Source organism: Stegodyphus dumicola, chromosome X2 (genome assembly GCF_044657685.1).
Source record: "Stegodyphus dumicola isolate Sdum_Otavi_A_Nest chromosome X2, ASM4465768v1".
Taxonomy (NCBI): domain Eukaryota; kingdom Metazoa; phylum Arthropoda; class Arachnida; order Araneae; family Eresidae; genus Stegodyphus; species Stegodyphus dumicola.
Genome location: NC_140781.1, coordinates 104,537,581 through 105,114,296, shown reverse-complemented (window position 1 = coordinate 105,114,296; position 576,716 = coordinate 104,537,581). Strand labels below are relative to the sequence as shown.

Below are 576,716 nucleotides of genomic sequence, written 5' to 3'. Positions count from 1 at the left end.
AGCGACATGGTTACAGTTGCATCAGTCATTCTTATAAGCAAAAGACATCAGCTTTTTCAAAAAATAATTCTGTCATGTATTTGCCAAGAGAACGAAAACAAGTCCTAAAGAAACTTTCAGAGTGCTTTTCAAAACCAAGTTGAAAGTTAGTCTGCAGAATTTTACTTCGATAATAATAAAACATCTCTGATTTTATTTCAAAATGAATATTTTTTTATCGATTTTAAAGAGATCTTCGCAAACTGGTTCATAAAACTTCACAATATGCCAAAATTGTTCAGATTAGGGACAAAATATAATAAAGTATGCTTAAAACAACTAAGAAAAAGCACATTTTGAGCATCCTTAACAGAAGACAATTTGGCTCCACTAACTTTCTTTACGAGTATACATTAAATTTTTATTTACATTTCTTTTTTATTCAACACTTAACTTTCAATGGTTTTAAGAGAAACAGCACTTGATAGAGAGACTCTAAATTTGGAAAACACTGAAACAAAATTGGTTTATACCCAGGCAGTGCAATTACACTGGCCTGTTGGGAAGAGAAGACCCCGTTGGACATGGAAAATATTAGGCCACACAGAGAGGAAAATGTTTAGCCTCCTCCTCGTAATGCGAAAGGAGGCCACTTGGGAAAAAATTACACCACAGCAGTACTTTTGAAACCACTACGAAGCAACAGAACTCTAACAAATCTCAGACTTCTGATAATTATAGTGTGATTAACAGTTCAACCTCACTTCGAATATTACAATACAATATAGAGAAAGCACCAATTCAGACACTTCAATATGACATACAAAACCTACGAAATTAATGCACAAATGCTACCCTAAACATTAAAACATAATGTGACACGTTCATGTAAAATAAATAACTAGTAAAGCTCCAATATAAAGCAACATGTGAAAAGGGATGGACAAATTATAACATTCAAGTATTTCTAGTGGAAATAAAGTTGATATAAAACAAGAATTACCAGGCACAGATGTCTTTTTGCTCTGCATTATTCATCCGTTCTTTTTCTTTCACGATATCATGTTCTGCATTCCAAGAGTGCACAAAAATGATCACAAATTACACTAGAAGGGGCCAAAAGGGGAAAAAAGGAATCATTAGATTTTAACTACTTTGATATTAAAGAATAATTATACACAAAGAGAAATATCTAATATTGTTTCTTAACATATAAAACTTCAAGAGTCGCCTTCTTTGTTTTAAACTCCAGCAATCTGCTACATTGTTACTAAAAGCATGACTGCAATCGATAGAAAAGCTAATTTTCCTAATACGACAGAAGTACAGTAAGCGAAAGGGGTAAAGAAAAAAAATTAGACAGTTATTACGGATACACACAATAAAAGGGATAATGATCTTCGAGATGAGTAAATTATTTCAGCGCTGGTAGAAAGATGGCACCAAAAGACAAACAGCAGGTAATTTTAAATCACAAATAAACAAAATAAACTTTACTGCTAGCTTTGAAGCAGGTGTTATATATTTGACTATCTTAATTCACACATATAATTAGTGACATAACAGATCAAAATAGAGTAATCAAACTCGCAATACATTAATATTAAAAGAGCTACACATATATTCTTTTAAAGATTTTTTTAAAAAAAGGGCAGAAAAACACGTCTCCAAAACCAGACTTGGAAGAACATCTTGGAAACAAAAGTCGTATACCATAAAAGAAATATTTCATTCAGAATTTTAACGTAAGAACCGTTTCTAATTTTAAGTTCTCTACTTAGGTACTCTCATCCATGAGAGAGGACAGCTTAGTCCGATATACCAGAAATTATCTTGAAATATTATCAGGTGACTTTAATGTAATTATAGAAATATTTCACTCAGGGAAAGAACATATTGTCTAGCTGCCCGGGTTCGAGCCCAGCTTTAATATAGCAAGCTAAAACACATCAAATGCCATTGAATGATACAGCATTTTGAAATGTTACAAAAAATTTAAATGCAATTTCGTGGAAGAGCTATTGCAATTACCTACATACTAAACTTTTGACCAAAAATTCAAGAAAACTAAGATACTCCTTTTTCTTTCGAAGGAATCAAAGTTATATGCTAATGTAGGGATGCTCAACCTATTGTACTATGAAACCTACACATAGGAATGAAATTTTGTCAGCTATGTGAAATGTCCAATACCGAGAAATTCCGTAAATTGTAGAATAGAACCTGCGTCTGAAAACAGACGAAAGGTAAAACATTATTCAAATACTTTACCTTTAGCCTTGAAGCAGGTGTTCTATATTAAACTGTGTTAATTCACATACAGAATTAGTAATATAATAGCTCAACATATTTTAAGAACTAAACACGCATTAAATAAACATTAAAAAATCTATATACATTTATTAGTGTTACGAGGGTTTATTCTGAAATATTATAAGGTCACTTTCAAAGAAATGATAGAACTTTTCACTCAGGGAAGGGACATTCTGTCTGGCTGCCCGGGTTCCATCCCAGCTTCTGTTACAAAAGTTTCATAGAATAATTTTAAAAATCCAGAAACGAAACTTATGAAGAAATTATTGAACATACCTGGTTCTATGATTTAGCCATTCTTACAGACATAGTAACTAAATCTTAAATTTGAGGGAGGGGGCGTGAGAAAGGGTTATTATAAATTCATTTTAAATCAAAATTAATTTTGTGAAAATATTACACAAATATGAGGAATATACATTTTTACCATAATGTAATGTACGTTTTGCCCCTTTGAAAATCTGGAGAACTAAGGGGTGAAATATAAGAAAACTGAAAAAATCATTTGGAAAATCTCATCGAGCTTAAATTAGTTTCTAAATTAGATGTTTTGAGTGTATTTAAAATTAGGCTAACTACTTCATTCACTTCAAACCCATTACATAATACTAGTATTTAAGAAAAATGGTAAAAGATTGCAAATATGTCAAATAACAATTCTATTGATCTAGAAATGGAAATAACTGATTTTCATCCTAATTAAGATCAAGAATATCACAAAAAGCCATTTGAATAGTCCTAGAACAGAAACATCATGAACAGTTAAACTTTTAAAAAGATAAATTCCTGCTTCCAATCTACTTAAAAATGTGAAAGAGGATTTTCAACAATGAACTTGTTAAAATCAATGTTTAGATACAGGATAACAAATCAACATCCCAACGACTACAAGGATTTAGCCATAACATCGCATGTATCAGAGGGAAAAAAAAAAAAAAAAAACTCACAGAAGATATGCAGTGTTAAATTTCACATTAAAATACGATTTCCCTGTATTTAACTTTCATCTTGCTGAATTTTTTGTAAATAATACAAAGAGTATACCTTTTCTTTAACATATTATACCACACATTTTTATACTTTGTGTAATGTACTTATAACTGAAATATTAAAAGTGCACTAGATACGTGTGCTCACTAAAATTTTATAAACTGAAAATTGGCTCCCTTTAAGTTAAAGTTGCACATAACTGCACTAAGGGAAGGAATGCAATTTTATTTCTTTGTCTGTATTTGGTTTCATTTTCATATAAAAAGAGTTAAAAATAGGGTTATCTAATTTTGTTATCTAGGTAACAAAATTTAAACACACATTTTCAGTAAAAATTACAGAATAAAAGATTTTGTTTCCCTGAAGATGCAACACCTCACTATTCCAGGTATGGTACAGACTGCATACTGTCAGAAAGAAATTCCTTTCTTAAACAGGGAATCCATATACTTTAATCTGTTTTTACACAAGTACTGTTTATGACTAATGGTCCAGGAGTAAAATACTTTATAGTTAATCCATCTAAATTTTTATTATTTCCGGTCATCTGTATAGACTGTTTATTTATCACGACTAAACTACCAATCTGCAATCTAGATACCTCATTTGTTTCTTCAAGTCACGTTTCGTATCCTATCATTTCTAATACAACAGGTACTTGCTGAGCGCAGACTTGTAAAGCGTGATTTCGCGTATAGCAGTACTTTACAGGATTCCATTTAATTTGTCCACTGCTAGAATTTCATTCATACGTGGTTCAACATTCATCCATCAACACGAAGAAAGAATTTATCTGCTACTTTAAACAATTTCCATAGACTGAAAATGAAGTTCAAAAAAATCTTACAAATCTCAAATGCAAAGCATTCCGAAGAATTTTCACATATGGAAAATAAAGAAGTCAAACAATGAATCAGAAAATTACAAAAGAAGAATTGGGTGCTTATAAAACCCCTTGATAATAAAAGCGCTCATTACGAGAAACAGCTTTTAACTGAAGATTAGATGAAGGAATCGTTAAATAACAGAGAAGCAATGTCTGATCTTCTAGTGGAGATGGACACAAAGAAAAACACGGACACTTTAAAAGAGCTACTGGGAAATATGTGCTCTTTACAGCGACATGGTTACAGTTGCATCAGTCATTCTTATAAGCAAAAGACATCAGCTTTTTCAAAAAATAATTCTGTCATGTATTTGCCAAGAGAACGAAAACAAGTCCTAAAGAAACTTTCAGAGTGCTTTTCAAAACCAAGTTGAAAGTTAGTCTGCAGAATTTTACTTCGATAATAATAAAACATCTATGATTTTATTTCAAAATGAATATTTTTTTATCGATTTTAAAGAGATCTTCGCAAACTGGTTCATAAAACTTCACAATATGCCAAAATTGTTCAGATTAGGGACAAAATATAATAAAGTATGCTTAAAACAACTAAGAAAAAGCACATTTTGAGCATCCTTAACAGAAGACAATTTGGCTCCACTAAACTTTCTTTACGAGTATACATTAAATTTTTATTTACATTTCTTTTTTATTCAACACTTAACTTTCAATGGTTTTAAGAGAAACAGCACTTGATAGAGAGACTCTAAATTTGGAAAACACTGAAACAAAATTGGTTTATACCCAGGCAGTGCAATTACACTGGCCTGTTGGGAAGAGAAGACCCTGTTGGACATGGAAAATATTAGGCCACACAGAGAGGAAAATGTTTAGCCTCCTCCTCGTAATGCGAAAGGAGGCCACTTGGGAAAAAATTACACCACAGCAGTACTTTTGAAACCACTACGAAGCAACAGAACTCTAACAAATCTCAGACTTCTGATAATTATAGTGTGATTAACAGTTCAACCTCACTTCGAATATTACAATACAATATAGAGAAAGCACCAATTCAGACACTTCAATATGAAATACAAAACCTACGAAATTAATGCACAAATGCTACCCTAAACATTAAAACATAATGTGACACGTTCATGTAAAATAAATAACTAGTAAAGCTCCAATATAAAGCAACATGTGAAAAGGGATGGACAAATTATAACATTCAAGTATTTCTAGTGGAAATAAAGTTGATATAAAACAAGAATTACCAGGCACAGATGTCTTTTTGCTCTGCATTATTCATCCGTTCTTTTTCTTTCACGATATCATGTTCTGCATTCCAAGAGTGCACAAAAATGATCACAAATTACACTAGAAGGGGCCAAAAGGGGAAAAAAGGAATCATTAGATTTTAACTACTTTGATATTAAAGAATAATTATACACAAAGAGAAATATCTAATATTGTTTCTTAATATATAAAACTTCAAGAGTCGCCTTCTTTGTTTTAAACTCCAGCAATCTGCTACATTGTTACTAAAAGCATGACTGCAATCGATAGAAAAGCTGATTTTCCTAATACGACAGAAGTACAGTAAGCGAAAGGGGTTTTTAATATATGGGTACAACATGAATAATGAAAGAAAAAAAATTAGACAGTTATTACGGATACACACAATAAAAGGGATAATGATCTTCGAGATGAGTAAATTATTTCAGCGCTGGTAGAAAGATGGCACCAAAAGACAAACAGCAGGTAATTTTAAATCACAAATAAACAAAATAAACTTTACTGCTAGCTTTGAAGCAGGTGTTATATATTTGACTATCTTAATTCACACATATAATTAGTGACATAACAGATCAAAATAGAGTAATCAAACTCGCAATACATTAATATTAAAAGAGCTACACATATATTCTTTTAAAGATTTTTTTAAAAAAAGGGCAGAAAAACACGTCTCCAAAACCAGACTTGGAAGAACATCTTGGAAACAAAAGTCGTATACCATAAAAGAAATATTTCATTCAGAATTTTAACGTAAGAACCGTTTCTAATTTTAAGTTCTCTACTTAGGTACTCTCATCCATGAGAGAGGACAGCTTAGTCCGATATACCAGAAATTATCTTGAAATATTATCAGGTGACTTTAATGTAATTATAGAAATATTTCACTCAGGGAAAGAACATATTGTCTAGCTGCCCGGGTTCGAGCCCAGCTTTAATATAGCAAGCTAAAACACATCAAATGCCATTGAATGATACAGCATTTTGAAATGTTACAAAAAATTTAAATGCAATTTCGTGGAAGAGCTATTGCAATTACCTACATACTAAACTTTTGACCAAAAATTCAAGAAAACTAAGATACTCCTTTTTCTTTCGAAGGAATCAAAGTTATATGCTAATGTAGGGATGCTCAACCTATTGTACTATGAAACCTACACATAGGAATGAAATTTTGTCAGCTATGTGAAATGTCCAATACCGAGAAATTCCGTAAATTGTAGAATAGAACCTGCGTCTGAAAACAGACGAAAGGTAAAACATTATTCAAATACTTTACCTTTAGCCTTGAAGCAGGTGTTCTATATTAAACTGTGTTAATTCACATACAGAATTAGTAATATAATAGCTCAACATATTTTAAGAACTAAACACGCATTAAATAAACATTAAAAAATCTATATACATTTATTAGTGTTACGAGGGTTTATTCTGAAATATTATAAGGTCACTTTCAAAGAAATGATAGAACTTTTCACTCAGGGAAGGGACATTCTGTCTGGCTGCCCGGGTTCCATCCCAGCTTCTGTTACAAAAGTTTCATAGAATAATTTTAAAAATCCAGAAACGAAACTTATGAAGAAATTATTGAACATACCTGGTTCTATGATTTAGCCATTCTTACAGACATAGTAACTAAATCTTAAATTTGAGGGAGGGGGCGTGAGAAAGGGTTATTATAAATTCATTTTAAATCAAAATTAATTTTGTGAAAATATTACACAAATATGAGGAATACACATTTTTACCATAATGTAATGTACGTTTTGCCCCTTTGAAAATCTGGAGAACTAAGGGGTGAAATATAAGAAAACTGAAAAAATCATTTGGAAAATCTCATCGAGCTTAAATTAGTTTCTAAATTAGATGTTTTGAGTGTATTTAAAATTAGGCTAACTACTTCATTCACTTCAAACCCATTACATAATACTAGTATTTAAGAAAAATGGTAAAAGATTGCAAATATGTCAAATAACAATTCTATTGATCTAGAAATGGAAATAACTGATTTTCATCCTAATTAAGATCAAGAATATCACAAAAAGCCATTTGAATAGTCCTAGAACAGAAACATCATGAACAGTTAAACTTTTAAAAAGATAAATTCCTGCTTCCAATCTACTTAAAAATGTGAAAGAGGATTTTCAACAATGAACTTGTTAAAATCAGTGTTTAGATACAGGATAACAAATCAACATCCCAACGACTACAAGGATTTAGCCATAACATCGCATGTATCAGAGGGAAAAAAAAAAAAAAAAAAACTCACAGAAGATATGCAGTGTTAAATTTCACATTAAAATACGATTTCCCTGTATTTAACTTTCATCTTGCTGAATTTTTTGTAAATAATACAAAGAGTATACCTTTTCTTTAACATATTATACCACACATTTTTATACTTTGTGTAATGTACTTATAACTGAAATATTAAAAGTGCACTAGATACGTGTGCTCACTAAAATTTTATAAACTGAAAATTGGCTCCCTTTAAGTTAAAGTTGCACATAACTGCACTAAGGGAAGGAATGCAATTTTATTTCTTTGTCTGTATTTGGTTTCATTTTCATATAAAAAGAGTTAAAAATAGGGTTATCTAATTTTGTTATCTAGGTAACAAAATTTAAACACACATTTTCAGTAAAAATTACAGAATAAAAGATTTTGTTTCCCTGAAGATGCAACACCTCACTATTCCAGGTATGGTACAGACTGCATACTGTCAGAAAGAAATTCCTTTCTTAAACAGGGAATCCATATACTTTAATCTGTTTTTACACAAGTACTGTTTATGACTAATGGTCCAGGAGTAAAATACTTTATAGTTAATCCATCTAAATTTTTATTATTTCCGGTCATCTGTATAGACTGTTTATTTATCACGACTAAACTACCAATCTGCAATCTAGATACCTCATTTGATTCTTCAAGTCACGTTTCGTATCCTATCATTTCTAATACAACAGGTACTTGCTGAGCGCAGACTTGTAAAGCGTGATTTCGCGTATAGCAGTACTTTACAGGATTCCATTTAATTTGTCCACTGCTAGAATTTCATTCATACGTGGTTCAACATTCATCCATCAACACGAAGAAAGAATTTATCTGCTACTTTAAACAATTTCCATAGACTGAAAATGAAGTTCAAAAAAATCTTACAAATCTCAAATGCAAAGCATTCCGAAGAATTTTCACATATGGAAAATAAAGAAGTCAAACAATGAATCAGAAAATTACAAAAGAAGAATTGGGTGCTTATAAAACCCCTTGATAATAAAAGCGCTCATTACGAGAAACAGCTTTTAACTGAAGATTAGATGAAGGAATCGTTAAATAACAGAGAAGCAATGTCTGATCTTCTAGTGGAGATGGACACAATTAAAGAAAAACACGGACACTTTAAAAGAGCTACTGGGAAATATGTGCTCTTTACAGCGACATGGTTACAGTTGCATCAGTCATTCTTATAAGCAAAAGACATCAGCTTTTTCAAAAAATAATTCTGTCATGTATTTGCCAAGAGAACGAAAACAAGTCCTAAAGAAACTTTCAGAGTGCTTTTCAAAACCAAGTTGAAAGTTAGTCTGCAGAATTTTACTTCGATAATAATAAAACATCTCTGATTTTATTTCAAAATGAATATTTTTTTATCGATTTTAAAGAGATCTTCGCAAACTGGTTCATAAAACTTCACAATATGCCAAAATTGTTCAGATTAGGGACAAAATATAATAAAGTATGCTTAAAACAACTAAGAAAAAGCACATTTTGAGCATCCTTAACAGAAGACAATTTGGCTCCACTAACTTTCTTTACGAGTATACATTAAATTTTTATTTACATTTCTTTTTTATTCAACACTTAACTTTCAATGGTTTTAAGAGAAACAGCACTTGATAGAGAGACTCTAAATTTGGAAAACACTGAAACAAAATTGGTTTATACCCAGGCAGTGCAATTACACTGGCCTGTTGGGAAGAGAAGACCCCGTTGGACATGGAAAATATTAGGCCACACAGAGAGGAAAATGTTTAGCCTCCTCCTCGTAATGCGAAAGGAGGCCACTTGGGAAAAAATTACACCACAGCAGTACTTTTGAAACCACTACGAAGCAACAGAACTCTAACAAATCTCAGACTTCTGATAATTATAGTGTGATTAACAGTTCAACCTCACTTCGAATATTACAATACAATATAGAGAAAGCACCAATTCAGACACTTCAATATGAAATACAAAACCTACGAAATTAATGCACAAATGCTACCCTAAACATTAAAACATAATGTGACACGTTCATGTAAAATAAATAACTAGTAAAGCTCCAATATAAAGCAACATGTGAAAAGGGATGGACAAATTATAACATTCAAGTATTTCTAGTGGAAATAAAGTTGATATAAAACAAGAATTACCAGGCACAGATGTCTTTTTGCTCTGCATTATTCATCCGTTCTTTTTCTTTCACGATATCATGTTCTGCATTCCAAGAGTGCACAAAAATGATCACAAATTACACTAGAAGGGGCCAAAAGGGGAAAAAAGGAATCATTAGATTTTAACTACTTTGATATTAAAGAATAATTATACACAAAGAGAAATATCTAATATTGTTTCTTAACATATAAAACTTCAAGAGTCGCCTTCTTTGTTTTAAACTCCAGCAATCTGCTACATTGTTACTAAAAGCATGACTGCAATCGATAGAAAAGCTAATTTTCCTAATACGACAGAAGTACAGTAAGCGAAAGGGGTAAAGAAAAAAAATTAGACAGTTATTACGGATACACACAATAAAAGGGATAATGATCTTCGAGATGAGTAAATTATTTCAGCGCTGGCAGAAAGATGGCACCAAAAGACAAACAGCAGGTAATTTTAAATCACAAATAAACAAAATAAACTTTACTGCTAGCTTTGAAGCAGGTGTTATATATTTGACTATCTTAATTCACACATATAATTAGTGACATAACAGATCAAAATAGAGTAATCAAACTCGCAATACATTAATATTAAAAGAGCTACACATATATTCTTTTAAAGATTTTTTTAAAAAAAGGGCAGAAAAACACGTCTCCAAAACCAGACTTGGAAGAACATCTTGGAAACAAAAGTCGTATACCATAAAAGAAATATTTCATTCAGAATTTTAACGTAAGAACCGTTTCTAATTTTAAGTTCTCTACTTAGGTACTCTCATCCATGAGAGAGGACAGCTTAGTCCGATATACCAGAAATTATCTTGAAATATTATCAGGTGACTTTAATGTAATTATAGAAATATTTCACTCAGGGAAAGAACATATTGTCTAGCTGCCCGGGTTCGAGCCCAGCTTTAATATAGCAAGCTAAAACACATCAAATGCCATTGAATGATACAGCATTTTGAAATGTTACAAAAAATTTAAATGCAATTTCGTGGAAGAGCTATTGCAATTACCTACATACTAAACTTTTGACCAAAAATTCAAGAAAACTAAGATACTCCTTTTTCTTTCGAAGGAATCAAAGTTATATGCTAATGTAGGGATGCTCAACCTATTGTACTATGAAACCTACACATAGGAATGAAATTTTGTCAGCTATGTGAAATGTCCAATACCGAGAAATTCCGTAAATTGTAGAATAGAACCTGCGTCTGAAAACAGACGAAAGGTAAAACATTATTCAAATACTTTACCTTTAGCCTTGAAGCAGGTGTTCTATATTAAACTGTGTTAATTCACATACAGAATTAGTAATATAATAGCTCAACATATTTTAAGAACTAAACACGCATTAAATAAACATTAAAAAATCTATATACATTTATTAGTGTTACGAGGGTTTATTCTGAAATATTATAAGGTCACTTTCAAAGAAATGATAGAACTTTTCACTCAGGGAAGGGACATTCTGTCTGGCTGCCCGGGTTCCATCCCAGCTTCTGTTACAAAAGTTTCATAGAATGATTTTAAAAATCCAGAAACGAAACTTATGAAGAAATTATTGAACATACCTGGTTCTATGATTTAGCCATTCTTACAGACATAGTAACTAAATCTTAAATTTGAGGGAGGGGGCGTGAGAAAGGGTTATTATAAATTCATTTTAAATCAAAATTAATTTTGTGAAAATATTACACAAATATGAGGAATATACATTTTTACCATAATGTAATGTACGTTTTGCCCCTTTGAAAATCTGGAGAACTAAGGGGTGAAATATAAGAAAACTGAAAAAATCATTTGGAAAATCTCATCGAGCTTAAATTAGTTTCTAAATTAGATGTTTTGAGTGTATTTAAAATTAGGCTAACTACTTCATTCACTTCAAACCCATTACATAATACTAGTATTTAAGAAAAATGGTAAAAGATTGCAAATATGTCAAATAACAATTCTATTGATCTAGAAATGGAAATAACTGATTTTCATCCTAATTAAGATCAAGAATATCACAAAAAGCCATTTGAATAGTCCTAGAACAGAAACATCATGAACAGTTAAACTTTTAAAAAGATAAATTCCTGCTTCCAATCTACTTAAAAATGTGAAAGAGGATTTTCAACAATGAACTTGTTAAAATCAATGTTTAGATACAGGATAACAAATCAACATCCCAACGACTACAAGGATTTAGCCATAACATCGCATGTATCAGAGGGAAAAAAAAAAAAAACTCACAGAAGATATGCAGTGTTAAATTTCACATTAAAATACGATTTCCCTGTATTTAACTTTCATCTTGCTGAATTTTTTGTAAATAATACAAAGAGTATACCTTTTCTTTAACATATTATACCACACATTTTTATACTTTGTGTAATGTACTTATAACTGAAATATTAAAAGTGCACTAGATACGTGTGCTCACTAAAACTTTATAAACTGAAAATTGGCTCCCTTTAAGTTAAAGTTGCACATAACTGCACTAAGGGAAGGAATGCAATTTTATTTCTTTGTCTGTATTTGGTTTCATTTTCATATAAAAAGAGTTAAAAATAGGGTTATCTAATTTTGTTATCTAGGTAACAAAATTTAAACACACATTTTCAGTAAAAATTACAGAATAAAAGATTTTGTTTCCCTGAAGATGCAACACCTCACTATTCCAGGTATGGTACAGACTGCATACTGTCAGAAAGAAATTCCTTTCTTAAACAGGGAATCCATATACTTTAATCTGTTTTTACACAAGTACTGTTTATGACTAATGGTCCAGGAGTAAAATACTTTATAGTTAATCCATCTAAATTTTTATTATTTCCGGTCATCTGTATAGACTGTTTATTTATCACGACTAAACTACCAATCTGCAATCTAGATACCTCATTTGATTCTTCAAGTCACGTTTCGTATCCTATCATTTCTAATACAACAGGTACTTGCTGAGCGCAGACTTGTAAAGCGTGATTTCGCGTATAGCAGTACTTTACAGGATTCCATTTAATTTGTCCACTGCTAGAATTTCATTCATACGTGGTTCAACATTCATCCATCAACACGAAGAAAGAATTTATCTGCTACTTTAAACAATTTCCATAGACTGAAAATGAAGTTCAAAAAAATCTTACAAATCTCAAATGCAAAGCATTCCGAAGAATTTTCACATATGGAAGATAAAGAAGTCAAACAATGAATCAGAAAATTACAAAAGAAGAATTGGGTGCTTATAAAACCCCTTGATAATAAAAGCGCTCATTACGAGAAACAGCTTTTAACTGAAGATTAGATGAAGGAATCGTTAAATAACAGAGAAGCAATGTCTGATCTTCTAGTGGAGATGGACACAATTAAAGAAAAACACGGACACTTTAAAAGAGCTACTGGGAAATATGTGCTCTTTACAGCGACATGGTTACAGTTGCATCAGTCATTCTTATAAGCAAAAGACATCAGCTTTTTCAAAAAATAATTCTGTCATGTATTTGCCAAGAGAACGAAAACAAGTCCTAAAGAAACTTTCAGAGTGCTTTTCAAAACCAAGTTGAAAGTTAGTCTGCAGAATTTTACTTCGATAATAATAAAACATCTCTGATTTTATTTCAAAATGAATATTTTTTTATCGATTTTAAAGAGATCTTCGCAAACTGGTTCATAAAACTTCACAATATGCCAAAATTGTTCAGATTAGGGACAAAATATAATAAAGTATGCTTAAAACAACTAAGAAAAAGCACATTTTGAGCATCCTTAACAGAAGACAATTTGGCTCCACTAACTTTCTTTACGAGTATACATTAAATTTTTATTTACATTTCTTTTTTATTCAACACTTAACTTTCAATGGTTTTAAGAGAAACAGCACTTGATAGAGAGACTCTAAATTTGGAAAACACTGAAACAAAATTGGTTTATACCCAGGCAGTGCAATTACACTGGCCTGTTGGGAAGAGAAGACCCCGTTGGACATGGAAAATATTAGGCCACACAGAGAGGAAAATGTTTAGCCTCCTCCTCGTAATGCGAAAGGAGGCCACTTGGGAAAAAATTACACCACAGCAGTACTTTTGAAACCACTACGAAGCAACAGAACTCTAACAAATCTCAGACTTCTGATAATTATAGTGTGATTAACAGTTCAACCTCACTTCGAATATTACAATACAATATAGAGAAAGCACCAATTCAGACACTTCAATATGAAATACAAAACCTACGAAATTAATGCACAAATGCTACCCTAAACATTAAAACATAATGTGACACGTTCATGTAAAATAAATAACTAGTAAAGCTCCAATATAAAGCAACATGTGAAAAGGGATGGACAAATTATAACATTCAAGTATTTCTAGTGGAAATAAAGTTGATATAAAACAAGAATTACCAGGCACAGATGTCTTTTTGCTCTGCATTATTCATCCGTTCTTTTTCTTTCACGATATCATGTTCTGCATTCCAAGAGTGCACAAAAATGATCACAAATTACACTAGAAGGGGCCAAAAGGGGAAAAAAGGAATCATTAGATTTTAACTACTTTGATATTAAAGAATAATTATACACAAAGAGAAATATCTAATATTGTTTCTTAATATATAAAACTTCAAGAGTCGCCTTCTTTGTTTTAAACTCCAGCAATGTGCTACATTGTTACTAAAAGCATGACTGCAATCGATAGAAAAGCTGATTTTCCTAATACGACAGAAGTACAGTAAGCGAAAGGGGTTTTTAATATATGGGTACAACATGAATAATGAAAGAAAAAAAATTAGACAGTTATTACGGATACACACAATAAAAGGGATAATGATCTTCGAGATGAGTAAATTATTTCAGCGCTGGTAGAAAGATGGCACCAAAAGACAAACAGCAGGTAATTTTAAATCACAAATAAACAAAATAAACTTTACTGCTAGCTTTGAAGCAGGTGTTATATATTTGACTATCTTAATTCACACATATAATTAGTGACATAACAGATCAAAATAGAGTAATCAAACTCGCAATACATTAATATTAAAAGAGCTACACATATATTCTTTTAAAGATTTTTTTTAAAAAAGGGCAGAAAAACACGTCTCCAAAACCAGGCTTGGAAGAACATCTTGGAAACAAAAGTCGTATACCATAAAAGAAATATTTCATTCAGAATTTTAACGTAAGAACCGTTTCTAATTTTAAGTTCTCTACTTAGGTACTCTCATCCATGAGAGAGGACAGCTTAGTCCGATATACCAGAAATTATCTTGAAATATTATCAGGTGACTTTAATGTAATTATAGAAATATTTCACTCAGGGAAAGAACATATTGTCTAGCTGCCCGGGTTCGAGCCCAGCTTTAATATAGCAAGCTAAAACACATCAAATGCCATTGAATGATACAGCATTTTGAAATGTTACAAAAAATTTAAATGCAATTTCGTGGAAGAGCTATTGCAATTACCTACATACTAAACTTTTGACCAAAAATTCAAGAAAACTAAGATACTCCTTTTTCTTTCGAAGGAATCAAAGTTATATGCTAATGTAGGGATGCTCAACCTATTGTACTATGAAACCTACACATAGGAATGAAATTTTGTCAGCTATGTGAAATGTCCAATACCGAGAAATTCCGTAAATTGTAGAATAGAACCTGCGTCTGAAAACAGACGAAAGGTAAAACATTATTCAAATACTTTACCTTTAGCCTTGAAGCAGGTGTTCTATATTAAACTGTGTTAATTCACATACAGAATTAGTAATATAATAGCTCAACATATTTTAAGAACTAAACACGCATTAAATAAACATTAAAAAATCTATATACATTTATTAGTGTTACGAGGGTTTATTCTGAAATATTATAAGGTCACTTTCAAAGAAATGATAGAACTTTTCACTCAGGGAAGGGACATTCTGTCTGGCTGCCCGGGTTCCATCCCAGCTTCTGTTACAAAAGTTTCATAGAATAATTTTAAAAATCCAGAAACGAAACTTATGAAGAAATTATTGAACATACCTGGTTCTATGATTTAGCCATTCTTACAGACATAGTAACTAAATCTTAAATTTGAGGGAGGGGGCGTGAGAAAGGGTTATTATAAATTCATTTTAAATCAAAATTAATTTTGTGAAAATATTACACAAATATGAGGAATATACATTTTTACCATAATGTAATGTACGTTTTGCCCCTTTGAAAATCTGGAGAACTAAGGGGTGAAATATAAGAAAACTGAAAAAATCATTTGGAAAATCTCATCGAGCTTAAATTAGTTTCTAAATTAGATGTTTTGAGTGTATTTAAAATTAGGCTAACTACTTCATTCACTTCAAACCCATTACATAATACTAGTATTTAAGAAAAATGGTAAAAAAATTGCAAATATGTCAAATAACAATTCTATTGATCTAGAAATGGAAATAACTGATTTTCATCCTAATTAAGATCAAGAATATCACAAAAAGCCATTTGAATAGTCCTAGAACAGAAACATCATGAACAGTTAAACTTTTAAAAAGATAAATTCCTGCTTCCAATCTACTTAAAAATGTGAAAGAGGATTTTCAACAATGAACTTGTTAAAATCAATGTTTAGATACAGGATAACAAATCAACATCCCAACGACTACAAGGATTTAGCCATAACATCGCATGTATCAGAGGGAAAAAAAAAAAAAAAAAACTCACAGAAGATATGCAATGTTAAATTTCACATTAAAATACGATTTCCCTGTATTTAACTTTCATCTTGCTGAATTTTTTGTAAATAATACAAAGAGTATACCTTTTCTTTAACATATTATACCACACATTTTTATACTTTGTGTAATGTACTTATAACTGAAATATTAAAAGTGCACTAGATACGTGTGCTCACTAAAATTTTATAAACTGAAAATTGGCTCCCTTTAAGTTAAAGTTGCACATAACTGCACTAAGGGAAGGAATGCAATTTTATTTCTTTGTCTGTATTTGGTTTCATTTTCATATAAAAAGAGTTAAAAATAGGGTTATCTAATTTTGTTATCTAGGTAACAAAATTTAAACACACATTTTCAGTAAAAATTACAGAATAAAAGATTTTGTTTCCCTGAAGATGCAACACCTCACTATTCCAGGTATGGTACAGACTGCATACTGTCAGAAAGAAATTCCTTTCTTAAACAGGGAATCCATATACTTTAATCTGTTTTTACACAAGTACTGTTTATGACTAATGGTCCAGGAGTAAAATACTTTATAGTTAATCCATCTAAATTTTTATTATTTCCGGTCATCTGTATAGACTGTTTATTTATCACGACTAAACTACCAATCTGCATTCTAGATACCTCATATGATTCTTCAAGTCACGTTTCGTAGCCTATCATTTCTAATACAACAGGTACTTGCTGAGCGCAGACTTGTAAAGCGTGATTTCGCGTATAGCAGTACCTTACAGGATTCCATTTAATTTGTCCACTGCTAGAATTTCATTCATACGTGGTTCAACATTCATCCATCAACACCAGAAAGAATTTATCTGCTACATTAAACAATTTCCATAGACTGAAAATGAAGTTCAAAAAAATCTTACAAATCTCAAATGCAAAGCATTCCGAAGAATTTTCACATATGGAAGATAAAGAAGTCAAACAATGAATCAGAAAATTACAAAAGAAGAATTGGGTGCTTATAAAACCCCTTGATAATAAAAGCGCTCATTACGAGAAACAGCTTTTAACTGAAGATTAGATGAAGGAATCGTTAAATAACAGAGAAGCAATGTCTGATCTTCTAGTGGAGATGGACACAATTAAAGAAAAACACGGACACTTTAAAAGAGCTACTGGGAAATATGTGCTCTTTACAGCGACATGGTTACAGTTGCATCAGTCATTCTTATAAGCAAAAGACATCAGCTTTTTCAAAAAATAATTCTGTCATGTATTTGCCAAGAGAACGAAAACAAGTCCTAAAGAAACTTTCAGAGTGCTTTTCAAAACCAAGTTGAAAGTTAGTCTGCAGAATTTTACTTCGATAATAATAAAACATCTCTGATTTTATTTCAAAATGAATATTTTTTTATCGATTTTAAAGAGATCTTCGCAAACTGGTTCATAAAACTTCACAATATGCCAAAATTGTTCAGATTAGGGACAAAATATAATAAAGTATGCTTAAAACAACTAAGAAAAAGCACATTTTGAGCATCCTTAACAGAAGACAATTTGGCTCCACTAACTTTCTTTATGAGTATACATTAAATTTTTATTTACATTTCTTTTTTATTCAACACTTAACTTTCAATGGTTTTAAGAGAAACAGCACTTGATAGAGAGACTCTAAATTTGGAAAACACTGAAACAAAATTGGTTTATACCCAGGCAGTGCAATTACACTGGCCTGTTGGGAAGAGAAGACCCCGTTGGACATGGAAAATATTAGGCCACACAGAGAGGAAAATGTTTAGCCTCCTCCTCGTAATGCGAAAGGAGGCCACTTGGGAAAAAATTACACCACAGCAGTACTTTTGAAACCACTACGAAGCAACAGAACTCTAACAAATCTCAGACTTCTGATAATTATAGTGTGATTAACAGTTCAACCTCACTTCGAATATTACAATACAATATAGAGAAAGCACCAATTCAGACACTTCAATATGAAATACAAAACCTACGAAATTAATGCACAAATGCTACCCTAAACATTAAAACATAATGTGACACGTTCATGTAAAATAAATAACTAGTAAAGCTCCAATATAAAGCAACATGTGAAAAGGGATGGACAAATTATAACATTCAAGTATTTCTAGTGGAAATAAAGTTGATATAAAACAAGAATTACCAGGCACAGATGTCTTTTTGCTCTGCATTATTCATCCGTTCTTTTTCTTTCACGATATCATGTTCTGCATTCCAAGAGTGCACAAAAATGATCACAAATTACACTAGAAGGGGCCAAAAGGGGAAAAAAGGAATCATTAGATTTTAACTACTTTGATATTAAAGAATAATTATACACAAAGAGAAATATCTAATATTGTTTCTTAATATATAAAACTTCAAGAGTCGCCTTCTTTGTTTTAAACTCCAGCAATGTGCTACATTGTTACTAAAAGCATGACTGCAATCGATAGAAAAGCTGATTTTCCTAATACGACAGAAGTACAGTAAGCGAAAGGGGTTTTTAATATATGGGTACAACATGAATAATGAAAGAAAAAAAATTAGACAGTTATTACGGATACACACAATAAAAGGGATAATGATCTTCGAGATGAGTAAATTATTTCAGCGCTGGTAGAAAGATGGCACCAAAAGACAAACAGCAGGTAATTTTAAATCACAAATAAACAAAATAAACTTTACTGCTAGCTTTGAAGCAGGTGTTATATATTTGACTATCTTAATTCACACATATAATTAGTGACATAACAGATCAAAATAGAGTAATCAAACTCGCAATACATTAATATTAAAAGAGCTACACATATATTCTTTTAAAGATTTTTTTTAAAAAAGGGCAGAAAAACACGTCTCCAAAACCAGGCTTGGAAGAACATCTTGGAAACAAAAGTCGTATACCATAAAAGAAATATTTCATTCAGAATTTTAACGTAAGAACCGTTTCTAATTTTAAGTTCTCTACTTAGGTACTCTCATCCATGAGAGAGGACAGCTTAGTCCGATATACCAGAAATTATCTTGAAATATTATCAGGTGACTTTAATGTAATTATAGAAATATTTCACTCAGGGAAAGAACATATTGTCTAGCTGCCCGGGTTCGAGCCCAGCTTTAATATAGCAAGCTAAAACACATCAAATGCCATTGAATGATACAGCATTTTGAAATGTTACAAAAAATTTAAATGCAATTTCGTGGAAGAGCTATTGCAATTACCTACATACTAAACTTTTGACCAAAAATTCAAGAAAACTAAGATACTCCTTTTTCTTTCGAAGGAATCAAAGTTATATGCTAATGTAGGGATGCTCAACCTATTGTACTATGAAACCTACACATAGGAATGAAATTTTGTCAGCTATGTGAAATGTCCAATACCGAGAAATTCCGTAAATTGTAGAATAGAACCTGCGTCTGAAAACAGACGAAAGGTAAAACATTATTCAAATACTTTACCTTTAGCCTTGAAGCAGGTGTTCTATATTAAACTGTGTTAATTCACATACAGAATTAGTAATATAATAGCTCAACATATTTTAAGAACTAAACACGCATTAAATAAACATTAAAAAATCTATATACATTTATTAGTGTTACGAGGGTTTATTCTGAAATATTATAAGGTCACTTTCAAAGAAATGATAGAACTTTTCACTCAGGGAAGGGACATTCTGTCTGGCTGCCCGGGTTCCATCCCAGCTTCTGTTACAAAAGTTTCATAGAATAATTTTAAAAATCCAGAAACGAAACTTATGAAGAAATTATTGAACATACCTGGTTCTATGATTTAGCCATTCTTACAGACATAGTAACTAAATCTTAAATTTGAGGGAGGGGGCGTGAGAAAGGGTTATTATAAATTCATTTTAAATCAAAATTAATTTTGTGAAAATATTACACAAATATGAGGAATATACATTTTTACCATAATGTAATGTACGTTTTGCCCCTTTGAAAATCTGGAGAACTAAGGGGTGAAATATAAGAAAACTGAAAAAATCATTTGGAAAATCTCATCGAGCTTAAATTAGTTTCTAAATTAGATGTTTTGAGTGTATTTAAAATTAGGCTAACTACTTCATTCACTTCAAACCCATTACATAATACTAGTATTTAAGAAAAATGGTAAAAAAAATTGCAAATATGTCAAATAACAATTCTATTGATCTAGAAATGGAAATAACTGATTTTCATCCTAATTAAGATCAAGAATATCACAAAAAGCCATTTGAATAGTCCTAGAACAGAAACATCATGAACAGTTAAACTTTTAAAAAGATAAATTCCTGCTTCCAATCTACTTAAAAATGTGAAAGAGGATTTTCAACAATGAACTTGTTAAAATCAATGTTTAGATACAGGATAACAAATCAACATCCCAACGACTACAAGGATTTAGCCATAACATCGCATGTATCAGAGGGAAAAAAAAAAAAAAAAAACTCACAGAAGATATGCAATGTTAAATTTCACATTAAAATACGATTTCCCTGTATTTAACTTTCATCTTGCTGAATTTTTTGTAAATAATACAAAGAGTATACCTTTTCTTTAACATATTATACCACACATTTTTATACTTTGTGTAATGTACTTATAACTGAAATATTAAAAGTGCACTAGATACGTGTGCTCACTAAAATTTTATAAACTGAAAATTGGCTCCCTTTAAGTTAAAGTTGCACATAACTGCACTAAGGGAAGGAATGCAATTTTATTTCTTTGTCTGTATTTGGTTTCATTTTCATATAAAAAGAGTTAAAAATAGGGTTATCTAATTTTGTTATCTAGGTAACAAAATTTAAACACACATTTTCAGTAAAAATTACAGAATAAAAGATTTTGTTTCCCTGAAGATGCAACACCTCACTATTCCAGGTATGGTACAGACTGCATACTGTCAGAAAGAAATTCCTTTCTTAAACAGGGAATCCATATACTTTAATCTGTTTTTACACAAGTACTGTTTATGACTAATGGTCCAGGAGTAAAATACTTTATAGTTAATCCATCTAAATTTTTATTATTTCCGGTCATCTGTATAGACTGTTTATTTATCACGACTAAACTACCAATCTGCAATCTAGATACCTCATTTGATTCTTCAAGTCACGTTTCGTATCCTATCATTTCTAATACAACAGGTACTTGCTGAGCGCAGACTTGTAAAGCGTGATTTCGCGTATAGCAGTACTTTACAGGATTCCATTTAATTTGTCCACTGCTAGAATTTCATTCATACGTGGTTCAACATTCATCCATCAACACGAAGAAAGAATTTATCTGCTACTTTAAACAATTTCCATAGACTGAAAATGAAGTTCAAAAAAATCTTACAAATCTCAAATGCAAAGCATTCCGAAGAATTTTCACATATGGAAGATAAAGAAGTCAAACAATGAATCAGAAAATTACAAAAGAAGAATTGGGTGCTTATAAAACCCCTTGATAATAAAAGCGCTCATTACGAGAAACAGCTTTTAACTGAAGATTAGATGAAGGAATCGTTAAATAACAGAGAAGCAATGTCTGATCTTCTAGTGGAGATGGACACAATTAAAGAAAAACACGGACACTTTAAAAGAGCTACTGGGAAATATGTGCTCTTTACAGCGACATGGTTACAGTTGCATCAGTCATTCTTATAAGCAAAAGACATCAGCTTTTTCAAAAAATAATTCTGTCATGTATTTGCCAAGAGAACGAAAACAAGTCCTAAAGAAACTTTCAGAGTGCTTTTCAAAACCAAGTTGAAAGTTAGTCTGCAGAATTTTACTTCGATAATAATAAAACATCTCTGATTTTATTTCAAAATGAATATTTTTTTATCGATTTTAAAGAGATCTTCGCAAACTGGTTCATAAAACTTCACAATATGCCAAAATTGTTCAGATTAGGGACAAAATATAATAAAGTATGCTTAAAACAACTAAGAAAAAGCACATTTTGAGCATCCTTAACAGAAGACAATTTGGCTCCACTAACTTTCTTTACGAGTATACATTAAATTTTTATTTACATTTCTTTTTTATTCAACACTTAACTTTCAATGGTTTTAAGAGAAACAGCACTTGATAGAGAGACTCTAAATTTGGAAAACACTGAAACAAAATTGGTTTATACCCAGGCAGTGCAATTACACTGGCCTGTTGGGAAGAGAAGACCCCGTTGGACATGGAAAATATTAGGCCACACAGAGAGGAAAATGTTTAGCCTCCTCCTCGTAATGCGAAAGGAGGCCACTTGGGAAAAAATTACACCACAGCAGTACTTTTGAAACCACTACGAAGCAACAGAACTCTAACAAATCTCAGACTTCTGATAATTATAGTGTGATTAACAGTTCAACCTCACTTCGAATATTACAATACAATATAGAGAAAGCACCAATTCAGACACTTCAATATGAAATACAAAACCTACGAAATTAATGCACAAATGCTACCCTAAACATTAAAACATAATGTGACACGTTCATGTAAAATAAATAACTAGTAAAGCTCCAATATAAAGCAACATGTGAAAAGGGATGGACAAATTATAACATTCAAGTATTTCTAGTGGAAATAAAGTTGATATAAAACAAGAATTACCAGGCACAGATGTCTTTTTGCTCTGCATTATTCATCCGTTCTTTTTCTTTCACGATATCATGTTCTGCATTCCAAGAGTGCACAAAAATGATCACAAATTACACTAGAAGGGGCCAAAAGGGGAAAAAAGGAATCATTAGATTTTAACTACTTTGATATTAAAGAATAATTATACACAAAGAGAAATATCTAATATTGTTTCTTAATATATAAAACTTCAAGAGTCGCCTTCTTTGTTTTAAACTCCAGCAATGTGCTACATTGTTACTAAAAGCATGACTGCAATCGATAGAAAAGCTGATTTTCCTAATACGACAGAAGTACAGTAAGCGAAAGGGGTTTTTAATATATGGGTACAACATGAATAATGAAAGAAAAAAAATTAGACAGTTATTACGGATACACACAATAAAAGGGATAATGATCTTCGAGATGAGTAAATTATTTCAGCGCTGGTAGAAAGATGGCACCAAAAGACAAACAGCAGGTAATTTTAAATCACAAATAAACAAAATAAACTTTACTGCTAGCTTTGAAGCAGGTGTTATATATTTGACTATCTTAATTCACACATATAATTAGTGACATAACAGATCAAAATAGAGTAATCAAACTCGCAATACATTAATATTAAAAGAGCTACACATATATTCTTTTAAAGATTTTTTTTAAAAAAGGGCAGAAAAACACGTCTCCAAAACCAGACTTGGAAGAACATCTTGGAAACAAAAGTCGTATACCATAAAAGAAATATTTCATTCAGAATTTTAACGTAAGAACCGTTTCTAATTTTAAGTTCTCTACTTAGGTACTCTCATCCATGAGAGAGGACAGCTTAGTCCGATATACCAGAAATTATCTTGAAATATTATCAGGTGACTTTAATGTAATTATAGAAATATTTCACTCAGGGAAAGAACATATTGTCTAGCTGCCCGGGTTCGAGCCCAGCTTTAATATAGCAAGCTAAAACACATCAAATGCCATTGAATGATACAGCATTTTGAAATGTTACAAAAAATTTAAATGCAATTTCGTGGAAGAGCTATTGCAATTACCTACATACTAAACTTTTGACCAAAAATTCAAGAAAACTAAGATACTCCTTTTTCTTTCGAAGGAATCAAAGTTATATGCTAATGTAGGGATGCTCAACCTATTGTACTATGAAACCTACACATAGGAATGAAATTTTGTCAGCTATGTGAAATGTCCAATACCGAGAAATTCCGTAAATTGTAGAATAGAACCTGCGTCTGAAAACAGACGAAAGGTAAAACATTATTCAAATACTTTACCTTTAGCCTTGAAGCAGGTGTTCTATATTAAACTGTGTTAATTCACATACAGAATTAGTAATATAATAGCTCAACATATTTTAAGAACTAAACACGCATTAAATAAACATTAAAAAATCTATATACATTTATTAGTGTTACGAGGGTTTATTCTGAAATATTATAAGGTCACTTTCAAAGAAATGATAGAACTTTTCACTCAGGGAAGGGACATTCTGTCTGGCTGCCCGGGTTCCATCCCAGCTTCTGTTACAAAAGTTTCATAGAATAATTTTAAAAATCCAGAAACGAAACTTATGAAGAAATTATTGAACATACCTGGTTCTATGATTTAGCCATTCTTACAGACATAGTAACTAAATCTTAAATTTGAGGGAGGGGGCGTGAGAAAGGGTTATTATAAATTCATTTTAAATCAAAATTAATTTTGTGAAAATATTACACAAATATGAGGAATATACATTTTTACCATAATGTAATGTACGTTTTGCCCCTTTGAAAATCTGGAGAACTAAGGGGTGAAATATAAGAAAACTGAAAAAATCATTTGGAAAATCTCATCGAGCTTAAATTAGTTTCTAAATTAGATGTTTTGAGTGTATTTAAAATTAGGCTAACTACTTCATTCACTTCAAACCCATTACATAATACTAGTATTTAAGAAAAATGGTAAAAAAATTGCAAATATGTCAAATAACAATTCTATTGATCTAGAAATGGAAATAACTGATTTTCATCCTAATTAAGATCAAGAATATCACAAAAAGCCATTTGAATAGTCCTAGAACAGAAACATCATGAACAGTTAAACTTTTAAAAAGATAAATTTCTGCTTCCAATCTACTTAAAAATGTGAAAGAGGATTTTCAACAATGAACTTGTTAAAATCAATGTTTAGATACAGGATAACAAATCAACATCCCAACGACTACAAGGATTTAGCCATAACATCGCATGTATCAGAGGGAAAAAAAAAAAAAAAAAAACTCACAGAAGATATGCAATGTTAAATTTCACATTAAAATACGATTTCCCTGTATTTAACTTTCATCTTGCTGAATTTTTTGTAAATAATACAAAGAGTATACCTTTTCTTTAACATATTATACCACACATTTTTATACTTTGTGTAATGTACTTATAACTGAAATATTAAAAGTGCACTAGATACGTGTGCTCACTAAAATTTTATAAACTGAAAATTGGCTCCCTTTAAGTTAAAGTTGCACATAACTGCACTAAGGGAAGGAATGCAATTTTATTTCTTTGTCTGTATTTGGTTTCATTTTCATATAAAAAGAGTTAAAAATAGGGTTATCTAATTTTGTTATCTAGGTAACAAAATTTAAACACACATTTTCAGTAAAAATTACAGAATAAAAGATTTTGTTTCCCTGAAGATGCAACACCTCACTATTCCAGGTATGGTACAGACTGCATACTGTCAGAAAGAAATTCCTTTCTTAAACAGGGAATCCATATACTTTAATCTGTTTTTACACAAGTACTGTTTATGACTAATGGTCCAGGAGTAAAATACTTTATAGTTAATCCATCTAAATTTTTATTATTTCCGGTCATCTGTATAGACTGTTTATTTATCACGACTAAACTACCAATCTGCAATCTAGATACCTCATTTGATTCTTCAAGTCACGTTTCGTATCCTATCATTTCTAATACAACAGGTACTTGCTGAGCGCAGACTTGTAAAGCGTGATTTCGCGTATAGCAGTACTTTACAGGATTCCATTTAATTTGTCCACTGCTAGAATTTCATTCATACGTGGTTCAACATTCATCCATCAACACGAAGAAAGAATTTATCTGCTACTTTAAACAATTTCCATAGACTGAAAATAAAGTTCAAAAAAATCTTACAAATCTCAAATGCAAAGCATTCCGAAGAATTTTCACATATGGAAGATAAAGAAGTCAAACAATGAATCAGAAAATTACAAAAGAAGAATTGGGTGCTTATAAAACCCCTTGATAATAAAAGCGCTCATTACGAGAAACAGCTTTTAACTGAAGATTAGATGAAGGAATCGTTAAATAACAGAGAAGCAATGTCTGATCTTCTAGTGGAGATGGACACAATTAAAGAAAAACACGGACACTTTAAAAGAGCTACTGGGAAATATGTGCTCTTTACAGCGACATGGTTACAGTTGCATCAGTCATTCTTATAAGCAAAAGACATCAGCTTTTTCAAAAAATAATTCTGTCATGTATTTGCCAAGAGAACGAAAACAAGTCCTAAAGAAACTTTCAGAGTGCTTTTCAAAACCAAGTTGAAAGTTAGTCTGCAGAATTTTACTTCGATAATAATAAAACATCTCTGATTTTATTTCAAAATGAATATTTTTTTATCGATTTTAAAGAGATCTTCGCAAACTGGTTCATAAAACTTCACAATATGCCAAAATTGTTCAGATTAGGGACAAAATATAATAAAGTATGCTTAAAACAACTAAGAAAAAGCACATTTTGAGCATCCTTAACAGAAGACAATTTGGCTCCACTAACTTTCTTTACGAGTATACATTAAATTTTTATTTACATTTCTTTTTTATTCAACACTTAACTTTCAATGGTTTTAAGAGAAACAGCACTTGATAGAGAGACTCTAAATTTGGAAAACACTGAAACAAAATTGGTTTATACCCAGGCAGTGCAATTACACTGGCCTGTTGGGAAGAGAAGACCCCGTTGGACATGGAAAATATTAGGCCACACAGAGAGGAAAATGTTTAGCCTCCTCCTCGTAATGCGAAAGGAGGCCACTTGGGAAAAAATTACACAACAGCAGTACTTTTGAAACCACTACGAAGCAACAGAACTCTAACAAATCTCAGACTTCTGATAATTATAGTGTGATTAACAGTTCAACCTCACTTCGAATATTACAATACAATATAGAGAAAGCACCAATTCAGACACTTCAATATGAAATACAAAACCTACGAAATTAATGCACAAATGCTACCCTAAACATTAAAACATAATGTGACACGTTCATGTAAAATAAATAACTAGTAAAGCTCCAATATAAAGCAACATGTGAAAAGGGATGGACAAATTATAACATTCAAGTATTTCTAGTGGAAATAAAGTTGATATAAAACAAGAATTACCAGGCACAGATGTCTTTTTGCTCTGCATTATTCATCCGTTCTTTTTCTTTCACGATATCATGTTCTGCATTCCAAGAGTGCACAAAAATGATCACAAATTACACTAGAAGGGGCCAAAAGGGGAAAAAAGGAATCATTAGATTTTAACTACTTTGATATTAAAGAATAATTATACACAAAGAGAAATATCTAATATTGTTTCTTAATATATAAAACTTCAAGAGTCGCCTTCTTTGTTTTAAACTCCAGCAATGTGCTACATTGTTACTAAAAGCATGACTGCAATCGATAGAAAAGCTGATTTTCCTAATACGACAGAAGTACAGTAAGCGAAAGGGGTTTTTAATATATGGGTACAACATGAATAATGAAAGAAAAAAAATTAGACAGTTATTACGGATACACACAATAAAAGGGATAATGATCTTCGAGATGAGTAAATTATTTCAGCGCTGGTAGAAAGATGGCACCAAAAGACAAACAGCAGGTAATTTTAAATCACAAATAAACAAAATAAACTTTACTGCTAGCTTTGAAGCAGGTGTTATATATTTGACTATCTTAATTCACACATATAATTAGTGACATAACAGATCAAAATAGAGTAATCAAACTCGCAATACATTAATATTAAAAGAGCTACACATATATTCTTTTAAAGATTTTTTTAAAAAAAGGGCAGAAAAACACGTCTCCAAAACCAGACTTGGAAGAACATCTTGGAAACAAAAGTCGTATACCATAAAAGAAATATTTCATTCAGAATTTTAACGTAAGAACCGTTTCTAATTTTAAGTTCTCTACTTAGGTACTCTCATCCATGAGAGAGGACAGCTTAGTCCGATATACCAGAAATTATCTTGAAATATTATCAGGTGACTTTAATGTAATTATAGAAATATTTCACTCAGGGAAAGAACATATTGTCTAGCTGCCCGGGTTCGAGCCCAGCTTTAATATAGCAAGCTAAAACACATCAAATGCCATTGAATGATACAGCATTTTGAAATGTTACAAAAAATTTAAATGCAATTTCGTGGAAGAGCTATTGCAATTACCTACATACTAAACTTTTGACCAAAAATTCAAGAAAACTAAGATACTCCTTTTTCTTTCGAAGGAATCAAAGTTATATGCTAATGTAGGGATGCTCAACCTATTGTACTATGAAACCTACACATAGGAATGAAATTTTGTCAGCTATGTGAAATGTCCAATACCGAGAAATTCCGTAAATTGTAGAATAGAACCTGCGTCTGAAAACAGACGAAAGGTAAAACATTATTCAAATACTTTACCTTTAGCCTTGAAGCAGGTGTTCTATATTAAACTGTGTTAATTCACATACAGAATTAGTAATATAATAGCTCAACATATTTTAAGAACTAAACACGCATTAAATAAACATTAAAAAATCTATATACATTTATTAGTGTTACGAGGGTTTATTCTGAAATATTATAAGGTCACTTTCAAAGAAATGATAGAACTTTTCACTCAGGGAAGGGACATTCTGTCTGGCTGCCCGGGTTCCATCCCAGCTTCTGTTACAAAAGTTTCATAGAATAATTTTAAAAATCCAGAAACGAAACTTATGAAGAAATTATTGAACATACCTGGTTCTATGATTTAGCCATTCTTACAGACATAGTAACTAAATCTTAAATTTGAGGGAGGGGGCGTGAGAAAGGGTTATTATAAATTCATTTTAAATCAAAATTAATTTTGTGAAAATATTACACAAATATGAGGAATATACATTTTTACCATAATGTAATGTACGTTTTGCCCCTTTGAAAATCTGGAGAACTAAGGGGTGAAATATAAGAAAACTGAAAAAATCATTTGGAAAATCTCATCGAGCTTAAATTAGTTTCTAAATTAGATGTTTTGAGTGTATTTAAAATTAGGCTAACTACTTCATTCACTTCAAACCCATTACATAATACTAGTATTTAAGAAAAATGGTAAAAAAATTGCAAATATGTCAAATAACAATTCTATTGATCTAGAAATGGAAATAACTGATTTTCATCCTAATTAAGATCAAGAATATCACAAAAAGCCATTTGAATAGTCCTAGAACAGAAACATCATGAACAGTTAAACTTTTAAAAAGATAAATTCCTGCTTCCAATCTACTTAAAAATGTGAAAGAGGATTTTCAACAATGAACTTGTTAAAATCAATGTTTAGATACAGGATAACAAATCAACATCCCAACGACTACAAGGATTTAGCCATAACATCGCATGTATCAGAGGGAAAAAAAAAAAAAAAAAAACTCACAGAAGATATGCAATGTTAAATTTCACATTAAAATACGATTTCCCTGTATTTAACTTTCATCTTGCTGAATTTTTTGTAAATAATACAAAGAGTATACCTTTTCTTTAACATATTATACCACACATTTTTATACTTTGTGTAATGTACTTATAACTGAAATATTAAAAGTGCACTAGATACGTGTGCTCACTAAAATTTTATAAACTGAAAATTGGCTCCCTTTAAGTTAAAGTTGCACATAACTGCACTAAGGGAAGGAATGCAATTTTATTTCTTTGTCTGTATTTGGTTTCATTTTCATATAAAAAGAGTTAAAAATAGGGTTATCTAATTTTGTTATCTAGGTAACAAAATTTAAACACACATTTTCAGTAAAAATTACAGAATAAAAGATTTTGTTTCCCTGAAGATGCAACACCTCACTATTCCAGGTATGGTACAGACTGCATACTGTCAGAAAGAAATTCCTTTCTTAAACAGGGAATCCATATACTTTAATCTGTTTTTACACAAGTACTGTTTATGACTAATGGTCCAGGAGTAAAATACTTTATAGTTAATCCATCTAAATTTTTATTATTTCCGGTCATCTGTATAGACTGTTTATTTATCACGACTAAACTACCAATCTGCAATCTAGATACCTCATTTGATTCTTCAAGTCACGTTTCGTATCCTATCATTTCTAATACAACAGGTACTTGCTGAGCGCAGACTTGTAAAGCGTGATTTCGCGTATAGCAGTACTTTACAGGATTCCATTTAATTTGTCCACTGCTAGAATTTCATTCATACGTGGTTCAACATTCATCCATCAACACGAAGAAAGAATTTATCTGCTACTTTAAACAATTTCCATAGACTGAAAATGAAGTTCAAAAAAATCTTACAAATCTCAAATGCAAAGCATTCCGAAGAATTTTCACATATGGAAGATAAAGAAGTCAAACAATGAATCAGAAAATTACAAAAGAAGAATTGGGTGCTTATAAAACCCCTTGATAATAAAAGCGCTCATTACGAGAAACAGCTTTTAACTGAAGATTAGATGAAGGAATCGTTAAATAACAGAGAAGCAATGTCTGATCTTCTAGTGGAGATGGACACAATTAAAGAAGAACACGGACACTTTAAAAGAGCTACTGGGAAATATGTGCTCTTTACAGCGACATGGTTACAGTTGCATCAGTCATTCTTATAAGCAAAAGACATCAGCTTTTTCAAAAAATAATTCTGTCATGTATTTGCCAAGAGAACGAAAACAAGTCCTAAAGAAACTTTCAGAGTGCTTTTCAAAACCAAGTTGAAAGTTAGTCTGCAGAATTTTACTTCGATAATAATAAAACATCTCTGATTTTATTTCAAAATGAATATTTTTTTATCGATTTTAAAGAGATCTTCGCAAACTGGTTCATAAAACTTCACAATATGCCAAAATTGTTCAGATTAGGGACAAAATATAATAAAGTATGCTTAAAACAACTAAGAAAAAGCACATTTTGAGCATCCTTAACAGAAGACAATTTGGCTCCACTAACTTTCTTTACGAGTATACATTAAATTTTTATTTACATTTCTTTTTTATTCAACACTTAACTTTCAATGGTTTTAAGAGAAACAGCACTTGATAGAGAGACTCTAAATTTGGAAAACACTGAAACAAAATTGGTTTATACCCAGGCAGTGCAATTACACTGGCCTGTTGGGAAGAGAAGACCCCGTTGGACATGGAAAATATTAGGCCACACAGAGAGGAAAATGTTTAGCCTCCTCCTCGTAATGCGAAAGGAGGCCACTTGGGAAAAAATTACACCACAGCAGTACTTTTGAAACCACTACGAAGCAACAGAACTCTAACAAATCTCAGACTTCTGATAATTATAGTGTGATTAACAGTTCAACCTCACTTCGAATATTACAATACAATATAGAGAAAGCACCAATTCAGACACTTCAATATGAAATACAAAACCTACGAAATTAATGCACAAATGCTACCCTAAACATTAAAACATAATGTGACACGTTCATGTAAAATAAATAACTAGTAAAGCTCCAATATAAAGCAACATGTGAAAAGGGATGGACAAATTATAACATTCAAGTATTTCTAGTGGAAATAAAGTTGATATAAAACAAGAATTACCAGGCACAGATGTCTTTTTGCTCTGCATTATTCATCCGTTCTTTTTCTTTCACGATATCATGTTCTGCATTCCAAGAGTGCACAAAAATGATCACAAATTACACTAGAAGGGGCCAAAAGGGGAAAAAAGGAATCATTAGATTTTAACTACTTTGATATTAAAGAATAATTATACACAAAGAGAAATATCTAATATTGTTTCTTAATATATAAAACTTCAAGAGTCGCCTTCTTTGTTTTAAACTCCAGCAATGTGCTACATTGTTACTAAAAGCATGACTGCAATCGATAGAAAAGCTGATTTTCCTAATACGACAGAAGTACAGTAAGCGAAAGGGGTTTTTAATATATGGGTACAACATGAATAATGAAAGAAAAAAAATTAGACAGTTATTACGGATACACACAATAAAAGGGATAATGATCTTCGAGATGAGTAAATTATTTCAGCGCTGGTAGAAAGATGGCACCAAAAGACAAACAGCAGGTAATTTTAAATCACAAATAAACAAAATAAACTTTACTGCTAGCTTTGAAGCAGGTGTTATATATTTGACTATCTTAATTCACACATATAATTAGTGACATAACAGATCAAAATAGAGTAATCAAACTCGCAATACATTAATATTAAAAGAGCTACACATATATTCTTTTAAAGATTTTTTTAAAAAAAGGGCAGAAAAACACGTCTCCAAAACCAGACTTGGAAGAACATCTTGGAAACAAAAGTCGTATACCATAAAAGAAATATTTCATTCAGAATTTTAACGTAAGAACCGTTTCTAATTTTAAGTTCTCTACTTAGGTACTCTCATCCATGAGAGAGGACAGCTTAGTCCGATATACCAGAAATTATCTTGAAATATTATCAGGTGACTTTAATGTAATTATAGAAATATTTCACTCAGGGAAAGAACATATTGTCTAGCTGCCCGGGTTCGAGCCCAGCTTTAATATAGCAAGCTAAAACACATCAAATGCCATTGAATGATACAGCATTTTGAAATGTTACAAAAAATTTAAATGCAATTTCGTGGAAGAGCTATTGCAATTACCTACATACTAAACTTTTGACCAAAAATTCAAGAAAACTAAGATACTCCTTTTTCTTTCGAAGGAATCAAAGTTATATGCTAATGTAGGGATGCTCAACCTATTGTACTATGAAACCTACACATAGGAATGAAATTTTGTCAGCTATGTGAAATGTCCAATACCGAGAAATTCCGTAAATTGTAGAATAGAACCTGCGTCTGAAAACAGACGAAAGGTAAAACATTATTCAAATACTTTACCTTTAGCCTTGAAGCAGGTGTTCTATATTAAACTGTGTTAATTCACATACAGAATTAGTAATATAATAGCTCAACATATTTTAAGAACTAAACACGCATTAAATAAACATTAAAAAATCTATATACATTTATTAGTGTTACGAGGGTTTATTCTGAAATATTATAAGGTCACTTTCAAAGAAATGATAGAACTTTTCACTCAGGGAAGGGACATTCTGTCTGGCTGCCCGGGTTCCATCCCAGCTTCTGTTACAAAAGTTTCATAGAATAATTTTAAAAATCCAGAAACGAAACTTATGAAGAAATTATTGAACATACCTGGTTCTATGATTTAGCCATTCTTACAGACATAGTAACTAAATCTTAAATTTGAGGGAGGGGGCGTGAGAAAGGGTTATTATAAATTCATTTTAAATCAAAATTAATTTTGTGAAAATATTACACAAATATGAGGAATATACATTTTTACCATAATGTAATGTACGTTTTGCCCCTTTGAAAATCTGGAGAACTAAGGGGTGAAATATAAGAAAACTGAAAAAATCATTTGGAAAATCTCATCGAGCTTAAATTAGTTTCTAAATTAGATGTTTTGAGTGTATTTAAAATTAGGCTAACTACTTCATTCACTTCAAACCCATTACATAATACTAGTATTTAAGAAAAATGGTAAAAAAATTGCAAATATGTCAAATAACAATTCTATTGATCTAGAAATGGAAATAACTGATTTTCATCCTAATTAAGATCAAGAATATCACAAAAAGCCATTTGAATAGTCCTAGAACAGAAACATCATGAACAGTTAAACTTTTAAAAAGATAAATTCCTGCTTCCAATCTACTTAAAAATGTGAAAGAGGATTTTCAACAATGAACTTGTTAAAATCAATGTTTAGATACAGGATAACAAATCAACATCCCAACGACTACAAGGATTTAGCCATAACATCGCATGTATCAGAGGGAAAAAAAAAAAAAAAAAACTCACAGAAGATATGCAATGTTAAATTTCACATTAAAATACGATTTCCCTGTATTTAACTTTCATCTTGCTGAATTTTTTGTAAATAATACAAAGAGTATACCTTTTCTTTAACATATTATACCACACATTTTTATACTTTGTGTAATGTACTTATAACTGAAATATTAAAAGTGCACTAGATACGTGTGCTCACTAAAATTTTATAAACTGAAAATTGGCTCCCTTTAAGTTAAAGTTGCACATAACTGCACTAAGGGAAGGAATGCAATTTTATTTCTTTGTCTGTATTTGGTTTCATTTTCATATAAAAAGAGTTAAAAATAGGGTTATCTAATTTTGTTATCTAGGTAACAAAATTTAAACACACATTTTCAGTAAAAATTACAGAATAAAAGATTTTGTTTCCCTGAAGATGCAACACCTCACTATTCCAGGTATGGTACAGACTGCATACTGTCAGAAAGAAATTCCTTTCTTAAACAGGGAATCCATATACTTTAATCTGTTTTTACACAAGTACTGTTTATGACTAATGGTCCAGGAGTAAAATACTTTATAGTTAATCCATCTAAATTTTTATTATTTCCGGTCATCTGTATAGACTGTTTATTTATCACGACTAAACTACCAATCTGCAATCTAGATACCTCATTTGATTCTTCAAGTCACGTTTCGTATCCTATCATTTCTAATACAACAGGTACTTGCTGAGCGCAGACTTGTAAAGCGTGATTTCGCGTATAGCAGTACTTTACAGGATTCCATTTAATTTGTCCACTGCTAGAATTTCATTCATACGTGGTTCAACATTCATCCATCAACACGAAGAAAGAATTTATCTGCTACTTTAAACAATTTCCATAGACTGAAAATGAAGTTCAAAAAAATCTTACAAATCTCAAATGCAAAGCATTCCGAAGAATTTTCACATATGGAAGATAAAGAAGTCAAACAATGAATCAGAAAATTACAAAAGAAGAATTGGGTGCTTATAAAACCCCTTGATAATAAAAGCGCTCATTACGAGAAACAGCTTTTAACTGAAGATTAGATGAAGGAATCGTTAAATAACAGAGAAGCAATGTCTGATCTTCTAGTGGAGATGGACACAATTAAAGAAAAACACGGACACTTTAAAAGAGCTACTGGGAAATATGTGCTCTTTACAGCGACATGGTTACAGTTGCATCAGTCATTCTTATAAGCAAAAGACATCAGCTTTTTCAAAAAATAATTCTGTCATGTATTTGCCAAGAGAACGAAAACAAGTCCTAAAGAAACTTTCAGAGTGCTTTTCAAAACCAAGTTGAAAGTTAGTCTGCAGAATTTTACTTCGATAATAATAAAACATCTCTGATTTTATTTCAAAATGAATATTTTTTTATCGATTTTAAAGAGATCTTCGCAAACTGGTTCATAAAACTTCACAATATGCCAAAATTGTTCAGATTAGGGACAAAATATAATAAAGTATGCTTAAAACAACTAAGAAAAAGCACATTTTGAGCATCCTTAACAGAAGACAATTTGGCTCCACTAACTTTCTTTACGAGTATACATTAAATTTTTATTTACATTTCTTTTTTATTCAACACTTAACTTTCAATGGTTTTAAGAGAAACAGCACTTGATAGAGAGACTCTAAATTTGGAAAACACTGAAACAAAATTGGTTTATACCCAGGCAGTGCAATTACACTGGCCTGTTGGGAAGAGAAGACCCCGTTGGACATGGAAAATATTAGGCCACACAGAGAGGAAAATGTTTAGCCTCCTCCTCGTAATGCGAAAGGAGGCCACTTGGGAAAAAATTACACAACAGCAGTACTTTTGAAACCACTACGAAGCAACAGAACTCTAACAAATCTCAGACTTCTGATAATTATAGTGTGATTAACAGTTCAACCTCACTTCGAATATTACAATACAATATAGAGAAAGCACCAATTCAGACACTTCAATATGAAATACAAAACCTACGAAATTAATGCACAAATGCTACCCTAAACATTAAAACATAATGTGACACGTTCATGTAAAATAAATAACTAGTAAAGCTCCAATATAAAGCAACATGTGAAAAGGGATGGACAAATTATAACATTCAAGTATTTCTAGTGGAAATAAAGTTGATATAAAACAAGAATTACCAGGCACAGATGTCTTTTTGCTCTGCATTATTCATCCGTTCTTTTTCTTTCACGATATCATGTTCTGCATTCCAAGAGTGCACAAAAATGACCACAAATTACACTAGAAGGGGCCAAAAGGGGAAAAAAGGAATCATTAGATTTTAACTACTTTGATATTAAAGAATAATTATACACAAAGAGAAATATCTAATATTGTTTCTTAATATATAAAACTTCAAGAGTCGCCTTCTTTGTTTTAAACTCCAGCAATGTGCTACATTGTTACTAAAAGCATGACTGCAATCGATAGAAAAGCTGATTTTCCTAATACGACAGAAGTACAGTAAGCGAAAGGGGTTTTTAATATATGGGTACAACATGAATAATGAAAGAAAAAAAATTAGACAGTTATTACGGATACACACAATAAAAGGGATAATGATCTTCGAGATGAGTAAATTATTTCAGCGCTGGTAGAAAGATGGCACCAAAAGACAAACAGCAGGTAATTTTAAATCACAAATAAACAAAATAAACTTTACTGCTAGCTTTGAAGCAGGTGTTATATATTTGACTATCTTAATTCACACATATAATTAGTGACATAACAGATCAAAATAGAGTAATCAAACTCGCAATACATTAATATTAAAAGAGCTACACATATATTCTTTTAAAGATTTTTTTTAAAAAAGGGCAGAAAAACACGTCTCCAAAACCAGACTTGGAAGAACATCTTGGAAACAAAAGTCGTATACCATAAAAGAAATATTTCATTCAGAATTTTAACGTAAGAACCGTTTCTAATTTTAAGTTCTCTACTTAGGTACTCTCATCCATGAGAGAGGACAGCTTAGTCCGATATACCAGAAATTATCTTGAAATATTATCAGGTGACTTTAATGTAATTATAGAAATATTTCACTCAGGGAAAGAACATATTGTCTAGCTGCCCGGGTTCGAGCCCAGCTTTAATATAGCAAGCTAAAACACATCAAATGCCATTGAATGATACAGCATTTTGAAATGTTACAAAAAATTTAAATGCAATTTCGTGGAAGAGCTATTGCAATTACCTACATACTAAACTTTTGACCAAAAATTCAAGAAAACTAAGATACTCCTTTTTCTTTCGAAGGAATCAAAGTTATATGCTAATGTAGGGATGCTCAACCTATTGTACTATGAAACCTACACATAGGAATGAAATTTTGTCAGCTATGTGAAATGTCCAATACCGAGAAATTCCGTAAATTGTAGAATAGAACCTGCGTCTGAAAACAGACGAAAGGTAAAACATTATTCAAATACTTTACCTTTAGCCTTGAAGCAGGTGTTCTATATTAAACTGTGTTAATTCACATACAGAATTAGTAATATAATAGCTCAACATATTTTAAGAACTAAACACGCATTAAATAAACATTAAAAAATCTATATACATTTATTAGTGTTACGAGGGTTTATTCTGAAATATTATAAGGTCACTTTCAAAGAAATGATAGAACTTTTCACTCAGGGAAGGGACATTCTGTCTGGCTGCCCGGGTTCCATCCCAGCTTCTGTTACAAAAGTTTCATAGAATAATTTTAAAAATCCAGAAACGAAACTTATGAAGAAATTATTGAACATACCTGGCTCTATGATTTAGCCATTCTTACAGACATAGTAACTAAATCTTAAATTTGAGGGAGGGGGCGTGAGAAAGGGTTATTATAAATTCATTTTAAATCAAAATTAATTTTGTGAAAATATTACACAAATATGAGGAATATACATTTTTACCATAATGTAATGTACGTTTTGCCCCTTTGAAAATCTGGAGAACTAAGGGGTGAAATATAAGAAAACTGAAAAAATCATTTGGAAAATCTCATCGAGCTTAAATTAGTTTCTAAATTAGATGTTTTGAGTGTATTTAAAATTAGGCTAACTACTTCATTCACTTCAAACCCATTACATAATACTAGTATTTAAGAAAAATGGTAAAAAAATTGCAAATATGTCAAATAACAATTCTATTGATCTAGAAATGGAAATAACTGATTTTCATCCTAATTAAGATCAAGAATATCACAAAAAGCCATTTGAATAGTCCTAGAACAGAAACATCATGAACAGTTAAACTTTTAAAAAGATAAATTCCTGCTTCCAATCTACTTAAAAATGTGAAAGAGGATTTTCAACAATGAACTTGTTAAAATCAATGTTTAGATACAGGATAACAAATCAACATCCCAACGACTACAAGGATTTAGCCATAACATCGCATGTATCAGAGGGAAAAAAAAAAAAAAAAAACTCACAGAAGATATGCAATGTTAAATTTCACATTAAAATACGATTTCCCTGTATTTAACTTTCATCTTGCTGAATTTTTTGTAAATAATACAAAGAGTATACCTTTTCTTTAACATATTATACCACACATTTTTATACTTTGTGTAATGTACTTATAACTGAAATATTAAAAGTGCACTAGATACGTGTGCTCACTAAAATTTTATAAACTGAAAATTGGCTCCCTTTAAGTTAAAGTTGCACATAACTGCACTAAGGGAAGGAATGCAATTTTATTTCTTTGTCTGTATTTGGTTTCATTTTCATATAAAAAGAGTTAAAAATAGGGTTATCTAATTTTGTTATCTAGGTAACAAAATTTAAACACACATTTTCAGTAAAAATTACAGAATAAAAGATTTTGTTTCCCTGAAGATGCAACACCTCACTATTCCAGGTATGGTACAGACTGCATACTGTCAGAAAGAAATTCCTTTCTTAAACAGGGAATCCATATACTTTAATCTGTTTTTACACAAGTACTGTTTATGACTAATGGTCCAGGAGTAAAATACTTTATAGTTAATCCATCTAAATTTTTATTATTTCCGGTCATCTGTATAGACTGTTTATTTATCACGACTAAACTACCAATCTGCAATCTAGATACCTCATTTGATTCTTCAAGTCACGTTTCGTATCCTATCATTTCTAATACAACAGGTACTTGCTGAGCGCAGACTTGTAAAGCGTGATTTCGCGTATAGCAGTACTTTACAGGATTCCATTTAATTTGTCCACTGCTAGAATTTCATTCATACGTGGTTCAACATTCATCCATCAACACGAAGAAAGAATTTATCTGCTACTTTAAACAATTTCCATAGACTGAAAATGAAGTTCAAAAAAATCTTACAAATCTCAAATGCAAAGCATTCCGAAGAATTTTCACATATGGAAGATAAAGAAGTCAAACAATGAATCAGAAAATTACAAAAGAAGAATTGGGTGCTTATAAAACCCCTTGATAATAAAAGCGCTCATTACGAGAAACAGCTTTTAACTGAAGATTAGATGAAGGAATCGTTAAATAACAGAGAAGCAATGTCTGATCTTCTAGTGGAGATGGACACAATTAAAGAAAAACACGGACACTTTAAAAGAGCTACTGGGAAATATGTGCTCTTTACAGCGACATGGTTACAGTTGCATCAGTCATTCTTATAAGCAAAAGACATCAGCTTTTTCAAAAAATAATTCTGTCATGTATTTGCCAAGAGAACGAAAACAAGTCCTAAAGAAACTTTCAGAGTGCTTTTCAAAACCAAGTTGAAAGTTAGTCTGCAGAATTTTACTTCGATAATAATAAAACATCTCTGATTTTATTTCAAAATGAATATTTTTTTATCGATTTTAAAGAGATCTTCGCAAACTGGTTCATAAAACTTCACAATATGCCAAAATTGTTCAGATTAGGGACAAAATATAATAAAGTATGCTTAAAACAACTAAGAAAAAGCACATTTTGAGCATCCTTAACAGAAGACAATTTGGCTCCACTAACTTTCTTTACGAGTATACATTAAATTTTTATTTACATTTCTTTTTTATTCAACACTTAACTTTCAATGGTTTTAAGAGAAACAGCACTTGATAGAGAGACTCTAAATTTGGAAAACACTGAAACAAAATTGGTTTATACCCAGGCAGTGCAATTACACTGGCCTGTTGGGAAGAGAAGACCCCGTTGGACATGGAAAATATTAGGCCACACAGAGAGGAAAATGTTTAGCCTCCTCCTCGTAATGCGAAAGGAGGCCACTTGGGAAAAAATTACACCACAGCAGTACTTTTGAAACCACTACGAAGCAACAGAACTCTAACAAATCTCAGACTTCTGATAATTATAGTGTGATTAACAGTTCAACCTCACTTCGAATATTACAATACAATATAGAGAAAGCACCAATTCAGACACTTCAATATGAAATACAAAACCTACGAAATTAATGCACAAATGCTACCCTAAACATTAAAACATAATGTGACACGTTCATGTAAAATAAATAACTAGTAAAGCTCCAATATAAAGCAACATGTGAAAAGGGATGGACAAATTATAACATTCAAGTATTTCTAGTGGAAATAAAGTTGATATAAAACAAGAATTACCAGGCACAGATGTCTTTTTGCTCTGCATTATTCATCCGTTCTTTTTCTTTCACGATATCATGTTCTGCATTCCAAGAGTGCACAAAAATGATCACAAATTACACTAGAAGGGGCCAAAAGGGGAAAAAAGGAATCATTAGATTTTAACTACTTTGATATTAAAGAATAATTATACACAAAGAGAAATATCTAATATTGTTTCTTAATATATAAAACTTCAAGAGTCGCCTTCTTTGTTTTAAACTCCAGCAATGTGCTACATTGTTACTAAAAGCATGACTGCAATCGATAGAAAAGCTGATTTTCCTAATACGACAGAAGTACAGTAAGCGAAAGGGGTTTTTAATATATGGGTACAACATGAATAATGAAAGAAAAAAAATTAGACAGTTATTACGGATACACACAATAAAAGGGATAATGATCTTCGAGATGAGTAAATTATTTCAGCGCTGGTAGAAAGATGGCACCAAAAGACAAACAGCAGGTAATTTTAAATCACAAATAAACAAAATAAACTTTACTGCTAGCTTTGAAGCAGGTGTTATATATTTGACTATCTTAATTCACACATATAATTAGTGACATAACAGATCAAAATAGAGTAATCAAACTCGCAATACATTAATATTAAAAGAGCTACACATATATTCTTTTAAAGATTTTTTTTAAAAAAGGGCAGAAAAACACGTCTCCAAAACCAGACTTGGAAGAACATCTTGGAAACAAAAGTCGTATACCATAAAAGAAATATTTCATTCAGAATTTTAACGTAAGAACCGTTTCTAATTTTAAGTTCTCTACTTAGGTACTCTCATCCATGAGAGAGGACAGCTTAGTCCGATATACCAGAAATTATCTTGAAATATTATCAGGTGACTTTAATGTAATTATAGAAATATTTCACTCAGGGAAAGAACATATTGTCTAGCTGCCCGGGTTCGAGCCCAGCTTTAATATAGCAAGCTAAAACACATCAAATGCCATTGAATGATACAGCATTTTGAAATGTTACAAAAAATTTAAATGCAATTTCGTGGAAGAGCTATTGCAATTACCTACATACTAAACTTTTGACCAAAAATTCAAGAAAACTAAGATACTCCTTTTTCTTTCGAAGGAATCAAAGTTATATGCTAATGTAGGGATGCTCAACCTATTGTACTATGAAACCTACACATAGGAATGAAATTTTGTCAGCTATGTGAAATGTCCAATACCGAGAAATTCCGTAAATTGTAGAATAGAACCTGCGTCTGAAAACAGACGAAAGGTAAAACATTATTCAAATACTTTACCTTTAGCCTTGAAGCAGGTGTTCTATATTAAACTGTGTTAATTCACATACAGAATTAGTAATATAATAGCTCAACATATTTTAAGAACTAAACACGCATTAAATAAACATTAAAAAATCTATATACATTTATTAGTGTTACGAGGGTTTATTCTGAAATATTATAAGGTCACTTTCAAAGAAATGATAGAACTTTTCACTCAGGGAAGGGACATTCTGTCTGGCTGCCCGGGTTCCATCCCAGCTTCTGTTACAAAAGTTTCATAGAATAATTTTAAAAATCCAGAAACGAAACTTATGAAGAAATTATTGAACATACCTGGTTCTATGATTTAGCCATTCTTACAGACATAGTAACTAAATCTTAAATTTGAGGGAGGGGGCGTGAGAAAGGGTTATTATAAATTCATTTTAAATCAAAATTAATTTTGTGAAAATATTACACAAATATGAGGAATATACATTTTTACCATAATGTAATGTACGTTTTGCCCCTTTGAAAATCTGGAGAACTAAGGGGTGAAATATAAGAAAAGTGAAAAAATCATTTGGAAAATCTCATCGAGCTTAAATTAGTTTCTAAATTAGATGTTTTGAGTGTATTTAAAATTAGGCTAACTACTTCATTCACTTCAAACCCATTACATAATACTAGTATTTAAGAAAAATGGTAAAAAAATTGCAAATATGTCAAATAACAATTCTATTGATCTAGAAATGGAAATAACTGATTTTCATCCTAATTAAGATCAAGAATATCACAAAAAGCCATTTGAATAGTCCTAGAACAGAAACATCATGAACAGTTAAACTTTTAAAAAGATAAATTCCTGCTTCCAATCTACTTAAAAATGTGAAAGAGGATTTTCAACAATGAACTTGTTAAAATCAATGTTTAGATACAGGATAACAAATCAACATCCCAACGACTACAAGGATTTAGCCATAACATCGCATGTATCAGAGGGAAAAAAAAAAAAAAAACTCACAGAAGATATGCAATGTTAAATTTCACATTAAAATACGATTTCCCTGTATTTAACTTTCATCTTGCTGAATTTTTTGTAAATAATACAAAGAGTATACCTTTTCTTTAACATATTATACCACACATTTTTATACTTTGTGTAATGTACTTATAACTGAAATATTAAAAGTGCACTAGATACGTGTGCTCACTAAAATTTTATAAACTGAAAATTGGCTCCCTTTAAGTTAAAGTTGCACATAACTGCACTAAGGGAAGGAATGCAATTTTATTTCTTTGTCTGTATTTGGTTTCATTTTCATATAAAAAGAGTTAAAAATAGGGTTATCTAATTTTGTTATCTAGGTAACAAAATTTAAACACACATTTTCAGTAAAAATTACAGAATAAAAGATTTTGTTTCCCTGAAGATGCAACACCTCACTATTCCAGGTATGGTACAGACTGCATACTGTCAGAAAGAAATTCCTTTCTTAAACAGGGAATCCATATACTTTAATCTGTTTTTACACAAGTACTGTTTATGACTAATGGTCCAGGAGTAAAATACTTTATAGTTAATCCATCTAAATTTTTATTATTTCCGGTCATCTGTATAGACTGTTTATTTATCACGACTAAACTACCAATCTGCAATCTAGATACCTCATTTGATTCTTCAAGTCACGTTTCGTATCCTATCATTTCTAATACAACAGGTACTTGCTGAGCGCAGACTTGTAAAGCGTGATTTCGCGTATAGCAGTACTTTACAGGATTCCATTTAATTTGTCCACTGCTAGAATTTCATTCATACGTGGTTCAACATTCATCCATCAACACGAAGAAAGAATTTATCTGCTACTTTAAACAATTTCCATAGACTGAAAATGAAGTTCAAAAAAATCTTACAAATCTCAAATGCAAAGCATTCCGAAGAATTTTCACATATGGAAGATAAAGAAGTCAAACAATGAATCAGAAAATTAGAAAAGAAGAATTGGGTGCTTATAAAACCCCTTGATAATAAAAGCGCTCATTACGAGAAACAGCTTTTAACTGAAGATTAGATGAAGGAATCGTTAAATAACAGAGAAGCAATGTCTGATCTTCTAGTGGAGATGGACACAATTAAAGAAAAACATGGACACTTTAAAAGAGCTACTGGGAAATATGTGCTCTTTACAGCGACATGGTTACAGTTGCATCAGTCATTCTTATAAGCAAAAGACATCAGCTTTTTCAAAAAATAATTCTGTCATGTATTTGCCAAGAGAACGAAAACAAGTCCTAAAGAAACTTTCAGAGTGCTTTTCAAAACCAAGTTGAAAGTTAGTCTGCAGAATTTTACTTCGATAATAATAAAACATCTCTGATTTTATTTCAAAATGAATATTTTTTTATCGATTTTAAAGAGATCTTCGCAAACTGGTTCATAAAACTTCACAATATGCCAAAATTGTTCAGATTAGGGACAAAATATAATAAAGTATGCTTAAAACAACTAAGAAAAAGCACATTTTGAGCATCCTTAACAGAAGACAATTTGGCTCCACTAACTTTCTTTACGAGTATACATTAAATTTTTATTTACATTTCTTTTTTATTCAACACTTAACTTTCAATGGTTTTAAGAGAAACAGCACTTGATAGAGAGACTCTAAATTTGGAAAACACTGAAACAAAATTGGTTTATACCCAGGCAGTGCAATTACACTGGCCTGTTGGGAAGAGAAGACCCCGTTGGACATGGAAAATATTAGGCCACACAGAGAGGAAAATGTTTAGCCTCCTCCTCGTAATGCGAAAGGAGGCCACTTGGGAAAAAATTACACCACAGCAGTACTTTTGAAACCACTACGAAGCAACAGAACTCTAACAAATCTCAGACTTCTGATAATTATAGTGTGATTAACAGTTCAACCTCACTTCGAATATTACAATACAATATAGAGAAAGCACCAATTCAGACACTTCAATATGAAATACAAAACCTACGAAATTAATGCACAAATGCTACCCTAAACATTAAAACATAATGTGACACGTTCATGTAAAATAAATAACTAGTAAAGCTCCAATATAAAGCAACATGTGAAAAGGGATGGACAAATTATAACATTCAAGTATTTCTAGTGGAAATAAAGTTGATATAAAACAAGAATTACCAGGCACAGATGTCTTTTTGCTCTGCATTATTCATCCGTTCTTTTTCTTTCACGATATCATGTTCTGCATTCCAAGAGTGCACAAAAATGATCACAAATTACACTAGAAGGGGCCAAAAGGGGAAAAAAGGAATCATTAGATTTTAACTACTTTGATATTAAAGAATAATTATACACAAAGAGAAATATCTAATATTGTTTCTTAATATATAAAACTTCAAGAGTCGCCTTCTTTGTTTTAAACTCCAGCAATGTGCTACATTGTTACTAAAAGCATGACTGCAATCGATAGAAAAGCTGATTTTCCTAATACGACAGAAGTACAGTAAGCGAAAGGGGTTTTTAATATATGGGTACAACATGAATAATGAAAGAAAAAAAATTAGACAGTTATTACGGATACACACAATAAAAGGGATAATGATCTTCGAGATGAGTAAATTATTTCAGCGCTGGTAGAAAGATGGCACCAAAAGACAAACAGCAGGTAATTTTAAATCACAAATAAACAAAATAAACTTTACTGCTAGCTTTGAAGCAGGTGTTATATATTTGACTATCTTAATTCACACATATAATTAGTGACATAACAGATCAAAATAGAGTAATCAAACTCGCAATACATTAATATTAAAAGAGCTACACATATATTCTTTTAAAGATTTTTTTTAAAAAAGGGCAGAAAAACACGTCTCCAAAACCAGACTTGGAAGAACATCTTGGAAACAAAAGTCGTATACCATAAAAGAAATATTTCATTCAGAATTTTAACGTAAGAACCGTTTCTAATTTTAAGTTCTCTACTTAGGTACTCTCATCCATGAGAGAGGACAGCTTAGTCCGATATACCAGAAATTATCTTGAAATATTATCAGGTGACTTTAATGTAATTATAGAAATATTTCACTCAGGGAAAGAACATATTGTCTAGCTGCCCGGGTTCGAGCCCAGCTTTAATATAGCAAGCTAAAACACATCAAATGCCATTGAATGATACAGCATTTTGAAATGTTACAAAAAATTTAAATGCAATTTCGTGGAAGAGCTATTGCAATTACCTACATACTAAACTTTTGACCAAAAATTCAAGAAAACTAAGATACTCCTTTTTCTTTCGAAGGAATCAAAGTTATATGCTAATGTAGGGATGCTCAACCTATTGTACTATGAAACCTACACATAGGAATGAAATTTTGTCAGCTATGTGAAATGTCCAATACCGAGAAATTCCGTAAATTGTAGAATAGAACCTGCGTCTGAAAACAGACGAAAGGTAAAACATTATTCAAATACTTTACCTTTAGCCTTGAAGCAGGTGTTCTATATTAAACTGTGTTAATTCACATACAGAATTAGTAATATAATAGCTCAACATATTTTAAGAACTAAACACGCATTAAATAAACATTAAAAAATCTATATACATTTATTAGTGTTACGAGGGTTTATTCTGAAATATTATAAGGTCACTTTCAAAGAAATGATAGAACTTTTCACTCAGGGAAGGGACATTCTGTCTGGCTGCCCGGGTTCCATCCCAGCTTCTGTTACAAAAGTTTCATAGAATAATTTTAAAAATCCAGAAACGAAACTTATGAAGAAATTATTGAACATACCTGGTTCTATGATTTAGCCATTCTTACAGACATAGTAACTAAATCTTAAATTTGAGGGAGGGGGCGTGAGAAAGGGTTATTATAAATTCATTTTAAATCAAAATTAATTTTGTGAAAATATTACACAAATATGAGGAATATACATTTTTACCATAATGTAATGTACGTTTTGCCCCTTTGAAAATCTGGAGAACTAAGGGGTGAAATATAAGAAAACTGAAAAAATCATTTGGAAAATCTCATCGAGCTTAAATTAGTTTCTAAATTAGATGTTTTGAGTGTATTTAAAATTAGGCTAACTACTTCATTCACTTCAAACCCATTACATAATACTAGTATTTAAGAAAAATGGTAAAAAAATTGCAAATATGTCAAATAACAATTCTATTGATCTAGAAATGGAAATAACTGATTTTCATCCTAATTAAGATCAAGAATATCACAAAAAGCCATTTGAATAGTCCTAGAACAGAAACATCATGAACAGTTAAACTTTTAAAAAGATAAATTCCTGCTTCCAATCTACTTAAAAATGTGAAAGAGGATTTTCAACAATGAACTTGTTAAAATCAATGTTTAGATACAGGATAACAAATCAACATCCCAACGACTACAAGGATTTAGCCATAACATCGCATGTATCAGAGGGAAAAAAAAAAAAAAAAAACTCACAGAAGATATGCAGTGTTAAATTTCACATTAAAATACGATTTCCCTGTATTTAACTTTCATCTTGCTGAATTTTTTGTAAATAATACAAAGAGTATACCTTTTCTTTAACATATTATACCACACATTTTTATACTTTGTGTAATGTACTTATAACTGAAATATTAAAAGTGCACTAGATACGTGTGCTCACTAAAATTTTATAAACTGAAAATTGGCTCCCTTTAAGTTAAAGTTGCACATAACTGCACTAAGGGAAGGAATGCAATTTTATTTCTTTGTCTGTATTTGGTTTCATTTTCATATAAAAAGAGTTAAAAATAGGGTTATCTAATTTTGTTATCTAGGTAACAAAATTTAAACACACATTTTCAGTAAAAATTACAGAATAAAAGATTTTGTTTCCCTGAAGATGCAACACCTCACTATTCCAGGTATGGTACAGACTGCATACTGTCAGAAAGAAATTCCTTTCTTAAACAGGGAATCCATATACTTTAATCTGTTTTTACACAAGTACTGTTTATGACTAATGGTCCAGGAGTAAAATACTTTATAGTTAATCCATCTAAATTTTTATTATTTCCGGTCATCTGTATAGACTGTTTATTTATCACGACTAAACTACCAATCTGCAATCTAGATACCTCATTTGATTCTTCAAGTCACGTTTCGTATCCTATCATTTCTAATACAACAGGTACTTGCTGAGCGCAGACTTGTAAAGCGTGATTTCGCGTATAGCAGTACTTTACAGGATTCCATTTAATTTGTCCACTGCTAGAATTTCATTCATACGTGGTTCAACATTCATCCATCAACACGAAGAAAGAATTTATCTGCTACTTTAAACAATTTCCATAGACTGAAAATGAAGTTCAAAAAAATCTTACAAATCTCAAATGCAAAGCATTCCGAAGAATTTTCACATATGGAAGATAAAGAAGTCAAACAATGAATCAGAAAATTACAAAAGAAGAATTGGGTGCTTATAAAACCCCTTGATAATAAAAGCGCTCATTACGAGAAACAGCTTTTAACTGAAGATTAGATGAAGGAATCGTTAAATAACAGAGAAGCAATGTCTGATCTTCTAGTGGAGATGGACACAATTAAAGAAAAACACGGACACTTTAAAAGAGCTACTGGGAAATATGTGCTCTTTACAGCGACATGGTTACAGTTGCATCAGTCATTCTTATAAGCAAAAGACATCAGCTTTTTCAAAAAATAATTCTGTCATGTATTTGCCAAGAGAACGAAAACAAGTCCTAAAGAAACTTTCAGAGTGCTTTTCAAAACCAAGTTGAAAGTTAGTCTGCAGAATTTTACTTCGATAATAATAAAACATCTCTGATTTTATTTCAAAATGAATATTTTTTTATCGATTTTAAAGAGATCTTCGCAAACTGGTTCATAAAACTTCACAATATGCCAAAATTGTTCAGATTAGGGACAAAATATAATAAAGTATGCTTAAAACAACTAAGAAAAAGCACATTTTGAGCATCCTTAACAGAAGACAATTTGGCTCCACTAACTTTCTTTACGAGTATACATTAAATTTTTATTTACATTTCTTTTTTATTCAACACTTAACTTTCAATGGTTTTAAGAGAAACAGCACTTGATAGAGAGACTCTAAATTTGGAAAACACTGAAACAAAATTGGTTTATACCCAGGCAGTGCAATTACACTGGCCTGTTGGGAAGAGAAGACCCCGTTGGACATGGAAAATATTAGGCCACACAGAGAGGAAAATGTTTAGCCTCCTCCTCGTAATGCGAAAGGAGGCCACTTGGGAAAAAATTACACCACAGCAGTACTTTTGAAACCACTACGAAGCAACAGAACTCTAACAAATCTCAGACTTCTGATAATTATAGTGTGATTAACAGTTCAACCTCACTTCGAATATTACAATACAATATAGAGAAAGCACCAATTCAGACACTTCAATATGAAATACAAAACCTACGAAATTAATGCACAAATGCTACCCTAAACATTAAAACATAATGTGACACGTTCATGTAAAATAAATAACTAGTAAAGCTCCAATATAAAGCAACATGTGAAAAGGGATGGACAAATTATAACATTCAAGTATTTCTAGTGGAAATAAAGTTGATATAAAACAAGAATTACCAGGCACAGATGTCTTTTTGCTCTGCATTATTCATCCGTTCTTTTTCTTTCACGATATCATGTTCTGCATTCCAAGAGTGCACAAAAATGATCACAAATTACACTAGAAGGGGCCAAAAGGGGAAAAAAGGAATCATTAGATTTTAACTACTTTGATATTAAAGAATAATTATACACAAAGAGAAATATCTAATATTGTTTCTTAATATATAAAACTTCAAGAGTCGCCTTCTTTGTTTTAAACTCCAGCAATGTGCTACATTGTTACTAAAAGCATGACTGCAATCGATAGAAAAGCTGATTTTCCTAATACGACAGAAGTACAGTAAGCGAAAGGGGTTTTTAATATATGGGTACAACATGAATAATGAAAGAAAAAAAATTAGACAGTTATTACGGATACACACAATAAAAGGGATAATGATCTTCGAGATGAGTAAATTATTTCAGCGCTGGTAGAAAGATGGCACCAAAAGACAAACAGCAGGTAATTTTAAATCACAAATAAACAAAATAAACTTTACTGCTAGCTTTGAAGCAGGTGTTATATATTTGACTATCTTAATTCACACATATAATTAGTGACATAACAGATCAAAATAGAGTAATCAAACTCGCAATACATTAATATTAAAAGAGCTACACATATATTCTTTTAAAGATTTTTTTTAAAAAAGGGCAGAAAAACACGTCTCCAAAACCAGACTTGGAAGAACATCTTGGAAACAAAAGTCGTATACCATAAAAGAAATATTTCATTCAGAATTTTAACGTAAGAACCGTTTCTAATTTTAAGTTCTCTACTTAGGTACTCTCATCCATGAGAGAGGACAGCTTAGTCCGATATACCAGAAATTATCTTGAAATATTATCAGGTGACTTTAATGTAATTATAGAAATATTTCACTCAGGGAAAGAACATATTGTCTAGCTGCCCGGGTTCAAGCCCAGCTTTAATATAGCAAGCTAAAACACATCAAATGCCATTGAATGATACAGCATTTTGAAATGTTACAAAAAATTTAAATGCAATTTCGTGGAAGAGCTATTGCAATTACCTACATACTAAACTTTTGACCAAAAATTCAAGAAAACTAAGATACTCCTTTTTCTTTCGAAGGAATCAAAGTTATATGCTAATGTAGGGATGCTCAACCTATTGTACTATGAAACCTACACATAGGAATGAAATTTTGTCAGCTATGTGAAATGTCCAATACCGAGAAATTCCGTAAATTGTAGAATAGAACCTGCGTCTGAAAACAGACGAAAGGTAAAACATTATTCAAATACTTTACCTTTAGCCTTGAAGCAGGTGTTCTATATTAAACTGTGTTAATTCACATACAGAATTAGTAATATAATAGCTCAACATATTTTAAGAACTAAACACGCATTAAATAAACATTAAAAAATCTATATACATTTATTAGTGTTACGAGGGTTTATTCTGAAATATTATAAGGTCACTTTCAAAGAAATGATAGAACTTTTCACTCAGGGAAGGGACATTCTGTCTGGCTGCCCGGGTTCCATCCCAGCTTCTGTTACAAAAGTTTCATAGAATAATTTTAAAAATCCAGAAACGAAACTTATGAAGAAATTATTGAACATACCTGGTTCTATGATTTAGCCATTCTTACAGACATAGTAACTAAATCTTAAATTTGAGGGAGGGGGCGTGAGAAAGGGTTATTATAAATTCATTTTAAATCAAAATTAATTTTGTGAAAATATTACACAAATATGAGGAATATACATTTTTACCATAATGTAATGTACGTTTTGCCCCTTTGAAAATCTGGAGAACTAAGGGGTGAAATATAAGAAAACTGAAAAAATCATTTGGAAAATCTCATCGAGCTTAAATTAGTTTCTAAATTAGATGTTTTGAGTGTATTTAAAATTAGGCTAACTACTTCATTCACTTCAAACCCATTACATAATACTAGTATTTAAGAAAAATGGTAAAAAAATTGCAAATATGTCAAATAACAATTCTATTGATCTAGAAATGGAAATAACTGATTTTCATCCTAATTAAGATCAAGAATATCACAAAAAGCCATTTGAATAGTCCTAGAACAGAAACATCATGAACAGTTAAACTTTTAAAAAGATAAATTCCTGCTTCCAATCTACTTAAAAATGTGAAAGAGGATTTTCAACAATGAACTTGTTAAAATCAATGTTTAGATACAGGATAACAAATCAACATCCCAACGACTACAAGGATTTAGCCATAACATCGCATGTATCAGAGGGAAAAAAAAAAAAAAAAAACTCACAGAAGATATGCAATGTTAAATTTCACATTAAAATACGATTTCCCTGTATTTAACTTTCATCTTGCTGAATTTTTTGTAAATAATACAAAGAGTATACCTTTTCTTTAACATATTATACCACACATTTTTATACTTTGTGTAATGTACTTATAACTGAAATATTAAAAGTGCACTAGATACGTGTGCTCACTAAAATTTTATAAACTGAAAATTGGCTCCCTTTAAGTTAAAGTTGCACATAACTGCACTAAGGGAAGGAATGCAATTTTATTTCTTTGTCTGTATTTGGTTTCATTTTCATATAAAAAGAGTTAAAAATAGGGTTATCTAATTTTGTTATCTAGGTAACAAAATTTAAACACACATTTTCAGTAAAAATTACAGAATAAAAGATTTTGTTTCCCTGAAGATGCAACACCTCACTATTCCAGGTATGGTACAGACTGCATACTGTCAGAAAGAAATTCCTTTCTTAAACAGGGAATCCATATACTTTAATCTGTTTTTACACAAGTACTGTTTATGACTAATGGTCCAGGAGTAAAATACTTTATAGTTAATCCATCTAAATTTTTATTATTTCCGGTCATCTGTATAGACTGTTTATTTATCACGACTAAACTACCAATCTGCAATCTAGATACCTCATTTGATTCAAGTCACGTTTCGTATCCTATCATTTCTAATACAACAGGTACTTGCTGAGCGCAGACTTGTAAAGCGTGATTTCGCGTATAGCAGTACTTTACAGGATTCCATTTAATTTGTCCACTGCTAGAATTTCATTCATACGTGGTTCAACATTCATCCATCAACACGAAGAAAGAATTTATCTGCTACTTTAAACAATTTCCATAGACTGAAAATGAAGTTCAAAAAAATCTTACAAATCTCAAATGCAAAGCATTCCGAAGAATTTTCACATATGGAAGATAAAGAAGTCAAACAATGAATCAGAAAATTACAAAAGAAGAATTGGGTGCTTATAAAACCCCTTGATAATAAAAGCGCTCATTACGAGAAACAGCTTTTAACTGAAGATTAGATGAAGGAATCGTTAAATAACAGAGAAGCAATGTCTGATCTTCTAGTGGAGATGGACACAATTAAAGAAAAACACGGACACTTTAAAAGAGCTACTGGGAAATATGTGCTCTTTACAGCGACATGGTTACAGTTGCATCAGTCATTCTTATAAGCAAAAGACATCAGCTTTTTCAAAAAATAATTCTGTCATGTATTTGCCAAGAGAACGAAAACAAGTCCTAAAGAAACTTTCAGAGTGCTTTTCAAAACCAAGTTGAAAGTTAGTCTGCAGAATTTTACTTCGATAATAATAAAACATCTCTGATTTTATTTCAAAATGAATATTTTTTTATCGATTTTAAAGAGATCTTCGCAAACTGGTTCATAAAACTTCACAATATGCCAAAATTGTTCAGATTAGGGACAAAATATAATAAAGTATGCTTAAAACAACTAAGAAAAAGCACATTTTGAGCATCCTTAACAGAAGACAATTTGGCTCCACTAACTTTCTTTACGAGTATACATTAAATTTTTATTTACATTTCTTTTTTATTCAACACTTAACTTTCAATGGTTTTAAGAGAAACAGCACTTGATAGAGAGACTCTAAATTTGGAAAACACTGAAACAAAATTGGTTTATACCCAGGCAGTGCAATTACACTGGCCTGTTGGGAAGAGAAGACCCCGTTGGACATGGAAAATATTAGGCCACACAGAGAGGAAAATGTTTAGCCTCCTCCTCGTAATGCGAAAGGAGGCCACTTGGGAAAAAATTACACCACAGCAGTACTTTTGAAACCACTACGAAGCAACAGAACTCTAACAAATCTCAGACTTCTGATAATTATAGTGTGATTAACAGTTCAACCTCACTTCGAATATTACAATACAATATAGAGAAAGCACCAATTCAGACACTTCAATATGAAATACAAAACCTACGAAATTAATGCACAAATGCTACCCTAAACATTAAAACATAATGTGACACGTTCATGTAAAATAAATAACTAGTAAAGCTCCAATATAAAGCAACATGTGAAAAGGGATGGACAAATTATAACATTCAAGTATTTCTAGTGGAAATAAAGTTGATATAAAACAAGAATTACCAGGCACAGATGTCTTTTTGCTCTGCATTATTCATCCGTTCTTTTTCTTTCACGATATCATGTTCTGCATTCCAAGAGTGCACAAAAATGATCACAAATTACACTAGAAGGGGCCAAAAGGGGAAAAAAGGAATCATTAGATTTTAACTACTTTGATATTAAAGAATAATTATACACAAAGAGAAATATCTAATATTGTTTCTTAATATATAAAACTTCAAGAGTCGCCTTCTTTGTTTTAAACTCCAGCAATGTGCTACATTGTTACTAAAAGCATGACTGCAATCGATAGAAAAGCTGATTTTCCTAATACGACAGAAGTACAGTAAGCGAAAGGGGTTTTTAATATATGGGTACAACATGAATAATGAAAGAAAAAAAATTAGACAGTTATTACGGATACACACAATAAAAGGGATAATGATCTTCGAGATGAGTAAATTATTTCAGCGCTGGTAGAAAGATGGCACCAAAAGACAAACAGCAGGTAATTTTAAATCACAAATAAACAAAATAAACTTTACTGCTAGCTTTGAAGCAGGTGTTATATATTTGACTATCTTAATTCACACATATAATTAGTGACATAACAGATCAAAATAGAGTAATCAAACTCGCAATACATTAATATTAAAAGAGCTACACATATATTCTTTTAAAGATTTTTTTTAAAAAAGGGCAGAAAAACACGTCTCCAAAACCAGACTTGGAAGAACATCTTGGAAACAAAAGTCGTATACCATAAAAGAAATATTTCATTCAGAATTTTAACGTAAGAACCGTTTCTAATTTTAAGTTCTCTACTTAGGTACTCTCATCCATGAGAGAGGACAGCTTAGTCCGATATACCAGAAATTATCTTGAAATATTATCAGGTGACTTTAATGTAATTATAGAAATATTTCACTCAGGGAAAGAACATATTGTCTAGCTGCCCGGGTTCGAGCCCAGCTTTAATATAGCAAGCTAAAACACATCAAATGCCATTGAATGATACAGCATTTTGAAATGTTACAAAAAATTTAAATGCAATTTCGTGGAAGAGCTATTGCAATTACCTACATACTAAACTTTTGACCAAAAATTCAAGAAAACTAAGATACTCCTTTTTCTTTCGAAGGAATCAAAGTTATATGCTAATGTAGGGATGCTCAACCTATTGTACTATGAAACCTACACATAGGAATGAAATTTTGTCAGCTATGTGAAATGTCCAATACCGAGAAATTCCGTAAATTGTAGAATAGAACCTGCGTCTGAAAACAGACGAAAGGTAAAACATTATTCAAATACTTTACCTTTAGCCTTGAAGCAGGTGTTCTATATTAAACTGTGTTAATTCACATACAGAATTAGTAATATAATAGCTCAACATATTTTAAGAACTAAACACGCATTAAATAAACATTAAAAAATCTATATACATTTATTAGTGTTACGAGGGTTTATTCTGAAATATTATAAGGTCACTTTCAAAGAAATGATAGAACTTTTCACTCAGGGAAGGGACATTCTGTCTGGCTGCCCGGGTTCCATCCCAGCTTCTGTTACAAAAGTTTCATAGAATAATTTTAAAAATCCAGAAACGAAACTTATGAAGAAATTATTGAACATACCTGGCTCTATGATTTAGCCATTCTTACAGACATAGTAACTAAATCTTAAATTTGAGGGAGGGGGCGTGAGAAAGGGTTATTATAAATTCATTTTAAATCAAAATTAATTTTGTGAAAATATTACACAAATATGAGGAATATACATTTTTACCATAATGTAATGTACGTTTTGCCCCTTTGAAAATCTGGAGAACTAAGGGGTGAAATATAAGAAAACTGAAAAAATCATTTGGAAAATCTCATCGAGCTTAAATTAGTTTCTAAATTAGATGTTTTGAGTGTATTTAAAATTAGGCTAACTACTTCATTCACTTCAAACCCATTACATAATACTAGTATTTAAGAAAAATGGTAAAAAAATTGCAAATATGTCAAATAACAATTCTATTGATCTAGAAATGGAAATAACTGATTTTCATCCTAATTAAGATCAAGAATATCACAAAAAGCCATTTGAATAGTCCTAGAACAGAAACATCATGAACAGTTAAACTTTTAAAAAGATAAATTCCTGCTTCCAATCTACTTAAAAATGTGAAAGAGGATTTTCAACAATGAACTTGTTAAAATCAATGTTTAGATACAGGATAACAAATCAACATCCCAACGACTACAAGGATTTAGCCATAACATTGCATGTATCAGAGGGAAAAAAAAAAAAAAAAAACTCACAGAAGATATGCAATGTTAAATTTCACATTAAAATACGATTTCCCTGTATTTAACTTTCATCTTGCTGAATTTTTTGTAAATAATACAAAGAGTATACCTTTTCTTTAACATATTATACCACACATTTTTATACTTTGTGTAATGTACTTATAACTGAAATATTAAAAGTGCACTAGATACGTGTGCTCACTAAAATTTTATAAACTGAAAATTGGCTCCCTTTAAGTTAAAGTTGCACATAACTGCACTAAGGGAAGGAATGCAATTTTATTTCTTTGTCTGTATTTGGTTTCATTTTCATATAAAAAGAGTTAAAAATAGGGTTATCTAATTTTGTTATCTAGGTAACAAAATTTAAACACACATTTTCAGTAAAAATTACAGAATAAAAGATTTTGTTTCCCTGAAGATGCAACACCTCACTATTCCAGGTATGGTACAGACTGCATACTGTCAGAAAGAAATTCCTTTCTTAAACAGGGAATCCATATACTTTAATCTGTTTTTACACAAGTACTGTTTATGACTAATGGTCCAGGAGTAAAATACTTTATAGTTAATCCATCTAAATTTTTATTATTTCCGGTCATCTGTATAGACTGTTTATTTATCACGACTAAACTACCAATCTGCAATCTAGATACCTCATTTGATTCTTCAAGTCACGTTTCGTATCCTATCATTTCTAATACAACAGGTACTTGCTGAGCGCAGACTTGTAAAGCGTGATTTCGCGTATAGCAGTACTTTACAGGATTCCATTTAATTTGTCCACTGCTAGAATTTCATTCATACGTGGTTCAACATTCATCCATCAACACGAAGAAAGAATTTATCTGCTACTTTAAACAATTTCCATAGACTGAAAATGAAGTTCAAAAAAATCTTACAAATCTCAAATGCAAAGCATTCCGAAGAATTTTCACATATGGAAGATAAAGAAGTCAAACAATGAATCAGAAAATTACAAAAGAAGAATTGGGTGCTTATAAAACCCCTTGATAATAAAAGCGCTCATTACGAGAAACAGCTTTTAACTGAAGATTAGATGAAGGAATCGTTAAATAACAGAGAAGCAATGTCTGATCTTCTAGTGGAGATGGACACAATTAAAGAAAAACACGGACACTTTAAAAGAGCTACTGGGAAATATGTGCTCTTTACAGCGACATGGTTACAGTTGCATCAGTCATTCTTATAAGCAAAAGACATCAGCTTTTTCAAAAAATAATTCTGTCATGTATTTGCCAAGAGAACGAAAACAAGTCCTAAAGAAACTTTCAGAGTGCTTTTCAAAACCAAGTTGAAAGTTAGTCTGCAGAATTTTACTTCGATAATAATAAAACATCTCTGATTTTATTTCAAAATGAATATTTTTTTATCGATTTTAAAGAGATCTTCGCAAACTGGTTCATAAAACTTCACAATATGCCAAAATTGTTCAGATTAGGGACAAAATATAATAAAGTATGCTTAAAACAACTAAGAAAAAGCACATTTTGAGCATCCTTAACAGAAGACAATTTGGCTCCACTAACTTTCTTTACGAGTATACATTAAATTTTTATTTACATTTCTTTTTTATTCAACACTTAACTTTCAATGGTTTTAAGAGAAACAGCACTTGATAGAGAGACTCTAAATTTGGAAAACACTGAAACAAAATTGGTTTATACCCAGGCAGTGCAATTACACTGGCCTGTTGGGAAGAGAAGACCCCGTTGGACATGGAAAATATTAGGCCACACAGAGAGGAAAATGTTTAGCCTCCTCCTCGTAATGCGAAAGGAGGCCACTTGGGAAAAAATTACACCACAGCAGTACTTTTGAAACCACTACGAAGCAACAGAACTCTAACAAATCTCAGACTTCTGATAATTATAGTGTGATTAACAGTTCAACCTCACTTCGAATATTACAATACAATATAGAGAAAGCACCAATTCAGACACTTCAATATGAAATACAAAACCTACGAAATTAATGCACAAATGCTACCCTAAACATTAAAACATAATGTGACACGTTCATGTAAAATAAATAACTAGTAAAGCTCCAATATAAAGCAACATGTGAAAAGGGATGGACAAATTATAACATTCAAGTATTTCTAGTGGAAATAAAGTTGATATAAAACAAGAATTACCAGGCACAGATGTCTTTTTGCTCTGCATTATTCATCCGTTCTTTTTCTTTCACGATATCATGTTCTGCATTCCAAGAGTGCACAAAAATGATCACAAATTACACTAGAAGGGGCCAAAAGGGGAAAAAAGGAATCATTAGATTTTAACTACTTTGATATTAAAGAATAATTATACACAAAGAGAAATATCTAATATTGTTTCTTAATATATAAAACTTCAAGAGTCGCCTTCTTTGTTTTAAACTCCAGCAATGTGCTACATTGTTACTAAAAGCATGACTGCAATCGATAGAAAAGCTGATTTTCCTAATACGACAGAAGTACAGTAAGCGAAAGGGGTTTTTAATATATGGGTACAACATGAATAATGAAAGAAAAAAAATTAGACAGTTATTACGGATACACACAATAAAAGGGATAATGATCTTCGAGATGAGTAAATTATTTCAGCGCTGGTAGAAAGATGGCACCAAAAGACAAACAGCAGGTAATTTTAAATCACAAATAAACAAAATAAACTTTACTGCTAGCTTTGAAGCAGGTGTTATATATTTGACTATCTTAATTCACACATATAATTAGTGACATAACAGATCAAAATAGAGTAATCAAACTCGCAATACATTAATATTAAAAGAGCTACACATATATTCTTTTAAAGATTTTTTTTAAAAAAGGGCAGAAAAACACGTCTCCAAAACCAGACTTGGAAGAACATCTTGGAAACAAAAGTCGTATACCATAAAAGAAATATTTCATTCAGAATTTTAACGTAAGAACCGTTTCTAATTTTAAGTTCTCTACTTAGGTACTCTCATCCATGAGAGAGGACAGCTTAGTCCGATATACCAGAAATTATCTTGAAATATTATCAGGTGACTTTAATGTAATTATAGAAATATTTCACTCAGGGAAAGAACATATTGTCTAGCTGCCCGGGTTCGAGCCCAGCTTTAATATAGCAAGCTAAAACACATCAAATGCCATTGAATGATACAGCATTTTGAAATGTTACAAAAAATTTAAATGCAATTTCGTGGAAGAGCTATTGCAATTACCTACATACTAAACTTTTGACCAAAAATTCAAGAAAACTAAGATACTCCTTTTTCTTTCGAAGGAATCAAAGTTATATGCTAATGTAGGGATGCTCAACCTATTGTACTATGAAACCTACACATAGGAATGAAATTTTGTCAGCTATGTGAAATGTCCAATACCGAGAAATTCCGTAAATTGTAGAATAGAACCTGCGTCTGAAAACAGACGAAAGGTAAAACATTATTCAAATACTTTACCTTTAGCCTTGAAGCAGGTGTTCTATATTAAACTGTGTTAATTCACATACAGAATTAGTAATATAATAGCTCAACATATTTTAAGAACTAAACACGCATTAAATAAACATTAAAAAATCTATATACATTTATTAGTGTTACGAGGGTTTATTCTGAAATATTATAAGGTCACTTTCAAAGAAATGATAGAACTTTTCACTCAGGGAAGGGACATTCTGTCTGGCTGCCCGGGTTCCATCCCAGCTTCTGTTACAAAAGTTTCATAGAATAATTTTAAAAATCCAGAAACGAAACTTATGAAGAAATTATTGAACATACCTGGCTCTATGATTTAGCCATTCTTACAGACATAGTAACTAAATCTTAAATTTGAGGGAGGGGGCGTGAGAAAGGGTTATTATAAATTCATTTTAAATCAAAATTAATTTTGTGAAAATATTACACAAATATGAGGAATATACATTTTTACCATAATGTAATGTACGTTTTGCCCCTTTGAAAATCTGGAGAACTAAGGGGTGAAATATAAGAAAACTGAAAAAATCATTTGGAAAATCTCATCGAGCTTAAATTAGTTTCTAAATTAGATGTTTTGAGTGTATTTAAAATTAGGCTAACTACTTCATTCACTTCAAACCCATTACATAATACTAGTATTTAAGAAAAATGGTAAAAAAATTGCAAATATGTCAAATAACAATTCTATTGATCTAGAAATGGAAATAACTGATTTTCATCCTAATTAAGATCAAGAATATCACAAAAAGCCATTTGAATAGTCCTAGAACAGAAACATCATGAACAGTTAAACTTTTAAAAAGATAAATTCCTGCTTCCAATCTACTTAAAAATGTGAAAGAGGATTTTCAACAATGAACTTGTTAAAATCAATGTTTAGATACAGGATAACAAATCAACATCCCAACGACTACAAGGATTTAGCCATAACATTGCATGTATCAGAGGGAAAAAAAAAAAAAAAAAAACTCACAGAAGATATGCAATGTTAAATTTCACATTAAAATACGATTTCCCTGTATTTAACTTTCATCTTGCTGAATTTTTTGTAAATAATACAAAGAGTATACCTTTTCTTTAACATATTATACCACACATTTTTATACTTTGTGTAATGTACTTATAACTGAAATATTAAAAGTGCACTAGATACGTGTGCTCACTAAAATTTTATAAACTGAAAATTGGCTCCCTTTAAGTTAAAGTTGCACATAACTGCACTAAGGGAAGGAATGCAATTTTATTTCTTTGTCTGTATTTGGTTTCATTTTCATATAAAAAGAGTTAAAAATAGGGTTATCTAATTTTGTTATCTAGGTAACAAAATTTAAACACACATTTTCAGTAAAAATTACAGAATAAAAGATTTTGTTTCCCTGAAGATGCAACACCTCACTATTCCAGGTATGGTACAGACTGCATACTGTCAGAAAGAAATTCCTTTCTTAAACAGGGAATCCATATACTTTAATCTGTTTTTACACAAGTACTGTTTATGACTAATGGTCCAGGAGTAAAATACTTTATAGTTAATCCATCTAAATTTTTATTATTTCCGGTCATCTGTATAGACTGTTTATTTATCACGACTAAACTACCAATCTGCAATCTAGATACCTCATTTGATTCTTCAAGTCACGTTTCGTATCCTATCATTTCTAATACAACAGGTACTTGCTGAGCGCAGACTTGTAAAGCGTGATTTCGCGTATAGCAGTACTTTACAGGATTCCATTTAATTTGTCCACTGCTAGAATTTCATTCATACGTGGTTCAACATTCATCCATCAACACGAAGAAAGAATTTATCTGCTACTTTAAACAATTTCCATAGACTGAAAATGAAGTTCAAAAAAATCTTACAAATCTCAAATGCAAAGCATTCCGAAGAATTTTCACATATGGAAGATAAAGAAGTCAAACAATGAATCAGAAAATTACAAAAGAAGAATTGGGTGCTTATAAAACCCCTTGATAATAAAAGCGCTCATTACGAGAAACAGCTTTTAACTGAAGATTAGATGAAGGAATCGTTAAATAACAGAGAAGCAATGTCTGATCTTCTAGTGGAGATGGACACAATTAAAGAAAAACACGGACACTTTAAAAGAGCTACTGGGAAATATGTGCTCTTTACAGCGACATGGTTACAGTTGCATCAGTCATTCTTATAAGCAAAAGACATCAGCTTTTTCAAAAAATAATTCTGTCATGTATTTGCCAAGAGAACGAAAACAAGTCCTAAAGAAACTTTCAGAGTGCTTTTCAAAACCAAGTTGAAAGTTAGTCTGCAGAATTTTACTTCGATAATAATAAAACATCTCTGATTTTATTTCAAAATGAATATTTTTTTATCGATTTTAAAGAGATCTTCGCAAACTGGTTCATAAAACTTCACAATATGCCAAAATTGTTCAGATTAGGGACAAAATATAATAAAGTATGCTTAAAACAACTAAGAAAAAGCACATTTTGAGCATCCTTAACAGAAGACAATTTGGCTCCACTAACTTTCTTTACGAGTATACATTAAATTTTTATTTACATTTCTTTTTTATTCAACACTTAACTTTCAATGGTTTTAAGAGAAACAGCACTTGATAGAGAGACTCTAAATTTGGAAAACACTGAAACAAAATTGGTTTATACCCAGGCAGTGCAATTACACTGGCCTGTTGGGAAGAGAAGACCCCGTTGGACATGGAAAATATTAGGCCACACAGAGAGGAAAATGTTTAGCCTCCTCCTCGTAATGCGAAAGGAGGCCACTTGGGAAAAAATTACACCACAGCAGTACTTTTGAAACCACTACGAAGCAACAGAACTCTAACAAATCTCAGACTTCTGATAATTATAGTGTGATTAACAGTTCAACCTCACTTCGAATATTACAATACAATATAGAGAAAGCACCAATTCAGACACTTCAATATGAAATACAAAACCTACGAAATTAATGCACAAATGCTACCCTAAACATTAAAACATAATGTGACACGTTCATGTAAAATAAATAACTAGTAAAGCTCCAATATAAAGCAACATGTGAAAAGGGATGGACAAATTATAACATTCAAGTATTTCTAGTGGAAATAAAGTTGATATAAAACAAGAATTACCAGGCACAGATGTCTTTTTGCTCTGCATTATTCATCCGTTCTTTTTCTTTCACGATATCATGTTCTGCATTCCAAGAGTGCACAAAAATGATCACAAATTACACTAGAAGGGGCCAAAAGGGGAAAAAAGGAATCATTAGATTTTAACTACTTTGATATTAAAGAATAATTATACACAAAGAGAAATATCTAATATTGTTTCTTAATATATAAAACTTCAAGAGTCGCCTTCTTTGTTTTAAACTCCAGCAATGTGCTACATTGTTACTAAAAGCATGACTGCAATCGATAGAAAAGCTGATTTTCCTAATACGACAGAAGTACAGTAAGCGAAAGGGGTTTTTAATATATGGGTACAACATGAATAATGAAAGAAAAAAAATTAGACAGTTATTACGGATACACACAATAAAAGGGATAATGATCTTCGAGATGAGTAAATTATTTCAGCGCTGGTAGAAAGATGGCACCAAAAGACAAACAGCAGGTAATTTTAAATCACAAATAAACAAAATAAACTTTACTGCTAGCTTTGAAGCAGGTGTTATATATTTGACTATCTTAATTCACACATATAATTAGTGACATAACAGATCAAAATAGAGTAATCAAACTCGCAATACATTAATATTAAAAGAGCTACACATATATTCTTTTAAAGATTTTTTTTAAAAAAGGGCAGAAAAACACGTCTCCAAAACCAGACTTGGAAGAACATCTTGGAAACAAAAGTCGTATACCATAAAAGAAATATTTCATTCAGAATTTTAACGTAAGAACCGTTTCTAATTTTAAGTTCTCTACTTAGGTACTCTCATCCATGAGAGAGGACAGCTTAGTCCGATATACCAGAAATTATCTTGAAATATTATCAGGTGACTTTAATGTAATTATAGAAATATTTGACTCAGGGAAAGAACATATTGTCTAGCTGCCCGGGTTCGAGCCCAGCTTTAATATAGCAAGCTAAAACACATCAAATGCCATTGAATGATACAGCATTTTGAAATGTTACAAAAAATTTAAATGCAATTTCGTGGAAGAGCTATTGCAATTACCTACATACTAAACTTTTGACCAAAAATTCAAGAAAACTAAGATACTCCTTTTTCTTTCGAAGGAATCAAAGTTATATGCTAATGTAGGGATGCTCAACCTATTGTACTATGAAACCTACACATAGGAATGAAATTTTGTCAGCTATGTGAAATGTCCAATACCGAGAAATTCCGTAAATTGTAGAATAGAACCTGCGTCTGAAAACAGACGAAAGGTAAAACATTATTCAAATACTTTACCTTTAGCCTTGAAGCAGGTGTTCTATATTAAACTGTGTTAATTCACATACAGAATTAGTAATATAATAGCTCAACATATTTTAAGAACTAAACACGCATTAAATAAACATTAAAAAATCTATATACATTTATTAGTGTTACGAGGGTTTATTCTGAAATATTATAAGGTCACTTTCAAAGAAATGATAGAACTTTTCACTCAGGGAAGGGACATTCTGTCTGGCTGCCCGGGTTCCATCCCAGCTTCTGTTACAAAAGTTTCATAGAATAATTTTAAAAATCCAGAAACGAAACTTATGAAGAAATTATTGAACATACCTGGTTCTATGATTTAGCCATTCTTACAGACATAGTAACTAAATCTTAAATTTGAGGGAGGGGGCGTGAGAAAGGGTTATTATAAATTCATTTTAAATCAAAATTAATTTTGTGAAAATATTACACAAATATGAGGAATATACATTTTTACCATAATGTAATGTACGTTTTGCCCCTTTGAAAATCTGGAGAACTAAGGGGTGAAATATAAGAAAACTGAAAAAATCATTTGGAAAATCTCATCGAGCTTAAATTAGTTTCTAAATTAGATGTTTTGAGTGTATTTAAAATTAGGCTAACTACTTCATTCACTTCAAACCCATTACATAATACTAGTATTTAAGAAAAATGGTAAAAAAATTGCAAATATGTCAAATAACAATTCTATTGATCTAGAAATGGAAATAACTGATTTTCATCCTAATTAAGATCAAGAATATCACAAAAAGCCATTTGAATAGTCCTAGAACAGAAACATCATGAACAGTTAAACTTTTAAAAAGATAAATTCCTGCTTCCAATCTACTTAAAAATGTGAAAGAGGATTTTCAACAATGAACTTGTTAAAATCAATGTTTAGATACAGGATAACAAATCAACATCCCAACGACTACAAGGATTTAGCCATAACATCGCATGTATCAGAGGGAAAAAAAAAAAAAAAAAACTCACAGAAGATATGCAATGTTAAATTTCACATTAAAATACGATTTCCCTGTATTTAACTTTCATCTTGCTGAATTTTTTGTAAATAATACAAAGAGTATACCTTTTCTTTAACATATTATACCACACATTTTTATACTTTGTGTAATGTACTTATAACTGAAATATTAAAAGTGCACTAGATACGTGTGCTCACTAAAATTTTATAAACTGAAAATTGGCTCCCTTTAAGTTAAAGTTGCACATAACTGCACTAAGGGAAGGAATGCAATTTTATTTCTTTGTCTGTATTTGGTTTCATTTTCATATAAAAAGAGTTAAAAATAGGGTTATCTAATTTTGTTATCTAGGTAACAAAATTTAAACACACATTTTCAGTAAAAATTACAGAATAAAAGATTTTGTTTCCCTGAAGATGCAACACCTCACTATTCCAGGTATGGTACAGACTGCATACTGTCAGAAAGAAATTCCTTTCTTAAACAGGGAATCCATATACTTTAATCTGTTTTTACACAAGTACTGTTTATGACTAATGGTCCAGGAGTAAAATACTTTATAGTTAATCCATCTAAATTTTTATTATTTCCGGTCATCTGTATAGACTGTTTATTTATCACGACTAAACTACCAATCTGCAATCTAGATACCTCATTTGATTCTTCAAGTCACGTTTCGTATCCTATCATTTCTAATACAACAGGTACTTGCTGAGCGCAGACTTGTAAAGCGTGATTTCGCGTATAGCAGTACTTTACAGGATTCCATTTAATTTGTCCACTGCTAGAATTTCATTCATACGTGGTTCAACATTCATCCATCAACACGAAGAAAGAATTTATCTGCTACTTTAAACAATTTCCATAGACTGAAAATGAAGTTCAAAAAAATCTTACAAATCTCAAATGCAAAGCATTCCGAAGAATTTTCACATATGGAAGATAAAGAAGTCAAACAATGAATCAGAAAATTACAAAAGAAGAATTGGGTGCTTATAAAACCCCTTGATAATAAAAGCGCTCATTACGAGAAACAGCTTTTAACTGAAGATTAGATGAAGGAATCGTTAAATAACAGAGAAGCAATGTCTGATCTTCTAGTGGAGATGGACACAATTAAAGAAAAACACGGACACTTTAAAAGAGCTACTGGGAAATATGTGCTCTTTACAGCGACATGGTTACAGTTGCATCAGTCATTCTTATAAGCAAAAGACATCAGCTTTTTCAAAAAATAATTCTGTCATGTATTTGCCAAGAGAACGAAAACAAGTCCTAAAGAAACTTTCAGAGTGCTTTTCAAAACCAAGTTGAAAGTTAGTCTGCAGAATTTTACTTCGATAATAATAAAACATCTCTGATTTTATTTCAAAATGAATATTTTTTTATCGATTTTAAAGAGATCTTCGCAAACTGGTTCATAAAACTTCACAATATGCCAAAATTGTTCAGATTAGGGACAAAATATAATAAAGTATGCTTAAAACAACTAAGAAAAAGCACATTTTGAGCATCCTTAACAGAAGACAATTTGGCTCCACTAACTTTCTTTACGAGTATACATTAAATTTTTATTTACATTTCTTTTTTATTCAACACTTAACTTTCAATGGTTTTAAGAGAAACAGCACTTGATAGAGAGACTCTAAATTTGGAAAACACTGAAACAAAATTGGTTTATACCCAGGCAGTGCAATTACACTGGCCTGTTGGGAAGAGAAGACCCCGTTGGACATGGAAAATATTAGGCCACACAGAGAGGAAAATGTTTAGCCTCCTCCTCGTAATGCGAAAGGAGGCCACTTGGGAAAAAATTACACCACAGCAGTACTTTTGAAACCACTACGAAGCAACAGAACTCTAACAAATCTCAGACTTCTGATAATTATAGTGTGATTAACAGTTCAACCTCACTTCGAATATTACAATACAATATAGAGAAAGCACCAATTCAGACACTTCAATATGAAATACAAAACCTACGAAATTAATGCACAAATGCTACCCTAAACATTAAAACATAATGTGACACGTTCATGTAAAATAAATAACTAGTAAAGCTCCAATATAAAGCAACATGTGAAAAGGGATGGACAAATTATAACATTCAAGTATTTCTAGTGGAAATAAAGTTGATATAAAACAAGAATTACCAGGCACAGATGTCTTTTTGCTCTGCATTATTCATCCGTTCTTTTTCTTTCACGATATCATGTTCTGCATTCCAAGAGTGCACAAAAATGATCACAAATTACACTAGAAGGGGCCAAAAGGGGAAAAAAGGAATCATTAGATTTTAACTACTTTGATATTAAAGAATAATTATACACAAAGAGAAATATCTAATATTGTTTCTTAATATATAAAACTTCAAGAGTCGCCTTCTTTGTTTTAAACTCCAGCAATGTGCTACATTGTTACTAAAAGCATGACTGCAATCGATAGAAAAGCTGATTTTCCTAATACGACAGAAGTACAGTAAGCGAAAGGGGTTTTTAATATATGGGTACAACATGAATAATGAAAGAAAAAAAATTAGACAGTTATTACGGATACACACAATAAAAGGGATAATGATCTTCGAGATGAGTAAATTATTTCAGCGCTGGTAGAAAGATGGCACCAAAAGACAAACAGCAGGTAATTTTAAATCACAAATAAACAAAATAAACTTTACTGCTAGCTTTGAAGCAGGTGTTATATATTTGACTATCTTAATTCACACATATAATTAGTGACATAACAGATCAAAATAGAGTAATCAAACTCGCAATACATTAATATTAAAAGAGCTACACATATATTCTTTTAAAGATTTTTTTTAAAAAAGGGCAGAAAAACACGTCTCCAAAACCAGACTTGGAAGAACATCTTGGAAACAAAAGTCGTATACCATAAAAGAAATATTTCATTCAGAATTTTAACGTAAGAACCGTTTCTAATTTTAAGTTCTCTACTTAGGTACTCTCATCCATGAGAGAGGACAGCTTAGTCCGATATACCAGAAATTATCTTGAAATATTATCAGGTGACTTTAATGTAATTATAGAAATATTTCACTCAGGGAAAGAACATATTGTCTAGCTGCCCGGGTTCGAGCCCAGCTTTAATACAGCAAGCTAAAACACATCAAATGCCATTGAATGATACAGCATTTTGAAATGTTACAAAAAATTTAAATGCAATTTCGTGGAAGAGCTATTGCAATTACCTACATACTAAACTTTTGACCAAAAATTCAAGAAAACTAAGATACTCCTTTTTCTTTCGAAGGAATCAAAGTTATATGCTAATGTAGGGATGCTCAACCTATTGTACTATGAAACCTACACATAGGAATGAAATTTTGTCAGCTATGTGAAATGTCCAATACCGAGAAATTCCGTAAATTGTAGAATAGAACCTGCGTCTGAAAACAGACGAAAGGTAAAACATTATTCAAATACTTTACCTTTAGCCTTGAAGCAGGTGTTCTATATTAAACTGTGTTAATTCACATACAGAATTAGTAATATAATAGCTCAACATATTTTAAGAACTAAACACGCATTAAATAAACATTAAAAAATCTATATACATTTATTAGTGTTACGAGGGTTTATTCTGAAATATTATAAGGTCACTTTCAAAGAAATGATAGAACTTTTCACTCAGGGAAGGGACATTCTGTCTGGCTGCCCGGGTTCCATCCCAGCTTCTGTTACAAAAGTTTCATAGAATAATTTTAAAAATCCAGAAACGAAACTTATGAAGAAATTATTGAACATACCTGGTTCTATGATTTAGCCATTCTTACAGACATAGTAACTAAATCTTAAATTTGAGGGAGGGGGCGTGAGAAAGGGTTATTATAAATTCATTTTAAATCAAAATTAATTTTGTGAAAATATTACACAAATATGAGGAATATACATTTTTACCATAATGTAATGTACGTTTTGCCCCTTTGAAAATCTGGAGAACTAAGGGGTGAAATATAAGAAAACTGAAAAAATCATTTGGAAAATCTCATCGAGCTTAAATTAGTTTCTAAATTAGATGTTTTGAGTGTATTTAAAATTAGGCTAACTACTTCATTCACTTCAAACCCATTACATAATACTAGTATTTAAGAAAAATGGTAAAAGATTGCAAATATGTCAAATAACAATTCTATTGATCTAGAAATGGAAATAACTGATTTTCATCCTAATTAAGATCAAGAATATCACAAAAAGCCATTTGAATAGTCCTAGAACAGAAACATCATGAACAGTTAAACTTTTAAAAAGATAAATTCCTGCTTCCAATCTACTTAAAAATGTGAAAGAGGATTTTCAACAATGAACTTGTTAAAATCAATGTTTAGATACAGGATAACAAATCAACATCCCAACGACTACAAGGATTTAGCCATAACATCGCATGTATCAGAGGGAAAAAAAAAAAAAAAAAAACTCACAGAAGATATGCAATGTTAAATTTCACATTAAAATACGATTTCGCTGTATTTAACTTTCATCTTGCTGAATTTTTTGTAAATAATACAAAGAGTATACCTTTTCTTTAACATATTATACCACACATTTTTATACTTTGTGTAATGTACTTATAACTGAAATATTAAAAGTGCACTAGATACGTGTGCTCACTAAAATTTTATAAACTGAAAATTGGCTCCCTTTAAGTTAAAGTTGCACATAACTGCACTAAGGGAAGGAATGCAATTTTATTTCTTTGTCTGTATTTGGTTTCATTTTCATATAAAAAGAGTTAAAAATAGGGTTATCTAATTTTGTTATCTAGGTAACAAAATTTAAACACACATTTTCAGTAAAAATTACAGAATAAAAGATTTTGTTTCCCTGAAGATGCAACACCTCACTATTCCAGGTATGGTACAGACTGCATACTGTCAGAAAGAAATTCCTTTCTTAAACAGGGAATCCATATACTTTAATCTGTTTTTACACAAGTACTGTTTATGACTAATGGTCCAGGAGTAAAATACTTTATAGTTAATCCATCTAAATTTTTATTATTTCCGGTCATCTGTATAGACTGTTTATTTATCACGACTAAACTACCAATCTGCAATCTAGATACCTCATTTGATTCTTCAAGTCACGTTTCGTATCCTATCATTTCTAATACAACAGGTACTTGCTGAGCGCAGACTTGTAAAGCGTGATTTCGCGTATAGCAGTACTTTACAGGATTCCATTTAATTTGTCCACTGCTAGAATTTCATTCATACGTGGTTCAACATTCATCCATCAACACGAAGAAAGAATTTATCTGCTACTTTAAACAATTTCCATAGACTGAAAATGAAGTTCAAAAAAATCTTACAAATCTCAAATGCAAAGCATTCCGAAGAATTTTCACATATGGAAGATAAAGAAGTCAAACAATGAATCAGAAAATTACAAAAGAAGAATTGGGTGCTTATAAAACCCCTTGATAATAAAAGCGCTCATTACGAGAAACAGCTTTTAACTGAAGATTAGATGAAGGAATCGTTAAATAACAGAGAAGCAATGTCTGATCTTCTAGTGGAGATGGACACAATTAAAGAAAAACACGGACACTTTAAAAGAGCTACTGGGAAATATGTGCTCTTTACAGCGACATGGTTACAGTTGCATCAGTCATTCTTATAAGCAAAAGACATCAGCTTTTTCAAAAAATAATTCTGTCATGTATTTGCCAAGAGAACGAAAACAAGTCCTAAAGAAACTTTCAGAGTGCTTTTCAAAACCAAGTTGAAAGTTAGTCTGCAGAATTTTACTTCGATAATAATAAAACATCTCTGATTTTATTTCAAAATGAATATTTTTTTATCGATTTTAAAGAGATCTTCGCAAACTGGTTCATAAAACTTCACAATATGCCAAAATTGTTCAGATTAGGGACAAAATATAATAAAGTATGCTTAAAACAACTAAGAAAAAGCACATTTTGAGCATCCTTAACAGAAGACAATTTGGCTCCACTAACTTTCTTTACGAGTATACATTAAATTTTTATTTACATTTCTTTTTTATTCAACACTTAACTTTCAATGGTTTTAAGAGAAACAGCACTTGATAGAGAGACTCTAAATTTGGAAAACACTGAAACAAAATTGGTTTATACCCAGGCAGTGCAATTACACTGGCCTGTTGGGAAGAGAAGACCCCGTTGGACATGGAAAATATTAGGCCACACAGAGAGGAAAATGTTTAGCCTCCTCCTCGTAATGCGAAAGGAGGCCACTTGGGAAAAAATTACACCACAGCAGTACTTTTGAAACCACTACGAAGCAACAGAACTCTAACAAATCTCAGACTTCTGATAATTATAGTGTGATTAACAGTTCAACCTCACTTCGAATATTACAATACAATATAGAGAAAGCACCAATTCAGACACTTCAATATGAAATACAAAACCTACGAAATTAATGCACAAATGCTACCCTAAACATTAAAACATAATGTGACACGTTCATGTAAAATAAATAACTAGTAAAGCTCCAATATAAAGCAACATGTGAAAAGGGATGGACAAATTATAACATTCAAGTATTTCTAGTGGAAATAAAGTTGATATAAAACAAGAATTACCAGGCACAGATGTCTTTTTGCTCTGCATTATTCATCCGTTCTTTTTCTTTCACGATATCATGTTCTGCATTCCAAGAGTGCACAAAAATGATCACAAATTACACTAGAAGGGGCCAAAAGGGGAAAAAAGGAATCATTAGATTTTAACTACTTTGATATTAAAGAATAATTATACACAAAGAGAAATATCTAATATTGTTTCTTAATATATAAAACTTCAAGAGTCGCCTTCTTTGTTTTAAACTCCAGCAATGTGCTACATTGTTACTAAAAGCATGACTGCAATCGATAGAAAAGCTGATTTTCCTAATACGACAGAAGTACAGTAAGCGAAAGGGGTTTTTAATATATGGGTACAACATGAATAATGAAAGAAAAAAAATTAGACAGTTATTACGGATACACACAATAAAAGGGATAATGATCTTCGAGATGAGTAAATTATTTCAGCGCTGGTAGAAAGATGGCACCAAAAGACAAACAGCAGGTAATTTTAAATCACAAATAAACAAAATAAACTTTACTGCTAGCTTTGAAGCAGGTGTTATATATTTGACTATCTTAATTCACACATATAATTAGTGACATAACAGATCAAAATAGAGTAATCAAACTCGCAATACATTAATATTAAAAGAGCTACACATATATTCTTTTAAAGATTTTTTTTAAAAAAGGGCAGAAAAACACGTCTCCAAAACCAGACTTGGAAGAACATCTTGGAAACAAAAGTCGTATACCATAAAAGAAATATTTCATTCAGAATTTTAACGTAAGAACCGTTTCTAATTTTAAGTTCTCTACTTAGGTACTCTCATCCATGAGAGAGGACAGCTTAGTCCGATATACCAGAAATTATCTTGAAATATTATCAGGTGACTTTAATGTAATTATAGAAATATTTCACTCAGGGAAAGAACATATTGTCTAGCTGCCCGGGTTCGAGCCCAGCTTTAATACAGCAAGCTAAAACACATCAAATGCCATTGAATGATACAGCATTTTGAAATGTTACAAAAAATTTAAATGCAATTTCGTGGAAGAGCTATTGCAATTACCTACATACTAAACTTTTGACCAAAAATTCAAGAAAACTAAGATACTCCTTTTTCTTTCGAAGGAATCAAAGTTATATGCTAATGTAGGGATGCTCAACCTATTGTACTATGAAACCTACACATAGGAATGAAATTTTGTCAGCTATGTGAAATGTCCAATACCGAGAAATTCCGTAAATTGTAGAATAGAACCTGCGTCTGAAAACAGACGAAAGGTAAAACATTATTCAAATACTTTACCTTTAGCCTTGAAGCAGGTGTTCTATATTAAACTGTGTTAATTCACATACAGAATTAGTAATATAATAGCTCAACATATTTTAAGAACTAAACACGCATTAAATAAACATTAAAAAATCTATATACATTTATTAGTGTTACGAGGGTTTATTCTGAAATATTATAAGGTCACTTTCAAAGAAATGATAGAACTTTTCACTCAGGGAAGGGACATTCTGTCTGGCTGCCCGGGTTCCATCCCAGCTTCTGTTACAAAAGTTTCATAGAATAATTTTAAAAATCCAGAAACGAAACTTATGAAGAAATTATTGAACATACCTGGTTCTATGATTTAGCCATTCTTACAGACATAGTAACTAAATCTTAAATTTGAGGGAGGGGGCGTGAGAAAGGGTTATTATAAATTCATTTTAAATCAAAATTAATTTTGTGAAAATATTACACAAATATGAGGAATATACATTTTTACCATAATGTAATGTACGTTTTGCCCCTTTGAAAATCTGGAGAACTAAGGGGTGAAATATAAGAAAACTGAAAAAATCATTTGGAAAATCTCATCGAGCTTAAATTAGTTTCTAAATTAGATGTTTTGAGTGTATTTAAAATTAGGCTAACTACTTCATTCACTTCAAACCCATTACATAATACTAGTATTTAAGAAAAATGGTAAAAGATTGCAAATATGTCAAATAACAATTCTATTGATCTAGAAATGGAAATAACTGATTTTCATCCTAATTAAGATCAAGAATATCACAAAAAGCCATTTGAATAGTCCTAGAACAGAAACATCATGAACAGTTAAACTTTTAAAAAGATAAATTCCTGCTTCCAATCTACTTAAAAATGTGAAAGAGGATTTTCAACAATGAACTTGTTAAAATCAATGTTTAGATACAGGATAACAAATCAACATCCCAACGACTACAAGGATTTAGCCATAACATCGCATGTATCAGAGGGAAAAAAAAAAAAAAAAAACTCACAGAAGATATGCAGTGTTAAATTTCACATTAAAATACGATTTCCCTGTATTTAACTTTCATCTTGCTGAATTTTTTGTAAATAATACAAAGAGTATACCTTTTCTTTAACATATTATACCACACATTTTTATACTTTGTGTAATGTACTTATAACTGAAATATTAAAAGTGCACTAGATACGTGTGCTCACTAAAATTTTATAAACTGAAAATTGGCTCCCTTTAAGTTAAAGTTGCACATAACTGCACTAAGGGAAGGAATGCAATTTTATTTCTTTGTCTGTATTTGGTTTCATTTTCATATAAAAAGAGTTAAAAATAGGGTTATCTAATTTTGTTATCTAGGTAACAAAATTTAAACACACATTTTCAGTAAAAATTACAGAATAAAAGATTTTGTTTCCCTGAAGATGCAACACCTCACTATTCCAGGTATGGTACAGACTGCATACTGTCAGAAAGAAATTCCTTTCTTAAACAGGGAATCCATATACTTTAATCTGTTTTTACACAAGTACTGTTTATGACTAATGGTCCAGGAGTAAAATACTTTATAGTTAATCCATCTAAATTTTTATTATTTCCGGTCATCTGTATAGACTGTTTATTTATCACGACTAAACTACCAATCTGCAATCTAGATACCTCATTTGATTCTTCAAGTCACGTTTCGTATCCTATCATTTCTAATACAACAGGTACTTGCTGAGCGCAGACTTGTAAAGCGTGATTTCGCGTATAGCAGTACTTTACAGGATTCCATTTAATTTGTCCACTGCTAGAATTTCATTCATACGTGGTTCAACATTCATCCATCAACACGAAGAAAGAATTTATCTGCTACTTTAAACAATTTCCATAGACTGAAAATGAAGTTCAAAAAAATCTTACAAATCTCAAATGCAAAGCATTCCGAAGAATTTTCACATATGGAAGATAAAGAAGTCAAACAATGAATCAGAAAATTACAAAAGAAGAATTGGGTGCTTATAAAACCCCTTGATAATAAAAGCGCTCATTACGAGAAACAGCTTTTAACTGAAGATTAGATGAAGGAATCGTTAAATAACAGAGAAGCAATGTCTGATCTTCTAGTGGAGATGGACACAATTAAAGAAAAACACGGACACTTTAAAAGAGCTACTGGGAAATATGTGCTCTTTACAGCGACATGGTTACAGTTGCATCAGTCATTCTTATAAGCAAAAGACATCAGCTTTTTCAAAAAATAATTCTGTCATGTATTTGCCAAGAGAACGAAAACAAGTCCTAAAGAAACTTTCAGAGTGCTTTTCAAAACCAAGTTGAAAGTTAGTCTGCAGAATTTTACTTCGATAATAATAAAACATCTTTGATTTTATTTCAAAATGAATATTTTTTTATCGATTTTAAAGAGATCTTCGCAAACTGGTTCATAAAACTTCACAATATGCCAAAATTTTTCAGATTAGGGACAAAATATAATAAAGTATGCTTAAAACAACTAAGAAAAAGCACATTTTGAGCATCCTTAACAGAAGACAATTTGGCTCCACTAACTTTCTTTACGAGTATACATTAAATTTTTATTTACATTTCTTTTTTATTCAACACTTAACTTTCAATGGTTTTAAGAGAAACAGCACTTGATAGAGAGACTCTAAATTTGGAAAACACTGAAACAAAATTGGTTTATACCCAGGCAGTGCAATTACACTGGCCTGTTGGGAAGAGAAGACCCCGTTGGACATGGAAAATATTAGGCCACACAGAGAGGAAAATGTTTAGCCTCCTCCTCGTAATGCGAAAGGAGGCCACTTGGGAAAAAATTACACCACAGCAGTACTTTTGAAACCACTACGAAGCAACAGAACTCTAACAAATCTCAGACTTCTGATAATTATAGTGTGATTAACAGTTCAACCTCACTTCGAATATTACAATACAATATAGAGAAAGCACCAATTCAGACACTTCAATATGAAATACAAAACCTACGAAATTAATGCACAAATGCTACCCTAAACATTAAAACATAATGTGACACGTTCATGTAAAATAAATAACTAGTAAAGCTCCAATATAAAGCAACATGTGAAAAGGGATGGACAAATTATAACATTCAAGTATTTCTAGTGGAAATAAAGTTGATATAAAACAAGAATTACCAGGCACAGATGTCTTTTTGCTCTGCATTATTCATCCGTTCTTTTTCTTTCACGATATCATGTTCTGCATTCCAAGAGTGCACAAAAATGATCACAAATTACACTAGAAGGGGCCAAAAGGGGAAAAAAGGAATCATTAGATTTTAACTACTTTGATATTAAAGAATAATTATACACAAAGAGAAATATCTAATATTGTTTCTTAATACATAAAACTTCAAGAGTCGCCTTCTTTGTTTTAAACTCCAGCAATCTGCTACATTGTTACTAAAAGCATGACTGCAATCGATAGAAAAGCTGATTTTCCTAATACGACAGAAGTACAGTATGCGAAAGGGGTTTTTAATATATGGGTACAACATGAATAATGAAAGAAAAAAAATTAGACAGTTATTACGGATACACACAATAAAAGGGATAATGATCTTCGAGATGAGTAAATTATTTCAGCGCTGGTAGAAAGATGGCACCAAAAGACAAACAGCAGGTAATTTTAAATCACAAATAAACAAAATAAACTTTACTGCTAGCTTTGAAGCAGGTGTTATATATTTGACTATCTTAATTCACACATATAATTAGTGACATAACAGATCAAAATAGAGTAATCAAACTCGCAATACATTAATATTAAAAGAGCTACACATATATTCTTTTAAAGATTTTTTTAAAAAAAGGGCAGAAAAACACGTCTCCAAAACCAGACTTGGAAGAACATCTTGGAAACAAAAGTCGTATACCATAAAAGAAATATTTCATTCAGAATTTTAACGTAAGAACCGTTTCTAATTTTAAGTTCTCTACTTAGGTACTCTCATCCATGAGAGAGGACAGCTTAGTCCGATATACCAGAAATTATCTTGAAATATTATCAGGTGACTTTAATGTAATTATAGAAATATTTCACTCAGGGAAAGAACATATTGTCTAGCTGCCCGGGTTCGAGCCCAGCTTTAATATAGCAAGCTAAAACACATCAAATGCCATTGAATGATACAGCATTTTGAAATGTTACAAAAAATTTAAATGCAATTTCGTGGAAGAGCTATTGCAATTACCTACATACTAAACTTTTGACCAAAAATTCAAGAAAACTAAGATACTCCTTTTTCTTTCGAAGGAATCAAAGTTATATGCTAATGTAGGGATGCTCAACCTATTGTACTATGAAACCTACACATAGGAATGAAATTTTGTCAGCTATGTGAAATGTCCAATACCGAGAAATTCCGTAAATTGTAGAATAGAACCTGCGTCTGAAAACAGACGAAAGGTAAAACATTATTCAAATACTTTACCTTTAGCCTTGAAGCAGGTGTTCTATATTAAACTGTGTTAATTCACATACAGAATTAGTAATATAATAGCTCAACATATTTTAAGAACTAAACACACATTAAATAAACATTAAAAAATCTATATACATTTATTAGTGTTACGAGGGTTTATTCTGAAATATTATAAGGTCACTTTCAAAGAAATGATAGAACTTTTCACTCAGGGAAGGGACATTCTGTCTGGCTGCCCGGGTTCCATCCCAGCTTCTGTTACAAAAGTTTCATAGAATAATTTTAAAAATCCAGAAACGAAACTTATGAAGAAATTATTGAACATACCTGGTTCTATGATTTAGCCATTCTTACAGACATAGTAACTAAATCTTAAATTTGAGGGAGGGGGCGTGAGAAAGGGTTATTATAAATTCATTTTAAATCAAAATTAATTTTGTGAAAATATTACACAAATATGAGGAATATACATTTTTACCATAATGTAATGTACGTTTTGCCCCTTTGAAAATCTGGAGAACTAAGGGGTGAAATATAAGAAAACTGAAAAAATCATTTGGAAAATCTCATCGAGCTTAAATTAGTTTCTAAATTAGATGTTTTGAGTGTATTTAAAATTAGGCTAACTACTTCATTCACTTCAAACCCATTACATAATACTAGTATTTAAGAAAAATGGTAAAAGATTGCAAATATGTCAAATAACAATTCTATTGATCTAGAAATGGAAATAACTGATTTTCATCCTAATTAAGATCAAGAATATCACAAAAAGCCATTTGAATAGTCCTAGAACAGAAACATCATGAACAGTTAAACTTTTAAAAAGATAAATTCCTGCTTCCAATCTACTTAAAAATGTGAAAGAGGATTTTCAACAATGAACTTGTTAAAATCAATGTTTAGATACAGGATAACAAATCAACATCCCAACGACTACAAGGATTTAGCCATAACATCGCATGTATCAGAGGGAAAAAAAAAAAAAAAAAAAACTCACAGAAGATATGCAGTGTTAAATTTCACATTAAAATACGATTTCCCTGTATTTAACTTTCATCTTGCTGAATTTTTTGTAAATAATACAAAGAGTATACCTTTTCTTTAACATATTATACCACACATTTTTATACTTTGTGTAATGTACTTATAACTGAAATATTAAAAGTGCACTAGATACGTGTGCTCACTAAAATTTTATAAACTGAAAATTGGCTCCCTTTAAGTTAAAGTTGCACATAACTGCACTAAGGGAAGGAATGCAATTTTATTTCTTTGTCTGTATTTGGTTTCATTTTCATATAAAAAGAGTTAAAAATAGGGTTATCTAATTTTGTTATCTAGGTAACAAAATTTAAACACACATTTTCAGTAAAAATTACAGAATAAAAGATTTTGTTTCCCTGAAGATGCAACACCTCACTATTCCAGGTATGGTACAGACTGCATACTGTCAGAAAGAAATTCCTTTCTTAAACAGGGAATCCATATACTTTAATCTGTTTTTACACAAGTACTGTTTATGACTAATGGTCCAGGAGTAAAATACTTTATAGTTAATCCATCTAAATTTTTATTATTTCCGGTCATCTGTATAGACTGTTTATTTATCACGACTAAACTACCAATCTGCAATCTAGATACCTCATTTGATTCTTCAAGTCACGTTTCGTATCCTATCATTTCTAATACAACAGGTACTTGCTGAGCGCAGACTTGTAAAGCGTGATTTCGCGTATAGCAGTACTTTACAGGATTCCATTTAATTTGTCCACTGCTAGAATTTCATTCATACGTGGTTCAACATTCATCCATCAACACGAAGAAAGAATTTATCTGCTACTTTAAACAATTTCCATAGACTGAAAATGAAGTTCAAAAAAATCTTACAAATCTCAAATGCAAAGCATTCCGAAGAATTTTCACATATGGAAGATAAAGAAGTCAAACAATGAATCAGAAAATTACAAAAGAAGAATTGGGTGCTTATAAAACCCCTTGATAATAAAAGCGCTCATTACGAGAAACAGCTTTTAACTGAAGATTAGATGAAGGAATCGTTAAATAACAGAGAAGCAATGTCTGATCTTCTAGTGGAGATGGACACAATTAAAGAAAAACACGGACACTTTAAAAGAGCTACTGGGAAATATGTGCTCTTTACAGCGACATGGTTACAGTTGCATCAGTCATTCTTATAAGCAAAAGACATCAGCTTTTTCAAAAAATAATTCTGTCATGTATTTGCCAAGAGAACGAAAACAAGTCCTAAAGAAACTTTCAGAGTGCTTTTCAAAACCAAGTTGAAAGTTAGTCTGCAGAATTTTACTTCGATAATAATAAAACATCTCTGATTTTATTTCAAAATGAATATTTTTTTATCGATTTTAAAGAGATCTTCGCAAACTGGTTCATAAAACTTCACAATATGCCAAAATTGTTCAGATTAGGGACAAAATATAATAAAGTATGCTTAAAACAACTAAGAAAAAGCACATTTTGAGCATCCTTAACAGAAGACAATTTGGCTCCACTAACTTTCTTTACGAGTATACATTAAATTTTTATTTACATTTCTTTTTTATTCAACACTTAACTTTCAATGGTTTTAAGAGAAACAGCACTTGATAGAGAGACTCTAAATTTGGAAAACACTGAAACAAAATTGGTTTATACCCAGGCAGTGCAATTACACTGGCCTGTTGGGAAGAGAAGACCCCGTTGGACATGGAAAATATTAGGCCACACAGAGAGGAAAATGTTTAGCCTCCTCCTCGTAATGCGAAAGGAGGCCACTTGGGAAAAAATTACACCACAGCAGTACTTTTGAAACCACTACGAAGCAACAGAACTCTAACAAATCTCAGACTTCTGATAATTATAGTGTGATTAACAGTTCAACCTCACTTCGAATATTACAATACAATATAGAGAAAGCACCAATTCAGACACTTCAATATGAAATACAAAACCTACGAAATTAATGCACAAATGCTACCCTAAACATTAAAACATAATGTGACACGTTCATGTAAAATAAATAACTAGTAAAGCTCCAATATAAAGCAACATGTGAAAAGGGATGGACAAATTATAACATTCAAGTATTTCTAGTGGAAATAAAGTTGATATAAAACAAGAATTACCAGGCACAGATGTCTTTTTGCTCTGCATTATTCATCCGTTCTTTTTCTTTCACGATATCATGTTCTGCATTCCAAGAGTGCACAAAAATGATCACAAATTACACTAGAAGGGGCCAAAAGGGGAAAAAAGGAATCATTAGATTTTAACTACTTTGATATTAAAGAATAATTATACACAAAGAGAAATATCTAATATTGTTTCTTAATACATAAAACTTCAAGAGTCGCCTTCTTTGTTTTAAACTCCAGCAATCTGCTACATTGTTACTAAAAGCATGACTGCAATCGATAGAAAAGCTGATTTTCCTAATACGACAGAAGTACAGTATGCGAAAGGGGTTTTTAATATATGGGTACAACATGAATAATGAAAGAAAAAAAATTAGACAGTTATTACGGATACACACAATAAAAGGGATAATGATCTTCGAGATGAGTAAATTATTTCAGCGCTGGTAGAAAGATGGCACCAAAAGACAAACAGCAGGTAATTTTAAATCACAAATAAACAAAATAAACTTTACTGCTAGCTTTGAAGCAGGTGTTATATATTTGACTATCTTAATTCACACATATAATTAGTGACATAACAGATCAAAATAGAGTAATCAAACTCGCAATACATTAATATTAAAAGAGCTACACATATATTCTTTTAAAGATTTTTTTAAAAAAAGGGCAGAAAAACACGTCTCCAAAACCAGACTTGGAAGAACATCTTGGAAACAAAAGTCGTATACCATAAAAGAAATATTTCATTCAGAATTTTAACGTAAGAACCGTTTCTAATTTTAAGTTCTCTACTTAGGTACTCTCATCCATGAGAGAGGACAGCTTAGTCCGATATACCAGAAATTATCTTGAAATATTATCAGGTGACTTTAATGTAATTATAGAAATATTTCACTCAGGGAAAGAACATATTGTCTAGCTGCCCGGGTTCGAGCCCAGCTTTAATATAGCAAGCTAAAACACATCAAATGCCATTGAATGATACAGCATTTTGAAATGTTACAAAAAATTTAAATGCAATTTCGTGGAAGAGCTATTGCAATTACCTACATACTAAACTTTTGACCAAAAATTCAAGAAAACTAAGATACTCCTTTTTCTTTCGAAGGAATCAAAGTTATATGCTAATGTAGGGATGCTCAACCTATTGTACTATGAAACCTACACATAGGAATGAAATTTTGTCAGCTATGTGAAATGTCCAATACCGAGAAATTCCGTAAATTGTAGAATAGAACCTGCGTCTGAAAACAGACGAAAGGTAAAACATTATTCAAATACTTTACCTTTAGCCTTGAAGCAGGTGTTCTATATTAAACTGTGTTAATTCACATACAGAATTAGTAATATAATAGCTCAACACATTTTAAGAACTAAACACACATTAAATAAACATTAAAAAATCTATATACATTTATTAGTGTTACGAGGGTTTATTCTGAAATATTATAAGGTCACTTTCAAAGAAATGATAGAACTTTTCACTCAGGGAAGGGACATTCTGTCTGGCTGCCCGGGTTCCATCCCAGCTTCTGTTACAAAAGTTTCATAGAATAATTTTAAAAATCCAGAAACGAAACTTATGAAGAAATTATTGAACATACCTGGTTCTATGATTTAGCCATTCTTACAGACATAGTAACTAAATCTTAAATTTGAGGGAGGGGGCGTGAGAAAGGGTTATTATAAATTCATTTTAAATCAAAATTAATTTTGTGAAAATATTACACAAATATGAGGAATATACATTTTTACCATAATGTAATGTACGTTTTGCCCCTTTGAAAATCTGGAGAACTAAGGGGTGAAATATAAGAAAACTGAAAAAATCATTTGGAAAATCTCATCGAGCTTAAATTAGCTTCTAAATTAGATGTTTTGAGTGTATTTAAAATTAGGCTAACTACTTCATTCACTTCAAACCCATTACATAATACTAGTATTTAAGAAAAATGGTAAAAGATTGCAAATATGTCAAATAACAATTCTATTGATCTAGAAATGGAAATAACTGATTTTCATCCTAATTAAGATCAAGAATATCACAAAAAGCCATTTGAATAGTCCTAGAACAGAAACATCATGAACAGTTAAACTTTTAAAAAGATAAATTCCTGCTTCCAATCTACTTAAAAATGTGAAAGAGGATTTTCAACAATGAACTTGTTAAAATCAATGTTTAGATACAGGATAACAAATCAACATCCCAACGACTACAAGGATTTAGCCATAACATCGCATGTATCAGAGGGAAAAAAAAAAAAAAAAAACTCACAGAAGATATGCAGTGTTAAATTTCACATTAAAATACGATTTCCCTGTATTTAACTTTCATCTTGCTGAATTTTTTGTAAATAATACAAAGAGTATACCTTTTCTTTAACATATTATACCACACATTTTTATACTTTGTGTAATGTACTTATAACTGAAATATTAAAAGTGCACTAGATACGTGTGCTCACTAAAATTTTATAAACTGAAAATTGGCTCCCTTTAAGTTAAAGTTGCACATAACTGCACTAAGGGAAGGAATGCAATTTTATTTCTTTGTCTGTATTTGGTTTCATTTTCATATAAAAAGAGTTAAAAATAGGGTTATCTAATTTTGTTATCTAGGTAACAAAATTTAAACACACATTTTCAGTAAAAATTACAGAATAAAAGATTTTGTTTCCCTGAAGATGCAACACCTCACTATTCCAGGTATGGTACAGACTGCATACTGTCAGAAAGAAATTCCTTTCTTAAACAGGGAATCCATATACTTTAATCTGTTTTTACACAAGTACTGTTTATGACTAATGGTCCAGGAGTAAAATACTTTACAGTTAATCCATCTAAATTTTTATTATTTCCGGTCATCTGTATAGACTGTTTATTTATCACGACTAAACTACCAATCTGCAATCTAGATACCTCATTTGATTCTTCAAGTCACGTTTCGTATCCTATCATTTCTAATACAACAGGTACTTGCTGAGCGCAGACTTGTAAAGCGTGATTTCGCGTATAGCAGTACTTTACAGGATTCCATTTAATTTGTCCACTGCTAGAATTTCATTCATACGTGGTTCAACATTCATCCATCAACACGAAGAAAGAATTTATCTGCTACTTTAAACAATTTCCATAGACTGAAAATGAAGTTCAAAAAAATCTTACAAATCTCAAATGCAAAGCATTCCGAAGAATTTTCACATATGGAAGATAAAGAAGTCAAACAATGAATCAGAAAATTACAAAAGAAGAATTGGGTGCTTATAAAACCCCTTGATAATAAAAGCGCTCATTACGAGAAACAGCTTTTAACTGAAGATTAGATGAAGGAATCGTTAAATAACAGAGAAGCAATGTCTGATCTTCTAGTGGAGATGGACACAATTAAAGAAAAACACGGACACTTTAAAAGAGCTACTGGGAAATATGTGCTCTTTACAGCGACATGGTTACAGTTGCATCAGTCATTCTTATAAGCAAAAGACATCAGCTTTTTCAAAAAATAATTCTGTCATGTATTTGCCAAGAGAACGAAAACAAGTCCTAAAGAAACTTTCAGAGTGCTTTTCAAAACCAAGTTGAAAGTTAGTCTGCAGAATTTTACTTCGATAATAATAAAACATCTCTGATTTTATTTCAAAATGAATATTTTTTTATCGATTTTAAAGAGATCTTCGCAAACTGGTTCATAAAACTTCACAATATGCCAAAATTGTTCAGATTAGGGACAAAATATAATAAAGTATGCTTAAAACAACTAAGAAAAAGCACATTTTGAGCATCCTTAACAGAAGACAATTTGGCTCCACTAACTTTCTTTACGAGTATACATTAAATTTTTATTTACATTTCTTTTTTATTCAACACTTAACTTTCAATGGTTTTAAGAGAAACAGCACTTGATAGAGAGACTCTAAATTTGGAAAACACTGAAACAAAATTGGTTTATACCCAGGCAGTGCAATTACACTGGCCTGTTGGGAAGAGAAGACCCCGTTGGACATGGAAAATATTAGGCCACACAGAGAGGAAAATGTTTAGCCTCCTCCTCGTAATGCGAAAGGAGGCCACTTGGGAAAAAATTACACCACAGCAGTACTTTTGAAACCACTACGAAGCAACAGAACTCTAACAAATCTCAGACTTCTGATAATTATAGTGTGATTAACAGTTCAACCTCACTTCGAATATTACAATACAATATAGAGAAAGCACCAATTCAGACACTTCAATATGAAATACAAAACCTACGAAATTAATGCACAAATGCTACCCTAAACATTAAAACATAATGTGACACGTTCATGTAAAATAAATAACTAGTAAAGCTCCAATATAAAGCAACATGTGAAAAGGGATGGACAAATTATAACATTCAAGTATTTCTAGTGGAAATAAAGTTGATATAAAACAAGAATTACCAGGCACAGATGTCTTTTTGCTCTGCATTATTCATCCGTTCTTTTTCTTTCACGATATCATGTTCTGCATTCCAAGAGTGCACAAAAATGATCACAAATTACACTAGAAGGGGCCAAAAGGGGAAAAAAGGAATCATTAGATTTTAACTACTTTGATATTAAAGAATAATTATACACAAAGAGAAATATCTAATATTGTTTCTTAATACATAAAACTTCAAGAGTCGCCTTCTTTGTTTTAAACTCCAGCAATCTGCTACATTGTTACTAAAAGCATGACTGCAATCGATAGAAAAGCTGATTTTCCTAATACGACAGAAGTACAGTATGCGAAAGGGGTTTTTAATATATGGGTACAACATGAATAATGAAAGAAAAAAAATTAGACAGTTATTACGGATACACACAATAAAAGGGATAATGATCTTCGAGATGAGTAAATTATTTCAGCGCTGGTAGAAAGATGGCACCAAAAGACAAACAGCAGGTAATTTTAAATCACAAATAAACAAAATAAACTTTACTGCTAGCTTTGAAGCAGGTGTTATATATTTGACTATCTTAATTCACACATATAATTAGTGACATAACAGATCAAAATAGAGTAATCAAACTCGCAATACATTAATATTAAAAGAGCTACACATATATTCTTTTAAAGATTTTTTTAAAAAAAGGGCAGAAAAACACGTCTCCAAAACCAGACTTGGAAGAACATCTTGGAAACAAAAGTCGTATACCATAAAAGAAATATTTCATTCAGAATTTTAACGTAAGAACCGTTTCTAATTTTAAGTTCTCTACTTAGGTACTCTCATCCATGAGAGAGGACAGCTTAGTCCGATATACCAGAAATTATCTTGAAATATTATCAGGTGACTTTAATGTAATTATAGAAATATTTCACTCAGGGAAAGAACATATTGTCTAGCTGCCCGGGTTCGAGCCCAGCTTTAATATAGCAAGCTAAAACACATCAAATGCCATTGAATGATACAGCATTTTGAAATGTTACAAAAAATTTAAATGCAATTTCGTGGAAGAGCTATTGCAATTACCTACATACTAAACTTTTGACCAAAAATTCAAGAAAACTAAGATACTCCTTTTTCTTTCGAAGGAATCAAAGTTATATGCTAATGTAGGGATGCTCAACCTATTGTACTATGAAACCTACACATAGGAATGAAATTTTGTCAGCTATGTGAAATGTCCAATACCGAGAAATTCCGTAAATTGTAGAATAGAACCTGCGTCTGAAAACAGACGAAAGGTAAAACATTATTCAAATACTTTACCTTTAGCCTTGAAGCAGGTGTTCTATATTAAACTGTGTTAATTCACATACAGAATTAGTAATATAATAGCTCAACATATTTTAAGAACTAAACACACATTAAATAAACATTAAAAAATCTATATACATTTATTAGTGTTACGAGGGTTTATTCTGAAATATTATAAGGTCACTTTCAAAGAAATGATAGAACTTTTCACTCAGGGAAGGGACATTCTGTCTGGCTGCCCGGGTTCCATCCCAGCTTCTGTTACAAAAGTTTCATAGAATAATTTTAAAAATCCAGAAACGAAACTTATGAAGAAATTATTGAACATACCTGGTTCTATGATTTAGCCATTCTTACAGACATAGTAACTAAATCTTAAATTTGAGGGAGGGGGCGTGAGAAAGGGTTATTATAAATTCATTTTAAATCAAAATTAATTTTGTGAAAATATTACACAAATATGAGGAATATACATTTTTACCATAATGTAATGTACGTTTTGCCCCTTTGAAAATCTGGAGAACTAAGGGGTGAAATATAAGAAAACTGAAAAAATCATTTGGAAAATCTCATCGAGCTTAAATTAGTTTCTAAATTAGATGTTTTGAGTGTATTTAAAATTAGGCTAACTACTTCATTCACTTCAAACCCATTACATAATACTAGTATTTAAGAAAAATGGTAAAAGATTGCAAATATGTCAAATAACAATTCTATTGATCTAGAAATGGAAATAACTGATTTTCATCCTAATTAAGATCAAGAATATCACAAAAAGCCATTTGAATAGTCCTAGAACAGAAACATCATGAACAGTTAAACTTTTAAAAAGATAAATTCCTGCTTCCAATCTACTTAAAAATGTGAAAGAGGATTTTCAACAATGAACTTGTTAAAATCAATGTTTAGATACAGGATAACAAATCAACATCCCAACGACTACAAGGATTTAGCCATAACATCGCATGTATCAGAGGGAAAAAAAAAAAAAAAAAAACTCACAGAAGATATGCAGTGTTAAATTTCACATTAAAATACGATTTCCCTGTATTTAACTTTCATCTTGCTGAATTTTTTGTAAATAATACAAAGAGTATACCTTTTCTTTAACATATTATACCACACATTTTTATACTTTGTGTAATGTACTTATAACTGAAATATTAAAAGTGCACTAGATACGTGTGCTCACTAAAATTTTATAAACTGAAAATTGGCTCCCTTTAAGTTAAAGTTGCACATAACTGCACTAAGGGAAGGAATGCAATTTTATTTCTTTGTCTGTATTTGGTTTCATTTTCATATAAAAAGAGTTAAAAATAGGGTTATCTAATTTTGTTATCTAGGTAACAAAATTTAAACACACATTTTCAGTAAAAATTACAGAATAAAAGATTTTGTTTCCCTGAAGATGCAACACCTCACTATTCCAGGTATGGTACAGACTGCATACTGTCAGAAAGAAATTCCTTTCTTAAACAGGGAATCCATATACTTTAATCTGTTTTTACACAAGTACTGTTTATGACTAATGGTCCAGGAGTAAAATACTTTATAGTTAATCCATCTAAATTTTTATTATTTCCGGTCATCTGTATAGACTGTTTATTTATCACGACTAAACTACCAATCTGCAATCTAGATACCTCATTTGATTCTTCAAGTCACGTTTCGTATCCTATCATTTCTAATACAACAGGTACTTGCTGAGCGCAGACTTGTAAAGCGTGATTTCGCGTATAGCAGTACTTTACAGGATTCCATTTAATTTGTCCACTGCTAGAATTTCATTCATACGTGGTTCAACATTCATCCATCAACACGAAGAAAGAATTTATCTGCTACTTTAAACAATTTCCATAGACTGAAAATGAAGTTCAAAAAAATCTTACAAATCTCAAATGCAAAGCATTCCGAAGAATTTTCACATATGGAAGATAAAGAAGTCAAACAATGAATCAGAAAATTACAAAAGAAGAATTGGGTGCTTATAAAACCCCTTGATAATAAAAGCGCTCATTACGAGAAACAGCTTTTAACTGAAGATTAGATGAAGGAATCGTTAAATAACAGAGAAGCAATGTCTGATCTTCTAGTGGAGATGGACACAATTAAAGAAAAACACGGACACTTTAAAAGAGCTACTGGGAAATATGTGCTCTTTACAGCGACATGGTTACAGTTGCATCAGTCATTCTTATAAGCAAAAGACATCAGCTTTTTCAAAAAATAATTCTGTCATGTATTTGCCAAGAGAACGAAAACAAGTCCTAAAGAAACTTTCAGAGTGCTTTTCAAAACCAAGTTGAAAGTTAGTCTGCAGAATTTTACTTCGATAATAATAAAACATCTCTGATTTTATTTCAAAATGAATATTTTTTTATCGATTTTAAAGAGATCTTCGCAAACTGGTTCATAAAACTTCACAATATGCCAAAATTGTTCAGATTAGGGACAAAATATAATAAAGTATGCTTAAAACAACTAAGAAAAAGCACATTTTGAGCATCCTTAACAGAAGACAATTTGGCTCCACTAACTTTCTTTACGAGTATACATTAAATTTTTATTTACATTTCTTTTTTATTCAACACTTAACTTTCAATGGTTTTAAGAGAAACAGCACTTGATAGAGAGACTCTAAATTTGGAAAACACTGAAACAAAATTGGTTTATACCCAGGCAGTGCAATTACACTGGCCTGTTGGGAAGAGAAGACCCCGTTGGACATGGAAAATATTAGGCCACACAGAGAGGAAAATGTTTAGCCTCCTCCTCGTAATGCGAAAGGAGGCCACTTGGGAAAAAATTACACCACAGCAGTACTTTTGAAACCACTACGAAGCAACAGAACTCTAACAAATCTCAGACTTCTGATAATTATAGTGTGATTAACAGTTCAACCTCACTTCGAATATTACAATACAATATAGAGAAAGCACCAATTCAGACACTTCAATATGAAATACAAAACCTACGAAATTAATGCACAAATGCTACCCTAAACATTAAAACATAATGTGACACGTTCATGTAAAATAAATAACTAGTAAAGCTCCAATATAAAGCAACATGTGAAAAGGGATGGACAAATTATAACATTCAAGTATTTCTAGTGGAAATAAAGTTGATATAAAACAAGAATTACCAGGCACAGATGTCTTTTTGCTCTGCATTATTCATCCGTTCTTTTTCTTTCACGATATCATGTTCTGCATTCCAAGAGTGCACAAAAATGATCACAAATTACACTAGAAGGGGCCAAAAGGGGAAAAAAGGAATCATTAGATTTTAACTACTTTGATATTAAAGAATAATTATACACAAAGAGAAATATCTAATATTGTTTCTTAATATATAAAACTTCAAGAGTCGCCTTCTTTGTTTTAAACTCCAGCAATCTGCTACATTGTTACTAAAAGCATGACTGCAATCGATAGAAAAGCTGATTTTCCTAATACGACAGAAGTACAGTAAGCGAAAGGGGTTTTTAATATATGGGTACAACATGAATAATGAAAGAAAAAAAATTAGACAGTTATTACGGATACACACAATAAAAGGGATTATGATCTTCGAGATGAGTAAATTATTTCAGCGCTGGTAGAAAGATGGCACCAAAAGACAAACAGCAGGTAATTTTAAATCACAAATAAACAAAATAAACTTTACTGCTAGCTTTGAAGCAGGTGTTATATATTTGACTATCTTAATTCACACATATAATTAGTGACATAACAGATCAAAATAGAGTAATCAAACTCGCAATACATTAATATTAAAAGAGCTACACATATATTCTTTTAAAGATTTTTTTAAAAAAAGGGCAGAAAAACACGTCTCCAAAACCAGACTTGGAAGAACATCTTGGAAACAAAAGTCGTATACCATAAAAGAAATATTTCATTCAGAATTTTAACGTAAGAACCGTTTCTAATTTTAAGTTCTCTACTTAGGTACTCTCATCCATGAGAGAGGACAGCTTAGTCCGATATACCAGAAATTATCTTGAAATATTATCAGGTGACTTTAATGTAATTATAGAAATATTTCACTCAGGGAAAGAACATATTGTCTAGCTGCCCGGGTTCGAGCCCAGCTTTAATATAGCAAGCTAAAACACATCAAATGCCATTGAATGATACAGCATTTTGAAATGTTACAAAAAATTTAAATGCAATTTCGTGGAAGAGCTATTGCAATTACCTACATACTAAACTTTTGACCAAAAATTCAAGAAAACTAAGATACTCCTTTTTCTTTCGAAGGAATCAAAGTTATATGCTAATGTAGGGATGCTCAACCTATTGTACTATGAAACCTACACATAGGAATGAAATTTTGTCAGCTATGTGAAATGTCCAATACCGAGAAATTCCGTAAATTGTAGAATAGAACCTGCGTCTGAAAACAGACGAAAGGTAAAACATTATTCAAATACTTTACCTTTAGCCTTGAAGCAGGTGTTCTATATTAAACTGTGTTAATTCACATACAGAATTAGTAATATAATAGCTCAACATATTTTAAGAACTAAACACACATTAAATAAACATTAAAAAATCTATATACATTTATTAGTGTTACGAGGGTTTATTCTGAAATATTATAAGGTCACTTTCAAAGAAATGATAGAACTTTTCACTCAGGGAAGGGACATTCTGTCTGGCTGCCCGGGTTCCATCCCAGCTTCTGTTACAAAAGTTTCATAGAATAATTTTAAAAATCCAGAAACGAAACTTATGAAGAAATTATTGAACATACCTGGTTCTATGATTTAGCCATTCTTACAGACATAGTAACTAAATCTTAAATTTGAGGGAGGGGGCGTGAGAAAGGGTTATTATAAATTCATTTTAAATCAAAATTAATTTTGTGAAAATATTACACAAATATGAGGAATATACATTTTTACCATAATGTAATGTACGTTTTGCCCCTTTGAAAATCTGGAGAACTAAGGGGTGAAATATAAGAAAACTGAAAAAATCATTTGGAAAATCTCATCGAGCTTAAATTAGTTTCTAAATTAGATGTTTTGAGTGTATTTAAAATTAGGCTAACTACTTCATTCACTTCAAACCCATTACATAATACTAGTATTTAAGAAAAATGGTAAAAGATTGCAAATATGTCAAATAACAATTCTATTGATCTAGAAATGGAAATAACTGATTTTCATCCTAATTAAGATCAAGAATATCACAAAAAGCCATTTGAATAGTCCTAGAACAGAAACATCATGAACAGTTAAACTTTTAAAAAGATAAATTCCTGCTTCCAATCTACTTAAAAATGTGAAAGAGGATTTTCAACAATGAACTTGTTAAAATCAATGTTTAGATACAGGATAACAAATCAACATCCCAACGACTACAAGGATTTAGCCATAACATCGCATGTATCAGAGGGAAAAAAAAAAAAAAAAAACTCACAGAAGATATGCAGTGTTAAATTTCACATTAAAATACGATTTCCCTGTATTTAACTTTCATCTTGCTGAATTTTTTGTAAATAATACAAAGAGTATACCTTTTCTTTAACATATTATACCACACATTTTTATACTTTGTGTAATGTACTTATAACTGAAATATTAAAAGTGCACTAGATACGTGTGCTCACTAAAATTTTATAAACTGAAAATTGGCTCCCTTTAAGTTAAAGTTGCACATAACTGCACTAAGGGAAGGAATGCAATTTTATTTCTTTGTCTGTATTTGGTTTCATTTTCATATAAAAAGAGTTAAAAATAGGGTTATCTAATTTTGTTATCTAGGTAACAAAATTTAAACACACATTTTCAGTAAAAATTACAGAATAAAAGATTTTGTTTCCCTGAAGATGCAACACCTCACTATTCCAGGTATGGTACAGACTGCATACTGTCAGAAAGAAATTCCTTTCTTAAACAGGGAATCCATATACTTTAATCTGTTTTTACACAAGTACTGTTTATGACTAATGGTCCAGGAGTAAAATACTTTATAGTTAATCCATCTAAATTTTTATTATTTCCGGTCATCTGTATAGACTGTTTATTTATCACGACTAAACTACCAATCTGCAATCTAGATACCTCATTTGATTCTTCAAGTCACGTTTCGTATCCTATCATTTCTAATACAACAGGTACTTGCTGAGCGCAGACTTGTAAAGCGTGATTTCGCGTATAGCAGTACTTTACAGGATTCCATTTAATTTGTCCACTGCTAGAATTTCATTCATACGTGGTTCAACATTCATCCATCAACACGAAGAAAGAATTTATCTGCTACTTTAAACAATTTCCATAGACTGAAAATGAAGTTCAAAAAAATCTTACAAATCTCAAATGCAAAGCATTCCGAAGAATTTTCACATATGGAAGATAAAGAAGTCAAACAATGAATCAGAAAATTACAAAAGAAGAATTGGGTGCTTATAAAACCCCTTGATAATAAAAGCGCTCATTACGAGAAACAGCTTTTAACTGAAGATTAGATGAAGGAATCGTTAAATAACAGAGAAGCAATGTCTGATCTTCTAGTGGAGATGGACACAATTAAAGAAAAACACGGACACTTTAAAAGAGCTACTGGGAAATATGTGCTCTTTACAGCGACATGGTTACAGTTGCATCAGTCATTCTTATAAGCAAAAGACATCAGCTTTTTCAAAAAATAATTCTGTCATGTATTTGCCAAGAGAACGAAAACAAGTCCTAAAGAAACTTTCAGAGTGCTTTTCAAAACCAAGTTGAAAGTTAGTCTGCAGAATTTTACTTCGATAATAATAAAACATCTCTGATTTTATTTCAAAATGAATATTTTTTTATCGATTTTAAAGAGATCTTCGCAAACTGGTTCATAAAACTTCACAATATGCCAAAATTGTTCAGATTAGGGACAAAATATAATAAAGTATGCTTAAAACAACTAAGAAAAAGCACATTTTGAGCATCCTTAACAGAAGACAATTTGGCTCCACTAACTTTCTTTATGAGTATACATTAAATTTTTATTTACATTTCTTTTTTATTCAACACTTAACTTTCAATGGTTTTAAGAGAAACAGCACTTGATAGAGAGACTCTAAATTTGGAAAACACTGAAACAAAATTGGTTTATACCCAGGCAGTGCAATTACACTGGCCTGTTGGGAAGAGAAGACCCCGTTGGACATGGAAAATATTAGGCCACACAGAGAGGAAAATGTTTAGCCTCCTCCTCGTAATGCGAAAGGAGGCCACTTGGGAAAAAATTACACCACAGCAGTACTTTTGAAACCACTACGAAGCAACAGAACTCTAACAAATCTCAGACTTCTGATAATTATAGTGTGATTAACAGTTCAACCTCACTTCGAATATTACAATACAATATAGAGAAAGCACCAATTCAGACACTTCAATATGAAATACAAAACCTACGAAATTAATGCACAAATGCTACCCTAAACATTAAAACATAATGTGACACGTTCATGTAAAATAAATAACTAGTAAAGCTCCAATATAAAGCAACATGTGAAAAGGGATGGACAAATTATAACATTCAAGTATTTCTAGTGGAAATAAAGTTGATATAAAACAAGAATTACCAGGCACAGATGTCTTTTTGCTCTGCATTATTCATCCGTTCTTTTTCTTTCACGATATCATGTTCTGCATTCCAAGAGTGCACAAAAATGATCACAAATTACACTAGAAGGGGCCAAAAGGGGAAAAAAGGAATCATTAGATTTTAACTACTTTGATATTAAAGAATAATTATACACAAAGAGAAATATCTAATATTGTTTCTTAATATATAAAACTTCAAGAGTCGCCTTCTTTGTTTTAAACTCCAGCAATCTGCTACATTGTTACTAAAAGCATGACTGCAATCGATAGAAAAGCTGATTTTCCTAATACGACAGAAGTACAGTAAGCGAAAGGGGTTTTTAATATATGGGTACAACATGAATAATGAAAGAAAAAAAATTAGACAGTTATTACGGATACACACAATAAAAGGGATTATGATCTTCGAGATGAGTAAATTATTTCAGCGCTGGTAGAAAGATGGCACCAAAAGACAAACAGCAGGTAATTTTAAATCACAAATAAACAAAATAAACTTTACTGCTAGCTTTGAAGCAGGTGTTATATATTTGACTATCTTAATTCACACATATAATTAGTGACATAACAGATCAAAATAGAGTAATCAAACTCGCAATACATTAATATTAAAAGAGCTACACATATATTCTTTTAAAGATTTTTTTAAAAAAAGGGCAGAAAAACACGTCTCCAAAACCAGACTTGGAAGAACATCTTGGAAACAAAAGTCGTATACCATAAAAGAAATATTTCATTCAGAATTTTAACGTAAGAACCGTTTCTAATTTTAAGTTCTCTACTTAGGTACTCTCATCCATGAGAGAGGACAGCTTAGTCCGATATACCAGAAATTATCTTGAAATATTATCAGGTGACTTTAATGTAATTATAGAAATATTTCACTCAGGGAAAGAACATATTGTCTAGCTGCCCGGGTTCGAGCCCAGCTTTAATATAGCAAGCTAAAACACATCAAATGCCATTGAATGATACAGCATTTTGAAATGTTACAAAAAATTTAAATGCAATTTCGTGGAAGAGCTATTGCAATTACCTACATACTAAACTTTTGACCAAAAATTCAAGAAAACTAAGATACTCCTTTTTCTTTCGAAGGAATCAAAGTTATATGCTAATGTAGGGATGCTCAACCTATTGTACTATGAAACCTACACATAGGAATGAAATTTTGTCAGCTATGTGAAATGTCCAATACCGAGAAATTCCGTAAATTGTAGAATAGAACCTGCGTCTGAAAACAGACGAAAGGTAAAACATTATTCAAATACTTTACCTTTAGCCTTGAAGCAGGTGTTCTATATTAAACTGTGTTAATTCACATACAGAATTAGTAATATAATAGCTCAACATATTTTAAGAACTAAACACGCATTAAATAAACATTAAAAAATCTATATACATTTATTAGTGTTACGAGGGTTTATTCTGAAATATTATAAGGTCACTTTCAAAGAAATGATAGAACTTTTCACTCAGGGAAGGGACATTCTGTCTGGCTGCCCGGGTTCCATCCCAGCTTCTGTTACAAAAGTTTCATAGAATAATTTTAAAAATCCAGAAACGAAACTTATGAAGAAATTATTGAACATACCTGGTTCTATGATTTAGCCATTCTTACAGACATAGTAACTAAATCTTAAATTTGAGGGAGGGGGCGTGAGAAAGGGTTATTATAAATTCATTTTAAATCAAAATTAATTTTGTGAAAATATTACACAAATATGAGGAATATACATTTTTACCATAATGTAATGTACGTTTTGCCCCTTTGAAAATCTGGAGAACTAAGGGGTGAAATATAAGAAAACTGAAAAAATCATTTGGAAAATCTCATCGAGCTTAAATTAGTTTCTAAATTAGATGTTTTGAGTGTATTTAAAATTAGGCTAACTACTTCATTCACTTCAAACCCATTACATAATACTAGTATTTAAGAAAAATGGTAAAAGATTGCAAATATGTCAAATAACAATTCTATTGATCTAGAAATGGAAATAACTGATTTTCATCCTAATTAAGATCAAGAATATCACAAAAAGCCATTTGAATAGTCCTAGAACAGAAACATCATGAACAGTTAAACTTTTAAAAAGATAAATTCCTGCTTCCAATCTACTTAAAAATGTGAAAGAGGATTTTCAACAATGAACTTGTTAAAATCAATGTTTAGATACAGGATAACAAATCAACATCCCAACGACTACAAGGATTTAGCCATAACATCGCATGTATCAGAGGGAAAAAAAAAAAAAAAACTCACAGAAGATATGCAGTGTTAAATTTCACATTAAAATACGATTTCCCTGTATTTAACTTTCATCTTGCTGAATTTTTTGTAAATAATACAAAGAGTATACCTTTTCTTTAACATATTATACCACACATTTTTATACTTTGTGTAATGTACTTATAACTGAAATATTAAAAGTGCACTAGATACGTGTGCTCACTAAAATTTTATAAACTGAAAATTGGCTCCCTTTAAGTTAAAGTTGCACATAACTGCACTAAGGGAAGGAATGCAATTTTATTTCTTTGTCTGTATTTGGTTTCATTTTCATATAAAAAGAGTTAAAAATAGGGTTATCTAATTTTGTTATCTAGGTAACAAAATTTAAACACACATTTTCAGTAAAAATTACAGAATAAAAGATTTTGTTTCCCTGAAGATGCAACACCTCACTATTCCAGGTATGGTACAGACTGCATACTGTCAGAAAGAAATTCCTTTCTTAAACAGGGAATCCATATACTTTAATCTGTTTTTACACAAGTACTGTTTATGACTAATGGTCCAGGAGTAAAATACTTTATAGTTAATCCATCTAAATTTTTATTATTTCCGGTCATCTGTATAGACTGTTTATTTATCACGACTAAACTACCAATCTGCAATCTAGATACCTCATTTGATTCTTCAAGTCACGTTTCGTATCCTATCATTTCTAATACAACAGGTACTTGCTGAGCGCAGACTTGTAAAGCGTGATTTCGCGTATAGCAGTACTTTACAGGATTCCATTTAATTTGTCCACTGCTAGAATTTCATTCATACGTGGTTCAACATTCATCCATCAACACGAAGAAAGAATTTATCTGCTACTTTAAACAATTTCCATAGACTGAAAATGAAGTTCAAAAAAATCTTACAAATCTCAAATGCAAAGCATTCCGAAGAATTTTCACATATGGAAAATAAAGAAGTCAAACAATGAATCAGAAAATTACAAAAGAAGAATTGGGTGCTTATAAAACCCCTTGATAATAAAAGCGCTCATTACGAGAAACAGCTTTTAACTGAAGATTAGATGAAGGAATCGTTAAATAACAGAGAAGCAATGTCTGATCTTCTAGTGGAGATGGACACAAAGAAAAACACGGACACTTTAAAAGAGCTACTGGGAAATATGTGCTCTTTACAGCGACATGGTTACAGTTGCATCAGTCATTCTTATAAGCAAAAGACATCAGCTTTTTCAAAAAATAATTCTGTCATGTATTTGCCAAGAGAACGAAAACAAGTCCTAAAGAAACTTTCAGAGTGCTTTTCAAAACCAAGTTGAAAGTTAGTCTGCAGAATTTTACTTCGATAATAATAAAACATCTCTGATTTTATTTCAAAATGAATATTTTTTTATCGATTTTAAAGAGATCTTCGCAAACTGGTTCATAAAACTTCACAATATGCCAAAATTGTTCAGATTAGGGACAAAATATAATAAAGTATGCTTAAAACAACTAAGAAAAAGCACATTTTGAGCATCCTTAACAGAAGACAATTTGGCTCCACTAACTTTCTTTACGAGTATACATTAAATTTTTATTTACATTTCTTTTTTATTCAACACTTAACTTTCAATGGTTTTAAGAGAAACAGCACTTGATAGAGAGACTCTAAATTTGGAAAACACTGAAACAAAATTGGTTTATACCCAGGCAGTGCAATTACACTGGCCTGTTGGGAAGAGAAGACCCCGTTGGACATGGAAAATATTAGGCCACACAGAGAGGAAAATGTTTAGCCTCCTCCTCGTAATGCGAAAGGAGGCCACTTGGGAAAAAATTACACCACAGCAGTACTTTTGAAACCACTACGAAGCAACAGAACTCTAACAAATCTCAGACTTCTGATAATTATAGTGTGATTAACAGTTCAACCTCACTTCGAATATTACAATACAATATAGAGAAAGCACCAATTCAGACACTTCAATATGAAATACAAAACCTACGAAATTAATGCACAAATGCTACCCTAAACATTAAAACATAATGTGACACGTTCATGTAAAATAAATAACTAGTAAAGCTCCAATATAAAGCAACATGTGAAAAGGGATGGACAAATTATAACATTCAAGTATTTCTAGTGGAAATAAAGTTGATATAAAACAAGAATTACCAGGCACAGATGTCTTTTTGCTCTGCATTATTCATCCGTTCTTTTTCTTTCACGATATCATGTTCTGCATTCCAAGAGTGCACAAAAATGATCACAAATTACACTAGAAGGGGCCAAAAGGGGAAAAAAGGAATCATTAGATTTTAACTACTTTGATATTAAAGAATAATTATACACAAAGAGAAATATCTAATATTGTTTCTTAATATATAAAACTTCAAGAGTCGCCTTCTTTGTTTTAAACTCCAGCAATCTGCTACATTGTTACTAAAAGCATGACTGCAATCGATAGAAAAGCTGATTTTCCTAATACGACAGAAGTACAGTAAGCGAAAGGGGTTTTTAATATATGGGTACAACATGAATAATGAAAGAAAAAAAATTAGACAGTTATTACGGATACACACAATAAAAGGGATAATGATCTTCGAGATGAGTAAATTATTTCAGCGCTGGTAGAAAGATGACACCAAAAGACAAACAGCAGGTAATTTTAAATCACAAATAAACAAAATAAACTTTACTGCTAGCTTTGAAGCAGGTGTTATATATTTGACTATCTTAATTCACACATATAATTAGTGACATAACAGATCAAAATAGAGTAATCAAACTCGCAATACATTAATATTAAAAGAGCTACACATATATTCTTTTAAAGATTTTTTTTAAAAAAAGGGCAGAAAAACACGTCTCCAAAACCAGACTTGGAAGAACATCTTGGAAACAAAAGTCGTATACCATAAAAGAAATATTTCATTCAGAATTTTAACGTAAGAACCGTTTCTAATTTTAAGTTCTCTACTTAGGTACTCTCATCCATGAGAGAGGACAGCTTAGTCCGATATACCAGAAATTATCTTGAAATATTATCAGGTGACTTTAATGTAATTATAGAAATATTTCACTCAGGGAAAGAACATATTGTCTAGCTGCCCGGGTTCGAGCCCAGCTTTAATATAGCAAGCTAAAACACATCAAATGCCATTGAATGATACAGCATTTTGAAATGTTACAAAAAATTTAAATGCAATTTCGTGGAAGAGCTATTGCAATTACCTACATACTAAACTTTTGACCAAAAATTCAAGAAAACTAAGATACTCCTTTTTCTTTCGAAGGAATCAAAGTTATATGCTAATGTAGGGATGCTCAACCTATTGTACTATGAAACCTACACATAGGAATGAAATTTTGTCAGCTATGTGAAATGTCCAATACCGAGAAATTCCGTAAATTGTAGAATAGAACCTGCGTCTGAAAACAGACGAAAGGTAAAACATTATTCAAATACTTTACCTTTAGCCTTGAAGCAGGTGTTCTATATTAAACTGTGTTAATTCACATACAGAATTAGTAATATAATAGCTCAACATATTTTAAGAACTAAACACGCATTAAATAAACATTAAAAAATCTATATACATTTATTAGTGTTACGAGGGTTTATTCTGAAATATTATAAGGTCACTTTCAAAGAAATGATAGAACTTTTCACTCAGGGAAGGGACATTCTGTCTGGCTGCCCGGGTTCCATCCCAGCTTCTGTTACAAAAGTTTCATAGAATAATTTTAAAAATCCAGAAACGAAACTTATGAAGAAATTATTGAACATACCTGGTTCTATGATTTAGCCATTCTTACAGACATAGTAACTAAATCTTAAATTTGAGGGAGGGGGCGTGAGAAAGGGTTATTATAAATTCATTTTAAATCAAAATTAATTTTGTGAAAATATTACACAAATATGAGGAATATACATTTTTACCATAATGTAATGTACGTTTTGCCCCTTTGAAAATCTGGAGAACTAAGGGGTGAAATATAAGAAAACTGAAAAAATCATTTGGAAAATCTCATCGAGCTTAAATTAGTTTCTAAATTAGATGTTTTGAGTGTATTTAAAATTAGGCTAACTACTTCATTCACTTCAAACCCATTACATAATACTAGTATTTAAGAAAAATGGTAAAAGATTGCAAATATGTCAAATAACAATTCTATTGATCTAGAAATGGAAATAACTGATTTTCATCCTAATTAAGATCAAGAATATCACAAAAAGCCATTTGAATAGTCCTAGAACAGAAACATCATGAACAGTTAAACTTTTAAAAAGATAAATTCCTGCTTCCAATCTACTTAAAAATGTGAAAGAGGATTTTCAACAATGAACTTGTTAAAATCAGTGTTTAGATACAGGATAACAAATCAACATCCCAACGACTACAAGGATTTAGCCATAACATCGCATGTATCAGAGGGAAAAAAAAAAAAAAACTCACAGAAGATATGCAGTGTTAAATTTCACATTAAAATACGATTTCCCTGTATTTAACTTTCATCTTGCTGAATTTTTTGTAAATAATACAAAGAGTATACCTTTTCTTTAACATATTATACCACACATTTTTATACTTTGTGTAATGTACTTATAACTGAAATATTAAAAGTGCACTAGATACGTGTGCTCACTAAAATTTTATAAACTGAAAATTGGCTCCCTTTAAGTTAAAGTTGCACATAACTGCACTAAGGGAAGGAATGCAATTTTATTTCTTTGTCTGTATTTGGTTTCATTTTCATATAAAAAGAGTTAAAAATAGGGTTATCTAATTTTGTTATCTAGGTAACAAAATTTAAACACACATTTTCAGTAAAAATTACAGAATAAAAGATTTTGTTTCCCTGAAGATGCAACACCTCACTATTCCAGGTATGGTACAGACTGCATACTGTCAGAAAGAAATTCCTTTCTTAAACAGGGAATCCATATACTTTAATCTGTTTTTACACAAGTACTGTTTATGACTAATGGTCCAGGAGTAAAATACTTTATAGTTAATCCATCTAAATTTTTATTATTTCCGGTCATCTGTATAGACTGTTTATTTATCACGACTAAACTACCAATCTGCAATCTAGATACCTCATTTGATTCTTCAAGTCACGTTTCGTATCCTATCATTTCTAATACAACAGGTACTTGCTGAGTGCAGACTTGTAAAGCGTGATTTCGCGTATAGCAGTACTTTACAGGATTCCATTTAATTTGTCCACTGCTAGAATTTCATTCATACGTGGTTCAACATTCATCCATCAACACAAAGAAAGAATTTATCTGCTACTTTAAACAATTTCCATAGACTGAAAATGAAGTTCAAAAAAATCTTACAAATCTCAAATGCAAAGCATTCCGAAGAATTTTCACATATGGAAAATAAAGAAGTCAAACAATGAATCAGAAAATTACAAAAGAAGAATTGGGTGCTTATAAAACCCCTTGATAATAAAAGCGCTCATTACGAGAAACAGCTTTTAACTGAAGATTAGATGAAGGAATCGTTAAATAACAGAGAAGCAATGTCTGATCTTCTAGTGGAGATGGACACAATTAAAGAAAAACACGGACACTTTAAAAGAGCTACTGGGAAATATGTGCTCTTTACAGCGACATGGTTACAGTTGCATCAGTCATTCTTATAAGCAAAAGACATCAGCTTTTTCAAAAAATAATTCTGTCATGTATTTGCCAAGAGAACGAAAACAAGTCCTAAAGAAACTTTCAGAGTGCTTTTCAAAACCAAGTTGAAAGTTAGTCTGCAGAATTTTACTTCGATAATAATAAAACATCTCTGATTTTATTTCAAAATGAATATTTTTTTATCGATTTTAAAGAGATCTTCGCAAACTGGTTCATAAAACTTCACAATATGCCAAAATTGTTCAGATTAGGGACAAAATATAATAAAGTATGCTTAAAACAACTAAGAAAAAGCACATTTTGAGCATCCTTAACAGAAGACAATTTGGCTCCACTAACTTTCTTTACGAGTATACATTAAATTTTTATTTACATTTCTTTTTTATTCAACACTTAACTTTCAATGGTTTTAAGAGAAACAGCACTTGATAGAGAGACTCTAAATTTGGAAAACACTGAAACAAAATTGGTTTATACCCAGGCAGTGCAATTACACTGGCCTGTTGGGAAGAGAAGACCCCGTTGGACATGGAAAATATTAGGCCACACAGAGAGGAAAATGTTTAGCCTCCTCCTCATAATGCGAAAGGAGGCCACTTGGGAAAAAATTACACCACAGCAGTACTTTTGAAACCACTACGAAGCAACAGAACTCTAACAAATCTCAGACTTCTGATAATTATAGTGTGATTAACAGTTCAACCTCACTTCGAATATTACAATACAATATAGAGAAAGCACCAATTCAGACACTTCAATATGAAATACAAAACCTACGAAATTAATGCACAAATGCTACCCTAAACATTAAAACATAATGTGACACGTTCATGTAAAATAAATAACTAGTAAAGCTCCAATATAAAGCAACATGTGAAAAGGGATGGACAAATTATAACATTCAAGTATTTCTAGTGGAAATAAAGTTGATATAAAACAAGAATTACCAGGCACAGATGTCTTTTTGCTCTGCATTATTCATCCGTTCTTTTTCTTTCACGATATCATGTTCTGCATTCCAAGAGTGCACAAAAATGATCACAAATTACACTAGAAGGGGCCAAAAGGGGAAAAAAGGAATCATTAGATTTTAACTACTTTGATATTAAAGAATAATTATACACAAAGAGAAATATCTAATATTGTTTCTTAATATATAAAACTTCAAGAGTCGCCTTCTTTGTTTTAAACTCCAGCAATCTGCTACATTGTTACTAAAAGCATGACTGCAATCGATAGAAAAGCTGATTTTCCTAATACGACAGAAGTACAGTAAGCGAAAGGGGTTTTTAATATATGGGTACAACATGAATAATGAAAGAAAAAAAATTAGACAGTTATTACGGATACACACATTAAAAGGGATAATGATCTTCGAGATGAGTAAATTATTTCAGCGCTGGTAGAAAGATGGCACCAAAAGACAAACAGCAGGTAATTTTAAATCACAAATAAACAAAATAAACTTTACTGCTAGCTTTGAAGCAGGTGTTATATATTTGACTATCTTAATTCACACATATAATTAGTGACATAACAGATCAAAATAGAGTAATCAAACTCGCAATACATTAATATTAAAAGAGCTACACATATATTCTTTTAAAGATTTTTTAAAAAAAAGGGCAGAAAAACACGTCTCCAAAACCAGACTTGGAAGAACATCTTGGAAACAAAAGTCGTATACCATAAAAGAAATATTTCATTCAGAATTTTAACGTAAGAACCGTTTCTAATTTTAAGTTCTCTACTTAGGTACTCTCATCCATGAGAGAGGACAGCTTAGTCCGATATACCAGAAATTATCTTGAAATATTATCAGGTGACTTTAATGTAATTATAGAAATATTTCACTCAGGGAAAGAACATATTGTCTAGCTGCCCGGGTTCGAGCCCAGCTTTAATATAGCAAGCTAAAACACATCAAATGCCATTGAATGATACAGCATTTTGAAATGTTACAAAAAATTTAAATGCAATTTCGTGGAAGAGCTATTGCAATTACCTACATACTAAACTTTTGACCAAAAATTCAAGAAAACTAAGATACTCCTTTTTCTTTCGAAGGAATCAAAGTTATATGCTAATGTAGGGATGCTCAACCTATTGTACTATGAAACCTACACATAGGAATGAAATTTTGTCAGCTATGTGAAATGTCCAATACCGAGAAATTCCGTAAATTGTAGAATAGAACCTGCGTCTGAAAACAGACGAAAGGTAAAACATTATTCAAATACTTTACCTTTAGCCTTGAAGCAGGTGTTCTATATTAAACTGTGTTAATTCACATACAGAATTAGTAATATAATAGCTCAACATATTTTAAGAACTAAACACGCATTAAATAAACATTAAAAAATCTATATACATTTATTAGTGTTACGAGGGTTTATTCTGAAATATTATAAGGTCACTTTCAAAGAAATGATAGAACTTTTCACTCAGGGAAGGGACATTCTGTCTGGCTGCCCGGGTTCCATCCCAGCTTCTGTTACAAAAGTTTCATAGAATAATTTTAAAAATCCAGAAACGAAACTTATGAAGAAATTATTGAACATACCTGGTTCTATGATTTAGCCATTCTTACAGACATAGTAACTAAATCTTAAATTTGAGGGAGGGGGCGTGAGAAAGGGTTATTATAAATTCATTTTAAATCAAAATTAATTTTGTGAAAATATTACACAAATATGAGGAATATACATTTTTACCATAATGTAATGTACGTTTTGCCCCTTTGAAAATCTGGAGAACTAAGGGGTGAAATATAAGAAAACTGAAAAAATCATTTGGAAAATCTCATCGAGCTTAAATTAGTTTCTAAATTAGATGTTTTGAGTGTATTTAAAATTAGGCTAACTACTTCATTCACTTCAAACCCATTACATAATACTAGTATTTAAGAAAAATGGTAAAAGATTGCAAATATGTCAAATAACAATTCTATTGATCTAGAAATGGAAATAACTGATTTTCATCCTAATTAAGATCAAGAATATCACAAAAAGCCATTTGAATAGTCCTAGAACAGAAACATCATGAACAGTTAAACTTTTAAAAAGATAAATTCCTGCTTCCAATCTACTTAAAAATGTGAAAGAGGATTTTCAACAATGAACTTGTTAAAATCAATGTTTAGATACAGGATAACAAATCAACATCCCAACGACTACAAGGATTTAGCCATAACATCGCATGTATCAGAGGGAAAAAAAAAAAAAAAAACTCACAGAAGATATGCAGTGTTAAATTTCACATTAAAATACGATTTCCCTGTATTTAACTTTCATCTTGCTGAATTTTTTGTAAATAATACAAAGAGTATACCTTTTCTTTAACATATTATACCACACATTTTTATACTTTGTGTAATGTACTTATAACTGAAATATTAAAAGTGCACTAGATACGTGTGCTCACTAAAATTTTATAAACTGAAAATTGGCTCCCTTTAAGTTAAAGTTGCACATAACTGCACTAAGGGAAGGAATGCAATTTTATTTCTTTGTCTGTATTTGGTTTCATTTTCATATAAAAAGAGTTAAAAATAGGGTTATCTAATTTTGTTATCTAGGTAACAAAATTTAAACACACATTTTCAGTAAAAATTACAGAATAAAAGATTTTGTTTCCCTGAAGATGCAACACCTCACTATTCCAGGTATGGTACAGACTGCATACTGTCAGAAAGAAATTCCTTTCTTAAACAGGGAATCCATATACTTTAATCTGTTTTTACACAAGTACTGTTTATGACTAATGGTCCAGGAGTAAAATACTTTATAGTTAATCCATCTAAATTTTTATTATTTCCGGTCATCTGTATAGACTGTTTATTTATCACGACTTAACTACCAATCTGCAATCTAGATACCTCATTTGATTCTTCAAGTCACGTTTCGTATCCTATCATTTCTAATACAACAGGTACTTGCTGAGCGCAGACTTGTAAAGCGTGATTTCGCGTATAGCAGTACTTTACAGGATTCCATTTAATTTGTCCACTGCTAGAATTTCATTCATACGTGGTTCAACATTCATCCATCAACACGAAGAAAGAATTTATCTGCTACTTTAAACAATTTCCATAGACTGAAAATGAAGTTCAAAAAAATCTTACAAATCTCAAATGCAAAGCATTCCGAAGAATTTTCACATATGGAAAATAAAGAAGTCAAACAATGAATCAGAAAATTACAAAAGAAGAATTGGGTGCTTATAAAACCCCTTGATAATAAAAGCGCTCATTACGAGAAACAGCTTTTAACTGAAGATTAGATGAAGGAATCGTTAAATAACAGAGAAGCAATGTCTGATCTTCTAGTGGAGATGGACACAAAGAAAAACACGGACACTTTAAAAGAGCTACTGGGAAATATGTGCTCTTTACAGCGACATGGTTACAGTTGCATCAGTCATTCTTATAAGCAAAAGACATCAGCTTTTTCAAAAAATAATTCTGTCATGTATTTGCCAAGAGAACGAAAACAAGTCCTAAAGAAACTTTCAGAGTGCTTTTCAAAACCAAGTTGAAAGTTAGTCTGCAGAATTTTACTTCGATAATAATAAAACATCTCTGATTTTATTTCAAAATGAATATTTTTTTATCGATTTTAAAGAGAACTTCGCAAACTGGTTCATAAAACTTCACAATATGCCAAAATTGTTCAGATTAGGGACAAAATATAATAAAGTATGCTTAAAACAACTAAGAAAAAGCACATTTTGAGCATCCTTAACAGAAGACAATTTGGCTCCACTAACTTTCTTTACGAGTATACATTAAATTTTTATTTACATTTCTTTTTTATTCAACACTTAACTTTCAATGGTTTTAAGAGAAACAGCACTTGATAGAGAGACTCTAAATTTGGAAAACACTGAAACAAAATTGGTTTATACCCAGGCAGTGCAATTACACTGGCCTGTTGGGAAGAGAAGACCCCGTTGGACATGGAAAATATTAGGCCACACAGAGAGGAAAATGTTTAGCCTCCTCCTCGTAATGCGAAAGGAGGCCACTTGGGAAAAAATTACACCACAGCAGTACTTTTGAAACCACTACGAAGCAACAGAACTCTAACAAATCTCAGACTTCTGATAATTATAGTGTGATTAACAGTTCAACCTCACTTCGAATATTACAATACAATATAGAGAAAGCACCAATTCAGACACTTCAATATGAAATACAAAACCTACGAAATTAATGCACAAATGCTACCCTAAACATTAAAACATAATGTGACACGTTCATGTAAAATAAATAACTAGTAAAGCTCCAATATAAAGCAACATGTGAAAAGGGATGGACAAATTATAACATTCAAGTATTTCTAGTGGAAATAAAGTTGATATAAAACAAGAATTACCAGGCACAGATGTCTTTTTGCTCTGCATTATTCATCCGTTCTTTTTCTTTCACGATATCATGTTCTGCATTCCAAGAGTGCACAAAAATGATCACAAATTACACTAGAAGGGGCCAAAAGGGGAAAAAAGGAATCATTAGATTTTAACTACTTTGATATTAAAGAATAATTATACACAAAGAGAAATATCTAATATTGTTTCTTAATATATAAAACTTCAAGAGTCGCCTTCTTTGTTTTAAACTCCAGCAATCTGCTACATTGTTACTAAAAGCATGACTGCAATCGATAGAAAAGCTGATTTTCCTAATACGACAGAAGTACAGTAAGCGAAAGGGGTTTTTAATATATGGGTACAACATGAATAATGAAAGAAAAAAAATTAGACAGTTATTACGGATACACACAATAAAAGGGATAATGATCTTCGAGATGAGTAAATTATTTCAGCGCTGGTAGAAAGATGGCACCAAAAGACAAACAGCAGGTAATTTTAAATCACAAATAAACAAAATAAACTTTACTGCTAGCTTTGAAGCAGGTGTTATATATTTGACTATCTTAATTCACACATATAATTAGTGACATAACAGATCAAAATAGAGTAATCAAACTCGCGATACATTAATATTAAAAGAGCTACACATATATTCTTTTAAAGATTTTTTTAAAAAAAGGGCAGAAAAACACGTCTCCAAAACCAGACTTGGAAGAACATCTTGGAAACAAAAGTCGTATACCATAAAAGAAATATTTCATTCAGAATTTTAACGTAAGAACCGTTTCTAATTTTAAGTTCTCTACTTAGGTACTCTCATCCATGAGAGAGGACAGCTTAGTCCGATATACCAGAAATTATCTTGAAATATTATCAGGTGACTTTAATGTAATTATAGAAATATTTCACTCAGGGAAAGAACATATTGTCTAGCTGCCCGGGTTCGAGCCCAGCTTTAATATAGCAAGCTAAAACACATCAAATGCCATTGAATGATACAGCATTTTGAAATGTTACAAAAAATTTAAATGCAATTTCGTGGAAGAGCTATTGCAATTACCTACATACTAAACTTTTGACCAAAAATTCAAGAAAACTAAGATACTCCTTTTTCTTTCGAAGGAATCAAAGTTATATGCTAATGTAGGGATGCTCAACCTATTGTACTATGAAACCTACACATAGGAATGAAATTTTGTCAGCTATGTGAAATGTCCAATACCGAGAAATTCCGTAAATTGTAGAATAGAACCTGCGTCTGAAAACAGACGAAAGGTAAAACATTATTCAAATACTTTACCTTTAGCCTTGAAGCAGGTGTTCTATATTAAACTGTGTTAATTCACATACAGAATTAGTAATATAATAGCTCAACATATTTTAAGAACTAAACACGCATTAAATAAACATTAAAAAATCTATATACATTTATTAGTGTTACGAGGGTTTATTCTGAAATATTATAAGGTCACTTTCAAAGAAATGATAGAACTTTTCACTCAGGGAAGGGACATTCTGTCTGGCTGCCCGGGTTCCATCCCAGCTTCTGTTACAAAAGTTTCATAGAATAATTTTAAAAATCCAGAAACGAAACTTATGAAGAAATTATTAAACATACCTGGTTCTATGATTTAGCCATTCTTACAGACATAGTAACTAAATCTTAAATTTGAGGGAGGGGGCGTGAGAAAGGTTTATTATAAATTCATTTTAAATCAAAATTAATTTTGTGAAAATATTACACAAATATGAGGAATACACATTTTTACCATAATGTAATGTACGTTTTGCCCCTTTGAAAATCTGGAGAACTAAGGGGTGAAATATAAGAAAACTGAAAAAATCATTTGGAAAATCTCATCGAGCTTAAATTAGTTTCTAAATTAGATGTTTTGAGTGTATTTAAAATTAGGCTAACTACTTCATTCACTTCAAACCCATTACATAATACTAGTATTTAAGAAAAATGGTAAAAGATTGCAAATATGTCAAATAACAATTCTATTGATCTAGAAATGAAAATAACTGATTTTCATCCTAATTAAGATCAAGAATATCACAAAAAGCCATTTGAATAGTCCTAGAACAGAAACATCATGAACAGTTAAACTTTTAAAAAGATAAATTCCTGCTTCCAATCTACTTAAAAATGTGAAAGAGGATTTTCAACAATGAACTTGTTAAAATCAATGTTTAGATACAGGATAACAAATCAACATCCCAACGACTACAAGGATTTAGCCATAACATCGCATGTATCAGAGGGAAAAAAAAAAAAAAAACTCACAGAAGATATGCAGTGTTAAATTTCACATTAAAATACGATTTCCCTGTATTTAACTTTCATCTTGCTGAATTTTTTGTAAATAATACAAAGAGTATACCTTTTCTTTAACATATTATACCACACATTTTTATACTTTGTGTAATGTACTTATAACTGAAATATTAAAAGTGCACTAGATACGTGTGCTCACTAAAACTTTATAAACTGAAAATTGGCTCCCTTTAAGTTAAAGTTGCACATAACTGCACTAAGGGAAGGAATGCAATTTTATTTCTTTGTCTGTATTTGGTTTCATTTTCATATAAAAAGAGTTAAAAATAGGGTTATCTAATTTTGTTATCTAGGTAACAAAATTTAAACACACATTTTCAGTAAAAATTACAGAATAAAAGATTTTGTTTCCCTGAAGATGCAACACCTCACTATTCCAGGTATGGTACAGACTGCATACTGTCAGAAAGAAATTCCTTTCTTAAACAGGGAATCCATATACTTTAATCTGTTTTTACACAAGTACTGTTTATGACTAATGGTCCAGGAGTAAAATACTTTACAGTTAATCCATCTAAATTTTTATTATTTCCGGTCATCTGTATAGACTGTTTATTTATCACGACTAAACTACCAATCTGCAATCTAGATACCTCATTTGATTCTTCAAGTCACGTTTCGTATCCTATCATTTCTAATACAACAGGTACTTGCTGAGCGCAGACTTGTAAAGCGTGATTTCGCGTATAGCAGTACTTTACAGGATTCCATTTAATTTGTCCACTGCTAGAATTTCATTCATACGTGGTTCAACATTCATCCATCAACACGAAGAAAGAATTTATCTGCTACTTTAAACAATTTCCATAGACTGAAAATGAAGTTCAAAAAAATCTTACAAATCTCAAATGCAAAGCATTCCGAAGAATTTTCACATATGGAAAATAAAGAAGTCAAACAATGAATCAGAAAATTACAAAAGAAGAATTGGGTGCTTATAAAACCCCTTGATAATAAAAACGCTCATTACGAGAAACAGCTTTTAACTGAAGATTAGATGAAGGAATCGTTAAATAACAGAGAAGCAATGTCTGATCTTCTAGTGGAGATGGACACAATTAAAGAAAAACACGGACACTTTAAAAGAGCTACTGGGAAATATGTGCTCTTTACAGCGACATGGTTACAGTTGCATCAGTCATTCTTATAAGCAAAAGACATCAGCTTTTTCAAAAAATAATTCTGTCATGTATTTGCCAAGAGAACGAAAACAAGTCCTAAAGAAACTTTCAGAGTGCTTTTCAAAACCAAGTTGAAAGTTAGTCTGCAGAATTTTACTTCGATAATAATAAAACATCTCTGATTTTATTTCAAAATGAATATTTTTTTATCGATTTTAAAGAGATCTTCGCAAACTGGTTCATAAAACTTCACAATATGCCAAAATTGTTCAGATTAGGGACAAAATATAATAAAGTATGCTTAAAACAACTAAGAAAAAGCACATTTTGAGCATCCTTAACAGAAGACAATTTGGCTCCACTAACTTTCTTTACGAGTATACATTAAATTTTTATTTACATTTCTTTTTTATTCAACACTTAACTTTCAATGGTTTTAAGAGAAACAGCACTTGATAGAGAGACTCTAAATTTGGAAAACACTGAAACAAAATTGGTTTATACCCAGGCAGTGCAATTACACTGGCCTGTTGGGAAGAGAAGACCCCGTTGGACATGGAAAATATTAGGCCACACAGAGAGGAAAATGTTTAGCCTCCTCCTCGTAATGCGAAAGGAGGCCACTTGGGAAAAAATTACACCACAGCAGTACTTTTGAAACCACTACGAAGCAACAGAACTCTAACAAATCTCAGACTTCTGATAATTATAGTGTGATTAACAGTTCAACCTCACTTCGAATATTACAATACAATATAGAGAAAGCACCAATTCAGACACTTCAATATGAAATACAAAACCTACGAAATTAATGCACAAATGCTACCCTAAACATTAAAACATAATGTGACACGTTCATGTAAAATAAATAACTAGTAAAGCTCCAATATAAAGCAACATGTGAAAAGGGATGGACAAATTATAACATTCAAGTATTTCTAGTGGAAATAAAGTTGATATAAAACAAGAATTACCAGGCACAGATGTCTTTTTGCTCTGCATTATTCATCTGTTCTTTTTCTTTCACGATATCATGTTCTGCATTCCAAGAGTGCACAAAAATGATCACAAATTACACTAGAAGGGGCCAAAAGGGGAAAAAAGGAATCATTAGATTTTAACTACTTTGATATTAAAGAATAATTATACACAAAGAGAAATATCTAATATTGTTTCTTAATATATAAAACTTCAAGAGTCGCCTTCTTTGTTTTAAACTCCAGCAATCTGCTACATTGTTACTAAAAGCATGACTGCAATCGATAGAAAAGCTGATTTTCCTAATACGACAGAAGTACAGTAAGCGAAAGGGGTTTTTAATATATGGGTACAACATGAATAATGAAAGAAAAAAAATTAGACAGTTATTACGGATACACACAATAAAAGGGATAATGATCTTCGAGATGAGTAAATTATTTCAGCGCTGGTAGAAAGATGGCACCAAAAGACAAACAGCAGGTAATTTTAAATCACAAATAAACAAAATAAACTTTACTGCTAGCTTTGAAGCAGGTGTTATATATTTGACTATCTTAATTCACACATATAATTAGTGACATAACAGATCAAAATAGAGTAATCAAACTCGCAATACATTAATATTAAAAGAGCTACACATATATTCTTTTAAAGATTTTTTTAAAAAAAGGGCAGAAAAACACCTCTCCAAAACCAGACTTGGAAGAACATCTTGGAAACAAAAGTCGTATACCATAAAAGAAATATTTCATTCAGAATTTTAACGTAAGAACCGTTTCTAATTTTAAGTTCTCTACTTAGGTACTCTCATCCATGAGAGAGGACAGCTTAGTCCGATATACCAGAAATTATCTTGAAATATTATCAGGTGACTTTAATGTAATTATAGAAATATTTCACTCAGGGAAAGAACATATTGTCTAGCTGCCCGGGTTCGAGCCCAGCTTTAATATAGCAAGCTAAAACACATCAAATGCCATTGAATGATACAGCATTTTGAAATGTTACAAAAAATTTAAATGCAATTTCGTGGAAGAGCTATTGCAATTACCTACATACTAAACTTTTGACCAAAAATTCAAGAAAACTAAGATACTCCTTTTTCTTTCGAAGGAATCAAAGTTATATGCTAATGTAGGGATGCTCAACCTATTGTACTATGAAACCTACACATAGGAATGAAATTTTGTCAGCTATGTGAAATGTCCAATACCGAGAAATTCCGTAAATTGTAGAATAGAACCTGCGTCTGAAAACAGACGAAAGGTAAAACATTATTCAAATACTTTACCTTTAGCCTTGAAGCAGGTGTTCTATATTAAACTGTGTTAATTCACATACAGAATTAGTAATATAATAGCTCAACATATTTTAAGAACTAAACACGCATTAAATAAACATTAAAAAATCTATATACATTTATTAGTGTTACGAGGGTTTATTCTGAAATATTATAAGGTCACTTTCAAAGAAATGATAGAACTTTTCACTCAGGGAAGGGACATTCTGTCTGGCTGCCCGGGTTCCATCCCAGCTTCTGTTACAAAAGTTTCATAGAATAATTTTAAAAATCCAGAAACGAAACTTATGAAGAAATTATTGAACATACCTGGTTCTATGATTTAGCCATTCTTACAGACATAGTAACTAAATCTTAAATTTGAGGGAGGGGGCGTGAGAAAGGGTTATTATAAATTCATTTTAAATCAAAATTAATTTTGTGAAAATATTACACAAATATGAGGAATATACATTTTTACCATAATGTAATGTACGTTTTGCCCCTTTGAAAATCTGGAGAACTAAGGGGTGAAATATAAGAAAACTGAAAAAATCATTTGGAAAATCTCATCGAGCTTAAATTAGTTTCTAAATTAGATGTTTTGAGTGTATTTAAAATTAGGCTAACTACTTCATTCACTTCAAACCCATTACATAATACTAGTATTTAAGAAAAATGGTAAAAGATTGCAAATATGTCAAATAACAATTCTATTGATCTAGAAATGGAAATAACTGATTTTCATCCTAATTAAGATCAAGAATATCACAAAAAGCCATTTGAATAGTCCTAGAACAGAAACATCATGAACAGTTAAACTTTTAAAAAGATAAATTCCTGCTTCCAATCTACTTAAAAATGTGAAAGAGGATTTTCAACAATGAACTTGTTAAAATCAATGTTTAGATACAGGATAACAAATCAACATCCCAACGACTACAAGGATTTAGCCATAACATCGCATGTATCAGAGGGAAAAAAAAAAAAAAAAAACTCACAGAAGATATGCAGTGTTAAATTTCACATTAAAATACGATTTCCCTGTATTTAACTTTCATCTTGCTGAATTTTTTGTAAATAATACAAAGAGTATACCTTTTCTTTAACATATTATACCACACATTTTTATACTTTGTGTAATGTACTTATAACTGAAATATTAAAAGTGCACTAGATACGTGTGCTCACTAAAATTTTATAAACTGAAAATTGGCTCCCTTTAAGTTAAAGTTGCACATAACTGCACTAAGGGAAGGAATGCAATTTTATTTCTTTGTCTGTATTTGGTTTCATTTTCATATAAAAAGAGTTAAAAATAGGGTTATCTAATTTTGTTATCTAGGTAACAAAATTTAAACACACATTTTCAGTAAAAATTACAGAATAAAAGATTTTGTTTCCCTGAAGATGCAACACCTCACTATTCCAGGTATGGTACAGACTGCATACTGTCAGAAAGAAATTCCTTTCTTAAACAGGGAATCCATATACTTTAATCTGTTTTTACACAAGTACTGTTTATGACTAATGGTCCAGGAGTAAAATACTTTATAGTTAATCCATCTAAATTTTTATTATTTCCGGTCATCTGTATAGACTGTTTATTTATCACGACTAAACTACCAATCTGCAATCTAGATACCTCATTTGATTCTTCAAGTCACGTTTCGTATCCTATCATTTCTAATACAACAGGTACTTGCTGAGCGCAGACTTGTAAAGCGTGATTTCGCGTATAGCAGTACTTTACAGGATTCCATTTAATTTGTCCACTGCTAGAATTTCATTCATACGTGGTTCAACATTCATCCATCAACACGAAGAAAGAATTTATCTGCTACTTTAAACAATTTCCATAGACTGAAAATGAAGTTCAAAAAAATCTTACAAATCTCAAATGCAAAGCATTCCGAAGAATTTTCACATATGGAAAATAAAGAAGTCAAACAATGAATCAGAAAATTACAAAAGAAGAATTGGGTGCTTATAAAACCCCTTGATAATAAAAACGCTCATTACGAGAAACAGCTTTTAACTGAAGATTAGATGAAGGAATCGTTAAATAACAGAGAAGCAATGTCTGATCTTCTAGTGGAGATGGACACAATTAAAGAAAAACACGGACACTTTAAAAGAGCTACTGGGAAATATGTGCTCTTTACAGCGACATGGTTACAGTTGCATCAGTCATTCTTATAAGCAAAAGACATCAGCTTTTTCAAAAAATAATTCTGTCATGTATTTGCCAAGAGAACGAAAACAAGTCCTAAAGAAACTTTCAGAGTGCTTTTCAAAACCAAGTTGAAAGTTAGTCTGCAGAATTTTACTTCGATAATAATAAAACATCTCTGATTTTATTTCAAAATGAATATTTTTTTATCGATTTTAAAGAGATCTTCGCAAACTGGTTCATAAAACTTCACAATATGCCAAAATTGTTCAGATTAGGGACAAAATATAATAAAGTATGCTTAAAACAACTAAGAAAAAGCACATTTTGAGCATCCTTAACAGAAGACAATTTGGCTCCACTAACTTTCTTTACGAGTATACATTAAATTTTTATTTACATTTCTTTTTTATTCAACACTTAACTTTCAATGGTTTTAAGAGAAACAGCACTTGATAGAGAGACTCTAAATTTGGAAAACACTGAAACAAAATTGGTTTATACCCAGGCAGTGCAATTACACTGGCCTGTTGGGAAGAGAAGACCCCGTTGGACATGGAAAATATTAGGCCACACAGAGAGGAAAATGTTTAGCCTCCTCCTCGTAATGCGAAAGGAGGCCACTTGGGAAAAAATTACACCACAGCAGTACTTTTGAAACCACTACGAAGCAACAGAACTCTAACAAATCTCAGACTTCTGATAATTATAGTGTGATTAACAGTTCAACCTCACTTCGAATATTACAATACAATATAGAGAAAGCACCAATTCAGACACTTCAATATGAAATACAAAACCTACGAAATTAATGCACAAATGCTACCCTAAACATTAAAACATAATGTGACACGTTCATGTAAAATAAATAACTAGTAAAGCTCCAATATAAAGCAACATGTGAAAAGGGATGGACAAATTATAACATTCAAGTATTTCTAGTGGAAATAAAGTTGATATAAAACAAGAATTACCAGGCACAGATGTCTTTTTGCTCTGCATTATTCATCTGTTCTTTTTCTTTCACGATATCATGTTCTGCATTCCAAGAATGCACAAAAATGATCACAAATTACACTAGAAGGGGCCAAAAGGGGAAAAAAGGAATCATTAGATTTTAACTACTTTGATATTAAAGAATAATTATACACAAAGAGAAATATCTAATATTGTTTCTTAATATATAAAACTTCAAGAGTCGCCTTCTTTGTTTTAAACTCCAGCAATCTGCTACATTGTTACTAAAAGCATGACTGCAATCGATAGAAAAGCTGATTTTCCTAATACGACAGAAGTACAGTAAGCGAAAGGGGTTTTTAATATATGGGTACAACATGAATAATGAAAGAAAAAAAATTAGACAGTTATTACGGATACACACAATAAAAGGGATAATGATCTTCGAGATGAGTAAATTATTTCAGCGCTGGTAGAAAGATGGCACCAAAAGACAAACAGCAGGTAATTTTAAATCACAAATAAACAAAATAAACTTTACTGCTAGCTTTGAAGCAGGTGTTATATATTTGACTATCTTAATTCACACATATAATTAGTGACATAACAGATCAAAATAGAGTAATCAAACTCGCAATACATTAATATTAAAAGAGCTACACATATATTCTTTTAAAGATTTTTTTAAAAAAAGGGCAGAAAAACACCTCTCCAAAACCAGACTTGGAAGAACATCTTGGAAACAAAAGTCGTATACCATAAAAGAAATATTTCATTCAGAATTTTAACGTAAGAACCGTTTCTAATTTTAAGTTCTCTACTTAGGTACTCTCATCCATGAGAGAGGACAGCTTAGTCCGATATACCAGAAATTATCTTGAAATATTATCAGGTGACTTTAATGTAATTATAGAAATATTTCACTCAGGGAAAGAACATATTGTCTAGCTGCCCGGGTTCGAGCCCAGCTTTAATATAGCAAGCTAAAACACATCAAATGCCATTGAATGATACAGCATTTTGAAATGTTACAAAAAATTTAAATGCAATTTCGTGGAAGAGCTATTGCAATTACCTACATACTAAACTTTTGACCAAAAATTCAAGAAAACTAAGATACTCCTTTTTCTTTCGAAGGAATCAAAGTTATATGCTAATGTAGGGATGCTCAACCTATTGTACTATGAAACCTACACATAGGAATGAAATTTTGTCAGCTATGTGAAATGTCCAATACCGAGAAATTCCGTAAATTGTAGAATAGAACCTGCGTCTGAAAACAGACGAAAGGTAAAACATTATTCAAATACTTTACCTTTAGCCTTGAAGCAGGTGTTCTATATTAAACTGTGTTAATTCACATACAGAATTAGTAATATAATAGCTCAACATATTTTAAGAACTAAACACGCATTAAATAAACATTAAAAAATCTATATACATTTATTAGTGTTACGAGGGTTTATTCTGAAATATTATAAGGTCACTTTCAAAGAAATGATAGAACTTTTCACTCAGGGAAGGGACATTCTGTCTGGCTGCCCGGGTTCCATCCCAGCTTCTGTTACAAAAGTTTCATAGAATAATTTTAAAAATCCAGAAACGAAACTTATGAAGAAATTATTGAACATACCTGGTTCTATGATTTAGCCATTCTTACAGACATAGTAACTAAATCTTAAATTTGAGGGAGGGGGCGTGAGAAAGGGTTATTATAAATTCATTTTAAATCAAAATTAATTTTGTGAAAATATTACACAAATATGAGGAATATACATTTTTACCATAATGTAATGTACGTTTTGCCCCTTTGAAAATCTGGAGAACTAAGGGGTGAAATATAAGAAAACTGAAAAAATCATTTGGAAAATCTCATCGAGCTTAAATTAGTTTCTAAATTAGATGTTTTGAGTGTATTTAAAATTAGGCTAACTACTTCATTCACTTCAAACCCATTACATAATACTAGTATTTAAGAAAAATGGTAAAAGATTGCAAATATGTCAAATAACAATTCTATTGATCTAGAAATGGAAATAACTGATTTTCATCCTAATTAAGATCAAGAATATCACAAAAAGCCATTTGAATAGTCCTAGAACAGAAACATCATGAACAGTTAAACTTTTAAAAAGATAAATTCCTGCTTCCAATCTACTTAAAAATGTGAAAGAGGATTTTCAACAATGAACTTGTTAAAATCAATGTTTAGATACAGGATAACAAATCAACATCCCAACGACTACAAGGATTTAGCCATAACATCGCATGTATCAGAGGGAAAAAAAAAAAAAAAAACTCACAGAAGATATGCAGTGTTAAATTTCACATTAAAATACGATTTCCCTGTATTTAACTTTCATCTTGCTGAATTTTTTGTAAATAATACAAAGAGTATACCTTTTCTTTAACATATTATACCACACATTTTTATACTTTGTGTAATGTACTTATAACTGAAATATTAAAAGTGCACTAGATACGTGTGCTCACTAAAATTTTATAAACTGAAAATTGGCTCCCTTTAAGTTAAAGTTGCACATAACTGCACTAAGGGAAGGAATGCAATTTTATTTCTTTGTCTGTATTTGGTTTCATTTTCATATAAAAAGAGTTAAAAATAGGGTTATCTAATTTTGTTATCTAGGTAACAAAATTTAAACACACATTTTCAGTAAAAATTACAGAATAAAAGATTTTGTTTCCCTGAAGATGCAACACCTCACTATTCCAGGTATGGTACAGACTGCATACTGTCAGAAAGAAATTCCTTTCTTAAACAGGGAATCCATATACTTTAATCTGTTTTTACACAAGTACTGTTTATGACTAATGGTCCAGGAGTAAAATACTTTATAGTTAATCCATCTAAATTTTTATTATTTCCGGTCATCTGTATAGACTGTTTATTTATCACGACTAAACTACCAATCTGCAATCTAGATACCTCATTTGATTCTTCAAGTCACGTTTCGTATCCTATCATTTCTAATACAACAGGTACTTGCTGAGCGCAGACTTGTAAAGCGTGATTTCGCGTATAGCAGTACTTTACAGGATTCCATTTAATTTGTCCACTGCTAGAATTTCATTCATACGTGGTTCAACATTCATCCATCAACACGAAGAAAGAATTTATCTGCTACTTTAAACAATTTCCATAGACTGAAAATGAAGTTCAAAAAAATCTTACAAATCTCAAATGCAAAGCATTCCGAAGAATTTTCACATATGGAAAATAAAGAAGTCAAACAATGAATCAGAAAATTACAAAAGAAGAATTGGGTGCTTATAAAACCCCTTGATAATAAAAACGCTCATTACGAGAAACAGCTTTTAACTGAAGATTAGATGAAGGAATCGTTAAATAACAGAGAAGCAATGTCTGATCTTCTAGTGGAGATGGACACAATTAAAGAAAAACACGGACACTTTAAAAGAGCTACTGGGAAATATGTGCTCTTTACAGCGACATGGTTACAGTTGCATCAGTCATTCTTATAAGCAAAAGACATCAGCTTTTTCAAAAAATAATTCTGTCATGTATTTGCCAAGAGAACGAAAACAAGTCCTAAAGAAACTTTCAGAGTGCTTTTCAAAACCAAGTTGAAAGTTAGTCTGCAGAATTTTACTTCGATAATAATAAAACAACTCTGATTTTATTTCAAAATGAATATTTTTTTATCGATTTTAAAGAGATCTTCGCAAACTGGTTCATAAAACTTCACAATATGCCAAAATTGTTCAGATTAGGGACAAAATATAATAAAGTATGCTTAAAACAACTAAGAAAAAGCACATTTTGAGCATCCTTAACAGAAGACAATTTGGCTCCACTAACTTTCTTTACGAGTATACATTAAATTTTTATTTACATTTCTTTTTTATTCAACACTTAACTTTCAATGGTTTTAAGAGAAACAGCACTTGATAGAGAGACTCTAAATTTGGAAAACACTGAAACAAAATTGGTTTATACCCAGGCAGTGCAATTACACTGGCCTGTTGGGAAGAGAAGACCCCGTTGGACATGGAAAATATTAGGCCACACAGAGAGGAAAATGTTTAGCCTCCTCCTCGTAATGCGAAAGGAGGCCACTTGGGAAAAAATTACACCACAGCAGTACTTTTGAAACCACTACGAAGCAACAGAACTCTAACAAATCTCAGACTTCTGATAATTATAGTGTGATTAACAGTTCAACCTCACTTCGAATATTACAATACAATATAGAGAAAGCACCAATTCAGACACTTCAATATGAAATACAAAACCTACGAAATTAATGCACAAATGCTACCCTAAACATTAAAACATAATGTGACACGTTCATGTAAAATAAATAACTAGTAAAGCTCCAATATAAAGCAACATGTGAAAAGGGATGGACAAATTATAACATTCAAGTATTTCTAGTGGAAATAAAGTTGATATAAAACAAGAATTACCAGGCACAGATGTCTTTTTGCTCTGCATTATTCATCCGTTCTTTTTCTTTCACGATATCATGTTCTGCATTCCAAGAGTGCACAAAAATGATCACAAATTACACTAGAAGGGGCCAAAAGGGGAAAAAAGGAATCATTAGATTTTAACTACTTTGATATTAAAGAATAATTATACACAAAGAGAAATATCTAATATTGTTTCTTAATATATAAAACTTCAAGAGTCGCCTTCTTTGTTTTAAACTCCAGCAATCTGCTACATTGTTACTAAAAGCATGACTGCAATCGATAGAAAAGCTGATTTTCCTAATACGACAGAAGTACAGTAAGCGAAAGGGGTTTTTAATATATGGGTACAACATGAATAATGAAAGAAAAAAAATTAGACAGTTATTACGGATACACACAATAAAAGGGATAATGATCTTCGAGATGAGTAAATTATTTCAGCGCTGGTAGAAAGATGGCACCAAAAGACAAACAGCAGGTAATTTTAAATCACAAATAAACAAAATAAACTTTACTGCTAGCTTTGAAGCAGGTGTTATATATTTGACTATCTTAATTCACACATATAATTAGTGACATAACAGATCAAAATAGAGTAATCAAACTCGCAATACATTAATATTAAAAGAGCTACACATATATTCTTTTAAAGATTTTTTTAAAAAAAGGGCAGAAAAACACGTCTCCAAAACCAGACTTGGAAGAACATCTTGGAAACAAAAGTCGTATACCATAAAAGAAATATTTCATTCAGAATTTTAACGTAAGAACCGTTTCTAATTTTAAGTTCTCTACTTAGGTACTCTCATCCATGAGAGAGGACAGCTTAGTCCGATATACCAGAAATTATCTTGAAATATTATCAGGTGACTTTAATGTAATTATAGAAATATTTCACTCAGGGAAAGAACATATTGTCTAGCTGCCAGGGTTCGAGCCCAGCTTTAATATAGCAAGCTAAAACACATCAAATGCCATTGAATGATACAGCATTTTGAAATGTTACAAAAAATTTAAATGCAATTTCGTGGAAGAGCTATTGCAATTACCTACATACTAAACTTTTGACCAAAAATTCAAGAAAACTAAGATACTCCTTTTTCTTTTGAAGGAATCAAAGTTATATGCTAATGTAGGGATGCTCAACCTATTGTACTATGAAACCTACACATAGGAATGAAATTTTGTCAGCTATGTGAAATGTCCAATACCGAGAAATTCCGTAAATTGTAGAATAGAACCTGCGTCTGAAAACAGACGAAAGGTAAAACATTATTCAAATACTTTACCTTGAAGCAGGTGTTCTATATTAAACTGTGTTAATTCACATACAGAATTAGTAATATAATAGCTCAACATATTTTAAGAACTAAACACGCATTAAATAAACATTAAAAAATCTATATACATTTATTAGTGTTACGAGGGTTTATTCTGAAATATTATAAGGTCACTTTCAAAGAAATGATAGAACTTTTCACTCAGGGAAGGGACATTCTGTCTGGCTGCCCGGGTTCCATCCCAGCTTCTGTTACAAAAGTTTCATAGAATAATTTTAAAAATCCAGAAACGAAACTTATGAAGAAATTATTGAACATACCTGGTTCTATGATTTAGCCATTCTTACAGACATAGTAACTAAATCTTAAATTTGAGGGAGGGGGCGTGAGAAAGGGTTATTATAAATTCATTTTAAATCAAAATTAATTTTGTGAAAATATTACACAATTATGAGGAATATACATTTTTACCATAATGTAATGTACGTTTTGCCCCTTTGAAAATCTGGAGAACTAAGGGGTGAAATATAAGAAAACTGAAAAAATCATTTGGAAAATCTCATCGAGCTTAAATTAGTTTCTAAATTAGATGTTTTGAGTGTATTTAAAATTAGGCTAACTACTTCATTCACTTCAAACCCATTACATAATACTAGTATTTAAGAAAAATGGTAAAAGATTGCAAATATGTCAAATAACAATTCTATTGATCTAGAAATGGAAATAACTGATTTTCATCCTAATTAAGATCAAGAATATCACAAAAAGCCATTTGAATAGTCCTAGAACAGAAACATCATGAACAGTTAAACTTTTAAAAAGATAAATTCCTGCTTCCAATCTACTTAAAAATGTGAAAGAGGATTTTCAACAATGAACTTGTTAAAATCAATGTTTAGATACAGGATAACAAATCAACATCCCAACGACTACAAGGATTTAGCCATAACATCGCATGTATCAGAGGGAAAAAAAAAAAAAAAAACTCACAGAAGATATGCAGTGTTAAATTTCACATTAAAATACGATTTCCCTGTATTTAACTTTCATCTTGCTGAATTTTTTGTAAATAATACAAAGAGTATACCTTTTCTTTAACATATTATACCACACATTTTTATACTTTGTGTAATGTACTTATAACTGAAATATTAAAAGTGCACTAGATACGTGTGCTCACTAAAATTTTATAAACTGAAAATTGGCTCCCTTTAAGTTAAAGTTGCACATAACTGCACTAAGGGAAGGAATGCAATTTTATTTCTTTGTCTGTATTTGGTTTCATTTTCATATAAAAAGAGTTAAAAATAGGGTTATCTAATTTTGTTATCTAGGTAACAAAATTTAAACACACATTTTCAGTAAAAATTACAGAATAAAAGATTTTGTTTCCCTGAAGATGCAACACCTCACTATTCCAGGTATGGTACAGACTGCATACTGTCAGAAAGAAATTCCTTTCTTAAACAGGGAATCCATATACTTTAATCTGTTTTTACACAAGTACTGTTTATGACTAATGGTCCAGGAGTAAAATACTTTATAGTTAATCCATCTAAATTTTTATTATTTCCGGTCATCTGTATAGACTGTTTATTTATCACGACTAAACTACCAATCTGCAATCTAGATACCTCATTTGATTCTTCAAGTCACGTTTCGTATCCTATCATTTCTAATACAACAGGTACTTGCTGAGCGCAGACTTGTAAAGCGTGATTTCGCGTATAGCAGTACTTTACAGGATTCCATTTAATTTGTCCACTGCTAGAATTTCATTCATACGTGGTTCAACATTCATCCATCAACACGAAGAAAGAATTTATCTGCTACTTTAAACAATTTCCATAGACTGAAAATGAAGTTCAAAAAAATCTTACAAATCTCAAATGCAAAGCATTCCGAAGAATTTTCACATATGGAAAATAAAGAAGTCAAACAATGAATCAGAAAATTACAAAAGAAGAATTGGGTGCTTATAAAACCCCTTGATAATAAAAACGCTCATTACGAGAAACAGCTTTTAACTGAAGATTAGATGAAGGAATCGTTAAATAACAGAGAAGCAATGTCTGATCTTCTAGTGGAGATGGACACAATTAAAGAAAAACACGGACACTTTAAAAGAGCTACTGGGAAATATGTGCTCTTTACAGCGACATGGTTACAGTTGCATCAGTCATTCTTATAAGCAAAAGACATCAGCTTTTTCAAAAAATAATTCTGTCATGTATTTGCCAAGAGAACGAAAACAAGTCCTAAAGAAACTTTCAGAGTGCTTTTCAAAACCAAGTTGAAAGTTAGTCTGCAGAATTTTACTTCGATAATAATAAAACATCTCTGATTTTATTTCAAAATGAATATTTTTTTATCGATTTTAAAGAGATCTTCGCAAACTGGTTCATAAAACTTCACAATATGCCAAAATTGTTCAGATTAGGGACAAAATATAATAAAGTATGCTTAAAACAACTAAGAAAAAGCACATTTTGAGCATCCTTAACAGAAGACAATTTGGCTCCACTAACTTTCTTTACGAGTATACATTAAATTTTTATTTACATTTCTTTTTTATTCAACACTTAACTTTCAATGGTTTTAAGAGAAACAGCACTTGATAGAGAGACTCTAAATTTGGAAAACACTGAAACAAAATTGGTTTATACCCAGGCAGTGCAATTACACTGGCCTGTTGGGAAGAGAAGACCCCGTTGGACATGGAAAATATTAGGCCACACAGAGAGGAAAATGTTTAGCCTCCTCCTCGTAATGCGAAAGGAGGCCACTTGGGAAAAAATTACACTACAGCAGTACTTTTGAAACCACTACGAAGCAACAGAACTCTAACAAATCTCAGACTTCTGATAATTATAGTGTGATTAACAGTTCAACCTCACTTCGAATATTACAATACAATATAGAGAAAGCACCAATTCAGACACTTCAATATGAAATACAAAACCTACGAAATTAATGCACAAATGCTACCCTAAACATTAAAACATAATGTGACACGTTCATGTAAAATAAATAACTAGTAAAGCTCCAATATAAAGCAACATGTGAAAAGGGATGGACAAATTATAACATTCAAGTATTTCTAGTGGAAATAAAGTTGATATAAAACAAGAATTACCAGGCACAGATGTCTTTTTGCTCTGCATTATTCATCCGTTCTTTTTCTTTCACGATATCATGTTCTGCATTCCAAGAGTGCACAAAAATGATCACAAATTACACTAGAAGGGGCCAAAAGGGGAAAAAAGGAATCATTAGATTTTAACTACTTTGATATTAAAGAATAATTATACACAAAGAGAAATATCTAATATTGTTTCTTAATATATAAAACTTCAAGAGTCGCCTTCTTTGTTTTAAACTCCAGCAATCTGCTACATTGTTACTAAAAGCATGACTGCAATCGATAGAAAAGCTGATTTTCCTAATACGACAGAAGTACAGTAAGCGAAAGGGGTTTTTAATATATGGGTACAACATGAATAATGAAAGAAAAAAAATTAGACAGTTATTACGGATACACACAATAAAAGGGATAATGATCTTCGAGATGAGTAAATTATTTCAGCGCTGGTAGAAAGATGGCACCAAAAGACAAACAGCAGGTAATTTTAAATCACAAATAAACAAAATAAACTTTACTGCTAGCTTTGAAGCAGGTGTTATATATTTGACTATCTTAATTCACACATATAATTAGTGACATAACAGATCAAAATAGAGTAATCAAACTCGCAATACATTAATATTAAAAGAGCTACACATATATTCTTTTAAAGATTTTTTTAAAAAAAGGGCAGAAAAACACGTCTCCAAAACCAGACTTGGAAGAACATCTTGGAAACAAAAGTCGTATACCATAAAAGAAATATTTCATTCAGAATTTTAACGTAAGAACCGTTTCTAATTTTAAGTTCTCTACTTAGGTACTCTCATCCATGAGAGAGGACAGCTTAGTCCGATATACCAGAAATTATCTTGAAATATTATCAGGTGACTTTAATGTAATTATAGAAATATTTCACTCAGGGAAAGAACATATTGTCTAGCTGCCCGGGTTCGAGCCCAGCTTTAATATAGCAAGCTAAAACACATCAAATGCCATTGAATGATACAGCATTTTGAAATGTTACAAAAAATTTAAATGCAATTTCGTGGAAGAGCTATTGCAATTACCTACATACTAAACTTTTGACCAAAAATTCAAGAAAACTAAGATACTCCTTTTTCTTTCGAAGGAATCAAAGTTATATGCTAATGTAGGGATGCTCAACCTATTGTACTATGAAACCTACACATAGGAATGAAATTTTGTCAGCTATGTGAAATGTCCAATACCGAGAAATTCCGTAAATTGTAGAATAGAACCTGCGTCTGAAAACAGACGAAAGGTAAAACATTATTCAAATACTTTACCTTTAGCCTTGAAGCAGGTGTTCTATATTAAACTGTGTTAATTCACATACAGAATTAGTAATATAATAGCTCAACATATTTTAAGAACTAAACACGCATTAAATAAACATTAAAAAATCTATATACATTTATTAGTGTTACGAGGGTTTATTCTGAAATATTATAAGGTCACTTTCAAAGAAATGATAGAACTTTTCACTCAGGGAAGGGACATTCTGTCTGGCTGCCCGGGTTCCATCCCAGCTTCTGTTACAAAAGTTTCATAGAATGATTTTAAAAATCCAGAAACGAAACTTATGAAGAAATTATTGAACATACCTGGTTCTATGATTTAGCCATTCTTACAGACATAGTAACTAAATCTTAAATTTGAGGGAGGGGGCGTGAGAAAGGGTTATTATAAATTCATTTTAAATCAAAATTAATTTTGTGAAAATATTACACAAATATGAGGAATATACATTTTTACCATAATGTAATGTACGTTTTGCCCCTTTGAAAATCTGGAGAACTAAGGGGTGAAATATAAGAAAACTGAAAAAATCATTTGGAAAATCTCATCGAGCTTAAATTAGTTTCTAAATTAGATGTTTTGAGTGTATTTAAAATTAGGCTAACTACTTCATTCACTTCAAACCCATTACATAATACTAGTATTTAAGAAAAATGGTAAAAGATTGCAAATATGTCAAATAACAATTCTATTGATCTAGAAATGGAAATAACTGATTTTCATCCTAATTAAGATCAAGAATATCACAAAAAGCCATTTGAATAGTCCTAGAACAGAAACATCATGAACAGTTAAACTTTTAAAAAGATAAATTCCTGCTTCCAATCTACTTAAAAATGTGAAAGAGGATTTTCAACAATGAACTTGTTAAAATCAATGTTTAGATACAGGATAACAAATCAACATCCCAACGACTACAAGGATTTAGCCATAACATCGCATGTATCAGAGGGAAAAAAAAAAAAAAAAAACTCACAGAAGATATGCAGTGTTAAATTTCACATTAAAATACGATTTCCCTGTATTTAACTTTCATCTTGCTGAATTTTTTGTAAATAATACAAAGAGTATACCTTTTCTTTAACATATTATACCACACATTTTTATACTTTGTGTAATGTACTTATAACTGAAATATTAAAAGTGCACTAGATACGTGTGCTCACTAAAATTTTATAAACTGAAAATTGGCTCCCTTTAAGTTAAAGTTGCACATAACTGCACTAAGGGAAGGAATGCAATTTTATTTCTTTGTCTGTATTTGGTTTCATTTTCATATAAAAAGAGTTAAAAATAGGGTTATCTAATTTTGTTATCTAGGTAACAAAATTTAAACACACATTTTCAGTAAAAATTACAGAATAAAAGATTTTGTTTCCCTGAAGATGCAACACCTCACTATTCCAGGTATGGTACAGACTGCATACTGTCAGAAAGAAATTCCTTTCTTAAACAGGGAATCCATATACTTTAATCTGTTTTTACACAAGTACTGTTTATGACTAATGGTCCAGGAGTAAAATACTTTATAGTTAATCCATCTAAATTTTTATTATTTCCGGTCATCTGTATAGACTGTTTATTTATCACGACTAAACTACCAATCTGCAATCTAGATACCTCATTTGATTCTTCAAGTCACGTTTCGTATCCTATCATTTCTAATACAACAGGTACTTGCTGAGCGCAGACTTGTAAAGCGTGATTTCGCGTATAGCAGTACTTTACAGGATTCCATTTAATTTGTCCACTGCTAGAATTTCATTCATACGTGGTTCAACATTCATCCATCAACACGAAGAAAGAATTTATCTGCTACTTTAAAGAATTTCCATAGACTGAAAATGAAGTTCAAAAAAATCTTACAAATCTCAAATGCAAAGCATTCCGAAGAATTTTCACATATGGAAAATAAAGAAGTCAAACAATGAATCAGAAAATTACAAAAGAAGAATTGGGTGCTTATAAAACCCCTTGATAATAAAAACGCTCATTACGAGAAACAGCTTTTAACTGAAGATTAGATGAAGGAATCGTTAAATAACAGAGAAGCAATGTCTGATCTTCTAGTGGAGATGGACACAATTAAAGAAAAACACGGACACTTTAAAAGAGCTACTGGGAAATATGTGCTCTTTACAGCGACATGGTTACAGTTGCATCAGTCATTCTTATAAGCAAAAGACATCAGCTTTTTCAAAAAATAATTCTGTCATGTATTTGCCAAGAGAACGAAAACAAGTCCTAAAGAAACTTTCAGAGTGCTTTTCAAAACCAAGTTGAAAGTTAGTCTGCAGAATTTTACTTCGATAATAATAAAACATCTCTGATTTTATTTCAAAATGAATATTTTTTTATCGATTTTAAAGAGATCTTCGCAAACTGGTTCATAAAACTTCACAATATGCCAAAATTGTTCAGATTAGGGACAAAATATAATAAAGTATGCTTAAAACAACTAAGAAAAAGCACATTTTGAGCATCCTTAACAGAAGACAATTTGGCTCCACTAACTTTCTTTACGAGTATACATTAAATTTTTATTTACATTTCTTTTTTATTCAACACTTAACTTTCAATGGTTTTAAGAGAAACAGCACTTGATAGAGAGACTCTAAATTTGGAAAACACTGAAACAAAATTGGTTTATACCCAGGCAGTGCAATTACACTGGCCTGTTGGGAAGAGAAGACCCCGTTGGACATGGAAAATATTAGGCCACACAGAGAGGAAAATGTTTAGCCTCCTCCTCGTAATGCGAAAGGAGGCCACTTGGGAAAAAATTACACCACAGCAGTACTTTTGAAACCACTACGAAGCAACAGAACTCTAACAAATCTCAGACTTCTGATAATTATAGTGTGATTAACAGTTCAACCTCACTTCGAATATTACAATACAATATAGAGAAAGCACCAATTCAGACACTTCAATATGAAATACAAAACCTACGAAATTAATGCACAAATGCTACCCTAAACATTAAAACATAATGTGACACGTTCATGTAAAATAAATAACTAGTAAAGCTCCAATATAAAGCAACATGTGAAAAGGGATGGACAAATTATAACATTCAAGTATTTCTAGTGGAAATAAAGTTGATATAAAACAAGAATTACCAGGCACAGATGTCTTTTTGCTCTGCATTATTCATCCGTTCTTTTTCTTTCACGATATCATGTTCTGCATTCCAAGAGTGCACAAAAATGATCACAAATTACACTAGAAGGGGCCAAAAGGGGAAAAAAGGAATCATTAGATTTTAACTACTTTGATATTAAAGAATAATTATACACAAAGAGAAATATCTAATATTGTTTCTTAATATATAAAACTTCAAGAGTCGCCTTCTTTGTTTTAAACTCCAGCAATCTGCTACATTGTTACTAAAAGCATGACTGCAATCGATAGAAAAGCTAATTTTCCTAATACGACAGAAGTACAGTAAGCGAAAGGGGTAAAGAAAAAAAATTAGACAGTTATTACGGATACACACAATAAAAGGGATAATGATCTTCGAGATGAGTAAATTATTTCAGCGCTGGTAGAAAGATGGCACCAAAAGACAAACAGCAGGTAATTTTAAATCACAAATAAACAAAATAAACTTTACTGCTAGCTTTGAAGCAGGTGTTATATATTTGACTATCTTAATTCACACATATAATTAGTGACATAACAGATCAAAATAGAGTAATCAAACTCGCAATACATTAATATTAAAAGAGCTACACATATATTCTTTTAAAGATTTTTTTAAAAAAAGGGCAGAAAAACACGTCTCCAAAACCAGACTTGGAAGAACATCTTGGAAACAAAAGTCGTATACCATAAAAGAAATATTTCATTCAGAATTTTAACGTAAGAACCGTTTCTAATTTTAAGTTCTCTACTTAGGTACTCTCATCCATGAGAGAGGACAGCTTAGTCCGATATACCAGAAATTATCTTGAAATATTATCAGGTGACTTTAATGTAATTATAGAAATATTTCACTCAGGGAAAGAACATATTGTCTAGCTGCCCGGGTTCGAGCCCAGCTTTAATATAGCAAGCTAAAACACATCAAATGCCATTGAATGATACAGCATTTTGAAATGTTACAAAAAATTTAAATGCAATTTCGTGGAAGAGCTATTGCAATTACCTACATACTAAACTTTTGACCAAAAATTCAAGAAAACTAAGATACTCCTTTTTCTTTCGAAGGAATCAAAGTTATATGCTAATGTAGGGATGCTCAACCTATTGTACTATGAAACCTACACATAGGAATGAAATTTTGTCAGCTATGTGAAATGTCCAATACCGAGAAATTCCGTAAATTGTAGAATAGAACCTGCGTCTGAAAACAGACGAAAGGTAAAACATTATTCAAATACTTTACCTTTAGCCTTGAAGCAGGTGTTCTATATTAAACTGTGTTAATTCACATACAGAATTAGTAATATAATAGCTCAACATATTTTAAGAACTAAACACGCATTAAATAAACATTAAAAAATCTATATACATTTATTAGTGTTACGAGGGTTTATTCTGAAATATTATAAGGTCACTTTCAAAGAAATGATAGAACTTTTCACTCAGGGAAGGGACATTCTGTCTGGCTGCCCGGGTTCCATCCCAGCTTCTGTTACAAAAGTTTCATAGAATGATTTTAAAAATCCAGAAACGAAACTTATGAAGAAATTATTGAACATACCTGGTTCTATGATTTAGCCATTCTTACAGACATAGTAACTAAATCTTAAATTTGAGGGAGGGGGCGTGAGAAAGGGTTATTATAAATTCATTTTAAATCAAAATTAATTTTGTGAAAATATTACACAAATATGAGGAATATACATTTTTACCATAATGTAATGTACGTTTTGCCCCTTTGAAAATCTGGAGAACTAAGGGGTGAAATATAAGAAAACTGAAAAAATCATTTGGAAAATCTCATCGAGCTTAAATTAGTTTCTAAATTAGATGTTTTGAGTGTATTTAAAATTAGGCTAACTACTTCATTCACTTCAAACCCATTACATAATACTAGTATTTAAGAAAAATGGTAAAAGATTGCAAATATGTCAAATAACAATTCTATTGATCTAGAAATGGAAATAACTGATTTTCATCCTAATTAAGATCAAGAATATCACAAAAAGCCATTTGAATAGTCCTAGAACAGAAACATCATGAACAGTTAAACTTTTAAAAAGATAAATTCCTGCTTCCAATCTACTTAAAAATGTGAAAGAGGATTTTCAACAATGAACTTGTTAAAATCAATGTTTAGATACAGGATAACAAATCAACATCCCAACGACTACAAGGATTTAGCCATAACATCGCATGTATCAGAGGGAAAAAAAAAAAAAAAACTCACAGAAGATATGCAGTGTTAAATTTCACATTAAAATACGATTTCCCTGTATTTAACTTTCATTTTGCTGAATTTTTTGTAAATAATACAAAGAGTATACCTTTTCTTTAACATATTATACCACACATTTTTATACTTTGTGTAATGTACTTATAACTGAAATATTAAAAGTGCACTAGATACGTGTGCTCACTAAAATTTTATAAACTGAAAATTGGCTCCCTTTAAGTTAAAGTTGCACATAACTGCACTAAGGGAAGGAATGCAATTTTATTTCTTTGTCTGTATTTGGTTTCATTTTCATATAAAAAGAGTTAAAAATAGGGTTATCTAATTTTGTTATCTAGGTAACAAAATTTAAACACACATTTTCAGTAAAAATTACAGAATAAAAGATTTTGTTTCCCTGAAGATGCAACACCTCACTATTCCAGGTATGGTACAGACTGCATACTGTCAGAAAGAAATTCCTTTCTTAAACAGGGAATCCATATACTTTAATCTGTTTTTACACAAGTACTGTTTATGACTAATGGTCCAGGAGTAAAATACTTTATAGTTAATCCATCTAAATTTTTATTATTTCCGGTCATCTGTATAGACTGTTTATTTATCACGACTAAACTACCAATCTGCAATCTAGATACCTCATTTGATTCTTCAAGTCACGTTTCGTATCCTATCATTTCTAATACAACAGGTACTTGCTGAGCGCAGACTTGTAAAGCGTGATTTCGCGTATAGCAGTACTTTACAGGATTCCATTTAATTTGTCCACTGCTAGAATTTCATTCATACGTGGTTCAACATTCATCCATCAACACGAAGAAAGAATTTATCTGCTACTTTAAACAATTTCCATAGACTGAAAATGAAGTTCAAAAAAATCTTACAAATCTCAAATGCAAAGCATTCCGAAGAATTTTCACATATGGAAAATAAAGAAGTCAAACAATGAATCAGAAAATTACAAAAGAAGAATTGGGTGCTTATAAAACCCCTTGATAATAAAAACGCTCATTACGAGAAACAGCTTTTAACTGAAGATTAGATGAAGGAATCGTTAAATAACAGAGAAGCAATGTCTGATCTTCTAGTGGAGATGGACACAATTAAAGAAAAACACGGACACTTTAAAAGAGCTACTGGGAAATATGTGCTCTTTACAGCGACATGGTTACAGTTGCATCAGTCATTCTTATAAGCAAAAGACATCAGCTTTTTCAAAAAATAATTCTGTCATGTATTTGCCAAGAGAACGAAAACAAGTCCTAAAGAAACTTTCAGAGTGCTTTTCAAAACCAAGTTGAAAGTTAGTCTGCAGAATTTTACTTCGATAATAATAAAACATCTCTGATTTTATTTCAAAATGAATATTTTTTTATCGATTTTAAAGAGATCTTCGCAAACTGGTTCATAAAACTTCACAATATGCCAAAATTGTTCAGATTAGGGACAAAATATAATAAAGTATGCTTAAAACAACTAAGAAAAAGCACATTTTGAGCATCCTTAACAGAAGACAATTTGGCTCCACTAACTTTCTTTACGAGTATACATTAAATTTTTATTTACATTTCTTTTTTATTCAACACTTAACTTTCAATGGTTTTAAGAGAAACAGCACTTGATAGAGAGACTCTAAATTTGGAAAACACTGAAACAAAATTGGTTTATACCCAGGCAGTGCAATTACACTGGCCTGTTGGGAAGAGAAGACCCCGTTGGACATGGAAAATATTAGGCCACACAGAGAGGAAAATGTTTAGCCTCCTCCTCGTAATGCGAAAGGAGGCCACTTGGGAAAAAATTACACCACAGCAGTACTTTTGAAACCACTACGAAGCAACAGAACTCTAACAAATCTCAGACTTCTGATAATTATAGTGTGATTAACAGTTCAACCTCACTTCGAATATTACAATACAATATAGAGAAAGCACCAATTCAGACACTTCAATATGAAATACAAAACCTACGAAATTAATGCACAAATGCTACCCTAAACATTAAAACATAATGTGACACGTTCATGTAAAATAAATAACTAGTAAAGCTCCAATATAAAGCAACATGTGAAAAGGGATGGACAAATTATAACATTCAAGTATTTCTAGTGGAAATAAAGTTGATATAAAACAAGAATTACCAGGCACAGATGTCTTTTTGCTCTGCATTATTCATCCGTTCTTTTTCTTTCACGATATCATGTTCTGCATTCCAAGAGTGCACAAAAATGATCACAAATTACACTAGAAGGGGCCAAAAGGGGAAAAAAGGAATCATTAGATTTTAACTACTTTGATATTAAAGAGTAATTATACACAAAGAGAAATATCTAATATTGTTTCTTAATATATAAAACTTCAAGAGTCGTCTTCTTTGTTTTAAACTCCAGCAATCTGCTACATTGTTACTAAAAGCATGACTGCAATCGATAGAAAAGCTGATTTTCCTAATACGACAGAAGTACAGTAAGCGAAAGGGGTTTTTAATATATGGGTACAACATGAATAATGAAAGAAAAAAAATTAGACAGTTATTACGGATACACACAATAAAAGGGATAATGATCTTCGAGATGAGTAAATTATTTCAGCGCTGGTAGAAAGATGGCACCAAAAGACAAACAGCAGGTAATTTTAAATCACAAATAAACAAAATAAACTTTACTGCTAGCTTTGAAGCAGGTGTTATATATTTGACTATCTTAATTCACACATATAATTAGTGACATAACAGATCAAAATAGAGTAATCAAACTCGCAATACATTAATATTAAAAGAGCTACACATATATTCTTTTAAAGATTTTTTTAAAAAAAGGGCAGAAAAACACGTCTCCAAAACCAGACTTGGAAGAACATCTTGGAAACAAAAGTCGTATACCATAAAAGAAATATTTCATTCAGAATTTTAACGTAAGAACCGTTTCTAATTTTAAGTTCTCTACTTAGGTACTCTCATCCATGAGAGAGGACAGCTTAGTCCGATATACCAGAAATTATCTTGAAATATTATCAGGTGACTTTAATGTAATTATAGAAATATTTCACTCAGGGAAAGAACATATTGTCTAGCTGCCCGGGTTCGAGCCCAGCTTTAATATAGCAAGCTAAAACACATCAAATGCCATTGAATGATACAGCATTTTGAAATGTTACAAAAAATTTAAATGCAATTTCGTGGAAGAGCTATTGCAATTACCTACATACTAAACTTTTGACCAAAAATTCAAGAAAACTAAGATACTCCTTTTTCTTTCGAAGGAATCAAAGTTATATGCTAATGTAGGGATGCTCAACCTATTGTACTATGAAACCTACACATAGGAATGAAATTTTGTCAGCTATGTGAAATGTCCAATACCGAGAAATTCCGTAAATTGTAGAATAGAACCTGCGTCTGAAAACAGACGAAAGGTAAAACATTATTCAAATACTTTACCTTTAGCCTTGAAGCAGGTGTTCTATATTAAACTGTGTTAATTCACATACAGAATTAGTAATATAATAGCTCAACATATTTTAAGAACTAAACACGCATTAAATAAACATTAAAAAATCTATATACATTTATTAGTGTTACGAGGGTTTATTCTGAAATATTATAAGGTCACTTTCAAAGAAATGATAGAACTTTTCACTCAGGGAAGGGACATTCTGTCTGGCTGCCCGGGTTCCATCCCAGCTTCTGTTACAAAAGTTTCATAGAATAATTTTAAAAATCCAGAAACGAAACTTATGAAGAAATTATTGAACATACCTGGTTCTATGATTTAGCCATTCTTACAGACATAGTAACTAAATCTTAAATTTGAGGGAGGGGGCGTGAGAAAGGGTTATTATAAATTCATTTTAAATCAAAATTAATTTTGTGAAAATATTACACAAATATGAGGAATATACATTTTTACCATAATGTAATGTACGTTTTGCCCCTTTGAAAATCTGGAGAACTAAGGGGTGAAATATAAGAAAACTGAAAAAATCATTTGGAAAATCTCATCGAGCTTAAATTAGTTTCTAAATTAGATGTTTTGAGTGTATTTAAAATTAGGCTAACTACTTCATTCACTTCAAACCCATTACATAATACTAGTATTTAAGAAAAATGGTAAAAGATTGCAAATATGTCAAATAACAATTCTATTGATCTAGAAATGGAAATAACTGATTTTCATCCTAATTAAGATCAAGAATATCACAAAAAGCCATTTGAATAGTCCTAGAACAGAAACATCATGAACAGTTAAACTTTTAAAAAGATAAATTCCTGCTTCCAATCTACTTAAAAATGTGAAAGAGGATTTTCAACAATGAACTTGTTAAAATCAGTGTTTAGATACAGGATAACAAATCAACATCCCAACGACTACAAGGATTTAGCCATAACATCGCATGTATCAGAGGGAAAAAAAAAAAAAAAAAACTCACAGAAGATATGCAGTGTTAAATTTCACATTAAAATACGATTTCCCTGTATTTAACTTTCATCTTGCTGAATTTTTTGTAAATAATACAAAGAGTATACCTTTTCTTTAACATATTATACCACACATTTTTATACTTTGTGTAATGTACTTATAACTGAAATATTAAAAGTGCACTAGATACGTGTGCTCACTAAAATTTTATAAACTGAAAATTGGCTCCCTTTAAGTTAAAGTTGCACATAACTGCACTAAGGGAAGGAATGCAATTTTATTTCTTTGTCTGTATTTGGTTTCATTTTCATATAAAAAGAGTTAAAAATAGGGTTATCTAATTTTGTTATCTAGGTAACAAAATTTAAACACACATTTTCAGTAAAAATTACAGAATAAAAGATTTTGTTTCCCTGAAGATGCAACACCTCACTATTCCAGGTATGGTACAGACTGCATACTGTCAGAAAGAAATTCCTTTCTTAAACAGGGAATCCATATACTTTAATCTGTTTTTACACAAGTACTGTTTATGACTAATGGTCCAGGAGTAAAATACTTTATAGTTAATCCATCTAAATTTTTATTATTTCCGGTCATCTGTATAGACTGTTTATTTATCACGACTAAACTACCAATCTGCAATCTAGATACCTCATTTGATTCTTCAAGTCACGTTTCGTATCCTATCATTTCTAATACAACAGGTACTTGCTGAGCGCAGACTTGTAAAGCGTGATTTCGCGTATAGCAGTACTTTACAGGATTCCATTTAATTTGTCCACTGCTAGAATTTCATTCATACGTGGTTCAACATTCATCCATCAACACGAAGAAAGAATTTATCTGCTACTTTAAACAATTTCCATAGACTGAAAATGAAGTTCAAAAAAATCTTACAAATCTCAAATGCAAAGCATTCCGAAGAATTTTCACATATGGAAAATAAAGAAGTCAAACAATGAATCAGAAAATTACAAAAGAAGAATTGGGTGCTTATAAAACCCCTTGATAATAAAAGCGCTCATTACGAGAAACAGCTTTTAACTGAAGATTAGATGAAGGAATCGTTAAATAACAGAGAAGCAATGTCTGATCTTCTAGTGGAGATGGACACAATTAAAGAAAAACACGGACACTTTAAAAGAGCTACTGGGAAATATGTGCTCTTTACAGCGACATGGTTACAGTTGCATCAGTCATTCTTATAAGCAAAAGACATCAGCTTTTTCAAAAAATAATTCTGTCATGTATTTGCCAAGAGAACGAAAACAAGTCCTAAAGAAACTTTCAGAGTGCTTTTCAAAACCAAGTTGAAAGTTAGTCTGCAGAATTTTACTTCGATAATAATAAAACATCTCTGATTTTATTTCAAAATGAATATTTTTTTATCGATTTTAAAGAGATCTTCGCAAACTGGTTCATAAAACTTCACAATATGCCAAAATTGTTCAGATTAGGGACAAAATATAATAAAGTATGCTTAAAACAACTAAGAAAAAGCACATTTTGAGCATCCTTAACAGAAGACAATTTGGCTCCACTAACTTTCTTTACGAGTATACATTAAATTTTTATTTACATTTCTTTTTTATTCAACACTTAACTTTCAATGGTTTTAAGAGAAACAGCACTTGATAGAGAGACTCTAAATTTGGAAAACACTGAAACAAAATTGGTTTATACCCAGGCAGTGCAATTACACTGGCCTGTTGGGAAGAGAAGACCCCGTTGGACATGGAAAATATTAGGCCACACAGAGAGGAAAATGTTTAGCCTCCTCCTCGTAATGCGAAAGGAGGCCACTTGGGAAAAAATTACACCACAGCAGTACTTTTGAAACCACTACGAAGCAACAGAACTCTAACAAATCTCAGACTTCTGATAATTATAGTGTGATTAACAGTTCAACCTCACTTCGAATATTACAATACAATATAGAGAAAGCACCAATTCAGACACTTCAATATGAAATACAAAACCTACGAAATTAATGCACAAATGCTACCCTAAACATTAAAACATAATGTGACACGTTCATGTAAAATAAATAACTAGTAAAGCTCCAATATAAAGCAACATGTGAAAAGGGATGGACAAATTATAACATTCAAGTATTTCTAGTGGAAATAAAGTTGATATAAAACAAGAATTACCAGGCACAGATGTCTTTTTGCTCTGCATTATTCATCCGTTCTTTTTCTTTCACGATATCATGTTCTGCATTCCAAGAGTGCACAAAAATGATCACAAATTACACTAGAAGGGGCCAAAAGGGGAAAAAAGGAATCATTAGATTTTAACTACTTTGATATTAAAGAATAATTATACACAAAGAGAAATATCTAATATTGTTTCTTAATATATAAAACTTCAAGAGTCGCCTTCTTTGTTTTAAACTCCAGCAATCTGCTACATTGTTACTAAAAGCATGACTGCAATCGATAGAAAAGCTGATTTTCCTAATACGACAGAAGTACAGTAAGCGAAAGGGGTTTTTAATATATGGGTACAACATGAATAATGAAAGAAAAAAAAATTAGACAGTTATTACGGATACACACAATAAAAGGGATAATGATCTTCGAGATGAGTAAATTATTTCAGCGCTGGTAGAAAGATGGCACCAAAAGACAAACAGCAGGTAATTTTAAATCACAAATAAACAAAATAAACTTTACTGCTAGCTTTGAAGCAGGTGTTATATATTTGACTATCTTAATTCACACATATAATTAGTGACATAACAGATCAAAATAGAGTAATCAAACTCGCAATACATTAATATTAAAAGAGCTACACATATATTCTTTTAAAGATTTTTTTAAAAAAAGGGCAGAAAAACACCTCTCCAAAACCAGACTTGGAAGAACATCTTGGAAACAAAAGTCGTATACCATAAAAGAAATATTTCATTCAGAATTTTAACGTAAGAACCGTTTCTAATTTTAAGTTCTCTACTTAGGTACTCTCATCCATGAGAGAGGACAGCTTAGTCCGATATACCAGAAATTATCTTGAAATATTATCAGGTGACTTTAATGTAATTATAGAAATATTTCACTCAGGGAAAGAACATATTGTCTAGCTGCCCGGGTTCGAGCCCAGCTTTAATATAGCAAGCTAAAACACATCAAATGCCATTGAATGATACAGCATTTTGAAATGTTACAAAAAATTTAAATGCAATTTCGTGGAAGAGCTATTGCAATTACCTACATACTAAACTTTTGACCAAAAATTCAAGAAAACTAAGATACTCCTTTTTCTTTCGAAGGAATCAAAGTTATATGCTAATGTAGGGATGCTCAACCTATTGTACTATGAAACCTACACATAGGAATGAAATTTTGTCAGCTATGTGAAATGTCCAATACCGAGAAATTCCGTAAATTGTAGAATAGAACCTGCGTCTGAAAACAGACGAAAGGTAAAACATTATTCAAATACTTTACCTTTAGCCTTGAAGCAGGTGTTCTATATTAAACTGTGTTAATTCACATACAGAATTAGTAATATAATAGCTCAACATATTTTAAGAACTAAACACGCATTAAATAAACATTAAAAAATCTATATACATTTATTAGTGTTACGAGGGTTTATTCTGAAATATTATAAGGTCACTTTCAAAGAAATGATAGAACTTTTCACTCAGGGAAGGGACATTCTGTCTGGCTGCCCGGGTTCCATCCCAGCTTCTGTTACAAAAGTTTCATAGAATAATTTTAAAAATCCAGAAACGAAACTTATGAAGAAATTATTGAACATACCTGGTTCTATGATTTAGCCATTCTTACAGACATAGTAACTAAATCTTAAATTTGAGGGAGGGGGCGTGAGAAAGGGTTATTATAAATTCATTTTAAATCAAAATTAATTTTGTGAAAATATTACACAAATATGAGGAATATACATTTTTACCATAATGTAATGTACGTTTTGCCCCTTTGAAAATCTGGAGAACTAAGGGGTGAAATATAAGAAAACTGAAAAAATCATTTGGAAAATCTCATCGAGCTTAAATTAGTTTCTAAATTAGATGTTTTGAGTGTATTTAAAATTAGGCTAACTACTTCATTCACTTCAAACCCATTACATAATACTAGTATTTAAGAAAAATGGTAAAAGATTGCAAATATGTCAAATAACAATTCTATTGATCTAGAAATGGAAATAACTGATTTTCATCCTAATTAAGATCAAGAATATCACAAAAAGCCATTTGAATAGTCCTAGAACAGAAACATCATGAACAGTTAAACTTTTAAAAAGATAAATTCCTGCTTCCAATCTACTTAAAAATGTGAAAGAGGATTTTCAACAATGAACTTGTTAAAATCAATGTTTAGATACAGGATAACAAATCAACATCCCAACGACTACAAGGATTTAGCCATAACATCGCATGTATCAGAGGGAAAAAAAAAAAAAAAAAACTCACAGAAGATATGCAGTGTTAAATTTCACATTAAAATACGATTTCCCTGTATTTAACTTTCATCTTGCTGAATTTTTTGTAAATAATACAAAGAGTATACCTTTTCTTTAACATATTATACCACACATTTTTATACTTTGTGTAATGTACTTATAACTGAAATATTAAAAGTGCACTAGATACGTGTGCTCACTAAAATTTTATAAACTGAAAATTGGCTCCCTTTAAGTTAAAGTTGCACATAACTGCACTAAGGGAAGGAATGCAATTTTATTTCTTTGTCTGTATTTGGTTTCATTTTCATATAAAAAGAGTTAAAAATAGGGTTATCTAATTTTGTTATCTAGGTAACAAAATTTAAACACACATTTTCAGTAAAAATTACAGAATAAAAGATTTTGTTTCCCTGAAGATGCAACACCTCACTATTCCAGGTATGGTACAGACTGCATACTGTCAGAAAGAAATTCCTTTCTTAAACAGGGAATCCATATACTTTAATCTGTTTTTACACAAGTACTGTTTATGACTAATGGTCCAGGAGTAAAATACTTTATAGTTAATCCATCTAAATTTTTATTATTTCCGGTCATCTGTATAGACTGTTTATTTATCACGACTAAACTACCAATCTGCAATCTAGATACCTCATTTGATTCTTCAAGTCACGTTTCGTATCCTATCATTTCTAATACAACAGGTACTTGCTGAGCGCAGACTTGTAAAGCGTGATTTCGCGTATAGCAGTACTTTACAGGATTCCATTTAATTTGTCCACTGCTAGAATTTCATTCATACGTGGTTCAACATTCATCCATCAACACGAAGAAAGAATTTATCTGCTACTTTAAACAATTTCCATAGACTGAAAATGAAGTTCAAAAAAATCTTACAAATCTCAAATGCAAAGCATTCCGAAGAATTTTCACATATGGAAAATAAAGAAGTCAAACAATGAATCAGAAAATTACAAAAGAAGAATTGGGTGCTTATAAAACCCCTTGATAATAAAAGCGCTCATTACGAGAAACAGCTTTTAACTGAAGATTAGATGAAGGAATCGTTAAATAACAGAGAAGCAATGTCTGATCTTCTAGTGGAGATGGACACAATTAAAGAAAAACACGGACACTTTAAAAGAGCTACTGGGAAATATGTGCTCTTTACAGCGACATGGTTACAGTTGCATCAGTCATTCTTATAAGCAAAAGACATCAGCTTTTTCAAAAAATAATTCTGTCATGTATTTGCCAAGAGAACGAAAACAAGTCCTAAAGAAACTTTCAGAGTGCTTTTCAAAACCAAGTTGAAAGTTAGTCTGCAGAATTTTACTTCGATAATAATAAAACATCTCTGATTTTATTTCAAAATGAATATTTTTTTATCGATTTTAAAGAGATCTTCGCAAACTGGTTCATAAAACTTCACAATATGCCAAAATTGTTCAGATTAGGGACAAAATATAATAAAGTATGCTTAAAACAACTAAGAAAAAGCACATTTTGAGCATCCTTAACAGAAGACAATTTGGCTCCACTAACTTTCTTTACGAGTATACATTAAATTTTTATTTACATTTCTTTTTTATTCAACACTTAACTTTCAATGGTTTTAAGAGAAACAGCACTTGATAGAGAGACTCTAAATTTGGAAAACACTGAAACAAAATTGGTTTATACCCAGGCAGTGCAATTACACTGGCCTGTTGGGAAGAGAAGACCCCGTTGGACATGGAAAATATTAGGCCACACAGAGAGGAAAATGTTTAGCCTCCTCCTCGTAATGCGAAAGGAGGCCACTTGGGAAAAAATTACACCACAGCAGTACTTTTGAAACCACTACGAAGCAACAGAACTCTAACAAATCTCAGACTTCTGATAATTATAGTGTGATTAACAGTTCAACCTCACTTCGAATATTACAATACAATATAGAGAAAGCACCAATTCAGACACTTCAATATGAAATACAAAACCTACGAAATTAATGCACAAATGCTACCCTAAACATTAAAACATAATGTGACACGTTCATGTAAAATAAATAACTAGTAAAGCTCCAATATAAAGCAACATGTGAAAAGGGATGGACAAATTATAACATTCAAGTATTTCTAGTGGAAATAAAGTTGATATAAAACAAGAATTACCAGGCACAGATGTCTTTTTGCTCTGCATTATTCATCCGTTCTTTTTCTTTCACGATATCATGTTCTGCATTCCAAGAGTGCACAAAAATGATCACAAATTACACTAGAAGGGGCCAAAAGGGGAAAAAAGGAATCATTAGATTTTAACTACTTTGATATTAAAGAATAATTATACACAAAGAGAAATATCTAATATTGTTTCTTAATATATAAAACTTCAAGAGTCGCCTTCTTTGTTTTAAACTCCAGCAATCTGCTACATTGTTACTAAAAGCATGACTGCAATCGATAGAAAAGCTGATTTTCCTAATACGACAGAAGTACAGTAAGCGAAAGGGGTTTTTAATATATGGGTACAACATGAATAATGAAAGAAAAAAAATTAGACAGTTATTACGGATACACACAATAAAAGGGATAATGATCTTCGAGATGAGTAAATTATTTCAGCGCTGGTAGAAAGATGGCACCAAAAGACAAACAGCAGGTAATTTTAAATCACAAATAAACAAAATAAACTTTACTGCTAGCTTTGAAGCAGGTGTTATATATTTGACTATCTTAATTCACACATATAATTAGTGACATAACAGATCAAAATAGAGTAATCAAACTCGCAATACATTAATATTAAAAGAGCTACACATATATTCTTTTAAAGATTTTTTTAAAAAAAGGGCAGAAAAACACCTCTCCAAAACCAGACTTGGAAGAACATCTTGGAAACAAAAGTCGTATACCATAAAAGAAATATTTCATTCAGAATTTTAACGTAAGAACCGTTTCTAATTTTAAGTTTTCTACTTAGGTACTCTCATCCATGAGAGAGGACAGCTTAGTCCGATATACCAGAAATTATCTTGAAATATTATCAGGTGACTTTAATGTAATTATAGAAATATTTCACTCAGGGAAAGAACATATTGTCTAGCTGCCCGGGTTCGAGCCCAGCTTTAATATAGCAAGCTAAAACACATCAAATGCCATTGAATGATACAGCATTTTGAAATGTTACAAAAAATTTAAATGCAATTTCGTGGAAGAGCTATTGCAATTACCTACATACTAAACTTTTGACCAAAAATTCAAGAAAACTAAGATACTCCTTTTTCTTTCGAAGGAATCAAAGTTATATGCTAATGTAGGGATGCTCAACCTATTGTACTATGAAACCTACACATAGGAATGAAATTTTGTCAGCTATGTGAAATGTCCAATACCGAGAAATTCCGTAAATTGTAGAATAGAACCTGCGTCTGAAAACAGACGAAAGGTAAAACATTATTCAAATACTTTACCTTTAGCCTTGAAGCAGGTGTTCTATATTAAACTGTGTTAATTCACATACAGAATTAGTAATATAATAGCTCAACATATTTTAAGAACTAAACACGCATTAAATAAACATTAAAAAATCTATATACATTTATTAGTGTTACGAGGGTTTATTCTGAAATATTATAAGGTCACTTTCAAAGAAATGATAGAACTTTTCACTCAGGGAAGGGACATTCTGTCTGGCTGCCCGGGTTCCATCCCAGCTTCTGTTACAAAAGTTTCATAGAATAATTTTAAAAATCCAGAAACGAAACTTATGAAGAAATTATTGAACATACCTGGTTCTATGATTTAGCCATTCTTACAGACATAGTAACTAAATCTTAAATTTGAGGGAGGGGGCGTGAGAAAGGGTTATTATAAATTCATTTTAAATCAAAATTAATTTTGTGAAAATATTACACAAATATGAGGAATATACATTTTTACCATAATGTAATGTACGTTTTGCCCCTTTGAAAATCTGGAGAACTAAGGGTTGAAATATAAGAAAACTGAAAAAATCATTTGGAAAATCTCATCGAGCTTAAATTAGTTTCTAAATTAGATGTTTTGAGTGTATTTAAAATTAGGCTAACTACTTCATTCACTTCAAACCCATTACATAATACTAGTATTTAAGAAAAATGGTAAAAGATTGCAAATATGTCAAATAACAATTCTATTGATCAAGAAATGGAAATAACTGATTTTCATCCTAATTAAGATCAAGAATATCACAAAAAGCCAATTGAATAGTCCTAGAACAGAAACATCACGAACAGTTAAACTTTTAAAAAGATAAATTCCTGCTTCCAATCTACTTAAAAATGTGAAAGAGGATTTTCAACAATGAACTTGTTAAAATCAATGTTTAGATACAGGATAACAAATCAACCTCCCAACGACTACAAGGATTTAGCCATAACATCGCATGTATCAGAGGGAAAAAAAAAAAAAAAAACTCACAGAAGATATGCAGTGTTAAATTTCACATTAAAATACCATTTCCCTGTATTTAACTTTCATCTTGCTGAATTTTTTGTAAATAATACAAAGAGTATACCTTTTCTTTAACATATTATACCACACATTTTTATACTTTGTGTAATGTACTTATAACTGAAATATTAAAAGTGCACTAGATACGTGTGCTCACTAAAATTTTATAAACTGAAAATTGGCTCCCTTTAAGTTAAAGTTGCACATAACTGCACTAAGGGAAGGAATGCAATTTTATTTCTTTGTCTGTATTTGGTTTCATTTTCATATAAAAAGAGTTAAAAATAGGGTTATCTAATTTTGTTATCTAGGTAACAAAATTTAAACACACATTTTCAGTAAAAATTACAGAATAAAAGATTTTGTTTCCCTGAAGATGCAACACCTCACTATTCCAGGTATGGTACAGACTGCATACTGTCAGAAAGAAATTCCTTTCTTAAACAGGGAATCCATATACTTTAATCTGTTTTTACACAAGTACTGTTTATGACTAATGGTCCAGGAGTAAAATACTTTATAGTTAATCCATCTAAATTTTTATTATTTCCGGTCATCTGTATAGACTGTTTATTTATCACGACTAAACTACCAATCTGCAATCTAGATACCTCATTTGATTTTTCAAGTCACGTTTCGTATCCTATCATTTCTAATACAACAGGTACTTGCTGAGCGCAGACTTGTAAAGCGTGATTTCGCGTATAGCAGTACTTTACAGGATTCCATTTAATTTGTCCACTGCTAGAATTTCATTCATACGTGGTTCAACATTCATCCATCAACACGAAGAAAGAATTTATCTGCTACTTTAAACAATTTCCATAGACTGAAAATGAAGTTCAAAAAAATCTTACAAATCTCAAATGCAAAGCATTCCGAAGAATTTTCACATATGGAAAATAAAGAAGTCAAACAATGAATCAGAAAATTACAAAAGAAGAATTGGGTGCTTATAAAACCCCTTGATAATAAAAGCGCTCATTACGAGAAACAGCTTTTAACTGAAGATTAGATGAAGGAATCGTTAAATAACAGAGAAGCAATGTCTGATCTTCTAGTGGAGATGGACACAATTAAAGAAAAACACGGACACTTTAAAAGAGCTACTGGGAAATATGTGCTCTTTACAGCGACATGGTTACAGTTGCATCAGTCATTCTTATAAGCAAAAGACATCAGCTTTTTCAAAAAATAATTCTGTCATGTATTTGCCAAGAGAACGAAAACAAGTCCTAAAGAAACTTTCAGAGTGCTTTTCAAAACCAAGTTGAAAGTTAGTCTGCAGAATTTTACTTCGATAATAATAAAACATCTCTGATTTTATTTCAAAATGAATATTTTTTTATCGATTTTAAAGAGATCTTCGCAAACTGGTTCATAAAACTTCACAATATGCCAAAATTGTTCAGATTAGGGACAAAATATAATAAAGTATGCTTAAAACAACTAAGAAAAAGCACATTTTGAGCATCCTTAACAGAAGACAATTTGGCTCCACTAACTTTCTTTACGAGTATACATTAAATTTTTATTTACATTTCTTTTTTATTCAACACTTAACTTTCAATGGTTTTAAGAGAAACAGCACTTGATAGAGAGACTCTAAATTTGGAAAACACTGAAACAAAATTGGTTTATACCCAGGCAGTGCAATTACACTGGCCTGTTGGGAAGAGAAGACCTCGTTGGACATGGAAAATATTAGGCCACACAGAGAGGAAAATGTTTAGCCTCCTCCTCGTAATGCGAAAGGAGGCCACTTGGGAAAAAATTACACCACAGCAGTACTTTTGAAACCACTACGAAGCAACAGAACTCTAACAAATCTCAGACTTCTGATAATTATAGTGTGATTAACAGTTCAACCTCACTTCGAATATTACAATACAATATAGAGAAAGCACCAATTCAGACACTTCAATATGAAATACAAAACCTACGAAATTAATGCACAAATGCTACCCTAAACATTAAAACATAATGTGACACGTTCATGTAAAATAAATAACTAGTAAAGCTCCAATATAAAGCAACATGTGAAAAGGGATGGACAAATTATAACATTCAAGTATTTCTAGTGGAAATAAAGTTGATATAAAACAAGAATTACCAGGCACAGATGTCTTTTTGCTCTGCATTATTCATCCGTTCTTTTTCTTTCACGATATCATGTTCTGCATTCCAAGAGTGCACAAAAATGATCACAAATTACACTAGAAGGGGCCAAAAGGGGAAAAAAGGAATCATTAGATTTTAACTACTTTGATATTAAACAATAATTATACACAAAGAGAAATATCTAATATTGTTTCTTAATATATAAAACTTCAAGAGTCGCCTTCTTTGTTTTAAACTCCAGCAATCTGCTACATTGTTACTAAAAGCATGACTGCAATCGATAGAAAAGCTGATTTTCCTAATACGACAGAAGTACAGTAAGCGAAAGGGGTTTTTAATATATGGGTACAACATGAATAATGAAAGAAAAAAAATTAGACAGTTATTACGGATACACACAATAAAAGGGATAATGATCTTCGAGATGAGTAAATTATTTCAGTGCTGGTAGAAAGATGGCACCAAAAGACAAACAGCAGGTAATTTTAAATCACAAATAAACAAAATAAACTTTACTGCTAGCTTTGAAGCAGGTGTTATATATTTGACTATCTTAATTCACACATATAATTAGTGACATAACAGATCAAAATAGAGTAATCAAACTCGCAATACATTAATATTAAAAGAGCTACACATATATTCTTTTAAAGATTTTTTTAAAAAAAGGGCAGAAAAACACGTCTCCAAAACCAGACTTGGAAGAACATCTTGGAAACAAAAGTCGTATACCATAAAAGAAATATTTCATTCAGAATTTTAACGTAAGAACCGTTTCTAATTTTAAGTTCTCTACTTAGGTACTCTCATCCATGAGAGAGGACAGCTTAGTCCGATATACCAGAAATTATCTTGAAATATTATCAGGTGACTTTAATGTAATTATAGAAATATTTCACTCAGGGAAAGAACATATTGTCTAGCTGCCCGGGTTCGAGCCCAGCTTTAATATAGCAAGCTAAAACACATCAAATGCCATTGAATGATACAGCATTTTGAAATGTTACAAAAAATTTAAATGCAATTTCGTGGAAGAGCTATTGCAATTACCTACATACTAAACTTTTGACCAAAAATTCAAGAAAACTAAGATACTCCTTTTTCTTTCGAAGGAATCAAAGTTATATGCTAATGTAGGGATGCTCAACCTATTGTACTATGAAACCTACACATAGGAATGAAATTTTGTCAGCTATGTGAAATGTCCAATACCGAGAAATTCCGTAAATTGTAGAATAGAACCTGCGTCTGAAAACAGACGAAAGGTAAAACATTATTCAAATACTTTACCTTTAGCCTTGAAGCAGGTGTTCTATATTAAACTGTGTTAATTCACATACAGAATTAGTAATATAATAGCTCAACATATTTTAAGAACTAAACACGCATTAAATAAACATTAAAAAATCTATATACATTTATTAGTGTTACGAGGGTTTATTCTGAAATATTATAAGGTCACTTTCAAAGAAATGATAGAACTTTTCACTCAGGGAAGGGACATTCTGTCTGGCTGCCCGGGTTCCATCCCAGCTTCTGTTACAAAAGTTTCATAGAATAATTTTAAAAATCCAGAAACGAAACTTATGAAGAAATTATTGAACATACCTGGTTCTATGATTTAGCCATTCTTACAGACATAGTAACTAAATCTTAAATTTGAGGGAGGGGGCGTGAGAAAGGGTTATTATAAATTCATTTTAAATCAAAATTAATTTTGTGAAAATATTACACAAATATGAGGAATATACATTTTTACCATAATGTAATGTACGTTTTGCCCCTTTGAAAATCTGGAGAACTAAGGGTTGAAATATAAGAAAACTGAAAAAATCATTTGGAAAATCTCATCGAGCTTAAATTAGTTTCTAAATTAGATGTTTTGAGTGTATTTAAAATTAGGCTAACTACTTCATTCACTTCAAACCCATTACATAATACTAGTATTTAAGAAAAATGGTAAAAGATTGCAAATATGTCAAATAACAATTCTATTGATCTAGAAATGGAAATAACTGATTTTCATCCTAATTAAGATCAAGAATATCACAAAAAGCCATTTGAATAGTCCTAGAACAGAAACATCATGAACAGTTAAACTTTTAAAAAGATAAATTCCTGCTTCCAATCTACTTAAAAATGTGAAAGAGGATTTTCAACAATGAACTTGTTAAAATCAATGTTTAGATACAGGATAACAAATCAACATCCCAACGACTACAAGGATTTAGCCATAACATCGCATGTATCAGAGGGAAAAAAAAAAAAAAAAACTCACAGAAGATATGCAGTGTTAAATTTCACATTAAAATACGATTTCCCTGTATTTAACTTTCATCTTGCTGAATTTTTTGTAAATAATACAAAGAGTATACCTTTTCTTTAACATATTATACCACACATTTTTATACTTTGTGTAATGTACTTATAACTGAAATATTAAAAGTGCACTAGATACGTGTGCTCACTAAAATTTTATAAACTGAAAATTGGCTCCCTTTAAGTTAAAGTTGCACATAACTGCACTAAGGGAAGGAATGCAATTTTATTTCTTTGTCTGTATTTGGTTTCATTTTCATATAAAAAGAGTTAAAAATAGGGTTATCTAATTTTGTTATCTAGGTAACAAAATTTAAACACACATTTTCAGTAAAAATTACAGAATAAAAGATTTTGTTTCCCTGAAGATGCAACACCTCACTATTCCAGGTATGGTACAGACTGCATACTGTCAGAAAGAAATTCCTTTCTTAAACAGGGAATCCATATACTTTAATCCGTTTTTACACAAGTACTGTTTATGACTAATGGTCCAGGAGTAAAATACTTTATAGTTAATCCATCTAAATTTTTATTATTTCCGGTCATCTGTATAGACTGTTTATTTATCACGACTAAACTACCAATCTGCAATCTAGATACCTCATTTGATTCTTCAAGTCACGTTTCGTATCCTATCATTTCTAATACAACAGGTACTTGCTGAGCGCAGACTTGTAAAGCGTGATTTCGCGTATAGCAGTACTTTACAGGATTCCATTTAATTTGTCCACTGCTAGAATTTCATTCATACGTGGTTCAACATTCATCCATCAACACGAAGAAAGAATTTATCTGCTACTTTAAACAATTTCCATAGACTGAAAATGAAGTTCAAAAAAATCTTACAAATCTCAAATGCAAAGCATTCCGAAGAATTTTCACATATGGAAAATAAAGAAGTCAAACAATGAATCAGAAAATTACAAAAGAAGAATTGGGTGCTTATAAAACCCCTTGATAATAAAAGCGCTCATTACGAGAAACAGCTTTTAACTGAAGATTAGATGAAGGAATCGTTAAATAACAGAGAAGCAATGTCTGATCTTCTAGTGGAGATGGACACAATTAAAGAAAAACACGGACACTTTAAAAGAGCTACTGGGAAATATGTGCTCTTTACAGCGACATGGTTACAGTTGCATCAGTCATTCTTATAAGCAAAAGACATCAGCTTTTTCAAAAAATAATTCTGTCATGTATTTGCCAAGAGAACGAAAACAAGTCCTAAAGAAACTTTCAGAGTGCTTTTCAAAACCAAGTTGAAAGTTAGTCTGCAGAATTTTACTTCGATAATAATAAAACATCTCTGATTTTATTTCAAAATGAATATTTTTTTATCGATTTTAAAGAGATCTTCGCAAACTGGTTCATAAAACTTCACAATATGCCAAAATTGTTCAGATTAGGGACAAAATATAATAAAGTATGCTTAAAACAACTAAGAAAAAGCACATTTTGAGCATCCTTAACAGAAGACAATTTGGCTCCACTAACTTTCTTTACGAGTATACATTAAATTTTTATTTACATTTCTTTTTTATTCAACACTTAACTTTCAATGGTTTTAAGAGAAACAGCACTTGATAGAGAGACTCTAAATTTGGAAAACACTGAAACAAAATTGGTTTATACCCAGGCAGTGCAATTACACTGGCCTGTTGGGAAGAGAAGACCCCGTTGGACATGGAAAATATTAGGCCACACAGAGAGGAAAATGTTTAGCCTCCTCCTCGTAATGCGAAAGGAGGCCACTTGGGAAAAAATTACACCACAGCAGTACTTTTGAAACCACTACGAAGCAACAGAACTCTAACAAATCTCAGACTTCTGATAATTATAGTGTGATTAACAGTTCAACCTCACTTCGAATATTACAATACAATATAGAGAAAGCACCAATTCAGACACTTCAATATGAAATACAAAACCTACGAAATTAATGCACAAATGCTACCCTAAACATTAAAACATAATGTGACACGTTCATGTAAAATAAATAACTAGTAAAGCTCCAATATAAAGCAACATGTGAAAAGGGATGGACAAATTATAACATTCAAGTATTTCTAGTGGAAATAAAGTTGATATAAAACAAGAATTACCAGGCACAGATGTCTTTTTGCTCTGCATTATTCATCCGTTCTTTTTCTTTCACGATATCATGTTCTGCATTCCAAGAGTGCACAAAAATGATCACAAATTACACTAGAAGGGGCCAAAAGGGGAAAAAAGGAATCATTAGATTTTAACTACTTTGATATTAAACAATAATTATACACAAAGAGAAATATCTAATATTGTTTCTTAATATATAAAACTTCAAGAGTCGCCTTCTTTGTTTTAAACTCCAGCAATCTGCTACATTGTTACTAAAAGCATGACTGCAATCGATAGAAAAGCTGATTTTCCTAATACGACAGAAGTACAGTAAGCGAAAGGGGTTTTTAATATATGGGTACAACATGAATAATGAAAGAAAAAAAATTAGACAGTTATTACGGATACACACAATAAAAGGGATAATGATCTTCGAGATGAGTAAATTATTTCAGCGCTGGTAGAAAGATGGCACCAAAAGACAAACAGCAGGTAATTTTAAATCACAAATAAACAAAATAAACTTTACTGCTAGCTTTGAAGCAGGTGTTATATATTTGACTATCTTAATTCACACATATAATTAGTGACATAACAGATCAAAATAGAGTAATCAAACTCGCAATACATTAATATTAAAAGAGCTACACATATATTCTTTTAAAGATTTTTTTAAAAAAAGGGCAGAAAAACACGTCTCCAAAACCAGACTTGGAAGAACATCTTGGAAACAAAAGTCGTATACCATAAAAGAAATATTTCATTCAGAATTTTAACGTAAGAACCGTTTCTAATTTCAAGTTCTCTACTTAGGTACTCTCATCCATGAGAGAGGACAGCTTAGTCCGATATACCAGAAATTATCTTGAAATATTATCAGGTGACTTTAATGTAATTATAGAAATATTTCACTCAGGGAAAGAACATATTGTCTAGCTGCCCGGGTTCGAGCCCAGCTTTAATATAGCAAGCTAAAACACATCAAATGCCATTGAATGATACAGCATTTTGAAATGTTACAAAAAATTTAAATGCAATTTCGTGGAAGAGCTATTGCAATTACCTACATACTAAACTTTTGACCAAAAATTCAAGAAAACTAAGATACTCCTTTTTCTTTCGAAGGAATCAAAGTTATATGCTAATGTAGGGATGCTCAACCTATTGTACTATGAAACCTACACATAGGAATGAAATTTTGTCAGCTATGTGAAATGTCCAATACCGAGAAATTCCGTAAATTGTAGAATAGAACCTGCGTCTGAAAACAGACGAAAGGTAAAACATTATTCAAATACTTTACCTTTAGCCTTGAAGCAGGTGTTCTATATTAAACTGTGTTAATTCACATACAGAATTAGTAATATAATAGCTCAACATATTTTAAGAACTAAACACGCATTAAATAAACATTAAAAAATCTATATACATTTATTAGTGTTACGAGGGTTTATTCTGAAATATTATAAGGTCACTTTCAAAGAAATGATAGAACTTTTCACTCAGGGAAGGGACATTCTGTCTGGCTGCCCGAGTTCCATCCCAGCTTCTGTTACAAAAGTTTCATAGAATAATTTTAAAAATCCAGAAACGAAACTTATGAAGAAATTATTGAACATACCTGGTTCTATGATTTAGCCATTCTTACAGACATAGTAACTAAATCTTAAATTTGAGGGAGGGGGCGTGAGAACTAAACTAGAGTCTTTGAATTAAAGGGTTATTATAAATTCATTTTAAATCAAAATTAATTTTGTGAAAATATTACACAAATATGAGGAATATACATTTTTACCATAATGTAATGTACGTTTTGCCCCTTTGAAAATCTGGAGAACTAAGGGGTGAAATATAAGAAAACTGAAAAAATCATTTGGAAAATCTCATCGAGCTTAAATTAGTTTCTAAATTAGATGTTTTGAGTGTATTTAAAATTAGGCTAACTACTTCATTCACTTCAAACCCATTACATAATACTAGTATTTAAGAAAAATGGTAAAAGATTGCAAATATGTCAAATAACAATTCTATTGATCTAGAAATGGAAATAACTGATTTTCATCCTAATTAAGATCAAGAATATCACAAAAAGCCATTTGAATAGTCCTAGAACAGAAACATCATGAACAGTTAAACTTTTAAAAAGATAAATTCCTGCTTCCAATCTACTTAAAAATGTGAAAGAGGATTTTCAACAATGAACTTGTTAAAATCAATGTTTAGATACAGGATAACAAATCAACATCCCAACGACTACAAGGATTTAGCCATAACATCGCATGTATCAGAGGGAAAAAAAAAAAAAAAACTCACAGAAGATATGCAGTGTTAAATTTCACATTAAAATACGATTTCCCTGTATTTAACTTTCATCTTGCTGAATTTTTTGTAAATAATACAAAGAATATACCTTTTCTTTAACATATTTTACCACACATTTTTATACTTTGTGTAATGTACTTATAACTGAAATATTAAAAGTGCACTAGATACGTGTGCTCACTAAAATTTTATAAACTGAAAATTGGCTCCCTTTAAGTTAAAGTTGCACATAACTGCACTAAGGGAAGGAATGCAATTTTATTTCTTTGTCTGTATTTGGTTTCATTTTCATATAAAAAGAGTTAAAAATAGGGTTATCTAATTTTGTTATCTAGGTAACAAAATTTAAACACACATTTTCAGTAAAAATTACAGAATAAAAGATTTTGTTTCCCTGAAGATGCAACACCTCACTATTCCAGGTATGGTACAGACTGCATACTGTCAGAAAGAAATTCCTTTCTTAAACAGGGAATCCATATACTTTAATCTGTTTTTACACAAGTACTGTTTATGACTAATGGTCCAGGAGTAAAATACTTTATAGTTAATCCATCTAAATTTTTATTATTTCCGGTCATCTGTATAGACTGTTTATTTATCACGAGTAAACTACCAATCTGCAATCTAGATACCTCATTTGATTCTTCAAGTCACGTTTCGTATCCTATCATTTCTAATACAACAGGTACTTGCTGAGCGCAGACTTGTAAAGCGTGATTTCGCGTATAGCAGTACTTTACAGGATTCCATTTAATTTGTCCACTGCTAGAATTTCATTCATACGTGGTTCAACATTCATCCATCAACACGAAGAAAGAATTTATCTGCTACTTTAAACAATTTCCATAGACTGAAAATGAAGTTCAAAAAAATCTTACAAATCTCAAATGCAAAGCATTCCGAAGAATTTTCACATATGGAAAATAAAGAAGTCAAACAATGAATCAGAAAATTACAAAAGAAGAATTGGGTGCTTATAAAACCCCTTGATAATAAAAGCGCTCATTACGAGAAACAGCTTTTAACTGAAGATTAGATGAAGGAATCGTTAAATAACAGAGAAGCAATGTCTGATCTTCTAGTGGAGATGGACACAATTAAAGAAAAACACGGACACTTTAAAAGAGCTACTGGGAAATATGTGCTCTTTACAGCGACATGGTTACAGTTGCATCAGTCATTCTTATAAGCAAAAGACATCAGCTTTTTCAAAAAATAATTCTGTCATGTATTTGCCAAGAGAACGAAAACAAGTCCTAAAGAAACTTTCAGAGTGCTTTTCAAAACCAAGTTGAAAGTTAGTCTGCAGAATTTTACTTCGATAATAATAAAACATCTCTGATTTTATTTCAAAATGAATATTTTTTTATCGATTTTAAAGAGATCTTCGCAAACTGGTTCATAAAACTTCACAATATGCCAAAATTGTTCAGATTAGGGACAAAATATAATAAAGTATGCTTAAAACAACTAAGAAAAAGCACATTTTGAGCATCCTTAACAGAAGACAATTTGGCTCCACTAACTTTCTTTACGAGTATACATTAAATTTTTATTTACATTTCTTTTTTATTCAACACTTAACTTTCAATGGTTTTAAGAGAAACAGCACTTGATAGAGAGACTCTAAATTTGGAAAACACTGAAACAAAATTGGTTTATACCCAGGCAGTGCAATTACACTGGCCTGTTGGGAAGAGAAGACCCCGTTGGACATGGAAAATATTAGGCCACACAGAGAGGAAAATGTTTAGCCTCCTCCTCGTAATGCGAAAGGAGGCCACTTGGGAAAAAATTACACCACAGCAGTACTTTTGAAACCACTACGAAGCAACAGAACTCTAACAAATCTCAGACTTCTGATAATTATAGTGTGATTAACAGTTCAACCTCACTTCGAATATTACAATACAATATAGAGAAAGCACCAATTCAGACACTTCAATATGAAATACAAAACCTACGAAATTAATGCACAAATGCTACCCTAAACATTAAAACATAATGTGACACGTTCATGTAAAATAAATAACTAGTAAAGCTCCAATATAAAGCAACATGTGAAAAGGGATGGACAAATTATAACATTCAAGTATTTCTAGTGGAAATAAAGTTGATATAAAACAAGAATTACCAGGCACAGATGTCTTTTTGCTCTGCATTATTCATCCGTTCTTTTTCTTTCACGATATCATGTTCTGCATTCCAAGAGTGCACAAAAATGATCACAAATTACACTAGAAGGGGCCAAAAGGGGAAAAAAGGAATCATTAGATTTTAACTACTTTGATATTAAACAATAATTATACACAAAGAGAAATATCTAATATTGTTTCTTAATATATAAAACTTCAAGAGTCGCCTTCTTTGTTTTAAACTCCAGCAATCTGCTACATTGTTACTAAAAGCATGACTGCAATCGATAGAAAAGCTGATTTTCCTAATACGACAGAAGTACAGTAAGCGAAAGGGGTTTTTAATATATGGGTACAACATGAATAATGAAAGAAAAAAAATTAGACAGTTATTACGGATACACACAATAAAAGGGATAATGATCTTCGAGATGAGTAAATTATTTCAGCGCTGGTAGAAAGATGGCACCAAAAGACAAACAGCAGGTAATTTTAAATCACAAATAAACAAAATAAACTTTACTGCTAGCTTTGAAGCAGGTGTTATATATTTGACTATCTTAATTCACACATATAATTAGTGACATAACAGATCAAAATAGAGTAATCAAACTCGCAATACATTAATATTAAAAGAGCTACACATATATTCTTTTAAAGATTTTTTTAAAAAAAGGGCAGAAAAACACGTCTCCAAAACCAGACTTGGAAGAACATCTTGGAAACAAAAGTCGTATACCATAAAAGAAATATTTCATTCAGAATTTTAACGTAAGAACCGTTTCTAATTTTAAGTTCTCTACTTAGGTACTCTCATCCATGAGAGAGGACAGCTTAGTCCGATATACCAGAAATTATCTTGAAATATTATCAGGTGACTTTAATGTAATTATAGAAATATTTCACTCAGGGAAAGAACATATTGTCTAGCTGCCCGGGTTCGAGCCCAGCTTTAATATAGCAAGCTAAAACACATCAAATGCCATTGAATGATACAGCATTTTGAAATGTTACAAAAAATTTAAATGCAATTTCGTGGAAGAGCTATTGCAATTACCTACATACTAAACTTTTGACCAAAAATTCAAGAAAACTAAGATACTCCTTTTTCTTTCGAAGGAATCAAAGTTATATGCTAATGTAGGGATGCTCAACCTATTGTACTATGAAACCTACACATAGGAATGAAATTTTGTCAGCTATGTGAAATGTCCAATACCGAGAAATTCCGTAAATTGTAGAATAGAACCTGCGTCTGAAAACAGACGAAAGGTAAAACATTATTCAAATACTTTACCTTTAGCCTTGAAGCAGGTGTTCTATATTAAACTGTGTTAATTCACATACAGAATTAGTAATATAATAGCTCAACATATTTTAAGAACTAAACACGCATTAAATAAACATTAAAAAATCTATATACATTTATTAGTGTTACGAGGGTTTATTCTGAAATATTATAAGGTCACTTTCAAAGAAATGATAGAACTTTTCACTCAGGGAAGGGACATTCTGTCTGGCTGCCCGGGTTCCATCCCAGCTTCTGTTACAAAAGTTTCATAGAATAATTTTAAAAATCCAGAAACGAAACTTATGAAGAAATTATTGAACATACCTGGTTCTATGATTTAGCCATTCTTACAGACATAGTAACTAAATCTTAAATTTGAGGGAGGGGGCGTGAGAACTAAACTAGAGTCTTTGAATTAAAGGGTTATTATAAATTCATTTTAAATCAAAATTAATTTTGTGAAAATATTACACAAATATGAGGAATATACATTTTTACCATAATGTAATGTACGTTTTGCCCCTTTGAAAATCTGGAGAACTAAGGGGTGAAATATAAGAAAACTGAAAAAATCATTTGGAAAATCTCATCGAGCTTAAATTAGTTTCTAAATTAGATGTTTTGAGTGTATTTAAAATTAGGCTAACTACTTCATTCACTTCAAACCCATTACATAATACTAGTATTTAAGAAAAATGGTAAAAGATTGCAAATATGTCAAATAACAATTCTATTGATCTAGAAATGGAAATAACTGATTTTCATCCTAATTAAGATCAAGAATATCACAAAAAGCCATTTGAATAGTCCTAGAACAGAAACATCATGAACAGTTAAACTTTTAAAAAGATAAATTCCTGCTTCCAATCTACTTAAAAATGTGAAAGAGGATTTTCAACAATGAACTTGTTAAAATCAATGTTTAGATACAGGATAACAAATCAACATCCCAACGACTACAAGGATTTAGCCATAACATCGCATGTATCAGAGGGAAAAAAAAAAAAAAAAACTCACAGAAGATATGCAGTGTTAAATTTCACATTAAAATACGATTTCCCTGTATTTAACTTTCATCTTGCTGAATTTTTTGTAAATAATACAAAGAGTATACCTTTTCTTTAACATATTATACCACACATTTTTATACTTTGTGTAATGTACTTATAACTGAAATATTAAAAGTGCACTAGATACGTGTGCTCACTAAAATTTTATAAACTGAAAATTGGCTCCCTTTAAGTTAAAGTTGCACATAACTGCACTAAGGGAAAGAATGCAATTTTATTTCTTTGTCTGTATTTGGTTTCATTTTCATATAAAAAGAGTTAAAAATAGGGTTATCTAATTTTGTTATCTAGGTAACAAAATTTAAACACACATTTTCAGTAAAAATTACAGAATAAAAGATTTTGTTTCCCTGAAGATGCAACACCTCACTATTCCAGGTATGGTACAGACTGCATACTGTCAGAAAGAAATTCCTTTCTTAAACAGGGAATCCATATACTTTAATCCGTTTTTACACAAGTACTGTTTATGACTAATGGTCCAGGAGTAAAATACTTTATAGTTAATCCATCTAAATTTTTATTATTTCCGGTCATCTGTATAGACTGTTTATTTATCACGACTAAACTACCAATCTGCAATCTAGATACCTCATTTGATTCTTCAAGTCACGTTTCGTATCCTATCATTTCTAATACAACAGGTACTTGCTGAGCGCAGACTTGTAAAGCGTGATTTCGCGTATAGCAGTACTTTACAGGATTCCATTTAATTTGTCCACTGCTAGAATTTCATTCATACGTGGTTCAACATTCATCCATCAACACGAAGAAAGAATTTATCTGCTACTTTAAACAATTTCCATAGACTGAAAATGAAGTTCAAAAAAATCTTACAAATCTCAAATGCAAAGCATTCCGAAGAATTTTCACATATGGAAAATAAAGAAGTCAAACAATGAATCAGAAAATTACAAAAGAAGAATTGGGTGCTTATAAAACCCCTTGATAATAAAAGCGCTCATTACGAGAAACAGCTTTTAACTGAAGATTAGATGAAGGAATCGTTAAATAACAGAGAAGCAATGTCTGATCTTCTAGTGGAGATGGACACAATTAAAGAAAAACACGGACACTTTAAAAGAGCTACTGGGAAATATGTGCTCTTTACAGCGACATGGTTACAGTTGCATCAGTCATTCTTATAAGCAAAAGACATCAGCTTTTTCAAAAAATAATTCTGTCATGTATTTGCCAAGAGAACGAAAACAAGTCCTAAAGAAACTTTCAGAGTGCTTTTCAAAACCAAGTTGAAAGTTAGTCTGCAGAATTTTACTTCGATAATAATAAAACATCTCTGATTTTATTTCAAAATGAATATTTTTTTATCGATTTTAAAGAGATCTTCGCAAACTGGTTCATAAAACTTCACAATATGCCAAAATTGTTCAGATTAGGGACAAAATATAATAAAGTATGCTTAAAACAACTAAGAAAAAGCACATTTTGAGCATCCTTAACAGAAGACAATTTGGCTCCACTAACTTTCTTTACGAGTATACATTAAATTTTTATTTACATTTCTTTTTTATTCAACACTTAACTTTCAATGGTTTTAAGAGAAACAGCACTTGATAGAGAGACTCTAAATTTGGAAAACACTGAAACAAAATTGGTTTATACCCAGGCAGTGCAATTACACTGGCCTGTTGGGAAGAGAAGACCCCGTTGGACATGGAAAATATTAGGCCACACAGAGAGGAAAATGTTTAGCCTCCTCCTCGTAATGCGAAAGGAGGCCACTTGGGAAAAAATTACACCACAGCAGTACTTTTGAAACCACTACGAAGCAACAGAACTCTAACAAATCTCAGACTTCTGATAATTATAGTGTGATTAACAGTTCAACCTCACTTCGAATATTACAATACAATATAGAGAAAGCACCAATTCAGACACTTCAATATGAAATACAAAACCTACGAAATTAATGCACAAATGCTACCCTAAACATAAAACATAATGTGACACGTTCATGTAAAATAAATAACTAGTAAAGCTCCAATATAAAGCAACATGTGAAAAGGGATGGACAAATTATAACATTCAAGTATTTCTAGTGGAAATAAAGTTGATATAAAACAAGAATTACCAGGCACAGATGTCTTTTTGCTCTGCATTATTCATCCGTTCTTTTTCTTTCACGATATCATGTTCTGCATTCCAAGAGTGCACAAAAATGATCACAAATTACACTAGAAGGGGCCAAAAGGGGAAAAAAGGAATCATTAGATTTTAACTACTTTGATATTAAACAATAATTATACACAAAGAGAAATATCTAATATTGTTTCTTAATATATAAAACTTCAAGAGTCGCCTTCTTTGTTTTAAACTCCAGCAATCTGCTACATTGTTACTAAAAGCATGACTGCAATCGATAGAAAAGCTGATTTTCCTAATACGACAGAAGTACAGTAAGCGAAAGGGGTTTTTAATATATGGGTACAACATGAATAATGAAAGAAAAAAAATTAGACAGTTATTACGGATACACACAATAAAAGGGATAATGATCTTCGAGATGAGTAAATTATTTCAGCGCTGGTAGAAAGATGGCACCAAAAGACAAACAGCAGGTAATTTTAAATCACAAATAAACAAAATAAACTTTACTGCTAGCTTTGAAGCAGGTGTTATATATTTGACTATCTTAATTCACACATATAATTAGTGACATAACAGATCAAAATAGAGTAATCAAACTCGCAATACATTAATATTAAAAGAGCTACACATATATTCTTTTAAAGATTTTTTTAAAAAAAGGGCAGAAAAACACGTCTCCAAAACCAGACTTGGAAGAACATCTTGGAAACAAAAGTCGTATACCATAAAAGAAATATTTCATTCAGAATTTTAACGTAAGAACCGTTTCTAATTTCAAGTTCTCTACTTAGGTACTCTCATCCATGAGAGAGGACAGCTTAGTCCGATATACCAGAAATTATCTTGAAATATTATCAGGTGACTTTAATGTAATTATAGAAATATTTCACTCAGGGAAAGAACATATTGTCTAGCTGCCCGGGTTCGAGCCCAGCTTTAATATAGCAAGCTAAAACACATCAAATGCCATTGAATGATACAGCATTTTGAAATGTTACAAAAAATTTAAATGCAATTTCGTGGAAGAGCTATTGCAATTACCTACATACTAAACTTTTGACCAAAAATTCAAGAAAACTAAGATACTCCTTTTTCTTTCGAAGGAATCAAAGTTATATGCTAATGTAGGGATGCTCAACCTATTGTACTATGAAACCTACACATAGGAATGAAATTTTGTCAGCTATGTGAAATGTCCAATACCGAGAAATTCCGTAAATTGTAGAATAGAACCTGCGTCTGAAAACAGACGAAAGGTAAAACATTATTCAAATACTTTACCTTTAGCCTTGAAGCAGGTGTTCTATATTAAACTGTGTTAATTCACATACAGAATTAGTAATATAATAGCTCAACATATTTTAAGAACTAAACACGCATTAAATAAACATTAAAAAATCTATATACATTTATTAGTGTTACGAGGGTTTATTCTGAAATATTATAAGGTAACTTTCAAAGAAATGATAGAACTTTTCACTCAGGGAAGGGACATTCTGTCTGGCTGCCCGGGTTCCATCCCAGCTTCTGTTACAAAAGTTTCATAGAATAATTTTAAAAATCCAGAAACGAAACTTATGAAGAAATTATTGAACATACCTGGTTCTATGATTTAGCCATTCTTACAGACATAGTAACTAAATCTTAAATTTGAGGGAGGGGGCGTGAGAACTAAACTAGAGTCTTTGAATTAAAGGGTTATTATAAATTCATTTTAAATCAAAATTAATTTTGTGAAAATATTACACAAATATGAGGAATATACATTTTTACCATAATGTAATGTACGTTTTGCCCCTTTGAAAATCTGGAGAACTAAGGGGTGAAATATAAGAAAACTGAAAAAATCATTTGGAAAATCTCATCGAGCTTAAATTAGTTTCTAAATTAGATGTTTTGAGTGTATTTAAAATTAGGCTAACTACTTCATTCACTTTAAACCCATTACATAATACTAGTATTTAAGAAAAATGGTAAAAGATTGCAAATATGTCAAATAACAATTCTATTGATCTAGAAATGGAAATAACTGATTTTCATCCTAATTAAGATCAAGAATATCACAAAAAGCCATTTGAATAGTCCTAGAACAGAAACATCATGAACAGTTAAACTTTTAAAAAGATAAATTCCTGCTTCCAATCTACTTAAAAATGTGAAAGAGGATTTTCAACAATGAACTTGTTAAAATCAATGTTTAGATACAGGATAACAAATCAACATCCCAACGACTACAAGGATTTAGCCATAACATCGCATGTATCAGAGGGAAAAAAAAAAAAAAAACTCACAGAAGATATGCAGTGTTAAATTTCACATTAAAATACGATTTCCCTGTATTTAACTTTCATCTTGCTGAATTTTTTGTAAATAATACAAAGAATATACCTTTTCTTTAACATATTTTACCACACATTTTTATACTTTGTGTAATGTACTTATAACTGAAATATTAAAAGTGCACTAGATACGTGTGCTCACTAAAATTTTATAAACTGAAAATTGGCTCCCTTTAAGTTAAAGTTGCACATAACTGCACTAAGGGAAGGAATGCAATTTTATTTCTTTGTCTGTATTTGGTTTCATTTTCATATAAAAAGAGTTAAAAATAGGGTTATCTAATTTTGTTATCTAGGTAACAAAATTTAAACACACATTTTCAGTAAAAATTACAGAATAAAAGATTTTGTTTCCCTGAAGATGCAACACCTCACTATTCCAGGTATGGTACAGACTGCATACTGTCAGAAAGAAATTCCTTTCTTAAACAGGGAATCCATATACTTTAATCTGTTTTTACACAAGTACTGTTTATGACTAATGGTCCAGGAGTAAAATACTTTATAGTTAATCCATCTAAATTTTTATTATTTCCGGTCATCTGTATAGACTGTTTATTTATCACGAGTAAACTACCAATCTGCAATCTAGATACCTCATTTGATTCTTCAAGTCACGTTTCGTATCCTATCATTTCTAATACAACAGGTACTTGCTGAGCGCAGACTTGTAAAGCGTGATTTCGCGTATAGCAGTACTTTACAGGATTCCATTTAATTTGTCCACTGCTAGAATTTCATTCATACGTGGTTCAACATTCATCCATCAACACGAAGAAAGAATTTATCTGCTACTTTAAACAATTTCCATAGACTGAAAATGAAGTTCAAAAAAATCTTACAAATCTCAAATGCAAAGCATTCCGAAGAATTTTCACATATGGAAAATAAAGAAGTCAAACAATGAATCAGAAAATTACAAAAGAAGAATTGGGTGCTTATAAAACCCCTTGATAATAAAAGCGCTCATTACGAGAAACAGCTTTTAACTGAAGATTAGATGAAGGAATTGTTAAATAACAGAGAAGCAATGTCTGATCTTCTAGTGGAGATGGACACAATTAAAGAAAAACACGGACACTTTAAAAGAGCTACTGGGAAATATGTGCTCTTTACAGCGACATGGTTACAGTTGCATCAGTCATTCTTATAAGCAAAAGACATCAGCTTTTTCAAAAAATAATTCTGTCATGTATTTGCCAAGAGAACGAAAACAAGTCCTAAAGAAACTTTCAGAGTGCTTTTCAAAACCAAGTTGAAAGTTAGTCTGCAGAATTTTACTTCGATAATAATAAAACATCTCTGATTTTATTTCAAAATGAATATTTTTTTATCGATTTTAAAGAGATCTTCGCAAACTGGTTCATAAAACTTCACAATATGCCAAAATTGTTCAGATTAGGGACAAAATATAATAAAGTATGCTTAAAACAACTAAGAAAAAGCACATTTTGAGCATCCTTAACAGAAGACAATTTGGCTCCACTAACTTTCTTTACGAGTATACATTAAATTTTTATTTACATTTCTTTTTTATTCAACACTTAACTTTCAATGGTTTTAAGAGAAACAGCACTTGATAGAGAGACTCTAAATTTGGAAAACACTGAAACAAAATTGGTTTATACCCAGGCAGTGCAATTACACTGGCCTGTTGGGAAGAGAAGACCCCGTTGGACATGGAAAATATTAGGCCACACAGAGAGGAAAATGTTTAGCCTCCTCCTCGTAATGCGAAAGGAGGCCACTTGGGAAAAAATTACACCACAGCAGTACTTTTGAAACCACTACGAAGCAACAGAACTCTAACAAATCTCAGACTTCTGATAATTATAGTGTGATTAACAGTTCAACCTCACTTCGAATATTACAATACAATATAGAGAAAGCACCAATTCAGACACTTCAATATGAAATACAAAACCTACGAAATTAATGCACAAATGCTACCCTAAACATTAAAACATAATGTGACACGTTCATGTAAAATAAATAACTAGTAAAGCTCCAATATAAAGCAACATGTGAAAAGGGATGGACAAATTATAACATTCAAGTATTTCTAGTGGAAATAAAGTTGATATAAAACAAGAATTACCAGGCACAGATGTCTTTTTGCTCTGCATTATTCATCCGTTCTTTTTCTTTCACGATATCATGTTCTGCATTCCAAGAGTGCACAAAAATGATCACAAATTACACTAGAAGGGGCCAAAAGGGGAAAAAAGGAATCATTAGATTTTAACTACTTTGATATTAAAGAATAATTATACACAAAGAGAAATATCTAATATTGTTTCTTAATATATAAAACTTCAAGAGTCGCCTTCTTTGTTTTAAACTCCAGCAATCTGCTACATTGTTACTAAAAGCATGACTGCAATCGATAGAAAAGCTGATTTTCCTAATACGACAGAAGTACAGTAAGCGAAAGGGGTTTTTAATATATGGGTACAACATGAATAATGAAAGAAAAAAAATTAGACAGTTATTACGGATACACACAATAAAAGGGATAATGATCTTCGAGATGAGTAAATTATTTCAGTGCTGGTAGAAAGATGGCACCAAAAGACAAACAGCAGGTAATTTTAAATCACAAATAAACAAAATAAACTTTACTGCTAGCTTTGAAGCAGGTGTTATATATTTGACTATCTTAATTCACACATATAATTAGTGACATAACAGATCAAAATAGAGTAATCAAACTCGCAATACATTAATATTAAAAGAGCTACACATATATTCTTTTAAAGATTTTTTTAAAAAAAGGGCAGAAAAACACGTCTCCAAAACCAGACTTGGAAGAACATCTTGGAAACAAAAGTCGTATACCATAAAAGAAATATTTCATTCAGAATTTTAACGTAAGAACCATTTCTAATTTTAAGTTCTCTACTTAGGTACTCTCATCCATGAGAGAGGACAGCTTAGTCCGATATACCAGAAATTATCTTGAAATATTATCAGGTGACTTTAATGTAATTATAGAAATATTTCACTCAGGGAAAGAACATATTGTCTAGCTGCCCGGGTTCGAGCCCAGCTTTAATATAGCAAGCTAAAACACATCAAATGCCATTGAATGATACAGCATTTTGAAATGTTACAAAAAATTTAAATGCAATTTCGTGGAAGAGCTATTGCAATTACCTACATACTAAACTTTTGACCAAAAATTCAAGAAAACTAAGATACTCCTTTTTCTTTCGAAGGAATCAAAGTTATATGCTAATGTAGGGATGCTCAACCTATTGTACTATGAAACCTACACATAGGAATGAAATTTTGTCAGCTATGTGAAATGTCCAATACCGAGAAATTCCGTAAATTGTAGAATAGAACCTGCGTCTGAAAACAGACGAAAGGTAAAACATTATTCAAATAATTTACCTTTAGCCTTGAAGCAGGTGTTCTATATTAAACTGTGTTAATTCACATACAGAATTAGTAATATAATAGCTCAACATATTTTAAGAACTAAACACGCATTAAATAAACATTAAAAAATCTATATACATTTATTAGTGTTACGAGGGTTTATTCTGAAATATTATAAGGTCACTTTCAAAGAAATGATAGAACTTTTCACTCAGGGAAGGGACATTCTGTCTGGCTGCCCGGGTTCCATCCCAGCTTCTGTTACAAAAGTTTCATAGAATAATTTTAAAAATCCAGAAACGAAACTTATGAAGAAATTATTGAACATACCTGGTTCTATGATTTAGCCATTCTTACAGACATAGTAACTAAATCTTAAATTTGAGGGAGGGGGCGTGAGAACTAAACTAGAGTCTTTGAATTAAAGGGTTATTATAAATTCATTTTAAATCAAAATTAATTTTGTGAAAATATTACACAAATATGAGGAATATACATTTTTACCATAATGTAATGTACGTTTTGCCCCTTTGAAAATCTGGAGAACTAAGGGGTGAAATATAAGAAAACTGAAAAAATCATTTGGAAAATCTCATCGAGCTTAAATTAGTTTCTAAATTAGATGTTTTGAGTGTATTTAAAATTAGGCTAACTACTTCATTCACTTCAAACCCATTACATAATACTAGTATTTAAGAAAAATGGTAAAAGATTGCAAATATGTCAAATAACAATTCTATTGATCTAGAAATGGAAATAACTGATTTTCATCCTAATTAAGATCAAGAATATCACAAAAAGCCATTTGAATAGTCCTAGAACAGAAACATCATGAACAGTTAAACTTTTAAAAAGATAAATTCCTGCTTCCAATCTACTTAAAAATGTGAAAGAGGATTTTCAACAATGAACTTGTTAAAATCAATGTTTAGATACAGGATAACAAATCAACATCCCAACGACTACAAGGATTTAGCCATAACATCGCATGTATCAGAGGGAAAAAAAAAAAAAAAAACTCACAGAAGATATGCAGTGTTAAATTTCACATTAAAATACGATTTCCCTGTATTTAACTTTCATCTTGCTGAATTTTTTGTAAATAATACAAAGAGTATACCTTTTCTTTAACATATTATACCACACATTTTTATACTTTGTGTAATGTACTTATAACTGAAATATTAAAAGTGCACTAGATACGTGTGCTCACTAAAATTTTATAAACTGAAAATTGGCTCCCTTTAAGTTAAAGTTGCACATAACTGCACTAAGGGAAGGAATGCAATTTTATTTCTTTGTCTGTATTTGGTTTCATTTTCATATAAAAAGAGTTAAAAATAGGGTTATCTAATTTTGTTATCTAGGTAACAAAATTTAAACACACATTTTCAGTAAAAATTACAGAATAAAAGATTTTGTTTCCCTGAAGATGCAACACCTCACTATTCCAGGTATGGTACAGACTGCATACTGTCAGAAAGAAATTCCTTTCTTAAACAGGGAATCCATATACTTTAATCCGTTTTTACACAAGTACTGTTTATGACTAATGGTCCAGGAGTAAAATACTTTATAGTTAATCCATCTAAATTTTTATTATTTCCGGTCATCTGTATAGACTGTTTATTTATCACGACTAAACTACCAATCTGCAATCTAGATACCTCATTTGATTCTTCAAGTCACGTTTCGTATCCTATCATTTCTAATACAACAGGTACTTGCTGAGCGCAGACTTGTAAAGCGTGATTTCGCGTATAGCAGTACTTTACAGGATTCCATTTAATTTGTCCACTGCTAGAATTTCATTCATACGTGGTTCAACATTCATCCATCAACACGAAGAAAGAATTTATCTGCTACTTTAAACAATTTCCATAGACTGAAAATGAAGTTCAAAAAAATCTTACAAATCTCAAATGCAAAGCATTCCGAAGAATTTTCACATATGGAAAATAAAGAAGTCAAACAATGAATCAGAAAATTACAAAAGAAGAATTGGGTGCTTATAAAACCCCTTGATAATAAAAGCGCTCATTACGAGAAACAGCTTTTAACTGAAGATTAGATGAAGGAATCGTTAAATAACAGAGAAGCAATGTCTGATCTTCTAGTGGAGATGGACACAATTAAAGAAAAACACGGACACTTTAAAAGAGCTACTGGGAAATATATGCTCTTTACAGCGACATGGTTACAGTTGCATCAGTCATTCTTATAAGCAAAAGACATCAGCTTTTTCAAAAAATAATTCTGTCATGTATTTGCCAAGAGAACGAAAACAAGTCCTAAAGAAACTTTCAGAGTGCTTTTCAAAACCAAGTTGAAAGTTAGTCTGCAGAATTTTACTTCGATAATAATAAAACATCTCTGATTTTATTTCAAAATGAATATTTTTTTATCGATTTTAAAGAGATCTTCGCAAACTGGTTCATAAAACTTCACAATATGCCAAAATTGTTCAGATTAGGGACAAAATATAATAAAGTATGCTTAAAACAACTAAGAAAAAGCACATTTTGAGCATCCTTAACAGAAGACAATTTGGCTCCACTAACTTTCTTTACGAGTATACATTAAATTTTTATTTACATTTCTTTTTTATTCAACACTTAACTTTCAATGGTTTTAAGAGAAACAGCACTTGATAGAGAGACTCTAAATTTGGAAAACACTGAAACAAAATTGGTTTATACCCAGGCAGTGCAATTACACTGGCCTGTTGGGAAGAGAAGACCCCGTTGGACATGGAAAATATTAGGCCACACAGAGAGGAAAATGTTTAGCCTCCTCCTCGTAATGCGAAAGGAGGCCACTTGGGAAAAAATTACACCACAGCAGTACTTTTGAAACCACTACGAAGCAACAGAACTCTAACAAATCTCAGACTTCTGATAATTATAGTGTGATTAACAGTTCAACCTCACTTCGAATATTACAATACAATATAGAGAAAGCACCAATTCAGACACTTCAATATGAAATACAAAACCTACGAAATTAATGCACAAATGCTACCCTAAACATTAAAACATAATGTGACACGTTCATGTAAAATAAATAACTAGTAAAGCTCCAATATAAAGCAACATGTGAAAAGGGATGGACAAATTATAACATTCAAGTATTTCTAGTGGAAATAAAGTTGATATAAAACAAGAATTACCAGGCACAGATGTCTTTTTGCTCTGCATTATTCATCCGTTCTTTTTCTTTCACGATATCATGTTCTGCATTCCAAGAGTGCACAAAAATGATCACAAATTACACTAGAAGGGGCCAAAAGGGGAAAAAAGGAATCATTAGATTTTAACTACTTTGATATTAAAGAATAATTATACACAAAGAGAAATATCTAATATTGTTTCTTAATATATAAAACTTCAAGAGTCGCCTTCTTTGTTTTAAACTCCAGCAATCTGCTACATTGTTACTAAAAGCATGACTGCAATCGATAGAAAAGCTGATTTTCCTAATACGACAGAAGTACAGTAAGCGAAAGGGGTTTTTAATATATGGGTACAACATGAATAATGAAAGAAAAAAAATTAGACAGTTATTACGGATACACACAATAAAAGGGATAATGATCTTCGAGATGAGTAAATTATTTCAGTGCTGGTAGAAAGATGGCACCAAAAGACAAACAGCAGGTAATTTTAAATCACAAATAAACAAAATAAACTTTACTGCTAGCTTTGAAGCAGGTGTTATATATTTGACTATCTTAATTCACACATATAATTAGTGACATAACAGATCAAAATAGAGTAATCAAACTCGCAATACATTAATATTAAAAGAGCTACACATATATTCTTTTAAAGATTTTTTTAAAAAAAGGGCAGAAAAACACGTCTCCAAAACCAGACTTGGAAGAACATCTTGGAAACAAAAGTCGTATACCATAAAAGAAATATTTCATTCAGAATTTTAACGTAAGAACCGTTTCTAATTTTAAGTTCTCTACTTAGGTACTCTCATCCATGAGAGAGGACAGCTTAGTCCGATATACCAGAAATTATCTTGAAATATTATCAGGTGACTTTAATGTAATTATAGAAATATTTCACTCAGGGAAAGAACATATTGTCTAGCTGCCCGGGTTCGAGCCCAGCTTTAATATAGCAAGCTAAAACACATCAAATGCCATTGAATGATACAGCATTTTGAAATGTTACAAAAAATTTAAATGCAATTTCGTGGAAGAGCTATTGCAATTACCTACATACTAAACTTTTGACCAAAAATTCAAGAAAACTAAGATACTCCTTTTTCTTTCGAAGGAATCAAAGTTATATGCTAATGTAGGGATGCTCAACCTATTGTACTATGAAACCTACACATAGGAATGAAATTTTGTCAGCTATGTGAAATGTCCAATACCGAGAAATTCCGTAAATTGTAGAATAGAACCTGCGTCTGAAAACAGACGAAAGGTAAAACATTATTCAAATAATTTACCTTTAGCCTTGAAGCAGGTGTTCTATATTAAACTGTGTTAATTCACATACAGAATTAGTAATATAATAGCTCAACATATTTTAAGAACTAAACACGCATTAAATAAACATTAAAAAATCTATATACATTTATTAGTGTTACGAGGGTTTATTCTGAAATATTATAAGGTCACTTTCAAAGAAATGATAGAACTTTTTACTCAGGGAAGGGACATTCTGTCTGGCTGCCCGGGTTCCATCCCAGCTTCTGTTACAAAAGTTTCATAGAATAATTTTAAAAATCCAGAAACGAAACTTATGAAGAAATTATTGAACATACCTGGTTCTATGATTTAGCCATTCTTACAGACATAGTAACTAAATCTTAAATTTGAGGGAGGGGGCGTGAGAACTAAACTAGAGTCTTTGAATTAAAGGGTTATTATAAATTCATTTTAAATCAAAATTAATTTTGTGAAAATATTACACAAATATGAGGAATATACATTTTTACCATAATGTAATGTACGTTTTGCCCCTTTGAAAATCTGGAGAACTAAGGGGTGAAATATAAGAAAACTGAAAAAATCATTTGGAAAATCTCATCGAGCTTAAATTAGTTTCTAAATTAGATGTTTTGAGTGTATTTAAAATTAGGCTAACTACTTCATTCACTTCAAACCCATTACATAATACTAGTATTTAAGAAAAATGGTAAAAGATTGCAAATATGTCAAATAACAATTCTATTGATTTAGAAATGGAAATAACTGATTTTCATCCTAATTAAGATCAAGAATATCACAAAAAGCCATTTGAATAGTCCTAGAACAGAAACATCATGAACAGTTAAACTTTTAAAAAGATAAATTCCTGCTTCCAATCTACTTAAAAATGTGAAAGAGGATTTTCAACAATGAACTTGTTAAAATCAATGTTTAGATACAGGATAACAAATCAACATCCCAACGACTACAAGGATTTAGCCATAACATCGCATGTATCAGAGGGAAAAAAAAAAAAAAAAACTCACAGAAGATATGCAGTGTTAAATTTCACATTAAAATACGATTTCCCTGTATTTAACTTTCATCTTGCTGAATTTTTTGTAAATAATACAAAGAATATACCTTTTCTTTAACATATTTTACCACACATTTTTATACTTTGTGTAATGTACTTATAACTGAAATATTAAAAGTGCACTAGATACGTGTGCTCACTAAAATTTTATAAACTGAAAATTGGCTCCCTTTAAGTTAAAGTTGCACATAACTGCACTAAGGGAAGGAATGCAATTTTATTTCTTTGTCTGTATTTGGTTTCATTTTCATATAAAAAGAGTTAAAAATAGGGTTATCTAATTTTGTTATCTAGGTAACAAAATTTAAACACACATTTTCAGTAAAAATTACAGAATAAAAGATTTTGTTTCCCTGAAGATGCAACACCTCACTATTCCAGGTATGGTACAGACTGCATACTGTCAGAAAGAAATTCCTTTCTTAAACAGGGAATCCATATACTTTAATCTGTTTTTACACAAGTACTGTTTATGACTAATGGTCCAGGAGTAAAATACTTTATAGTTAATCCATCTAAATTTTTATTATTTCCGGTCATCTGTATAGACTGTTTATTTATCACGACTAAACTACCAATCTGCAATCTAGATACCTCATTTGATTCTTCAAGTCACGTTTCGTATCCTATCATTTCTAATACAACAGGTACTTGCTGAGCGCAGACTTGTAAAGCGTGATTTCGCGTATAGCAGTACTTTACAGGATTCCATTTAATTTGTCCACTGCTAGAATTTCATTCATACGTGGTTCAACATTCATCCATCAACACGAAGAAAGAATTTATCTGCTACTTTAAACAATTTCCATAGACTGAAAATGAAGTTCAAAAAAATCTTACAAATCTCAAATGCAAAGCATTCCGAAGAATTTTCACATATGGAAAATAAAGAAGTCAAACAATGAATCAGAAAATTACAAAAGAAGAATTGGGTGCTTATAAAACCCCTTGATAATAAAAGCGCTCATTACGAGAAACAGCTTTTAACTGAAGATTAGATGAAGGAATCGTTAAATAACAGAGAAGCAATGTCTGATCTTCTAGTGGAGATGGACACAATTAAAGAAAAACACGGACACTTTAAAAGAGCTACTGGGAAATATGTGCTCTTTACAGCGACATGGTTACAGTTGCATCAGTCATTCTTATAAGCAAAAGACATCAGCTTTTTCAAAAAATAATTCTGTCATGTATTTGCCAAGAGAACGAAAACAAGTCCTAAAGAAACTTTCAGAGTGCTTTTCAAAACCAAGTTGAAAGTTAGTCTGCAGAATTTTACTTCGATAATAATAAAACATCTCTGATTTTATTTCAAAATGAATATTTTTTTATCGATTTTAAAGAGATCTTCGCAAACTGGTTCATAAAACTTCACAATATGCCAAAATTGTTCAGATTAGGGACAAAATATAATAAAGTATGCTTAAAACAACTAAGAAAAAGCACATTTTGAGCATCCTTAACAAAAGACAATTTGGCTCCACTAACTTTCTTTACGAGTATACATTAAATTTTTATTTACATTTCTTTTTTATTCAACACTTAACTTTCAATGGTTTTAAGAGAAACAGCACTTGATAGAGAGACTCTAAATTTGGAAAACACTGAAACAAAATTGGTTTATACCCAGGCAGTGCAATTACACTGGCCTGTTGGGAAGAGAAGACCCCGTTGGACATGGAAAATATTAGGCCACACAGAGAGGAAAATGTTTAGCCTCCTCCTCGTAATGCGAAAGGAGGCCACTTGGGAAAAAATTACACCACAGCAGTACTTTTGAAACCACTACGAAGCAACAGAACTCTAACAAATCTCAGACTTCTGATAATTATAGTGTGATTAACAGTTCAACCTCACTTCGAATATTACAATACAATATAGAGAAAGCACCAATTCAGACACTTCAATATGAAATACAAAACCTACGAAATTAATGCACAAATGCTACCCTAAACATTAAAACATAATGTGACACGTTCATGTAAAATAAATAACTAGTAAAGCTCCAATATAAAGCAACATGTGAAAAGGGATGGACAAATTATAACATTCAAGTATTTCTAGTGGAAATAAAGTTGATATAAAACAAGAATTACCAGGCACAGATGTCTTTTTGCTCTGCATTATTCATCCGTTCTTTTTCTTTCACGATATCATGTTCTGCATTCCAAGAGTGCACAAAAATGATCACAAATTACACTAGAAGGGGCCAAAAGGGGAAAAAAGGAATCATTAGATTTTAACTACTTTGATATTAAAGAATAATTATACACAAAGAGAAATATCTAATATTGTTTCTTAATATATAAAACTTCAAGAGTCGCCTTCTTTGTTTTAAACTCCAGCAATCTGCTACATTGTTACTAAAAGCATGACTGCAATCGATAGAAAAGCTGATTTTCCTAATACGACAGAAGTACAGTAAGCGAAAGGGGTTTTTAATATATGGGTACAACATGAATAATGAAAGAAAAAAAATTAGACAGTTATTACGGATACACACAATAAAAGGGATAATGATCTTCGAGATGAGTAAATTATTTCAGCGCTGGTAGAAAGATGGCACCAAAAGACAAACAGCAGGTAATTTTAAATCACAAATAAACAAAATAAACTTTACTGCTAGCTTTGAAGCAGGTGTTATATATTTGACTATCTTAATTCACACATATAATTAGTGACATAACAGATCAAAATAGAGTAATCAAACTCGCAATACATTAATATTAAAAGAGCTACACATATATTCTTTTAAAGATTTTTTTAAAAAAAGGGCAGAAAAACACGTCTCCAAAACCAGACTTGGAAGAACATCTTGGAAACAAAAGTCGTATACCATAAAAGAAATATTTCATTCAGAATTTTAACGTAAGAACCGTTTCTAATTTCAAGTTCTCTACTTAGGTACTCTCATCCATGAGAGAGGACAGCTTAGTCCGATATACCAGAAATTATCTTGAAATATTATCAGGTGACTTTAATGTAATTATAGAAATATTTCACTCAGGGAAAGAACATATTGTCTAGCTGCCCGGGTTCGAGCCCAGCTTTAATATAGCAAGCTAAAACACATCAAATGCCATTGAATGATACAGCATTTTGAAATGTTACAAAAAATTTAAATGCAATTTCGTGGAAGAGCTATTGCAATTACCTACATACTAAACTTTTGACCAAAAATTCAAGAAAACTAAGATACTCCTTTTTCTTTCGAAGGAATCAAAGTTATATGCTAATGTAGGGATGCTCAACCTATTGTACTATGAAACCTACACATAGGAATGAAATTTTGTCAGCTATGTGAAATGTCCAATACCGAGAAATTCCGTAAATTGTAGAATAGAACCTGCGTCTGAAAACAGACGAAAGGTAAAACATTATTCAAATACTTTACCTTTAGCCTTGAAGCAGGTGTTCTATATTAAACTGTGTTAATTCACATACAGAATTAGTAATATAATAGCTCAACATATTTTAAGAACTAAACACGCATTAAATAAACATTAAAAAATCTATATACATTTATTAGTGTTACGAGGGTTTATTCTGAAATATTATAAGGTCACTTTCAAAGAAATGATAGAACTTTTCACTCAGGGAAGGGACATTCTGTCTGGCTGCCCGGGTTCCATCCCAGCTTCTGTTACAAAAGTTTCATAGAATAATTTTAAAAATCCAGAAACGAAACTTATGAAGAAATTATTGAACATACCTGGTTCTATGATTTAGCCATTCTTACAGACATAGTAACTAAATCTTAAATTTGAGGGAGGGGGCGTGAGAACTAAACTAGAGTCTTTGAATTAAAGGGTTATTATAAATTCATTTTAAATCAAAATTAATTTTGTGAAAATATTACACAAATATGAGGAATATACATTTTTACCATAATGTAATGTACGTTTTGCCCCTTTGAAAATCTGGAGAACTAAGGGGTGAAATATAAGAAAACTGAAAAAATCATTTGGAAAATCTCATCGAGCTTAAATTAGTTTCTAAATTAGATGTTTTGAGTGTATTTAAAATTAGGCTAACTACTTCATTCACTTCAAACCCATTACATAATACTAGTATTTAAGAAAAATGGTAAAAGATTGCAAATATGTCAAATAACAATTCTATTGATCTAGAAATGGAAATAACTGATTTTCATCCTAATTAAGATCAAGAATATCACAAAAAGCCATTTGAATAGTCCTAGAACAGAAACATCATGAACAGTTAAACTTTTAAAAAGATAAATTCCTGCTTCCAATCTACTTAAAAATGTGAAAGAGGATTTTCAACAATGAACTTGTTAAAATCAATGTTTAGATACAGGATAACAAATCAACATCCCAACGACTACAAGGATTTAGCCATAACATCGCATGTATCAGAGGGAAAAAAAAAAAAAAAACTCACAGAAGATATGCAGTGTTAAATTTCACATTAAAATACGATTTCCCTGTATTTAACTTTCATCTTGCTGAATTTTTTGTAAATAATACAAAGAGTACACCTTTTTCTTTAACATATTATACCACACATTTTTATACTTTGTGTAATGTACTTATAACTGAAATATTAAAAGTGCACTAGATACGTGTGCTCACTAAAATTTTATAAACTGAAAATTGGCTCCCTTTAAGTTAAAGTTGCACATAACTGCACTAAGGGAAGGAATGCAATTTTATTTCTTTGTCTGTATTTGGTTTCATTTTCATATAAAAAGAGTTAAAAATAGGGTTATCTAATTTTGTTATCTAGGTAACAAAATTTAAACACACATTTTCAGTAAAAATTACAGAATAAAAGATTTTGTTTCCCTGAAGATGCAACACCTCACTATTCCAGGTATGGTACAGACTGCATACTGTCAGAAAGAAATTCCTTTCTTAAACAGGGAATCCATATACTTTAATCTGTTTTTACACAAGTACTGTTTATGACTAATGGTCCAGGAGTAAAATACTTTATAGTTAATCCATCTAAATTTTTATTATTTCCGGTCATCTGTATAGACTGTTTATTTATCACGACTAAACTACCAATCTGCAATCTAGATACCTCATTTGATTCTTCAAGTCACGTTTCGTATCCTATCATTTCTAATACAACAGGTACTTGCTGAGCGCAGACTTGTAAAGCGTGATTTCGCGTATAGCAGTACTTTACAGGATTCCATTTAATTTGTCCACTGCTAGAATTTCATTCATACGTGGTTCAACATTCATCCATCAACACGAAGAAAGAATTTATCTGCTACTTTAAACAATTTCCATAGACTGAAAATGAAGTTCAAAAAAAATCTTACAAATCTCAAATGCAAAGCATTCCGAAGAATTTTCACATATGGAAAATAAAGAAGTCAAACAATGAATCAGAAAATTACAAAAGAAGATTTGGGTGCTTATAAAACCCCTTGATAATAAAAGCGCTCATTACGAGAAACAGCTTTTAACTGAAGATTAGATGAAGGAATCGTTAAATAACAGAGAAGCAATGTCTGATCTTCTAGTGGAGATGGACACAATTAAAGAAAAACACGGACACTTTAAAAGAGCTACTGGGAAATATGTGCTCTTTACAGCGACATGGTTACAGTTGCATCAGTCATTCTTATAAGCAAAAGACATCAGCTTTTTCAAAAAATAATTCTGTCATGTATTTGCCAAGAGAACGAAAACAAGTCCTAAAGAAACTTTCAGAGTGCTTTTCAAAACCAAGTTGAAAGTTAGTCTGCAGAATTTTACTTCGATAATAATAAAACATCTCTGATTTTATTTCAAAATGAATATTTTTTTATCGATTTTAAAGAGATCTTCGCAAACTGGTTCATAAAACTTCACAATATGCCAAAATTGTTCAGATTAGGGACAAAATATAATAAAGTATGCTTAAAACAACTAAGAAAAAGCACATTTTGAGCATCCTTAACAGAAGACAATTTGGCTCCACTAACTTTCTTTACGAGTATACATTAAATTTTTATTTACATTTCTTTTTTATTCAACACTTAACTTTCAATGGTTTTAAGAGAAACAGCACTTGATAGAGAGACTCTAAATTTGGAAAACACTGAAACAAAATTGGTTTATACCCAGGCAGTGCAATTACACTGGCCTGTTGGGAAGAGAAGACCCCGTTGGACATGGAAAATATTAGGCCACACAGAGAGGAAAATGTTTAGCCTCCTCCTCGTAATGCGAAAGGAGGCCACTTGGGAAAAAATTACACCACAGCAGTACTTTTGAAACCACTACGAAGCAACAGAACTCTAACAAATCTCAGACTTCTGATAATTATAGTGTGATTAACAGTTCAACCTCACTTCGAATATTACAATACAATATAGAGAAAGCACCAATTCAGACACTTCAATATGAAATACAAAACCTATGAAATTAATGCACAAATGCTACCCTAAACATTAAAACATAATGTGACACGTTCATGTAAAATAAATAACTAGTAAAGCTCCAATATAAAGCAACATGTGAAAAGGGATGGACAAATTATAACATTCAAGTATTTCTAGTGGAAATAAAGTTGATATAAAACAAGAATTACCAGGCACAGATGTCTTTTTGCTCTGCATTATTCATCCGTTCTTTTTCTTTCACGATATCATGTTCTGCATTCCAAGAGTGCACAAAAATGATCACAAATTACACTAGAAGGGGCCAAAAGGGTAAAAAAGGAATCATTAGATTTTAACTACTTTGATATTAAAGAATAATTATACACAAAGAGAAATATCTAATATTGTTTCTTAATATATAAAACTTCAAGAGTCGCCTTCTTTGTTTTAAACTCCAGCAATCTGCTACATTGTTACTAAAAGCATGACTGCAATCGATAGAAAAGCTGATTTTCCTAATACGACAGAAGTACAGTAAGCGAAAGGGGTTTTTAATATATGGGTACAACATGAATAATGAAAGAAAAAAAATTAGACAGTTATTACGGATACACACAATAAAAGGGATAATGATCTTCGAGATGAGTAAATTATTTCAGCGCTGGTAGAAAGATGGCACCAAAAGACAAACAGCAGGTAATTTTAAATCACAAATAAACAAAATAAACTTTACTGCTAGCTTTGAAGCAGGTGTTATATATTTGACTATCTTAATTCACACATATAATTAGTGACATAACAGATCAAAATAGAGTAATCAAACTCGCAATACATAATATTAAAAGAGCTACACATATATTCTTTTAAAGATTTTTTTAAAAAAAGGGCAGAAAAACACGTCTCCAAAACCAGACTTGGAAGAACATCTTGGAAACAAAAGTCGTATACCATAAAAGAAATATTTCATTCAGAATTTTAACGTAAGAACCGTTTCTAATTTCAAGTTCTCTACTTAGGTACTCTCATCCATGAGAGAGGACAGCTTAGTCCGATATACCAGAAATTATCTTGAAATATTATCAGGTGACTTTAATGTAATTATAGAAATATTTCACTCAGGGAAAGAACATATTGTCTAGCTGCCCGGGTTCGAGCCCAGCTTTAATATAGCAAGCTAAAACACATCAAATGCCATTGAATGATACAGCATTTTGAAATGTTACAAAAAATTTAAATGCAATTTCGTGGAAGAGCTATTGCAATTACCTACATACTAAACTTTTGACCAAAAATTCAAGAAAACTAAGATACTCCTTTTTCTTTCGAAGGAATCAAAGTTATATGCTAATGTAGGGATGCTCAACCTATTGTACTATGAAACCTACACATAGGAATGAAATTTTGTCAGCTATGTGAAATGTCCAATACCGAGAAATTCCGTAAATTGTAGAATAGAACCTGCGTCTGAAAACAGACGAAAGGTAAAACATTATTCAAATACTTTACCTTTAGCCTTGAAGCAGGTGTTCTATATTAAACTGTGTTAATTCACATACAGAATTAGTAATATAATAGCTCAACATATTTTAAGAACTAAACACGCATTAAATAAACATTAAAAAATCTATATACATTTATTAGTGTTACGAGGGTTTATTCTGAAATATTATAAGGTCACTTTCAAAGAAATGATAGAACTTTTCACTCAGGGAAGGGACATTCTGTCTGGCTGCCCGGGTTCCATCCCAGCTTCTGTTACAAAAGTTTCATAGAATAATTTTAAAAATCCAGAAACGAAACTTATGAAGAAATTATTGAACATACCTGGTTCTATGATTTAGCCATTCTTACAGACATAGTAACTAAATCTTAAATTTGAGGGAGGGGGCGTGAGAACTAAACTAGAGTCTTTGAATTAAAGGGTTATTATAAATTCATTTTAAATCAAAATTAATTTTGTGAAAATATTACACAAATATGAGGAATATACATTTTTACCATAATGTAATGTACGTTTTGCCCCTTTGAAAATCTGGAGAACTAAGGGGTGAAATATAAGAAAACTGAAAAAATCATTTGGAAAATCTCATCGAGCTTAAATTAGTTTCTAAATTAGATGTTTTGAGTGTATTTAAAATTAGGCTAACTACTTCATTCACTTCAAACCCATTACATAATACTAGTATTTAAGAAAAATGGTAAAAGATTGCAAATATGTCAAATAACAATTCTATTGATCTAGAAATGGAAATAACTGATTTTCATCCTAATTAAGATCAAGAATATCACAAAAAGCCATTTGAATAGTCCTAGAACAGAAACATCATGAACAGTTAAACTTTTAAAAAGATAAATTCCTGCTTCCAATCTACTTAAAAATGTGAAAGAGGATTTTCAACAATGAACTTGTTAAAATCAATGTTTAGATACAGGATAACAAATCAACATCCCAACGACTACAAGGATTTAGCCATAACATCGCATGTATCAGAGGGAAAAAAAAAAAAAAAACTCACAGAAGATATGCAGTGTTAAATTTCACATTAAAATACGATTTCCCTGTATTTAACTTTCATCTTGCTGAATTTTTTGTAAATAATACAAAGAGTACACCTTTTTCTTTAACATATTATACCACACATTTTTATACTTTGTGTAATGTACTTATAACTGAAATATTAAAAGTGCACTAGATACGTGTGCTCACTAAAATTTTATAAACTGAAAATTGGCTCCCTTTAAGTTAAAGTTGCACATAACTGCACTAAGGGAAGGAATGCAATTTTATTTCTTTGTCTGTATTTGGTTTCATTTTCATATAAAAAGAGTTAAAAATAGGGTTATCTAATTTTGTTATCTAGGTAACAAAATTTAAACACACATTTTCAGTAAAAATTACAGAATAAAAGATTTTGTTTCCCTGAAGATGCAACACCTCACTATTCCAGGTATGGTACAGACTGCATACTGTCAGAAAGAAATTCCTTTCTTAAACAGGGAATCCATATACTTTAATCTGTTTTTACACAAGTACTGTTTATGACTAATGGTCCAGGAGTAAAATACTTTATAGTTAATCCATCTAAATTTTTATTATTTCCGGTCATCTGTATAGACTGTTTATTTATCACGACTAAACTACCAATCTGCAATCTAGATACCTCATTTGATTCTTCAAGTCACGTTTCGTATCCTATCATTTCTAATACAACAGGTACTTGCTGAGCGCAGACTTGTAAAGCGTGATTTCGCGTATAGCAGTACTTTACAGGATTCCATTTAATTTGTCCACTGCTAGAATTTCATTCATACGTGGTTCAACATTCATCCATCAACACGAAGAAAGAATTTATCTGCTACTTTAAACAATTTCCATAGACTGAAAATGAAGTTCAAAAAAAATCTTACAAATCTCAAATGCAAAGCATTCCGAAGAATTTTCACATATGGAAAATAAAGAAGTCAAACAATGAATCAGAAAATTACAAAAGAAGATTTGGGTGCTTATAAAACCCCTTGATAATAAAAGCGCTCATTACGAGAAACAGCTTTTAACTGAAGATTAGATGAAGGAATCGTTAAATAACAGAGAAGCAATGTCTGATCTTCTAGTGGAGATGGACACAATTAAAGAAAAACACGGACACTTTAAAAGAGCTACTGGGAAATATGTGCTCTTTACAGCGACATGGTTACAGTTGCATCAGTCATTCTTATAAGCAAAAGACATCAGCTTTTTCAAAAAATAATTCTGTCATGTATTTGCCAAGAGAACGAAAACAAGTCCTAAAGAAACTTTCAGAGTGCTTTTCAAAACCAAGTTGAAAGTTAGTCTGCAGAATTTTACTTCGATAATAATAAAACATCTCTGATTTTATTTCAAAATGAATATTTTTTTATCGATTTTAAAGAGATCTTCGCAAACTGGTTCATAAAACTTCACAATATGCCAAAATTGTTCAGATTAGGGACAAAATATAATAAAGTATGCTTAAAACAACTAAGAAAAAGCACATTTTGAGCATCCTTAACAGAAGACAATTTGGCTCCACTAACTTTCTTTACGAGTATACATTAAATTTTTATTTACATTTCTTTTTTATTCAACACTTAACTTTCAATGGTTTTAAGAGAAACAGCACTTGATAGAGAGACTCTAAATTTGGAAAACACTGAAACAAAATTGGTTTATACCCAGGCAGTGCAATGACACTGGCCTGTTGGGAAGAGAAGACCCCGTTGGACATGGAAAATATTAGGCCACACAGAGAGGAAAATGTTTAGCCTCCTCCTCGTAATGCGAAAGGAGGCCACTTGGGAAAAAATTACACCACAGCAGTACTTTTGAAACCACTACGAAGCAACAGAACTCTAACAAATCTCAGACTTCTGATAATTATAGTGTGATTAACAGTTCAACCTCACTTCGAATATTACAATACAATATAGAGAAAGCACCAATTCAGACACTTCAATATGAAATACAAAACCTATGAAATTAATGCACAAATGCTACCCTAAACATTAAAACATAATGTGACACGTTCATGTAAAATAAATAACTAGTAAAGCTCCAATATAAAGCAACATGTGAAAAGGGATGGACAAATTATAACATTCAAGTATTTCTAGTGGAAATAAAGTTGATATAAAACAAGAATTACCAGGCACAGATGTCTTTTTGCTCTGCATTATTCATCCGTTCTTTTTCTTTCACGATATCATGTTCTGCATTCCAAGAGTGCACAAAAATGATCACAAATTACACTAGAAGGGGCCAAAAGGGTAAAAAAGGAATCATTAGATTTTAACTACTTTGATATTAAAGAATAATTATACACAAAGAGAAATATCTAATATTGTTTCTTAATATATAAAACTTCAAGAGTCGCCTTCTTTGTTTTAAACTCCAGCAATCTGCTACATTGTTACTAAAAGCATGACTGCAATCGATAGAAAAGCTGATTTTCCTAATACGACAGAAGTACAGTAAGCGAAAGGGGTTTTTAATATATGGGTACAACATGAATAATGAAAGAAAAAAAATTAGACAGTTATTACGGATACACACAATAAAAGGGATAATGATCTTCGAGATGAGTAAATTATTTCAGCGCTGGTAGAAAGATGGCACCAAAAGACAAACAGCAGGTAATTTTAAATCACAAATAAACAAAATAAACTTTACTGCTAGCTTTGAAGCAGGTGTTATATATTTGACTATCTTAATTCACACATATAATTAGTGACATAACAGATCAAAATAGAGTAATCAAACTCGCAATACATAATATTAAAAGAGCTACACATATATTCTTTTAAAGATTTTTTTAAAAAAAGGGCAGAAAAACACGTCTCCAAAACCAGACTTGGAAGAACATCTTGGAAACAAAAGTCGTATACCATAAAAGAAATATTTCATTCAGAATTTTAACGTAAGAACCGTTTCTAATTTCAAGTTCTCTACTTAGGTACTCTCATCCATGAGAGAGGACAGCTTAGTCCGATATACCAGAAATTATCTTGAAATATTATCAGGTGACTTTAATGTAATTATAGAAATATTTCACTCAGGGAAAGAACATATTGTCTAGCTGCCTGGGTTCGAGCCCAGCTTTAATATAGCAAGCTAAAACACATCAAATGCCATTGAATGATACAGCATTTTGAAATGTTACAAAAAATTTAAATGCAATTTCGTGGAAGAGCTATTGCAATTACCTACATACTAAACTTTTGACCAAAAATTCAAGAAAACTAAGATACTCCTTTTTCTTTCGAAGGAATCAAAGTTATATGCTAATGTAGGGATGCTCAACCTATTGTACTATGAAACCTACACATAGGAATGAAATTTTGTCAGCTATGTGAAATGTCCAATACCGAGAAATTCCGTAAATTGTAGAATAGAACCTGCGTCTGAAAACAGACGAAAGGTAAAACATTATTCAAATACTTTACCTTTAGCCTTGAAGCAGGTGTTCTATATTAAACTGTGTTAATTCACATACAGAATTAGTAATATAATAGCTCAACATATTTTAAGAACTAAACACGCATTAAATAAACATTAAAAAATCTATATACATTTATTAGTGTTACGAGGGTTTATTCTGAAATATTATAAGGTCACTTTCAAAGAAATGATAGAACTTTTCACTCAGGGAAGGGACATTCTGTCTGGCTGCCCGGGTTCCATCCCAGCTTCTGTTACAAAAGTTTCATAGAATAATTTTAAAAATCCAGAAACGAAACTTATGAAGAAATTATTGAACATACCTGGTTCTATGATTTAGCCATTCTTACAGACATAGTAACTAAATCTTAAATTTGAGGGAGGGGGCGTGAGAACTAAACTAGAGTCTTTGAATTAAAGGGTTATTATAAATTCATTTTAAATCAAAATTAATTTTGTGAAAATATTACACAAATATGAGGAATATACATTTTTACCATAATGTAATGTACGTTTTGCCCCTTTGAAAATCTGGAGAACTAAGGGGTGAAATATAAGAAAACTGAAAAAATCATTTGGAAAATCTCATCGAGCTTAAATTAGTTTCTAAATTAGATGTTTTGAGTGTATTTAAAATTAGGCTAACTACTTCATTCACTTCAAACCCATTACATAATACTAGTATTTAAGAAAAATGGTAAAAGATTGCAAATATGTCAAATAACAATTCTATTGATCTAGAAATGGAAATAACTGATTTTCATCCTAATTAAGATCAAGAATATCACAAAAAGCCATTTGAATAGTCCTAGAACAGAAACATCATGAACAGTTAAACTTTTAAAAAGATAAATTCCTGCTTCCAATCTACTTAAAAATGTGAAAGAGGATTTTCAACAATGAACTTGTTAAAATCAATGTTTAGATACAGGATAACAAATCAACATCCCAACGACTACAAGGATTTAGCCATAACATCACATGTATCAGAGGGAAAAAAAAAAAAAAAACTCACAGAAGATATGCAGTGTTAAATTTCACATTAAAATACGATTTCCCTGTATTTAACTTTCATCTTGCTGAATTTTTTGTAAATAATACAAAGAGTATACCTTTTCTTTAACATATTATACCACACATTTTTATACTTTGTGTAATGTACTTATAACTGAAATATTAAAAGTGCACTAGATACGTGTGCTCACTAAAATTTTATAAACTGAAAATTGGCTCCCTTTAAGTTAAAGTTGCACATAACTGCACTAAGGGAAGGAATGCAATTTTATTTCTTTGTCTGTATTTGGTTTCATTTTCATATAAAAAGAGTTAAAAATAGGGTTATCTAATTTTGTTATCTAGGTAACAAAATTTAAACACACATTTTCAGTAAAAATTACAGAATAAAAGATTTTGTTTCCCTGAAGATGCAACACCTCACTATTCCAGGTATGGTACAGACTGCATACTGTCAGAAAGAAATTCCTTTCTTAAACAGGGAATCCATATACTTTAATCTGTTTTTACACAAGTACTGTTTATGACTAATGGTCCAGGAGTAAAATACTTTATAGTTAATCCATCTAAATTTTTATTATTTCCGGTCATCTGTATAGACTGTTTATTTATCACGACTAAACTACCAATCTGCAATCTAGATACCTCATTTGATTCTTCAAGTCACGTTTCGTATCCTATCATTTCTAATACAACAGGTACTTGCTGAGCGCAGACTTGTAAAGCGTGATTTCGCGTATAGCAGTACTTTACAGGATTCCATTTAATTTGTCCACTGCTAGAATTTCATTCATACGTGGTTCAACATTCATCCATCAACACGAAGAAAGAATTTATCTGCTACTTTAAACAATTTCCATAGACTGAAAATGAAGTTCAAAAAAATCTTACAAATCTCAAATGCAAAGCATTCCGAAGAATTTTCACATATGGAAAATAAAGAAGTCAAACAATGAATCAGAAAATTACAAAAGAAGAATTGGGTGCTTATAAAACCCCTTGATAATAAAAGCGCTCATTACGAGAAACAGCTTTTAACTGAAGATTAGATGAAGGAATCGTTAAATAACAGAGAAGCAATGTCTGATCTTCTAGTGAAGATGGACACAATTAAAGAAAAACACGGACACTTTAAAAGAGCTACTGGGAAATATGTGCTCTTTACAGCGACATGGTTACAGTTGCATCAGTCATTCTTATAAGCAAAAGACATCAGCTTTTTCAAAAAATAATTCTGTCATGTATTTGCCAAGAGAACGAAAACAAGTCCTAAAGAAACTTTCAGAGTGCTTTTCAAAACCAAGTTGAAAGTTAGTCTGCAGAATTTTACTTCGATAATAATAAAACATCTCTGATTTTATTTCAAAATGAATATTTTTTTATCGATTTTAAAGAGATCTTCGCAAACTGGTTCATAAAACTTCACAATATGCCAAATTGTTCAGATTAGGGACAAAATATAATAAAGTATGCTTAAAACAACTAAGAAAAAGCACATTTTGAGCATCCTTAACAGAAGACAATTTGGCTCCACTAACTTTCTTTACGAGTATACATTAAATTTTTATTTACATTTCTTTTTTATTCAACACTTAACTTTCAATGGTTTTAAGAGAAACAGCACTTGATAGAGAGACTCTAAATTTGGAAAACACTGAAACAAAATTGGTTTATACCCAGGCAGTGCAATGACACTGGCCTGTTGGGAAGAGAAGACCCCGTTGGACATGGAAAATATTAGGCCACACAGAGAGGAAAATGTTTAGCCTCCTCCTCGTAATGCGAAAGGAGGCCACTTGGGAAAAAATTACACCACAGCAGTACTTTTGAAACCACTACGAAGCAACAGAACTCTAACAAATCTCAGACTTCTGATAATTATAGTGTGATTAACAGTTCAACCTCACTTCGAATATTACAATACAATATAGAGAAAGCACCAATTCAGACACTTCAATATGAAATACAAAACCTATGAAATTAATGCACAAATGCTACCCTAAACATTAAAACATAATGTGACACGTTCATGTAAAATAAATAACTAGTAAAGCTCCAATATAAAGCAACATGTGAAAAGGGATGGACAAATTATAACATTCAAGTATTTCTAGTGGAAATAAAGTTGATATAAAACAAGAATTACCAGGCACAGATGTCTTTTTGCTCTGCATTATTCATCCGTTCTTTTTCTTTCACGATATCATGTTCTGCATTCCAAGAGTGCACAAAAATGATCACAAATTACACTAGAAGGGGCCAAAAGGGTAAAAAAGGAATCATTAGATTTTAACTACTTTGATATTAAAGAATAATTATACACAAAGAGAAATATCTAATATTGTTTCTTAATATATAAAACTTCAAGAGTCGCCTTCTTTGTTTTAAACTCCAGCAATCTGCTACATTGTTACTAAAAGCATGACTGCAATCGATAGAAAAGCTGATTTTCCTAATACGACAGAAGTACAGTAAGCGAAAGGGGTTTTTAATATATGGGTACAACATGAATAATGAAAGAAAAAAAATTAGACAGTTATTACGGATACACACAATAAAAGGGATAATGATCTTCGAGATGAGTAAATTATTTCAGCGCTGGTAGAAAGATGGCACCAAAAGACAAACAGCAGGTAATTTTAAATCACAAATAAACAAAATAAACTTTACTGCTAGCTTTGAAGCAGGTGTTATATATTTGACTATCTTAATTCACACATATAATTAGTGACATAACAGATCAAAATAGAGTAATCAAACTCGCAATACATAATATTAAAAGAGCTACACATATATTCTTTTAAAGATTTTTTTAAAAAAAGGGCAGAAAAACACGTCTCCAAAACCAGACTTGGAAGAACATCTTGGAAACAAAAGTCGTATACCATAAAAGAAATATTTCATTCAGAATTTTAACGTAAGAACCGTTTCTAATTTCAAGTTCTCTACTTAGGTACTCTCATCCATGAGAGAGGACAGCTTAGTCCGATATACCAGAAATTATCTTGAAATATTATCAGGTGACTTTAATGTAATTATAGAAATATTTCACTCAGGGAAAGAACATATTGTCTAGCTGCCCGGGTTCGAGCCCAGCTTTAATATAGCAAGCTAAAACACATCAAATGCCATTGAATGATACAGCATTTTGAAATGTTACAAAAAATTTAAATGCAATTTCGTGGAAGAGCTATTGCAATTACCTACATACTAAACTTTTGACCAAAAATTCAAGAAAACTAAGATACTCCTTTTTCTTTCGAAGGAATCAAAGTTATATGCTAATGTAGGGATGCTCAACCTATTGTACTATGAAACCTACACATAGGAATGAAATTTTGTCAGCTATGTGAAATGTCCAATACCGAGAAATTCCGTAAATTGTAGAATAGAACCTGCGTCTGAAAACAGACGAAAGGTAAAACATTATTCAAATACTTTACCTTTAGCCTTGAAGCAGGTGTTCTATATTAAACTGTGTTAATTCACATACAGAATTAGTAATATAATAGCTCAACATATTTTAAGAACTAAACACGCATTAAATAAACATTAAAAAATCTATATACATTTATTAGTGTTACGAGGGTTTATTCTGAAATATTATAAGGTCACTTTCAAAGAAATGATAGAACTTTTCACTCAGGGAAGGGACATTCTGTCTGGCTGCCCGGGTTCCATCCCAGCTTCTGTTACAAAAGTTTCATAGAATAATTTTAAAAATCCAGAAACAAAACTTATGAAGAAATTATTGAACATACCTGGTTCTATGATTTAGCCATTCTTACAGACATAGTAACTAAATCTTAAATTTGAGGGAGGGGGCGTGAGAACTAAACTAGAGTCTTTGAATTAAAGGGTTATTATAAATTCATTTTAAATCAAAATTAATTTTGTGAAAATATTACACAAATATGAGGAATATACATTTTTACCATAATGTAATGTACGTTTTGCCCCTTTGAAAATCTGGAGAACTAAGGGGTGAAATATAAGAAAACTGAAAAAATCATTTGGAAAATCTCATCGAGCTTAAATTAGTTTCTAAATTAGATGTTTTGAGTGTATTTAAAATTAGGCTAACTACTTCATTCACTTCAAACCCATTACATAATACTAGTATTTAAGAAAAATGGTAAAAGATTGCAAATATGTCAAATAACAATTCTATTGATCTAGAAATGGAAATAACTGATTTTCATCCTAATTAAGATCAAGAATATCACAAAAAGCCATTTGAATAGTCCTAGAACAGAAACATCATGAACAGTTAAACTTTTAAAAAGATAAATTCCTGCTTCCAATCTACTTAAAAATGTGAAAGAGGATTTTCAACAATGAACTTGTTAAAATCAATGTTTAGATACAGGATAACAAATCAACATCCCAACGACTACAAGGATTTAGCCATAACATCACATGTATCAGAGGGAAAAAAAAAAAAAAAAACTCACAGAAGATATGCAGTGTTAAATTTCACATTAAAATACGATTTCCCTGTATTTAACTTTCATCTTGCTGAATTTTTTGTAAATAATACAAAGAGTATACCTTTTCTTTAACATATTATACCACACATTTTTATACTTTGTGTAATGTACTTATAACTGAAATATTAAAAGTGCACTAGATACGTGTGCTCACTAAAATTTTATAAACTGAAAATTGGCTCCCTTTAAGTTAAAGTTGCACATAACTGCACTAAGGGAAGGAATGCAATTTTATTTCTTTGTCTGTATTTGGTTTCATTTTCATATAAAAAGAGTTAAAAATAGGGTTATCTAATTTTGTTATCTAGGTAACAAAATTTAAACACACATTTTCAGTAAAAATTACAGAATAAAAGATTTTGTTTCCCTGAAGATGCAACACCTCACTATTCCAGGTATGGTACAGACTGCATACTGTCAGAAAGAAATTCCTTTCTTAAACAGGGAATCCATATACTTTAATCTGTTTTTACACAAGTACTGTTTATGACTAATGGTCCAGGAGTAAAATACTTTATAGTTAATCCATCTAAATTTTTATTATTTCCGGTCATCTGTATAGACTGTTTATTTATCACGACTAAACTACCAATCTGCAATCTAGATACCTCATTTGATTCTTCAAGTCACGTTTCGTATCCTATCATTTCTAATACAACAGGTACTTGCTGAGCGCAGACTTGTAAAGCGTGATTTCGCGTATAGCAGTACTTTACAGGATTCCATTTAATTTGTCCACTGCTAGAATTTCATTCATACGTGGTTCAACATTCATCCATCAACACGAAGAAAGAATTTATCTGCTACTTTAAACAATTTCCATAGACTGAAAATGAAGTTCAAAAAAATCTTACAAATCTCAAATGCAAAGCATTCCGAAGAATTTTCACATATGGAAAATAAAGAAGTCAAACAATGAATCAGAAAATTACAAAAGAAGAATTGGGTGCTTATAAAACCCCTTGATAATAAAAGCGCTCATTACGAGAAACAGCTTTTAACTGAAGATTAGATGAAGGAATCGTTAAATAACAGAGAAGCAATGTCTGATCTTCTAGTGAAGATGGACACAATTAAAGAAAAACACGGACACTTTAAAAGAGCTACTGGGAAATATGTGCTCTTTACAGCGACATGGTTACAGTTGCATCAGTCATTCTTATAAGCAAAAGACATCAGCTTTTTCAAAAAATAATTCTGTCATGTATTTGCCAAGAGAACGAAAACAAGTCCTAAAGAAACTTTCAGAGTGCTTTTCAAAACCAAGTTGAAAGTTAGTCTGCAGAATTTTACTTCGATAATAATAAAACATCTCTGATTTTATTTCAAAATGAATATTTTTTTATCGATTTTAAAGAGATCTTCGCAAACTGGTTCATAAAACTTCACAATATGCCAAAATTGTTCAGATTAGGGAGAAAATATAATAAAGTATGCTTAAAACAACTAAGAAAAAGCACATTTTGAGCATCCTTAACAGAAGACAATTTGGCTCCACTAACTTTCTTTACGAGTATACATTAAATTTTTATTTACATTTCTTTTTTATTCAACACTTAACTTTCAATGGTTTTAAGAGAAACAGCACTTGATAGAGAGACTCTAAATTTGGAAAACACTGAAACAAAATTGGTTTATACCCAGGCAGTGCAATGACACTGGCCTGTTGGGAAGAGAAGACCCCGTTGGACATGGAAAATATTAGGCCACACAGAGAGGAAAATGTTTAGCCTCCTCCTCGTAATGCGAAAGGAGGCCACTTGGGAAAAAATTACACCACAGCAGTACTTTTGAAACCACTACGAAGCAACAGAACTCTAACAAATCTCAGACTTCTGATAATTATAGTGTGATTAACAGTTCAACCTCACTTCGAATATTACAATACAATATAGAGAAAGCACCAATTCAGACACTTCAATATGAAATACAAAACCTACGAAATTAATGCACAAATGCTACCCTAAACATTAAAACATAATGTGACACGTTCATGTAAAATAAATAACTAGTAAAGCTCCAATATAAAGCAACATGTGAAAAGGGATGGACAAATTATAACATTCAAGTATTTCTAGTGGAAATAAAGTTGATATAAAACAAGAATTACCAGGCACAGATGTCTTTTTGCTCTGCATTATTCATCCGTTCTTTTTCTTTCACGATATCATGTTCTGCATTCCAAGAGTGCACAAAAATGATCACAAATTACACTAGAAGGGGCCAAAAGGGGAAAAAAGGAATCATTAGATTTTAACTACTTTGATATTAAAGAATAATTATACACAAAGAGAAATATCTAATATTGTTTCTTAATATATAAAACTTCAAGAGTCGCCTTCTTTGTTTTAAACTCCAGCAATCTGCTACATTGTTACTAAAAGCATGACTGCAATCGATAGAAAAGCTGATTTTCCTAATACGACAGAAGTACAGTAAGCGAAAGGGGTTTTTAATATATGGGTACAACATGAATAATGAAAGAAAAAAAATTAGACAGTTATTACGGATACACACAATAAAAGGGATAATGATCTTCGAGATGAGTAAATTATTTCAGCGCTGGTAGAAAGATGGCACCAAAAGACAAACAGCAGGTAATTTTAAATCACAAATAAACAAAATAAACTTTACTGCTAGCTTTGAAGCAGGTGTTATATATTTGACTATCTTAATTCACACATATAATTAGTGACATAACAGATCAAAATAGAGTAATCAAACTCGCAATACATAATATTAAAAGAGCTACACATATATTCTTTTAAAGATTTTTTTAAAAAAAGGGCAGAAAAACACGTCTCCAAAACCAGACTTGGAAGAACATCTTGGAAACAAAAGTCGTATACCATAAAAGAAATATTTCATTCAGAATTTTAACGTAAGAACCGTTTCTAATTTCAAGTTCTCTACTTAGGTACTCTCATCCATGAGAGAGGACAGCTTAGTCCGATATACCAGAAATTATCTTGAAATATTATCAGGTGACTTTAATGTAATTATAGAAATATTTCACTCAGGGAAAGAACATATTGTCTAGCTGCCCGGGTTCGAGCCCAGCTTTAATATAGCAAGCTAAAACACATCAAATGCCATTGAATGATACAGCATTTTGAAATGTTACAAAAAATTTAAATGCAATTTCGTGGAAGAGCTATTGCAATTACCTACATACTAAACTTTTGACCAAAAATTCAAGAAAACTAAGATACTCCTTTTTCTTTCGAAGGAATCAAAGTTATATGCTAATGTAGGGATGCTCAACCTATTGTACTATGAAACCTACACATAGGAATGAAATTTTGTCAGCTATGTGAAATGTCCAATACCGAGAAATTCCGTAAATTGTAGAATAGAACCTGCGTCTGAAAACAGACGAAAGGTAAAACATTATTCAAATACTTTACCTTTAGCCTTGAAGCAGGTGTTCTATATTAAACTGTGTTAATTCACATACAGAATTAGTAATATAATAGCTCAACATATTTTAAGAACTAAACACGCATTAAATAAACATTAAAAAATCTATATACATTTATTAGTGTTACGAGGGTTTATTCTGAAATATTATAAGGTCACTTTCAAAGAAATGATAGAACTTTTCACTCAGGGAAGGGACATTCTGTCTGGCTGCCCGGGTTCCATCCCAGCTTCTGTTACAAAAGTTTCATAGAATAATTTTAAAAATCCAGAAACAAAACTTATGAAGAAATTATTGAACATACCTGGTTCTATGATTTAGCCATTCTTACAGACATAGTAACTAAATCTTAAATTTGAGGGAGGGGGCGTGAGAACTAAACTAGAGTCTTTGAATTAAAGGGTTATTATAAATTCATTTTAAATCAAAATTAATTTTGTGAAAATATTACACAAATATGAGGAATATACATTTTTACCATAATGTAATGTACGTTTTGCCCCTTTGAAAATCTGGAGAACTAAGGGGTGAAATATAAGAAAACTGAAAAAATCATTTGGAAAATCTCATCGAGCTTAAATTAGTTTCTAAATTAGATGTTTTGAGTGTATTTAAAATTAGGCTAACTACTTCATTCACTTCAAACCCATTACATAATACTAGTATTTAAGAAAAATGGTAAAAGATTGCAAATATGTCAAATAACAATTCTATTGATCTAGAAATGGAAATAACTGATTTTCATCCTAATTAAGATCAAGAATATCACAAAAAGCCATTTGAATAGTCCTAGAACAGAAACATCATGAACAGTTAAACTTTTAAAAAGATAAATTCCTGCTTCCAATCTACTTAAAAATGTGAAAGAGGATTTTCAACAATGAACTTGTTAAAATCAATGTTTAGATACAGGATAACAAATCAACATCCCAACGACTACAAGGATTTAGCCATAACATCACATGTATCAGAGGGAAAAAAAAAAAAAAAAAACTCACAGAAGATATGCAGTGTTAAATTTCACATTAAAATACGATTTCCCTGTATTTAACTTTCATCTTGCTGAATTTTTTGTAAATAATACAAAGAGTACACCTTTTCTTTAACATATTATACCACACATTTTTATACTTTGTGTAATGTACTTATAACTGAAATATTAAAAGTGCACTAGATACGTGTGCTCACTAAAATTTTATAAACTGAAAATTGGCTCCCTTTAAGTTAAAGTTGCACATAACTGCACTAAGGGAAGGAATGCAATTTTATTTCTTTGTCTGTATTTGGTTTCATTTTCATATAAAAAGAGTTAAAAATAGGGTTATCTAATTTTGTTATCTAGGTAACAAAATTTAAACACACATTTTCAGTAAAAATTACAGAATAAAAGATTTTGTTTCCCTGAAGATGCAACACCTCACTATTCCAGGTATGGTACAGACTGCATACTGTCCGAAAGAAATTCCTTTCTTAAACAGGGAATCCATATACTTTAATCTGTTTTTACACAAGTACTGTTTATGACTAATGGTCCAGGAGTAAAATACTTTATAGTTAATCCATCTAAATTTTTATTATTTCCGGTCATCTGTATAGACTGTTTATTTATCACGACTAAACTACCAATCTGCAATCTAGATACCTCATTTGATTCTTCAAATCACGTTTCGTATCCTATCATTTCTAATACAACAGGTACTTGCTGAGCGCAGACTTGTAAAGCGTGATTTCGCGTATAGCAGTACTTTACAGGATTCCATTTAATTTGTCCACTGCTAGAATTTCATTCATACGTGATTCAACATTCATCCATCAACACGAAGAAAGAATTTATCTGCTACTTTAAACAATTTCCATAGACTGAAAATGAAGTTCAAAAAAATCTTACAAATCTCAAATGCAAAGCATTCCGAAGAATTTTCACATATGGAAAATAAAGAAGTCAAACAATGAATCAGAAAATTACAAAAGAAGAATTGGGTGCTTATAAAACCCCTTGATAATAAAAGCGCTCATTACGAGAAACAGCTTTTAACTGAAGATTAGATGAAGGAATCGTTAAATAACAGAGAAGCAATGTCTGATCTTCTAGTGAAGATGGACACAATTAAAGAAAAACACGGACACTTTAAAAGAGCTACTGGGAAATATGTGCTCTTTACAGCGACATGGTTACAGTTGCATCAGTCATTCTTATAAGCAAAAGACATCAGCTTTTTCAAAAAATAATTCTGTCATGTATTTGCCAAGAGAACGAAAACAAGTCCTAAAGAAACTTTCAGAGTGCTTTTCAAAACCAAGTTGAAAGTTAGTCTGCAGAATTTTACTTCGATAATAATAAAACATCTCTGATTTTATTTCAAAATGAATATTTTTTTATCGATTTTAAAGAGATCTTCGCAAACTGGTTCATAAAACTTCACAATATGCCAAAATTGTTCAGATTAGGGACAAAATATAATAAAGTATGCTTAAAACAACTAAGAAAAAGCACATTTTGAGCATCCTTAACAGAAGACAATTTGGCTCCACTAACTTTCTTTACGAGTATACATTAAATTTTTATTTACATTTCTTTTTTATTCAACACTTAACTTTCAATGGTTTTAAGAGAAACAGCACTTGATAGAGAGACTCTAAATTTGGAAAACACTGAAACAAAATTGGTTTATACCCAGGCAGTGCAATTACACTGGCCTGTTGGGAAGAGAAGACCCCGTTGGACATGGAAAATATTAGGCCACACAGAGAGGAAAATGTTTAGCCTCCTCCTCGTAATGCGAAAGGAGGCCACTTGGGAAAAAATTACACCACAGCAGTACTTTTGAAACCACTACGAAGCAACAGAACTCTAACAAATCTCAGACTTCTGATAATTATAGTGTGATTAACAGTTCAACCTCACTTCGAATATTACAATACAATATAGAGAAAGCACCAATTCAGACACTTCAATATGAAATACAAAACCTACGAAATTAATGCATAAATGCTACCCTAAACATTAAAACATAATGTGACACGTTCATGTAAAATAAATAACTAGTAAAGCTCCAATATAAAGCAACATGTGAAAAGGGATGGACAAATTATAACATTCAAGTATTTCTAGTGGAAATAAAGTTGATATAAAACAAGAATTACCAGCCACAGATGTCTTTTTGCTCTGCATTATTCATCCGTTCTTTTTCTTTCACGATATCATGTTCTGCATTCCAAGAGTGCACAAAAATGATCACAAATTACACTAGAAGGGGCCAAAAGGGGAAAAAAGGAATCATTAGATTTTAACTACTTTGATATTAAAGAATAATTATACACAAAGAGAAATATCTAATATTGTTTCTTAATATATAAAACTTCAAGAGTCGCCTTCTTTGTTTTAAACTCCAGCAATCTGCTACATTGTTACTAAAAGCATGACTGCAATCGATAGAAAAGCTGATTTTCCTAATACGACAGAAGTACAGTAAGCGAAAGGGGTTTTTAATATATGGGTACAACATGAATAATCAAAGAAAAAAAATTAGACAGTTATTACGGATACACACAATAAAAGGGATAATGATCTTCGAGATGAGTAAATTATTTCAGCGCTGGTAGAAAGATGGCACCAAAAGACAAACAGCAGGTAATTTTAAATCACAAATAAACAAAATAAACTTTACTGCTAGCTTTGAAGCAGGTGTTATATATTTGACTATCTTAATTCACACATATAATTAGTGACATAACAGATCAAAATAGAGTAATCAAACTCGCAATACATTAATATTAAAAGAGCTACACATATATTCTTTTAAAGATTTTTTTAAAAAAAGGGCAGAAAAACACGTCTCCAAAACCAGACTCGGAAGAACATCTTGGAAACAAAAGTCGTATACCATAAAAGAAATATTTCATTCAGAATTTTAACGTAAGAACCGTTTCTAATTTTAAGTTCTCTACTTAGGTACTCTCATCCATGAGAGAGGACAGCTTAGTCCGATATACCAGAAATTATCTTGAAATATTATCAGGTGACTTTAATGTAATTATAGAAATATTTCACTCAGGGAAAGAACATATTGTCTAGCTGCCCGGGTTCGAGCCCAGCGTTAATATAGCAAGCTAAAACACATCAAATGCCATTGAATGATACAGCATTTTGAAATGTTACAAAAAATTTAAATGCAATTTCGTGGAAGAGCTATTGCAATTACCTACATACTAAACTTTTGACCAAAAATTCAAGAAAACTAAGATACTCCTTTTTCTTTCGAAGGAATCAAAGTTATATGCTAATGTAGGGATGCTCAACCTATTGTACTATGAAACCTACACATAGGAATGAAATTTTGTCAGCTATGTGAAATGTCCAATACCGAGAAATTCCGTAAATTGTAGAATAGAACCTGCGTCTGAAAACAGACGAAAGGTAAAACATTATTCAAATACTTTACCTTTAGCCTTGAAGCAGGTGTTCTATATTAAACTGTGTTAATTCACATACAGAATTAGTAATATAATAGCTCAACATATTTTAAGAACTAAACACGCATTAAATAAACATTAAAAAATCTATATACATTTATTAGTGTTACGAGGGTTTATTCTGAAATATTATAAGGTCACTTTCAAAGAAATGATAGAACTTTTCACTCAGGGAAGGGACATTCTGTCTGGCTGCCCGGGTTCCATCCCAGCTTCTGTTACAAAAGTTTCATAGAATAATTTTAAAAATCCAGAAACAAAACTTATGAAGAAATTATTGAACATACCTGGTTCTATGATTTAGCCATTCTTACAGACATAGTAACTAAATCTTAAATTTGAGGGAGGGGGCGTGAGAACTAAACTAGAGTCTTTGAATTAAAGGGTTATTATAAATTCATTTTAAATCAAAATTAATTTTGTGAAAATATTACACAAATATGAGGAATATACATTTTTACCATAATGTAATGTACGTTTTGCCCCTTTGAAAATCTGGAGAACTAAGGGGTGAAATATAAGAAAACTGAAAAAATCATTTGGAAAATCTCATCGAGCTTAAATTAGTTTCTAAATTAGATGTTCTGAGTGTATTTAAAATTAGGCTAACTACTTCATTCACTTCAAACCCATTACATAATACTAGTATTTAAGAAAAATGGTAAAAGATTGCAAATATGTCAAATAACAATTCTATTGATCTAGAAATGGAAATAACTGATTTTCATCCTAATTAAGATCAAGAATATCACAAAAAGCCATTTGAATAGTCCTAGAACAGAAACATCATGAACAGTTAAACTTTTAAAAAGATAAATTCCTGCTTCCAATCTACTTAAAAATGTGAAAGAGGATTTTCAACAATGAACTTGTTAAAATCAATGTTTAGATACAGGATAACAAATCAACATCCCAACGACTACAAGGATTTAGCCATAACATCACATGTATCAGAGGGAAAAAAAAAAAAAAAAAAACTCACAGAAGATATGCAGTGTTAAATTTCACATTAAAATACGATTTCCCTGTATTTAACTTTCATCTTGCTGAATTTTTTGTAAATAATACAAAGAATATACCTTTTCTTTAACATATTTTACCACACATTTTTATACTTTGTGTAATGTACTTATAACTGAAATATTAAAAGTGCACTAGATACGTGTGCTCACTAAAATTTTATAAACTGAAAATTGGCTCCCTTTAAGTTAAAGTTGCACATAACTGCACTAAGGGAAGGAATGCAATTTTATTTCTTTGTCTGTATTTGGTTTCATTTTCATATAAAAAGAGTTAAAAATAGGGTTATCTAATTTTGTTATCTAGGTAACAAAATTTAAACACACATTTTCAGTAAAAATTACAGAATAAAAGATTTTGTTTCCCTGAAGATGCAACACCTCACTATTCCAGGTATGGTACAGACTGCATACTGTCAGAAAGAAATTCCTTTCTTAAACAGGGAATCCATATACTTTAATCTGTTTTTACACAAGTACTGTTTATGACTAATGGTCCAGGAGTAAAATACTTTATAGTTAATCCATCTAAATTTTTATTATTTCCGGTCATCTGTATAGACTGTTTATTTATCACGACTAAACTACCAATCTGCAGTCTAGATACCTCATTTGATTCTTCAAGTCACGTTTCGTATCCTATCATTTCTAATACAACAGGTACTTGCTGAGCGCAGACTTGTAAAGCGTGATTTCGCGTATAGCAGTACTTTACAGGATTCCATTTAATTTGTCCACTGCTAGAATTTCATTCATACGTGGTTCAACATTCATCCATCAACACGAAGAAATAATTTATCTGCTACTTTAAACAATTTCCATAGACTGAAAATGAAGTTCAAAAAAATCTTACAAATCTCAAATGCAAAGCATTCCGAAGAATTTTCACATATGGAAAATAAAGAAGTCAAACAATGAATCAGAAAATTACAAAAGAAGAATTGGGTGCTTATAAAACCCCTTGATAATAAAAGCGCTCATTACGAGAAACAGCTTTTAACTGAAGATTAGATGAAGGAATCGTTAAATAACAGAGAAGCAATGTCTGATCTTCTAGTGGAGATGGACACAATTAAAGAAAAACACGGACACTTTAAAAGAGCTACTGGGAAATATGTGCTCTTTACAGCGACATGGTTACAGTTGCATCAGTCATTCTTATAAGCAAAAGACATCAGCTTTTTCAAAAAATAATTCTGTCATGTATTTGCCAAGAGAACGAAAACAAGTCCTAAAGAAACTTTCAGAGTGCTTTTCAAAACCAAGTTGAAAGTTAGTCTGCAGAATTTTACTTCGATAATAATAAAACATCTCTGATTTTATTTCAAAATGAATATTTTTTTATCGATTTTAAAGAGATCTTCGCAAACTGGTTCATAAAACTTCACAATATGCCAAAATTGTTCAGATTAGGGACAAAATATAATAAAGTATGCTTAAAACAACTAAGAAAAAGCACATTTTGAGCATCCTTAACAGAAGACAATTTGGCTCCACTAACTTTCTTTACGAGTATACATTAAATTTTTATTTACATTTCTTTTTTATTCAACACTTAACTTTCAATGGTTTTAAGAGAAACAGCACTTGATAGAGAGACTCTAAATTTGGAAAACACTGAAACAAAATTGGTTTATACCCAGGCAGTGCAATTACACTGGCCTGTTGGGAAGAGAAGACCCCGTTGGACATGGAAAATATTAGGCCACACAGAGAGGAAAATGTTTAGCCTCCTCCTCGTAATGCGAAAGGAGGCCACTTGGGAAAAAATTACACCACAGCAGTACTTTTGAAACCACTACGAAGCAACAGAACTCTAACAAATCTCAGACTTCTGATAATTATAGTGTGATTAACAGTTCAACCTCACTTCGAATATTACAATACAATATAGAGAAAGCACCAATTCAGACACTTCAATATGAAATACAAAACCTACGAAATTAATGCACAAATGCTACCCTAAACATTAAAACATAATGTGACACGTTCATGTAAAATAAATAACTAGTAAAGCTCCAATATAAAGCAACATGTGAAAAGGGATGGACAAATTATAACATTCAAGTATTTCTAGTGGAAATAAAGTTGATATAAAACAAGAATTACCAGGCACAGATGTCTTTTTGCTCTGCATTATTCATCCGTTCTTTTTCTTTCACGATATCATGTTCTGCATTCCAAGAGTGCACAAAAATGATCACAAATTACACTAGAAGGGGCCAAAAGGGGAAAAAAGGAATCATTAGATTTTAACTACTTTGATATTAAAGAATAATTATACACAAAGAGAAATATCTAATATTGTTTCTTAATATATAAAACTTCAAGAGTCGCCTTCTTTGTTTTAAACTCCAGCAATCTGCTACATTGTTACTAAAAGCATGACTGCAATCGATAGAAAAGCTGATTTTCCTAATACGACAGAAGTACAGTAAGCGAAAGGGGTTTTTAATATATGGGTACAACATGAATAATGAAAGAAAAAAAATTAGACAGTTATTACGGATACACACAATAAAAGGGATAATGATCTTCGAGATGAGTAAATTATTTCAGCGCTGGTAGAAAGATGGCACCAAAAGACAAACAGCAGGTAATTTTAAATCACAAATAAACAAAATAAACTTTACTGCTAGCTTTGAAGCAGGTGTTATATATTTGACTATCTTAATTCACACATATAATTAGTGACATAACAGATCAAAATAGAGTAATCAAACTCGCAATACATTAATATTAAAAGAGCTACACATATATTCTTTTAAAGATTTTTTTAAAAAAAGGGCAGAAAAACACGTCTCCAAAACCAGACTTGGAAGAACATCTTGGAAACAAAAGTCGTATACCATAAAAGAAATATTTCATTCAGAATTTTAACGTAAGAACCGTTTCTAATTTTAAGTTCTCTACTTAGGTACTCTCATCCATGAGAGAGGACAGCTTAGTCCGATATACCAGAAATTATCTTGAAATATTATCAGGTGACTTTAATGTAATTATAGAAATATTTCACTCAGGGAAAGAACATATTGTCTAGCTGCCCGGGTTCGAGCCCAGCGTTAATATAGCAAGCTAAAACACATCAAATGCCATTGAATGATACAGCATTTTGAAATGTTACAAAAAATTTAAATGCAATTTCGTGGAAGAGCTATTGCAATTACCTACATACTAAACTTTTGACCAAAAATTCAAGAAAACTAAGATACTCCTTTTTCTTTCGAAGGAATCAAAGTTATATGCTAATGTAGGGATGCTCAACCTATTGTACTATGAAACCTACACATAGGAATGAAATTTTGTCAGCTATGTGAAATGTCCAATACCGAGAAATTCCGTAAATTGTAGAATAGAACCTGCGTCTGAAAACAGACGAAAGGTAAAACATCATTCAAATACTTTACCTTTAGCCTTGAAGCAGGTGTTCTATATTAAACTGTGTTAATTCACATACAGAATTAGTAATAAATTAGCTCAACATATTTTAAGAACTAAACACGCATTAAATAAACATTAAAAAATCTATATACATTTATTAGTGTTACGAGGGTTTATTCTGAAATATTATAAGGTCACTTTCAAAGAAATGATAGAACTTTTCACTCAGGGAAGGGACATTCTGTCTGGCTGCCCGGGTTCCATCCCAGCTTCTGTTACAAAAGTTTCATAGAATAATTTTAAAAATCCAGAAACGAAACTTATGAAGAAATTATTGAACATACCTGGTTCTATGATTTAGCCATTCTTACAGACATAGTAACTAAATCTTAAATTTGAGGGAGGGGGCGTGAGAACTAAACTAGAGTCTTTGAATTAAAGGGTTATTATAAATTCATTTTAAATCAAAATTAATTTTGTGAAAATATTACACAAATATGAGGAATATACATTTTTACCATAATGTAATGTACGTTTTGCCCCTTTGAAAATCTGGAGAACTAAGGGGTGAAATATAAGAAAACTGAAAAAATCATTTGGAAAATCTCATCGAGCTTAAATTAGTTTCTAAATTAGATGTTTTGAGTGTATTTAAAATTAGGCTAACTACTTCATTCACTTCAAACCCATTACATAATACTAGTATTTAAGAAAAATGGTAAAAGATTGCAAATATGTCAAATAACAATTCTATTGATCTAGAAATGGAAATAACTGATTTTCATCCTAATTAAGATCAAGAATATCACAAAAAGCCATTTGAATAGTCCTAGAACAGAAACATCATGAACAGTTAAACTTTTAAAAAGATAAATTCCTGCTTCCAATCTACTTAAAAATGTGAAAGAGGATTTTCAACAATGAACTTGTTAAAATCAATGTTTAGATACAGGATAACAAATCAACATCCCAACGACTACAAGGATTTAGCCATAACATCGCATGTATCAGAGGGAAAAAAAAAAAAAAAAAACTCACAGAAGATATGCAGTGTTAAATTTCACATTAAAATACGATTTCCCTGTATTTAACTTTCATCTTGCTGAATTTTTTGTAAATAATACAAAGAGTATACCTTTTCTTTAACATATTATACCACACATTTTTATACTTTGTGTAATGTACTTATAACTGAAATATTAAAAGTGCACTAGATACGTGTGCTCACTAAAATTTTATATACTGAAAATTGGCTCCCTTTAAGTTAAAGTTGCACATAACTGCACTAAGGGAAGGAATGCAATTTTATTTCTTTGTCTGTATTTGGTTTCATTTTCATATAAAAAGAGTTAAAAATAGGGTTATCTAATTTTGTTATCTAGGTAACAAAATTTAAACACACATTTTCAGTAAAAATTACAGAATAAAAGATTTTGTTTCCCTGAAGATGCAACACCTCACTATTCCAGGTATGGTACAGACTGCATACTGTCAGAAAGAAATTCCTTTCTTAAACAGGGAATCCATATACTTTAATCTGTTTTTACACAAGTACTGTTTATGACTAATGGTCCAGGAGTAAAATACTTTATAGTTAATCCATCTAAATTTTTATTATTTCCGGTCATCTGTATAGACTGTTTATTTATCACGACTAAACTACCAATCTGCAATCTAGATACCTCATTTGATTCTTCAAGTCACGTTTCGTATCCTATCATTTCTAATACAACAGGTACTTGCTGAGCGCAGACTTGTAAAGCGTGATTTCGCGTATAGCAGTACTTTACAGGATTCCATTTAATTTGTCCACTGCTAGAATTTCATTCATACGTGGTTCAACATTCATCCATCAACACGAAGAAAGAATTTATCTGCTACTTTAAACAATTTCCATAGACTGAAAATGAAGTTCAAAAAAATCTTACAAATCTCAAATGCAAAGCATTCCGAAGAATTTTCACATATGGAAAATAAAGAAGTCAAACAATGAATCAGAAAATTACAAAAGAAGAATTGGGTGCTTATAAAACCCCTTGATAATAAAAGCGCTCATTACGAGAAACAGCTTTTAACTGAAGATTAGATGAAGGAATCGTTAAATAACAGAGAAGCAATGTCTGATCTTCTAGTGGAGATGGACACAATTAAAGAAAAACACGGACACTTTAAAAGAGCTACTGGGAAATATGTGCTCTTTACAGCGACATGGTTACAGTTGCATCAGTCATTCTTATAAGCAAAAGACATCAGCTTTTTCAAAAAATAATTCTGTCATGTATTTGCCAAGAGAACGAAAACAAGTCCTAAAGAAACTTTCAGAGTGCTTTTCAAAACCAAGTTGAAAGTTAGTCTGCAGAATTTTACTTCGATAATAATAAAACATCTCTGATTTTATTTCAAAATGAATATTTTTTTATCGATTTTAAAGAGATCTTCGCAAACTGGTTCATAAAACTTCACAATATGCCAAAATTGTTCAGATTAGGGACAAAATATAATAAAGTATGCTTAAAACAACTAAGAAAAAGCACATTTTGAGCATCCTTAACAGAAGACAATTTGGCTCCACTAACTTTCTTTACGAGTATACATTAAATTTTTATTTACATTTCTTTTTTATTCAACACTTAACTTTCAATGGTTTTAAGAGAAACAGCACTTGATAGAGAGACTCTAAATTTGGAAAACACTGAAACAAAATTGGTTTATACCCAGGCAGTGCAATTACATTGGCCTGTTGGGAAGAGAAGACCCCATTGGACATGGAAAATATTAGGCCACACAGAGAGGAAAATGTTTAGCCTCCTCCTCGTAATGCGAAAGGAGGCCACTTGGGAAAAAATTACACCACAGCAGTACTTTTGAAACCACTACGAAGCAACAGAACTCTAACAAATCTCAGACTTCTGATAATTATAGTGTGATTAACAGTTCAACCTCACTTCGAATATTACAATACAATATAGAGAAAGCACCAATTCAGACACTTCAATATGAAATACAAAACCTACGAAATTAATGCACAAATGCTACCCTAAACATTAAAACATAATGTGACACGTTCATGTAAAATAAATAACTAGTAAAGCTCCAATATAAAGCAACATGTGAAAAGGGATGGACAAATTATAACATTCAAGTATTTCTAGTGGAAATAAAGTTGATATAAAACAAGAATTACCAGGCACAGATGTCTTTTTGCTCTGCATTATTCATCCGTTCTTTTTCTTTCACGATATCATGTTCTGCATTCCAAGAGTGCACAAAAATGATCACAAATTACACTAGAAGGGGCCAAAAGGGGAAAAAAGGAATCATTAGATTTTAACTACTTTGATATTAAAGAATAATTATACACAAAGAGAAATATCTAATATTGTTTCTTAATATATAAAACTTCAAGAGTCGCCTTCTTTGTTTTAAACTCCAGCAATCTGCTACATTGTTACTAAAAGCATGACTGCAATCGATAGAAAAGCTGATTTTCCTAATACGACAGAAGTACAGTAAGCGAAAGGGGTTTTTAATATATGGGTACAACATGAATAATGAAAGAAAAAAAATTAGACAGTTATTACGGATACACACAATAAAAGGGATAATGATCTTCGAGATGAGTAAATTATTTCAGCGCTGGTAGAAAGATGGCACCAAAAGACAAACAGCAGGTAATTTTAAATCACAAATAAACAAAATAAACTTTACTGCTAGCTTTGAAGCAGGTGTTATATATTTGACTATCTTAATTCACACATATAATTAGTGACATAACAGATCAAAATAGAGTAATCAAACTCGCAATACATTAATATTAAAAGAGCTACACATATATTCTTTTAAAGATTTTTTTAAAAAAAGGGCAGAAAAACACGTCTCCAAAACCAGACTCGGAAGAACATCTTGGAAACAAAAGTCGTATACCATAAAAGAAATATTTCATTCAGAATTTTAACGTAAGAACCGTTTCTAATTTTAAGTTCTCTACTTAGGTACTCTCATCCATGAGAGAGGACAGCTTAGTCCGATATACCAGAAATTATCTTGAAATATTATCAGGTGACTTTAATGTAATTATAGAAATATTTCACTCAGGGAAAGAACATATTGTCTAGCTGCCCGGGTTCGAGCCCAGCTTTAATATAGCAAGCTAAAACACATCAAATGCCATTGAATGATACAGCATTTTGAAATGTTACAAAAAATTTAAATGCAATTTCGTGGAAGAGCTATTGCAATTACCTACATACTAAACTTTTGACCAAAAATTCAAGAAAACTAAGATACTCCTTTTTCTTTCGAAGGAATCAAAGTTATATGCTAATGTAGGGATGCTCAACCTATTGTACTATGAAACCTACACATAGGAATGAAATTTTGTCAGCTATGTGAAATGTCCAATACCGAGAAATTCCGTAAATTGTAGAATAGAACCTGCGTCTGAAAACAGACGAAAGGTAAAACATTATTCAAATACTTTACCTTTAGCCTTGAAGCAGGTGTTCTATATTAAACTGTGTTAATTCACATACAGAATTAGTAATATAATAGCTCAACATATTTTAAGAACTAAACACGCATTAAATAAACATTAAAAAATCTATATACATTTATTAGTGTTACGAGGGTTTATTCTGAAATATTATAAGGTCACTTTCAAAGAAATGATAGAACTTTTCACTCAGGGAAGGGACATTCTGTCTGGCTGCCCGGGTTCCATCCCAGCTTCTGTTACAAAAGTTTCATAGAATAATTTTAAAAATCCAGAAACAAAACTTATGAAGAAATTATTGAACATACCTGGTTCTATGATTTAGCCATTCTTACAGACATAGTAACTAAATCTTAAATTTGAGGGAGGGGGCGTGAGAACTAAACTAGAGTCTTTGAATTAAAGGGTTATTATAAATTCATTTTAAATCAAAATTAATTTTGTGAAAATATTACACAAATATGAGGAATATACATTTTTACCATAATGTAATGTACGTTTTGCCCCTTTGAAAATCTGGAGAACTAAGGGGTGAAATATAAGAAAACTGAAAAAATCATTTGGAAAATCTCATCGAGCTTAAATTAGTTTCTAAATTAGATGTTCTGAGTGTATTTAAAATTAGGCTAACTACTTCATTCACTTCAAACCCATTACATAATACTAGTATTTAAGAAAAATGGTAAAAGATTGCAAATATGTCAAATAACAATTCTATTGATCTAGAAATGGAAATAACTGATTTTCATCCTAATTAAGATCAAGAATATCACAAAAAGCCATTTGAATAGTCCTAGAACAGAAACATCATGAACAGTTAAACTTTTAAAAAGATAAATTCCTGCTTCCAATCTACTTAAAAATGTGAAAGAGGATTTTCAACAATGAACTTGTTAAAATCAATGTTTAGATACAGGATAACAAATCAACATCCCAACGACTACAAGGATTTAGCCATAACATCACATGTATCAGAGGGAAAAAAAAAAAAAAAAACTCACAGAAGATATGCAGTGTTAAATTTCACATTAAAATACGATTTCCCTGTATTTAACTTTCATCTTGCTGAATTTTTTGTAAATAATACAAAGAATATACCTTTTCTTTAACATATTTTACCACACATTTTTATACTTTGTGTAATGTACTTATAACTGAAATATTAAAAGTGCACTAGATACGTGTGCTCACTAAAATTTTATAAACTGAAAATTGGCTCCCTTTAAGTTAAAGTTGCACATAACTGCACTAAGGGAAGGAATGCAATTTTATTTCTTTGTCTGTATTTGGTTTCATTTTCATATAAAAAGAGTTAAAAATAGGGTTATCTAATTTTGTTATCTAGGTAACAAAATTTAAACACACATTTTCAGTAAAAATTACAGAATAAAAGATTTTGTTTCCCTGAAGATGCAACACCTCACTATTCCAGGTATGGTACAGACTGCATACTGTCAGAAAGAAATTCCTTTCTTAAACAGGGAATCCATATACTTTAATCTGTTTTTACACAAGTACTGTTTATGACTAATGGTCCAGGAGTAAAATACTTTATAGTTAATCCATCTAAATTTTTATTATTTCCGGTCATCTGTATAGACTGTTTATTTATCACGACTAAACTACCAATCTGCAATCTGGATACCTCATTTGATTCTTCAAGTCACGTTTCGTATCCTATCATTTCTAATACAACAGGTACTTGCTGAGCGCAGACTTGTAAAGCGTGATTTCGCGTATAGCAGTACTTTACAGGATTCCATTTAATTTGTCCACTGCTAGAATTTCATTCATACGTGGTTCAACATTCATCCATCAACACGAAGAAAGAATTTATCTGCTACTTTAAACAATTTCCATAGACTGAAAATGAAGTTCAAAAAAATCTTACAAATCTCAAATGCAAAGCATTCCGAAGAATTTTCACACATGGAAAATAAAGAAGTCAAACAATGAATCAGAAAATTACAAAAGAAGAATTGGGTGCTTATAAAACCCCTTGATAATAAAAGCGCTCATTACGAGAAACAGCTTTTAACTGAAGATTAGATGAAGGAATCGTTAAATAACAGAGAAGCAATGTCTGATCTTCTAGTGGAGATGGACACAATTAAAGAAAAACACGGACACTTTAAAAGAGCTACTGGGAAATATGTGCTCTTTACAGCGACATGGTTACAGTTGCATCAGTCATTCTTATAAGCAAAAGACATCAGCTTTTTCAAAAAATAATTCTGTCATGTATTTGCCAAGAGAACGAAAACAAGTCCTAAAGAAACTTTCAGAGTGCTTTTCAAAACCAAGTTGAAAGTTAGTCTGCAGAATTTTACTTCGATAATAATAAAACATCTCTGATTTTATTTCAAAATGAATATTTTTTTATCGATTTTAAAGAGATCTTCGCAAACTGGTTCATAAAACTTCACAATATGCCAAAATTGTTCAGATTAGGGACAAAATATAATAAAGTATGCTTAAAACAACTAAGAAAAAGCACATTTTGAGCATCCTTAACAGAAGACAATTTGGCTCCACTAACTTTCTTTACGAGTATACATTAAATTTTTATTTACATTTCTTTTTTATTCAACACTTAACTTTCAATGGTTTTAAGAGAAACAGCACTTGATAGAGAGACTCTAAATTTGGAAAACACTGAAACAAAATTGGTTTATACCCAGGCAGTGCAATTACACTGGCCTGTTGGGAAGAGAAGACCCCGTTGGACATGGAAAATATTAGGCCACACAGAGAGGAAAATGTTTAGCCTCCTCCTCGTAATGCGAAAGGAGGCCACTTGGGAAAAAATTACACCACAGCAGTACTTTTGAAACCACTACGAAGCAACAGAACTCTAACAAATCTCAGACTTCTGATAATTATAGTGTGATTAACAGTTCAACCTCACTTCGAATATTACAATACAATATAGAGAAAGCACCAATTCAGACACTTCAATATGAAATACAAAACCTACGAAATTAATGCACAAATGCTACCCTAAACATTAAAACATAATGTGACACGTTCATGTAAAATAAATAACTAGTAAAGCTCCAATATAAAGCAACATGTGAAAAGGGATGGACAAATTATAACATTCAAGTATTTCTAGTGGAAATAAAGTTGATATAAAACAAGAATTACCAGGCACAGATGTCTTTTTGCTCTGCATTATTCATCCGTTCTTTTTCTTTCACGATATCATGTTCTGCATTCCAAGAGTGCACAAAAATGATCACAAATTACACTAGAAGGGGCCAAAAGGGGAAAAAAGGAATCATTAGATTTTAACTACTTTGATATTAAAGAATAATTATACACAAAGAGAAATATCTAATATTGTTTCTTAATATATAAAACTTCAAGAGTCGCCTTCTTTGTTTTAAACTCCAGCAATCTGCTACATTGTTACTAAAAGCATGACTGCAATCGATAGAAAAGCTGATTTTCCTAATACGACAGAAGTACAGTAAGCGAAAGGGGTTTTTAATATATGGGTACAACATGAATAATGAAAGAAAAAAAATTAGACAGTTATTACGGATACACACAATAAAAGGGATAATGATCTTCGAGATGAGTAAATTATTTCAGCGCTGGTAGAAAGATGGCACCAAAAGACAAACAGCAGGTAATTTTAAATCACAAATAAACAAAATAAACTTTACTGCTAGCTTTGAAGCAGGTGTTATATATTTGACTATCTTAATTCACCCATATAATTAGTGACATAACAGATCAAAATAGAGTAATCAAACTCGCAATACATTAATATTAAAAGAGCTACACATATATTCTTTTAAAGACTTTTTTAAAAAAAGGGCAGAAAAACACGTCTCCAAAACCAGACTTGGAAGAACATCTTGGAAACAAAAGTCGTATACAATAAAAGAAATATTTCATTCAGAATTTTAACGTAAGAACCGTTTCTAATTTTAAGTTCTCTACTTAGGTACTCTCATCCATGAGAGAGGACAGCTTAGTCCGATATACCAGAAATTATCTTGAAATATTATCAGGTGACTTTAATGTAATTATAGAAATATTTCACTCAGGGAAAGAACATATTGTCAAGCTGCCCGGGTTCGAGCCCAGCTTTAATATAGCAAGCTAAAACACATCAAATGCCATTGAATGATACAGCATTTTGAAATGTTACAAAAAATTTAAATGCAATTTCGTGGAAGAGCTATTGCAATTACCTACATACTAAACTTTTGACCAAAAATTCAAGAAAACTAAGATACTCCTTTTTCTTTCGAAGGAATCAAAGTTATATGCTAATGTAGGGATGCTCAACCTATTGTACTATGAAACCTACACATAGGAATGAAATTTTGTCAGCTATGTGAAATGTCCAATACCGAGAAATTCCGTAAATTGTAGAATAGAACCTGCGTCTGAAAACAGACGAAAGGTAAAACATTATTCAAATACTTTACCTTTAGCCTTGAAGCAGGTGTTCTATATTAAACTGTGTTAATTCACATACAGAATTAGTAATATAATAGCTCAACATATTTTAAGAACTAAACACGCATTAAATAAACATTAAAAAATCTATATACATTTATTAGTGTTACGAGGGTTTATTCTGAAATATTATAAGGTCACTTTCAAAGAAATGATAGAACTTTTCACTCAGGGAAGGGACATTCTGTCTGGCTGCCCGGGTTCCATCCCAGCTTCTGTTACAAAAGTTTCATAGAATAATTTTAAAAATCCAGAAACGAAACTTATGAAGAAATTATTGAACATACCTGGTTCTATGATTTAGCCATTCTTACAGACATAGTAACTAAATCTTAAATTTGAGGGAGGGGGCGTGAGAACTAAACTAGAGTCTTTGAATTAAAGGGTTATTATAAATTCATTTTAAATCAAAATTAATTTTGTGAAAATATTACACAAATATGAGGAATATACATTTTTACCATAATGTAATGTACGTTTTGCCCCTTTGAAAATCTGGAGAACTAAGGGGTGAAATATAAGAAAACTGAAAAAATCATTTGGAAAATCTCATCGAGCTTAAATTAGTTTCTAAATTAGATGTTTTGAGTGTATTTAAAATTAGGCTAACTACTTCATTCACTTCAAACCCATTACATAATACTAGTATTTAAGAAAAATGGTAAAAGATTGCAAATATGTCAAATAACAATTCTATTGATCTAGAAATGGAAATAACTGATTTTCATCCTAATTAAGATCAAGAATATCACAAAAAGCCATTTGAATAGTCCTAGAACAGAAACATCATGAACAGTTAAACTTTTAAAAAGATAAATTCCTGCTTCCAATCTACTTAAAAATGTGAAAGAGGATTTTCAACAATGAACTTGTTAAAATCAATGTTTAGATACAGGATAACAAATCAACATCCCAACGACTACAAGGATTTAGCCATAACATCGCATGTATCAGAGGGGAAAAAAAAAAAAAAAAAACTCACAGAAGATATGCAGTGTTAAATTTCACATTAAAATACGATTTCCCTGTATTTAACTTTCATCTTGCTGAATTTTTTGTAAATAATACAAAGAGTATATCTTTTCTTTAACACATTATACCACACATTTTTATACTTTGTGTAATGTACTTATAACTGAAATATTAAAAGTGCACTAGATACGTGTGCTCACTAAAATTTTATAAACTGAAAATTGGCTCCCTTTAAGTTAAAGTTGCACATAACTGCACTAAGGGAAGGAATGCAATTTTATTTCTTTGTCTGTATTTGGTTTCATTTTCATATAAAAAGAGTTAAAAATAGGGTTATCTAATTTTGTTATCTAGGTAACAAAATTTAAACACACATTTTCAGTAAAAATTACAGAATAAAAGATTTTGTTTCCCTGAAGATGCAACACCTCACTATTCCAGGTATGGTACAGACTGCATACTGTCAGAAAGAAATTCCTTTCTTAAACAGGGAATCCATATACTTTAATCTGTTCTTACACAAGTACTGTTTATGACTAATGGTCCAGGAGTAAAATACTTTATAGTTAATCCATCTAAATTTTTATTATTTCCGGTCATCTGTATAGACTGTTTATTTATCACGACTAAACTACCAATCTGCAATCTAGATACCTCATTTGATTCTTCAAGTCACGTTTCGTATCCTATCATTTCTAATACAACAGGTACTTGCTGAGCGCAGACTTGTAAAGCGTGATTTCGCGTATAGCAGTACTTTACAGGATTCCATTTAATTTGTCCACTGCTAGAATTTCATTCATACGTGGTTCAACATTCATCCATCAACACGAAGAAAGAATTTATCTGCTACTTTAAACAATTTCCATAGACTGAAAATGAAGTTCAAAAAAATCTTACAAATCTCAAATGCAAAGCATTCCGAAGAATTTTCACATATGGAAAATAAAGAAGTCAAACAATGAATCAGAAAATTACAAAAGAAGAATTGGGTGCTTATAAAACCCCTTGATAATAAAAGCGCTCATTACGAGAAACAGCTTTTAACTGAAGATTAGATGAAGGAATCGTTAAATAACAGAGAAGCAATGTCTGATCTTCTAGTGGAGATGGACACAATTAAAGAAAAACACGGACACTTTAAAAGAGCTACTGGGAAATATGTGCTCTTTACAGCGACATGGTTACAGTTGCATCAGTCATTCTTATAAGCAAAAGACATCAGCTTTTTCAAAAAATAATTCTGTCATGTATTTGCCAAGAGAACGAAAACAAGTCCTAAAGAAACTTTCAGAGTGCTTTTCAAAACCAAGTTGAAAGTTAGTCTGCAGAATTTTACTTCGATAATAATAAAACATCTCTGATTTTATTTCAAAATGAATATTTTTTTATCGATTTTAAAGAGATCTTCGCAAACTGGTTCATAAAACTTCACAATATGCCAAAATTGTTCAGATTAGGGACAAAATATAATAAAGTATGCTTAAAACAACTAAGAAAAAGCACATTTTGAGCATCCTTAACAGAAGACAATTTGGCTCCACTAACTTTCTTTACGAGTATACATTAAATTTTTATTTACATTTCTTTTTTATTCAACACTTAACTTTCAATGGTTTTAAGAGAAACAGCACTTGATAGAGAGACTCTAAATTTGGAAAACACTGAAACAAAATTGGTTTATACCCAGGCAGTGCAATTACACTGGCCTGTTGGGAAGAGAAGACCCCGTTGGACATGGAAAATATTAGGCCACACAGAGAGGAAAATGTTTAGCCTCCTCCTCGTAATGCGAAAGGAGGCCACTTGGGAAAAAATTACACCACAGCAGTACTTTTGAAACCACTACGAAGCAACAGAACTCTAACAAATCTCAGACTTCTGATAATTATAGTGTGATTAACAGTTCAACCTCACTTCGAATATTACAATACAATATAGAGAAAGCACCAATTCAGACACTTCAATATGAAATACAAAACCTACGAAATTAATGCACAAATGCTACCCTAAACATTAAAACATAATGTGACACGTTCATGTAAAATAAATAACTAGTAAAGCTCCAATATAAAGCAACATGTGAAAAGGGATGGACAAATTATAACATTCAAGTATTTCTAGTGGAAATAAAGTTGATATAAAACAAGAATTACCAGGCACAGATGTCTTTTTGCTCTGCATTATTCATCCGTTCTTTTTCTTTCACGATATCATGTTCTGCATTCCAAGAGTGCACAAAAATGATCACAAATTACACTAGAAGGGGCCAAAAGGGGAAAAAAGGAATCATTAGATTTTAACTACTTTGATATTAAAGAATAATTATACACAAAGAGAAATATCTAATATTGTTTCTTAATATATAAAACTTCAAGAGTCGCCTTCTTTGTTTTAAACTCCAGCAATCTGCTACATTGTTACTAAAAGCATGACTGCAATCGATAGAAAAGCTGATTTTCCTAATACGACAGAAGTACAGTAAGCGAAAGGGGTTTTTAATATATGGGTACAACATGAATAATGAAAGAAAAAAAATTAGACAGTTATTACGGATACACACAATAAAAGGGATAATGATCTTCGAGATGAGTAAATTATTTCAGCGCTGGTAGAAAGATGGCACCAAAAGACAAACAGCAGGTAATTTTAAATCACAAATAAACAAAATAAACTTTACTGCTAGCTTTGAAGCAGGTGTTATATATTTGACTATCTTAATTCACCCATATAATTAGTGACATAACAGATCAAAATAGAGTAATCAAACTCGCAATACATTAATATTAAAAGAGCTACACATATATTCTTTTAAAGACTTTTTTAAAAAAAGGGCAGAAAAACACGTCTCCAAAACCAGACTTGGAAGAACATCTTGGAAACAAAAGTCGTATACCATAAAAGAAATATTTCATTCAGAATTTTAACGTAAGAACCGTTTCTAATTTTAAGTTCTCTACTTAGGTACTCTCATCCATGAGAGAGGACAGCTTAGTCCGATATACCAGAAATTATCTTGAAATATTATCAGGTGACTTTAATGTAATTATAGAAATATTTCACTCAGGGAAAGAACATATTGTCAAGCTGCCCGGGTTCGAGCCCAGCTTTAATATAGCAAGCTAAAACACATCAAATGCCATTGAATGATACAGCATTTTGAAATGTTACAAAAAATTTAAATGCAATTTCGTGGAAGAGCTATTGCAATTACCTACATACTAAACTTTTGACCAAAAATTCAAGAAAACTAAGATACTCCTTTTTCTTTCGAAGGAATCAAAGTTATATGCTAATGTAGGGATGCTCAACCTATTGTACTATGAAACCTACACATAGGAATGAAATTTTGTCAGCTATGTGAAATGTCCAATACCGAGAAATTCCGTAAATTGTAGAATAGAACCTGCGTCTGAAAACAGACGAAAGGTAAAACATTATTCAAATACTTTACCTTTAGCCTTGAAGCAGGTGTTCTATATTAAACTGTGTTAATTCACATACAGAATTAGTAATATAATAGCTCAACATATTTTAAGAACTAAACACGCATTAAATAAACATTAAAAAATCTATATACATTTATTAGTGTTACGAGGGTTTATTCTGAAATATTATAAGGTCACTTTCAAAGAAATGATAGAACTTTTCACTCAGGGAAGGGACATTCTGTCTGGCTGCCCGGGTTCCATCCCAGCTTCTGTTACAAAAGTTTCATAGAATAATTTTAAAAATCCAGAAACGAAACTTATGAAGAAATTATTGAACATACCTGGTTCTATGATTTAGCCATTCTTACAGACATAGTAACTAAATCTTAAATTTGAGGGAGGGGGCGTGAGAACTAAACTAGAGTCTTTGAATTAAAGGGTTATTATAAATTCATTTTAAATCAAAATTAATTTTGTGAAAATATTACACAAATATGAGGAATATACATTTTTACCATAATGTAATGTACGTTTTGCCCCTTTGAAAATCTGGAGAACTAAGGGGTGAAATATAAGAAAACTGAAAAAATCATTTGGAAAATCTCATCGAGCTTAAATTAGTTTCTAAATTAGATGTTTTGAGTGTATTTAAAATTAGGCTAACTACTTCATTCACTTCAAACCCATTACATAATACTAGTATTTAAGAAAAATGGTAAAAGATTGCAAATATGTCAAATAACAATTCTATTGATCTAGAAATGGAAATAACTGATTTTCATCCTAATTAAGATCAAGAATATCACAAAAAGCCATTTGAATAGTCCTAGAACAGAAACATCATGAACAGTTAAACTTTTAAAAAGATAAATTCCTGCTTCCAATCTACTTAAAAATGTGAAAGAGGATTTTCAACAATGAACTTGTTAAAATCAATGTTTAGATACAGGATAACAAATCAACATCCCAACGACTACAAGGATTTAGCCATAACATCGCATGTATCAGAGGGGAAAAAAAAAAAAAAAAACTCACAGAAGATATGCAGTGTTAAATTTCACATTAAAATACGATTTCCCTGTATTTAACTTTCATCTTGCTGAATTTTTTGTAAATAATACAAAGAGTATATCTTTTCTTTAACACATTATACCACACATTTTTATACTTTGTGTAATGTACTTATAACTGAAATATTAAAAGTGCACTAGATACGTGTGCTCACTAAAATTTTATAAACTGAAAATTGGCTCCCTTTAAGTTAAAGTTGCACATAACTGCACTAAGGGAAGGAATGCAATTTTATTTCTTTGTCTGTATTTGGTTTCATTTTCATATAAAAAGAGTTAAAAATAGGGTTATCTAATTTTGTTATCTAGGTAACAAAATTTAAACACACATTTTCAGTAAAAATTACAGAATAAAAGATTTTGTTTCCCTGAAGATGCAACACCTCACTATTCCAGGTATGGTACAGACTGCATACTGTCAGAAAGAAATTCCTTTCTTAAACAGGGAATCCATATACTTTAATCTGTTCTTACACAAGTACTGTTTATGACTAATGGTCCAGGAGTAAAATACTTTATAGTTAATCCATCTAAATTTTTATTATTTCCGGTCATCTGTATAGACTGTTTATTTATCACGACTAAACTACCAATCTGCAATCTAGATACCTCATTTGATTCTTCAAGTCACGTTTCGTATCCTATCATTTCTAATACAACAGGTACTTGCTGAGCGCAGACTTGTAAAGCGTGATTTCGCGTATAGCAGTACTTTACAGGATTCCATTTAATTTGTCCACTGCTAGAATTTCATTCATACGTGGTTCAACATTCATCCATCAACACGAAGAAAGAATTTATCTGCTACTTTAAACAATTTCCATAGACTGAAAATGAAGTTCAAAAAAATCTTACAAATCTCAAATGCAAAGCATTCCGAAGAATTTTCACATATGGAAAATAAAGAAGTCAAACAATGAATCAGAAAATTACAAAAGAAGAATTGGGTGCTTATAAAACCCCTTGATAATAAAAGCGCTCATTACGAGAAACAGCTTTTAACTGAAGATTAGATGAAGGAATCGTTAAATAACAGAGAAGCAATGTCTGATCTTCTAGTGGAGATGGACACAATTAAAGAAAAACACGGACACTTTAAAAGAGCTACTGGGAAATATGTGCTCTTTACAGCGACATGGTTACAGTTGCATCAGTCATTCTTATAAGCAAAAGACATCAGCTTTTTCAAAAAATAATTCTGTCATGTATTTGCCAAGAGAACGAAAACAAGTCCTAAAGAAACTTTCAGAGTGCTTTTCAAAACCAAGTTGAAAGTTAGTCTGCAGAATTTTACTTCGATAATAATAAAACATCTCTGATTTTATTTCAAAATGAATATTTTTTTATCGATTTTAAAGAGATCTTCGCAAACTGGTTCATAAAACTTCACAATATGCCAAAATTGTTCAGATTAGGGACAAAATATAATAAAGTATGCTTAAAACAACTAAGAAAAAGCACATTTTGAGCATCCTTAACAGAAGACAATTTGGCTCCACTAACTTTCTTTACGAGTATACATTAAATTTTTATTTACATTTCTTTTTTATTCAACACTTAACTTTCAATGGTTTTAAGAGAAACAGCACTTGATAGAGAGACTCTAAATTTGGAAAACACTGAAACAAAATTGGTTTATACCCAGGCAGTGCAATTACACTGGCCTGTTGGGAAGAGAAGACCCCGTTGGACATGGAAAATATTAGGCCACACAGAGAGGAAAATGTTTAGCCTCCTCCTCGTAATGCGAAAGGAGGCCACTTGGGAAAAAATTACACCACAGCAGTACTTTTGAAACCACTACGAAGCAACAGAACTCTAACAAATCTCAGACTTCTGATAATTATAGTGTGATTAACAGTTCAACCTCACTTCGAATATTACAATACAATATAGAGAAAGCACCAATTCAGACACTTCAATATGAAATACAAAACCTACGAAATTAATGCACAAATGCTACCCTAAACATTAAAACATAATGTGACACGTTCATGTAAAATAAATAACTAGTAAAGCTCCAATATAAAGCAACATGTGAAAAGGGATGGACAAATTATAACATTCAAGTATTTCTAGTGGAAATAAAGTTGATATAAAACAAGAATTACCAGGCACAGATGTCTTTTTGCTCTGCATTATTCATCCGTTCTTTTTCTTTCACGATATCATGTTCTGCATTCCAAGAGTGCACAAAAATGATCACAAATTACACTAGAAGGGGCCAAAAGGGGAAAAAAGGAATCATTAGATTTTAACTACTTTGATATTAAAGAATAATTATACACAAAGAGAAATATCTAATATTGTTTCTTAATATATAAAACTTCAAGAGTCGCCTTCTTTGTTTTAAACTCCAGCAATCTGCTACATTGTTACTAAAAGCATGACTGCAATCGATAGAAAAGCTGATTTTCCTAATACGACAGAAGTACAGTAAGCGAAAGGGGTTTTTAATATATGGGTACAACATGAATAATGAAAGAAAAAAAATTAGACAGTTATTACGGATACACACAATAAAAGGGATAATGATCTTCGAGATGAGTAAATTATTTCAGTGCTGGTAGAAAGATGGCACCAAAAGACAAACAGCAGGTAATTTTAAATCACAAATAAACAAAATAAACTTTACTGCTAGCTTTGAAGCAGGTGTTATATATTTGACTATCTTAATTCACACATATAATTAGTGACATAACAGATCAAAATAGAGTAATCAAACTCGCAATACATTAATATTAAAAGAGCTACACATATATTCTTTTAAAGATTTTTTTAAAAAAAGGGCAGAAAAACACGTCTCCAAAACCAGACTTGGAAGAACATCTTGGAAACAAAAGTCGTATACCATAAAAGAAATATTTCATTCAGAATTTTAACGTAAGAACCGTTTCTAATTTTAAGTTCTCTACTTAGGTACTCTCATCCATGAGAGAGGACAGCTTAGTCCGATATACCAGAAATTATCTTGAAATATTATCAGGTGACTTTAATGTAATTATAGAAATATTTCACTCAGGGAAAGAACATATTGTCTAGCTGCCCGGGTTCGAGCCCAGCTTTAATATAGCAAGCTAAAACACATCAAATGCCATTGAATGATACAGCATTTTGAAATGTTACAAAAAATTTAAATGCAATTTCGTGGAAGAGCTATTGCAATTACCTACATACTAAACTTTTGACCAAAAATTCAAGAAAACTAAGATACTCCTTTTTCTTTCGAAGGAATCAAAGTTATATGCTAATGTAGGGATGCTCAACCTATTGTACTATGAAACCTACACATAGGAATGAAATTTTGTCAGCTATGTGAAATGTCCAATACCGAGAAATTCCGTAAATTGTAGAATAGAACCTGCGTCTGAAAACAGACGAAAGGTAAAACATTATTCAAATACTTTACCTTTAGCCTTGAAGCAGGTGTTCTATATTAAACTGTGTTAATTCACATACAGAATTAGTAATATAATAGCTCAACATATTTTAAGAACTAAACACGCATTAAATAAACATTAAAAAATCTATATACATTTATTAGTGTTACGAGGGTTTATTCTGAAATATTATAAGGTCACTTTCAAAGAAATGATAGAACTTTTCACTCAGGGAAGGGACATTCTGTCTGGCTGCCCGGGTTCCATCCCAGCTTCTGTTACAAAAGTTTCATAGAATAATTTTAAAAATCCAGAAACGAAACTTATGAAGAAATTATTGAACATACCTGGTTCTATGATTTAGCCATTCTTACAGACATAGTAACTAAATCTTAAATTTGAGGGAGGGGGCGTGAGAACTAAACTAGAGTCTTTGAATTAAAGGGTTATTATAAATTCATTTTAAATCAAAATTAATTTTGTGAAAATATTACACAAATATGAGGAATATACATTTTTACCATAATGTAATGTACGTTTTGCCCCTTTGAAAATCTGGAGAACTAAGGGGTGAAATATAAGAAAACTGAAAAAATCATTTGGAAAATCTCATCGAGCTTAAATTAGTTTCTAAATTAGATGTTTTGAGTGTATTTAAAATTAGGCTAACTACTTCATTCACTTCAAACCCATTACATAATACTAGTATTTAAGAAAAATGGTAAAAGATTGCAAATATGTCAAATAACAATTCTATTGATCTAGAAATGGAAATAACTGATTTTCATCCTAATTAAGATCAAGAATATCACAAAAAGCCATTTGAATAGTCCTAGAACAGAAACATCATGAACAGTTAAACTTTTAAAAAGATAAATTCCTGCTTCCAATCTACTTAAAAATGTGAAAGAGGATTTTCAACAATGAACTTGTTAAAATCAATGTTTAGATACAGGATAACAAATCAACATCCCAACGACTACAAGGATTTAGCCATAACATCGCATGTATCAGAGGGAAAAAAAAAAAAAAACTCACAGAAGATATGCAGTGTTAAATTTCACATTAAAATACGATTTCCCTGTATTTAACTTTCATCTTGCTGAATTTTTTGTAAATAATACAAAGAGTATACCTTTTCTTTAACATATTATACCACACATTTTTATACTTTGTGTAATGTACTTATAACTGAAATATTAAAAGTGCACTAGATACGTGTGCTCACTAAAATTTTATAAACTGAAAATTGGCTCCCTTTAAGTTAAAGTTGCACATAACTGCACTAAGGGAAGGAATGCAATTTTATTTCTTTGTCTGTATTTGGTTTCATTTTCATATAAAAAGAGTTAAAAATAGGGTTATCTAATTTTGTTATCTAGGTAACAAAATTTAAACACACATTTTCAGTAAAAATTACAGAATAAAAGATTTTGTTTCCCTGAAGATGCAACACCTCACTATTCCAGGTATGGTACAGACTGCATACTGTCAGAAAGAAATTCCTTTCTTAAACAGGGAATCCATATACTTTAATCTGTTTTTACACAAGTACTGTTTATGACTAATGGTCCAGGAGTAAAATACTTTATAGTTAATCCATCTAAATTTTTATTATTTCCGGTCATCTGTATAGACTGTTTATTTATCACGACTAAACTACCAATCTGCAATCTAGATACCTCATTTGATTCTTCAAGTCACGTTTCGTATCCTATCATTTCTAATACAACAGGTACTTGCTGAGCGCAGACTTGTAAAGCGTGATTTCGCGTATAGCAGTACCTTACAGGATTCCATTTAATTTGTCCACTGCTAGAATTTCATTCATACGTGGTTCAATATTCATCCATCAACACGAGAAAGAATTTATCTGCTACTTTAAACAATTTCCATAGACTGAAAATGAAGTTCAAAAAAATCTTACAAATCTCAAATGCAAAGCATTCCGAAGAATTTTCACATATGGAAAATAAAGAAGTCAAACAATGAATCAGAAAATTACAAAAGAAGAATTGGGTGCTTATAAAACCCCTTGATAATAAAAGCGCTCATTACGAGAAACAGCTTTTAACTGAAGATTAGATGAAGGAATCGTTAAATAACAGAGAAGCAATGTCTGATCTTCTAGTGGAGATGGACACAATTAAAGAAAAACACGGACACTTTAAAAGAGCTACTGGGAAATATGTGCTCTATACAGCGACATGGTTACAGTTGCATCAGTCATTCTTATAAGCAAAAGACATCAGCTTTTTCAAAAAATAATTCTGTCATGTATTTGCCAAGAGAACGAAAACAAGTCCTAAAGAAACTTTCAGAGTGCTTTTCAAAACCAAGTTGAAAGTTAGTCTGCAGAATTTTACTTCGATAATAATAAAACATCTCTGATTTTATTTCAAAATGAATATTTTTTTATCGATTTTAAAGAGATCTTCGCAAACTGGTTCATAAAACTTCACAATATGCCAAAATTGTTCAGATTAGGGACAAAATATAATAAAGTATGCTTAAAACAACTAAGAAAAAGCACATTTTGAGCAACCTTAACAGAAGACAATTTGGCTCCACTAACTTTCTTTACGAGTATACATTAAATTTTTATTTACATTTCTTTTTTATTCAACACTTAACTTTCAATGGTTTTAAGAGAAACAGCACTTGATAGAGAGACTCTAAATTTGGAAAACACTGAAACAAAATTGGTTTATACCCAGGCAGTGCAATGACACTGGCCTGTTGGGAAGAGAAGACCCCGTTGGACATGGAAAATATTAGGCCACACAGAGAGGAAAATGTTTAGCCTCCTCCTCGTAATGCGAAAGGAGGCCACTTGGGAAAAAATTACACCACAGCAGTACTTTTGAAACCACTACGAAGCAACAGAACTCTAACAAATCTCAGACTTCTGATAATTATAGTGTGATTAACAGTTCAACCTCACTTCGAATATTACAATACAATATAGAGAAAGCACCAATTCAGACACTTCAATATGAAATACAAAACCTACGAAATTAATGCACAAATGCTACCCTAAACATTAAAACATAATGTGACACGTTCATGTAAAATAAATAACTAGTAAAGCTCCAATATAAAGCAACATGTGAAAAGGGATGGACAAATTATAACATTCAAGTATTTCTAGTGGAAATAAAGTTGATATAAAACAAGAATTACCAGGCACAGATGTCTTTTTGCAATGCATTATTCATCCGTTCTTTTTCTTTCACGATATCATGTTCTGCATTCCAAGAGTGCACAAAAATGATCACAAATTACACTAGAAGGGGCCAAAAGGGGAAAAAAGGAATCATTAGATTTTAACTACTTTGATATTAAAGAATAATTATACACAAAGAGAAATATCTAATATTGTTTCTTAATACATAAAACTTCAAGAGTCGCCTTCTTTGTTTTAAACTCCAGCAATCTGCTACATTGTTACTAAAAGCATGACTGCAATCGATAGAAAAGCTGATTTTCCTAATACGACAAAAGTACAGTAAGCGAAAGGGGTTTTTAATATATGGGTACAACATGAATAATGAAAGAAAAAAAATTAGACAGTTATTACGGATACACACAATAAAAGGGATAATGATCTTCGAGATGAGTAAATTATTTCAGCGCTGGTAGAAAGATGGCACCAAAAGACAAACAGCAGGTAATTTTAAATCACAAATAAACAAAATAAACTTTACTGCTAGCTTTGAAGCAGGTGTTATATATTTGACTATCTTAATTCACACATATAATTAGTGACATAACAGATCAAAATAGAGTAATCAAACTCGCAATACATTAATATTAAAAGAGCTACACATATATTCTTTTAAAGATTTTTTTAAAAAAAGGGCAGAAAAACACGTCTCCAAAACCAGACTTGGAAGAACATCTTGGAAACAAAAGTCGTATACCATAAAAGAAATATTTTATTCAGAATTTTAACGTAAGAACCGTTTCTAATTTTAAGTTCTCTACTTAGGTACTCTCATCCATGAGAGAGGACAGCTTAGTCCGATATACCAGAAATTATCTTGAAATATTATCAGGTGACTTTAATGTAATTATAGAAATATTTCACTCAGGGAAAGAACATATTGTCTAGCTGCCCGGGTTCGAGCCCAGCTTTAATATAGCAAGCTAAAACACATCAAATGCCATTGAATGATACAGCATTTTGAAATGTTACAAAAAATTTAAATGCAATTTCGTGGAAGAGCTATTGCAATTACCTACATACTAAACTTTTGACCAAAAATTCAAGAAAACTAAGATACTCCTTTTCCTTTCGAAGGAATCAAAGTTATATGCTAATGTAGGGATGCTCAACCTATTGTACTATGAAACCTACACATAGGAATGAAATTTTGTCAGCTATGTGAAATGTCCAATACCGAGAAATTCCGTAAATTGTAGAATAGAACCTGCGTCTGAAAACAGACGAAAGGTAAAACATTATTCAAATACTTTACCTTTAGCCTTGAAGCAGGTGTTCTATATTAAACTGTGTTAATTCACATACAGAATTAGTAATATAATAGCTCAACATATTTTAAGAACTAAACACGCATTAAATAAACATTAAAAAATCTATATACATTTATTAGTGTTACGAGGGTTTATTCTGAAATATTATAAGGTCACTTTCAAAGAAATGATAGAACTTTTCACTCAGGGAAGGGACATTCTGTCTGGCTGCCCGGGTTCCATCCCAGCTTCTGTTACAAAAGTTTCATAGAATAATTTTAAAAATCCAGAAACGAAACTTATGAAGAAATTATTGAACATACCTGTTCTATGATTTAGCCATTCTTACAGACATAGTAACTAAATCTTAAATTTGAGGGAGGGGGCGTGAGAACTAAACTAGAGTCTTTGAATTAAAGGGTTATTATAAATTCATTTTAAATCAAAATTAATTTTGTGAAAATATTACACAAATATGAGGAATATACATTTTTACCATAATGTAATGTACGTTTTGCCCCTTTGAAAATCTGGAGAACTAAGGGGTGAAATATAAGAAAACTGAAAAAATCATTTGGAAAATCTCATCGAGCTTAAATTAGTTTCTAAATTAGATGTTTTGAGTGTATTTAAAATTAGGCTAACTACTTCATTCACTTCAAACCCATTACATAATACTAGTATTTAAGAAAAATGGTAAAAGATTGCAAATATGTCAAATAACAATTCTATTGATCTAGAAATGGAAATAACTGATTTTCATCCTAATTAAGATCAAGAATATCACAAAAAGCCATTTGAATAGTCCTAGAACAGAAACATCATGAACAGTTAAACTTTTAAAAAGATAAATTCCTGCTTCCAATCTACTTAAAAATGTGAAAGAGGATTTTCAACAATGAACTTGTTAAAATCAATGTTTAGATACAGGATAACAAATCAACATCCCAACGACTACAAGCATTTAGCCATTACATCGCATGTATCAGAGGGAAAAAAAAAAAAAAAAAAAACTCACAGAAGATATGCAGTGTTAAATTTCACATTAAAATACGATTTCCCTGTATTTAACTTTCATCTTGCTGAATTTTTTGTAAATAATACAAAGAGTATACCTTTTCTTTAACATATTATACCACACATTTTTATACTTTGTGTAGTGTATTTATAACTGAAATATTAAAAGTGCACAAGATACTTGTGCTCACCAAAATTTTATAAACTGAAAATTGGCTCCCTTTAAGTTAAAGTTGCACATAACTGCACTAAGGGAAGGAATGCAATTTTATTTCTTTGTCTGTATTTGGTTTCATTTTCATATAAAAAGAGTTAAAAATAGGGTTATCTAATTTTGTTATCTAGGTAACAAAATTTAAACACACATTTTCAGTAAAAATTACAGAATAAAAGATTTTGTTTCCCTGAAGATGCAACACCTCACTATTCCAGGTATGGTACAGACTGCATACTGTCAGAAAGAAATTCCTTTCTTAAACAGGGAATCCATATACTTTAATCTGTTTTTACACAAGTACTGTTTATGACTAATGGTCCAGGAGTAAAATACTTTATAGTTAATCCATCTAAATTTTTATTATTTCCGGTCATCTGTATAGACTGTTTATTTATCACGACTAAACTACCAATCTGCAATCTAGATACCTCATTTGATTCTTCAAGTCACGTTTCGTATCCTATCATTTCTAATACAACAGGTACTTGCTGAGCGCAGACTTGTAAAGCGTGATTTCGCGTATAGCAGTACTTTACAGGATTCCATTTAATTTGTCCACTGCTAGAATTTCATTCATACGTGGTTCAACATTCATCCATCAACACGAAGAAAGAATTTATCTGCTACTTTAAACAATTTCCATAGACTGAAAATGAAGTTCAAAAAAATCTTACAAATCTAAAATGCAAAGCATTCCGAAGAATTTTCACATATGGAAAATAAAGAAGGCAAACAATGAATCAGAAAATTACAAAAGAAGAATTGGGTGCTTATAAAACCCCTTGATAATAAAAGCGCTCATTACGAGAAACAGCTTTTAACTGATGATTAGATGAAGGAATCGTTAAATAACAGAGAAGCAATGTCTGATCTTCTAGTGGAGATGGACACAATTAAAGAAAAACACGGACACTTTAAAAGAGCTACTGGGAAATATGTGCTCTTTACAGCGACATGGTTACAGTTGCATCAGTCATTCTTATAAGCAAAAGACATCAGCTTTTTCAAAAAATAATTCTGTCATGTATTTGCCAAGAGAACGAAAAGAAGTCCTAAAGAAACTTTCAGAGTGCTTTTCAAAACCAAGTTGAAAGTTAGTCTGCAGAATTTTACTTCGATAATAATAAAACATCTCTGATTTTATTTCAAAATGAATATTTTTTTATCGATTTTAAAGAGATCTTCGCAAACTGGTTCATAAAACTTCACAATATGCCAAAATTGTTCAGATTAGGGACAAAATATAATAAAGTATGCTTAAAACAACTAAGAAAAAGCACATTTTGAGCATCCTTAACAGAAGACAATTTGGCTCCACTAACTTTCTTTACGAGTATACATTAAATTTTTATTTACATTTCTTTTTTATTCAACACTTAACTTTCAATGGTTTTAAGAGAAACAGCACTTGATAGAGAGACTCTAAATTTGGAAAACACTGAAACAAAATTGGTTTATACCCAGGCAGTGCAATTACACTGGCCTGTTGGGAAGAGAAGACCCCGTTGGACATGGAAAATATTAGGCCACACAGAGAGGAAAATGTTTAGCCTCCTCCTCGTAATGCGAAAGGAGGCCACTTGGGAAAAAATTACACCACAGCAGTACTTTTGAAACCACTACGAAGCAACAGAACTCTAACAAATCTCAGACTTCTGATAATTATAGTGTGATTAACAGTTCAACCTCACTTCGAATATTACAATACAATATAGAGAAAGCACCAATTCAGACACTTCAATATGAAATACAAAACCTACGAAATTAATGCACAAATGCTACCCTAAACATTAAAACATAATGTGACACGTTCATGTAAAATAAATAACTAGTAAAGCTCCAATATAAAGCAACATGTGAAAAGGGATGGACAAATTATAACATTCAAGTATTTCTAGTGGAAATAAAGTTGATATAAAACAAGAATTACCAGGCACAGATGTCTTTTTGCTCTGCATTATTCATCCGTTCTTTTTCTTTCACGATATCATGTTCTGCATTCCAAGAGTGCACAAAAATGATCACAAATTACACTAGAAGGGGCCAAAAGGGGAAAAAAGGAATCATTAGATTTTAACTACTTTGATATTAAAGAATAATTATACACAAAGAGAAATATCTAATATTGTTTCTTAATACATAAAACTTCAAGAGTCGCCTTCTTTGTTTTAAACTCCAGCAATCTGCTACATTGTTACTAAAAGCATGACTGCAATCGATAGAAAAGCTGATTTTCCTAATACGACAAAAGTACAGTAAGCGAAAGGGGTTTTTAATATATGGGTACAACATGAATAATGAAAGAAAAAAAATTAGACAGTTATTACGGATACACACAATAAAAGGGATAATGATCTTCGAGATGAGTAAATTATTTCAGCGCTGGTAGAAAGATGGCACCAAAAGACAAACAGCAGGTAATTTTAAATCACAAATAAACAAAATAAACTTTACTGCTAGCTTTGAAGCAGGTGTTATATATTTGACTATCTTAATTCACACATATAATTAGTGACATAACAGATCAAAATAGAGTAATCAAACTCGCAATACATTAATATTAAAAGAGCTACACATATATTCTTTTAAAGATTTTTTTAAAAAAAGGGCAGAAAAACACGTCTCCAAAACCAGACTTGAAAGAACATCTTGGAAACAAAAGTCGTATACCATAAAAGAAATATTTTATTCAGAATTTTAACGTAAGAACCGTTTCTAATTTTAAGTTCTCTACTTAGGTACTCTCATCCATGAGAGAGGACAGCTTAGTCCGATATACCAGAAATTATCTTGAAATATTATCAGGTGACTTTAATGTAATTATAGAAATATTTCACTCAGGGAAAGAACATATTGTCTAGCTGCCCGGGTTCGAGCCCAGCTTTAATATAGCAAGCTAAAACACATCAAATGCCATTGAATGATACAGCATTTTGAAATGTTACAAAAAATTTAAATGCAATTTCGTGGAAGAGCTATTGCAATTACCTACATACTAAACTTTTGACCAAAAATTCAAGAAAACTAAGATACTCCTTTTCCTTTCGAAGGAATCAAAGTTATATGCTAATGTAGGGATGCTCAACCTATTGTACTATGAAACCTACACATAGGAATGAAATTTTGTCAGCTATGTGAAATGTCCAATACCGAGAAATTCCGTAAATTGTAGAATAGAACCTGCGTCTGAAAACAGACGAAAGGTAAAACATTATTCAAATACTTTACCTTTAGCCTTGAAGCAGGTGTTCTATATTAAACTGTGTTAATTCACATACAGAATTAGTAATATAATAGCTCAACATATTTTAAGAACTAAACACGCATTAAATAAACATTAAAAAATCTATATACATTTATTAGTGTTACGAGGGTTTATTCTGAAATATTATAAGGTCACTTTCAAAGAAATGATAGAACTTTTCACTCAGGGAAGGGACATTCTGTCTGGCTGCCCGGGTTCCATCCCAGCTTCTGTTACAAAAGTTTCATAGAATAATTTTAAAAATCCAGAAACGAAACTTATGAAGAAATTATTGAACATACCTGGTTCTATGATTTAGCCATTCTTACAGACATAGTAACTAAATCTTAAATTTGAGGGAGGGGGCGTGAGAACTAAACTAGAGTCTTTGAATTAAAGGGTTATTATAAATTCATTTTAAATCAAAATTAATTTTGTGAAAATATTACACAAATATGAGGAATATACATTTTTACCATAATGTAATGTACGTTTTGCCCCTTTGAAAATCTGGAGAACTAAGGGGTGAAATATAAGAAAACTGAAAAAATCATTTGGAAAATCTCATCGAGCTTAAATTAGTTTCTAAATTAGATGTTTTGAGTGTATTTAAAATTAGGCTAACTACTTCATTCACTTCAAACCCATTACATAATACTAGTATTTAAGAAAAATGGTAAAAGATTGCAAATATGTCAAATAACAATTCTATTGATCTAGAAATGGAAATAACTGATTTTCATCCTAATTAAGATCAAGAATATCACAAAAAGCCATTTGAATAGTCCTAGAACAGAAACATCATGAACAGTTAAACTTTTAAAAAGATAAATTCCTGCTTCCAATCTACTTAAAAATGTGAAAGAGGATTTTCAACAATGAACTTGTTAAAATCAATGTTTAGATACAGGATAACAAATCAACATCCCAACGACTACAAGCATTTAGCCATTACATCGCATGTATCAGAGGGAAAAAAAAAAAAAAAAAACTCACAGAAGATATGCAGTGTTAAATTTCACATTAAAATACGATTTCCCTGTATTTAACTTTCATCTTGCTGAATTTTTTGTAAATAATACAAAGAGTATACCTTTTCTTTAACATATTATACCACACATTTTTATACTTTGTGTAGTGTATTTATAACTGAAATATTAAAAGTGCACAAGATACTTGTGCTCACCAAAATTTTATAAACTGAAAATTGGCTCCCTTTAAGTTAAAGTTGCACATAACTGCACTAAGGGAAGGAATGCAATTTTATTTCTTTGTCTGTATTTGGTTTCATTTTCATATAAAAAGAGTTAAAAATAGGGTTATCTAATTTTGTTATCTAGGTAACAAAATTTAAACACACATTTTCAGTAAAAATTACAGAATAAAAGATTTTGTTTCCCTGAAGATGCAACACCTCGCTATTCCAGGTATGGTACAGACTGCATACTGTGAGAAAGAAATTCCTTTCTTAAACAGGGAATCCATATACTTTAATCTGTTTTTACACAAGTACTGTTTATGACTGATAGTCCAGGAGTAAAATACTTTATAGTTTATCCATCTAAATTTTTATTATTTCCGGTCATCTGTATAGACTGTTTATTTATCACGACTAAACTACCAATCTGCATTCTAGATACCTCATATCATTCTTCAAGTCACGTTTCGTAGCCTATCATTTCTAATACAACAGGTACTTGCTGAGTGCAGACTTGTAAAGCGTGATTTCGCGTATAGCAGTACCTTACAGGATTCCATTTAATTTGTCCACTGCTAGAATTTCATTCATACGTGGTTCAACATTCATCCATCAACACCAGAAAGAATTTATCTGCTACTTTAAACAATTTCCATAGACTGAAAATGGAGTTCAAAAAAATCTTACAAATCTCAAATGCAAAGCATTCCGAAGAATTTTCACATATGGAAAATAAAGAAGTCAAACAATGAATCAGAAAATTACAAAAGAAGAATTGGGTGCTTATAAAACCCCTTGATAATAAAAGCGCTCATTACGAGAAACAGCTTTTAACTGAAGATTAGATGAAGGAATCGTTAAATAACAGAGAAGCAATGTCTGATCTTCTAGTGGAGATGGACACAATTAAAGAAAAACACGGACACTTTAAAAGAGCTACTGGGAAATATGTGCTCTTTACAGCGACATGGTTACAGTTGCATCAGTCATTCTTATAAGCAAAAGACATCAGCTTTTTCAAAACATAATTCTGTCATGTATTTGCCAAGAGAACGAAAACAAGTCCTAAAGAAACTTTCAGAGTGCTTTTCAAAACCAAGTTGAAAGTTAGTCTGCAGAATTTTACTTCGATAATAATAAAACATCTCTGATTTTATTTCAAAATGAATATTTTTTTATCGATTTTAAAGAGATCTTCGCAAACTGGTTCATAAAACTTCACAATATGCCAAAATTGTTCAGATTAGGGACAAAATAAATTAAAGTATGCTTAAAACAACTAAGAAAAAGCACATTTTGAGCATCCTTAACAGAAGACAATTTGGCTCCACTAACTTTCTTTACGAGTATACATTAAATTTTTATTTACATTTCTTTTTTATTCAACACTTAACTTTCAATGGTTTTAAGAGAAACAGCACTTGATAGAGAGACTCTAAATTTGGAAAACACTGAAACAAAATTGGTTTATACTCAGGCAGTGCAATTACACTGGCCTGTTGGGAAGAGAAGACCCCGTTGGACATGGAAAATATTAGGCCACACAGAGAAGAAAATGTTTAGCCTCCTCCTCGTAATGCGAAAGGAGGCCACTTGGGAAAAAATTACACCACAGCAGTACTTTTGAAACCACTACGAAGCAACAGAACTCTAACAAATCTCAGACTTCTGATAATTATAGTGTGATTAACAGTTCAACCTCACTTCGAATATTACAATACAATATAGAGAAAGCACCAATTCAGACACTTCAATATGAAATACAAAACATACGAAATTAATGCACAAATGCTACCCTAAACATTAAAACATAATGTGACACGTTCATGTAAAATAAATAACTAGTAAAGCTCCAATATAAAGCAACATGTGAAAAGGGATGGACAAATTATAACATTCAAGTATTTCTAGTGGAAATAAAGTTGACATAAAACAAGAATTACCAGGCACAGATGTCTTTTTGCTCTGCATTATTCATCCGTTCTTTTTCTTTCACGATATCATGTTCTGCATTCCAAGAGTGCACAAAAATGATCACAAATTACACTAGAAGGGGCCAAAAGGGGAAAAAAGGAATCATTAGATTTTAACTACTTTGATATTAAAGAATAATTATACACAAAGAGAAATATCTAATATTGTTTCTTAATACATAAAACTTCAAGAGTCGCCTTCTTTGTTTTAAACTCCAGCAATCTGCTACATTGTTACTAAAAGCATGACTGCAATCGATAGAAAAGCTGATTTTCCTAATACGACAGAAGTACAGTAAGCGAAAGGGGTTTTTAATATATGGGTACAACATGAATAATGAAAGAAAAAAAATTAGACAGTTATTACGGATACACACAATAAAAGGGATAATGATCTTCGAGATGAGTAAATTATTTCAGCGCTGGTAGAAAGATGGCACCAAAAGACAAACAGCAGGTAATTTTAAATCACAAATAAACAAAATAAACTTTACTGCTAGCTTTGAAGCAGGTGTTATATATTTGACTATCTTAATTCACACATATAATTAGTGACATAACAGATCAAAATAGAGTAATCAAACTCGCAATACATTAATATTAAAAGAGCTACACATATATTCTTTTAAAGATTTTTTTAAAAAAAGGGCAGAAAAACACGTCTCCAAAACCAGACTTGGAAGAACATCTTGGAAACAAAAGTTGTATACCATAAAAGAAATATTTTATTCAGAATTTTAACGTAAGAACCGTTTCTAATTTTAAGTTCTCTACTTAGGTACTCTCATCCATGAGAGAGGACAGCTTAGTCCGATATACCAGAAATTATCTTGAAATATTATCAGGTGACTTTAATGTAATTATAGAAATATTTCACTCAGGGAAAGAACATATTGTCTAGCTGCCCGGGTTCGAGCCCAGCTTTAATATAGCAAGCTAAAACACATCAAATGCCATTGAATGATACAGCATTTTGAAATGTTACAAAAAATTTAAATGCAATTTCGTGGAAGAGCTATTGCAATTACCTACATACTAAACTTTTGACCAAAAATTCAAGAAAACTAAGATACTCCTTTTTCTTTCGAAGGAATCAAAGTAATATGCTAATGTAGGGATGCTCAACCTATTGTACTATGAAACCTACACATAGGAATGAAATTTTGTCAGCTATGCGAGATGTCCAATACGGAGAAATTCCGTAAATTGTAGAATAGAACCTGCGTCTGAAAACAGACGAAAGGTAAAACATTATTCAAATACTTTACCTTTAGCCTTGAAGCAGGTGTTCTATATTAAACTGTGTTAATTCACATACAGAATTAGTAATATAATAGCTCAAAATATTTTAAGAACCAAACACGCATTAAATAAACATTAAAAAATCTATATACATTTATTAGTGTTACGAGGGTTTATTCTGAAATATTATAAGGTCACTTTCAAAGAAATGATAGAACTTTTCACTCAGGGAAGGGACATTCTGTCTGGCTGCCCGGGTTCCATCCCAGCTTCTGTTACAAAAGTTTTATAGAAGAATTTTAAAAATCCAGAAACGAAACTTATGAAGAAATTATTGAACATACCTGGTTCTATGATTTAGCCATTCTTACAGACATAGTAACTAAACCTTAAATTTGAGGGAGGGGGCGTGAGAACTAAACTAGAGTCTTTGAATTAAAGGGTTATTATAAATTCATTTTAAATCAAAATTAATTTTGTGAAAATATTACACAAATATGAGGAATATACATTTTTACCATAATGTAATGTACGTTTTGCCCCTTTGAAAATCTGGAGAACTAAGGGGTGAAATATAAGAAAACTGAAAAAATCATTTGGAAAATCTCATCGAGCTTAAATTAGTTTCTAAATTAGATGTTTTGAGTGTATTTAAAATTAGGCTAACTACTTCATTCACTTCAAACCCATTACATAATACTAGTATTTAAGAAAAATGGTAAAAGATTGCAAATATGTCAAATAACAATTCTATTGATCTAGAAATGGAAATAACTGATTTTCATCCTAATTAAGATCAAGAATATCACAAAAAGCCATTTGAATAGTCCTAGAACAGAAACATCACGAACAGTTAAACTTTTAAAAAGATAAATTCCTGCTTCCAATCTACTTAAAAATGTGAAAGAGGATTTTCAACAATGAACTTGTTAAAATCAATGTTTAGATACAGGATAACAAATCAACATCCCAACGACTGCAAGGATTTAGCCATAACATCGCATGTATGAGAGGCAAAAAAAAAAAACTCGCAGAAGATATGCAGTGTTAAATTTCACATTAAAATACGATTTCCCTGTATTTAACTTTCATCTTGCTGAATTTTTTGTAAATAATACAAAGAGTATACCTTTTCTTTAACATATTATACCACACATTTTTATACTTTGTGTAGTGTATTTATAACTGAAATATTAAAAGTGCACAAGATACTTGTGCTCACCAAAATTTTATAAACTGAAAATTGGCTCCCTTTAAGTTAAAGTTGCACATAACTGCACTAAGGGAAGGAATGCAATTTTATTTCTTTGTCTGTATTTGGTTTCATTTTCATATAAAAAGAGTTAAAAATAGGGTTATCTAATTTTGTTATCTAGGTAACAAAATTTAAACACACATTTTCAGTAAAAATTACAGAATAAAAGATTTTGTTTCCCTGAAGATGCAACACCTCACTATTCCAGGTATGGTACAGACTGCATACTGTCAGAAAGAAATTCCTTTCTTAAACAGGGAATCCATATACTTTAATCTGTTTTTACACAAGTACTGTTTATGACTAATAGTCCAGGAGTAAAATACTTTATAGTTAATCCATCTAAATTTTTATTATTTCCGGTCATCTGTATAGACTGTTTATTTATCACGACTAAACTACCAATCTGCATTCTAGATACCTCATATGATTCTTCAAGTCACGTTTCGTAGCCTATCATTTCTAATACAACAGGTACTTGCTGAGTGCAGACTTGTAAAGCGTGATTTCGCGTATAGCAGTACCTTACAGGATTCCATTTAATTTGTCCACTGCTAGAATTTCATTCATACGTGGTTCAACATTCATCCATCAACACCAGAAAGAATTTATCTGCTACTTTAAACAATTTCCATAGACTGAAAATGGAGTTCAAAAAAATCTTACAAATCTCAAATGCAAAGCATTCCGAAGAATTTTCACATATGGAAGATAAAGAAGTCAAACAATGAATCAGAAAATTACAGAAGAAGAATTGGGTGCTTATAAAACCCCTTGATAATAAAAGCGCTCATTACGAGAAACAGCTTTTAACTGAAGATTAGATGAAGGAATCGTTAAATAACAGAGAAGCAATGTCTGATCTTCTAGTGGAGATGGACACAATTAAAGAAAAACACGGACACTTTAAAAGAGCTACTGGGAAATATGTGCTCTTTACAGCGACATGGTTACAGTTGCATCAGTCATTCTTATAAGCAAAAGACATCAGCTTTTTCAAAAAATAATTCTGTCATGTATTTGCCAAGAGAACGAAAACAAGTCCTAAAGAAACTTTCAGAGTGCTTTTCAAAACCAAGTTGAAAGTTAGTCTGCAGAATTTTACTCCGATAATAATAAAACATCTCTGATTTTATTTCAAAATGAATATTTTTTTATCGATTTTAAAGAGATCTTCGCAAATTGGTTCAGAAAACTTCACAATATGCCAAAATTGTTCAGATTAGGGACAAAATATAATAAAGTATGCTTAAAACAACTAAGAAAAAGCACATTTTGAGCATCCTTAACAGAAGACAATTTGGCTCCACTAACTTTCTTTACGAGTATACATTAAATTTTTATTTACATTTCTTTTTTATTCAACACTTAACTTTCAATGGTTTTAAGAGAAACAGCACTTAATAGAGAGACTCTAAATTTGGAAAACACTGAAACAAAATTGGTTTATACCCAGGCAGTGCAATTACACTGGCCTGTTGGGAAGAGAAGACCCCGTTGGACATGGAAAATATTAGGCCACACAGAGAGGAAAATGTTTAGCCTCCTCCACGTAATGCGAAAGGAGGCCACTTGGGAAAAAAATTACACCACAGTAGTACTTTTGAAACCACTACGAAGCAGCAGAACTCTAACAAATCTCAGACTTCTGATAATTATAGTGTGATTAACAGTTCAACCTCACTTCGAATATTACAATACAATATAGAGAAAGCACCAATTCAGACACTTCAATATGAAATACAAAACCTACGAAATTAATGCACAAATGCTACCCTAAAAATTAAAACATAATGTGACACAATCATGTAAAATAAATAACTAGTAAAGCTCCAATATAAAGCAACATGTGAAAAGGGATGGACAAATTATAACATTCAAGTATTTCTAGTGGAAATAAAGTTGATATAAAACAAGAATTACCAGCCACAGATGTCTTTTAGCTCTGCATTATTCATCCGTTCTTTTTCTTTCACAATATCATGTTCTGCATTCCAAGAGTGCACAAAAATGATCACAAATTACACTAGAAGGGGCCAAAAGGGGAAAAAAGGAATCATTAGATTTTAACTACTTTGATATTAAAGAATAATTATACACAAAGAGAAATATCTAATGTTGTTTCTTAATATATAAAACTTCAAGAGTCGCCTTCTTTGTTTTAAACTCCAGCAATGTGCTACATTGTTACTAAAAGCATGACTGCAATCGATAGAAAAGCTGATTTTCCTAATACGACAGAAGTACAGTAAGCGAAAGGGGTTTTTAATATATGGGTACAACATGAATAATGAAAGAAAAAAAAATTAGACAGTTATTACGAATACACAGAATAAAAGGGATAATGATCTTCGAGAAGAGTAAATAATTGCAGCGCTGGTAGAAAGATGGCACCAAAAGACAAAGAGCAGGTAATTTTAAATCACAAATAATCAAAATAAACTTTACTGCTAGCTTTGAAGCAGGTGTTATATATTAGACTATCTTAATTCACACACATAATTAGTGACATAACAGATCAAAATAGAGTAATCAAACTCGCAATACATTAATATTAAAACAGCTATACATATATACTTTTAAAGATTTTTTTAAAAAAAGGGCACAAAAACACCTCTCTAAAACCAGACTTGGAGGAACATCTTGGAAACAAAAGTCGTATACCATAAAAGAAATATTTCATTCAGAATTTTAACGTAAGAACCGTTTCTAATTTTAAGTTCTCTACTTAGGTACTCTCATCCATGAGAGAGGAGAGCTTAGTCCGATATACCAGAAATTATCTTGAAATATTACCAGGTGACTTTAATGTAATTACAGAAATATTTCACTCAGGGAAAGAACATATTGTCTAGCTGCCCGGGTTCGAGCCCAGCTTTAATATAGCAAGCTAAAACACATCAAATGCCATTGAATGATACAGCATTTTGAAATGTTACAAAAAATTTAAATGCAATTTCGTGGAAGAGCTATTGCAATTACCTACATACTAAAATTTTGACCAAAAATTCAAGAAAACTAAGATACTCCTTTTTCTTTCGAAGGAATCAAAGTCATATACTAATGTAGGGATGCTCAACCTATTGTACTATGAAACCTACACATAGGAATGAAATTTTGTCAGCTATGTGAGATGTCCAATACGGAGAAATTCCGTAAATTGTAGAATAGAACCTGCGTCTGAAAACAGACGAAAGGTAAAACATTATTCAAATACTTTACCTTTAGCCTTGAAGCAGGTGTTCTATATTAAACTGTGTTAATTCACATACAGAATTAGTAATATAATAGCTCAAAATATTTTAAGAACCAAACACGCATTAAATAAACATTAAAAAATCTATATACATTTATTAGTGTTACGAGGGTTTATTCTGAAATATTATAAGGTCACTTTCAAAGAAATGATAGAACTTTTCACTCAGGGAAGGGACATTCTGTCTGGCTGCCCGGGTTCCATCCCAGCTTCTGTTACAAAAGTTTTATAGAAGAATTTTAAAAATCCAGAAACGAAACTTATGAAGAAATTATTGAACATACCTGGTTCTATGATTTAGCCATTCTTACAGACATAGTAACTAAATCTTAAATTTGAGGGAGGGGGCGTGAGAAAGGGTTATTATAAATTCATTTTAAATCAAAATTAATTTTGTGAAAATATTACACAAATATGAGGAATATACATTTTTACCATAATGTAATGTACGTTTTGCCCCTTTGAAAATCTGGAGAACTAAGGGGTGAAATATAAGAAAACTGAAAGAATCATTTGGAAAATCTCATCGAGCTTAAATTAGTTTCTAAATTAGATGTTTTGAGTGTATTTAAAATTAGGCTAACTACTTCATTCACTTCAAACCCATTACATAATACTAGTTTTTAAGAAAAATGGTAAAAGATTGCAAATATGTCAAATAACAATTCTATTGATCTAGAAATGGAAATAACTGATTTTCATCCTAATTAAGATCAAGAATATCACAAAAAGCCATTTGAATAGTCCTAGAACAGAAACATCACGAACAGTTAAACTTTTAAAAAGATAAATTCCTGCTTCCAATCTACTTAAAAATGTGAAAGAGGATTTTCAACAATGAACTTGTTAAAATCAATGTTTAGATACAGGATAACAAATCAACATCCCAACGACTGCAAGGATTTAGCCATAACATCGCATGTATGAGAGGCAAAAAAAAAAAACTCGCAGAAGATATGCAGTGTTAAATTTCACATTAAAATACGATTTCCCTGTATTTAACTTTCATCTTGCTGAATTTTTTGTAAATAATACAAAGAGTATACCTTTTCTTTAACATATTATACCACACATTTTTATACTTTGTGTAGTGTATTTATAACTGAAATATTAAAAGTGCACTAGATACTTGTGCTCGCCAAAATTTTATAAACTCAAAATTGGCTCCCTTTAAGTTAAAGTTGCACATACCTGCATTAAAGGAAGGAATGCAATTTTATTTCTTTGTCTGTATTTGGTTTCATTTTCATATAAAAAGAGTTAAAAATAGGGTTATCTAATTTTGTTATCTAGGTAACAAAATTTAAACACACATTTTCAGTAAAAATTACAGAATAAAAGATTTTGTTTCCCTGAAGATGCAACACCTCGCTATTCCAGGTATGGTACCGACTGCATACTGTCAGAAAGAAATTCCTTTCTTAAACAGGGAATCCATATACTTTAATCTGTTTTTACACAAGTACTGTTTATGACTAATGGTCCAGGATTAAAATACTTTATAGTTAATCCATCTAAATTTTTATTATTTCCGGTCATCTGTAAAGACTGTTTATTAATCACGACTAAACTACCAATCTGCATTCTAGATACCTCATATGATTCTTCAAGTCACGTTTCGTAGCCTATCATTTCTAATACAGCAGGTACTTGCTGAGCGCAGACTTGTAAAGCGTGATTTCGCGTATAGCAGTACCTTACAGGATTCCATTTAATTTGTCCACTGCTAGAATTTCATTCATACGTGGTTCAATATTCATCCATCAACACCAGAAAGAATTTATCTGCTACTTTAAACAATTTCCATAGACTGAAAATGAAGTTCAAAAAAATCTTACAAATCTCAAATGCAAAGCATTCCGAAGAATTTTCACATATGCAAGATAGAGAAGTCAAAGAATGAATCAGAAAATTACAAAAGAAGAATTGGGTGCTTATAAAACCCCTTGATAATAAAAGCGCTTATTACGAGAAACAGCTTTTAACTGAAGATTAGATGAAGGAATCGTTAAATAACAGAGAAGCAATGTCTGATCTTCTAGCGGAGATGGACACAAATAAAGAAAAAAACGGACTATTTAAAAGAGCTACTGGGAAATATGTGCTCTATACAGCGACATGGTTACAGTTGCATCAGTCATTCTTATAAGCAAAAGACATCAGCTTTTTCAAAAAATAATTCTGTCATGTATTTGCCAAGAGAACGAAAACAAGTCCTAAAGAAACTTTCAGAGTGCTTTTCAAAACCAAGTTGAAAGTTAGTCTGCAGAATTTTACTTCGATAATAATAAAACATCTCCGATTTTATTTCAAAATGAATATTTTTTTATCGATTTTAAAGAGATCTTCGCAAATTGGTTCATAAGACTTCACAATATGCCAAAATTGTTCAGATTAGGGACAAAATATAATAAAGTATGCTTAAAACAACTAAGAAAAAGCACATTTTGAGCATCCTTAACAAAAGACAATTTGGCTCCACTAACTTTCTTTACGAGTATACATTAAATTTTTATTTACATTTCTTTTTTATTCAACACTTAACTTTCAATGGTTTTAAGAGAAACAGCTCTTGATAGAGAGACTCTAAATTCGGAAAAAACTGAAACAAAATTGGTTTATACCCAGGCAGTGCAATTACACTGGCCTGTTGGGAAGAGAAGACCCCGTTGGACATGGAAAATATTAGGCCACACAGAGAGGAAAATGTTTAGTCTCCTCCTCGTAATGCGAAAGGAGGCCACTTGGGAAAAAATTACACCACAGCAGTACTTTTAAAACCACTACGAAGCAACAGAACTCTAACAAATCTCAGACTTCTGATAATTATAGTGTGATTAACAGTTCAACCTCACTTCGAATATTACAATACAATATAGAGAAAGCACCAATTCAGACACTTCAATATAAAATTCAAAACCTACGAAATCAATGCACAAATGCTACCCTAAACATTAAAACATAATGTGACACGTTCATGTAAAATAAATAACTAGTAAAGCTCCAATATAAAGCAACATGTGAAAAGGGATGGACAAATTATAACATTCAAGTATTTCTAGTGGAAATAAAGTTGATATAAAACAAGAATTACCAGCCACAGATGTCTTTTTGCTCTGCATTAATCATCCGTTCTTTTTCTTTCACGATATCATGTTCTGCATTCCAAGAGTGCACAAAAATGATCACAAATTACACTAGAAGGGGCCAAAAGAGGAAAAAAGGAATCATGAGATTTTAACTACTTTGATATTAAAGAATAATTATACATAAAGAGAAATATCTAATATTGTTTCTTAATATATAAAACTTCAAGAGTCGCCTTCTTTGTTTTAAACTCCAGCAATGTGCTACATTGTTACTAAAAGCATGACTGCAATCAATAGAAAAGCTGATTTTCCTAATACGACAGAAGTACAGTAAGCGAAAGGGGTTTTTAATACATGGGTCCAACATGAATAATGAAAGAAAAAAAAAAAAAATAGACAGTTATTACGGATACACAGAATAAAAGGGATAATGATCTTCGAGAAGAGTAAATATTTGCAGCGCTGGTAGAAAGATGGCACCAAAAGACAAAGAGCAGGTAATTTTAAATCACAAATAAACAAAATAAACTTTACTGCTAGCTTTGAAGCAGGTGTTATATATTAGACTATCTTAATTCACACACATAATTAGTTACATAACAGATCAAAATAGAGTAATCAAACTCGCAATACATTTGTTAAGTTAGAATATAGCGCCACCTATTGGATAGGGAGAGAAACTCTCACTTGGCCATCTGGATTCGGCTAAGCAACATGCCAGAGCATGTATTAGATCTGAATAGTTTATTGTAAATAAATTAGTTATTTCTTTTGCTATACAGTCCACTTATTAGTTTAGAATCAAAGTACATGGTCAGCAGAGCCGGAGAAATGAACAAAATGCTGGTATTAGATAGAAACAAAACTTCGTTAAAAGCGAAACTAACTAGGTTAGAAAAAGTAGTGAAGGAATATGATGATAGTTCGAATAAGAATGAAATTCAAATAAAGTATAGATCGCTACAAAGCATTCAAATGGATATTAGAAACTTGAGGATTAGATATTTCGAAAGCGTTGATGAAAAAGATGTCACAGACATCGATGAAGAAATCCCCGAAATGGAAGAAAGAACGAAGTTCTAGAGGTAAGAATTATGGAAATTCTATCATCTATAGCACATTCTGAAAATGAAAATGATTGTAGTAAATTTGATCCTAAAGTACAAATACGTTTGCCAGAATTACCAATTCCTAAGTTTTCTGGTAAATATACCGAATGGAATAATTTTAAGATTCAATTCGAAAACATCATAGCGAATAACACGCAATTAACAGAAGTTCAGAAACTCTACTATTTAAAGGCTGCATTAACTGATGAAGCAAAAAATCTTGAAACTGTTGATGATACTTTTAGTTCTCTATTTAAAGCTCTTCAAGATAGGTATGAAAATAAAAGAATATTAATTGAGACGCATATAAAGTCAATAATGGATTTACGTACTTTAACATTCGAATCGTCTAAAGGAACAAGATATGTAATAGATAATGTTACTAAAAACGTTAGGGCTTTGAATGTTTTAAAATATGAGAAAAATAATTTATCGGATATTCTGTTATTAAATATCGTACTTCAGAAACTAGATTTCGAAACGCGCAAACAATTTGAACTAAGCATTAATGCTACGGAAGTTCCTACGTTTGATGAATTAATTTCGTTTTTAGAGAAAAGATGTCAGTTATTGGATAACATTAACCGTAGTATTAATAAAATGAAATATCCGTTAGAAAAAAGTTCGAAATCAAAGGCTCTGATGGTTAAAACGGATAGTGTTTCGATTTGTGTTATATGCAAAAATAATAATCATCCACTGCATAAATGTGATTCATTTTTGAAATTAAATCCAAATCAAAGATATGAAATAGTTAAAACCCATAAATTGTGTCTAAACTGTCTCAGTAACGAGCGCAAAATGCAATTCTAAGTTCAGATGTTCGGAATGCCATAAAAAACACCATTCATTAATACATCACCTGCTCAGAAATGGCGCCATTCAACATAAGTTAGACATAACAAAAACGAGTGACCAAATTATAAACAAGAATGAGTGACGAAATTATAAACAAGAACACAGATGTCTCTAATAAAAATCAATCAAGTTGTCTTTTGACAGGCAGAGAAAACGTCAATAATATATATTTGCAATTCCGAAGGAAAAAGAATCCCAGTTCACCCAATACTTGATAACGGCAGCATGAGTTGTTTCTTGTGTGAAGGAGTTGCTAATTTGTTAAATTTAAAGAAAGAAAGAATTTATGCATCTGTATCCGGAATTAATGAGAACGAATTAATGAGAACGTTATAAATATTAATTATCAACTAGATGTACAGATTTCGAATAAGGATTTAACATATGTAAGATCAGTTAATTGCTTAGTTATTTCTAAAATAACCAATGTAACTCCATCAAGGTATTTAGATGTGAAGTCATTAAATATTCCCATTGATATTGAATTAGCGGATCCGCAATTTGGAACACCTAACAAAATAGATATGTTACTAGGGGCCGAATTGTTCTTTGAGATTTTAAAAGAAGGAAAATTTCAATTAGAAAATCAACCGTTGATATTTCAAGAAACAGTTTTTGGATATATCGTGTCTGGTGCATGCAAGAGTGACTCAGAAGTAAATTATTGTGGTTTAGTTCTAAATAGTGAAGAAAGAGTTGAAGAAATTTTGCAAAGATTTTGGGAAGTTGAATCCATTGAAAATGTTGAGGATGCTTTGAGTGAAGAAGAAAAATACTGTGAAGAACATTTCAGGCGTACTCACTATAGACAAAATGATGGAAGATATGTAGTTCAGTTACCCAAAAGGGAAGGAGACCCATTAGGAGAATCGAAAACGCTTACTGAGAAAAGATTGCATCAAGTGTGGAATCGACTAGAAAGTGATTCGAATATGAAAACATTATATAAGAATTTTATTAAAGAATATAAGGATCTAAATCACATGGAAGAAGTTCAAGAAATTGAAACATCGACTTGCAATTATCTTAGTCATCATGGAGTTTATCGGCCAGAGAAAGCCTCTACCAAGCTTCGCGTTGTGTTTAATGCATCCGCGGCTACTAGCAATGGAAAGTCACTGAACTCAATATTAATGAAAGGGAGAATACCTCAAGAAGATTTATTTTCTATTATTATTAGATTTCGAAAGTACAATTATGCATTAGGAGCTGATGTTCAGAAGATGTACAGACAAATACTTATTGAACCATCTCAACGAAACCTGCAGTTGATCTTATGGAAGGAATCAGTTGGTAGTCCTGTGCAGACTTACCGTCTAAGGACTGTAACATACGGAACAGCAAGTGCACCATTCCTTGCAACAAGGGTCCTGAAGCAGTCAGCAATGGATGAAGCGACAGACTTTCCTCATGCCTCAAGAGCCATACTGAAGGACTGTTACGTGGACGACATTATTACTGGAGCTAATACCATGCAAGAAGCCAAGGAGTTGCAGACACAGTTAACTTGTCTTCTAGAACGTGGTGGAATGCAATTACACAAATGGTGTTCAAACAATCCAGAATTATTGAAGAATAAAGAAAGTGCTACTCAGGATTACTCCTTTCAAGTTACGGATAAGCCTCAGATTACAAAGGCCTTAGGAATGTCATGGAATACGTCTACAGACTGTTTTTCTTACGATTTAAAGATACTTGACTTTGAAGAAACAGGCACGAAAAGAGATGTCTTATCAACAATAGGTCGCCTCTTTGATCCGTTAGGTTTAATTGGACCTGTTACGACAAAAGCTAAAATATTTCTACAAAACCTTTGGCTTCTAAAATTAAATTGGAATACACCTCTTCCTAAAAATTACTTTGAAGAATGGAAGGAATTTCTGCATAGTCTAAAAATAGTCAACGATTATCGCATCCCTAGATTTGTTCTAACCAATGGATTACAACAAATAGAAATTATAGGATTCTGTGATGCTAGTCAGAAAGCCTATGGTGCTGCAATTTATGTGAAATGTATGTCATCTTCAAATGAATGTTCATCAAGACTTCTGTGCAGCAAGTCTCGTGTGTCACCTCTGAAGTCAATTACCATTCCTCGTTTGGAACTTTGTGGTGCAGTTCTGTTGGTAAAACTAATGAAAAGAATATTAGAGGTCATTCAGCTACCTATTGTCAAGGTGTATTACTTCACTGATTCGTCAATAGTATTAGCATGGATTAAGAAGGAACCTTATCAACTAAAGACATTTGTTGCTAATAGAGTATCTGTTATTCGAAGCATGACTGCGGTTCATGAGTGGTACCATGTTAACACTCACAATAATCCAGCTGATTTGATATCACGTGGAGCTGAACCTAAAGATCTTCTTCATAATGATTTATGGTGGTATGGACCAACTTTCTTGACTAAGGAGAGGTTTTTGACTAATCCTTGTGAATTAATTTCATCTGATATGGATGATGTGGAATACGTCAAAGAACTCAAACTTAAGGATAATGACTTAGTTAATCTAAATGTGAACTCTAATTCCCTTGTTTTAGATCATATTCTTAACATTAGTAATAACTATATTCGTATTATTCGTGTGTTAAGTTTTGTTTGTAGATTTATAGCCAATTGTAAGGGAAAAAATTTAATAGGTTCTCTAACTGTTAAGGAATTGGATGACGCTGAGAAAATCATGATCAGGTATGTACAGTTACAACATTTTAGCAAGGATATTCTATCTTTAAAAAATAAGAATTGTGTTTCTTCCAAAAGTAAGTTAAAATTTTTATGTCCATTTCTAGATAATGATTCTCTTCTGAAAGTAGGAGGCAGACTTGCCAATAGTAATCTTAATTACAACCAAAAGTTTCCTTATGTAATGCCAAAAGATCATGTATTTACTAGATTAATTTTTCAGTATTACCATGTTAAATATTTACATCTTGGTGCTCAAGCACTATTGCATCAGGTTCGTAGTAAATTTTGGGTTATTAATGGTCGAGATATAGCTCGAAAGATTGTACAGTCAAAAGTCGTTAATCCGGACTCGTCGGGACTTTGGCGATTAATTTTTCAGTATTACCATGTTAAATATTTACATCTTGGTGCTCAAGCACTATTGCATCAGGTTCGTAGTAAATTTTGGGTTATTAATGGTCGAGATATAGCTCGAAAGGTTGTACAGTCAAAAGTCGTTAATCCGGACTCGTCGGGACTTCGGCGATTCCGGATTATCGATTTTTCCGGATTATAGATCATCAGTTTAAATCTCGTAAGATGGCATGCAGAAATTCTAAAATTAAAAATATGAAACCGTAATTTATGAAATAAAGAACAATTATGATCTAAAGGGTATCAAAATTTGCAAAAAGAAAAAGCTTAATATTTATTTGTTTACTTTATTAAACATTTAAACATTTCTTTCAATGTAAGTTGTTTAAGTTTTGCTTCATTTCATGTGATAATACTTTCTCTTTAATTCTATTAAACAGACAATTTCTTGTTCAGTTACAAAGTTCCGCCGTTCAAGTCCTATAATTGCTGTGTCAAGAACACCGACTAATTTGTCAATCGAAATTTTTTTGTTTTCAATAACCTCTGTCACTTTTCTTCGCTATCCGAAGCGAATTATAATGACGAGGAACTTGTTTTAAATCATATCAAAGATGGAGCATATCGAGATGAAATACTACATTTGGTAAGGAATTATAAGCCAAATAAAATAAAAACATCTGTGCTGAAGATAAGGATAGTGCTGACAAATCAACTTCCAATTCATTAGGCGCCCCCCGAGCAGCGTGAAACTGATAAACAGATTTCGGATTTCAAAACATACTTTCACTTTAGATCCTTTACATATTAACAAATATATATCGGAAATTCTATTTGATATAATCGAAAGTTTAAGCTTACTTTTATAAAATTGCTCTTACAGTCTGCAAAAAATAATAAGCCGGATGCAATTCGAAAATTAAGGAACAACGCAATCATCAACATTAACTGAAATAGATAATTAGATAATTTTAGCTTATACTTCCATTATACATAAAATGCGCATGCAAAAACGTATTCTGCACTTGCGCACACTCATATGCGCAGTCGTAAAAGGTCTTACGCGCACGCGTGAACGCCTCTGCGCATGTGTCAACGTGGCGCATGCGCATAAAGTTTTTAGTTTTGATGTCCGGATTATAGATCATTCCGAATTATATGTGTCCGAATTAACGACTTTTGACTGTACATGAATGTGTAACATGTTTTAAGGTTAAACCAATTGTATGTAAACAACTTATGGGAAATTTACCTGGTGAGAGAGTTAATCCAGATTTTGTATTTAATACGTGTGGACTCGACTTTTCTGGTCCATTCCTCATCAAGTATAAAAATCAGAGAAAGGGTAATTATGCAAAAGTCTACGTTGCTATATTCATATGTTTAGCTACTAAAGCAGTACATTTAGAGGTAGTAACTGATTTAACTTATGTTGAATGGCGCCATTTCTGAGCAGGCGATGTATTAATGAATGGTGTTTTTTATGGCATTCCGAACATCTGAACTTAGAATTGCATTTTGCGATTAAATGCTCGTTACTGAGACAGTTTAGACACAATTTATGGGTTTTAACTATTTCATATCTTTGATTTGGATTTAATTTCAAAAATGAATCACATTTATGCAGTGGATGATTATTATTTTTGCATATAACACAAATCGAAACACTATCGGTTTTAACCATCAGAGCCTTTGATTTCGAACTTTTTTCTAACGGATATTTCATTTTATTAATACTACGGTTAATGTTATCCAATAACTGACATCTTTTCTCTAAAAACGAAATTAATTCATCAAACGTAGGAACTTCCGTAGCATTAATGCTTAGTTCAAATTGTTTGCGCGTTTCGAAATCTAGTTTCTGAAGTACGATATTTAATAACAGAATATCCGATAAATTATTTTTCTCATATTTTAAAACATTCAAAGCCCTAACGTTTTTAGTAACATTATCTATTACAGATTCATTACTTGCTACTATTAAAAGATTTATTGCTAGACGTGGAAAATGTAATACCATAATGTCAGATAACAGTACTAATATGGTTGGTGCAAAATCAGAACTGAAAAAATTGCACAGTTTAGTCCTTAAATCTAATTCTGATATAGCAGATTTCTTAACATCTGAAGGTATAAATTGGAAACTAATTCCACCTAGAGCACCAAATTTCGGTGGTTTATGGGAAGCATGTATTAAGTCATTTAAATACCATCTTCAGCATACAATCAGCAGTTATAAATTAACTTTAGAAGAATTTTGGACTGTTGTCACACAGATTGAAGGTATTCTCAATTCTCGTCCAATTTTACCCTTATCAACAGATGCAAATGACTTTGAAGCCTTAATGCCGGGTCATTTCTTAATTGGACGTTCCATTACTTCATATCCTGAACAAGATTTGTCTCATCTTACAGATAATAGACTGTCTAAATGGCAAGTTATTACCAAGTTCATTCAAGTTATTTGGAAATGTTGGCAAACTGATTATTTAAATCATCTACAACAACGCACCAAATGGTTTATTAATAAAGAAAATTTAAAGGCACGTATGTTAGTTGTGTTAAAGGAAGATAATCTTCCGCCATTTAAATGGTCTTTAGCAAGAATTCTAGAAGTTTTACCTGGTAAAGATAATAAGGCCAGAGTTGTTAAAGTGAAAACATCAAATGGTGTGTATATTCGATGTATTAGTAAAATTTGTTTATTACCTATCCAGGATAATAATGCTTAGTTTACATTATTATGTTCTTATTGAAAATTGTGCTTTACATTAAAATGGAATTGTTTAAAGAATAAGTTCGATTGTAGAATAGTGAATGTTTATGTTTTTAAAATGTTGCATTATTTTATATTATATTCATGATGAAATTATCTATCATCTTTCATATTGTAGTGTAGAATTAGTTTTTCTTGATTGTTAAATTGTATGTATGTTAGTAATTTGTATGTTGAAATTTGTAATTTCAACGAGCGGCGGCATGTTAAGTTAGAATATAGCGCCACCTATTGGATAGGGAGTGAAACTCTCACTTGGCCATCTGGATTCGGCTAAGCAACATGCCAGAGCATGTATTAGATCTGAATAGTTTACTGTAAATAAATTAGTTAGTTCTTTTGCTATACAGTCCATTTATTAGTTTAGAATCAAAGTACAACATTAATATTAAAAGAGCTATACATATATACTTTTAAAGATTTTTTTTAAAAAAGGGCACAAAAACACCTCTCTAAAACCAGACTTGGAAGAACATCTTGGAAACAAAAGTCGTATACCATAAAAGAAATATTTCATTCAGAATTTTAACGTAAGAACCCTTTCTAATTTTAAGTTCTCTACTTAGGTACTCTCATCCATGAGAGAGGACAGCTTAGTCCGATATACCAGAAATTATCTTGAAATATTACCAGGTGACTTTAATGTAATTATAGAAATATTTCACTCAGGGAAAGAACATATTGTCTAGCTGCCCGGGTTCGAGCTAAGCTTTAATATAGCAAGCTAAAACACATCAAATGCCATTGAATGATACAGCATTTTGAAATGTTACAAAAAATTTAAATGCAATTTCGTGGAAGTGCTATTGCAATTACCTACATACTAAAATTTTGACCAAAAATTCAAGAAAACTAAGATACTCCTTTTTCTTTCGAAGGAATCAAAGTCATATACTAATGTAGGGATGCTCAACATATTGTACTATGAAACCTACACATAGGAATGTAATTTTGTCAGCTATGTGAGATGTCCAATACGGAGATTTTCCGTAAATTGTAGAATAGAACCTGCGTCTAAAAACAGACGAAAGGTAGAACATTATTCAAATACTTTACCTTTAGCCTTGAAGCAGGTGTTCTATATTAAACTGTATTAATTCACATACAGAATTAGTAATATAATAGCTCAAAATATCTTAAGAACCAAACACGCATTAAATAAACATTAAAAAATCTATATACATTTATTAGTGTTATGAGGGTTTATTCTGAAATATTATAAGGTCACTTTCAAAGAAATGATAGAACTTTTCACTCAGGGAAGGGACATTCTGTCTGGCTGCCCGGGTTCCATCCCAGCTTCTGTTACAAAAGTTTTATAGAAGAATTTTAAAAATCCAGAATTGAAACGTATGAAGAAATTATTGAACATACCTGGTTCTATGATTTAGCCATTCTTACAGACATAGTAACTAAACCTTAAATTTGAGGGAGGGGGCGTGAGAACTAAACTAGAGTCTTTGAATTAAAGGATATTATAAATTCATTTTAAATCAAAATTAATTTTGTGAAAATATTACACAAATATGAGGAATATATATTTTTACCATAATGTAATGTACGTTTTGCCCCTTTGAAAATCTGGAGAACTAGGGGGTGAAATATAAGAAAACTGAAAGAATCATTTGGAAAATCTCATCGAGCTTAAATTAGTTTCTAAATTAGATGTTTTGAGTGTATTTAAAATTAGGCTAACTACTTCATTCACTTCAAACCCATTACATAATACTAGTATTTAAGAAAAATGGTAAAAGATTGCAAATATGTTAAATAACAATTCTATTGATCTAGAAATGGAAATAACTGATTTTCATCCTAATTAAGATCAAGAATATCACAAAAAGCCATTTGAATAGTCCTAGAACAGAAACATCATGAACAGTTAAACTTTTAAAAAGATAAATTCCTGCTTCCAATCTAATTAAAAATGTGAAAGAGGATTTTCAACAATGAACTTGTTAAAATCAATGTTTAGATACAGGATAACAAATCAACATCCCAACGACTGCAAGGATTACTGCACACTTTAAAAGAGCTACTGGGAAATATGTGCTCTTTACAGCGACGTGGTTACAGTTGCATCAGTCATTCTTATAAGCAAAAGACATCAGCTTTTTCAAAAAATAATTCTGTCATGTACTTGCCAAGAGAACGAAAACAAGTCCTAAAGAAACTTTCAGAGTGCTTTTCAAAACCAAGTTGAAAGTTAGTCTGCAGAATTTTACTTCGATAATAATAAAACATCTCTGATTTTATTTGAAAATGAATTTTTTTTTATCGATTTTAAAGAGATCTTCGAAAATTAGTTCATAAAACTTCACAATATGCCAAAATTGTTCAGATTAGGGACAAAATATAATAAAGTATGCTTAAAACAACTAAGAAAAAGCACATTTTGAGCATCCTTAACAGAAGACAATTTGGCTCCACTACCTTTCTTTACGAGTATACATTAAATTTTTATTTACATTTCTTTTTTATTCAACACTTAACTTTCAATGGTTTTAAGAGAAACAGCACTTGATAGAGAGACTCTAAATTCGGAAAAAACTGAAACAAAATTGGTTTATACCCAGGCAGTGCAATTACACTGGCCTGTTGGGAAGAGAAGACCCCGTTGGACATGGAAAATATTAGGCCACACAGAGAGGAAAATGTTTAGCCTCCTCCTCGTAATGCAAAAGGAGGCCACTTGGGAAAAAATTACACCACAGCAGTACTTTTGAAACCACCACAAAGCAACAGAACTCTAACAAATCTCAGACTTCTGATAATTATAGTGTGATTAACAGTTCAACCTCACTTCGAATATTACAATACAATATACAGAAAGCACCAATTCAGACACTTCAAATATGGCATTCAAAACCTACGAAATTAATGCATAAATGCTACCCTAAACATTAAAATATAATGTGAAGCGTTCATGTAAAATAAATAACTAGTAAAGCTCCAATATAAAGCAAGATGTGAAAAGAGACGTACAAATTATAACATTCAAGCATTTCTAGTGGAAATAAAGTTGATATAAAACAAGAATTACCAGCCACAGATGTCTTTTTGCTCTGCATTATTCATGCGTTCTTTTTCTTTCACGATATGTTCTGCATTCCAAGAGTGCACAAAAATGATCACAAATTACACTAGAAGGGATCAAAAGGGGAAAAAAGAAATCATTAGATTTTAACTACTTTGATATTAAAGAATAATTATACACAAAGAGAAATATCGGTTGATCTTTACATTATGGTAACTTGGCATTTTTTTGGCGAAAATTTGGCGACCAACTCTCCTACAGCAAGCCTCTATTTTTTTTTCCCGCCGCCATTTTGTCTTCACGAAGTAAAGACATGTTTCTTTTCTTTTTATCTACTGAACACTTCTTCCAACAATGTACTAGCCCAATTACACTTATGCTAGAAATTTTATCTAACAAAACTGCTTAATCATGACAAATATTCACTGCAAAATTGGGAAAAAGTGCACAATACCATACTCCTTGCGCGTTTTTCAAAATAACACATACACATAAACCATGTACACGCTGACTTATTTTTACTTAAAAAAACATCCCAGAATTGCACAAAAATGGCATTGCGCACACTCTTCACTATATCCATGTACACTGCTTTTTTCTCATAAATTAGAAAAATTTCACGAAAATACATGACAATTTTCTGAATCTTTAAACCCGGTAAAAAGAACATATATGAAATTAACTGATCGCGAAAAAGTATTTACCCTTTTCAAATATGAACATTTTTACATATAAAATAAATAAAATATCCAAAAACATTTACCTCTAAATCATCTATTACATTATACACATCACCAACGAATTCATACCGCAACCATTACAAATACTTAGAGTCAGATATTTAAATTATTTCCATGCACGTTTACTTCAACTAAAACGTATACCAAATTCCTACAAACATAAAATTCACAAAATAATTAATTTAATAAATTAATAATAATTAATAAACATAATTTAATAATTAATAAACATTTAATTAAAATATAATTAAATTCAAAAACACTACTTAAAATATAAATGAGCACATACATTAAATTAATACATACATAAATACCTATTTCGAATTCACTTTAGTTACAGCCATGGGATCCAAAAATTCACGAACACTGTTTCACACAACACAGAATAAAGCCAAATACAAAATTTCCAGATTTTTTCCTGAATTCCCCCTTTTCCGATTAAAGAACCGTAATTCATCCATTAATATCACATGACATATCCCATGATCTCTCATTTCCCTCACACAAAATAATGCGTAATCGGAACTGAGTACTGCTCACATTATTACCAAAGTCGCAGGTAGTAAACTTTATCGCCTCCAAATTGTCGCCAAACTACCAGTTACCATATTGTAAAGATCAACCGAAATATCTAATATTGTTTCTTAATATATAAAACTTCAAAAGTAGCCTTCTTTGTTTTAAACCCCAGCGATGTGCTACATTGCTACTAAAATCATGACTGCAGTCAATAGAAAAGCAAATGATTTTCCTAATACGACAGAAGTACAGTAAGCGAAAGGGGTTTTTAGTATATGGATTTAAGATCAATAATGAAAAAAAAAAAAAAAAAAAAAAATTAGACAGTTATTACGGATACACAGAACAAAAGGGATAATGAATGGGCTGATATTTAGAATATGGTAACTGGTAGTTTGGCGACATTTTGGAGGCGATAAAGGCTACTACCTGGGACTTTGATAATAATGTGAGCAGCACTCAGTTCCGATTACGCATTATTTTGTGTGAGGGAAATGAGAGATCATGGGATATGTCATGTGATATTAATGGAGGAATTACGGTTCTTTAATCGGAAAAGGGGGGAAATCGGGAAAAATCTGGAATTTTGTATTTGGCTTTATTCTGTGTTATGTGAAACAGTGTTCGTTAATTTTTGGATACCATGGCCCTAACTAAAGTGAATTCGAAATGGGTATTTAGTGGGATTGAAAGGGGTAGTAATAAGTGTTTCTTTAAGGTTGTGCGAGATAGAAGTAAAGATGTTTTATTAAATTATTTATTTTACCTGGTACCTTGCTGTGAACTATAAGTATGATTTTAAAGATCCTGAAACAGGCGCACATACGCTTGCTTTTTATTTAGCGGAGGAAATAACAAAAATTTATCGGACACGTAATCAAGATTCTGAAGAAGATTAGGTAAGTTAGTATTTTTAATTATTTGAGGATATTATTTTTATGCATTGTTCTAAATGTAAGGTGGAAGTAAAGTAATTTGGTATTATTGGGAAAATTGTTATTAGCAATAATTTAGTTTAAAGTAATTAGGATTGTAAGCTAATTTTTATTAATGTAAGCTAATTTTTATTAATTTAATGTATGTGCTTATTTATATTTTAAGTAGTGTTTCTGAATTTATTTATATTTTAATTAAATGATAGTTATTTTGTGAATTTTATGTTTGTAGGAATTTGGTATACGTTTTAGTTGAAGTAAACGTGCATGGAAATAATTTAAATATTTGACCCTAAGTATTTGTAATGTTTGCGGTATGAATTCGTTAGTGACGTTTATAACATAACAGATAATTTAGAGGTAAAAGTTTTTGGATATTTTATTTTATACGTGGAAATGATCATATTTGGAAAGGGTATATACTTTTTCGTTATTAGGTAATTTGATATATGTTCTTTTTAATGGGTTTAAAGATTCAGAAAATCGTCATGCATTTTCGTGAAATTTTTCCAATTTATGAGAAAAAAGGAGTGTACATGGATATGGTGAAGAGTGAGCGCAATGCCATTTTTGTGCAATTCTGGGATTGTTTTTTTAAGTAAAAATAAGTCCACGTGTATATGGTTTAGTGATATTTTAATTAAATGATAGTTATTTTGTGAATTTTATGTTTGTAGGAATTTGGTATACGTTTTAGTTGAAGTAAACGTGCATGGAAATAATTTAAATATTTGACACTAAGTATTTGTAATGCTTGCGGTATGAATTTGTTGGTGACGTATATAATATATTAGATGATTTAGAGGTAAAAGTTTTTGGATATTTTATTTATTTTATATGTGGAAATGTTCATATTTGGAAAGGGTATATACTTTTTCGCGATCAGGTAATTTCATATATGTTCTTTTTACCGGGTTTAAAGATTCAGAAAATTGTCATGTATTTTCGTGAAATTTTTCTAATTTATGAGAAAAAAGCAGTGTACATGGATATAGTGAAGAGTGTGCGCAATGCCATTTTTGTGGAATTGTGGGATTTTTTTTAAGTAAAAATAAGTCGACGTGTACATGGTTTTTGTGTATGTGTTATTTTGAAAAACGCGTAAAGAGTATGGTATTGTGCACTTTTTCCCAATTTTGCAGTGAATATTTGTCATGATTAAGCAGTTTTGTTGGATAAAATTTCTAGCATAAGTGTAATTCGGCTAGTAGATTGTTGGAGGAAGTGTTCAGTAGATAAAAAGAAAAGAAACATGTCTTTACTTCGTGAAGATAAAATGGGAGCGGGAAAAAAAAATAGAGGTTTGCTGTAGGAGAGTTGGTCGCCAAAAAATTGCCAAGTTACCATAATCTAAAGATCAACCGGATAATGATCTTCGAGAAGTGTAAATAATTTCAGTGCTGGTAGAAAGATGGCAGCAAAAGACAATAAGCAGGCAATTTTAAATCACAAATAAACAAAATAAACTTTACTATTAGCTTTGAAGCAGGTGTTATATATTAAACTATCTTAATTCACATACAGACTTAGTGACATAACAGATCAAAATAGATTATTTTAAAAAAAAAAGGGCACAAAAACACCATTCTAAAAACAGATTTCGAAGACCATCTTGGAAACAAAAGTCATATACCATAAAAGAAATATTTCATTCAGAATTTTAACGTAAAAACCATTTCTAATTTTAAGTTCTTTATTTAGGTACTCTCATCCATGAGAGAGAACAGCTTAGTCCGATGAACAAAAAATTATCCTGAAATATTTCCAAGTCACTTTAATGAAATTATAGAAATGTTTCACTCAGGGAAAAAACATATTGTCTAGCTGCCCGGGTTCGAGCCCAGCTTTAATATAGCAAGCCAAAACACATCAAATGCCATTGAATGATACATCATTTTGAAATGTTACAAAAAATTTAAATGCAATTTCGTGGAAGAGCTATTGCAATTACCTACATACTAAAATTTTGACCAAAAATTCAAGAAAACTAAGATACTCCTTTTTCTTTCTAAGGAATCAGTCATATACTAACGTAGAGATGCTCAACTTATTGTACTATAAAACCCAAACATAGGAATGAAATTTTGTCAGCTATGTGAGATCTCCAATACCGCGAAATTCCGTAAATTGTAGAATAGAACCTGCGTCTGGAAACAGACGAAACATTATTCAAATAGTTTCCTTTTAGCCTTGAAGCAGGTGTTCTCTATTAAACTGTGTTAATTCACATACAGAATTAGTAATAAAATAGCTGGAAATATTGTAAGAACCAAACACGTATTATATAAACATTAAAAAATCTATCTACATTTATTAGTGTTACGAGGGTTTATTCTGAAATATTATAAGGTCACTTTCAAAGAAATGATAGAAATTTTAATAAATATAAACTACAGATTTTCTTACCTTCGAGGTTCGAAAATGTAAGTTCATCACATTCACGTACAATATCGTGCATATTCCCAATATGCTCTCTTAATTGTTGATTAGGTTAATGAATTTCTGCCGTAAGATTAACCAATTAAACTACTTCCTATTGATTCGGAACGCACACCATGCACATTACATAAATGGCGAAATAAATTACAACGAAATTAAAAATATCTTTTCGCAAAAAAAGCAAATTTCATTTTTAAGAATTAATCTATCCAGAATGAAATAACTTTGTACACAATGCTAGAATATTATGCAAGTGCAACGGCTGGCATACAATACTGTCAAAAAACTAAAATGGCGGTGGTAAAATTTAGGCTGTGTCTACCCCTACGACGTCGGACGTTTAGCTGAAACATGGTAAAAATGCTAAACGTACGACTAGTTGCGCAGAGACACTTTCGTGATTTAATATAAAGACGTGAAAATTTTTGACCTTTTGATAGTGTACCTGATGATTTATTAAAAACACAATTGACTCTCTTATATTTAATATTGAAAAGAAGTAGGGGGATATGTACAAAATAATAATAAAGATAATTCTAAGGTATTTTTTATAAATATATGTGACTTCTGAATATAGAAAATAATCGCTTACAAATGACTTATGCAGTATTTGTTTTATTATCATATCCTGTCCTCATAAGCTCAAAAATAAAACTTTATACAGGAAAGTCATTTTACCTCCAAATATATTTTATGGTATTGAAGTATGATAACAGATGATTATTTTTGTTAGAAAAATTATAATGTTATGAATATTTTCCTGAAGATAATTATACATTATATTCAAGCATATTTATATATTAATATATATATATTATATTCAAGTAATAGATGACATATTTATATATTTTATTTAAAAATAAATGGCAGCACTATGTCTTATCATTAACTTTATCAAAAGAACTTATAGGTTTAAAGCACCTAATTTCTAGTATAAGAACTGTACTTCAAATGTCCTTTTCTTTTCTTTTTTTTTTTTTTTTTTTTCTGTAAGAGTTTTGCTTTATACTATTTACAGATGTGACATCTAAAAATGCTTAGCCTTTTTTATCCAAATATCTAATATGGAAGTCTGAAATAATGCAATATATTTGTATGTACATTAAAATATTAGTAAATTCTACATAAGTACATTATTAATCTAAGATAATGTATTTAAAAATATTCAGTTTAATGCAAATATGTGATCAATTTATGCATATAAATTTAAAGTGTATGACTTCTGTTGGATGTTTTAAGTAAACAATAAAAAAAATTGACCTTTTTATCAACTTATCTTGCACATATATACATTATTAATTTTTTTTTCTATAAGAATAAACTTAATCTAATATAATAATCTAAAAATAAATAATACACAACATCTATTAAGGCAAACCATTTTTAGTACAGTAACAAATAATACAGCAATATAATTTAATACTTTCAGTCGTCAGAGAATGAAGTGAGTTTTGTAAAGCTATTTAATGAAAAAATCTGAAAACAATTTTTGATAGTTCTAAAATACAAGTTCTAAAAGAATTAAAATATGTACATGAGATAAATGCCGTTCTTTTTGTTTTAACCCCTTTGAATAAATTTTAACCAATTTGATACTTTTTTTACTTCTTTTGAAAACCTTGAAATACATGAGAAACTGATTTCAGGACACATTTCTAGAAATATTGCTAACTGCAATGAATCCCCACACATGTATGACTTCATCAGAACCATCAGAATGTTTTGTATTACCTTTATTTATTTATTTAAAGTTACTAATGGATTTATATGTAGAAGAGCTGAGATTTCTAATACAGTTACCACACTGGCATTTTTAATGGTCTTTTCACTAATGATTTGAAATCTATATAGTATATTTTTTATTATTATTCAAATGAAAAGTTTTTGTTCATTTGTTTCCGAAATAACAGCTACTTCCTTAGTTCAATTATTATTTTTTTTTAACTGGTTTGTCTGGTGAACTCCTGTGAATTTTTATTTATTTATTTATTTTTTTGTCAATACATTATTTCTGTAATTTTTCAGTTTTTAATTTCTCTTTTGAAATGTTTTCTGCAGCCTTGAAACTTATGATGAACATTCAAAATCTAACTTCCATTTTAAATTTCAATGTTTACCTGCATTCATAACAAGTGTATTATTTTTAAGTTATTCAGACAGCTTAAGAGTTCTGTGTCTTACATCTTCATAATGGTAGAAAATTTCATTGTACAGCCTATGTACATTTTAGTTTTGTCATGTCATGCCATTTGTGAAATATTCCTTCTCTCTGCTTAATTTTATTCCATATATAGAGATATTCAGTAAGTTTAAGCATAATAAATTTGTAGAAGATAAATGTCTAAAATTCCATTTTCAGTTTCCTATGTAAACTTTTACATTTGCATTTAGTACAGCAATCAATTACGCATTGAATTCCAATATAAAAATATTTTTTATCACAGCTTTCAGATCATTCCTGAACATCATTCAAATTATCATCAGACTGCAGTATGAAATATACAAATACTTCTTCTGTTTTTTAAAAAAAGAAAGAAATCATTTCATGACAAGGTCTGGTGAACATTGTGCATAGGGTATAAGCTGAAATTATTATTCCTGGAACAGCAATCTGGCAAATTTTAGTCCTGTGTGCTGCAGCGTTTTTATGTAAAGCGGCATTTTACTGCTGAGTTATACATTTGGCTATACAGTTTTATAGTTAATAGGAATTTTATTGGATTATTACGTCAAAAAAATGTGAGAACTATCTGTCTAAGAGAAGATATGCCTTTTCAAAGGAACAATATAAGGGAAATTGGCTCTGATTCACGTTATACATGAGGAAAACAGCAAAATCTCCTCTGCAGCCAGCCTATTCGTCAAGATTAAATTCTGAGCGAATTACTAGCATTCAGTGGATTTACCTCTCGGCCGCTGGTGGGCCTTGTACAAGTTGAGTCAACAGGTTAGCGTAATAAACACCTTTTATCGTGATATTATGTGGCCTATAATCTATAAGCAATGCTCTTCATAAAAAATGTTAATTCTATTTGATTTATGGATTCTGAACTTAGCTAGTATATATGATCCATGCTCTATTCTCTTGTTTTGAGATCTGCTCATCAAAACAGAGCAGCAGGTGAATTAAAGCAGGATATGCATGTAGTGCAATCATCTTCAGTACAATATCAAGTCATAGTCACGTCTTTAATCCACCAAAAATCCAGTTCCAGTACTTCTCACTCTTTGAGCAAAAGTATAATTCCAGTTGGAATCTAAATTAAGAGGAGTTCCGGTATTTCAATTTTCTACTGAACTATTTTCATTAATTAAATTTAATTACCTAATTTTATTTATTCATTTACATTTTATTTTCATTATTTTATTTATTCTTATCTTTGCTGACGACCTTTCATGGGACTTTCATGAGTCCTTCTTCTTTTAGAAATTAAGTACTGACTACAATGCATTGAGGCATAAAATTGAACAGGCACTCGTATAATCCTATGGCAAACATTCCACACTTGCTAGATATTGTGTTTCACATTGAGGACATCGAAGCAACTGACCCAAGGCAGGATAGATAGAGCTTAAGTTACATTATTTTGATCACGGAAAAGCACGCAAGGGCTTTCTGCCTAAGAACAGGGATGCTTTTGTGGAGCACTTTTTAAAGGTTCGATTTGGTTTGTTTGATTTTAGAAAAGCACTTGAGGACTATTTGTCTAAGAAGAGCAAAGATTCTTGATGGCTTCATGATGGACTTTTCGAAGAAAACTGACTGGCATTCACATTGCACAAGAGAAAACATCATAAACTCCCATGCGACCAGCCCGTTCGCTGGAATTTCATCTTGAATACGACTGAACCGAATAGTCGGGAGCCGTGCTCTGTGTGTCGTCGAGTGCATCGCGATTGTAGCGTGGAGAGTCTCTAGAGTACGTGGAGTTTCGAGAACGACCAATTAGAGTCGGGTGCTTTGCAGGAAGCTGTCTCCACCGTGATAGCCTAATAACCTGAAGGCTGTGTCGCTGATTGTTCTAGCGGGTTTATAGATCTTCGGCGACTGTAAAAAGTGTTATTGGAGCTTTCCTGACAGTACTGGTAAATAAAGTGTGTTTCGATACTTCACCAAGTGTCGTCGTTATTCACTCCAAATCTACAAACCCCATACGAACGTGAAGGAAGAAAATAACGTAACAACTGGTGTCAGAAGAAGAGAAAAACGCAACAATATGATTCAGTTTATTCAGCTATTTATAATATGATCCTTAGGTGAAATATTTTAATACTTAATTACGTTTTCCAAATTATATAGTCTTTGGCTAGTGAAAGGAAAACTTTAGTTTATCAAAGCAATTTTAAATATGGAAAAAATAAAATTATTTGCATTGAATATATTTCACGTTTCCTATTTAAAAATGGGCTTGCAGACTCTACATATTGATCTGCCGCCCAGGCGGTATTGTGGTTAGAGTAGCCTACTGCGGCACCGAAGGGCACAGGTTCGAATCCCGGAGAAGGCATGGATGTTTGTAAATGCGTGTGTCTGCGCAACGTAGGGCACTCTAAATATGCGGCGAGCCTAAAGTCTTATCGAGAGGTTGGTGGTAGGGGAAGAGGTATCCACTTCCTTCAAAATTGAGGGTGGAACCGAGCGAAGTCGTAAAGTTACCTGTATGGTTCTGGCAAGATCCGTTTAGTTTATTAATTTGTAAGCGAATTTTGAAAAACCTATCCTATTCTACTGCTATAATCTCTAATAGCTCCGAATTGCCTCCGAGATGAACAGACCGCTAGATTTCGAAATACCTGTTCCGAATCATGTATTGGACAGCTATGTCATAGTTTTTACACAAAGATAAATGTTCTTGAGGAAGAGAATGAAAACCAGTGAAAAGAAATATTCCAATAAATTTCTTGATGCAGTCATTTGAAAGTTGAAAGTGATATCTGTGGGGGGTATGTCATAGTCTGGTAGACAATATGTGAAATAATTGTAGCAGGAAACAGCTTCTCAAAGTACTCTATCGGTCTTTTCCCTTAAAGTTAACTAATGAGATTATTCCTCTTTGTCTCTACACCATTCAAATTTAGGTACACTTTCGAGTGGTTTTTCTCCCACTCCGACACACTCCAAAATAAGAGAACTTTTTCTTTTTTGCAGGTTGTGGGGCTTCATCATCTCTACTTACCCTTGCTTATAGTACAGCCATGTCCACCACAGCGGATTCACTCCTTTCTGTCGCACAATGAATTTCAATATGTGCAGGAATGTTTGCTGGTCTTTCGTCAGTAATATCTTCATTGTCAGGAGCACCATCGACTCATTCTGAAGGTAGTTCCGCAGTGTTTATAGAATGATTGCTGTCATCTTCACAGTCAAAATTCCAAAAGTTCTGGAAACTCACGATATCTTCAAGATCTTCAAAGAAAAAACTTTTGTCCTTCCATTTCCTGTACAGTGCAATCACAAAATATTCCCGAAAATTCCAGTCAGTATTAGCCGAGATCCCTAAATAAAACTTTATGTACACTAAAGTACCACTGAATTAACGATAGCAAGTCAATAACGAGTTGGGCCTTCTATGGCCTTGATAACCTCTACCACACGACGAGGCATAACTTCAACAAATTTTCGGAAACTTTCCACGGGAATGGCTTACGAAACATTGGCTAGAGCTGTCCATAATTCAGGAAAAGTAGCTAATGATGTGTGATGTGCTTTCACACCTTTCTTCAAAACATCCCAAAAGTACTCAATAGGATTTAAATCAGTGCTAAGTCAGGGCTTCTAGGTGGCCAATTCATGACAAAGAAATCTGAGGAATGCTTATCCAACTAGGCAGTAGCCAGTCGGGATTTGTGAGAGGTGCAGTTATGTTGGTGGAATATTCCATTTCCGTGGAAATGACAGGACAACATAAATGGATGCGGGTGATATCCGGCCAACTCTACGTACCGAATCGCATCGAGGGAGGTTGGTACAAATACCAAAGATCCCAAACACTGCCAAAAGAATGCACCTCAGACCATGATTGAGCCGCCATGGCCTTTTACAGTTCCAACCTAGAATACAGAATCGATGGCTACATGAGCCTGACGCCATATTCTCAGCCTGCCTCCCGTCGGTATTAAGTTGTCGGAATCGAGACTCAGCACTCCATGCTACTCTTTTCCAGTCCTCTAGTGTCTATTCTCTGTGTTCTCTTGTGCAGGCAAGACGTGCAGCTCGACGGCATGCATTGCCCATACGGTGAAGCGAGTGTTGCATGGTCCGTTTACTGACAGTACAACAGGTGCCCTGATTCAGCTGGGTGGTAATTTGAGCTAATAATTGGCTTCGCTGGCTAGGTATAATACGGCTGAGCCGTCTCACACCACGCTTGTTCAAGGCTAATTGTCCTTTGCAGTTTGCCCTAACGCTAGTTTTTCTCCAGCGCCCGTGTATTCTTGGTATACTCTTGACACTGTCGTCCTTTAAAAATCCTAGCTCTCAGACGATTCGGAAATTGAATCGTCCATGCAGCAAGCGCCTTCTATTTGTCCGTGATTAAAGACGTAGTATAAAACGATAAATATAATAATTGTGTTCTTGCAAAACTATGCCAAAATCCTAATAAAACACAGAAACCTTTGCCAGCAGCCTGCTTACTTCATCTGGCTTTGGCAAATTTGAATTTGTGATAAGCATTTCACTGGTATCGAAACTGAATGAGAATGGTCTTTGTTGCAGTGCAGCTGATTATTACCTTCTTCATTCGTGAGGATGAAGTTCTCTTTCATTACAATGTATGCCGTGTGTCTTAAGGCTTTACTATACAAACCCAAGACCTGCCAACGGTGATGATCTTGAATGTGAAGTATGGATTATTGTATTACTCCTAGCTTTTTAGTGACAGGTTCTGAAAATTTAAAAAATATCAGCCTAAATTACCCCTTTTTTCAATGCATTCAGATAACGAGCTGTCCTAAATTTTAAAATGTATTCGTTCACGTAGTGATTGTTTTTAGTGTTACATACAACGACAAATTACCTGCAAAGGCTACACCGAACATTTCCCCCTAACTTTTGAATTTTATGCTAGCCTAATACAATAACTGACCAGTCACAGCAAAATAAGCATGAAATGACACTCAGTTTGCTATTTTCCAGAATCAGCTGAACATTCCCCTTCTCCAATTTATGGATAAATGACTTGTGGCCGAAAGAGTAGCAGAGACAACAATAAGAACAGGTTAGATTCAAGTTATAGCAAAGAAGAAGTGAAGACACCTTATAAGATATTGTGATGTTAGTATTACTGTCTATTCTTATTGGAATGTATGTTTCTTTTAAAGAAATAGTATTGGGAATTTACCTGTAGGTTATGCATAATTACTTTTCGTTTGTTATGTTCTTACTGCAACAGCATCCTTCGGAGATTAAATTACTTGTATGGTTTTACTCTCTCGATTTTCGGATGATAAAATTAGTAGAAAAGTGAAAAATACGCCATGGAATACGGTATCCATGGCAAGCTTATAGAAATCATGGCCCTCTGCAATGGGATGTCCTTTCTGCTTAAGACCCAGAAGTAGGGAGAAAGATGGTGATATTCCATTTTGACATTGGACTGTCTGCATTGGCTTATGTGATGCACCAACAATGTTGTGAATCGTCCGCTGATGATCTACATGCATAACTTCCTATATTACTACACACATAAAATTATAAAAATGCAACTATATTATATGACATGGTATTGTATTGTGTCAAGAGACGGCGACATGCCTTGCCAGACTCAATGGCGTAGAGAGCATAATTGACGCCCGGGGCAAGATATCTTTTTGGTGCCCCCCCCCACTGAAAAGCGTATAGTAATATAGAATATACTCGTAAAGAGAATATAATGCAAATAAAAGTAGAATGCAGTATCTGCTTTAAAATACTCTGTAATATATTACGAATAGTCATTACCTGACTACACTTCTACAAATTTTGTACAGCGCAGTAAATAGTATACAGTTTTTTGGGATAAGAGGCTGAGGTTAAACTTTAAATTTTAGACGAAAAATCTAGTTAAAAAATGAAGACTAGGATTGCATTCGGAAATGTGTCTGTGCCAGTGGAAAAATCAAGCATATGTTCATCTAGAAATAGTTAAAAGGATATTATTGATTTTACATATTTATATAATTGTTTTAGAAAACATACAGTTTTTAAGCAATGAAAAAAGTTAATATATTGTGGTGTAGTGGCCGAAACCGCTATGCTAACCCAGGGTTGTGACATCAGGTTGAAAACAAAACACAGCATAATAAAATTTATTGAATACTAAAAAAAAAAAAAAAAAAAAAAAAAAAAAAAAAAAAAATGCCTACATACAGTTCTGTAGAGAAAAACGTATCTATATCAAAAATCAAATTTTATACATTTTACGTGCGAGAGCAATTCGTGGCTCTCGAGCTTGCGTTTTTAACATTGCCAACGATTTAATTATTTTAATAAAAACTATTTTAACAACTATTGAAAACGTATTTGTAAGTTAAAAAAAAATAATTTTCAGCTTATAAAAAAAAGTAATTTTCAGCTCACGAGACATCCTTGTCCATATAAATCTTCAGTCTCTTCTTCTTTTATGTAACCTTATCACAATATAATATATTAGATATAAGTAGATATATTTAATAATAATAATATAATATTATAATGCATTATTACAGTTGCTTAGAGAACTTCTTTGTAATATATATGCATTCCAACCAGTCTTACAGAAATGTTTGCACCCGTGGTACAGAAATGCTTAAATTTTCTTCAACTGGGAGAATGATTTTGTTTTCGAAAGTATATGAGCGGGAAAAGTTATTTTGTTATTTCTTTTTAATGAACAATTGCTAACATTGTATATTCAAATTATACTATTAAAAAGACTATATATTTAGGTAAAAAGTAGTTTCGTTATAATTTTCGATTTAATTAAAAATGTGTTTAATAGTTTAACAGTTATGTTCAACTGCTAAATGAACATTTAATTGTTTTCATTTGAAAAAAATGTTCTTTTTTAAAACAAGTGCAGTCCATTCTTGTAGTTTTAGCTCAGAATTAATACTGAAAAGAAGGGGATTGAAATACAATGCCTGACGGTGAAGATGCAACACCAAAAAAGAGTGAGTAGAATGTAATGAAAAGTGGCAGATAAACAATGTATATTAAAATATGTGAGAAAGCCAGACAGGGAATTCATATCTAAAAAGATATTAATTTAGAAAAGATAATGAAATACAGCAATTACATGCAACGTGATGAATAAAGAGTAGAATCATCCCTTTCGATGGGAGAAGATCGATTTACAGAAGAAATTAGCATTAGGATAGCGGCTTTAGGGATGGGTGACCAAACGCTTTCAACCATCTTGCATTAAGTCATCCTGCTATTGAGGCTGGAATAGATCAAGCAAACGATGGTCAGCTATGAAAGCATTTGAGTAACTTATATCTATATCTATCTACAGATTAATGCTGTGCACAGTTGGCATAACGTTATCTTGCTGGAAAACAGCCTTTTGAAAGCGTTGATAGTTGCGCGGTGAAAACGATTACAACATTTTACCCATATATCGTCTTGACGTTATTGTGACACTATTATGAACCAAAAGTGACCGATTATCTTTGGTGATGATGCCTCAAACAAGGATGCTGCATTGTAAGGTAGTATACAGTTCAACGGTCTTAGCAGGATTGGTCCTCTCCATGTCGCCTCTACACTCTCACTCGGGGACTGCCATTGATGAAATAGAAGCGAGACTCGTCGCTGTACACTATTCTGTGCCCTGTGAGTTCACCACAGGCCGTCCACTGTGAGAAGAGAAGAGAAGCTCGCCTGTTAGGAAGGAGAGTTCATTTGACTCCGCTCAGAGAAGCAGGAAACCCATTCAGGTTTGTAAATAAGTGAATTCAAATTTCATTGTTATAGAGTTCATTGTGCCGCAAATACAGGTTTACCTAAAATAAGATGCTGGGATTGTCCAATGCCACGTGAGGTAAGCGTGGTCATACCTCTCCTAGCGGTGGATTTTCTTTTTTCAATGGCGGAGACTAGCCGTTATAGTAAAGTTGTGCCAATACTAAGGCCGGGAATGGTGGTTATTTTATTATGAAGATACCAAACAGGTGGGATAGTATTGCCTCCTATGGAGAGACAGACAATTTACAATCATGCCTTCTCCGGGATTCGAACCGCGCCCTTTCGTACGGCAGTCAGAGTGACTAGTCACTTCCCCGTCTGAGCTGTTGTCGTGGTGGATAGATTATACCAACTATCGACTAATCTTATGCTTTCTTCCTTTTTATCTTGTTAGCTTGTCACTTGACAAACTTGCATTTTCATTTACATAAACCATTCAGCTTCGTGTTCCATGCAATTTGCATAATTATCAAATCTTCATAGGGTTGCATTTTCTCTGTCAGGTAGAGGCTAATAGAAAATTACAATAAATTCGAGGCCTTCATCATTCATTTATAAAATTCATATGAATATTTATGTACTCTGAATACAGATAATTTTTTATAAAAGATTTTTATTTAATATTTGGTTTAATAGTATGCTCCCTACATAAACGCAAAAATAGATTCTGTGTACAGAACATAGGAAATTAATTTTACTTAAAAATTTGTTTGATAGCATGGGAGAGATAGCTATTTCTGCCGAAGAAAGAAAAATGCTCTGAATATTTTTCAAGAAAATTCTCGTTTGATTTTTCTGAAATAGATGGCGGCACTAATCTAGGGGAAAAAAAATTTTCTCTAAATAAACAGCAAATGCTGAAAGATCAAAGCACCAAATTTCTGGTGTAGGAGCTATTCTTCAAAAGTAAATTTTTTTGGAAATATTCGGTATTTTATTATCTACAGGTGTAGAGACTAAAATTCGAACTCAAAGGTTCTCAGAAAAGAAATCGAATTATACGATGTTAAGAGAAAATATAATTTTAAATGTGTATCACTAAATAAGAAAAATCTAGTATGTATAACCCCAGAAAATATATTATACTGTATAAAATTAAACCCATTAAAAAGCAATAAAGACTTACCTTAACCATAAAACGAAGCAGAAGATATGCAGTAGAAAGTAAACTTTAATTAAAAATATGAATTACACTTTCGGAAAAACTGTAAAATAGATGTTTTGTTTTCTTTATTAGGCCTACATTTTTCAGCCAGCTTCTCGATGCGAAGTAAACATTTCAATTCATTTTTAGAAGAAGATTCAATCTGAAAAAATGCTTTCAGAGATTTTACAGAGACCATTATGTCTTGATCATTGGCGACGCTTAACACTCTCTTCTGAATTCGATAAAGTCTCTTCTTTTTTCATCTTCTCGTATAGTTTTTATTATATCATCGTCGCTCAGTTTTCCACCAGCCTTCCAAATCTTCATCTACCCTTACATAATCAGAAAAAGTAACATTATCACATTAAAATTGTTTTAATTCAGAAAAGTTGTATCAGTATCGTCCTCGACGTGATTGCTCTCTTCGGCGTAAATTTTCTTTAAAGGTTTTTATTTCAAATGAATTATCAAAATTCAGCCCATATTTTGTTCCCGATCTCCGATGATAACTCAGCATTAAAAAAAAAACAGTGTAACGCAAATAAATAGGCCACAAGTAGACGAACACTGTAATATATTTTAAATAGTATTAAATTTAAGGCTTTCAAATTTGTCATTTAATTGTTATAAGTAAAGCTCAAGCTCACTATCAGGGGCAGTTACTTCTGTTTTTGCAATTTCAACTTCAATCTTTGAATAAAGTTTAATAACTGACGCCGTTAATGTTGAACGTTTTCGAGTACACTATGTCAATGTTTCAGTGGCCATTTTACTTAATTTTTGTTACGTTTATATACTTAATTCAAATTCAATGCCAAATATGATACTCAACTATATTTCAAACAAATTACATCATGTTATATAAAATATAGATCACCATCCCGAGCAGGAATGCCATGACATGTAAAAGATGTATTTCTAAGCCAGAAAAAAATTTGAAATTGAAAAATTAATGTTATTTAAAATATATTATAGTGTTCGTCTACTTGTGGCCTCTTTATTTGGGTTACGCTGTTTTTTCGAATGCTGAGCCATCATCGGAGACACAATCATCTTGGGAAGAAAAGGTAGGCTGAATTTTGATCTTTCATTTGAAATAAAAATATCAAATAATCATAATTCAAAATAATTACGAAATATTTATTTAACAAGTATGAGAATTCTGCTTAACTTAAGTAGAACACCAATCAAAACAATCTTCACAGACATTAAAAATCAAAGTACTGAAAAGAACTTACATAGAATCATAATCAGTCCTAATATCATCAGCCTTACCTATTTAGGCAATAAAAAGAGAAACAGGACCATACTTTGACACAGTACCTGAAAGAAGGAGGCACTAACTGAATTAGAACCTTGGCCCAGGTACAAGTAGTTAAGGTGAGAATCGAATGCCTCTGACCTTCGCTTTCTCTCGCCAATATATATCATGGCGCACGTTCGTTTTTTATGCTTTTGTGTTTCATTATGCAAAAATACCTAAATCTATGCTAACACAATAAGATTGGCCTACTTACGTATTTTTAATGATCTTTTTACTAGTGTTTTTTAAAATTATCATAATTTTTTATTATTATTATTTGAAAGCATACAGACCTCCCCGTGCACCACAGATGTACAACACGGGGCTTACAGCTGTAAGTTTACTAAAACATTAAAAGTTACATGCATAAATAAAACGAACAAAAGCTGAAAACAGAAGTCTGGACTTCACAAAAACAGATAATTTCACTGGCCAAGCCGATCCGAACATTTTTAAATCGTTCTGCAAGCATAATCTAGGACCATCAAATGCAGGGCATGGGAAAATCAAATGTTCCACATCCTGAGGCACTCTTTTTGAACATTCACATAAATTGTTTGATCTTAGATTAAAACGAAACAGGTAACATGCAAATTTACCGTGACCAGCTAAAAACTGAGAAACTTTAAAATTAATGGAGAGGAAAGACTCGAATTACTTTTTTTAGATTCAAATGAAACCTTTTTTTTTTCCATTTGTTTCCAAAATACCAGTGGCTTCCTTTTTCCAGTCTTTTAAAACTGACTTGAAAGGACGGTTGTCTTAAATTTTTAATTTGGGTTATTTAAATGGCATTTGTTAATGCATTAGTTCTCCTGAATTTTCTCTTTCAAGAATTTTTCTCTTTAAAGTTTTCATTTGATTACCTTGAAATTTAAGTATGCAGAATGTTACTATCTATCTTAAATTCCAAGGTTTAAAAGATATTTCTCCTGCCTTCTTAGCATGCCTTCGTGGTGTAGTGGTCAGCGCACTCGGCTCGTATTCGACAGTTTCGTGGTTCGAGTCCCGGTGAGGGCACTGCTCATTTTTCCTCCCTCCTCCTTTCGAAAAATACCTATTGTATCTACAGTCGCGTCCGAAATGAAAAAGGTGGTGTATAATGATTTTCTACCACCAGGATTTGGCGATGGGATCCCCTAATCCCCAGTGGCATATTAAAAGGTGGAGTACATAGGATATTTCTCCTACCTTCTTAGCATGGCTTCGTGGTGTAGTGGTCAGCGCACTCGGCTCGTATTCGACAGTTTCGTGGTTCGAGTCCCGGTGAGGGCACTGCTCATTTTTCCTCCCTCCTCCTTTCGAAAAATACCTATTGTATCTACAGTCGCGTCCGAAATGAAAAAGGTGGTGTATAATGATTTTCTACCACCAGGATTTGGCGATGGGATCCCCTAATCCCCAGTGGCATATTAAAAGGTGGAGTACATAGGATATTTCTCCTACCTTCTTAGCATGGCTTCGTGGTGTAATGGTCAGCACACTCGGCGCGTATTTCGAGAGGCTCGTGGTTCGAATCCCGGTGAGGGCATTGCTCATTTTTCATCTCTCCTGCTTCGAAATAACCTAATGTCTCTACACTGGCGCCTGAAGTAAAAAAGTTGGTGAATGATAATTCTTCATACTATGATTTGGCGATTGGATCTCCTAATCCCCAGTCGCACTTTGAAAGGGGGGTATATAAGGTATTTCTCACGTCTTCTTAGTATGCTTTCGTGGTGTAATGGTTAGCACGCTCGGCGCGTATTCGAGAGGTCTAAAATTCGAGTCCTTGCGAGGTCATTGCTCATTTTTCATGTCTCCTGCTTCCAACTAAACTAATGTCTCTACAGGTTTGCATAGACGCATAACAGATGCATTATTTTACATAATTCTGATAATTTACTGCCTTTGTGTTCATAATGTAATAATATTTAGAATATTCTTTTCGTGGTTTATGGATACTTTTCTTTTGACATAATTGTGAAAAATTCTTTCTCTTTGCATAATTCCTTTTCATATACAGGAATGCTCGATAAGGTTTAAGCTTAATACATTTACACAAGATGAATATCTAAAATCATTTTTTCTACTTTCTATATAGATGTCAATGCATTTAATCACATTAATCCATTAACATCTTAATTCCAGCAGTGAAGAAATGTTTTATCACACTTGATTTTCAACATGCGGGATTTTAACATATATCGAAATTGCAGTAGATATAAAATTCTCTTCAGGCAACGAGGATGAAGGAGAATTGAAGGCAGATTGTAAGAATTTGACTGTGACGCAAGGAGAAGCTGCTAACATACTGCGTACCTTTTGAGAAACCTTTGAAAATACTGTTCGCGAAATATTCGCCTAGCTTATTGCTTTGCAGGAAGTTTTATAATTCCGAAAAGACTTAAACAGACGCCAATCTTTGTTAATAGATTACTTTTGTTAAAGTATGTAGTGGTTATCTGTCTATCATGTATTTCATTAAATAACTTTATTTAAGCCTTGGTAAAATTTTTATGTTTAGTGTGAAAGCTTAAAATTAAAATTTAAAATCAGTAATATTTAATATTTTTATTATGCATTGTGACTCTGAAATTGAAGAGAAATTGAAAATTGTATAATCTCAAAAACACTTTATGGCGTTTTACTTGTGCAGAAGCTTTGCCAATTTCTTTCCGATTCTACCGGACTGATAAGAGAATTATCGATTTAGTCTGAATTAAAATGACAAAGTCCTGCAAAGGTTTAAATAACTTTCGAATGACTTTCTTAACTCTTCAAATTTAACAGAAGGCTCCACTTTTACTTACAAACAAAACTCCGCCACTTGTGAATTTTTTATAGTAACTTTAGTTGAAATTCAAATTTCAGGTAACGCAGTCGGAGACTGCATACAATGAAGTATTTACGCTCGCTCAAATACACTCATGTCGATAAATTAAGGATAATGCAAAATCAGGCAAAGGAAGAGTTAGAAGCAAAACAAATTTGACTTATTTGTAAAGCTTATTTATCAAACAAAAGGTAAAGAGAGAAAAAAAAAAAAAAAAAAAAAAAAAAGATGCTATATGTTTAATATTATTAAAAAAATTAGCGATTTTTTCTCCCTGGAGCAAATTACAAAAAACACCTATTTACAAAAAACTAATATTACATGGTTAGTATGATTGTTAATACATTGTATGTCTCCCAGACGATGAAATACAGTCCGTACAACGCCTAGGCATGCTGAGTATCAAATTATCGATCTGATCTTGGGGGATATTACACCACTCAAAAAGCAATGCTCTCCGAAGTTCCGGTAGACATGTAGGAGGAGGTTGACGGGCTGCAACTCGTCGGCAAAGCATGTCCCACACGTGCTCTACTGGATTCAAGTCGGGTGAGAATGCTGGCCAGTCCATACGGGTGATATCCTCCGACTGAAGGCATTCGCTTACGATGTTTGCACGATGAGGACGGGCGTTGTCATCCATAAACACAAATTGTGCGCCCATGGCGCCCCGAAACAAACGTACATGTTGTTCCAGAATGAAGTCCCGATAGATTTGGCTTGTCATGGTTCCAATGTGAACATGCAGGTCGGTTCTGGAACCCAGAATAATTCCACCCCAAACAAGCACTCCTGCACCACCGTAACGGTGTCGTTCAATGATGTTTTCTTGGTGGTAACGGGTACCTGGAGCTCTCTATATGAAAGTCCGGCGAGAATCAGATTGCAAGCTAAACCTGGACTCGTCGGAAAACATCACACAAGCCCAGTGTTGCGGTGTCCACAATGCATGCTCTCTATTCCAGGCTAATCGCAGGCGACAGTGAGTTGCAGTACGTGGAACGCATCTGACAGGTCTACGAGCATATAGACCAATCTGCCCTAAGCGTCTGTACACGGTCTGCCTTGAAATTGTCATACCAGTGGCTGAAGAGAGCTCACGAGACAGGTCTGAGGCTGTGCTCCGCCTGTTTCTTTTGGCAGTAACTGCCAAATACCGGTCCTCATTCGGCGTTGTAACTCTGGGGCGACCTGTGCTGTAACGTCTACTCACATTACCATCATCTTGGAATCGTTGCCAAAGCCTGAAGATGACACTCTGGGCAATTCCAAGTTCGTCTGATACTTCCAGTTGGGTACGCCCACATTCCAGACGGCCGATAATTCTACCACGTAAAAAATCATCCAAATGCGTCCTTTGTGTCATAACTATTCGGTTATTGCACTGAAATGCTTATAAAGCGCCTGCGAACAATTTTACTTCTTTGCCTGTATTCCTTATATATCACTCTCTTACACTTTCGTCATTGTGACGTACCATCGGTGTCATCTGGTTACTTTTTGAAATTTTAATATGATTCTTGAAGATGTGTGTAGTGATTTTACAGGTGATATATTTATTTTAGAGTTCGATTTCCGCGTGACTCCAAATTATCCTTAATTTATGGACATGAGTGTATTTTAATGCCGCATATCTAGAAAAATTCCTGAAGACGACACAATCTTTGGCAGCGCTGACGATAGGTCGTAAACTGCAAGCGAGATTGCAGAAAGCTCTAAAAACATCCAAATCCTTGACCTTAATACCCTAAAAACTAATTTGCCTTCTGGTGAGGACTAATTATAGTAAAGTTTTTAAATTGTAATAATTGGTTAATTGACATAAAATTTTTACACCTTTGCATCAATTGTTTTTTCTCTTCCCGTTGGTTCGAGATTCTCTTTGTCAATACAAACTGATATAAGGTTAGAAAAACAAGAAACACATTCCAGTTTAGAAAAATGCAGCCAAATGTCAATAATATTCTTATAAATCATATCGTATGGAAAAGCTCTTTTACAGTAGGTTTGCACTGCACATTCGACGTAAGTTTCCTGTGACAATCAGTATGCTGACTAGGCATAGAAATGATGAGATACATTAAAGAAATGGTCATGCCTATAACTTATTTTATAATAGTTACATACACTGAATTAAATAAAAATATTTTGAAAATTGCAAATGATTGCAGTTTGCGTACCAAACGAAAATAAACTATTGCTTTTATGTAAACACATTAGGTAATAAGCAGTAACCTCAGTAAAGGGAAAAACAGCAAGAATTACCATAATGCTGACTTTGCCTATGGCTTATTAGAGACATACGATCTATCAGATACAAAAATCTCAAAAAGTGTTTCTTATTTCTAGCATACTTTAATGGGAATGCTTCAACTACAGGTAGAAATGGGTGAGATACCAGAATTTCATCATTGGCGGTACAAATATAACCATACCTCACTAAATGTGCAGCTCTGCCCCGATTTTGATGGAGTACATCTTGGCAGATGGATCCAAGAGTCACCCATCCCTCTTTCCATTCCACCAAACCACTCCAGAGGACTTTCGGTTCGTCAGTTAGTGCTCCATGCTACACAGAGACTATACACTTGCAAACATCCATGCCTTCTCCGTAATTCGATCAAGATCCAGCATTGCTAAACCCTATACCAATTCGGGCGGTATATGATCTCTACAGAAGGTGAATTGAATAGCACAAGTTCTAGTTGCATTACCGTTATGAAATAACATGTTTTATTTGAAATATGAGTTGTAGGAAATTTTATAACAATACAAAAAATTGAATATTGATTAAAAATTGAATTTTTGTATCATAAATAACCACTAAGATTCGCAGTACATTTATGATTATTTATTATCTTAGTTATTACATACAGCATAAAAACAATTTAAGTTTTTCGGTTTACAGGGTTTATAAGCGAATTCAGACACAATTTCAGAGACTCTTTGTATTAATGAATCTATAGTCATCTGCAGCATTTTGTGTGTAATTTATGACGTGTGATTTAACATTTCTGCTTTTTATAATAACCATGTATGAGTTCTTTCGTCTGAAGGAATGTATAAAGCTTAAAATATGAAAAAGTATAATCAGTGGGTCGAAAATCCGACGGACTACGAAAACTCTATCTCAGTTTTTCACCGGTCACAAGGATACTGCATCATCAAAGTATGTCACTGCGGACAAGTATAGTGTCTGGGTTGTCTTGATACTGGACAACGTATAGATGAAAAAAGTCTTTGAAAGTTTTCAGTCGCGAATTAACTACTTACCAGTTCAAGGAACAACGATGCCAAACAAAACAGGAATTCCTACATTCTCCATTCTCTTACTAATAGATACCACATGTCAATTTACAAGTAAACATTCCGTCATTCATCTATCCATATCAAACATTTCATCTATCCATATCAAGAGTGAAGCTGCAAGAGAGACTAATCATTATCTCATTTTACTAAGTACCTGCTCTCAAAACCTTTGTTTAAGCTCGACCACATTAGAAGACACTAACTGTTGATTAATCGAAACCTATCTGATGAATCCAAATTTCGCTTATACTCAAAAGATGCAAAACACAGGCCATAGCAAAGGGTTTACAGCTGCATTCGAACCTCGTGTTAAATTCTTGTCTAGAAAGTGGAAGCAGGTTCAGTCGAAAGTGGGAATAGTACAGTGCTGTGAAGTAGTTTTAATGCTTGCTATTAAGGCTTACTAGTAGCAATGGACAAAAAGATGAATCAGCTTATTTGCACAAAAAAATCTTATAAAATCGCGATTCCTTATATTCATTGTTTGCAGGGTTCTTAAAACGTAGCGCAAAGGTTCTCAACTATTGTCATTCCATTTCCACCGTTTCATCATACGTGAGAATGTCCTCCTCTTCTAAGATTTTTTTGACTCTATTGTGCATTTGAAATGAGTTGCGAATGTAAAATAATTTATTTTACTGTAAGGTTACATATAAACTGACTTCGGTTAAATAAATCTTTGGTAAAATTTTAGGTATAACTAGCTATTAAGTTTATAACTAAAATTTTTAATTAAACTAAACTGAAAAGGAATTGCTTAGTAGACTAAATAAATTAACAAAGAGTTCAAAGGGCTTCTTACATTTTGAAATAAATTTGGTTTTAATGAAGTTAACAGACAATGAGATACCTATGGTTGTTATTTCTTAATAAAATCTGAGAAATATGGAGAAGCAGTTGAAAGGGCATAAAACAGATCATTTACATCTTCTAATCTAATTTGCGACTTTGGTTTCATTTCTAGCAGAGTTGATAGCCCTGATTTGTAAAGATATATGTCGACACTAAAACAATGCACAGATAACGTTTTCTATCAAGTCTGGATAGAATCTGACCATCAAAAACCAAAATTCTGCTACTGATTTCTTACTATGAATACTGATAAATATTCTTAAAAATGTTGAATCAATCTTCAGCTGCAGGTAATCTTCTTGATATTCATTACGGAATTTTTCAATTGAATATTTGAACGAGTTTTGTACTTAATTCATATCGGCATTTCTGACCCAGGGAAAATATCGATTGAATTCAATCCCCGGTACTCACACATGCTACGAAATGTTCTTTTTTAGAAACTCTAGAAGAATTTCTTCTTTGCTGTTAGAATCAAAAACGGAACTTAGTTCCGTAAAACTTAAAATTTTAATATTTATTTTTCTCTTACAGTTTTTCAGCTTACTAAGGAAGGATTTCAAGGAATCGATGAATTTTATGATATTTATGATTTTATGATATTTGTATTTCCTGCTCTCAGCTAAGATTCAGTTTCTATCCGTTTGATTCAACAATATTCTCAGTGCGGATTTGAAGAGACTACGTTTCGCGTTCGTTATCATGAAATGTATTCCTTTCATTCGTGGAGAACGTTCTTCACGTAAATTTGAAAATCCAGATTTTGTCGTCAAATTGATTAGCACTTTATCTGTAAAGCATTCATAGATATTATCCTACGAAAGTTTCCCCGATTCAAAGGAGCATGAAACCCTGAGGCTTGCTACTGATTTCCGAGGGGGGATTAAAGATGAACTCTGTTTTAAAGGAACCTGAAAGTAAATCTTTCAAATACAAGCAACTGGAAATACGATACTACATTTGCCGAGTCATTAATTTGAAGTGAAAATAATCCAGATGCTGTAGACTTTTATCCCTTGAACATCGTTGTACATCATGGCCATATCATTATTCGTTCTTTAAACAGTATTGTTTGACAGTGAACGTGCTGCCAGACTTTTTCCAGTTCTTTTCAAAGTTAAATTACCATTATTTTGAAAGCGCAATAATTACTATTATTTTCAAAATCGAAAATCGAGTTGCAACAACACAAAATCAAAACAAAAATTGCGATTCTCCAATTCTTGATTCATCAAAAGAAAAACGAAAATTTGCAGAAAGGTGCAATTATATTAACTGCAAAACAATTTAAGTGCAAGAGAATGATTATATCAAGAATTGGGAAACGTTCTTCCAAAAATAATTGTCAAGGTGAATCTTATAGTAATGTTGATTCTTTGAAAAACAAAACTGTGGATTTAAATGCAGAGATTATGAAGAAAAACTTGGAAAGTGTCAGACATATTGTTCTTAGGAGAAGAGGCACAGTAGAAGTAGTAAATATAGCTTTTGATAGTATTTCTCAAGAAATACTAGGTAATACGTTTCTGTTACTTCAACAAGTTATGTTGGAAGTAATGAAGTTGGGTCCAATAATTTTAATTTCATGCATATAAGGAAAGCAAAGCTTTGCAGTCAAGGGATCCTGCATATAAGTTTAAAATGCAGTAACGAAATTATTGAAAAGTATAGAAACTATCTAAACACTCAAAATAAGAATTAGGAGTAATATTTTTAATTTATTGTTTAATTTAATCTAGTTTTTTGATAATCAATATTGTAGTGTATATTTATTTTCTTTTTCTGCTATTATTATGGGACAAATTTAATTCATCAACTATTGCTATTTTTATGGGACAGAGAAAGTATTATTTTTTATTATAATTTTCTTATCCCTATGGTCTATATAACGGATATACTAAGTTTCAACGGAAAAGTTCCACCAGAACGGACTTTGCGTAGGTAACTGTAATTACAAACACACACTACGAAGTTTACCTTATCGAGGGTTATATTTTAATACCTTTAAGATTAATTTTTCTTTGTCGGCTAAAATGCATGGAAAACAGTTTATCCCATCGATACGTTTTACATAAGGAACCCGTATAAAAATTTAAGTATCGTTTGCCTTATTAAAAAGTATCACGTGACCAAAACTCCCTATCTGATTTGATTCATTTTTTAAGCTGAAACCATGGTTCTAAGACGATAGGTCGTATTTATTTATTATTTGTTTTGGGAAACATTGTCAGCATTTTTTCCCTCTCATAGAATACTTTCAAATCACAATCGTACTCTGTGATTGTATTACAGTTTTCAGTTTCAAAGGGCATATTTTTTTTTTTTGTTTCGCTGCCTCTATGGCTCCAGCAGAAAGCTTATCAGTTAAGACATTAGCTGTTAGTTTAACTCAGTATTTACTGATTGTAATTTTATGGTGAGCTTGCAATTAGTACTTATAATCAAATACATATTGAAATATTTTATCTCTAGAAATCAATGTTCCACTCACGAAAAATCACAGGAAGAACAACCTAAACAATTTATTTAGATAAAACCTTCTTTTAGAGGTTTTATATTTTATATTTTACTTTTTCATTAATCTTTCATAATTGAGAAAAAACAAGATTTAATTTCAATAAAATCAGAAACTAGTAAGTGCTATGACGTAAAATATTTAACTTAGTTAATTTAGTTTCAGATTACTTACAGCTGTTAGACAACAATATTTTTTAATTATTAAGATATTTAATTTTTAACGATTAAAGATTATCAATTAATATGAAAAACTATTAATTGTTAACTAATTTAATATTTCATGAAAGGTACCTAAATTATATTTTTTGAAAATTCTTTCCCTTCTGTTTTTTTTTCTTCTTTTTTTTTCGAAATTTAATAGTAAAATACTTGAAATTTAAAGGAAATGCTCTCGTTGTGCTCTTATTATACATCAAGAAAATATTCTAGATTCAAATCTGTGGAAACGTTTTAAAGCAGTTCAGAGAAAAACAAATAAATGAAAAACATTTTTAGCGACAAATTCCAGCTATTGAAAAGGAACGAGTTGTTTGATCAAAAATGACCTGCAGTCTCAGTCTTATTCAGGCCGCAACAAAGCTCGCGGCTATCGCTCCAGCTTGTCCGACGCACAGAACGGTCATGCGTGGATGTGTATGAGAATATCTTAAACATCACTAATGAAGCATTAAAATGCTGAAAGATTATAAAAGAAAACAGAATACTAATATCTCAAACGAATAAAACGGCTATTTATTACACCTGTTACTATGACTTCTTCGCTTTTTCTTTCATCTGCGGTAGATCTACTCTTAGAAAAACTAGAGCTGACTAGATGCTTTCTTCATCTGTTTCTCAAAAATTAATTCTTAATTAATAATATTTCTATTACATTTATAACATATTTTAAAAACTAATTCTAACTAATAGCGTTTCTTAAGTATATTATTGAAATTATATCATATTATATTATTCTTAATTAATTAATACTTCTTTGTTAGTTGTACTATTAATTAACAAGGCCCAAAGATCTTTTACCCCTCTTCCCGTTCTTTCGTCTCGGGGTGTACTTTGAGTGTTCCCTTGCGCACAGCTACTATACGCTTTCAAACATCTATGTGTTCTCCAGGCGAGGGCCATCTGCGAAAGCTCGATCCCAGTTTCGGCCAACAGTATCTCGGGAGATAGAATCCTAATCCTGTATGCATCTTTCCTTGTCACCAACCTTGAATGAGGAAAGAAAAGAATTAAAGTGATGTTCCTTGATACACAAGTTAGTTAATTGTTTGAATAAGTATTACTTTATATTTTCAAAATAATTAGTTAGGTATTAACAAGCAGTTAAACAGATATGCCTTTATTTTTTAACTTTCAAACTACAAAATCATCCAAAATAACCGTAAAAAACTGCCGGACGATATTTCGTACCGTCTGACTGCTATGTTAACTGAAAATACCATAACTCAATTCAAAGTTTAAAGTAAAACTATTTAATAACACGTCAATCTGACAGAAACACAAACTGAAATTTTTACGGGTGGAGATTTTTTTACCGTTCACCGATTTGCCAGAAAATAATACACAGGATCAAAATGAATCAAATACGGAGTACAAAATTTAAAAATAAACCTAGTCTAAACGTTAATTCACAAAAACTCTCGAAGAAATCGCAGCCGGCAGAAATTTATGTTGGCGAGTTAAACTGCAACAGCAGAAAATCTAAAGCTGAATGTTGGCAATCTAAATTGCTACAACAGACAGCCTGAAACAGAATGATGTCCAGTCTATTCTGCCAAGAGCTCTTCTAAAAACTTAGCAACTACACTGCTGGCCATTAATATTGCAACACCATGAAGGAAAGCAAATATAAAAAAGATATTTATTGTGCGTATACAGTATGGCATAAAGACAAAATGATTAAATTTGTAAGCATTTTGGAAGTTTACAGGAGTGCGAAATTAGTAGAAACAGCTGCCACCCCTGGCAGCTAAAACGGGCCTTACCCCATTAGGCATGGAGTCAAACTGGGATTGGATGACAGAAATGGGCAATTCGTTCCATGCTGCTTCAAGTCTATGCACATTCCATCAACCGTAATAGCTGGAGAGGAGTGGGGGCCAGTCTCTCAGCAACCCATGGCCAGATGTTTACAATGGGTGATAGATCTGAAGACTGTGCAGGCCAGGACAGCAATCGAATATCCTGTGTATCGAGGAAGGTCAGAACACCACGTACAATATGTGGTCTTGCATTATCTTATTGAAAGATGGCGTTTGGCAGGCTTCGAAGATAGGGCACAACCACTGCACGTAAGATGTCAGAAATGTACCGATCTGCGTTCAAATTACCGTCGATCCGAACTAGAGATGTGCGTGTCGTGTACCCAATGGCTGCCCAAACCATTACACCAGGTGCAAGGTCCCTGTGCTGATATCGAATGCAATCAGGCGACGTGTTGTCTCCTTGGAGCCTACAGACACATATACGGCTATCAGAATACTGCACACAGAACCGGGATTCATCTGAAAAGACGATACTGTGCCACTCCTGTACCCAGCTTTATCGTTCGGGGCACCAGAGTCGCTGTCTCTTTCTATACTGCATTGTCAAGGGAAATGCAGCGTTTGTAGCAGCGTGCTGCTAGTCCACGCTGCTACAAATGTCGACGCATCGTACGAGCGGATACTGGGCACATGCAAACATGCTCATTTCCTGACTAATGGTCCGTGATGTGGTTGTACGGTTTTGCAAGGCTGACCTCACAATATGTCTCTCTTCTAGAGCATTATTCATAGGAGGGCGTTGAGATCCTGCATGCTGTTCAGTACAACCCTCAGCAACCCGTTGATTCTGTATTCGCATGACAGTGGTTGGATATCGACCAGTGCGATGGACAATATCATGGAACGATAATTCACACTCTCGATAGGCAACGATCCTGCCTCTATCGAATTTCGACACTTGCTGGTAAGCATTTCGTCTTCTTATTCGAGGCATAACACGGTATTCTGAGCAAACTCCGACCTTACAAAGCGCTTTACGAATGAGAAATCTAGTACACAACTTTTCTTTTATGCAGTGCTTCAGACGTCGTTTCTCCCTCCTGCGCCATTTAAATGGGCTAAAATACTAATCATTTGCATATCGCTAATTCTCCTTCCTTTCATGTCATTTTGACGTTCGTCAGATCAATCCTTCCTCGTGCTGCAATTTTAATGGCCAGCAGTGTATAAGCTTATTTGTTCATTAACCAATTTGCATTCTAGTGGAAGTCGAGTGAAGCGGAAGTAATAGTAAAGCCAAAATAATAAAGTAATTCTATTAATTAAAATAAAATCTTCCACAACTAAATCTTCATAAGGAAGGAAAATATAAAATAAGCATATACTTTCATTTCGCATGAAGTAAAATAAGATTTTATTACAGTGAAAATCAAGGATTTCTTAGTTACCTGGTTTTCTTTAATAATAATTTTGCCTATGTAATAAAAGATTAAAGAACTGTGTAAATATTTCTGGCTTGTTATTCTCCTCATGCATTTGAAATATGATTATTATTTAAATTTAAGGTAAAGGAAAAGGAATATACTGACATTTATCTAAATTACACCTAAATACTGCTACTCGAAGCTCTCGTCATGAAAGAGCAATCATTCAAAAGAGCTTTAAATACGGATCTCCGTCTGAATTGCAAGTAGGTGATAAATGCACATTTTCTACAAGAAATCAATGGAAGTAATTTTTCCTCCATTTGTAATGCAATTTATCGATATTCTGTATCACTAAGGAATTGCTTTTAACAAATATTTTGCATAAAGATATTTTTATCAGTTAGCCTAGTGTTCTTTCCGAAAAATCAGTTTATAGTATTGAGTTTTAAGTATACATAAATGATCTGCATATTATTAAACTTTACAATGAAAATAAATGAGTTACACTTTAAAAAAGCATAAACTGTCCTAAAACTTTTAAAATACAAGTAAAATATGCCTTCAAGCACTTGTGAGATAATACTGATATATAATAAAATTAAAAAAAATATTATTTAAAAAATATCGCAAATAAATGCTCAGGATATAAGATGTTATAATAATACAATAAAAGCATATAAAACTTTTTGTGACAAACGCTTTTTTTCAGTCTTAGAATTTATGTAATATATTATTGGTACAGCAACAAAAAACCTTAATTGAAAAGTTGTTTTCGCAAAACAGTTTTCTAAAAGATATATTTAAGTGTGGTAAAAAATAAACTTAGTTCAAATTTAATAAGAAATGAGAAAAATAAGAACGCTTTATCGAAGAAATCGGATTTTAGTTTTAGTTGACACAAGAAAAATGGTTTTCGTACTTGAATACCAATGTTATCAGAGGAAAACATATTAAGGCCGAAAGTGGGAAAAAGAATCACGGCGAGGTTAAAATAGCACATTTATTCTGAAGTATAGTTCCTGGTTTTAGAGAGATGAATAAGCAAAGAGATATAACTGTTCTAAATACGGAAGAAAATATTTTGAATGAGTTCTTTGTTATTTTCAGTTGTTATGCTTTTATTAAAATAGGATCTTTCTTTGTTCAACTCGTTTGAAAACTCTTTCGAATAATCAAGAGATAAGCTTTCCTATAAGTACTTCACGTTGCTATAAAACAGTAAACATTTATTGAAAAATAGTCATTTACTTATTTTACGATTAAAATCATTAAATTGCAAATTTTGCTAATTAATATCTTTCTACGTAAATTTTTATTTTGTTCATTTGTTTCTCATTCTAGAATAGAACACTGCATACCATTATCAAATTTATGTTAAAAGAATGGCGTGCACTTGCATCGTTACGTGCCGTTTTGGTTGAGCGTTAAAACAAACGAATTCAGTAACATACATAAAAATTTACCTTAAAAACTGTTTACAGTAGTTTTAAGCTTCAGTGCACTGTATATAAATAAAAAACGCTAAACTGATAGCAAAAATTCATGATTTTATTTTGTAAGTTTTAATACTTTGATTTTACTACTAAATGCTTTTGAACTCAGGAAATACAATGTGATTTTATTTTGTTTTCATCAGCTAACTTTTATAAATATTTCTGCTCCTATTCAATGCTAGAAGCCATTGACGGATTGTTTTGAAATTAGTTAAAATTCACTTAAAATTTGAATTAAAAATCTTCTAAATTTTATGCTTGTACTGGATATTTTAAGGTATTTATTGGTTTAGAATACTAAACTAAATATTAACTTCCAAGCAGTAGCATGAACTAAAAATTTGGTTTCAACTAGAGTGTTAAGTTCAAATGAATTATAAACTTATTTAAAACATGCAATAAGTGAGAACGAGACAGAAAAGTAGGAAGGGGAGATGACTTTGCAACAAATTTTCCAGTTAAATTTCGCTGAACGAAAAAAAAAAAGTAAATATGAGTAAATATTTTTGCATAATTTTACCTGAGCCCGAAATATTTCAAATATTGCCCAAGAAATTCATTTTCCCTGCGACATTTGAAATTATTTAACTGTTTTATCAAATACAATTAAAATCAATGCCATTCGCCATATCTGATACATGAATTTAATCTAAAATTCAAAAGTTTTGTTTGTTGATAGAGTTAAAATATCTTTATAACGTAACTTTGTAATGAAATAAAAAAATAGTATCTAAGAATGGATTTCTTACAGTATTCAGTCAATTGCATTAAATAATGTAAAAGTGTATAATTTGGGAGAATCATTCAAATGGATCTATGAAGGGAAATATTTGAAGCTTTCCATAAGATGAAATAGTAATATTACCTCATGCGATCTTTATGTTAATTTGCATGATATTAATACTAAATGCCAGTATCATATACATAGTCACTAATGTCAATTTATCACATAAATGGTAATCAATGGCCAATGGCAAAACTAGCAAGGAACTCCCAATGTTTTTTTTCAACTCATAATTTTTTTTTAATAGTTTTGTTTGCGAGACTTGACCTGAAATTCTATAACATTTCAAACAAAGGGTTAATGTTTTCCAAATATACTCATTTGATTTGAAAATCCATAAATGAAAATGGTCATTGCATATGAACATTTTTTGAAATTTATAGGACATTGTTTGTGGAGATTGTAGATTGTAATTGTCAGTTACTGCGTAAGGTCTAACACTGTCTAATATTAATTAGATATGGTGAAAAAGGGCAAAGAAAGAGTTATCACGTTACGACTTACCAAAAAAACTTAACAAGAACACACTATAAAGATGTAACGAAAAATTGATTAATTTCTGATCTGGGTATGCAAAAACTAAATGTTTCAGGCTGAAAGTTTTCAGTCTCTGCAACTGCTCACAGGCATAAAAGTTAAATGATGAACAAGTAAAGATGGTGCTTCAAATGAAGAAGATGGACGAACACAAAATGGATAACATCATTTCGCCCTAAGTTCGACTTCGATTACGGCAGCTTAGTGAGAGTGAGTTGGCTGCATGATGGTTGTGTGGTTGTCTTCTGTGTACTGTGAGTGCATCAAACTCCGGAGGCGCTAAGCTCTAACCGCCTAACCAAATTATCAAAATTTGAACTTCAGTACTCCGTTTCTGGTAATTCCTCACTAGAATTAATGTTATTACAACTCGAATCTTAAAGCATTCTTAATAAAGGAAGCTTTAATCAATCACAGCTAAGCGCCTAGTAGCTGAGACGTAACAAGAATTAGTCGTAATTTCTACCTTGTCTCTAATCTTAAGTTCTAATTCGGGTGTGTTTAGAGTTGGTGGATATCTTGTAGATAGGGAAATCACAAGAAAAATTGAATAAAATAAAAAGTAACAGTTAGAAAAGTAAGTTGTAGAGACATTAGGTATTTTGGAAAAGCCGGAGAGATGAAAAATTAGCAAACGCCTTCGCCGGGAATCGAACCACGGACCTCTGGAACACCGGTCCAGCGTGCAGAACCACTACACCAATAAGACACGCTAGGAAAGGGGGAAAAATACCTAATAAAGTAAACGCTACAAATATAATAGAAAAAGGGGAATTTTGATTAGAATGATGCTACAAAGGGAGCAAAAGAATTTTGCCTTTGTATCTCTAAGCTAACCAGCAAAACTATAGTCACAAAACTATGATATATACCTTTACATCATAATACCGGTTCATATTATCCCATCATTGCCAAGTTAGTTAGGTTCTTAATGCTAAGGAAAATGGAGATTCCTTTACTATCGTGTTAATACTGTAGGAATAAGCACAATACTGAATCGCAGCTCGAGCCAGTACGTCTTTAAACATAGTATTAGTGAGACTTTTGAGCCAGTACGTCTCTAAGTATAATGTTAGTGAGACTTTAAATATAATGTTAGCGCTTCATCAATACGTATTGTTTTGCAAAATAGGGTTGACAAAGATGATTTATATGCAGAATTTCTGTATGGTTCTCTCAAATGCAAATATTTCTTGGCATAATATTGAATCAGCATCTTATAAAAGTAGATTGGATATCTTCTGTTTTTTTACTGACATGATTTCAATTTTATGCATTAAAGTAAGATGAGCAATGGTTACAATTACAAGAACAGATTGCTATTATAGAACCAGTATCTCATTGGATATACCACTATACTATGATTCAGAAAAGTGCCAAGGTTTAAGCTCAAGCAAAGCCTTTTTCTCTTTCGTGTTATCCACGCACGTTATTGGAGAATCCTCTCCAATTTTTAAAGTTATTTTTCACTTAGAAATCTTCTGAATTAGCTTAAAAGCGAGCAGTCACGAGCTATAGTTGAGCACTATAGTAAACTATCACTATTTTCACCTTCTTAATGCTCATCAAGTCTCATTTCTAGAGAGTTTACTGTCCTAAAACATTAAGGACTATGCTAATTCAAACCTGCTCCTCACGATGAAAAAATTATTTCTCAAGAATAAACCGTACAGTCCTGAAGCCCTCGCTGTACTTAAAGTATCACCTAACAGCAGCTGGACTTATCGCAATATTTAATGGTGATTTTATCTAGCTATAAAAATGTTAAGTGCATGTTTTTATTATTTAAATACAACTAGTTAATGTATGTGCATGTTTTTATTATTTAAATATAATTAGTTCTTTATAACTGTTATATGCGTAGTTTTGTTGGTATGGTAGATCGGCTTCTACACGTTAGTTGCTCAACACTCGAATCTCTGGTGATGCACAAAGCTTATTTCACTGCGTTTCTACTCTCTACAGGTGCAGTATTGGTCTACTAATTCATGTACGTTGTACTTCTCGCTTCCAAGAGAAATGCAATCTGCGTATAACCAAATATGTCGAATGCCTAATCAGCAAATGTGGTCGTTAAAAAAGTAAATGTCTGTTACAATATTATTTGTGGGTCAATGTCACATTTTAAATATATGTTATCAAAATATCGTTACTTTCTTTCAAATGTTTTTCTAGAACTAAATAAGCGTAGTTTCAAAAGCTCATATTAATCTAAAAGTATAAGGAAAAAAAGAAAATATCAATAAACTTGATTACTGATTACGGCACCAATTCATTTTTTATATGTTCAAAATTTAAAGCAATTAACAAATAAAAAACTGAAAAGGTAAGTTAAAATTATTAACATGTAGAAAAACAATTTTCGCAAAATTGTTTTGCATTTTAAATTTGCGTTTACAGTGAAAGATGGCTTTTGGGCTTCGATTTTTATTTATCTTTCTTATATTTGTTAAAACAGCCCTTCTTAAATTTTAAGCGAATGTGCATTAATTTCTAATAAGCCATAATTTATGCAGCTGTCTTTACTTATTTTCTTACGCTATATTTAAGGGCTAGCACAGTATTCACAGCAGGACCTACATCATAATTACTACAGAGGTCCATATATTCTCTCTACGGCACGGCACAAAGGAATAATATTCATGCTCGATACTTAATTCCATAGTTATCTCATTAATACGTGCATACATATTCTTCTTTTTAATAACATACTAATGTGCATCAAACTTAGTTTCATGCCATAAATAGTAAGAATAATTTTCAATTATTGCTAATGCAATATTTCTTTTGCTACTTATTTGAAGATGAGAGATAAAATTGGGATGTTAGAAATTTACATTCAAGACAATCGCGTCTGATTACTTATGTTTATAATATGCACATTAATAGTCAGAACGTACGATATTAGAGCAATGATTCCGCTGAACACTGGTAATTTCACCTGGATCCGATTCAGGCGAATGAGCTGGTTGCATGGGAGTTTTCGTAGTTTTTCCCATGCTTAACGTAGATATTAGCCAGTTTCCCGTAGAAAGCCCGTCATGAAAGCATCTCTTCCCTTAGGCAGATAGCTCTCGAGTGCTTTGCCATAATCAAATAAACCAGATCACTTAAAGTACAGCATACAGGTGGGAGTTCAGTGGCTAAACTGAAAAAGCAGATGATGCAGATCTCCGAAGGAAAAAAGAGGGCGAATTTTGAGGGACAAAAAAAGCTCCGATCTAAAAAGTGTTTTCCAGTATAAGCTTCCTTTAAAATTAGAACAAAAAAAAAAAAAAAAAAAAAAAAAAAAAAAAGCAAACTTTTATTTGCTTTCAAAATAATAAAAAATCATGTCAAATTTATGTTGCTTTTTTCCATAATTTAAAATTTTACTGTTATGTATTTTGCTTTCAAATTAATAAACTTCCTTTTTCAAAAATAATATGCTTGGTGTTCAATGAAGGAAGATTTGAAAAAGTGTTTCTTGCGTTGTTTGTCTTAGATCTATGGCTTTAATATAAGTAATGGGTCAAATAGGTAATTTTTCAGTTTATGACAATTTTAGTACGTAACAGGTTGTAGCAAATATATGTGAAATTAAAATTTTTCACCCGTCCCTTGTGCGAAGGAAATTAATGTAAGCAAATCGTTCCACATATTACTAAAAATCTTTTAAAACGAATTGATTCCGTAACAGAAAAAAGTGAGCTCGAAAAAAAAAATAGCAGAAATATAAAACTTAAAACTAATCTCACTTGATGAAACCAAAGAAGGACAAAAAAGTCAGTTTCAGGCACTGTAAAAACCTAACTGTGTTAGATAAAACCTGCCATTTTTAGGATTTCTACATATGAGAATTTGAAGCTAGACTTATACAAGGATACGTATACATTCTTAAAATAAAAAGTATCCTTCAGAAACCTCAGAGCAAAAACTTGGCTGTGTTTAACAAAGGTATTTGATAAGTAATTTTTTTTAAATGGCCGTACGCTTTATGAAAGGTAAATTTTAACTAGATATCGAAGGTGATTTGATCGCAGGAGAATAGAGTATTTTTAATTGATTAATTGAACTATAATGAATACTTTTGTCATTGCACATTTTTTTTTTTCCTATGAGGCCAGAGTAAAAATTTAAAATCCTCGCATTTTTATAAAATTATCACGCGACCAAATTTTCCATGGTCTCATTTGAGTTGTTCTGATGCAGAAGCGCAGCTTTAAGAGTAATCTCTTAAGAGATATATTTTCCCTCCTTACCGCGTGCCTTCGTGGTGCAATTAGATAGCACGTCCGTCTGGCAGGTGGGAAGGTCCGGAATTCGAATGACCCGTAAAGTCATTAGTTTTTCTGAAGCAGGAAACATGAAAAAATGAGCGGTCCTCTCGCCGGGATTTGAACTCCGGACCTTCCGATTGCTATCCGGACGTGTTTTCTAATTACACCACTTATGCACGAGGTAAGAAGGGAGAAAATACTTTAATTATCTAGTCATGCAATCGGTTTTAAACAATCAATCCATTGCACTGGAGATGTACAGCTTTTAAATTTTCAAAAGCAATTTATAAGAATGATCAACAAAAAAGACCTTGTTAAAGAGGGAAAAAATATTTAAAAAAAGTCCTTGAGTCTCTTATTTCGCAAGAGGAAATCCTTCCCTGCACATCTTTCAGATCACACATTAAAACCTATGATATAAATAAAAGTTAACTATTTGGAACTTGGACTTAAATTTTAGGTACTGCTCTTGAAATAAAAGACGCTTTATTACTTAAATTTTAAAACCAGTTTAGATTATTTCAAGTTAACAATGGAAACAATTTTTCTCTTGATAAAGAAATTTTACACCAACGAAGTTATTATTCGTAAGCACATACAACGAAATATTCTTAAATATTAAATTAATCATTATTTTTCCTTATTTCTTTTTCAGCTACATTTTCATTTGCATTTAGCCTATTATTTGGTTATAGTGTATATATATATATATATATATATATATATAGCTTTTTATATGTATAAATAATCTTATCAGCTTAAAGGAGGGTTAACCACAGAAGGGCTATTAGTCTGTAAACGGCATTTTGCTTCGGCTCACTATAAACGGCGTATCACATTTTAAATTGTTGCCACCAAATATTATCGCCTTGTATTATATTTAAAAAAAGTAAATAATGAGGAATCTGCATGAATATATGTATGTTTCTCGCACTGTGAAAAAACCATCAAATTTTGAATTACTTAATCCTGTATTGGAACAGGGTTACCTGGAAGCCCGAATTTTGAACTTCGAATTTGTTCTATTATCTATTTCCTATTTTGGAAAACTTTAAAACGAATTTTGGATTAACAAACTCAACGATTTCAAAGCCAACAATGGCAACACTGTACGAAAAAAAAATTACATTTTAATCTCCTGCGCGCGAGACTCTCTATCGGAAATTTTAAAGGTCTTCTTCTCTTAAATATTTTGTGATATTGCTATTGAACTGAATTTTATTTGGTTTAAGTGCGAAGTACATGATATTTAATAAATAAAGGTAACGCACAAAACATTAAAAAATGCCCCTTTAGGCGTAATGTAAAATTTGAAAGTTTTCAGATTTTTTTATTATTATTGTTTGTTTTTATTTGTACTTTAATTTTTACAAATGGAAAAGAAAACCTCCTGTTGATGTTGAGATGTTGTATCCCAATTTGATATTTTCGATTTTCAATAATGTTTCGATACAATTTTTAAATTCGTCTCTTTTTAACGCTTTATATTAGTATTCATTTCCTTGAATGCCAAAGAAAAGTATAATTTAGCTAATGTATTTTATAGCTTGCTTCATTTACATTTTAAAACAGTTGAATACCTTTTCCGTGTAGCATTGAACAAGAAAGACTCTTAAACAAATGGCAGTTTATATTAATAAAGATACAAAGAGCTGTAATTTATGTTAAACTATGCGTTAAAATTGCACAGTGCGGTATAACTCACTTATACTCTTAACTACTTTAAATTACTTTTGCTGTGTAATGTAACGCATCATTCCTTTCGTGCAGGCAGCAACATTACTGATGACGTCATTGACATCGATCCAGAGCATGCGCTGTATTACATCGAGTCAGGTGGAATCAATCGCTAAAAGCGAAAAGAGAGTATCCAGGTGTGTCCAATACTTCCTCCGATCCAAAACAATCCAAAACGCGAATCGAGTCCATAATAGTCAAATTTAAACTGAAAAACAAACGTCTCTTTTCTTCCACTTTGGTGGATGGATCAAACCAGGTGAGAATTTTTTTTTAAAGTTTTTCGCCCTTTCCCCGGAATCATTTAATTGTCTCCGATACAGATCGGCACATGCTTTCCAAGCTTTGTTTACGTTTTAGTAGTTATTCCTAAGAACAGAAATGTATGTATTGAAAATGTGGTAAGAATACCGAAGGCATTTATTTAATCATATTTTTCCTTAATAATTGTATAGACTAAAGAGGTGTCTAACTTTATTTTATTTCCTTTTTTACTTTGAAAAAAAATTTAAAAACGAATTTTAATCATTCTTTTTGCGGGTTTCGAGAAATAAAATCAAAAAAAAATAATAATAACATTCCTTTCTTAAATTAAAAGAGAGAGAAAAAGTCAAGAATTGTATTTAATAGATTTTTATGTTTCTTTTTACATTTTGTGATAACGAAGTGATAAGGCAGTTGGAGAGAGCAGGAAAGACACATTGTAGATCATGCATTAAGCAAACCATCTAACTGGTGTAAAAGGGTCTGAAGCAGTCTAAATAGAAAATAAATTAATTAAAAATTTAAAAATGTAATTAACAATGTTAAAGAATTCATTGCTGTAAGATTAATATATTAAATGAAATGGTTGAGAGGCTTTGTTCTCTTGTGATTATTAAAGAGAGCTGTCAGAAATTGCTGTATCATTTCTATCTCGTGAGTTTACACGCAGAGAAAGATAGAAGGTTGATACTGGAATTTTAAATTTAAATCATGAGATTTTTGTAGCGTAGTCTCTGCAAACGAAATATAAGTTGTCTTACGAACGTTGATCATTTGGCCCTATAATTGTTATGAATTAATACTTTCCCTTCTATTAATTTATATTTTTATGTGGGCTAAATTTGTCGAATATTATGCTATAATACACCGACATCAAAATTTATGCTTAATTTCAATAATGCATTCTTATTCCAATGTAATAGCTATATTACATATGGAAGAGACACACGAGAATATCAAAATTATAAAATTGAGGAAATATCAGTCTTAGGCTGGAGGTGAATTTGCTGGAAACTGCCAATTTTAAGGGAGTCATGCATGAGGTTCCGTTTCTTCAAAGACCTTCAGTGTTGCCTACGTGCTTTTGCGCCTTGAAGAAGAAAAACCTTCTAACTGACTCCCTCGAAATCGACAAAGTAACTAGATATGAACGCCTTTTTGCCTAACTTTACGTTAATCGATATATCATATTTATATTAATTCATCTTCTTTGTATTTAATCTAAATTTATTTATAAATATGCATTTATACTATAAAATTCCTAAAGAACTTCCTTAAATTTAGTCATACTTAGTTATAATTCCTAAAGAACTTCCTGAAATTTAGTCATAATTAGTCATTTATATTTTTAATTAGTTTGAAAGCAATAGAATTTATCTAAATTTCGTACTAGGGAGGAAAATTAATTTCGCATTTGAAGTAATAACTTCTGAATTGTGTTACATTAGAATAAAGAAGGATAGGTATATGTTATGCGTTTGTTTAGTGAGCATTTGAACTGCTAAAAAATTAAGGTATTAAGATTTAAAAAAAAAAACTGAGATTATTTTGGGCTAGATTTTTCTAGCCAAAAGAAATACATCTTGCGCTTCCCATAAATACCAATTTTTTTAATGTTAAATTTTAACCATTTTTTAAAATAGATTTAAATTTATAAATTTTTATTTTTAGTTGAAATATAACTCTCCTAATTTTTTTCTTTTCCCTTTTATATTTAATAGTGATGTCTGAAACTGTTATGGGTGTATAGAGCCATATTATGTGCTGGTAATAATTTTAAAGCACTATTTCTGGCGCATTATCTTTTTTAAGTGAAACAGAGCAGATGAAATATCTTGTATGATTAATCTTATTCTTTCTCAAACAACTAAAAGACAGAATTTCTTTGAATTTTGAGCTCTTGAGTTATAATCAATTTCAGCCCAGCCTTGAACTTCTCTGTTTCGTTTCTACAAAAGTGAGAGTTTCAGATGTAATAATAAGTTTAGCTTCCCTTTTGAAATGCCAGTTACCTATTTACACTTTATTGATTAAAGTAGAATTTTAAGTGCCTTTAAGACCTGAAAAGATACACGACAATAATGATCTTTGTTTGCAAATTGACCTAACATAAAATATTGATAGTTTATTAAGAAATATATAAAACTTTCATAGAATAAAATAAACTATCTTCTCGGATAAGATTTGATTTGGATGACAGTAAATTTCGTGACAGGTCTCTTAAAGTATAGCAAATTACTGTCGATAAGTAACAGGCCTTTTAGTTTGTAGATTTTCGTTCTAGTTGGAAGCAGTAGTGAGCTGTGGCGACTTCGCAAGGGCTTGCACGAGACCTTTGTTAAATTTATCTCTTATCTGGGAGTCCCTGTTTCTTTTCTTTTTCGGGTTTTTTTATTATTTATTTCCTTTAAAAATAAATAAAAATATATGAATAAAAGAAAAGGAAAAAAAGAGAAACATGCTTGTGTGTTATAATTGTTCTTACATTTGTATTTCTCTTCTTAAAAATTAGGGTCTGGTCTGGTTTCGTTTAAGCTCGATCAAACGCTTTCTAAAGCGTAAAAAACTTTAAATAGCTGCTGGAAAATGCCGTTTGTTCAGTCATTTAGTTTCCTGTTAAAAGACAGACTATACAAGATTTTCTTTGACTGTATAATATATTTTAGATTTAATGGCAGTCTTCTTAAGGGTTAAATAATTAACAGAATTTGATCTTAAACCTTATATAAAAATACTTTGAAAAATCATGTCTCGGCCTTACAGCCTTTTAGAAGATCAACAGAGGTGAATAAAGAAGAAAATATGTGGCTTTTTCTGGTATAAATGGAGCCACAGAGTAAAATTTATTCATTATTTTATGCTATTTCTGTGATATTTTGTGATTCTTTATTTTTAAAAATATTTTAAGACTTTTTTCTCTTAAATTTAAAAATGTTTCTTCGTCATGCACAACTTTTTTGTGTTTCCTATTTTTACTTACATAAAGTAATTAATTAGAATATTGTATTTTGTTTTTATAAGATAAAGTGCTAGCCATTTGTTACAATTTTATAGCTCTTCACTGCTTGTAAGCCACCAGGAGTGGACAATTAAAAATTATTTATTTTTATATCTCTGCTTATATAAGTTGATGGTAATCAAAGCAATAACCCGTTTACAATCAGGAAGTAACTGTTAGTGATAGACTGTTAGATGAATATATTATTTTCAGACCAAATAAGCACTAAAGTTACAACTTCACTAATTCTAGACACAACAGCTTTACCTTAAAAACAATTTCTTTACTTGAAATAATTTTGACATACTAACTTTTGTACGTGGGACAGGGTGACAGTTCTCAGAATTTTAATGCGGAAAAACTATTTCTTTTTTCTAAACGAAAATATTCAGTATCTCATAAAAGATTCAAATATCTGAGAATTATAAAAATGTATAGCTTCGCAATCAAAAGAGGAAATACGATCTTTATAGTTTTCTGAAATCCGAGCCCTTCAGAATTGCTTCAAATGCATTTTCATATCTTTTTGTGAGATGTCGAAAGTCATCATCAATTTTCTTCACCTTCATCACTTGCGTTATCCCGTTTCTAAAATAAGAAAACCCATTGGACGCTCGAGAATCATGATGCTATCATTAATCTCATGACATACGTCTTCGCAAATAACAGCATTACCTTCAAATATTTCTAAATATTTTCCGAATTTTAACTGTCAGTTAGTTCTTTTCTCCTCGAGGCTATGAAAAGGAAACACTGAGTACTAGAATGGAATAATTCATTTGAAATATTTCTCTTTTATAAAGCGGAAAATTACTGATTATAAACGATAGATAAACGATTGTTCTAGATAAAAAGTAATATTTAAAATTAAACTACTTAAAGAAGTTTCTTTAATTTAAAGACTAATAATCCTTTCAATCATTATTTTGCATGCGAATTCGTCTTGCTGAAATATTAACAAACAGATCTTTAAAGAAGAAAAAGAAGAAAAGCAGAAATTTTTCATTTGTATTTTGTGATATTTATTTCGGCACATAATTAATACAATAAAAATACACATAATTAAAATAATTATGTGCATTTTAGTTTGAAGTTTACGGTGATATTATGAACTTGAATATGGGCATTTTCCACGTTCAGAGAACTCCGAAGATATGAGTCGCTTTGAAAACTTTGAGGTATTACTGGAAGGAATTGTTCGATATCCATCGAAAACATAAAGAGCAATGTATTTGTACTGTAACAGTCATGGAATACATGCATATTAATACAAAATATTCTTCGATTTTATGCTTGTAAAAAGGTGGTGCAGTTAAATCCAGGTTAATTCCAGCATGATTTAAGGGACCGTAATAGTTATATTGCATATTGAAGTTTTGTTCTGGTTATTTTATTTTAAAAGTTATTTTTAAGAACTCATAAACTCTTATCTCATTTTCGTAGTTATTGCATAGTCTTTTATTAGTATTAAAACTTCGTTAACATTAAAATGGGTATTACAGTAAACTAGGAAGCAAATTAAAACAAATTTCCTGTAACTATTTTAAAATTTATGGTTACAGTCAAAATTTGAATTCTCTACTTCAGGATGAATTTACTAGATTCTTTGGCCAGAAACCCACCAACGCTTTGCTATCTCTTCACATAGCATTCTAATGTCAAATCTTTGTAATGGACATAACAATGCACACATAAATTTATTTTAAATCTATATTTTCGTTATTTTTTATTACATTTCTTTTCCGAATATATTTACTTCTTTTCAGTTTCAGTCACACAAAATTTCCTTCAATAAATCAGAACATTATTTCCTTTTTGTTTCAAAGACATTTTTAAAAGGACAAACTTTTGGGAAAAGGAAAAAAATCTGTGTATTATTTTCATTTTAGAGAAGTAGAGTTTAAACTACGAATATTTTATTTATTTTGAAAATTTTGTGTAAGTAATAGCTTATAACTGAAGACAGAATAATTTTTATTTAAAATTTAGCGCTCAGGTTGCTGAAACATTTGGAAAAATTCTTTAGATAACTTTTCATTTCACTTCCTAAAGCACTATGAATAATGTTATATCATAAATTATATTTTAAAGCGTATTATAAAAGATGAAAAAATTACTCGGGGATGTTGGCTAGGAGCTTTGCCAGTTCATTTTATTTCTGAGCAAAGTTAACATCTGAAATTACTAAATTCAAAATTGTTTATTCTCTTATGTGCAAATCAAACAAAATATATATTCAAAGATAAAATTTCGAATGATATAACTGAAAACGAAGAAATTTCTACGGCATGGAGATTATGATGTCTAAAAGCAGTATTTCAGAAGTTCAAGAAGATGGAGTATTTTAAAAACAGAGGCTAGAAGTTATTCTTTACATGTTACACTTAAGGGGTTTTAGTAAAATATTTCGTTTGTTTCTTCATATTTTTGATACTTTTTATTCAGCTATTCTATGCGTATTATCTGTTAGCGTAAATGTATTATCTCGCAAATGGATACATAAAAATCATGTTAAAGAACTTACAAAAAAAAAAAGTCACTTATTTATGTAAATAATGGGATATCGAGTATTTTAAGTTTGAGAGCATTTGAAGAATAGTATTTTAAAACAATCACATATGTGTCCAGCATTTATCAAACTTATGGCAAATGATTTCGTGATGCTTAGCATCACGAAAATTATTAGCTACTAATAATTTTAAATTGAATTCGTTCTTTAATTGACCGCGCGTAAGTTTTTCATGCGTAAATGATAACTTTTATCGCCCGTTAATAACATATACAGGGTGATCACCATAAGCCTCTCTAAGTGATCATCCTAGAAAGCCTCTTTCGATACAAATATAAGCATATCAAAGGAAATATTTATTAATGAACATGTACTTAACCAGTTTCGCATCAGTATAAAGCTTATATTTTCTTTCATTGTTCAAGTTTTTGTTTCATTAAAGAATCTGCATTTACTTAAGAGACAATAATTTTGCTGAGATGGCTAAAATGCAGTACTTTGTAGCAAACTGGGTGAATCTGAATCCTTTGCTTGAAAGTACCCTGTTTCAGTTGTGTAACATTTTGCAACATTTGTTGCTTTTTTATTGCTCATCCACAATAAATAATTTTACGTATAAAAGGACTTTTCCATATCTATTAATCCATAAAAATTAGAAAGTTCATCATTACAAACTCTCACTTTTATATATTGCCTAGATTCTAAGAGGGTCATTAAAAGTCTTCTTTTTGAGCTACAGATGATTGATTACTTATAATGCAAACTATGGATACAGCGGTAATGTGATTAATAGCAAGATTAGCTTACACAATGATGTATTTAGAAATGATAAAAAATGAGTAATCTTTGGTAGGAATCAATGATGTTAACTATGTCGTCGCCCATGATCACATGGGATGAAGAATATATTTTCGATAATTAGTTCGTATCTAGCGATAAAAATTATGTTCAGTTGGGCCAAGTCTCTCCTTCGTTATGCATCATTAAACTATGCAGTGAAACAACTACCCAAATCTATTACAGCTATCGACTAGTAATCAAGATAATTACAGTTGCTGTTTATATTACATATATTATCTTATGAGGATTTGAATTACGCCGTATGAAATAAACCTTTGAGGCAAGAAAATGTTTGTAATTATAAATTTTTAATATATATATATATATATATATATATATAATTAAAAAGGAAAAGTCCTAACTGAAATAAAAATATATAATTTCATCTTTATGAAGACCCTAACAAATCTATTCTCCATGAAAGTCCAAACAAAAGGAGTACATGTAAAATTAAAAGAAACTTCAATTACGTAAACTAAACTGAAAATAATTCAAAATAAAACAAAAAACTAAATCTATGTATTAGTTTCCTCTGTTCAACGTTTCAAAACAGAACTTGTCATGGGAAAAGTGTTTTGAAGCCTTAAACCAAGTCGATTACTGAGCTAAATTCTGTTTTGAAGCGTTGAACAGAGCAGATTAATATATAGATTTAGTTTTTTAGTTACGATTTTGTATTTTAGTTACGACTTTTCCTTTTTAATTTTATTATTAGCAGTCTAGCAGCAATCGCGCAGCTTCGTCTATTTGCTTTTAAAACTCAATTTTAAGAATTCTTTTTGGACATCCTTAAGAGTTTTATATATATGTATATAATCTTTATTTAGTTTTCTAAGAAATATTTTATGTATTTTCGATTGTATTTCACTCATCAACTGGTACTTGTACCACACGTGATGTATTTTCCTGTAATGCGTTTCTTGAGAGCTGATGGAGGAGTAAAGAATTAACTTTTACATATAATGAAAAATCTCTATGTGACTAACTAATAAACCTAGAATTTCCAAACCATGTGAGCACGTAATAGGGAATAAGGATGAAGCAAATCGTTTTAATCTCAAGAGATTCCAATCTCGAGAAATAAATTATGAAAGAAAAAGTTTCATCATGAATGACCTACTTAGTGTGAAAAGTTAATACCCATTGGCTGATAAAACAAACTCAAATGTTTTCTCAAAAAGTCAACCATAACTTTTCTGCACGCATTCCACCGAGGCAAGCGCAGCGTCGTAAAGGGTATCCACTCTCAGCGTGTTCTAGGTAATTTAGGGAAAGGGAGAGAGAAGTTAATGCGGATAAATGCATACCGATTTTATTCAGCGTGGAAAAATTTAATGGAACAATAACATGATGAGTGTTTGCAGGAGTTCTTTACATTCTTTCTTTTTTATATGCTGCAGTTTAATGGCCTTTCTGCGTTTTAAATCACCCGAGATAAATTATTTTTCAAAATGTTCTTTCTCCTTTTAAAGCATATTTTAGTGGCATTTGTATTAAATAACTCATTTTTTACGTTTTAATATTTCATTTTTTGTGTCTATGATAAGTTTTCCACCTAGAGTACCAATATCGAATAGTGTATTATAAAAACGAGGCTGTAAAATAATATTTGAGAAATAGACAAGTATTTTTGAATTTCATGAAATTGAAGTTGAGATATAAATTTCATTTCAGGAAGGCTTATGGGAAGGCAAATATTACAGAATTCAGCTTTTCTGTAGAACTTGATAATGTTTTTAATAAAATGTTGCTGTTTATATATTTGGGTTAATAGCTGTAATCATAGCACTTGGAAATATTTCTTCCTCATTTATTTTCTTCCTTTCTTTTAGCATACTAATAGAAAATTCTTTACTTAAAGAAAGGAAAACTTCGGTTTGACGATAATAGATATACATAAAAAGGTGGCTTAATTTTTCACGCAATTCAGGCCTTTTTATTCCATTCGTGTTCACTGTATCTAACAAATAAAATGTAACAACTTATTTTAAAAATTTATGAAAGGCTCATTTACCAATAAAAGACTTTAATATGAAGGATTACCGAAAAGTGTATTTAAGACATCACTTTTTTTAGTTACGAATACGTTTGGGCGAAAAGTTAGGAAATGAAAGTTCAAATTATTATAAAACATTTTTTAGAACCTGTTTTACTCTACGTCATCTGACAGGTATTCACTTTTATTGTTAGTGGGCTAAAATAGTTTAAGCCTCCTAGTCCATTCTACCTTTTTTCCCCTCGCGTGAGTATCCATAACAAGTCATCTACCTAACTATCTACTTTAAGACCACTAACTTTAGGTTTATAGTTCCTTTTTTTAAACATTTTTTCCCCTTTTGGTTCGATTTTTTTTTTTAAAAAAAATGTTATTATTATGTCTTCAGTAACGTTCAGCGTGCTTTGTATGTATGCGCTAATAAAATAAATTTTTGAGTTAAATTATTTTTTATGCTAATGAAAATTTATTTCATGTTTAAATCCGTATTCACATAGTATTCGCAGAAGAAAGCATCATTTATGCCACAAAATCTCTGTTCTATTTAGTATTTGCATCAGTATCATTGTTTGAATAAGGACCATAAAACTTAACGTATATGAATGAAGGCCCACCAGCGGCCGAGCGGTAAAGTCGCTGAACACTGGTAGTTCGGTCCGAGGTTCGAATCCCGCGAACGGGCTGGCTGCATGGGTGTTTTCGTGGTTTTCCCCATGTGTAACGTGTATACGAGCCAGTTTCCCTTAGAAAGTCCTCCACGAAAGGCATCCCTCCCCTTAGGCAGATAGCCCTAGTGCGCTTTGCCGTAATTAAATACACACACACACACATACACACACACGTATATGAATGAAACATGAAGAAAAGCCCAACATAAAATTACGCTCTTGCATGAAAGGTTTAATCTCGTCCTTGCTTTTTGTTCTAACCATTCAAGTGTGTAAACAGTTACGATCGAAAAAGTTTCCTTAGCAAACAGATTCTGAACAGTAATCTTGTAACATTTAAGGTAATAGCCAGTTTTTTTAGAAGTATTTATCCTTTGGCGCTTCTGACCTCATAAGCAAAGCCCTTGCTCGAGAAGAATATGCAAAATAATTCACTAGAAGATTGAATCTGCCGGCAGCTAAGAAATCAAAGGCTTGTCAAAGATGAATAAAATTCGCCTAACTTATCAAAACTCCGGCTAATTTTCACTGCCTGCATTTTACATATTTTAAAATGGGAGTTTATATGATGAACCGTAGGCAGTCGTAGTGAAAAAAAATCAGTTACAAATGTTCCCAGGTACTCGCTGTTAGAGAAAAATGTTATGAAAACTTTCCGTAAATTTAAGAAGTTGCGATTTATTAGTGTTTTATTAGGTGCAGCTTTATGTTTTAAATTCACTTGCAGTTAAGAGTTGTATTTTTAAAAGAATTTTATTTTGATTTTGCTAAATGTTATTCATTCTGAGTCCACCAGCGGCCTAGCGGTATTCGTTGAACCGTAGTAGTTCGAATCCCTTTGAACGGGCTGGCTTCAAAAGCTTTTCTTGGTTTTTCCATGTGTGATGTGGATGCGAGGCAGTTTCCTTTAGAAATCCCTTCACAGAAGCATCCCTTCCCTTGGGCACATAGCCCTTGAGTACTTTGACATAATTAAAATAAACTATTAATTCAAATTATTCATTATGAAATTGGATGCATAATAGCTATATGTGGCGATAATTCTTCGGCGTCGTTATCCTAGCCATCTAATTTTAGACTGTTCGGAGAGAATTTGACAGGCTGTATTAGACTACCCTATAACCTTAGAAATAGTAGTTATTAATACTGAAAGCATCCCCCACACTTGTAGGGTTTATATTTATTTTAACTAACATTTATTTTAAGTTTAAACTATCTTTCCTGTCAATCCTTACGTTCCCCTGGAACTGCCAATGCCAGAATATGTAAATTTGAGTAGAACGCGCAAGCATTCAAATTATCAGCGGAAGTAGTATGATTTAAATAGAAGGAAACAAGTTCGGTGAGAGAGAGTTATTCTTACTTCGCGAGCGCGGAGGTAGAAATCGAGAATTAAAGAACCCCGCGTTGCGGCCTATGTGCTTGGCGGGAAGTAGTTGCAATTGTTCCAGTGAGCTTCAAGTCTGCTGAATTAGCTGCGGTATTTGTAAAACGCGGTGAGTTAGTTATTTTAGAGAGCCTCGTAGTTAGAATCTTGTCTTTATTTTCTTTTCAGGTTATTATTTTATTTTGACTGCCTAGTTGGCAAAGTTTGTAAGCGTCAAGAGGACGCAATTGTAAATTAGTACGTTGAATAAAAAGGGACTTAAACCCTTTATAAGACTCTGTGGTTTATACAAGCTTTCACAGTCACCTCTTGGTTGCGTGCTAGTTAGAGGCGCGCAACGTTATATTGGCGCCCGAACACTTATCGAACTGAAATGGCCGAAAATTGGATGGAAGCCGCTGGACAACACCAAGAAATGACAACGCAGTTAGAAGGATTTGGATACCTGGTCCAGACTTTGAGAGCATCAATCAAGCCAAACGTCTATTTCGACGGAAAAAATTTGGTGGCGGTATTTCTCGAAGGTATAGAAAACCACTTTCAGCTCTACCCTGTGCCTGAAAGACAAAAAGTTGCCATCGCCACATCAGCACTAAGAGGACAGGCCGCGCTATGGTGGAAAAATATAGGCAAATTTCTTCTAGGTGAATTTGGAAGCCCGACGTATACATTTGAAAATTTCAAAAAATCGTTAGTAAAGGCCTTCCCCATAGTGAAAGATCGCGCACGGCTGGAAGCCGAGCTATATAGTTTCTATCAACGGGATACAGCACAATTGACGGACTTTATTTTACGAAAAATCAAGCTAACGGATATGCTGTATGGCAAGAAACCCGATGCGGAGATTATTGAAATAATATTACCAAGATTGTTACCCGCTGTCCAAGTTTCAAAATCGCAGAATCGCGGAAAGAGCGAGAGGGGAAACATATTCTCAAAGTACCAGAAGGAAGGAGGAAACAAGAAATGGAAATCGCTCATATGGGGGAAAGAACTATCAAGCTAACGCATCGAAACTTGAAGGGCAAGGCCCAAAAAGAAAATTTGAAAATAAGCATCCGCGTACCCAGAAGACACAGATTGAAAGGAAAGCTTTAAACGACTAGAGGGGCCTGTGAAAGGGAGGGTCCAGACCCCGGAAGTTTTAGAAAAACCCTCAAATAGACATCTAAATACAGTCATCGTAAAAAACTCACAGCTACCAATTATACAAGTCCTGGTTGGCGATGTACCAGTAGAAGCCCTCATCGATACAGGGGCAGAAGGAAATTTCATGAGTGAAAAGTTCTTCAAAAAGAATTTTTATAGGATACGACTATTCAAAACCAGAAATACGGAAATTATAGCGGCGCAAGGAAAAACATGTCACTGCATCGGCAAAGTATCATTAAACTTACAGATAAAAGAGGAAAATCTCAAAGTATTAATTTTTGTGGTGAAACACCTCCAACACTCTCTTATTTTAGGTATGGACTTTTTAAGGGCCGCGAGGGCCAAATTAAATTTTCAAGATAGTTCCGTGGTGCTGGAGATGGACCAGAGGGTGGTGGAACCGGTGGAGACACCTGAATTGGACCTTAGCCATTTGAATGACCAGGAAAGTAAAGCAATACAGCAAGTGGTGAGTAATTTTTCTCATTTGTTTTCAGAAAAACCGGGAAACTGTCAGATCGTGACTCACAAGATTCAACTAAATGCCGAAAAACCTTGTAGGACTAAACCTTACCGCTATGACAAACAAAAAGACGTAATCATCGAAGAACATATTCAGGAGATGTTAAAGAATAAAATAATAACGCCCATAAATAGTGAATACGCGAGTCCAGTCGTATTATGTAGGAAAAAGAACGAGTTTCCTTTTTCGGATAAAAGGGCTTGGAGGTTCGCTATCGATTATAGAAAACTAAATAGCATAACTAAATACCCAGTTTACCCTTTGCCGGTTATAGACGTAATCATTAGACAGATCAAATCGACAAGATATATGTCTACTTTGGACTTAACGTCTGGCTACTATCAAATAGCTATGAGACCCGAAGATATACATAAAACCGCGTTTATAACAAAATCGGGCACTTATGCATTTTTACGCATGCCTTTTGGGTTGTGTGGGGCCCCATCAACATTCCAGAGAGCTATGGACATTGTTCTAAAGCCTGTCATAGGAAAATCAACTTTAATTTATCTAGATGATATAATTATAACGAGTAGTACGTTGGAACAACACATTAGTGACCTCGAACAAGTTTTTAAATTATTAAAAGAGGCCGGTCTTACAATTAACGCCTCAAAATGCAAGTTCGCAACTAAAGAACTTAAATATCTCGGTTATAAAATTTCGCAAAAGGGTATAGAAACGCAAGATTCCCACCGCCCAACACCGCCAAGGAACTTTCGTCTTTCCTTGGACTATGTTCTTACTATCGATCTTTCATAAAAGATTTCGCTAATATTGTTGAACCACTCTTAGTAATCAAAAGAAAAAAGAGTAAATTTACGTGGACAGCGGAAGCTAACACGGCTTTTGAAAGATTAAAAGAAGCGCTTATTAATGCCCCTGTTTTAAAATTCCCTGAGGGGGACGAAAACCTGGAAATTGCGGCAGATGCATCAGACTATGCGGTGGGTGCGGTTCTTATGCAAAATAACCATCCGCTGGCATTTTTTAGTAAAACATTGAATCAAACACAAAGGAATTATACAGCTACAGAAAGAGAAACATTAGCCGTATTAATGGCTGTACACAAATTTCGAGTTTATTTCGGCAAATCGCCAGTAACAGTCTTTTCGGATCATGCGGCGGTTTGTAGACTTTACTCGGGAAAAAACCTAACGCCCAGGTTAATAAGATGGGCTTTAAAACTCCAAGAATATAATATCACAATAAAATATAAACCGCGTAAGGAAAACAATGTAGCTGACGCACTTTCTCGTATAAAACTGGACGATGAAGGTAATGAACTTAAATGCGCTGTGTTGACTTCAAAAATTTTAGATTCTAGAGATACGGTTATTAACGAACTGAAAACTGATCCTGAATTTGGAAATATCTATGCTTATTTGAAAGACCCCGAAAGCTTTGAGCACACAGATATCGATGCGATAAGAAATAGAGCAAAAAACTATGAAATAATAGATAATTTATTATTCTATACGAAAACAACGAACGAAAATCTTGAGTGTACGCCAATCATCCCAGCCTCGCTTCGATTAAGCATTTTGAAGGAGTTGCACGAAAAAAAAAAACAGCGGGCCACCTCGGGGTCAGAAAGACTTTAAAAAGGGTACGCGAGGCGGTATATTTCCCGCAATTATACAAAATAGTAACGGCGTATGTCAGGTCCTGCAATCAATGTCAGTTAATAAATGATATTAATTACAGCCCGGCCGGGTACTTAAATAGCATTCGCGCTACATTTCCGAATGAAATTTTAGGCATAGATCTCCTTGGTCCCTTCCCCCAGAGCGAGTTAAATAAAAATCGTTTTCTTTTAGTAATAGTAGATCATTTTTCAAAATGGATAGAAATTGTTCCACTTAAACGCGCGTCAGCCAAAACAGTCGCAGATGCATTCTTACACAGATACATTTTAAAATACGGTGCACCGATAAAAGTCATTAGCGATAACGGAAAACAATTCATTAGTCAAATATTTGAAAACATATGCAATGGACTTGATATACGCCATATCAAAATGGTTCCGTATAGACCACAGGCTAACATAGCAGAAAGAGTTAATAAAAACATTGTAAAAATAATTCGCAGTTACGTGAGCACACATCACAAGCGCTGGGATGGCTACATAAATGAATTAGCTTATGCTTTAAGAACGGCACATCATGATACTACGGGAAAAACTCCAGCAGAATTATTTTTAGGCAGAAAGTTAATTACGCCTTTAGATAAATTATTCTTTGTGCAACAAAGAGAGCAGGAATTTAGACAAGAGGACGTGCAAAAAATAATTGATCAGGCGCTTAAAACTTCGGATACGGCAAGAAATAGACAAAAGTTATATTACGATAGAAAACGCCGTGAAGCAGATTTTAAAGTTGGGGATAAAGTATTGAAACGGAAATTTTCTTTATCAAGTGCCCCAGACAATTTTATGGCAAAGCTAGCTCCAAAGTTTGAAGGCCCCTATGTAATTCAGGAAATCAAAGGAGTAGTCTTATATCTTAAAACCGAGAGAGGGGAAATCTGTAAAGCAAGTCCCGACCAGGTGAAAAAATACTATAATCCAAATGATTTTGAAATCCTTAAAAGTGTCTTGCAGGACTCAAGTCTAAACGAAATAGAAGGGCCAGAGACTGCAACAACTATTCCACCACCCAAGAAACGGAGAACTGAAGAGAGACCTAGCACTTCTACAACCCGGACGTCGGTATCAAAAAGAAAAAAGGATTTTCAAACTCCGGCGTTTAAGAAAAACAAAAATACAGATGAACCGGGTAAAGAAACCGTGGTAAAGACGAAAACACCACCTACAAAAGATGGCAGGAGAAATTACACATCAAGTAGAACGCGCACACGGCCACAGAGTCAGGTGCCAGCAAGGCCGCCGTTCCGGAAACTGAAACGCCAACAGGAGGCACAGAAGTACGAGGAACAGAAGAAATTCAAGGACTCCAGACCGGAGGACGTCAAGACCAGCCGTCCCAGGCAGAAACGCAAAGGCCAACAACCAGACGATTACTCCGTCAAGAGGCCAGCATGTAGAGGACGCAAAAGAAAGATCAACGGGGACGACACGCGGAGATCAACAAGGAGAAGATTGACATCCACGACACCTCTAACTTGGGATCAATTTTGTCAAAAACGGATGACGGAGTTTCAAGCATCGAAAACTCAAAGATAAGTTAAAACCTTCTATAAATTTTTTTTCTCTTTTGTTCCGAAATGTTATGCATAAGTACGAAGTTCTATGTTTTGACGAAAGTCAATATGTCTCGGTTGAGACTTAGTTTTGTTTTACTTTATTTAGCTAAGGCAAAAGTATTATTTTCTTTAAGTGTAAAAGCTAAAAACAAGCATTTTCTGTTGGTCGAAAGACTAATTCTGTTATGTTAAAGCCAAAATTTGGCCGAAGATAAAAATAACTTCGTATGCTTGTATGTACTAATAAGAATTTTAGTTCCAGTGCCGCCAGCTTGGCGAAGAATGAGTAAAGTAAAAATTTATTTTCTCTTATTCATTTTATGGTAAATTGTAAAAAGCATATGTATTAAACTTTTGTAAATGTATGTAAATACTTGCATGTTATGTAAAAGTAGAATTTAGTCTAGAAGCATAAAATTGTAGATGCTAAAAGTGAATGCTTAAAAGCAATGAAGTCAAAATTTAAGTATTAAACTGTAAAGTCATGCTTTAGAGCGAAAGCCTGCATGTTTAAAGATGAATGAGGGGGAAGCTAGAATGAATGTGTTTTGTAGGGTTCTCCACCTACATTTGAATTTTTAAGACTGTTAAAGTAGCTCATTGAGTTGTAGAATGTCGAGTAAGGTGTGTCTATTTGGTTGTTGAATTCTAACAAATCATGGTGGTTAGGGGAAGTGTTGTAAGACTAAAACACGAATATTCCCGTTTGACACCACACACGGTGGAGAGCCAGGGTAAAGTTAAATTAATGCTTGAAAAATTGAATGAATGTGAAGTAAGCAATAACTAAGAAAAACGAAACGTTAAAAACAAAAATTTATTGTGTCAAGAAAGTGTAAATTATAATGTATGTAGAAAGATACTGATACTTATTCCTTCCAGATGCTGGAAGGAAAGACCAAGATTGATTGATGAAGTCCAGGAAAAGTTGCTGTAAGAAGAAAGCTTTGTAACGACTAACAGAATTTTAATTGTTACATAAGATTTTTTTTTTTGTGTAAACGAGGCTTTCGCCAGTTAGTTCAGAATTAGATAAACTTACAACAGGTCGTTTGTAGGACCTGCTTCCAAGTTTTCCAAATTCTGGCAGCGGCAAATGTAGGGTTTATATTTATTTTAACTAACATTTATTTTAAGTTTAAAGTATCTTTCCTGCCAATCCTTACGTTCCCCTGGAACTGCCAATGCCAGAATATGTAAATTTGAGTAGAACGCGCAAGCATTCAAATTATCAGCGGAAGTAGTATGATTTAAATAGAAGGAAACAAGTTCGGTGAGAGAGAGTTATTCTTACTTCGCGAGCGCGGAGGTAGAAATCGAGAATTAAAGAGCCCCGCGTTGCGGCCTATGTGCTTGGCGGGAAGTAGTTGCAATTGTTCCAGTGAGCTTCAAGTCTGCTGAATTAGCTGCGGTATTTGTAAAACGCGGTGAGTTAGTTATTTTAGAGAGCCTCGTAGTTAGAATCTTGTCTTTATTTTCTTTTCAGGTTATTATGTTATTTTGACTGCCTAGTTGGCAAAGTTTGTAAGCGTCAAGAGGACGCAATTGTAAATTAGTACGTTGAATAAAAAGGGACTTAAACCCTTTATAAGACTCTGTGGTTTATACAAGCTTTCACAGTCACCTCTTGGTTGCGTGCTAGTTAGAGGCGCGCAACGTTATACACTGAAGCATAAAACTAAAATCTGCGATCCGCAATGGCGAAATCGTCATAGCGACAACCAAATCAAACTAAGCGGATTAAAATCGGAAAAGTCCGGATTACATTTTCCCGAAATAGATGTTACGATAGAGCTCAGAGTACTTTCCGCCTAAATGATAAGAAAGTTATTTACATCATTATTTCGGAATTAGATTGGAAACTCCTCATGTCTAACTGAAGAAAGTTAAATAAAAGGGATTACAGAAACATATGGCTCCAGGTTTAAAATTAAAAATTACTGTTCAGACGTCTAGCTGCAATAAAAACACTGTGGGTTAAGGCTTTGCTTGGATTATATTGATTAAGTCGTTATGAAATCCTTTTGCTTCTGACAGGAGAATCATAAGAAGAAGCGCTGCTACTGTTATTTAGAACCGCGAAACTGTTAGTGAGTCTCGAAACTATACAAGATATATCTTTTTCTAATCAATTACATGTTTTAAAATTTTACTAGCGTTTCCGATATGATATTTGTGTTAAGCAAGTTTCCCTCCGATGAAAAATTGAGATATCGAATGATACATCTTCAAGGTGATTTGTTTGCTGGCCAATCTGTCTTACATTCATTCCTTGGCAACCTGTGTAACATATACCAAGTACAGAAATAAATTAATAGGTGAGTGTTTAATAACAGTAATAATAATAATAACAATAGTAGTAAGAAAACAAGCGAATCAATACTTTGCTAGATTATATTTATTTAGCGAGCCTGCTTTCAAGCGAAAAACGTTGGGAGCTACTGTATTCGAGTGATGCATTCAGTCATAATATATTATGAAAGCCGCCCAGTGGTTAGAGGAGTTTACTGTGATACCGAATGTCCCGGGTCCGAATCCCGGAGACGGCAATGATGTTTGTAAATTTATAAGATCCGAGCATCATGGGGGACTCTAAACATGCGCCCAGCCGAAAGTCCTCTCGAGAGATTGTGGTAGGGAAAGAGGGGTTGGAGACCTTCGGACCAGTTCCCCCCCCCGGGCGAAACTGAACGAAGTCGTATTGTCACCTGTATGGTGATCAAGGCTCTTGCCAACGACAGGCGCAATCTTGCACTCCTTGCCCCGTTGAATTTCGTGGGCTTGTTCTGATGCTACTGTCAAACAAGTGAGATAAGTCAACACAACAGCAACAGCATATTATGAAGTGGCATTACTATTTTAATGACGCTGTTTAATAATTAACGAAATGTATAATTAGCTTTCTTTAAAAATTCTTTCCAATTTTGTTTTAATTTGAAATTTTCAGTTATAAAACTCACGAGTACGTTAGCAAATTTCTTCAAGTAGAATAAATTGCTTGTTGTCATGGGCGTTTCCCAATAAATTTTCAAACTTCAGCTCGCAGGAGTTTCGATATGTTTTATGTAGCTAAATGTAATAAAATCATAGTATTACTGAATATAATAGAATCATAATATTATTCTGGTGATTGTGGTTTATTAGAATTCTGAAGCAAATTCATGGCATAAACTAATCTAAAGAAAAATCGTGATGCAACTTGCATATTAAAAAGTTTGAAAGAGTTAATGAAAAAGAATATTTCTAATTTTTTGAAACTTTTCATAACTATATAATTACAGCGTAAAATTCTGTATGCACCATACTATATCAATGTTATTTAGACTGGAATACATGAAGATGCTTTCGGAACTTTAAATGCTCTTGTAAAAGCCATTATCCATCTCATATGAGTAGCTTAACATTTAAAAATATATTAAAATTATTCCTGTGTTAATTTCTAAATTAAAAGAAGACATATATACTTAATTTCACATGGTATGGTAGTCATAGAGCATTTAATTAGGCTTCTTGCGCGAAACCTGGAATCCATCATCCGTCTTTATATCAGCGTGACTTGAAGCAAATACCCGTTTTTCCGTTCTAAAATGCCTGAAAAAAATGCAGCGTAGTCTCATATATGTCACGGCTGCTTTTATTCAGGCTAATGCAGAACGTTGGGAGAGAATGCTGGGAGTAAGAGAACATGATAGAGAAATGGTTTACGACTTTACGTAAAAAATATGACGAAATACACATGCAAAGATCAAAGTTTCAACTGGAAATATAAATTCCTCTCTTGAGGAATGAAATTACTAGAAATGGTACTGAAGCCGATACCAGACCTTCTATTTTAAGATAAGAACTTAAACAACTTCTTTCCTGAAATTGGATTTGATCTGAAAGGACAATTCTTTAATTTCTTCCGCCGCCCTTACAATTTCGAGCGGAATGTACCATGGCAAGTGCAACGTTAATGGAAGGAGATGCTTATTTAAAAGACCGGAAGGCTTTTATAACGGAGTCCGTCATAAAAATTTCGGTACCTTCATATAAGTCAGTCATTACTCGAAAAGACGAAAAAAACCTTCGTACGGGTGCTGTGATAAAAATTTTGCCTCTCTTATACACGTTCCCTTTGAATTTGAAGGACAAAATACATATAAACTTTATAAAGGTTATAACGTTGCGCGCCTCCAACTTGCACGCAACCAAGAGGTGACTGTGAAAGCTGTATAAAACACAGAGTCTTGTAAAGGGTTTAAGTCCCTTTTTATTCAACGTAATAAATTACAATTGCGTCCTCTTGACGCTTACAGACGGTGCCAACTCGGCAGTCAAATAAAAATAATAACCTGAAAAGAAACTAAAGACAAGATTCTAACTACGAGGCTCTCTAAAATAACTAACTCACCGCGTTTTACAATACCGCTGCTAATTCAGCAGACTTGAAGCTCACTGGAACGATTAACACTACTTCCCGCCAAGCACATAGGCCGAAACGCGGGGTCCTTCAAATTCTCGCTAACTACCTCCGCGCTCGCTAAGTAAGAATATCACACACCGAACTTGTTTCCTTCTATTTAAATCATAATACTTCCGCTGATAATTTGAATGCTTGCGCGTTCTACTCAAATTTACATATTCTAGCATTGGCAGTTCCAGGGGAAAGTAAGGCTTGACAGGAAAGATAGTTTAAACTTAAAATAAATGTTAGTTAAAATAAATATAAACCCTACATTTGCCGCTGCCAGAATTTGGAAAACTTGGAAGCAGGTCCTACAAAAGACCTGTTGTAAGTTTCTCTAATTCGGAACTAATTGGCGAGAACCTCGTTTACACAAAAAAAAAATATCTTATGTAACCATTTGTATACTAAAATTCTGTTGATCGTTACAAAGCTCTCTTCTTACAGCAACTTTTCCTGGACTTCATCAATCAATCTTGGTCTTTCCTTCCAGCATCTGGAAGGAATAAGTATCAGTATCTTTCTACATACATTATAATTTACACTTTCCTGACAGAATAAATTTTTGTTTTTAAACGATTCGTTTTTCTTAGTTATTGCTTACTTCACATTCATTCAATTTTTCAAGCATTAATTTAACTTTACCCTGGCTCTCCACCGTGTGTTGTGTCAAACGGGAATATTCGTGTTTTAGTCTTACAACACTTCCCCTAACCACCATGATTTGTTAGAATTCAATGACCAAATAGACACACCTTACTCGACATTCTACAACTCAATGAGCTACTTTAATATTCTTAAAAATTCAAATGTAGGTGGAGAACCCTACAAAACACATTCATTCTAACTTCCCCCTCATTCATCTTTAAACATGCAGGCTTTCGCTCTAAAGCATGACTTTACAGTTTAATACTTAAATTTTGACTTCATTGCTTTTAAGCATTCACTTTTAGCATCTACAATTTTATGCTTCTAGACTAAATTCTACTTTTACATAACATTCAAGTATTTACATACATTTACAAAAGTTTAATACATATGCTTTTTACAATTTACCATAAAATGAATAAGAGAAAATAAATTTTTACTTTACTCATTCTTCGCCAAGCTGGCGGCACTGAAAGTAAAATTCTTATTAATACAAGAATACGAAGTTATTTTTATCTTCGGCCAAATTTTGGCTTTAACATAACAGAATTAGTCTTTCGACCAACAGAAAATGCTTGTTTTTAGCTTTTACACTTAAAGAAAATAATACTTTTGCCTTAGCTAAATAAAGTAAAACAAAACTAAGTCTCAACCGAGACATATTGACTTTCGTCAAAACATAGAACTTCATACTTATGCATAACATTTCGGAACAAAAGAAAAAAAAATTATAGAAGGTTTTAACTCATCTTTGAGTTTTCGATGCTTGAAACTCCGTCATCCGTTTTTGGCAGAATTGGTCCCAAGTTAGAGGTTTCATGGATGTTAATCTTCTCCTTACTGCCCTCCGAGTGTCGTCCACCTGACTTTTTCTTTTGCGTCCTCTACATGCTGGCCTCTTGACGGAGTAATCGTCTGGTTGTTGGCCTTTCCGTTTCTCCCTGGGAAGGCTGGTCTTGACGTCCTTCGGTCTGGAGTCCTTCTTGAATTTCTTCTGTTCCTCGTACTTTTGTGCCTCCTGTTGGCGTTTCAGTTTCCGGAACGGCGGCCTTGCTGGCACCTGACTCTGTGGCCGTGTGCGCGTTCTCCTTGATGTGTAATTTCCCCTGCCATCCTTTGTAGGTGGTATTTTTTTCTTTACCACGGTTTCTTTACCCGATGCATCTGTATTTTTGTTTTTCTTAAACGCTGGAGTTTGAAAATTATTTTTTCTTTTTGATACCGACGTCCGGGTTGTAGAAGTGCTAGGTCTCTCTTCAGTTCTCTGTTTCTTGGGTGGTGGAATAGTTGTCTCTGGCCCTTCTATTTCGTTTAGACTTGAGTCCTTGAAGAAACTTTTAAGGATTTCAAAACCATTTGGATTATAGTATTTTTTCACCTGGTCGGGACTTGCTTTACAGATTTCCCCTCTCTCGGTTTTAAGATATAAGACTACTCCTTTGATTTCCTGAATTACATAGGGGCCTTCAAACTTTGGAGCTAGCTTTGCCATAAAATTGTCTGGGGCACTTGATAAAGAAAATTTCCGTTTCAATACTTTATCCCCAACTTTAAAATCTGCTTCCCGGCGTTTTCTATCGTAATATAGTTTCTGCCTATTTCTTGCCGTATCCGAGCTTTTAAGTGCCTGATCAATTAGCTTTTGCACATCTTTTTGTTTAAACTCCTGCTCTCTTTGTTGCACAAAGAATAATTTATCTAAAGGCGTAATTAATTTTCGGCCTAAGAATAATTCTGCTGGAGTTTTTCCCGTAGTATCATGATGTGCCGTTCTTAAAGCATAAGCTAATTCATTTATGTAGCCATCCCAGCGCTTGTGATGTGTGCTCACGTAACTGCGAATTATTTTTACTATGTTTTTATTAACTCTTTCTGCTATGTTTGCCTGTGGTCTATACGGAACCATTTTGATATGGCGTATGCCAAGTCCATTGCATATGTTTTCAAATATTTGACTAATGAATTGTTTTCCGTTATCGCTAATGACTTTTATCGGTGCACCGTATTTTAAAATGTATCTGTGTAAGAATGCATCTGCGACTGTTTTGGCTGACGCGCGTTTAAGTGGAACAATTTCTATCCATTTTGAAAAATGATCTACTATTACTAAAAGAAAACGATTTTTATTTAACTCGCTCTGGGGGAAGGGACCAAGGAGATCTATGCCTAAAATTTCATTCGGAAATGTAGCGCGAATGCTATTTAAGTACCCGGCCGGGCTGTAATTAATATCATTTATTAACTGACATTGATTGCAGGACCTGACATACGCCGTTACTATTTTGTATAATTGCGGGAAATATACCGCCTCGCGTACCCTTTTTATAGTCTTTCTGACCCCGAGGTGGCCCGCTGTTTTTTCTTCGTGCAACTCCTTCAAAATGCTTAATCGAAGCGAGGCTGGGATGACTGGTTTATACTCAAGATTTTCGTTTGTTGTTTTCGTATAGAATAATAAATTATCTATTATTTCATAGTTTTTTGCTCTATTTCTTATCGCATCGATATCTGTATGCTCAAAGCTTTCGGGGTCTTTCAAATAAGCATAGATATTTCCAAATTCAGGATCAGCTTTCAGTTCAGTAATAACCGTATCTCTAGAATCTAAAATTTTTGAAGTCAACACAGCGCATTTAAGTTCATTTCCTTCATCGTCCAGTTTTATACGAGAAAGTGCGTCAGCTACATTGTTTTCCTTACCCGGTTTATATTTTATTGTGATATTATATTCTTGGAGTTTTAAAGCCCATCTTATTAACCTGGGCGTTAGGTTTTTCCCCGAGTAAAGTCTACCAACAGCCGCATGATCCGAAAAGACTGTTACTGGCGATTTGCCGAAATAAACTCGAAATTTGTGTACAGCCATTAATACGGCTAATGTTTCTCTTTCTGTAGCTGTATAATTCCTTTGTGTCTGATTCAACGTTTTACTAAAAAATGCCAGCGGATGGTTATTTTGCATAAGAATCGCACCCACCGCATAGTCTGACGCATCTGCAGCAATTTCCAGCTTTTCGTCCCCCTCAGGGAATTTTAAAACAGGGGCATTAATAAGCGCTTCTTTTAATCTTTCAAAAGCTGTGTTAGCTTCCGCTGTCCACGTAAATTTAGCCCTTTTTCTTTTGATTACTAAAAGTGGTTCAACAATATTAGCGAAATCTTTTATGAAAGATCGATAGTAAGAACATAACCCAAGGAACGAAGAAAGTTTCTTGGCGGTGTTGGGCGGTGGGAAATTCTTAATAGCTTTTATTTTTGAATCTTGCGTTTCTATACCCTTTTGCGAAATTTTATAACCGAGATATTTAAGTTCTTTAGTTGCGAACTTGCATTTTGAGGCGTTAATTGTAAGACCGGCCTCTTTTAATAATTTAAAAACTTGTTCGAGGTCATTAATGTGTTGTTCCAACGTACTACTCGTTATAATTATATCATCTAGATAAATTAAAGTTGATTTTCCTAGGACAGGCTTTAGAACAATGTCCATAGCTCTCTGGAATGTTGATGGGGCCCCACAGAACCCAAAGGGCATGCGTAAAAATGCATAAGTGCCCGATTTTTGTTTTTAAACGATTCGTTTTTCTTAGTTATTGCTTACTTCACATTCATTCAATTTTTCAAGCATTAATTTAACTTTACCCTGGCTCTCCACCGTGTGTTGTGTCAAACGGGAATATTCGTGTTTTAGTCTTACAACACTTCCCCTAACCACCATGATTTGTTAGAATTCAATGACCAAATAGACACACCTTACTCGACATTCTACAACTCAATGAGCTACTTTAATATTCTTAAAAATTCAAATGTAGGTGGAGAACCCTACAAAACACATTCATTCTAACTTCCCCCTCATTCATCTTTAAACATGCAGGCTTTCGCTCTAAAGCATGACTTTACAGTTTAATACTTAAATTTTGACTTCATTGCTTTTAAGCATTCACTTTTAGCATCTACAATTTTATGCTTCTAGACTAAATTCTACTTTTACATAACATTCAAGTATTTACATACATTTACAAAAGTTTAATACATATGCTTTTTACAATTTACCATAAAATGAATAAGAGAAAATAAATTTTTACTTTACTCATTCTTCGCCAAGCTGGCGGCACTGAAAGTAAAATTCTTATTAATACAAGAATACGAAGTTATTTTTATCTTCGGCCAAATTTTGGCTTTAACATAACAGAATTAGTCTTTCGACCAACAGAAAATGCTTGTTTTTAGCTTTTACACTTAAAGAAAATAATACTTTTGCCTTAGCTAAATAAAGTAAAACAAAACTAAGTCTCAACCGAGACATATTGACTTTCGTCAAAACATAGAACTTCATACTTATGCATAACATTTCGGAACAAAAGAAAAAAAAATTATAGAAGGTTTTAACTCATCTTTGAGTTTTCGATGCTTGAAACTCCGTCATCCGTTTTTGGCAGAATTGGTCCCAAGTTAGAGGTTTCATGGATGTTAATCTTCTCCTTACTGCCCTCCGAGTGTCGTCCACCTGACTTTTTCTTTTGCGTCCTCTACATGCTGGCCTCTTGACGGAGTAATCGTCTGGTTGTTGGCCTTTCCGTTTCTCCCTGGGAAGGCTGGTCTTGACGTCCTTCGGTCTGGAGTCCTTCTTGAATTTCTTCTGTTCCTCGTACTTTTGTGCCTCCTGTTGGCGTTTCAGTTTCCGGAACGGCGGCCTTGCTGGCACCTGACTCTGTGGCCGTGTGCGCGTTCTCCTTGATGTGTAATTTCCCCTGCCATCCTTTGTAGGTGGTATTTTTTTCTTTACCACGGTTTCTTTACCCGATGCATCTGTATTTTTGTTTTTCTTAAACGCTGGAGTTTGAAAATTATTTTTTCTTTTTGATACCGACGTCCGGGTTGTAGAAGTGCTAGGTCTCTCTTCAGTTCTCTGTTTCTTGGGTGGTGGAATAGTTGTCTCTGGCCCTTCTATTTCGTTTAGACTTGAGTCCTTGAAGAAACTTTTAAGGATTTCAAAACCATTTGGATTATAGTATTTTTTCACCTGGTCGGGACTTGCTTTACAGATTTCCCCTCTCTCGGTTTTAAGATATAAGACTACTCCTTTGATTTCCTGAATTACATAGGGGCCTTCAAACTTTGGAGCTAGCTTTGCCATAAAATTGTCTGGGGCACTTGATAAAGAAAATTTCCGTTTCAATACTTTATCCCCAACTTTAAAATCTGCTTCCCGGCGTTTTCTATCGTAATATAGTTTCTGCCTATTTCTTGCCGTATCCGAGCTTTTAAGTGCCTGATCAATTAGCTTTTGCACATCTTTTTGTTTAAACTCCTGCTCTCTTTGTTGCACAAAGAATAATTTATCTAAAGGCGTAATTAATTTTCGGCCTAAGAATAATTCTGCTGGAGTTTTTCCCGTAGTATCATGATGTGCCGTTCTTAAAGCATAAGCTAATTCATTTATGTAGCCATCCCAGCGCTTGTGATGTGTGCTCACGTAACTGCGAATTATTTTTACTATGTTTTTATTAACTCTTTCTGCTATGTTTGCCTGTGGTCTATACGGAACCATTTTGATATGGCGTATGCCAAGTCCATTGCATATGTTTTCAAATATTTGACTAATGAATTGTTTTCCGTTATCGCTAATGACTTTTATCGGTGCACCGTATTTTAAAATGTATCTGTGTAAGAATGCATCTGCGACTGTTTTGGCTGACGCGCGTTTAAGTGGAACAATTTCTATCCATTTTGAAAAATGATCTACTATTACTAAAAGAAAACGATTTTTATTTAACTCGCTCTGGGGGAAGGGACCAAGGAGATCTATGCCTAAAATTTCATTCGGAAATGTAGCGCGAATGCTATTTAAGTACCCGGCCGGGCTGTAATTAATATCATTTATTAACTGACATTGATTGCAGGACCTGACATACGCCGTTACTATTTTGTATAATTGCGGGAAATATACCGCCTCGCGTACCCTTTTTATAGTCTTTCTGACCCCGAGGTGGCCCGCTGTTTTTTCTTCGTGCAACTCCTTCAAAATGCTTAATCGAAGCGAGGCTGGGATGACTGGTTTATACTCAAGATTTTCGTTTGTTGTTTTCGTATAGAATAATAAATTATCTATTATTTCATAGTTTTTTGCTCTATTTCTTATCGCATCGATATCTGTATGCTCAAAGCTTTCGGGGTCTTTCAAATAAGCATAGATATTTCCAAATTCAGGATCAGCTTTCAGTTCAGTAATAACCGTATCTCTAGAATCTAAAATTTTTGAAGTCAACACAGCGCATTTAAGTTCATTTCCTTCATCGTCCAGTTTTATACGAGAAAGTGCGTCAGCTACATTGTTTTCCTTACCCGGTTTATATTTTATTGTGATATTATATTCTTGGAGTTTTAAAGCCCATCTTATTAACCTGGGCGTTAGGTTTTTCCCCGAGTAAAGTCTACCAACAGCCGCATGATCCGAAAAGACTGTTACTGGCGATTTGCCGAAATAAACTCGAAATTTGTGTACAGCCATTAATACGGCTAATGTTTCTCTTTCTGTAGCTGTATAATTCCTTTGTGTCTGATTCAACGTTTTACTAAAAAATGCCAGCGGATGGTTATTTTGCATAAGAATCGCACCCACCGCATAGTCTGACGCATCTGCAGCAATTTCCAGCTTTTCGTCCCCCTCAGGGAATTTTAAAACAGGGGCATTAATAAGCGCTTCTTTTAATCTTTCAAAAGCTGTGTTAGCTTCCGCTGTCCACGTAAATTTAGCCCTTTTTCTTTTGATTACTAAAAGTGGTTCAACAATATTAGCGAAATCTTTTATGAAAGATCGATAGTAAGAACATAACCCAAGGAACGAAGAAAGTTTCTTGGCGGTGTTGGGCGGTGGGAAATTCTTAATAGCTTTTATTTTTGAATCTTGCGTTTCTATACCCTTTTGCGAAATTTTATAACCGAGATATTTAAGTTCTTTAGTTGCGAACTTGCATTTTGAGGCGTTAATTGTAAGACCGGCCTCTTTTAATAATTTAAAAACTTGTTCGAGGTCATTAATGTGTTGTTCCAACGTACTACTCGTTATAATTATATCATCTAGATAAATTAAAGTTGATTTTCCTAGGACAGGCTTTAGAACAATGTCCATAGCTCTCTGGAATGTTGATGGGGCCCCACAGAACCCAAAGGGCATGCGTAAAAATGCATAAGTGCCCGATTTTTGTTTTTAAACGATTCGTTTTTCTTAGTTATTGCTTACTTCACATTCATTCAATTTTTCAAGCATTAATTTAACTTTACCCTGGCTCTCCACCGTGTGTTGTGTCAAACGGGAATATTCGTGTTTTAGTCTTACAACACTTCCCCTAACCACCATGATTTGTTAGAATTCAATGACCAAATAGACACACCTTACTCGACATTCTACAACTCAATGAGCTACTTTAATATTCTTAAAAATTCAAATGTAGGTGGAGAACCCTACAAAACACATTCATTCTAACTTCCCCCTCATTCATCTTTAAACATGCAGGCTTTCGCTCTAAAGCATGACTTTACAGTTTAATACTTAAATTTTGACTTCATTGCTTTTAAGCATTCACTTTTAGCATCTACAATTTTATGCTTCTAGACTAAATTCTACTTTTACATAACATTCAAGTATTTACATACATTTACAAAAGTTTAATACATATGCTTTTTACAATTTACCATAAAATGAATAAGAGAAAATAAATTTTTACTTTACTCATTCTTCGCCAAGCTGGCGGCACTGAAAGTAAAATTCTTATTAATACAAGAATACGAAGTTATTTTTATCTTCGGCCAAATTTTGGCTTTAACATAACAGAATTAGTCTTTCGACCAACAGAAAATGCTTGTTTTTAGCTTTTACACTTAAAGAAAATAATACTTTTGCCTTAGCTAAATAAAGTAAAACAAAACTAAGTCTCAACCGAGACATATTGACTTTCGTCAAAACATAGAACTTCATACTTATGCATAACATTTCGGAACAAAAGAAAAAAAAATTATAGAAGGTTTTAACTCATCTTTGAGTTTTCGATGCTTGAAACTCCGTCATCCGTTTTTGGCAGAATTGGTCCCAAGTTAGAGGTTTCATGGATGTTAATCTTCTCCTTACTGCCCTCCGAGTGTCGTCCACCTGACTTTTTCTTTTGCGTCCTCTACATGCTGGCCTCTTGACGGAGTAATCGTCTGGTTGTTGGCCTTTCCGTTTCTCCCTGGGAAGGCTGGTCTTGACGTCCTTCGGTCTGGAGTCCTTCTTGAATTTCTTCTGTTCCTCGTACTTTTGTGCCTCCTGTTGGCGTTTCAGTTTCCGGAACGGCGGCCTTGCTGGCACCTGACTCTGTGGCCGTGTGCGCGTTCTCCTTGATGTGTAATTTCCCCTGCCATCCTTTGTAGGTGGTATTTTTTTCTTTACCACGGTTTCTTTACCCGATGCATCTGTATTTTTGTTTTTCTTAAACGCTGGAGTTTGAAAATTATTTTTTCTTTTTGATACCGACGTCCGGGTTGTAGAAGTGCTAGGTCTCTCTTCAGTTCTCTGTTTCTTGGGTGGTGGAATAGTTGTCTCTGGCCCTTCTATTTCGTTTAGACTTGAGTCCTTGAAGAAACTTTTAAGGATTTCAAAACCATTTGGATTATAGTATTTTTTCACCTGGTCGGGACTTGCTTTACAGATTTCCCCTCTCTCGGTTTTAAGATATAAGACTACTCCTTTGATTTCCTGAATTACATAGGGGCCTTCAAACTTTGGAGCTAGCTTTGCCATAAAATTGTCTGGGGCACTTGATAAAGAAAATTTCCGTTTCAATACTTTATCCCCAACTTTAAAATCTGCTTCCCGGCGTTTTCTATCGTAATATAGTTTCTGCCTATTTCTTGCCGTATCCGAGCTTTTAAGTGCCTGATCAATTAGCTTTTGCACATCTTTTTGTTTAAACTCCTGCTCTCTTTGTTGCACAAAGAATAATTTATCTAAAGGCGTAATTAATTTTCGGCCTAAGAATAATTCTGCTGGAGTTTTTCCCGTAGTATCATGATGTGCCGTTCTTAAAGCATAAGCTAATTCATTTATGTAGCCATCCCAGCGCTTGTGATGTGTGCTCACGTAACTGCGAATTATTTTTACTATGTTTTTATTAACTCTTTCTGCTATGTTTGCCTGTGGTCTATACGGAACCATTTTGATATGGCGTATGCCAAGTCCATTGCATATGTTTTCAAATATTTGACTAATGAATTGTTTTCCGTTATCGCTAATGACTTTTATCGGTGCACCGTATTTTAAAATGTATCTGTGTAAGAATGCATCTGCGACTGTTTTGGCTGACGCGCGTTTAAGTGGAACAATTTCTATCCATTTTGAAAAATGATCTACTATTACTAAAAGAAAACGATTTTTATTTAACTCGCTCTGGGGGAAGGGACCAAGGAGATCTATGCCTAAAATTTCATTCGGAAATGTAGCGCGAATGCTATTTAAGTACCCGGCCGGGCTGTAATTAATATCATTTATTAACTGACATTGATTGCAGGACCTGACATACGCCGTTACTATTTTGTATAATTGCGGGAAATATACCGCCTCGCGTACCCTTTTTATAGTCTTTCTGACCCCGAGGTGGCCCGCTGTTTTTTCTTCGTGCAACTCCTTCAAAATGCTTAATCGAAGCGAGGCTGGGATGACTGGTTTATACTCAAGATTTTCGTTTGTTGTTTTCGTATAGAATAATAAATTATCTATTATTTCATAGTTTTTTGCTCTATTTCTTATCGCATCGATATCTGTATGCTCAAAGCTTTCGGGGTCTTTCAAATAAGCATAGATATTTCCAAATTCAGGATCAGCTTTCAGTTCAGTAATAACCGTATCTCTAGAATCTAAAATTTTTGAAGTCAACACAGCGCATTTAAGTTCATTTCCTTCATCGTCCAGTTTTATACGAGAAAGTGCGTCAGCTACATTGTTTTCCTTACCCGGTTTATATTTTATTGTGATATTATATTCTTGGAGTTTTAAAGCCCATCTTATTAACCTGGGCGTTAGGTTTTTCCCCGAGTAAAGTCTACCAACAGCCGCATGATCCGAAAAGACTGTTACTGGCGATTTGCCGAAATAAACTCGAAATTTGTGTACAGCCATTAATACGGCTAATGTTTCTCTTTCTGTAGCTGTATAATTCCTTTGTGTCTGATTCAACGTTTTACTAAAAAATGCCAGCGGATGGTTATTTTGCATAAGAACCGCACCCACCGCATAGTCTGACGCATCTGCAGCAATTTCCAGCTTTTCGTCCCCCTCAGGGAATTTTAAAACAGGGGCATTAATAAGCGCTTCTTTTAATCTTTCAAAAGCTGTGTTAGCTTCCGCTGTCCACGTAAATTTAGCCCTTTTTCTTTTGATTACTAAAAGTGGTTCAACAATATTAGCGAAATCTTTTATGAAAGATCGATAGTAAGAACATAACCCAAGGAACGAAGAAAGTTTCTTGGCGGTGTTGGGCGGTGGGAAATTCTTAATAGCTTTTATTTTTGAATCTTGCGTTTCTATACCCTTTTGCGAAATTTTATAACCGAGATATTTAAGTTCTTTAGTTGCGAACTTGCATTTTGAGGCGTTAATTGTAAGACCGGCCTCTTTTAATAATTTAAAAACTTGTTCGAGGTCATTAATGTGTTGTTCCAACGTACTACTCGTTATAATTATATCATCTAGATAAATTAAAGTTGATTTTCCTAGGACAGGCTTTAGAACAATGTCCATAGCTCTCTGGAATGTTGATGGGGCCCCACAGAACCCAAAGGGCATGCGTAAAAATGCATAAGTGCCCGATTTTGTTATAAACGCGGTTTTGTGTATATCTTCGGGTCTCATAGCTATTTGATAGTAGCCAGACGTTAAGTCCAAAGTAGACATATATCTTGTCGATTTGATCTGTCTAATGATCTCGTCTATAACCGGCAAAGGGTAAACTGGAAATTTGGTAATACTATTTAGTTTTCTGTAATCAATAGCAAACCTCCAAGCCCTTTTATCCGAAGGAGGAAACTCGTTCTTTTTCCTACATAGTACGACTGGACTCGCGTACTCACTATTTATGGGCGTTATTATTTTATTCTTTAACATCTCCTGAATATGTTCTTCGATGATTAGGTCTTTTTGTTTATCATAACGATACGGTTTAGTCCTACAAGGTTTTTCGGCATTTAATTGAATCTTGTGAGTCACGATTTGGCAGTTTCCTGGTTTTTCTGAAAACAAATGAGAAAAATTACTCACCACTTGCTGTATTGCTTTACTTTCCTGGTCATTCAAATGGCTAAGGTCCAATTCAGGTGTCTCCACCGGTTCCACCACCCTCTGGTCCATCTCCAGCACCACGGAACTATCTTGAAAATTTAATTTGGCCCTCGCGGCCCTTAAAAAGTCCATACCTAAAATAAGAGAGTGTTGGAGGTGTTTCACCACAAAAATTAATAATTTGAGATTTTCCTCTTTTACCTGTAAGTTTAATGATAATTTCCCGATGCAGTGACATGTTTTTCCTTGCGCCGCTATAATTTCCGTATTTTTGGTTTTAAATAATCGTATCCTATAAAAATTCTTTTTGAAGAAATTTTCACTCATGAAATTTCCTTCTGCTCCTGTATCGATGAGGGCTTCTACTGGTACATCGCCAACCAGGACTTGTATAATTGGTAGCTGTGAGTTTTTTACGATGACCGTGTTTAAATGTCTATTTGAGGGTTTTTTTAAAACTTCCGGGGTCTGGACCCTCCCTTTCACAGGCCCCTCTACTCGTTTAAAGCTTTCTTTTCAATCTGTGTCTTCTGGGTACGCGGATGCTTATTTTCAAATTTTCTTTTTGGGCCTTGACCTTCGAGTTTCGATGCGTTAGCTTGATAGTTCTTTCCCCCATAAGAGCGATTTCCATTTCTGGTTTCCTCCTTCCTTCAGGTACTTTGAGAATATGTTTCCCCTCTCGCTTTTTCCGCTATTCTGCGATTTTGAAACTTCACCGCCAATTCGAAAAGTTCCTGCAATGTGCTTGGGTTTCTAATTTCAAAGTAGTCTTGGACAGCGGGTAACAATCTTGGTAATATTATTTCAATAATCTCCGCATCGGGTTTCTTTCCATACAGCATATCCGTTAGCTTGATTTTTCGTAGAATAAAGTCCGTCAATTCTGCTGTATCCCGTTGATAGAAACTATATAACTCGGCTTCCAGCCTTTCGCGATCTTTTACTATGGGGAAGGCATTTACTAACGATTTTTTGAAATTTTCAAATGTATACGTCGGGCTTCCAAATTCACCTAGTAAAAATTTGCCTATGTTTTTCCACCATAGCGCGGCCTGTCCTCTTAGTGCTGATGTGGCGATGGCAACTTTTTGTCTTTCAGGCACAGGGTAGAACTGAAAGTGGTTTTCTAGACCTTCTAGAAATACCGCCACCGAATTTTTTCCTTCGAAATGGACGTTTGGCTTGATTGATGCTCTCAAAGTCTGGACCAGGTATCCAAATCCTTCTAACTGACTTGTCATTTCTTGGTGTTGTCCAGCGGCTTCCATCCAATTTTCGGCCATTTCAGTTCGATAATTGTTCGGGCGCCAATATAACGTTGCGCGCCTCCAACTTGCACGCAACCAAGAGGTGACTGTGAAAGCTGTATAAAACACAGAGTCTTGTAAAGGGTTTAAGTCCCTTTTTATTCAACGTAATAAATTACAATTGCGCCCTCTTGACGCTTACAGACGGTGCCAACTCGGCAGTCAAATAAAAATAATAACCTGAAAAGAAACTAAAGACCAGATCCTAACTACAAGGCTGTCTAAAATAACTAACTCACCGCGTTTTACAATACCGCTGCTAATTCAGCAGACTTGAAGCTCACTGGAACGATTAACACTACTTCCCGCCAAGCACATAGGCCGAAACGCGGGGTCCTTCAAATTCTCGCTAACTACCTTCGCGCTCGCTAAGTAAGAATATCACACACCGAACTTGTTTCCTTCTATTTAAATCATAATACTTCCGCTGATAATTTGAATGCTTGCGCGTTCTACTCAAATTTACATATTCTGGCATTGGCAGTTCCAGGGGAAAGTAAGGCTTGACAGGAAAGATAGTTTAAACTTAAAATAAATGTTAGTTAAAATAAATATAAACCCTACAAGGTTTAGACATCTTTATGTCGGGGACGAAGTTATGCAAGAACAACTTACTTTATTGCTGAGTGCAGCAAACCAAAACCTAATGCATTGTGGTGATCCGCCATAACGATGCTCACTCCGTTATGAAAGATGAGTTGTTTAATTAAGAAACTGATTTGCATGCATGCATCTGTTCTCCGAGATTACTTTAAAAAGATTCCTGCCTTTTTGAATAGAGGCGGATTTGCAAAGGACTCTTCACTTTTATTGCTGCAACTCGGAGATCGCTAGCAAGTTTCTTGTAACTTTTACTTCAGGGACAGAACTGAAGCAAGTTTTTCTTGAACTCAAATTTATCCGAGTCGATACTGGTTTCACGCTCTCTTCCATATTTTTTGAGTAAGATATATTTGTGGTGGTGTTGCTAATAAAGAGGGCCCGCTTACCCGTTAAGATTCAGTGCCTGGGGCATGAGCTTAGCATTCCTCTCTTTTCGAGGACGGGTAAGCTACTGCCCTAATGAAACTGGTAACCAGATTCTCATAATCCTATTAATACTATTGTAGCCTAGAAAACATGAACTATTTGTGTCCAGTGACTTTTAGCTAAATAGGATGCATACTCCTCGCATTTTCCTTTCCAAAATACCTAAGTGGAGCATGTTACAACAGTAGGTCCATTTAATCGCTTCATTCATTACAAATAATTGCCGTGCATCATCATACACAGCAATTATGACGGTAAGTTTCATTCACCAAAACATCAAAAAATTAAATTATATATATTGAAATTTTAGATGCTGAAAAATTAGGATAAAATACGAATTACGCTGAGATGGCTATATTAGAATAATGTATTAATTTCCGAAAAAAGTATATAAATTATAAAAATATTCGTATACTTATTGTAATGTTTTTAAGCTTTATTTGAAAAAATGCAGAAGAAAAATAAGAATACTTCACTAAATTTACAAAATTTGAGTAGAAAATAGTAGTTTCTTAAAACTGCTTTTGTTTAAAAAAAACCAAGCAGTTTTAAAAACCTTCGATCATTCGTAGTACTGTAATCGCCTTAGAGTGCAGTCTATCAGTCCGAAGTGTAGGTAGCATCTGGGCTCTCGCACAAAATTTCATGTGTATTGTTTATATACAGTGTCTCTCCATTTTTGTGCATATAATATTGGTATGCCCGTGTGGTGCACCCTAGGTAATATTCTGAGTGATGACACAATGAAGTGATACACTGATTTTAGCCACAATTTCTGGCCAATACCTAATCAGCAAATTCCAGCCTATAAAAAAAATGTCCTTCATTTTCAAAATTGCTTCAATTTAGCAAAATAACTAGAATATAATTTCTGGGAAATCAAAGAGCGTAAATGTCTAAGTCTTTGTTTACGTACTTAAAAAACAACGAATTTTAAAGATTTTAGTGAAGATCTCTTTATCAATCAAATGTCATTTTTATCGTTTTCAATAAAAAAACATTTTATTTTATTCTGCTCTTGTACATCACTTTGCCATTTTTCAAACTACATTTTCAGCGACTAACTGACAAGTCCTTTTCGTAATGAAGATTAAGATAACTTCAGGTGAGCATTCTTATGTTACTATTTAGTTGATAAGCTCTAGCCCTCAATAAGAAACCATAAACTGTCTGGCGAGTGCTTTTACTTCTATAAGTCACATGCATCACATTATATAAATCCTCACAGATTTTCTAAATAGTAAGTGGTTGATTACTGCAGCGAAATGCTAAATAGTCTATCAAATCTTAATATTTACAAATCATGTTCTAATATTTATAAATCATATTCTGTTTAATGTATCATTTATACATCATAAACTGTTCTTAATATTTATACATAATTTTAGGTAACTGAAAGTTGTACTCACGCCTATCCTGTAGTTTCATTCCGTATGCAAGCTGGTAGGAGACGTAATAACAGAAGTTTCAGTAATTATTTAAATATTTTATAATAGCTGTCCTATGTATATGATTTGATGAACAAGTATTGATATTGATAAACAAAAACAAACAAACAAAAGCAAAACAGTTTTTAATATTACTTGTTTTGAACCTACAATACAATTCATGATTCATGTATTTTATCATCTATCTATACAACAATCAGAACATGAATTATGAATTTTAACAGAACAGTAAGATAATTTTTTAAAACACATGAATACGATAATCTTCAGAACATATGAATATGAACATTTGCAGAGAGCATGAATCTAATAATTCTGCGAAATCCGACACCATAATTTTATATAGGAATAACAACGGTGATAAAATAATTAGACCAAAATTTTACTAAGATTTGCAAAATTAATTTTAGTGTACGATTCCTAGTTGCCGACTGAAAAGCGTGTACCAGATTTACAGTGGTACAAAAAGAAAAACTGCTCAAATCGAATTAATTAAATTGGGTAATAGTAGTTATCTTATAACGATAAGTAACACTAAAGAGTTTCATATTCTTCTCTAATCCCTTACTGGAAGTCTTGTTCGATCCTTTATTAAATATAATTGTTCACATTCTGCGCCTCAGTTTACCAACCGGAAACTATATTCAGTCATCTGACAGATGAAACTATCGTTAATGGGCTCCAACTGGTTTCTAGGATGAAGCTATCATTAGAGACTCCATTTGGTGTCGTTGATGAAACTTGTGCACCGTGATGGCTGCTACTAAAGTAAAATATTCATGTGATATCCCGATGAGATGCAGTGAAATGGAACATATTTTTTTAATGTAAAGGAATGTAATTTAGATTCTCTATCAAAGCATATAAATCCTTTTTATGTTCCTGTTAGTTTCTGCAAGAGATGCTTAAAAAAAGGAAATAAAACTCTCCCTTTCATCATAACTAATGATAAAAATATATATTAAAGATCAAATATATTTCAAAAAGGAATTGCAAACATTTCGAAGCTTTATTATATCGAACAATCTGTGGAAAGAAGTGGGCGATTTTCCAAAGAGAGTATAGAATCCTAAACTGCAACTTAAGGAACGGGTCAAAATTTTTAAATCAAATATTTTCACCGCAGTGGAATCAGAGCATTTAAGAAATTCCACGTTTAATGAAAGAATTAAAGATTTAAGTCTCCCTTTAATAAAAATATGCTTCTGTTAAAAATTCAAGCTAAAGTTTTAATTAAAGATTAAATTAAAGATTTTATAGAGTCTATGGTTATTCTTTGCACGGTTCTTTGCATTGGTAGCATACAACTTGGACTCTATGTAGAAGACGAAGTAGCGAGTTCTTGCTATTTCTTGAAGAAAGGTTGCTGCAGAGGAAGGTTTAAAATAACCTTTTTACTTTAAACTAAAATGAACATGTGCGTGCACTTGGTGCTCACAATTCCTCGCCGCTTGTGGCTACAAATTCTTTTTAATGCGGCTATGTTTCTCGACATTAATTACGAAAATCAGAATTCTTTCTTACGTATAATATCACTAAAAGAGACTGTTTTAAAATAAAGAAACATACTAGAACCTTGAGAAATTTGATTATAAATTCTCCTTAATTCGACTCTATTTCTCGACATTACTTATGAAAATTAAAATTCTTGCTTATATATAGTATGAACAAAAGAAACAATGTTAAAATATGGAAATATACTAGGGAATGGCTAGAGATAGATGTATTTAAACAAAGCAACTACTAATTAACACCGCATGCATAAATAACAAATTATTGAAACTAAAAATTATGGCTCCTGGGTTGGCAACAAAGTATTTTTATTTATGCTTTATGGGGTAAATACTTGTAGATATTGTAGTGCCTGCGTTGATACTAACATAACGGCGTATGTGTTAGCAAAACTTCCTTTGGCGACGATTTTGAAAATAGGTATTCTTCGGTGTTTTATCTAATAACAGAATTCGAAAATGGAAAATTCCACGCTTCATTGATTACTTCAAAAATGAAACTTGTTCCTTTGAAGATAATAACATTGCCGAGATTCGAACTTTGTGCAGTTCTTCTTCCTTATAGACTCTGTAAAGTTATTTCAGAATCCTTAAGCAAGAATATTCGCAATTATCAGACTACTTATATTCACACTCAAAAATAATTTTTGACTGGTTTAGTTAATCTCCTTAGAGATGGAAACATTTTGCCCCTAATAGGGTATTAAAAATTCAAGATTCAACTTCCAGCCTCAGAAGCTTCATGTAATTATGTGAAAAGTCAAGAAAATCCAGCAGATTGTGCCTCTAGTGGTATTTCGGTAGCAAAACTTAAATGTCACACTTAATGCTGACATGGCGCTCAATAGTTGTATCAGAAAAATATTGTTGTTGTTGCTTATGCTCACTTGTCTGATCTCAGCCCAAGCTCACGAAAATCCTCGTAGCAAGGAGTGCAAGTTTACGCCTGTCGTTGGCAACAGCCTTGAGCACCTTACAGGTGACAGTGCGATTTAGCTCAGTTCCGCCCCCAGTTTTGATGGAGAGCACCCCAAAGGGGACGAGTCCAAAGGGCTCCCACCCCTCTTACCCTACCACCTGCCTCTCGAGAGAACTTTTGGCTAGCCGCATATATATAGTGCCCCATGGACACTATACATTTACAAACACCCATGCCTTCTCCGGGATTCGAGCCCAGGCCCTTCGGCACGCCAGTCAGCGACGCTAACCACTATACCGGTTAGGCGGTTCAGAAAAGTATTTTACCTGCGTGTAGAGACAAGAAATATGCCTGGCTGACATCAGATGCGAAGAAAAGAAATTGTTCCTGTTTGTCAACACAATCATTTCGGACACACTTGAAGTTACTATGTTAGAGATTATTTCAATATTCTCATCATTTTCAAAATATGTTAGATTAATCTAGTCTTAAAGAGTCATTAGAAATTACGAATTACAAGTTCAAAGAATCAAAGGTGTATTATCGCCCGAAGAGCTTGAAGAAGCAACTAAATTCCAGTTAAGCTCATTCAAAAATCAGAATTTAAGCTTGAGTACGACTATTTAAAGAGAAACTTCCCTTACCCAAAAATAATAAACTGATTTGAATGAATATTTTTCTTGATGGAGATGGAATTATTAGAGTAAGAGGACGATTTATAAACTTAAATGAAAATCAAAAACACCGAATTCTTGTATCAAAGAATCAGCATTTCACCATCTAATTATTAAAATATTATAGCAAAATTCGTTTACATATTGGTGCTCAACTTACTTTGTGTTATGTCAGTCAAAAATATTAGATATGTCCTGGAAGAGATGTGGTTTAACGAATTTTATATAATTGTTTGCGTTGCTTTCGAATGAAATGGTAACCATCCAATACTATAAAGGGAGACTTGAATTCTAGTAGATTTAGTGTTCGGAGAGCATTTTTTAACGTTGGACTTGATTTTGGTAGTTCATTCATAACAAAACCTAAATATGACTAGCAGCAAAATAAGAATTAAGTCATAGATTGCTCTTTTTATTTCGATTTATTTCCAGGCATGAAAAACCAGTAAATCTGTATTCAGATAACCTAATAAATTTTACACGAGAAGCAACCTATATAAAAGAGTAATCAGTGCTTCTGAATTCTGCTAAAATTCAAACTTTTGAAGCTCAAAAAACTGCTGTATGACATTTTATCTCACCTTTTACTCCGCATTTTGGAGGATTGTGGGAGGGTGAAATATTTCTGCGAATTTAATATTTATACAAAGTCTGCAAGTTAGTTACTTTACTTTTGATGAACTTACTGCTCTAGTAATATAGATTGAAGCATGCTTTCATTCTAGGCCACTGACTCGTCTTTCTTCAGATCCTTAGGATTTAGAACCTCTTACCCCAGGACATTTTTTAATAGGTGCTCCTATTACGTCGTTTCCTGAGAAAGCTCCAAAAATCCATCTTGACTTTGCTTAAAGTCAAGATGGCATTTGATTTAGGAACTTCCTAATTACTTTTGGTCAAGATGGCAAAAAGAATATCCGATTCAACTGCAACTACGAAAAGAATGGACTTTACGTGAAAAGAATATTCAAGTGAATGATTTCATGTATCTCGAAGAGGATTCTCATAATCCTTTCAAATGGAATTTTGGAACAATCACAAAAGATTTTCCTGGATTCGCTAGAATGGTTAAGTAAATATGTAGACTGCAATTACCGAATTGTGTAAAGTTTTCCTAAGCAGTCATAATGAACTTGAGATTTTAGGCGGGGTTTGGGAGATAAATTAAATTTCAAAATACTTTTGTGTCTTATTTTATTATTCTCTATAGGTGGTGCTGTTCTCGCGTCAAATGTTTATTATTATATATTGATTTTTTTTTTGTGATAACATATGTGAAAACAAAAGATAGAAGAATTCAGCATTCAATGAAAATGTAATCATGCAAAAATTCCGCTAGGGCAAAAAATATAAAAGTCTAAATCTCATTTATTTTGTATCCTCATTTATAGTGCTAAAAGTCAAATGTTTCCAGGTAACTATTTGAATGAAATCTTTAAAACTTCAAGGTAATCTATTTAATAATCATTAAGTACTGCACATACTACCAATCAAATCCGATTCCAAAGAGTTCCATTAGTGTAACTGCAGAGCAGCTCTAGCATAATGTAAGCTTCCATTTGGAAAAATGTCCTGTCAACGTATATCTAAATTTACGAAAACCCCCCATGGCTTAAATTTAGTTTACAGAACAAAATAATAAGGGTACTTATTCTATGGTTTAACGTGTGACGAACGAAAATATTCGCTTCCTCAACGTTTTATTCGAAAAGAAAAAATGAGCATATAGTTACATTTGATAGATTAAAACGCTGCTTAAACAGTACACCTTTTGTATTTACACTTTTGATACCCTTATTTTCCATTAGCTTACGGCAGTACATACAATGAATCTTGCACCGATGATAGATTTATGGTCGTATTTCACAGTTCGATCTAGGAAACTCCCTGATTTCTCTGTTCTAGCCAGGGTGATTTATTTTATCTCTTAAAACATCAGTGTGCGCTGTATGTGTTCACGTTTGCTTATAAAGCCATAGACTACCAGCACGTTTTCCAAAATATCGATTTAAACAAGCAGCATTTGGTGATCAATATTCATGAAACATAAAGTTTTAGCCTACGTTTTGTGTTTGTTTCGTTAATCATGTGAAACAGTTTGACTTTTATGTTCAAATAGCATTTTTTGAGATTTTAGTCAAAAACAAGATTATGAAGTATGGGATATGGGATATAAAATATAGGATTCAAGTAGCTCTGAAATACCAAACTCAAAATCGAAAATTAAAAAGAAAAGATTGACACCTGTTAAAATGGCTTTTATATACTTATGAGTGTCTACGTAAGGGGAAAAACATATGTATACCCCGTCGAGAAAATATGTAAGAGCGGCACAGCTTGAGGATTTACTTGCCTTAGAGAAAGAATACTTTTAAGAAGGACCAAACATGAAAACGTTTTTAATGTATAATTTTATTTATTTGTTTTTGTCCCTCCCATTGGCCAGATACTTGCTCGAAGATATTAGTTGGGCATGGCCCATTGATCACTTAGCCGTCCCATCTCTAAATTGTCATGTGCGTAGCAGAGAGTACATTATTTTACGCCCACGTGAATGGAGATACGCACGTGCAACCAAGCCTTATGCGGGAACCGAACCCACACTCTAGGTTTGGGGCTTTCAGCCTCCGCAACCCTTGCATTCACTGCATATTTTAGGCAAGATATTTACTTATTTGCCTTAGAACTCCAATTTCCTGAAAAAGTTTTAGTACTAATATTGACTAACATAACATGCGAAAGAGCAAATGCTGGAGATACCAAAGCAACAAGAATCAGCTTAAGTTGTAAAAATCTGAAGAACTGGTTTCGAAGGTTTAAAAAGAATCTTCTTCAGCTGTAAGAGTGAAAATGAGAGAAGCACGTGTTCACGCAATAATAATAGATATAAAACTCGAAAAAATTCCAGTTAAGGAAAGAAATAAAGGTATTAGCGCCAACTATTCACAAAAAGGGGAAGCTATTAATGAAATAATTTCCTTAAAAGACGAAAGTAAAGACGGATTAGAACTGGGATCATTAAATCATCCAATACTATAAAGGAAAAGATTCTTATGAACGTGAAACACCTCTGGAAAATCTAGTTTACCAACGGAAGATGTTTTTGAACAATTTTGCCTGCAAAGAACAGGGAAATATCGTTTTTTTTATCAGCAGTGATCGGCAATAGAAGGTTTAGATGTTTCATTCTTCTTAACATCATGTATCTCATGCCTGTTAGAGAGAAATTTCAAGGTTTTCTTTAGATTGACCAATGTATATTAATCCTATTACATTAAGAAATACTGTATATATCCCATAATTTCATATACAAAAAGAGGTTCTTTGTTGAAAGGAGATAAAACGACACAAAAGTTAAACTTCTGTAAAATACATACCATATTATAGCTAATCAATGGGAAGAAATGAATAACCAAAGAATTATAATCTCTCAAAATGAGTGAATACTTTTTATTACGTTGAGGTGAAAAATACTTTCTCCGTTTGGTCAATACAATAATACTAGACAAAACGCATCTGTGAATGGTCAGATTTATACAACTTACGCTGATTCTTAGTAGTTTAGTATCATCTCCAACTTTTACAACTTTTAGTGCCAGGTGATTGATTATTATCATCTTCAAGCTGATTGATTATGCTGATTAGCTGACTGATTATTAATAATTATATCTGATTACTATTGATCAGGTTTCAATCAATTATTAGAGTACGTATAATGAACTTCTAACCCACACCATAAATTCTGAAATAACCGAATTCATTAAAGCTTTGGAAGCGAACACAGAGCTGCTTGAGTGTTCATGTAATGAAATTGCCATCGGCAGCAATATAATTCTGGCCGACGAATTACACGAAGTTCTTTCCAGTTTAAAATAAACTTTAGCTATCAATAATGAATTATTCGTTTACATCGAAATTGCAAAAACCTCAGCCGCCTGTAAGCAACTGAATATTGTTGAAATTCGTTTGGGAAAAAGCAGATGATGCAGGAAGTTTATTCATCACATAGTGATTATGATATGCTTTAGGTAAAAACTTTATCATTTTTAGCTCGTGCTTGATTTTCATCCAACCAACTGAACTCTTGGCGATCATCATATAGAATCTACTTTATTCCTAGCTACTATAACGTGTAAAATTCTGTCTTATTTTGGAAACAACATACAGTTGTAGATGAAGCTTGAAGTAGGTTTTGTGCTCGAGATATTACATGTGACATTTACTAATAAGTTTTTGCTCGTCGAGACACTGCTGAACACCAGTCAATTTTTGTAACGTATTCCGAATTATTTTGCATGGCTCCCATTAAACGATGTCTGGCAGTGTAACAGCTGACTGGGGATAATCCCGGTTGTAATTCTGAAGATACATGTCATACAACTAGGATTCTGCGACTTGGCATCGTGCGATTTGGCTTTGTCCTTATTTCCTTACTCGATGTTATATTTATATTCTGTGTAATTTTAGGCGTTTGTAAGATTCTGTACTGTGTATTTTTAAGTTACAGTTGAATTGGAAGAATCTTAAGAACAGGTAAGCGAAAAATCGCTTGAGTTCGTGATATAGAAAACAACAAGTAAGAAATGTGAAATAACTCTTTATTATTCCAATAACGTGTAACAGAACTCCGTCTTGGAGTTGTAAAATAAAGCCCACAGTCGGGCTTGAACTTAAGCGACTAAGAACTAAACTTAACTAATCATGACTAAAAAGATATAGCCGAAGCTATCAAACTTCTAACAGAGTTGGACCCTTTAAAGCTGATTAACTGCGAAGCTATCAAGGGCCTAAAGTACGGCCGAGCGTAATAATAGCTTAAGAGAGAGTAGCCTAAAAAGGCGGACGCATGCTAGCTAAAATTACTGGTTCTCTCTCACGAAGACAGTAGAACTTCGTGGTTAAATACTACTCCTTAAATTTGCATTCAAACGTAATTCTAAAACTACCTTCTGGCCGGAAGTTGTAAGTTGAAATTAAGAAGCGATCGGAAAGCAACTCAAAATTTAACTGTTAGAAAAATGAACATAACCCTTACACGTGTAATATTCTAATTTAAACTTAGCGCATTTGATTTAGTTTTATGCTTCGCTTTCACCGTAATTGCATGTTCTGTACAGCCAGGTATCAAAATACACTTCTGATACGTCTTGCATTACCTAAGTTCTTCCTAAGTTCTTACGTCTTATGGTATATGAAATTTGCCTATGCAGTGTGATACAATCCAGAAGGCTAAGTCAAACGATTAAGAGAAAGTATACGAGGGCTATCTTCTTGAGTGACAAATGCATTTGTGAAAGACATTCTAAGGAAAATTAGTTTGTATTTACATTACCACTCAAAGAAAACCAAATTCCAAGCAGCCAGATCGTTCGCTGGTATTAGAGCCAGGATCAAACAGCCAGTGTTCAGCATTTCCCTCAGAATCATATCAAAAAAGCACTGCTTGAAAGAAACAACTTATATGTTTTTGAGATATATAATTTTACAGTTATTTCAGAAAATTCCGAAACTTTCTTCAACAGTACCGAGTTCTAATAACCATGACACTGATGTTGCGTGTTAGTTTAATAAATAATAATACAAACAAAGTCAGAATGACTAAAATAAGGTGAAATTCTATCCGATTTCAATCCCCTTTCCATAATACTTGAACTTGAAGGAGCTATATTTAAATATAACTGTTTGCGATGCAAAGTGTTTTTTCTCTGTAGATTTGCGATATAAAGATAAGCTTAGCGTGCCAAATTTGACACGCGTGCTAAACCTTGACGTCAAGAGATTAGCATATTTCAATTTCAGATTTCCTTTAAACTTTATAAATCCCTTTCGTAAGCAGGAAAAATATTTTCTTGCTATTCTGTTTTTAAATATTCTCGCCTTAAGGTCTTTTTACGTGTAATCGAGCAAATAAAACTGTTTTATTTCTTAAGAAAAATAAATTACAATTTAGATTACGTAGAAAATACCGTAATTTCGCATTAAATTTAGTATGAATGCTTTTTGAGCTAGATAATTGCGTTCTTTTATGTTGAGTGTATAAGACGGGAGCTTTATTCAACACTTTTTATTTGAAAATAAAAAATACATTTCATCTCTTTATCTTGCTCAGGGATAAGTCTTTAGAAATGTTTCTTATTTTGCTCCTTCTAAAAACTTATACATACAATCGACTTAGTCATCTGTACGCAATCTAAAAGAATAACATCAGACAAATAATCCTCGCATTCTTAGCTGTAATTCAACGTTTCTTAAACTTTTTCCATTTTCCAAGTGTAGACCACTTTTATAAATTAGAGTATTCTGCGAGCCGCCTTACTTTTTTCCCTTCGAAAGCTTTTTTAATATATGTTTAAATATATGTCTCTATTAGTATATTATAATTTTAAAATCCCAAATCGCAAATCTACACTGTTTTTTTTTTCAATATATGTTTACAAAACATACATTGAAAAAACGCCTTCAATATATGTTTCTATTAGAATACTTCTAATTTTAAAATATAGTTAGCTAAACTTAATTTAGTTCTTCAATGGTATTAAGCAATCAATTCAATAGAAGAAAATTTATATTCGTTTTTAGCAATTCAAGTCCAATAGAATTTGGATAATATTCACCTTTTTAAATAAAAATTAAATAAATGCCATTGCTCCCATTAATGCGATCGATGAGCATGCCGATTTTGTATAGCTTTTTTACGTTTGCATGTCTGTTGGTAAGAAACAACACAAAGACAGAGCTTTTAATTCTTCTTTTGTTTCTAAAACTAGCTTTGAGAGTCCTTAAGCAGGATAGCCTGTAATAAAATTCATGAAATCTTAGTCTTCGGAGAAAAAGGTGACAGATGATTGCCATGTGTAATTTCCAAACTCTGAGAGTTTCAACTATAGTGTTGCATGCGTATGCAGTTATTTGAATTTTATTTATTTATTTATTTGTGATTTTGGAAATCTAGGAGGGCTCAAATGGCAGGCTTCAAGAACAAGTGGTCCTTGGATCACAAACTGAGAAAACGCTACCGTAATTGGTTTTGTTTGCTTTATGTGATTATGGCAAAGCCTCGAGAGCTATCGTTATAAGGGGTGGGATGCCTTCGTGTAGGACTTTCTAAGGAAAACCGGCTCATATACACGTTATACACGGGGAAAACCACGAAAACGCCCATGCAGCCAGCCAGTTCGCGGGATTCGAAAGTCGGACCGAATTACCAGTGTTCAGTGACCTAACCTCTTGGCCACTGGCGGCCAGCTGCCCTAATTGATTAAACAAATATGAATGATTTCCTTTTTTTATTAGTATAGTATGTTATTTTATTTGAGTAACATAGCAGAAAACATCATCCTACATAATTTTCTAAAATGATTTTTTAATCAAAAAAAAAAAAAAAAAAAAAAGAAAGAAAGAAAAGAAAAAGAGAAAAATCGTCAGATTTTTAAAATGCGCAGTAGAATTTTTTTAAAAAATATTTTCCTTGGTTTTCTTGAGGACTGCATTTTTTGCCAATGCTATGATATGTATAAAAATTATAGATAAATGCGTTAGCTTTATTGTACGTTCTATCAGACAGAAAGCTAAGCTATGTAAATGTAAGCTACAACAAAATATGATGGCTGCTTTAAGAAAAAATTCGTGACCTCAAAATTATTTATTCTAGATTATATATATTTATTCTAATATTCTCCTCCCTAAATTCATCTGTTCTCCCAAATTCGAGATCTTCCCATGTTCCATAACCACCTAAAATTAACCAATAGCAGCTTAGATATACTTATGCATCTACGCGGTATAAATACTACTTTCCAAACAAACTCGGTCATTCCTTTTCCCTAACTTCTGTTCTGCCAACACCGCGCTGCTATTCTTTTCTGTCTAAGATGCCTACATCGTACTTTTAAAAACCAGTGTACATAAAAATTATTGTGTTTTACTACGATTGGATAAATGCCTTGTTTACTAAAAAGTGATTTCATGCGAATTATCATAGAATAAAGTTGTGTTTAGAAATGGCAACGCCTGGAAGTTACTCGTTTTTACATCTATCTCTCTAACTACGCAACTAAAATACTACATATATATATATATACACACACACACACACACATATATATATGTATACACACGCGTATATACATTACAGAGTCAAAAGTTTTTTTTACCTACATAAAAGCAATGTTATGAAGTAAATAAGCAATTTTATTTATTTTTTTCTTAGGCTGAAAGAAAATTAAACATAGTTATTATCATCCAATGAAATGTAGTCAATCTGTTTCTGAAATGCAAACAGTGACGTGACGTTATGCAAAGAAGCGCGGCATATTCCTTTCACAAAGGACAATTCTCCGTGAGTTTTCGCGATTTCAGGTTTTATTTCGGTGTTTATCGAGTCAAACAGCTTTATAAAGTGTCATTTCAGATCATATAAGCTGAGGGTTTTGAATCTTAGAGGCAGAGACCTTCTAGTACTTAACGCCTCGCTGTTAAATTTACGTCAGCTCTATCTATCAGTGATTTTCTGCTCTTTTGCATTCCCTTTGAAGCTCAAAAAACTGCTGTATGACATTTTATCTCACCTTTTACTCCGCATTTTGGAGGATTGTGGGAGGGTGAAATATTTCTGCGAATTTAATATTTATACAAAGTCTGCAAGTTAGTTACTTTACTTTTGATGAACTTACTGGTCTAGTAATATAGATTGAAGCATGCTTTCATTCTAGGCCACTGACTCGTCTTTCTTCAGATCCTTAGGATTTAGAACCTCTTACCCCAGGACATTTTTAATAGGTGCTCCTATTACGTCGTTTCCTGAGAAAGCTCCAAAAATCCATCTTGACTTTGCTTAAAGTCAAGATGGCATTTGATTTAGGAACTTCCTAATTACTTTTGGTCAAGATGGCAAAAAGAATATCCGATTCAACTGCAACTACGAAAAGAATGGACTTTACGTGAAAAGAATATTCAAGTGAATGATTTCATGTATCTCGAAGAGGATTCTCATAATCCTTTCAAATGGAATTTTGGAACAATCACAAAAGATTTTCCTGGATTCGCTAGAATGGTTAAGTAAATATGTAGACTGCAATTACCGAATTGTGTAAAGTTTTCCTAAGCAGTCATAATGAACTTGAGATTTTAGGCGGGGTTTGGGAGATAAATTAAATTTCAAAATACTTTTGTGTCTTATTTTATTATTCTCTATAGGTGGTGCTGTTCTCGCGTCAAATGTTTATTATTATATATTGATTTTTTTTTGTGATAACATATGTGAAAACAAAAGATAGAAGAATTCAGCATTCAATGAAAATGTAATCATGCAAAAATTCCGCTAGGGCAAAAAATATAAAAGTCTAAATCTCATTTATTTTGTATCCTCATTTATAGTGCTAAAAGTCAAATGTTTCCAGGTAACTATTTGAATGAAATCTTTAAAACTTCAAGTTAATCTATTTAATAATCATTAAGTACTGCACATACTACCAATCAAATCCGATTCCAAAGAGTTCCATTAGTGTAACTGCAGAGCAGCTCTAGCATAATGTAAGCTTCCATTTGGAAAAATGTCCTGTCAACGTATATCTAAATTTACGAAAACCCCCCATGGCTTAAATTTAGTTTACAGAACAAAATAATAAGGGTACTTATTCTATGGTTTAACGTGTGACGAACGAAAATATTCGCTTCCTCAACGTTTTATTCGAAAAGAAAAAATGAGCATATAGTTACATTTGATAGATTAAAACGCTGCTTAAACAGTACACCTTTTGTATTTACACTTTTGATACCCTTATTTTCCATTAGCTTACGGCAGTACATACAATGAATCTTGCACCGATGATAGATTTATGGTCGTATTTCACAGTTCGATCTAGGAAACTCCCTGATTTCTCTGTTCTAGCCAGGGTGATTTATTTTATCTCTTAAAACATCAGTGTGCGCTGTATGTGTTCACGTTTGCTTATAAAGCCATAGACTACCAGCACGTTTTCCAAAATATCGATTTAAACAAGCAGCATTTGGTGATCAATATTCATGAAACATAAAGTTTTAGCCTACGTTTTGTGTTTGTTTCGTTAATCATGTGAAACAGTTTGACTTTTATGTTCAAATAGCATTTTTTGAGATTTTAGTCAAAAACAAGATTATGAAGTATGGGATATGGGATATAAAATATAGGATTCAAGTAGCTCTGAAATACCAAACTCAAAATCGAAAATTAAAAAGAAAAGATTGACACCTGTTAAAATGGCTTTTATATACTTATGAGTGTCTACGTAAGGGGAAAAACATATGTATACCCCGTCGAGAAAATATGTAAGAGCGGCACAGCTTGAGGATTTACTTGCCTTAGAGAAAGAATACTTTTAAGAAGGACCAAACATGAAAACGTTTTTAATGTATAATTTTATTTATTTGTTTTTGTCCCTCCCATTGGCCAGATACTTGCTCGAAGATATTAGTTGGACATGGCCCATTGATCACTTAGCCGTCCCATCTCTAAATTGTCATGTGCGTAGCAGAGAGTACATTATTTTACGCCCACGTGAATGGAGATACGCACGTGCAACCAAGCCTTATGCGGGAACCGAACCCACACTCTAGGTTTGGGGCTTTCAGCCTCCGCAACCCTTGCATTCACTGCATATTTTAGGCAAGTTATTTACTTATTTGCCTTAGAACTCCAATTTCCTGAAAAAGTTTTAGTACTAATATTGACTAACATAACATGCGAAAGAGCAAATGCTGGAGATACCAAAGCAACAAGAATCAGCTTAAGTTGTAAAAATCTGAAGAACTGGTTTCGAAGGTTTAAAAAGAATCTTCTTCAGCTGTAAGAGTGAAAATGAGAGAAGCACGTGTTCACGCAATAATAATAGATATAAAACTCGAAAAAATTCCAGTTAAGGAAAGAAATAAAGGTATTAGCGCCAACTATTCACAAAAAGGGGAAGCTATTAATGAAATAATTTCCTTAAAAGACGAAAGTAAAGACGGATTAGAACTGGGATCATTAAATCATCCAATACTATAAAGGAAAAGATTCTTATGAACGTGAAACACCTCTGGAAAATCTAGTTTACCAACGGAAGATGTTTTTGAACAATTTTGCCTGCAAAGAACAGGGAAATATCGTTTTTTTATCAGCAGTGATCGGCAATAGAAGGTTTAGATGTTTCATTCTTCTTAACATCATGTATCTCATGCCTGTTAGAGAGAAATTTCAAGGTTTTCTTTAGATTGACCAATGTATATTAATCCTATTACATTAAGAAATACTGTATATATCCCATAATTTCATATACAAAAAGAGGTTCTTTGTTGAAAGGAGATAAAACGACACAAAAGTTAAACTTCTGTAAAATACATACCATATTATAGCTAATCAATGGGAAGAAATGAATAACCAAAGAATTATAATCTCTCAAAATGAGTGAATACTTTTTATTACGTTGAGGTGAAAAATACTTTCTCCGTTTGGTCAATACAATAATACTAGACAAAACGCATCTGTGAATGGTCAGATTTATACAACTTACGCTGATTCTTAGTAGTTTAGTATCATCTCCAACTTTTACAACTTTTAGTGCCAGGTGATTGATTATTATCATCTTCAAGCTGATTGATTATGCTGATTAGCTGACTGATTATTAATAATTATATCTGATTACTATTGATCAGGTTTCAATCAATTATTAGAGTACGTATAATGAACTTCTAACCCACACCATAAATTCTGAAATAACCGAATTCATTAAAGCTTTGGAAGCGAACACAGAGCTGCTTGAGTGTTCATGTAATGAAATTGCCATCGGCAGCAATATAATTCTGGCCGACGAATTACACGAAGTTCTTTCCAGTTTAAAATAAACTTTAGCTATCAATAATGAAATATTCGTTTACATCGAAGTTGCAAAAACCTCAGCCGCCTGTAAGCAACTGAATATTGTTGAAATTCGTTTGGGAAAAAGCAGATGATGCAGGAAGTTTATTCATCACATAGTGATTATGATATGCTTTAGGTAAAAACTTTATCATTTTTAGCTCGTGCTTGATTTTCATCCAACCAACTGAACTCTTGGCGATCATCATATAGAATCTACTTTATTCCTAGCTACTATAACGTGTAAAATTCTGTCTTATTTTGGAAACAACATACAGTTGTAGATGAAGCTTGAAGTAGGTTTTGTGCTCGAGATATTACATGTGACATTTACTAATAAGTTTTTGCTCGTCGAGACACTGCTGAACACCAGTCAAATTTGTAACGTATTCCGAATTATTTTGCATGGCTCCCATTAAACGATGTCTGGCAGTGTAACAGCTGACTGGGGATAATCCCGGTTGTAATTCTGAAGATACATGTCATACAACTAGGATTCTGCGACTTGGCATCGTGCGATTTGGCTTTGTCCTTATTTCCTTACTCGATGTTATATTTATATTCTGTGTAATTTTAGGCGTTTGTAAGATTCTGTACTGTGTATTTTTAAGTTACAGTTGAATTGGAAGAATCTTAAGAACAGGTAAGCGAAAAATCGCTTGAGTTCGTGATATAGAAAACAACAAGTAAGAAATGTGAAATAACTCTTTATTATTCCAATAACGTGTAACAGAACTCCGTCTTGGAGTTGTAAAATAAAGCCCACAGTCGGGCTTGAACTTAAGCGACTAAGAACTAAACTTAACTAATCATGACTAAAAAGATATAGCCGAAGCTATCAAACTTCTAACAGAGTTGGACCCTTTAAAGCTGATTAACTGCGAAGCTATCAAGGGCCTAAAGTACGGCCGAGCGTAATAATAGCTTAAGAGAGAGTAGCCTAAAAAGGCGGACGCATGCTAGCTAAAATTACTGGTTCTCTCTCACGAAGACAGTAGAACTTCGTGGTTAAATACTACTCCTTAAATTTGCATTCAAACGTAATTCTAAAACTACCTTCTGGCCGGAAGTTGTAAGTTGAAATTAAGAAGCGATCGGAAAGCAACTCAAAATTTAACTGTTAGAAAAATGAACATAACCCTTACACGTGTAATATTCTAATTTAAACTTAGCGCATTTGATTTAGTTTTATGCTTCGCTTTCACCGTAATTGCATGTTCTGTACAGCCAGGTATCAAAATACACTTCTGATACGTCTTGCATTACCTAAGTTCTTCCTAAGTTCTTACGTCTTATGGTATATGAAATTTGCCTATGCAGTGTGATACAATCCAGAAGGCTAAGTCAAACGATTAAGAGAAAGTATACGAGGGCTATCTTCTTGAGTGACAAATGCATTTGTGAAAGACATTCTAAGGAAAATTAGTTTGTATTTACATTACCACTCAAAGAAAACCAAATTCCAAGCAGCCAGATCGTTCGCTGGTATTAGAGCCAGGATCAAACAGCCAGTGTTCAGCATTTCCCTCAGAATCATATCAAAAAAGCACTGCTTGAAAGAAACAACTTATATGTTTTTGAGATATATAATTTTACAGTTATTTCAGAAAATTCCGAAACTTTCTTCAACAGTACCGAGTTCTAATAACCATGACACTGATGTTGCGTGTTAGTTTAATAAATAATAATACAAACAAAGTCAGAATGACTAAAATAAGGTGAAATTCTATCCGATTTCAATCCCCTTTCCATAATACTTGAACTTGAAGGAGCTATATTTAAATATAACTGTTTGCGATGCAAAGTGTTTTTTCTCTGTAGATTTGCGATATAAAGATAAGCTTAGCGTGCCAAATTTGACACGCGTGCTAAACCTTGACGTCAAGAGATTAGCATATTTCAATTTCAGATTTCCTTTAAACTTTATAAATCCCTTTCGTAAGCAGGAAAAATATTTTCTTGCTATTCTGTTTTTAAATATTCTCGCCTTAAGGTCTTTTTACGTGTAATCGAGCAAATAAAACTGTTTTATTTCTTAAGAAAAATAAATTACAATTTAGATTACGTAGAAAATACCGTAATTTCGCATTAAATTTAGTATGAATGCTTTTTGAGCTAGATAATTGCGTTCTTTTATGTTGAGTGTATAAGACGGGAGCTTTATTCAACACTTTTTATTTGAAAATAAAAAATACATTTCATCTCTTTATCTTGCTCAGGGATAAGTCTTTAGAAATGTTTCTTATTTTGCTCCTTCTAAAAACTTATACATACAATCGACTTAGTCATCTGTACGCAATCTAAAAGAATAACATCAGACAAATAATCCTCGCATTCTTAGCTGTAATTCAACGTTTCTTAAACTTTTTCCATTTTCCAAGTGTAGACCACTTTTATAAATTAGAATATTCTGCGAGCCGCCTTACTTTTTTCCCTTCGAAAGCTTTTTTAATATATGTTTAAATATATGTCTCTATTAGTATATTATAATTTTAAAATCCCAAATCGCAAATCTACACTGTTTTTTTTTTTCAATATATGTTTACAAAACATACATTGAAAAAACGCCTTCAATATATGTTTCTATTAGAATACTTCTAATTTTAAAATATAGTTAGCTAAACTTAATTTAGTTCTTCAATGGTATTAAGCAATCAATTCAATAGAAGAAAATTTATATTCGTTTTTAGCAATTCAAGTCCAATAGAATTTGGATAATATTCACCTTTTTAAATAAAAATTAAATAAATGCCATTGCTCCCATTAATGCGATCGATGAGCATGCCGATTTTGTATAGCTTTTTTACGTTTGCATGTCTGTTGGTAAGAAACAACACAAAGACAGAGCTTTTAATTCTTCTTTTGTTTCTAAAACTAGCTTTGAGAGTCCTTAAGCAGGATAGCCTGTAATAAAATTCATGAAATCTTAGTCTTCGGAGAAAAAGGTGACAGATGATTGCCATGTGTAATTTCCAAACTCTGAGAGTTTCAACTATAGTGTTGCATGCGTATGCAGTTATTTGAATTTTATTTATTTATTTATTTGTGATTTTGGAAATCTAGGAGGGCTCAAATGGCAGGCTTCAAGAGCAAGTGGTCCTTGGATCACAAACTGAGAAAACGCTACCGTAATTGGTTTTGTTTGCTTTATGTGATTATGGCAAAGCCTCGAGAGCTATCGTTATAAGGGGTGGGATGCCTTCGTGTAGGACTTTCTAAGGAAAACCGGCTCATATACACGTTATACACGGGGAAAACCACGAAAACGCCCATGCAGCCAGCCAGTTCGCGGGATTCGAAAGTCGGACCGAATTACCAGTGTTCAGTGACCTTACCTCTTGACCCCTGGCGGCCAGCTGCCCTAATTGATTAAACAAATATGAATGATTTCCTTTTTTTATTAGTATAGTATGTTATTTTATTTGAGTAACATAGCAGAAAACATCATCCTACATAATTTTCTAAAATGATTTTTTAATCAAAAAAAAAAAAAAAAGAAAGAAAAGAAAAAGAGAAAAATCGTCAGATTTTTAAAATGCGCAGTAGAATTTTTTTAAAAAATATTTTCCTTGGTTTTCTTGAGGACTGCATTTTTTGCCAATGCTATGATATGTATAAAAATTATAGATAAATGCGTTAGCTTTATTGTACGTTCTATCAGACAGAAAGCTAAGCTATGTAAATGTAAGCTACAACAAAATATGATGGCTGCTTTAAGAAAAAATTCGTGACCTCAAAATTATTTATTCTAGATTATATATATTTATTCTAATATTCTCCTCCCTAAATTCATCTGTTCTCCCAAATTCGAGATCTTCCCATGTTCCATAACCACCTAAAATTAACCAATAGCAGCTTAGATATACTTATGCATCTACGCGGTATAAATACTACTTTCCAAACAAACTCGGTCATTCCTTTTCCTAACTTCTGTTCTGCCAACACCGCGCTGCTATTCTTTTCTGTCTAAGATGCCTACATCGTACTTTTAAAAACTAGTGTACATAAAAATTATTGTGTTTTACTACGATTGGATAAATGCCTTGTTTACTAAAAAGTGATTTCATGCGAATTATCATAGAATAAAGTTGTGTTTAGAAATGGCAACGCCTGGAAGTTACTCGTTTTTACATCTATCTCTCTAACTACGCAACTAAAATACTACATATATACACACACACACACACACATATATATATGTATACACACGCGTATATACATTACAGAGACAAAAGTTTTTTTTACCTACATAAAAGCAATGTTATGAAGTAAATAAGCAATTTTATTTATTTTTTTCTTAGGCTGAAAGAAAATTAAACATAGTTATTATCATCCAATGAAATGTAGTCAATCTGTTTCTGAAATGCAAACAGTGACGTGACGTTATGCAAAGAAGCGCGGCATATTCCTTTCACAAAGGACAATTCTCCGTGAGTTTTCGCGATTTCAGGTTTTATTTCGGTGTTTATCGAGTCAAACAGCTTTATAAAGTGTCATTTCAGATCATATAAGCTGAGGGTTTTGAATCTTAGAGGCAGAGACCTTCTAGTACTTAACGCCTCGCTGTTAAATTTACGTCAGCTCTATCTATCAGTGATTTTCTGCTCTTTTGCATTCCCTCACACCCGATACTTTAAACTTACGCGCCGGTAAAAGCAGATGAGCCGACTTGTAGTATAAATGTTACGGTGAAACACCGAAATCTGGAGAATGTCGACATTCACCGGTGAATGTCAGCATTCACATAGTCGCTTGGTGTATGTCCGAAATATTTTCGAAATACTCTTATTTCTGACTTACACCGGTAAATGTCGACATTCACCATGTGCCAATCGTGAATGTTGAACATGTAAGAATATTATATTTTCTTCTCCGTAATTGTCTCGATAAAACGCACTTGAGACTTAAAATAAGAACTTAAGAATATAAGAACTTAAAACACACAGTACATTCAAAATGAGAAAGGAAAATAATAAAGTTAAAAACGTAATAAATTATGTGATTTCAATCTTATTTATTGCAAGAACATAAACTATTATTACACTTTGAATTGCACAAGAGGTCCTTGCTTTTACAACTGCATTTATTTGTGGAACACTTCCTTTTGCAATGACAGCATGTGCATATACTCCTCTCTTTTCGACCTACACCAGAGCATATCTGTGATTGTCGACATACACCGGTGAGGGTCCGAATGTACAAGAATGTAGTGCAATATTCGATCTTTCACCAACGCATTTGGTGAATGTTGACATTTTCCGGTGAAAGTCGACATTCTCCAATTTCGGTCTTTCACGGTAACATATACATATTATTGTAGTCTTTGGATTACGTTATCAGCGTTTAAATTTATGTGACTGTTATTGTTTAATTCACATTGCCACGAGCAGTGGGTGTTTTTTCTTCTTTTTTTGTCTGTAGCACAAGTTTTGCCTATTCGGTTAAAAGTTCAGATTAAATTAAAAAACTTTATTTAAAACCTTCGCATGTCTTTGGCATACTATTTCAGACAAAGCGATAACTCGCTAACCTGTCTAGTAGGGTTGTAGGACTTAAATTCAGTTTCCAGAGCACTTGAAACCTTACATAGTCTACGATAGTTTCTGGAGTACAAACATTTTCATAATATTTGGCATCACATATTATTTCAGCTTTGTTTGTTTCTTAATACAGTTTTGCATCATTTGCAATCGCATCCGATTTTTCGGATATATTTAACAAATTCATTCAATTTTAATCAGAAGTTTGAGAAACGTTTTTTGTGATGCATGTAAAGTCATTTTGAATATCAGTTACATGTATGTATATATATATATATGTTAAATACAAAATATCTACTTTCTAATAATAAGTTAACAAGAACTCTTTAACTCCGCTTCCCTCTTCATTCTAAAACTAGCAAAGCAATACTTTTTATAATATAGTCTTATATATAATCCTTCCTGTAATTCTGAAAAGTGATCCGTCATCTGGTCTCTATTGAGCAGTTCTGGAATGCGATGAAATCTTAACCCAGCATCCGAATATTAATCTGTTATATACCTAAAATATAATTCGTTTAATATAAACATTCTTGCAATGTGATCCGAAGTGTTGCGTGTTTAAAAAGTCTTTGTTGCACAATCTCGCTCGTCTTTGGTCTCCTTTCTCGCAGTTTTTGGTGGCCTCTTTTTGCAATCTTCCTCTTCGCTACAGCAACATGCTATTGCTTCCAAAAAGTATATTTTTCAAGTTTATCGGATGCAAAGCGTTCTTAGGCGCTGTGTAGCCGATTTGATTTTTGTTGGATTAAATAAAAATGTTTGAATTCGGCCATGTCTGCAAGTTTATGGTTTATTCATCTAGCTACCACGCCAAGTTATTGTAACGAGCTTCTTCATATTCTATTATGCTCACACGCAGTGTATATGATTAATTTCTAGCTTAATTAACAACAGCCTTTGAAGGTTCCTTTTTAGTTTGTTGATTTTTTTTTGTCTCCAAAAGAAGTAAAATGCTTGAAATGAATCGTTCTGTGTATTAATCCAAAATTAAACCTTATCTCTTTATCTTTTCATAACACGAGCACTCATTTAATAGTAAATGTGTAACTGAAGTCTCTAATCAAATGATAATCAAACAAAAATACTTTTACTAAACTAACAGTAATAAATCATTATTATGTCCTTCAGCGCAGAAATAAAGTAACTTCATAGTTCTAAAGCTAACATCAGTAATATAATCTTGCTATACTGATACTTAGGCGTATAATTTGTCCAATCTCTTTATCGCCAGTTGTAATGTTAATACGTGAAACATATGATTGAAATTACTGAATAACTGTTGAACCTGTTCAAGAACGTGGACTACGCTATTATGATCGCTTTTGTATGAGTTATACATAAATAAAGATCATAAGGATTTTTGTAACATTTTGCTTATTATTGAAAGAACTTTATTTTCTACATCATCATTTAAATTGTTATTACCGCACATACATACGCATATCCATTATACTATTTAAAAGTCGAGAAGCAATATATTTATCCATTACATAAATTTTTTCGCGTTTTTGAATTTTTCAAAGTAAATGTTCGTGTTCAAACGACGTCAGAAAAGCATATTTAAATAAAAGTTTAAGATTCTTTATTAGGCTGCTCTTCTGTCAATATAACAGTAGAGACTATGTTATTTCAAAGCCGGAGACATGAAAAATGAGCAAAGCCCTCGCCGGAGCTCAAACCACGGACCTCTCGAATACGCGCCAAGCGGGCTGACCCTTACACCACAAAGGCAGGAGAAATATCTTATAACACATCTTTAGTTATTACGAAAAATTTAAATCTTTACTAATTAAGCCATTCCATAAGGAGATAATCTATCAGACATTTCAAGAATTTTTCTTTTTTTCCTTTCAACAATCTTTTGCTGTTATTCAAAAAAAAAAAAAAAAAAAAAAAAAAAAGATAAAGAAAGGTGACATTTGTGAAGAAAAACAAGGGCGAATATTTTTGTGCAATAGTATTAGAATATTTCTATAGAGCCTTTATAAATTTGATTATGACGATTCACCAGTAGCGAAGATGTTTCATGCATCGAGAATTCTGTTAATAACGATTGATGATTCTGATTATGAATTTGCTAACAATACGACCTTACATCTTTTACTAAATCTATAAAATTTATATATATTTCCTAAGCTTTTCATGACTAAATTAGCTATTGACATTTTTCTTATGAACTCTTCAATGATATTATTCTGTTATCACTGTAATTTTCTCAGCAGTAATTGAGTAAAATTATATAACTTCGGTCGAGATTTTATGTTATAATCTCTTTGTAGCTAACAATTTATGTACTATCAGCAATGCTGTTCAATTTGAAACCTTTAAACAAATCTATCACTACTTTCTTTACTAACTCAGCTCAACTATGTATTGAAAAAGTACCAATGGAAATAAAAATGATATTTGTGTCCTATTGCGTCATTCTCAATGTCTGAAATAACATATTATTATGGGAAGCATCGGTATTTTTGTTTCCTTTTATATCCCTTTCCAGTACTTTGTCATAAGTACTTTGTTGTTACGAGCATATTTTGTCATAATCTAATAAATCAAATCCAGATCAAGGCGTGTCGGTTCTCTTTACCGGCGATGACGGATGTTGTTGTGACTTATCTCACTTGTTTGACAGTAAAATCAGAACAAGCCCACAAAATTCATCGTGGCAAAAAGAGCAAAACTGCGCCTGTCGTTGGCAAGAGCCTTGAACACCAAACAGGTGATAGTACGACTTCGCTAAATTCCGTCCACAATATTAACCCTGTGGCACCCTGGGGGGGGGGAAAGTCGGGTCCGAGAGTCTCCCATCCCTCTTCCCCTACCATCAATCTCTCGAGAAGACTTTCGGCTGTTCTATAGCTAGTCCCCATGCTGTAAAGACATTATACAATTACAAACATCCATGCCTTCTCCGGGATTCAAACCCGGGGCCATCGGTACCGCAGTGGACTACCCTAACCACTATACCGTTTGGGCGGCTCGTCGGTGGATGAACATGCTGATTGAATGAATATTTGTAGTTTTTGTTATGCGTGATGTAAATATGGAAAGGATTTCCTAAAATGTTCGGCACAAAGTTATTGCTTCTCATAGCCGGATAATCCTTGTGCCCTTTACCATGACCAAGTAATAGAATATAATTTTTTTGGACGAGCTTATCCTTTTCGTAACTTTAGAATACCGTACTCAATATCGAAATTTTATTAACGCAGAGGGAACGTGCATCTGAATGTAACCAAAAGCTTAGTTCAGAATGCTTTTCCCAAATTAGAATCTTAATATGTGGCTAATTGTGAGCTTCCCTTTGTGGCATATAACATCTAATAATTAAACTTGTCTTTATCTCACGCCATTAAGGTCTTATTATCCAAATGCAAGTATGTGTAAGATAGATACTTGGTTAACCCTAATGTAAAAGCTTGTTGTATTAAAAGTCTCTGCAGTTAATCTTGACAAGAAACTATACGTGAACTGTACGTGATTAACATTTTTTCATGTTCTTTGGGTGGTACTTCAGTAATTTTGGTGTATGGTTAAGCGCTTTTTAGTATCGAACCTTCTACGTATTTGTTTTACTTGAAAAGGATTTTTTTACTGTTTTCTTTACAACTTAACCTTGATCATAAAGCTTTGAAATAAATTTTACATAGTTTTTAAAATAAATTTTACATGAGGGATGCACCTTTCTCATAATACAGCACTAAGTTTATAACACTAACAGCAGCTAATACTAAAATAAAACTTGTTTCGTATCCTATGCATTGCTTTTTTTAAATATCATTTGTAATGAACTGTAAAAATAAATAATAAACATTTTAAAAGTAAACGTTCAGAAGTAATTAAATATTAAATTTGGTTTCTCATTTTGGGATCCTCTTTATAACCTTTAGTTGAAGGGAGCGATGTATGTTATGTACATTAATTTTTTTAATTCAGTTAGTATGGAAAATAAAATGATTTTTCTCCATCAGAATTTTAATGGAAGAAGTGTATCGCTGTAGAGTCATTAGGTTTATTTCTGGGAAGGAGATGTGAAAACTGTGCAATACCCTCGCCAGGATTCGAACTCCGAAACTTCCGTTTGTTAGCCAGACGTGATTTACAGTTACACTACGAAGACGAGCGGTGAGGAAGAAGAAAAACCTTATGTTTTCCCCACTTAAAGGGGCGACTGGGAAGGCCAACACTCAATTGCTGACCCTAGTGGTGACGAATTATCGTCCACCATCTTTCTTTTGTTCGGGCGCCTCTGTAGAGTTATTAAATTTATTTCGAGGCAGGAGACATGAAAGAAATAAGCAGTGCCGTCACCAAGCTTCGAACTTCAGACATTCTGATTGCTAACCCTATGTGCTTTCCAATTACACCACGAAGGTATACGGTAAGAAAGGAGAAAAATCTTACAGCGTTTTAAAAACGCCTTGTCGTGCTTCTTGTTCTTATCACACACACATATATATTTACGCATTTTCAAAACATTCTAAGATGTTTGCAGTACAGTATAAGGAAGTTTTTTTCTATCCGTTATTAAAATTATTGCCATATAGTAAAGCAATACATTTGTTTGAGAAATGTAGAATAGTTGTACTTATTTTACAGTGTCAGCATACGTTTGAATAAAGTACAGATTTCAATAAAGCTAGTTTCTGCAAAAAGTGATAACACGGTAATACATCCTTAATACTTCTGTTGAATTTAATCAAAGAATTGCCTTGCAGGCATAAATAAGGTTTTCATTTTAAGTTTAAATAATTCTATTCTAGACAGAATTCATTTAAATACCTCACAATACACTCCAGATTTCAAGAATTTTATAAAAGGAAGGAAGTTATTTACTTTTAAAAATGATTTTATCAATTTAACAACTTTTCTTAAATATAATGGAAAATAAAATTAGAGTTTGAGCTATTACATTTCAGCCTGAGCAAAATGCAAAATGAGGAAAATACAAAAATTCATTTAAATGTTAAGGAAATGTTTGAAGACTGTGAATGGTTTCAACAACGAAGTAACCAAGCTGTAACAACAAAGTAGCTAGAATTGTATCTTACATTTATTTAAAGACGAGTTTCTGAATCTCATTGTTAAAAGAAAATATAAAAATATCGATCAGTATCGTTCTTTTTGAAGCATAAATTAGCATATCCAAACAGTTTACAGTTAAGCTTCAAAAATAAATATTAATAATAAAACTCATCTATTCAAGCATGCAGATTTCTTTCAATACCAGTTTTCTATAATCGTCTTAGTTTGCGAGCAGAAAATGTTTAATAATTTACAAGGTAGAAAAATAATCACATTTACTTTAAAAACTTTTCTTTCTTTTCACAAAACTGCAGTTTGCATCAAAATTTGCAAGTAAATATTTCTTTCACTATCGCAATATTACTGTTATTCAGTCTATTAAATTTTATTCAAATATATAAGGAATGTAATATGAATTGAAATATTTGAGAAAATACATATGTCAGTAAGGAGCATTTGGAATAAATAACATAGGATTTTGTTTTGTATGAATATTGAATAAATCTGATATTATTATCCTGAGATTTGTACAATCTAAATTTTAATGATGATTCCTGCCTTGATGGTAACTTATTGTTGGTTTTTACCGTAGAAATTCTTACTCTATTCATTTTAACTCCAGCTTTAGCCAGATATAAATAAGAAAGTGTATGGCACTTTTAATCAAAAACTTGATTTGACTCGGAGTTTCTGGTTGGAATCAATTTCCAATGGTTATACTTCTAAACACTAATTATGGTATACACTTGATCGTGTCATGTCCAGAAAGAGATAGGAGCCCACCAGCGGCCGAGCGGTAAAGTCGCTGAACACTGGTAGTTCGGTCCGAGGTTCGAATCCCGCGAACGGGCTGGCTGCATGGGCGTTTTCGTGGTTTTCGCCATGTGTAACGTGTGTACGAGCCAGTTTCCCTTAGAAAGTCCTCCACGAAGGCATCCCTCAGGCAGATAGCCCTAGGGTGCTTTGCCGTATTCTCAATACACCAATACACCAGAAAGCGATAGAATTGCATAAATGAAAGAAGTATCTTATGAAATTCCGCTCAGAGGAGATTGATAAAATAATTTCTTGGGCTAGTAAAATTCTCTTTGTAAACGTTGAATAGAAATAATGGACGTTTTCAGGTGTTTAGAACAAAGAAGTCTCTCATTCTTAAGCTTGTGATAGAAAATGGTAAGGTTACTAAATTTGTCGCTGAGCGTTGCTGCTAATAATGTAAGCCAGGGAATCATTATGGAGATGTTTTACATTTTTATTAAAACCACCGTCCCTTTCGAACAAACTTTTTAAGCTAATATCCATCAAGAATAATGACTGAAATTTTTAAATTGTAAAATTTCAAATGTTTCAGATTATGTGTTTTGTAGTAGATCGCATATATCAAGAAATATTAGAACCTAAAGCTTAAAAATGGTGAAATCGCATTCAGAGAGAACTAAAACGTGCATTTTTTCCAGATCTTGACATAGTAACTGACTAGGATTTCTGTTTGTCTCTTCTTAGGTTATTACATTTTATTTCTGTCTTCTTTCTTTAGAATGGTTTAACATAGTCTTTGTTTTAAATTGAAAAGTTGCCAAAGCAAAAAAACATTTAACTTATCCAGAGACTATCGTCTGGTTGAACTGTAAGAATTATTAGGAAATCGAATATTAATTACGGATTGAAATAGTATCCCTGAAAGATTTTAATAGTACTGAAAGTTACATCTTGAACGTTGAAGAATATTAAGGAGTCAAATAATATATATATTAATGTTTAGGCATAAAAATCGTAATGAAGAGAACTATATCTCTTTTATAAATTCATATGCTATGATTATAAACTTATAAATGCTGAAACCTAAACTTTTTTTCTGAATCTGAGTCTTATTTTACAGAAAACTTCTCCGATGACCTTAGAACACCAGAGAGAGGACTCTGAATGCGCTTCTCTCGTGCGCGAAGAGTCAGTTCCGGCTGGAACCTCTTTCAAATCGCCTGACAGATCTGAAAATGGTATCCCGAGACCAAGGCATTTCAAAACAGAAGACGAAGAAGATGATGGATCTGCCCCTTATTCTACAGCTAAATTCCATGAGCAACTTTTGGATCAGGTAAGTAAGCGCTTCTTCTTGAAGCCTTCCAAAGTTCACTTATTTTTATTTTCGCAGCAATTCCCGATATATATATATATATATATATATATATATATATATGTAATAATAAAATTCCATAATCAAGAATACAATTAAAATTCTAACTGTATGTTCTTTTCATTTTTTAATGGCGACGTTCTCTTATTTGAAAGTACGTGGAATTAAATCTATAGCTCCATAGTCAAGTTGTTTTTCCCGCCTTTTCTACACGTACAGTTTTAGAATGTTCTGGAAATATTTAAAGCGAACTGGATTGGCTGACGAGGCTGACGTCATTTCTTGGAAGCTCCGCCTTTCCAGAGGCTATAAAAGGACTCGCAAAAAGAATATCGGGGCTTTTTCTTAAATGTCACGATGCAGTAAACTTCATACAAAATGTTATTAGTAGTTCTTTTTTATTTACTCCAGATATATGATTTTGTAACTGCTATTTCTCCTGACCAATAATAAATGGATCCTGTTTTTTAAACTTATTGTCTGATAATTTAAGCTACGACTACATTTGTATTTCTTCAGCAATCTATTTATTTAGGACAAAAGCTGGTACATCATATATATATACACATATGTATATATAAATATGTATGTATAAAAAGATTCCCGAACTGAATATGAAAAATCAAAGTACCCTTTTACATTTTTTAAGAACGCAGTCTCTAGATCCTGTTGGTGACGAATTATTGTCCACCACCTTTTTGTTCGAGACCCTCTGCAGAGACATTAGGTGTTTTTGAAGCAAGGGACATGAAAAATGTGCAATGCCCTTGCCAGGACTCGAACCTGGATCTCTCGAATACTCGCCGTTATACCACGAAGGCATACTAGAAGGAGGGAGAAAATACCTTATAATGGGACTGGATATTTGTGCATCATGGATCATTTTGAATTTTTTTTCCAAAATTGCAAAATTCAAGCATGCGTTCAAATAAAAGTTCTTTAATAATGCTTGTAAAAAAGATGAAATTAGAGCACTTAGGACACAGTTCGGATATAATTGTATATATGAGACCTCCTTCGTTAATCTTGTTAACAGATCAAGCTTTTCCTAAAATACTGCCTTATACACAGGAACGCGTGAACACACTACAGTGATCACATTTTATTTTAATTAATTAAAGAAAAAATTAACTTTAAAATGATTGAACAGGAAAATTCTTGTCTTTGTATAATATCATAAAGGACTATAACAAGAACTACTAACTAGTTTCTTTATACCTTAGCTTCTTTCCCAATTGATTTAATATTTGCCCTTTTTTTAATTAAATGGCTTAAACTATAGTACACAGGAAAATGATATCCTTTATTATATATATTGTACTAGAAATATATTAATAGTTTTATCCATTATAGATTTGTTTCTAGCGGAGTATTTCTATGTAAGTTCAACAATATTTCTGTGAGCAGAATCAACCCATTTATGTTACAGGTAAAGAAATAATTCAGATTTTGCTATGAAATCCCTTATAACCTTAATCAGCACACTAGAAATATCGCTTTCAAGCCAATTGGTAGATATATATTTCAACATAGTAATCAATTATTATGCTGAACTATGGTTAAAATAAGCTTGTTTTGCAATGCCAGTGGACCTCAAAATGAACTTTTCAAACGAACGATGAAAAAGACTTCTATAAAGTGAACAACAAAGACTGTCTTTGTTAACTTCTCCCTGGTTACGGAAAAAAAGTATCTGTTAAAAAAATAGATTGGCATGATGACAAGTTTTCTTTTCCCCGTAAGTAGAGAAAGATATAAAGCTTTGATTCAACATCTACTGCAATACTCCAAACATTCGGGCTACAGTCCGTTCGTATACTAAAAAAATCCGGATAATTAAGTTATCCTTTTCTTAGGGGTATGAAAATATTTATACCTCTATGATACTATAAATAAGGTAATAATACCTTTTTCATTTATTATATTTTATTTCAACAAAGATTATGCAATTAAGAAAGTATTTTTATTTCCATGAAACATAAAATACAAAATACTCTTTTTTTCTGTAAAAAAATTCTACAATAAAACTATTTTTCTTATGGTGTTTCTTTTCAGTATACTTGAATACGTTTTTCTTTTTGATTGAACATTAGCTCATCTAAGAATATTAAAATTCAAATCCCGTCGAGGAAAAAGCAATGCATATGAATTAATTTAATAACATATTAAAATATGTACTGACATATATTATTTCTTATACTATTTGAATCACTAAAAAAAATTAAATGCATAAATATATTTCAAAGATCACTAGTAACACAGTTATACCAATGAATATTTCTTTACGAACATTAAGACGAAAAATAAAAAAAATTTCAAAGCTTCCTCGTATTAGCAATTTTAAACTCTCTTTCATAATGAAATTCTATTGCAAATTAGAATAGTAGAGGAGTAACAGCATAAATTAATAGTACACGCAAAGTAATTCTTCTTTTAACCAATAAGCATTTTCAATGAACTTTCAAAAGCTTAAATTCCAAAGAGAATGAATATTCCGGAAATTTAAAATTTTATGAAACGATTGAGAACTTTGATATCAAAACCTTCAAATCGAATAGTGAACATAAAATATTAATACTGAAATGGGAACTTTGTTCTCAAAGGTAATTATTTATCATAGAATTTAATCCAATATACAGGGTAAATAAAAAGGAATGAATCTATTTTGCTGAAGCTGTTTGTAGTAGATATATTTGCACTATAAAGATTTCTGAATTTTCTATGTGTGAGCTATATGACACTAATCAAAGCTGGTAACTAAGTTCTTGTCACATAATTTGCAAGAAGTCTACGTCTCTAGCTTCTTAGTTATCTGAGTACGATATGGTAACTTTATAGAGTTTATCAGAGTTATTTGGGAGCACAAAACGTGACCTCAACTGTGCCTTCTTAGGTGTTTGAATTGCAAATCTTTTAGCTGTCAGCTGGACATGCTTACTTACATCTTTGAGAGCACACTTGGGAGAATGTCACCATTCTGTACAGTTTTAACCGATTTGGGGATTAAAGTAGCACGTTAATAGCCTCCTTGACATGAACATCCACAAGAAAAATATCTCATTACGTTAGATAAGGGGATTTTGATGAGCAATTGCAAAAGTTTCTAGAATTACATCCTACGATTTTTTGCGAGGGCATGCAAAGGATGCGATTCATGTACCACTCTTATTTCAAGATCTGCCAAAATTATGATACCATATTCAAAACCCAAATTATCGAAGTGAACGAGCTGTTGTGCTTGAGACAAGAATTAGGTTATCATACAGTGCCGCGTTATAGGAAGTTCGTAGACTCATTAGGTATCTCGAAAGAGCAAAGCAGAGAAATCAGCAATGCTATCGCCGGGATTCGAACTTCAGATCTTCCTGTGATAGCTAGACGTGCTTTCAGTTTTATTACAAAGGTATACGGTAAGAAAAGAGTAAATTCTTAACAAACTCACACATAAAGTGTAAGTCTCGTGAAGTAGGGTTACTTTTGGTATTTTTTAGTCTACAGGAACCTTAATGCTTTCTGTCATAAATAGCAATTAATTTGTACCAAATTTGTAGAGTAAATATTTCCTTCCTTCTGAATTAAACAGTTTAAGGGTGACAATTTACGTAGAATTAATAATTTATTCCACAAATATGGGTTATATAATAATTAATATGCCGAGTTGTTTTTAAAAAAATTCATATAAAATAGTAAATTACCTGAGAATTGCTTTACTGTGATCAAATTAAAGTGATAACTATGCGAAAGTTCTTATGAATTTTTCCGTTTTGCAGGTGTATTCATCTCCTTAATTCAGTACTTTACCTATGCATAACTCATAATGTGTCAAAACATAGCTAAATGTCAGACAAAAGCTACCGAGAATGAAAATCACGGATAAATTCGTGATAAGCATTAAGAAGAATAGTTTCCTTGGCTGAGATATTTTGATTCCACCTAGAGGAAAGAGATGATGACTTTCGTCACGTGATTTCGTTGACCACACCCGTTTCGCATGCTACAAGCTGATAATTTTGTGGACTTATATCTCCGTTTTTCTTTGTTCATCTTAAATCAGGTTTCGTACTCTCTTTTTGTTTTTCCTCTTCTCTTTAGCTTTGAAAAATCGTTATTCATTATTCCATGAGAGTGTAAGATATTTCAAGATTATATAAATATATCCAGATTACATTTAAATTAGAGTGTATTTAAAGGAGTAATTCGAGATTTTCCAACGTGTTCTGAAAGAGAAATAGAAGTGAAAAGTCAAAATTCTGAAAATCGTTCTGTGTTAGAAATTGCTTTGTATATCACAGGAATTTCAAACTACGTTTTGATTAATATTCTTTTTGCAGAAGTTAATCCCGCGCTTCAGAGTAATTATCATAAGTTTCAGTTTTCGAAAGTTCAATGTGAACTTTATGGTGCACAGTATTGCTCTGTATTGTCTCGTTGATAAGTGAGAGCTGAGAATAACAAGAGGAAAAAAATGCCAGCGAATTCTTCATATGATTACAAAGCAATTTATTTAATATTTATGTTATGAAAGGCTAAACATGAAAAGACAAAAGTGAGATCTCATTCAGAAAATCTTTCTTTGGAGTATTCACAGGTACTGAAAAAAAAAAAAAATAAATAAATAAATAAATAAAAAAAAATAAAAATAAAAATAAAAATAAAATAAATGAATTAAAAAAAAAGCGAACAAGTTTGCAGTATGCCCTAAAATTTAACTTAGTTGGATATATTCTGAGAATTGATGCTAAATTTCTTTAAAATTAATAAACTCCAGGATAGTAACATAAGGGGAAAATTAGATATTACAATAATCTAACGTCCCAAACTCCCATGTACAGGCTTTAATACATCATCACATAATTCGATTTCCACAATATATATATTCACTGAGAGACATTAAAACTTTTACTTCACGTAGGAAATCAGTTAGCAGAATAATACTAATTTTTAAAAATACATAAAATTGAGACCCCACCAGGAAGTGTTGTTAAGACCTATGAATAGTGGAAGTACGATCCAAGTTCGATACCCGGAGAACGGGCTGACTGTACAGTTGATTTCCGTGGGTTTCCCCATGTGTAACGGGCCCACCAGCGGCCGAGCGGTAAAGTTGCTGAACACTGGTAGTTCGGTCCGAGGTTCGAATCCCGCGAACGGGCTGGCTGCATGGGTGTTTTCGTGGTTTTCCCCATGTGTAACGTGTATACGAGCCAGTTTCCCTTAGAAAGGTCCTCCACGAAGGCATCCCTCCCTTAGGCAGATAGCCCTCGAGGCTTTGCCATAATCACACACACACACACCATGTGTAACGTGAATAGTAACTACTTAAGGATTCCATTCTAGATTTGAACTCCTGAGGAGAAAACAACGCAAGGCGAAAACGTCGAGGGAGAAAACATCGCAAAGAGAATACATCGCAGTTCTAAAACATCGTGGTACAAAACATCGTCGTCGAAAATAAAGCGGTTCAAAAACTTCGCAATTTAAAAACATCGTCGTCGAAAATATCGTGGTAAAAAATGAAGTATCTACAAATCATCGAATGACGATAACATCGCAGACATATTTTTTTCAGGTTTTATTAATTGTAAATGGTTATTCCCATAATGATTTGTGAGTGCAAGATAATTTTTACTTTCACATTTTTTTATTAACTAATAAATTTTTACCGAAAAAGTAAGAAGGAAACTTAGCACAGAAAATTAAATGCAACTTATAGATTATACTCTTCATGAAAAATTACCAGTAAAAACTTTATAAAAAATTATTTATTAATGGCCTTTGTTAGTTAACTATGTCGGTTTAAAATTCCATCAAGTGCTATAAGTTGCATTAATTTTCTATGTTTAAGTTTCCTTTTTATTTTCTCAGCAAAAATTTATTAGTTAATAAAAAATATGGATGTAAAAATTATCTTTCTTTCCATCTTGCGCTCACAAATCATTATGGGAATACCCATTTACAGTTTTATTTTCGAAGACGATGTTTTGTACCACGATGTTTTAGGATTGCGATGTTTTCTCCCACGATGTTTTATAGCACGACGTTTTCGCCTTGCGTTGTTTTCTCCGCGACGTTTTCGTCCGCGAAGTTTTTGGCTGTAACCCCTGAGGATATATAGGATTCCTTTCAATATGATTTAATTTACACAGGTTAAACCACGACAACCTTAAAATTTCGCGCTAATGAAGTATACATTAGGAAAAAGGAAACACAGAAATCCTCGTTTGCCCCCACTGTTGGTAAGAAAAGTCACGTTTTTTATATTTCTGCAGCCAAAATTATTCAAAAGTCATCTTCTGTTGGAGGATTTGTTTCCCCATTCAGAAAAATTCTTCAGTTCCAGTTAACGATCCCAATTCCAATCCCTCTTTACCCTCAGCTTTTAAAGACATTATTTCATAATTGTTTTCATTTTTCATTTAATAAATGGCGCCAGTAGTTTGTCTTTCTTCCTCTCATTCTTATCGCCTTATCTTATCTCATCACTGGCTTCTCTTTCGACATTTGCACTTCTGAAGTTGTAGAAGTAGATTCTATATTTAAACTTTCGAAACTAGTACTGCAAATTTATGAATATGACACTGTTTCTTGTTACATTCAACTTCGCTGATAATCGTTATTCGGTAAATCTTAACCAGAATTTTCAGAATGCGAGTTTAAAGCATGATTTAGTTACATAAACTGAACCAGCTTCAAAGCCATCTTCGCTTAAGAGACTCATAATTTTTTCGGTTCCGAAGCAGATGTAAAAATAATCGCAACTAAACCTTGCTTCGCTTTAATATTGGTAATGCGAACAAAAGGAAAAGTTTATATGATTGCAATCATTTCTGAGCTAGAATATGATTTCTTTCAGACTATCACAAAAGAGCAAATCGATATGCAAGAATTGGTAAATAAATATTTACATATATTTAAAAAAAAAAATAAATAAATAAATAAATAAATAAATAATAAAAAAAAAAACAGGATCTGTGCTAAATTTAGATGGAACCTTCGCGTATACTGCTATGGTCTGTTTATTTAAAATAGGCATATCAAGGTCTTTCCGACCCTCATCATTTCGAAAGTAACATCTGTCACCATCATGGTGCTTTACTTATTTCCTCCACCTCATTTGAAATTGTAGTCGAATCAAGTCAACCTTCATTTGCGCACTTTGCACAAAGCAAAACTCGTTAAACTGAAATGAAGATAGAAAAATCAGAGAACTCGACCTCAGTTGTCGTTATCGTGGTTATTAAGGCAAGTCGGGTGGGAAAAATGACCCTGAAATGCCTATTCTAAAACAGCAGATTATAACAAGGGATTGTCAGATAGCTTTATATGCCTATCATATATTTCCCAACGAAGACTTAAAAATGACTGCTAATCATCAATGTGTTTTATGCTTTGCTCGTTCTGAGCACGAGACTTTAAATTTTCCATAAGTTATAAAAATTACTAGATTTTAAATACTAATATCATATCATATTATAGCTAATGAAAGTCATAATGTTATAATTAATATATGAAAAAATCTAATGCTTATGCGACATTCAAAATTTGGATATGCCACTGTAGTGCATTACGTATACTTATGTAGTTTTGAAGCATTACCAACAATAATAAAAATTTATACTGCTTTCTCAATCTAGAAAGTAATATATGTGCTATTTATACTTTCATGTCGTGCTGCAAAAGAGCCTAAGGATTTTGAAAGCTGCTCTAGCAGTTTCCTAGAATATTAAATTTTATAGCATATATTAAATTGTTATAGCATATTTAAACAATTGTGGGACAATATGACTGACCAATTTACTGTTTGATACTCGTTTATCAAAATTTGGAAATCCTGCTGAAAGGAAGTTAATATGAGTTACCTCACCCAGAGTCAGTCAGTAATACATAAAAATGTGTAACCGTAAAACTAATAATAATTATTATAAACATACGTATCTGAAGTAAAATACTGAATACTGCCATTATTTTTACATATATGATTAATAACACATTATTAAATACTTCCTTTTAGCTTATATAAACGAACTTAAATGTATGTATATATATGTTTCATAATAACAATTTCCAATGTTTAATTTTTACAAATAATATAGAACTCAAATGCATAAACATGAAGGTGTCGGGGACGGTTACTCGCGTTATATCGGATTTCTCTACAGAAATTGCTTTTTACTCCAAATTGAATTGACTAAATTGCTTCATAAGAATAAGTTCTTTGAGTATCAGCATTGGTTCATAATCCCTTCTATTCGCGGAGATATTTGGCCTGACTAGAATTGCCGGTTTGGCTTTAACTTATAACTCGAGTAAAGACGAAACACCTTCGTATTTACGTATTTTTATCAATTATTGTTCGTTGAACGAGAGTTGGTTTGTTCCCCTTGAAAAGTCAACTAATTTCCGATCAATGACAATGATTACATGTTTTTAAATTTTCCTTTTACAATTGAAATTTTATTCTTCATGATGATTTAACTCTAGTCCCCGTTAAAACATTATTAACCTTTTGCTTTCAAATTACTTCAAAACATCTTTCGAAATATAACTTACCAGTATGGATTCACTCTTCTAAAATAATTCTACTTTAATTAAACTTAGGAGATAATATAATCAATTAATCAATATTGTTTAGGAAATAAATTATATATATATATCATTCAGTCATTAAAAGGAACTTGTAACTTTAATTGTTACATCGTTTTGAAAATGTTTGCTTAAAGAGAATCTTTAGTAAATAAAGATTTAAATACCACAAAACAAACTGTAATTATTTATGTAATAAATTATCTATAATGCATATATTAGCCTCTCGAAATTCCTTTAGATATTGAAAACAAGCTTTTCCATAAATTTTCAATTATTTTTCTCCTTTTACTCTCTTTTTTGTTTTGCTATGAGAAGGTTGCCGCAATAAATTAGAAATCAGAAGAGATGTGTTTGCAAAAAAATGTTGAGAAACACTTTTCTAGACGCAGGTATAGTAAAATCAAGCAAATTAAACCAAAACTACAGGTTTTGAATGAAACATCTTAAATTCATTACAACTTGAGTTTAACCTAAATAGATTAAATAGAAAAGGGAGTTACTGGCTTCAATCTAGCATCAGAATCTACATTGTCGCATCACTATTTACGACGCTACGTGAAAATTAAATAACTAGGTACTTTAAGGCTTACTCTAATATATGCTTATTACTTACTTGAATGTCACACTAACGGGTTTCTACTGAGTTAGTAAAGTAATTTAGATAAATTTACTGCAGGAAATCAAAGTTTTCCGGGTGCCTGTTAATCGTTCACAAAAGCAAAATATAAATCACCAGAAGCTCAACAGGATTCAGGGCACAGACAAAGGAAACAACTCGGGAACTAAATTCTTATTTAAGCTCTATACAACAAATAAATATTTTCTTGCTCCTTTACTTAATTCTCTTTATTTCGTCCTATATTTAGAAGCAGCGTAATTTAGCTGTCTCTTCTCGCTCTTTTTTTTTTTTCAGATTTTAGCAGTTTAACGCAAATTCTTACATTAAAAACAATTGAAATATACTTAATTACTAGGTGTATCCTATCAACATTCTAAACGAAACTAAATAGTGTGGACTATAATCACTCATGAGAGCGCAATTCACATTAATTAAGAAGAATTGATGACTCCGTAACCCAATACTTACACGTAACCCATATCTACAATACAATACTTACCACATCATCATACATACAGTATGGCTTCTCTTAGTATTTGTGGCACACCGCCATAAAGATGTTAAGTTGGCTAAAGACTGTTAGGCATATTTAGCATTTTCATGTTTTTATAAATTTAAACCTCGCACATAAAACTGGAATCTCAAAATTTTTATATCAAAATTAGAAATTTTTTACATTTGTAAAGTTTAAAAAGTTCTTGTAAAAATTTCTTAACTACTAACTACAGCTAGAAATAATTTGCTTTTATTCACACATCTTCCAACTCGCAGTTATAGCTAAAAAACCTATAGAAATCTTAAAACACATGTTTCGTGTGCTTACAGTTTACATTTCAAGGTCAGTCCATCCAAGTCTCTCCTTTTGCTTTCCGAATGTAAACCCATATGCAACTAAAGAGGTTTCTTTTTGGTTCGATGCTATATTGTAACTATCAAATTTCCTTTAGCTGTATTTTCCCTTTTATCTGACTGAAATAGCTATTTTTGCTTAACAGCTTTTTGCCTGGAATTTTTTTTTTGGGGGGGGGCTAATTCTTTTATCCTAGAATAATTTTAATATAAATGTACCTACTAATGCAGCCAGTTTGATTTTTAAGTGTTTTTCTTAATTAGTTTTATAAGGTATTTCTCCCGCCTTCCTAGCTTGTCTTCGCAGGTGTAGTGGTTCTGCACGCTGGGCCGGTATTCCAGAGGTCCGTGGTTCGATTCCTGGGGAAGGCTGTTGCTAATATTTCATCTCTTCTGCTTAAAAAAAAAAAAAAAAAAAAAAAAAAAAAAAAAAAAAAAAATCCTAATGTCTCTACAGTGGCCCCCGAACTAAAAGGGTGTTGGATGAGGTTTCTCCACACACAGGATTTGGTGACTGGGTCCCCTGAAAAACCCCAGTCGCCCTTTAAAAAAGGGGTGTATATAAGGTATTTCTCCCGTCTTCCTAGCGTGCCTTCGTGGTGTAGTGATTCTGCACGCTGCGCCGGTATTCCAGAGGTTCGTGGTTCGATTCCCGACGAAGGCGGTTGCTGATTTTTCATCTCTTCTCCTTCCAAAAAAAATCTTAATGTCTCTACAGTTTTATTTTATTAGTTTGTTCGACTACTATGTCATGGTTTTTGCAAACGATTTGTTCCTTTTAGAAACTTTGATTTTAACAATGACTTTTAATCGATTAAGTATATGAATCTTTTGTGATACTTTGCTCAGGTCCAAAGTGTTCAAAGGGAGCAAATAACTTTTTCTTGGACGAAATAAGACTTTTCTTGGGATTTACTTGCGGATTTGGTTTTTATTATAATTTAACCTTTTCTGGCAGTATTGTATTAGTCTTAAACGGCAGAATCTCCATTAATGTTTGTACCGAAAGGACAATACCGAAAGTCTTAAATAGAGGTTGCGTTGGAAATCTTAAACTCTAAAATAAATATATTTAAATACAAATAGTTCATAGAATAACGCAAACCGTCGCTGACTAACCATGCGCTAGTTAGCTTCCGTACTTGTGTATTTCTTTTGTCATTTGAAAAACACCTTTTTTAACTGTTGTAGACAATGGTTATAACCAGTGGGAAAGTTAAAACGCAACTTTTTTTTTGTTAGCATACTTGAGTTAAAAAATTAAAAAATACTTCCATAGCTATCAAGAAGAAAAATATATTTTTTGTTGCAGATTTCGCGACATTATTAAATTGCAGTTGTGTTGTATATGTATGTGATCTGTATATTAGTCTGTATATTTTATAAAACATTATTATTTATTTAGAGCAGTATATAGGGAATTTATATATTTACGAAAATTACAACTAAGCAAGATTCACAATACCAGATTCCGTTTTGATTTACATTTGGTACTAAGATTGATTGTACGGATATGAAAAACTGGTCTCCGGATAGCATTTGAATCCAGAGCATCTTTCTGTGTTCGGGCCAGCTTTTCTGTAGATAAAAGCCTTTAGACAGTTTATGCTTAAAAAAGAAATTACAGGGTCATTTCACAAACAGAACTGAAGATCAAAGAAATATCTCCGTGAACGCAGGAAGCTACTAAAATACCCGCATTACGGACAGCATTTCGGTGAGCTTCGAAAGAGACCTTACTGAGTTAGTGATTTGATTATGTAACTCTGATAGAGTAGTTCTTTCCCATTTCGGACCCATCGGTGCCCAAATGGCTAAAGCTGTAAAATCTGTACTCGGTATCTAATCGGGTTAGCTGCAAGCAATTTTAGTGTTACATCCTAAGTGTAACATTAATATATTAGCCAGTTTTCCTTAAAAACTTCCTCCACGAACTCATTCTTCCTTTGGAAGATAGCCCTCTCATGCTTTATTTATTTTCCTCAGTTAACAACTAATCACATTTAGAAATCATCAAAAATTAAAGTTTTAATATTTGACTAGAACCAAATCTAAAATTTCTCAAATTGCCACTAATGGAATATTATGAGCCAGCACATCCCCAGTATCATTTTATTCGTAATAAGCAAATGCTTTTTTAATACATATGTTGTACATACTTTTCACACTCTAAGACTATTTGATTACGTGTTTGCAAAGTTACAGCATTATTTGTATTTCTTTTATGAAACCAAGTTTTTTCCCCTAAAAAACGTAGAATCCATTTTGATAAACTTTAAAATCTAATAAACACCGAACGAAGACAATTTGAATTAAAAAAATTCGATTTTCATAATTTCCAGATAGGCAACATGAAAGAATTATTTTGTTTCATAAAATATAAAAGCTATTATTCTGCTGTGTTAAAAGCTTAAAGTTTATTAAGAAAGATTTCATTGAAATTATTCATATAAAAATGTTAGTATTTTAGTTTTCCATCGGGAGAAATATAAAAACTCTTTTACTGCCTTCCAATTCAGCCGTAAATTGATTCCTAGACGATAAAGGGCAACAAATAAAGAAAAAGGTATGTGAATATTTTCGAAATGTAAGAGAGCAAAACACTCTCGATTTCCCATTTCTATGACAGCCTCATAACTTTTCAGAAAGGTTTCATTTTCTATTCTTAGAATGAGGATCAAGTGTAGAAAATAAATTTCTCGCACTGCGGTTGCGTCTTGTATAAATGGGAAATTTAATACAAAAAAATGCTGTAATTTAACTGCTTTGATGATTTTTCTGCTGCAAGGAATTTATCGAGAGCGCTTTAAGTAGTGAGTTGATAAGGTATTTCTCCAGCCTTCTTAGCATACCTTCGTTGTGTAGTGGTGAGCACACTCGGCGGGTATTTGAGAGGTCCATGGTTCGAGTCCCGGGGAAGGCGTTGCTCATTTTTCATCTCTCATGCTTCGAAATAACCTAATGACTCTACAACTGAATAGTTTATTAAAAGATACTGACTCTGGAGCCCAAAGATGCTGATTGACGTTTAAGCTTGTTAAAAGATACTAATTCTGAAATCCAATGATACTGACTCACATTTAAGTTAACTAAAAGATACTGAATGAAACCCTAGATGCTGGTTAAGAGTTTTTTGAAAACGTTACGACAATAAGGCTGATGTCACAAAATTTTAATCCAGAGATACTGGCTGTGCAACATTAAGTCTGATATCGTGGAAAGTAGACCACTGACTCTCTACTTGTCGAGTTATCATTTTAACCATCTGTCAGATAAACTGATGTATCAGTACCTATAAAACTATGTACTATACAGTATACATGTTTCTAATAGCATAACATTTACCTGAATTACAAAGTAGCCTAAAAATTTGGAATGCATTTCGCAAGTATCTTTCGATTTGTTTGCACTGCAAATGATCTTTGATATACACGAGGCTTAGAAGCGCCATCATTACTCACAGCTTCAAATTCGTGCGTAAGTTTTTTCTTCCAAAATTGAGCTATTACTAACCTACTATTGACTAAAAGCCTTACCAGTGACATAAAGTGTACAGTACATTTAGATTTATTATGACACAAGGATCTTGGACACATGGATCTGGTCTAGCCTAATGGATAACCAGTTAAGTAACAACGACATACTTAGTATATGCATTATTTGTTTTATTCTTATTACATTGTGAGTAAGAGAAAAGAAAATAGATTAAAATTGGAAATTATGAAAAAAGAAAAATCATAAGTTTTAGGCAGTCAATTCGTAAGTTTAATTCTCTGCTCGCAGTACTCTGTTCATAATTCAGAATTGGAAAAGTAATTCCATTAAAAATTTATGTAATATTCTTGAAGAAATTCGATTACTTCCTTGATTTTTCTTTTCTTCTTGCAAGTAATTTTAGCATAACTGGAGGCATGTTTTTCGCATGAGTCTTTCTGCGTTATGTAACATTTACGTGATTGTAAAAAGCACGATGGAGAAGAATCACGTTTTATCTCTGTTTGTTGCTTTTCATAGTCGAAGAATCGATTTCCGATGGAATCTAACAGCTGTAGGATTTCGGTTTTCTCAGTATGATTCCCAAGCACAGAATGACCTGAAAATTCACCTTTTACAGCAATATTTAGTTTCCTGGATTGATAAACAGTTCAGGTAAAGATGAAAAGGGTTTACAAGGTACTGTTTTAAGGGAATGCTCGCAGCATCCATATTCATCACAACACCAGTGATACAAGATAGAGTAAAATTACTAAAATAGCCACACAGTACGTATTACAGTAAATTTTAAATAGATGTAATTTATCTTTTTTTACTCCCTCTTTCTCTGCTTTTTTTCTTTTCAATTCTCTCATAGAAGCGGTAGTCATATATTGCTTATAGAGTCAAAATACGCGAGGGCTATTTGCCTAAGGGAAGGAAGTCCTTCGTGAAGGACTTTATGAAGGAAAATGGCTCATATTTCCGTTACACACAAAGAATAACCCGAATGCTGCTATGCTGCCAGAGTGTTCGCTAAGATTTGAAACCTCGACAAACTACTAGTTCTGCGATCTTATATATTCAAGCGCTAATGGGCTCGTCACATCTTAGTAAATTTAAACATTCTGTAACAGATTCGAGTTTAATTTTTGGCATTATATAATTAAATATACTAATGCTTCTACGCATTTTATACGTTCATACTATATGTCACAATTTAAAGTTTTTTTATTGCTCGTAAGCTATACTGTTTATCTATTTTTCAAATTGCTGCTTATCTCCAAAACATTTCCTAATATATTTGCAGGGAAAATCCCCATGTAAGTAGACTTACGCATTTTAAACCTGCATATTTCAAGGGCTGATCGTACATTCTCTTGAGCTGCTTATGGAAAAAAAGGAAGATTAAAAATAGTATTGTGTAGTTGTGTCTAATCTCACGCGTCTGAACTAATCAGAGAAAACCTACGAATTTTATCATGACAAGGAATACAAGATTTCGTCTTTCGTTGGCAAGAGCCCTGGGCACCATTTAGGTAACAAATACGATTTTGCCCAGTTCCACCCCAACTTTAAGAGAAACTACCTAGGCGGCCATCCAAGGGTCTTCCACCCCTCTTTCCCTATCATCACACCACACGAGAGTACTTTCAGCTCTCGCCATATATTTAGAATGTCCTCATGCCTTCTCCGAGATTCGAGACTGGGCTTTTCACGGTCCTTCGGTACGCTAACCACTATCACTTTGGGCGGCAAAAACAATGTAGTTGCTAGACAATGAAAAGAATGTCCTAGAATAAGGGAAAGAGCTGCTGCTAAAATCTCGAATAAGAACATGAATACGTATTTTGAGAGATAATCAAAAAGGTAAAGCCAAGGCATAAACTCTCCTCATCATATAAAATCTAAAATATCACTTTTAATGTGACATTAAAAAATTGCGCATTTTATTGCTCTGAGTTGGTGGCTTGCTCATTTATGTTGAAGTTTTTTTCTTCACTTCTTTGTTATTTTATTATTGTAGAGGGTCATATGTACTTGCAATGAGCATTTTTTACGTAAAAAAAAAGGAAGAAGTGGACAAGGCGTGCTCTAACCTGAGTAAAAATCGATACATTTGTGGGTGTTTCGCTTGAAGTAAGGGTCCTATTAATTTTAGTGGGAGTCCCTGAATTCAAAGTTCTTGGCTTAATCGAGAGAAGAAATTTTGAAGTCGTTACTTTATAAGGTATTTCTCCCGCCTTCTTATCGAACCTTTGTGGTGTAGTGGTCAGCCCACTCAGCGCGTATTCGAGAGGTCCGCGGCTCGGTTCTTGGCGAAGGCGTTGCAAATTTTTCAATCTCTCTTGTTTCCAAAAAAACCTAATATTTCTACAACTTTTAAGGTTCTAAAATTGCGTAATAATTTCTATCTTTCCTAAAGTTCTGAGAACTAAGCAATATTTAAAACTTTTCAAAATTAATCTGTGTAAAAAATAATTTTGCAAAAATAATCGCTTGTTAGATCTGTACCATAATGAAACAAACCTAATAAAAGGCAACGAGATTTTAAAGTAAAATATACTAATTCAAGAGTGATAAGAAATTACAAGTAAATTTTTGTTTATTTAATACTATTCCCCGATCGCAAATTTAGTTATACTCCACGATCATAAATTTGGTTATCTAGCGCTTAAAGAGTGAGGTAGGTGGATATAATTTAATTTACACTACATTAACCAAGAATACGAATGTGCTTTTTAATGTGATGGAGCAACAAGGGATCGGTCGCTGAATTTAAACATCTTGAACTAATCATGATTAATTGCATAAGAACTTCATCAGACAAATTATACAAACATATTCCCCTGCTGTGATACAAAAACTAAAAACCTTAAACTGAAATCTCTCGGAAAGCCGAAGGAAGAAGAAGTGAAATTGCCCGAAATAACTGAAATTAATGATAAGGGGTCGACTTAAAATTTTAAGAGAAAATATTAAGATGTAATCTATGCAAGAGTAAGCTAATTTTGTAATCCTACCATGATGTCCATATATAAAGCAATACTTGCAGTTGGTTTATTACCTCTTGGCATAATGTAATAACGTTTTGTCTAAATGTAGCTTGAACATTATATAAAAATCATGGCAGGGGCTAACTCTGAAATGGCGCAATTCAGAAAGACATATAATAAGTATGTTACTTCAGGATAGAGAGTGGAATAATAAAATTTTAAAAAAGGCTGAATAAATTAAACATGTACCTTACCAGTTATTTACGTTACCTTACACGTAACCTTGTGCAATGAATTTTAATTACTTGGGTGTATTGCATACATATTTATATATGTATATTAGATGCATGTACTACATGCATACATATACTAAAAACTGGAAAGTTTATATAATATATATATATATAATTCTTTTTTGAATAAGAAAGATTTTTAAGAAGCAAATATTTTTATATACAAGCAGAATTTCAATTAATTTGTATTTAGCAGGATAATGGAGGTATCTGATGCAAATGTAAATTACCTAAAGATATAATTAATAAATAACATAAATATTTAATTTGTGTTTATATATATATGCACAAATATTATATATATATAAAATAAAACTATTTTAAGAAATGGGTATTCCAGTATTCCAATTAATGTAACGATATTTACTGCTCTTATTATTGTCAAGCTGTTTTAGATTTTTCTATTTCTTTAGATTTTAAGTGATATTTTTATCAGTTTTAATTTAGTAATAAGCTGATGCTGAATGTTACAGGCGGGATTTGGAGCATTTCACTTACTGGTGCTACTTATTGCTGGCTTGGGGCTTACAGCAGATGCCGTAGAACTCTTTGCGATAGGTTATATTTTACCTAGCGCAGAGCATGAGCTATGTATGGAAGAAGATCAAAAAGGATGGCTTGGTAAGTTATTTTTATCTAGTTCAGGCATTTTAAATTATACATTCGTCCTACCTTTATTAAGCTTAACATACATTCCACAAGCCTTTTTTAAAAAAAACCTGTGGAAGATGAAGAATTTTTACAGGGAAACATGTTTTTTTTTTCCTGTCTCTATCATGGAATATCTAAGTGAGTCATGATAATATTCATGATTATAAAATGATTCCCAAAACATTTGAAACTGAAGGGAAAACTTTCTGAAAGAATTATAACGGTGCATCATCTTGTAAGTATGAATCGTCCTGCAAAGGATTGTTTTTGTTCCTGGCCGTGTGCTTTCGTGGTGAACTGGAAGCACGTCCGTTTAACATAGATAAGTCCAGGGGAAAGTTTGAATCCCAGCGAGGGCATTACTGATATTTTTGTACTTCTGCTTCGATAAAGCTAATGATTCCAAAAACTTTAGTTTATTTCTAAGAGATTATTCTCTTTCTCTTGGGTTTAACCTTTAGCAGGACTGAAGAGAAATGTAATTGGTATTTCTTCAAGATATAAATTTTTTAATGAAAGAGAAAGACGAAAAACATACGTAATAGTGGCTTGTTTTCTGGGAGGGTACCGCTTTGTGAATGTTGCTTTGGGTCATTTATCTTTGACAAAAATTCCAAATTAGCACTCATTTCGGTTACCAAAAATTCCACAAAGGATTTTCCTCTTTACAGAAAAAAGAAGATAAACGGAAATATTATGGAATATTTGCTTTTCCCAAATGACAGCAGATAAGTATGACTTTAATAGTGAAGGGCATGCTGGCTTAGGATACTTTTGCAGAATACTGGATTGTTTGCGGATAACTGTACTATAGAAGAAAACGTGTCAGTCTAAGTGCTCAAACATAATGTAATAATAAGTAAAATACATGATGTAATGGTTTCGGAAATTTTCGGTTTGGTTTTGGTTTAAATGATTATGGAAAAGCACACTATAGGTATCTGCTTAAGGGAATGTGTTTGGGGAAGGATTTCGTGGAAGACGTTTTAAGAAAACCTGGCTCGTATTCACGTTACAACGCCAGTGTAGCCAACTCGACAGTCTAGACTCGAACTCAAGTCGGAACTACCAGTGTTCAGCGATTTTACCGTTCGACAGCTGGTGGGCTGCGGCAATTTTCGGCATTCGTGTGCATTAAAAGTATGATTAAAAAGGAAATACTTATACACACTGCTGGCCTTTAAAATTGCTAAACCGTGAAAGAAAGAATTAGCGGAGTCACATTTATTTCACAAATACATTATAATGGATGGATTAAACTTGAGGTACAGAAATTCAGAAACCAGTATCCCAGCCATCAGCCTTGGGGAACATTGGAAGCTATTATATGGCTGGGCATGAAGCTGTAAAGATTTTGGGTAACATTTTTGGATATTACAGTCATTGCAGGTTCAATCCTATACCAGAGTTCATCTGTTGTACTTCCAGGCAGCGGCTGATTCTCTCTCTACCCATTGACCATACGTTTCCGAATAGTGCGAAATCTGAAGAACGTCTCTGCGAAGGCAGGAGTCGAATACTTCTTATATTGAAGAAAATTAGGACAACTGCATGATCAACATGTGGTTGTGGCGTTCCGGTCCTTAGGATTTTACTGTTTGCTCGTGTCGCCATCTATTAGCACAGATAAAAAGTGAGGTGCTAAGAGACCTTCATGTTCTTGAAGATGGCAAATGACCTTGGGGTTCGATCGTGGGTATGTCACGTAGAGGTTAAATTCTTTTCCTCTGCAGCAAAAATGCTCCCATAAGATCGCCTCGGATATTTAAACTGCGGAATCGCTACACACTTTCCTCTGAGCTTTTTTAAAAGGATATGAGGACACGCGATTGGTTGTCGCAGTTGAGTCCCTGTTATAGGCGCGATTGCGTGCCCTGTGCTTTGATGTGATGGTGAGTTGTGGCCCCAACATATGCTCTTGCCTATCTGGGCTATTCTTCTACGGACCACGAAACGGCGAAAAACAACAGGGGGCCTGGGTTTTAAGCCCTATCCCAAATCGAACCCCATTAAAAATTTCAAAATTTTCTTATCAATTAAATTAATAAGCACGCAAAGTGTAGAGAAAGAACTTGCAAATTCATTAAACAGAAGGTCATTGGAATACTGACTAAGCAATAATAAGGTAAGTAAAATCAAATGATTCCGTATATACATTACTAGCCGCTACGCGGTCAGCCTTCGTCTGGCTTTCAAATGTATCAGAAAAATGCCTAAAAGGGATACCAGATACTAAATTAAAAAACTGCACAGAATTTTACTCTGCCTAATGACTTTATATTAAAAAAAACCCCACAAATTTCAATAAAAATGTATTACATATAAAAAATTACAATTAAATAAGCAATATCCCTTAATACAAATATTAATTATCCCAATAAATAAATTAACTTCGGGTTGCCTTCTCTCGACAAACGTCGAGTATCCAAGAAAAATATTTAATTTAAAAACTGCACAGAATTATAGCCCTCCTTTTTCCGAGTGGCAACAGTGCTGATATCAGCAACAATGGCAACAGTGATACATCAATTATCGAACTGATGCGATTTCATCAAAAAACATAAAATTTAAAAAAATCTCATTCGAATTTTGAAAAACCCTCTTGTCTAGGTGCACTGGCTCTTGTCTAGATGCAACTATGTACCAAATTTCGTAGCCCTGGGTCTATTAACTTACGCGTAGCACAAACGAAAGACACATACACACACGCACAGACAGACAGACTCTTCCTTTTATATATATATATATATATATATATATATACAGCTAATTCAGAAATGTACAGGATATTAACTTAATACAATACAATATGTACAATATAAACACGTATTTTACACAATTATTTGTAAATTTAGGATGGCCTTTGGCCTTTTGATATTATGTGAATTATTAAAATCATAGTTGCAGATTTTTATTTCAGAACTGCTGATTTTCTCTTGGCTTTCCTGAAAACGTTTAGCCAGTTTATGATAATAGGCCCTTAGTTGAGTAATTTTTGGTTCCTTATGTATCGTTTTGTTCGAAGTATACCATGGAGAATCGATAATTTGCCTTAGTATGCTATTACGGGCAGTTTGAAGTTGTTTTCTGTTTGTTTTGAAAGAATAAGTTCAGACTGGACAGGTATAACACAGCATGGGACGCAGAATGGATTTGTCAATAAGTAACTAATTATCAATAGACAGAACTCTATTTCGAGTAGTTAAGAGATAGAGTGTAGCTTTACACTCTCGAAACTTCTGGATAATAGATGCAATGCGTGGGGTCCATGAGAGAGAGAATTTTTGAGGATCACCTCAATGCAAGGGATTTGCTTAGGCGAAGCTAGATTAATTCCATAAAATTTGAGATTTTCATTAATTTTCCTTTTTCGGGAAGAAGACAGCCACCATTTAACCTAGTTGGGTATGTTGCTATACTGTGAGGCATGGTGCGTAGGACGTCGTTCATCGTTTGCCTCCAAGTGAACATGAACGAAGGAGCCTCTTCTTGTCACGTTTGAGGTTATCAACGTGTCAGTTCTGCGGCATTATCTCCCGTCTACTTCTTGATATGTTGCAATTTGCTCGTGTCTGCATTTATTAGCACAGATGGGAAGTGCGGTGCTACCAGGCTCCCCCTCCTGTAAAATTGCATTTCTTTCTTCAGACCTTAAATTGGGCTTCTTTCCCATAGATCTACGAAAAAGAATGAAAATAAATGAACATATAACACCAAAATTCTATTGCATAAAAGTAGAAGGTAACGTATTCAAAACCACTCTTCCCGTCCGTCTTTCCTTAATCCGATGCAAATTTAGAAATCGGACAATCATTTCAGGGCGGAGGGAGTAATATATAAAAACAATATATTAAAGCTCATTTTAAGATTTAAAAAATTTATTATTCAAATAGCATTCCTATGATAGAAAACTGAAAGTGCTAAAATTTAATGATCTTAATACTAAAAAAGTACGATGATAAGTTAAAATGAAATAAACATTATATATCATTTTAGTACACAAAGCAGTTCACTGATTCTTCCGATCTACATGCGTTGTAAAGTAAACAAACAAAAAGAATATTTCCAATACTTATTTTTCTCAAAGCGACAAAAAGGTGTCATTTGTAGAGACCTTAAGCTATTTTGAAAGCAGGAGAGATGAAAAATGAGCAATGCTCTCGCCGGGACTCGAACCACGGACCTCTCTGGTTCGCGTCCAGAGTGTTGACCACTAAACTACGAAAGCATGTTAAGAAGGCGAGAGAAATAACTTATATACCCCCCTTTTAAAGGCCAACTGAGGATTAGGGAATCCAATCGTCAAATCCTGGCGGTGGAGAATCATCATCCACCACCTTCTTTAGTTCGGCGCCACTGTAGAAACATTAGGTATTGTTTGAAGCAGAAGAAATTAAAAATAAGCGATGCCCTCGCCGGTACTCGAACCACGGACCTCTAGAATACGCGTCGAGTATGCTGACTATTACACCACGAAGGCATGCTAAGAAGGCAGGAGAAATACCTTATACCTTGACACAGAAAATGACTACTTTTGAATTGAAGGTTTTCGGAAAATACACGCAGACTATCTCTTCTTTCTATTTATTTATATTATTTCCCTTTTTCATTCAGTATTAACAACTGCAGTTTTCCTATGATGTCTTTAGTATCAGCCAGAGAACACTTATTTAACATGATTTTACCTTCTTATCTAAACCGATAAGGTAAAAAACTAATGTTAACCATGAATAGGGAAAATGTAACAAAAGGTAATGTGCTATTTTTGTAAACTTACTTCCAATTTTGCGTAATATCGCATTTCATTCAGGGAATTTCATCCAGAAATGAAAGCTAGAATAATCTAAGCTCAACTGCTCATTAAGATACTCAAGGGAAATATTATCAAGACGTCTTTTATGTCTGCAAAAGTGCAGAAAGAAACAAGAAGAAATAAATTATACAGAATATTTGGTACTTTTCCAAGAGAGTATTGATTTCAAAGCTTAGACATGGACATTATATACACACCGAGCTAATGACTTGGAATATGAAAGATAAGTGTCATTTGCTTTGCGGAATAGCAACCGAATCCCTTTAATGTTCTTTGCAAACTGTATTTGCTGTTAATGACGAAATAAGCGTTGAAAATATTCCTTTCGTTTTTAATACTATGTTTTAAAGTTTTGGAAAGATAAAAGTGGAACCGAAGTATCAAGAAATCTGATTGCATAAGTGAAACTGCCAGATGGGTTAGATGGGTTAAAAGTAAAAGTAAATAAAATTATGAAATATTATTGATTAACTGCTACTACTGTAGAAGCAGGAGCTTCTAAGGTGATAGGAAAAGATTTTTTCAACAATAAAGGTATAAAACATCTTTTATTCCCCAAATGTTTTTAGTCTTTTCGATACTGTACATCACTGTATCTAAAAGCATTAGCATCTAAAAATCATTAAAATAGTATATATCGTTTCAATTTTGATATAATATTTTAAATAAGAGAGTAAGGAAACGAAAGCTAAGAGAAAGAAGCTGAACTGAAAGAACTAAACTTCTGTATGAAATGTCTTAACATGTTTTGGATATGATAAGAGTAGTAATGACCAGATCATAACCAGAGCATTTATAACACATTTTTAGTCCAAAGAATGCTATTCACTAAAAAGTACAGTTCTTAACTTGTGAAGGATATAGGTGGTAGCTGACGAACCACCAGTTTTTCTGCTAAAATAGTCAAAAATATTCTTTATTAAGTTTAAATCTGGATCTGTCGGTCCATGAAGAATATATAGTGCTCGTTGTTCCCTTTTGAGGAAATAACGGCAGTTATTGCAAACTGAATCTCGATTCATTCGTAAAAGAAATACGGGCCCAGTCATCTTCGTTCCATGCATGATGCTTCAGTTTCCAAATGATTTTGCTGATGAGAAATGACAGGTATCTATCTATAAACCACTGATTTTCTGGTATACAGACCTTCTTTAAAATGTTTGCCTTTCTTGTAATTAAACAGCGTCTCATAAAAATAGTAGGTTTCGAATTGCTAGGCAATTTTTTTTTTTTGATTAATTCAATATTTCTTGCTTTAAGTTTAGATACCATGGAGCGGTTCGCTAAGAAGCACATTCATAACCGTGAGAACTTATTTAAAAAAAAAAAGGATCCACATTTCGTGTTTTTGAGCTGCTTGTGGATGAAACGAACACCGCAAATAGTGGTTTCAAAAGTGGCTACCTGCCACACACCTCATGAGACAACAACATTGTTTCATGAAAGTTTCCTAGATGCGTGATTTGCATTCATGACAGTGACCAGAAATGACCTACGAGGTCTTTCGACTTTACATTTAGCAACTTTTTTTATGAGATTTGTCCAGTCAAATATTTTCGTGAACAAATCTCAAACAGTTCCCGAACTGAGGAGAGAAACTGAACGGACCATTGACGTAAATAAAAATGAGGTTTGCGAAAGAGTTGTTGTGAACTTCCCCCGCAGAGTAAACTGCATACCGAAAACGTGGGGGTGGACTTATATCATTTTCCCCAGTATCAAATAGGAGCGTATATGAAAGGAAATAAAATTAAATTTCTTATTTTTGTGTCGCGCCGCCCAGTTGGTATAGTGGTCAGGAAAGCTGACTGCGATGCCGAAGGGCCTGGCTTCGAATCCCGGAGAAGGCATGGTTGTAACTGTCCGTTCCTTCATAGGAAAGGCGATGGTGGCCCATCTATTAGTTGCCTCCATAATAAAGAGACCATCACATCCGGCCTTGCATAGATTAATGGACTGGGTTACATTTGTAATTGTTGACAATCGACACCCTGTATTTCAAGCTGTTGAAAAATTACAATAAAATCGTACATTTATTTTGTCCTTATTCATTTACAAATTTTAATTCCTTCTGCCTTAGTAGAATTTTGCAATTTTTAATGTATTTTTGTGTATTCAGCTTTATAATATATATTTATAGAAATCACGTTAAATGCATATGCTACAGCCTTTTCGTTTGTAAGGATTATGTTTATTTATCTAACAGTTAAATTTTGAGTTAAAGGTCCTTTCCTATCGCTTCTTAATTCAACAATTTTTTAAAAATAGATTTTGTGCTTATGAGGGCGTTTGATATTAACAATTTTTAATGTATTTTTCGTATTCAAGTTTATAATATATATGTATAGAAATCACGTTAAATGCATATGCTACAGCCTCTTCGTTTTTAAGGATTATGTTTATTTATCTAACAGTTAAACTTTGAGTTAAAGTCCTTTCCTATCGCTTCTTAATTTCAACTTACAACTTCCGGCCAGAACGTATTTTTAGAATCACGTTTGAATGCAAAGTAGTATTTAACCGCGAAGTTCTGTCTTCGTGAGAGAGAACCAGTGATTCTGGCTACCACGGATCTGCCTTTTTAGACTGTTCTCTCTTAAGCTATTATTACGCTCGGCCGTACTTTAGGCCCTTGATAGCTTCGCAGTTAATCAGCTTTAAGGGCCAACTCTATTAGAAGTTTGATAGATTCGGCTATATCTTTTTAGTTAAGATTAGTTAAGTTTAGTTCTTAGTCTCTTAAGTTTAAGCCCGAGTATCGACTTTATTCTACAACTCCAAGACGGAGTTCTGTTACACCTTATTGGAATAATAAAGAGTTACTTGTTTCCTATCCCCCCCCGAACTCAAGCAATTATTCGCTTACTGGTTCTTAAGAATCTTCACATTCAACTGTAACTTAAAAGTACACAGTACAGAATCTTACACGTTTATAAGTATCATAAATTTAGGTCTGCTATAGAATATGACTTAATACTGTCGATTTGCTTACCACTATCAAAACATATACAAGAATTTTTCTTTTAAGTTTCTTGTTACGGTGTAAAGGAGATTAATTTTTTTATTGGATGTAATCATATTTGAAGATTCCCCGCTATTAGATTTCGATATAACAAATCATGAGCAATATAGCATAAGGCTTTTAGATTTCTAAACCGAAGTTTTATACTAGAGCAAAGTGTGTATTTTCACAAACGAATTCACCAAAGCGGCTTCTATACAGAAACAATTATGTATATTCTAGTCTTCACTAATTCATTTCGCAGGCCTCGAGTTACTTTGGCAGAATCAAATTCACAAGCCAATAAACAAACACTAAGTCATTTACTCTAGCAACAAATTAACGAGAGATGGTGCTGCTTTGATCCCTGAAATTAGTTTTTATACCCATTTTAATTTGTTTGATTTTACTGAGCTTTAAGTAGTTCTTCAAGAAGTTAAGATGGTATCTAAATAAGTCGAAGCCAACACTTATTTTCTCCTTCCAGTATTTTTCAGTCTAACTGCAATTTTGTGAGTTATTTTGTGAAAACATTATTAAATAAAGGTATCCCTCTTATTAATGCGGCTTCCTACCATGTCGTTTCGCTCTTACACAATAAGAAAATTGCGGAAACCCTCATATGGCATGGCAACATATTTTCATTCTAGCACTTTAATGCCCTCTTATAACGCATTGTGTGTATTCATATTTCGATAACATAATTTTTGTTCTAAACATTTGCGAAATTAATTTACGTACTATGCCATCGTGTGTGCCATCACCACAACCTATTTATTTATACACGCAAAATTAAATAAATTCCGCTAGTACTGGCATTCTCTCACATCGAAATTCTTCCAAAATTGAAACGTGCGAATCATTTACACAGTATTATCTTGGGCTTTAAATGTTCACTTGGTAGATTGCATGTAATTGAGATTTTGGAATTTTTTTTTAATTTTTGGGTAGGTGTTACTAATAAGCTTATTCATTTTTAGGGGTAATTGTTGCAAATTTAGATTTTAGTCCCAAACTATGTCTTAAAGTAAGAAAACAACTATTAAAGGAAAATGTATTTCTTTAGAGATAAAAATAGTTTTTGAATCTTTTGCTAAAAAGGGAAAAGGAATCTCACGTTGCAAAAAGGCTATATTTAAATGAGGCAGCAGTGAGAACCATTAATAACATTTTGCTTTTGAAAGCTTTTGGAAGGTATCCTTCAATTTTCTATTGGTTTTCAGTCTCGAATAAGACGGTTTCGCACAACAGGGTATTTTCTAGAAACCTGTCTACCATGCTACAGGAGGGATACCTACACTTATAAGTCTTATACAAAATGTGGAAGCATAAAATTTTATAGTGTTTATTTTTGATACTATGGACTCGCATTATTACGGTCTTTTAAGCGACAACGGAGAATGGTACAGTATCGAACGTTCTTTTGGATCGAATGGAAAAAAAATTTATAGGAGATCGCTCGGAACTTTCATATAGCTCATCTTACAGATTACCGTATTAGCACGAGTCGACTGTATTAAAGTTATTTTTGAAATGCTTCTCTCTTCATTAGTAATATTTTGAATTAACACGAGTCGACTGTAACGAAATTATTTTTAATTGTTTTTTGTTTGGTTTATTTAATTATGTCAAAGCACTCAATGGCTATCTGCCTAAGGAGAGGGATGCCTTCGTGGAGGACTTTCAAAGGGAAACTGGCTCATATGCACAAATTATTTTTGAAATGTTTCTTTTTTCATTAGTCACATGCTATCAAACAATGAATTTTATAATCTGAATGTAAATTTTCCTCCACATGCACCTTTATTTAGAGTCATTAGATATTATACTAATCACTTTATTTCATAGTCGCTATTATAAATACTACAAGTAACACACTCATCAGTTGTTTAATCGCAGAATTACGCATTAAATTTTGTTCATCGAACAGGTGAATACTTATAATCTCTTTTCTCGGGGCAACCCGGTCAAACGCAGATAGGAGATTCTGTAGAATCTTCTAAGAGTCTTGCATAGTTGTTCGCCTTTGCAAATGTCTGTACTTAAACTAGCACTTAAATCTAAAGACACAAGAAATTCAGAAAAGCCCCTTACTTCTTTCCAAAGAAACCAGTAATCGAATTCTTCTAGTTCTTAAATATTAAAAGAACAAATGGGCAGTCATAAATTGTTTTCTATTTTTAATAACCATGAAAAATTGTTTTCCGTATCAGTATAAATGGAGAAATTGAAATAAATGTCTACATTAAAAATAGGGTCATATAAGAATAAATCCCGTAGGAATCACATACAAAATCGAGAAACATATTTCTGGAGTATTCATCTCAGAAAATTTTCTCAATAATCTGGATATTCTCAGTTACTGTTATTTTCTTAGAGAGCAGAAACAAAGCTGTAAAAATCTTAGAAACACCCTTTACCAAGGAAGGTAGGAAAAAAAGATTGAATTTTATTAGCATAGTAAAGACACAGAAAATTATATTTATATACATTTTGTTTTCGTCCACGACAAAAAGAGGAAAAGAAATGCCTTATTCTTCTTCTTAAAAAACTATATAATGGAGACGTTAGCGTTTCCAATTGAAATTATTTTCAGATTAGCAGCTGAGCTTACATAAATGGCAAATTTCCCAGGAAAAGAGAATTTTTCGCCTTAGTATTTTGGAGTAGCATTAATTTCTTTTTCTAAGAAAGAACTTGGAAATTTGCCGACTATGTTAAGAAACGTTTAAGGGAACTGCCTTGATTTCGCAGATAGAGTTAATAAAATTACCGTGACATTTCTTAATCAGTTAGAAGTTTTTTTACTCCGAATCAGCAGTTTTTACTGTTATAATCAAGTTATATTATTTGCTGCATTACAAAAATTTATTAAATAATTTATATGCTCTTCATAAAATCGTGCCGTTAAAGACATTGTTTTAGAATATAGGAATTTCAAACTTTCCTTTCTGAGTAATATAGCACAAACTTAAAGCAAACTTAATGAAATAAATAACTTAACAATCGCAAAACACACTAGGGCTATCCATCTAAAGGATGGGACACCTTCATGGAAGATTTTCTAAACTGCAATAACCAGTAAACCTAGGTAATATTATGAAATCGTCTATACATGCAGACTGCTCAACAGCTAGAAATAAAAGAAAATTATTAATATTTCTCACCTTTAACCCTTTGGCAACTGAAGACTGAATGCAAAAAGAGAGTCCACGTTATTTATCTTCGAAGTATGTAATGATTTATCTCTGTGCTGTTCATAAAACCAGAAATATCTGATTACAAATATTTCCTGTGTTATAATATAAAAGATATGTTTTACCAAATACAAACTTACTTTCAAAACATTAAATACTTTCCTTCATCCTTAATTACACTTTTCTTTTTCAGTAAAGGGAAGACAAAAATTGTTTAAATCTTTTACACTTTTTAAACTACCAAATATTTTAACGATAACTGATCGATCAGATGATCGATCCTTAATCGAGGAAGCCTAATCGTTAGGATATACTTAAATTGTACTTTATTTACATAGGTGTCAGAAGAAAGAAATTCTTGTAGCAAGTCTAAGTAATTGGCATGATGTGGAAGACATTTACATTAAATTATTTTTCTAAATTTTACTTTTAAAAATTAAGAAATGTTATTTATACAATTTTCGTAATTAAAAAAACTAATATTTTTAAGCCATTCTTACAACGTATAAAGTAGCACACTGAAGCAGTAATGAAAAATTTTTATTCATTTAAAAACTGTTGCAAACGCATCATAATAATACATTTTCATTTTCTTCATCAGTGAAAGAAAACCTTGATTAGCTATAATAATGAATCATAGAATCATCTCTAAGAATTAAGATCCACTTTAAAGAGATATACGGAATTCTACCAATTCTTACTGCTCCTGTGATAACTTAAAAGAACTTTTTATAAAATCATGAAACTGCTCATATGAGAACTCCACAATTAGTCAAATCAGCAATATAATTTTTGCGTAGATTTTGAGCAAAATTCTATTGATTTCGATTGCGATCGGATACATGTCCCTCTTATTCAGAAGCAACAACAGCTCTGTTGAAGGGGAGCAGCGAAGACTATACTTATATCGACAGAAATGAGGAATCAAAGTGAATATGAATGTAGCGACATCTTTCGATAAAATTAATTATGAAACGCGAAATATCAAGTAATTAAAATTCTAAAATTGTTAAGAAGGACTGGATTGGAGTCAATGACCTTAACTGAAGAAGACAACTTTTGCGTGTGATTGTGAAACTCTTCAAAGAAATCCATTATACAACTAAAGAAAGTTCATGGAAAATTTTCTCAGACACAGAGTCAAAATTGTAATTAGGTTTCTAATTATAATTAATTAGCGAAGATTTGTTTATTTCTCCTTTTCAGACATAAGAATTCATGTTCCTTGAAGCGAAATTTTAACGCTCTTTTAGATTTCCCAATTTATCTCAAACCACTTTCACAAGATATTCTTTAGAGAGCAGAAACAAGAATTCTTTCAAAATATTGTGATTCTCCAAGTCAGAGATGGAATCTTTAACGGATGAAAAACGAATTTTATTATATGTGACAAAATTAACTGAAGGTTGAACTTCTGGAGAATCTGTGTAACTTTGTAACTGATAAGATATGAAGTGGAATAACAGCAGGGCTATTGATGTTATTTCTAACAGCGAAATGTCTTCCTTGATGGCAAGGCGAACACGTTTTGAAAGCTTAATAAACAACATTGAAAACATCCTCTGTCAATGGTAGCTGATTTCAAATAACTGAGTTCATTAGAAAGCAAAAGGTGAAAGACCTCCGACCCGTCCCCCTGGATGTTCATCAAAATTTAGCTCAACAGTTTAAAGATAAACTTATTTGGACGCCATCCTGTGTTACCCTTCAGACTGCATCTGGTGATAAGATCGACATAACTGGGAAGTTAAATGTGAACATCATGTTTGGAAGTGCTGCCTACCATCACACGGCATATGTGTCGGATATTACAGATTCATGTATACTCCGGATTGAATTTTTTAAGGAAATATAATTTTTCTTTAGACTTCAAAAACAATAAGCTGTTCTCAGCATCTGAGGACATGACGATCCATCTTCAAAAGGCGTCATTGCCTGGAAACGCCGACGTCTAATGTGAAAGACCCTACTCAGAAAGCTGCCGAAATCATACTAGGGTCGGAAAGAAACACCAAACTACCGGCTATTCACCATCTCAGATGCTCTTCGGTCGAGACCTTCGTCTGCCTTGTGACCGCCTGTTTGCTCGCCCTACAGATGCGCCTTCATCTCCTGAGGAATACATTCAAGATATCCAGCCCCGATTTGAAGTGATGCATCGTTCTGCACGAAAGCGAGTCAACTCGGAGACGGAGAAAGTGAAGACCAGATACGATACGAGAGTTACTGGACATCAATTGCACGAAGGAGACAAGGTTTGGTTGTGGAATCAGACTCGACGGAAAGGACTCTGTCCAAAATTACAGTCATTTTAGGATGGTCCGTACACAATCCTAAACAGGCTGAATGACGTCGTGGTTCGGATCCGTAAGTCTTCGAACTCTAAACCTAAAGTCGTTCATTACAACAGGTTAGCTCATTACTATGGCCATACTACGTAATGTAAATAATTGTAAATAGTGTAAGACCATAGTCCTTTTGTCTCTAAATGTGTATTTAGTATTTTATTTGTATTTAATATTTGATAACATTTAATTTGTTTATGTTAGTTATTGCATTTAGTGTTCATGTTGTTTATTGCATTTATGCCTTAGTTGTAAGTTTGGCTTCCTATACAGGGATTATACTGCCCGGGGCGTGCAGTCCTTGGGAAGGGGCCAGTGTTACGGATTTGGTATTTAAATAGCTAATGCTAGTTGAATTATAAATTAAATTATTTTATTCTCCGCGCAGTGCAGCAAGTGATGAATATTAAAGGAAAGCTAAGGAGGAAAATTAAAAATACACGAGCACGTGCATTTAACATTTAGTAAATAAATATCTCTTTTTGATTTCGAGAAAGTTCCAGAAAATTCTCACTCGCGATTTAAAGTCTTATAAAAGGAGGAAAACCTCTCAGTTCGGTGTGATATTAGTTTGTTGTTGTTTTAAAAGTTTGTTTAGAAAACTGCTCTTGTTGATTGTAGCGAATTCGCGGATTAGCTTTCTTCAGCTGTTTCGAATTAAGTTCTCTTGAACGTTTGAGTAGTTAAAAGATAACTACTGTGAGATATTGTAATACTGCACGAATATCTGAGGAAATTTAAGTATTCTTGTTGTAATAATAATACGTTTTGTTCATTTTTCATCGGACTTGTGCATTAATTTCGTAACGAACCCGTACGCACGCAACAATATGAATGAATGCCAAGGAGACCAAGAGACAATAGTCGCTTCGTCTCTTTAACTCACCCTCAAACTGCTAGCCGCAAACCTTGTCATCTTCAATTGGGGTGAAAAACGATTCAAATTAAATCATCAAAATTTAAGGCTTGTCCTCACATTAAGTAAAAGTTTTTGCGTCAGAGAATTATTTCTATGTAATTCAGGGAACGAATACTCATCGCGTAGTCTAAAAGTTATTTCTTAGTTCTGATAAAAAGATATTGAGCTAAATGGATGAATTAATATCAGTATCATAACAAACATTTTATTAGTGTAAAGCTATAACAGTAGTGATTTGCTGGTCTCATCATGCATTTTTTATTGCCGTACAGGTACAATTTCTTTCATCGGGATGATGATCGGAGCTCTCGTATGGGGCATTATGGGGGATAGGCTGGGAAGAAGACGTACTTTACTAACAGCCCTAGCCAGCAATGGAATTTTTGGTGTCATAACTGCTTTTATGCCAACTTACTCACTTCTCATGATAACTCGTCTGTGCAGTAGTATCGGGTGAGTGATGATCAAGTTTTTACTCATACAGATGGTATCTTGAAGCTCATGTTTGTAATCAAAACACAGTTAAATGTGTGAAATATCAATAACTTATTTAAATGAGAGTGCCATTATTTTGTTTGTAGGTACTTTTCAATAGCATTCGGTATATGTAGGACCCTGATTACGCTCTCCGACTTAATTAATTTCTGTCGTAAGGAAGTCACCCATTTATGTCTTATTTTTTTATAAGGAGCACGAATTTTTTTTTAAATATAAGTATAGGGGCCGGAGAAAAGTATAAAAATATTAGATTTCTAAATTTTTATAAAATTGATTTCTTTAAAATAAAAATTGACTAAGCATGAATATTTGTGTCATTTAAAGCATTTTTTAATTCCAGGTATAGATCTACGACTAAAGGAATTCCAAAATCATAGGCCAGTTAAGGACTTTTACAGAAATATATATAAGAAACTAAAGCCTTATTTGTTTTGAAATTTTATGCACCAACTGGATGGTTCAAACAGTATACATAGATGTACGGTTTCAACTCTATTATTATTTGCTTGTGGCAGAATTTATATTAATTCAATGACTCTATTAGCAAAATATTTACAAAAGAATTCTTTGCCTTAAATTATAATAAATCCTATTCCGTCTTTCTTGAGTTTTTCAGAACGTTTCTCAAATCAGATAGGTCAGGTCTCATGTGTAATCTGAATAAAAAAATTATCTATTAAAAAGTATTTGCGCATAATATGCATTGTTTACTAGTTCATTTATGCAAGGATTATTAAAGCGAAAATTCTTTTATGTTAAATTTCTTAATGCAAAATTCCTTAATGCTGTGTAAAGTTATTTGCTACAGTTCTTTTTTTTCCAACTGTTTTATTCGAAGTTTATTTGTGTAGAAATTCTTTTGTTAAAATTTCATTTATGCAAAGTTCGTTAACACAATGCAAAGTTGCCTTATGCAACATTCATTTGTGCGAAGTTTCTTTGTATAAAGAAGTTCATTTGTGCAAGATAGGAAATTCTTATTATATAAAATCCAAATCAGACACAAAAGCGTATTTTATTCTATCGTCGTCAAGTACTGTATATAGCGTCCTAATCTTTACTAAATTTATTTCTTAAAAGTCAGGATAGCGCTATTAAGAATTGGACTGCAAATAATAAATATTTATTGGCTTTTACAGCCCATGCATTAAAGCGAAACTAAGTTTATAATTTAAATCTCCTGCGAAAGTTTCAGAAATTAGACAGAACTTAACAACGTCAGTAACAATATCTAATTTCCGTGTGATCGAAGCAGGGTCAAAATGATGGCGATCTGAAATTTCATTTTATAGCCTAGTGGTATAGCTATAATATTAACATACTAAGTGTTAATTATAATGATTATATACTTACTGAACCTACTGACAGTCGGGATCAAGTACAGAAAGGTCATTTAAACTCATTCAGAAAAATATCCTGCTCTAAAATTTGCTAAACCGTTATATCTCTATTCGTCTTCTTAATCTGCATGATCCTTAAAATGCATACTTGTAGAAAATATGAGTTCAGAATGAGAGTAAAAAGAAGTCAAACCATAAAATAAAAATTGGTCAACTAAATCAAAACTCCAAGATAAGGTCAGTCACTGGCTGCAGTGTGGTGTCGCTAGATTAATATAAAAGTGTTGTTGACAATATTAAAAAGAAAATAAACTTTTTGTGTTGAAAATCACGAATTAAATCAATAATTGGGTATCGGAAAGGCTTCGAAATATTTAGCGAATCTGAGTGAGTCTGATCTTAGGGAAGATTTACTTTTTGATGGATTTAGACTTTCCTCAGCCAAAAAAATTTTTCAAGTGAAAAATAAATATTTCTAGATTAAGCGCTTTGTAAAATTGTTCTGGTCTTGATAGCAACCAAATACTTCTTGCTTCTAATTCAAGACTGAAGACTCACACATATTAAGGTTCTGCTATTTAATTGTTATTAAAATTATATGCATCAGGGGAACAATTGTAAAATAATCAAGCTAGTTACAACTGGGAGAAGTTAAAAATATTTAAATATGTGGCCGCTCTCAATTCCCAAACCCTTCTCCTTTAGATATAAAAGATTTAGTCTCAGTTTCTAACCCGGGCAGAGACATTACATTGCTTCATATTTTCAAGTCAGTTACTTAACTTTGCAAAGCGTAGCTACAGTCTCGTTTTATATTCGTTTCACATTTGATTAAATGTTCGGAAATCCAATTTAAGTTACAGTTCTTAATTAGCTAGTGTGAGCTAAAATTGATTTTACAATAATGAACGAATTAATCCCAATCCAAGTATACGTGGGATATTTAGTGCTAAGGTACTTAATATAAAATGCATTTCTTGTCAGATAAACTTAGGTACAAATCTGAAAGGCGAACTTGGTACATATATCTATTATTTCCCTCATATTGAAGTGAAAGTTCCTGAAAACCAGTTTAAACTTTATTTAAGAAGAAACATTTATTTAATATTTTAAAAGAATTTTTTGAGCCTGAGAAAAATATACTGAAATAAAACGAAATTACCTAACAATAAACTAATTCATTATTTCAAGAAATGTTCTCGCTGTCAGACTTAAGAAGTATTATAACAAGGTGGTCGGTTTACCGTGTTCTTTAGCTTGTAGTAAATTGTTTCGAAAGATTGTTTTTCTAATAAATAATAATAATTCTATGTGCTTTTTTTATAAAACAAACTATTGTATAAATTATGATGCTCAAAACCTTTAATGGTTAACACAAGTTGTCTGTCGCTTTTTGAAAATTAAAAATTTGCACTCTTTATACCAGTTCTATAGGAACTATAAATTTGAAACTAGAGACACGTTCTAAATTTGTATATTCTATTTTACAGAATCGGTGGATCTTTACCAATTGTTTTCACATTTTATTCCGAATTTCTAGTTCGTAAGAACAGAGGCAAACATCTTAGTTTTTTACTCGCATTCTGGGCTCTTGGTGGAATATTCGTAGCCGTCTTAGCTTGGGGAATAATTCCAAAGAGTGGTAAGTGCACTCTTTTTACAACATTTAATCTGTGAGTTTCATATGCTTGTATTTTCTTTGAGTACTTTGTAAAGACGCCTTAATTAAGAAAACGGAAACTTGTTAAAATCCACGAAATGTTTCAGTAAATTGCTACCCAGCTAAGCAAAAAAAAAAAAAAAAAAAAAAAAAGCATAGTTATATTATGATGTAATGTTTTAAAGTTAAGATTTTTAAACTAAATTTGCATCTGTAAGCATATAATTTTGAAGCGCCACTTTAAATAACAGTAAAAGTCAGAATAAAAATTTAGAATTCATTCTAAACTTTTGCACTGAGTCTAGAAATCAGAAAAGACCGTAATTCATGCATCTTTCTTCAACTGATCGAGTTCGCAAGTGAGATACTTGAAGCACGACAAAATGTGATTACTTGCATTGCAAATAAGTAATGTACTTCTGACTTCTAGTCATGTACTCTAATCCCCAAATATTTGAGAAGAGCAAACAATACTCAAGTATATCATAATCCACTTAATTTACAATTTAGGAGGAAAGTAAATAAAGTCCTTACATTTATTTCATTTGATTCGTATCACTTGACATACCCTTTGCGCTTCTGAAACTTCAGCAGTTTCCAACATCAGTCAAGCATAGTAACAAATGCTACGAGTATTCTTTACAATTCTTTAAGTTAATCTTTTACAATCCCAGTAAGATAAAACTGATGGTATATAGATTTATTTTAATTATATAACTTTAGCTAAGTGCTTTTAATAATAATTAATAAATTTAGTAGGTAAACTAACTTAGGATATTTTCTTAAAACGCCTTTCAGTGTGCACATTTATAGAGTTTGTATTTATGTTCATAAACGTCAGAAATTTTCAAGAAACTTCTTAAGAATTTAAGCATGATTATGATTTTTGAAGTTGTTAGCAGCCCATTGTTTTCATAGTTGCCAACAGTAGTTAATGAAATCGTATTTCTTCATCAGGTACAACTATAATGGACACTAAGCGACTGCATTTCGGAAGATGGAGAAAATTTCTCCTGATATGTTCCATTCCGGCAATTACATCTGCTGTCGGAACATCTTTCCTTCCAGAATCTCCTAGATTTCTGCTTGAGGTGAGTTTTTCACTTGAATTTTTCTTTATGCCTTAAAGTACGAAAACTTTAAACTTCTGAATTAAAACATACACTGAAAATTTTAAAAAGGGAAAATAATAGCCTGTCATGTAACAAGATTTAAAAATTATGATTAGCACTATTAATACATAAAATGAATGACGTGATTAAAATCTACATCGGTCTATTAACTGCCTACTATGCAGCTTAATGCTATGCTTAATTGGAATCTAATTATTATACATATTCTATACTAGTTAGAACCAATATTTGATGAAAATATTTACAGATGGGACGTAACGGTGAAGCTCTCTATGTATACAAACAAATCCTGTCCTGGAATAATGCTATAAAAAGTCGCGAAGAATATCAGGTAAGAACTTTTTTAATCAAAATAAGGATTTTTTTAAAAATTTGTGATAATAATTTTATGTTAAGGGAATTCATGCTTGACTATAACAGACGCATTAGGTTTTATTGAAGCAAGAAATAATTAGGCGGATGTGTTCTTCCTGGAATTCAATCTGAGATGTTTTTATTGTAAACTGTGCTGATAGTCATACCATTCCGACAAGTTCATCAAGATCAAATGGCAGAAATGCAGTTTATTTCCTTATATCCTCCCACTTAAAGTTCAACAAAGGGAAGACGACGAAGATGTCTTAGCCAACACAGGGGGACAACGAATTATCGTGCATCGCATTTTAGTTCAGGCTGCATTTATTACAGTCCTTTTTGGGAGCATGAAATTGTGAAAAATCTCTCATGATCTCGTTAAGAATCGAACCTAAGACTTCGTAGAGTTATTGGGTTTGCTAAAGCAGGAAGCATGAAAAATATGCAGTGTCCTCGCTGGAATTCAAACTCCGGGCCTCTCGATTGCCAAGCAGACGTGATTCCAATTACACCACTAAGGCGTACGGTAAGGAGAGAGAAAATTCCTTAGAACTTTACTCTTATTAACTGTACATCACAAAGACCACTACTGTGGTACTAACCACTATACCACAAGGACTTACTGACGGAACTTTATTTAATTCCTGTTAATAATTCAATAAATTGTTCACGCTTCTAACGCACGGTCAAAAGTTTATTATTAAAAATAAATTATAAATGCGATCTAAATTGGAAAATTTGAAACTGGAAACTGTGGTGTCGGGATCTTTATTCCGTTATGCTATAAAAGAAAACTCCGAATAGAATTTTTTTTTTAAATTTGTATATCGGAAATGCAGTTTTAGGATATCGGCTTTAGACTTCTAAAAATTGTTCAAGACGAAAAGTAATTTCAGCTTTCAAGTTGTTCAATATATTCTGCTAAATGTAATTACTATTAAGATTTTAATTGAATTTGGCATTTCTCGTTGTTGACAATGGCAGTTATTGGTTTACGTCGAACATATATGGTAGAATGCATCTTCTATTAAGCATAAACTATATAATTCTGGTTCTTAAATATAGCTTTCAATTAAAATGTTTCATAACCATAAGATTCCTTTTTTAAACATTCATTTTTTAAACTACCTGGACACAGAAGAAATATTCGAAAAATTCGAAGCTTGAGTAACTGAAAAAAACCGGGTACCAGACTACTATAAACTGTAAATATACTCCATGCTATTATACCTAGTAAGAGTAAATATACTTGAATTAAATAAGTATAGTGGCAGCAAGCAGGCTTGTGAAAATGAGTTATAAGAAATCTTTTACAGAAAGTCCTCGGCCTTATAATTTCACTAATGTAAGTTGTCATATTCCTATATAATTCTGGTTCTTAAATACAGATCTCAATTAAAATGTTTTATAACCATTAGAGTACTCATTTTTTCGAATTACCTGGACACAGAAGAAATATTCGAAAAATTCGAAGCTTGAGAAACTGAAAAATATCGGGAACCAGATTACTATAATATTTAAATATATTCCATGCTAATTCAGAAGTCAAACAACAAAAATCAGTCAAACAACAAAACCGCAAATGACCGCTTTTGCGGTTTTGCAGCTGAGGATGGTGGTTCGGTAAAACTATCGAAACTAGTCCTGTGAAAACTTTGTAAATATAACGCTGATTTTTGTTGTTTAACTTCTGAATTAGTATTTATTCGGCGTGCTATTGTGTCTTAATTATATTCCATGCTGTTATGCCTAGTAAGAATAAATATACTTGAATTAAATTAGTGGCAGCAAGCATGCTTATGAAAATGAGTTACATAAAATCTTTTACAGAAAGTCCTCGGCCCTATACTTTCACTAAAATGCGTAAGTTGTCATATTCCTAACAGAAGAAATCAATTATCGGTGAATAGCGAATATTATTCATTCTGAACTCACAATTTATCACTACAAATGCTCACGACTCTATGCCCAGACAGACGCTATGTCAATTTTAAATATCTTTTTGCGTGACAATGGTTTACTTTCTGTTTGTTCGATATTTTTTTGCGAACTGAAACATGAGTGACAGACACGTTAGCTCCTTCCATACGCTCTGCGGAAGAAAACTATTTATTTCCAGCAAATAAATTTTGTGACTGGTGTAATATGTTTGCAAAACAAATAGCAGTAGCAAATATTGGATTTCTGTCTTAGGAAGCGAATTTATTCTTGTGCAATGTATTACAAGATAAAATGAATAAAATATTTTTTGATTACTGATACGTACACTCAGTACTTAAAGTTAACAGCGAAACAGAAGCTTATAGGCAATTCAGTTTCCTTAAGGCTTGAGTGAATCACAATTATTGAAACTGCAGTGTGAAATTTTGTAATTACTTGTACTGCAAACACTCGAGAAATAAATAGCATACATTCCTGTACTGATTATTGGCTCCTTTTAAGAGCATTTATTCCTTCCTCATATTACTCTTAAATCATTGAAACTTTGTAAGGATCTTAAGTTTTACTAACGTTTATTTTATTTTAAATCTTTACTATCACTTCTTATTTTCTACTTCCGGCCAGAATTATAAGCGTTAAGGTTTTTATGCAAAGTTTGTCTGGCGAACTCCAAGTATTTAAGTTGTGGCTTTTTGCCAGGCGAGAGAGAGGAAGCAGTGAGTTCGAAGCAGACCGCTTACCTTAGAAGTTACGCAGTTGCTTGTTGCCTTCCAGGCCAGAGGTTTTAATCCTCTTGATAAATTTAAACGTATTGTAGTGTTCACAGTTCTCTGTACTACATACGCTTCCTGTTAATATAAGGCCAATCTTCCACGTTTATTATTCTAAAGTTAAATTAGAGTTTAGTTTTATTTTTATACTTTTACGTTAGACCCCAAGTAGCGGGTCAGTGTATTCCGAAGTACGGAAGTTATTGTATATAGAGAAAAATAAAGGGTTTTGTATACCCTTCGTCTGTATCCTGTCTACTTACCACAATTAGTGAACATAGCTTTAGTAAGCTCTCTGTTCCGAGTCAGGTCCTTGTATGTTCCCGAAGAAGGTAAGAAGGAACATTGACCCTGATAGTGGCGCCCAACGAAGAAGAATAACCATGGCCGAATTTCAAGAAGAACCTGTGCTGCCTGCAGAAACGGCTCAGAATCCAGAAATGCCAGCTGCCGCCCTGGAAGGATTTGGTAACATCGTCCAGACCATGCGCGCTTCGATGAAACCAGAAGCAACGTTTAATGGAAACTCACCGGTAACCAGTTTTTTTGGAAAAATTGGATGACCACTTCATGCTCTACCCCGTGCACGAGTTTCAAAAAGTTACCTTAGCTACCAGCGCTTTGAAGGGCCAAGCGCTTAACTGGTTCAAATGTATAGGCAGAAATCTCTTGGGTCAAGCAGGAAGTCCCACCTATACTTACGAAAATTTCAAGACTGCCCTACTAAAAGCCTTCCCTGTTGTAAGGGATCGTGCGAAATTAGAAACGGAACTTTTCAGTATATATCAACAAAGAATCGAAAACCTCTCGAGCTTTATTTTAAGAAAAATTCACGTTTTCAAGCTCTTGTATGGAAACCTTCCGGATCCTGAAATAATTCAAGTGATTTTGCCGAGGTTACTACCCCAAGTGCAAGACTTTATTGAATTGAGAAATCCGACTACACTGGAAAAGTTATTTGAGCTAGCAATCCAGTTTGAAAGTAGAAGAACGGCGGACGTCGAAAGAAGACGCTAATATCAACAGCGAAACCAATTTGGTACGCCAAGACTACAGCAAACTCAAGCACACGGCTACGGAGAAAAAGCGAATCAGTGGGCAAGGAAACCCGAGCATTCAAAAACAGCCGGCGAACGTCGACAGTTCAATAGCAACCCAGGAAAAAAGTCTCAAGGCCAGTGGAAAAAGAAGGAAAGCACGGAAAGGAAAAATAATTTAAACTAAAACGGATTTCTGCTGACGGGAGGGTGCGGAAATCCTAAGGCCAAGAAAACCCCTCTTCCTACAAGTTAAATACAGTAATGGTGAAAAATCTGACTCTTCCGAAGATTGAAGTCTTGGTGAATAATATCCCAGCCACCGCACTCCTGGATACAGGCGCGCAGTTTTCCTGTGTGGCAGAAGATTTTTTTAGGAAGTATTTTCGCAAATACCGCATATATAATTCGGATAATACGACAGTGTTAGCGGCGCAAGGAGAAAAATGTAAGTACGTAGGTAAAGTACCGTTGTATATCCGTATCAAGGACGAACAAGTAAAGGTGATGTTTTTTATAGTAAAGAATCTGCAAGCACATATAATTTTAGGAATAGATTTTCTTTCAGAAGCACAAGCTACGCTGGATTTTAATGAAGCGTCCCTTAAGCTGACAATGAAACCAGTTCGTACATAAAACGCTGAACCGCCGATGTTAAAACTTGACCACCTCTCTAATGACGAGCAAGGAAGAATCCGACAAGTGGTAAGTGAATTTGCTTCGTTATTAAGTGATATTCCAGGATTTACTCAGGTTACTAACCATAGTATTGACACCGGAGATGCAATGCCAGTTCGTCAAAAACAATACGGGTATGATAAGAATAAGGAAAAAATTATAGAATGGCATATTACCGATATGCTACGTAAAAAGATCATAACGCCCATCTCAAGTAGTTATGCCAGCCCAGTGGTTTTATGTAAGAAAAATAATGACTATCCTTTGACGCATCCAAAAAGATGGAGATTCGCTATTGATTACCGTAAATTAAACTCCATAACTAAATATCCGGTATATCCGTTACCGATCATAGAAGAAATTTTAAGGAACATAAAATCAACCAAATTTATGACGACTTTAGACTTAACGACTGGTTATTTTCAAATAGGGGTTAGGCCTGAGGACGTGCCTAAGACTGCTTTTATAACCAAGTCTGGCACTTATGCATTTTTGCGTATGCCGTTTGGCCTTTCAGGGGCCCCGGCAACATTTCAGCGATGCATGGACATTGTGTTAAGACCTGTTCTTGGAAAGTCCACATTTATCTATTTAGACGATATCATTATTACTAGTGATAATCTCCACCAACATGTACAGGATTTAAGACAGGTGTTTTCTTTATTAAATGAGGCCGGTCTAAAAGTTAATGTCGAAAAGTGAAAATTTGCAGCCCCTGAATTAAAATATTTAGGTTACAAAATATCTCAAAAAGGGATCGAGACAGATGAATCAAAAATAATCGCTGTACAAAAGTATCCGACTCCAAACACGGCAAAGAAGCTCTCTTCTTTTCTAGGACTTTGTTCATATTATAGGTCCTTTATAAAAAATTTCGCAGCTATTGCTGAACCATTGTTAAAATTAAAAAGGAAAAAGGCAAGATTCTCGTGGACGGCCGAAGCCAATAGTGCTTTCGAAAAATTAAAACAAGCATTAACGCAAGCCCCTGTGTTGAAATTTCCTGAAAAGGATGAGAATTTAGAAATTTCAGCGGATGCTTCGGATTATGCGGTAGGAGCGGTACTTTCGCAAAATCAGCATCCCGTGGCATTTTTTAGCCGAACTTTAAATCAAACAGAAAGAAACTATTCCGCGACCGAGAGAGAGGCACTTGCAGTTCTGTTAGCAGTGCAAAAGTTCCGAGTCTATTTTGGAAAGGCGCCGATAACAGTGTACTCTGATCATGCGGCGGTAACTAGATTGTACTCAGGGAAAAATTTATCCCCAAGGTTAATAAGATGGGCACTCAAGCTGCAAGAATATAATCTGGTAATCAAGCATACCCCCGGAAAGGAAAATATCGTAGCAGATGCCCCATCAAGAATTAAAATAGACGAACAAGTTAATACCATAAAGGTGGCAATGCTTACAGCATGTACAATAAATTCCCGAGAAACTGTAATAACCGAACTGGGTAAGGATCCTGAGTTTGGAAGCATTTATGAGTATTTGAAGGATCCTGAAAATTTTAGCCACCAAGATATTGTGGCGATAAGAAATAGGGCGGCCCATTACGAACTAATAGATGGTCTATTATTTTATACAAAAACTACGAATTCCAACAACGAATTTCGACCTGTTATCCCAGCTAGTCTTAGATTAAATATCCTGCAGGAGCTCCATGACAGCCCTTTAGCTTCTCATGCTGGTATTCGAAAAACTATCCAACGCTTACGCGAGGCAGTCTACTTTCCCGAACTGCAAAAGTTAACAAGGGCGTATGTCCAGTCCTGCCCAACATGTCAAGCCATTAATTATATTAATTTCCGCCCGGCCGGGTTTCTAAATATAGTATTAAATCCGAATTTCCAAATGAAATAATTGGCATCGATTTATTGGGCCCTTTCCCAAAAAGTCAGTTAAGTAAAAGTCGCTATCTCCTTGTTATGGTTGATCATTTTAGTAAATGGACCGAAATTGTTCCCTTAAAACGAGCCTCCGCGAAATTAGTTACGGATTCTATTTTAAATAAGTACGAGTATATTTTAAAATACGGGGCGCCCCTAAAAGTTATATCGGATAATGGTCCTCAATTTGTAAGTAATATATTTGAAGACATGTGCCAAAAACTGGGCATACGTCATTTAAAAATGGTCCCGTATCGGCCGCAATCAAATATAGCGGAACGGGTCAATAGAAATATAGTGAAAATTATCCTTAGTTATGTTAAAAATTTTCATAAAAGCTGGGATAACTATGTCAATGAATTTGCTTTCGCCCTTAGGACCGCAAAACATGATACAACGGGCAAAACTCCTGCTGACTTATTTCTAGGCAGAAAGATTATAACACCGTTAGATAAATTATTTTATGTGCAACAAAGAGCCCCAGAATTTAAAATGGGTGATATAGAAAAACTAATTAAGGAAGCAAAGAAGAATACGGAAGTAGCACAAAGAAAACAGAAGCTCTATTATGATTTGAAACGACGGGGAGTAACTTATAAAGTAGGGGATGAAGTTTTAAAAATTAAGCATTCACTTTCTTCAGCACCAGAAGATAAAACTGTCAAATTTTTTCCACGATTTGAAGGACCATATGTTATAGAAAAAATAACTCACGCTGTAGTAGTGTTAAAAGCCAGAAATGGTGAAACCTGTTCCGCAAACATTGATCAAATCAAGCCCTACTTCGATCGTAATAAAATGCAAATATTTTCAGATCTTTGGCAGGATCCGGCATGGCAGACACCGCAGGCACAAGCTCCAGAGGTGGAAAAACGACAAGTACAAGGGCAAGCCATTAAGAGGCAGGAACAAGTGAAAAGAAAATTTCCTCGCGGAAAAATTGAAGGGAGCAAGAAAAAGAAGCCGTTCCACCGTCCAGAAAAGAGAGTTCACGAACACCCCCAAAATGAAGAAGGGAGAAGGACGACGTGTGTGAAGAGAACCAGGAGAAATGACGGCAACTATAACCCGGCTCTAAAACGGAAGATCTACTCATCCGACAGGACTCTCAGCAGCAAATGTCGCCGAACTGCGGAAGGGCCATCAGCGGCGGAGGAAAAGTTACAAGGAAAATTTGAACGGCCAGCAACGAGGTCCAAGCAGAAACACGACAGAAGTTTCCCGGTTCCGCCAAGACCAGCTGCCATCAAACGGCCAAGACCACAAGCAGAGGAGAAAAAGAAGGTATTCAAGGGTGACCGAACTGGTGAAAAAAGGAAGCTTCCAGAGGAAGGCACTGAAGGGCGAGCCCGTACAAGAAGGAGGATAAATCAAACTACTATCTGCAATACCTTTAAAGACTGGGCCCAGAAAAGGATGTCCGAATATCACAAAGATAAGTAAAATTTTATGTTACTTTGCAAACTTAAGTTAATCTTTCATTCTTTCTGCAAGTGGCAGATTTCAAGAAGTTTTACCTCATGCGAGGTCTACCTTTATCGCCAAAATGGCGAGAAATGAGTTGTACCGATTTTGGTATTATGTTTTTCAATTACTCGCGCGTAAAACTAAAGTTGATGTATAATAGCGTTGTGTAAAGACTTAAATATTGTAAAAAGTTATTGTATAAATTTTATTTAAAACATTCTAGCAAGAAAGAAGTTTTAGTCTGAAAGACTTTTTGAAATGTATTATTTCAATGTAGAAAGAATTGGCACTTGCTTTGAAAAGAATAGAAGTTAACAATGTACTACTAATGTATGTTTTCAAATGTGTAAAATTAACGGCATGTTGATATGTTCTTATATACAATGTGAACTGTTATTTTAAATGTTAAGAAATACCGTGATATGGTAAAAGTGAATGTTAAAATTTTTTTTTATTCGTGTGACTGTAAAAAGACTAAAGCATGGCGAATATGTGTTAAAAGTTGAATGATGTAGTTAGGCTCTCTGACGCTACACTTTAGAGTTAGCCACTTTTAGAATAGTACCTCAGGGTTTAGAGTTGAAATTAGGGTGTGTTAAGAGGTCTTGTTATGTTGAATTTTAACACGTTAGTGTTTTGATTGTAGGAGGAAGTGTGGAACACGTAGACAGAAACACATTCGTGTTTGGTGTTCTTTTACAACACATGTCAGAGAGCACGGGGAGAGATAATTAAAATAGTCATGAATGAAATAAGAATGTTAAGTGAAATATAATTATACATGTTGCTTGCCATTTCATTGTGTAACATTTCATTAAACTAGTTTTCCTTCCAGATCTCTGGAAGGAACCAGATTTGAATAAGAGCTCCTGTTTAGATGCAGTACAGATGAAAAAAAAAATTGTGTATCCTGGGAGCTGCTTGTGTAAAAACAAATTTCTTTCTTTTAAATTTCTAGTTTCTAGCGAAAAAATATTTGTAAAAGATTGGCCTCGCGTTAGATTCTAGAGCTAAAAGTTTTCAACAAGGTCGTTTTAGACCTCAGTTTCAAACTAATTAAGTCTGGCGGGAAGTATGTAAGGATCTTAAGTTTTACTAACGTTTATTTTATTTTAAATCTTTACTATCACTTCTTATTTTCTACTTCCGGCCAGAATTATAAGCGTTAAGGTTTTTATGCAAAGTTTCTCTGGCGAACGCCAAGTGTTTAAGTTGTGGCTTTTTGCCAAGCGAGAGAGAGGAAGCAGTGAGTTCGAAGCAGACCGCTTACCTTAGAAGTTACGCAGTTGCTTGTTGCCTTCCAGGCCAGAGGTTTTAATCCTCTTGATAAATTTAAACGTATTGTAGTGTTCACAGTTCTCTGTACTACATACGCTTCCTGTTAATATAAGGCCAATCTTCCACGTTTATTATTCTAAAGTTAAATTAGAGTTTAGTTTTATTTTTATACTTTTACGTTAGACCCCAAGTAGCGGGTCAGTGTATTCCGAAGTACGGAAGTTATTGTATATAGAGAAAAATAAAGGGTTTTGTATACCCTTCGTCTGTATCCTGTCTACTTACCACAATTAGTGAACATAGCTTTAGTAAGCTCTCTGTTCCGAGTCAGGTCCTTGTATGTTCCCGAAGAAGGTAAGAAGGAACATTGACCCTGATAACTTCACTGCTAATTTGTCTGAGATGAAAATATAATTAAATTTAATTATCTATAATTTATACTGTTTTCTTAAATTTGAGACATATATAATATATATATAATAATATTTAAACAAATTTAAATTCTAAACAAATACGTATAAAAGTAAAAAAGTAGAAAAGCAAATTTAAATTCTAAAAAATGGAAAAAAGCCAAAATAATTTAAAATAATTTAAAAATATGCAAACATGTAAAAGATTTAATTCTCGAACTAATCTACAATATCATTTAAATTCAGAAGCATAAGCAAATCAAGTGTAAAATCTATCCATGAAAATAAAATAAATCTACTAATTTAATAAATTAAAATTAAATTAAACAATTTTTTTAAAAAATGCATATGTGAATGATCGTAGAGTAGGCAGGAGACAGACTTATCAAGGGGAAGTTGCCTCCAAACCTAACTCTCCAATCATTCAATTCGTGTTTCGTCATTCATGCAGGCAAGGGTAAAAGTCAAAACCAAAAGTAATTCCAATAAAGTGGTACCCTTAGAAATTAACATTTAAGTATTAACATTTAAGAATTAAAGTTCAAAAAGGAAAATACTAATTAAGTCTTTTGAGAAACAAGCAAGTAAAGTCAAGAATTGAACTTTTTCTTAAAAAATTAAATTTTTTAAAAATTAATTTTTTATAAAATATTAAAAAAATCTAGAAACCAATGTATTTTAGAAATCCTTGTCTACAGAAACATTCACATATGCATTTTTTAAAAAAAATTGTTTAATTTAATTTTAATTTATTAAATTAGTAGATTTATTTTCATGGATAGATTTTACACTTGATTTGCTTATGCTTCTGAATTTAAATGATATTGTAGATTAGTTCGAGAATTAAATCTTTTACATGTTTGCATATTTTTAAATTATTTTTAATTATTTTGGCTTTTTTCCTTTTTTTAGAATTTAAATTTGCTTTTCTACTTTTTTCTTTTATACGTATTTGTTTAGAATTTAAATTTGTTTAAATTTAAATTTCATTCCTTGTAGCAATGGCGCAAAGAATATTTAATTAAATATGTATTTAAATTTAATTTTTTTAAATTAAACTCAATTTATTCTTTTGAAACAATATATATAATATATATACATATAATAATATGTATATAAAATATACATATATAAATAATTTTGATTTTGTAACAGAAATTGTTTACTCTTTTGTGAATTCTGTTATGTTATTATCGATTAATAACGGATTAATCAATTACAAAATTCTGCGGTGGCTCCACAACTTGTTCGACTATTATGAATTACGTTTCGTTCTTAGGTAAACTTTAATTGTTCCATTAATGTCCCCAGGCAAAATGAAAATCCACGTTAGGTAAGAATAAAGCTACCTTTCAGACCAGAACACTGTAAAAATGTCTTTTGTAAAGAGAACAACGGGTAAAAATTCCATCTCTTTCATTCACAGCTCAGAGAAAAATCGCTTTAAGAGCACTTTCCTATTGATTTAAGAACACTTTTTAAACTGTCCAAAAACGGTGTTTTCTAGCCTCAAGCAAATGTATCCTCATCACAGGGCTGCTTAAGAAGATTACTGTATTTCGAGATATGAATACCTTTGTTCCCAAGTGGTTAAGATCAGGTTTCAGCTTTTGGGTCTAATACCAATATTCGGCCAATAGTAGGCTATCTGAGACTAATGAACGCGTTGTGTCAGCTTAGAATAAAAAATAAATTGAGAAAGGCAGCAAGAACTGAACCACTACTTACAATGAAAAAGCACAAAACCTTTGAGTTTCCTAAATCTTGAAAAATGGACATGCTGTACTTGAGAACCAAACGGCTCATTTATGTAGGCCATAAAAAACAGTGTCCTGTAAATAGTAGTTCTTTCGTTTTGTTGCACTGAAGGGAATTTCTCCCACAGTCGTACTCGATGCTCTTGAGATCCTAAATCTGATGTATTTGCAAATTCTTAGGAAAAGCTACGCCTTCTCGATTACAAAACTGTAGATTACCTAATTTTTTACCGTTTATGTACTGTTTCTTCTTCTCTAAACGTTAATTGACTATATCGCCCTCCCGGCATACTTTGTCTTTGCACTACTTATTTTTTCCTCATGTTGGCTTATTATTCCTTATGTTGGCTTATTATTCCTCATGTTGGCTTATTATTATACACAGCAAAAGTCACTCGCATTTTCATCTTAATAGTACACAACGAAACAAATACACAACGAAAACAGATAATTCAGTTCCCAATAATAAAGCTTCAAATAAAGTGATGCAAACCTTCTTGAATTATTTCATCAAAGAATACATATGGCGTTGGTATATTATGGAGCGAATTTACTCGAAGGTTATCGCGAATTTTAGGACATTTTCTGAAATCCCGCGAATACGAAATTTTTCCGCGGTTATCAAATAAATTTGCAGCTTCACATATTTCTCCTACTATCTTCTGATTTTCATTACACGCTTTTGATATATATTAATATTTAAATATTTTTAATATATTTATTATTTGTTAAATTAGTGTATAATGTAATGTATTATTATTTTATCAGAATTCATGGGAGACAATTATCATAAAACCGAAACCAGAATCTCTAAACCTGAAACAGATTGCACCAAAATGGAAACTATAACTTTGGACCTTGAATCCCGTAACTTTTAATTCACTCTTAATTGCCAATAGAATTTTTTCACTTGTTATGGTATAGATTAAGTTACATTTACAAAAAAAAAAAAAAAAAAAAAAAAAAAGAAAAAAAAAAAGAAAAAGAAAAAAGAGAGAAAGTTGCCTGAACAATTTCTGATTTCACTGCTTCTTCTCGTAATACTTTAAACTAGTCTCAGACTTTTGAATCACATCAAAATCTCGAGACAATATCCATCCAATTATTCCAATTCTTCGAAAAGTCTCAGTCATCCCACCAGCGGTCGAGATATAAAGTCGCTGAACATTGCGGTCCGGGCTTCAAATCCCGGCAAAACAAGCTGACTGCATGGCCGTTTTCATGGCCTTTCCCTATGTATAACGTGTGCACGAACCAGTTTCCGTTAGAAAGTGTTCAACGAATGCAGATAGCCCTTAGGCAGATAGCCATCATTTAATTAAATGAATAAATAAAAACAGGTCTCAACCGATAACATCCTGGTAACAGAACGACGTACATAAAATTGTTTCGGTATTGTATTATCGCTAAATTATGGCATCTTTTTTTGATGCGCATGGGCCCACCAGCGGCCGAGCGGTAAAGTCGCTGAACACTGGTAGTTCGGTCCGAGGTTCGAATCCCGCGAACGGGCTGTCTGCATGGGCGTTTTCGTGGTTTTCCCCATGTGTAACGTGTATACGAGCCAGTTTCCCTTAGAAAGTCCTCCACGAAGGCATCCCTCCTCTTAGGCAGATAGCCCTCGAGGCTTTGCCATAATCACACACACACATTTGATGCGCATGAATTTTCGGTGGGAAGGGAGGTTGCACCTAATGAAGCGTCTACTAAATATGGTAAATGAAAATTTGGACCTGAGTTACAGCGTTAATACTTTGCCCTAATTTGATAAGTTCTATGAAGAAAACTATTAGTTCATGTAGCATAATGTTTATTAATTTCTTGCCGCTTACAATAAAATCTCGATCATCTGAACTGAGTAGGCCTAGAACGGATTCGGATAATATTGTTCGGATAATAAGAATGTCATATTTAAATATTAATAGTATTTCAAGTAACCTATTTCTTCTCAAACATTATCTCATTTATTTCAATAATATGGTAACTAAAGACATTTAACTATATTACTTCGAATATTGAATTAGATGTTTGAACAAAATGGGCAGAGAAATCTTTAACATCCATCGTAAATATCAATAAATTAAATGTTTCCGCATTATACTTCGCAGTTAATTAATTTATTATATCATATTGCTTAAGCAATTGATAAATGTCTTTAATTTAGCACCAATAATTCGGAGCCAGAACTAAATTAAAAAGCTTTTTAACTTATAACACTTTCCCTGTTTTAAATGCCCTAATTAATAATAATACAATCAAAAAAATTTTTTTCCGTCTTCCTTTAAAGCCTGGAGAAGACTAAATAAAATAAATAAGCTTTGAATAATAAATATGGAAACAGGATATAATAGCCGAAAACAGGAAAGATAATTATGAGATTCCTAAACTAAATTATCTAGCTTTAAGAAAAGAGCGATTAGTAGATTTTCTGTGAATTTCTGTCATTACATCCATGTCTAATACCCAAACTGTTCTTGGAATCTTTACAAATATCTCTATAAATAATAATCTTCTGATAATTGAATAGTCGGATAATCACGGATCTAATGTATTTATAGTACTACTTAGTACATGCTTAGTACGTTAATTTATAGTACTACTTAGTACGTTTTTTGAAAATGCTCTAAGAGTAATCAAGAAATTTTTCTGAATTGTTCGCGTCAATTCTGGGCCGTGATATTTTATGACTTTCTCTGAGAGCGTTCACAGAATTTCTCCTTTTTTCCTCCCGATAAAATTAATGCTCTTCTTATAAAGTTATAAGTAGTTTATCGGTTCGTTACTTTTTATTCAATCGCGTGTTCCATTGTAGGAAAGTAATAATAATCTGTCCTTTTCCTATATTTTCAGACCAGCATAAGTAAATAAGTTTATTTTCACAGAGAAGAATAATAGAAATTAACCTCCAAGAAATTCTTTTTAATCGATTACCCCAACGCATAAGACCGCTATCTTCCTAAAGGAATGCCTTCTTATGGAATTGTTCAAAAGCTCAGAGAATAAATGCAGAACAAAAATTTAGTACACAATATAATGCAAAAAATAAATAAATAAATAAAGGTATGGCACAGGTTAATACGCAAATAGCAAATCAAAAAGTATATTAGAATATTTTAGTTACTTTTTAAGGAATTAAGGCATTTCTCTCCTGCGTGTCTTTGTGCTGTATGGTTAGCACAACTAGGAAAATTGGAAGATCTAATGGTTCTCTTTTAGGCTCTTTTAGGCTTAGATTTTTGCGCTTCTCCGAAGCTACTCAATAGTTTTTTCAGCTTTATGCTTTTTTTCTCTACTCTTATCGGACAGAACGTGTGTTTAATTGACTGTGACAAAGCACATGAAAGTTAAGAAGTGTGGTGCCTTAGTGAGGGACTTCCTAAGGAAAAATGGCTCGTATTCACATTACACGTAAACAAAGCCAATTATCAGTTCGTAGTGTCTCATTTGTTTCGGTAACATAGACTAAGTCAAGACTCTTAAGTAGACCTAAGCGACTTATCACTATGTCTAAGTAACTAAACAGAAACGTACTAAAGGTGCAAAAGACCCTTTTATTAAGGACTCGAATAAGCTGAATAGAAGGCATTCCTGGTGCTTACAAACCAGCCAGAATTTATGACGTAAACTCAGAAGTAGAGTGTCTAATTAAAACTAAATCTAAATTTTACCAGCCAAAGGCTAAGCAGAAATATTTAAACGCGCAAAGTTGGCCCTTAGCTTACACTGGCGTGACAGTACAATTTCCAACAATAAAGCAATCCAACAATAATCAAACGTCGTAGACAGAGATCCTATCCTAGAATTTCAACTAGTAACGCGGCCTTCAATAGGTGGAAAGCGCTCTGACTAAAATAACCTGAAATCCTGGCTTAAATACACGTGAGATAAATTTGCATTCTGGTAGAAAAACGGAAAGGCAGAAGTGACAATAAAGATTCGTAACATTAAACAACTGGTTAATTAACATAAATACCTTACAAATTATCAAAATAGTTTATAAATAAATTAAAGAGTAATTAATTATTCTCATGTAAAACAAAATCTTCCTAATTTTCACATGTTAGTAATCTTTCAATTCATCTTCATTCTAATGTTTCCTCAATTATTTAAATTACTACGCTGTTTTTTCCGGGAAACAGTAAGTGCAATACTTTCCTTTAATAACTCCCACTGAAGTTATAAATAGCAGATATCGAAACTCTTAGTGCTGTATCCAGTACTAAGCCTGTGTATGTTCGCCCCATAGTTGCCTTTGGATGATCTGTAACTCCCATCCTGAATTAATGCTTGGGCTATCGCTGATACATCTGTCAACGGTATACCCTCCGTAGACCTTTCAAACAACTGCTTTGTGAACAAACACTACAGATGATCAATCTAGCTAGTGTTTACGATATGTATTCGACCAAATTTGTTAAGATTTGTTTCATTCATTGTAGTAGGCTTTTAAAAAGTCCAGATTTTCTTTTATTCTCAGTTTACGTTTGGTTTGAGTACAGTTCGTGTGCTATGACGTTGTTAGATTACGTTTGCAATTATCGATATTCTAATATTTTTGTCATTAAGTATATGCATACCTATCTACCTAACTATATGTCTGTTTATCTGTCTGTCCGTTCATCAGTCTGTCTCTCCCTTAATATTCTTATTATATATAGAGAGAGACATAAAGAAAGAAAATTAAAACCAAATCTGCAAAGACATGAAAGAAATTCAAAACATATATATATATATTGACATATATTATAAAACATGAAATACACACACACACACACACATACATACATACATATATATATATATACTGATAGTTCATAAATATTTAACTTCATAGTGTGTGAAAATTTATAACATTTGAACACACTATAAAGATGGACATTTATGAAAGACATTAAGTTGAAAGCATAAGTTTGAGAATCAAGTTTTTGTTAGGTGATGTTTATGTAAACGTTATTTAACGTTTATTTAAACTTTCAGTAAAATAAATAAAATTCAGCCAGAAAAACCCGTAGCTTAAAGGTATAAGTAAGAAATAATGCTTGTTTCGCATTTCCGGAAACAACGATAATTGATGCATATTCTATTGTTGCTATGGAGAAAAATACGCTTCACAAAATAAATGGTGATGAATAATCTTATTTGCCGATACGTGTTATCATTGGTATTGATCCTTAGCTAGTTCAAACTTAAAATGTTGTGTGTATATAAAAACATGTATATTTTATGCCACTTATCTGCACTCAGTTAATGAGTCTGAATTCATGCAATATTTGAAGGCAAATTAGTATGTTTACTGTGCTTAACTTTAGATAACTTAAGATACTTTCTAACAGTACTTAATTCCATACAGCTGATCATAAAATATCATAAACTGTATAACTTTACTGAGCAGATAACAAATCATAATATTATCATAACATTACTGATTTGATTTATTTGATTATGGCAAAGCACACAAGAGCAATGCTGCCTAAGGGGAGGGATGCTTTTGGGAGAAATTTCTAAGGGGAACTGGCTGGTATCCGCGTTATATATGGGGATAGCCACGAAAATGCCTAGTTCATCCGACGAAAAACAAAACCATATCGAACTAGCAGTGTTCAACGACTTCACCAGCGCTCGGCCGCTGGTGGGCGAACCATAACATTACTGAATTAAATCATATTAGTACTGAATTGATATATAACTTTTCATAGTTTATGATCATGAACGGATAGGATTAGATTATCGAATTATGACAAAATAAATTAGGGGTGTCTGCTTAAGGAGAAGGATGCCTTCGTGGAGGACTTTCTGAGGAAAACTGGTTGTATGCAACTTATATCTTAAGGAAAGCATAGAAAGGTTCCTACAGTCAGCGAGTTTGCCGGTATTCAGAGCCAGGTTGAAATGCTAGTGTTCAACGAACAATCTTGCTCATTCGGCCACTGGGGGGGAAGGGTAATTAAGGGTAATATTTATAATTTAGGTTTTTTATTATTCTACTTCCATAAGAGTGCAGTCTCTTTTGAGAGTTTCTAATAACATAGGAGTGCATTCTGAAGTTCTCTAACAGCAAACAAAGGACATTAAGCTAAAGAGATATTTTCGTTTTCTGACTTATTGATTTAATTACGTATTGGTATAAAAGATTAACGAGGGGCACACCGCTTTTAAGCATATTTCTTCAGATGCGTAAATAATACTGCTACTTTAATTATTCAGAATTATTTCTTCAGAATCGTAAATTAATTCTGCTACTTTAATCATTCAGAATACTCTTAGCTGCTGCAGAAAGAAGGAACATGCCTTTTCCGCTGGAATTCACTGAATCTCTTATTGAAATTAAATACAAACTGAACTTGAGTTCATGAGTTATTGAAATATTAAAGAAAATATAATATGAGAAATAATTTTCCAATTGCTTATTAATTATTACATAAGAAATTCCTAAATGTTATTTCAAAGGCTTAATTATCATATTGCATATATTTTATTTTTCTGTTTTTGCATTTCTTATTTTGCTTTAGCTGACCGAGATTGAAGTACCAGGTAAACGGCCTACCGTCCACATATCTATTCCATCCAACAGAGGAATTTTAAGAGAAATACTTCGCTCTCTTGAACAGGTAAATTTCAAATTAATGTATTTACATTTGTTTTATGTGGAACTTTAGATATTTATTAAAAACTTACGACATTTGCTAAAAAATATATTTTAATTAAAATGGCAAGCATAATTATTAAAATGTTATTTAAAAATTATTTCGTGTTCTTCTTTGTACATGTATAGATGTAATCGTTTTCAGCGAAGACCTCTATTTATGTATGTTTAAACATTAACCATATTATTATTGTTTTGAATGTCAGTCCATTTCCCTATTTAATGAATTTTTATTCAGTCATTTAACAAATTTTTCATTTTTAATGAATACTTTTCATTTTCTGAAAAATATTAAGAGAATGATACCGCCTTAACGAATATTTTATCCTAATTGAGCTGTAAAATATTTACACATTTTCTATTTTTTTAAACATTTTTTTCGTTGAAAATAAACCAATTAATTAAAGATTTTTAAATAATTTTTTCATGAATTTTCGAATAATCCTTTCCATCGACTAGTGTCTTTCTTAAACAAAGTATGATTTTCCAAATTTGAACAATGTGTTTTCTCCCACCAAATCATACATGTGAACATCAGTCTTTGGATGCAAGAATAATTCAGTTATTTAAAATAAAGTACAGCAAACTAATTGACTACACGAATACTGAAGAATTTGGAAAGGAAATGTCTAACTAACATGTTTAAAACCAATATATTGGCTAAGGTTTCTTCTTAATTCATCGAATAAAATGATTTTAAAATCTATCGATAATAAATTTTAAAGCATTAAATTTCAGATGCCATCAAATGCAATTTTCTCTTTATATGAGAAATCTATAAGGAAAATGCTGCTGGAGAGTGAAATGAAGTGTCAGAAATCTACAAGTTTTCTGAATATGTAATTATCAAAACTTATTTATTGCCTACGGGGGTGCAGTGTCATGGTAATGAAGCAAGCAGTGGGTGTACTGTTGCCAAAAAGAACAAAATGTAATAAAACACGTTCTCCGATGCTTAGAAAGAAATCTCTGTAGACATAACGAACCTAAGGTAGTAAAGCTTTCAAAAAAATAGAAAGATAAATTAATTTCGAGAAGGAAATCTTTGAAACAAATACAAGCTCTTATAATAAGATTTCCTACATAATCTTAAAAATATTTAGAATACATAATTTTTGATGATTTAGCTAATAACATAAATATATTTGTTTCAAATAGCTAGACACTTGCAATGTGATGCATTCGTCCGGAATGACAAATGTCATTTAGCCGTTTCATCACCAAGATTGTTCCCCTAGGTGCACCACAGGAAGAAAGGTGCGCCACAAGTTTTGGTGACGAAATCCCCCCCGGGGGAAGTATCCGAACGTTCTTCCATCTCTTTTCTGCTTGCCAATGTAGTGAGTGCCTCATGCCGCACAGAACCTGCACATTTAAACGAACATTCAAGACTTCTCCAGGAATCGAACCTGAACCCAAGGGTACAGCAGCCAAGAGCGTATATACCGATCAGAGTAGCGGACAAATAATCTAATACTTGCTTTCTCCGTTAAGGCGTATTGGCATTATTATAATATTTCCAGTTTAATTGCTTTTAGTGTCGTTTTCCTGTTCTTTTGAGCATTTCGTTTAACTGAAAGAAAATATTAATAATGTTATATTTTTACGCAGTGCTGGGACAATGTTAGTCAAGTATTTTCTCCACCGCACACATTTATGACTCTTTTCCTATTGGCTGCATGGATGACAGCATCATTCGGGTACGTATAAGTCTGCTCTACTTTATTCATTTTAAATTTATATTTACATGAAATAATCAATATTTAAAATAATACATGATCATTAATTATTTGTACAACTCATTTTTCATTTATCGTCTGGTAAAAATCATTTGAATTAAAATCAAACATACATGGGTTATTTTGAATGCTTCAATTTTTTTATACACTGAGAATGCCTGCAAAGGACCAGTTGTACACAAAATACGCAAATGCTTTTCTAGAGACTATTAAAGCTTTTCGAAGCAGGAAACATGAAAAAAATTCGGTGTTTGAAACATGTATCTTCAAACTGTTAGCCTAATGTTCTTAACTATATGACTATAATCAACTATATGAAGTAACTATTATTAAATATACGAGCATGCACGGGGAAAATTGATTATTCTTCTTTGCTTTAAGATAACAGAGAAGAAACCTGGTACCCAGTTGACCAAATCAAATGGTGCAGAGTTATCTTCCAGCACATTTTAAGCCGTTCAGGGATCATCTGGGTTGTAGGACCAGGTTCCGATAACCCACTTTATTTCATTATAAAAATAAACCGCATACATAATAAAAAATGAACAGTAGACATTAACGAACAGCAGACACTCCATCACGTTAACAGAAATTTAGAATGAATCGAAAACTTTGATCATTATTTCTAACGCTGAAAAGTGAAAAATTCATGCAAAGTGGAAAATTTCATCTGCTTTAGTGTTACTTTCTAATAAATTATCTAAACGTTCCTCAAACAAGGTTGGCAAGCAAGTTATCTATCTGTCTATGAAATTACAATAGAGTCCTGAGAAGGTTTTAAACAACCTTTTTCTTAAAAGCTCGAGCTTAACAATTACACGACTTGTGCGTAGAAATTAAAACTCCACTTACAGGTTTTAGATAACAGAAAGTTGATTTCAAAATTAAAGTGATTCATAGCAGGAGACTACAGCACAAATTATATAACCAAGTGCTGTCTCAAATTCCACGCGGTTACCTAATGCAGCAAAGGTGGACGAAAGAAAAGTACTGCTGCTAGTGTAGCTGCAAAAGCTCTATAACCAAATCTTTCAAGAACTCTGCCTTAAATACCTTCAACTCATTTGCATACTGGTGGCAGTTAATGAAAAGAAAAGTGATTTTATAGTTCCAAATCATAAAAAATAGGTTACTTAGCATACACTCTACATTATCGCATTATTTGTTACAACGGCTAACTTTCTGTAATTATTTCTTATGTATCCTATATTCAGGTGACAGTGATAACAGACAAACGTACATTATGAAAAGCTTTGTTTCATAATTTCAAGATTCGTTTCGTAATCTCATTTTTTATGTAAAATTTACCCAGTTTGTCAGTAAAATCTTTTACAATATTACTATTTGTAATTTCTTGTAAATTTATAACACTTAATAATGCCTGTCAACTTTCCTATCTAGGTTTTATGGAATAACAATCTCTCTTCATGAGTACACAAGAAAACTGGAGGAAGTCGACTTTAAATCCAAAACAGTGAAGCAGGCCAATTCTGTAGTTCAAGATGAGAATATTAATACAACTATTGAAAATACCCATATTACGAATTATTCTTTTGTGAATGTTAGGTTTTACCAAATGCTTATTAGCCACTGCACTTTCCAAGACTGTTCTTTCACAAACTGCACTTTCAGTAACATCCGATCAAGCAAGACATATTTTAAAAACTGCGATTTTTATCAAACTGAGTTTCTTGACACAGATCTCTACAGATACAAGTTTCAAACCTGTTCATTTAAATCAGCATACTTTTTCAACACTAAAGGTAAAACATTTTCATTGATGTTTATTTTATTACACATTACAGGAGCTGTTCCTTAGATTTAAATAATTCTGCAGCTTTTATGTCTACGCATTAAATAATATTAAGTTTATTTTATTTATTATTATTTATGATGAATCTCCACAGCCAGGATTTGGCGGTCGAGTCCCCTAAAAGCCCAGTCGCCCTTTAAAAGGGGGTGTATATTAGGTATTTCTCTCACCTTCTTCGCATGGTGGTCTGCACGCTGAGCGCGTATTTCCAGAGGTCCGCAGTTCGATTCCCGGCGAAGGCGTTGCAAATTTTTCTTTTCTCCTGCTTCCAAACATATACCTAATGTCTCTACAGTACATTAAACTATGCAGCAATACAACAGTTTGTTTTCTATATATATAAAACTGCAAAATATTTCCTTATAGTTTTTTTCTGCGACATGTACCACATTTCAGTAAATATTGAATCCAGTAAATTTTCAGGTGCTTGTCAACATTACAGACGTTATTGTTCTAAGGAATTCCGTAAATCGTTGCTAAATTTCAACAGTATTACATAATTTTGTTACGTAAACATGGTCATTTACGAATTTCTACAAAAACATACAGGAGTATTATCTAGGCTGAATTCCTACCCAGCTTATTCCCAATACACATAATCTTTATTCTGCAATACACATAATCTGACGCATAAAACAATTAGATAAGTTCTTTAAATCATTTAATATTCATCATTGAAATGTGCTCAATAATTACGGCTATCTTATACTAAAACAATTGGATAAGTTCTTTAAATCATTTACTATTCATCACTGAAATGTGCTCAATAATTATGGCTATCTTGTACTTCATTTTGTTAAAAAAAAGGACTCTAAAATGATTTACAGGTTTTAACATTTTGATTTTCATATTTCAGGATAATTTTGAATGAGATAATAATGCTTGTTTGTGTGAGCATAACATTAAGTAGTGGATTTTAGTCTTTTACTTAAGCGAGAATCATTAGCGTAAGAAATTCGATCATTTGACCTACACTTTTGCTTATTTTGACTACACTTTGAGCAGTTTTAAAATGTTTTAAAATGATTGCTGAAAACTTGTACAGTCTATTAAGTTTTTCGAAGCAGGAAACATAAAACATGAACTGAATCCTCAGTAAGATTGCCTGGATCGTCCTTTGCAATTTTTATGCTTTAACCACTTACACCGTGACAGCACTTACGGAAGATTGCGATAATCCTTACCTCTTAAAAGGCGACGGGGAAGAGTTACGAGTCTTCATTAACAAGACGCAGTGATGTGTGCAAGATCTGATTAAGACAATCTGAGGTCCTAAAGATAGGGCTTTTCGGGTCCTCAAAAGTCATGCTCCTTGCTTCCTTGATTTTACAAAAGGAAATAGGGACATGAAGAAAGATGTGATGATATAGGGTCCTCTAAGACCTTGGAAACCCTCAAAGAATTAAATTTTTGTCAGCATTATAATAATCAAAACATACGAAAAATTTGCTCAGCATAAAATTCGGCATCACATAAAACATTAACCTTGTTTTTGTCATAGGGTTTATTCAAGATTCTATCGATTTAGAGGGCAAACAGGTAAAGTCCCCCTCTTCATCAGGAAAAACAAAATCGTCCAAACATTCCAAGCAGATTTTTTTTTACTTCTGATGAAGAGGGATTTGTACGTGTTTGCTTTCGAAATCGATAGACTACTGACTAAAATCTACTCCAAAAACAGGGAAGTTCCTTTGCCTAATTTTTATGTTCTACTTTGACGTGTTTCTCTTTTCTCTTAAATTTGCTCAGTTTTCAGTGACATCAGATAGTTGAGAGCATTTCAGTAATCACAAATATGAAACATTTGCTAATTCAGAAGTCCAAAAACAAAAATCAGCGTTATTTTTCAAATTTTCACAGGACTAGTTTCGATGGTGGTCCAGTAAAACCATCGAAACTATTCCTGTAAAAATTTGAAAAATAACGCTGATTTTTGTTGTTTGACTTCTGAATTAGTATTTGTTCGGCGTGTTATTGTGTCTTAATTACGAAACATTTGCTCAGAAAAGATTGTTTCCTTCGAACCCTTTAAATACTTTTTATAACTTACTTACTCTAGTTTGAATTAAGTAGAATTCATCTAAACTCTTTTTCATTCTGAAAAATTATAATAAAAATTGTAAGACTGCTATTGATCTGGAAGCTAAGTTTTGTCCTGCAGACCCTAATTAAACAGATTAGCGAGTTATCACTAAGTCTTAAATATTCACAAATACAGAAGAAAGCCTTGTGTTTTAGTCTAATAAGAATAGAAGGGCATAACTTATGCTACAAACAAAAACCACTAGTCGTGGCTAAATTAAATTAAGCGATAACACACAATTCAATTTAACGCTATAACGTATAACTACACATTTAATAAGGTAAGCCATAAGCTGGCTCAATTATTCTACCGGAGGATAAGTTTAAAGTATCGGCTATCAAGACCATGCCAAACCCAAAACATCACTTTTAGATAGAATTGGCAAAACTAACAGTAGATGCGAGTGCTAGAAGCTCACTCTCACTCAGATTCAAAACCCTCAGCTTAAATACTCACAAAACATTTTTGCACTCTGGTCAGGAATATTGAAGGAAGAAATTATAGTAGAGATCAAACTCATAATAACTGGTTAATTAACATAAAATAAGTTACAAAGTCCTTAAAATTTTATGTACTTTAAATCTACATTTTCATTAATTCACATTTTTTTATCACACTAATGGAAAAGGAAAAGAAATGAATGTAACTTACCATTGTAACAGACATTTTACTGAGATGCAAATAAATATCATAAACTTCAAAAATCAGGCAACTCGCGACTTCAGAATAGGTTTATTTCAACTGTGCATCGAGAGAAAAGTTTGATGTGGATTGTTCTACTTCAAGAACTTTTAAGGCAAGGAGAATTTTATATTAACGCAATAAATTGCGAAGAAATAGCTTTTAGCTTAATTACTAAAGCATAAGTTTATCAAAACTGTTGCATTAGAAGGAATTCAGCTTCAAGAATAATTCACTTGCCGAAAGAATAATTCATTTGCCGACAAAATAAGTTCTTTCAACTATTAAAGAAAGATTCTGAAGGTAAAATACTTACCTTTTTTATAAATATATAATTTATCCTTTACTAGTTGATAAAATCCGTCTTTCCTTCTCATTTATCTGCAGCTAACCAGAAGCGAGTTTATAAGATCACTGAATGCTGATATTTCGATCCGGATCCAAATACTGGAAAACAAGGTGGCTGCACAGAATTTATATGGTTTTCTCGAACCCTCTAACCTTAATATAGTCAGTTTCCCTGAAAAATACCTTCCATTAAGGCATCTTTCCTATTCGACTTATAGCCCTGATTTGCTTTGTGATTAATTACTAACTAATTTATTTAATTAACCGCAAATATATAAACATAAATATATGTGGTTTTAATACATATTTATGTTTATGAAGTACTTACGTTTATGTTTATATTAATATACGTTTATGTTTATATTAATATATGTGATGATACGGCAGTCGTGGCACATGAATGACGAGGCTTGGCATCAAAGTCCAGGCACTTCCTGTAGCAGAGTGTTAAGGCGGTATCTAAAGAAGACACAGGATTTCACTTTTTACTATTCCATATCTTTATTTCAATTTCAGAAGCAGATCAACATTCGTTACTAAATAAGATTACTTTAAATTTTACTGCGTCATAGAGGAAAGGAAGGTGGGAGCAGCAGCGTAGGTTTAAACAACATAGGGAGAGGGAAGCTTCTGACGCAAAATGGCGCGAGTTCTCTATTTATAGAAGCAGTTACGTAATAAACTCGAATGTTCTGGAAAGTACTGGTCTAGGGAGAAGATTCTGAATTGCAGAAAGTTAATTAAAGGTTGCTGGTTCGCGGAGAGCAAAGCCGTCCTATTTTTTTTAATTTTACATATATATATTTATGTATTCATAAAAATATATATGTTTTCAAATTAAAGAATATATCGCACTACGGAACTCATTGCCTCAAGGGCAGAAGCACATTTTCATCTTATTAATGTGAAAAGCACTTCAAGTTCTTTCCACGAGAGTTTTCAATCCCATTTACGCAATTATTTGCATAATAAGTAAATGGCAGGTTCTTCGCCTGTAGTTAACTACAATAACTGTTTTTATCGAATACGAAGGAAAGATGCCTGTATGAAGGACTTTCAAAAGGAATTCGCTCACATTCCCCTTGCATTTTGGGAAGACCATGAAGATAACCTTAAAACCAGCCCATTCTATTGGGATTCCAAGCATACATGCGCTCGACTGTTTAAGCCACTCCACCTTTCGTGAACCCATATACAACAGAGTTCAAAGCACAAGGAAACTTTATTTTGGTTTAATTAAAAATGTTCTGATTTTTTCATCAAGTAAAAGACTAAAATTAAAAAAAAAAGTAACAAACTTTAATTTTATGGCTCCGACCGTACATTTCTTGGTAGACAGGTAAAAATAGACACTTTTATTTGCAGTCATATTTCTGCAAACGCTAAAATTTAAGCAGCCTTTTACAATTGCCAGAGAACGAGAATAATATCTTAAAATTTTGAGATTAAATTTAGTTCTGTAACATCACAGATAAATTCTAAGTAACATTTTCTATATATTATAAACAGAGTGAATAATATTGTTGTAATATTTAAATTAATATTTGGATATTTTTTGAAGTTGCTATTTGATTTAGAAACGCATTATATACGGTTATGTTATTTTATAGACATACAAATATAATTTATTGAATACTAACTGAATAAAGGAAGAGAAATTCGTTGAGTTTTGGAATTTAAAATTACATAAAATTAGATTGATCTCGATTTCATAAAAATATTATACTGAAAGGAAAATATGGACGCATATTAAATCCCTTGAAATGTAAAGGGGCTTTCCTGTAGAGCGAAATTCCACCTAAGGCTGAATTCTTAAAGATAACTAATCTACATATTAACGGCAAAATCGGAATATTAATCATAATCTCAAAATTATGAGAATGGTATTGCAATAGTATGAAGAGCTCCTCTGTTGAAAATGCATTTGATGCGAAATGTGGATTGATAGGCTATTATTAACATATTTAAGGACTTATAGCCTGCCGTATTATTTTATCGTTACAACTTCTTCTAGATATACTTCACAGAAACGACTTTTAAAATATTTATTATAAGTAAAATCTAGTTCTACTGATAAACAATTTTGAAAAACATGCATTACCTTCGACTGTATGAATTTGTTTAGCTTTTAACAAATAAATCAAATGATATTAATGCAATCTCTGTCCCTTTGAACTATTTTCTTTTTCATGTTTAACGCGAAGATATTAATATTTATTTCTCTTGAAATGTTTAATATTATTCAATAAATTTTCTTTTGTTTTGCAGGTGGCTGTGATTTAGATTTTGACATAACTTTTCAGCTATCTGAGTTATTTTATCAGAATTTATTTCCTCAGCTTACTATCCTACCTGGTACCTTAATATCATCATTTGTTTTGGACAGAGCTGGTAGAGTGAAAACTCTAGGTCAGTCCGTTTATACTTAACTCCAACAACTGCTTTTGAATAATTGTAAAATAAGATGTCAAGTATCTATCAGTTCTCTAAATTAAGGAAAGTCAGTTGTAATAATGAAAAACTAGCTTCATTCCTCACATTTTGTTAACTGAAAAATTGCACCTTTACATTTATACAAATTCCTTTTATAACAGATAGCAGGGTTGAAGTCTTCGTCTATTTTTAACTTTTTTTTTTTAAATTTCAGGCTTTTCGTTGCTGCTTACTGGACTTAGTGCAGGGCTGATATGGTTTGCTGAAAGTAAAGCCGCGATTATAGCATATGAAGCTGTATTCAGTTTTCTGTCTATTTTTGGCTGGAATGCATTGGATGTGATATCAACTGAAGCTTACCCTGCAAATATCAGGTAATGTAATCAAGTTTAATATCGTACCCTCAGAAAAACCTTGGGTAAACTTTTACCTGTTAATGCGTCAGAACCATGTATTTTACAACAATTAGTGTCTAAACAGCCCTAAATGTTTCGCGGTATGAATTTAACCAATGCATTTGAGGCAAAATTTTATTTTTCTTTTGGTTTTTTTTTAAGTGACGTCGTGTTTTGAGTCACTATTTCCTGCTAAATTTTCACAAATTGCTTATACATTTCCATGAAACTAATCTCCGTATGAAAAACGCTAATAGAGATTTCAGCTAAACGTGTATCTTTGAGAAGTCTGATTATTGGTGATAAATTAAAATTTCTCTCTCTTTACTGCTGCTTTCTTACGTTGTTTTTCCTTTCCTTCACATGATTTTTCTAGTCATTATCTCCAATTTTGTCGTCTACGTTTACATGAAGTTAACAAATGCTTACGATACATGCTTCTCCAAAAAAAGAACCAATCGCCTGAGCACGTCATTAAAACAAATGAATACTATCTATATATAATCCTTACTTAAACTTTTATAAATTAATTCGTAAAATAAAAATATAATAAATGATAAAAGGTAAAATCCTAGTTAAATCAAGAGCTTATTTGTTTAGGCTTTTGCATTCATTCTTTCTAATGATAAGGACCACCAGCGGCCGAACGGTAAAGTCAACACTGATAATTCGGTCCGGGGTTCGAATCCTAACAAACAGGCTGGCTGCGTGGGCATCGTGTGGTTTTTCTCAAACTATAACTAACGTGTGTACAAGCCTTAAAACGTCGTCCCTTAGAATGCTTCCCTTATAACGCAAGTTTTCCTTTAAATATCGTCCACGAAAGCATCCCTGTTTTTAGGCAGGTAGCCCTCAAGTGATTTGCCGTAGTTACATAAACCAAAACAAACATTCTAATGCAAAATATCTGTTAATAAGTTCATAGAATTTCTGTATACTTCCATAGAAATTTTCATTGGGAATACATCTTCAGTGACTGATTAAGTTTTTCTTTATTTATGTTATTCTATCAAATATGTGTCCTCTAATGTAAGAGAAAACAAAGTAATCCATAAGATGTCTAACCTAGCGAGTAAGTGAATGGTCAATAAAAGTTAAATTTTCACTGTTAAAAGGTTGTATTTGAGTTAGACACTTGAATTGAAGTCCTGCAACCTTACTAAACAAGTAGCGTGTTATTGTTATGTCTTAAATGGTACGACAGAGTTTTCTGAAGGTTTTTAACAACCTTTTTATTAAACTGAACTTTTGGCTTAAAGGCGTTTGTGCTATAGGTAATCACCACTTGTGGCAATGGAAATTAATTAAGACAAACTTAAATTTAGATAAAGTAGTCGTCTTGCGCGGTCTCCGTTCTTCGCAAAGAAGTATATTTACTCGAAAGAGCTGAAAACTTTATTCCTCCTATCAGGCGAACACAGTTAATTTCACTTACCCGTAATACAATCATGATTCTAGAGAGATGCAGGTGAGATACATTCCTCATGATGACAACAATGGCCGTTTTACTGGCATTTCTCAACTGCAGGCTATCCCTGTTTTGTCTCATTTGAGGATGTCCACTTCTTTCATGTACCGCTGATATTTATCGAGAACTGTTTCCTTAACTGCTTACTTTCACTACTATTGCTAATGAAAGAAGGACGAGCAGTCAAGATCTTGTAAATAAAGTTGCACCTAAATTTTTGGCACCGTAGTTTAAGAGCGTTGTTTTATTTTCTTATGAAGCGTTGCATGAACGTTGCTTAGTTCTGTGTAGTTTGCAAGTATAAAAAGGTAATACTTTCAGTCTTTAATTACCAATCATAGCTAAATTGTTACTTTTTTTTTCAATCTCCTGGAAAAACAAAACCTTCTTTTCTGTTGCGGTTTTTGTAAAAGTAATAATTTTCTTGTTTAACTACATTAACGTTGACTCATATTATATTTCCCCTTAGTGGATCTTATAAAGCTGATAATTTTCTTGTTTAATTGCATTATGTGTTATTCTTCTTTTGGTCGTTCTTATTCTTCTTTTGTCTGTTTTCAGAACAACCAGCTATGGAATATTTGCCGCAGTGAGTCGTCTGGCTGCAATTCTAAGTAATATATCACTGGGAAGTGCCACTGATATCACCAAAATCATTCCAATCGTTACATCAGGTGCAGTTTTATTGACAGGAGCAGCTTGCATCACACGACTCCCAGAAACGAGAGATTATCTTGTTTAGAAACAGCAAAATTATCATTTACTTGAGTAATATGTAAAGAACTTTGACTTCATTTGGACCTGCTTCTTCTTCTAATAAATAACAATAATTGGTACAAAAGCTCTAAATGCAAACTACAAGCTTATACTTGAGAACTAAATGTGCAACATCCGATATACATCATAAAGACATAATCATACAGATAAGGCCGGCATCAGAGTCGATGCAGCCATAACGGAAGGCAAAATTTTTAAATTTAGAAGAGGGACCGAGGAATTTAGCAGCAGCAGAGATTTAATTCGGAACCAAACCTGGTAGCTCCCAATCCAACATACACAAAAATGTCGGGGAAAATGCACAAAGAAATCAGAAAGAATCATATTTTTGATTGATTTCAAATTAGCCCACCGTGACATTTACAATCAAACAAGAGACAATCAAAATCATTTCTTTTCTTCAGTGCCTATTTATATTTTTTTAACTACATTTGCTTTTTATGTTCAGCAACAAGTTATTGAGGTTAATGTTGGGAAGATTCATTTACTTTTACATCTATTTTATACACTCATTTTTAATTGTACTGTTGTTCTCTGGGTCAAAATATTAAGATATTATAACCTTTGCGTGTGACCTTAACTTCGATTACGAGCAGATTGTTTGGATTACGGGAAAGCACACGAGGGTTATCGGTCTACCTTAACACAGACATATGCTTCAATTCATACAGTTCAGCCACTGATATTGTAAAGAGATAATGAAAACTTAACTGATTTCAAAGATGATGTCCAAAGTATGCACAAGTGTAGGCTTTTGTTTTGAATGAAAAAGAAATCCCATTCTGTTTTATGATAACTATGTTCTGTTAGCTCTAGTATCATAGGAAAGTATTATATTTTTTATACTTTAAAGATTTTATAAGCACAAAGTTATGTATCAGTGTTCTACAAAATTATTCAGTCGTATGACTGAATAGATATTATAGTTTTTTTGGTTTTGTATTTCAGCATTAAGTCTGATCCATATCACACTCAGAGCCTGTTAAGTTTTATAACTTTTTTAAATAGAAGTCTAAACAATTTGAAATTTTAATAATATCTGAATATTAAAATACGAATCTTTTATACTTAAATATTTATCAAACTCCTGAGATGTTTGATAGTTAAAATTTAATGATGGAATACATAAAAGTGTTTGTCATTAAATGTTTATATATTTTCTTTTATCACCAACATTCCCTTGTTAAAAGTAATTCTATCTACTCAGTTGTTATAAAGAATGTTTCTACTGATTGTAAATTAGTACGCTTATAAAAAGTTGACAACTATCTTAACAGTCATGTACTGTATAAAGATAAAAGAACATGTGAGAAGTTTTACTGCCTGTAATGAGGCTTATTCTCATCTCATAGCGTGTAACGTCCATGTATATGTTTATGTGACCAAAATGTATAACATTTGTTTTTAGAAAAGGTTGCTAATTTGGCACAAATGAGCAGTTCTTCGAGTCTGTGAAGGCAAATTCTTGTCTTAAATAGTTTACAAAAGGGATGGTCTTATTGCTGTTCTTAAAGAGTTAGCCGGGAATATTTTGCAACATAATTAAATTTCATTACTCTTCTTTTTTTTACTGATGCATATCTAGTGCAATAATTCTACAAATTGATAAATAATTGTTAATGGTACTGAATGATTTCCCATTACTAAGTTTATGAATTCTCGTTTTCAGAAAGTATTTAAATGGAAAAAAAGGGAGTTGTGTATTTCCTACAAAACAGCTCATTCTTTTCTGATGATGATTAATACATCATTTTATATAAAGAAAGATAGTAATTATTTAGCATACCATTTTGTAGTGCAATTTCGGTAATACATAATAGAATGCAGACTTTGAGATCACTGCATAATCGCAAAAGGCATCCTGTAAAGAACAACATTGCAATTTAAAAGCAAATCGATGCAGTCAAAGAAGACTCTGAATGGACTGCTCATTATGTGCATGATTCGGGAAAAGCCATACTTGGCTACTTCCTTAGTCTGTATGATGCTGAGATATATTGTTATAATTCAATTGTAAAACTTGTGATAAATGTATACGTTAAGTATGTTGTTCTGTAGATCTTCAATGTAATCATGGTGCTGAAACACACAATCCTAGAAATCAAGCTGAAATGAATAAATTAGAAATATTATAACTTCTTCAATTCAGAACTTTTGTTTTTGTGGAAACATACACTGGATATGCATAACTATATTATATCAGTCAAGAAAGGTAAATATTTTGTTAGAACGTGGTAACATTAGTATTAACAACCTTAAATACTTTAGAAAAGAGTATGGATTTCCATCTAGGTATGAAAATAAGTAAAATAACTATTTACTTCATGTGAAGTTTCTAAATTCTCGTTTTCAGAAAGTATTTAAATGGAAAAAAATGATTTGTGTATTTCCTACAAAACAGCTCATTCTTATTTGATGATGATTAATACATCATTTTATATAAAGAAAGATAGTAATTATTTAGCATACCATTTTGTGATTCAATTTCGGTAATATAGAGTAGAAGCGTAAAGGTGGCTAACGCCTTTTCCACCCACCATTCCAAAATCATTTGTTATTTACCCTTTTAACGTCATTTTATAATTTGTTAACTCTAATTCTATATGAATCTAACTAGCGCTTTTGTCCAACTTATGCCTAAATTTCAAATACATTGTTGACAATAGAGTGATAGCTAATAGAGCTATAACTCTCTTGGTTGTAGTTAATAGAATTTTTGAACTGTTCTGATGTTCATTTTAAGAACGCAAGGGCTGTATTCCATACTTGACAGCATCGAGATTTTCAATGTCATAATTAATTGTTACCACCGTTCTCACAAAACATCAATAAATTATTGTATTAGTGAAATGAATTCCTTTATCATGACCTATGTAAGTGTGCAAACTATTTTCTGGCATTTCTTTCTAAATCTAACGTATGTAGAAATGATCATGTCAGCGAAATGTAAAATATATATGATGTCAGTTTTGTATTCTGGCATTTGTAGTTTATTGTGTGTATATGCCATAACCATAGACGGTTGAAAGCGATTAGTTATGTCAGTTATATTCTGCTTTATTTATTATTTTGCTACGAGGTATAAAAAAAACCTTGGCTTACTGCCATTTTGCTGACTTTCAGTTGTAAATAAAATCTTTAACCCAGTTAAACTTACGCTTCTATTAATTTCTTTCTTTAAAAGAAAAGATTATTTGTTCTAAATTCTCATTTTTTTTTAATTCTTAATTCTGCTGCATTTTCACTTCAAGTACGTTGCAATATTTCTGACGCCGCTAAAAGATATATAGCCTACATTACACATTACCGTAAAATCCTTTCTCTTAAGTAATTTTCTTAGTAAATAAACCAGGATTTTATTATTGTTTTTCTTAACGCAAATAGAATTCATTGCAATTAATAATTATTTTGTAATTTTGAAATTTCAAAATCATCATTAATAGTATAAGCAACTGCAAATACAAAGTAAGTACTCTTTTTGATCTCCTTGTATGACTGATTAGGTTTTCCCTTCAAGGCAAATGAATTTTAAAATGATCCTTTTTGATAATCTAAATTAGGTTACTGCTTTTTGAATATTTAAGCAGAAAAAAATGAATCTATGAACAGCATTATAAAACAGAAACCACTCAGAACATCCTCTTCAAAATCGCTATTGGATAAAATTATTTAAACTGCAAATTTTATGTCTAAAGAAACTATTGCTAGGATTGCTTTTGCCTTACATACAGCGTAAATCTAAGAGTTTAGATTTTTTAAAAATAGGAATTTTTTAAAACAGTATGAAGATTTTATATTGATTCTGAACTTAAACGCATTACAAATTCCGTATTAAAAATTGCTTTGAAAATTTTAGATACATTTGTAAGTTAATTACAGTATAATTTTTTAAGCTTCGAGTAATACTGTAGGCGAATAACAATATTTTTTATTACGTTTCTGAATAATTTTCATTTTTACATTCATTTGTATATATCATGAATATCATTCCATACTAACAATATCTCTCGTATGGAGAATGGATTATTTAATTATGTTAAAGAACATAAGAGATATCTGCATGTAAGACAGGTATTTTCCAGTAGCATTTTCTAAGGAAAAATTCTTAACGTCTTCATTTTGGAAATGTCGTAACGCTTTCGTTTGCAATATTTTACAAGTTGTGTCTTTCCTGAACTGTTGACTAATATGGAAGTGATGGTGGTTTAAGCTAGAATTAAACTTAAGTTTAAATTCTTCGGGTGAGTCCCGAACCTGTAGTCTCAGAGTTTAGTAGAAAATTCTGAATACGTATATCACCGCTACGCTATCGTAACTCCGTTACAATCAAGTTTATCAGTAGTTACTTAAGAGAAGGGAAGTAGATTAATTTACATCGGTTATCGGTATAAGATATTGCAGGGATAGGAGAGCGAAGAAAAGAGGTGGTCATTGTACGCTCTCAAGGAGAAGCCAATAAATACCCGCTCTCCGGTAGTAAGGATGCGGTGAAGAGCGCTCAATAGGGGCAATCGGAAATGCGAATATTCCCCATTCACTTTCTGGGTTTAGGTTATGCATTTTGAGTCGAGAATAGGTGTTTGTGTATTTGTTAGCTACTTTTTTTAAATTATAAGGTGTTTCTGTCCTTTATTTTTAAAATTATATTAATCTCCTAAACGTATTATTTAAATTAACCTCGATACCCATGTTGAACTACCAGAATCTCATAGCTTTAGCCACTAGAATATTGATGAGTTATATAGTGTGTCGAACTAGAAAATTTTTGGAAAGAAGAAGCATTAACGCAATTTGAATCTCCGGTCTTCAAATGCTAACTATATGTTCGTACCACACATTTTTGTGGTGTACGTGCTAATGACATGGGCCACAAAAGCATGTATAGGAGGTTTCTATAATTGTAACATTTCCATCGATTTAAAGGGTAGCTATTGTAGAGATTATAAGGGTTTTCAAGAAAATATGACAAATCATATATGCTTTCACTGAGAGATTAACCAAGGCTAGCTTGTCTTGCTAATTATTTATACCACAAGAACACACCGGGCAAATGAGGTGCTTCCTTACAAACTCAACGAATAAACTGCATTATTGGCTGAAGCCTTTATGTAAGAACTTTATCGTTAAAAGTAAGAATCATATAACATGGATTAATTTGAAAACAACGCAGTTTACAATTATTTCTTATAAGCAGTTACTAGTTTTAGGACAGAAAGGGGAAACAGCCAACTTGAAATGGAAATTTGAGGAGTTGTTGCAAATTAAAGTTAAAATTCTGCTATATATATTTTTATCTTATATAAAATACGAGGATTGAATTCGTTTTACTGTTTTGCTTAGCAATGCAAAGAATGCATACAGTAGTGTGGTGTTGTACACCATTAGGTGGTGTTGTAATGTGACAATATATCTAACTATATACCTACAAGTATTAAATCAATTTACACGTGCCCAATATTTGCTCACCTGGAATCAAAAATGAGTACATTGCGTTTCGAAAACTAATCTCGAGAATAATAAAATGCTTTACTTACCCAAATACCTTGCATAAATACCTCAGAGACAACAATTCCTTTCATCAATCTCTTATTTATTTCATCAAAACATTTTCTGGATTAAATATATCAATCAACTCAGCATACAAAAAATAATATCACAAGAAACGAAATCAGAAGAACGGAAAAATGGCGCCGTCTAATTGAAGATAGAACACAAAATCACAATATGTTCGCATCGTTCAATTTATGCACTGGAAATCTTTTCACGTTAATTAAGTACGATACCAACATTACTTCACACACGTGTAAGACGTTCTTTTTCATACATTCTTCTGTTTAGCACACGGAAATCACCACATGGAGACACACCGATGACAATGCACTTTCTTGATGCGAAAACACATTAATAATTTACGTGAGGATGTTTTAAATTTTAGCACGTCATCAAAGATTAATTTTCAACCTATACATTTTCATCTAATTTTTGCAATCTTTTTGCAGTTGCTTCTTTTCCATCCAAAAGAACGACGACACTGTGAGAAATTTCCTTTCTCACAAGTAGTTTTATAAGGTATTTCTCCCACTTCCTAGCGTGCCTTCGTGGTGTAGTGGTTCTGAACACTGGGCCGGTATTCCAGAGGTCCGTGGTTCAATACCCAACGTAGGCGTTGCTAATTTTTCCTCTTGCCTGCCTCCAAAATCACCTAATGGCTCTACAGTGGCGCCCGAACTAAAACGGTGGTGCATGATTTCTCCCCACCCAGTATTTGGTGATTGGATCTCCTAAAAAACCCAGTCGCCTTTAAAAGGGGGAGTACATAAGGTATTTCTCCCGCCTTCTTAGCGTGCCTTCGTGGTGTAGTGGTTCCGCAGGCTGGACCGTATTTCAGAGGTCCGTGGTTCGATTTCCGGCGAAGGCGTTGCTAATTTTTCATCTTGCCTGCCTTCAAAAAATACCTAATGTCTCTACAAAGTAAATATTTTATCTGACTACATCCCTTTCGAAAATACTTTCTTACATACAAGCAAAAGTATTATTTGATAACTAAAAGTAGCAACAGCATAGAATTTTGTTAATTTCATTCCTGGACTTCTGAACATAGCCCTTTCTATCAAACAGCCCTAAAACAAAAATAATAATAAAAATACACTAAATACGATCAGATTTCTGGTGACCTCATATTTCTCCAAGTATGAAATTTTCTAAATATTAAGCTATATAATAGCGAAAAATAGTTAGATCCCATTATTACTTACTTTGAGAGTTAAACATTTCATGTTAAAACTTTCTGTGTTAAGGAAAAATGCTGTCATTTTGTTTCATCGGTTCAGGAAAGTGGGATTTAAAATATATATTTTTAACAAGTATTTAGTCGCCTTTAGAAATGTATTATATCAGATTTAAATATTTTGAAAGATGCAAATACCAGGAAAGCTTCCATATATTTCTAAAAGTTGTAAAAGCTTTGCTACATTAGGGTTTTGCAATTATAAAATGCATATATACCGTATATAAATATATGTGTATAAACACACTCCACAAAAAATTTGTAAAAGTAATTTCTCAATTGAGAGATTCAAAATTCATAGTAGATATTTTTAAGGGAGATGATTCATTCAGATTTATGAACATATACTGAAACTGACACAACTGAAAAAAAGATTAATTTAAATAAATAAATAATTCAAATCATGTTATAAACATAATTGTCACTTATTTTTTTTATATATATATTCGGCACTTATCTATTGTTCCAATTTAAAAGACGATACTCTGCCAATATTTCAAAGGCTTCATTTTACTACCACTCAGGAAATTGTCATAATGTCATATAAAAAAAGAAAATTTTCAAGCATCAAATATATATTTAACTGCAACATAATCTGACTGTGATTTTATGTCTCACACATTTAATTCAAATTTAATATTTGTTTAAAAATATAAGTGCTACAAACTTTTGATTCTGATAATATCAAAATGCAAATTAGGAAATTTTAAAAGCAAAACCATGAAATTTCTTATAGCACTGAATCCTGAAGTTTTTGACAAGCAGTTTTAATTGAAGATACAAAAGAAAATCCATTGAAGGTTCTGAACCAAATTTTTTCTGTCTAACCTCAAAAGAAAAAGAAGGTAATATTGCAGTGTTGTTATTGCATAAATACCATCTATGCTGATAAGTTAAAATTAAATCCTGTTTTCTTTTAGTAAAAATAGTTACTTAAGTGCAAAAATAACGCTTCTTTAACTAAATCTGTAATTAAAAAGTCTAACTTAAGATTTATAATTCGTCTTCATTTTAAACTTTCAGATTAATGTCTTGTTGATTTATGTCTTTCCTTCTGATATTCCTAAATGAGTGTAAATCTAAAACTTATAGTCTACTCATAACGGCTTAAATGAAATCCTTGGCTTAAATGAAAAATTCATCATAACAGACCTAAACATAAAAATACAACTAAGCTATAGTATTATAAAAAAGTGGGATATTTTCCATCTCTTGGGAGAGCTATCACGTAAATTTTATAGACAGTGAAAAGTGAATAATATTGAGTAGGTACATGAAAATGTGTCAATGATAAAAATGAATGTGATCAGGAAAACAAATTCAGGTTTCATTGTTTTTATCTCTTTTTATATTATACAGTTTACGGAATGCAGCACAGAAAATAAATTGCCTACTGATACTTCTATAAATTAGAAGGATTACTAGCTGTACATCTGAATATGAATACTATTTTAAAATATAAAAATTCTTTGATCACCTCTGTTATACTGCATCCCCTTTAACGAATTCTTTTAAAGAAATTTTAAATATGTTTTTGACATTTTAGTTTAATTTAAAAGGAATTACATTTTTTCATTTTTTGTTCTATCAGCCATTTTGGAATCCCCCCTTCTTTTCCCTGTTTTGTAAAGAGGAAGGCTACCAAGCACAAATGTCAGATTAATTTTCAAACATGGAAAAATAAATAAACGAACAAATGAAAAGTATTTACTTAAGTTTTAGATGAATTTCAATTCAATAAAAATACTGATTTCAGAAATCACAGAAAAATTTTCCTTTATTTGAAATAATCAATTACAAAATGATGTAACATGTTGGTACAAAATGAATGATATTTTTGTATCCAAAAATAAGCTTAGTTATTTTAGTTAACTTCCGCGTTTCTTTTTCCTTCGGGTTTCTTCATGCCCTGGTATGCCCTGAGAAAGGCTATGACTTTCTCGATCTCCTGACTGCTCAACGCTTCTGACGCTTCGGAAACTAGATATAAAAATTAATGTGTTCATTTTATTAATATTTTAAGAAGCTGCAACTGCATTTATTTTATCACAAAAACATTCATTTGAATATTCTGAATGCATAGGTACTTGCAGAAATTATTGAAAGAAATCACAATTTTATTAAACTTTTATACTTCTCAAAACTTAAATATGGTAAATTAATTTTCTGTTATTTTTATCTCATACAAGGGTTGATAAAAAAAAGGTTACAAGGGTAATAATTTATTAGTATCAGACAGAAAATACAAAAGAAAATAATTAAGAGGCATATTTCCTATCAAATTTTTTCACATGATAATCAAATCCATTTAGGCATCTGAATGCAGGATAAACTTGTTTAATCCGGCTTTGTAGAAAACACATCCCTGTCCACTGTCGGCTTTGTAGAAATCACGTCCTGAACTATCTAAGCCAATTCTCGGTGGCTGTTTTCACATCAGGTCTGAAACGAACCTCATTCCAGATAAATTTTCCTTCATTTTCGGAAAAAGAAAATAGTCACTAGGTACTGAACCCGGGCTATATGGGGGAAACTCCAGACTTCCCATTATAACTTTTGCAATAAATCGAGTTTGATGAGCAGTATGGGGCAGGCCATTATCATGTAGAAGGATGACTCTATTAGTCAACATGTCAGGGAGCTTGCGTAGGATGGTTCACGTAACCTTATCTAAGTGGCACAATAACTATCCGCAGTGATGGTGTGGCCACTTTCCGGGTACTCCATTTGGACAACGAATTACGGTTCGCACCTCCAAGCGAGACCACTTTTCTAAACGTCTTGGTATTTCAATCGCTCTGAAGCGCCTGCGAACTTACACTCCCTACCCGCACAACCGCTAACAGACAACTAGTACCATCTGACTACACTCTGAAGATAAAGTATTCCCTCCACAACATTTACTTTTCAAATGCTGATGCTTCTAACCCTTTTTTTTTTTTTTTTTTTTTTTTTTTGCATCCACCAATGTACAATAAAAAATTAGATTAATTCTATGATATTTTTATATCACACAATAAAAAAGGTTTTTGATTTTGGTATTATGAACTTAACGAGTAATTTGAAACACTAATTTTGATTTGCATTCTATAATAACAAATGTCTAAGATAACGTGATTAAAAACCATATCGACTACATTTAAAATTTCGAATGCAAACTATAAAAATTTGCAAGCTTTCGATCGTTCTACAAGAATTTCAACTGTATAGTTTCATTTGCTCTAAACGTTTTTATAGAATGCTACTTAAAAGTGGCTTTCTTTAATGTTCTGTCTTTTTTACTTTATAAGCTATTGCTGTTCGTGTGAAAATGAGAATAAATCATCAGTTCCCCATTCCGCAAATAAACCATACCACACATTTAAATGTATTTACAGTCACTCTCACCAACATCTTTATATTCGCTATACACAACATAGTACCTCGTTTCTAAGCACGCCATTCTAAAAACAAAACCCTGATGCATTTTAAAAGTTTAATTTTTCTTTCAAGTTAAATTTCCTTTTTGTTCACTATTTATGTGCTCTTTCTCTCTTTCTCTATATAGATACGTACTTTTATATTAAATTCTAGAAATCTACTTGTGTCAAATTCAGGAGCTGAAACTAAGACAATAAAACTGAAGATGTTTGCTGAAAATGTGTCTAATGGTACGTTTTTTCCCCTCCCATGTAATTTAATTAACATGCTATTTCTGAAATTAAAAAATTAAAAATAAATTGGTCAAATTTTCCATAATTTGTATGTTTCGTATAAGTACTGAATCTGAGCATAGCAAATGCAACTTCAAAGGAATATCACTTTTTTTTTTAATTATCACCGAGTTTAGAGTTGTATGATTATGTCATTTACACTTTTAAGTCATTTTGTTAGAATCTTAACACATCTACTTAATCTTAAAAACTGGCTATTTTTTATGCTGAATTAAAATGGCAATTTTAGGAGAACTGAATTTCACTTAAATCCATCCCAATAGTTTTATTTCACGTACAGAATGTTAAAAATATCAGCAATATTGTGCATAAGTGAGCCGCTGTTCCCATAGCTGAACGCATTGTGTTTGAGAGAAATGTATAAAATATTAACAAGATAACTTATACAGTTTTGTAACAAAAATATAAAACATCTCTCAAAACCGATATGAACAAAGTCATAAACTAACTTTATACACAGTCATAACATAACCATTGTATTAACTAACTTCGTACAAAGTCATATAACTAACTACATAACTAATAACAACAAACGTAAAGGGAATACAGTGTATTTTTGGCTTACGTCACTCGATATGTAACCAAAAGTGCTATGCGTACATAGGACAAATAAAGTTCGATTATAAGATTAAAATTTGAGAAATAGGCAAACGGAGCACCAGATATAGAAATCTATCGTGTCTATCTATCTGGTATAAACAAAATTATTTTTTTTTCAATTAATATTAACCTTAAGTTCAAAATTCAGTTCTCATACTGATTTTTCAAATAAAATTAATCAAATAATATCATTTAAGCATTTCAAGCAATCTCCCATCTAACAAATGCAGTTATAAAGTTGACCAATGTGATCCAATACAGGAAAGTGTTAATTCCTTTTTCAGGTATGGGAAATGATGTATAATATCCTTTCGAAGTTATGCTACTTCATATATCACCTCTATTAGGCTTGGCATGCTCTCTGAAATTAGATGCAAAGTGTGACTCTCAGTTTATCGAAATGCTGGCTACATTTCTAAACCAAAAACGTTGTCTTTTAGCATCACGAAAAACGTCTCGAATTTCACAACAGTTCAGACAACTTCTTTAATCTGACAATAACTCAAACAACTTCTTTGGACTGAAATGAGTGGAGCATTAAACCTCAGAACTATTCACATGATTATAATTCGCATAGATCTGTCTCCTTTCAGGAAGATAACATTATCACGGTGGTGTTTAACTTGTGTAACTGTAACAGAAGGATTTATAATATAAATATGTATAACAGAACATTTCATGGATTACCCTCAGGTGGTTACTGATTGGCCTTTTTACACACATTACCGTTTTTTGAGAAACGCCACAACAGTTGAAAAGATTAGTTTTTAATCAACTTCTTCTTTGGCATAAGGATGACTTGCTTCCAACTGCCTTATAGCTGTACTATATTTCTGTATACTATTTTCACATACTATCTCTAAACGCATAAATGCGATATTTTGAATTTTTACAGAATTACGCAGTTTACAGAATTTGTGTTAATTGGCTCATTTTCTTATGATTCAGATCTGTACTATCATTTCTCCGTTTAGTTAGCTCTCACCAGGACGCAACTGATTTAAGACTATTTAAGGCGGAATTCTTGAAAGTTCTATATACACAGCTTTTAGCAGCGACTCTCGCAGTTCTACTTTTCTCTAGCTCAGCTCTGCTACTTCAGTTAGTCTGTATCAGCCATTTTGCTAGCCGAAATTAAATTGCTCGCTTAGATTTGAGCCAGCATTTAGTTAGGCCAGCGCTTAGTTAGGATTATAATCTTCTGCTGCGAAATCCTTTGATTTGTGAATTCGGATTCCTTTTTTCTAACACCCACAAATGGCGGAGTTTATTTTATACTCACATGCCGTGAGATTGTTAAGTTTGGGGGGAAGTCCTTGGTACGCTGCGACAAGATCGCATAGTGATTGGCAGCTGACTGGTTTGCAGTTTTGGTCAGGTTGCATATCACTTACTACTACATATAGAACTAAAAATATATTTATTATAAATCTACAAGGAGCTCTATTAACAATACGGCGACGACAATTGACAATATTGAATGCATAGGAAAGGTAAGTATTGTCCTCATTATGTGAGGATCCCGCTAGGGGCAAAAGTTTCTCTAGTCGAGAATTTGAGATATCTTGCTCTATCTGCAACTTTGCAGGCTGAATTAGTCACACTGTTCAGTTGCATTTTACGACCTCTGATTTGTTGCAGTGAAGGCAGTATCAGAGGATCTATAGGATCGGCCCTGTGTGTATCTTCGAGATGCCTTGTGAATTTCGGTTTTCAGGTTGAGAAGGTATCTCAAATGTATAGATTCAAATCTAAAGTGAAAGATCAAATCTGTCACTTTATATGATAAAGTTAAAAAATGAGCCGGGTAATGAACGGGTTTATGCAATTCATAAATTTTCGTATTTCAATGCATCAGTAGTGCCGTATAAAGTCAAAGGTGGCGTTATTCAGTGTCACAATTGTCAGCACTTCAATCACTCATCGGAAGGATGGAAACTAAGCCCCCGTTGCGTAAAATTTGCGGGTTCTAGAACAAATGACTGTTCGACAAAAAGGTTAGATTAGGCTAATGGATTATACCAGATCAATGAACTTCGGGATTTTATAAAGGAGTACTCCCCTAATATTATGTTCCTACAAGAACACAGGCATAACCCTAGTTATCCTACATATGTTGCCAATTTCAATACCTGCAGAACTTGCAGACCCATCAGGGGTGAAAGAGCATTTTAAGAGTTAGGACAGCCATTCTTATCAAACACTGCATTCCCCATTACAGTGTTACCATACCACAGGTCTTAGACTTATCGACAGAACAAAATGTCTCTGACTTTCATTCTAGGAACACACCAAACTCATTCGCAAACAACATAGATCCGGTCCGGCCATCGAAATTTTTTGTTTATATTAAAAAGCTTAAACCCAAGAAAAGCCCTGGAATCGACCGAGGCACCAACAGAATGGTTAAAGCGTTCCTTCTGAATATTATCTTCAACGCCATTATGAAGTGACAATAGTTTCGGAGGGAATGAAAGACTGCGACAATCCTTCCGTTACCTCGAGCCCAAAAAGCCTGTGCCGGAGCCTGGATCCTATAGACCCATAAGCCTTTTGCCAAATATTAGTAAATTAATGGAAGCTGTTATCTTGACAAGAATTCAAAAACATTTGGAAGAGAAGCACATCCTTATCCCTCAGCAGTTCGGCTTTCGCTCAAATGTGTCTGTATGGCATCAACTTTATAGACTTGTGGAGCATATCTCAGAGGGTCTATAACATAAGAAATACACTGGTGGTATATTTCTTGACATAGCCGAAGCTTTCGATAGTGTCTGAATGAACGCCCTAATTTACAAAGTACACAATCTGGGTATCTCAGATTACATAACACACGTAATCAAGTCCTGTCAGTTAGACACTTTATCGTACGCATTTCGAACACATACTCAACTAGCCAAGCTATTCTAGCAGGCGTCCCACAAAGGTCCATTTGGGCCTCACACTTTGCTACATTTATGTAAACGATTCTTAGCACACCCAACACTACATTTGCAGTGTACGCTGATGACAGAACGACCCTTGCACAAAGTGCAATTCTCAGTCATCCAACATCTACTAAACCACATAGAAGAATTAGAGACCTGGCTGAATGAATGAATGTAAGACCAGGCTGAATTCAAGTTAACGTAGACAAAACTGTGGCAATCATGCTCACGAAGAAGAAAATCATCAAGCAGCATCTGTAATTTTATCACTTATCTTATCAAATCACTTATCTTGGGGTGATTATCACAAAGTCTCCTACATGGAATCCACACATGCAAGCTATTATCCAGAAGTTTCGAGTGCATAAAGCTAAACTCTACCCTTTGATTACTCAAAACAGCATTGCATTTACTAACAAGTTACTCATTTATAAATCCATCTTGCGTGCCATGCTTTGTTATGCTTGTCCAGTCAGGGCCTACTCTTGTAAATCCTAGAGAAACAAATTACAAACAGCGTAGTACACTGTTCTCCGCCAAATTACTGATGCACCATGGTATGTGCATAATATTGTGATTCATAAAGAAATAAAATTGTACAGTTTCCCACCTTCTTCTATTAGCTGGACAAAAATTTTCATATTAAGATGAGAAGCATTCCTATTTCAGAAATAAGAATTTATAATTATAATTATTGCAGCACAGAATGGCCAATGGGAATATTAAATTCCAATAAGCCTCATTGTCTTTTATCCGATAAGAGGCCAATGGGAATATTAAATTCCAGTATTGAGGGAGAAACTTAAATGTATGCATTGCATTTGTATTGTAATTATTATTTCATTATATTTTATTGTACTATTTTAATTATTTATATTCTTTTATTTCTTTTATATTCTTTTATTTTTTAATTTCTTTTATTGGCACTGAGTGATTACACATTACATTTGTATGTTATACACCAGCTCAGCAGCTTTCCATAAGTTAGACGGTCCTCTCTATAAATTTTATATATTTAATTACATTCTCATATTTACCTTAAAGTATTAGTAAATAAACTTGTTAGTATCTTTGATCGAAGTTACTGTTATGGAAATCTATTCGCAATGTTTAACTGTATTTGATTAGGGGTAGGGTCTCGCATCCACACACATTGGTGGTTTTATACTTTGAATTCTTATTTACTCTAATTAGCTATAAAAATGCAACATAAAATATGTTGTAAAATGCTACCAATAATATTTAATAGTTGGGAGCCCATCAATTATATTTTATTATAGCATTTTTTAGTTTTACTTTCTTTCTTCTTTTTTTCACGTTATACGACCAGAGATATAAAAGAAATTAGTAGTTTTAAAAATTTAATTATTTTAAAAAGTTTAATTATGTTATATATGCTAGTATAATTTGTTTTTAAAAATTTTTGGTTATTAAAATTCACTTATACTCTTTCTTCAAATGTTTTTATTTTCAGCAATGCCGTACATGATACACGTCGGCTGATAAGCAAGAAACTATTGAAACATTTTAATATCTTGCATTTAAAAAGTTAAATAGATATCTAATTAAAAATACCTTCAGAAGTTTTCAGCCCGATGGTGGCGCTCGTAGTGGAGATCTCATATGCTGTGGTTTGGTAATCTGCTTGACTGTAATCTTTTAACGGAGACAAGGGACTTCGTACAAGTACGTACAGAATAACTGTTTAAAAAAAAACATTGATACAATCTTGGTTAATAATAAACTTAAAAATGGTTACTGTTTAAAAATGCATTAAAAATGGTTCCTGATTCTATAGCTTTCTTTCTCAAATTTATTTTTAACTGCAAATTTCAAAAAATAATTTCATTAAGAAAGCGTATTCAGAATGAATAATTGCGAATAAATTTTTAATATATTATAAGGTATTTCTCCCACCTTCCCTAGCGTGCCTTCGTGGTGTAACGGTAGCACGCTGGGCCGGTATTCCAGACGTCCGTGGTTCGATTCCCGGCGAAGGCGTTTGCTATTTTTTATCTTGTCTCCCTCTAAAAAAATCCTAATGACTCTACAACATAAAACTTGTTTGGAATTTCTTATTAAGAAAAACATTAGAACTGCGTTTATTTATTAAAATGACTTATAAAACTGCAGAAACACCAGGAACAATGGCTTTTTGAGGAGGATTCTAGCTAAATTAGATCTGCAAATGAAACACATTGCAATAAAAAGCAAAAGCATTTAAAGCAGTCATGTTCAATAACCAACGCAGCCTGATCGAAATGAGAATACACGATCGTATCGTAGCTAAAATACATATTTCTTATAAGACATGAAACGTGAATTCAACTTTTGTCATTTTTATTAAAGCAAAAATTACCTAGTTGCAGCTTATTGTAAGGATGTTATTGCCATGACATTACAATTGTAATTAGAAAAAAAATTACATTCTAAGTATACTTGTAAAATAATTGCATAATTTAATTACAAGTATAATGTAATTGCAATTACATTTTGCCTAAATATGCCTCAACTGTATGTATATTAACTAGAACTGACAGATTTTTAGGAAAGTGAAATGCCTGTAGGAAATCTAATACTCCAACGGAAGAACTTTTTTGAATAATCTTGGCTACAGATGACCAAAGAACGTCCTCTGCTGGCGGATTAGACTTCCTAGAGGTGTTTTTGATTTATAAAAGTCCTTCAGTATAAGCTAATTTTTCCAATTCGAATCCTTCTTTACCTTCAGCATTTAACGAAATTATTTCATAGTTGTTTTCACTTTTTGTCAATAGATGGTTCCAGTTTCCTTTTACTTAGCTGAAACGTCTCGGAATTTCTTCTCTATTGTTATCGTGTAAGCATCATACGTACATATAGTATATTACTATATCTATAGGATATTAATATATAGTATATTGATATATCTATGGTAAGCATAGTATCCTCTTTCGTCACTTTCGCTCCTGTGGCTAAAGATGATTCGATTTAACCTTCGAAAGTACTCATGCAAATTTCTTAAATTTATAAAGTATTTCTCTCGCCTTCTTAGCATGCCTTCGTGGTGTACTCGTCAGCATGCTTGGCGCGTATTCGAGAGGTCCGTGGTTCGATTCCCGGCGAGGGCATTGCTCATTTTTTATATGTCCTGCTTTCAAAAAATACCTAATGACTCTACAGTCGCGCCCGAAATAAAAGGTGGTAAATGATGATTCTTCACAACCAGGATTGGGTGATTGTGTCCCCTAAAACCCTAGTCACCCTTTAATAGGGGAAGTATAATGGGTTTTCTCCCGTCTTTTTAGCATGCCTTCGTGATGTAATGGTCAGCACGCTCGGCGCGTATTCGAGATGTCCGTGATTCGATTCTCGGCGAGGGCATTGCTCATTTTTCATATCTCCTGCTTTCAAAAAATACCTAATGACTCTACAACTTATACTGGTTCTTGCTGGTATAGTGCATTTAATATATTTTCTTCGGCGTGCTATTTTAATTAATATAGATAGTAAAGCATTGGAACAAAAATTGTACTGAGACACCGAAATGGCTTCCGATTTAGGGTGAAGCCATACGGGACTGGTTATCATCACAGGAGAGATCGGCTTATAATACTGAGAAATAGCTCTAAATCATTTATGTCTATTCCACTGCAATGCTATGCAGTAACCGACATAAATCCTATCTGCATTCCTAACATTATACAAATTGCGTTACAACGCATTCATAGCATTATCACGAAATAAAAACATATGCAGCTTCAAAAAAATAGGAAAATAAAAAATTATATTTTTCCTTCAAAACACTGCATAAGTAATGAAATACTAGCACAAATCAGGCATATGCAGCAATAAAACAAACAGGAGCGAATGAACTATTATTTTGCACCCTGTTATGGGCCATTCTTGCTTTCAGTTTTATTACTTTTAAACCGATTCTACCTCTAATTAAAAAAAAAAAAAAAAAAGAAAGAAAGAAAGAAAGAAAGGAAACTAAATGAAGTGCTATAAACTTCAGATAATTGCAACCAAGGATATGTAATCGGTGAGCACGGAAGACCAGATGGAAGAGGAGTTAATAGAAATAAAAGTAAAAAAAAGTAAACAACATGCTATGAATATAAACGCAAAAACTATAAGGTGATAAATAAAACATGTTCCAAACTAAAACACGAAGAATTGCCGAATTTCATGGATAATTTACTTATTCAAAAATCAATCGTGAAAATTGGATTTCCATCTGAGGTTTCTGAAATAAACATATGAACATATTATTTAATTTATATTGCTAGTAGAGTATCTAAGATTTTCCAAAAATTAAATTTTTGATTATACAATCATTGTCTTTGACTCTCTATCCAACAAAAAACGTGGAATAAATGTAGTATTCTGTGTTGCCCCCTTTTCAGAACTGCTAACCCCGATAATTTAAAATTAGTATTTTATGGAAAATAAAAGATTTGTGTTTTTTGTTTTGTTTAGAGTGAGAAGAAAAATACTTTTTTATTAGAAGGTAAATATTTAACATGGTACATTATTAAGTAATACAATAATCACATGGGGCATTTCATAAAATAATAACTGTTCGATATCCTTAATAACTGCAGGAATAATACTTAAAAGTAGGAATAATAACGCATATTAACATTTATAATATCGTAAAACGTAATAAAGCTACAGTATATAACTTATAAATTTTGAACACTTACATGAGTAAATACATGCATATATTAATTAAATGTATGAAAATAATTGAGAAAAATTGCATTAAAATAAATATCACATTATGTTTTCCAATTGCCTCTTTAAAAGTGAATTTTTGGTTCCTCTTAGCTGTTTCTAAAACTTTTTTTAGTTTTAATTATTTCTTGAAAAAAAATTTTACATGCAGTTTTTTTTTTTTTTTTTTTTACTGAAAATCAGCAGTTTTGCTTTAATATTTCCCGGAATTAATCTTTTCTTTCATCACGCCATAAGTTTTTCATTGAAGAGAAACATTGTTTGGCGTAGCATATAAAGTTGGAATAATAAATATAAATTCAATTATCATCTGAATGAAATTGCGTCTTATACAGTCAATTACATTATTCAGAACCTATGTTGAATTATGAAGAGTAATGCTCAGCATAATATGTAGCATAGAATATATAGTGCATTAAGTGTAGCAATGAATTTTGTAAATATGCCTTAAGTAGAGTGCAATGATCAATGCAACGAATATTATAAAATGCATAGTGTAACGAGTACGTGTACCAATGTGTTAACATGCGATGTAACCAAGAGAATGTTTAATTGCAAAGTTAGTTTTGACGTGTTTTCAGAGTACAACAAAATTTCCGCAACAACGAGCTTTTAAAATAATGTTATTCTATCAAAAGTTAATATGGAATGTATTGTGTCTGCACATCTGTTTCCTGTATGTTGCATATTCTACTTTTTGCAACACATGCAGAAAAATCTGATATTTAGCGCTTGTATGGACATGTGATGTTTTGATTTCGGAGTGTAACTTTAGATAGTTGTGGGATCCGGACGATACTCAATTAGTCTGTGCAAGCACCCCGGGTGTCCGGACCTGCTCTCGCCCTTCACCTGGTTGAAAATCTCTGTAGTTGAACATTATTCTTTAAATTAAATTTTTTAAATAAAATTTAAAAAAAATCCTTTTCGATATCTTACCAATCATTTAAATATTTCAATGCTCGAATTTCTATGAAAACCGGACAAATTGATAGTTCATCCGGACCATGAATCTAAAAAACTGTCTTGTCCGAGTGAAAATCGGCCTGATGGCAACAATGCCCTTATCAGACGGAAAACATAATTATAAATTCAATCAAGGAAGCAGGGTTTGAACTGCAAACTGTTTCCTTGAATAGAAACGAAAAAAAAAAAAAAAAAAAAAAGCGTTTTCAGTATTACAAATATAACAAAGACACTAGCTTAAAACATCTTTTCTATCAACTCAATTTCAAAATTATTCGAACGTTTTCAGAGTTGATACAGCTAACACATCACATCATTATCGATTAAACTTAAGTTCGGGATGGAAGTTAATTGGTGATAGTTTTAAAGATTATATTAATAGAACATGGCACCATGCTTCAACATAAATACAGAGGCTTCTCGCCAACTTGACCAAATATTGTCAGAAATAATCATAGCCTACGGTTCACTCCGACGGAAGATTAATTGCATAATCTGCAAAGCAAATTGCAAGGAAGTGACAAAAACGTATTCAATAATAACATCAGTTATTAAAATAATCTATTAATTAACATTTTATGATTGAAAAACATTTATCGGTAAAATTTTCAAACATCGAAGACAACCATATTTCAGGTAGTACCGACAAGTGCCTTTTCAACAGTCCCGTCATAAATCAATTCCAACGTAAGTCGGATATATTATTCGTGATACTTTTGACAATATGTTTAAAAATGAGACTTTTTTACGAAATGGGGGGTTATAAAATGTATATACTTATTTAATACTTATAAACAATTTATTTTTGTGTGGGTATGCCAAAGCACTACATGCACATATATTTTCTAAAATTAACATGTAATCTTGATTAATACGAATATAAACGTATAAACATATCTTTAACTAAAAAATAATAGGTGAGTTAACTGTTACTCATTTAAATGATTCATTCTACCAGATATCAGTTTTCTAATCAGAAAATTCACAAATAAGCTGATACTGATATATATATATACTATATACCGGATTCAACATCTGTAGCATAGCAGTTCTTTCCTGTTATACTAGTAAAGAAATCCTAAGTACGGGCGTTCCTGAATTTTAGCTCCTTTGGAGGGCTGAAATTTGGAGAAAGCAAAATTCAAAGCATTACTTAAGAGACGGATTTTTACTATCTTGGGAGAGTGCAAACGGATTAGTTATGAGGTTATTCGGGCGATCCCGAAGGTGAGAAGAAAGATGCAAATTCACAAATATGATGCTATGCGTTTTATTCTATTTTCAATGGGAAAATCAAATCCATCATAAATATTGTACTTTCCTCCTCCGCTCTTTTATATATTTCACACTAATATCCGATTACTTCTCAATAGCGAACTACGTCGCTAGTTGCGACTGTTCCAAGTAATGCCCACTACTTTAATGTTAAGTCCCGTTCACGCAAGATGGTTAGAATAGAAGGAGGGAAGGTTTTATGCCATAAGTGCCAGAGGTATGGGCATACACGGGACCTGTGCCACTACAACTCCAGATGCCTTTAAATGTGCGGAAAATCACGAAACTTATCTCTGTAAAGCCAAAAAAAGATACAAATCCCCCAATATGTGTCCTGTGTGGCGAAAACCATGTATCGTCCTATCGTGGATGTAAAATGAACCCAGTTAATATTCAGCGTAAAACAGAAAAGGAAAAAGCATTTAAAGAAGCTCAGAAAAATCCCAATTTAATCTTAACCCAGAAGATTTCCCAAAACTTCCAAGCACTAAACCACATGAGATCCCTAAAACCATCCATTAATAGAATTCACCATATGCAGCCAATCAGAACGCGCCTTCAATCTTTGAATGGCTAAAAATCCAATTTATGCATGAATAAATTTTCTTCAATAAACTGAAGTCTGCCAAGACTATATTCGAAAAATTAGAAGTCGGGATGGCCGCTTTCGATCACTTCTCAAACCTCAATTATGAATTCTAGACCCTCTATACCCCAAATTTAATGTCAGCAACAGCAAGCTTCTTAGAAATTTCCTTTTTCAACGCTAATGGCGTTTTTCACAAACTTCATGAACTCGTCGACTACATAAACACCTATAATATTGATGTGATGATGTTGAATGAAACTCATCTGAAAGCGAGTAACATAACAAATATACAAGGTTTTACGCTACGACCGGCAGCATAACAGAGGAGGAGGCACGGTCATTTTAGTCAAAAGACACTTAGAACACACAAGATTTAGCATTCCTGATCCTGGTAATATAGAAAAAACTGCTGCAGTAGTCTACTTAGGGTTTAATGAACCGTATTTATTTATTTCGGTGTACCACCCTCCCAGTAGCATAATAAGGACGCAAGATCTAGATACTCTTACTAACTCAAATTTGCCTACTTTGATCGCAGGTGACATTAACGCGAAACACCATTCATGGAATTGTAGAAATGAAAACAGAAATGGACAGATTCTTTGTAACTATGCTTTGAACTCAAACATTAGGATTATTGTGCTCAGAGCACTAGCCCATTATTTTCGATTTTTACGGGTTTTACCCACCGCTTCAAAAAATTCAGCAGAAAGTAAAATGGACCCTTTTTAGAAACCAACTGACCAGCATTCCCTGTAGAATTTCGATAAACCACTGTGCAGATTTATAAAATGAAGTATATAAACTGAACACAAAAATTCAAAGTGCTATTAAGAATGCTTCTTATGTCAGCAAATGTAATAATAATAATCAGAAGCTCTCCATGCATATTATAAATTTAATCAAGCAGCGAAACCGCAGCAGAAAATACTGGCAGCAAACAAGAAACCCGAGGGATAAAAACTATATAAACTATCTTACAAGGAAGATTAAACAGGAAATAATTGACTACAGGGTACAAAAATTGGGATAGACTACTTGAAAATATGGAATTAGAACCCGACACAGTCTCGAAAATTTCTAAATCACTAAGAAGCGTGTGTGTGTGTGATTCTGGCAAAGCCTCGAGGGCTATCTGCCTAAAGGGAGGGATGCCTACGTGGAGGACTTTCTAAGGAAAACTGGCTCGTATACACGTTATACATGGGAAAAACCATGAAAACGCCCATGCAGCCAACCCGTTCGCGGGATTCGAATCTCGGACTGAACTACCAGTATTCAGCGACTTTACCGCTCGGCCGCTGGTGCGCCAATTCACTGAGAAGCAGGGAAACAAATAACTTAGACCCTATAGATTACATGGGTCAAATCCACCACTCAGAAGCAGATATTGTAGAAATCATGGCTGTTAACTTAAATAAAATTTTTGAGAAGCATACCGCCAAAAACACCGCCAATGTGCCCGCGAAGCTATTTTTGTACGCCCTCGGCTGTCCGCTATATACTACACTCATATCCATAAATTAAGGATAATGCAAAATCAGGCAAAGGAAGAGTTAGAAGCAAAACAAATTTGACTTATTTGAAAAGCTTATTTATTAAACAAAAGGTAAAGAGCAAAAAAAGATGCTATATGTTTGATATTATTAAAAAAAATTAGCGATTTTTTCTCCCTGGAACAAATTACAAAAAAAAAACCTATTTACAAAAAACAATATTACATGGTTGGTATGATTGTTAATACATTGTATGTCTCCCAGACGATGCAATACAGTTCGTACAACGCCTAGGCATGCTGAGTATCAAATTATCGATCTGATCTTGGGGGATATTACACCACTCAAAAAGCAATGCTCTCCGAAGTTCCGGTAGACATGTAGGAGGAGGTTGACGGCCTGCAACTCGTCGGCCAAGCATGTCCCACACGTGCTCTACTGGATTCAAGTCCGGTGAGAATGCTGGCCTGTCCATACAGGTGATATCCTCCGACTGAAGGCATTCGCTTACGATGTTTGCACGGTGAGGACGGGCGTTGTCATCCATAAACACAAATTGTGCGCCCATGGCGCCCTGAAACAAACGTACATGTTGTTCCAGAATGACGTCCCGATAGATTTGTCATGGCTCCAATTTGAACATGCAGGTGAGTTCTGGAACCCAGGATAATTCCACCCCAAACGAGCACTCCTGCACCACCGTAACGGGGTCGTTCAATGATGTTTTCTTGGTGGTAACGGGTACCTGGAGCTCTCCATATGAACGTCTGGCGAGAATCAGACTGCAAGCTAAACCTGGACTCGTCGGAAAACATCACACAATCCCACTGTTGCGGTGTCCACAATGCATGCTTTCTACTCCAGGCTAACCGCAGGCGACAGTGAGTTGCAGTACGTGGAACGCATCTGACAGGTCTACGAGCATATAGACCAATCTGCCCTAGGCGTCTGTACACGGTCTGCCTTGAAATTGTCGTATCAGTGGCTGAAGAGAGCTCACGAGACAGGTCTGAGGCTGTGCTCCGCCTGTTTCTTTTGGCAGTAACTTCCAAATACCGGTCCTCATTCGGCGTTTTAACTCTGGGGCGACCTGTGCTGTAACGTTACTCACATTACCATCATCTTAGTATCGTTGCCAAAGCCTGGAGATGACACTCTGGGCAATTCCAATTTCGTCTGGTACTTCCAGTTGGGTACGCCCACATTCCATACGGCCTATAATTCTACCAGGTTAAAAAATCATCCAAATGCGTCCTTTGTGTCATAACTATTCGGTTATTGCACTGAAATGCTTATAAAGCGCCTGCGAACAATTTTACTTCTTTGCCTGTATTCCTAATATATCACTCTCTTACACTCTCGTCGTTGTGACGTACCATCGGTGTCATCTGGTTACTTCCTGAAATTTGCATATGATTCTTTAAGATGTGTGTAGTGATTTTACAGGTGATATATTTATTTTAGAGTTCGATTTCCGAGTGACTCCGAATTATCCTTAATTTATGGACATGAGTGTATATTACGGTTTCTTAAAACTTTTTCGTGTGGGGTCTATAAGCACAGCGCAAAGCTGACACACGTATGAGTGAAACCATCAGTTTCTTCGCTTGTACTGTAATCAACTATTGCAGTTTTAGGTTATTAACTGTAATTTTAAAGTAAAATGAACGTTTCTATTATAAAAAAATTAGTCGAAACGTTTTCGTTTTTCTTTGTCTATCCTGTCTTATCTTTATTTATTTTCAGATACATTTTATAAAAATATTTGGTAATTGTAAAATTAGTATAATAAGTTAAAGAAATATCAAAATTGCTAAAATTTTTGGTGACCCCGTACTGCAGCTCCGGCGACCCCAATGGAGGGCGCGAACCACAATTTAAGAAACTCTGTACTATATCAATATCAACCGTGGCCAACCCGAGGCCAGCCACGATTTTTTGTGTGGCCTCGAGATTCACCATACTTTTAGAAATAAAATATAAGCCGTAAAAGTATTGTACTGGTAACACTGTTTTGTAACCACAAGTACTGGTAACATTGTTTTGTCTTATCAATTGTTATTGTAATTGAGGACCTTCGCGGTAAATCTGAATTTTCTTAGCGATTTAACTTAAAACTGTTTAATTTCTATTTTGGGTTTCTCACCCTAACATGAATTCCTCGAGCAAAAGAATGTATCATTTCAACAGCAATTATGAAGAAGACTACAGATTTATCCATACAAAGACAAGTGTGTTTGTTTGATTTGCAATAGTATTAGTTTTGAAGAAACATTATCCTCGAACGTCATTTCAAGACTAATCACAATACTTTTAACATTGATTATCCGCCTAAAACAGAGTTGAGAAAAAGGAAAATTAATCAACTTCAATCAAGGCTATCTGCTCAGCAAGTGGTTTTTACTAATCGTGCAAATAAAAATAAAAATGCCACAATTGCTTCCTTCAGAATTTCTCAATTGTTGGCAAAAAGTAAAAAACCTTTCTCAGACAGCGAATTAATCAAGAAAGTATTTCTAACGAAAGCTGATGCGGCGTTTGAAGGATTTTGTAATAAGCAAGAAATGATTACAGCAATACAAAGATGTGCAGTTATCTAACGATACAACTACTAAAAGAATACAGATGCTATCAACTAATGTACAAAGTCAGTTGAACGATGATACGCAAAAATGTGAATGGTTTTTCACTTCAGTTAGACAAGTCGACAGATTTATCTGATACAGTTCAGTTGGCAGTATGCATAAGGAGGGTTTTAGTGATTTTAGTGTAACAGAAAAACTACTTAAACTACTACCAATGCATGGGCAAATAAAAAAGAGGAGAAGATATTTTTAATATCTTTAAAAATTATCCTAAAGAAATTAATATGCCTTTACAAAAGGTATCAGCAATAATTACTGATGGGACTCCATCAATGGCGGGCTATAATAATATGATTATATCTCATTGCAAAAGAGATGAATCTTTCACGCTCTCCATGTGTTATCATTTCATTATTCACCAAAAGCATTATGTGTTAAAATATTACCTTGTGAGCATGTCATGAATTTAGTTATAATCAACAAAATTCGAACAAATCCTTTGTCACACAGAATCTATAAATCAATTGCAGAAGAGGGCAATTCTTCAAAATCTGACCTTATTTTACGCACAGATATACAAAGCTCTCATCCGACTTTTTAATATCTAGAAGTTATTAAAAAATATTTCATTTCAAAAGGTGAATGTTTCGAACAACTGAATGACCTTCTCTGGTTGTTGAACTTGGCATTCATTTTAAACTGATATTTGCGAAAAATTGAATATTTTAAGCCTTCAACTTCAGGGGATTAAGTTTCTGCATATAATAGTTTTAAATCAAAATTACAATTCTGGAAAGAAAATTTATCAAAAAGGTCTCTCGATCATTTTCCACGAATGAAAAAGGGTCATCGGTGAAAATTTGTTTGATTCCAATTTATTTATTGGTCACCTTCAGAAGCTTTTGGAACTATTAGAAAACAGATTCCATCAATTTTCGATTACTGAGCCAATGGCTTCATTTTTTGTAAATCCAGTCAAGCTTCAAATTAATATTTCGGCAGTTGCAAATTCCATGGGGGAATTTCAGTAATGAATACAATTAAATCAACAATCAGATCATGACTCAACGATATCAGTCTCGAAGATGCTATGTTACTTTGGTTGGTTATTTATGTTGGTTATTCTGGCATGCAGTGGGAAATGCGAAGATGCTGTAAGATAGGGAATATCATCTTATCCTCCAGAATTTGAAAAAATGGATAATAAAAAATGCCAAAAATCGCATTAAATGTAACTATTTTGGATTTTTTGTTACCTTTTTAGCGTAGAATGTTGTTTATGATTGCAATAAAATAAATAAGTATTAAGAATCGTTATATATATATATATATATATATATATATATATATATATATTTGAACTGCGCCCGCGAGCAATTTCTTGTTTGTCAGATGTGCCCAGACGGAGAATAAGGTTAAGAACCCCTACCTTAACCGTCACCACCGGAAAAACAAGGCGTCCCTTACGTCACTAGAACGGGAACTAGTAGGCATAACAAACCTTCGCCAAAGAATATCTGTTGTTAAGAAGGAAAGCTTAGCAGCATCAGGAGTGGCTCCCTTCGAACGAAAAGGGAAACAGCTGCGCATGCGTAAAATATCTGTCGCCAAAAAGCGCCAAAGCTCGAAGACTAGCCAAAGAAAGTCTGTGTAAAGAAGGAAAGGCTCCATAGACGTAATGTAAACCAGTTTGTCTTCTACGCCGCTAGAAAGATGAGAGACAATTCGCCAAGGGATTTTGCGACGGAACCTGTTGGCGAGAATTTTCCCCCTTTGTGATGTACCTGGCCGAGATTTTCCACCTTCGCCACGTGTACAGGAAATTGAGAAACACGGGTTAAGATAAATCATTCTTTGACTTTTCGCGGTAATTTAAACTCGAATTTTCGTGCTTTTTTGCTTTACTAGTTGAACTTCTATTATCCATATCGCAGTTTGAGGTCTGATTTTATATCTGTCAATATGTACGGAAAAAAATGAAGTCACACAGCTTTAAACTCTTGATAAACGTGACCATCGAAACCTGTTCGAACTTCGACATCAGCTTCGAGTTTTGGCGATAGATATTTCACACATGCGCAGTTGTGTCCCATTTCGTACGGAGGGAACCATTCCTGCTGATGCGAAGCTTTCCTTCTTAACAATACATATTCTCTGGACTAGCGTCTCAAATCAGAATGGCCGTGAAACGGCTCCTTACGAATAAAATGTTTAAATGAACTGCGCATGCGTTGTTTCTTTCTATCGCTAATCAGCTATGGTAAACCTACTCCATCCATTTTGCTATAGCCGGTGTGCAGCTAGTGAATGCCGCTTTACCGGCTCCTGATGTGTGGTGGCACCTGAAATCAGTAGTTCTTACAGTTAGGTGGTGGTGACTAAAGGTCAAGAGAAAAGGGGGTGACCCTGCGTCACAGAATGAAAACCAGACTTATTGGAAAACGCGGTGGTGGGAAAGCATTGTCTTTTCCTGATAATTTCCTAATAATATATAAGATTGAGGAGAAATACATAGTATAAAAATTTGCATAAATTGATAAGGTAGTGAATAAACAAAATACTTGCGTTAAACAATTCTGGAATATATAAAGATAAAACATGCATAAGGTATATAGTTCCTGAAAATAAAGAAAATTAAGTATAATACATATGTACATTATAATTAAAGGTAATACATGGCAAATAATAAATTATAAAAAGCTGGAGAAAATGTAAAATCTGGATTAATATAAAGTGAATACAATTGTAAAATATATACAGATATGTACAGAAATGTCAAGTCGGGAAATTTTGGTTGAACTGATGGGCCGCCCAGGGCCTCAGGTCTCTATCTTCTGGCAAGGGAGTGTAGTTAAAAACTTGAAATTGGTTCATGAAGGGACAATTAAGAGCCTTATTGAAAAATTTTTCATTTGTCTTCAAAATGAAATCTTTGATGAAGTCAATCTTTAGGTCCTTGTGCAGGGTGGCATTTGAGACGTAGAAATGCGCATTTGTGATGAGTCTTGGCGACGCATAACAAAGGGTGGGCCTGATGATAGCTGTATATATATGTTTTTTACTTTTGAGATTTAGTTCTGAGTATTTTCCCAGTAGAGGCATGAGGCTTTTCATGTTACCGTAGGCCTTGCCTTTAATTATTTTGATGTGATTAGTCCAGGTAAGTCTATGATTAATGGTGATTCCAAGATACTTAGCTTTGTTGACGATGGGAATATTTTTGTCAAAGAGTTTAAGATCATTAGTGAGGATTTGATGAGTCTTTCTGTTTCTGCTGATAATGAGAAGCTGAGATTTCTCAGCATTAATAACAATACGCCATAGCTTGCACCATTGTTCGATCAAGGGCATCATAGTTTGAAGTTTTAATATTGCGGCGTTGGGGCTAAGGGATTTTACTGCAAGAGCAGTATCATCCGCATAGCAGCCAAGGAATCTGTTTATTTCATGATCAGGATTTGGGAAGTCGGATACATAAAAGAGATAAAGTATGGGTCCTAAAATAGAGCCTTGAGCAACAGAGGCACGGATGTATTTGAAATTTGATTTGTCTTGTCCAAAAGAAACGTAGAATTTTCTATTTTTGATGAAGGAATAAATGAGTTTGGTCATATCCGGTGAGAAGTTTAGTTTGATTAATTTGAAAATAAGCCCCTCATGCCAGACGCGGTCAAAAGCTTTGGCCACGTCAAGCATCAGTAAAGCAACTTTCTGGTGGTTGTGAAGAGCACTGCCTATAAATTCAACTAGTCAAACGAGTTGTTTTGTAGTGGATAATGTTTTTCTGAATCCAAACTACTCAGGAGGAAGTCTACTAATATACTGCTGCATCCTGTTGAGAATAATTCTTTCTAGGATCTTGCCAAGTCCGGGCAGTAGGCTGATAGGTCGGTAGCCATCTGGAGAAGTGGTGTCTTTGCCTGGCTTAGGAATGAGAATAATTTTAGCTATTTTCCAATTCATGGGGAAGTAGGACTTATCGAGAGAAGCATTATAAATACTGATAAGCCTTGAGATGGTGCTGGGTGGTAGATTCTTAATTGCAATGTTATTGATTTCATCGTAGCCAGGAGCTTTTCTATTTTTGAGCCTTTTAATGATTTCTATAACTTCATTCGGGTTAGTAAAATCTGTATTGAGTTTTGCGGTGGGGCTATTGATATAATTTTGAACAAAGTATCTTACATCATATATGAAGATAGGGTCTGAAGGATTCTCATTTGGAGTAAATTGATTCTCAAAGTGTTCTGCCATAAGAGTAGCTTTCTCCTTGTTGGTTATTGCAATTTTGTCATCTTTTTTGATGGGCTTATTACAGGTGTGAGTAATTCTGAGGCGTTTGGCAAAGCTCCAGAATTCATTTCCAGGTTCATTAAATTTTTGAATTTTATTTTGCCAAAGCTCAGCCTTGTAGTTAGTAATATCTTTCTTGATTAATCTGTTAATTTTATTGAGGTCAGATTTAATTTGAGGGTCCCAGGACCGGTTCCAGCGTTTCCTGAGTTTATTTCTCTCTTTAATCATTGTTCTAATGCTATGGGGGAGAATCTCCTGGAATTTGTTTGCAGGAATCTTCTGTGTAGCAGAGTTATAGGCATTCTTGATACTGTTAGTAACCATATCAATGGCTACTTCGATATCATAGGTAGTTTTGAGGCTATTAAGCTTAGGAGGGTTATTTTCGAGAATTTCATAGAATCGTTTCCAGTCAGTTTTATTGATGGATTTTTCATTGGCAGTTTTGTTGGTGCCAAGGGTAGCAATAACAGGAATATGATCCGAGGTGAGGTCTATTGTAGAGTCGATGAAGATAGGTATGGAAATATTGGTGAGGAGAATGTCGAGAATATTTCCTTCTCTCACATTCTCAGGGAGGTAGGTATAGTTATCGGGAGCGTATAAATAAACAGGGTAGTTAGTAATGAAATTCTTGAGCATATTGCCATTGCTGTTTGTCTGTCGGCAGGCCCATTCAGTATTTTTTGCATTAAGGTCTCCAGCCAGTATATTGTTATTATTGGTACATAAGATGCTCTTCAGAAAATCTTCGTCGAGAGGGTTATGTGGAGGGTTGTACAGAGAATTGAAGTAGATGATGCCGTAAGAAGGTAGTACAACAGAAACTGTTACTAATTCGTGGTTATTGGATCTATCTTCCTGAATGAGACAGGATTGAATAGAGCTTTTGACAAATATGGCTACTCCTCCACCTTTATGGCTAAGTCTGTCACACCGGTAGCACCGGTAGTTTGGAATATTTATTCTTTTGCTGGGATTAGCATGCGTTTCAGTAATTAACGCAATATCTATATCTTTAGTTAGGAGAAAATTTTGAAGTTCCAGAATTTTATTGAGGATGTTGTTAGCATTCCATATCATAACTTGTATGGGTGCTTTGATGATAGAGTTAAGACCCATTATTAATATTGCTATTTATTTTCTTTTCCTCATTGGTGTTATTTATCTGTTTGATTTGCTGTGTTATTTGCAGGAAACCTGCGCTTTTGATGATGGAAACTAGCTCCGCAAGGTCTGAAAAAATCTTTTTTGCTTCACTGATAGTTTCGCTGTAAGTGCCAGAAGCTAAAGTTTGTGCGTATGATTTGCCCTCGATGATTCGGCTTTGGTATGTTTTCTGTTTTTCCTGCTTGGGTTTGGGGAACTTTACACACCCTTTGAAGCTGGAAGTATGGTTTTGGCCGCAGTTTGCACAGAGCAGGGGCTTATCCTTATTATTTTTGTCAGGGCAGTCTCTGGATTCGTGCGATCCTGCACACCTGACACAACGGGGTTGGTAATTACAACCAATCTGAGTATGATTGAAGCCCTGACATTTGAAGCACTGTAAGGGACCTTGTCTGCCTCTGTATTCCTCAACATTAATCCTAAGTCCGCATAAGTACTTGGTTTGGTAGATTTCTTTGGAGGCTTCGTCTTTAGGTAGAGTGATAAGAAATAGGGGAAGTTTGGTAACTTCTCCATTCCTTCTTTTGGTTAATTGTTTGATTTCTTCAGGTTTGAAATTTAGTTCCTCAAGTTCTTCTTGTATTTCATCTGTCTCTGTACTTCTAAGAAGTCCTTTGATTACGACTTTAAGCTTTCTGTCCTGGGGGAGAATGTAAGAGTGGTGCTCCACCCCCAGGTCTTTAAGAATTCTAACCATAGCCCTATAGGTATCAGGGTCTGTAGTAGTAATTTTAATTCCATCAGGAATACTATTTCCAATAAATTTGAAATGCTTTTGATTAAAGATATTCCTAATTTTGCTATAGGAGTATTTGTTTTCTCTAAGTATAATCGGTGGGAGTTTATTTGATTTGATTTCCTGATGTTTGTTGCTGGAATTGGTTGATGTATTATCAAGATTTATATTAGCATTTTCCTGATTGGAGGTGTCCATGATGGGATTATCCTCTTGTTCTCTGATGGTTTTAGTAATAGGTTGCTTGACATTGTCGTTGGTTTGGTCACTAGCAGTGTTTTTTGTCCCTTGATTTTTATTATCGGTCGGCTGTGAAGAATTAGCATGCTTTATGCTAAGTTTCAGCTTTTTTGCCGCAAGGTGCGAATTTCTAATTCTAACAGTTTGGTCGCCTCTGCGCTTACAGGTTATATCTTCGTCCGAAGATATATCTTTGTCTAAAGTAATTTCATCGTCGGTGTTATTTGACGAAGTATCGTGTAGCTTGATAGGGCTACGTCCTCTATCGTTATCTGAAAAGGAATGATTATCATTTTGTACATCAAGATTATGATGAGTGTTAATGTGCTCCTGGCACTTTTTAAGGTTCTCCTCATTGAGAATCTTAATCATGCCCAGTGAGCTGATTAGAAAGGAATGAAATTTCTCCTCAATTTCGGTAAAGGATCCATTGAGTTGTTTCGATTTTTCTAACTCTCTAATTTGTATGTTGTAAAATTCTATGAGTTTTTCAATTGTCTGGTTCGCATCCATGTCGACGCTTTGAATCCATAGATGCTGCGCCCCAGCAAGAGAAAGAGCCTGCGCCCCGGAACCGGACCCGCTCGACGGCGTTCCGGCAGACGGATGGGCAGGAGGAAATCTATCAGGCCCCTGACTCACTCCTAACTAAGTGAGCTTGGGGGTAACTAGATAGATTAGCAACCAAAATAAATTAAAAACGCGCCGCAGAAACGCAGTCAATGATAAGCAGTGGCATAAAAAGTCGCAACAATTAAAGGCATAATCTTGCAAGACGCGGTGGCTACTGAGCATTCATGGCAGCGAAAGTCAGTTAGTCGAAAGATCGCAGTCAGATAACGCCGGACAGGGAGATCTTATCAGGCACGGAGATCTTATCGCAGTCGGATTGGTGGCAGGCACGAGACCGGCACGACGTCTGTTCCCTTTGAAATTCCCCGCTCCAATGGTAAACCTACTGTATTTCTCGTCGTATTTCATTTGCTAGCTACTGTCAGGTGTGTTAATAACAACAATAATAAAAAAAAAAAGTTCTTTTCAGATATTTTCATTATCGTATTTCATTTACGAGGGGAGAAAAGTTCTTTTCGGAATTCTTCATTCTTTTTCACTAATAGTAGAATAAGGTATGTCTAAAAAAAAAAAAAAAAAAAAAAAAATACAACCTTATTCTACTATTAGTGAAACTGCTTGAACTTATATATTTTTATTAATAAGCTTAACAGTACATATTATGTTTGACTGTTTTTCATTATTTACACTGGTGTCACATGAGCACAAGTTTGTTTTCATCATTTTTACTCATGCAGCTGAAGTATTACAAATTCTATTCTGTTGTTTGAACTTCTAATAAATGTTATGACATTTCAACAGAAGGGCATATTTTTTTTTATTTATGTAACCAACACTACTGCAATGTTACAATATTATAAAGGAAGTTTTAAGCAGTAAGAAAAATTATTATTAAAAAAGAAATTATGCAACTAAATTTGTTATTCTGACATACTAGCATAGAAATAAGAATTTCTCCCCCTTAATTAATAAACTTAATTACATTGCAACTATTAACATGAAACTTCAGTACTCAGTATTTATGTATATGCCTTTTTTTTTTTAAACAGATTTGTAACTGACATTTTAGAAGAACTTTAGTAGATGAGAACAAGATTAGAAAATTCTTTCCACTCCTTACTGAGCAAGACATCCTGAAAAATGCTGAAACTATGCCAAAATTTCTGCGCATTATACTCAGAATATTGTCTGAGTATAATGTACACAACTATACTGAGAAACAGGTACACAATCTCTTCATCCAGTTGTGCATTATAATTTGTCTCGGTATAAACAACAGCTATTCGAACATCAGTGGAATGTAATTGATTGATGTGCTATAGTAACAGAAGGTAAGGAAGAAAAATGCAAAGTAGTTTTAGTCCTTATCCAGTCTCTAGTTTTGAGTCGTTCCAAAACTATATTGTTCAGTTGTTTCATGATGTTATCACAAATAAGTGCTTGTAATCCTGCATAGTAACCAGACATGGAGGCTCCCATCAGTACAAATACCAACGCACTTACGCGAATTCATATTATTTCCAGATGTGAATGTATCAAGAATCTCGAACAGGTCCTGAGCCTTAGCTCCTTCAGTGATATTTTTATTATATTTTATTATTCAGCATATTTTATTAGATTCAATTAAAATAGCAAACTTCTTCCAATGTAATATCTTTTGTCGTACAGTACATTTTTAAATTAAAAAATGTTTCATAATCTATATAAACAGTAAGTTATCTATGAATGGAAAATAATAAAATAATTATAACAAAAACTAAATAAATATGACTAATTATTAAAGAAAAGATTCTGAAACTTGTAGATCTTTTTTTTTTTTTTTTTTTTTTTTTTATTTGAAAGCTTTCTAAAAGTCAAACCACAATAAAATTATTAGTTTAGGTTAGGCTGATTTCATATAGCAAAGGCTATGTCCCTAAGGGAAGGGAGGGCTTCCTGAGGAAAACTGGTTCCTATTCACTTTACACATCGAGAAAACCATAAAAACCAAATATGCAACCAGCCTATTCGTCTTGGTGTTCAGGAAATTAGTACACCCTAATGTTAATTTATAATCTGATTCCAGAGAAATGTAGTCACTTAATGAGTTGTATTCAGTCTAATCACTTATTTGCACTATCAGAAGAAACTGTTTTTATTCACGAACAAAAGAAAATGTAACATTCAAAATTAGTAACATAAATTTTAAGGTAGAATATTTTAAGAGGTGTCATTAAAACATTGATTTTTATTACACTGGAATTTTGATTTATTTTCTTTTACTTTCAAGTTAAACTATAAGCTTTCAACCTTTAAATCTGTCACGTTCATTTCAGAAATTCCTAAATGTAACCCTTCTAAAATTTAATGCATTTCAATGAAATCTTTTCTTCACAGCTGTTAAGTTTGATATTTGTTACGATTTTCATTTTAGTGCAACTGAATTTACGACTACTTTCTTCTCTCAAATGCTTTCCTAAGATTCGAAATTCGAAAAACGACTGTTCGCTGCGATGGCAAGAAAACTGAACATGGTTTGTTCAAAGAATATGTATTGTTAAGAAGGAAAGCTTCGCAGCAGCAGGAGTGGCTCCCTCCTAACGAAAAGGGACACAACTGCGCATGCGTGAAATATCTGTAGCCAAAAAAACTAGCGTCTACGGAGAGAAGGCAACTTTTGGGATCGTGATCTGATCCTCCCGTGCGCATCTCAATTTGCGCATATGCTGCCGTGCACTTCGTGAAATTTGGCTTATTTACGTGAAGTACTCTGTGGTTTTGAAATTTGCGTCATGTGTTGAGAATGGATGAAATTGTATTACATCTGTGTTTGATCTACAGTGAAATACAGTTCAATTAATAAATCGGTGTTTGTTAAAAAAATTAATTTATGCTTGGAGATAAAAAAATAAAATTTTTGCTAATGAAAGTTATTAAGTAGTGCACTTTTCATTAAAAAAGTTTATTTCTTTTTATACATTAAACATTAAATTAATTATATACATGAAATAATAATGAAATATTACCTATGATTGTTGTTAATTAAGCATGCCTATCTTCTGTAAATTATTGCTAAAACATGTGCAAATAATGAGGAAATATACGTTATGCTAGTTTATTTCTTAGCAGGTAATCACAGGACCATGATAGAGAGTGTCTATTATTTGTTCCTGAAATTTCTTTATTGCTTATGCGTTAAAGTGTATTAAAAAGCTTATTTACGACACATATGAGCACATTCTGTTGCATCAGCTATGTGATAAGTTGGTGTTACAACTGGCATTTCAACTATGAATTAAACTATTGACATTTCATCATCTGTACAAGAGCAATGAAGTGCACTGTTTTTCCATATATCCTGACTGTACTGTATTTTAATTATATCATTAAGTCGTGCATGTGAGACAAATGCATTAAATTGTTATTACAATAGTGTGAAAACAAGAAAATTAAAGTCAATGTCTTTGAAAAAACTGTTACTTTTTGGAAAAAATAAATACTTTAGACATTCATATTCATCATGTTATTCTCAATATATTTACAATGTCAAGCTAATAATACCTAAGTATTATTTGTGATAATTTATCATTTTAAAAGAGGTATATTATATGTCAAGGACAAGGTTGACAAAGAAAGTATAAGAATTCTTTCTGTAACTAAACATGATTCACTACTCAGTACTAAAATAAAGAGGTTTATCAATCCATGAATAACGTGTTTTTATGTACATCATCTTACTGGATGGTTGCTGCCAATGAATCGACTGTCTGTGTAACAGCTGGAGAACAAGGTGCTCAGAATTATCATTGATGCTCTGTGTTTTGTCTTAAAAAACATACATCAACCTGGATTTTAAAATGAAATTAATAGACATGAAGCTTAAATAGAAGTATCTAATTTTAAAATAACTGTAAGAGCCATAGCTGCAGTTTACTTAATAATTCAGATATTTGTGATTTTATCATTGAGGAGCCTTTCAATGGCTAAGGATTATGTAACATAACAGTATAGTAGTAGACTACAGTTAGTAAATTTGCAACATTTTTATTGCTAGTTCATAGTTGAGATATTAGTAAAGACCATTTCAGGTTGAATGTTAGCTATAACATTCTACCTGAACTGCCTACAGTACTTCGATCTTGCATGTATTTTCACTTACTGTCTCCAGAGGCAGTATTTTTTGTTTTTACATCCAGAGCTCTTTGATAGTGTTTTTTCCACACATGACAGTTCAACTCAAATCGAAAACGGGGGACACTTCTACATAAAAGAAACATTCAATTGTTGGATGGATAATAGTACTTTGTACAGTCTGGTGGCATTTATGTAAAAATTATGTGTTGGTTATTTTTCAATAACTTGCAACAGTGATTTTGATTATAAATTTGTTTTAGGAAATTCTAAGCTACTGGATAACAAAAATATAGATTTTAGCAAAATGTTCATGTTATGCGTAAAGAATGAAAAATACCTTAAGATACATTTAAAATGTCAGAATTTCGGAAAAATATAACACTCTTTAAACCTCGGTTTCCTTACATCTAAATAGTATTAAGTGTGAAAATTTGTATAATTTATATATTTTTAATTACTTGTATAATGTATGTATTTGTGAATTCAGATCAATTAGTTGTTTTAACTGTTTTAAAAAATGAAGCAATATTATGCAGAATAAGGAAATCAAGATTGTGATCCGATGACAATGAGATTAATGTTTAAATGTGAAATGGAAAGTTGTTATTTATTATATTATCAGAGAATTATTAAACTGGGCATAATCGCCAAGGAAGGTATTGAATGCTACGCGAAAATATGTTTACTAAAAAATTTGAATTTCATAATGAATGTATCCAAACACATGTTTTGAGTCAAAAGTTTGAAACTTGATGGCTGAGTGTAAATATAAAATTATGGATGTTTAAATACTTTGTAATTAGGCACATAGGTCAGGTTAATCTTTTTAAATAAGGTAAGGAATGCAAGAGCTATATGCCTAAAGGAAAATATGCCTTCATGGAGGAATTTCAAGGCAAAACTGACGTTTGAGTGCATATTAAAAAATAATACATCTAATTTTCATTCAATTTATACATATTTCATATGTAAAAAATTCTGATATATGCTACATCACTGTTAATTACTTTACTTGAAAAATATAGTAAATACACAGAAATTTAAGATTTGCACATTTCGAAAAATATTAAATATATGAGTATACATTATCCTTGTAAAAAGCATAAAATACATAAATATTTATTAAATTATTATAAATGTATTTGGAAATGAAGGATTTATTCTTTCATAAACTCCTGTTAACGTTATTGTGAAGAAATCTAGTTATTAAATATATCTAAATTTATAATGATTATAAATATTATTTAAATATATAATAACCTTAACATTTAATTGTAAACATAAATTGAAATTTTTGAGCAGGAATTTTTTATTTGCTATTTCAGCAAGAATTATTCATACTGGAAAGCAATCTGTTAAAAAGTGCTGTAAAGCACAGTCTACAAGATGTGTACTTAATTTTATCTATCAAATGCGTGGCTATTGACCATTAAAGTGCAGAGCACATGTCCAGATGAGCAGTGTCCATGACTTGTCCAGAAACACACAAAGTACATAAAAGTGAGGTAGACAGATGTGTACTTAAGGAATTAGTAAAAAATAATTTTTAGAATATGCATTGTTGAAATTAAGGATATAAAAAAATATAATACAGTTAAAAGTCTTTAATCCGGACTCGTCGGGACTTCAGTGATTCCGAATTAGGGTTTTTTCCAGATTATAGATCATAAATTTAAATCTGGTAAGATGGCATGCAGAAATTATACAATTAAAAATATGAAACCATAATTTCTGTGTTGATGCATGCGCAGAAAGTTTGTAGCTTTGAGGTCCGGATTTTAGATCATTCCGGATTATGGACGTCCAGATTAAAGACTTTTGATTGTAAGTATCAAAAGAATTCTTTCCTTACATTTTGTAATAAATCAGTTACAAGTTTTAAACAATATTAAAAATAAACTTTTTTAATCCATTTCAAAAATACTCATAGAAAGTTAAGTACATGGAAATCAGTAGCAATATTTAACGTATTTTACTATGGAAATAACAGCTGCTCTAATTTGAAATTAACCGAACTGAGCATTAATTATAAAGTAACTCTGATTTTTAAAGGATGCGTCAGAAGCTAAAAAATCATTCTGCATTTGAGAAGGTATTTCAGGAAGAAGCTCTGTAAATAGGAAAGAAATAATGCATAATTTTGATTTTAGTATTATAATAAACTTTGATCTTAATTTTTGTAATCATTAACCAAATAAAATCAAATTAACTTAAAATTTCTTTGTAATGTAATTAACAAGAACTTGTGAAAATATTTCATTCAAATTAAACTTTTCTGGGAAAGTATAGCATTTAATTCCGCTCAGAATAAAACATTGTTTTAAAATATTTTCTTTTTACATACTTATGACTTAAGCATTATGGAAAAAGAAAATATATATATTTATATGTATATTTACGATGTAATTACAAAATGTTTACCGCCGATTATGTTAAAACCTATTGATTTTAATGGATAGTCACTGAATAGTTTGGTTTCAACGAGAGGTGCACTACTGCTTCAGGGCAGTACACGAGGAAAACCAGTTAAGACCTCTCCTCTTATTTCTACCTCCATTATTTAAATTGAGGATTTTGGATCTTTAGAGAGTGTTTCTGGCATCTGTGTTGGATGGTCAGATTCTTCCAGCTCTAGTATAATTAAAAGTATCAGCTTTGTGTTCTCATGCCACCGATACTTTAATCTGATGTGCCAGTAAATTAGTGGCTACCTTAATAATTAACTATGTAGTCTTAGACTACTGATCAACATTTTTCATTTATTTGATTGTTCGCATTTATTTGCATCGCCACTAGCCGTGGTTATGTTCAGGTTAAGTTCAGGCCATGCTCTGTTTTGTTAAAAGTTCAGTTTAAATAAAAAGGTTGTTTTAAAATCTTTCATAAAGCTTTGTCATAATATCTCAAGTGATAATTATATTAGGGTTATAAGACTAAAATTCCATTATTAGACCTTATAACTTAATGGAAGTTTAAGATATTCATAATGACTAAATGTGTAAGTTTATTAAAAAGTTAATAGAGACAGAGCTTAAATTGCACCGGAGCCTGGCTCCGGTACTTCTTAGTTTTTGGAATAAATCATAAATATAGCCGGAGCCCTAAATAAGAAGGCTCCGGCACTTCTTTTATGCAACTGAACAAAAATTTGATCTCAAACATTTTAATTTTTTGCAGTAAAACTGTATTACAAATCGCTTATTAAATTTTAATTTATCTCTTTACATTTTACTTAATTTTAATTACTTTAATAATTTAGCTTTTTAATAATAATTTATTTAATTAAATAACAATCATTAATTAAAAATAATTGATAATTATTAATATTAATTAAATAATAATGAATTAATTTGGTATTAATTAACTATTTAATTTTTAAATTATTAATGATTGTAACAGTCATTTTATTTATTTATTTACTTTTCTTCCCCTTTGCTGACAGTTTAGCATAGGGTTCTGGCACTTCTAAGTTTAGAAATTAAGTCCTGAATAAGGATATTTATTAATTATAGGAACTTGATAAGTAACCTTCACCAACAATTTAATAGCCAGTTGATTGTGTTGTTGAAGTAATTTTGTCATGATTTGAACATGGTTATCTTCCACTGTCGGGGCCGTTCCTAGCGCGGTGCAGCTGTAAAATTATGCAACAGCTGAACACTCGCGATACCACGACTAAATATTTTTAATTCATTGTACTTGTCACATGTAAATACTTTTTATACAATTTGTCACATATAAGTACTTAGTGAGTATGAAATAAAAATTCAACTAATCATTAAGAATTTTTTTTTTTTTAAGTTTGGGCACTGTATTCTTAGGAAAGTACACAGGCAGCCAATGGCCTAGGGACGGCCCTGCCACTGGTGTAAATCTGTGGTGTTAGTCCAGCTGACAAGTATTTCATATTTCTGGTGTATAACTCTCAAGCTACGTTCTGCAGTAGAATTGCTTAAAAGTAAGAATGAAACAGGGATAACACATATTTCTTTCATTTGCTGCACAAAGTATAACTCAAGATATTTGAGGTTAAAGCTCAGTTATATTCACTGCATTGCAACATGTCGAGAGAAAGGCAATTTTTATCCTTACCGTCACCAGGGATGGCCAACACACGGCTTTTACTTTTTATGCAGCAACTACAGAAAAGTATATCATTTTTAATAAAATTCCCAGCAAGTCTGTAAGTTACTTCCAGAGAACAGGCTCTAAACAATAATGATATTGTGAATATGAGCTCTAAACAATCATGCATACTGCTTTATTTCAAGCCTTTCACATTAACTATTACAGACTTTGATTTAATATTGAAGCAAATAGACATAGAAGATATGCAAATTCTAGTGATCTGTTTGCTCTAATGCATACCAATGATGGTGATATGTTACTTAGGGTTATCATGTTTTAGGTTTGAAAATGCTAGACTGTAGGAATCTGCAGAAACGGGAAATGAACACTTGCCCCCTCCTCCAGAATTGAGTAAAAAATATATTTTTGCATCAATATAATATTGTATATTTCATAATCTGCTATAAAATCTTCAAAACGTGTGCGTGTGATTATGGCAAAGCCTCGAGGGCTATCTGCCTAAGAGGAAGGATGCCTTCGTGGAGGACTTTCTATGGAAAACTGGCTCATATACACGTTACACATGGGGAAAACCACGAAAACGCCCATGCAGCCAGCCCGTTCACGGGATTCGAACTTCAGACCGAACTACTAGTGTTTAGCGACTTTATCGCTCGCTCGGCCGCTGGTGGGCCCAAAAATCTTCAAATTAAGTAGTTAAATAACAATGTGTTGATTTGATTGTTGGAACTGGAATATGGCAAAGATCATGTGGGGGAAGAAATAGCTTCATGGAAAACTTTTTAATCAAAACTAGTTTGTTGGTTTGGTTTATTTTATTATGGCAAAGCACTTGACGGCCATCTGCCTAAGGGGAGGGATGCCTTTGTGGAGGACATTCTAAGGAAACTGGCTCGTATACACATTACACATGGGGGAAAACATGGAAATGCCCATGCAGACAGCCCGTTTGAGGGACTTGAACCTCGGACCAAACTACCAGCGTTCAGTGACTTTACCGTTCGGCCGCTGGTGAGCCAAAACTAGCTTGTATTCATATTCATAAATACTTCGGGTGTTAACTGACATACTTTATCTTTCAGATGTGGAAAGAAAACAGACAAAACTTCCTGCTCAGTTCTGTTTGTAATAATAAATGCACAGGGAAAGCCGTGAAGCAAAGCATCAAGTAAAAGCAGTGTGATTAATTCAATTCTGTAACCGTTCAACCTATGTGTACCATTTATACATATATAGTCTGATCCCAACTTCTGAAGAAAGTGCCTCTGGGAGTCATTCATTTTCATTAATGTGAAATCATCATTTTAAAATTCAGGATAACTTTCTAAAATTCTATTTTAAGGCTTATAAAATAAAATAGAGTTGTTATCCTCACTAGTAATTTCATTAACCCCAGGCATTTCATTAACATTTATACAATCATTTTTATGCCTTACAGCATTTGATTGTGGATTATAAGAATTTTCGGTACACTTCTGTTACTGGAACCAGATTCAGAAATGTATACATTCATATGTACACATATATATGCATACATGAACACATCCATCCAGCCCTACATGCATACATTTCTGATTCTGGTTCTGATAACGGAAGAGTACCGAATTTTCAATATTCCATAAATTATTCTTTGTCAAAAGATGCAGTATCATATACAGAATCTTGAATTTTATCTAAAATTTCATCAAAAGATATTTTTCCAGCAATTTAAGTTACATAAATTAACATTAGAATGGTATAACTGCCGTTCTAATTTTGTAAGAGACAGATGCCCTATACCCTTTCTATGACTTACAATGGGGTTTTCTATATAAGCAGTACATTTTCCATTATTAAACTGGCTTACTGGGCAATAAGCATTAATTTTGTTACTCCCTTGTATTTTTAAACGTCCCATGCCTTGCACTTTAGATATAAAATAATGTCCTGAATGATGGCATACAAAATAAATATCTTTTACATGTAATGGTCATGTTTCTTTGTAAATTAAAAAAATTTAGATTATGTTTCCATTTCAAAATTCTCCTTTCACAACATGAAATCATTAAACACAGACAAATCTCTCTCTTCTTTTTCAATGACTATTTCATGTTCCATTTGCAAATGTAATGAAAAGTTTTCCTTTGGAAAACCTTCATTACATAATATGCATTTATATAATTTTTTAATGATGAACACTCAAGGGCAGCAAATGCACTATCTGATTGTGAAAATAATAAATTTTTATTATTGTTGAACTGAGGACTATATAAACTGCATTTAAATTGGAAAACTTTATTTTTACTTGCTTTGAGTAATGTTGTTTGTTGTGATATATGCAATTTCATGCAGTGACATTTTAGATTGCTATTACTTGAGAAACATTTTTTTTTGGAATCAGGGCAGCTAAAACTTTTTTGAAGTTATACTGGATTTTGAAGCAAAAGTATATGAAATCGAATTACCATTGACGACTTTATAAAATGCATGATCTGAATTGGAATTAAATATTTCAGCAGTAGAAATATGCTTTTTATTGGAATGTATGTTCTTCAAATGATGCTATAAATTGCTGGCATTTGAAAAACACTTTTTGCAAATAGAACAGTTGTAAGATTTTGAAATTACAGTTTTCTGAAAGATGTTACCAATCGTAATCAAAGCGGAAATGTGAATTTCAGATCTATTGTCTTGAATGATCATTGATATCACCACCCAGCTCATTTAAATTGGTGCTATATATTCTAATAATCTGAAACAGAATCCTCACAATATTCCTAAGTATTTGGCCGTGAGAAGGGTCTTTTATTGAGAGATTCTTCAGTTCATTATAAATATGTGAAAGCAAAATTCACATACTAACGAAGCATAAAACGCACGAAGTCAAATGCAAAATGTAAACAGACACATTTTTGACGTATCTGTTAACGTCACATGATGCGCAAACTGAGATGCGCGTAAGACGGGAGGATCAGATTCATAATCCCAAAAGTTGCCTTCTCTCCGTAGACGCTAGTGCCAAAAAAGGCCAAAGCTCGAAGCTGATGTCCAAGTTCGAACAGGTTCGACGGTCACGTTCATCAGGCGTTTAAAGCTGTGTGACTCCATTTTTTTCCCTACATAATGACAGATAGAAAATCAGACATCAAACTGCGATATGGATAATACAAGTTCAACTAGTAAAGCAAAAAGGCACGAAAATTCGAGTTTAAATTATCGCGAAAAGTCAAAGACGATTCATCTTAACCTGTGTTCCTCAATTTCCTGTACACGTGGCGGAGGTGGAAAATCCAAGTTCCTCTTTAAGTCGCGATTCCGTGCTGTGTTCCGGCTGTCTTGATTTAGATGCTACTAAGAGCGCTGCAGGAGGGGAAATGCTTGAGCTGGGCGGTGCAGGAAGCTGAGATGTAGAAAGGGGTGTGACCAAAGTCACGTGAGCTCTGAGATGACATCTGATTGGTGTTGAAGTATTCGTCAAAAAGTAACATATATAGAATACAAGAAAAATATAAAATAAAATGCAGAATAAATAGTTTAAAAACAATATGCTAGGTTAAATATAGATTATATACATATGTACATAGTTTCAGGAAAGCTTGATTGCATGAAAAATACATCTGAATAGCGGTGTGCACAGGTCAAGAGGGACGCCACCATCCCAAGTGCTGGCTCTGATGAATGCTGCTTCGTTTTGGACAGAAAGTTCCAATAGTCGCTAAATAGGTGGAAAATCTCGGCCAGGTACCCATCTCGGTAATCAGGGCCCCCTTTGTGATGTACCTGGCCGAGCTCGGCCAGGTACATCACAAAGGGGGAAATTCTCGCCAACAGGTTCCATTGCCAAATCCCTTGGCGAATAGTTCCTCTTCTTTCTAGCGGCGTAGAAGACAAACTGGTTTACATTACTTCTATGGAGCCTTTCCTTCTTTACATAGACTTTCTTTGGTTTGTTCACAGGGAAAAAAAAACGAAAAATCTACATAAATTGGCGAATAATAGCCAAATGTAAAAGACGGCTGATCAGTGGTAGGCTTTGAAGAGAAAGCACATTTCGCCTTGTCCGTGAGCATGCGCATAACGTCTGTTCCGTAAGGAGCCGTTTCACGGCCATTCTGATTTGAGACGCTAGTAGCTGATGTCGAACATAGACGTTCTTTGCCCTCGCGGCTGTTTCGATGGTAACGTGCAATCATGCTTGTAGTTTTAGCGGGAGATTTGTATATTGCATAAAAGATTTAATAATATTTCATTTGCTAATAATCTGTTGAAGAATGGTGTATACTTGTTCCGTTCCTAACTGCAGAGGAAATTATCCAGATACTGAAAAAATCCAATATTTTCTTTTCCCAAATCGGATTCGTTGTGCAGAAAATGGCTACATGCTATTCACTAGCAGAATTTCACCCCATCAAAACATTCTAAGGTATGTACAATCAATTTTTTAAACTTATGGTTTTCTTATTGAAAAATAAAACAAAATATTTATAGGGAAGTGCAGAATCGCCTACTGCTTGGCGCGTTTTTAAGAATTGCACATACTCGGTATCCATGTGCACGTCGACCTATTTTCACTTAAAAAAAAATCCCAGAATTGCACAAAATGGCATTGCGCAGTCCCTTGATTTTATCCATGTACACATCGACCTATTTTCACTTTAATTAAATTTAAGTCAAAGAAAATTGACAAAAATCCACTTACTAGAGTAAGTTTTTTACAAGAATAAGTTAATTATTGTAAAAAGCTTCAAAAAAAAAAAACGCCAAAGAAATAAGTGGGCGATTCTGCACTTCTCGATCAAAAATTAGGCCTTATTGTTGCTTGTTTGATACTGATTAAACTTTTATATCTGATGTTGTTATTATAAACTTATTTTGAATTCTATAAAATTTGAAATTAATTGCGCTGATACATAAATCAACAAATAATACGGCAGTTAGTCATTATTCTAAAGCATTTAAATCTGTAAATAAATTTGGTGAGATATTAAAGTATAACATTTAAGTTAATAATAGGTAAGCAAGAACTTCATAAACCTTTCTAGAATATCATCTGAATTTCAGTATATATACTGGAATATGTGTTGAAGTACTATGTGACTGAATTCTAGATAGGACTTTCCAGGTTCCTAACGTTATTTCTGAATGGAAATCTAACATATTGCATGGAAATCTGCATTTCCATTTTACATTTAAATTATTTGTAAGATTTTTCTTATGAACCTACAGTGGTAGTCAATACTGAATTTTTCATCCTTTTTTAGGTTTGTGAAAACATTTTGTCTAATCAGATATTGAAAGAGCAGTCAAACATTTTGAAGAGAAAAAAGGAACTTTATATAATTTTCTATAATTAATGATTAAAGGAAATTGTATGCATTGTTTGGAAAATATTTAAGTATAATATGCAGATTATACATTTTATAAATAAAAGACATTTTTATGCCATTTTTTTTTCATATAAAGTATGAGAAATAATGATTTTGGAAAACTCTATGATCTATATTACATATATGTAAAGTGTAATTATTATTCATTGCTCTGAAAAGCTGCAGTGCATTAAATAAAATATTATTAAAGAAAATTGTGTGCATTATTTTTTTAATATCAAGCTATGTAGATTATTATAAATTAAAAGCATTTTATATTATACTTATGTCTAGTTACTAATTATTATGCTAAAAACCTGCAATTTTTTGAATAAATAATGCTTGAATGGAAACAAATATTTAAAGATTAAGCTATGTAAATAAGCTTTTTTTTTATGAATCAAAGAATATTTTCTATGCAAAAAAATTGCTTATTAAGGCCATGTATTCCAACAAATACTGTGAATAATTTAAAAGTAAAATTATAGTAATTCATTAGAAGAAACTTCAGCAAATGTCAAATAGTATCAAAATCATATAAATTTAGTATGAAAACAATGGGCTAAAAATTAAAATGCAAAGACATTTGAAATACCTATAACTCAAAAATCTTAAAAGCATAAAAAATAACTTCTACTTTTTATGCTTTTAAGATTTTTCTTGTTATGTTTCTTTTTTTTTTTCTTGTTATGATTTCGCAATGAAATATATAATTAATACATTTACTAGCTTTTTCTCAGTTCAATTTCCGTTCAGCTGGTTTCAAAACAATCAATTTTACTGCTTTCAGTAGAATCACTTTTATATGTTCTGTACACAGGAAAAATGCACAAAATGTTACTCGCTATTTTAAATTATTTTATGAAAAGCCTAATAATTCCTGTAAACGTTTATCACTGCTAAAATGAATTAACAAATCTCTTATAAATAGTATTAGAATCTTATAAATTTAATGTGGAAATAATTTGATAAAAATTAAAATGCAAGGGATATTTTAAATACCCAAAATTTCAAAGATCATAAACACATGGAAATTGAATTTAAAGAGTTTCTCCTAGTTGCATACTTGAAAACTGACCTATAAATGCTTTTATATTGTAGTAGTATATCATTACATTATTTACTAGCTTTTCCTAGGTTCTCTTGTTTTTGCTCATTTGGTTTTAACAGAATTAATTTTATATGCTGTGTCATATTCTGTAGACAAATGTCACTTACCATTTCATTTCCACATACATTTCCTATACTCCTAACCTAACTTTACTTACTTTTCATATGCTAGACAATAACTTATATATGCTTTCACATTATTATTCTAATTATTAGTTCTTTCTGGGTTCAATATAATTAATTTATATGGCTATGTAAATAAACATAACACAAGATGCATCACCTTTATTATACTTCAGATTTTGTTAATCTCATGTAACTTACACTTATATGCTAGAAAATAATTTAGGCATCCTCATGCATTATGATATACCACTACTTCATTTATTACCTTTTGCTGAATTCAGTTTTGGTCAATTGGTTTCAAAAGTATCAAATGCTGTATACAAACAATATTCACAATACATCACTTACTATTATATTGCTAACCTATTTTTACTTAAATTTCGCATGTTACTGCCTAAAAACTGGTCACTTTAGTTATTCTCGTACTTTTCCGTTTCGCCGGCGCAAATCTCGTCAAGCAGACTTTATTGGCGACAACATACAGTATACTCATAAAAAATATTAAAAAAATTTTAGTTCTAAGAATTCTTTTTTTGAAGGCATAAAAATTTTAATATCGCTTAAAATTTTATAAAAAGCCAATAAATAAAGACGATAAATTTGTAAAAAGACATTAATTTAAGAATTTACTATGCTTTCATGGTTCAACATACTGATTCGCAGGTTCATATCACGTGACCCCAAGCGATCTCATCTCACGTAAACTACTCTACAAAAATTTAATGCTCTCAGTAATTATCTACATTAATTTCAAGTTAAATCTTAATTTGGAACACAAGTTTAAATGCAAGAAATATTTCAATTCGTACGAATAGCTTACTCAGAAATTATGTAAAACGGCAGTGCTTTACTTCGGTAATGCATTCTCATTAGAATTGATGAATTTAACCTTTGACTTTACCTGTTCTATATTTTCGGTTTCGGGTAAACGCTGTGATTGCATCCTAATTGACTTAATTACCGAAAATGGCCTTAGACATAAAACTGAACTATCTGATAAAAATTCTATGTAATTATATGCTAGTATTGAAAGAAACAATCAATCTGATAAGAAAAAGTTGGGACTTGTTTTGAAAATGAGGCGTAAAAGGTTACCAGCGAGAATATTCCGTTTCACATCGGTTGTACCATTACTGGCGATTTTATCGCTTGCGCCGGCAAAACGGAAAAGTACCGTTATTCTATATAGCAATATCAATAAAATATTAAGTAATATCAATAAAATATTAAGTACTATTAAGTAAGTGTAAATATATACCAAAACTTATATTTATTAAATTTTTATACAGCTTCTAATTTTGATTACGACAGCATTTTGAATATGTTAATATTTAAGAAAAATGTTATAATTAAATAAATATATTATATTTTTATTATTCTGTATAATATTTCATATAAGAAAATGCCCAAATTTTCGTCGGTCAAAATATAGCTAATTAAATATGAGCTTTCCATGTCATCACCACCATACGTAACACTTCCTTTAGATGATCTATTGCTTGCAGTTTTTTCTTGTTATGATTATGTCGAAGGACATGAGTTTGTTTCATCTACATGCATGTTTTGATGTAGATATAATCACCGATTTTAAACATACAGCAAACAAACTTCGTTACGGCGCTAATATAAACAAAGTTGAAAGCAGATGTTCTTGTCAATCAAGGCGAAAATAATATACATATTACCGTTCTTACAGTAAAAGTCAAATTTATTGGCTGACATGGCGAAAAATGTATGGAAACCATAATGTGTCAGTCCTTGAAATGTTCATGCATACAGCGAAAATTCACCTGAATTTAAATTTTTTTACGTATTTTATTTACTTACATTATTTTCTATTTTGGGGAATAAAAAAGGAAATTTGTAATTTTTGAAGAAAATTCGCGCTGCCTAGAAGTTGATAGCTCGTTTATTCCTTTACCCGCTACTAGTGACGTCACGACCGCAGTGTCAAAGCCTTGTTTTTCCGCACAGCCAACTCTATACAGTCGGCTGTGGTTTTTCCGGTGGTGACGCCTTAACCCATAAGCCACTGCAACATGGCCGATTCTATCATGGCCTTGAAGCGAAATCAGTTACGGAAGGTCACGTGATCAAAATAGTCGATCTTTTTCTCTTCACTATAATCGCGAAGTTTAACTTGTCAAAAATAGTAGTTTTCTCTTAAAATAAATATAAATAAAATTAATAAACGTAAGTAGGTCGCATGACTCGCATTAAATTTTTCATAGTGTAATATTTTCACAGGTGGTAAAATGCATATCTTCAATAATTTTTAAAACAATTATACTTTGTTTATGTAACTAAAATTATCATTGAAAATCACCACGTACTATATTTCTGCAATTTTAATAAAAATGGAATCCATTTATGTAATCTAAATCAAATTTGTTCCCAAAATAATATAAAATCCACAAAACGGGAAAAATTCAAAAGATTTATGGATGCAAATTTTATTTAGATTTTCTTAATACTAAAATAAATATTAACGGCAGAATATTTTGTAAAAATCCATGCCGCAACCATCGCATCAGCTATATAAATTTTTAGAAGGCAAATATCGATAGTCATCTCTCATCACTTCATTCACTAATAAAACACGGAAATGAATTAAAAATTTCTAGAATTCCTAGAATGCTAGAAAATTTGTGTATAAGCTTACATGCATGTTATGCTATAAATAAATCTTTCAAGAAAATTTCGAAAAATTAAATGCTAATTACATTCATAAAAAAGGACATCCTTCTATTTATGCCAGCTCCAATTTCATGCTGTATCACTTTTTCCAAACCACCTAAGAGGTAAGTGATTAGGCTCTTTTTCTTTTAAGTGGTGCCCCAATTACAGGCCTATTCCACTATCAAAAATAGATTTATAAAATTTGAAGCTGTACCATATACACGCATCCTACACCTTACATAATTTATGCAGAAGCATACATAAAAATAAGCAGTAGTGACTTATTAACTGAAATTAATTGGTAAAATTTTTAACTTTTTTATATGAACATTTTATATTAATTTTGTCATTTTTATATTTTGTATAATTATTTAACATTATTTGACAAGTTTGATGATGAAATTATAATATTGCATTTAAAACGAAGCTTCTTCTCACTTTCTAATAATTATCAGTGATTCATAAAAATGCTTCATACAAATTACGGGTTTTTTAATTTACTTAAATCTCGCGGAATTTTCCTTAACCATTCAGCTCTTCTTTTAGGTGATTTAGGTAAAGAGTAAGTAGTCACATTCTCGTTTTTGTCGTAATTGGATTTGAAACTAAATACACTGCAGTGTCGAGGCATTCTGTATTCAAATATGTTATTAGAAAGACGTAATCAAAATAAAGAATTCCTAATGTAGTATACTAAACAAATATTCCAATTAATACTACTCAAAATGTTAAAACTAGAGTAAATATATTTGATGCTAAAACGAAACACTTTGATAGGCTTGAGAAGAGCTACAAATTTTCCCAAACAAATCTAAAAATTAAAATGATATAAACCGAAATATAGATAAAACTATTATTTACCATTGCATAAAGCTTAAGTTATTTAAAATAATTTACAATAGCAAAATAATCCACTTACATAACACTATTGGCATAATATATATCCAAAAAATTGACATCCACGGATTCGCAATCACATACTACCACAAAAACACATCGACCATCTAGATCACGTGATTTTTGCGCTTCAAGGCCATTATAGAGTTGGCTGTGCCACTGCAAGCAATGATGTCACAAACGTGACATCATTGCTTGCAGTGATTTCTCAAGACCGAATACGCGTCGAGCGTACTTCCAATTACACCACGAAGGAATGCGAAGAGTAGGGAGAAAATAACTTTCCTCTTTTTGAAAGGCGACTATGGATTAGGAGGCCCAACCGTAAAATCCTTGTGCTGACGAATTATGAAACAACGCCTTTTTTTAGTTCGGGCGCCACTTGTACAGTTTGTGGAATTTTTTCGATGTTAAGAAACTAAAGAAATCCGCAATTCCCCCCCGCCGGGACTCGAACTCCGAAACTCCCGAATACGCGTCGAGTTTGCTTCCAGTTACGCAACGAAGGCACGCGGAAAGAAATGAGAAAATACCTTATATACTGTTAAAAGTTATTCGCTGTATTTAATGGACTCTTTTTTTTACACTATTAAGCAACTTATTGTTCGAATTCATAAGACATGGGAAATATTTTATACTGCATGGAGTGGCAACATTGCCGCTTTTGCCGGATGGGACTTGAGCTAAATGAAAAAACTCTTAAAATAAACTTTTTGTTTCTTTTGTTAAAAAGTTAAAAGACTAAAGACCGATTGCTACGAGCAGCTAAAAATATACTAAAAACACAAGATGAGTTTTCATTTGTATTAAAAGAATTAGCTAATGCAGGTTACGATTACTTATTACCATATACTCAGGGCGTAGCTAGAGGGGGCAAGGGGGCATCTATCCCCGGGCGCAGAATCCAAGGGGCGCCAAACTGATGTTACGACATTTTAGAATTAAATGTTTTATATCCTTGGCAAGCAGTAGGGGGCGCGAAATCTTCAGTTGTCCCTGGGCGCTGAAAACCCTAGCTACGACTCTGCATATACTTCATTTAATTTCTTTCTTCAGTACTGAGCCTAAATCTAAATTCATTATGATTAGTTTCTCGGTTTCCAACATCTGTCTTATAAATTTAAATATTAAGTATAAAATTTGATATTTAAATTTAATTCCAAAAATGAAGTCTAATCTGTAAATTTTGTTTAATTTATCTCATTACAATTTTTTTGTATTTATGGCATCAGTTGCCTCTCAAAGAATTGCATTTCAAGTTCAAATCACATATAATAAAATGTACTTATGATATTTTTCTATCAATATACAGTTAAAAAATTATTTGCATAAAAATTCACTTACAGAAAAAAAAAATCACGACCGTATAACTAACGATCACATAGATAATATCTCTTCGTCCTTGTGGCGGCAGGTGAATCGGGCTTCGCCTCCCAGGTACTCTTACAATTCGCTGAAAAAAATTAGAACTAAATAAATATTTAAAATTAGGGAAAAAGCAACCTTAGATTCGCGTAGATTTGGAAGAAAACGGTTTACAATATTTTTTTTTTTCCATCACGAGCCAAAATGTTTAACTCCTATAGAAGAGGGACACATATCTGATTGCTGTTGATATCGTTCGAGTATTATTAAAAGTCTACGAAAAACTGTGGTTGCTTTTTGCCTACTTTTAAATTCTATGCTGTTTTTTTTTTTTTTTTTTTTTTTTTTTTTTTTTTTTCCATTTCCAATTAAAAGAAATCTGTGTTAAAATGACATATTTATTATTATATTAAAAGATGTAAAATTTAAAAAGTATTCACTGAAACAAACATAAAATGTAATACGTTTAAATCATTTCGAATCCCCAAAAAATTAAATATTTTTTCAAAGATTTTCATTTATTTATTAATAAAGTGTTCTCAGAAACTTTGAAAATGCCAATTATCCGGAGCATTATTGAAAGGTTCTTAAAAAGCCAAACATATCATTATACATATCTACTTCATTTGTTTGCATGTAAATTTCTTAGAATGATGCTATACTGTGTGCATTGTTCATATAATTCTAAAAAAAAAAAAAAAAAAAAAAAAAAAAAAAAAAAAAACTAAATTTACGTAAATATAAATAAAATTCTTATTGTACGTTAAACTTAAAGAAGGAAACCATTTTTATTTATGGTTCAGTTAATGAATATTAATTCAAAAACAAAGATATATCGACAATTAGAATAAATATTTATTCGAATATCGGAAAGTTTAAAATAATAAAAATTATTATTATTGTGTATTCAGAAGTATTGTTCAGTTATTTTCTTGGACAATTGCACTCTTTAAATTATCCCTTCGTTTAGTATTGGGTTAAGCTTACGGCAGCCATTCAAGCCTTTCCTATTTTATAAAGAAAAATGGCTTTAGAAGGTGGATACATAGAAAGAAATTTCATAATGTGGTTAAGAAGGCTTCTTAAAGTACATTTACATTAAAGTTATGATTGAAATAACTCACAATATCCATTACCAAATAAGTATGTGTACTCACATTTTAATCATTTAATCAAAGTTATTTTGATAACAGCTGACAAAAAGGCTTAACGCAAATAGGCTTACCTGCTCTTACATGCAAAATTTAAAGACGAATTCTTAAATTAATGAAAGTGCTTTATTTATTACAAAGAAAACATTAAAATATTCTATCAGTCTAAAATATACTTACGTTTCCTATTTGTTAACTATCCTGTATCCTTATAAAATAATCAGCAAGCTCAACTATAACGGAATTAATTTATTTATGGCGTGCTCTTAACGGTTTGAAAAGATGTTGCCAATTAGAGAATCTATGATAATCTATCTTCTACACAACAATCAGAATCTTTTGTTTTAACCTGTATATGTCTCTTTACTTTACTCAGTAATTCTTTGTTTCTTTTTTTTTTAAAAAAAATCTATTACTTGTATATACTTTATGATTTCATTTACCAACTTTTTTTATTCCCTAATTTATTCAAGATTATGAATATCTTTCTGCCAATTACAGAACTGTACAGTTCGAGCGCATTCGAAGTTGATAATGGACCGTTGCCAATCACATGAATTCGATGCAGGGCCGTCCCTAGGTTAATGGTTGCCCACGTATTTAAGATTACCGCCCACAAATTTGAAAAAAAAAATTCTCTGTGGTTAAGAAAATTTTTATTTCATACTCGCTAAGTGGTTACATGTGACAAATTGTACAAACGTATGACAAGTACAATGAATTTAAAATATTTAGTCGTGGTATCGCGAGAATCCAGCAGCCACGTGCTTTTACGCAGGGGCTAATCGCACCGACGGTCCGAATAGCGCAGTGGCTATTCGCACCACCTACGATAGCGCATGCGCACAGTCAGTCAAGGTACAAGTATTTTATGCCGATTTGCCATAAGACAGGCGGTAGCGTGAGCGAGGGTTAGTTTCTGCTTATCTTCCTTGTATGCGATTTCTTTGTTAATTAATTTTTAGTTATTGCTACTGAAATTTACGTGTTATTTGTTTGACATAACTTGAAAACGATGGATGTGACAAAAACAAATTTCTTGCCTTTTGAGAGTGGAAAGTTTTCCACATATTTTGAATTTGAAAGGGCAAAAAAACTGTATGAAAATCAAAATTTTGCTGTTTTGATTAAAACGAGATCGCAAAATTTCACGAGGGTCATAAACATCGTGAAACGGTATCGTGAAAATATATTACCTTTGAATGCAAGAAAGGACATATTCATAAACAGTTATCATAAAAAGTTATATTCATATTCATAAAGAGTTATATTCTTTTATTTAACATAGGAACTTTTATGCAAGCTTATACCCTAGTCTTATAGCATAGAACTGTGAGAATTTATTATTCACTAACAAAACTTATTGAAAATTATAATGTTCTTATATATGCATCACTTTTTCAGTGTCCACACATAAGTTCAAATGCCATATTTCAAAATCAAAGCTATTCATGAAACAAAATCTGATAATTCATTTGCGTGTGCAAATTTGTCAATCTAAATCTCTTACATTAAATGATTGTCTTTTAAATTATATCCCATTATTTATTAAAATTTAATTTATTAACATGTTTGTATTAATATTTCAAAGTCCTTTGGAAATATTTTTTGTGTTCTGAAAGTGAAGACTATTTCCATACATAAACTTAAACAGGCATACAAAATTGTTAATAACCAGTATATGATTAATTGTTAATTTAATAGTTTATTTTATTGCTTTTAACTTATTTCATGTCTAAATTTTCTGCGCAGACATACTCTGTCTAATTTTTGTTACCTTTTCTCAGACGAAAAATTTCAAAGAGGAATGAACCAAAATCTTGATTGTGCAAAACACATATTTGAATCTAAATGTATTCTAAGAAGTACAAAAAAATGTAAACGAGTCACCACCCTCCAAATCAGTCATTTAAACTATTCCAACCGTTCGAGAGAACGAACGGCTGGAATAGTTTATGCGAGCATAAAAACCTGCCCTTTTTTATATATACATAAATAAAAGAAATGTGTTCCTTCTTTTTACATATATAAGAAAAGGAACACATTTCCCTTTTTAATCTTTTGAAAGAATGATAAACTACGTCAAAGTAGTTACCTGCCTTAAAAAAAAAAAAAAAAAAAAAAAAAAAAAAAAAAAGACTCACTACAACAGACTTGGCAGTTCGCGTAGGATTCCTTCTTTTCGATTCGGTTCAAATGACGGATATGACAACTCAAAGCGCATACGTGGTTAATGTTGGTGCGAATAGCTGAAGCGGCTAATCGCACCGCTGGTGCGAATAGCATCGCGAATAGCACCGCTGGTGCGAATAGCATCGAGCATACTTTTACGCGCTGCAACTCCGCTAGCAACAGCCAATGGTGTAATAACCAGAGTACTGGGGCACGGGGCCAACTTTTGCTGAAATTAATTTTAAAATTTATAATAATTGGCAGAATCGAGTGATTTAGGTTTAAAATACTAAATTTCAAAATTAGTCCACTAGCGTGTTAAGAGTTCAGATGCTGCAGAGATGCACGCAGGCTCGTCATTAAAACAGACATGTACGAAGAGCTCTTGAAGAGGAATAATATGACACAAGAATGAGTACACAAGGTAAATGGGATCGGAAAAGGCAACCGAAAAGTGCATTAATAAAGAAAGATAAACTTAATACAGTGATTTAAGTGACATGACATCTACATAAGGCTATTCAGAATGGTGATAGGTTTCTTGACATTTTCTGGAGAGCGGTAGTTATACTTATATCTTGGGACAATGTTATTTCTATTTTTCCTGAGGATTAAATGAAAATTGTATGGCATAAGATAATTGTTGACACGTAGATGGGTAATTCCCAGTTCCTAGTGAATTTTATTATCTCTGACGTAGCATGCACAGCCGGATATTTGTCTCAGGATGCAGTTCTGAGCCGTTTGTAACTGTTCTCTATTGGTACGATAGCAGTATGCCCAAATTGGACAGGTTAACAAAGCCCATGACACAAGAGTTTTTTGTATATCACTTACTTTTTATCAAAAGATAAAACGCTGTTCCGGGCAATTAAGAGGTAGAATTTCGCTTGAAGTGTTCGGAACTTTTGCATAATTTAGTGTATGTGTGGGAAGCATGAAAGACGGTTGAGGAACGGTCTCCCCTTGCCCAGGGCAATGGGATTTCATACATGCTAACACTGTCAGGAAATATTATTGCGGCTTATTTACATATAAAATATGATAGTTTTATATTCTATGTATATCTGCAATATTTTGAAAAAAAAAAGATACGCATTTTCGTAAAATAGCTAATCTTCGAAGAAATATGAACTCACAAGAAAATTTCTAAAAGCAACTGAGTTATTTTACATGTCTGATGATGCACAAAATGAGGAAGCCATCAATAAACGCATTCTGCTGCCAAAAATTAAATCTGTGTGACATTTATCAATATTTATTGGTTTTATCTTCATTAATGTTTCCTAGCTGACTAAAATCAAACTAAAAAATACTCAGCATTGAATTCTAAAAATGGATTGTTGTTGACTAAAAGAAAAATAAATAAGCAAGTGAATAAAAATTAAAAATATCTTCAGATACCACTTAACAATAAGAAAAAATGTTCCCATGTTAACACATAGGTCACAAATATATTTTCAAAACAACTTATCCATAATAAAAATAACATATTCGTAGAATAAATATTTGCAAATATTATATATTAAAAATGTATTTAAGTATCTTAGATAATAAATGATATACCAGAAAGAATTTAACACTAAATCTAAAATTTGAATTTTAAAACCTTTTGTTAATGTTGATATTACGATAAACGCAAAGGATATCAGGAGGTCAAAGTCACCAAAGTTGCAATAGCAAAACAAATCTGGCAAGGTTTTGCTTGAAATTGTTATCTATTATTAAACAAAGCATACTTCATCTCTATTAAAAACAGAGATTTAATTATAAATATAACGTTAAGCCAAATATTTTACGGAAATATAATATAAAAAGTATATATAATATAAAAAAATATTCATCTGACATTCTCCATTCTCAACATTTTTTTGCTCATACTATACTTTTCAATTCATTGATTTGCACCTTCCACCAGGAACTCCCCTTCTTTGTTGACTGATGGCGGCCACTTGACTTAATACCTTCATCTTATTTTGTCATTTTGTTTTACTGATGCTCTTCACCAGATGTGTGTGTGTGCGTGTGTATTTAATTATGGCAAAGCACACGAGGGCTATCTGCCTAAGGGGAGAGATGCCTTTCGTGGAGGACTTTCTAAGGGAAACTGGCTCGTATACACGTTACACATGGGGAAAACCACGAAAACGCCCATGCAGCCAACCCGTTCGCGGGATTCGAACCTCGGACCGAACTACCAGTTTTCAGCGACTTTACCGCTCGGCCGCTGGTGGGCCCTTCTTCACCAGATGCAGAGTAAAAACTTTCTAAAACTTTACATATTCACTATATGTTCTTAGTAGTAGTAGTAAATATAGCAGCACCTTTTCTTCTTCTGTCACCACTCGTCCGCACTCGCAGACTTTTTATGTTAAGAAGGGAATAAAGTCACGAGCTAATTATCCAAGGTACTTTAACACAGCTGGTAACATCGGGGTTCATGCGATAATTCAGCATTAATTGCTTATTGGTATTGATAGAAAATACAGTTAGAAAAAAATCTATAACTTCGCGGAGAAATATTATACCGAAAATGGAAATCACAATTCCCCTAGAAGCGTAGTTTGTTGTTGTTTACATCGAAACCATTATCAATACTTTTGAAACTATGGGACTGAAAAAGACTGCTGTCCAACCAATTAAAACGTACGACAGTAACTTATACTGCGCGTTAACTTGTTTTACCGCTTCTAACTGCATACGATTCTAACCTTGTTTGCACCTGATTCCAGCTGCCTTACGAGGATTACTCATTTTATAAGAAAGATGACTCCATCATTTCTATGCACCTACCTGATGTCCACTCACCTCGAAACGTACTTCATAAACAACTATCAGCAAGCCCAAAAAGGAAGTATTTTAGGTGACAAGAAAGTACTACCATTGTAATAGCAATCCTGTGTAATTACGAAAGCATCAAAGCATTGCTATGCACCATTTCTATGCAAGCACCGAAAAGTGACTCATACTGGATACGACGTGAAGCCGAAGAGCCCGAAAATCTTAAATTGTTAAATCAGCCAAAGAACTGTTTCAGTAGATACGTTTCCAGTTTCAAACTGGAACCAAATAATGAGTAAATAAGCAAATAAATCATTGAAACAAGCAGAACAGCTTAATGAAGCTAAAATTAATTTAGAAAAATATTGGTGCTGAAATCTTATTTTGCAAGAGAATCTTTTTATTATTATAAATAATGCATTCAACGTTTTTTTAAAAAGTGCCTGAAAGTCTTGTGAGTCAGTAGTGGCATCAAAATAAAAGAACTCTTGGATCGTTATCAGGAGTTTCAGTGTTTACGTGGTGCAAATATCAGATTTTTCGTGTAAATTGTAAGTATAACTGTTAGATTTTGTTTTGTTACATTAATTTCGAGTCGCATTGCAGCATGTAATAAATGGACAAAACATGTAAATGTAATCCGCGGGAGATAAAAATTAACAACAGGAATTGGCATTGCTTAAGTAAACTTTGCTTTCCTGTTGTAATATTTTACTTATGTAACGCCATTTCCTCTTTAATTTTGCATTTTTTTCAGTTTTAGACTTAGAATGTATTGAAAAAATTATGCTTTTAAAAAGCTGAAATTTAGAATGTATTGAAAAAATCATGTTTTTAAAAAGCTGAAATTTTGTATTAATTAATTTCCTTTTCTATATATGACTCTGTTTCGATATTCTGTCATGTACCTGCGAATGCTCAATAATTTGGCTAGTTAATTTCTAACTTTAGGTGTGAGTGTTTCAGTGGTTATAATATACGAATACTATTTCTGCTTCTTAATTACTGCGGTTGTAAAAACTTTTCAGAACAATGAATAAAATTCTTCTAGGAAGTGCTTCCTTTTTTTTGGGGGGGGGAGGGATACTTATTTTCATTTTGGTATTCTCTACCTGTCTTTTTCAAAGTATTGATTATGTGCTTTGTGATGTTTTATTCTTTTCATTTTTAAAAAACTGAAAATTCTTGTTAAATGCAATTAAAATAAAATTTTCGATAACTTATCCTGAGCTGTAATAACATGCTGTTAAAAGTTGTTTTCAGTTTTTTAATATTTTAGGTCTTTTAATTTTGTCTCATTTGTGGAAGTCCTGCGTTAAGTTGATAGTTGAATAATTGGTTATCGAACAAAAAAAAAAAAAAAAAAAAAAAAAAAAAAAAAAAAAAAAAAAAAGACACAAATGAATTTGCATTTAATGACTGAAATAATTTTACTAGCACTTCATGGCCTAGTCATTAAGGCCACAGAGCTCAATTCGTCCCAAACTCTCTTTCTAGTTTCTAAGTAGCTACCTGTGTGGGATTTTTGTAAATTCTCTTGTATTTAATGTACATATGTGCTCATTTTAAAATTTTTATTTGAAAGTCTTATTTCTTTGCATATGTATTATAATAATCTCATAATGAGCTTCACTCATTTGTTCCAGTTAGAGATTATAGAAAATCATACTAAAAATGTTAAATAATTAACCATATAATTTAAATTGCTAATACAGTTATGGCAAGTGATGTAATAAAATTAATATCAAATCAGTAATTAAGTATTACAATTACTAAAAAGTCTTTTGTAGCTGTGCCCTAAAGAATCAACAGCAAAGCCTGAATGTTAATTTTAGCGATGCTATGGGGCGATTGGATCCTTGGTGCAGGAATAATAACAAGATTTTAAACCTAGACAGAAGTAATTGTCAGTTTTTTACCTTGAATACACAACACTTTTTACCCCACCTTCTGTATCATGGTGAAGTAATCTTGGATCCTTGGTGCAGGAATAATAACAAGATTTTAAACTTAGACAGAAGTAATTGTCAGTTTTTTACCTTGAATACACAACACTTTTTACCCTACCTTCTGTATCATGGTGAAGTAATCTCTGTCAATTATAACATTACCTATTTGGGATGCAAAACTGATTCGTGTCTGAATTGGAATGAACATATTTCTTATATAAAGAAAAAAACTGAAAGGAGACTTCCAATTTTGGTACAACTCTGATATACGCCCTAATTTCACCAAATGTGACGATATGTGTTCTGCACTGGTTTTTGGCGCGATTGCGTGATGTATGGCAACCCTGTTGACGTTGAAAAGTCTTTCGCTGGAGTTCGTTGGTTCCCGTCATGCTTTGTGTCTGAGAAGCTAAGGGGAAAAGATTTAATGGTGAAAGTTGTTGAATTGAAGTTCGGCATAAGGAAATATCGTCGTGGTCATCCTGTTGAGGGGCAATGGGTATTTGGAGGTGTGGAAAGAAGGTATGGGAGATTATTTTTAGTGGTTGTGTGTGATAGAAGTAGGGATTTGTGATTATTTGTGAACCATAGTATGAATTTTCTGGATAGTGTGTCTGGCTGTCATATAAATACGATATTAGTGATTACATGGCGGCATGTTAAAGGCGGTATGAAATTGGTATATCTGCTCTTCGAAAAAGCATTAATGGTAAGTGCATTTTATTTTATTCTTGTTCTTATTTTGTAGAATGTAATGTTCATTGTTTTTTTTAGTATGAATTTCTGTCGTTATTGTTGTTTTTTTTAATTGTTTGAAATTTATTTTAGTTATTTTGTTGATTAGTGCGTACCATCTGAATTCTGCAATTCGTAGATGTTTTTTAAAGTTGAAACAGAACGCTGTGTACATGGTATTCTTTGAAATTTATTGTTGTTATGTTAATTTTTTAAAGTGAGGTGCACGTAGTTCGTAAATTTGTTTGTTGCCTAAATTGTTCAATTCGTAGATGTTTTTTTAAGTTGAAACAGGATGCTGTGTACATGGTATTCTTTGAAATTTATTGTTATGTTAATTTATTAAAGCGAGGTGTGCGTAGTTCGTAAATTCGTTCGTTGCCTAGATTGTGCCATTCGTAGATGTTTTTTTAAATTAAAACATATTGCTGTGTACATGGACTCTTGTAAAATAATTTTGGTTAGAAACTTCACGGTTTTGTTATCTAAATTTTTTGTTTTTGTTTTGGATTTTTAGCTTAAATTGTGTGTTCAAAACGTGGTTTTTGCATTCACAAAAACCGTGTTTTTGGAGACATTTTAGGCTTAAAGTTCGAAATGTAGACAAAAAATTTAGATAGCAATATGGCAGCATGCATATCAGAGTAGTTCCCCAATTTTGAAATGGCTGATGAAGGTGTAACAAAGAAACTTTAATAAACACATATAAAATGTACATTCAATCATTATTTTATTACCATAATGAAGTTTTGGTGACTGCTTCCATCAGTACATTCAATGTTTTAGCAAGATTACAAAATCCAATCCCTTCACCTAATAACAGGTGCAGTTAAATCCACCCCCATAGCGACTATGGAAGCATTGACCAATATTTCTCCTGTCATGCTGCAATTTTGTTTTAAAAATTTTGCAGGCTCCCAAATAATAAATATTGGAGGAATTACAATTTTAATGATGTTAGAACTTTTAAGATACAAGTGGGTTTCAATCAAATTGGTTACTAATTATCAGATTACCTAGACTTTGTTTGAGAAATGAATGTAATGACTATGACTTTGTGTCCTCTTGAATATGGTGACTTCTGCGTATATCTTGAACTTGATAAGAGTGAGATGCCCACTGTCCAGATCAGAATCATTGCTTATGAAACTATTGAGAGAAAATATCCCGGTAACATCTGGATCCATGTTTACACCGATCGCTCCTTGATTGAGCGAGGTACTGGAGCTGGTGCAAGAATCTATTGTAACCATTTTGCATTCTATAAGATAGAACAGCTACTACCAATTTGATAGTAAAGCTGAGGCTATATTTATTTTACTGAATCAATTAAGCACTTAAAAAGAGTAATTTCCCTTGGGCTGTTATTTTGTTTTGCAGACTATCTCCAACAATAAAGTTTGCACTTTCGAATGAATTTCCGAATGTAGAAAGATTCTCAAAACTCTGGCTGACTCAATTCTGGGTACGCTTCCAGTTCGCCGGCGCAAATCTTGCCAAGCAGTGACAATATACAGTCAAAGGTCGTTAATCCAGACTCGTCGGGACTCCGGCGATTCCGGAATATCGATTTTTCCGGATTATAGATCATCAGTTTTGATATAGTAAGATGGCATGCAGAAATTACAAAATTAAAAATATGAAACTGCAATTTATGAAATAAAGAACAATTATGATCTAAAGGGTATCAAAATTTACAAAAAGAAAAAGCTTAATATTTATTTGTTTACTTTATTAAACATTTCTTTCAATGTGAGTTGTTTAAGTTGCTTCGTTTCATGTGATAATACTTTCTCTTTATTAAACAGACATAATTTCTTGTTTAGTTACGAAGTTCCGCTGTTCAAGTTCTATAATTGCTGTGTCGAGAATACCGACTAATTTGTCAATCGAAATTTTTTCGTTTTTCAATAACCTCTGTGTCACTTTCTTCACTATCGGAAGCGAATTATAATGATGAGGAACTTGATTTAAATCATATCAAAGACGGAGTACATCGAGATGAAATACTACATTTAGTAAGGAATTATAAGCCAAATAAAATAAAAACATCTGCCCTGAAGATAAGGATAGTGCTGATAGATCAACTTCCAATTCATTGCACGCCACGGCATTCCCCCCCCCCCCCCCCCGTCACAGAGCAGCGTGAAATTGATAAACAGATTTCGGATTTTGAAACATACTTTCGCTTTGTAGATCCTTTACATATTAGTAAATATTTATCGGAAATTCTATTTGATATAATCGAAAGTTCAAGCTTACTTTTATAAAATTGCTCTAACAGTCTGCAAAAAATAATAAGGTGGATCCAATTCGAAGATTAAGGAACAACGCAATCTGCAACATTAACTGAATTAGATAATTTTAGCTTAGCTTATACCGTCCGTTATACATTAAACGCGCAAGCGTAAATGTTTTATGCGCATGCGCACATGCATATTCGCAGCAGTAAAGGTCTTATGCGCATGCGTAAACGCCTATGCGCAAGCGTCAACGCGACGCATGCACAGTTTGTAGCTTTGAGGTCCATATTATAGATCATTTCGAATTATGGGTGTCCGAATTAACGACTTTTGACTGTATTATATACACAAATAAAAAATTTTAACGAATGTTAGTTCTAAGAATTTTTTATTTTGAAAGCATAAACATTTTAATATCTTTTAAAATTTTGTAAAAAGCCAATAAATAAAGACATTAAATTTGTAAAAATGCGTTAATTTAAGAATTTACTATGCTTTCATGTTTGAACATCCTGATTCGCGGTTCATATCACTTCACATAAACTACGTTACAAAAATCTAATTCTCTCAGTAATTATCTACATTAAATTCAAGTTAAATCTTAATTTGGAATATAAGTTGAAATGCAAGAATTCAATTCGTTCGAATAGCTTACTCTGAAATTATGTAAAGCTGCAGTGCTTTACTTCGCTAGTGCATTCTCATTAGAATTGATGAATTTAACTCTTGACTTTGCCTTTGGGTGAGCGGTGTGATTGCATCCTAATTGACTTGATTACTGCGAATGGCCTTAGGACATAAAATTGAACTATCTGCTAAAAATTCTATGTAATTGTATGCCAGTATTGAAAGAAACAATCAATCTGATAAGAAATGGCTGCGACTTATTTTGAAAGTGAGGCGTAAAAGGTTACCAGCGAGGATATTCTGTTTGGCATCAATTGTACCATTACTGGCGACTTTATCGCCTGCGCCGGCAAAACGGAAAAGTACCCAATTCTCTTGCAGTGGATTCCTACTACTTGTGGTATGAAGGGATATGAAAGGGCCAATTTCCTGTCAGAGAAATGAACAACTCTTTTTTAAGCCACTAAGAACCATATGACTTTTAATTCTGGAAAACTCCTAACTAAATCAGAATTTAAGAGGGAGGTTTGTCTTCTATCTATCAAATGGAGCTAAAGGAAAGGATTGGGAGTGTCTCACTAGTTCAAAGCCAGTTATTCCAGATTTTCCTCATCCTGTAGTCGTGAGGTTATTTCCTTTTTTGACTGAGAATGATTGTTTGAATGTCCATCTTTTTAAAATTCGACTTAAGGCATCATCCTGTAGTTGTGAGGTTATTTCCTGGTGTTTCGAGGGCCGTAAAAAATCGCCATATTATCGCTGATGCCAATGCTGCCAAAAAGAATTGCGACAACACTAATAATTGCGGCAAGAAAGGAAGTATATTAGTAAGTAACTATCTAAGATTGATGTTTTAATTTAGATGAAAGGTTAATTTCATATAATACTTTTTTATTATTATAATTTATATGAAAAAGGCTAAACATGACTGAATGGAAGCATAAGAGTAAACAAATATTTCAGATCATTATTATAATTTATATAAAAATTGCTAAACATAACTGAATGGATGCCTGCATCGGTATTTCGCTACCGACTTATCGCTAAAGCATAATTTCATCTCGTTGGTTGTTCAAACGTAATTTTCTATAATGAATGATGCCTTTTCTTTGAAAATATTCTCGGTAAAGTGCAGAATCGCTCACTTATTTGTTTGCCGCTTTTTACAAGGGTAAAAACAATTGGATTTTTGTCAATTTTCTTTTACTTTTTAAGTGAAAATAGGTCAATGTGTACATAGATAAAGTCAAGGGTGTGCGCAGTGCCATTTTTGTGCAATTCTAGGATTTTTTTTAAAGTGAAAAGAGGTTGATATGCACATGGATACCGAGTATGTGCAATTCTTAAAAACGCGTCAAGCAGTGGGTGATTCTGCACTTTACCCAAAATTCTATTGCCAACTTTTCGTCATGGGCAATTTCCAAATTGTTAAATCCATAGGATATCAAAAAAGGATTAAAAATTAAACTAGTATTTCAATGGCGTCTTAAGAAATATAGAACTATCTAAACTTACACAATCTGAAATCAACGCGTACGCTAGATTTAGCGTGCTGTTAAATGGGCGCGTTTGCTAGATTTGCCGCTGCGCAGACATTTTCGCTGCAATTTTCTTACGGCCCTCAAAACAGAATAGTACCTTTCCTCTTTTGACTGGGCATGATTGTTTGAATGCCGATCTTTTTAGAATTCGACTTATGGACTTTTCAGTCTGTACTCTTTGCAACTCCGGACAGTCTATAGATAAGGAGCATATTGATGAATGCACTACACCTGTTACTTTTAAATTCAGTTGTTCTTAAGTATTGGAAGCAAGATCAAGATTAATGGCTTAGTGGTCAAATATCTGGCATTTGTATAAATAAATAAACAATTTCTAAAAAATAAAATATTGTGCATTTATAGCTATAGAGAAAGTATCATTACTAAAAGCTCTCCCCTTTCCATATATCAGTATGCTTATTTTCAAGTTGATTTGCGACTAATTTCCAACACACACACATCCACTAATGCACGTCTAATTTGTTGATTAATTAAAAAAAACATAGACAGTCAAAAGTCTTTAATCCGAACGTCCATAATCCGGAATGATCTATAATCCGGACCTCAAAGCTACAAACTTCATGCATATGCATAAACGCATAATGCATTTACGAATGCACATAGTACCTTTACACATGCGCATAATACATTTACGCATGCGCATAATACATTTACGCATACGTGTTTAATGTATAACGGATGGTATAAGCAAAGCTAAAATTATCTAATTATCTATTTCAGTTAATGTTGCAGATTGCGTTGTTCCATAATCTTCTAATTTAATCCAACTAATTATTTTTTGCAGACTGTTAGAGCAATTTTATAAAAGTAAGCTTGAACTTTCGATTATGTCAAAAAGAATTTCTGGTTCTGGAGCTGCCAAAGGATCTACAAAGCGAAAGCATGTTTCGATATCCATCAAACAAAAAGTGGAATTGCTGCAAAAAATGTATAAAGGCATATCTTTTGTTTCTCTAACCATTCCGAAATCTGTTTATCAATTTGTGCTGCTCTGCTAGGGGGGGGACGTCACGGTGAGCAGTTAAATGGAAGTTGATCTGTCAGCACTATCCTTATCTTCAGGGCAGATGTTTTTATTTTATTCGGCTTATAACTCCTTACTAAATGTAGCATTTCATCTCGATGTACTCCGTCTTTGATATGATTTAAATCAAATTTCTCGTCGTCATAAATATTACGAATACACATCAAATACTTTTCTGTTTACAATTTTTTAATTTTGACTATGCGTAATGTATGCTTTACGCATGCGTGCATTGAAAGAAATGTTTAATAAAGTAAACAAATAATTATTAAGCTTTTTTTGTAAATTTTTAATACCCTTTAGATCATAATTGCTCTTTATTTCATAAATTACGGTTTCATGTTTTTAATTTTATAATTTCTGCATGCCATCTTACCAGATTTAAATTGATGATCTATAAACATGCCTTCAAATTAGTGCTTGAATTGTGCCGGAGCCTAGCTCCAGTGCTTCTCAATTTTTAAGATAAATTACAATTTTACCCGGAGCGCACCGGAGCCCTAAATAAGATGAGCTCTGGTACTTTTTTTTATAAAAAACTGAACCACAATTTAGACGCAAAAGAATTTAGAATTCTAATGTTTTAGTTTAACAATAAGCAGACTTTGCAATACTCTATTTCCCTAGAAATACAAACTTATGAGAACATGAGACGTTCAACAAAGTACCCTCACTCACATGCGGAAACCTTTCCCTCTAAGAAAAGCAATAAATTTGGGGGAGTTTGTTTAGGAAAGCGTAAATTTCTCGCCATGCCATCGTATCTCTTTCTTTAGCCCTGATCATATCTAGTGCATTGTTATCGATGCTTACAGTTAGTTATTCTCGCAGGAAGGAAAAATTGTGTTCTTAAATGTGCGTTAAGTGACAGCGAGTACAATAAGAGTGGAATACTGAGATAAACTGCTCAAGCACGTCCTACACATCGTCTTCCCACAGTACCCACTAATGGGAGGGGGAAGCGTAACCAGCAACTTTACATTCATCCTTAGGAGACAAATTCAGGACTCATTTTACCCCTGACATACATCTGCTTCATCGCTATAATTATATCAACAGAGAGCCGTGGTCAAAGAGAAGGTTCTCTCTCATGAAGATTCCCCTCATTTTTTGTTTTTACCCACTCATACCATCATTCTGTTTTATCCCGGAATTTTCATCAGCTATACTTTAAGTATATTTAATTTTTGTAATGATAAAAGAACTCCTCCCCTCATACAATCAGAGCTTAAATTGGGCTGGAGCCCACTGGATTTCGGCTCCGGTGCTTCTTAATTTTTGTAATAAATCATAATTCTAGCTGGAACGCACCGGAGCCCTGACTAAGAAGGCTGCGGCACTTCTTTTATCTAATTGAATAACAATTTCAGAAGAAATTTTATCTCGAAAATTAGATTTTAACAATAAAATTATATTAAAAATCGTGGGTTAAATTTCAATTTATCTCTTTACATTTTATTTAATTTTAATTATTTAATTACTTCAATCTTTAATTATTTCAATAAGTAATAATTATTAATTAAATTATAATTAATTATATAATAATTATTTATTAAATAACAATTTATAAACATTAATTAAATAGCTATTAATTGATTTGATAATAATAACCTATATAATTTTTAAATTGTTAATGCATTTAATCGTCATTTTACTTATTTATTTACTCTAGTTCCTCTTCGCTGATGGTCTTCCATAGGGCTCCGGCACTTCTCATCTTAGAAATTAAGCCCTGCTCCAGATAATTCTTTTATTCGATTTGTCTGGAAATGTAGTAAATGCAGCAAAATTAACATAAGGTGGAAAATATTGTTTGAAAATATTCTGTTAGAAAAGGATTATCAAAAAAAGTATTGTATAATTCAGGTAAGCTTTAGCTGTAATTGATCTGAGGTTGATGGTGAAATAAAAAAGAAAAAGCCATTCTCATTCTTCCACTCCTAAATAAAAGAGGGAAAAGGAAAGGAAAATTGCATCTTTCCAAAAGGATCCGGAACAGCTGTACAGTTGCTGTAATGCTCAAAGGAAAGTAGAATTATATGTGGTGTCAGAAGTGGAAATCATATGAAAATCATATATGAAAATCATATACAGCTGAAAGCTACTTCTTTATCCATAATCATGAAGAATTGTATGCTAGTTGACTCCAAAAGTTAAAAATTGTAGACTAAACTTCATGCAATTTCGCCTTCCAGTTGGCCAAGCCATATGTTTCCTCACACATTTAAATAAGCACATATCTGCAAAGCTACCAAATTCAAAAGTCAAGTGATTTTTTTATTTATTTTTTTTAAAATTGAGAATTTTCTCAGAAACAAAAATAATTTTAATTGAGAAAAGAATTACAAAAATATAATTTTATTAGCTATGCTTTCATAGAATGCTGTTCTAGCCGTGTAGGAACAAGCTTTAGCACATGTGAAACAGTGGTGAATCTGGTAGCAACTATGAGCTACTTGCATAGATTCAATCAGCTACAGATAATAGGGTTCTTACAGTCCTAAAGAGTCCTGAAAAGTCCTTAGCTTTTTTGGAATCGAAGTTTGGTTCTTAATTTTGGCCAAAATCAGCAGAAGGTCCTTAATTTTAATCATCTGAAATTTCTGTCTGTTTTTACGACTGCCATTTTGAGTGTGAATTAGCATTTTGGAGGAATATTTTTGTTGATTCACTGACGTATATGGTTATCTTTTGAATGGGTTCATGGGTTATAATTTGTTTCTATTTCTAATATAAATGATGGATTACTTGAGTTTCTAAGCAAGAAGTGAAGCATAAGCATTTCGAAATTCATTTTTTCTAATAAAGAACTTTTAAACAACTTTTCACTTTTGGGGATGTGAATTCTTTTATTAAACGGTTCTAAATTTGGCGACTTTTGGCGATTATCAACATTTTGATGATTTTAAGATCAGTTTCTATAGAAAATTTGTAATTCCGAGATTTGAGAATTTTTTGACGATTTTTTTTTAAAACATCGAATGGTAATATATTGAAATTATATTTAAAAATAACATTTAAATAAAACATTTTTATTTTTTGCTGTCATATTATAAAGTTTCATTTTGGCAACTTATACATTATTTTGAATCTGAAAAATAAACAAGGTATAATGCTATAAAGCACAATTTACGAAATAGCACTTAGCAAAAGCAAAATTAGCTATGTAATTAATTAAAAATGTCTTCTTTTTAATTTTTTCATTGTAAGAGTTTTTCCCATGTAATTGTCTCGAAATATTCAAAATTCTCAGAATATGCATCAGTTTTCTCTATAAAATTAATTTTACACTTTTCCCTCCTTTTTTTTTTTATTCCAAAATATTTCTGGCTTTTTGCTGCTACAGGATTGCTAGGAATAATTTTTCTTTGGGATTTTAGACATTGCAGCTTGGAAAGTTTAGTAGGATTTGAAGGCAAGATTATTAGACACACAATTCTAGAAGATTCAAGAAATATGTGACAAAATGAAAAATGTCTTCATGGTATCAACACATAATGGATGTATTTTACAGAATGTTTGCAATGAATTTCTTACTTTTTGGAGAATGTCTGGAAGAACAATGAAAGCATAATATTGAATGTTTTACTTCTGATGCTAGAATCTTTTTCTTAACATATTTATCTTTCCTTATGGTCTAAGTTCTTTTTAAATAAGAGGCTTATTTAAATCTTTGTCTGATATTGTAGTTACTTTCAGCTATAGTGATAATTAGCTTCACATCTGTTGGGGGTTTTGGACTATTTAACTTTTACAGATCAAGTAAAGCCTTATAGGTACGTTGTGGAGAGGTTGACAAGTTAAGAGATAAAGCATGCAAAAACTAGCGAGAGCATTAGTTTGTATATTGAGACAAATCTCTAATTGTTAGAAAAGATGCTTAGAGAGAAGGAAATCTATATAAATTAGCCAAAATGATTGGGAAGACTTCAAATTAAAATGATGGATAAATATTTTGTTGAGTGTTGTTGTTACAAAACATTTATGTTTTGTAGCTTTTAATGTGTAATTATCCTAATATCGTTTAAGAATCAATGTCATAAATTACGTGTATTTTAAACTGTGAAATTTTATTAGTTTTTGATTTTAATGGGGCTTTTTTAACAAATATTGTTAAAAAATAGAATTTAATAGTGGCCATGTAAATCCATAATGACTAAGGTTATCTAACTACCTAATTTAATTATTTATAACTAACTGCGTACCCTTAAAAATTATCTTTACGTATTAAAGCGAGTTATTGCCTTTCATTAATACTCACTGTGGTCACAAGATAAAACACAAAAATGTAAAAAATTGAAGTAAAACTTATTCTTTGCATCTAGTGAGACTTAATACAAAACAACTTATCACCTCTGGTGCTTTAATGCCTAATTGGAACCCTAAAGTATATTAACTGGGTTACAAGCCCTGGAACTCTACACAAAGCTACGAGAGTAACTCCATCAAAAAGGGCTTGACTTTCAACACTTGCCAACCGTGCCTACATTAGGCCTTTCAGATTTGTTCTAATCAGCAGGTCTCTTCAGACAAGCAGCAGCAGTGACAACATTCAGTCTTTTGTTATGAATCATGCTGATTATGATTTTACTTCTCATTTTAACTTATGCTGTTTGACATAAAATCTACCTCCTATTTACTAAACCTCTAGACTGACCAAGTATGTGACAAAATGAGACATTAATATATATATATATATATATCAACATAAAGCTAACTGTTAAATATAAATGTCACTTATCTTCTTTCAAATATGTCCAACTATTATAAGTGTAAAATATTTAATGCTACTTGATAAATTGCATAAAGTTTATTTTATTCTCAAACTTATTAATAATTATTTTAATTCATGTGTAGTAATAATGCATATTACTTAGGGATCTATTTTATTTTCAGGATGGTATTACAAATGGGAAATTAAGGCATAGCTAATATTTTTAATTGAATTTATTCAGTTCCCATTTGCTCATACGTGCTAAATTTTTTTCATTAATAATCCTTAAAAGTACTTAATTTCCATATGCCAAAATGTGTACAAACCCTTGATAATTCTGCCAAGTTATAATTATTGGCTTGTTATTTAAACAGTATGTATTGTTATTTAAACAGTATGTATTATGAAGTATCTGTTTGTAGACTTAGGGGGTAGTATTTAGATATATGTATCTAAATCCGCCTGTGTCATTAGCTCTGTTTGATGATGTAATTATTTAGCTGGAAATGAATCTCGTTATTAAAAGATGTTTCTCCTGCTTCCCTTTTTTATGGCTAATTTTCTATTTTTTCCCCCTGTCCTCGTTAAGTTTACAAAATTATATTGTTATTGATAGTCTATCTTTAAGTGAGGGGCAAATCTATATGTCTTGAAATTCAAATAATTAAATAAGGGGTTGGTAAAAATATTTTTACAGGTGCCCCTTAGCGTAAATTGGCAATTTTTGGCAGTACGTGGATAACGAGTTTGTGCAATTCTTTCACTCGTTATTTTCACAGCGACACAAAGCTAAAATAACAAGTCAAAGAATTTCACATCCATGTACACATCTATCTATTTTTACTTAAAAAAAAAATCGGAGAATTGCACAGACTTTGCATTGCACACTCCCTTGACTTTGTCCATGTACACATCAATCTGTTTTCATTTAAAATGTCAAAGGAGCAGCCAACAATATATATATATATATATATATATATATTATAATCTCATTAAACTACATTTTAAATCAAACAATCAAATAACATAAAAAAAGAAATTCATCTTAGCACTACACAAAGGAAATATCCACATAACCTTATTTAGAAATTTCCCTGTCTTCAGTCAAAGAAAATTCCTTAACAGCATTCAAAAACTTTCTAAAATTATCTGAACTAGAATCTGTATACTGGTGTCACCACATAAATTCACAAAGATAAGAGTCAAAAATATCCTCCGTAGTGCCGGCATTCTCTGACATTCGTCCATACGCATTTCCTTCCAACAAACAGGAAACTTATAATGGCTGCTAAGTAAACCTTCATTTACACACCAGTCAATTAATGCTCTTTTCCCCTTTCGTTCCAAATTGTACAGAAACTTCAAATTAATCTTGCCACATTCAGCCATTTTACCGTCTAAACCACAAAAGAGCAACATACTTCCTAACCACAAGCCCTTACAAATCTTTTTCCATCATCCAAATTCACTGCAAGCATGCAACCAATTACGTCATAATAGGGTTTCCATGACATTCAACTACTGAGGTTACCATAAATGAAACACCAACTTGGTGATAAATGAAATAACTTCACGATAATACAAGGAGCACCCTTAAATATACTCTAACCAAGGGGCTTGCTGCCTAGATAAGTGATAATTAGCTGTATCATATAACAGCTTTTATGAGGAGACTCCTGATTTTTCAGGACAGAGGAAAAAAATAGAAAATTAGCCCCTCCCCCCCAAAAAAAAAGGAAAGAGGAGAAACCTCTTTTACTAATGAGATTCATTTCCAGCTAAATAATTACATCAACAAACAGAGCTAATGACACAGGCGGATTTAGACACATACATCTAAATACTACCCCCTAAGTCTACAAACAGATACTTCATAATACATACTGTTTAAATAACAATACATACTGTTTAAATAACATGCCAATAGTTATAACTTGGCAGAATTATCAAGGGTTTGTACACATGTCTGCACACGGAAATTAAGTACTTTTAAGGATTATTAATGAAAAAAATTTAGCACGTATGAGCAAATGGGAACTGAATAAATTCAATTAAAAATATTATCTATGCCTTAATTTCACATTTGTAATACCATCCTGAAAATAGGTAACCGAATCTCCTAGTTTTTAATTTTTAACCTTTATCAGAGGTTATTTAATTAATTTTATTATAATTTTATAATTTATTTTATTTATTTATTTTAACCTTTATCAACTCTCCTGATTTCCAACCGTTTTCCCAGCAACCTGATTTATGTAACATATTTCTCCCAACTTTCTCTTATTCTTAAAATTTCTCATGACTGTATGTAGCTTGGCTTAATACTTCATTATTTGCACCCCCCCCCAAAAAAAAAGAAAAAAAAGTTTATTTGTGCGTTTGAAAGCACTTGGTTTTCCATCAGACCGTCCAGAAAAGAAAAGCAAAGTCGTGCAATCAGTGAGAAATTATGGCACACTTCTGCTTTCTGAGTGAGAGCATGTGTTCGAAAACATCGTGTTCCAGCTCTCCGATGAGTATCGAACACCATGTACACTCCTCAAAAATGAAATTGCAACACCAAGGAAGAATGCTCGTAGCATCATGCAAATTGCAGGATCGAGAGTTGTGAGATGGATATGCAAATGATTAAAAAAACAGACACATAAATTCATTATAAACCAATTTATTCAGTATCTTAATGTCGCAACCTTGTGCAGCAATAGAGGGCGCAATCCGGCGAGACATGCTATCGATGAGTTCATTGATGGTTGCCTGAGGTAGCCTTTGCCAAGTTGCATCCACTGCTGTACGCAGATCATCCAATGTTTGTGGCCTTGGTCCTGGGTTAATGTCACATCCAATGACATTCCACAGGTGTTCAATGGTATTCAGGTCTGGAGAGGCCGCCGGCCAGGGTAGGATGTCAAATCCGGGCCATCTGTTAAGAGTATGCTGTGTGACGCGTGGCTTGGCATTGTCTTGCTGGAATACCATGTTGGGTGCACCCTGCAACCATGGTAGAATAACAGGCTCCACTACTTGTGTGATGTAGCAGTCTGCTGTCAAACTTGTTAATGTATACCAGGGGCATCTTGTGATCAAACATTATACCACCTCAACCATAATGCCAGGTGCAAGACCAGTGTGACGCTCGGCGAAATGGGCTGTTTCGTAGCATTCTCTAGTTCACTGCCATATCCATCGACTGCTGTCATTTCTCCACAGACAGAAACAAGATTCATCCATGAACAAAATTGATGCCATTCAATGGTCCACATACTATGACGCTGATACCACACCAGGCATCTAGTCTTGTATTTAACAGTTTATGGTACCCCTGTGGCTGGTACCCGTGAACGGAAGTGTACTTCATGAAATTGTTGCCTAAAGTTTGGGTGGACACAGATCCATCTGGTCCAAAACCAACTGGAAACTGGAAGCAACCGGCTTCGGATGTTACGTGACGTGGAGAAAGGGTCTCCAGTAGTTGACCACCAAATACACTGGTCTGTGCACTCTGACGTGCACCTGTGCGCACCACTTCCTCTTCTATGTGCACGTACACCTTCCTGAATCCACTGCTTGACACAACGTTGGATGGTACTCACATTGTGCCCAACATGAGTGGCTATTGTACGCCGCAACAAACCAAGATCATGGAGTCGATAATATGGTCACGTTCCCCGGTCATTAACTGATGGTATTGATCTCAGTCACAACATAAAGACGACAGTTTTGATGACATAAAGATCAACCACTTTCCCTTCTTATAAACAGCATCTGAAGGAATTACGAAGCATTATACTCTAGAAGAAGCATAGAAAATATGTTTCTTCTAAAGTTTTCAATGGTTGGGCGGCAAGTAAACCCTCAGATGCTGTTTATGAGAAGGGAAAGTGGTTGACCTTTTATAGCCCACATATGCGTACCACGTGATCGAATGTGTGCGCAACTTTTATCATTTGCATATCCACCTCACAACTCTGACTCCTGCAATTTGCATGTTGCTACACACATTCTTTCTTGGTTTTGCTATTTTACTTTTGAGGAGTGTATTAGCCAACGAATGCAAAGCAAGATCAAGGTTGTTATATCATTCATCTCGTCGTTGAGTGAGGTGAATGAGAAATAGTTTAAGAATTTGTGATCTTTTGTTTTAGTTATGTCTGCGAAAAAGGTAAAATACTCATGTAGTTTTAAAAAATCTTACACACAGACACTTTTCTTATATTATTTTCTCAAGGAAATGTAATACATTTGTGATGTGTACCATTTGTCATTGCGGTTTTTCGATTTTGCATGGTGGAAGGGCCGATGTTCTCAAACATGTGTATATGCAAAAAAATGAGGACCACATAAATTCAATTTTGGGAAAAAAAAAAAAAAAAAAGAAATAGTACAGCTAGTTATTTAAAAAAAAGGAAATGCAATTTTTCTGGATAATTTCTTAGCATTTGTTGAAGATAATGCACCAGTAATGGTAGGCTTGAAGACTGGTATTGCAGGGATCTGAAAAAGGGAAATTTCAGATTTGCAAATTATGAGGTGCACCTGTAACCTCTTTATTTAAGCAGCTGAAAAAAGGGCAGCTTCTTTACCAATAAGTGTGGATGAACACATTGTTGATATTTATTATTATCTTAAAAGGAGTTCTAAAAGGAAGGAAAAATTGAAAAAAATCCAACAGCTACATAATACTGAAATAAGAAAAATTTTCTAAACATTTATGTACACACTGGTTATCTTTAAAGAAATGTGTATCTAGGCTCCTTGACCAATGGAACCCGCTTCAGCACGGCAGTCAGCGGTGTTAACCACTGTAGCGGTTGGGTAGCAATATATCTTTACTTGTGAGTAGATTAAGTTTAGAATATCAATAATTTCCAGTAGACTGGTCTATTTAACATGAAATTAACAGTATATTTCTTTCAAAACGTTTTTTATTCGGCAAAATTTTTGACAAATGTTTGGATTAAGAGTATGCGTTACATTTATATATTCATACAAATGTGATACGTTTGTGATTTTATATTTCTTAAAATTCAAAGTTCTACTTCTTTAAGCATATTAATCTCACTTTTTGATTTAATTCACTATTTGTTTCATTTAGGAAAAGTCAATCCTTAAAAAAACTCTATATTTTTTAACGACTAAAGGCAGAAAATTTGACTATAACAAAACGACTGTAAACTGTTACTGAATCTTATAAAAGATCTGATAAATGTCAGTTATTATTACAATGTAGTCAAACAATTACTTTCATCTGTATATGAACCATTCTTTTTAAAAAATAAAACCAGCGATATTTAATTTGTTCAGCCATTATTAATCAGTTAACTTTCAACAGAATTGTTTGATCATTTAGACATATGTTTTATGACATTATGTTGAAGACATAATTAAAAAAAAATTTATTTGGGTATGTTCAAGTATTCTGCTAAATCATTATTGTTAAAAAAAATATCACTAAAAAGAACCCTAAAAAAATGAAAACTTTAACAAACTTTTAAAAACATCAGCATGCTTCAAAACTTATATGACACATAACACAAAGGAAAGGGGTGCATTATTATGTATTCCCCACATAATGGAACTTAATACTATCTCTGGTAATCTGGTTTAAACTACTTTAAACACATTATTGAATGGATACAAATTTAATGCTTTGTTGTTTTCTTCTTGTGTAGTTTTAATTTTGTTAGTATCTTGTACACTGTATTTCTTTTAAACTTTTTAAATTTCTTGTGCAGTTTTAAATTTGTTAATTTCTTGCAAGATTTTATTTCTCATAAAGTTTTATTTTTTAGTGATTGTGTTGTACAGATTTCCTCTCCTGTATATGGGAAACGATCAATGATATCTTTACATTATTAACATATTTACAGTTAACTATATCTACATTATAAATGCATAAAACATTGCAGACATTTTCATAATATTTACTGTAACACATATTCCAGCACATTACATGCCAGAAAGAACATGTTCAATGATATACCTTTTGATGAATCGATTAAAATATGTCATGCAATGGACATCAATTTAAAGTTTTATTTCTTTTCATACATATCTTGAATAAAAGCTTCATTTCTTTTCATATATTTTTTATATAACAACTTTATTTGTGCCAGTTTTTATTTCCTATTGTTAACTTCTGATAATTTTTCATAATCATTGTATTTAACCCAACAGTTATTTTAAAAATATTTAATTAATCTTTTAAAATTGGTGACAAAAATTACTCACAGTTTATTACACTTTAGTTTATTAATATTTAATTACCTATTTAATTTCACAAAAAAATATTTACCTTTGATAACAAACTATTCTTCTTTATATTTATAGAGTGTAACAGTGTATAAATTTTTAAGCCCTGAAAAAGATAATAATTTTTTTTTTCAAAAACATGAATGTTTTTTATTGCAGCAATGTTTTATTCCCTCGTTAAAAAAAATACTGCCTTCTAAATTAGAATATCAGGTTTGAAATGAAATGATTAAAAGAAAACAGTGGCAAAATAATGCAAATCAGTTTTAGTTTAATTATAAATTATTCAAATTAATATTAAATTAATTTCAGTATGAATTTAACCTCTTGATGAAATCTGAAACTTTGGATATGTATTTCATAGCATCAGTCGAAAAAATTTTATCTGTTTAGTCAGCAGAATCTAAGATAAATTCTTTCAACTATATTCTAACAAAAATTACTGATCAAGTTTTATTAATCATCTAGTAATAATAATCAGTAAAGGCAGAAAATGAGAAATCAAACCTATTTATAAGTTTTCACTTCCTATACTGTATACAATGTTACACACACAAAAAAAAAAAAAAAAAAAAAAAAAAAAAAAAAAAAAAAGAGAGAGAAATTTTCCTCTCTTCTTGGAATATTACATAAGATTTAAATTTAAAATTTCACTGTGATTTTTTTTTAATTGTAAACTGTAAACAGTAAGTGAAACAGAAAAAAAGCAAGAACTATGTAAATAATTAAGTAAAGCTAGGGGTGAATGAGGAACAGAACCACAAGCAGCCGGTCTTCAGTTGTGACGTCGTGCTTTTGTGCTCAGACCTTGTAATTGTCTAGAACAGTGTTTACCGACTCTTTTTTGTGCTATTGCCCCACCTAACCCTCTCTAAAATACTTATGCTACCCCTAGCATACAAATAATTTTTTTAATTAAAAAAATTAAATGTTTACGAAAGAAACTTGAATAATAAGAAGGAATCACTATGAAATTTTTTGAGCAAACATAGTAATTAAACTTTCAAAACAGAGCTGAAATTCAAGTACAGGATAATTTTAATGAAAGTGTTTTCTGTATTATTTTAAGTATTAGTTATTATTTAAATTTAGTGAGATTTTATGTTAGGTCCCAATTTAGTTTAGTCTAAAGAGTTTTATTATATCCAGCCGACTTTTTTTTAGCTGTAAATCATTTATGGCACTACGAGTTTCAGTATGTCTTTGTTGTTCCGTGGGTGTGAATGTAGTCAGACCTCACGCGTACTTTGTAACAAGAGTCCATTCTAACTAACTGCATCACGGTTTTCGAGACAAATGAACGCAGCGCTTTTGTGCCGCGTAGCAGTCAAACGGTTAAATGCCCTTTAAAAGCATTCCCTGTCTACAGCGAAAATTCTTTATAAAATATTTAAAATGCACCATAATTAAAAAAACTTTTTTACGTATATATTATTCTTTATTTTTGGGTATATAAAACAAATTAAATTTCGACTTGAAGAAAATTTGGAAATTTGAACATCCCTTGTCCCCTTAAACTCTGGACGATTCCATTTTCGAATTGCCCCACATAACAATCGTATTGACCCTCTGTGGGACATAGGCCCCACTTTGGAAGAAGCTGGTCTAGAAGATATTGGTAGACAATCACCTGCAAAGATTTATTTTAAAATAAATCTTTGCAAATCCAAATAAAATTAATTTAGAGAAATTTATATGTGTGTAATTCTAAGATAGAAGAATAAAAGTAAGTAAAAGAGGGCATGAGGGTGACTGGCCAGGGCACCAGATTTTTTGAGATCATTAATTAGTATCTTTTGTGAAATGTTCTGTCTCGATTTCACTATTTTTGATTTTTAGGGTAGGTCCCCAAACATACTATTCTTGGCCCTGGATTTAGAATTTCTAACTTTACTAAAAGATGCGATACCTATCTTTCAAATTAGAGATATTCCACTTCTGGCGAACTTTCTAAGAAAAACTTGTTCGCATTTAGCTTACATATAAAGAAAAGTCATAATGCAACTAATTTATTCTGTCACTGAAAATGGAAGCCTACGAGAATTGATGGTGTTCTGTGGCTTCAGATCTCCACTGCAGGAGATCAAAATTCAGTATTTTTTTTTCACACGTGTAAAATCTGGCTAAATGCGTTTCCTTGTTAATAAATTACAGAAGTTTTTTTCAATTATTCCTGATATTTTAAAGGAAATATTTCAATGTATTTTTTTTCCTGTGTTAGGTCTACATAATCGTTCATTAAAACGACATTAATTTTAATAATCTGAAAATGACACAAATGACGTGAATTGTTTCATAATTGTATTAATCATCAGCATTTGAAAAATTTAATTTGGGTTCAAGATTATTTCAGAAGTGAATTTTTTTTAGTTCTTAATTTAGATGTCGTACAGTTTGGTAATATTTATTTTCCCTTATTATATTATGGCATCATTAGTGGTATCATTAATGATTGAATACTGGTAGTTTGCCATAGATTCAAACTCAGACAAACAAATGGGATGGCTGCATGGTATTGTTACAGTCTTTGTGTTGATTTAGTTGTTTTTAAATAGAATAAATTAAAATTGTTTTATATTCCCGTGCAATGCGGCACGAGACTTTGAAGAGAAAGCTAAGCTGGAAAAATTAAAATACAGGTGTACGATATCTCGTAATAGATATCTCGTAATTGTACTCTTTTGGTATCCAGGAGAATCGAGAAAATACAAGAAGTTTTTCGTACGTGATTTAAAAAGCTTATAAAAGCTGAAGGAGAACTACTCAATTCAGTTGTTAAGAAAACTGTTGTTGACCGTAGCGAATTCACGGTAAAATCGGATTAGGTTTCTCTGTTTTGAATTAAGTTCTGTTGAATGTTTTAGTAATTTAAAAGATAATTACTGTGAGATATTGCAATATTGCACGGATGTCTGAGGAAATTTAAGCGTTTTGTTTTATTTGTTGTGATAATGATAAATTTTATTCACTTTTCATCAGACTTGTGCATTCAATTTATTATGAACCTGTACCCACACAACAATATTTTTCGATGGTTTTCATGAGCCATTTTTCCTTAGAAAGTCCTCCATGAAGACATCTCTCTCCGTAGGCTGATACTCCTCTTGTGTTTTGTTAATTCAAATAATCCTAACCCTCAAATTATGGCACTTGTAGCACTAAATCATGATGAAAAATTTCTAAAAAAATTTTAAATTACTCCGTGGGCTCCATAGTGGCCAAGCGCTAAAATTGCTGACCACTGGTAATTCGACATGAGCTCAAATCATGGTGAACACTCTTGTTCCATGAAAGTTTTCTTGGCTTTTCGTACATTCAGTGTGAATGCAATCTAGTTCCCCTTAGAAAGTCCTTCATGATAGCTTCTGTCCTCTTGCACAGATTCAAAATCCATTAAATTTTTCTGTATTGAATGCAATTATACTTCGTCTTTTTAAAGATATCTTGGGGAAAATATTTGTATGTATCAAACTGAGTGTGATTATGAATATTTTTAAGCAACTAACGTTTTGAGCAGCAAAGCTTTTCTATTATGCTCATAAGCACTTGAAAATTAGACAAAAAAGCAACCTTTAATTGGCATAAAACTATCAATTTCTAGAGTAATCTACATAAATTTCTTTCCTTCAGTAGTTAAAAAAAAAATTGTGTTAAAATATGAAGAGTTTTATTTGTAGAACATTTATTAGTTAGATTTGTGATAACCTACTCAGCTTTTGGTTTCCATAATTTTCCATTTATCAGAATAGTGATGAAGTCATTAAGTATAGGGGGAAAAAGGTATTTTAAAAAAGATTATTTTTACAAAATGACACAAAATTTCATGAGCTATTATAAGTAGTTGCATAACATAAATAATTAAATATTTGTGGAAATTTTGTTGAACTCTCTCAGAGTTATCAATATTTCTATATAGAAATAGAACATAATTAAATATCACTAATGAGTATCACAGATAGTGGACATATAGAATGAGTGTCACAATATTTTCAAAGGCAGCAGTCTTACTGATGAACAGAATTGTCGGGAATCGTGTATGAATTTCACATACATGTTTCATAACACCAGGAATTTTATAAAAATAACAGTTATGTGATATTAGTAATTTACCATTCTTTCCAAAGTGTTTAAAAATATAATATTTAAGAGTTGGCAAATTTGTTTCAAAAACTTTTATTTAGTTCACTCATGGTGTTTGCTGCTGTAATAGGAAGATCGTCATCGATTTTTAAACTATTTCTCGATAAGCTATCAAGTTCAAATTTTGTATGCACACTGTTTACAAATCATAATTCAGTGTGGTAACACTAGTTTTATAAAATTCGATTTAGATTTTTTAAAATTTAATGTTGACACAATTTTTTTGTGCATATTTCCATTTAGAGAACAAACCATAAAACTAAAAAATCTAAAGTTTGCATCATTTTACTTAGCAGAAAATATCCTTTTAAATAAAATTTGCAGGAAACTTTGAACCTAATTTCTGAAGTTTGGATGAAGTCTTGGAAATTTATAGATTTCTTTCCATTATTTGAGATAAGAGAATTATTGGAAAACTGAACTAAAAGCAGAAAAATAATTTATTATATGGATTAATGGTAAGTAAGAGATTACTTAAGCCCTTTGCAGAATTCCTGTACAGTTTTATAACATGAAAAATAAAAGTGTAGGTTCTTAAATAAGAAAATCAAATTGCATTGCCAAAAGTATGAGATTTATAAATTTATCAAGCACATGCCACATTTTTATTAATCATGACACGAATTTGTAGGTGAATTTCGTGCTCTCATTAAATTATATGGTAAATTATTTTTCTCGTTTAAATTCATTAATGATTTTTTGAGTTATAAATAAAAGTTTATTTTATATAAAAAAATTTTTTTTTGTTCAATAAATTGCTCTAAAATGGAATTAGTAATTCTCTTTGTATATAGATTTCAAGAGGAATAATAACAAAAGTGTGCTCTGAGCTGTATATGTGCATTCACTTTCTGACTTGTAATAAATTTGTTTCTTTAGAGCCAGTGTTAGGCCTTTGTTTCAAAACATCAAGAAGATTAGGTTCATCAAAAAAATTGTCAATGTTGCGTGGACTCTTGGCTCCCTTAGACATTGGAGGGTGGAAGCGAGACAAAAATCCGCGTTTGCCATTCTTGGCATACCTTTTCATTGTAACCAAAACATGGGTAATTCTGTATTTGAGGGTACATTTAAAATAACAATATTCTGCAATGACCTGTTAAGGAGCACGCTTACCAGGGCGAGATAATCTGGGACAAAACGTTGAAGGGTTAAAATTTTTTGTGAATTAGCATTGAACTGTGCCATCACTTTAATTATTTTTGTTTTAAAAAAAATCTGTTCATAAACAATATTTCCTGTATTAAGAATACTGCACAAAAATTTCAAATTGAGGTAAAATGCCTTGTTTCAAAATTTTAATCAGTTTTCTTATACTATAGCAGTATAATACAAGAATTTGTGAGTTAAAGTAAAATGTTGCCAAATCAGTTACGTAGCAACCCACAGTATCTTCAAAAAGTATTTATGTGGTAACCAAGACATGTGCGTAGCAGATTTTGGCCAGTGCATAGTGACGATGTTGTATGTTGCCAAGTTTGTGTAAATTTTTATGTATCTTAAACGAAAACAGATGTCTGTATACATGAGGAGTGCAAAAAAAATTACAAAAGTTTTCCTTATTAATTGTAAGTATTTTATTACTAATGTGTTTTGCTTTTTGAATTTTATTGATTGATTGGTCTGTTATGGAATTTTTTGTGTCATGATTTTGGAAATGGCTCTTGCCTTTGGCAAAAAATTATTCACCAATTAATTAATTTGTGTATGCTGTCAAAAATTGCCACTTAAATTCTAAGTATTTGGTTGGGGGTGAATAATCAGAAAGCACTAAAGCACTGTCCTAATTCGGGAAGGAAGTTGAAAATTGTGTGTTTAAATAAGGAACTTTCCATACTGTATGTTAAAAGTACGAGGGGGCAATACATAAAGGGAATAAAAATGAAAATAAATATGCTATTTGCAACACGTTTGTTTGAAAACATGAAATGTTTTACTTTTGAACATGCTTTTACTGTATTATGTGTTCTCTTCCTTTTGAAAGCTTGATTAGCAAATTCTCGGTATATTAAATTCTTTCTTTTTATTTTAGGAAGGATCTGTAAATGTATAACAAAACACATGGCAGACTTAAAGTTTACAGATGCAAGATTTGATCCAGGTTAGTATGAATTCATCGATGAAACTGCCCTAAACATATACATAATAAAGTTAGTCTTCTCGTAATAAAGCTATATTTTAACTTGCAAATCTTGAATATTAAAATTAATTACTGTGTACTTATATTAATTCAGAAGTCAAACAACAAAAATCAGCATTATATTTTCAAAATTTCACGGTACTAGTTTCGATGACTTAACCGAACCATCATCCTCAGCTGCAAAAACGCAAAATGTACTTATATATTAACCATTTTGCTGAAATTTGACGATTTTTTTCAGACGAAAAAGTAAGTTACTAATGTAAAGTGGCAAATTCCGTGACTTTTACATGAAAAAATAAAACATTTACATTTTTCACGAAAACTGTTTGAAATTCATTTTTAGCTTTTCTTTTCCCCATGTATACAGCGATTTCTTTTCCCTAAAAAATATCAAAGAATTGCATAAACTTGTCATAGCACTCAACTTCAGCAGTGTGCATCATTTACCTACCAGACAATTTTAATCATTGTTCCCTTTAGCAATTTTGCAGCAAAATACTATATTCCTGCAGAAAATTTACTGCAGTTTCTTCCATTACTGGCAAATTAAAAAGTGCATATTAAAAAATTGAGTCTAAGGTAAAAAATACCAAGATTTGTTTATAAAAGGTATTGGAACTTGGAATACAACAAAAAGAACACATACGAAAAGGACAGGGTTGCTTTACTGAAGGAATGTTAAGAGCATGATTGCAAGAATTTGCACATTCTTAAAATTTGGCCACTTCGGCTAAAGCGGTTCCGAGAGTACCAAAGTACCCATTACTATTTATCTTATGTTTTTGACAAATTATATGAAGGGTATATTTTAAAAATTACAAGGATGCAGAAAAAGAGGAGTTTAATCTACTGTAATTTCTCATCAAAGTCTGCTGTAATTTTTAAAAGTAACTTATTTAACCTCACTCTGTTTAAGTATAGTAATCCAAGTTCATTTTTGTGTCTCGGCAATGAAATAAAGGAAATTATAACTGCAGAGTTCCATTTACCTGGAAAATCCTAGAAGTCAAGGAAGTATGGGGCAAGTAGTGAAAATATGATTTTTTTTTTTAGAAAATTAAAACCATATACAGATGAAGCCTCTCAAATAATAAAAAGCTTATGCTTTAAGTTGAACCTGTAAGCAAAATTTGCCCATCTGTAGAAGTAAGCAAATAAAGAGATACAAACAGTAATCTGGTTTTCTTGCACAAAATATTTTACTCATTTCATACCTGTAACAATTTTATCAACCCACAGCTATCCTCACCATCTTCTAGTGAGTTACTGTTTCTCTGTTTAGAAATATCATTATTCTGTTAATTTCTTTGATTAGAAATATCATTACTCTGTTTATTTTTCTGTTTCGAAATGTAATTATTCTATTGATTCTTCTGTTTAGAAATATTATTCTGTTGTCTTTCTATTTAAAAGTTAATTTTTCTTTAAAAATTTATAATGCTGTTCAGAAGCTGCTGCATTTCACATTGTTTATTTGTATGTTTAATAAATTACTGTATTAATTAAATACTTTTTTAATTCATAACAATGCTTAGCTTTTCCGATTTATTTTCAAACATCATGAGAATATGTTATTATTCATGATGCATTGTTATTTTTACAAAATGAGCGGGTTTTCCTGAGTTTGGTATTTCTTTTTAGAAATTGAGCATACACTTTTTTTTATTAGTTTAGATGTGTGTATCCTAAATATTTCTCCTCCATTTATTTCACTGTAGTACGCCTGATAATTTTTTATGACATTCGTAGTTATTTTGTTGTATCATATAAAGCCAAAAAGTATTCAGTCATTCGTGCTTAATTTAATAACCAGTTCATTTTGCTAAGTCTTGGAAATTAAAAGCTGAATTTCAGTCAGATCCCTGAACTGTGAAGATTCTCTTTAATCATAAACAAACATAATAATAACAAATGAATGAAAGTGGCTTTGAGCTTGGCTGGGTCTTGCACACAAGGTAGAAATTTACAGGTCATATATTAAATCTTAAGTAAATCAGTTATTGAGAACTTTTTTAAAGTTTTAATTAGATAAAACACCAGTAAAAACTGATAATATTTAAGTTTGGATATTATAAAATTGTAGATTTTTTTTAGTGAATTTTTCCAATTTATTTGGTTTCTAATATGAGGTATAATTTCTGCTTTGCTCAAGTTCAGATATAATGTAACAGTGCTTTTATTCACTTCAAAAGAGTATGTCGTAAATTAAAAATTTATTTTGATTAAATACCAATTTCTTAAAAGAATCATGCATTTAAAATAAATTTTATCGTAATATAAAAGTAAGAATAAGTACCAACTTTGCTAGACAGTTTTTAACAAAATTCCAATGAAGGTAAAAGCAGGCACCACGTAAAAGACAGCTTTAATATCTTTTGTTTCAAATGGCAGGCACTAGTCAATTTTTAATCTTTTTGCCACTACTTAGGCCGGAAGCGGTGGTCATCTTATTATGGAGGCAGCTAATAGGCAGCCATCATTAACCTCCTATGAGGGGACAGACAATTTACATCCATGTGTTCTCTGGGATTCGAACCCCTGGCCCTTCAATATCGCAGTCTTAAAAAATGAATGTTTCTTTTATATTAGTCTTTGCTAGAGGAAATGGTTTTTAATGTCACCACTGGAGATAAATTAGAAACTGTATATTTAATTTCACTTTAGAAGAAATCCAATTCAGAATTTTGTGTATTTAGTAAAGTCAAATAGCTGTTATAAATATAGCTCTTGGGGGGGGATTACTATGCTTGTTGATAACATAATTGTTTATTTTGAACTACCCATCAGTGTGATGGTAAATGGCGACTGCTGTTGTGTAGAAAGTAATGTTTAGGGAAGACATGGATGTATATCACTGTGGTATCGATGGAATAATACAGTTTAAATCCTCTGTAACAAAGCTCATTCAAGAGATTGGTGGAAAGTGAAAGAGAATGAGACCCTCAGAGTCCATCGATAGAGGTTTTTTTTCATCAAATTTTGGATGCACCTGAGCAAAATTATGTTATTACAGTTGGTATCTTATGACCAAGACAGGCACATTCTTCGTCCCCCATCTTCATTATTTTTCAGCCTGTTGCCCATTTGAGAAATTGATCTGCAGCTGTAGTAGTAGCAGCAGTGCTCCCGTATTGGCTGGCAGTATGTTCCAAGACCTACTGCAGATACTTTAAACAATGGATTAAAAAGTATATTCTTGCAAGTTACATAATTAAGATTAAGTTTAATTAATAATTGTGCAAGACATTACTGACATTAAAAAAAATATAAATATTCTGTGCATTACAGTTCCTTATGTATTGCACTATTAAATAAAGTAATGTAAATAAAACTTGTCAAGTGAAGTGTACTCTCTCTTGCATCTATGAAAGTGAGGCCTTCTTGTATTTTAACTTCACATACAAAACAAAATTGAAAAATGAAGAAAGGCAATTTTTTTACTGTGTAAGAATTGGGTTTTAATGAAGGTTTCCTGCCACTGCAAATATTGTCTGCGCAAACAGTTTGCATTGGCATGTTTAATCATATTTTGTCAATTTAATCATATTTTTTTTTTTTTTTTTCATCGTTATCATCAAGTAAAAGGTATCTGAAATGGAACTATCATGCTACCAGATTAGAACTATCATTTACTTCCAGTTTTGTTGCAAAAAAGTCAGCTACAGAATTGCACCAAAACAAGTGTACAGCTTTAGGTACTAATTTTGTATCATATGATTCTGTGAAGTTTCGGTACCAAAAGTTCAAAAACAAGGAGTATGGCATTCAAGATTAGAGCGTTCTGGCCAGCCTATGATGTTGACGAGATACTCCTGCAAGAACTTGTGGAAGAAGATCAGTATGCAACCACTTGAAAGTTTGCTAAGGAGTTAGACCTTAGTGGCATACCCATTAGTTATGTTATTCATTGCATAAACTGATGTACAAGCTTGAGCGCTGGGTGCTGCATGAGCAAACTCAAGAAGACAAGGACAAATGTGTTCGAGCCTACACTAATCTGCTTGAATATCAATACAAGGACAAAATTCTGGACCGGATTGTCAGTTGTGATGAAAAGTGGGTTTATTTTAATAACACAGGCTGAAAATTGGGTTGGTCTGTGCCTAGTGAGCCCATCGACATTGCCCCAAAGTGCAATTTGACTAACAAAAAGATCATGCTTTGTATCTGGTGGGATTGCTGTGGTATTATCCACAATGAGTATCTGGAAAAAAGTAAATCTCTTGATAGTAAGTTGTAACCCAAGATGCTAGTCTGTGTTGACACTGCTATCAAAGAAAAATGTTGAACTGATCTCCGGCAGAAAATGATAATGTTCCATCAAGATAATGTAAGACCACATGTGTCTGCATTCACCAGCTGGATTCTGTACAGATTCGAATGAGATCTTTTGCCACACCCACCATATAACTCCGACATCTCTCCTTCAGACTTCTACCTTTTTCACACATGGAGCTACATCTTGCTGATGCTATCTTTCATCCTGCATGGGACATCCAAAATTAGTCTACTTGTTTTTGGACTCATGGCCACCAAGTTTCTGGGCCGAAGGCTTTGAAAAACTAGCAGAAAATCATAGATTTGGGTGGTGATTACTACCCGCAGTAAAGGTACTGCTTTCAGCTATTTTTTGTAACTTTATTAAGAAAATTTTTTTTTTCAGAAAACTTTCGTTACAACCAGATATTTAAATTAACCAGTTCTTTATAATGTCAGCTTTTACTATAACAGGGTTCATACTGTCTTTAGGTTTTTTTGAAATAAATTTTTGGTCCTTAAAAGTCCTTAATTTCAGCCAAAATCAGAAGAAGGTCCTTAATTTTATTCGTCTGAAATTTCTGTCTGTTTTTACGAGTACCATTTTGAGTGCGAATTGGCATTTTGGAGGAGTACTTGTGGCAATTCACTGACGTATGATTATCTTCTGAATGTGTTCATGGGTTACAATTTGTTCCTATTTCTAACATAAATGGTGGAATACTCGAGTCTTAAGTAAGAAGTGAAACATAAGCATTTCGAAATAAATTTTTTCTAATAAAGAGCTCTTAACCCGTTGCCTGTTTTGCCCGTGCGGTGTACGGGTTTTGTGCCTTTAATGACTTGCCTGCACGGCATATGGGCAATCTGATTTCTTTGTTGCTTTCACTGTTTTGGCCATGCTTTTTCTATTTTTAATGTCAAATTAGTCATATAGATGGGGGTAGTTGTTCTCAAAATGTTAGTTTGCGAAGTGCATTCTGTTTGGTTTAAAAGCGCGGGCTTTTTCACAAGTTTTGCATTACTTCGCAAGTTTTTATCTTTGAGTGTTTAGCTTTTAGTATGTATTTTGCGATTTATTTGATAGCTTCATTTACATACAAATAGTGAAAACAATCATTATCATAAAATAATGGATGATTCAGAACATATGTAGCTAATTTCTTGTGATTCGAAATTCGAAGTATCTGCAAAAGAGTCTAGTGCAGGGGTCGGCAACCTTTTGAGTCGGAAGAGTAAAAAATTACAGTTTACAAAATTTCAAAGTTTTTAAAGAGACACAAAATTTTTTCTTGCCAACAATAAATAGTATTCGCATAAATAAAGTTTTTTTTTGATTAAAAAAATTAATCTATTTATTCATAAGAAAAAATATCTATTTATTCATATATAAATAGTGTTTTTCACAACAAATTAGATAATATATATATATGGCATTATTAGATAATTACTTATTATTTAAGTAAAAAATTAAAACAGTTAAACATTTACTTACAACACTAACTTGTACTTCAATAACAAACAATTGAGCAAACAAATTGAATGGGAGCGATGGCTTTGCATGGTTATTCAAGTAGAAAATTCAAACATTACTAAACAATGTAACTTTTACATAAAATTAAAAAATAATAATAACGTACATCTGAGCAAACAAATTCAATGGGAGCATTGGCTTTGCATGGTTTTAGAAAGTTTTGATAAATTTGGCTCCTAACTTGTTGTTTTTAGTTTCAAACCATGACTCTAAATTTTTATTTGTGAGTTGGCTTCTTACTTTTCTTTTAATTATATTCATGCAAGAGAACGCTTGCTCACATGAATATGTCGATCCAAAGATGGTCAGCGCGCCAAATGCCAACTTCTTCACCTCACTGTAGCAATCTGGAAGACTATCCCGCAGTAAAGGTACTGCTTTCAGCTATTTTTTGTAACTTTATTAAGAAAATTTTTTTTTCCAGAAAACTTTCGTTACAACCAGATATTTAAATTAACCAGTTCTTTATAATGTCAGCTTTTACTATAACAGGGTTCATACTGTCTTTAGGTTTTTTTGAAATAGATTTTTGGTCCTTAAAAGTTCTTAATTTCAGCCAAAATCAGAAGAAGGTCCTTAATTTTATTCGTCTGAAATTTCTGTCTGTTTTTACGAGTACCATTTTGAGTGCGAATTGGCATTTTGGAGGAGTACTTGTGGCAATTCACTGACGTATGATTATCTTCTGAATGTGTTCATGAGTTACAATTTGTTCCTATTTCTAACATAAATGGTGGAATACTCGAGTCTTAAGTAAGAAGTGAAACATAAGCATTTCGAAATAAATTTTTTCTAATAAAGAGCTCTTAACCCGTTGCCTGTTTTGCCCGTGCGGTGTACGGGTTTTGTGCCTTTAATGACTTGCCTGCACGGCATATGGGCAATCTGATTTCTTTGTTGCTTTCACTGTTTTGGCCATGCTTTTTCTATTTTTAATGTCAAATTAGTCATATAGATGGGGGTAGTTGTTCTCAAAATGTTAGTTTGCGAAGTGCATTCTGTTTGGTTTAAAAGCGCGGGCTTTTTCACAAGTTTTGCATTACTTCGCAAGTTTTTATCTTTGAGTGTTTAGCTTTTAGTATGTATTTTGCGATTTATTTGATAGCTTCATTTACATACAAATAGTGAAAACAATCATTATCATAAAATAATGGATGATTCAGAACATATGTAGCTAATTTCTTGTGATTCGAAATTCGAAGTATCTGCAAAAGAGTCTAGTGCAGGGGTCGGCAACCTTTTGAGTCGGAAGAGTAAAAAATTACAGTTTACAAAATTTCAAAGTTTTTAAAGAGACACAAAATTTTTTCTTGCCAACAATAAATAGTATTCGCATAAATAAAGTTTTTTTTTGATTAAAAAAATTAATCTATTTATTCATAAGAAAAAATATCTATTTATTCATTTATAAATAGTGTTTTTCACAACAAATTAGATAATATATATATATGGCATTATTAGATAATTACTTATTATTTAAGTGAAAAATTAAAACAGTTAAACATTTACTTACAACACTAACTTGTACTTCAATAACAAACAATTGAGCAAACAAATTGAATGGGAGCGATGGCTTTGCATGGTTATTCAAGTAGAAAATTCAAACATTACTAAACAATGTAACTTTTACATAAAATTAAAAAATAATAATAACATACATCTGAGCAAACAAATTCAATGGGAGCGTTGGCTTTGCATGGTTTTAGAAAGTTTTGATAAATTTGGCTCCTAACTTGTTGTTTTTAGTTTCAAACCATGACTCTAAATTTTTATTTGTGAGTTGGCTTCTTACTTTCCTTTTAATTATATTCATGCAAGAGAACGCTTGCTCACATGAATATGTCGATCCAAAGATGGTCAGCGCGCCAAATGCCAACTTCTTCACCTCACTGTAGCAATCTGGAAGACTATTCCATGCGTCGAATATAAGTGCCACAACCGCGGCATTTCTTTTAAAGCTGTCCACTTTTGTTGCGCTATGTACATATATTTCTGGACCTCCAACTCTTCCAACTTGCTTTTCAACTCTGTAAATTTTCCACTCCACAAAGCTTCACTTTTTAAATCGATCAATTGCATTTCTAGAGATCCATTATCAATTCCAAATGGCTCAATGTGGATTTCGTTACTATTTGTGGCGAGAGGATTTACTATGAATGCTAGAGTAGTTTTGTTGGTTTTGAATTGCTCAAATCAGTCAGCAAATTCATCTTTAATTTTTTTGTAATTGTGCCGAAGTAATTCGTGTCAACAGTTGCAGTGGTTTTATCGCGATATTGCTTTAGAAATTGAAAATGATGTAATTTACCGCTCTGAATATCTTCTGCAAAAATAAGTATTTTTTTTCTTCAAAACAAACCAATTCTTCTACCAAAACATAGGCTGGGTTTCCCTTTTCTTGCAGTTTTAGATTCAGCTCATTTAATTTCACTGTGATATCCATCATAAAGTAAATTTTTTGCAACCATTTGTCGTTCTCTAATTCAGGGTGATTAATGCCTTTTTCATTTAGGAATGCATTTATTTCATTCAAGCACAAAGCAAAATGTTTCAACACCTTACCTTTGGAAAGCCATCGCACTTTATCGTGAAGAAGGAGGTCGAAATACTGAGTCTCCATTTCATTTAAGAATTCTTTAAACTCACGATGGTAGAGTGATTTTGACAAGATGCTGTTAACAATCTTGATTACCAAATTCATGACCTCAACTATTTCGGCCGGAAGTGTTTGGGCACAAAGAGCTTCTTGGTGTATTATGCAGTGAAACGTAAGGATTTTGTGGTTTATTTTGCTCTGAAGAAGCGTTGTTGCCCCTTTATTTTTTCCTGTCATACTTCTGGCTCCATCAGTCGCTATTGAAACGATTTTATTTAAATCGATCTTAGTGTCTTCAAGGCATTTTTCACGGCATTCGCTATATCTTCCCCTCTAGTTTGTCCCGAGAGGGGTAACAATCCTAGAAGTTCTTCTTTTGGACATTGGGAAGACATATATCTGACAAAAAGGGCAACTTGTGCTGTGTCTTTTATGTCGCAAGACTCATCTATAGCAAGTAATAAGGCAGAAGAAAGTTGAATATCTTCCACCTGCAAATATGTTACATTTGAAGACATTTTAGCTATTCTATCTTGTACTGTTTTAGCGAATAGTGGCAAATCTTTGATTTTTTTTCAAGATTTCTGGTTTGTTTTTGAAATCACGAAACAATTCTTCAGATGCACGTATGAAGCAATGTTTGACATACTCACCATCTGTAAATGGTTTGCCTGTTTTTGCAATTTCTAGTGATACTGCGAAGCTTGCCAGATTAACATTACTTGTAGATTGCGTCCAGTTACTTACATGGAACTTGATTGCTGTTTTTGTTTTTGTAGCTCGTCGACAGCTTTTTTTCGTTCTTCGCCGGCTGGATATGTACTAGCAAACCGAGTATGTTTTTTAGTGAAGTGTTTCTGTAAATTTGATTTCTTATTGTGCGCAAGTTTTTCATGGCAAATGACACAAGTCAGAAGGCCATCTGAGTTGCATATGAAAGCGAACGATTCCGTCCAATCCCGATTTAATTCTCGATGTTTTTCTTCATGTCTTCTCATGTCTCTCTGTAATAAAGATAATTTGCTTTTAACTCTTTTACTTGAAACAACAAACTATATGTCACAGCCAAAAGCACTGGTGAAAACGCCAAATTGTCTTGCATCGAAAGCGAATTAAAACCTATATAGAAAAATCCGACGACGGCATCATTTGAAAGCTTCTGATAGACTGACGACAGTGACGACGCATATCACAGGGGAGGGGTTTGGTGAAGGCTAACTACACTAGCGAAAGCAGTTTGGGTGAGAGCCAAGATGGGTCAGTTTAACTGAAGGGGTGTGGGTGAAAAGCTTGGGTATTTTCCCTTTTGGAGGTTGAAGGGGTGTGGGTGAAAAGTGCGGATATTTTTTCCTCTCGGAGGTCGGGGTTTGTTTAGGGCTTTTTCTTACAATAGTGCACTGATAGATATGCAGTACTCACTGATAGACTGCAATACTCACTGATAGATATGCTCACTTTCGCCCCAAACCGGATATTTACATAAATCTGAAATACGTGGTCGAATAGTACAAGCGGCTGAGAGATAGAATCGGTGCCTAATAATCGTTAATCGATTCAGAATGATTTAATTTTTTTTGATAAAATAAATAATATTTGTATATAAAACTAAAGAGTCACAGCTTCACATCCAAAGAGCCGCAGGTTGCCGACCCCTGGTCTAGTGGAACATTTCTAGATGACTGTGACTCTAGTGTCTCTGATAGTTGTACAGATGGCTTCAGCCAAGCAAGGCAATTTTTTAAAATTAATTCTAATAATTCAACCGATCCATCTATTAGATTTGCTTTCATTGGAAATCCAAAAATTAACTTGAATTTTGATATAGCTAACGATAAACTTCATTTTTATGTAGCTTTCATGGATGATTATTTGCTAGACCTGATTGTTTTGGAAACGTATGCTGAGCAGTGCATGCAAATTAGTGTATTTAGTAGGCATTCTAGAAAAAAAAATAATGGGAACCAATATTGAAAGATAAAATACAGGTATCTTTTGCTTTGATTATTCTTCAAGGTATTATAAAAAAGCCAGTAGTTAAGCAGTATTAGAGTAAGAGGCATTCTACATCCACACCGTTTTTTCCTAAAGTAAAGTCATATCGTTAAGTAATTGATAGTTATGTACATTTTTCAGGTAATGAAAAGTTTGACTTAAATTCTCCCGAGTGCCCAAAATTAGTTAAAATCTGGCCCATGCTAAAGCATTTAAAAACTCGGTTCCAAGAAGTCGTTACCCCTGAACGAGATGTCACCATAGACGAGCGTCTTATGTTATACAAAGGAAGACTAAGTTGGAAACAATATATCCCACTAAAATGATCCTGGTTTGGAATAAAAACATACATGCTTTGTGAATCAAAGACTGGATATGTATGGACTATGTTAATTTACACAAGAAAAGGAATTGTGTTTTATGATAGTTACAGACATTTGAGCAAATCATCACAGGTTGTAATGACACTAATGCTTCCACTTTTACATAAAGGATACTCTTTGACAACAGATAACTTTTATTCATCGCCTGAAATAGCAGATGTCCTTATTAGTTACTGCAGAGTTATGTATGGAACATTGTAACTTCAGAGAAAGGAAGTGCGTAAAGCATTGTTGAAAGAAAAACTTTAAAAAGGTCAAATGGTCACTTACCAGAGAGGAAAGGTGTGTATTATGAAATTGATGGACAAAAAGATGTGTCTCTTATATCTACAGTACATAATCCAGAAATGGTTCAAGTATCCACATTAAAGAATGATATAAAATGAAAACAAAGAGTAGTTATGGAGTACAACACAACAATACAATGGGTGGTGTAGATCAAATGGACCAGAACCTAAGTACTTATCCTGTGATAAATGAAAGGGGAAGAAATATTACAAAACATATTTTTCTTCTTCTTGATGTCAGTTTATGGAATGTTTATGTGCTGTACAAAAAACATGGTGGTAAAGATACAAATTTACAGTTTTGATTAGATATTATCGATCGACTAATTGAAAGACATGCAGCAGTAAAAGAAAGAAAAGGTCAACGTGGAAATTCACCAACTCCACTAAGACTGACAGAGAGACACTTTTTAGAGGTGATTCATTCCACTTACAGACAAAAAACAAAGACCCATAAGACAGTGCTTTGGTGTTCACTGAAAAAGAATGACAACGGCAAAAGAATTAGAAAAGATATTATGTATTTTTGTCCTGACTGTAAGGTTGGACTATGCCTCTTGCCCTGTTTCAAGATGTATCACACTAAATCAGATCTCTGAAAAAACAGGGTAAGTAAATGTATTTGCAATATGTGTAATCGAAAATAATTGCATGGTAATTGTACTTTTTTTATATGCACAACTGTAAATGTAACTTCCCTGTCAGGCAAACATAAGAGAGATAAGACAATTTGGGGACTTATCAACAATTTGGGGATTTTAAGATAAATTTTTATAGAAAATTTTTAATTCCGAGATCTGGGAATTTTTCGACAATTTTTTTAAAACATTGTGACATTCATAAATTTCATTAAAATAATGCTAATATACTGAAATTATATTTAAAAAATAACATTGAAATAAAACATTTTTATTTTTCGCTGTCTATTATAAAGTTGTTATATGTCTTTTATAAAGTTGCATTTTAGCAACTTTTTATAGTACAATATTTTCAATATGAAAAATAAACAGGGTATAAAGCTATATAGCACAATTTATAAAATAGTTCTTAGCAAAAGCAAAATTAACTATGTAATTAATTAAAAATGTCTTTAATTTTTTTCTTAGTAAGAGTTTTTCCAATGTAACTGTCACAGAAATCTCTTAATATGCTTAAGTTTTTCTCTGTAAAATTAATTCTACACTTCCCTCCCCTTTTTTTTTTCAAAATACTTCTGGCCTTTTTGCTGTTACAGAATTGATAGGGATAGCTTTTCTTTAGGATTTTAGGCACTGCAGCTTGGAAAGTTTAGAAGGATTTGAAGGCAAGATTTATAGAGCCATGATTCTAGAAGATTCCAGAAATATGTGACAAAAAGTGTCTCCATGGTATTAACACATAATGGATGTATTTTACAGAAAGTTTGCAATGAATTTCTTACTTTGTGGAGAACGTCTAGAAGAACAATGAAAACATAATATTTGAATGTTTTACTTCTGATACTAGAATCTTTTTCTTAACATAATAATCTTCCCTTTATTTTCTCTACTTTTCACTAGACACAGGCATGGAAAATATCAAAAATGCTCCTAATCTTATGATATGGACAGGTGTTATAGAAAGGAATTTTTTTATTAATAAAGAAATTAAAAATTGACAATTTAAAAGATTTATCTAATATGCCTTAACCCTCTGGCTGATCATCCCGCGATTTCCACGGGCAACTCAAATGTAGCAAAATTTGCTTATCCCGCGATTTCCACGGGCATATGTTTTTCTTCCTTTATTGAGAAGCGGATCCCGTTTTTTCCCCGTTTAACCATTGAAATATATTATGTACAGTATTAGGTGTTTAGTTTACGTTTTGGCCAAAAGATATCGTTAGTTATCCACTAAATTGCGACATTTGAAGGCACATGGTATTAGCGCTCAAACTTCACATTTTGCTGCTTTTTTCTTACATGGCTGCTAGAAAACGTTCAGCGATGATCTTGATTATTTAGTTAAATTATTGAATTATTAATTAGATTTATTGATTAGATTAATAATTAGATTTATTGATTAGATTAATAATTAGATTTATTGAATCTGGTGCAAAGACTCTGAAGTTGGACTTTGCCATGAACCCTGTTTTGAACTCTATCATGCTAAACTGCGTAAAGGGGAGGGATGTCTTTGTGGAGAACTTTCTAAGGAAAACTGGCTTGTATACATGTTACACATGGAGAAACCATAAAAGTGCCTGTTGCCTCTCCAGTTAAGTTTAGCATTTTCTGTTTGGCATTATTTAATCATTTTTTTTTTTTTTTTTTTTTTTTTTTTTTTTTTTTTGCAATTTGTTGGTATACGAGTCTGGCAACCCAGTTTTTGTGTGGAATGTTGTGATCGCAAAATCACCATTCTAAGCTACGCAGTATTTAATTTATGCTACAGCAATATTATATGTTATTCATCATTAGACTGTACAGATAATTTGATCATTGTATTAAACCATACATGTAAATAGCCTCATTAATCTCTGCTTATTTGTGAAGTGAAAGTAAATTGGGTATTAAGCAAAGCTGGAATTTTTCATGAAAACAACGCCTAGGCAGCCAGCCTGTTTATTAGGATTTGAACTGCAGACTATACTGCTAGTGTCCAGCAACTTTACCGCTCAGCTTCTGGTGGGTCCTGTTTAATAATGTAATATAATCTTTATGTATGGACATTTATGATAACAGAGACTAGAATAAGTAATTATAGAAATTTTGCTAATAGAAACTTTTTAAATACAGTTCTCTATGAGTAGATCCAAAAAGCTGTGCCACTCAAGAAAGGGTTAAGTCTTTCTTTGCTTGCATTAAATGTTGAAATTGCTTAACTCTTGCATGCAAACATAATCCAATCATTTTTCAGTATTTTATGACTCTTTGCAGAGCATATCTTTGTTAATGTAGTTGATTTCAGATCTGTTATTTTTGTTTAGTGGTTCTGGGATACAAGTATTATTTTTCATAGATGATTTCCTTATACTTTAAAGGAAAAACTTAGATAGGCTCCAGTGGCACTCCTTTCCTGTTTCGTTGAAAACCTTATACTTTAAGGGTCTGTAAGCTTCTTAAACGTTAGACTTGCTTTTTTTGGGGGAAGGGGGAAGTAACCTAATTCTCCAACTTAGCAACCAAGGGCTTGGGCTCAAATTTCCTAAAAAGTCAGTGAGAAGGCATATTTTCAAAATTAAAATGCTAAAATGATCTTATTACTTCATAATTTGGTTCTTCCATTTCAACATACAGTGGATGGACAAAAATATGGAAACACCTTGTGAAATGCATGTTTGAAAAGAAAGATTGATTTTAATGAAATATGTAGGTGGCGCTGGCGTTTTTGACTACTGATGCCACCTACACAACTTCGTAAATGTGCTAAACAGTTCAGTTGTTGTCGGAGTACTGTTATGTGAGGTTGTCATTGCATTATGTCAGAGTTAACAGACTTCGAACGGGGCAAATTGTTGGAGAACGTATGGTAGGTGCTTCCGTAAGCAAGGTAGCCGAGGTGTTTAGTGTTTCAAGAGGTACTGTATCGAAGATTTATTCCGCATATTTGAAAAGCGGAAAAACATCATCTGCTAAATCACAGCGCGGACGAAAGTGTGTCCTGAGTGATCGTGACAGACTATCATTAAGGGCAATTGTGACGAAAAATAAGAAGACCACAGCTGCAAAAGTTACTGCTGAAATGAATGTTGTGTTACCGAACCCTGTGAGTACCAAAACAATTAGAAGGGAGTTTCATAAACAGGGAATTGCTGGCCGTGCTGCAATTGAGAAGCCACTCATCAGTGATGCTAATGCCCGTAACAGGAAAAGGTGGTGTTTAAGTCATAAAGCCTGGACTATAGAGCAGTGGAGGCGAGTAATATGGTCTGACGAGTCTTCTTTCACATTGTTTCCCACTTCTGGCCGAGTTTACGTCTGGAGAACGCCATCTCAAGCCTATAATACAGACCGCTTGTTGCCAAGAGTGAAACATGGCGGGGGTTCTGTTATGGTTTGGGCAGCCATATCGTGGTTCTCTGCTAGCCCCATGATAACTGTGTCAGGGCACATGACTGCCAAGACTTATGTGAACAGTTTGGCCGATCAAGTTCATCCCATGGTACAAACTTTGTTCCCCGATGGTGATTGTGTCTTCCAAGACGACAAAGCCCTGTTCACACAGCTCACATTGTCCAGGACTGGTTTTCTGAGCATGAGGATGAGTTGTCCCATCTCCCCTGGCCACCACAGTCACCAGACACCAGACCTGAATATTATCGAACCTTTGTGGTCTACATTGGAACGGAAAGTGTGTTCTCCTTATCCACCGCCAACATCGTTATCTGAACTTGCCACCGTTTTGCAGGAAGAATGGTATAATATTCCCATGGCAAACATACAGGAACTGTATTTATCCATTCCGAGAAGACTGCAAGCTGTTTTGGATGCCAACGGGTTTCCTACACCATATTAAGCAAAGAAACATGTTTTTTAAAGGTGTTTCCATATTTTTGTCCAACCCCTGTATTATGTTCATGTTTTTTTGACACATTTCAGGATGTTTGTGTTACTTAAAAGTATCTGAAGAAAAATTATTTAATGAATAGATACAGCTTTACCAGTCTTAGAATCAAGGAAAACATCTATGTTAATAACTCATAGATCTTAGAACAACTAAATTATCATAACTGAAATCAGCCACATTTATTTTGCAAAGGATGGAAAGGCAGGCTGAATAATTTTTGGATGTATTTGGAGAATGTTTCCAAAATTTATTGTAAACAAAGATCTAAATCTCTCAAAAATTATACAGGTTTCATCAGTTAGCTAACATTTTTTTGAAATAAAGGTTGTGTACATTTGGAATAGTCTAATCTTATTTGGAGTATATTTTATTTCCGAGTTTTAGCTGACTTATCTTTCATGCAGAATTGATGGGCATGTTAAAAGAGCTTCTTTTAGAATTTTTTTTTTTTTTTTTGTATTTCAGTGAGTTTTAATTAATTATTTTTATTTCATATCTGTTATTTCACCACTTCATTTAGTAGTTTTAAGAGTATTTATGGTGCAATTTCGTTTATTTTAGGGTCTGAGAATGATAAGCTTAGCCTTCCAAGTCCTCCAGCACCCGTTTTGGGATTTTCATTTTCTAGAACATCATCTACAGGATCTATAGATCTTTTGACTTCATCTTCGGCACATAATACTGGTATTTAATAATTTATAATCTATTTTTATTGAAAAGAAATCTAGATTTTTTTATTTTGGTACTTGTCCTTGGCATGCATTCCCTGGAGGGATTACATGAATAATCATGGAAGGGGTTAAAGGTATGTATCATTTGCCTGAAGCCTTGAGTACCTGTGATGATGAAATGACTTGCATCTCTGTTTTATCTGAAAATACTATGGCGTAGAGTCTCATTCCCTGTTTTCTCCTTCCACTAGCCTCTCAAAGAACCTTAAAATCCAGCGGATTTAAAATGCTCCCATGTCATAAAGAGGCAGACATTATGAGCATTTTCAGATATTTACAAACATCCATGCGTTCTCCTTAATCTGAATCTGAGTGTAAAGATATGATAGTTGGTATGACCACTGTTCTGCAAGAAATCTTTATTTAAATGATTTATGATTTAAATGCAACTAAATAAGTAATTAAAGTTATTTGTATAGTTAAAATTATTTAAAGGCAGACTAATCAGAATATTTTAGTATTTATTTTACTAATTATCAGAATATTTTAGTATTATTTTATTAATATAATATAATAAAGTCAGAATATTTTAAAAAGTAATATTATTTTGTATCATTTTAATCTATTTTCTGGAATTTGAGTTAAAGGCTTTAAATTAAACATCATTCATATTATTGTTAAAAACAACACATATATATAACTCAGCTTTGTTGTCCTGGACATTATGGGTGAAAGTTAATTCTAAGAATTAGTTCAGAGATTATAATTATTATTGTTAACATTTATCTTATATCTTTTGATTTATTCCAAAATTAATTGTTCTTTTAACGTATTTTAAGACTTTCTTAATCATTGACCAGTGTCTCTTATCAGCCTTCTCCAGAAATTGTGAACAAAATGATACTACAAAGAAATGTCTCGTTGAGTAGCCACAGCCAAGTACATCAACCTACCAACAACTTGTCTGTAAGGAATTTTCTCGCAGTTTATCCAATCATTATCATCTTCCCCTGCAAGCTGACACTTCCCAACAGTTTTAGAGACAGGATTTGCATTCCACATATTAAATTTCCTTAAAACTTTGGTGGCATAATTCGGTTGGCCAATAAATATATCACCATTACCTAATCTTTTTATCTCAAGGCTCAGGAAAAGTTCAGCATCTTTATAAGTTACTTTAAATTCTCTTTCAAAGAAATTGACTTTAAACTTGCATGTAGTGGCAGCAAACACACCATCAGGAAATAATGCTTGTAGTAACTTTTGTTGTTGGACTAAACTGCAAAACAAACATGGATCAGCATTGCTCTCCTTCAGACCATAACATTACAAGAAATCTTTGAATCTTTTATTCCAACAGCAGCGAGACTGCTTAAATACATAGACTTTTTATCAGTCTGCACACTGTGCCCGACTTGTCATCACAAACTCAGGTTGAAGCATATATAAATCTCTCCAATTCATGCCAAGTCCTGTGCAGAAATGCAATTCTGACATCAAATTGTATCAAATCCAGACCTTCATTAGCAGCAACACTAATCACAGGACAAATGGTTTCAAAACATACCACAGGACTAAACATTTTGTAATAATCAATACCTGCCTTTTGGGAAAAACCTTTAACCACCAACCAAGCTTTAAATCTATCGATATCTGCATTTGCATGACATTCCACTTTGTAAACCCATTTATTTGAAATAGCATGTCTACCCTCTGGGAGATCAGTTAGGTATCATTTTTTATTTTTGGATAAAGATTTCAGCTCTTCAGCTATTGCAGTTTGCCATTCCAAGGCATTATCCAAATTTACTGTTTGGCAATAATTCTCTGGTTCCTCATAGTCCACAAAACAATGCTTTATCAATCTTTCAGGTGGTGTCTGATAAGTAAAGCTGTTCATTAATGGGCTGTTCAGGAACTGATATAGAGTAGTGAATGATGAAATTACTTCTGAGGTAAAGACTATTTCTCTAGTTCTTTTTACTTCTATTGTACATCTTAACCATACCCAATAACCATCAACATCATCTAAATAACCAACCAATATTACCAATATTCCTTTCTCACTTCTTGGACTCCACTTTATTTGCTTCTGTTTAGGTACATGAATAAAACACTCTCTCTATATAACTCTAAGATGATTAAGTCTTGGAGTTCTGCCGCAAAACAGTTTGAATGGAGACTTGCCATCTACTGATGAGGTTCTAGCATGATTAAATATATACACTGCAGTATTAACCAACTCAGCCCACAGTGATTTTCACAAAGCTTCAGCAATCATGATTGTGCAAGCTAAATCAACAAGTGTTCTATTTGTCCTTTCAGCTGTCCCATTTTGCTGGGGGTACAGGGGTGCTACTGTGAAGCTCTGCTCCCATTCTTCACAAAATATTCTTAAAGTCCTTTTTTATATACTCTAGTCCACCATCACTTAAAACTGCCTTGATTGGCTTCTCTGCTTGAAGTTGGAAAAATGTACAAAATTCTTTAAACTTAGCAGTGGTTTCTGACTTATCTTTAAGAAAAAAAAAAAAACAAACTTTTCTGTACTTGGAGAAATAATCTGTAAAGCATATATAATAGTGAGAAACACCTATGGATTCTTGTTCCATAGGCCCACAAAAGATCAGTATGAATAAGTTCACCAACCTCATTAGCATGTTGTTGACAACTCTGGCCTGTTAACCTATGCTGTATTTGTAATATCAGTTGCCTCACAAAAAGTACCATCCAATTTTAGTTTATTACCATGGGATGTTATACCTTTTTAACATGTTTATTTAAATATCCCAGCCTTTCATTCCAGAGTTGATGAGGATTAGTTTCACTTACATGCACTTCAGAAGGACACTCAACTTCAGGAGACACAGTTTTATAGAATAATTTGAATATGTTAGTACAGCGAATTCCAACAGCAACAACATTTTTGGATTTCAAAAATTCACATTTATCATTTGACATAAACTCACGTCTATGATCTAGCACCTGGCTTACAGAAAATAAATTTCTTGCAGCATCAGGGGCAAACAGTACATTTTCCATGAAGCTGTCTCTCCATGAACCCTGTACTAACATTTCAAGTGATATGACACCATGTGCATAAGCTTTCATTGTTGCATTTTTACTAATTCTTGCTTCAATGGAAACTCAAATGTTGTATATGATTTAAACCAGTCAATTATATTAGTAATATACTAGTAGCTCTAGTAACGATTACCCATGCATTATTATTAGTCACACGGAGATACATACCAATAAAGGCTTCTCCATAGTTGAACTTTGCATCATGATTGACTTGTCATGTAATTAGTTTTCTGGGATATAAAGTTCTTTTTAGAGTGACTTCTTTTTACCACATTTAAAACGTTTATACTGTTTTCTGTGTTTGTTAACAGACTCATTTCTTGAAAATGTTTGCTTCCTTGGAGTTTTTCCAACAGTATCTTTAGCAATTAAAGGAAGTTTACTGTCCCTAGATGGCTCTGACATTTTTTTTCTGCTCTTCTGAAATTAGCAGTCCCTTCAATTCCAGCAGTGTTTGCTGTTCTTCTGGCCTTGCATACCAAGGCAAGTTTAGTGGCTCAAATTCATTAGAGAAAGTTTCTAATAGTTTATTCATAATAACAAAGTCCTTTGGCTCAATTTCTAAACCATGCATTCATGACACCAAATGTTGTAGTTTTGCTATATGCATGGCCATTGTATCTGTAGGATCACGCACAAATGATAAAAACTGCAACTGGCATGCATAATTTGCTTATTTATTTTTCTGTTCAAACAATTCATGCAGCTTCATCCATATTTCTCTTGCTGTTTTGCACATGGAAAGTAAATCACAAATTGGGGAGTCTAATGTCTGTGAAAAAATTCCATGAGCAGCTCTATTAACCTTGTCAAACTTGGTTAACTCTCAGTTGTATTCTGGACTTCAAGGGGAGCAACTTCAGCAACAGGCTCTGGTTCTACTATTTCCCCAGAACACACTTCAAAATCTCCTTTTTCCATAAGTAAACCTTCAACCATCCACTTCCATCACACCCAATTCTTTGATCCCAAAAGTTTGTAGTAAATAATTCCACGATTGCAATGAAGCTCATTTTCACTTCTGAGGAACTATTTAGGGTTAGCAATAAAATTTCTTAGAATGCAGGTAAAGTCATACTGGACCCATAACGTAAAGTATTATTAAGTCAATGATGGAGAGCTACATTAAGTTTTATTTATTTAACATTAAGCAACTAGGAAAGTATTATTACCTTCTACAATGTGCGAAATACTGAGAAGAGGTAACATTAAATTTTATTTTTTAGAAGTGTTTTTACTACTATACGAAGCTGCCAAATCACTGATACAAAATTCGATATTGCACATGCAAATAAATATTAATATAAAAAAAAGGTAAAATGTATTTTAGGGAAACAATATAAAACAAAAGCATTAATTAAATTCAAGTTTACAATACTAAAAGTAGGCTACTATCAAAGGAAGTCAAAAGGAACTTAACTATGAAGTCTAGCCTGAAATTTAGGAGCATGAAAATTGAACTTCTTAAATTGGAAAAAAGTGAAGGGAAGCTATGATATCAATTTAGAACCCATTCACTTACTGAATAATTCAAAATTTTGTCCAAGAGAAATGGGGCCCACCAGCGGCCGAGCAGTAAAGTCGCTGAACACTGGTAGTTCGGTCCGAGGTTCGAATCCCGCGAACGGGCTGGCTGCATGGGCGTTTCCGTGGCTTCTCCATGTGTAACCTGTATATGAGTCATTTCCCTTAGAAAGTTCTCCACAAAGGCATCCCTCCCTTTAGGCAGATAGCCCTAGTGTGCTTTGCCATACTTAAATAAACCAAACAAACCAAACCAAGAGAAATGTATTATGTGAATAATTTCCCCCTATATAGTAAATTTTATAGTCGTAAAGAATTTAATATGGCTGTGAGTACTTTTGAAGCTTATCACATGGCTTCTAGAGAACAAGGAATGATGCACTAAATAAAGGTGGCAATTTAATACAATCTTTATAGTTTTAAGTTGAAGAATGTTTAAAAATAAAATATACTGAAATACTTTTCAGTATGTATTTTTCAGGAACTATACATATACTTGCACACAATGTAAAATTTTAATTATTTCTGTAATTCTTTCAAGCTAATTTTGGTTAGATTTTCCTTTTTTTTTTTTTTTTTTTTTGTCTGCTCTATCACAAAAGTTGTCTCATTATGATATAAAGGTATTAAAAACTTTCATACTATCAAAATTTAGTCATCTATCATATATAAAATCCATAACCTGAAAACCACTACAGTTCTGTTTGTTAGAGATACACATGAATTAACCATTGTCTAACAAGTACTTTTGACTTTTCTTCTTACTCTTTCTTTTCTGATCTAGAAAGCTGGGTAAAATCTTCTTCAAAATCTGTTATTACATACATAATGCTACTACTATGTTTTAACTAAATAAAATATTCAGCTAACCTCATTTTAATACTTCAGTGTGTTAACTTTTTTATCAAGCAATTTATGTGCATGTAATGCTAACTTTTACAAAATTTTCATGATTTTTATGAAAACCGTTCTTTTTTAATTATCTTAATTGCATAATTCATTTTTTATGAAATTTGCAACTTTTTGAGACATCCAAAATTGTGCCTGTTTGTTGATCTGTCACCGAAGCTCTCTTTTGTCTGATATTTGTGTTAGTGTATGAGTTAAGCCTCTTTATTACCACATGGGAAAAAAAAAAAAAAAAAAAAAAAGCTGCTCCATTTCTGAAATATGAATTCATTTGCTGTTATTACCAAATTTGGGGACCTATATCAACATTCTGGCAAATTTAATACCAGTTTGTGTACCCGTCCTAAAGCAGTGATCATGTGTTACAAATTTTTTTTTTAAACAAAATTAAAATATTTCTCTTTCTGTTATCTTTTAAAATGCATTTGACTTCGATTTTTGTCAATTTTTTGATATGTTGATTTTAAATTACTTTTTAACAGAAAAAAAAAGACTTCTTAACAGTGATTTCATTGCTCTAAATTTCCAGTTTTTAGTATGTTTCTCCCAATGTAATTGTTTTAAAGGTCAAATATTTATCAATATGCTCTGTAAAATTGACTTTTTACTTAAAACAAAATTTATAATGGCTCTAACATTTAATTGTAATATTGTTGAAATCAAGGGTTAAAAAAATGGATAAGTATTAAGGAATATTTCTTTACATTTTATACAGTAACAAGTTTTAAATCGTATTATCAAATCCTCCTTTTTTTAATCCTATGCAGAAGTACTCAGAGGATGTTAAGTGCGTGGAAATCAGAAACAATATTTGACGCATAGTACAAAGTCCGAGGTCCGGACGTCCAATATCCAGAATGATCTAAAATCCTGATCTCTAATTTTTTAAATTTATTTTTTGTGTGTGCTTTACGCATGCACATTTGATTCCTTCCCACGCATGTGAAGAGTCCTGATTCTTAATTTCCCTTAGGTACTAAATAAAATACCTCGTTACTGAAGAAACGATCATTTTAGCATAAATTTGTATGATCAATAATTTGGCTCCGTAAAGTACATCGTTGATTCTACACCTACTGATGTTTTATATCTCTGATGCCAACCTGGTGAATCGTTATTTATTATACAGTACAAAGTCTTTAATTCGGACTCGCTTCGGCGATTCCGGATTATAGATCATCAATTTAAATCTGGTAAGGTGGCATGCAGAAATTATATTAAAAAAAATATGAAAACTGTAATTTATGAAAAAATATGAAACCGTAATTTATGAAATAAAGAGCAATTATGATCTAAAGGGTATCAAAATTTATAAAAATAAAAGCTTAATATTTATGTGTTTACTTTATTAAACATTTCTTTCAATGTAAGTTGTTTAAGTTGCTTTGTATTTTTGTGCTAATACTTTCTCTTTAGTTCTCTTTTCTATGGATCTTGGATCTTATTTTTACAGCTGGCATTAACTATAAAGAGTTCTAACCAGTATCCTGAAAATTATAACCATTTAAACACTTGCTTGGTTTTAAAAGAAATCAAAGATGTACTTCCAGTACATCGTAGCACGAGGCGGAAGTTCAAAATGCGAGTTCATGAGTATGTAAAATAAGAACGAAAGATCTTCTTCATCTTGTGCTACGCTGGCGTGGAGGCAGTCAGAGGAGAAGTCATGTGATCTTGAGAAGGCACCTGGTTGATCGAAATCAGTAAAGTTCATTAAAAGTTCCTAATTTAATGATAAAAACACTTAATAGTAATAAATTTATGTATATTCCTTTAAAACATCTGTCTTCTATAAACAGTATCTCTTCTCTTTACGCGCATGTGTAGCGGATGTGCACGTTAAACGCACATGCGTAAACATATTATGCGTAAACGCATTATGCGTTTACGCATTATATGCATGTGCATAAAGTTTGTAGCTTTGAGGTCTGGATTATAGATCATTCTAGATTATGGATGTCCGGATTAAAGACTTTGTACTGTATTTTGCTTTCATTACCACATGTTTCTCAACAAATGACAACTCATGCAAATTTTTTATATTAGTAATTGAATAACAAAGCATATAATAACCTTTTATGTTGACATTATGCTTTGCGATGATTGCAGATTTAAGTTCAATGCTCAAAGAAATGTTGACAGGAAAAATTTAACAATTTCTTTCCATATACTAAAAATAAATTTTGTTAATGATACTCATAGGCCAAACGATTACATTTAGTGCTATTTAAATGTGCTAGAACTCGTATGGCCACACTGAGCGGCAGAATTTAGGGAAGACAAATGGAGGCGCTTGGTAGCAAGAATTTATGACCTGCAGAGACTGTATGAGGCGGTAAGATTTCTAGCGCTGACCCTCAAAAAAGTATATATGGAAATTTATTCAGGACTCAGATAAGCCTTAAGCATGTGCAAGGAATAGGCATAAGTGTAATAAATAATTAAACAAATACAACTTTTAGGATTAACTGTTTCAGTTTGCGATAGAAGTAAGATAAAATTTAGTGGAACAACTTGTCTTTAGTTGCCAATCTCATGATACATAGCCAAATATGTATAGTGGACAATAGCTAAATTTTATCATAATAGCTACGAATCTGAAGGTTTTCGGAAATTGCAAACCAAAAGTGAAATTTTCTGATTAACGAATTGGTAAAATTCTAGTATATGGTATGGGCACAATGTTGAAAATTTTGCCAACACCAAAATGACCTGTTTACTACTCATCCTTGATGCTGCGTTTATTGCTCATCATAAAGTCGCCCAAAGTAGCCAAATCCTGGTGTACCATACACTAAGATTAAACCAATGGATTTTGTTAAGAAATATGGAGAAACAGTAATAAAGGAAGATGATATAAAAGAAATGTCACTTTGAGATGACAGTGCTCCTCAGGTTCTAGATCCAGAAAATACTGCTACCGCTAGAGCAGAAAGTGACAGAGAGGTTACTGAAAGTGAAAAAATTTCGATTGACAAGTCAGTTGGAATTCTAGACACAGCAATCACAAGACTTCAACAATGGAACTTTGTAACTGAACAAGAAATACTGTCTGTTTACAGAATAAAGAGATGGTGTTAGCACAAAAAACGAAGCAACTTAAACAACTTTGAAAGAAATGTGTAATAAAGGAAACAAATAAATATTAACCTTTGTTTTTTCCTAAATTTTAATGCCTTTTAGATCATAAATACTTCATGATTTCATATATTTAATATAATTATTTCTACATGCCATCTTACTAGATTTAAATTGATGATCTAATATCCGAAAAAATCCCGAATCCGGAATCGTGGAAGTCACGACTCGTCCAGATCTCAGTCTTTGTACTGTATTTCACTACTAATATAAAAGGTACTATAATTTGAAATGAACCAAACAAAGCATTAATTATAAAGTGACTATGATTTTTGATTTAATAGATGCCTCAGAAGCTGAAAATCATTTCATATTTGAGAAAGTATTTCAGATAGAATCTGTAAATAGGACAGAAATAATGTGTGATTTTAATATTAATAATGCGATAAACTTTGATTGTAATTTTTGTAATCATTAACCGAATAAAATTGAATTACCTTAAATTTTCTTTTTAACATAGAACATCAGCAAAAACTTTAAAAAAACATTTCATTCAAATTAATACTTTGATGGGCGTCCCTACCTTTTTTATGAATTTTTATCTCCCTCATGAAAGCTGTAAAATTCCATTTAAAATACGTACAATTGTGCCTTTTAATTTTCTAAATGCATGGCAGATGACAGCACTAGTATTAATTCATGGAAATAATGAGGAAAAATTCTTTGCAGGTCTAATTTTGAAGCAGTTTATTTTTCTTAATTTCTTATCTAATTTAAATCATCAGGACAATAACTTTTGCTATTAGAATGAATATTTTGATCTGAAAGTTTCTTTTTCTAATAAAAATTATTATTAGAATTCATATATATTAATTAAAAATGGTTGAAATTTAAAGGTGGGACAAATGCGTCCCACCGTGCATGTAGGAAATGCAGCTTCTAGGTGGCAGCACTGTTAAAAAATTTTTAAATTCAAGTATCATGTTCATTTCATATATAGATAATGCAGATTTATTTTTTAAAATAAATTGCAGTAATGTTAAAACTTGAAAAAGATTTAATATTTTTTCTGAAAGAAATGAAAATATAACCCTGTAATATGAAATGTCATTGAACACTGAAATAGATATGTGAGTGTGATTCACCATAGATAAAAATATCCTAAGCAGGGAAAAGAGAGGTGAAATGTAAATAAGCACGACGGCCTTCTAAATATTGTCCTTTTTAAACCTGTAGCAAATAAAGTACTGGAGCGAAAATCTTCTTGTTTCAAATCTATTATGAAATCATTAAAAAATATCTAAAAAGTCATACAGGGAGTGATTTTTTTTAAAATTATGTAATTTTTTTAACAAAATATTTTTATTTTGTGAATATGATCAGTATTTTCTGGATAGTTATTCAAAAACTTTTTTATGTCTTGCATTTTGCACTTTATATAAGATGTTACGAGAATTTACACCCAGGCAAAGAAGCCATTTTATTGCTCCTAGATGCATGGTGGGACAACCATTATCCCACCGTGTCATGAATTTTTAAAAAAAATTTTGCATGAAACTACATTGTATTAGATGCTAATTATCTATGTGTAAAGTTATTTTTTCAAAAAAAAAAAAAAAAAAAAAAAAAAAGTATGCACCAAACCTCAATTATTCTGGGAAAAGTATAGCCTTTAATTCTTCTGTTCAGTATGAAATGTTGTTTAAAAATGTATTCTTTTACATATTCAGTACTCTGAAATATTGTTGAAGAATAAAATATATGCATTTTTACTTGTATTTATGACTTAATTAGAAAATGGTTTCCTCTGATTTTATTAAAACCTATTGATGTCAATGGGAAGTCACTGAATGTTTTGGTCACCAAGAGTAGTGTGTCAGTAGTTCAAGGGAGTGAATGGGGGGGGGGATTTTTTTTGACCTCTCTTCCATTTTCTATCTCTATGGTTTCAGCTCTTGAGTAGTTGTGGGGAAGGGAGAGTTACATTTTTCTATCTGACCTATATAATGATTGAACCCCAAATGTTGCCATATCTACTTTCATCTTATTAGATTTAAAATGATGATCTAAAGTCTGGAATCACTGAAGTCCCAATGATTCTAGATCAAGGATTTTATACTGTACTGCAAAGAAAGTAATGAAGCAGTTAAACACAGAAACCTGATTACAATCAATAGGCTTAATACTGGGTGAGTGGTTAACTCTTGAATGTCGGAAGTTCAACTGAAATCCTGTTAAACAGTCTGGCTGCACTGGTGTTTTCAGGTTTTTCCACAGGCTGAAAATAAGCAAACTTCACTGAGAAAGCCCTTCATAGAAACCTCCTTTGTCAAGACAGATAGCTTTCACTTATTTTCTCAATTTTAATGTAACCAAAATATGCACAAAATTAAAAAATATGTATTAATAAAACAATGTACAAAATAAATCATAAACAAAATTAACTCTCATATAGCAAAATGTGAACAAATGTGTTTGCATAAATTTCAGTGCCTTCGTTTTAAGGCAGTGCAAGGATAACTGCTCATTACCTCATTATCTACCCCAAGACCAAAAAATCTTTTCTGATTCTGTTATTCATTTGTTATTGTTGTTCCTGTTAGTTTCAGAAGTTTTTTCTATATGAGCTGCAGCTTTTTTCTATGTGGGCAGCATTTGGTCTCTTGATTGCAAGAAAAGGCCGATTCCAACTTGATTGTAGCTTGGGCAAGATCTCTTAACAATGCTTTTAGTTCCACAACTACTTATTTTTATTTATTTATTACTTGCTCCACTGTTAGGTACTATATGGTAAAGAAGAGATGCTCCAGGGAGGATTTCTTAAGGGATATTGGTTCGTATCTATATTACATATGGGAAAGACCATGAAAGCATGCAGCAAGCTGCTGCACCAGAACTTGTTGTATCCCAAACCAAATTACCAGTGTTTACATGCTTTTCCTACTTGGCCATTGGTGGGCTTCCGCGATTACTTTGAGTTTTCTTTCTTTAACTCCCTGTCTGTAAACTTGGGCATTATATCTAGTATTCATAATATCAATCTTTGTGTTGATCCTCTCTTTGACTATCCCTCTTATTGCCCTCTCTCTGAAACCCTCTTATTGCATCAGCAGTCATTTAAACAAATGCTGTTATAAAGATGTATTTAATGGTTATGTGAAGAGATCATTCAGAAGATTAAAGACCACAGCTGAAGATCTTCTGGGGTGATGTTAAATGTAGTACTTTCAAGAAGTGTATTATTAATAGGAATAAAGAGATTTTACTTGCTAATTGAAAGGGAAAATTTAATTCCCAAAAGTCTTGACTCTTGAAGCCACATTCTGAAACTGTGTACTACAACTAGTATGTTCTTTTTACTTTTATGAGATAAGACATATAGCGAGAGTACCTTAAACGATTCTCTCAAATGGTGCTCTTATTACATTGTAATGCTGTCAGACACATGTCTACCAGCCCTTTTATGCTTTCCACATATCTCAGGATTTTTCCTCATTTGCATCATTTAATGTGATTTATCTTGTGCCTGTTACAGAAGAAACATTCACATAGTTTCTGAAGTATTTTTGTTACATCAAAAAGACTGCAAGTAAAATTGTGAAGATCTGAAAGAATATTATTTGTGTGAGATAGTGGTTATATGAAATGCCAAATTCTTTCTATCTTTAGCTTCATATGAAGTTCAGGTAACTCAGTTTTGTACTGAATGGCTAGTGTCACTTTATTGTTGGACTAAGCACTGCTATTTTTTTGCCAGTTGGGTCTTTGCCAATCATTTGTATTAATTCTGTTAATGCTTGTAAGTAGGGATCTTCATTTGAACTTCACTTAATTCAATATTTCTCTTAGGATGTCTCCACTGCTGTGGACCACATGATGATTTGTCTGATCTGATACAGAAAGTCTGATATAGCCTTGATTTTAAAATGTTCAGATTTGTCTAATGATCTGGAGCATTGAAGCCATTTTTATCAATCAGCTTTCAAGGAATTCCTCATACTTGGTTTTTAGTTTTTTTATGCAGGATCTTTTTATGTGCTTCAGTTTGTTCTTGCAAAAATCTTTTATGACATCAGTTTTCTACCTATTGCTACCTGAACCTTCTTGAATTCTGAATTCTACATTTTTTTTTTTTTTTTTTTTACTATAAAAGCATTTCTAAAATGTCTGATTACTGTTTAAGAGGAAATTGCACTAATTAATTTATCATATTTTAAATGTAATTTTGTACTGCACATTTGAAGATAACTTTTCATCATGCAGTGCGAGTTTAATAATCGGACAGGGGGGGGGGAACCTGAAGTGAGGCCTTATTTGCAAAAGACATGCTAGAGGCAGGTTCCAGGAATATCTTCTGTAGCATTTCTGTTCCAGGAAGCTTTCATTTACAGAAACAGTGTCTTCATTAAAATTTCCGTTACATTTTTTTATTTCCGCATTGACAATAGCTGTCTTTTTCAATCCATTTTAAACAAACGTGAAACCTCAGAGTATGCATTGATATTTATGACATCTAAATTTTCTCTTTTGTTTTGGCCTTACTTCCCTTTATATCTGAAATTATGGAAATTGCCATATCAGCATTCATTCTTGTAGAGTTCCTTGTCTAATAGCCGATCAGTTGCTTTCTTTTATTTTTGTGGAAATTGCTTCTGTCTCTTTCCCAGTGTTTGAAAGTGCCATTTTGATTGTTTTCTTCATATTAGTTAAGTTGAAATTTTTGTGTTCAGGGTTTGATAGACATTAATAACCTTATCTCTAATTATCCTTTCAGCTGTTTTCTAGCTGAAAGGATAGCTGTCTCTTTGCACAGTAGTTCAGAATGATGAAGCAATTGAAGGTATAAAAGTGAAGCTGTATAATAAAGTAATATTATATCACAAGAAAACAAAGTAAAATATAAATGATAAATAATATATATGATTATAAAAACTGGTATGGAACAAAAGACAGTTTTTCTGTACAAATATTGACAAGTTATGCATACTTACATACTTCACTATACAGTATAAATGATGCCCCCCCGTATTTTATTTCATCCTTATGTGATGTATGTGGTTTCTCTTCCAAAGTTATAGAGCATACAATAATTGCAGTTTTAATTATACAGTACAAAGTTCGAAATCTGGACTCGTCAGGACTTCGACGATTCCGGGTTTGGGATTTTTCCAGATATTAGATCATCAATTTAAATGTAGTAAGATGGCATGCAGAAATTATAAAATTAAAAATATGAAATCGCGATTTATGAAAAAATGAAGTATTTATGATATAAAGGGTATCAAATTTTGCAAAAAAGCTTAATATTCATTTGTTTACCTTATTAAACATTTCTTTCAATGTAAGTTTTTTAAGTTGCTTCGTTTTTTGTGCTAATACCTTCTCTTTAATTCTGTAGACAGACATAATCTTTTGTTTAATTACATTGTTGAAGGTCCTGTAAATGGTGTTTTGAGAATTCTGACTAACTTGGCAATCGAAATTTTCTCGTTTTCTGTAACTTCTCTGTCACTTTCTTCACTATCGGTAGCGGTATTTTTGGATCTAGAACCATACTACAGATTTCACCATTCATTAATTGATTGATGATTGAGAAACATTGTCATCACAATGAAAAACTTTTATATCATCTTCATTTATTACCGCTTCTCCAAATTTCTTTACAAAATCCATTAATTGAAAGATTTCACCTTTGTTTTGCGATATCCAAAAACCTTTTACATTAGTGGCTGTCATCATCAAATTTAACTGTCCTTCACTATACATACTTGGCTATGCATCATGAGCTTGGGGACTAACGACAAGTTCCATTAAATTTTATCTCGCTTCTATCGCTCACTGAGACAATTAAGCCTGAATTGTATTAGTTTAGTTATTTATTATACATATGTCTCTTTCTTGTACATGCTTAAGGCTTATCAGAGTTCTGAATAAATAAATTTCCACATTTACTTAAGCATTTTTGAGGGGTGGCACTAGATCTCTTACCTCCTCATTCGGTCTCTGTGAGTCCTAAATTCTATGACTCGGCGCGGCCATACGAGCCCTGGCGCTGGTTCAGGATTTATGTGAAAAACAAATCAGTTATTCTTAATTCAATTAGCCCTAAATGTAATCTTTGGGTCCACAAGTATCATCAACAAAATCTATTTTTAGCATATGGAAAGAAATTTTTGGTAAATTTTTCCTCGTCAACATTTTTAGCGCATTTAACTTAAATCTGTAATTATCACCAAGCGTAATGGCAACATAAAAGGTTACCATTCTCCTTTATTATTCAGTTACTAACATTAAAAAAAAATGTTTACGCATCACTACATGAGTCATTACAAGTTGTCATGTATTGATAAGCATGTGGTGATGAAAGAAAAGTAGAATAAAAATAATAATTCACCAAGTTGGCGTCAGATCAACGATGTATCTATGTGGAATGTTTTGGTTTGAGATGGGTGTCCAGCAGATACGCAACAACAGAGCCAGGTTATTGCTCGTACAAATTTATGCTGAAATGATTGTTTCTTCAATAACAAGGTATTTAATTTAGTGTCGAAATAAAATTAAGAATCGGAACTCTCCAGATGTTTTATTATGCGTGGAGGAGGGTGGAAGAATCAAATGCACATGTGTAAAGCCTACCAGAAAAACGTTGGTGGTGGTTTTGAGGTTCGGATTTCGGACTTGGTACTGTATTTTTTATTAAAATAGCATAAGCAGACTGCTTTTTTCTATTACTCTTGTATGTTGCTTGTTTAATGAAGTGCATATTTACATATTGGCTATAAAATTGCATTGTTAAAAAAGTAATAAAACAGCGAAACAGTGCATAGATTTTTCATAAATACTAATATTTTAAGACCCATTAAGTGCCGGTAGCTAACATATTGAAATCGCAATAGTTTCATTATAAGCTTACTCCTGGTAGAAGAGGAAGTCAGTTTTATGGGTGTTTCCATTGTTTTCTGCTTTAGTAACAGAAATAAAAGCCAATTTCCTTTAGAAAATCTCATGTATTTGCTCAAATACTTTGATATAATTAACTAAATTTCATGTTTTTGAATTGCAGATGATGAAGACAGTGATCAAAAATCAACTTTAAGTTATAAGGAAAGGCGGCGTGAAGCTCATACTCAAGCTGAACAGAAGAGACGTGATGCAATTAAGGTAAAAACATAAAAAAGCTTTTTAATTAAACATCTCTTAAGTAAAAGCAATCAAGGTAGTCAGCTAAAGTGCCTTTACTACTATTCATCATATTACTTATGCATGCAGTATGATTAAAAAATTTCTCACGTGGACACAACAACTTCTTTTTATGGCCTATTAAATTATACAGATTTTTTTGCTGCACTTCATTTGAACTTATTTCCTTGAATTATTCTAACTTAATTAACCAATTCATCAAGGGAAGTTGAAAATGATATCAGAAATTGCAAATTTTGAGATTAATGGTCAATTTTTGTCATGTGAGAGTCAAATTTCTTATATGTATATATATATTTTTTGTGACCAGTAGTATAAAATTTTCCCAAATGTATAGGAACCAGGATAGATAGTAAAAGTTAGCTTCCATAATTTGTCAAAAATTAATTTTTTAAATAAACATAATTGTTGTCATCATTCAAAACACTTCCTTTACTTTGTACAAAGTAATAAATAACTAGAATAAAAGTCACAGTGCCATTAATTTACCATTGGAAAACTCTAGTTCAAACACACTTATTTTCGTAATCAGTTCTAGAAGTCCTGTTTTGAGAGTGTCTTTAGTTGTGCTGGCATGGATGACTTGGCATCCTGGATCAATTTAAAATATTTACCATTCATGTTCATTTTAACTTTGAGAAAGAACTACAAATTTCACTGTAGCAGATCTGAAGAGTAATTATTATCAAGGTCTGATAAGTTATAAAGATGATAAGATATCAGAGTCTGGTAAGTAATTATTATCAACTTTGTCAAGGTCAGAAAACACAATATAGATCACCTTCATGTTAGTTCCCGGCTAGCACTTTTTCACTTAAGTAATCATTTGAGCCATTTGTAAGTTGTTTAATCAGTATCATTATAAACTAATCTTAACATTTCATATGTTTCATTAGCAGTTTTACCCAATTTGAAACAAAATTTCTTGTTAATACATTATTCCTATATGTGGGATATGCCAAGCACACTTTTCTCAACCATAGCTCACACTGACTGACTTCACTGAACAAGTTGAAACTTGGCACTCTCAAAGGCACCAATTTTTAGTGAAGTTTGATCTGCTGTTTCCCATGCTGAAGATCCCTGCCTTTAAGTTGGATAACACTCAGCAACTTATTTACCCTGTTTTGTCAAATCATTCCTCGTAGTCACTGCAAGTATATACACATCGGATTATATAATTATTTTGTGCATCTAAAATATATCTACGTATCAACAAGACTGTTTATTCCTCTACTTTGTTTAAAAATTGATTAGTGGGAAATTCATATAGACATCTGAATATTGATTTTTGGAAAGACACAAACAATAAAGTGTGGCATGTGAAATGAGAATCCTCCTAAATCTGACTCCAGTAAATACACCTTAAGAAAACTAAAAAGACATTTTATTTGCCTGGTCCAATAGCAATTTTCAGATACATACATTACCCTTTTGGAGGATTACTTAACAAGTGAACATTGATCATTTTAAATCTGTAAAGGATGCACAGTCCCTGCTGTGGAAATTGGCATTGCCATTTGCATAAACATCTTGTTACATTCTCTCCCTTGATGAAAATATTTATTTGAAATAAGAAATAAATTATGAAATTAAGATGCATTTACAAACTGCTAGGTTCTGAATAATAATTAGTTAGGATCTCAGTATTTTACTTAATCTGTAAAGTAGAACTATGGATTTAGTCATCTCATTCTGTGTGTACGTCTACATTTAAAAAAATTTTTCTTCATATGAGGAGGTAACCTATATTAACAACAGCTTAATTCTGAATTCATGTTTCACATGGATGGGTTTTACATAAGTACTGTTTAGCTGTAATATATATTGTTTATGCTATTTACACAAGAAATTAGAAGTCTGCAGTAAATGTAACTTTTTAGTAACATTTTTCTTTGAGATTAATTCTTCAGTTTAGGCAGCATAATCAGATGGAGATGTCAGTCTTTGCTTTGTAAAGGATAAGCAGGCATTGGATCATATAGATGTTTCTAAAGGATCATTACACCAATAGTTATTGAGAATTAATTATAGCTTCTGTTTTTGTTAGTATAGTTTATAGTTCTTTATATGCTAGCAAAGACCTTCCAAGAATTTTTCTCATAGACATTTTTATACCATCCTCTACCCAAATCCGCTTCACCATGAAGGTTTTTCTGATGTATATTTGATCGTTCTCTTATAATAATCAATCACTTAAGCATCTGTAACTGAATTCCATAGTCTTTGGAGATTTCATTCTGCCATTTTAAAGGTCTGTGCATTGTCATTATACAATTTTCCACAATTCATATCTTGAGATAAAAAGTCGAAAGGCAAAAAGATATTTTTCTATTGTTAAGCCCAAATTCATTTCCAAATGGATGATATGTTTTACTGCATTTCTAAAATAAATAAAATTTAAAAAAAATTTAAATTTCCCTTTATTTTTCTCATAAAAAAGTACTGCAAGATCCACTCTCATGACCTCAAATGCACATAATTCTTTGACTGTGTTAAGAGAGTGTAACTGTTATTTGACCTCCTTGACATGCCATGAACCTTTTGCCTTTATAACTGTTCTGCAAATTCCTTTTATTATTTGACAAACTTTTATTATCCAGTAATGGTTCTCAATATGAAAAAGTATATAAAAAATATCAGGATGTAACACATTTTGATGTTCTTGTTTAATTAACAGCTAAGTAAAGGGGGTGGGAAGAAAAAGTAAAACTAAAATTTAGAGTAATGAATTCAATATTAAGATCACACAGTTTTCATGAGAACTGTGTTATGACTATTTTAATTGATAGTTATATAAAGTATAGAGTCCAAAATTCCAGACGCTTTAGAACTTTGGCTTTTCTGGATATTAGATGATCAGTTTAAATCTAGTAAGATGATATGTAGAAATTTTAAAATAAAAAGTCTGAAATGTAGTTTATGCAATAAATGAAGCACTGTTTCATAAAGGGAATCAAAAGGATCTTAAGGGGGAAAACCTTAAGAGACTCAAAATTTACCCTAAAAAAAGCTCAGTATTTATTTTTTTTTTCTTTGTTAAATTTTTTTTTTTTTTTTTTTTTTCCAATGTAGGGTATTTAAATTACTTGGTTTTTTGTTCATTAATTGCTTGATTAGTGGGGCATCGTGATCACAATAAAAAAATTCTGTTATATCATCTTCATTTATTACTAGTTCACCACATTTCTTCACAAATTCCATTAATTGGAAAAATTTACTTTTTGTTTGTGATATCTGAATACCTTCAGATTCGTGGCTATACACTATTGGTGATGTATCATGAGTGATGACTAAAGACATGTTCTAAATTTTGGCTTATTTCTATTGCATGTTGACAAAGTTAAGCCTGAATTATATTAGTTTAGTTATTTATTATACTTTTGTCTATTTCCTTCTCATGTATAAAATCTATCTGAGACCTGAATATATAAATTCCCATATATATACTTAGGGCTTATGTAGGGCAGGTGCTAGACATTTTGAAACCAGTGATGTTTATGTATGTCCTAAATTCTGCTGCCAGATGTCTCCCTAAATTCTTAAAATTTTTCATCTCAGTATTGCCTTCTCTAAATTTCAAGGTTTTTGCGGTCATGATTTGGTAGCTTGGTGTTTCTCTAAATTCTAAAAATTTTACCGACCCTAAGTCAGTGGACCCACCAGTGGCCAAGTGGTAAAGTCACTGAACACTGGTACTTTGGTCCAAAGTTTGAATTCTGCAAACAGGCTGGTTGCATGGACATTTTTGTAGTTTTCCCCGTGTGTACATATATAGTCAGTTTCCTTTAGAAAGTCCTTCACGAAGGCATCCCTCTCTTTAGGCAGATAGCCTTAGTGTATTTTGCCATAATTAAATGTGCTAAACCAAACCAAATTCTCACCCAGTGTGGCCACACCAGTTCTGGCACTGATCCTGGGCTTATCTGAATAAAAAATCAGTTATTCGTAATTCAAACAGCATTACTTTTAATCTTTTGTCCTATGAGTATCATTTACAAAATATTTTTTGCACTTGGAAAGAAATTTTTGTTAAATTTCTCCTTGTCAACTCGCTTAATACTACGCAGCGCAGTTACCTGAAGTCTGTAATCGTTGCCAAGTGTAATGTCAGCATAAAAAATTACTATACTCTTTTTGGTATTTACTGTTTTTGTAAAAACTTGTTTAGACATACCTGCATGAGTCATTTCTCAAGTTGCTGTGTGTTGATAGTAAGGCAGTGATGAAAGCAAAAAATAATAATGATTTGCAGGATCTCATGAGGGATGTTAAAATCAATGTTTGAATGTAAAGTGTTTTGGTAGTGATGTGTGCCTATAAAAAGGCTGCTATGGAACGAATTTATAACAGAGTTGGCACACTACCGGGAAAAGTCAGGGAATTTAAATATAATAGTCAAAATCTGGAAACCTCTGACAAATTATGTATCGTGTGAGCATTATTCGGGCAGCTGGCATAGAGCCAATTTTCGCAGCTTCAATCAGATTGTCTTTTACAAAGGCAAAAGCAAGTTTCCAGCAACTGTGGTTTCCAGTAACTCGATCGAGAGAGTCGCATGCACATGTGCAGTGCATGTTGAATCGAGAGACTCACATGTGCAGTGCATGTTAAACAAAAGAAAATACCTTCCCATTCTCATGTAAAACGAAATTGGTTTAATCGTGGTGTATGGTACACATGAGATTTGGCAACTATATGATGAACAGTAAATGGGTCATTTGAGTGTTGGCGACAGTTTTCAAAATCATGCCAAGGCCATACTGTATACTAGGATTTTACTGCAAAAACTTTTAAACATTTTTTTTAAAAATAAATGCCTTATTTGTCATTTTGCAGTAAAATGAAAAGATAGTGATCAGTCATTTAACCCCTATGAGCCGGGTAGCGAAAACGCGCGCTTATTGCGGAGGCCGGCAGTGTCTTCCGCGAGCGTTTCTCCAGGGCCGGGGGCTTTTTTGCTACTAAGCCTAAATCCATGAAATTTCCGAAGTATCAACGCATTGTTTAATAATGCTCTATAGAGTATTTAAATGGCTTATGCTTTATAGATATTTTTATATATATACTTTATTTACCTTATTTCTTGTTTAAATGCATATTTTACACATTTTATTTTAATTACTCACCATTTTATGACATTATTAACATTATACATCTGAAAACTAAATATATTACTTAAAATTCTCTTTTCGTATGAAAAATTTTAAAACAGGGATCTACACACAGTCCTACGTTACATTCCTTGAACTCGTAATAACTCATTTGCCGTTTTGGAGGATTTTTCCGGGAATGTGAACAAACGAAGCATCGTCGTCTCATTTTCTTATCAGTCTCTTCTGAACAAAGTTTTGGAAAATGTCTTTCAGTTAATCTTTCAGAATCAATATCAGAATTTCAGAATCAATATCTGAAATATTTTGTATCATTTCTGCTATTTCATGCTCTGTTAAACATTTTCGATGCTTCGACATTGAAACGGTAATAGAAGAAAGAATTCACGTCTAACAAGATCTAATTATTTTCTAAAAACTGAACTGTAAACCGAAATACTCAACGCTTTAGCGCATATAAAACTTCTACTTAATAAACAACTACCACTTGCGAAGAATGTGCGATTTAAAGAGATGTCATAAATCACGCCATTTGGAAACATTTAGTTCCCCGTTTGTTTATATAATCAAAAACACGTGTATGTGAGTCATGCTTCTCTCATGTCAAGTAGAAAGTTTAATGTACATGTATCTGAAACCATATGGGCATACAGTGCCATCTTGTGGCAGAAATTATAATTTGAAAAACGTTCCAAGGTACTGGCACAAATACGTGACATTCGGTAGAAAACGCAACAATGCTCTGGCACGCCTACGTGTCGGCCGGTAGATAAGTGCGTTCATTGCTGGTACGTATACGTGACAGTCGGCGCGAAGGGGTTAAGTAACCATTTAATATATATATATTCGCCAAAATATTGTTGATTATTGTAATTAAATTTTTAATTTTTAAGTAATTAATTTTATTTTAATATTATTCGTATCACGTAATGTGGCTTCTTCCTTCTAAATTTATTTATTATTAGTTAACCAATTTTTGTTGGCACACTGCTGAATTTAATTATAGCAGTATGATAACACACCATCACAAAATTTAATGGACATATTTTTTGCTTATGTATGCTGTTGAATAAATATAAAATACCTGAATTTATTTTGCAGAATGTCTGAAATAAAAGATATTTTTTAATCCAAATTGAGCATATTTTAATATTGGTCTTCAGTGGAGAAAACAACTCCTATTATAGGTATAATAGTAATGTTTTGGGGATTATAAGTCATATGTGATTTGCAAATTTACTGTTTTCAAGTGGTACCATAATTAATTTACCTCTTGGCACAGCCAACGTGCACTACACGAATAGATTGGAATTTTCTTATAACACCTGGAATTTCATTCTCCTGTTTGAGAGGCAGCACTGTTATATAAATTATCCATATTTATGTAATAAATTATTTCCGTGGATATAGAGGTATTTTATTTAATGCCAAAGTGAAATTCAGAATCTGGACTCTCCACTCTCCACATTTTTTTTATAAAAAATATTTAATGTGCATGCTTAAATCATAGAAAAAAAGAATCTGAAAAGAAAGTTGCTTTAGATGATTCCAGCTATTGGAATTAAGATTTAGGACTTTGTACTGTGTTATAAAGTTACTTTAAGATGAATGTGCCAGTTTCAAATCTTTATTAAGTCACATTGTGTACAACATGAAAGATATCCTATTTTTCATATTGAAATATGAAAATTTTCCAGTTTCTCATACATGAAGATTAGCAGTTGTTGAGGTTTCATTCAGGGAATACAAAATGTTGACCAATTTTTTTTCAATGGAACAGAAGAAAAAAAAGCAGCTGATGTAGGAAAACAAGTTTCAAAGCTCTAATACAGTGTAAATAAATGACATTTTGTAAATAGTAATGTATGTTACTTTTAGTATGAATTTACTATTTCTTGACATGAGAATGTTACCTTATTTATTTGCATGACTTTTCAAAACTTAAAATTTTCATGTCTGTATTACTTTTACTTCTGCATAGAGTACTTTTAAATTTTTGTTGAACTTTGTAAGTGCTAATGCATCCCTTTTTTATTCATTTTTATCTATCTATCCTATCTATCTCTTATCTTTATTTTTATCTTCTATCTTTTTTATATTCTCTTGGATGCAAATTGAAACCAATTCAGAAACCCATGAAATCTGACAGAAAAAAATTTATTTCAACTTGCAACTTAATAACACTAAAAAAATTATGCCAATAATTTGAACATAGAGCGGTAATGTTTGAAGCATTAGTCCATTACTGCACTGAAAGTTCAAAATCGTATCCAATATCCAGACCACTCATGAAAAATAATACTGTACCGAGTGTTGGAAAGGAGATTGTAATATTAAACAAAAGAAAGCGGGTGTACCATAAATGTGATTTTTCTCCTAACAGATTCATTCCTGTATGTGATTTTCAATCACCTGCTGACTAGGGAATTGCACTGTGACCAATGATAATACATTGACTGATTGATTGATTTGGGCCATGGTCACACTTTCAGCTCTTTTAAGTGGTTAGCATTTTTCTGCCTGACCTCAACAATAAGTGAAGATCCAGTGTTACCATGTCTGCATGTCATCTTACCAGATATAGATTGGTTTTAATTCCAAAAATTCCTGAAATCCTGGATTGCAGCAGTTTTGCATATAGGACATTTTACTATATTATTATATATGTAGAACTTCATCTGGCATAAAAAATGTTTAACAGTGCATGGAGAAGGGAAAGGTCATGGTTTAAATAATATTTTTGAACTTTTCATCCTGTTCTTTTAAGTACGAGGGCTGTAAATTAAGTAATGGCAACATAGGTATAAATCAATTTTTAATGAACTTACAAGTACAGTTGCATTACATTCCTTCTATGTAATCACCAGCAAAGCTTATAACCTTTTGCCAAATGTCGGGAAGCCATTGTAGACCAGTGGCGAGGTGTTGGTTGTTGATGTGAGCGACCGAGCGCCCTACTGCGTGAAGTACAGATCAAACGTCATGAAATTGGTGACCTCGGAGGGGTTCCTTCAATTTCGGAAACAGATCAAAGTCACAAGGACTCATGTCGGGTGAGTAGGGTGGGTGTTCCAGGATTTCCCACTGCCACCGTCGCAAAAGGAGAGTGACATTGTTTGCGACATAGCAATGAGCGTTATCATGCAATATGATAGGGAGATTGTTGTGCAATAAACTTAGACGTTTGTGCCGCATAGCTGGACGCAGATGGTGCTGTAGAAATCAGCAATAGTAATCTGTGTTGACAGTTTGTCCTTCAGGTACAGCATGTGTAAGAATCACACTGTCCTAGTCGTATGCCATAATCAACATAACCTTCACACGCCTGGGTTCCTGTCAAAATTTCTGTGGACGTGGCAAACCTTGGTGATGCCATTCATTTGATTGACGCTTTCATTCAGGCTCATAGGCTCGTGCCCATGTCTCATCAATGGCGACAATATGCTGCAGAAATGTGTCTCCTTCATTGTGGTATCTCTCCAAGTGGGGGCCAGCCAGTGCATACCGGTGCCATTTCTGCATACCAGTGCCATTCAGTTAGTCGATGTGGAACCCAGCAGGAAGCAATTTACCTCATGTTGAGAAATTTCTTCATTATGCACCACACCGTTTGATGACTCAGACCAACCTCTAAGGATAATTCTTGGACAGTCCATCGGCAGTCTATGGTAAGGAGACGTCAATCTGCTCTTGACGAATGGAGGGCCAACCTGTGCGTTGCAAATCCACAGTCTCATTCCTACCTGAACGAAATACTTGAACCCATTGTGCTATTGTCCTATACGGTAAAGCATTTGTGCCACAAGCTTCCACTAATTCTCGATAGCATTCTGTTGCATTTTTGCCATAAGCAACCTTGATTTTATGCCATGACAGCTGATCACCTTTTGAAAACATGCTTTAGAGTGATGGAAACGAAACTCCTCATTATAACGCCACACAACAGCTACCCTTCTAAGTAGACCGACTGTTTTTTTGCACTCTACGCATCGGCAACAGCGCCACCTCACCGCTCCCATATCCTATTTGCACATGCCCGTCCTTCTGCGAATTTCAAGGTTAAGTTGCCACTATTTAATTTACAACCCCTGTAATTATTTGTGCAAGCATTTCCCCCACATACATTAACAGTTTAAATATATTTACTTCAGTTTTACTAAAGGTTTTGAAACTAGTTTCTGATTCTTATTTTTATATACTGTACCTTTTGGATTTAAAGCAAATAATCATTGTTTTGTACCATAACTCGGCTAACCACCCACCCAAATATTGAAGTTTAAGGTATTTCATAAGTTATGTTGGATTTTGATTTTCGAATATACATGTTAAGTCATTTTTATGATTCGTTTTATAAAATGTAATTAACATTATTCTGATGCAGAATTATACCAGTATGTTATATTTCTAAGTTGTTATATCCATTTCTTATAATTTGTTTCATTAATTTTTGTTTTTGATCATTTTCAGAGAGGTTATGAAGATTTGCAGTCACTTGTTCCTACTTGTCAGCAACAGGACAGCATTAGTAGTTATAAATTAAGCAAAGCAACTATTCTCCAGAGATGTAAGTGAATTTCAGGCATTGTATTCCCAACACTTAAATTAAAAATAATAATCCTGTGATGTGAAATTCTTTAATGTATGGTTGTAAATATTAATTTATCTGGCCTTTGGGAATGAAAACTAGTATTTATGTCATAATTATTCCTCAAATATAAATGAAAATTATATAAAATATTTACAAAGTAATTTCACCTTTCAAAAATGTTCCTTTTTCCCCCCCTTTTGAATTGCTTAATTTTTTATGTTTTAGGCTGTTAGAATAAACTTCTATGTTGTGGAAAAGCCCGTTTTGTGAGGTTTTGTTCCATCATATTTGATTGAGTTATCATCAAGTAATTGAAACAAGTGTAGTGGGCTTAAATAATAACAATAACTTTATAACCATATTGACTAGAAATTTTTTAATCCATGATTACAAATATTAATTTATGTGTCTTTTGGGAGTGAAAGCTGGTGTTTATATCATAATCATTTCTTAAATCTGAATGAAAAAAAATATATAGGTATTTTTGAAAAAAAAAAAAAAAAAGGGAAAGATAGAAGAATATGTTTGAAAATGAAATTGGAGTTAAGGCTGCTGGAATGTGTGGAAGTAAAAGTTTGATGTGTGTTCTAACAAATTTTACTTGTTTTCAAATTTCATAAGGATGGGTAATTCAAGAGCAACATTGAGCTGCTAGAAATATTTTAATCCATGATTACAAATATTAATTTATGTGGCTTTTGGATGTGAAAGCTGGCATTTATATCATAATCATTCCTTAAATCTAAATGGAAAACATATAGGTATGTTTGGAAAAAAAAAATTAAAAGAAAGAAAGAATATGTTTGAAAATGAAAATGGAGTTAAGGCTACTGGAATATGTGGAAGTAAAAGTTTGATGTGTGGTCTAACAAATTTTACCTGTTTTGAGTTCACGTTGCGTAGCAGATTTTTTAATTAAAATTTAAACAGGGGAAAAAGACAGTTGAGCATAAAGCCAATTTGAATCATGCACTTTGTAATATAAATAGTTTATGCATGTGCAACAAGTATTATAATAAATTTTTTGTCTGTACATGCATCAGTTAACATTCTTATATCATTTGTTTCTTGCAGAAATCTAAAGATTAAATTGCAAGTATGAAATGGTTCTTTGTAAAATAATGAAACATTTTTATGACCACGAGGAACCACATTTTACAGAAAAAGTTCACTGTTAAAATTTATTTTGTTTCATTAGGCATTTCTTTTAATAGTATAAGTTTTTTTTATGTGTGTGTGTGTGTGTGTGTTAATACTTCAATTTTACAGAGAGATAAATTTTATGTTCAGTTACAAAGTTGTATTTTTTAAGTTATGTGATTGTTGTGCTGGCAATTTCCTTTAAGTAGACAATCAAATTCTTTTCATCCTCAACAACTGTTTTGTCACTATCAGTGATAATATTTTCTGTATTTTAAATCATACTAGATTTTATTGTCCATTAATAGATTTGATTGGGGTATTGCCATTGCAATTAGCTATATCATCTTCATTTAACGTTATCTGCATTTCTTCACATATTCTGCTTATCAGAAAAGTTCGGTTTTCTTTGTTCCACTTTTTTCTTTTTTTAAATTGGCGTGTGTACTTTGTGGTCGAGAATTGTTATGTTGTTAATTCAAATGTCACTGGCACTTTGTCATCACAATAGAAAACTTATATCATCTATGTAGCATTTTTTCATAAATTGCATTTGCTTTTTACCCACAGAATAAAAAATCTTCAGATTTGCAGCTGTCATCATCAGGAATTTAGTACCTCGCTATAAAGTATGCCAAGTATTTTTAAAAACATCTGCAGCTACATTCTCTCATGATCCTTTCAGATGCTTCATAGAAAGCAATGTATAATATAATAGTTGAAGAATTCATGGAAGGTCTTCTGGCTGCATTGATTTTGAAAATGCTGCTTTATATCTTCATTTCATTGCATGCAAACTTTTGATGTTCATTAGTTGAAAGACAGATGTAAAGTTTTGTGGAAAGATTAAAATAGATGTTTAATTTTTATAAGTTTAATCTCAGAGTTTAATTTTTATAAGATTAATGACAATAGACTGAACAAAATAATCTACATCTAATCAGTATGTTAAGGAACAGCACAGTAGACTATGCTAGCTTAGTTCTATTTTTTCATGCTATAGTTACAAATGAAAAACAGCATGCACAGTATTACACTTCAGACAAACATAGATTTTGAGCTCTCCATGTGTTGCATGTAAATTTTAAGAAAAATGTTGCCTTCCTCCACAACTCAAAGGCTAAAAATGAAAATGTGGTTATCTAACTGACATGTATTTAACAACAAAACCATATGCACGATGATTTAGTGTTGATAAAACTGCATATTTGGTTATTCAGTGTTGATGTGGATAACATGATTTTCTGCAAAAGAAATCTCAGCTAATCAGGAATAAAACAGATTTATGGCAGTCCTATTTTTTTATTGTGTCAGTTTCTCAGTTCCTACATTGTGTAAGAAACATTTTGTGTGAGGCACAGATAATAGATTATTCCAGTCATTAAACATCCGTATTTCAACTTTGTACTGTGCGAGATAAAAATGTACCAAATTAACTTTAATGTGCGTCTTAAGTTGGTAAAACTAGAATGATAAGTTTTTATTAATTGAAAACATGAAGCAAAACTAACCATAGATCAATAGTTATATTAATGAATATGAATTAGTGAGGTGGCTTTAATGAAAAACAATATGAATTTTAAAGGAGATGGATATATGATCTCTAATTTTTTAGAAGCAGCAATATTCTGTCTCTTAATCTAATCTGAATCTTTCTAATTTAATCTAAATTTGATCTGAATCTTTTCAGGAATCTCTAAATTCCTGAAAATACTGCAGTACTTAAGCTTAAATTATCTTAGCTGTAAAAAATGCTTATTTCAGTAGTTTTATATTACTTTTCTATATTAATTTTTACTTTCCTTTTTATATTACTTTTCAAAAACTGATATATGACATTGGATTCTTTTCTTTCAGCAATTGATTATATTCAATTCCTTCTGCAGCAGAAGAAAAAGCAAGAAGATGAACTTAATGCTTTAAGAAAAGAAGTTATTGCCTTACAAATCATGAAAGCGTAAGCTTTTATTTAAGTAGCACTGTTTACTGAAAACACTTATTTGATAAACAAATACAACTGTAATGTAGGAATTAAAGACGTATATTTTGTTGCTTAGGAACTATGAAACTATCGTAAAGGTTCATCAAAGCCAACCAGGACAAAATTCTAATAAAGTTAGCGATGAGATGAAATTTCAAGTGGTAAGTTCATTTGTAATTTACGTTTTCATAGTGCCAATATAAGCATATATGCCATTCCTAGGTATCCATCTCTGGTCCAAGAACATAATGTATATCGGTACTGAATTGGGCAATACAATTCATATGTCTGATCCTGCCTGGGTGATGAAGAATCTGGATAGTAAATCAATCTGTAGATATTGTAAATCTTGCCATTCAAGATTATGTTGAAAATGCCTTGCAGCATAGTAGATAATGAGTAATTCTCTATTGAATGTGCTGTACTTAGTTTCTGCTGGTATCAGTTTTGGGGATAAAGCCAGGGGTTGAAGGCCATTATCGCGACATGAGTGCAAAACTAGTTTCTGCTGGAGCCAGTTTTCTGGAGAAAAAGACTGTGTTGTTGAAGGCTATTATCGCAGCGTGAGGGCAAAACGGCTCCAATAGCCACATCTGAGGCATCGACAGTCAGTGACAACTGCTGACCAGGGGCATGGTAACCAAGTGTCACTGAATTTGTTAGATCAGTTTTACATTTTTCGAAGGCTGTAGTTGTTTCTGCTGTCCAAGGGGTTTTAATGTTTATTCTTCTTAAAAATTATTCTTATTAGAAATTATTCTTATTTTATTATTATTCTTAGAAAGGGAATGAAGCAGAAGCAAAAATCATTGATAAAAATTCAGCATTGCTGAAAACCTCTATATCTTGGACTTTACAATTTTCAGGAAGTTAGAAATTACTGCAGTATTTTCAGGAAGAGATTGAACGTCTGAAGAAATAATTAAACAGCCAAGAAATGGTACTGGTGATTTTCCCAGAATAAATTTATTATTTTGAATACAATTTGTATTTCTGTCATCTATAAAAAATCAAATGGAGATGGCTCTCTTGCATATTGGGCTCAGAAATAGTCATGGCATTCAAGTGGCGATAGTCACCGCAAGGACACCAGTCACCATTAACTTTATAAATGATGTGAAGAGGGCTGGCTCGAGCACTTTTGGATAGCTGAATGATTCCATGTGACATGAGGTACTCAAACTCCTGTTATGCTGCTTGGAGCAAATCTGGCAAAACGGGAGGATCTTTAGTCTCAATAGAATAGAAAATTGTTGAAGTTTAATTATTATTGTTTACATAAGAAGAATAGTGAGCTCAGGATACTCAGCTAGTAATTTATTAAGTTTAGTGTCATTAAGAGATATGGATATGCCTAAATAAAATAAACTCTGTTAAACAATTTGCCACACATTGACATAACGGTCCCAGAATCGATAAGGCAGTTATTAGCTACGTCAACAAGTAATCCATATTTCTTAAGGAAATCACCACCCAAAATTGGCTGATTAACATCCACAATGACAAATAACTAAGTAAAGGTGCCACGTAAATTTAAATCCAAAGTGAGATGTTTAATGCCAAATGTGGGAATCTTGGTTCCATTCACAGCAAACAAAACCAAGTCTCTAGAAGGCTTCTAGGCCTGAGCATACATTTTCGGTAATATGGACACATCTGCCCCAGTATCAAATGTTTTAATTTTGACAAGGAGTCTGCCAAAAATATATAATTCACCCACTGACCAGCACCTTGACCAGCAACTGATTTCTCGCTTTACGAAAGGAACACGGAAACTGACATTTTCTTGCATGCTTGCCAAAATTTATATGATAGAAACAAAGGTTGTCTGTTTGCTGTTTATAGCGATTAGTGTGTTCATGTGATTTACTGTGCTGGTATGAATGCTGAAAATATCACTTAGGACTACGAGAATTATTTTCCAAGGCAGAGGTGAACTCACCAACTTGCTTTGTCACTTCTGCTACCCGAAGTTCCAAATGAGTTGTACGTGATTCATTTGTCTCAGGGGTCGTGATAGCCGTAATCACAGAAGGTGAGATGTGATCTTAATAATCTTATCAGCGACCATAGCTAGTTTACTCAAATCATCTTCACTGAGTGCAGCCAAAATAGATTGTGGAGAGCTTTGCAAGCCATAAAGATCTTAACAAGGATTCACCTATAGTATCACCTGGTAAAGGGTGCATATGAGTCAACAACTGAGGAAGCTTCTGGTCACCAAGCTTAAGACCTTGCAACAGGAAATGAATTGTTGATGCTTCACTTTCAGAATTTATTGCAATCAATCTTTGCTTTAGGATGTAATATTTTCTGGTAGCAGGAAGCTTTAAAATGATATCATTAACAGGATTACGTATACCAGAATCTACAACAGCAACAACATGGTTAGGCTAAATCGGTAGAAATATTGGTAAGGAAAAACTTCAATTTTATTCTAACAAACCATAATGCAGGGCTTGTTTTCCAAAAAGGCAGTAATTTTACTGAAACCTGTAATACCTGCATAGCTGCTATATTTTCAGTTGGAAAATCATCAGAAGGATTTTCATTACATGATATGACTATTAAATTTAGAAAAGATATATGATTTTAATTGCCAACGCAAAAAAATATCAATACTAAAGCATGGTATAAAATGATAGAAGACCTGGCACACATCCATAACAATTAGGGATAAACATGAGAATGAAACATGTATGAACATTAACAAAATGTAAAGCATTCACCTCATAAAACAAACTGTACTTGTTATGAATAAGGAAAAAACAACTCCAGTAAATGCCAAGAATGCATGATAAAAAGTATTTTCTTAAAAAATACACTTCACACATATTCATGAAAAACTTTCAGCAAAATACTCTTGAGAATCATTTGTACTGGTGGAAGGCCACAGTGAAATCGCAAAATCTGTCCAGGTTTCTCAAAAGCTTCCTCCTGCAGCATACTTCATTCAGGAAGCACAAGATTTCAAGAAGTTCGGGAGCACAAAATCCTGGGCAAAATCAAAACCAGATTTCAAAGCAGGTGTAGCTGCGCCATACGATGCACCAGTTACTGTAGGTCATCAAATATGGTGATGTTATACTGCCATTAGACTCCATCAGAAGGTCATCAGAAAGGCCTAAGAATCGCAAACTTCAGCTAACAGTTAAAACCAACTTTAACATTTAAAAGGAAAGCACATCTCACAAGAGGCTAAATATTTAAATATTAACACACAGAAGTTGACGCAAGAAATTGGCCACGAACAGGGGGGGGGGGGGAAATGTGAGTTGTAAGTCTTCATGAAAAAGTTCAAGTTTTTTATCCTCAGGTAATGGCAAGCACATATGCATATTACACAGCAAAGATGAATGTTGCCACTCACTGCAATGAGGATTTCTGCCATATACCAATGAATATTTAGCGATATTACTTTTAATGTGAGTAAAAGTTCCTGTAGTTTTCATTGAAAGAATTGTATTGTATTACTGAATACATTTATTGGCTGTCAGTATTATATTTTCCATGATTATCTAAAACCATAATGTTGCTATCTATCTTGTAACTTTTCCCCTGTAAAATTCCACTTTCCTTGCTGTAACAGATATTTTGTAGTCCACTTCAAAGATCCTCTGTCTTGCTGTACTTCCTTGAAAATATGCTTTCTCTGGAATATGTTGTATGATAGCTGAAAGAAGGTATAATTTATTGGAGTGATAACTAATGATTAATGACTTGCAGTATAGGTTTCCAAATAAAGTTTGCAACTGTATCTATCTGCATGTGGACAGTTGTATACTACAGTACAAAGTCCGAAACCCGGACATCCAATATCTGGAATGAACTAAAATCCAGACCTCAAAGCCACAAACAATATTTTTTTGTATGCTTTACGCATGTGCATTTGATTTTTTCCTCCCGTAATAAAACATATGGAGAGTCCCGATTCATAATTTCATTTATGCACAAAATAAAATACCTCGTTATTGAAGAAACAATAAGTTTAGCATAAATTTGTGAGATCAGTAATTTGGCTCCGTAGCTGTGTATGTGCTTGGCATACATCTCAAACTTAAGTAGAAATATTCTACTAAGTAGAAACCTAAGTAGTACCCAAGTAGAAATACTCTACTTAGGTACATCATTGATTTTACACCTACTAGTATTTTATACCCCTGACACCAACGGGGCGAATCATTATTTATTATATTTTGCTTTCATCGCCATATGTTTAATCAGCATATGACAACTTGAGTAATGACTCATGCAGTGATGTCTTAAGCATTTTTTGTTGTATTAGTAATTGAATAATAAAGAGTATGGCAACCTTTTATGCTGATATTATGCTTGGTGAAGATTACAGATTTAAGTTAAATGTGCTGAGAAATGTTGAGGAGGAAAAATTTAACAAAAATTTCTTTTCATATGCTAAAAATAGATTTTGTTAATGAAACTCATAGGCCAAAAGATTACATTTAGTGCTATTTGAATTACTGATTTTTTATTCACATAAACCCAGAACCAGCGTCAGAGCTCGTATGGCTAGTCAGTACAACAGAATTTAAGGAATTTTTGGAATTTAGAGAAGAACCTAGCGGCAAAATTAAGGGATGAGAAAATTTTGATAATTTAGGGAAAGCACTGAGATCCAAAGTTTAGGGGCGGCAAAAATTTAGAACTTAGATGTGGTGTAGCTAGGGTTTCCAATGCCCAAGAACAACTGAAGCATTTGCCCCCTTTCTGTGTGCCAAGAATGGAAAACATTCCATTAAAATTTTTGTAGCTTCAATTTGGTGCCACCTGGATGCTGTACCCGGGGACAGATGCCCCCCCTTGCATCACCCTAGCTATGCCACTGGAACTTAAGGAAATGTTTTGTAGCAGAATTTAGGACCTGCAGAGACTGCATCAGGCGATACCTAGCGCTGGCCTTCGATAACCCTTAAGTATAATGTGGGAGTTTATTTATTCAGAACTCGGATTAGCCTTAAGTTTGTGCAAGAATTAGACATAGGTATAAATAAATAAGTGAACTAATACAATTCAAGCTTAATTCTCTCAGTATGCAATAGAAGCAAGACAAAATTTAGCGGAATAACTTGTTTTTCGTTGCCAATCTCATGGTACACTGTGGGGGGGGGACAGTTCTATATCTCTCATTCTACTGGGCCGATTGACGGAATTCAACTTGCGTTTTTCATGTCTCGAAAGCGCGAATTAGGATATTTGTTAGATTTGTATATAGCATTCTTCTAATATAGGTATTTGGACACAAAATCGGACTTTTTCTGAAATGACATACTGATTTTTTTCCATATTTCAATTCTTTGACTTGGAATTACTCCAAACTATCAAGTTTTGTAAAAATCGCACAAGTAGTTTTTAAAAAATTACCTCTCAAAATTTTAGCTCCTCGGTGTTAATTGAGTTTGATACATATTTATTAATCTTTTTTTTATTAAGCTTATTTGATTCCTCCTTTGACATTTCAAAATTTAGGTTCATTCCAAATAAAATTCACCCATTTTTTTGTGATTTATTTTTAAAATTTGTATTTTTAAATTTAAATTTTTCAAAAAAAATTTTTAATTATAATTTATAAAATTTTTACCATCATCTTAAAGTAGATGCATTTCTACCTGCAAAAACAATTGCAGTTTTTTTATTCAAAATCTCCGAAGATATACGTGAATTTATATATTGGCGCATTTTGAAATTTGCCATATTTGTTGAAAGTGATAAAGTATCAGATGTAGTTTAAACACTTTGCTAAAATTATTTGGAAGTAGAAACGATGTGACTTTTTTCTCCGGCATAATGGAAGGGAAAGGAAAATTGTTTGCCTAGTGAATTATTCTTGGCCAAACTAAAACAATTTTGGCAAGATAAATTTTTGAATTTCTCTGTAAATTTTGCATGAAATTTTACAAAATTTAATTTCTAGACAAAATTTGAATTGTAGAATGGAAATATGGAAAAAAATTGGTATGTTATTTCAGAAAAAGTCCAATTTTGTGTAAAAATACCTATGTTAGAACAATGGTATATATAAATCTAATATATGTCCTAAGTGGGGCTTTCGAGACATGAAAAACGCAATTTTAATTTTGTTAATCGGCCCAGTAGAACGGGAGATATTGAACTGTCCTTCCCTTTTTTTTTTGCGCAGCGCACATAGCCAATAATTTATAGCGGACCCTATTTAAGCTAAAAGTATACAGGGTGATTATAATTAAAGTTTAAGTTTCAAAACGCTATAAAAAAAGAACCACTGATGAAAATGATGTGAAATTTGAAAGGAATGTTATTGAAGAAGGCGGAAAGCGTATGGCAGAAGAAAAAATTTAGTTTCAAAAGTTAGCAACAGATGGCGCTGTAAGCTGCAAAATCACGACGAGAAACGAGAAGCGATTCGTAAAACAATGGCTAAGGTGGAAGTTACACATTAAAATGCATTGACAAATTAGAATTGTTGAATAATTTTATTTGCATGACTGTACATATCACATCGAAAGGGACAAATCGGTTTCAAGAGTTTTGCGGCGACATACCGCATAAGAACCATTCATCAAAGAAGTTCGGAACTGTCGTGAGACTGGCACAAAACATGTTCAATATGGTGTTGTGTGCAACAAGTTGAAAGCGACAAACAGCATGTTCCACAACGGATCGCAGTGTCTCCGGGGTGATGTTCAGAATGTGTTGCAAAATGCGTGCCTTTAATTCCGCTAAATTTGCAATTGGAGTACGGAACACAACATCCTTCAGATATCCCCACAGCCAGAAATCACACGGAGTAAGATCAGGCGATCGGGACGGCCAAGCTGTAGGGAAATGACGGCTGATAATTCGAGCATTTCCGAAATGGCGCCTCAGCAGCTGCTTCACGGGATGTGCAATGTGCGGAGGAGCGCCATCTTGCATAAAAATGATTTCATCCACACATCCACGCTGTTGCAGAGCTGGAATCACGTGGTTGCGCAAAAGAGACGCATACCTCTGACCAGTGACGGTTGCAGTAACAGGACCGGAAGCACCCGTCTGTTCGAAAAAATATGGTTTTAGGATGAATGATGCCGTAAAGCCACACCATACCGTGACCTTTTCAGGATGAAGTGGTACGGGGTGCGTTGCCAGTGGATTTTCTGTTGCCCATATTCGACAATTCTGGGTATTCACGTATCCTGTCAGATGGAAATGGGCTTCATCTCTCCACAAAATTTTCCACGGCCATTCATTATCCACTTCCATGCGAGCCAGGAATTCTAACGCAAACGTCTCCCTAGCTGTCAGGTCAGGCGGAAGCAACTCCTGCACATGGCCAATTTTGTACGGATAGCATTGCAGGATGTTTCGTACAATTTTCAGCACCGTGCTCATAGGCCTGTCCAATGTTCGGGCAATTCCTCGTGCACTGCACGGTTGCACACCACCGGCCGACCCCTCCTGTAATGCTGTGGCCACTTCTTCAACTACCGTCGAATGCACTCGTTTTCTCCCTCTACCAGATTGCACATCAAACGAACCTGTCGTTTCGAATTTTTGCATCATTTTCTTTAGACCTACGACACTCATTGGACCAACGCCTTCTTTTATACCCTTCAGTGTCCTGAATTTTTGCAGAGCTACTCTTGCACAATCATCATTCTTGTAATACAGCTTTACCAGCAAATAAATATTGAGCTTTTTTTTTTTTTTTTTTTTTTTTTTTTTTGTAAATTTTGATACCCTTTAGATGATAATTGTTCATTATTTCATAAATTACAGTTTCATATTTTTAATTTTATAATTTCTGCATACCATCTTACCAGGTTTAAACTGATGATCTATAATCTGGAATCGCCGAAGTCCCGAGGAGTCCGGATTAACGACTTTTGACTGTATACACAATCTCGAGTATTTAAAGGAGTAAAGATTTTTCCCATTATACATCGTGCAAATAAAAGAGTCTGGATGACGCAAGCATTAATGAATGATTGGTTTGAAAATCATTTTATACCCTAAGCTCAGCAACATTTGAATTCGTTTGGTTTACCTGATGAGGCAAACCTGATTAGTGAAAAATAATGTATCCGTATTGGTAAAACCATCGTAAGTAGTCCTGTGAAAATTTCAAAATATAATGCTGATTTTTGTTGTTTGATTTCTACATTATCCGTATTATCGTTTCCTCTGAATTATACGTCCATAATTAATCCTGCCAATGATTAAGTCTTTCGGAGTGCCTATGGTTCTAGAACGTGTACCTCCATATGATAAAAATATCTTGGTGATGCCAGTAATAGGAAAATTGCGTAAATAGTTTGATGCAAGCTAGGGGGAGCCACATGAGCTCGAGAGAATTTAGGTATAGGAAAAAAATATGAAGTCAAAAGTTTTTTTTTTTTTTTTTTTGTAATTTTTAGTGGTTTTTTTATAAGTTTTAGTCCAAAGGGGCTTTGTTCCTGAAGGACTATTGTTTTCGTTTTGCGATTTTGCTTTGAATCACTATAAATGTCCGTTTCACTTTTCAAACGGTTGCCACCAAATGTTAGAGTCCTGCATTATATTTGAAAAAATTAAATAATGAAAAATCTGCAATAAATAATATGTCTATTTCTCTCTCGCATTGTGATAAAACAACGGTACATAGAGCAATTGAATTTTGAATGACGTAATCCTCCTATGAATATGAACATGTGGAAGACCAAATTTGAAATTAAGAATTTATTTTATTATCGATTTCATATTTTGTAAAACTTTAATGAATTATTGATTAACAAGCTCAAGGATTTCAAAGTGAGCAATGGCAACACTCTATGGGGTGGGGTCTTTTTATCTCCAGCGCGCGGCACTGTGTATCGGAAATTCTAAAGAAGGGCTCATTTAAAAATTATTTTGCAACATTGCTATTGAACTGAATTCTATGGTTTAAGTCCAAAGAACATGCTATTTAATAAATAAAGGTAACACACAAAACGTTAAAAAAATGCCCTTTTGGAGTTAATTTAAAATCTGAAAGCTTTCAGATATTTTTTTTTTTTTTAATTTTGTAATTTTTATAATTTTTTTGGGTAGTTTATATTTTGTATAACATAAATGAAACACAAAAGCAAAAAGTGGAGAGGAAAGATTTTAGAGATTAAGAGGCTCATTGGCATACAGCGCTAAATCAGAATGTACTAAAGTTTGTGAACACGTGAGGGAATATCCAAGGCAGAAATTAATTTTGCGGCATGACATGCTTTTTAACCAACAGATTGATAACAGGACAAAGAAGGCCACTTTTCAATTGAACTTGAGTAGAAGATAACAATTTGGCATAGTCCGTGAGGACTAGCAATTTTAGAAGTTTGAAATGTTCGCCCTTCACAGAGCAGGAGCTGGAACTGAAGAGGAACTGTCTACGCCTTTTAGCAGGAGGATCATTCAACCTATGGATATCAGAATAGTGTGCATGCTGAAAGGCAAATATAAAGTAGCATTTTTAGAATCCATGTTAAATTTCATGAACAATGGCAAGACTATTGAAGAATTTTTGAAATATTTTAACATAAAATCTGTTTTCTGGAGCATCGCAAGGTCGTGGGAGGACGTGTCTCCAGATACTTTAAAAAATACTTGCCGTTGGCCAGGTACCATATTTCGTGGTGAGGATGAGGAAGATGATAGCCGCAAATCTGAAGGATTTCGGATATCGCAAAGGTAAAATTCTCCAATTAATGGATTTTGTAAAGAAATGTGGAGAAGCGGTTATAAATAGAGATGATATAACAGCAGTTTTTCATTGCAATAACAATGCCCCAATCATCAATCAATTAACAGATGGCGAAATCTGTGGTATGGTTCTAGATGTAGAAAATAACACTACCGATAATGAAGAAAGGGACAGAGAGGTTATTGAAAACGAAAAAAGTGCAATTGACAAGTTAGTCGGAATTCTCGACACAGCAATTACAGGACTTGAACAGTGAAACTTTTAACAAGAAATTATGTTTTTTTTTTTTTTTTTTTAATTATTATTTTTTATTTTTTTTATAGAATTAAAGAAAAAGTATTAGCACAAGAAACGAAGCAACTGAAACAGCTTACATTGAAATAAATGTATAATAAAATAAACAAATAAATATTAAGCTTTTTTTTTGGGGGGGGTAAATTGTGAGGCCCTTTAGATCACAAATACTCATTATTTCATAAATCATGATTTGGAATTTTAATTTTATAATTTCTGCATGCCATCTAACTAGATTTAAATTGATGATCTAATATTCGGAAAACTCCCAAATCCAGAATCCACTTTGTATGGACGAGTCCAGGTCTTGGACTTTGTACTGTATTGTATTATCATAATGGAATACAACTCCCTGATGATTCATCATTGATGGATCTTGCCTTGTCATGTCCATCAATGATAATAAATCAGTCTTTTTTAAATCTGTTTTGCATTAGAATAAATATATTTCATATTACAGTAATATACTAAAACAATTTCTGTCATGTAGAAAATGATTTTTCAGTGCACTTTTACAAAGCTGCCAAATCTCCAAGATTTACTGGAAGACTCCTAGATTTTCATCTTATTTTTCAGTCTGTGGTAAACCTTCAAATATCCCAGTTTTTAATTTATGTCAGTTTAGGGGATCTCTTTCAAATGCACTTTCTGAAGAATTGTTGATCTCTAAATATTGAAAGAAAAGGAAACATTGAAACATCTTTGATAAGTTCTTAAAAAAGGCAAAAGATTTTGTCTCATCATCATCTGGTACCGAACCTAAATTTGCAAATTCCATTTTTTTCCCTCAAAGGAATTTTGGAGTAAATTTTCTAATTTTTATTTGACCTAATCCATTGTAGAGATTTGTAATGCATTTTCTGCTGACTTAACCTCTTTGTCATCCGTAACGTGTCTAGTGCATTTGAGTAAAAAATGGAAGATTACAACAACAAAATGGGAGGAGTGGACTGCCTGGATCAGATGTTATCAAATTAATCTTGCTGTTAGAAATAAGCAGAGATATTGTTACTTTTCCATTATGCTTTATTTCCTTATAACTTTACTTAATATTCATTTAAATTCATCCACTACGAAAGTTATGTATAGAAAGTTATATATGTGCAGAGAAAACAACATTACACGCTGCGAAAAACAAAGGGCCTCTGGGGAGAAATTTTTGCAGAGAGAAGAGGACCGCGAAAGGGTTAACTAAGGCTTAGTAGGTAAATATTAGTATTTAATTTTGCTTAAGTCTTCAACTGGTACAGTACTGTCTATCCATGTGATTATGTACACATTATGGACTATTTTTATGAGGTTAGAAAGAACTATTGATAAGTAAAAGTTTCTAGTTCGGTTATCGTCAGGGTAAAATTTTAAGAAAATCTCTGTGAAATGGAATTGGCCAAACATGAAGTAAAATTTAAATTTATAAATTACATAGTAATATAGTTTACCTGAGAATTATAATTAAGTTTAATAATATGAATTATGCATTATAATGTGACTTGTCAATTTGGTATTCTTTTGAAGTCACGTTGCCGCAAGCATCTACATCTTAGTCTTTTTTATTTTTAATTATATATTATTTATCTTTATTATTTTTTTTTTAGTCGAAAGGGGCTTTGTCTCTGAAGGACTATTGTTTTCGTTTTGCGATTTTGCATTGAATTACTCTGAATGTCTGTTTCACTTTTCAAACTGTTGCCACTAAATGTTAGAGTCCTGAACTATATTTGAAGAAATTAAATAATGAAAAATCTACATAAATGTATGTGTATGTCTCACATTGTGATAAAACAACGGTACATAGAGCCATCGAATTTTGAACGATGTAATCCTCCTACGAATACGGGCATGTGAAAAACCAAATTTGAAATTTGGGATTTGTTTTATTATAGATTTTATATTTTGTAAAACTTTTAACGAATTTTTGAGTAACGAACTGAATGATTTAAAAGCGAGCAATGGCAACACTCTACTGGCCCTTTTTATCTCCAGCGCGTGGAACTGTTTATCGGAAATTCTAAAGATATGCTTATTTAAAAATTATTTTGTGACATTGCTGTTGAACTGAATTTTATGGTTTATGTGCAAAGAACATGATATTTAATAAATAAATGTAACGCACAAAACATTAAAAAAACACCCCCTTTGGAGGTAATTTAAAATCTGAAACCTTTCAGATTTTTTTCCTTTATATTTATTTCTTTTTTACTTCAAATCTTTTCTTAAAGTTTCTTAAAGTCTACTTTATTTTCGTAAAGTTGACAGCCAAGCCATACTATCAAAAGGAAACGGTAGTTAAACCATTGTTATTAAATACTTATTGCATATGTTCAAAATTTTTTTTAGTACTGATATGTTAGATGCATATGTAGTTTTTATATCTTTCAGTTTCAAGCAATATGTGATTCCTTGTTTCAATCATTTAATTCATCTATATCTGTTGCAAATTTTGGAGAATTGTCTGCTTGTGTCTTTAGCTGGCTTGAAGAATACTGCAAACCACAAACCCTGCAGGAAATGATAGTGTCACTATTGTGCCAATTGAACAGCCAACTCAATAGATAAAACAACTGCATTTTGAATTTATTGTGATATTTGACCTAAATTTTTCATTTTAATATGCTCCGACTATTGTACAAAACCAGTATGTTTACATGCTAATGACATGATTTTAATTAAAGTTGTATATTGTATAAATAAAGTTGCTTCTCTTTTCCTGTGGATTTTTCTTATAGCTGGAATTAATTTTGAAATAACATTTTAATTCAGTGTTTAATTTCTAAATGCACAACCTCATTGTAATTTGTAACTTTTTCTTTGAAAAGTATTGCAATTCTTTGTAACCTAGAGGATTATTTGATGTCTAGCACTTTGGAGCAACCAGCTGTTAGAACAACACTCCTTCCTAAATTGCCATTAACCCTTTGTTGCATATCCACTCTAGTAGACAAAAGTTAAAATTTGTTTATTCTTCTGTAAATGCCTTAACAGATTCCATTGCTGTGTTTATTCATTCTATATTATTAGATCTTTCAACTGTCGAACTAAGTAAAGCATTGCTATTTGGAAAATGGCTGCTACTTCTGTTTCCAAGTTAGTACAATTTCTCATAGTAAAAATTATATAATATTGCTTACATTTTCTTATACTATCATTTTTATTCATAGTTAGTAATTTTAGACATTTTATTTTAAATGTCAGTTTGAGAAAATTGTGGAGTGGATAAGTAAAGATCTACCGAAAAGAGTGAATTGAAACTCAAATGTACTGCTTATCAAGCCAAAACACCACTGGAAATGTTTATGTGTGGCAAGGAATTTCTGGAACATTTGACATTTGAATACAATAGGTACAGGTTACAAAATCGTAGCAAAATGAAATCAATCGCAATCGACAAAATGAAGGTATTTTGAGTGATCTGTATGTACACTGCTCAAAAAAAAAAAAAAAAAAAAAAGGACAGTGCTATATCTCCCGTTCTACTGGGCCGATTGACAAAATTCAAACTGCATTTTTCATGTCTCGAAATTGCGACTTAGGATATATATTAGATTATATATAGCACTATTCTGACATAGGTATTTTGACACAAAAACGGACTTTTTCTGAAATAACATACCAATATTTTTCCATATTTCGATTCTACGACTCAAATTATGCCAGAATACCAAGTTTTGTAAAAATCATACGAGTAGTTTTTAAAATATTAGCTCTCAAAATTTTAGCTCCTCAATGTTAATTGAATTTGGCAAATATTTATCAGTATCTCTTTTTTATTAATTGTTTTTGATTTTTTCTCTCACATTTCGAAATTTAGGTTCATTCCAAATAAAATTTACCCATTTTTTGTGTTTTATTTTTTAAATTTCTATTTTTAAATAATTTTTATAAATTTTTCGAAAAAAATTTTGAATTATAACCTATAAAATTTTTACCATCATCTTAAAGTAGGTGTATTTTTAAGCATATCTGCAAAAAATTAAACTTTTTTATTCAAAATTTTCTAAGATATACACGAATTTACATGTTTTCGTGTTTTGAAATTTGGCATGTTTTTTTTGAGTGATAATAACGCCAAATGTGGTCTATGGATTTTTGTTACAGTGAATTGCCACAGCTATTTTTAACCTTAAATTTCAATTAAAATTTTATGAAGAATTAATTATATGACATTTTTTCCATCAATGATGCATAATAAATATTTATTAATACTATATGAAAAGCTATTTTTTTAAAATTATAGATGATGATATTCAAATTTTTAACTTTTTTTAAAAAAAATTTCTCTCTATCTTTTTTTTTTTTTTTTTTTTAAATAAGAGTAAATTTTTACCTTCGGCTTTTTATCGTCTGCTACTTTACTTCGTTTAAGTCGCATTGTCTAAAACTGAGAATTTTCGTTTGATATTTATTTGTATTTTATGACATTAACTGCATAATTTATTTCTAAACAAACTGTTGCTTATGAAGTGGCTGAAAGAGCGGCTGATACTATCATCCATATTTTTAAAGCACAGTGTATTTTATAGAAACATAAGATTTAGAATAATCATTTTTATAAAAGTCAAATTATGATATAAACATACAACCCTCTAGAGACTGAATTAATGGAAGTTCAATGGTTATATAGAAATGATCTGCAGCTACTTAATGGCTGGATAAGTCAGCAGATTCTGTGGACAAGAATAATTATATAAACGACACCCAACATTCTGGATTCAATTAACAATGAGGATATGATGTTTATTAAATGAATTTCAGAAGTTTTAAAACATATAAATCAACTCATTTTTTATCCTAAAATGTATTTTTGTGCGTAGCGTATTTTCATTATATCCTTAAAATTCTAATTTGGAATGTAATTGACAAGAACTGAATCCTAATCATCATCAGTAATATAATCAGTAATCATCAGTAATATAATAAGTAATTATTACGGTTATTAATAAATCCTTTTTATAAAGTAATTGCAAATATTTAAAAAAACTTTGTCTGAATGCAAATATTTTTAATTTTATATTAATCAATATTTGCACACGATATTATTTATTTGCACTTTAATTCTTAACATCAGTTCTAGTAGAAGTTACAAATCAATTACACTCATGTCCATAAATTAAGGATAATTCGGAGTCACGCGGAAATCGAACTCTAAAATAAATATATCACCTGTAAAATCACTACACACATTTTCAAGAATCATATGCAAATTTCAGGAAGTAACCAGATGACACCGATGTTACATCACAATGACGAGAGTGTAAGAGAGTAATATATAAAAAATACAGCCAAAGAAGTAAAATTGTTCGCAGACGCTTTATAAGCATTTCAGTGCAATAACCGAATAGTTATGATACAAAGAGCACATTTGGATGATTTTTTACGTGGTAGAATTATCGGCCGTCTGGAATGTGGGCGTACCCAACTGGAAGCATCAGACGAACTTGCAATTGCCTAGAGTGTCTCCAGGCTTTGGCAACGGTTCCAAGATGATGGTAATGTGAGTAGATGTTACAGCACTGGTCACCCCAGAGTTACAACGCCGAATGAGGACCGGTATTTGGCAGTTACTGCCAAAAGAAACAGGCGGAGCACAGCCTCAGACCTGTCTCGTCAGCCCTCTTCAGGCACTGGTACGACAATTTCAAGGCAGACCGTGTACAGACACTTAGGGCAGATTGGTCTATATGCTCCTAGACCTGTCAGATGCGTTCCACTTACTGCAACTCACTGTCGCCTGCAGTTAGCCTGGAGTAGAGAGCATGCATGCATTGTGGACACCGCAACAGTGGGCTTGTGTGATATTTTTCGACGAGTCCAGGATTAGCTTGCAGTCTGATTCTCGCCGGACTTTCATATGGAGAGCTCCAGGTACCCGTTACCACCAAGAAAACATCATTAAACGACAGCCCAAGGGATGTATTTTCAAAATAAAATGATTTTTTTTTTGAGCTAATTCTTTCCTTATTTCATTACCCAAACAATTTTTATTTTCTAAACGTGTTACGAAACAAAATAGGTTTTTAATCATATTCGGCGGAAAATAATCTAATAGTTAATTTTATTTATTATTTGTGAGGCCAAATATTATTTACTGTAAGGCACTCGGATGAATTTTCGATAAGCCAACAATTTTATTGGATTTTATTCCAAAATACAATAGCTATATATTTATAAATATGTTCATTTCCATGAAATAAAATGCACTGTCTTCGATCAAATAAAACAATGAAATTAGTTTTTGTTTCTCTAAATGAAAAGGCTAGACAGCTTAAGCCGCAAATTCCTTGCGTGAAGAGGGAATTGACATAACGTAATCACATTTGCTCAGACTACTTTTACAACAGGGAAAACTTTCTGTGGCTAAACAGTAATTTGTGAAGTAGAGGAGGAAAGACTGGGGTGGCAGCAGATTATATGCAATACATAACTGCTTACACTCTAAATATTTGCCGAACACATTGCGTCCCCTGCTAGTCGTACATGCAACTAAATTAATCTAACTTTTTAAAAATACGTTTCATACTAAGCAAAATTTTGAGGTTATCTGTAATAAAGGGAAAAAAAAAAAAAAGCATTTAAATAAACTGATATAAGGGTACACCTAAATAAACTGGTAATGCATGATAACTGTTTTGGTAAAAACATAGAAATTAAAAATTTTTATGGGACTACATAAAAAGTTCTTTTTTATTCTACTGAACGTATTACACGGGGAAATAAAACGTCCGTAATATGCAAAATTAGCCTTGGAATTGTCAAATTTCTGTACTTAAAACGTCCCACATACGCATACTACATCAAGCCTTTTATTGACTATGGAAAACTGTCTTCCTTTTGTATCTCAATAATATCAGTGACTACAGTGAATCATTCAAAGCCATCTGTGCAATAGAATCATTATTTACACTGTGTGTGTGATTATGGCAAAGCCTCGAGCGCTATCTGCCTAAGAGGAGGGATGCCTTCGTGGAGGACTTTCTAAGGGAAACTGGCTCGTATACACGTTACACATGGGGAAAACCACGAAAACGCCCATGCGGCCAGCTCGTTTGCGGGATTCGAACCTCGGACCGAACTACCAGTGTTCAGCGTCTTTACTGCTCGACCGCTGGTGGGCTATTTAATTAAGGAATGACCATCTAAGTTTACAAACAGCGTACCGTAACAGCAATTCAATTATTGGCGCCGTATCTTTCATGTTACTCCCGATTGGCAAGCTACATGATTTTTAATGAGTATTCGGGTTTTGCTAGTAACTTCACTTGGAAATCGCACTTAAACTAGGTTAGTTAGCTATTTGAACATAGAAAGAACATGGGAGCTATTTGATTAAGATGCTTTCATAGAGAACCTTTGTAAATAGAACCTAGAAATCTGCGAAAACCAACCATGCAGCCTGGGTTAGACTTCGCAACAAACAATTAGTATTTAACAATCTTCAAATGCTAGGCAACTGGTGAGGCTCCAATTAAATCTCCAATTTAATATTTTATTTGTAAATATTTAAAATGTTGTATTCTTAGACACAAAAAGCAGAATTTAAGTTTTGTTAACTCGTTAGTAAACTACCAAGTCGTAGTGCAAATGAATATACAATTTCTTTTGCAATAATTGTATTCACTTAATATTCTTGGAATATGAGCTAAAGAAGAAACGTTCTCGGAAGATTAAAGAAGTTTTTAAATCCAGTGATATTAGGTTTGTCTTACAAGCTCAGGATCAAAACGATTCTGCAATTGCTCGAGTAGTTGACTTGTAAATGGCTGTGAATTAAGCAGATGACTTTTAATCTTACGTTTTCCGTCAGAAAACGTATTCCAAATGTTTTGTATTGCATGACAATGCATCTTTTCATTATTCAATAACCAGTCGGAGAACCGCTTGTGTTCCGAAAATAAGTATGTGTATTCAATCGTCCTGCATGTTCTTCAAATTTGTCGTCTTGTGATTTTTTTTTCTTTCCCAAAAACTAAAGTTGCCTCTCAAAGGACAGTTTTTTGACATTGAAGAGACAAAAGGAGTATGACATCTACTTTTAGAGTTATGTCAAAAACAGATCTCTACAAGGCCTTCTCTTCCATTACATGTTGTGCAGTCAGACAAAAAGTAGCATCAGCGTAAATTTTATAATCTATTTTTATTACACTCTGATTACTTTATTAACATACAGTGAATATATACTAAATCTTTTACTTCAGCTTAAGTAATTCGGAATTTTTGACGGAATTGTAGTCGGAACTAGGACTCAGAAGATAAGTCAAATTAAATATTTCGATAACCCAATAAATTCAAGGTCGAAGTTTCAATATTTTATTTTCGGAGGGAGGGGAAATTTTTTCAGTTTTGGTCCATTATCCTAAGTATGTTTGCTTCGATTCTTTAGTTTTCCATAAGAGCGAAAAATTTACGCATGGTATACATATAACGCATAGCTTCAAATTAAAATTTAATAATATACAGAGTGGTTATAATTAAAGTTCCACATTGAAACGGTCATAAAAGGAAAGCTACTGGATCAATTGTTATCAAACTTGGTAATCGTATAAAGGAGGTCATGGGAATTTATTTTCCGCGAAAAAAGGAAGTTCGAAACCTCACCACCAGGGGGGAAATGGCGCTGTATGCAATATTGTTAAACGAAATATGGGTCGGAATCTAACTTAACCTTTTGTTACACGGGTTTAATATGTTGTATACCCTTAAGAAACTTTGAAGTAGGCAAATTACCATTTAAAAGCGTTAAATTTGATAGAAGTCGAGTGCGCCATCCGTGTAAGTGAGAAATTCGTCAGTGAAAACCACGAATTAGCGATTAGAAAATGTGGGATCGCAAATCACACACCAGTGCGTACAATCTGGAAATCGTTTTCTTACAGATCGCTAATTTGTAATTTTTGAAGCCTGAATTCAGCACTAAAACATGAAGATACTGATTCAAAACGCTTTTAATCGATTTGGGCCAAAGAAATCCCTCATGTTATCTATCTATTTCCATTGCATTCTCCTACTGCATTCGATTGCATAGCAGTCATTCCACATCGTTTAGTGTAGAATGACGGCTAGTTTTATAACTGAACTATTTTTCTCTGAAGAGCAGTCGACGGCTGGACCACTGTGATTGCAGCTCACTTAGAGCATGGACCTTATAAGAAATAGACTAACCCAAACGGGTTTTCTCCCTCGTCTGAAGCGTTGCCGGCTGTCACCTTGATCACATACGGAGGAGTAGGGACGACTTGCAGAATTTAACATTGGTTGCCTATTGCAACGTGTATAATTGTCCAGATAAAGCTAGTTGTAGCGCCTCATTTCACAAATTAGAATTTCTACATATTTTCATTTTTGAAATTGAGATTGATTTTTAAAAATTTAGCATATTTATCAAGCATAATTAACGTTCCAAATAATTATAAAGCTATTGCATGATTTCAGGGCTGGGCGTTTCTTTAGCTTTTCCTATGCTGTAAGGAAATTTGTAACTACTTCTTTTAGAAAATAATATTTTAAGTCTGAACTAATAGAAAATTTCAAACAAGCAATTTTCTCTTGCAATTTTTATGCTTTTTATTGGTGTAAATAAGTAAAAAATACTAAAATATTTAAAAACGAATTTTTGAAAGTTTTGTTTAAAATTCTAAATTTTGCTGCTTTTTTTAAATTATTGATGAGTAGTATAGTACAATTTCTATAAAGGAATTTTATTTCAATTATATTTCATAATACATCGTAGTGATAAACACTTTTGACACTTTAAAAATTTTTATACATTTAATTCTAATATTAAAATTGTAGTTAACCGTAATAATTAATTTTGCTTGTATTTTATAATGATTATTTTATTAAATTTATTTTTAGTTCTGCATAAGATTTTTTTTTATTTATTGCTAATTTAATTTATTAGCCTAAAGGTGCGGTAGTCTAGAAAGACTGTTAGTTTCGGAGCGGCATTTTCCGCTGCTTTACTATAAATGTCCGTGTCTCCTTGCAAATTGTTGTTACCAAATATTATCCCCCTGTATTATATGTAAAGAAATTAAATAATGAAGAATCTGCATGAATACATGTATGTTTCTCGCACTGTGACAAAAATGACAGTATCTAGAGCCATCAAATTTTGAATAATGTAATCCTCGACCCGAATAAGGCATCTGGACGGCCGAATTTCGAATTTGTTTTAATCTATTTCATATTTTGTAAAACTTTAACGAATTTTTGATTAACAAACTCAACGAGTTCAGAGCGAACACTGTACGGAAAATAACAGTTTTATCTCCAGTGCGGAAATTCTAAAGATATGCTGTTTTCAACTGTATGTGGTTTACGGACGAAGAACATGATGTTCAATAAATATAGGTAACACACAAAATTTTAAAAAAAGGTTCCTTTTGGGCGTAATATAAAATCTGAGTGCTTCTAGATTTTGTTTTATCTTTTTTTTCCCTTCATTACGCTCGGAAAATTTTATGCTTCGAATTTTATGAATTATTAAAATAACTAATACACTTTAATGTTAGTAATTTAATGATCATATAATCAAATAAATATGATCGTTTTGTAATGTTATTATAGTTTGGAAAATCACTGCCTGAAAATGTTCATTAAATTAAAAATACAAAACAAATATCAGATCTTGTTTAATTCTACCTTATTTATTTTTAAGCATCGCGTACTATCAATCTTATTTAATTTTACTTTATTTTTACGCAAAATTAAGTTCATAAATTTTATGCTTAGAATTTTTACCGTTTTACCGAAGTAAAGATGTTTGTACAAGTATTACGCGTGAAAAAAATGCGCGAAATTCAGTAAAAAGTGCTTTAATGAGATATATTAAATCCTATTTGGAAAAAAACTGCCGTTTTCATAATCTCATCACTATACAACGTATCAAATTAAATAATTAAAAAGAGTTATGTGATACAAACCTATGGCGTTTGTATCACATAACTTTTAAGATCGTAAGTAAACCAGCTCGTCCTTACTCTTTCTTGCCGACATGTCGGTGACGCGCACCCCGCCCACTGGATTAGTCTATCTCTTATAAGGTCCGTGACTTAAGAGTCAATGTTAAAATGTTTCGTGATACATGAACTGCAGTAACGTGGCATTTTAGATACTACGATTTTTATGCAGGGCTGGGCCCCACCTCATGTGTGTCGCACAGTTACTTGGGCAACATTTCACGAATGAACGTCTTATAAGCCAACACTTTCCCTCTTCCTACCAGACCTCAACCTCTGTGACTTTTGGCTATGGGGTTATCTCAACAGCACTGTTTATGAAGATAATCTAAACAATTTGGCAGAAATGAAAAATTTGATACACTGACATGTACGTAACATTCCTCCTGATATGCTAAGAGCTGCTGTTGAGAATGCAGTAACAGGATTTAACTTGCTTTCGGAAAATGCTGGACGCTACATTGAACATGCTTTGTAACACGTTTCGGAAAATATTAAACACATTTTAAACAGATGTTTTCGTGTCTTATTTCATTTAACAATATTGTATACAGCCCCCTTTTTCCCCCTGGGGGTGAGTTTTTGAACTCTTTTTTTTTTTTTTTTTTTCCCGCGGAAAATAAATTCCCATAACCTCCTTTACACGATTCCCAAGTTTGATAACATTTGGTCCGGTAGTTTTCCTTTTATGACCATTTCAAATTGAAACCTTAATTATAACCACCATGTAAATTAAACTTTAAAAGTTTGACAGTTTGGTTCAAGTCCCAGCTTTAAAAATATATATATAAATATAATCTTTTATATTAATTCTCTTAGAAAGAATGTTTTAAGAAGCTAATTTTTCTCTCGCGTTATAGATTGTATAAAAAAACATGATCTTTAATATGATTTAGATTGTTTAAGCCGATATAAGAATCGGGTCATTAGGTGGTACAGAATAAACCCTGCTGGACTGTTTTATTTTTTTGTCATTTAGCAAAAATCTTTTAATTAAAATATTTATTCTTTGGACTTTGCTTTTAAACTTTATTTATAGTTAAAATGAGTAGAAAATGAAAAGCTGCTTCAGCTGAAACGCAATTCATGTAATTGATGTTTTAAAAAATTGACAAGAATGCAAAATTTATGGAAGCCTAGCAATCGAAAAATCTTAAATTTTCTTGTGTGAGCACTGAAAATAACTGTAGAAGGAAAGAAGAAAATTAGGGAGAAAAGTAAGCAAAAATTTGCAGGGAAATTTGGCTGTCAGACATACCAAGATGTTTAAAAAAGTTGGACGCTTTTGAATATACTTTCGGGATACTTCAAAGAGTTTAGGAGTTCAAAGAGAAAACACTTGGACGTGTACACCAGCAAATACTATCAATTGAGCTTGTGTTAACAGAAAAGACAAAAACGATATCATTGCAGATTAAAGTGAAGAGCGACTGGTTTTAGACTATATGGTTGTATAAATTTAAATTACGTTATAGAACATCATATCATATCATAAATGGAGAATCCCATGATTTTCTCAGTCGAATTATTTGAAGATTCAGGAGTTTATCCAGTATTGTATGTGGATGTCACCTAAATGCGTTTTTTCCCCCTCCTGATGAAACAGCGGCCGAGCGGTAAAGTCGCTGAACACTGATAGTTCGATCCGAGGTTCGAATCCCGCGAACGGGCTGGCTGCATGGGCGTTTTCGTGGTTTTCCCCATGTGTAACGTGTATGCGAGCCAGTTTCCCTTACAAAGGCTTCCACGAAGGCATCCCGCCCCTTAGATAGCCATAGTGTGCTTTGTCATAATTAAATAAACCAAAACCTCTTGATGAAACCAGTCTTTCCTTTCATCTCATACCTTCAAAATGTTTAGCCTCTAAAGACTGATAAAGGCTCTGACGAAATACTTCTTGAAGAACTTTCGAAGGGAAACCAGCTGTCATACACGGTACACATGAGAAAATTCACGAAAACGCCCATGCAACCAGCCCGTTTACCGGGATTCGAACCTCGGAGTGAACTACCAGTGTTCAGCGACTTTACCGCTCAGCCGTTTGTAGGCCTTTATGAAATGAAAGGCGATAACTTTATTTAAAATTGTTGTCAGACATATCAAGATATTTGGAAGAGTTGGATACTTTTTAATATACTTGCAGAATGCCTAAAAAAAAAGAAAAAAGAGCAAGAATAAAGTAGAATGCCTGAAGAAAAAGAGAAGAAAAAATAAATTTTTGCGTAAAATTTAGTATTAGTATTTTATTTTAATTTAAAAACCTTTTAATCTTATGATATTTGATTCTTGCGATTTCAAAAATAAAATATTTGACTAAAATATAAATAACATTTTAAAAAACCAAATGTAGGATAAAATTGTGTAAAGCAATGAACACAATGATAAAACTGTTTAAAGCAGTGTATGCAAGTCATCCTAAGTTAAAATGTCGGTTATACATCTCTCTTATTTCTATATATCTTTTCTGAACGGAACATTGAAAGGCGTGTTAACTGTGCTTTACTGTATTTTCTCTTTTAATATATGCAGTTTTCAAACGCATCGTAGTCTGGGTTACAAAGTATTCTTCCGAAAGAAAAGCAATTCAAATAAATAAAATCAAATTCTGGAAAATTTATATTAATAAATATATTTAAAATGCTCAGTTCGAAGGAATAAATAGAAAATAAAAAAAAAAAATTATCTGAAGAGGCAATGCAACACAAACAATTAAAATAAAAGTATAAAAATTCAAAAACTACCTAAAATAATAACTATGACAAAAAAAAATATATAAAGACTACTATTTGAAAAAAAAAATAAAAATAAATAAACGCTGCACCTTTTTTTACGCAGTTCGAATAGGTAAATAGAAATTTTTAAAACAGTTATTCGGAAAAAAAAAAAAAAAAAAAAAAAACATACAACTTAAACAATTAAAATGAAATTCGAAAAGAAAAAAAAATCCTTAAAATAATAAGTAATAATTAAAAATATAATATAAAGAATATTATTTGGAAAAAAGGAACGATGGTGACTTTTTTTTCCTCTTACGAGAAAGGAAACTAAGTTGCCATATATTAAGAAGTTCGCCAAGTGAACTATTCTTGACGCAAACTGAAATAAAAGTGACAACATAAATTTGTGAATTTCTCCGTAAATTTCGCTCCAAATTTTACAAAATTTCATATTTAGGCGTAATTTGAGTTGTAGAATCGAAATATGTAAAAAAAATTGGTATGTTATTTCAGAAAAAGTCCGATTTTGTGTCAAAATACCTATGTTAGAATAGTTCTATATATAAATCTAATATATATCCTAAGTCGCGCTTTCGAGACATGAAGAACGCAATTTGAATTTTGTCAATCGGCCCAGTAGAACGGGATATATAGAACTGTCCCCCCCCCCCTTTTTTTTTTTTTTTGAGCAGTGTACATGTCAGTTGTAGATTTACCATTTAGAAGATGGTAATGATCACTGCAAACAAGGCAGGAAATGATTTCAAATGCACAGTGACCGTAAATCGTTGGGAAGAGATTTGTATGCCTGTATGTATATGCATGCTGTCCACTATAATGAACAAACTTTAGCAATTATTTAAAATGAAATTTGAATAAAATTAATTTTTTAAAATTATTACTAACGTTATTTTAAGTAAAAAAAATACAAACATTTTCATTTAACATTTCATAGAAAGGTGTGTATCTTTTTTCTCCCTTCCAGGAAAAGTCGTGAATTGCACATTTTTTAACGAAAATGATACATTTGTATCATAATGCAAAATACGATAACTGAAAGAACTATCTAAATATATTTTTTGCTCATGTAGCATAGCTGCAATCTTCAATCATTAATCCATTCGCATCATTTTTAAAAGCAGAAATGTTGCTGTAACAGTTCTTTCATTAATTTTCTGATTGAAATGTTGCCCCCCAAAATTGAAAAATGGTAATATCTGAGTTTTAGATCGTAGACTGCATTTTGTTTTCATATCTTTTCTTTTTTTTAAATAAAAAATTAACTTTATGCGTTTATCAATGTACTTTTGAGAAAAATTTACTACTTAATTTGTTGCATTGTTTTCAAATCTTTTTTAATTAGAAAAGTAAATTTTATAAATTTATCAATATTCTTTTAAGAAAACTTAGTTACTTAATTTGCTAAGTATATTTTTCTGCATTGCATGAGATTTCTGCGTTTTTTTAATAGAAAAGTAAATTTTATACATTAATAAATATTCTTTTGAGAAAAATTAACTACTTAATTTGCTAAAGATATTTTTCTGCATTACATGAGATTTCTGCTATCTTCTTTACATTTATGTCACTATAAGTTGAGTCCTACAACTCTTATTATTAAGAGTAATTTAAAAATTGATTTTAAATCTTTTGTATTAGAAAAATATGCTTTAGAAAGGAGCATAAAGAGTTATGTATAAAGTATATTTATTGCAAAGATATCATAATGTTGAAACAGAAGTCAAAGAATTAAAATTTTTAAAAGCACGCAGTAAAACTTAAGTAGTGTATTTTAGATTTATTTAAGAGATCATTCCCCATTTCGTATAGCAATAACTGATGTGGCAGTAACTCTAATAATAATAGATTTCCAAGGGCTGACATATCAAGAGTTTATCTTGGTCTACAGAAGCCGAACATCGTACACTTATATACCATATCTTACTGCAGGTTATCAAACATGACACCTATTCATGCCAGGAACACAAAAATTAGACCCAATGAAATAGTGCCAAGATTGTATGTTGAAATGAATCTCATTTCCTGATGCACTGAGCTGATTAGAGGATATGAGTGTGGTACAAACTGCATGAAGTTAGAGTCTCATCTTGCTGTTCAAGGCAGTGGTGACTACAGAGTTGCCACGCTACCTGGAAAACCGGAAAAAGTCAAGGAATTCGAAAATCGACAAAAAAGTTCAGGGAATTTCATACGGCTACCCCTGCGCCGACGTTGGAAGGCTCAGGTGCTGGGCACTTCAACAGGCTCCTAGGCTGGGAAAGCCACATCCTGTATGTAGCACGTGTAAGATGGCATATCATGGCAGAGTTCATAATAGAGAAAAATTTCTCGTGATGAGCAGTGGACGTGATAAGCAATGGCTGAGCCTTGAGTACAAAGAGTTAGTCGAATCCTAAGCTGGAGATGTAAAAAGCATAAGTTAGAGTAACAGATGCTACTGCTACGTCGTCCGGCGCTCAAATGAAGGAATAGATTGCAGAGCAGGTCGAGGAGGTGCAGGGAGGAGCTATTGGGTCACGTGTGCCAATGGTTGACCTGAAAAGAATGTGCATGTTCTTGCTCGTCAGGCATTGGTTGGGGGCGGGGCTTAATTATAAATTTTCCTTAACGAAGATTCAGAATTATGAATTTAATACTGGTAGAAATAAAAAATAAAATACGTATGAAAGTGAAAGGATCATGTGCTGAGATAATATATAGTGGCCTAAATAACTATTATATTATGTGAGAAAATAAAGATATTTTGTAAACAGGGTAGTGAGTGTGGTGACCCACGGTTTGAAAATGGTTTCTGAATCAGAAGAGATTCGTGCACTAACCTAGTGCTTCGCATTAGAGAGTAAAGAACATCTATGATATAAAAATATACTTTTATTTACACAGCGAAAACGCGCAGCAACATTATTAACGAAAGCTCATTCTCCTAATATTATACTTCTTTTTACACTCCGCTTGCGCATGCGCATTGACAATTACCAAAGGAGCTTGGCAGATACTGCCATCTGTTGGATAAAGTATTCGCTACATATTCCTCCCACCTGAATTTACTGGGAGGTAAATTCACACATCTGTTAAGTACAATATATGCATAATAGTACAGTATACAATATTGAAGTATAAAATTATGCCTACCAAGATGTTCTAATTAAATTGAAATACAAATTTACCTGGAGATGCAGCATTCCATAATTTTCTAGACATATTAACAGATAATACTAAACCTAGAAAAATAAAAATAAATCAAATTATTACAAAGTACTCAAACAAGTACAAAACATTTCACAGACGTATCACTGGTTTTACAGTTCTACCACTGCTGGTAGTCATAGGAATATTTTCAGTCATATCCTTTTGGACTGGGTTATCCAGCTCAAGTCTGTACAGTCTTTGCACTGGTCTGAGAAACTCAGAAGTCTCTGTTTTTATGACAGCAAGTCTTATTTGTCCATCACGACCAGGTAGCAGCTTTATGACACGCGCCAGGTTCCAAAAAAGCACGTTTTTTGTTGTTATCTTCAAGTAGAACAATTTCACCCACCTGGAGAGGTTTAGCTATAGAGTTTTTAATGGACTGCTGACGTAACTGTCCTAGATATTCCACACGGAATCTTGCTCTAAGTTGTTCTCTCACCTTTTGTAGATACTTAGCTCGTTTACTCAGTTTTTCCTTATCACTGTATCGATATCAGGTACTTCTGATTTGGAAATCTCCCGCAGGAACATTTCTGGAGTTAATGGGGATGAATCTTCAACGTCTTCCGACACGTAGGTAAGTGGCCTAGTATTGATAACTCTCTCACAGTCGCATAGTACTGTAAGCAACTCCTCGTAATCCAGGGCAGCGCGACCTAGAACTTTTCTCAGAATCTGTTTCACCATTTGAACTAAACGTTCCCACCAACCGCCCCACCAAGGTGCGGAAGGAGGAATAAATTTCCACTGAATTCTTTGCTCAGCGGCCTTTGATCGCAGACTGTCCCAATCAATTGTATGCAGAAGGCTCTCCGCTCCTTTAAAATTACTGCCATTGTCTGAGTATATTATAGATGGTCTTCCGCGACGAGAAATGAAACGTCTCAATGACTGGAAAAAAGCTTCAGTTGTCAAGGATGTTACTGACTCCAGATGAATGGCCCTATAGACCGCACATGTGTAAAGAACAATATAAGCTTTTCGACCATCTTTAAGGTAGAGGGGTCCTGCCAGATCGACACCCACTATCTCAAAAACATTTGCATCACGTACTCTATCTTTCGGCAAAATTCCTGGAGTTACATCACAACTTTTGGATTTAAATCTTTGACATTTAACACATTTTCTAATGCAGTTTCGTACTGTCTTACGAGTTTTGAG

At 32.3% G+C, this 576,716-nt stretch overlaps 2 protein-coding genes and 2 long non-coding RNA genes across 8 annotated transcripts; 3 read left to right on the top strand and 1 right to left on the bottom strand.

Moving 5' to 3' along the window:
• The first annotated feature begins 256,259 nt into the window (after positions 1-256,259).
• Positions 256,260-265,074, top strand: LOC146992851 (uncharacterized). Its single transcript, XR_015038920.1, has 2 exons — positions 256,260-256,650; positions 261,259-265,074. It is a non-coding gene; the product is annotated as an uncharacterized LOC146992851 (long non-coding RNA).
• A 25,229-nt stretch (positions 265,075-290,303) lies between these two features.
• On the top strand, positions 290,304-423,095 carry LOC118191851 (synaptic vesicle glycoprotein 2B-like). The gene is made up of 13 exons (XM_035362705.2): positions 290,304-290,458; positions 353,354-353,569; positions 370,899-371,046; positions 385,624-385,804; positions 388,680-388,831; positions 389,807-389,940; positions 390,230-390,313; positions 408,073-408,171; positions 409,818-409,906; positions 411,347-411,708; positions 417,139-417,279; positions 417,518-417,677; positions 419,728-423,095. Exons 2-13 carry the CDS (start codon positions 353,366-353,368, stop codon positions 419,906-419,908), a joined length of 1,935 nt encoding a protein of 644 aa, XP_035218596.1. The 5' UTR covers positions 290,304-290,458; positions 353,354-353,365; the 3' UTR covers positions 419,909-423,095.
• Positions 423,096-428,492: 5,397 nt separating this feature from the next.
• Positions 428,493-473,788, bottom strand: LOC146992850 (uncharacterized). The gene is made up of 4 exons (XR_015038849.1): positions 473,671-473,788; positions 472,319-472,427; positions 435,546-435,671; positions 428,493-428,710 (listed from the first exon to the last, which is right to left on the bottom strand). It is a non-coding gene; the product is annotated as an uncharacterized LOC146992850 (long non-coding RNA).
• Positions 473,789-478,906: 5,118 nt separating this feature from the next.
• On the top strand, positions 478,907-561,382 carry bigmax (helix-loop-helix-leucine zipper transcription factor bigmax). 5 transcript variants are annotated; one of them, XM_085809983.1, is made up of 9 exons: positions 478,915-478,994; positions 488,256-488,324; positions 503,719-503,787; positions 519,967-520,089; positions 535,735-535,832; positions 545,453-545,549; positions 548,571-548,670; positions 548,771-548,855; positions 561,050-561,382. In XM_085809983.1, the coding sequence occupies exons 3-9, from the start codon at positions 503,748-503,750 to the stop codon at positions 561,224-561,226; spliced, it is 720 nt and encodes a 239-aa protein (XP_085666109.1). In that variant the 5' UTR covers positions 478,915-478,994; positions 488,256-488,324; positions 503,719-503,747; the 3' UTR covers positions 561,227-561,382. The 5 variants fall into 5 exon arrangements, with proteins under 5 accessions (XP_085666108.1, XP_085666111.1, XP_085666109.1 ...); XM_085809982.1 differs by lacking the exon at positions 488,256-488,324 and having other exon boundaries at positions 478,907-478,994; XM_085809985.1 differs by lacking the exon at positions 519,967-520,089 and having other exon boundaries at positions 478,914-478,994.
• The last annotated feature ends 15,334 nt before the right edge of the window (positions 561,383-576,716 follow it).

Coding starts and splice junctions, on each gene's coding strand:
- LOC118191851 (XM_035362705.2), top strand. CDS start 353,366: ATGACCTTAGAACACCAGAGAGAGGACTCTGAATGCGCTTCTCTCGTG. Junction 385,805..388,679: donor CGTCTGTGCAGTAGTATCGG/GTGAGTGATGAT, acceptor TCTATTTTACAG/AATCGGTGGATCTTTACCAA. Junction 408,172..409,817: donor TACTTCGCTCTCTTGAACAG/GTAAATTTCAAA, acceptor ATTTTTACGCAG/TGCTGGGACAATGTTAGTCA.
- bigmax (XM_085809982.1), top strand. CDS start 503,748: ATGGCAGACTTAAAGTTTACAGATGCAAGATTTGATCCAG. Junction 535,833..545,452: donor AGAGACGTGATGCAATTAAG/GTAAAAACATAA, acceptor GATCATTTTCAG/AGAGGTTATGAAGATTTGCA. Junction 545,550..548,570: donor AGCAACTATTCTCCAGAGAT/GTAAGTGAATTT, acceptor CTTTTCTTTCAG/CAATTGATTATATTCAATTC.